Source organism: Meles meles, chromosome 14, assembly GCF_922984935.1.
Source record: "Meles meles chromosome 14, mMelMel3.1 paternal haplotype, whole genome shotgun sequence".
Lineage (NCBI taxonomy): Eukaryota > Metazoa > Chordata > Mammalia > Carnivora > Mustelidae > Meles > Meles meles.
The window spans coordinates 71278530-71766116 of record NC_060079.1 but is presented as its reverse complement, the minus strand read 5'-3'; the positions used below and the strand labels follow the sequence as shown (position 1 = coordinate 71766116).

The following is a 487587-nucleotide window of genomic DNA, read 5'->3' as shown; positions in this document are numbered from 1 at the left end:
TCAGACCAGATGAAAAAGAATGAAAGTGAATTCTAGCTAAAAGGTACAATATCCACATAAAAGAGTACACTAAAGGGCTTAGAAAACTCAGGAAATGAAAAGTAATTCCAAAAAATAAGGAACATGATAATGAGATTGAAGACAAAGATATATAGGTATAATGGGGTCAGAGTGTTAAACAAAAAGTTTTTTATAAACACAGGGAAAATAAAATATTTATAGAAAGATTCTCTAAAAATTGATGTATTCTAGGAGAGGGGATTTCTTTCTTTCTTTCTTTCTTTTAGGATTTTATTTATTTATTTGAGAGAGAGAGTACAAAGAGGGTTGGGGCAGAGGGAGAAGCAGGCTCCCCACTGAGCAGAGAGCCCAATGTCAGGCTCAATCTCACAACCTTGAGATCATGACCTGAACTAAAGGCGGGTGCTTAGCCGACTGAGTTACCCAGGTGCCCTTGGAAAGAAGATTTCTAAATAGCATTAGCAGGACAGACCACACCAGTGGAGGCTCTTCCAAGAAATGAAGAAGCCATGTCCAGTTTCCAATGAAACATTTAAAATCTAAAAGTGTGTCAAGCAGTATATGTGTAAGGAATTTCAATTTAACTTTGTAGGGCAATGGAGAAACATCATTTTTAAAGACATTGACATAATCTGTTTTGTGGCTTTTTATTCCACTGTAAAAATTATGAACTGTGTCACACGTAAGTAAAACCTGCACCTACTACCTTTCTTAAGAAGTAGACTATTAATATCTTTGAAGACCCAACTTTGTTCTCATCTTCTTTTTCTCACTCAGAGTAATCAATATACTGAATTTTGTGTTAGTCATTCCCTTGCTTTCATTAGAGTTTTTGTGTATGCTTAAAGGTTATATTGTTAAGTCTACCTGTCCTTAGACCCTGTGTAATAGGATCTTAGGGTACACATTCTTTTGACTTGCTTTTTTCCTGGTACTGACAGTGTTTTTGAGGCTCACCCATGTGTATCTATGTATCTGTGACTCATTGATTGTCACTGTTTAGTATTCCATTGAACAAATAAGCCACATTTTTGTCATTGTATTTCAATAGACATTTCAGCTGTATCCAATTTTTTGTTATCATAAACAATAATTCTATAAATAATTCTTTCTTGTATAATTTTCTTGCAAAACTTCCTCTAGAGCAAAATTTGGCCTACTAGGGCTCATGGGCCAAATACATATAGCTTTTGAATGAGGAGTAGTTTTACACTTTAAAATTTTATTTTATTTTTTAAAGTTTTATCTATTTGTTTTTAAATAATATCTACACCCAACGTGGGACTCTAACTCATGACCTCAAGATCAAGAGTCGCATGCTCCTCTGACTGAACCAGCCAGGCACCCCTACATTTAAAAAAATTTTTTTTTTTTTACTTATTTATTTGACAGAGAGAGAGATCACAAGTAGACAGAGAGGCAGGCAGAGAGAGAGAGAGGGAAGCAGGCTCCCTGCTGAGCAGAGAGCCCGATGCGGGACTCGATCCCAGGACCCTGAGATCATAACCCGAGCCGAAGGCAGCAGCTTAACCCACTAATTTAAAAAAAAAAAAGAAAGAAAAAAAAGAATATTTCATGATATCGGAAAATGGGAAATTTTCGAATGTCCATAAATAAATTTTTTGGAAGATATATCCACATCCATTTGTTTACGTATTATCTGTGGCCACCTTCGTGTGACAATGACAGACCAGTCGTCCCTCCTTCCTTCAGACTGTAGTCACACCAATGAGTCTGTGAGGCTTTTCTCAAGACTGCCTTCTTCTTTAATTCCTGTCATGTTTATTGTCACATGCCAGTCCTCCAAGTCTTCTCACATAAAATTCCTCATTATAATTTACTTTTTATGTACTGTACTACCCCCCCCCCCCGCAACCGAACGAGGAAGTCACTTAGGGTTTGAGACCATGTTTCATGACATAAATGTGAAGCAGCTGGTCTGCAAATGCTTATTTTTGTTGTTGATATTCATGATGTAGAATCAGATGCTTCCCTAGGGATTGAAAGGATTTGGGCAGCTTCTCAAAGTTCTAGATTTAAATCCATGAAATAATTTGAACGAGAAAAGTTACTAAAGCTTTTTGTTTATTTGTTCGACAAGATTTCTGGAGAAGTGTCTTCTTCGAGGGGGTGCCTGAGGGGCTCAGTCGTTTAAGTGTCCAGCTCTTGATTTCAGCTCAGGTCAGGATCTCAGGGTCCTGGGATCGAGTCCTACTTTGGGCCCCAAGTCAAGCTCTGCACTCAGCCAGGAGTAGGCTTGAGGATTCTTTCCCTCTGCCCTTCCCCCCGTTTTCATGTTTTCTCTCTCAAGTAAATAACGTCTTTTTAAAAAAAGTGTCTTCTTCTGACTTCCATAGAATTTTATTGACTTTTCGCTGTAATAATTTATTGGCATACGTTATGTTTCACTACACCATAAACCCTTTAAAGACAGTAACCATTTTATTCACTCAGTATTCTTTCCTAACATATGATACAGTCAGCTTCCCACAGATGACAAACAATATATTTTGAATAAATTGATGAGTTTGTGCAGGTAACGATACTAACCTCTACTAGAAGATGTAAAAACGGGACACAGGTTTGTCTGACACCAACATGTTTCAATCCTATGTGTTTTCTGAAAGAAACGAAACCAAATAGTAGAAGCAATGGTGACTTTGCAAACTTTGAATGCACAATTATAAAATTTTGACCATGGATGTAAATATAAAAGGATGTTGTTAAATAGTAGATGTTATGTTTTTATATCATCCTAATTGATTAAAATATTATATATTTCATATACTTAATTTGTTATTTGAAAGCCACTGCAGTAAACAATTTCCTTAAACAGACCTGGAGTTAGACATTTGCGAGGCAAGTGTAATATATGTTAAATAAAATATGCAAAATTATAAAGATCAAATTTACTCACACTTAACAGTAACTCATTTATGATTTTAGCATAATCTTGCTAGGGAGTACAACTATAACAAATTAAATAAGTTTATACATTCTTCCCAGCTGAAATGAAGAATAGGACATTTTCTTGTACTTAAGATATTCAAATTTAAAAAATGAGAAAAAGGTGAGGTCCCTGGGTGGCTCAGTGGGTTAAGCATCCAACTCTTAAAGTCAGCCCAGGTTATGATTTCAAGGTCATGATCTCAGAGTCTTGAGTTGAGCCCCCAAGTCAGGCTCTGGGCTCAGTGAGGAGTCTGCTTCTCTCCCTCTCCCTCTTCCCCTCCCCCTACTTGCACTCTCTCTCTAAAATAATAAATCTTAAAAACAACAACAACAACAAAAAACGAGAAAAGGGTCTTTGTTATAGTAAAGGAAATCTGGAAGACCTACAGGGTAATAATTTTTTAAAAGACATTTCAGCAGTGAGACATCTTTAGGTAGAGAAAATTAAAGTTTTATTATATTACATAATAATTGGGTAGCAACTTAATCCTCACATAGCACCACTATTTTCATTAAATAAATATAGTCCATGCTGTACCTACCTAAAAAAATTCAAGATGATTTATGTTATTAAACACAATATTCTTATTATGAAGCACTCATTAATCACTTCTTCCACATACAATGAAAACTGCTATCATCATCAATTTTCATTCATATTACCCTGATGTGAATAACTTTGAATAACATTTTGCTAAAAAATATTCAATTGTGTCCCTGAACTACATTCCCTTCATAGCTGATCTGTGCCAAAGGGTTATTGATAATGAATGTTAGACTGCTTTGCTGCTCTATTAACTTGAGTGACCTTCTCTGAGTTACTCAACTTTTGCATTTTAATATTTCTATCTGTACGTGGATATGACATATAGAAGAGACTTCAACGTTGGCTCTCAATCTTGAGAGTTCCCTGGGTGAAATTTGAAACTCATTGCCATACTCAGAGGGCAAGGAGAAATGGAAGAAAGAAGCAGACCACTCCACATTGGTAGGTGGCAGTTTTAATAAGTAAAGGAGCTGACTTACAAGGCTGGTCTGGGACACTGTAAGACAAGTAGATCTGTGCACTCACCTGCCAGCTGCTTAAGAGTTTATACTGAGGCTTTAACAGAGTTCAGTCTCTTATACAGAGAAGATTGTCCCAGTAATATTACTCTCCGAAGGCTGCTTCCTTGAAGTGGCTGCTGATGTGGGAACAGTGGGCAGAGCTTACATTCCAAGGACAGAAGAGAGAGTAAGGAGTCTCACCGTCTGAGTCCGGCTCTGAGGTCAACTAGCCATTCTCCTGATGATCTCCTCCAACAAGTACATATCCCCTAGTCCTATTCTTTTGTTCTGCAGATGAGGAAACGAGCCTAGGGATGGTCAGTCTAAGGAATATTTCAAACCCACTTAAATTTCTAGGAAAATATTATGTAAGCTAAAATGTATAATAATTATGTAAATAAATGACACTGGGTTAATTTCATCCTCTCAAAGAGAAATGTAGCATTCCTCCCTACTGTGAACTCAAATATACTGGAATATGTATAAATATATGTTTCAGTAGTGTCCTTTAATAGTGCATTTTATGTGACTCTTCGCGCCACAAGTCATTTCTTAAAAATTGGCAACATCAGATACGCTTTCATTGAAGACATTCGCTGTAAATATCTTATTTCCTTCATCCTACGATTTTAGTCAAAATTTCAGTCTAAGAATAAGTAGACATGAGGAGTTAATTAAAGCAAATAGTTGTGGAAGATTCATAATATATATTTACATTATGTTCTGTGGATAGAAATGAAGCTCTGTACTCATTGCCTTAGCTTTTTGCCCACGTATCCAAACAAACAAACAAACAAACAGACAAGGACTGTGCAGTATTTATTGAGGCCGATTAACATGTACTGTGCTAGTTATTGCCATGGATGCTAAAAATACGTAAGGCATGAGTCCTGGGGGAAACACCACCTGAATAGGAGAAATAAGCAAGTACTGTATTCAGATTCTAAAGTGAGACTTACAAGTGATATATGACAGAAAATAAAGAGCTTATGGGATTTGAAGGAGGAATAGATCATAACAAGTAGGAACAATCGGGAAAAGAAGGCTAGGCTTAGGAGGTGACCACCTGAGTAGAAGTTCCAGAACAAGGTCTTCTTGTGGGGGTGTGGTGTTATTGTTTTATTTGGGCAAATGAGCAGGGTCTTCTAAGGAAAGGCATATACTAAGCAAATGTATGGAAATGGAAAAAAAAAAAAAGATCATCACCTTTAAGAGATTCAGGTTCCTTATAAGGTGGCGGAGTTACGGGGAAAAAGGAATGGATCAGTGCATTCTCCTCAACTATTTTTCCCAGCTACTGCTTCTCTTTACCATATATTTTAATATTTATAATAAATTAACAGACTTCTGAAGAGAAAAAGAATCATTCTTGACTAGGAGCCAGAAACTTGAAACTTGAGGCTCCCGTCCACCCAGTTAAATAAAACTGAATGTTTTGATTTGATGAATCATATTTACTGGAAAACCACCTAACTCTGCTGCAAGGTTTTGTCTTTGAGCCTGATGCAGTAAATGCAGGAGCTCTGGGGTCAGTCCTTGGTTTAAATCAAGACTCAGTGAAAGCTGTGTGATTTTGGCTGATAATGACATAAGCAACTATGACTTTCCTATGCGTTTTTTCACCTGCCACCCTCAAAACCAGATCCGCTGAAACTTTAATGGGCATAGTACCACCTGGGGTTCCCGTTAACCTGGGGATTCAGTAGGTCTGGGGTGGGGCCTGAGATTCTGCATTTCTAATGAGCTCACAGGTGATATTGCGGCGACCGCTACTCTGTGGACCACTTTTGAGTACAAAGGCTGAAAAAGAGAGGTTTCCAGCCAGCAGTATCATTATCACTTGGGAACTTGATAGAGGTGAAATGCAAATTCTTGTCTCTCCCCACCCAGGAGGGACCCTGACGCAGCGCTCCAACCCAGGACTCCAGGATCATGACCTGAGCTCACCAAGCAGACGCTTAACTGACTGAACCACCCTGGCTCCCCCCAAACACCCAGCGTTCTAACAAGCCCTCCAGGTGAGGTCGCTGGCTTCCAAACCTGACTGCCCACTTGAATCACCCGGGGGCGGGGTGGGTTAAATACTACCGGGCATCAGGCTTTCTCAAAGCCCTACCAGATGACTCCAATATGCAATAAAATTTAGAAGCCCATAAAGTCGACAGCAGAACCTTGATGGGCCTTATTTTCCGCCCGGGTAAACGTGGATAAAATACACAACAGCTCCTGTCTTTGCTTCCAAATTTTGGCATCCCCACCCAGCCTCAGACGGCCGCAATCCCACTTCGCTCTCCGGGAGCCAGACTCCCCTCCCCGCGTCCAGCAGCCTCCGCCCGAGAACCAGAGGCCGGGACCGCAGGCCCGCCAGAGCGTCGGCCTCGGCGAGACACGATCCGGCCCCGCCCGCACCTACGTGGCTCCAGGATTCAGCCCCGGGGGGCTCCCGGGACTGCGCGGGAGCGGGACGCGCATGCGCTCGCTGCCCGCCCGGCCCTGGCTCTGAGTAACGGACTCGGGCTCCCCCCACCGGAAGTGGGCGGCCGCGCGGCGGGAGGAGCCGGCTGTACCGTGGCGACTGCGGGTTGTGGTCGCGGGGGTCCGAGGGGCTCGCGCTTCCCCCTCCGCGCCATGGCAAAGGCCGCGGACGTGGTGCGGCTGCTCCTGGGCTCCACAGCGCTATGCTTCTCGCTGCTCGGCGCCCGGACGGCCTCGGCGTCCAAGGCGGTGACGGCCCACTTGGCCGCGAAGTGGCCCGAGACCCCGCTGCTGCTGGAGGCCAGGTGGGTGCGGGCCGGCCGCTCTCTGCCGAGCCCAGCGCGGAGGGAGGGTCGGCGGGGCTGCGGGCTCGCGGGTCCCTGCCGGTCCCTCGGACCCCGTCTCGCCGGCGGCCGGCCCTGCAGCTCCTTGCACGGCGGGAGCTCTCGTGCTGGGCGTCGGGGCATCACCTCATCCCCTGCGACCCCGTGCGCGGCGCTCACTTGCAGTTCCTTTCCCCAGCCCCCGCAGTTCCTACTTTGCCTCGCCCACGGTTTTCCAAACTTCGGGGCCTTTGTTTAACTTGTTTGGATTTCATTAGCGTTTACGAAAAAGAAAGGAAGAGCGGGAGCTGGAGTGTGGCGTTGAATGCACGCAACTTCCATTGACGTAGGCGGTTCTTAGGAGACGGTATTGGGAGCACCTAGTTTCTTAGCGACTCCATCGATCGGCTCCTAGGCTTCCTGCGGAGAAGGCAGCTTCCCACAACTCAGTTCTACCCGAGTGTCCTCCGCTGAAATTACTTCATATCACTTTGCAGAAACAAAACTTAGAGCTATTGTATTTTGCTCTTAGTATTCTAGAAGTTAAAATTTGAAAGTTCCTTTCTTTAGTTAGCATGAACTTTTTAACACCAGTTTTTGACAGTTCGCCAAAGAAACTGCTTATGGTCCTAAAAAGAGCCCATCACCTGAGACTACACTGCATATTTAAGATACTAAAACAGTTTAATTGAGATATAACTAACCGTGCATATTAGTTTCGGGTGTAGTAATATTCAGTATTTGTATATATTGTGAAATCATAGCCGTAAGTCTGGTTAACGTCCATCACCCAACATAGGTACAAGTTTGGGTTTTTTTCTCATGCTGAGAACTTTTAACATTTCTTAGCAACTTTCAAATATGCAGGCCAGTACAATTAACTGCATTATGTACCAATGACTTATTTTATAACTGAAAGTTTGTACTGGTTAACCTTAAAAATAAGTTATTTTACTAGCAAAAATGGACTTATTCGGGAATTAAGAACTATCAAATTATGGCAAAACCATAGGCAAGTCTAACAAAGGAGAGGAACATTATTTTTTGGAGACTGAGAAAGTTTGGAGGGGTAGTTTGGAACAAGAGTCTTTGGAGAAAACCCAGAGCGGGTATGACGACAGTTTCCCTCTGGCTGAGTTGCAGGACTAGTCAATTTCTTGTAGGGGAGGCAAAATTCATCTTTCTCTATTGGGGCCTATAATTGATTCCTGCTGAAAATTTTCTGTTAGGAGTCTGCAATTGACAGTTCTTACTGCAATTGACATGGAGTGGTACAGCAACCCCTTCTCCATCCCTAGTCCACTTTTTTTTTTTTTAAGATTTTATTTATTTGACAGAGATCACAAGTAGGCAGAGAGGCAGGCAGAGAGAGTGAGAGGGAAGCAGGCTCCCTGCCGAACAGAGAGCCCAATGCGGGACCCTGAGATCATGACCCCAGCTGAAGGCAGCGGCTTAAACCACTGAGCCACCCAGGTGCCCCCTAGTCCACTTTTTTTTTTTTTTAAAGATTTTATTTATTATTTATTTGACAGAGATCACAAGTAGGGAGAGAGGCAGGCAGAAAGAGAGAGAGGAGGAAGCAGGCTCCCTGCCAAGCAGAGAGCCCGATGCGGGGCTCGATCCCAGGACCCTGGGATCATGACCTGAGCGAAAGGCAGAGGCTTTAACCCACTGAGCCACCTAGGCGCCCCCCCCCCAGTCCACGTTTAATGAAGTTTCTGTTTAATAATTTTTACATTTCACCCTTTTGATCAAAATCTTTCCTTGAAAGCATCACTGACCAAAAGTCAGGTTTCATATTTAGTGGTTTTGTCGCTCAGTGCCAGAAAGGATCTTTCCTACTTGTCTTGTCCTGCATTGAATATGGAAAGTACATAGGTTTGGAAACCACTTAAAAGCCACATTTGAGTAACAGGAAGGGAAGTACCTCAAGAGTTTTCCTTCCTAACGATCTAAAGACTGTATGATTTCAAGACTGTTAAGTACTGGAGATCCTCTCCTTACTGGGTACATCATTTTTATAAAAGTTTGATAGGTGACTAAGTACAAAAATAATTATATAAAAACAGAAGAAGTAACATAACTTCCAAATTGTATGATGGTTCTAAATGGGGCCCCTAGGTCAGAAAGTATCCAGCTGAAGGTATATACTGGCACTTATTCCGACATAAGGGAGAAAAGTTCTCCCAATGGTGGCAGTCTTAAAGTCCTGTATGCCTCCTGGGAGTCCCCATTTAAAGTAGCCATGAAGACCAAATAATACAGTAAGAGCACACTGGAAGAATTAACCACGTGCCTTTGAGAGATTCAGTGCAGGTATAAACATGAAGCAATAACTAATGAAATTTTTGCAAAAATAGCACAACTTCAAAAATAGTACTCTTATCTCAAAAGAACCATTTGAAAAACAGATGTTATCCAGCAATACAGCCTATAAGGTTGCAAATTCAGAAACCATGAATTTGAACAAGAATTCAGACTCAGATAATAGTGCAGATGAAAGACATCCGTAAATTCTGAACCTTCTAACCCTTTAGAAAAAGCAAGTGAAATTTAATTTGTCATGGTATCATGATAAGCCTGTTGCTGAAAGGCCATACTCAAGAGGTTTCTCCCTTTCACAAGGGTTTGGAAAATGCACACAAGAGTATTTCCCTTCTAAGAAAGATAGTAGAAGCAAACAGTGCAGAAAAGGTATACAGGCCAGGTCCAGACAATCTGAGAAAGCTGTATTGTCAGATGTGGTTTGCTTTCATTCAAGGAAATCTTTGCTTGGAGGTCCCCAGATGGTGTAGTGGTCCAGTCAGGGTTTAATGATTTCTCTAGATGTGTCCCGTGAATCCAAGAGCCTGTCCTTTGAAGTTTGGTGCCACAAGGATTAGCAGTTCCCAATAAGAGCCTTTCCAGCAAGGCTGAGTAGTCTTTCTGGAGGTGCCTTTTTCTAGAGATGAAATCTCCAGTTTGCAAGATGTGATGCTTAAGGTCATCATCTCTCAGCAGTGAAAAAGATGACTCTGCCTAACGTGGTTTTTCATAGAAGTAATTATTGAAGTATATCCCCTTTTATCTACTGTGGGCTAAAGGAGCTGTAGGAGCCAAGTGCATTGGACCTCCGTGACCATCTCAAAGGAGGAGAGTTTGAGTTTCAAAGGGGTGGATCTAAGATTTAGAAGAACCAGTGGCAGTGCTCTTGGTGAAGGTATTTGGAGGATCTCTGCAAATTTTGCCAGTTGAGTCTTAATAGTGTTGTTAATATGCTCAACTCATGGAGGATCGAGGATGATCTACACTATGACACTGATAAAACTGGGCAAACAGCGCAGACGTCAAAGCACCTGCTCCTTAAAGTGGGTTCCCAATCACTGTGAAGTTTGAGAGGGTTCCCCAGGTACAGATCACTTTTCTAACAGAATTTTTAGCCATGATAAAAACAGCAACCTCTCTACAAGGGAAAGCTTCAGTCCACTGAGAAAACATGTGGACCGTTACTGCAACTTGTTTCTCTCCATGCAATGGGAAAGCACTGTGCAAACAGCTTTGCAGACAGGTTTCCCTGAATTGTGTTTTTGGCAGGTGGGGCAAGTGAGGTAGGCCCTTCTTGCAACCTCCTTAATATGTCCCACCAGTATTGGTTCATGAATACTGTCTTGTGTCAGTAGACCACAATCGTTTAAGGCACGTATAGTGGTAAGTAGTGGGAACTTGGAAGATTTCTGGTAGGGCCAGATTGTTATTTGGTCCAAACTAGAGTTCTCTCTTTTTATTGAACCAACAATTATTAGATTTCCAATATTGTTTTCCCCTCTCGGGCAATTGTTAGGTATCTCCTCTTTTTTTTTTTTTTTTTTGGAAGATTATTTATTGGAGGGAGCGTGAGAATGCACACATGCGGAGGGGAGAGGCAGACTCCCTGCTTGGAAGGGAGCCCGGTGTGGGGGTTGATCTCAGAACCCCAAGATCATGACTCGAACCGAAGGCAGATGTTTAACTGACTGAGCTACCGGGCGCTCCACTTGTTGGGTATCTCCTGGTGGTCTTTCTTTTTTTTTTTTTTTTTTTTTAAGATTTTATTTATTTATTTGACAGAAATCACAAGAGAGGCAGGCAGAGAGAGAGGAAGGGAAGCAGGCTCTCCGCTGAGCAGAGAGCCCGATGTGGGACTCGATCCCAGGACCCTGAGATCATGACCTGAGCCGAAGGCAGCGGCTTAACCCACTGAGCCACCCAGGCGCCCTCCTGGTGGTCTTTCTGAATTATCATATGCAGAACATCTCTTTGGACCATGACAAGTTTCTTTGAGAGCAGTGTTTTGGGCAGAAATATCAATCAGATGGTTTCCTTTGGTCTCAGGATGTTGAGTCTGGAATGCCCAGGAGCCATAAACAGCCAGAGCAGCCAGCAAAATGTGGCATCTAACAAATTTTGGACATAAGAGCCATTTTTAATTTTAGCCCTGTTGGAAGGAATCTTTGTTTCCATAATCCAAAGTCATGAGGCTACCCCAAAGGCACACCTGCTATCAGTATAAATGTTTACAGTTTTGCCCTTAGCCAAAATACAGTGGTGGTTAAAAGGGATCCCATGATGATTTCGTCAGAAATGTCTCTGAGGCCAGGGTGATATCCTTGGGCCGCTGGGTCTATTTGTTGACTGTAAAACCCTGTGGGTTCCTGTGTTTTGGGGTGAGTACTCCCAAGGTTATTCCCTTCCCTCTCATATGCAGAGACACCTATGTCTTCCTGATCTTTCCAAATAATAGGGTGAGGTTTTGCCTTTTTTAGTAAAACTTCTAGAAATTGAGCCATAAGAGAGAAATTTGGAATCCAGTTTAAACAGTAGCCAGCCAGTTGAAAAAAACCTTGTAATTGGCCTCAGTTTTAGGTTTTTGCAAAGTTCAGAATGCCATGAAATCTCTCTAGATCCAAATGTAGTCCTTGTTCTGAGGGCAGGTGCCCTAAGTATCAAACCTGAGTTTGAGCAAACAAATTTTTCTTTGGAGTGTTTATTTCCCTTTAAGGCCAAAAGTTTTAATAGATGAATGCTGTCTTCCTATGAAGAGGTTTGAGGAGAATGGAGAATCAGGTCATCTAGGTATTTTAACCAATTAGAGCCTGTAAAAAAAAAAACTTAACATCCAAATCAGCTTCTAAGGTTTGTGAAAAGAAGGACTCTGAAACTGGGGGGCATTACTGTCCAGGTGTCTTTCCATTCTTCCTAAGTGAAAGCAAAAAGATACTGGTTGATCTTTATCAACCGGAATACTAAAAAATGCATTGTATAGATGAGTTACAGTGAAAAATTTGCCGCCAGTGGGAATGGTGTCCATGTATGGGTTAGGAACAGTAGGGTCCTGAAGGATAACAATATCATTTGTTGTTCAGAGGTCCTGCACAAACCTCCATCCTTGGCCATTGGATTTCCTCATAGGTAAAATAGGCATATTATAGGGATAATAAGGCCTTGAGCTTTGTAATCTTCTGTCATGGTGCTTGATGCCTTGAAAGGCTTCTTATAGGATATTCATTAATTCTCAGGAGAGGTTTTGAGGAATCTATTTGAGTCTTGATGGGAGGCACACTATGAATTCTGCCAATACTAGTTGACGATCTTGTCCATAGGGGAGGGACCCAATAGGGCAAAGGATCAGTATCCTCGGACTCAGCTGTAGTGTTGTCAGAGTCAGAGCAAATAAAAGATGTCAAAGGGTCATTTAATTTCCCTGGTTGCCTATTTTGATTACTGAGTTCAGATTCTAGAATTATTTCCCCTTTTCGGAGAAAGGAATTCTGGTGTATTTTTCTAAGAACTCTCAGCCCAGTAAATGAAGAGTGACGGAGGAACGAAGGAGAAAGGCGTGGGTATCAGAGTGCTTAGACAAAAGGGAGTAGGTTCAGAGATAGGAACCCGTTGAGGTTTATTGGACATCCCCGACTTTAGTACTCCAGAGCAGGGACTGCTTCATAGCCGTGGGGGACTGAGCACCAAGAGCGTAGCTCTGGTGTCAATAAGGACAGAGATGCATCCCCAATCCAAAGAGTGGTTTCTCTGAGTCAATTAAGGAGGAGGACTGGGAAGAGCCTCTGTAGCTCCTTGGAGCCCTGTTCTTGGGAATTAGGAGGACCCTGGAGATACTGGCTAGGGGGCTTAAAGTGCCAGGAGCTCCTAAGCCAATAACAATTTTCCCCCAATATCCTGGCTCTTTGCAAATAGTAAAAACTAGTATGTTTTTTGTTTTGTTCAGAGGCTTTCATTTGCCTGAGAGGAAAATGAAGAATTTTAAGAATTTTATTTTGTGTGTGAGGGTCGGTGGCACATCTAGGATGACTATGTCTAGAATAAACAGTTTCCCATTCAACCCTCTTCCTTTTAACTAAATGAGAATCCACTATAACCATAGAATTAAATGCTACCTACATGGATTCAGCATCTTAAAGGAACATCAGATTTTAAGGATAATTTGGAGGTGATTTTAATAGTCATGAATGGGTTTCGCCAGGCTTTTGTGTGCCAGCCTAAATCAGCAATGATTTTGCTCAATCAACAGGCTTGGGAAAAGCTACTATACTTGCTCAGTGGAGATTTCCAGCAAGTGTTTTAGCATCTTGCCAAAAGTTAGGTGTCTGTTTCTCTAAACCCCTTTCAGGATCTTCTCCTTGGAGTAGTTTTATCCAGGGTTTGGCCGGAACCTCCAACAAGCATGTGGACGAATTGATACAAATCTGAGAAACCAGGTTGCTAAGTTTGAACAACTATGCTAACTTCTTCAGCAAACCTTTCGAGGTCCTCAGTCACTTTGGGGGGAAAAATAATTTCAGCTAGCGAATTAGAGGAGGGAAACTGAGGGTATAGAGGAGGTGCAGGCAGTATGGAAAGGAAGGAGGATGATGGCATGGGAGGCAGAGTTTGAGCACAAGGTGGCTACCACATCCTGAGACAAGACGGCAGGGAGAAAAGCGAGACCTCAGAAACTATTGTGTCTTTGTAATTGTTTGCCTCAGCTAATCTAGAAATTGTATTTTTCTGAGAGGCAATTTTAGATTTCTGATAACCTTTGGAAGCTTCAAAAAACCAATCCAAATAGGCATCCACACAGCTTTGACAATTTCAGAGCCATGGTGGCCCAGTTCAACCTTCAGAAAAGGGTTAGGGGAGATCAGATAATGGCCATTGCAGTTCTAAATTACTTTTGGTTAAGTCGCTGCATTTATTTAGAAATGTGGATGAAGAGGAACCATAGTTTTGTTTTTGTTTTTGTTTTTTTTTAAAGATTTTATTTATTTATTTGACAGAGAGAGAGATCACAAGTAGGCAGAGAGAGAGAGGAGGAAGCAGGCTCCCCACGGAGCAGAGAGCCCAATGCAGGGCTCGATCCCAGGACCCTGGGATCATGACCTGAGCCGAAGGCAGCGGCTTAATCCACTGAGCCACCCAGGTGCCCCTGTTTTTGTTTTTTTAACATATTGTTTGTTTCAGAGGTACGGGTCTGTGATTGATCAGTCTTACACAATTCACAGCACTCACCATAGCACATACCCTCCCCAATGTCCATCACTGCCACCCCATCCTTCCCAGCCCTCTGCCCTCCAGCAACCCTCAGTTTGTTTCCTGAGATTAAGAGTGTCTTATGCTTTATCTCCTTCTCTGGTTTCATCTTGTTTCATTTTTCCCTCCCTTCCCCTATGATCCTCTATCTTATTTCTCAGATTCCTCATATCAGTGAGATCATATGATAATTGTCTTTCTCTCATTATTTTGCTTAGCGTAATACCCTGTAGTTCCAACCACGTCATTGCAAATGGCAAGATTTCATCTTTTATGGCTGCATAATATTCTTGGGTGTGTGTGTGTGTACCACATCTTCTTTATCCATTCATCTATTTATGGACATCTAGGTTCTTTCCATAGTTTGGCTATTGTGGACATTGCTGCTATAAACATTGGGGTGCACATACCCGTTCAGATCATTACATTTGTATCTTTGAGGTAAATACCCAGTAGTGCAATTGCTGGGTCGTAGGGTAGCTCTATTTTCAACTTTTTGAGGAACCTCTATAGCATTTTCCAGAGTGGCTGCACCAGCTTGGATTCCCACCAGCAGTGTAGGAGGGTTCTGCTTTCTCTGCATCTTGTCATTTCCTGACTGGTTACTTTTAGCCATTTTGATTGGTGTGAGGTGGTATCTCATTGTGGTTTTGATTTGTATTTCCTTGATGCCGAGTGATGTTGAGTACTTTTTCACGTGTCTGTTGACCATTTGGATGTCTTCTTTGTAGAAATGTCTGTTCGTGTCTTCTGTCCACTTTTTGATTGGATTATTTGTTCTTCGGTGTTGAGTTTGATAAGTTCTTTATAGATTTTGGATGCTAGCCCTTTATCTGATATGTCATTTGCAAATATCTTCTCCCATTCTTTGGGCTGACTCTTAGTTTTGTTGACTGTTTCCTTTGCTGTGCAAAAGCTTTTGATCTTGGTGAAATCCCAATTGTTCATTTTTGCCCTTGCTTCCCTTGCCTTCGGTGATGTTTTTAGGAAGAAGTTGCTGTGGTGAAGGTCGAAGAGTTGCTGCTTGTGGTCTCCTCAAGGATTTTGAGAGATCCCTGTCTCACATTGAGGTCTTTCATCTATTTTGAATTTATTTTTGAGTATGGTAAAAAGAAATGGTCCAGTTTCATTCTTCTGCATGTAGCCATCCAGTTTTCCCAAGACCATTTGTTAGAGACTGTCTTTTTTCCATTGGACCTCCTTTCCTGCTTTGTCAAAGATCAGTTGACCATAGAGTTGAGGGTCCATTTCTGGGCTCTCTGTTCTGTTCCATTGATCTGTGTTTCTGTTTTTGTGCCAGTACCATACTGTCTTGTTGATTACAGCTTTTCAATAGAGCTGCAAGTCCAGAATTGTGATGCCACCAGCTCTGGTTTTCTTTTTCAACAGTCCTCTGGCTATTTGGGATCTTTTCTGGTTCCATACGGATTTTGGAATTACTTGTTCCATTTCTTTGAAAAAAGTTGCTGGTACTTTGTTAGGGATTACTTTAAATGTGTAGATTGCTCTAGGTAGTATAGACATTGTTTGTTTTTCCAATTCACGAACATGGAAAGTTTCTTTGTGTCTACCTCAATTTCTTTCATGAGTATTCTATAGTTTTCTGAGTACAGATTCTTTGCCTCTTTGGTCAGACTTATTCCTAGGTATCTTATGGTTTTGGGTGCAGTCGTAAATGGGATAGACTCCTTAATTTCTATTTCTTCTGTCTTGTTATTGGTGTATAGAAATGCAGCTGATTTCTGTGCATTGATTTTATGTCCTGACACTTTACTGAATTCCTATATGAGTTCTAGCAGTTTTGGGGTGGAGTCTTTTGGGTTTTCCACATAAAGTATCATATCAACTGCAAAGAGTGAGAGTTTGACTTCTTTTTTGCCAATTTGGATGCCTTTTATTTCTTTTTGTTGTCTGCTTGCTGAGGCTAGGAATTCTATTAGTGTATTGAATAGCAGTGGTGACAGTGGACATCCCTGCCGTGTTCCTGACCTTAGGAGAAAAGCTCTGTTTTTCCCCATTGAGAATGGTATTTGCTCTGGATTTTTCATAGATGGCTTTTATGTTATTGAGGTGTGTACCCTCTCTGCCTCACTGTGTAGAGTTTTGATCAAGAAAGGATGCTGTACTTTGTCAAATGCTTTTTCAGCATCTATTGAGAGTATATATGGTTCTTGTTCTTTCTCTTATTAAAGTATTGTATCACATTGATTGCTTTGCAGATGTTGAACCAACATTGCAGCCCATGAATAAATCCCACTTGGTCGTGGTGAATAATCCTTTTAATGTACTGTTGGATCCTATTGGCTAGTATTTTGGTGAGAATTTTTGCATTTGTGTTCATCAGGGATATTGGTCTGTAATTCTCCTTTTTGATGGGGTCTTTCTCTGGTTTTGGGATCAAGGTGATGCTGGCCTCATAAAATGAGTTTAGAAGTTTTCCTTCCATTTCTATTTTTTTGGAACAGTTTCAGGAGAATAGGTATTAGTTCTTTTTTAAATGTTTGGCAGAATTCCCCTGGGAAGCTCTCTGGCCCTGGGCTCTTGTTTGTTGGGAGATTTTTGATGACTGCTTCAATGTCCTAACTGGTTATGGGTCTGTTCAGGTCTTCTACTTCTTCCTGGTTCAGTTGTGGTACTTTATAGTCTCTAGGAATGCATCCATTTCTTCCAAATTGTCTAATTTGCTGGCATATAGTTGCTCTTAATATATTCTTATAATTGTATTTCTTTGGTGTTGACTGTGATCTCTCCTCTTTATTTCATGATTTTATTAATTTGGGTCGTTTCTCTTTTTGGTAAGTCTGTCCACAGGTTTATCAATCTTATTAATTCTTTCTAGGAAACTAGTTTCCTAGCTTCATTGATCTGTTCTACTGTTCTTTTGGTTTCTCTTTCATTGCTTTCTTCTCTGATCTTTATTATCTCTCTTCTCCCACTGGGTTTAGGCTTTATTTGCTGTTCTTTCTCCAGCTCCTTTAGGTGTAGGGTTAGGTATGTATTTGAGACCTTCTTGTTTCTTGAGAAAGGCTTGTCTTGCTATATACTTTTCTCTCAGGAACGCCTTTTTTGCACCCCAAAGATTTTGAACAGTTGTGTTTTCATTTTCATTTGTTTCCATGAATTTTTTCAATTCTTCTTTAATTTCCTGGTTGACCCATTCATTCTTTTTTTTTTTTTCTTTAAAGATTTTATTTACTGGGGCGCCTGGGTGGCTCAGTGGGTTAAGCCGCTGCCTTCGGCTCGGGTCATGATCTCGGGGTCCTGGGATCGAGTCCCGCATCGGGCTCTCTGCTCAGCAGGGAGCCTGCTTCCCTCTCTCTCTCTCTCTCTGCCTGCCTCTCTATCTACTTGTGATCGCTCTCTGTCAAATAAATAAATAAAATATAAAAAAAAAAGATTTTATTTACTTATTTGACAGAGATCACAAGTAGGCAGAGAGGCAGGCAGAGAGAGAGAGAGAGGAGGAAGCAGGATCCCCGCTTGAGCAGAGAGCCCTACGCGGGGCTCGATCCCAGGACCCTGAGACCATGACCTGAGCCGAAGGCAGAGGCTTTAACCCACTGAGCCACCCAGGTGCCCCGACCCATTCATTCTTTAGTAGGGTGCTGTTTAGCTTCCATGTTTTTGAGTTCTTTCCAACTTTCCTTTTGTGGTTGAGTTCTAGTTTCAAACACTGTGGTCTGAAAATACGCAAGGATTGACCCCAGTCTTTTGGTACCAGCTGAGACCTGATTTGTGGTTCAGGATGTGATTTATTCTGGAGAATGTTCCATTGCACTAGAGGAGAATGTGTATTTTGTTGCTTTGGGATGGGATGTTCTGAATATATCTGTGATGTCCATCTGGTCCACTGTGTCATTTAAACCCTTTATTTCCTTGTTGATCTTTTGCTTAGATGATCTGTTCATTTCAGTGAGGGGGTGTGTTAAGGTCCCCTACTATTATTGTATTATTGTCTATGTGCTTCTTTGATTTTGTTATTAATTGGCTTATATAATTGGCTCCTCCTGTGTTAGAGACATAGATATTTAAATTTGTTAGATCTTCTTGTGGGGCAGACACTTTAAGTATGATACAGTGTCCTTCCTCATCACTTATTATAGTCTTTGGCTTAAAATCTAATTTATCTGATATAAGGATTGCCAACCCAGCTTTCTTTTGATGACCATTAGCATGTTAAATTGTTTTCCACCCCCTCACTTTAAATCTGGAGGTGTCTTTGGGTCTAAAATGAGTTTCTTATAGACAGCATATCAATGGGTATTGTTTTTTAATTCATTCTGATACCCTGTGTCTTTTGATTGGGGCATTTAGTCCATTTACATTCAGGGTAAATGGATATGAATTTAGTGGCATTGTATTGCCTGTAAGGTGACTGTTACTGCATATTGTCTCTATTCCTTTCTGATATGTTACTTTTAGGCTGTCTCTTTGCTTAGAGGACCCCTTTTAATATTTCCTCTAGGGCTGGCTTGGTGTTGGTAAATTCTTTTAGTTTTTATTGTCCTGGAAGCTTTTTATCTTTCCTTCTATTTACAACAACAGCCTATCTGGATATAGTATTCTTAGCTACATATTTTCCTTGTTTAGTGTTCTGAATATATCATACCAGTCCCTTCTGACCTGCCCAGGTCTCCAAGTATAGGACTGCTGCCAATCTAATATTTCTACCATTTTATGTTACAGACCTCTTCTCCTGAACTGCTTTCAGGATTTTCTCTTTGTTACTGAGACTTGTAAGTTTTAGTATTAGATGACGGAGTGTGGACCCATTTTAACTGATTTTGAGGGGGGTTCTCTGTGCCTCCTGGATTTTGATGCTTGTTCCCTTCACCAAATTAGGGGTTCTCTGCTATAATTTGCTCTTATATACCTTCTGCCCCCTCTCTATTTCTTCTTCTTCTGGGATCCCAATTGTTCTAATACTGTTTTTTCTTATGGTATCACTTATCTCTCAAATTCTCCCCTCGTGATCCAGTAGTTGTTTATCTCTCTTTTTCTCAGCTTCTTTATTCTCCATCATTTGGTCTTCTATGTCACTAATTCTCTCTTGTGCCTCATTTATCCTAGTAATTAGAGCCTCCATTTTTTATTGCACCTTATTAATAACCTTTTTGATTTTGACTTGGTTAGATTTTAGTTTTTATTTCGCCAGAAAGGGATTCTTTGGTATCTTCTCTGCATTTTTCAAGCCCAACTAGTATCTTTATAATCATCATTCTGAGCTCTAGTTCTGGCATCTTACTAATGCCTGTATTGATTAGGTTCCTGGCATTTGTTACTGCCTCTTGTTCTTTTTTCAGACAGGGGGGCACAGGGGGGCTGAGTTTTTCTGCTTTATCATTTTGCCCAAAGAAGAATAGATGAATGAGAGAACAAAATGCTAGAAGGGTAGCAACAACCCCAGAAGAAGAGACCCAAAACTGGGGGGATAAGAAAGGAAAAAAAAAAAAAAAAGAATATGATCAGAGGATGCCTGGGTGGCTCAGTCAGTTGAACTGCTGCCTTCGGCTCGGGTCATGATCCTGGGGTCCTGGGATCAAGTCCTCCATCAGGCTCCTTGCTCAGCGGGGAGCCTGCTTCTCTCTCTGCCTCTGCCTGCCGCTCTGCCTGCTTGTGTGCGTGTGCGCGCGCTCTCTCTCTGACGAATAAAATAAATAAATAAAATCTTAAAAAAAAAAAAAAGAATATGATCAGGCTGGTGAATAGAACAGAGCCACACACTAGATTTTGGCTATATTTTGGTCAGTTAGAAGAAACTACCTCCCAAAATTTTAAAGAAAGAAAAACATATATATACACAGAAATAAGGGTAAATACAATGAAGGAATGGAATATGACTGTAAAGATGAAAATTTAAAAAGATTTTTAAAAAGGAATTGATAAGTTGGTTGAAAAAAGAAAAAATTTTTAAAAATGATCAGGCTGGAAACTAGAACAAAGTGATACACTAGATTTAGGGTATATTTAGTGTGTTAGAAGAAACTGTATTCCAAAATTTTAAAGAAAGAAAAACTATATATATATATATATATATATATATATATATATATATATACACACACATACATTATATGTATATATGTGTTTATGTATATACACATACATTATATATATAATGTATGTGTATATACACACACACAGGTTAAATACAATGAAGGGATGGAATATGACTGTAAAAATGAAAATTTAAAAAGTTTTAAAAAGGAATTGATAGGATGTTAAAATTGAAAAGAAGAAAAATTTTTAAAAAATAGAAAAAGAAAAAAATTAAAGAAAATTTTAAAAATTAACTTTGAAAGACTAAAGAATCACAGGGAAAAAAGCCATGAATTCTATGTGCAGTATTCCCTTAGAATTGGTGTTTTGCAGTTCTCATTGATTGGTAAACTTGGTCTTGGTTCTTGCTGATCTCCTTGGGGAAGGGCCTGTTGCAGAGATTCTCAAGTGTCTTTGCCCGAGGCGGAATTGCACTGCCCTTGCCGGAGGCCAAGCTAAGTAATTTGCTCTGGTTTGCTCTCGGGAGCTTTTGTTCCCTGAAGTCTTTGCATGCAGCTTTGGAGGATGAGAGTGAAAATGGGAGCCTCCGATCTTGGGGGCCCCATTCCTCAGTGTGCCCTCAGAGAAAAGCATTCAATCATGCCTGTCTCCCTGGTCTCTGGCCGCACTCTGTGCTCATCCAGCATGTGATCAAGCATTTCTTTCTCTGGCACACGACCCTGGTTAGTTTCAAACCCAGCAGATTCCTCCAGTATTCTTCCCTGCCACTCCTCCCGCAGGAGGAAGGGGGAGTGTCTCTGGATCTGCTACTTGTTGGGGCCCTGCTCGAAGAACAGTGGCCCGACTGTGCTGCAGATGATGGTTTACAGCAGCCCCGAGCTGAGGGCCCACTCCTCAGCTCTGTCTTTGCAACCAGCTGCCCTGCTCTCGTACTTGCCTCCACTCAGGCATCCTTGGTCTTTCTGTGGCCCCAATGGTCCTGAGACCACACTGTCCCAGCGAGGATTCCAATCCCTCCATTTAGCCACTGGAATGATATCCCTCAGTGGAGCAGACTTCTAAAAGTTCTGATTTTGTGCTCCATGGCTGTCTCACTTGCTGGGAGCCAGCTGATAGAGGTTTATCTTCTTGTATATTGCCTCGGATTTACTTCTCTGCATGTCCTACCTTCCAGAAAGTGGTCGCTTTTCTGTTCATAGAATTGCTGCTATTCTTTTCTTTGATCTCCTGTTGAGTTTGTAGGTATTCAGAATGGTTTGATAACTATCTAGCTGAATTCCTGGGACCAGACGAAATTTAGATCTCTTGCTCCTCTGCCATCTTCCTCCTCCCTGGGACCATAGTTTTTAAACACAAAACAACCAGAGTCCCAAAATCAGGAGCAGGGTGGGGGAGCTCAAAGCATTTTGATGTTTGGTATCCCATTTTGTAAGTCTTTCTTTAAAGGAGAAAAAAAAAATCCTAAACAGCACAGTTTCAACAGTAAATGCCTGTTGCAGAAGGAGTCAAACTACAAGCCAATATAGTTCCAGTAGGAATAGTCCAGTTTCAATAAGGAGTCAGATCAAAGACTTGCACAGTTCCAGTGAACAATCTGAAAAGGAGCTGGACTAACCAAAGGTAGCACACAGTTCTAATAGGAACAGTTTGGTTCCAAAAGGAATAGGACTAAAGGCCAATGTAGTTCCAACAGGAGCATTCTAATCCCAAAAAGGAATTGGACCGAAGGCCAACACAAGGTATGGTTCCAACAGGAACAGTTTGGTTCTTGAAAAGGAGATCAAAAGTCAAATGAGTACTCTTAGAAAGAACAAGGCCTTAAAATCCCCAAGAAAAGCTTGGAGAGCTCAAACACAAACAGAGCATGGCTAGCAGTCCAGGAAAAAACTTACCCTCAAACTCCAAGGTGGGCAAGAAAACTGGGAACCAAGTTGGCTTTGTGGGTATGGGCCCTATTTGCTCACCAGCCCCAGATTGCTGGGGGTCATCTCTGGATCCTACCTCCGATCACCAAATAATGTTAATCTTAAAACAGTTACTTTACCAAGAAAAAAAGGTTTCCTCAGGAATAACAGAATTGCAGTCAGGGACAAATAAACAATGGCAAGACCTATGGCAAGTCTAACAAACGAAGGAGAAGAGTGTTATTTTATAGAAAGAGGAAATTGGAAGGGGTTGTTTTGAAGGAAAGTCTGTTGGAGAAAAGCAGGAGTTAAAGGTGATGATGGTTTCTCGTTGGCTGAATTGCAGAGGTAGTCAATTTCTTGTAGGCAATGCAAGGTACCTCTTTCCCTCTTGGGCCCTGTAATTAATGATTTTTTCCTATTGAAGATTATTCTATTAGAGGTCTGTAATTGACATTGAGTGGTACAGCTCCCCCTTCTAGCTTCTTCTGGTATTTCCCCTCACCCCTGTTAGTGAGGTTTCCCTTTTTTTTTTAAGATTTTATTTATTTATTTGACAGAGATCACAAGTAGGCAGAGAGGGAGAAAGGAAAGAAAGCAGGCTCCCCACTGAGCAGAGAGCCCAATGCGGGGCTCGATCCCAGGACCCTGGGATCATGACCCAAGCCGAAGGCAGAGGCTTTAACCCACTGAGCCACCCAGGCGCCCGAGGTTTCCCTTTATTAATTTTCACATACTTTTTGACCACCTCCACCCATTTCACCCATCCAGTGCCTGCCTCTTGCAACCACCAGTTTGTTCTCTATCAATGAGCTTTTTTTTTTTTTTTTTTTTTTTTTTTTAGGGATTCCACATATGGGTGAGATCCTATGGTTTCCTTTTTCATTGCTAAATAATATTTTGTTGTATACATATACCATATTTTCTTTAGCCATTCATCCATTGATGGACACTTAGATTGTTTCCATATCTTGGCTATTATAAACAATGCTGCAATAAACATGGGGTGTATATATCTTTTCCAGTTGCTGTTTTCATTTTTTTTTCTGAATATTTACCCAAAAGTGGAATTGCTTGATTATATGGCAGTTTTAAAAAAAAAATTTTTAGGAGCATCAGTACGGTTTTCCATAATGGCTGCACCAATTTATATTCCCACCAATGGTGCACAGGGTTCTCTTTCCTCTAAACCTTCAGCAATACTTGCTTTCTCTTTTTGATAATAGATATTCTAAAGGTATGAGGTGGTATCTCATGGTTTTGATTTGCATTTCCTTGATGATTAGTGATGTTGAGCACCTTTCTTGTACCTGTTTGCTATCTGTATGTCTTCTGAAAAATGTCTATTTGGAGCTTCCCCCCATTTTTCAGATAAAGTTGTTTTTTTTTCTATTGAGTTGTATGAGTTCTTTGTGTATTATCAGTATTGATGCCTTATCAGATGTATGATTTACAAATATTTTTCCTATCGGGTAAGTTGCCATTTCATTTTGTTGATTTCCTTTGCTGTGCAGAGGCATTTTTTTTTAAGATTTTATTTCTTTATTTGACAGAGAGAGATCACAAGTAGGCAGAGAGGCAGGCGCAGAGAGAGAGAGAGAGAGAGGGAAGCAGGCTCCCTGCTGAGCAGAGAGCCCGATGCAGGACTCGATCCCAGGACCCTGAGATCATGACCTGAGCTGAAGGCAGCAACTTAACCCACTGAGCCACCCAGGTGCCCCAGAGGCATTTTTTTTAAGGATTTTATTTTTTTGATAGAGAGTGAGAGCATGATCATAGTAAGGGGCAGGGGAGGAGGTAGAGGGAGACTCCCCACTGAGCAAGAAGCTCAGTACAGGGCTCCATCCCAGGACACTGGTTCATGACCTGAGCTAAAGTCAGATGTTCAACTGACTGAGCCACCCAGTTGCCCCTGTACAGAGACATTTTAATTATAGTGCCACTTGTTCCTTTTTGCTTTTGTTGCCTTTGCTTTTGGTATCAAATCCAAAAAATCATTGCCAAGACCAATGTCAAGAAGCTTACTACCTATGTTTTCTTCAAGAAGTTTTGTTGTTTCAGGTCTTATGTTCAAGTTTTAATTCATTTCAAGTTAATTTTTATGTATGATTTAATGTTGGGGTGAAGTTTCCTTTGCATGTGGCTGTCCAGTTTTCCCAACACCATTTAATGAAGAGACTGTCTTTTTTTCCATTATATCTTCTAGGCTCCTCTGTTATAAATTAATTGGCCATATATATATATATGAATTTATTTCTGGGCTCCCTAGTCTGCACCATGGATTAGTGTGTCTGTTTTTATAACAGTCCCATACTGTTGTGATTATTATAGCTTCGTGATGTAGTTTGAAATCAGGAAGCCTGTTGCCTCTGGCTTTGTTGTTCTTTCTCAAGATTGTTTTGGATATTCAGGGTCATTTGTGGATTGTTCTATTCTTGTGAAAAAATGGCATTGGAATTTTGAAAGGGATTGCCCTTAATCTGTGAATTGCTTTGGGTAGTGTGGACTCTTTAACAATATTAATTCTTTCAATCCATGAATAATAGAATATCTTTCTATTTATTAATGTCTTAAATTTTTTATCAGTGTCTTATACTTCTCAGTGTATAGACTTTTACCTCCTTGATTAAATGTATTTGGAGGTATTTTATTCTTTTTGATGCAACTGTAAGTGGGATTGTTTTTAAACTTATCTTTCTGATAGTTTGGTATCAGCAATGCAACAGATTTTCATATATTGGTTTTGTATCCTGACACTTAATTTATTAATTCTAATAGTTTTTTGATGGAGTTTTGGGATTTTCTATATATAATATGTCATTTTCAAACAGTGACAATTTTACTTTTTCCTCTGTGATTTGGTTGTTTTTTCTTTTTCTTTCCTGATTGCCCTTGCTAGAATTTCAAGTACCATGTTGAATAAAAGTGCTGAGAGTGAGTGTCCTCGTCTTGTTCCTGATCTTAGAGGAAAAAAATTGGAACTTTCACCGTTGAGTATGATATTAGCTATGGGCTTGTCATATGTGGCCTTTATTATGCTAAGGTTTGTTCCCTCTATGCCCAGTTTGTTGAAGGTTTTATTATAAATGGACATTGACTTTTGGTAATCATTATTTTTATTTTTCACTTTGTTAATATGGATATCTTGTAGACTAATTTGTGGATATTGAACCATCCTTGCATTGCTAGAATAAATCCCACTTGATCATGGTGTGTGGTCCTTTTACTGTATTGTTGAGTTCAGTTTGTTAGTATTTTGTTGAGGATATTTGCATCTATGGTCATCAGGGACATCGGCCTGGTGTGTGTGTATGTGTGTGTGTGTGTGTGTGTGTGTGTGTGTCCCCTTGTCTTGCTATCAGGGTAATTCTGGCTACATAAAATGAGTTTGGAAGCATTTCCTCCTCTCTAAGTTTTTGGAATAATTTGAGAAGGACATGCTACATCTTTGAATATTTGGTAGAATTCAGTAAAGCCATCTGGTCCTGGACTTTTATTTGTGGAGAGTGTTTTGATTACTGACTCAATCCTCTTCATTGTAATTCAGATTTTCTATTTCTTTAGGAGTCAGTCTTGGTAGGTTGTTTCTAGGAATTGATTTCTTTAAGGCTGTCTGGGTTGTTGGTGCATAATTATTCATAGTATATTATAATCCATTGTATTTTATGATATCAGATGTAATAAAATAGTTTTACTGAATAAAGTATTCTAGCCTAACATGTGTCCTCCTCCTCAGTCTCTTCCAGTTTCTCCCAGAGTTTGCTTGGATCTGATTCCATAACTCCATTCCAAAGCAGTTTTTGGGTTTTTTTTTCCTGGTCTTAGATTTGTAGTTCCATTGTCCTGATTTTTATTTCCCTTAAGTCTTAGAACTGGAACTTTTGTAGGATGTTCCTTAATGTCCTTCACAATCTAGCCCCCATGTGGTGTACCAACTTAATTAGTTGTAGTAGGAGAATGGCAGTTCCCAAAAAGATGTCTCCATCCTAACTGCTGGAACCCATGAATGTTACCTTATCTGGAAACAGATTTTTTGCAGATGTAATTAAGGATCTTGATCAGGATGGATGCTAAGTCCAGTGTCCAAGAGACAGAAGAGGAAAAGGCCATGTGAACAGAGGCAGAGATTGGATGATGTAGTCAGAAGCCAAGGAACACTTATATTCTCTAGAAGCTTGAAAAGGCAAGTAAAGATTCTCCCTTAGAGCCTTTGGAGGCTGTGTACCCATATCACTACCTTGGTTTTGGACTTCTGGCCTCCAGAACTGCGAAACAATAAGTTTCTGTTGCTTTAGGTCACCGGGTTTTTGGTAATTTGTTACAACAGCCCTTGGAAACAAATACAGACTTGATAACTTAATGTGGAGTGCTGCTGTAACAAATAGCTAAAAAATATAGAAGTAGCTGGTAAGTCAAGCAAAAACTGGAAGAGGTTTGAGAAATTTGTTAAAAAGTCTGGATTGCCTTAAGGAAGCTGTGGCATAAATAGGGACATTAAAGGTGATTTTGCTAAGGACATAGAGGAAAACAGGGAGCATGGTTGGGATGAAGCTTTTGTCATAGAAAATCCTTAATGTGCTTATGAGTAGAATGTTGGTGGAAATAAGATAATTAAAGGCACCACTGGTAAGAGTTTGGAAAGAAATGAGGGATCTGTTATTGGAAAGAAAGATGATCCTTGTTTTATAGTGGCAGAAAAACTGGCTGAATTGGGCTCTGTAATTGTGTGGAAAACAGAACTTCTAAGTGATGAACTTAGGTAGTTAAGGAGATTTCCAAGCAAAGCATTAGAAGTGTCTCTTGGTTTCTCCTTGTTGATAGTAAAATGCACGAGTAAGGAGAAGCTAAAGAAGGAGCTCTTAAGGAAAAATGAAGGCAGCACTTGGTAACTTGGGAGCTTCTCCACCTATCCAGATTATAAAGAATGTTGAAATGAGGAAACTCAGTGTTGGGAATACATGCTCTGGAAAGAAGACTGCATATATGGCTGGACAGTCTTTTTCTGTTTCGATTAGGCATCTGACTCATAGATCCACTCAACCATCTCAGCAGAAGTCAGGAATAGATGAGGGTTTTGCAAGAAGGATCTGTGGAGGGTGTTTCTATAATGGCATGACCCTGGTGAGACATACAGGAGACCCATAAGGATTTTGATTATGTTGCATCAGCAGAAACATTGCCAGCTCATACCAAAAGATACAGAGTCAAGATGAAATGAGACAAGACTGTCAGACCTTCAAATTTCCATAGGCAGGAAATTGGCTGATATACTACTTGGTTGCAAGCATGTACTACCGTTCAAGAAAAAGGGATAATGAGAATGAGGGCAGAGCCATGGCAGGCAGCACAGTGAGTAGAGCAATAAGCCCCTGAGGGTTATGATCAGGGCTTGAAACCTAATACAGTTTGTCCTGCTGTATTTTGAACTTGTATGGGACTGGTAACTCCTTTATTCTTTCTAATTTCTCCATTTTGGGATTGGAATATCTATCTTTGGAATTTGCATTTCTGATCTCAACATGGCATTTTGGAAGCAGCTTGTTTTCTAGTTCACAGGTCCACATATGGAGTAGAATTTTGCCCCAGGATGGAGCATGCCCAGCATCTTACTCACACCTGGTTTAATTGATTTACATGAGATTTGAGACTTCTGGTGATATTTCCTTGTGCTTTTGGCTTAGAGACTATGCTCTAAGGGCTTGAGATTACTTTGGGGGTTGTTGAGTTATAGGGCATATGCATTTTCTATGTGGGACGATGTGGATTCCGGGGAGTCCAGGGTGGACTTAGTGGCTTGAATGGTGCCCCCCCCCCCCCAAAAGATACTCTAGATCCTGACTTTTGGAACTTGTGTTAACTTTGACACCAGGAATTTAGACTTTGGTCTTCTAGAACTATGAGAATAAATTTCTCTTGTTTTAAGCCACTATGTTTGTAGTAATTTGATATGGTAACCCTAGGGAGGCAATGTATTACTCTACAATCTTTCTTCATTGATACCTTATTAATGGACCTACTATATTACCTTCTCTTTGGCTCACCTATCCCCTGATAAAACTAATGTCTTTCTGGTATATTCGCATAACATTTGATCAGTATTTCTATAATAATTCTTACTGCAAGTTATATATGCTAATCTCTGCTGCTTAAATGTTAGCTTCAAGGGATAAAATTATTACTTATATTTATTTTGCCAAGTGCACAAACATGGGTGCTCAGTAAGTATTACTAATAAGTATTCCCTTGGTAGAAGCAACAAAAGTATTTTTCTGTCTTTAAAAAAGTTTTACTTATTTGAGAGGGAGAGACCACGAATGGGAGGGGCAGAAGGAGAGAGAGAGAGAATCTTGGGCAGACTTCCCACTGAGCACAGAGCCTAATGAGGGGTCTCACAACCCTGAGATCATGACCTGAGTGAAAATCAAGAGTCAGATGCCCAACTGACTGAACCACCCAGGGGCCTCAAGAGTATTTCTTAGTCATACTTATTTTTCTAAGGCTCAGTACAAAGGAAGTAGGTGTCCTGTGATGTTGATTCAATGGAAAGGACCTTATATTAGGAAGTGACTTCGTCAGACCGCCATGAGAATTCCCTCTGCAATATACCTGACATGTAGAAATTGGCGTCCTTTTGGCATCATCCAGACAGAATGCTTAGTGTTCCCTCATGCACTTACTGGTTCTGTTGTGAACAAATACAAATTGTCAGCAAGTCGTCTTTTACATAAACGAAAGTCTCTCCCACTACAACTTTACCTAGCAATCTTGACTTTATCCTTTCGAACCAGATTTCTGCTTTTTGACAGTGTAGGAGGCTAGAAGCCCGTAGGTCCTTTAACTGTTGCAGCACTTCACATTTTGTTTTCTAGACCTCATTATTCTGCTCATGTTCCAGTTTTTAATGTTTCTTGTCGTAAAAATTCTAGAAAAGTCAAAGAGGTTTAGGGAAGAAGTGTGGAAAAGGAAGAATTGAGAGCATTGGGTAGATTGAAGGAGCTTGGGAGATAGAAACTTCAGAGAAGTGAAATCTTTCTTTTTGGGGTGCTCCATTTTTTAAAGCATTCTTGGGAATTTCTGTCTTTCCTCTGTTGGTCTCTTTCTGTCTTTCTATACATAGAATCTTTCAGTTCAGCCTAGAAATTTGAGTGTTTATTTTGAGCATGCCCCTATGATGGGCACAAAGATGAGGGAGCTCATCTCCCTCTTTGTAGGGAGCAAAGATGAATGAGGTTATTTCCCTTACCTAAAGAAATTTCTAATTTAGTACTGTTTGCTAGGGATGATTATAGACTGATGGGGCTAAATTTTTCTAACATGTAACTTGTACATCGAAACTGCATTTATTCCACTGGTGTTTCTCTTGACAAAAATATTTTTTGGAATTTTGCTTGTAACTATTGTCATGCTCTTTCATGCATATAAACCGATCCTCTATGCAAATCACTTTTTCCTCTGGTAGAACTTTCTTGGGGAACACTGTTATTTGGAGCTAAATACTATATAAAACAAGTGAATAAATTGGAAATGCTAGTTTTTGGGGTCTTTTTTACCTTTTTAAACTTTAGGTGAAGAACTGATTTAGATGATCTGTCAAGGATATTTCCTCTTTTAAAATTAATGACTGGCAAATTGCCCCTGAAAGTAAATTCTAGAAGAGTTCCAAAAGTGCTGAGAGTAGTGGTATATTGAGTGAATGAGTGTGCAGAAATATATTCTCAAGGTGAACACTTGGAAGGATCATACTTAAATGCGTAAATTCTGGCATACGCAAGTTTTGCCTGTGGTTGCCTAGTATATGAGCCTGTCTGTAGTTGTAGTCAGTTAGGTATGAAGTGTTGCTCCCCACTTTGCTTAAGATTTGTACCATCCTTGACCTTTACAGGTCACATCCTATCTATCCCATCATTTCTTCTGCTTTTAGCTTCGCCTCTTTTTTTTTTTTTTAAACGCCATTGAGTTGGACACCATTAATAGCAAGAGTTGTTTATGCATTGCTTTCAATTCCTGTGCCTGTCATGTTTATGTAGATAAACCAGTTTTTCTCCCCTCCTTTCCCCCTTTAGTGACCAGACTCACAAGAATTACTTTGCATGTGTCTTAGATGTCCTCATACCTGCCATTTTTATTAAGCATAATTTAAATTTACCGAGACTAGAAAGATAGGATGGGCCATAAATCTGTGCCATCTGTTTGGCTTTCCTTTCTAGTTTAGATAGTTGAATCTACTTGCCTTTGGGTGTCTTGCACTTGGTTTTGTACAGGACTGTATAGCCTCTTACTTAATTCATTATTTCCAAAGGTTTTATTTTTTATTCCCCCCGCCCCATTATTTCCAAAGGTTTTAAATGGCTTTGTTCATTTTTTCTAACCTATGCCCTGTGGAAAAATCAAAGTGTCTGGGCTTCAAGGCCAAAGACCTAATCTGATAAATCAGCTTCCTATTAATTTTTTCATTAAGGTATTTTCTGTTTTAAATAATAAATATTGTCTACACGAATAAGCAGCTAAATAGAAATAATAGATACTATTATTTTTGGAGAGAGAGAGGGGAGGTGGGGCAGAGGGACAGGGAGAGAGAAAATCCCAAGCAGGCTCCATCACCCCCAGCACAGAGCCTGATGTGGGACTTGATCCCAAGACCCTGAGATCATGACCTGAGCCAAAATCATCTAAGTAGCTGAGCCACCCACTAAGGCACCCCAATTATAATTATTTTTAAAAATGTTTATAAAACCAATTTTTGTTTGTGAAACATAGGCAGTGTATTTTTCTTTTTTTTTAACCTTTTTTTTAAATTTTTTTCAGCGTAACAGTATTCACTGTTTTTGCACCACACCCAGTGCTCCATGCAATACGTGCCCTCCTTAATACCCACCACCAGGCTCCCCCAACCTCCCACCCCCCACACTATGGACTCTGAAAAACAACCTGAGGGGTTTTGTTTTTTTTTTTTACCTTTATATAACATTCCTTTTGTTACTGTTAAATTATACTTCTCAGTAACTTGCAATGACATGGAGCTAGAGAGTATAATGCTAAGTGAGATAAGTCAGAGAAAAACAAATACCATATTATTTCACTCATGTGGAATTCAAGAAACAAAAAAATGAGCAAAGGGAAAAAGACACAAACCAAGCAACAGACTCTTAACTATTGAGAACAAACTGGTAGTTAACAGAGGGAGGATGGGAGGGGGATGGGTGAAGTAGGTGATGGGGATGAAGGAGGACACTTACCTGTGATGAGCACTGGGTGTTGTATGGAAGTGTTGAATCACCCTGTTGTACACCTGAAACTAACATAACACCGTATGTTAGCTGTACTGGAACTAAAACAAAACCTTAAAAAATTATACTTCTCAGTGGTATTTCACTTGGAGAAATAAAATAAATTATCCTTTTTTAATTATAGCTAAAAATGGGGAAGAGCCAGAAGTAATTTCTCATGCAGTCTTTTCCAGTCACTAGTATATGCTTGTAAGCTGAGAATGATATCTCATGTAAGAATCATCAATTTGTTCACTTTCTACATTATAGTAAATGGAAATCAGTCACTTTAATTTTTGGAGGGTTTTGTTTTAACCATAAGTTATAATTTTGTTCTCATTTCATTTTTAATTTCCATCCATTAATTGATTACTTTTATTTTAATAGTGAATTTATGGCAGAAGAAAGTAATGAGAAGTTTTGGCTGTTTTTGGAAACTGTACAAGAATTAGCAGTTTATAAGCAAACAGGTAGGTGATGTGCATATTGTAACTTTAAAAATTTGTATCTATGTGTACACATTATGTTTATTATTTTTAATGTTCAGGGTGAAGTGTAAATACTTAATGGGGTTAGTAGATCTGAATATTAAATTTGAAAAGATGTTTTAATGGAAATTATTCTAAGCATCCATTTCCAAAAAATAAAGGTTTAATACTTTATTGTTAAAAACTCTCACATAATTAGCAGTGTTTGCAGATTGATTGCATTACATCAAAAGGAACTAGAGATTGTTGACTTACTGCTTTCTTTTTACCTAGATTAATTTGAAATAGTATTAATTTTGCATCTAGTAGTGTTGTTGTTTTGGGTTTTTTTTTCCCCCAAATTACTTTGAAAGAGATTTTTTAATACTTGCCTTTAACAAATCAGGTAACCTATGTGTTTTCATTTCACTATCTAGAAGATGCTGTTAGTCATTCCTACTTTTTAAATATATACAAATATATATTACTACATATCTGTATATATGCATATATCTTTAGAATGAGCAAGTGTTTATTAATGTGTTTTTGAGAGAAGATCAGTTGATTAAAGACACTGAAATGAGGTTTCAGCAGCAGAGGGTAAAAGGTTAATTATTAATTATTGTAAAAAAAGGTTATTTTTCTGTCTCTACAGAGAATAGAATATTAACATGGAGTTCCTCAAGACTGATTTCTTTAGCCTTGTAGACATGGGGAGAACTTCTTACTATGAAGATTAAATAGTTTAGAAACAACCTACTGTGGTGATTAGTTCGATTTTGTTCTTGAATATCAATGTTAAGAGAAACAACAGTTTTGCTTATTTTAAGTGTGCATTTACTGGACTCCCATTTGGCTCAAGTGGACTCGAAGTTCAGCAATTTTAGGATTTCATGAGATGGATTTAAAAAAATAGAGCAGACATGCCTTTTATGATATTTTAAACTGAAATATTTTCAAAACCAAGTAATTTGCTCTTTTAGAAAACTTTTCCTGAAAAGTGTCCTTATTATCATTATTTGAATTACAAGAGATACTATGCACTGCTCTAGATGCCGGGAATACAAAGGGGAATAAATGTCATCTGTGCTCCCCGGCCCCACAGTACTGTGAAGGGGACAGTGGACGAGCCAGCTCTGCTCCGAGGTGGTAAGAGCTTCAGGGGCCCTGATGACAAGGAAGCGCCTGGGAAAGGGCACCTAGTCAGTACTTGAGAGAGAGCAGGACGGCCTTCCTAGTAGTGGTGAGCGTTGGAGCTCAGTGTGCTAGCAGCGGCAGCCAGGGAGAGGGAAGGGAGAGGAGCAGAAGAGAGCGCAGTGGGCTGTGCAGGGGAATTTGGACCACTTCAAAGTGGACTGGCAAATCGATGGAGAAATATTATTGGTTGGTTTTGTATTTGTCCTGAAAATTTCAGTTTTGGTATTTAAGGTAAAAACAGGCTAGGTTAATGTGGAAGGTTCTCACAGTTCAAAAATCCACCAAGTTTTGTGGCCCTCACCTAAAAGCCTAAATGTAGCTTTCCCAAATCTTTGTCTCAGTACATACTTTATAGTGTTATTCATTCAGTGCTATTCTTGAAAATTAGTCTTGTAAATTTTGAACTCTTCAGTTACTTAGATGTGTCCATGTATTTTCCCTAAATGAAATGACGTGCCTGGACAATCTGGTGGCAGGTGATCATTAACAAGTTGGAATATAAGCTTAGGAACACCTAAGCTCTACTTTAAGCATGTGATATGGGAAGTGTGTATTTCAGGGTTGAACCTAAAAGAAATCCTATTAAAGAAGAATTACCAACACTGAAAATAGAATTCCATTAGAAGTACTTATCATGGCAAGGGTCAAAATCATATGCTGCTTCATCACTGTTCCTGTTAGCTGTAGGAGAGGATTCTGTATGTGAGCAGTTAAATATGTCAGCAACTGTCAGATTTACTGAATTTACTTCAAGATATTATCCTAGAGGAAACATTTTAAATCCTCAGGTACTTATAATTTTTTAGGTTGTTGAATTTCCATGAAACCCTGTAAATAGTCTTTCCTGAAGAATAATTCTGATGATCTACTTGCCTAAAAAATTGTAAATATTGAAGATTTAACTTTTTGAATTCAGGTGCTAGTTTCATGCCATTTCATGAGAATATTTTATGTGTTAACAAATTAAGACCTTTTAAACATTGAATTGTCTGGTTTTTCAACCATTTTACATGGTTCTGCCACAGAGTTATGTATTTCTTGACGCTTCAAGATTTAAGTAGCATCGTATTAGCTAACCTATGAGTCTTGTGGGGTGCCTTAGAAACGTCAGCCAAGGTTTACCTAATTCAGAGTCCCTGTTTGTTTTTACTTCCCCATGTGTTCCACATCGAAACTAATTCTCAAAATCCTTGAAGATTTTAATGGTTTTTACACAAGTAAAGTTGCTTATATATTTTAAAGGGAAGATTTTTGGAAAATGTTATGGCATTTCTAACTCAGTTACTTGTAACTGAGAACCACGTTGGGATAGAAGGACGATTGCAGTTTGGATGTGTCACATTTGAAATGCTTGTGAAATATCCAAGTGAGGATACCCCGTAAGCTGATATATGTGTGAGAGATTTAGGTGGTAAAAATCTAGGCTAAGGGGTAGGATTTGGGAGTTATCAGCACTAAGAGGGTAATTGAAGTTATGGGGAAGAAGTATAGAAGGAGAAGAAAACAGGTCCCAATGGCAGGACCCTGAAGAGCACCAGTGTTTAAGAACTAACCAGAGGAAGAATGCACAATAGAGACTTAGGAGGAGTACTCACGGAGGCAGGGGAAAACCTGGGAAGTGTGATGTCATGAAAGCCGGGGAAGATTGAGTGGTAAGTTGATGGATGTTATCACATACTGCAGACAGATCAAATAATGTGAGTATTAAGGTTTTAACAACGGAAACATTATTGGTGATTTAGCTAGCAGTTTCACTGGTATAGTTATCAAAACTGTGGTAGGTTGTGGCGCAAGTCGAGGTTGGAAGTGGAGAAGAGTATTGTTAAGTCTTTCAAGATGGACTGTGAAGCATGAATGATGCTCATCGTTCCTGCTTATCAGGAAAATAGACATCAAAACTACGATGAGCTGTCACCTCCAGGCAGAATGGCGAAAATTAATGACAAGAAACAACAGGTGTTGGCGAGGGTGTGGAGAAAGGGAAATTCTCTTACACACTGGAAAACATTGAGAATCCCAAGAAGGCTCCATATCCAGTGCAGAGCCCAATGTGGGGCTCGGTCTCATGACCCTCAAATTATGAGCTGAAATCAGGGTTTGGACGTTTATCTGACTGAGCCAGCCAGGTGCCCCTACATTGAGTTATTTTAAAAACATCAGCTAAAGGAGTCCAGTGCTTCCATCTTGTGATTGAGGTGATCTTGCAAGTTAAGTGTAAATTATAGAACCTAAACCCCTGAACCCTACATCTGTCTCTACATTAGAGACCTTAACAGTGACTGGTGACAAATTTGTGTCTGTGGTCAGGTACAACTCACACTTGTTTCTGTTGACTCTCTGTTTTCATGGATGACTGATCCCTGTTTGACTGATACAGTCTTAGTTATGCTGTGCATTAATTTGGGCTGTTTTTTGTTGGCCCTGTAGCTTTTACAACTTTTTAAATATCAGTTTTTAAGATAGTATCTCTTCTCTGACCTGTGCTGCTTTTATTGAGGGAAACTCACCATAACTTTCTGAGAAATCACCCATAGTTTAAGAAGTAGGAGTGAATGAGCACCCACCTATTCTATGTAACTCTTTAGGAGTGCTACATTAGGAATGTCTTAGGGCCTAGAAGGAAGAGGACTATTCATTTTTCTAACTTCAGTTCCATAAAGGTATTGAAGACCGATGGGGTGTGCCAGGAGCAGAAAGGTACAGTTGAAAGCCTGGAGAAGATTCCTGCCTTCACAACTTATAGCTTAATGGAGGACCAGCATTAAAAAAATTTACAGATAACTTTTCATTAGTTTTGAGACTTGATCTAGAGATCGTATGGACCTGCCAGAGTATATAACAGGATCTGGACTGGGGAGGTCAGGGAAAACTCTTCGCAAAATGAATGACACTTAAGCTGAGGTTTGCTGAACAGGAGTTGGCTGAGAATCCTTCTGCATTTCACGGCAGAGGAGTGGCGTGTGAAGGCCCAGAGTTGTTGGGCGCCTCTCTCTGGGTATTGTCTCTTGGTCCTCTAAAAGCAGTAATGAGTTGGCTAATGGCCTTCCTCCCCTCATCACTGTCTGATTTGGGTCATCCCTATTCTTAGTCTTTTGTATTCGTAAGTATACATGAGCTTCTACTGCTTGCTCTGTTGGCTTCCGTGGTTTTCTTTTTTTCTCTTCTAACATTTATGAGGAATCACTGAGCTTACTCTACTTTCCACTTAATTTCTTCTTTGTCACAGTTGGTTACTGGTGTGCTTTTCTGCATCGCTGGAGCGTGCAGGATTTACATAGTCTTTTGTAAATCTCAACTCCTCCATTTAGTATTGTTTTTACAGTTAAGTATGTTCAGAGCTCAACCATCAAACTCTATGCTGCAGTTCCTCTAATTATTTCTTGGTTAGGTAAAACTTCCTCCCTCGTTGATGCCTCATGAATAACTCCTAGGAATAATGGCCTTGATATAGGACTGTGTATGCATGAATTTTATATTTAAGATTTTTAACTTTAGAGTCCCGTATTTTTACTAGAAAATGTTGCAGTGCTAACCATTCTTAATCTTCATTCTTTGACATGTAGACTCATTGTTCCTTTTAATTCCGGAGAGTTCTCTGTTCATTCTCCTCTATTCCTTTGATTTCCTGCCTTAGGGATACAATTATACATACCGTAGCTCTCCTTTGCCAGACTTCTGAATCTGTCATTTATTCTTAAATCGTTTTTTTGTCTTCTCGTATACTTTTTCTGTTTCACTTTCTTCACATTTTCCCATATTCCCATATTCACATATTCTCTATTTGTTTTCCCTGATTCTTTTTACTTTTTATGTTAGTTTAGTTTAGTTTTACGTTAGTCTATATTTTCTGGTATTCTTTCTTGTTCTTTCCTTAATTCTTTCAGAACAGTTTGCATACCCTCTATTTTTTAGTTCTCTCATTCTTGAGCTTTTTTATCAAGAACTTTAAAGGGGATGAAGTTTTTTTATCCTACTTGCAAGCTAAAAACTTAGCTTCCCACAGTTTTCAGTATCAAACATAAGGCATGAGATAGAGAGCCCTGGATCAGAATTGAAAGACTTTCTAACCGACCAAGGGAAATCTTCTAAGTGGGCTACAGCTCTCTTCTCAGTCATGACCCATTACAGTAATTTTTGAGGCTTTTTACTGTCCTGTTTGAAAGGATCTAAGGTTGGTGTGATAGACTATAGGAATTGTTGAATCATAAGGTAGTTGTAATTCTGCATTCTGTACTCTACTCTCTCCTCTGCCAGGCAAGCCAATGTTCTAATGACTTTCTGGCCTTCTGTCCATAGTGGTTACAGATTCCCTTCCTTTTTCACTGTGTGCACGTGTGTGTGTCTGTAGCTCTTGTCTGAAGAAGGTCAAACCTTATCCTAATCCAAGAAAGGTCTTTTTACTTGTCACAGTGGGTTGGACTTGAAACTGACAAAACCACTGGCGGGAAAGTCTCCTTGCATGGAGAAGAGTTAACTAAGACCTCATTTGGGTAAATGCCTCTGAATCTACTGCCCAGTTCTTGATCTGTAACCTCATCCTTATTTTCTTTTCAATAATAGGCAACACAGTTAAGGACCATATATTGTCTAATTGACCATAAAATTTTATAAGTATGTTCACTATCAGTTTACAAGGACTTCCTCTAAATTTTGTCAATTGACCCATGAGGCTGGATCTTTTCTCCTCTAAAAATCGGTGTATTCATCAGCATTCCATCTCTGTGTCACATCTGTCAAGTACTGTGAAGGTTCTGAGATTTTGCCATTTCCAAGCTAATAGATTAGTTTGATGGATGTGGACAGAAGACCTGAAGCCCCTAGATGGAGGACTTTCTTACTCAAAGAAAAAGCAGCGTCCACCATGTTTACATATGTGCGCTGGTTCCCTGAGCCCCGATTCCCACAGGGCACCGTAGGGAGCCAGGTAACACCTGAATGAATGAGTTGTAGTAAGGAGAGGAGCCAAGGGTCAAGAGCCCAGCAGCTTTTGAACAAGTAGTAAACACTGTAGCAATTAACAAACAGTCCAGTGTCCCTCACCCCCTCCAACATATCTTCTTCCATGCAGCACTCTTTTCCTCTCCCTCCTCCTCTATCTCCCACGAGAGTGTCTGTGGTTACAAATCTCTTTTGTCCTCCCTTTTCACAGCCAGGAACTGTGATCTGTGGATAAAGATCAGAGTCTACCCTAGCTGTGCTCTTTTAACGACGTTTCTTCTGTCGGTTGATAACTTAGTACCAGGGAGTAAAGAAAAGAGGAAATGACTGGGGCATGTCCATGGGCCAGCTTACGGGGGCTGATACCAGCTGGCTCCAGAGCTGCGATGCTGGTACCCGACCACCTTTGGCTGCCGGGGGCAACAGTGCAGACGATAATTATACCCCAGGTGGTGTAGAGAAAAGGAAAGGGCAAAAAATAGATGGTTCCTTCCCTGCTTACCCCATGAGTGTCACCGGGCCCTCTTCAGCTCTTGGCTTCTGTTCTCTGGGACTGTTCCCAGCCAAATGATCTCCAGCTCCCCAGGGCTGTCCAAGAGTTCTTACACTCTAGGATTTATCCTTCTCTTTGGTGTGTTCAGGAACTTTGCAGAGGGGTTTAGAGGAGGGAATCAGCAGTTCAGGTTATTGTATACAAGAAGACATTTATTTAAGGTCTGTTTCAAATTCTGTCCCCTAAAGCATTCTGGATAACACTACTTGTTTTTAGCTATGTGTATTAAATCTGAGTTGTATTTATTTATATGTGTCATTTAAAATTAAGTCATATTTAATTTTTTTGTGGTGTTCTCAGTCTCCTCTTAAATCGTAGGTACGTCCTGAATCTTATCCTTGTGTTATAACCCATGGCCTTGGAGTGAAATAATCTGATATCCTGGCCCCTCCCAAATAGATTTTAGTGGTAGAATTATTTTCACCTGGACTCATAGTGCTTGATTATACCTCACTGGTGCATCCAAATGAAGTTAATGAACAGGATCTTGATTTTCCGTTTTTCTCCAACACCACCCATAACCAAACTTAAGATTTGATGGGGTTGTTAGCTTTACAGTAGAGCTGTGCCAATGTGTTGAAAGTGAAAGTAACATCCTTTTCTCTTGATTTTTTTTTCTTTTGTATAGAATCAGCTTATTCTTATTACAACTTAATCCTGAAGAAAGCTGGACAATTCTTAGACAATTTGCATATCAACCTCTTAAAGTTTGCTTTCTCAATTAGAGCATACTCACCAACTATTCAGATGTTTCAACAGGTATGTAAAAGCACCCAAACCTATAGTTGATGAAGAAGCATGCTGGTACTGTGCATGAATCTTAATGTGAATATCTTTGGTTCAGAAGGATCTACAGAAGCATCACCTGGGTGGCAGGTTAAACATCTGCTTTGGCTCTGGTCATGATCCCAGCGTCCTGGGATCCAATCCCTTACTGGGCTCCTTGCTCAAGGGGGAGCCGCCTTCTCCCTCTGTTATTCTCCCTGCTTTTGTGTGCTCGCTCTCTGACAAATAAATCTTTGGGGAAAAAAAATCTGTAGACTTAGAATACCTGCTTCCATAACCTGTCATTGATTATATTATCATTGTCAATCGATTATAACAATACATTTTATAATTTTATAGTTATTTGGAATAAGGAAATTATGATTATTGAAATTAATGAAAACTTTAATTTGATGGCATTTTTTGTGGCATTTTTCAGTGACTTTGAAGCATGTTCTACTATAAAGTTGATTTTGTTAAAAGTATTTTATTTGGCCTGCATGTAGATATTCTTTACTTTAATTAGAACAATAACTTAACAGTAGTTGATGAGTTATTTCAATCAAAGGAATATATGAGTTTTAAAGATCATATTGTAATTATCAGCTACTGTAGCTAAATATAACCTCTGAAATCTTAGATTGCAGCTGATGAGCCCCCGCCAGATGGCTGTGATGCATTTGTGGTTATCCATAAAAAACACACCTGTAAAATTAATGAGCTCAAAAAGCTGCTGAAGAAGGCTACTTCAAGGTAAGTTCATGATAGCCTGTAGTGGAAGAAATGGTTTATAAAAAGAGATGAGGGTTGAAATAGCAGAAATTGCTTATGAAAATTTTTCATAATGAAGATATTGCTTATTGAAAAACTGAATCTGTCTGAGTGGTAGTTGAATGTATGAATATTTTCAGTATTTTGTCTCATTAGCTTTTGATTTTAGAATATAAATTTTATCAAAATACCATAAAATACATTAAATGTTTTATATAATCATAGATTTTTTTCAAGTAAACAAACAAAACTGGATTTATTTGGACTCTATCTCTTTAAATATAAACTAAATTTAAAACTTGGAAATAAAAAATTAATAATACAAACAGTAATACAGAGTATAAAGTTGCCTTGTGATAATGTATTATTAAAAACTTTTTTACTTCTTCCAGGTATTTAATACAAATAGATATGGGCAGTCAGAAGAAAATTATAAATAGTACCTGTATATATGTCTGATTTATTTATACTTTAAAAAGTTTTAGTTGTTTCTCTAATTTTGAAAGAGTTCTTTATATATTAAACAGTAATATATACTTAGTAATTCATCTCAGTACTTCTTTTTTTTGTTGTTAACCTTTTAAAATATTTTCTTGCATTTTATATTAATTTTAATATACAGAAGCCTCTTTAATTTCATGTCGCCCAAATTTTCTTTTATGTATGTGTGTTTTTATACTTAGTTAAAATCTCTTGCTCAGGTTTGGAAAAAACTATTATTTTCCAGTAGCTTTCCTAAAGCTTTTCTTTTCATTTTACCTTAAACTTTTAATCCATGTAAGTTATTGTTATCAAAGGTAAGGATCCAGTCAGACCTTTTTTCCCCTTCAAGTGACTTGTCGATTATATATTCATTAGATTTATGTTTTGCTTTATTTCATAACTATCCTGTACATTAACTGTTTCTTGTAGCAATGCCATGCTGTTTTAGTATTTATTGTTTTATAATATACTCTGGTATTTCCCAGTACAATTTCATTGCTGCTTTATTTCCTCCAAATTTTTTTTTGCTCTTTGCAGTTACTGATGATCTCAAATTAACATTAGAGTTCTTGTTCTTCTGCCAAATTGCCTCCTAAAAAACCTCGGTAGAATTTTAGTTAGAATTATGTTAAACCTGTTGGTTAATTTAGAAACAATTTAAAGCTTATTCTATTGAATCTCTCAACGGATGACACTGTATGTCTTCTTGTTCATACCTTTTCTTTTTTGTTCATACCTTTTAAAATGTTAAAGTTTTGTAATCTTACGTTTTTAAAATCAGAACTAACTTATCAGTTATTTATTGAAATGTCATACAAAGTTTTTCTCATTGGACATACTGTATATTGTAATATATACTAAAATATTGTACCATATTTGCATTTGTTAATGCTGTGGGATATCTTCTGTTAAATTAAGATTGCTTATGTTTTAAGATTCATGCTTCTATTTTAATAGATGAGATTAGCTATTTAAATTATAAATGCCACTTTTTAAAATTTATTTATTTTATTATTATTTTTTATTTCTTTTCAGCATAACAGAATTCATTGTTTTTGCACCACACCCAGTGCTCCATGCAATGCGTATCCTCCTTAATACCCACCACTTGGCTCCCCCAACCTCCCACCCCCGCCCCTTCAAAACCCTCAGATTGTTTTTCAGAGTCCATAGTCTCTCATGGTTCACCTCCCCTTCCAATTTTCCTCAACTCCCGTCTCCTCTCCATCTCCCCATGTCCTCCATGTTCTTTGTTATGCTCCACACATAAGTGAGACCATATGATACTTGACTCTCTCTGCTTGACTTATTTCGCTCAGCATAATCTCTTCCAGTCCCGTCCATGTTACAACAGAAGTTGAGTATTCATCCTTTCTGATGGAGGCATAATACTCCATCGTGTATATGGACCACATCTTCCTTATCCATTCGTCCGCTGAAGGGCATCTTGGTTCTTTCCACAGTTTGGCGACCATGGCCATTGCTGCTATAAACATTGGGGTACAGATGGCCCTTCTTTTCACTACATCTGTATTTTTGGGGTAAATACTCAGTAGTGCAATTGCAGGGTCATAGGGAAGCTCTATTTTTAATTTCTTGAGGAATCTCCACACTGTTCTCCAAAGTGGCTGCACCAACTTGCATTCCCACCAACAGTGTAAGAGGGTTCCCCTTTCTCCACATCCTCTCTAACACACGTTGTTTCCTGTATTGCTAATTTTGGCCATTCTAACTGGTGTAAGGTGGTATCTCAATGTGATTTTAATTTGAATCTCCCTGATGGCTAGTGATGATGAACATTTTTTCATGTGTCTGATAGCCATTTGTATGTCTTCATTGGAGAAGTGTCTGTTCATATCTTCTGCCCATTTTTGATATGATTATCTGTTTTGTGTGTGTTGAGTTTGAGAAGTTCTTTATAGATCCTGGATATCAATCTTTTGTCTGTCCTGTCATTTGCAAATATCTTCTCCCATTCTGTGGGTTGCCTCTTTGTTTTGTTGACTGTTTTCCTTTGCTGTGCAGAATATAAATGCCACTTTTTAAAAGTCATTTAGCTTCATATAGTGAATTAGGCAACCATGTTATTTCTGTAAATTCTGTTCTTGTACATATATATATTAAAAGTATGTCATAGAAATGATCACTTCCTTTTTGTTTAAATATAGCAATTTATTTCTCAAAGGAGTTTGATCCAGGTGTTTTAATACTTTTATGCATTTTATATCCATTAAGCTTCTGTGAAAAGTACCCCCTGCTATGTTTAGGGGTGTCTGCATTGAATTTTTGTTTTATTTTTGTTAAGTATAGTTGATATACAACATTGTATATGTTTCAAGTGCACAACATAGTCATTCAACAGTTCCTGTACTTTCTGCAGTGCTCACCAGAAGTGTGGTTATCATCTGTCACCATACAACATTATTACAGTAGTATTGGCTTCATTCCTTATGCTGTACTTTTTAATCTCTGTGACGTATTTCATAACTAAAAGTTTGTACCTCCTTAATCCCCTTCACCTATTTTGCCTATCCCCCCCCCTTTCTTCTCTGGGAACCACCAGTTCTCTGTATTTATCAGTTTCTGGGGGTTTTGTTGTTGTTGTTTATTCACTTATTTTGTAAGACTTATTGTTTAGATTCCACATATAAGTAAAATCTTAGATTCCACATATAAGTAAAATCATATATTTGTCTTTCTCTGTCTTATTTCACTTAACACCCCCAGGTCCATCCATGTTGTCACTAATGGCAAGATCTTCAATTCCTTTATAGCTTCCCCCCCCCCCCCAGTTTGTAGTTTTATTAGACTAACTGTGAAATTGTTAGCCCTGTGCATTTTTTTTTCTTTTCCTAGTGCATTTTTAAAATGTGATTTTGGTAACTTTTAAAATTACTTATTTTTGATGTCTGATTTTATAATTTTCTTAAATATTGACTATGTATTAAATGTAAAATTAAGATTAAAGAGAGGTTAACATCAAGGTTTTGGGAGAGGCCATTTGCAGTGGGCCCTGTGAGCTTTGCGCGTTCTTGGTCTGATGAATAGATCATGGAAGACCCTGACTGTTCTTTACCTGAGCCATTTCTCGGGGCTGTGTTTGTAGCAGGCAACCTAGAGGAATGAGATGATTTTCCCTTTGGAAAGAAGAGCAGTCGTGTTTACTGCTTAATATAAAACAGTGGTTCCCCAAGTATAGTGTTCCTCAAATACAACATACACCCACTATTTGTGTAGTATCCATTTAGGTCCATATTTTTCCCATCTCATCCCTCCCACCAAGAAATGATAAAAACCTAATTTAATGTTTTGTAAAGTCAAACCTTAGATCTTTTACAGTTTTTTTTTTCTTTTAAGATTTTACTTATTTATCCATCAGAAAGGGAGAGAGCACACAAGCAGGGGGAGCAGCAGGCAGAGGGAGAGGGAGAAGTGGGCTCCCCACCGAGCAGGGAGCCCAAGGCAGGGCCTGAATCCCAGGACCCCGAGACCACGACCTGAGCCGCAGGCTGAAGCTTAGCCAACTGAGCCATTCAGGCACCCCATCTTTTACAGTTCTTAATAGTTTTAGAAACAAGAGTGACATGTTGACAGATATATGGCTTTCTGGAAGAGGAAGGACAAGGGCCACATGGTTGGAGGCAGACAAAAGCTCAACACTTAAAATTTTGTCCTACTGCTCTCCTCTTTCTCCTCCCATTTTGTACTCTCTGCTTCTGGACGGGGAGAGCAATTTTCTGATAACTTGCTGTAGCCTCTGTCACAGCTCCTTGATATATGTTCCTGGAGGAAAGAGCGCCCAAGCTCAACTGACAGGGTTTGGAAGGTATTCACAATGCGCAAGGCTTTAGAAGGATATTTGGGCCAATTCGATGAAGTTTTATTATTTCGGCTTCCGGGACTGAATTACATTTGGCACTGATACTGTGTGTGTTTATACTGTGGATGCTGTGACTGCTCAGAGTCTCAAGGGAGACCGCCACATGTACCGTGTGTTCCCAGGTGAACAACATACAATCTCAGGAGAGAAAGTTGAGCTGGAATCCCGTTAGTTAGAGTCTCAGTGGCTGTTGGAATACCCAGAGGCAGTTTCGAGTACGACAGCGCCACCTGCCTGACTGTCATCAAGTATACTCCTTGTTGCAAAGCCGCTCTTACGGGCTCTTAAGCTCTTACTGAAACTGAAGGCCTAACCCACGGAAGCCTTGTGACTCTAACATCTGATGGTTTATATTTCGGCGTCCGTTAAGTCGGATTCAGTGACTGACAAAATAGAGGGACCCAACAAGTCTCTCCAGTCAATTGAAAATGGCAGATTCAAGAGCACAGTTGTTTTGACTTAGCATGATCTTGGATTTACGTGGAGAGGTGGTAGCTACCCTTTGGGCAAACCACGTGCCCTATTCCACTACCTCAAGTAAAGTTTCTGGCTCAGTGGGGCCCTCAGTCCACAGTGGTTTCCTTAAATGACTGGGCTGCGTTACTAGTACGTTCAGCTAAGTTAAAGCTGATGGCATCTTTCGGTGGCCGTTACTGTTCCATCAAGCCACAGCTTATGTAACACAAAAAGTAGGTGTGGTCACTGCATTCAGTGGGTAGAATTCAAGGTGGTACTCCTATCCCCGACTGGTCTCTGATTCCCTTGGTGAAAATTGTTACATTTATACTGACTCTTGGATTGTTCCCAGTGGCCTACCCGTCTAGTCTGCCACTTGGAAGACCACCAACTGGCAGAGCAAAGGCACCACTCTTCAGGGCTGTACCCTCTGAAAATAAATTGCTGCCCATCTGCCAGTGTGAGTTATTTCTGTAAACGCACAGTGTTAGGCCCATTCTTTTAGTCTGAGTAAAGTCAAGCTGCTTACACTTCAAACATAATACCTTGAAACACAACATTATGGCCAAAACAGGTAGAATGATTTGTCCCTTTCCTACCTCCTGTTCAAAGATCTGTGCTCTGGATCTGCCCTAAAACTTGACAGATATTATATATTTAAGTACATATATGATTACGTATTTGGGGGAAAATGACAGCAATCATCACTATCTTAAGTAAGTATAACTTGCTCCCCCTGCCCTCAATAAGGATATGAAACTATTAAGGAATACTTTTTTGGAGATTGGGATGGTGAGAATAATCCATAGAAAAGAAAGGCAACTTTGATGCCCTCAATGTGTTATGATTTTAAAAAAAGGAAAAAATAAACCAAGTGTTCAGCTCAACCAAAGGGAAAAGAAGAAATAACATGAATGTAAAAGGTAATAGAATTGTTCTCTCCTTTGTTTTAATCAGTCATTTCTTTAAAGAAAAAAACTAAAAATCTAACCTGGAAAACATGAAAGCTGAAATTTTAGGAATGAGAAACTTTAGGAATGAGAAAGAAAATTTAGGAATGAGAAACATCTGTAGAGGGGAAAAAAATTAAAATATGTTACTGTAAATACATATGCAAATATGTAAGTCACTTGCTTAAAAAAAGAACCGCTGTGGACAAATATCCATAGGTTATAAGCCAAGGATGATGTGCCTTAACGTCACAAAAAGAAAGAAAAATGTATAAATGCTATAAGTAGCTTCTCTCAGACTGGGGAATTGGTTTTGCCCTACCTACAAGCCAATAAGCTTGACTTCAACTGTTTCACGGATTCTGGCGGAAGATAGGAGGCTCTTGAGTCAGAAGCAAAGAACTGTCCCGTTCACAGCCACAGCAGCATGAGCATTTGCCTGCTTGCACTGATTCCTGTGTCTCCACATTCTCCAGGGGTGAAAAGGGGCCCCTAAGAAAACTGCATGAGCAGCTGGGGTGCATCACAGCTGAAGGACGTGGAGCTTGGGACAAGCAGTAAGCAACCTGCTCTTTGTCCCAGAGGGAGGCCTTAACAAACCCCGCAAAGTCTCCTGCAAACCTGACAGATGGCCTGTCATAGTCTTGACGTACCCAGAAAGACAGTCAATGGCTATGGCAGAATGCCTCTCCCAACAGTCCATCCCTGGGCCTAATAAATTCTTGACCAAACTCAAATTTTTGTGACTGTGCTTCTCATCAGCCATTCTGTTGTCTCATGAAGCGTTTAATGAAGGCCACTGTCAACGGGACTCCAAGCAGAAGGGGCGTCCATCTGTAGGCTTAGCCGCGACCATGCCCCCAGGGTCCCAGATTCAGCCGACTGTGAATAAGTCCCGGGGGGACTAGTGTGTCCCATGTCCGACAGATGGGATGTCATCTAACATCAGTCTGTTATCCCTTAAAACCTGCACAAGGGAGTTTATACCTACCTGATCTTTGCTGTTCCTGCAGATACTCATTGGGGACAATAAATGGGCCAAAAAAGCAAGGCCTTTCCCCCCGTGGAAGCATTCTGTGCCTGTTTTCCCCAAATACATAAAACCAGAAAGTGGCACATGTCACTCCAGTTCCAAAATTGTTAGACTCGTGCCTGGTAGCTGCAGCCTCCATCTTCATGTCGCTGCACCCAAGGCTGCTCCGGGCACGGAAATACACCAGTTTGTGTCGTTCGGATGAAGTTGTGCCGGCCTGCATGTGTATGCGTGAATTCGGGGCGCGGGGAGACCTACACTCAGGAGACCTTGGTCTCTGGAAAATCTACTCCCTTTCTTGTAATTTTTCCTTTGACTTTTGACCTAAAGATTTATCTACTAGCACTGTTTCAACTTTAACTTTCCAGTTACTAACAATAATAAATTATTTGAAAATATTTTCTTTCAGACAGTATTAGAATATAAGATATCCTGTATAAATTATGAAATGCGCTTCTACAGTACCGATTTCATAGAAATCAGTATTTTTAATAATCCATTTGACCTAGTGCCATTTGAGTTCCACGGTTGCAATTAAAATTAATGAAATGATCTTAATAATTTCATCTGGTTTAATTTCTTTTTAGTTTTTAAATGAAGTATGATTTTAGCATTATTTTTGTGTTTATTAATAGGATCCTGTGAAGAATGGCAACTAATTCCATTTCCCTTGTTTTGCACATTCTTGTCTCTTCATCTGTTGCAAAAGAGATTAATCATGAACTCAGCTTTTACTTGGGGCTAAAATTTTGTTTCTTCTTTCAAATATCCAAACATTGACAGTAATATTTTTTAAATCCTAGCTTACATTAAATGTTAATAATGAAAGTAGATGGTGGGGCACCTGGATGGCTCAGTCAAACATCTGCCTTTGGCTCAGGTCATGATCCCAGGGTTCTGGGATCGAGCCCTGCATGGGACTCCCTGCTCAGTGTGACGTCTTCTTGCTCTCCCACTGCCTCCATTCCCCTCCCTGCTCACGCTCTCTTTCTCTCTCAAAATATTTAATAATAATAATAATGAAAGTGGATGAATGTGTAGAACTTAAAAAGAAGTTTATTAAACATAAGGTGGGTGAGTGTGCATACTTACTATGACAGCCAAATTATAAATCACTGTAAAGGTGCTTGAACTCATATAATCTTATAAACCTGAAATGAACACAGTACTCCATGTCAATGTCCAGAAATATGACATATTTGAGGCCAAGTAATTAGTGGAAGTTTTCATGATTCTGTTAGAGGTATTGAGCCGTTGAGTGATTATGATTTAAAGTAAGTCAATAACTAGGAACAATAGTAATTTAGCCAGTTTTTAAAAGTAAAGGCTAACTTATTTTCATTGGTAAGCCTTGTTCTGTAATTAGAATAGAAATTTGAATTTCTCTATTGGAATAAAATTTATACATGTACAATTTTCCAGCCATATCAGAAAGCTGAAAAATCAGTTGTTATGTACCATACTTTATTGTAGAAAATCTAAATTTATCATGACTATTCTAGAAATGTTTCTCTATAAAATAACAGTGGTTATCACCAAACCATTTTATCAATTTCTGTTTAGCTCAAATAAGTAATAGAATTTTACTTTTGAATTTTTCATATTTAGAATCATACCTCTTGATTAAAAGATTCCATTTTCATTTTAAATTTTGAGAAGTCTTTTCCCTTACTCTGTGCAGGTTAAATTAACTACTATAGGAGAATAAAAAAATGTAAAAAAAAATGCCTACAAAGTAATTTGCTTTACACGCAAAACAATATAATAAACATAATAAGATAGACTATAATATAAACATGCTGTAAATTTTTTAGTTATGTCAATAAGTAAAAATCCTATACACATTTAGTATATGAAACCTGAGGGAATAAATAAAGTGATCTAATAATTGTGTTCATCAGAGTATAGAATTTGTCCCTTTAATTTTTTGAGGATTTTATGTTAATTTATACTGAAAGGACGTGTTCCCAATGTATTAAGTTTAAGCATTAAGAATTAATACAATGCGTACATACAGCAAATTATAAGATTCTTTTTTACTCCAGACTTCTAGAACTTCTCCCCAGAGTCAACCAGTGCTATCAAGTTTTTGTGTATCCTTTTGGAAATAGGGTATATATAGTCATAACTACATGGATAAATACCCCCTACTTTCATCATTTAAAAAAAAAAAATTTGAGCAAGAATGAGAGCAAACTGAGGGGTAGAGGAAGAAGCAGGCCTCGCCCCCACCCCCTCAAGAAGCCCAATGTGGGACTCGATCCTGGGACTCTGCAACCGTGACTTGAGCTGAAGGCAGACGCTTAACTGACTGAGCCACCCAGGCACTCTCCCTACTTTGATCGTTAATGGTGGTTTACCATCCAACATTTGATTCCTTTTTTCCTTGACAGTACTCTTGATCAATAGTTTAAATAAGGGGAGTTTGGCAAGAATGAGAGAAGAATGATTCTTGAGCTTCAAGCATGTGCTTCATGCTCTGCTAGACAATTTTTAAGTCATTTTGGTAAATGACACGCCTAAGAGGTAGTGAGAATACCTCCTCTTGAACAGATAGAGAAACAGGCCCAAGAGAGATCAAATCACTGGCTCAGAGTCACATAGCTGGTAATTGAACTAGAACTTGAATCCAATTCTGCCTGCTTTCAGACCCCACAGTCTTCATGAGTATGCGGTAGTTTTTTTGTTCATGTCCCTGTCCCTCTCCCCTTTTTTCATATTTGCTACTTAAAGATAGTAAATGACTAAAAGGCTATAGATGTCTGAATTAATTAAATAAAAGTTACTTCTCAACACCTTTTTATTATTAACTTCATTATCTTGTTTTTCTTTCTACCTTGTAAGTTGTTAAAAGATGTGGGTTTAGGGGCACCTGGGTGGCTCAGTGGGTTAAGCCGCTGCCTTCGGCTCAGGTCGTGATCTCAGGGTCCTGGGATCGAGCCCCACATCGGGCTCTCTGCTCAACAGGGAGCCTGCTTCCCTCTCTCTCTCTGCTTGCCTCTCTGTCTACTTGTGATCTCTCTCTGTCAAATAAATTAAAAAAAAAAAAAAGTTTAAAAAAAAAAGATGTGGGTTTAGGATTCTGTAGCCAGGAGTTGTAAATCCTGGCTTTCTTTGATCTCACCCTGGATATTTAACTTGTCTGAGCCTCAGGAATCTTGAAAGTTTAAATGATAGTAATTATCTAAAGGAATTGGTGGGAAAAGAGACTGTACTGATATGTGTAAAGAATCTAGGACAAGGGGCGCCTGGGTGGCTCAGTGGGTTAAAGCCTCTGCCTTCGGCTTGGGTCATGATCCCAGGGTCCTGGGATCAAGCCCCGCATCTGGCTCTCTGCTTGGCAGGGAGCCTGCTTCCTCCTCTCTCTCTGCCTGCCTCTCTGCCTGCTTGTGATCTCTCTCTGTTGAATAAATAAATAAAATCTTTAAAAAAAAAAAAAAAAGAATCTAGGACAGTACCTGGCAAGGAAGAAGGTATCAAAGTCCATAACAGGGCCATACCATAGGAATTCTGTTTCTTTGATTATCCATGAGAATTTCATGAATTGTTATTCATATTAAGTACTGATAATCTTGGTATGATATAATGTTTTTTTTAAATATTTGGAACCCATTTTCAAGAAATGTGAGCTATGAAAAATTATACCCTTCTAATTAGAAATTTTTTCATTGAAAAATATATTACCATTATCTGTTATTTAAAGATAGTAAATCTTGTTCATTAAAAATATTTGTAGTGTTCAATTTTGGGTTAACCGGATTTCTGTCTTGAATAGAAGTTATTTTCTGTTGATTCCGTCAGATATCATATACTGAGTGTACATTCTTTCTCACTGACCTACAGCTATAAAACTTTGAGCATTACATTCTGTCATATATGTTTACTATATTGTTTTGTGTACAAGGAAAGTTATTTTCTAGGTATATTATCTTTACATTTTTTAGTTCTCCCACAGAAATTGCTGTATTAACCTGTACACAGGATGAAAATTCACCACAGGAAGTTTAAACTCTTTTTCTGTGATCATACACACACACACATACATGTGTATATGTATGTGTACATATGTATGTATGTATATGTGTGTATATATGTGTGTGTGTGTGTGTATACTTTTTTTCCTGTAAGTTGTTTGCTAAGTCGAAATTATAAAAGGTCATGATATATTTTCAATATGCTCTTTCAGTTCTTTTAAAAAGTTTGTGCTTTGCAGTGCCTGGCTGACTCAGTCAGTAGAGCATGCAACTCTTGATCTTGGAGTGTGGGTTTGAGTCCCACATTCTATGTAGAGAGTACTAAAATCTTTATAAATAAATAAATGTGTTTTGTTTCCATTTTAGGTTGAGCCCACATTTTGTGTAGTGATTACTTAAAATCTTAATAAATAAATAAATGTTTGTGTTTTGTTTCCATTTTAGGCCCAGACCTTATCTGTTTAAAGGTGATCATAAATTTCCTACAAACAAAGAGAACTTACCAGTGACTATACTCTATGCTGAAATTGGTACCAGAGCATTTAGTAAATTTCACAAAGTATTGTCTGAAAAAGCTCAAAATGGGAAAATTCTGTATGTTCTTCGGCATTATATTCAGGTACAGTATTATCCAAGATTATTTTGTATATAAAAATTATGTTTGATAATTTCCTTACTAGGTTTTATATAATTTCCACCTGAACAGTTAAAGATTTTTTTAAATTAACATACCTGTCAAGTGTGAATTTTATATGGAAAAGTATATGGGGATTCTGTATCTTGTTGATACTCCTCTCTCTTCAGATTCCTTTCTTCTTAAATCTGAAACAGATTTAAAACTTGGATAAGAAACAAAACGATATGTGTATAATATTTGCTAGGATTCATAAATAGAGGGTTTTTTTGGTTTGTTTTTTGAGAGAGAGAGCATGTGAGCGTGGGGGAGAAGAGGTAAAGTGAGAGGGAGCGAGAGAATCTTAAGCAGACTCCTTGCTCAGCACAGTGCCCGAGCCCATGACCCTGAGGTCATGACCCAAGCTGAAATCGAGAGTCAGATGCTTAATCAACTGAGCCACCCAGGCACACCCCTTTAAATACAATTATTATTATCTTTTAAATATTTTACTTATTTGACAGAGAGAGAGATAGCAAGAGAGAGCATGAGCTGGGAGGAGAGGGAGAAGCAGTCTCCCTGCTGAGCAGGGATCCCAATGCAGGGCTCCATCCCAGGACCCTGGGATCATGAGTTGAGCCTAAGGCAGACGCTTAACCAACTGAGCCACCCATGTGCCCCATAAATACAATAATTTTTAATGAAAAAGTATTATGGTGAGTAAATTAATTTAATTGATATGGTATATATGAGTTCGAAGTGTGAAGCATGATATGGGAATGCTATTAACTATTTCTTTAGCGGACTACAGTATTATTCAAGTTTCTGATCAAATACGTTGTATTCTCACTCTTCCAACCTCTCATTTCTGTCACACTCTTGTTATAGTATTCTGGTTTAATGACTATAGTACCCATTGCTGTATCTCAAGTTTTCTTTCTTTCATACCTCCACACCATTCCCCCCACCCCACGCAACCCACTTCATCCAAATACACTAGAATGAAGGTTAGAGAAGGACTTTGCCTTTTTTACCACTATATTCCCAACATGGAAAGAGTGTTTTATATCGAAATACTAATGATTTGCATATTAATGTTTAAGATAATAAAAGCATCACAAATATACTTGTTAATTGCCTATCCATATTCTTTACCTGTTTTTATATTGGATTATTTGGGTTTCTCTTTTTCTTTCTTTTTTTTTTTAAGATTTTATTTATTTATTTGACAGACAGAGATCACAAGTAGGCAGAGAGGCAGGCAGAGAGAGAGGGGGAACCAGGCTCCCTGCTGAGCAGAGAGCCTGATGCAGGGCCCGATCCGGGGACCCTGGGATCATGACCTGAGCAGAAGGCAGAGGCTTTAACCCATTGAGCCTCCCAGGTGCCCCTGGGTTTCTCTTTTTCTTACCTGCAGGTTTTGAAATATATGTTCTGAATACTAATCTTTTCTTCTATACTTTGCAAACATCTTCTACAATATTTCCGGTCTTCTGGTATTAAAACAAATTATTTATGACATCTTTGGTTCAGTGCAAGTAATAATTGTGATGTCAGATTTATCCAACTTTTCTTTAGTGATTCCCTTCATGATGTCATAAGGACATTCTCGTGTATTTTCTTGTGATAATTAAAATGCTATTTTTTGAGTTTTGGTTTTTAATTTATCTGGAATGTATTTGAATATGCTGCAGGCTGGAGATACAATTCTGGTTTCTCCATATGAAAATTATTGGTCCCCACATAATTTATTTAACAGTTAATTCTTTATTCTAAGCCATCATATACCAAGTTTTCATATAGGCATGTATGTTTTTAGATTCTATTCTTTTCCAATAATATAATGTCTCCTTTACACAAATATGTTTCAGTTGCAAGAGCTGTAAATTCTAAAGCAGTCTTGACAAAGAACAAAGCTAGAGGCATCATGCTTCCTGATTTTAAACTACATTACAGGGGCGCCTGAGTGGCTCAGTGAGTTAAAGCCTCTGCCTTTGGCTCAGGTCATGGTCCCAGGGTCCTGGGATCAAGCCCAGAGTTGGGCGCTCTGCTCAGCGGGGAGCCTGCTTCCTCCTCTCTCTCTCTCTCTCTCTCTCTCTCTGCCTGCCTCTCTTCCTGCTTGTGATCTCTGTCAAGTAAATAAATTTTTTAAAAAACTGTATTGCAAAACTGTAGTATTAAAACAGTGTGGTATTGGCATAGAACTATGTAGATCAGTGGAACAGAGAGCCAAGAAATAAACCCATGCATAAATGGTCAACTAATATTCAACAAGGGAGCAAAACCTACTCAGTTAAATGGTGCTGGAAAAACTGGATAACCACATGCAAAAGAATGGAACTAGCCCCCTATTTGACGACACTCATAAAAATTAACTTGAATTGGATTAAGGAATTAAACATAAAATATGAAATCATGAAACTCCTAGAAGAAAACCTAAGGGAAAAGCCCCTTGTCAATGGTCTTAGCAGTGATTTTATGGATTTGACACCAAACGCAAAGGCAACAAAAACAAAAATGAAGTGCAATAAAATAAAAAAGGAAAGAAAAAATAAAGTCGGACTATATCAAACTAAAAAGCATCTGTGCAGCAAAGGAAGCTGTTAACAAAATCAAAGGCAATGTATGGAATGGGAGAAGATATTTGTAAATCATATATCTGATAAGGGGTTAATATCTGAAATACATAAGGACCTCAGGCAACTCAGTAGTAAAAAAAGTAGTCTGATGAAAAGAATGGGCAAAGGGCCTGAAGAGACATTTTTCCAAAGGAGACTTACAAGTGGCCAGCATGTACGTGAAAAGGCATTCAACATCACAAACCAGGAAACGTAAATAGAAACCACAGTGAGGTACCAACTCAGACTTGTTAGAATTGCTGTTATCAAAAAGACAGATGTGAGAGGATGTGGAGAAAGGGGAATATTTTTGCACTGTTGATGAGAGTGAACTGGTACGGCCACTATGGAAAACAGTATGGAGGGACCTCAAAAATGTTTAAAAAGAACCACTGTATGACCTGCTATTTCTGCTTCTAGGTATATATCCAAAGGAAACAAAATACTAACTTGAAAAGCTATCTGTGGTCCCATGTTCATTGCAGCATTACCTACCGTAATGTAGACATGGGAACAGTCCCCGTGTTCAGCGGTGGATAAGTGGATCAAGAAAATGTGGTGTGTGTATACAGTGGAATAGTACTCATCCTTAAAAGAGAAAGAAATCCTGCCATCTGTGACAGTATGGATGGACTCTTGAGGGCATTAAGTTAATTGAAGTAAATCGGACAGAGAAAGACAAATACTGTAATGATGTCACTTACATGTGGAACCTAAAAAACAACCAAACTCTTAGAAAACGGGAGGTGGTGATGATGGGTGAAGGCGGTTGGAAAGTACAGACTTCCAGCTCTAAGTTCTAGGGTGACCTAATACTACTGTGTTGCGTATTTGCAAGTTGCTAAGAGAATAGATCTTTAAAGTACTTATCAGAAGAAAAAATACTGAGGTTTGGATGTTAACTAAACTTACTATGGTAACTGTTTCATATTGTCTCGAACAAATCATTATGTTGTACACCTTAAACTAATAGTGTTTATGTCAATTATACCAGAATAGGAATGGAAGTGGGAGATCAAATTATTGTTTATCTTTTAAAAAATGTCCCCCAGGTGATTCAGATGTGCCCTACAGGGGGAGATAGAATCATCTGTTGAGAAATCAGTGTCCCAAGTTATTTTTTGGAGAATGTGACCATTAAATAAACTATGAACACATACTAGCCAACTATCTGGGCACTTTGTCACATCACATTATAGCCTCCTTCTTAATGAACGATGTATTGTACATTCAAAATAGGTATATTTTAAATCTGGTCAACATGTAATTCTAATAAAATAAACTTATTTTTGCTACCTTTGGAACAGATGCCTTTTTATAGGGAAAGAAGAAATAGAAAAATGAAGAAAGAGTCTTCTCACCAGTTGATTTAGTCTACGAGTATTTTTGGTTTGCAAATCCAAACTTATTAGACTACAGTTCACATTTTATATTAATACATTTTCAAATGGAGTCAGTAAATATGAATTTAATAAACATTTATCTTTATTCCTGAGGAGCTAATAATATTTCAGAATTGATAATGGAAATTGGTTATTTGAAATTGCATTTCTTTTATAACTATAGCAAAATATGTAGACTTGGAGCTTCGATTTGCTTCTCTACCAGCTGATTGTCTTTTTGGTGGATAGTCAAATGGATTTTTAAATTGAGCTGTATTAAATTGAAAAGTCTCTAAAATATTTTCACCTTCTTCAGATGACCATAATTATAAGCAGCTCAGTTCCCTTGTGCTATCTTTCATTATAGCATGTGCCTGAGAAATTAGCAAATTACATTTTCACGTGGACGGCAGTGTTAAATATTTCTCTGCATATCTGAAACTAATTCTTATATCATCTTATTTGGAAATAGAACATCCCAGGAATAGTCACTCTGGTCATCTACTTATTTTTAAGGTTGGAGGCAGGGGAGCTAGGGAGGAAAGAAGAGAATAAAAAGAAGAAAAAAAACCTATTGAGGTTCTCCTTCCCTCCGATCTCTACGTCTTCCGCTATCATGTGTAGGATAGTAAAACTGCCCTCTTGCAAACTTGAGTAAGCCCAGATGCACACCATGTTCCAGGGAGTTCGCAAGGCGCTAGGTTAAACCAGCTTCCTAAGCCGTGAAAGAATGTGCCAAATGATGATGACTGTAGCAAAATTGATAAGAATTTCCATCTGGAAGCTAGAAAGAACCTTAGACATCTTCTAAAAATGTTATGTATATTCATCCCTGTTGCTTACCTTTTGAAAAAAAAATGTGGTGCGTTCTCTTCCTTGTTAGGGTAATCTCTAGAAGTACATTTTGTGTTTGTCCTTTACAGAAAGGGGAAAGTTTGGTATTTAAGTTCCAATCAGCAATACCTCAGAGAACTCCATTTTAGGCAACTTTTGCCCTTGTTCCAAGAGTAGATACTGATTTGTGGCATTTGGTATCTTTTAATCATTGAGAAACGTGAAGAAAAATTTAATCAGATTGTTCAAGACACTGTGTTTTTTGGTGTCTTTTGCCTCTACTCTTCAGTATCGGTTTTAGAAACACTGTAGTTATTCTCCATCTAGATGACTAGCAAATGAATAGCATTTGGCGGTTTAGCAAATCCTGTGTAGTTCACTGAAAGGAGTACAGTTTTATTGAAACTTAATTGTATTGGAGCTTCTATTAATTAACTCATAGGACAAATGGGGAAGTTACCATAGTTAACAGAAAAAGATCAGGTATTTTTCCTTTTAAAAGGAAAATTAAAACATGAGAGCCATAACAAGGTTTTTAGAAAGTAAAGAAGTGGTGGTTAAATTCTGGGTCCTTGATATGCTGTCTAGAGAGAGTATAAATAGCCCCCAAATAATATTTCACAGTGTTGAAAAAATATATTAGTAGGGGTGCATGGGTGATTCAGTCAGTTAAGCATCTGCCTTTGGCTCACGTCATGATCCTGGAGTCCTGGGATCGAGTCCTGTGTCGGGCTCCTTACTCAGTGGGGAGCCTGCTTCCCCATTTGCTCCTTCCCTCGCCCCACCCGTTCTCTCTTTCTCAAAAAAAGAAATAAAATCTTTAAAAAATATATATTAATTTACCCTAATATCCTAATACACAAACATACTAGATTTAAAAGAAGATGTTTGACCAAATATTTTTTCTTTTTAAAAATCTAAATGTGTTGGAACAGAAACCAGTCTCGCAGAAAATGTATTTATCCGGCTACGGTGTGGAGCTAGCAATTAAAAGTACAGAATACAAAGCTTTGGATGATACCCAAGTTAAAAGTAAGTTTACTCTCTGACCTTGAGTAGAATAAAAATTTGGACGCTTATATACTTTTTAAAAAAACATTGACTGACTATAGTCTTACACATGTTCATTGGAGGCTGGAGATGGGGTACACTTGTTTCTCCTTAGTTTAGAATTTGATTTTATTCTGAAATATATTTAATATTGTGGGTCTCAAAAACCTCTTTAAAAATTGGAAAAAAACATCTTATTTTGCTTTATCTGGTGGCTTCGCCACCATTGTGAGCAACACTTAAAAATGGTAACCTAGACAAGGCAGGCTGAGGCAGTAGATGAGGCTGCTCATGGCTGTGGTGACCACCGGGTATGGCCAGCCAGCCTGGCCTGGAGGTGGGGCTGAGCGCAGGGGGTGTCTCACGGGGTACCCAGCCGGTCGGGGGCTGGCGGTGAGGTTGGTAGTGGGGGTGGGGGGTGTCTAAGGGGGTCAGTGTCTCAGTCAGTCTGAAAGTTAGTGGGCCACACACGGTGTTAGGAAGCTTTGTCTCATATATCTATAATGAAGTTACCAGGATGCTGCTGCTCTTGAAGTAGGGTAGGAGAAGCCTGGGAGCTGCTAGTTTAGATGAAGTAGATTCGGTTAGATCTGTGAACTACAAACCCGTATCTATGATTGTGCTTAAGCTACATGCTCTAGATAAAGGACTCTGGAGTCCTGAAGAAGCTAAAGTAGTTTGTGAAAATCTTTTATGAACTGGTTCATCCAAAATGTATTTATACCTGATACTTGATTAAGAGTATTTTTTTTAAGATTTATTTTATTTATTTGAGAGAGTGAGCGCATGCACGTGTGCAAGCCAAGGGAGAGGGAGATGATCGCAAGCAAATTCTGGGCTGAGCAGGAAGTCCCATGTGGGCTGAGCTGAAATCAGGAGTCAAATACCCAACAAGCTGAGCCACTCAGACACCCCTGGTTAAGAGTCTTTAATTCGGGGGCACCAGGGTGGCTCAGTAGGTTAAGCTTCTTCAGCTCAGGTCGTGATCCCAAGGTCCTGGGATTGAGCCCCACATCGGGCTCTCTGCTCAGCGGGAAGCCTGCTTCCCCCTCTCTCTCTGCCTGCCTCTCTGCCTACTTGTGATCTCTGTCTGTCAAATAAATAAATAAAACCTTTTTTAAAAAAGAGTCTTTAATTCATTCTTGTATATGCTCTCAGATGGGGCTTCTGCTTCAACTTTATCTATTCAGGATGTGCTCCCGGAGGCCCTGCTCTCATCACAGGCCCAGCTCCAGCCACTCCTCCTGACTGTGCTTCAAATACAGATCTGTATCACTGTTAAGTCCTCTCAGTTAGAGTTGCTGGAAAAGTATTGTGCAAATAAGAATATTCAGATTTTAGGTATTTCTATATAGCTTATATGTAGCTTTACAGTGTTTTGTAATTTAGTATCTTACTTAATAGTCACAATAGTTACATAAGGCATTTTCTAGCTATTCTTGGGCCTGTGGAATCTTCTTTGAAAGATCAGATTAAAAATGTTATAAAGTCAGGTGATCAGATTAATGCTCTGTATTACACATTGCACACTAATTCTCTCATCACCCTCTAAACGTCTGTGTGCAGTGGATCTGGTCTCCATCCTAGTAGCCACTCCTTTCGTTCAGTTCTGCTTTTTCCCTCTGTATACATCAGAACGTGTAGGTGGCTTTCTCTCTGACCTTTGCTTTTCTGTGCCTCCAGTCCTCCTTACCCCCTAAAACAGATGGATCAGTGTTCTTCATGGTGCTTTCAGGTTGAAAGCCGTGTGATGAAATCTGACTTTGTGACTCCACTGATTAAAATCCCACAGAGACTCGCCATAACCTCCCTCACAAATCCTAGTACTGTAGCATTGCAAAGAAAGCTTTTCATACTCCAGCCTCTTTCCACTTGGTCACTGTCCCTCAGCCTCTCATTTGTACCTTCTGTTCTGCAACACCAGACTACAATACAGAATAGTTTTCTGTTGCCTCGATGCCTCCATGTTTGGCTCCATGCTAAACCTTCATGACCTCTATCGAGTACTTTTATCCCTTAGCATATGCTGTTCCCTCTGCCTAAAACCTTCTCCTTGGTCCCACTTTTCTTTCATCAAAGGCCTATTCATCTTTTAAAACTTGAATTTATCAGTCAGTACCTCTGAGATGGCTGCCTGTCTTTTTGCTCAGCCAAGGGTGGTTTTCTCTTTTCTATATCCCATCTATTCTATGCTTTCTTTCATAGAAGTTTTACACACTGTATTAAAATTGTCTCTCTGGGGTGTCTGGGTGGCTCAGTGGGTTAAAGCCTCTGCCTTCGGCTCAGGTCATGATCCCGGGGTCCTGGGATCGAGTCCCGTATCGGGCCCTCTGCTCAGCAGGGAGCCTGCTTCCTCCTCTCTCTCTGCCTGCCTCTTTGCCTACTTGTGATCTGTCAAATAAATAAATAAAACCTTTAAAAAAAAAATAAATAAAATTGTCTCTCTCTCTCTCCTTTCTGCCAAGTGGAGTTTGTGTCTTTTCTGTCTCTCTTCCTTGTGTGTATCTGGCAGGAAACAGACATCATAGCAGGCAGCCAATAAACATTTGCCTGATGGAGAAATGAAAAGGAGGAGAAGGAAGACTGAACCAGCACCCAGAGCTTTTAGCTGTAGTCCTGGGGATGCGGGCTTTCAGGAGAGGGAGGGTAGGAGTGTATTGGAGGGGCTCAGGCACACTCGGAGAGCAGCCCCATGAGAACGTAACGAGGTCTTGTGCTCCCAAGTACCCTGTACTTAAACCAGTTACCACCCTGTATGTTGTAATTGTCTGGGGAATAGAGGAGAAGCACGGGGAAGGGAAGTGACTATAACATGCTATAGCCTTACTTTTTGAGGCCGTGAGTTTTGGTGTCTTTAAAGGCATTGGATATAGTAGGGCTCGGAGCTCCTGCCTGGCTTAAGAGCTAAAGGATTCGTTGCAACCACTTTGGTTTATGATTCTGGTTATAAAATAGAACTTGACTGTAAAATAATTTGTAAAGCGTTGGTTAAATATTTAATGATCCAAGCCTGTTTAGAAAGAGAACACGCTCAGAAATATAAGTGTGTACGTGCGCATGTACCAGTGAGCTGGGCTGTGAAAGGAAAACAAGGTAAAACAAAAGAAATTTAAGTTTGCATTCTTCTAATTTTTGATGCCCTGTTTTCCCAGTCTGAAAATGTTTTGTTTTTGTTTCCAAAACAGCAGTGACCAACACTACTGTGGAGGATGAGGTTGAGACAAATGAGGTTCAAGGATTTCTCTTCCAGAAACTAAAGTGAGTCTGAATTGAAACGAAGTTGCATTGCTGTGTTCTTAAGTTTGTCCTAAAGGAATTCAGTGTGCTGTGCTGATGATGCATGTTTCATCTTCTTAAAATACACCTGTAATCGGTTTTATTTATTACAGAAGTCATACATGGTTAATGCAAAACACAGTGGAAAAATAGTCTTGATTTTCACTGTATGACGAGTATGATTGGACAAATAGGAATTGGAAATGATCAAAGTTATCTTTGTCAAAAAACATTACAGAATCTCTTACAGAACTACTGGGTTAGAAAAATCATGGTTAGTATTGGATCATTAGCATGAAATAATCAGAATTTTTGTGCCTCAAAAAAAAAGAGAAAATATTTATTTTCTTAAATTTCTGTGTGCAGGTTCCATATTAAAAACCTTTTAACATCTGGTCTTAATTTCATATACATATGTAAGTAACCACTCAGAAATTAAAGTTGTGTTCCCCCCGCCTTTTTTTTTTTCTGCGTCCCCGATTGAAGAGCAGGAATAGGATGGTGAGTGCTCTCTGAAGACCCATGAAAGGGGATTGTTGTCGTTTTATATGTGTTTTCCCTTATTTACAGGAAAGTTTGTGATTTCATTACAAAGGCAAAATTAATTAAAGGTAAAGGACAGTTTTTATTAATAGTTTTAATTTTTGCCTGATACTCTATTTATAAAGGACACAAAGGTCAGTTCTCCTCTTGAATGGATATTGTTATAGAGCAAGGGAACATTTTTGGAGACTGTGCTAATTTATATAGATGGCAGAGTTATATTTCTCAGCTACGTTGGCCCAGTGGTGTACTAGTGGCCTTAAGAACTTAATGCATGAAACAGATTTATTAAGGTATTTATTTAGTAGATAATAATACATTTTATTCCATTGTCAGCTGTCTCAACATCTTGGAACCCACAGTTCTATTCTTTTTTTCTTAATTCTCTTTTAAACATAGCTTTTTATTGGAATAAATTGCACATCTCACAAGAAGCTTTCAGAACCCTGGGATACTAGTTTCTTAAAAGAAGAAATACTCAAAATTAGTTCTCAATTGAGGCAAAACCCTTTGCTTTGAGATATTATATGAGATATTGTCTGGGTTATATAAATTCAGCAGTGAAAATTGCTAAGATTATGGCTAAATATGAAAAATAATAATACTCTTATAAACTTAATATTCTGTGATTTAAAATATTTGAGAAAGGAGTTAATTTAATTCATAGAGAATTTCCTTTTGGGAGAAGTTCTGTGCTTTTTCACTTCACTGTAAGAACAGTTGCAGTCATCTTGATTCATTTTTTTTAACAGATTTTATTTACTTATTTGACAGGGAGAGAGACAGTGAGAGAGGGAACACAAGCAGGGGGAGGGAGAGAGGAAGAAGCAGGCTCCCCCTGAGCAGGGAGCCTTATGTGGGGCTTGATCCCAGGACCCTGGGATCATGTTCTGAGCCAAAGGCAGATGCTTAATGACAGAACCACCCAGGCGCCCCTTGATTCATTTTTAAAACATGGTCCCATGTAATGAAATTGCATGATTATTATCAATATGTTTATTGTTAAACATAAGATAAATGCATTTCTGTGTATATGGTTGTGTATATTTTTTTATTTCACTATTTAAAATCTTTTTAGGGCACCTGGGTGGCTCAGTGGGTTAAAGCCTCTGCCTTCGGCTCAGGTCATGATCCCAGGGTCCTGGGATCAAGCCCCACATCGGGCTCTCTGCTCTGCAGGGAGCCTGCTTCCTCCTCTCTCTCTGCCTGCCTCTCTGCCTAGTTGTAATTTCTCTCTGTCAAATAAATAAAATATTAAAAAATAAATAAATAAAATAAAATCTTTTTACTGTTGAAAATACGTGTTTAGTAAGTTGTGTTGGAGGTAAAGTTTTTTTGAAGAGAATACTATTTAACTCTTAAATGGCACCATGTCTTGATTTCGTAAGAGAAGAAAGAAGCCACATTTGGGATCCTATGTATGGTAAAATGTCATTCCTACTACATTATTGTTTGGCACTCTCAAAAAAGATACCTAGGCAAAATGAACTTACTGAAGATTTTTTAAAATTGCAGAGATGGAACTTTTTGGAAATAAACTCCAAGATTGTATAGGAAGTATTGATGCTTTCCTTATAAAATGATTTTGTTTTAAATTATAAAATCAATACTAGTAATTTATAAAATGTTAAAAAGTATAGACTCTAAAAGCTAAGAATTCTGCCCTCACCCTTGAGTCCCTTTTAGGTAATGTTAACATGTTAACAATTGAGAGTCTATCCCTTCAGGTTTTGGTTTGTTTTGTTTTATGTCTTGAAAAAAGTGCACATACACGGCTCTCATTATTTTTAAGCTCTGCGGACATAGTTGCATCACGATGTACTTATTATGTTGGTGAATAGTTCATTTGTGTCTAATGATTTGAAAGGGTTAATTTAAAAAATATATTGTTTGTATAATTTGTAGTAGGTGATGATAATTAACATTACTTCATATTCTAATGCAGAGAAAGGTATTCAGATCTTAGAGATAATCTGACAACATTCCAAAAATACCTGATTGAGAGTAGCAAAGAAATGACGCCTTTGAAAGTCTGGGAACTACAAGGTATAGTATTTTGGTCAACTTTAACATAGCATTTTGGTAACTGATTTCTGTTGTGTTAAATAAGCTTTTATATAACGTGATATAAATTATTTTGTAGATAGTAATTACTGATACGAATTTTTATGGAAATTGGTATTTAATTAAAAGGCTATCCATCAAACAAATCATATAAGAGTTAAAATTATATGAAGTGTAGTTGTTTGATATTACCTAATCATTTTTAAAGTGTATACTGATTTATCTTGTAGGTTCATTTCAAGTATTAAATCACATTTCAAGGAGTCTATAAAGTTGATTAAAAATCGTATATAGTCAGGAAATCAGAACTAAATCATACTAGTTTTATTCTGTTTAAAATTTTGAACTTAATGGACCATTGCATATTTCAGTATTAGCTTAGAACAGCCTTGTGCTGACCTCCTGTAAGCAGGTATCTTGTGATCAGAATTTAGTTTGAACTGTAAGTCCTTTTCAATTTATAATTTTCTTTTTTATTACTTGTAATTTTTAGTCATTCACGGGGACATCATTTTGCTGTGTCATCCATAATTTCTGTCACATCTCCCATCAACTTTCTATTAACAGCTTATTGAGATAACTGACATACTATACAGTTCACCCCTTTAAAATGTACCATTTGATGGATTTTAGTATATTTTCTGAGACTTTTTTACTGTCACCACAGTCAATTTTAGAGTATTTTCATCACCCTGAAAAGAAAGTAACAGCCCCATTAACAGTCACTGCCCACTTCTCTCCAGTTTCTCCAGCTGTTGTAGGCAAACACCATTCTGCTTTCTCCTTCAAAATGTTCTCCAAGGAACCCATAATTTCGAAAATACAGTTGTAGGCGATCGCTGTAGGTGATGGGGTGCTTTTGAAGGCTTGTAAACAGAGAACATGCTCAGTCAGCTTAGTTTTGATGGGTCTGGCTGACCACTGAGTAAGATAGATTTGAATGGACCAAAAACAGAACCCCGGATGAGACATCCTTGAAATACTGTGGTGAGAGATTGCACTGTGACTGTGGTAGACAGCATAGGAAGGAAGGCTGGATTGAACAAATATTGAGGAGATGAAAGGAGTCAGAGATAGCTTGAAGATTTCCAGCTTTGAGCCTGAATAGAGAGAATATAAAACATGTCAATATGTTTCGGGTTGAAGGTGGAGTTCAAGAATAATGAGATTGATGTTAAAAAGATTGCTTAAAGTAACTGTGACATATTCAGATGACGGGGTCCAGTAGTGGGGTGAACGTAGGTCTTTAAGCTAAAAGGAGAAGATGGAAAGAGCTGAACATCTTAGCATAAAGCCTTACGAGGGAGGAGGAGCTAAATGGTCGTGCAGAATGATCAGTCGGCACACGAGGGCGGGTGCTGCGGTGTTCATTCACGTGTGGAAAGTAGATCTCATGAACAAGATGTGGGGAGTGATGAGAAATGGAGGAGCACGTTATAGAAGCTGACCAAACTAGATTTCCAAGACAGAGAAAGTAAGCAATCTCTTTTTTCCTATTTTATTGATTTACCAAGTATTTATTCTGTATCTACTACATGTCAGCTATGTCTGTACATCCATGCTATTATCATTTTTGGCTGAGGGCTACGGTAGGAAACCTATTTTACATCAAGACCCATATACAAGTGTATGATGTAAGAATGCATAGATATGCTCAGAACTAAAAATATATATATGAAAATAAAAGCTTCACATGCAGCATGTATGTTTACTACATTTTATTCACTCTGACAAAATTTTTTTTCACCCTGTTTATTTTAAAAAATAACTTTGGGGGCGCCTGGGTGGCTCAGCGGGTTAAAGCCTCTGCCTTCAGCTCAGGTCATGATCCCAGGGTCCTGGGATCGAGCCCCGCATCGGGCTCTCTGCTTGGCAGGGAGCCTGCTTCCCCCTCTCTCTCTGCCTGCCTCTCTCCCTACTTGTGATGTCTCTCTGTCAAATAAATAGATAAAAATCTTTAAAAAAAAAAAAAAAATAACTTTGTACTACCTGTTCATCTGATTTCACTACTAATGGGTTCCAGCTGACATTTTGGAAAACACTAGATGCTGAAGATAAACTGAGCTAAAATAGACCCTACATATCTTCAGAGGATCTTAGATAAACATAAAAAATTTTAAAAACCAGTATAACAATTGTGATTGTAATTGCTCTAAAGCAAAGGTAGATAGGATTAAGAAGGGTATATGCATAACAAATAACATGGAGGACATGGGGAGATGGAGAGGAGAGGGAGTTGAGGGAAACTGGAAGGGGAGATGAACCATGAGAGACTATGGACTCTGAAAAACAACCAGAGGGTTTTGAAGGGGCGGGGGGCGGGGGTGGGAGGTTGAGGAACCAGGTGGTGGGTAATAGGGAGGGCACGTACTGCATGGAGCACTGGGTGTGATGCCAAAATAATGAACACTGTTATGCTGTAAATAAACAAATAAAAATAAATAAATTAATTTTAAAAAATTTAAAAAAAAAAAGAAGGGTATATGCGGGGAGATCGAAACTGGTGAGCATGAGGGACGGGGAGAGAAAGGGGAGTCTTTGCCACGAAGTGGTTCCTGAATTGAGATCTGAGGAGGGGCTGGAATAAATCTGGGGGTGGATTATTTAGAGAGACCGCAAAGATCACTGGGAGCCGTTGGATATGTATACATGAAGGAGATAACCAAGAACTTGGCTAGATTGTGGTTTGCTCCGCTGCATGGACAGTGGTGTTCGCTGAGAAGAGAAGACTGAAGAGGACCAGCTTTGGGCAAAGATGGGGCAGGAATATCACAGAAGTTATTATTAAACATGCTGCTTTTGAAATATCCAAGTGGTAGGTAGAACAGTTAAATAGGTAAAGTGTAGGACTTAAATAGTTACTTATGAGTCATTAAGTATGGAACAGTTTAGAACAAAGCAAAAATGTTAATAGAGTCTGATGATACTGTATTCTTTTGGGTATTTATACTCTGTCTGATTTCATAAGTGAATTTTCAAGGGGTTTCAAATAACTTACAGAAAGTTGGTCATGTCAAGGAGAATTACATTCATGTAATAAAACATTTTTAAAGACTGGTTGTGTTCTCAAGCCTGAGTCAAAGGTAGCTGTCCATGATCATCACACTGTTGATAGCCAATGATAAATTAACCAACACCGTGTCTGGCGAAGTGTTAGGCTGTTTATATACAGTATCCTAATTACTTTTTAAAAAACTCATATGAGTTAGATATCCCACTTTTCCAGATGAGGAAATTAAGAAATGGAACACATAAAATAATGAGTCTAAGTTCACAAATCGGACAGAGACAAATCAGGGGTATCTGAAATGAGCAGGTCTGTCTCATTATAAAGCCTAATTCTTCCTTCTGCCCAGCATCCTGCTTTTTTGAGTATAAAGTTGTACAACCAAATACTGGCAGGCAAGATCTTTGAGCATACACTCCTCTTTTATAAGTTGTTGCACCATTCAGTCAGGTAAGTAATGACCAAGTTTTCTTGCCTAAAACTATATATGTTCCTAAATATATACACATCAGTCAAAAATTGTGTTGCTTATACATGCCTTTAATAGCAATAGAATAAGAAAGAGAACATAAAGGAGCTTGTAATTTTGCTAGTCGTTTATTCATTCATCACTATTTAGTGAGTACTTACTTGTGTATCAAGTACTTCTTTTCAGTGAAAACATTTAATTTCTACTCTCTTAGCAAATTTCAACTATGCGGTACAGTGATGCCAATGCTGGTCACCCTGGCATACATTAGAATCTTAGACCCTCTTCATCTTTAGCTGAAAATTTATGCCGTTTTCTCAACCTCTCCCTCTTTCCACTATCCAGTCCTAGGCAGCTACTTTTCTACTCTCTGTTTGTGTGAGTTTGACTTTTTTTTTTCTTTTTTTTCGATTTTTACGTAAGTGATTCTGTACAGTATTTGTCTTTCTCTGTCTGGCTGTTTTCACTCAGCATAACCTTCAGGTTCACCATGTTGTTACAAATGGCAGAATTTTTCTTCTTTTTAATGCTGAATAATATCCTGTTGTATGTATATGCCACATTTTCTCTAACCATTCACTCATTTGTAGACATTTAGATTGTTTCCATCTTGGCTGTTGTGAATAATGCTGCAGTGACCATGGGAGTACAGCTATGTCTTTGAGATACTGATTTCATTTTCTCTGGAAACATACCCAGAAGTGGGATTGCTGATCCCACTGTGATTTTCGTTTTAATTTCTTGAGGAATCACCATATGGAATCACCATCATGTCTTCCATAGTGGCTGCACCAGTTTACCTGAGTTCCTTGGATATTTTTGTTATTAACCTCTTATCAGATGATCTGCAGATATTTTTCCTCCCATTCTGTAGCTTGCTTTTCCATTTTGTTGATGATTTCCTTGCTGTGCAGAAGCTTCGTAGTATGATATAGTCCCATTTGTTCATTTCCACTTTGCTGCCTTTGGCTTTGGTCCCAAATCCAAAAAATCATTGCTAAAACTAATGTTTAGGAGCTTACCCCTATGTTTTCTTTCAGGATTTTATGGGTGTAGGTCTTAAATTTAAGTCTAACCCCATTTGAGTTGGTTTTTGTGTATTGTGTAAGATAGGGACCCATTTTCCTTCTTTTGCATGTGAATGTCCCATTTTTCCCAGCACCACTTATTAAATGGAAAGTCAGTACTTCTTTGCAGGAAGTGATCCTCTTCTAGAAGGATCTTAGTAAGAGAAGCACTGAGAAATGGCTGTTGTGTTTGGCAATTATTCACTGCAGTGCCCGAACTAGAAACATGCTGAAGTAGGCTGGGGAAACGCCATTTAAAGTTACTCAGCTAGAAGGTGATACAGAGCTGGAATTTGAACCTTGGTTGTTAGGCCCTCCATCCCATGGGAAGCTGTGCTAAGAACATCTCTTCCTAAGTTTTGACTCCCAACCCAATTCACCACACTGAGAACATGGAAATAAAACCAGCCTTGTTATGCTAAACTGGTTATTTTACTAATACATGGTTAACTGGGTTTCTACCTATGGTAAAATGTTACAGAGAAACAATATGTTTCACTGGTCCATAATGAACAGAATTCAGCTTTAAAATCTTTGACTCTTGACAAGGTAAAGGAGACTAAGTAAGATGACTGCTTCTGGCGTACTGGAGACTGAACACATAAGCCACAGTTTTCTTAAGAGAAAACTGTAGTATTGGGGAAAATACCAAGTCTAGGATTTTTCCTATGGTATAAAGGTGAAACATTTTGAAAGAGAAAGCAAATGTTTGCTATTTACTGAGTTGTACACACTGGATTTTTTAAATTAACATATAATGTATAATTTGTTTCAGGGGTGCAGGTCTGTGAATCATCAGTCTTGCACAATGCACAGCACTCACCATAGCACATACCCTCACCAGTGCCCATCACCCCGCCATGCTATCCTTTCCCCACAGCCCCCAGAAGCCCTCAGTTTGTTTCCTAAGATTAAGAGTCTCTTATGGTTTGTCTCCCTCCTCAGTCCCATCTTGTTTCATTTTTCCCTCCCTTCCCCCCATGAACCCCCACACTGCCTCTCAAATTCCTCATCGGAGAGATCATATGATAATTGTCTTTCTCTGATTGACTTATTTTGCTTAGCATAATACCCTCTACTTGCATCCACATACTTAGAAATGGCAAGATTTCAGGTTTTTTGATGGCTGCATAGTATTCCATTGTATATATATACACCACATCTTCTTTATCCATTCATCTGTTGATGGACATCTAGGTTCTTTCCATAGTTTGGCTCTTGTGGACATTGCTGCTATAAACATGTGTGTGCACGTGCCTCTTTGGATGGACACATTGGATCTTAAAGTTCTTCCCAGGATTGTCTCCTCAAAGCTCTTTTTTCCCTTATTCTTACCAAAGCTTTTTGTTGCACATTTTCATTAATCCTTAGAAAAAATAGTTTTGCATCAACATTTCTTTTCCCGTATCTCTTTCTGAAGCTATACTGTAACTGGTGGAAAACAATAGGTATTAAATGATAATTAATCCTTTATAAAAGTGTAAAGCTTAACCTTATTTGGACATAAGTGATAGCCTTACATTTAAAACTTTTGAAGAATGTTAAATATAAGAGTGGTAGCATATCTACATATTATTACATGGCAAGAAGTGTTGACTAAGTTATTTAAATTACATGGAATGTCTATAAAGATCTGATACTATGCTAGATTCCCTAATGATTTTTTTTCCCCCAGATCTTAGTTTTCAGGCAGCTTCTCAAATAATGTCCACTCCAGTTTATGATGCCATAAAATTAATGAAAGACATTTCACAGAACTTCCCCATAAAAGCCAGGTATGTTAAAATTTATTACTTTGATTAAAGCCAGAACCCTTTCCATTAAATAAATTTTATGAAAATAGCTGATTTCATTTTAGCATCGTGATATCAGTTAATTCTCACAGATACTGTATTAATGAAATCAGGGTATTTCTTCATTATGCATGGTTTTTTTAATCAGGAAAATACTGGCTTGTGTACACATGTGTTTATACTGCAGGATAGAACTCTTAAATTAGACACAACTGGAAAGGAAAAATAATTTATAGAAGTTATTTAAACATAAACAGTGATATGATAATCCAGCTATGGTAAACTTATTTAAGGAATGAATAATGAGGGAATATTTTTTCTCTTTTCTAGGTAGGGGGTTATGAAAAGTATTATTCTAAATAGATTTATGCCCAGAGTATGGCTAGATCATGTTCTTACCCTTTCAGATTCTAAACAGGTAGTAGTGTCTTATTTATGGGAAATTTTATGGAGGACTTTTTTTTACCAATAGGATACCTAATGGAACTCCTTCCAGAAATACTGATTTTACATTAACTATATCTTGCAGTTCAATAGATAATACTTTAGCGTGTCTAAAAGTAATCAGTACTTTTACAAAATAACAAAGTCTTGTGCATTCGTAGTCTGGTTAGGAATGACACGCTCTACAATTACAAACAACCAGTGAAAATAAGTTAGCTTTTCTTGAAGACACAGAGCACATGACAAGCACAGCCGTGTTTTTCTGGAAGGAACGGGAGGACGTTCCTGCCGTGACCGCAGCCCTTCTCCACCTATGGGGGTTTGCTGCGCCGCTGTGTGTCTCAGACACTGTGTTGTACATTTGTCCACAGTGCAAATTACTAATTTTAAATCTAGATTTTCTTTCTTTTGTAAGACAAATAAATAATATGTAGTTGGTCACAAGATAACAAGAACCTTTCCAGAGGACCCTGAAATAGAGGAGTTTGTCAACTTACTTACAGATTAAGAATTAATGTATTGATGTGATTCTTTGTGTTAATTCTAGCTTAAACAGTCAAGAACTTGAGAAATCAGTATATACTAAAGCTGAAGTGTGCACATGTATATAAATGTTTAGCTGCACTGCTGTTTCTGAAATTACTAGATCAAATACAAATTAAGTAAAATAACTCTAGTTTTAAGAAGACCATTAATTCACTCTTGACAGTAAGTCAGTTTTAATTCAGGGTTCTGTTGGTAAACTCTGCTCTTATTTTGTGGTTGATCTCTAAAAAAAATTGCAAACTACAGTAATACTGCTTAGTGGCTAACCTACAGGCTTGAGCGTATCTGTAAAGTCACTCTTAAGACAATCAGTAAATGAGAAAATATTTTATAAATGAATGAAAAATTTGTATTATCAAATTATCTGTTGTTTCTCTCAAATGCTGCCATGTTTTAGGATACTTATTGTGAATTGTCTTAAGATACACCTTTCTGCTTGCGTTACTTTAAAGCTGAACTTTGCATTATAAACCTTTTAATTTTTCAGTCATTTATTTGCATAAAATTGACAAACATGTAACTAATTTTGCTAGGAGTTAATCAAGTCAAATAAATGTAGTTAATAGACTTGTTAAAAAAAATCTTCTCTGTCTTTAAGTTATAGGGGATATTCAAGAGTGAATATGTGAAATCAGTTTTATTATTTGTTTAGCGCTTACATGCTCTGATAGAGGTCCCAGGTTAACCAAAATCTTTACGTCCAGGTATTCTGAAAATTGCCTGTTTGCATTGGCACATTTGATGATATTGGTAATTTCATACGAAATTTCTCTGTCTGGGCCCAGTAGCACAAAACAGCATTTTCAGTCAAGTATATTTGAAAAATAAGTATCTAGCAGTAAACAAGTTCTGACAGTACTTAAAGCATACAGTTAGTGCAGGTGGGCCCTTTTTTAAAATTAAGGTTTTATTTTAATTCCAATGTAATTAACTTACAGTGTTGTATTAGTTTCAGGTGTATAGTACCCTGACTCAGCAACTCCATACATCACCCAAGCGTACACGAACTCTTGACGGTCTATAATCCACCCGAATCAAACACCCTTGTCAGATGAAAGCCATTGTACCAGTTGTCAAATGGGCTGCATGGAAATGGATACTTTTCAGTCATGAAACATTTTGAATTTTTAGGTTCTTATCCAGAGTACTACTACACTGAATTACAGATTAGTCTTAAACATTTAAGGAAAAGTTAATTATATCTGTATTTATTTTCCCAGATCTCTGACCAGAATTGCTGTAAATCAACTTATGAGGGAGGAAATACAGGAAAATCAAAAGGTTTGTTTGAATTTTTTTTTTCAATTTACTACACTAATACCACTATTTTAGAGTTTGGACCTTCAATTTTCGTGCAAAAAAGAAAATGATAATTTGTGTTTTTTAGATTATTAAAACAGTTCAGGTCTTTCCATTTTTAGATTGTTTACTTCATGTAGCTTGCAGTCTGTGATTCTAGCCAGTCTTTCCTGACATACATCTTACTTACTTTTTCATTCGCCCTGTACTCCAGACCTTCTGCCCACATAGTATGGTTTTCTTTACAGGATAAAGAATAAAGCTATGAGTTAATTATTCTGTTTCTCATAACTGGTTTTTCTTTAAAAGCTTGTGAGGCCTGAGTCAGGTTTGGACCACTGGAACATTATTAGAATCGTATGTCATATAGGGTGCAGTTGATCAGTAATTTGAAAAGATTCTTAAGAACTCAAATGACCCTAGCTGTGTTGGTATTTGTGAAGTGCTTAGAACACCGCCTGGGTTAATGACATAGGACTGCCTTGGCTTTAAGAACTAGAACCAGATGCACAGGCCCCTGAACAGTAGGAGTTTGTTGTTCTCACATAAAGAATTCTCAGAATAGTTGGTTACAGACATGATTTTCCCCTTCTATGGCTGCAGAGTGGCTTCCACAGCTCTAGACTTCTTACTTTTATTCAAAGCAGAAGAGGCAGGAAGACAATATTAGCCATATGTGTCCTCTCTAAAGCCTTCCGGGAACACTTCAGCTAATTCTTCCATCGGATTGGCCAGAATTTTGTCATGCGGCCATCTCTCGCTGCAAGGGAGGCTAGAAAAGTCGTGTTCTTTTCTAGTAATTGGGGCAGGCTGAGGAGAGGTGGGTTAGCCTAACCAGCCAACAGTGCCTGTCCCACGCAGACAGAGCTCTCAATAGATGTCAGCTCTTCTGATGGCGACCAGCAGCTCCAACAGTTATAGTGAAGTCGATGCCCGTCCGTGCCTGGAGCCTGGTGTTGGGAATCATCACACAGCATCCCTGGGTAGGGTATTCTTTGCCTCGCTGATCACCTAACAAATTATTGTTTATTTTCCGGAACTAGTTGTAGTATTACTCTTTCCTGTAATTTTCCTAATTGCTCTTATCATTCTTGGAACAGAGTGGATTGTTTTCTCTCTCTTTTTTTTTTAAGATTTTATTTATTTATTTGACAGAGATCACAAGTAGGCAGAGAGGCGGGGGTGGGGGGTGGGGGGGAAGCAGGCTCCCCGCTGAGCAGAGAACCTGACGCAGGGCTCGATCCCAGGACCCTGAGATCATGACTTGAGTCGAAGGTAGAGGCTTTAACCCACCCAGGTGCCCCCAGAGTGGATTGTTTCCTAATGAAAGTTCCATACTTCAGTGAATTTTGTTTGAATAACGTGCTTTCAGTAGGAAAAGAAGAGAGCGTAGTGAAGAAAAGGGAGGAAAAATGGAGGATGCCAGAGTATCAGTGGCTTCAGCCACTCCAGTATATTTTTGTGCTCGTGCACCAGCCCAGAGTGGGTGTTCTGGTCATCAGAGCTTTGCTCCAAGAGGTGGCTTAGTGTTGAAAGGCTGGAGGACTTCATGAGGTCCAAGAAGAATATAGTGGGGATGAAAGAGAGGTCATCGGAAGGACTCAAGACCCAGATCACTGCACTGGCAAATTTCACAGGCAGGCCGGTGCGATGGCCTAATCCTGGGGTGATGACCAAAGCTGGTTGCTGAAGCAGAGTGGAAGTGGAAGGGGATAGGATTGAGGAAATCAGAAAACTCTGAATCTGGAGGCTTAAATGAGTACGGTGCCTGGTATGGCACATTCCCTCAGAAATATGTGTTGAATTAAAAACTGTTGAATGTTTAAATGTTATCTGTAATACACACAGTGTTTAGCAACAAGTAGTTTTTTAAGTGGTATGTGTATTGTAGCAGTTATTAATATTCCAATTTATAAAATGAGACCCAGTGATTTCTGTTGAGTCACACAGAGTTAGTAAAAGAACCAGAATTTGTGCTCTGATACACAGGTCATTTCAGATCCATTTCATAGGCACTTCGAATTTGTTCAAGGGCCAACCATCTTGCCAGGTGATTAGAAAACAAAAATATTTGAGGAGCTTAAGAAATTTGATCTACTTTCGTTTCTTCTCAAAATTCTTGACTGACTCCTGTTTCCAGAAGAACAACATACAAAAATTAGAGAAATGCATTTAATAAAATGGTGGGATAGGAGAAATCTGATGTAGACCGTCAGGTCCTCTCTGAAAACCCAGAGGAAAACCTGTTGATCAAGCAAAGCTGAGTTAATCACTTACAGAGACCTTGGTGGAATCTTACTCTCAAAAGAAGGATGTTATGGTAGATTATCTGTAGGTTCCAGAGCTTCTGTTCAAGCGAGTTGGGTCTTTTAAGGTAGGGGAAATATTGGGGTTTGGGTGGAGTCTATAACAGTTTGTAACTAATTGTAAATTAGTTGATTTACTTAAATAATTCATAACTAATAATAAACTGAACTAATAACCCACACTGTCTGCTAATGGAGTGTCAAACTATCTCAGGTAAAAAAATAAACACCATTTTTGGATGAAAAAAAAAAGAGGCACTTCGAGCGGGGCAAGTGCTGTGGTTGGCATAGGGGCAGCGGGGCAGCGGGAGTGCAGACTGAGAAAATGCAGACCACCGGGGCACTACTCATTTCTTCGGCTCTGATTTGCTGTTGTACCAGGGATCTGATCAGCCCTGTGTCTGCCTCGCTCTTGAGCAGGCCAGAGATCCCAGCTAAACAGCCACCCTAGAGCAGCTCCCTGCTCCAGACGGCCCGACGGGGGTTCCAGACCAGTGTTGTCTCCTGGGACATTGACACAGCAGCCAAGTTTATTGGCACTGGGGCTGCCACAGTTGGTGTGCCTGGTTCAGGGGCTGGCATTGGAACAGCACTGGGCAGCTTGACCTTGGCTATGCCAGGAACCCGTCTCTCAAGCAGCAGCTCTTCTGTGCCATTCTGGGCTTTAGCATCGGTTTAGGATCGGTCAACACAAAAGTGATGGTTTTTTGTTTTTTGTTTTGTTTTGTTTTTACGATTTTATTTATTTATTTGACAGACGGAGATCACAAGTAGGCAGAGAAGCAGGCAGAGAGAGAGGAGGAAGCAGGCTCCCTGCTGAGCAGAGAGCCTGATGCGGGGCTCAATCCCAGGACCCTGGGATCATGACCTGAGCCGAAGGCAGCAGCTTTAACCCACTGAGCCGCCCAGGTGCCCCAAAAGTGATGGTTTTGATGAGCAAACTTATAAGCAAGTTTTTTGCCCAGATTAGGTAACTGTTCAGATTTGCAAACAGACTGTTTTGCAGATCCATTCCAGATTTGCCTGGCACACTTCGTTTGCAAGAATTTCCTGAACCAAATGATTATTTATTCATTTATAGCTTTTTCTTCCTGGACAAGAATTTCCTGTAATAGTTAAGTGATACCAGCTCAAGGGATCTCCGTTCTCAGTCCCCATAGTTGAGCTGTAATGACATAGGTGGTCTCGTTTCCCTCTAGGAGGGCAAGAGATGACTCAAGAAGTAGACAGTAGCTAGCTAGAAAAGTGGGGAGAGACACTGTTATTTTCCCTATAGTACTTTTTGACCAAAGGTTTGCTGTTGCTAGTAGATAGAAAGTCATAGGGAAGGACTGCTTAAAAACTTAAGATCATTGGTTGATACATTCGCAGAGGGGAAACATGAAATATTGAGATGGATTATGTTGTTGTTCACAGTCACTCTCTTCCCTCTGATGTTGATTGATGCCATGTCACTTTGGCTAATATAAAATGAGCAGATACACACATCTGTGCAAGCAGCAGCTTTGTGGTTCAGTTGCCTTGCTGCTTCTGCTCCCTGTCATGAGGCATGTCCCACACAGGCGCTGCTCTCCTGGTTTGGTGCCTGAAATGAAAAAGGCCCTGGAGTGGAACCGAAGATGACTTGAAGGTGTGACTATATGATATGAGCAAGAAGTAAATGTTTCTTCTAGTAAGCTACTGAGATTCCGGAGTTCTTTGTATTAAGAACCTGGTTACAGTAATACCTTCAAATGTATTAAATTTTATACATTACTTTTCCATCTGTTTAATTGTGTTTTATCCTATGCTCTTGAAACTGTACAACAATGTTTCTGTGTTGGAAAGGAATTAAGAATAATTTTTGTTGCTCCACAAAACCTGATTTTAGGGCTATTAGAAGAACTGAAGGAATAAAATAGCTATGGAAATAAGAACAGGCAGAAGTTCTGGGTTTAGTTCCTGGTACTAGCTTTGGGGTGAAGAAGTCATCTTCTTCAAACCTCTTGTGTAAAATGTAATTACATGGTTCAGATTAGAATCATTTGTGAGCATATTTTGTAAATATATATAGCATCAAGATGGCAGAAATAGTAGAAATGTAGTCAAAATGACAAGTTTAAGGTGAGAATTTTTTTTTAAGATTTTATTTATGTGACAGAGAGAGAAAACACAAGCAGGGGGAGTAACAGAAGGAGAGGGAGAAGCAGGCTCCCCACCGAGCAGGGAGCCCAGTGCAAGGCTCCATCCCAGGATGCTGGGATCACGTCTGAGCCAAAGGCAGACGCTTAACCAGCTGAGCCACCCAGATGCCCCTAAGGTTAGAATTATTACAGGGTTATTCTAAAATCACATTTAAAAAGATCTTTCAGTTCATATTTCATTATGTTAATCCAGGATTAACATTATCTGTCAATTTTAGTATTTGCTGTATCTCCTCATTTTTTTTAGGAATTATTTGGATCTTTTAAATTTTAGTATCTTTATTATTTGTATAATTGAGAATTTTGTTGTCAACTTAGCTAGGGAAGCTGGCTTTGGTTAATTTTATTTAGTTATATTTTGAGTTAAAGCTGGCTTAAGCTGACATTTTGTTATTAAGAAGATAGTGATTGGCTCCAATAGGAATATGACTGCAGCCCAATTCAAAATAGTCCCATTTATTCTCCTAAAAATCATACATAGCAACAAGAAGAATGAAACAGCATTTTCAGCAAAACTAGCAGAAAGCAAAAGCCTAAGTTTTGTGTGTGGTGGGAAATGCCCAGCACCAGCAGAACTGAAGCGTAAAGCCACAGTCATGTGGAGGGGAAGTGTGGGACGCGGCCGGGGTCCCAGAAAGAAGCAGCAAGTGCTCACTCTCCCGGGAGAGAGCTCTGCTCTGAGACGGAGCTCTATGGGCAGGCGGGACTAACACAGATAGGAGAGGGCACGTCTGCTGCGGGAGGTGGGTCGTGCCAAGTGCACGGAAGTGGCAGATGGAAGAAAACCTGGCTAGTTTGAGGGAACAGCTCCTCGAGGAGTTAAGGGCCACATCCTTTGGGGGCTGAGTGGAGAGAAAAAGTGCCTGGTGATCAGAGCCTTTGAGCCGGTTAATATTGGAGAATCTAAGGAAGATGGCATTGGGAGACCCAGCTCACACTGTGGATTTCTGCACTGACCACAGGCCAGGCAACCTGGAGGCTAATTTTGCCTCTTTTACTCCAAAATGATCTCCTCTGCTAATGCCTGGTGCAAGAAAATCTAAGTGAATCAGATATGCTCAGAAAGGTGTAGACCTATTAGATGCATCTCAAGATGTCCCTGTAAAGGGGAAGAGGAGGACCACACTATGCTGTAGATGAAGAAACTTCACTGAGCAGAGAAGGGCTGCGGCATGACATTCAGACACGTGCTCAAAAAGCTAATGAAGCTGAGATGCAACACACAGAGGCAGAAGCATAGAGACTCATAAGCAAAGATGGGCCGGAAAGAGGGGGTGATGCCCAGGTAACCAGAGAGAGTGAAACCAGAGCTGGAAGGACTTGGCAAAGATCTTGAGAGTAACTGTTTTAGAAATACAGATCAAAATTACAAATGGCACAATGGAGAACTGACCTTATAAAAAGCACAGGAGGAGACATAGTGGCTAGAATTAAGAAATGCAAAGAAGGGACGCCTGAGTGGCTCAATTGGCTAAGCATCTGCCTTCTGCTCAAGTCCTGATCTCCAGAGTCCCGGGATTGAGTCCCACATCGGGCTCCCTGCTCAGCGGGGAGCCTCCCTCTCCCTCTGCTGCTCGTGCTCTCTCTCTCTCATTCTCTCTCAAACTCAAATAAATAAATAAAATCTTTTTTAAAAAAATTAAATCAAGTAGAAAGGATTCAAGAAAAACAACAAATAAAAGGCAGATAAAGGAAATCCAACATTCTTATAGTGGAGTCTGTGAAATAGAGCAAATGTTTAAAGCTGTAATTAGGTAATTTTCTGAAATGAAAGATTGAACACACATTATTGAAGGGGCACATTGTCAGTCTGAGGGTTTTGGAGGGGCAGGAGGTGGGAGCTTGGGTGAGCCTGGTGGTGGGTATTATGGAGGCACATACTGCATGGAGCACTGGGTATGGTGCATAAACAATGGATTCTGGAACACTGAAAAGAAATTTTAAAAATTAATAAAATGTTTTTTAAAAAAAGGGTACACTGTGGGGATGCCCGAGTGGCTCAATCGGTTGAGTGTCTGCCTTTGGCTCAGATCATGATCCCAGGGTCCTGGGATGGAGTTCCATGTCGTGACTTCTTGCTCAACAGGGAGCCTGCTTCTCCCTCTGCCTCTGCTGCTCATGCTCTCTCTCTCATTCTCTCTCAATCTCAAATAAATAAAAATCTTTAAAAAGAAAAAGACATTAAAGCAAATAGGATTCAAGAAAAATGACAAAAGGCAGGTAAAGGAAATCCAACATTCTTATAGTGAAGTCTGTGAAATGGACAGAGCAAATGTTTAAAACTGGAATTAGGTACTTTTCTGAAATGAAAGACTGAACACACATTATTAAAAGGGTACACTGTGGGAACGCCTGAGTGGCTCAGTCAGTTGAACGTCTGCCTTTGGCTCAGGTCATGATCCCTGGGTCCTGGGATCGAGTTCTGTATCGGGATTTCTTGCTCAGTGGGGAGCCTGCTTCTCTCTCGCCTGCAGCTACCCCTGCTTGTTCTCATACACTGTCGCTCTCTGACAAATAAATAAAAATCTTTTCCTAAATAAATAAATAAAAGGGCACACTGTGTAACTGGGAAAATTGACCAAGAATCATCAAACGAACAAAGGCTATAGGAAAAAAGGAATTATCTGTGCATATAGCCGTAAGGATAAGGAAAGAAAACCAGGTTGGCATCAGATTTTCAAACCGCAAAAGAGTTCAAAACTGTTGAGTGAGGTTGGGTTGGGGAAGAGGAGAGGCAGCAGGAGGAGATCCGAAACGAATTTTATTATTTTTTACAATAGAATCATTAGCGACCTTTTAAAGAAAGAGATGACCGAGGATGTTACATGATGTACATGTGTAATAGTAACTAGGAGAGCAAAAGTCATACAGAGATTAGTCAGAAAATATGACCATGCTCAAGTTATAGAAGTGAGTTTGGGTTTGGTTTTATTCAGGAGGCAACTGCTTTCACTCCAAGATACAGAAATTACCTTCGCAGTTCAAAATTGTTATTGTAATCAGATATTGGCCAGAGTTAGAAATGTCAGTCCAATGAGTATGTATTACTGTTTACCATAAGCTGTTTGTTTCCATCACACTTTTTTGTCCGGGGGAATAAAATGGAGATATGAGAGGGTAATCTGGTAACTTTTTTTTTTTTCCTTCAATAGTTGTGTAATAGATTGTTTCAGTCTCATAATTATGTAATAAATCAAATGCTGGTATTTAAATACAAAATCCAAGTAAAGAATTATACCCAATCCAAATAAAAGCTCATACCTTTTCTAATTATGTGAACTAATTACTTAGGAGGGATGAAAATTTTAGAATTGTAAAGAAAATCCCTAATAGAATGCCCTTTCTGAGAGTTCTTCTGTAGAACTTTTTTTTCTTTTTTTTTTAATTTCTTTTCAGTGTAACAGTATTCAGTGTTTTTGCACCACACCCAGTGCTCCAGAACTTTTTAAAAAAATTTTAATCTTCTCTCACCACTCGTCCTGGAAAAAACACAGCAACAAAACATCTCCTACATCAAGATATATCTGACTTCAATTTTAAAATTCAGAATTAATGCATTTTCAGCCTAGGGGCCTCCAGACTTGTTTATAAACAGACTTACCATTAGAAAGCTCAACCAGTCTTCTGAGATTCACTCAGTCAGAATTTTTTTTAGCTTCACATAATGACCCAGCTTGGTTGGTTCTTAAATGGGGTTATGTTGCAATGTATTCCCTCTTTTTTTGAGTGAGATTCTGTTTCTCATTGGGAATTTATATTTGTTTCTGCTCAAAGACAAAGAGCACTCCCAGCTTAACTCCACTTCAAATAAAAGGTCTGTGTATATTTTGGGGACCTTAAAAATAATGTGAAATTGAGCCTCAAGCTCGTAGGAAGATGAAAGCGGTCATGAATTCTTATTGAAAACCTGTTCTTGGGGCGCTTGTGTCGGTTAAGCATCTGCCTTTGGCTCAGTCATGATCTCAGGGTCCTGGGGTCAAGCCCCTCATAGGGCTTCCAGCCCAATGGGGAGTATGCCTCTCCCTCTCCATCTGCCTCTGCCTCTCCTGCTTGTGCTCTCTCTCTCTCTGTCTCTCTCTTTCTCATGCTCTCTCTGTTTCAAATAAATAAAATCTTAAAAAAAAAATTGATGCAAAAGTTGGGTATTCAACATGGATGGGACTGGAGGAGATTATGCTGAGTGAAATAAGTCAAGCAGAGAACGTCAGTTATCATAGGGTTTCACTTGTGGAACATAAGGAAAAGCATGGAGGACATTAGGAGAAGGAAGGGAAAATGAAGGGGGGGAAATCGGAGAGGGAGACAAACCATGAGAGACTGTGGACTCAGAAATAAACTGAGGGTTTTGGAGGGGAGGGAGTGGGGGGATAGGTTAGCCCGGTGATGGGTATTGAGGGAACAGATTGCATGGAGCACTGGGTGTTATACACAAACAATGAATCATGGAACACGACATCAAAAACTAATGACATGCTATATGGTGACTAACATAATAAAAAAGAAAAGAAAAAGAAAACCTGCTCTTCCTTCACTAAGAACCAAGGTGAGACCAGCAAGCTTCTATGCTGTTTCTTCAGGGCAGTTTGTTTTCTAGATCACCTTTCACACCTTTCATTTGTTTGCACAGGATATCTCTGACCCTTCTCCCTGCTCTGAGTGGGCCCAAGGCTTTGCCTCTCGTCCTTTTGAGATCAGCCCTGCAAGCCCCAAGCTTTAGGCTGCCTAGGAAGCTTGAGATTTCCTTGGAGCCTTCAGTGTTTGCTTCTATCCTCGGACTCATATTCCTACTACTTCTCTGCCCTTACACGAAGTCTTTACTTTTAAAAACTAAACCATCTATTTAGAGGGCATTATTAATATTTTAATCTAACATTTTTTTAGTAGGATTTCAGAATCTGTGGTTCATCATATTGTTGGAAACTGAAGTCGTAACCTCTTGATTTGCAAAAACCTATCTTAAATTGTACACTTGGGTAATTTTCCAGGATTTAAGGCTTACTCCTCTGAGGGGAAGGAGAAAGAATTTGTCAGCAGCAGTCTCCAGTAGACGAACAGTATTTCAGCAGTCAGATCCATGAGTTCAATTGGTTACCCTGTTTCGACTATCTTTGTTCAAGACCCTGTGGCTGGCATCAGTCTTGTAGAGGGAAATAGTTCAGTATAGATCTATGTGCTTGACGTGCTTTCTCCTTATCGTTGAGATGCCTAAAACGAATTAGGTGCTGGAGAGAGCTTGACACAGTGCATATGAGAATTCTGTGCAAGTTTTGGGAAAATAAGCAGTGAGTTCATTAGGCATCTGTAGATTTTGGAGTTAGAATGCAGATTTCTTAGAATAAGTGATAGAAATCACAGAAATAGTTAAAGATAAATCAGCGTTTCACCTATGAATCTTCTCATGTTTAATCTCTTGCTAGTATTCTGTATAAATCAAGTGGAATTACTTTCTTTCCTGTTACAAATTTAGATCCTCTCTCCCTTTTCTTTATGTAACCTGTTGTGGTGAGTGATAACACACAGAAAAATTCAACTCTTCCAAACCTTTTCTGAATCTCTTCTTGTTACTTGCTTCACCTGCCTTTCTAGAATAATTGATATCAACCGCTGTTTTTCCTTCTAAACGAATCTGCCTGCCCTAACAGTAATGACAGCTTCACCTGTGAGTGCTGCATGTGTGACTAGACACAGATAGAGATCACATTGATTCTTTACGACCTGTGAGAGAGAAGCAAGTATTCCATTTTCCAGATGACGAAACGGAGACATATGGAAGCAAAGTAACTTGGTCCAACTCTTACCGTGACTAAATGGCAAGACTAGGATTTAAAGTGGATATGACCCCCTCCCCACTATCTTGGTAACTATGCTGTACTGGCAAGAGCTTTACATTCTTTACTTCTGTTCCTGCTCTAGTCCCTGGAGTGGTTTCTAGCTCATAGAAAATCTAAGTGTTTCAGATACGCTCTGCATGTACTGAATGAAAAAAAGATGAACATTGAGACACTGCTTTAATGGGAACCTACGTGAATTTGGAGTGATCTCCAACTGATATTTCCAAACCCACCAAAGTTTTGAGTCTGTGATAGTAAGGACTGGGAGTGTGGCAACTATCATATTCTAAGTATGTGTGTGCCTACACACACACACACGATACAAGATGTATTAGGTAGGTAATTGTCCTAGAGCTAGAACTTTAATACATATTGCAGAAACATGTATCAGAATATCCAGGTATTTGTGTCTCTAAGCTATCATGAGATTTCCATCACTTAGCTTAGGGGTAAGCAGGCTGCTTAAGCACGTAGAGGCCCAATCCAGCCTCTGGATTGGATCCACCTGTTTTCATAAAGTCAAGGTTTACTGGAACCTGGGCCCGCCCGTTTGTTTGCATGTTGTCTGTGGCTGCTTTTGTGTTACGGGAAAGAGTTGAGTGGCTGCAACAGAGACAACATGGCCAGCAAAACCTAAAATATTTACTCTGTGACTGTAGAAGTTTGCCGACTTCAGGCACAGGTTGCTGTTGTTATATGACTTGGCTAACTATTACCCTGCTCTCTTTCAAGGGTCTTCATGATAGGTTTGAAATTCAGCCAGGTGATGCTTGTCTCTTCATCAATGGACTTCGTATTGATGTGAGTGCTTACGATCCTTTTAGGTAAGTGTTTTATTATTTTGTTTTAGTTATTTCTATTACTGATAGAAACTATAATTTATATGAAGGAAAATATTGTGAATTTAGTGTTTCCCAAAATGCAGGTAATCACTTTAAAAGTAAAGCAAATACATATTTTTGTTCAAAACGGTTCTGTTACTTTGCTAGAAAACTCTCAAGTGTCTTAGAATGCAGGCCTGGGAGAGACCCTGGGGACATGTGCTCAGATCTGAAAACTGAAGTTTCTAAACCTTGCATCTGTACTTGCTGCATTGTTGGAAACTCTTTCCTTACAGTCTGTCCTTTAGCAGGGCAGTTCATGGGACTGTGCTGAGCAGGCAGGGACTCTACCCTCCAGAATGAACTGAAAGGAACACAAGGCATTTTCCCAGAAGAATGGAATTAAAAGAAAGAGTTTAAAGTGCTTGTATTTGTCAGAAAGGATATTTGAAATTGTAGCATTCAGGGTGTTACCTGTTTTCATAGGTCCAAAAATATTCTTCCAAAATGCCCTAGAGCAGGGGCGCTTCAGTAGCTCAGCTGGTCACTGCTCATGTGTCCTCTCTTTCTCTCTGTCTCTCTCTGTCTCTCTCTCTCAAATAAAATCTTTTTAAAAAATGCTCTAGGGCAAAATTCGAAAGTCATATTTGTCATGAGCACTGATCCACAAATTACTCATGGGCCAAACAAGAAAAACCAAACTGACATTATTTTACTTTTAAAGAGAAGCATGCAGCTACTTTTAAAATTAGTATTTATAAGGTAAATTTAGTAAACGTGATACTTAGTTCAGATATTCAATTTTAATTCAATTGAATATACTGTCATTGAACTTCAATTAATTAAATGTTTATTTCATTTTCTTACCAGTTGAGGAGGAGTAGGAAAATGTAGGAAAGACTGAGAAATGCAGTAGTGCAAATGAGGCTTTTCTCTTTATTTAGTTAGATCCTTGGGAAAAATGAAAACCAAGATACACAGGGTAAGCCCTCTCCACAGCAGGGGCAGAGCCATTGTTAGTTGCTGGCCTGCAAGCCTCAGTAGGACAGGAATTCCATCTGTGCTCAGGAATGGTGAGAATGGGTTCAAGAGAGGGAGTAAGTTGGTGGGTAGATTTTGGGAAGGTTTTCGTAGCGGGAACGTTTTGCCCAGTTACTTAGAAAGGCTGTAGGTTATTCAGGAAACACAGACCCCTTAGCTCAGCCAGCTGGTCGGTGGCGATCTGCACGACTTGGGACACATTTTGTTCCTGACGGATGTGATCACTGGCCGCAGCTCATCTAAGGCCCTTCCAGGAGGACAAGATGTGAGGGTGTTTGTATCTTCTGACACTTCTGGCATAAAATCAATTCCCAGAAAGAAATCAGAATCTGGAGAATAAAATCAGTGTGGAGCCTAAAAGAAAATGCTTCAGGAAAGAGGAGAAGGAAGGAAAATGACATGTTAGGGCGCCTGGGTGCCTCAGTGGGTTAAGCCGCTGCCTTCGGCTCAGGTCATGATCTCAGGGTCCTGGGATTGAGTCCCGCATCGGGCTCTCTGCTCGGCAAGGAGCCTGCTTCCTCCTCTCTCTCTGCCTGCCTCTCTGCCTGCTTGTGATCTTTCTCTGCCAGAATAAATAAATAAAATCTTTAAAAAAAAAAAAAAGAAAATGACATGTTACTGAGGTTATATCCTAGATCCAGAGAGAGGTCCCATGGGACTAGTACTGCACAATTCCCTGTTTAGGGAACGAAAGGGAGTGAGGAATTATTTTACACTTCGTTCCTAGCGCCCGTCTCTCACTGCATTTTGGGTTGTAGGGGACGGATGCAGTCTTTGCCTTTGGTCCCTGGATGTAGTGGGAGGAGCCGGAGCCTCCATGAGTCTGGTCAGCACTGCTTGAGTCCAAGGCCAGGTCCAAGCCTGGCTCTCATCCCCTAGAAGTTTAGCAGCGGGAGGCCGTGGCCGTGACCCAGGAGGAAGGCAGGTAGGGCCGAGTAGACTTGAGGAGGTCCATAAATGCTGTCTCACATTCTCTACTCTAGAGCCACTGACACATCTCTTTCTCTAACCATAATCACCTCAACCACAGATTTGAGCAGACAAACTGGTACAAAGTGGATGTTAATCATTTTGATAGCCAACCTGTCCTGCTTGAGCATCTCCCCACAGTATATCTACCAGACAGAAAGACATAACAGAAGTATCTTGAGATCCCTACTTGTGTGGTTTTTCTCTGTATCTTAATGAAGTTGTCTGGCTCCGAGTCCTCTGGGGCTCCTGATAAAATATGTATTTGTAATGCATGAAACATTAAAATTCAGGATTATAAAACAATATTACAATGCAGCTCAGTGAATATCTGAGTGCCTACTGTGCTATAGAAACTGGTAGGTGTTGGGGTGTAGTGGTGAAGACAACAGAAATAAGCGGTCTGGTGGGATAACAGATAGTCGATACGTAATGATAGTACAGGAAGGTTTGCAGGGCTCTGGGAGTGTAGAACTCCAGAGATTTAAAGTAGCTTTTTTCTCTTTTTTAAAAGATTTGATTTATTTATTTGACAGACAGAGATCACAAGTAGGCAGAGAGGCAGGCAGAGAGAGAGGAGGAAGCAGGCCCCCTGGCGAGCAGAGAGCCCGATGCGGGGCTCGATCCCGGGACCCTGGGATCAGGACCTGAGCCGAAGGCAGAGGCTTCAACCCACTGAGCCACCCAGGTGCCCCTAAAGTGCTCTTGATGAAACATGGGGAATGTCCAATTTCTTCAAGGATGGGATCATTTAAACCAACACTTAAAGGACGGATCAGGCAGAGTAGGGGTTCTGCAAGCAGTGGGCCATGTGAGAAGATGAAAATCCAGTCCTGTGGCCAGGCTGTGGAGGGAGGAGGAGCTGGAATAAGCTGCGGTCACACAGGTGGGCAAGGGGCAGACTATGCCACCAGGCTTCGGATTTTCACCTTTCCTCTCAAGGGCAGGAGAAGCCAGGGAAGGGTTCTAAGCAAATCTAAAAATAGTAACTATTTTAAAGAGAGGCATGAGAAATTATATTAATTTTTTCAAAATCCAGAGATATAAGTTTTCCTGATAAATAGGCCTAGCACATTTAAAGAGCCATTTTTTTTTATTGGTAGCCCAAATTCAAGATTTAAAAAGAGCAAGGAAGAAACATGCTTATTGAGGGCAGCTGTGCGCCCCATAGTGAATTAATTTAATCTTAATGCCTTATAAAGGGATTCTCGACATTCTGTTTTTTAGATGGGGAAACGAGGACTCAAACGCAACACAAAGACAGGGGCACAGCTGGCAAATAGTAGCAGGATTCAAAATCCCATGCTCTCTCCGATGTACCCTGTAACTCCGTCTGGTTTTTCCATTGATGGTTTTCCTTGGAAACTAGGTTGAAATTGCAAAGATGGTAGATACAAAAGCTATGGGGAAGATTAAAGTTCTGTTGCCCCCAAAAAGTGTCTGATCAGTAAGCATCATAAAATGGTGAGAACATTGGCAGTGCAATCCAGAATTCTTATTTTACACGTAAGAGAACTTAGACCAAAGGGGTTAAGAACTTCATTACGTCTTAACATACTGTTGCATAAATTACGTCTTAACGTCTTAATGTCATAACATGAAGTCACATTGTACTACAGACTAAATATTGTTCTTAGAAGGGTGATTTGTGGCATTTAAGCTAGTGCTCTTTTTACCACACTTATCCTCTAATAGGTTGGAGGGGAGGCTGAAAAGTGTGCTTTGTAAGGTAGTGGTCAGAACTGCCTTAGGATACAGACCTTCAGAGTTAGTCATCCAGGCCAGCTTGAAACACTTATTTTTAAAAAAAAAAGTTCTGTACAAGTTCAGGTATTGTATCTCTACTTTTTAAACACAGATCTCGTGCTCGCTTCGGCAGCACATATACTAAACATAGATCTCTAGGGGTGCCTCTATAAATTAAAAAAAAAAAAGTATTTGAGAGGGAGAGAGACAGAGATAGGGACAGAGATAATGACAGAGTAGGAGTGGGGAGGAAAGGGAGAATCATGGGGGCTCGATCCCAGGACCCCAGATCATGACCTGAGCCAAAGGCAGATGCTTAACCGACTGGAACCACCCAGGTGCCCCTAAATAAAATGCTTAAAAATAAAAATAAATGTAGATTTCTATAGACCTCCCTGAGAATGGTCTTCTAAAATCTATATATTGCTTTATTCTGATTCTGTTCATTTCTGAAAAGCGAAGTGATTTCCATGATTGGATGTTTTTTAAGGAGGCAATTAAGTTAAATATTATAAATATGCATTTTAACACTCAGTTTCAAAAAGTAATAACGTCTTTCCTTGCCTCGTAAACTTTTACTTTTCCAAACACAAGCACACTTGACCACAATCCGTAAAGCCTTACAGCTACAGGGAGGTGCTATCTTCCCACAGCATTCACATCCCCGCTCTGCAACAGCTGCGGGACCGAGGCACCTATCTGGCACACATGTGAGCTTCTTTTGTAGAAACTCAAAGACTCAAACTGCCCAGACTTTCTGCCAGTAGGATTATTTGTTGATGTTATTTTTTAGCTATAATATTTTCTGTCATGTTTAAGCGCTCTCAGAGTATTATATGTATGATTCGAAATTTTAATATGTGTTCTAAACAGATGTGAACTTCCATGCTTTAATGGCTCTTTTTCTGTGCTAAAATTTTGTATTTTAGGTCCTATTTGATCTTACCTTGTTTTAATAGTAGATTTACCAAAAGAGTAACATACTGTACTGTTCCTTTCATGTGAGCGAGCATATCTTCACTTCTTTCCTTAAGAATGTTGTAAACAGGGGCTCCTGGGTGGCTCAGGGGGTTAAAGCCTCTGCCTTCGGCTCAGGTCATGGTCTCAGGGTCCTGGGGTCAAGCCCTGCATCGGGCTCTCTGCTCGGTGGAGAGCCTGCTTCCCCTGTTTCTCTGTCTGCCTCTCTACCTACTTGTGATCTCTCTCTCTCAAATAAATGAATAAAATCTTTAAAAAAAAAAAAAGAATGTAATAAATATACCTGTTGCCTTACTTCTTGAATATTAAGATCTTATCACTACACACAAAAAAGTCAACCTGAGTTTACCCTAGGTAACTAATTAGAACTCCTCGTCTTATTTGTTAATGAGTTTAATAATATTTTTCCCGCTATTATTAAAAATACCAGTAAAATTCATTTCTGAGGCTTAAGACAGCTATAAACTTTAAAGGGTTTTTTTTTTAACTTGGCAAATCAAAATAAAACTTTTTTTTTTTCTTTAAAGTCTTTTGGATATGCTGAAACTAGAAGGAAAAATGATGAATGGCCTCCGCAATCTTGGGATCATCAAAGGAGATGTTAGCAAATTTTTAAAATTAAACTCACATGTTTTGGACCATACCTATGCATTAGACATTAGGCATTCTTCTATAGTGGTAAGTGCTCATGTGATTCTTTGTTTTTAAAAACTTCAGATTTAAGACTTAGCATTAAACCAAATACTGCTTTCAAATAAATTCAAGCATTTTGAAAGAGGCTGCAGGAGAACTCAGTGAAAAAAAAAAGGTAAAAATACAGAATCATCCGCCTCTCATTCTCTTATCTTCTCTCCCCTTCTTCCTGTTCTCTGCATTTCCTCTCAAGAACTCCCTCCTTCAGGATCCTTTCCAGCTTTAAAAACAAACACAAACAACCAAGTAACCCCATGAAGAACAACAGCAAAACAGCAAATAATTAGAATCTGAAGAATGTAAGAATACCACCTAGTATGGTGAGAACCCTGCCTGGCTGGCTCGCGGGGCCTTCGATCGTTCTGGTCTGTGCTGCTGCCTGCGGGAACTGGGAGTCTGCTTACCTCACCCCTGCTTGCAGCCGGGATGCGGTCCCATCCTCAGTGTGGCCAGTCAGGCTGTCCGTGGCCACCTCCCTCCCCTCATTTCTCAGACTGTGAAGTACTCCTCTTGCCTCTTTCCCTTCTCTCATACTGGGAAAGCAGTGTTTCCCCTCTCTAGCCAGTCAGCTCCCATTCTGTCTTCAGGCTTCTGCTCCAGACTGTACTTCTGAGAGAAGCTGACCTCAGCTACCCAGGTTGGAAAATGGTCGTAGATGCACTGTATCGAGAAGCCCCAGGGTCAGCCTCAGGCCCAGTGATGTGCCAAAAGTGCTCAGGAGGTAGAAGTTGTTACAGTCATGGTTACAGTCTGTCAGAGCAGCAGAACACAAGCAGTATCAGCGGAGGGAGAAAGAACATGAGGCAAAGTCCAGAGGAAACCAGGAGGGAGTTTCCAAGAAGGGGCTCCTCATGCAGTCGTAGACGATGTGCTTGATCTCGTGTGACGATCTGTGCCAGGCTAGCTGGAGCTGGGAGTACAGGGCTCGGAAAGGGGTCTGTCCTATGAGCATATAATGCCCATGTGACTGATCTCAGTCCCTGAAGCTCCAGACCCTCAGAGGAAAGCTCAGGTTCATCCCAATGTTCCCAGAAACTCCGTACAAACCTCCACAGCGTGTAGCAAGACCCTCAGCGTGGGAGAAACTCTGTCGGAACATTTCAAGAGTGAGTTCTCAGAAGCTAACCTAGAGCCTTTGTCACAGAAGCAGGTCGTTCTAGGGAATATGCAAGGTGTGAGCAAGCTGGCCAGCTGAGTTAACCTTACACCCCAACATACACACACGTGTGCGCACACACACACACAAACGTGTGTGTATATGTATACATACATTTTTATCACGTTACAGAACTACCAGTCCTTCCATATACTTTGCACAGTGAATTATTATAATTTTATCATTTTCTCCTGTGATTCTTTGATTTTTTTTTCTTTTTTTTAAAATTTTTTATTTTTTCATTAACATATAATGTATTATTAGCCCCAGCGGTACAGGTCTGTGAATCGCCAGGTTTACACACTTCACAGCACTCACCATAGCACATACCTTCCCCAGTGTCCATAACCCAACCACCCTCTCCCTACTCCACCTCCCCCCAGCAACCCCCCGTTTGTTTTGTGAGATTAAGAGTCTCTTAGGGTTTGTCTCCCTCCCGATCCCATCTTTCATTTATTCCCTTCCTATCCCCCAGACCCTCCACATTGCCTCTCAACTTCCTCATATCAGGGAGATCATATGATAATTGTCTTTCTCTGATTGACCTATTTCTCTAGGCATAATACCTTCTAGTTCCATCCTCATCATCGCAAATGGCAAGATTTCATTTCTTTTGATGACTGCATAGTGTTCCATTGTATATATATACACATCGTCTCTATCCATTCATCTGTTGATGGACATCTAGGTTCTTTCCATAGTTTGGCTATCGTTGACATTGCTGCTATAAACATTCGGGTGCACGTGCCCCTTCGGATCACTACTTTTGTGTCTTTAGGGTAAATACCCAGTAGTGCAATTGCTGGGTTGTAGGTCTATTTTCAACATTTTGAGGAACCTCCATGCTGTTTTCCAGAGTGGTTGCACCAGCTTGCATTCCCACCAACAGTGTAGGAGGGTTCCCCTTTCTCCGCATCCTTGACAGCATCTGTCATTTCCTGACTTGTTAATTTTAGCCATTCTGGATGTCTTTTTTCTTACTAGACTATATAAACATCTTTGAAAGTAGCAATTTTATCCATTTTTTTTTCTTACCATTCAGTCCCTGGTTTTAGAGGGTACTCAATAAACATAAATATTCTTTGAACAAATAAGTAAATATGTATCTCAAACCAACATAAAACTAATTTTTAACAATGAAACTCTGAGAGCATTCTAATTACAGTATAATCAATATAAATATGTCCATATCACCATTTTGATTTAACATTAGTGTAAAAAGTATAACTATTAGAAATGAGAAAATAGGGGTGCCTGGGTGACTCAGTGGGTTAAGCCTCTGCCTTCGGCTCAGGTCATGATCTCAGGGTCCTGGGATCGAGCTCTGCTTCGGGCTCTCTGATCAGTGGGGAGCCTGCTTCCTCCTCTCTCTCTGCCCGCCTCTCTGCCTGCTTGTGATCTCTCTGTCAAATAAATTTAAAAAAAAAAAATGAGAAAATAAAAGTATCACATGGCAGATTATGTAAGTAAAACTCTTCCAAAACAGCATTTTAATCAATAAGACCTTAGAATAGGTTTGAAGTGACAGTAAGCAGATCAAAGCTTTATTTCCAAAAACCATTTGGAAGACATGGTGATTTATTCGTATTAACATAAAAATTAATGTCTTTACTACTTAGCTATTTTTTACTAACCATTAAAAAAAAAAAAGAATGCAGCTTAACTGAGAAAATGCAGAAGGATAGAAGGATGCCCGGAAAGAGTAGAAATTGGAGCAGACTTGGAAGCAGTCATGGTTATGGCGTCCTTCCAGCATTGACAGCTTTTGATCTAAGTAATTCCACTGGAAACCACTATCAAGAAATAGTAGGAAATGGAGAAAATTATTTATTCCCAAAGATATGATCATCACTGCGTATTCTTAAAACAAAATTGAAATGAGTTAAATATATAACAGAAATATTGTAAATTGTATATCCATGTGCTCAGGTACATTACTCAGACATCAGAATTATGCTTATAATCATGCTTTAACAACCAGGAACAGTGGCTGTTCTTGCATGTTAAGTAAGAAATTACAGAATTATATTACATGATACTATCATGTGAAAAGATGGACGGAAGATCCAGATGAAATAAATCAAAATGTTGTTATTAATGGGTGATATGGTTTCATAGGTAGTTGGGTTTTTTTCTTCATACTCTTATGAAAATTCCAAATTTTTAGCAATGGGTATGTATGACTTACATGATCAGGAAAAAAAAAAAGGGAAAAAACATCTCTGACCATCTTGCTAATTGTCTCATATAAAAATTTAAAAGATTATCTTGGAAATGTTCCGTAATCATGGAAGGATAACGGCACCAACGAAATGCTGTATATTTCCTGAGTCATGAAGACCTCAGACTCCGGACAAGTTACATAAGTTCTGAATTAGTTACCACTGTATTTTCCAGAGCACTAAGTGCCTCGTTATAAATGTTCATTGTTACTGTTTTCCTGCTCTTGAGAGCATATTCTGTCACTGGCCGGTGTTTACTTTAACTTGGATATCTTTAAGCTCAATTAACAAATGTCTTCTCTAAAAAGGTTTTATCAGAAAAAGAAATGACCGTGTTAGTAATCTTAATACTTTGGGACTTTTATTTTAAGCATTTATGCTTAATTTTAAGCATTTGTAGAAGAGCACTTGAGAACATGGGCCATGGTAAGGAAAGGAGGGCAGTAAGTTTCAAGACTACTCTGGGGAAGAAATATATCTATAAGGAAACTTTGCAGCTCCATTTGTAAAGTAACATCCTGGTCCTCCCAGGTTGGCGGCAGAGGCCAGTCATTGCCGGGGGAGGAGTAGCCCTGCTGCGGTCCCCATCACCCAAGCTTGGTCCGCTCCCCCGACTGCTCTGCTGAAAGGGCTCTGACCCTGGCCCAGCTCTTGGACGCCTGATGAGGTGTTCTTTTCCATTCTCACTAAGAGTGTCGGGAAGTAATTTTTTTATTGAAGTAAAATATATATAAGATAGATACGCCCTTTTAACCTTTTTAAGTATGTGACTTGCTGGCATTAAGTACATACACAGTGTTGTAAAATCATTAGCAGGATCCATTTTCCCAGAACCTTTTCATCATTCCCAACAGAAACTGTACCCATGAAGCAATAACTCCCCACTCCCTTCTCCGCAAGCTCTCTGGTAACCTCAGTTCTACTTTCTGTCCCTACTGATTTGCCTTTTCTAAGTGCTTCGTAAAAATACATACTATTTGTCCATTCCTGCCTGGGGTATTTCATTAGGCATACTGTTGTCAAGGTTTGTCCATGTTGTAGTATGTATCCGAATTTTATTCTTTTTTAAGACTAAATAATAGCTTAATGTTTTAAATATCTTTTTTTTGCATAGTATTAATGGAGGGTTTGTGTCTTAATTAAATGCTTTTGTTTTTCCACTTGGAAAGTGCCCTCTTTCTGTAGATAATTATGTGTGACACTTTATTCTCTAGATTCCTTTAAAAAAATGAATTGGCACAGGGTACCTGGGTGGCTCTGTCTGTTGAGCATCCTGTTTTTGATCTCAGCCCAGGTCTTGATCCCAGGGTCGTGAGTTCAAGCCCCATGTTGGGTTCAACACTGGGTGTGGAACGTACTTAAAAAAAAAAAAAAAATTAACTGCACAAAATGCAGAGCCCTGAGTTCTGAGCACCCTTTTCACCTTGGTCTGTTAGAGCAGCAATGCAGTTACCTCACACTTCAGCTTGACTCTGGCTTCATAGCATTTGCTACCACCCAATATGATATGCATTTATTTGTTTATGTAGAATCTTCCTCCAGTGGAGTGTAAGCTGCACAAAAACCAGGAGTTGGTTAAATATCCTCAGCATCCATCAAGGCCTATCCCATAGGAAGCAGTCAGAAAATCTGTTGGCTATCTTAATGCTAAGAGAGAGTTATTCAAGAATGAAAGCAATACTGTGCTTTTCATTCTTTTTCTCCCCCTGAATCTGTCTCTCCACTTTTTGTCTTCACAGAGAAAGCTGGGTCACTGAGTTACATTCTTCTGACTTCTGTATTTATACCCTCCCCCAAAACAAACCTTGGCAGTTTTTTTCTTAAAAGTTGCTTGCTTAACAGTTGAGTAAAAACTCAAGAGAGTCATTGGGTATTCTCCCATCCCTGGTTAACCATTCTAGGTTTCTCTGTGCCAGACATCAGAAGACACAATTTAAATTTTATGTAGTTTAATTTGCTGTTTCGAGCCTTGCCACAGCACCTCAGGTTTCACTAGTATTTTGTTAAAGTCAGTAAAACAACTATATGATTGTATGTTTGGCTCCTTTGGATTATAATTGCTTTTCAGTCCTCTGTGCCAGACCACCCACAGTGGAGGGGGCTTCAGTCATATTCCACCTAATTACCCTGCCCCGAACGACAGCTTTCCGTTTTCTGCCCTGTGGTATCCATGCTGTAGCCATATTCCTGAGGTGCTTATGATCATTTTCTTTGATTTCCTTTTCCTGAAATTTCCCAAGTCACCCTAGCCATTTGTCATTCTCTCAAAACAATTCTCATTCTCCATTTTTGTCACCAAGATGACAGTGGTAAGATTCAAAACTGATAAACAGCAATCAGCACAGGAAGAGGAAATGATTTCTTTATCCAGGTTAAGGATGCAACTTGCTACTGACAGTGGGCCCCACCACAGACACTGGGTTTACCCTTTGTCCTTTTTCAAGATTATCTTGGCAGTCCTACGACTCTTGCTTTCATTATGATTACAGCATCAGCTTGTCCATTTCTGGAAAAAAGATAGTTGGAATTTTTATTGGCATTTCATTGAATACAAAGATAACTTAAGGAATATCAGCATTTTAATAAATTGACCCTTCTGATCCATGAATATGGGATGTCTTTCCATTTATTCAGATCTTTATTTCAGTGATGTAGCTTTTGTAGCTTTCAGTATGCAAGTCTCATACTTGTTAAACCTATTTCTAAGTATTTTATCCTTCCTGCTGCTATTATAAATAGAATTGTTTTCTTACGTTTGTTTTAGGATTTTTCAGTGCCTCTTAATTTTTTATTGAAAACTGGGCATTTTGAATATTACAGTATGGCACTTCTGAAAGTCAGATTCTCACCTTCCCTGGGGTTGTTCTTGCTGTTTTGTTGTTGTTTTGTTACTTGTTTAGTGACTTCTCTGAACTAATTTTTAAAGCCTGTGTTCTTTCTTATGTGTGGCCACAGAAATCTGTTAGTCTGCCGAGTCATCTACTCAGTATGAGACAGAGATTTACTTAAATGCCTGGACCCCAGAACTCCCAGTCTTGCATAGGGGCTCTGTGTGTTTGTGTGGCACATGGCCTGTGGTGGGGGAGGGAACATGCAGGAAGCCGCCCATGTCGGACCCTCAGCCAGGCAGCTTGCATCCACCTCAGCCTTCAATTGTTGCTTACACAGAGCTTCAGAGTGAACCAGAGGAGGGAACCTGGGGCTTTTCAGTCTTCCCTGGGCATGTGCACGACCTTTTAGAATCCTAGGAATACTTCAGAACTTCTCAAAGCCCTGTTTCCCAAAACATCTCGGTCCCCAGCCTTTCTCATTAGATTTTGGTTGCTCTGCTTTTGTCCCAAGGGTTTTCTGTTGCTGCAGGCAGGAGCAACTAAAGCATTTGCCTATAACTATTTTCCACAAAATGGGGTAGGAACTCTAACACTGGTATGAGTTAGGATATAGACAAACCTTTTTAGTGGGTTTTCTGGGGAGTCAACAGGCAGTTCAAACAAGAATTAAAATCCTTTCAGAATGTGGTCTGTTCTGCTTTCTCCAGTATTGATACTGGAATCGGGGCTGTCATTTTCAAGGCCACTGATAAGCTTGGGAGCACGAGATGGGACCAGGATAAGTTTCACACCACATATCTTGCAGTTCTGACTGAGACTCAGCCATTTTTCTTGAATAAATGCTCTCAAGGTTGCTGCAAGTTTTCAATTTTGGTTAGTTTTCATAGTTCTTAAAATGTTGAGTTCCCCTCGATTTTCTAGTTTCTTACTGCTTTTGTGTCCAGATGGAGTTTTGAAATTTCTTAGCCATTTTAGCTGATGTCACTCCCTAGAGAAAATCCAAAAGATGTCAATTTTACATTTTTTAAGTTATTCGCATCTCTCAGAAAGCCATCCACTAACACCATGACCCATCTTATGTCCATCTGCTAAACTTTGTAGCTCCTTGGACAGTGAAGAGAATGTCTTACACGTTCTAATCTATTAACAACAAAGTCTTTTCTTCAGTCTCTTGGTAGTGCAGTAGATAGAGGCCAGAATATGGCCAACAAAACAAATGACGGCAGATCACTGGAGTGTCATGTCACGGTCAGCCGGTTCTGCATGCAGCTCTAGGAGGCCGCTCTTCCAGATAGCGTTGCTGCTTCTGTAAATTTACCTGAGAGTCAAAAATGGGCAGTTCATTCATAAAATCTATCTATGAAAGACCCACAGCAAATATCATCCTCAATGGGAAAAAGCTTGCAGCCTTCCCGTTGAGATCAGGAACACGACAAGGATGCCCACTCTCACCACTCTTGTTCAACATAGTATTAGAAGTTCTAGCAACGGCAATCAGACAACAAAGAGAAATAAAAGGTATCCAAATTGGCAAGGAAGAAGTCAAACTCTCTCTCTTCGCAGATGACATGATTCTTTATATGGAAAACCCCAAAGACTCCACCCCCAAACTACTAGAACTCATACAGCAATTCAGTAACGTGGCAGGATACAAAGTCAATGTACAGAAATCAGTGGCTTTCTTATACACTAACAATGAAAATACAGAAAGGGAAATTAGAGAATCGATTCCATTTACTATAGCACCAAGAACCATAAGATACCTGGGAATACACCTAACCAAAGAGGTAAAGGACCTGTACTCGAGGAACTACAGAACACTCATGAAAGAAATTGAAGAAGACACAAAAAGATGGAAGACTGTTCCATGCTCTTGGATTGGAAGAATAAACATTGTTAAAATGTCTATACTGCCTAGAGCAGTCTATACTTTTAATGCCATTCCGATCAAAATTCCACCAGTATTTTTCAAAGAGCTGGAGCAAATAATCCTAAAATTTGTATGGAATCAGAAGAGACCCCGAATTGCTAAGGAAATGTTGAAAAACAAAAACAAAACTGGCGGCATCACGTTACCCGATTTCAAGCTTTACTACAAAGCTGTGATCACCAAGACAGCGTGGTACTGGCATAAAAACAGACACATGGACCAGTGGAACAGAGTGGAGAGCCCAGATATGGACCCTCAACTCTATGGTGAAATAATCTTCGACAAAACAGGAAAAAATATTCAATGGAAAAAAGACAGTCTCTTCAATAAATGGTGCTGGGAAAACTGGACAGCGATATGTAGAAGAATGAAACTTGAACATTCTCTTACACCATACACAAAGATAAACTCGAAATGGATAAAAGACCTCAACGTGAGACAGGAATCTATCAGAATCCTAGAGGAGAACATAGGCAGTAACCTCTTCGATATCAGCCACAGCAACTTCTTTCAAGATATGTCTCCAAAGGCCAAGGAAACAAAAGCAAAAATGAACTTCTGGGACTTCATCAAGATCAAAAGTTTCTGCACAGCAAAGGAAACAGTCAACAAAACAAAAAGGCAACCCACGGAATGGGAGAAGATATTTGCAAATGACAGTACAGACAAAAGGTTGATATCCAGGATCTATAAAGAACTTCTCAAACTCAACACACACAAAACAGATAATCATATCGAAAAATGGGCAGAAGATATGAACAGACACTTCTCCAACAAAGACATACAAATGGCTATTAGACACATGAAAAAATGTTCATCATCACTAGCCATCAGGGAGATTCAAATTAAAACCACATTGAGATACCACCTGACACCAGTTCGAATGGCCAAAATTAGCAAGACAGGAAACAACGTGTGTTGGAGAGGATGTGGAGAAAGGGGAACCCTCTTACTGTTGGTGGGAATGCAAGTTAGTGCAGCCACTTTGGAGAACAGTGTGGAGACTCCTGAAGAAATTAAGAATAGAGCTTCCCTATGGCCCTGCAATTGCACTGCTGGGTATTTACCCCAAAGATACAGATGTAGAGAAAAGAAGGGCCATCTGTACCCCAATGTTTATTGCAGCAATGGCTACGGTCGCCAAACTGTGGAAAGAACCAAGATGCCCTTCAACGGATGAATGGATAAGGAAGATGTGGTACATATACACAATGGAGTATTATGCCTCCATCAGAAAGGATGAATACCCAACTTTTGTAGCAACATGGACGGGACTGGAAGAGATTATGCTGAGCGAAATAAGTCAAGCAGAGAGAGTCAAGTATCATATGGTCTCACTTATTTGTGGAGCATAACAAATAACATGGAGGACATGGGGAGATGGAGAGGAGAGGGAGTTGAGGGAAACTGGAAGGGGAGATGAACCATGAGAGACTATGGACTCTGAAAAACAACCAGAGGGTTTTGAAGGGGCGGGGGGGTGGAGGTTGAGGAACCAGGTGGTGGGTAATAGGGAGGGCACGTACTGCATGGAGCACTGGGTGTGATGCCAAAACAATGAACACTGTTATGCTGTAAATAAACAAACGAATAAAAAAAAAAAAGGGCAGTTCAGTCTCTGGGCCTGTGCAAAGCGATTTCAGTCTTCCCTCTGAAGCCCCTGCTTCTGACCTGGTTAAATACTCCCCAAAACCTCGTGTCTGGACCACTGCACAGGCCACCTGAGTTCTTGGGCACCACTGATCTCCTCTCTGCTCTCCTCTGGGATGGTCAGCGGCACTCACTAGACCGCATGCCTCTGTCGTTCATCTCTCTCACCCTTCCCTCTGATTTTGCAATGTTTCTTTTCTCTGTGCACTTGAGTTAATATACTTTGTATTGCTCTGTCATCCAGTCGACTATCACTGTCTTCCTCCATGTCCGCTCTGCAGTTATCTTCTTTAGAAGTTCTTACAGTTCTTAATTACAGAGTTTTAAAATCTAGATATCCCTTTGGCTCTTCTTATAATGGATGTTTAGTTCTCTTAACATTTTCCATCTTTCCATCTATTTTTGTTCTTTTTAAGATATATATATATATAATAATCATTATTATTTTAAAATCCTTGTCTAAGTCCCTATATATTGCCTGCTTTTTCTCTTGTATTTTAATATCTAGTCCTTTTTTTCCTTTGCATGGCAGTTTTTGAGAGGAGCCTGAAATTGCCTCTGCAAAGTTACAGAAGCAAACGCTTGTCAGGTTTGCCATGGCAGCCCGAGTACCAAACCTCACCTGGCTCAGTCGAGGCACGTTTCTGGGCTTCGTGGGAGCTCTTCCTCTTTGTGTCTTACACCTGGCAGCTAGCCCTGTCGGTTTCTCAAATTAAAGAACAGCGTTTGCCAAAGCCTTAGCACTTCACACTTCAACTTCTGTCTCATTACTGTGTCGTGGCTGCAGCTTCAAAGTCCCAGTGTCTGTTTCCCCCTGGCTCTTCTTTTTTTTTTTTTTTTTTTTTTTTATGGTATTGGGACGGGGCTGTTGCCATGGGTACATGCAGGTTCCTAGTCAGCAAATGAGAGGAATTTATATAGAGACAGGAACTGTGATTTCTTCCCTGCACTGCCCCCTCTCCTGGATTTCCCTGCCCCCTCAACTCTTACAATTTAGACAACCCTAATTTTGACTCCTGTCTTTGCAGCCCAATATGACTGTCACTTTCTGTTTGAATGAGTTCTTCCAGGCTGCAACTTGGAAAATGTCCCTAGGGATAGAATGGAGCTTCCTGCCTTCAGCACAAGCTTCCTGCCTTGTAACTCGTTGACTCTTGATAATTGGTTGACCCTACCTCCATGTGTCTAAACCGTGGTTTATGTCTTCCCAGCTCTTACCATTATTTCAGGCAGGTGACTTAGTCTAGTGGAAACCAATAGCTCTTGATTAGAATCGAACATTCAAGGTGTCATGTTTCATTTTCCTTATGTCTGAGCATTAAAATTGGAGAAGGGAGATGGAGGACCTATACTGCTGATAATTAAGATAAACACTTAGTCTCTGCCACATGGTTTATGGAGAGTAATTTCTGTACAATTTTTAATATGAAAGCCGAACATGAATAGAAGTCAATTGTTCTGGGAGGAGGGTCAGGCTTAATCTAAAAGACCATGGGAATATAAAATTGTTGCACATCATATATTCCTTACTTTAAAGAATATTCAACTGGCTTCTTATGTTTATTCAGAAATATAGAAATTTCTGTGTATTTTTACTTTGAAAGAGTGAAAACTGGCTTTGGAAATGATTTAAATATTAGCTTAATATAGCTTTCACAGATTTTTGGATTCTTCTCTAGTGGATTAATGACCTAGAAAATGATGATTTGTATGTCACATGGCCTGCAAGTTGCCAGGAGCTTCTGAAGCCCGTGTTCCCTGGAACTATACCTTCTGTAAGGCGTAATTTTCATAATTTGGTGAGTTTTATATGACATTTTGTATACATCTTGTATGAAGGTATCAGCATTCTTTTTGGATTACCCCCTTCTTGGTGAAGAGGCATCTGTGTAACACGGAGGAAGATGCTTGCCTGATGCGGCAAGTGTGCGGCGGCATGGCCGGCCGGACATCCAAAGCCAGCAATGCCACAAAATCTGCCTCCTCCTTAGATGTGCTTTTGTAGTTCTGATATGACATTGGTGAGTTATGGTCACATTTTCTGAAAGGAATTTGATTGAACTTTTTTCCTTCTAGAACTAATAAGAACTAATTAAAGATTAAAGTTTAGTACATTTCAGGGAAAATGTGTGAATATTGCTTTATCATCTACGCATTTGAGTTCATTGTGATAATATTAAATATACAACTGTGAAATGTGTGGAATTTCTTAGCTAGGGCTTTATTTTTTTTTCCACAAAGAAAGTGAATATATTATTTCCTATAGCAGTGTAAAGAGGGCAGTTATATTAATGCTATTTTTTTCAAAATTCAGTTACTATCTTTTTTTAAAAAAATTACAGAAAATCCAATGCACATTTAGAATAAGGTATTTCACTCGTTATTTTGAAATTTTACTTTGTGCTGTGCTTCAAAAAAAGGGTGAGTGATCTGATATTAAATTCCATGTATTATTCAGATGTGCAGCTTTTAGAAATCCTTTATTACCTATGAAATTTCTTCTTATATAAAATTCCTTAGAATTGCTGGACATTTCTTTAGAAAAAATGGCACCTTGAATTTCATACTTTTCGTGACAGAAACTAGACTACACTTGAATTTCATGAAAAGTCCAAAATGTTTAAACAAAATAGTGATTATAAACTGTATGCTTTCTTTTAGGTTCTGTTTATTGATCCTGCTCAAGAATATACCTTGGATTTTGTAAAACTTGCTGAACTTTTCTATTATCATAAAATTCCTCTTCGGTAATTGTCAATTTATAACATTACACGGTCAACTGAAGGAAAGGCAGTGATGTTCATGTTGTACTGCAGAGTACTCACGTGGAATTGAAAGCAGTGGTTTTTTTTGTTTTGTTTTATTTTTAATTTATTTGGCAGAGAGAGATCAGAAGTAGGCAGAGAGGCAGGCAGAGAGAGAGAGGAGGAAGCAGGCTCCCTGCTGAGCAGAGAGCCCAATGCAGGACTTGATCCCAGGACCCTGAGATCATGACCTGAGCAGAAAGCAGAGGCTTAACCCACTGAGCCACCTAGGTGCCCCGCAGTGGTGGTCTTTAATAACGCCTGACACAACACCACAGTGTTGTGAAACATCATTGACCTTTATGATAGAATCGTTATTCAGAACTGCTGAATCATCTCGTTAACCACATTCATTTCCCAAGAGAATGGTCTGATCACTTTGGGTGCTTAAAGGTGGATCCATTTCCCTGAGGTTGTGTTAATACTTTCCCTTTATTTTTCTGGAAAAACATGGTCATTTAATAATTTCACCACCAGAGAGTTTGACAGTTCGGAAGAATCCATTAGACAGGCAGATGTTGGTGACTAGACATTACGAATCAAACCTTTTCAATATAATACTCCCTCATCCCCCCCTATTAACACACTCCATCTAGATGTTATAGTCTAGTAATGCTGAAAAATCGTGGTTGGTTGTGATTCAAGGGGTAATTGTGACATTCCTTATTCACCTTCTTTTCCCAGAATTGGTTTTGTGTTCATTGTTAACACAGATGATGAAGTTGATGGAGCAGATGACGTCGGCGTTGCTCTTTGGCGAGCTTTCAACTATATTGCGGAAGAACGTGATGTCTCGCAAGCATTTATTTCCATAGTACAAGTGAGTGCACTAGGTATCGTTTCTTTAGACTGTATAGTGGGTTTTTCTGCAGTATTACTGTAATTATTATCATTTATTATCTTACTTTTCAAAGTTTGTAAGAAACGATCATGGGGCTCAATATAGACAATGAATTTGATTCTTGCAGCTCCCAACTGAAATACGTTATGTCCCCACTTCATAAATTAGTCAGCTGACACGCTGCCAAAATAGATGAATTTGCTTGAGTTTCTCCAGCTGCTAATGGAATTTAAATTGTATATGTAAGTTTAAAGGAAAACATACTCCTAGAAAATGATGAGTCAGGGAGGAATTCCTGAATGAGGTCTTGAAAAAATCATGAATAAAACAGATTACTGCAAACTTAAATATTCTAAGTGACAAAGTATGTAGACCCTTCTTAGAGAATTTCAAAGGAGGAGGAGATCACTTCATGACAGGAGATTAGGTAGAAATAGCAGGATGAGTACTGAATTTGACAAAGAGATTGTATAAAAAAAAGTTAGAAATTGCAAGAAATTGATAAGGAGCAATACGAAATGGGAAGATTATTTCATAGTTAAGGTTTTGAAACTGTTATGGCCCATTGTGGAAATAGATGTATTAAAGACCTGTATTGTTATTATTAAGAAAGTCAGACCATAGCTTAGAAACTAGCTTTTGTTCATTTTAAAATTGACTGGTCTTTCGCTTTCACCCACTATTATAACAAGGAATGGTTCTTCTTCAAAGTGAGAATGTGCAATGACCAAAGCCCTGTGTACTCCCTGCCCTGCTCCCACAGCTCCTGGGAAAGCCACTAAATACCTCGTGAACTCACTGTCCTGGGCACAGAAACTACCAGTGCCTCAGTGACATGGGGATACGTTCTGTTCTGTAAAATAGTGCTGGAGGTTACATGTCAATTTTGTATCTCAGGCTATTACTTTTATTAACTGATTGGTGTAACAATTTATAAAAGACTTAGACTGACATAGCTTTTATTGAAGTCTGGCTACCTTATGGTGAAGGGATTGATACCGTAGTCAAAACTAAGAAACTTGATGACCTTTTGAAATTCTCCTTACCCTAAGTTATCTCAGTTCTCTCCACTGACTATTCTGGAGGCGCTTTGCATCAGACATAAATTTGCATGTGCCTTCATACTTTGCAATCACTGGCCTTTTGAATTATCTGCTGTGATGTTCAGGGTGGTACTGTAATATCTTGGAAAACCAGATTACACTTGAAACCATAGGTTTCAATACAACGCGCCATGGAAGTATTCATTATGTGCCGTAGCCGACCGGTTGTACTAAGCAATTTGAGGAAAGAGTGGGGAAAGTGCGTGAGGAAGGAATACATAAAGCATACTAGAATCCATCACAGTCTGAAGTGTGCAAATGTTGGTGGTGATTCAAACTATGTATGCGTCAACCCGAGAATTTTTGTAGCCCCTAGAAAACCAAAACATGATTGAGCTAAACTTCTATTGGGAATGTGTTGTATTGGGAATGTGTTGTATTGTATCCTTCAGATGACTTAGTCTCACTAATTTAGAATAATTAGAGCAAAATCAGCTTTTTAGTAAAATACGTGAGTTATAAAATCTCTTTAATATTGTTTCATTACTTTTAATGAGCAAATTATTTTATCTAAATTAGATAATTTGAAAATACAGTATCAGGAAAAAGAGGAATATAGTAGAAGTTCAAAATTTTAAGTATGTGAACATTTTTGACTTGTGATAAAGAATTATGGTAGAGTCAGTATAGTATTTTTAGAGTAAAGCAATAAGACTGTGTATCTCAGCTCTCCACAGTGGCTATGAAAACTTACTAATTTAATTTTCTCTTCCTACCTTGCAAAATTAAGATTAAAAAAAAATACATGTTACGTCCTTGATGAATATTTGTTGAATGCATGTTTGAGAATGCAGAAATACTTTAAGCCTTCAACTTTGGCTATGTTGGGGTAATTGTCAACAGATTAACTTTCTCACAGTATGTAAGTATAAAACAATGAGATACATGACATAAGTCAGTTTTCAGAAGTTGAACAAGAGCTAACATGAACTATGATCCTTGCAAAAAGATCAAAATAAAAATATTCACAAGTAGAGATGGAGAGAATTCTTGCTGCGTTAAAAGAAATGCTAAAGGAAATCCTTCAGGCTGAGAGGAAGCGACACCAGATGGTAACTCACATTCACAGGAAGAAATGAAATGGTAGCTTTAAATAAAATGTAAATATATGGGTACATACAAAAGGCTATAAGAATATATTTTATTGTGTTTAAATTGCACAAGATTGAATAAAACATTTTAACATATAGTTATAATACATATCACCGTAATTGTACAAAGGAACAGAGGATTGGATGGATCTGTTTTGGAACTAAAAATTCGGTATTTTGTCAACATTAAGTTAGGAGTAGGAGGGAGTAGATTGTAGTAAATTGGCGCAGCTGGATATCCAAATGCAAAATGACGGCATTGGCTCCCTGTCTTATACCATGCACAGAGGTCAACTCAAAACAGATAAAAGGTTGCGCATAGGACGTGAAACTTTCCTGAAAGGAAACACAGGGGCAAGCTCCTTGACATTGATCTTGGTGATGATTTTTTGGATTTAACAACAAAATCAAAGGTAACAAAAGAAATAAACAGGGTTTATATAAAAATAAAATGCATCTGCACAGCAAAGGAAACCATCGAAAGGGCAACGAAATGGCAACTGTGGAACAGGAGAAAATATTTGCAAACTACCTATTCAGTAAGGAGCTAATGTCCAAAATAATCAGGAATTCATATAACTCAATAGCAAAATAATATTAAATAATAACCCAATTAAAAAATGGACAGTAGGGACGCCTGGGTGGCTCGGTGGGTTAAGCCTCTGCCTTCGGCTCAGGTCATGATCTCAAGGTCCTGGGATCGAGCCCCGCATCAGGCTCTCTGCTCAGCAGGGAGCTTGCTTCCCCCTCTTTCTCTGCCTGCCTCCCTGCCTACTTGTGATCTCTCTCTCTCTGTCAAATAAATAAAATAAAAAATCTTTTTAAAAAATTATTTTTAAAAAGGGACAATAGATCTCAATGGATATTTTTCCAAAGAAGACATACAGATGATCAGCAGATATGTGAAAAGGTGCTCAACTTGATTAATCACCAGGGAAATGCAAATCAAAACCCACAATGAGCTGTCACCTCACACCTGTAGGGGGTTCTATTACCAGACAAACAAGATGCCAAATGCTGGCATGATGTAGAGAGGAGGGAGCCCTCTGGGAATATAACTGGTGCAGCCATTATGGAAAACAGTCTGGAGCTTCCTCAAGAAATTTAAAATAGGATGACAGTATGAACCAGCAATCCCACTTCAGCTGTTTCCAAAGGAAATGAAATCAGTATCTCAAACAGGTACCTGTACGCTCATGTTTATTGCCGCATTAGTCACAACAGCCGAGGTGTATGGAAATGACTTAAGCAGCCATCAGTGGGTGGATGAACAAATATGTGGTATATATGTATACATACCTCAGAATATCATTCAGACTTTAAAAAGAAGGAAATCCTGCCAATTGTGACAACGTGGATGAACCTGGAAGATGTTAGGCCAAGTGAAATATATCAGACAAAGAAAGATGAATGCTATCTAATACCACATGTACGTGGAATCTACAAAAGCTGAACTCCTAGGAACAGTAGAAAAGTGGTTGGTCGGGGGGTGGGCAAAATGGGGAAATGTTGGTCAGAGGCACAAACTTGCAGTTACAGTAGGAGTAAGTTCTGGACCCCCATGTCCAGCATGGTGACTGTGGTTGATAATGCTGTACTATAGCACTGAAATTTGCTAAGAGTAAAATCTGAAGGTTCTCACCAAAAAAGAAAGAAAAATATGTGTGAGGTGATGGATATATTAGTTAATTCGACGGTGGGAGTCCCATCACGCTGCGTGCGTTCATCAAGCCATCGTGTTGTATGTTGTAAATGTGTTACTGTGTTATTGTCAGTTACACCTTAATGAAGCTAAAAAAAGGGGAAAATAAATAAAATGTATATGAAGACCCCTAATTACTGTTTTTGTTTACCAAGTTATGTAAGTCTTAAAATTTTTTAAATGTCTAAGGTTGAATCATTATATAAGTAGTTCATGCTAGACATTCTAGCTGCCTTAGCTTAAGAATATCTACTATTTTAAAATGACTAATTTGTACGATGACTAATCTTACTAACTTTTCATATATGATTTTTGCTTTATTCAAAATCTCATTGTTTCTAAACCCTATTTATGTTTTACAGAAGGCTAACATTTTTTGCTTTTTATTTTTTCAGTTACTAAGATCATAGCATGCTCTGCTTGATATGAGGAGGAAACTTGCCTATAAATTGAGGAGCTTGTAAAACTAAACTGTGGGATCTAATTATAGATCTGAGCCTTTTCTCCAAGGAATAGGTCATCTGGTTTACAGTGAGAAGAGGGAAAGGAAGAATGCTGGTTCCTTATCATGAGGAATAACATGGGGCTTTGTCTGCCCTCATATGAGGACTGTCTCTGGCAATAATGATTTAAGCGAATTGGGACTCAACATTCTTTTTTTTGGGATTTTATTTATTCACATCTGAGAAAGTGTGTGTGTGTGCCCACACGTGTGCAGGCAGAGGGAGAGGGAGAAGCAGGATCCCGCTGAGCAGGGAGTCCCTCCAGGGGCTTAATCCCAAGACCCTGGGATCATGACCTGAGCCCAAGGCAGATGTTTAATGACTGAGCAACCAGGTGCCCCTTAAAAATAACATAATAATAAAATAATAATAATAATAAATTCTTTTTTTTTAAGATTTTATTTATTTATTTGACAGAGATCACAAATAGGCAGAGAGGCAGGCAGAGAGAGGAGGAAGCAGGCTCCCCACCGAGCAGAGAGCCTGATGTGGGGCTCGATCCCAGGACCCCAGGATCATGACCTGAGCCACCCAGGTGCCCCATAGTAATAGAAAATTCTTAACTGATGCAGGTTTCCCCTGCTTCTGAGCAGAGCATTCCTTTGAACCTTCTGTAATAAAGCCCAAATGATGTAAAAGAAGCATTCATCATCAGTCGATATGGAAAAATTTTTGAGCATTTTCCAGAACGAAAAACTAACCTCTTTTAGGCTTTTCTGACTCTTAGGGTGCATGTTGCTAATGATGCATGGAATAAATTGAGAGAAAGCACAGATGTTCCCAGACACAGGTGAAGCTCTGGATCCCGAGTTGTAGTTCGTGGGGAAGGAGCCTGTGGGGCTGCTCTCACTGCTTGCTGCGAAACAAACACTGAAGCCTGTTTCCACTTCCTACCATTCTTCGTAACAATGAAAATCCTCTTTGGATTTCTTTTGGTTAGTGAAAACAGATACCGATGTCACTCTCCTGAAAGAAAAGTGGCCTAACATGAACTTTTGAGAGGCGAGACATACCTTGTATCAGAATGCTACTTGATGGTGTTTGTAAGTACGAGTTTCTTCTGGTCGGGAAGTTTTTCCCCAGGATGCCGTCATGCTAGCTCGGTGTTCGTGGTTATGTCTCAGCTGAGGCATCTGCCCAGAGGTGCCTTCTCCCTCCGTGCAGAGCCGTCCCTCCCCCCATGCCTAGCAGAGTGCCGGGGGCTTAGGAGAGGGTTTGTGATGAGGGAGAAATGAAACAGGAAAATAGAGGAGCTACAGCTTACATCATGCGCCCTGCTTCTAGCATCTCAGACGGTGGGGGTGGGGGGGAGAATGGAGGGACAGAAGAAACCTAGTCAAGGTCTTTACTGGAGAGCAGTCAGGAGTGAAAATAAAACCCTCCTGACATAAGCCATTGAAAATATTTTATATGGGGGCGCCTGGGGGCTCAGTTGGCTGGGCATCTGCCTTCAGCTCAAGTCGTGATCCTGGTGTCCTGAGATTGGACCCTGCATCCTGCTCCCTGCTCAGCGGGGAGCCTGCTTCTCCCTCTTTCTCTGCTTCTCCCTCTGCTTGTGCTCTCTCTCACTGTCTCTCTCAAATAAGTAAAATCTTTAAAAAACCTGAGGGTTTTGAAGGGTCAGGGGTGGGAGGTGGGGGGAACAGGTGGTGGGTAATGGGGAGGGCACGTTTTGCATGGAGCACTGGGTGTTGTGCAAAAAGAATGAATACTGTTACACTGAAAAAATAAATAAAATGAAAAAAAAAAGAAAAAAAATATCTTTTATATATACCTTTTTAAATAAAGGGAGCTGGCACACCTGGGTGGCTCAGATGGTTAAGCGTCTGCCTTCGGCTCAGGTCATGATCCCAGAGCCCTAGGATCGAGCCCCACATAGGAAACTCTGCTCAGCGGGGAGCCTGCTTTTCCCTGTCCCCCTGCTTGTACTCTGTCTCTCAAGAGAGAGAAATAAAATTCTCTCAAGAGAATAAATAAAATCTTTTTTAAAAAGGAAAAAGAAAAGGGATCCATTATTTTACTAAGAAGCACAGTGTCTAGTTTGATCACAATGGAACACAACATAAATTTGTTACAGTATTTTTTGAAAGCTACAAAATATTCACAAAACCATTTTTATTGGGAGATATATTGTGTGTTTAAAATGATTTATTTATCTGTGTGGGTGGAGGGCTTGTGTATACATGCACATATGTGGTAAACTTAGAACTTACAAAGTATAAAGTATGTTTTTATTTTATATAAATTTGCACACTCAGTGAAAGAAAGAAAACTGATCGCCATAAGATGAAAATTAATTGTAGGATCTTTATTTCTACAGATGTACCAAAGAGTGAAGAATGACAATATACTCACTGTGGACCATGTGAAGAGTGTCCTCCTAAAGCTATTTCCAAATGCAAATATTTGGGATATTTTGGGCATTCACTCTAAATACGATAATGGCAGAAAGGTAAGTTGAAATGCGAATTTTCAAAAATAAGATCCAAGAAACTTTTACTATAATCTCATGAGTAAATGATCTCAATATAGTTAACTCATGATTTGGATTTTAGACCCTCAGAAAGAAGGGAAGTTTAAGACCCCTGAATGATGCACATTGTGTATGAGTACTCCGATCGCCATTACTGACCTTTCAAAAAGCACGAGAAAATATAATTGTCAGGATTTACAGGATAGGAGACTTAAATGTAGATTTATTTACTTTATTTTTAAAATTTGAGGCAGCACAAGCAGGGAGGAGGCTCAGAGGGAGAGGGACAAGCAGACTCCCTACTGAGCAAGGAGCCCAATGGGGCGGGGGGGGGGGGGGGAGGCCTTGATCCCAGGACCCTGGGATCATGACCTGAGCTGAAGGCAGATGCTTAACTGACTGAGCCACCTGGGCACCGTGAATGCAGAATTTTAAAGAATGTAATTCATACTTTCTTAGGAAAAATGGAAAGCTGGCTTTTTAGAGAAAGCTAGGACAAGAAGCAAATTTGGGAAGATGGAGCATCACTGGGGTCGAATTCCTCATGCCCATACAGATCAGGGTTTTTAGATGGGTTCTTGCATTTTGTAAGAGGTTTTAGACCTCAGACCCGGTCTCCATGCTAACAGTTGAAGGTTAGGATCCCTGACGTTGCAATGTCCCACCTGACTCGGCTCGTTCAACTCCTAAGCCTCACTTTCGCGACTCTTCCCTTGCTCTTCCTTCTCCCCGGGCCAGCAGACCAGTTCAGGTTCCTGAATGGGCTCCTCCTTCTCCCCAGAGGGCCTTCAAGTGCTTGTTCTCACCACGGGTTCCTGCACCCTGCCTCCCTTCTCTTCTAGCCTGTGTACTCTTGGTTTTAACGTCACTTTGCGGGGGAAGTAACACTTTGGGAAGAACTTCTGGGAGGCCTTTTCTAACCCTCTGCCTGAGATTAAGCTGCTCATGCGAATGCCACATGCAAAAATCCTACTGCGTACTCCTGCATACAATGTTAGTTACAGTGGGCTGTTCTTCCCTGCTTTCCCCTGGACCACATCCTCCCTGGGAGCAGGGCCCCTGTCTCCTGCTGGGTCTTGGGGGGCGCAGTGCTCAGTAAACATCTACTGAATGAAGTGACTGAAGAGCCAAGAGTGAGGGTTGTGTGGTCGGATGGAACTTCACGGGAGCATTGAGGTTTTAGAAATGCCTGGGTGGCTCAGTGGGTTAAGCCGCTGCCTTCGGCTCAGGTCATGATCTCGGGGTCCTGGGATCGAGTCCCGCATCGGGCTCTTTGCTCAGTAGGGAGCCTGCTTCCCTCTCTCTCTCTCTCTGCCTGCCTCTCTATCTACTTGTGATCTCTCTCTGTCAAATAAATAAATAAAATCTTTAAAAAAAAAAAAAAAAGAAATAGCTGCTCTGGCGGCTAGGAAAGGCAGTACAGTGAAGCCATGTATAAAAATGGCTATGATGCCGAGTTTCCGCTGGAGTTGCCTACCATAAACTTACAGGAGCATCAATCTCTTTGTTTTTTAAAGTCCAAAATACCAGGGGCGCCTGGGTGGCTCAGTGGGTTAAGCCTCTGCCTTTGGCTCACGTTATGATCCCAGGGTCCTGGGATCGAGCCCCACATCGGGTTCTCCGATCCATGGGGAACCTGCTTCCTCCTCTCTCTCTCTGCCTGCCTCTATACTTGTGACGTCTGTCTGTCAAATACGTAAATAAAATCTTTAAAAAAAAAAAAAGTTCAAAATACCAGGCACATGAATGAAGGAAGGTAGTTGGATAAAGTGCTGTGAGGTTGAAATGTTACGAGCTGCATGTGGCATTGGCATAAGAGGCCCAAAGAGTAGCCCAGGAGAAGACCTCTGGGGAGCGAGGTGGCTGCTTAGAAACGGGAGCCGATGTGAAGTGTGTAAACCTGGCGATTCACAGACCTGTACCCCTGGGGATAAAAATACATTATATGTTTATTAAAAAAAAAAAAATTTGGAAGGGGAGGTGAACCATAAGAGACTATGGACTCTGAAAAACAACCTGAGGGTTTTGAAGGGTCAGGGGTGGGAGGTTGGGGGAACAGGTGGTGGGTAATAGGGAGGGCACGTTTTGCATGGAGCACTGGGTGTTGTGCAAAAAGAATGAATACTGTTACGCTGAAAAAATAAATAAAATGGAAAAAAAAAATTTAAAAAAGAAAAAAGAAACGGGAGCCGAGCCAGGAAGCCAGAGGTCTGGTGGTCTCGGTGCAATCGAAAGGCCAGTGTGGTAGGAATTAAGGATTGTTTTTAGTTATGGAAGAATGGTTTTCCAAGTGACAGTTTCTGAATTGAGAACGAGTTTCATTGATATTTTTCATTATTATATTTTCATATAATGAAAAACAAAACTAAAAAGCAACCAAGATGAACTTTCTTTTAGGGCCAAAGTTGCATGGAGGCATCTCTTTTAATAAAATTACCATGGGACTAAGGAAATTTAGAAAGAAAATTATTTTTTTGAAAGATTTTATTTATTTATTTGACAGATTGAGATCACAAGTAGGCAGAGAGGCAGGCAGAGAGAGAGAGGAGGAAGCAGGCTCCCTGCTGAGCAGAGAGCCCGATGTGGGACTCGATCCCAGAACCCTGAGATCACGACCTGAGCTGAAGGCAGAGGCTTAATCCACTCAGCCACCCAGGTGCCCCCAAGAAAATTATTTTTAATAAGTACTTTCAGGGCTTCTTTGGGGGAGAAGGAACACAAATATCCTGTAGTGATTATGTAAACTCATGGAATAGAAAATCGGGGAGCTTTTATATATTAAGGATACTGTTTGCACAGGTTGAAAGCAACAGGTTATACCATTTGGATTTTAATATCAGCTGATGGAGAGTGGTAATGATAGGAGTCCTGGACATAATCCCATACTTTGACCTTACATGCTCTGTTTTTCTTTTTCTTTCTTCTTTCAGTGGTAGAGCACAGTTTCTGCTCAGACCTTACCTTCCTTAGGGACTGACACTTGTGCAAGAATCGTATCTATTAAGCGTGACTGAGTTGCATAATGGGGATAGCAAGAATCAGTTCTCATTTGAGAGTAAACATTTTTTTCTGGTGGATTTGCCCTTTTTTTATATGAATCTGAAACTTCTTACTGATTTTTTTACTAAGTTATGTATGCGTTGTTTCTTAAGAACCCTTTTCTGGTTCAAGTTTATTACAATATTTAATGTATTTTATAACATCTATGTACCTGAACCTATGAAGTGCATTAAAATGAAATACATTCCTAAGAACAGCTGATAAGAAATATTCAAGCTGTTTATTTAATTGCAATATATTGACTAAAAAGTTTGAAATATTCATAATCTTAACTTGCATGGGAAAGAAATGGATTCATTTATTCATGTCTATTGTAGGTAAAAATAACCGTAATATCTGCTGTGATACAAATGAATTTGATATCTTATATAGCCAAAACATACTACTTATTATCAATTGCCATAAAAATGTCATCTGGATAGCCATGTTATCGTTAAATATTGGAACTTACAACTCAATTTTATCATTTCCCATTAATTGCCTTTCGTATACTTAACCATATGTGCATATAAATGTCATTTCCACCTGGACTATAACTACTTCAAGAAAAGGAATTTTATTCTTTTGTATTCCTCCAGTTTTGTATTTGCACGTCTGAAGTTGTAGATCTATTTGCTGAGTTCCTGTTGCTGTAACTGGGGTTTGAGCTCTCTTCTACCTCCCTGTGTTCACTTGGTCTCTCCAAGTCCAGGGGCATTACTTAAAATATTTAAAAACCGTTGTGGCTTCAAGAGCAGCCAGTCAGAGAGTGAACCAGAGGCAGATCCAGGAGCTGGAGTGGAGTCTTTAGGCCCTCGTGCTGATGGTCACCTGTAGTGTCTGAATCGTCTGAGAAAGAGGTCAAGGAGCTTCTCCTGAGTGATCGCTATCCCAGGACTGAAGCTGTTTACCAGCTGGTACAGATGTGTTTCATTACGTAAGAAGTGGTAAAGCCTGTCCAATGCAAACCAGCTGATTATCAGGTCTGTTTTCAACACATTTTGGATAAGTGAATATTTAGTGTATGTGACTTTTTAAATGTTCCTTGCTTAGTAAATAAAATACTATCATTGTTTTTCCACTTTTAGCAACTTGTTTTTTTAAACTTTAAGAATTACTCTTTTTTTTTTTTTACCCATTTTCCCTAGTATTCTTCTTATTGCAAATGTATCCAGATAGTCAATAGATAGGTCAGATAACCTATCCAGAAATTTTCTTACAAATAAACACATCAGTTAACAAACCAGCACCTTCCTCATGCACACCAGCCCCTAGAATGCCCTTCCGTAGCCAGGCCAACCCTTTCCTTAAAGTGAACTGGTCATGCTGTTCATGAAAGTGAACCTGAGTACGGCTTCCTTTCTGGGTCCGCCTCTGTCCTTCGTGTTGCAGGTCTCTGCTTTATCTCTGGTTTTGTGAGCACTGTGCCTTTTCTGTTTTTCATTTATTTCTCAATTTACTCCTCTCCCAAGTAAACATTCAGGATAGAAAAATTACTTTAACTCTTTTATGATTAAAAAGCTTATGCTACCTTTCCATCTTATTGGTAGTTGGACCGGGTGTTCCTTTTTGTTACAGGTTCTGGAGGTTGTCTTTACTGTCTCCTAACTCCTAAGAGTCTACAAAGACCAGTGATATCATTCTGATTTTAATTCCTTTGTCTTTCTGCTTTATTTAACTATGTGTTTATTTATCCAGTTTGAAAGCTATTAGAATCTTTTTCTCCCTGGTGTTGGAAATTTCATGTGGGCATATCTTTGTATTGGTCCTCTTTCATTCAGGGTATTGGGTATTTGGTGAGCTCCTTCTGAAGGTTTGTCTTCATTCTGGGAATTTATTTCTCTAATGCTTTCTTTCATTTTCTTTTTCCTTTCTGAATCTTCTCAGTTGAGTCTCTATTTGCTTTCTCTTCTTTTTTTGTTCCCTTGTCCATTTTGTTCAATTTTTAAAAATTTTCTGCAGATCTTTCATGTATCCTATTCCTGTTTTATAGCATTTAGTTCTTCTTTCATGGACACAATATATATTTTTTTATCTAGGAGTGTTTATTTGTGATCCCTGCATTATCTCTGCCTTCTACAGCTTCCCTTTTCTCATTCATTTTGATTTTTCTCTTTTGTGTTTGAAGCATTTGTCAAATGTCTTATGATATCTGGTTATCTTTCACACGTATGTATGAAACTCTAAAAAGCTGATAACGAATACTTGGTTCTTGTGAGTTGGTGAGCCTCCCCTGGGGAGCTGAGCTGACTTCCTCAATTAAAGCAGATTCTTCAAATAAGAATTCTTTATTTTGATCGTAGAACGAATGCATGTGGCAGACGAGAGGATGGAAAGGGTGCGCAGGTCAGACGTGAGGGCACAGGGTATGTGTGGGACCAGGGTGTGGTCACCGCCTTGGTGTGAAGGATGGGCACATTCCTTTAATCTCCTGTGTGGTTTCCATCCCCTTTCTCTGCCTGTCATCACCCAGGCTAGCCTTTGTGATTCCGTTTCAGCAGAGAATAAGAAAAGCAGGACAGCTTTGTAATGAAGCTTGAAGTCAGGTATCGTGATGCCCCAGCTTTGGTTTTCTTTTTCAGTGTTCCCCTGGTGATTCGGGGTCTTTTCTGGTTCCATCAAATTTTAGCATTGCTTGTTCCACCTCTGTGAAAAATGCCAGTGGTATTTTGATAGGGATGGCATTGAAAGTGTAGATTGCTCTGGGCAGCATAGACATATTCACAATGTTTATTCTTCCAATCCAGGAGCAGGGAATGTTTTTCCATCTCTTTGTGTCTTCCTGAATTTCTTTCATAAATGTTCTATATTTTCTAGAGTATAGATCCTTTACCTGTTTGGTTATGTTTACTCCTAAGTATCTTACGGGTTTTGGTGCTATTGTAAATGGAATCGATTCCTTAATTTCTCTTTCTTCAGTCAAGTTAGTATGTAGAAATGCAACTGATTTCTGTGCATTGATTTTATATCCTGCCACATTGCTGAATTGCTGTATGAGTTTTAGTAATTTGCAGGTAGAGTCTTTTGGGTTTTCCACATAAAGTATCATGTCATTTGCAAAGCGAGAGAGTTTGACTTCTTCTTTGCTGATTTAAATGCCTTTTATTTCTCTTTTGTTTTCTTATTGCTGAGTCTAGGACTTCTAGTACTATGTTGAACAGTAATGGTGAGAGTGGGGATCCTTTCGCATTCCTGATCTTAAGGGAAAAGTTTTTCCTCATTCAGAATGCTATTTGCTGTGGGCTTTTCATAGATGGCTTTTATGATACTGAGGTATGTTCCCTATATCCCTACACTGTGAAGAGTTTTAATCAGGAAAAGATACTGTATTTTGTCAAATGCTTTTTCTGCATCAATTGAGAGGATCATATAGTCCTTTTATTAATATGCTCTATCACATTGATTGATTTGTGAATGTTGAACCACCCTTGTATCACAGGAATAAATCCCACGTGGTTGTAATGGATAAACCTTTTAATGTACTGTTGGCTCCTATTGGCTAGGCTGTGATCATCAAGACAGCCTGGCATTGGCACAAAAACAGACACAGAGATCAGTGGAACAGAATAGAGACTCCAGAAATGGACCCTCAACTCTATGGTCAACTAATCTTTGACAAATCAAGAAAAAATATCCAATGGACAAAAGAGTCTCTTCAGTAAATGGTGCTGGGAAAAATGAACAGCTGTATACAGAAGAATGAAGCATGACCATTCTCTTACACCATACACAAAGATAAACTCTAAATGGATGAAAGACCTCAGTGTGAGACAGGAACCCATCAAAATCCTACAGGAGAACACAGGCAGTAACCTCTTCGACATCAGCCTCAGCAACTTCTTTCAAGACATGTCTCCAAAGGCAAGGAAAACAAAAGTGAAATGAACTTTTGGGACTTCATCAAGATCAAAAGCTTTGCATAGCAAAGGAAACAGTCAACAGAACTAAGAAGCAATCCTCAGAATGGGAGAAGGTGTTTGCAAATGACATTATAGATAAAGGGCTGATATCCAGGATCTATAAAGAACTTCTCAAACCCCAAAAAACAGGTAATCAGGTCAAAAATGGGCAGAAGACATGAACAGACACTTCTCCAAAGATGACATACAACTGGCTAACAGACACATGAAAAAATGTTCAATATCACTAGTCATCAGGGAGATTCAAATCAAAACCACACTGAGATACCACCTTAGACCAGATAGAATGGCAAAAATTAACAAGACAGAAAACAAGAGTTGTTGAGGCTATGGAGAAAGGGGAACCCTCTTTTTTTTTCTTTTTTTTTAAAGACTTTAGCTTCTGCACAGCAAAGGAAGCAGTCAACAAAACAAAGAGGCAACCCATGGAATGGGAGAAGATATTCGTAAATGACACTACAGACAAAGGGCTGATATCTAAGATCTATAAAAGAACTCCTCAAACTCAACACACATAAAACAGATAATCACGTCAAAAAAAGGGCAGAAGACATGAACAGACACTTCTCCAAAGAAGACATACAAATGGCTAGCAGTCACATGAAAAAATGTTCATCATCATTAGCCATCAGGGAATTCAAATCAAAACCACACTGAGATACCACCTTACAACCAAGTTAGAATGGCAAAGATTAACAAGACAGGAAACAACAAGTGTTGGAGTGGATGTGAGAAGGGGGAACCCTTTTACACTGTTGGTGGGAATGCAAGCTGGTGCAGCCTCTTTGGAAAACAGTGTGGAAATTCCTCAAATGATTAAAAATAAAGCTACTGTATGTCCCTGCAATTGCACTACTGGGTATTTACCCCAAAGATACAGATGTAGTGAAAAGAAGGGCCTTATATACTCCGATGGTCATAGCAGCAATGTCCATAATAGCCAAACTGTGGAAAGAGCCAAGATGCCCTTCAACAGATGAATGGATAAAAAAGATATGGTCCATGTATACAATGGGATATTACTCAGCCATCAGAAGGGATGAATACCCAACTTTTGTATCAACATGGACGGGACTGGAGGAGATTATGCTGAGTGAAATAAATCAAGCAGAGAGAGAGTCAATTATCATGTGGTTTCACTTATTTGTGGTAAGGAATAACATGGAGGCCATTAGGAGAAGGAAAGGAAAAGTGAGTTGGGGGAAACCAGAGGGGGAAATGAACCCTGAGAGACCGTGGACTCTGAGAAACAAACTGAGGGTTTTGGAGGGGAGGGAAGGTGGGAGGTTGGGTGAGCCTGGTGGTGGGTATTATGGAGGGCACGTATTGCATGGAGCACTGGGTGTGGTGCATAAACAATGAATCCTGGGATACTGAAAAAGAAAAGATTTTATTTATTTGACAGAGAGATAGAGAGCACAAGTAGGCAGAACAGCAGGCAGAGGGAGAGGGAGAAGGAAGCTCTCCACCAAGCAGGGAGCCCAATGTGGGGCTTGATCCCAGGACCCTGGAATGATGACCTGAGCTGAAGGCAGCTGCTTAACTGACTGAGCCACCCAGGTGCCCCTAGGAAGGGGAACCCTCTTACACTGTTGGTGGGAATGCAAACTGGTACAGCCGCTCTGGAAAACAGTATGGAGGTTCCTCAACCCAGCAATCGCACTATTAAGTATTTACCCCAAAGATACAAGCATAATGAAGGGACACTTGCACCCCAGTGTTCACAGCAGGAATATCCACAGTAGCCAAACTGTGAAAGGAGGTGAGATGCCCTTCATTAACAGATGAATGAATAAAGAAAATATGGTTCATATATACAATGGAATATTACTCAGCCATCAGAAAGGATGAATACCCACCATTTGCATCAACATGGACAGGACTGGAGGAGATTACGCTAAGTGAAATAAGTTAAGCAGAGAAGGACAATTATCATATGGTTTCACTCATGTGGAACATAAGCAATAGCACAGAGGACCACGGGGAAAGGGAGGGAAATCTGAATGGGAAGAAATCAGAGAGGGGGACAAACCATGAAGGACTCTGGACTCAGAATGAAACTGAGGGTTACAGAAGGGAGGGAATGGGGGAGGGGGGATGATGGGCATTAAGGAGGGCACGTGTGGTGGTGAGCAGTGGGTGTTATACACAAATAATGATTCATTGAACACGACATCAGAAACTAATGATGTACTATATACTGGCTATTTGAACATAATAAAATTTTTTTAAATAGCCTATTAATCCACCACCACCCCCCACCAAAGAAAGAAAGAAAGAAAGAAAGAAAAGGACAGTGTGGTTTTGCAGCATTGAGAAAGGGGCTTTGAGAGGCAACTGCCCTGAGTGCAGACTCTGGGGCATGTCCGCTCTCTACTCTCACCCTCCCTCTGAGGCACCAGGTGTCTCCAGGGATGCTGAAAATGGTCATGTTCTCTTCTGTCTGCACAGATGTGACTCCCCTTTTTACTTTGCTTACCTGCTTCTTATCTTTTCTGTTATTTTTCTTTACCCTTGTGGGCTCATATTTTCTATCATTATATTCTCACTTTAGTGAAATATGTGAGGAGAAGACAGATGAGCATATGTGTGGATAAATCTACCATATTTAATCAGAAACCCACTTTTACTCTTAAAAAGTTAAGCAGTGAAATGAATATTTTAATAGTGTTACTTTTTTAAGTGTCTGCAGTCATTGTCTCCTGAAGTTAAGAGTGTTAAGTATCTTTGTAAAGATTAAGGACACCAAACACTCCTCAGAAGTTGCTTTTTTTTTAAGTGTGTGAGTACACAATTCCCTTTCCAGCTGTTTCACTGCTCTCCTTCCCTGTGGCTGTCCTCTAACGATCTGCAGCTTCAGTCTCCTGTTGACCCATTTTTCCCAAATCTGTCCAACCTCTAATTTAGGCCAGACTCTGTGTTATATGAGAGTCCTTCAGTCATGCTTCGTCTCCCCACGCCTTGCCCCTCCCAAACGTTATTCTAGACATTTGTCAGTCCCCTAAGCCCCTTGTCCATCTTCCTCTTCAGGCCTAGAAAGTCATTTTGACTCTTCCATGACAAAATAAACAAGTTTAGGCCTTCATTCTCCAAACTCCTGTTCCTCTCATTTTCTCTCTTCCTCTAAACTTTGTCCTTTCAAGAGGTAATTATTTATTGAGAACTTACAATGTTCAAAGCACGGTAGGTAAAAGAATAGAGCCCAAGAAGGTCTCTTGAAAAATTTTAGTAAAATAAAAATGTAATAGAACAGAGAGGCGAATTCAAAGAAATGAATGTAAGAATAAATGATAAACAAGTAGAGACTCCATCCAGAAGACTCAGAAAGAACAGAGAAAACAAAGGGAAGGAAAGCATCGGAGAAAGAACACAATGAAATCCCGGAGGTTGACGGACATGAGTGCTGGCTGGAAGGGGCCACCAGACACACAGCTTGTAGGATGAGGGAGGAGTGCTCTGGGGATGGACGTGAGGAATTCATCTCTGAGGCCTGAAGTAGGAGAAAGAGCTGGATGCAAGAAAACAAGAAAGTGACAGGAGATTAACATCCCAGAGATAAAATGTCAGGAGGTCCTAAGTCGTGAAGAGCTATGAGAAGATGCTGTTGCCTCTGTGTGGGTCACAGCCAGGTGTTGTGTTTGTGTCGTGGAGGGAAGTTCACAGGGTGAGCTGGAGAAGTAGGGGGTCAGCTTGCACAGTGAACAATATTAAATTGAACTCAGAACAGTCAAAGACCTTGGGAACAGAAAAATATCTGAGAGGATGTTAAGCAATGAAGAGACTATGCCCTGCCGTATCTTGAAAGGGCGTTGTCCGTTATTCAGAAGCGATTGTTGGAAGGTGAAAGTGTATGGGGTTGTCTGTAGCTCAGAAAAGAACCAACAGAGACTGCCCACAGCTTTTACAAATGACAAGAAAGACCATGAAATCAAAGAGTTTGTGGGCACCGTGCCTGTGTTTCTGCAACACAGAAATACATTGTTATCTGTTCGATAACAAAAATTCAAGTAAATTTTGAAGATCTAATTGGCTTTTTAACATGATTCCTGACTAGGGCAGGATCCCATCTAACAAACAGAGGGATATTCTGAGGAGTTGAACCAAGTGGAAGGTTTTAGAGAAGGAGGGTGGGGCAGGTATGTTACTAGTCAAAGAAAGGGAATGTTTCGGTGAAGGTGGCTTTTCCTTAGGGGAAAAGCAAGAGTCTTACCAGGCAGACTACCTCATCTTTCTTCGGGGGATGGAGAGCGCCCGTGTGGCGGACTTATTGGTACTGATCTGTGGAAAAATTCCTGATGGATAGGTTAAGGCTACATTTCTGAGGGAGACTGAAGCTACAATTAGATTAGGTATTAAGCCTGTTTAGGAACTCAGTCTAACAGGGCTAAAATTATAAAATTCAGTATCATTGGCTTATTTGTGGTAATTAAAGCTTTTGGATTGGTCAGGTTGCCTAATTAGAAGTAACACAGCAAATAAGGGGGCCTGTATTGCTAGCAGAGACCTCTTTCTGGGGTTCGTACCCATGTATGCAACTACCTGGAGGCCTGCCCATAAGCATCTTAAAAGAATCCAAAACCAAGCCCATCATCGCCTTCCTTGGGGCCCCAAATGTTTTTTTTTTTCTTTTTTATGCCCTATCCTAGAAGCTAGCATCATCATTCACCTTGGTCACCAATGCTAGAAGCCTAATGGTCATCCTAAGCTGCTGCTTCTCTCATACAGTCCCAAACAGTACGTTGTTATGTTCTGTCCATCCTGCCAGCTGTTTCAGAAGCTGCCTCATTCTCCCCTTGCACATAAATTGCTTTGGCTCTTGCTTTTTTCCTTCGCACACTAGTGCAAGAGTCCCTGACCAACATTGCCAGGGCACGCTCTCCCATGCCCTTCTTTCTCACCATTGCCACCGTTGTCTTTTTTAAAATGAGCAAATCTGATCATATTACTTACCATTATTTATCCTCTTCCTAGATGGAATTGACCACGCCCTCCTGGGTAGCCCTGGATGCTGTGTTCACCCTTGTTTTTAATGTAGCCATCTACACTAAAGGATAGAATTTGTATTTTATTTATATGCATTCATAAGCCTTATATACCCTAAGTGCCCAATAAATGCAGAGGTAATATAGTGATTAACAGTTGAGATTCTTGGTAAAAGAGCTCTAAGGACAAATTTTGTTTCTAAAATGCAGTAGCAACACAAGCAAAATGCTGGTTTTGGTGGGAATGCAGAGAAAGGGGAAACTTCCTACACTGTTGGTGGAAATGCAAGCTGGTGCAGCCACTCTGGAAAACAGTATGGAGGTTCCTCAAAAAGTTAAAAATAGAGCTACCCTACACCCAGCAATTGCACTGCTAGGTATTTTATGCATCCTTATGCAAAGGATACAAAAATTCTGATTGGAAGGGATATATGCACCCCTATGTTTATGGCAGCTTTATCAACAATAGCCAAATTATGGAAAGAGCCCAAATGTTCATCTACTGAAGATGCGATATATATGTATAGTGGAATATTGGAGTGTGTGTGTGTGTGTGTGTGTGTGTGTTTGTGTGTAGTGGAATATTACTCAGCCAGAAAAAAGAATGAAATCTTGCATTTGCAACACCATGGATGGAGCTGGAGAGTACTATGCTAAGTGAAATAAGTTAGTGAGAGAGAGACAAATTTCACTCCTATGTGGAAGACATGATTTCACTCCTATGTGGAATTAAACAAAATAGATGAACATGGAGGGGGCATAGAAAAGAGAGGCAAACCAGGAAACAGACTCTCAACAGAACAAACTGAGGGTTGCTGGAGGGGAGGTGAACAGGGGGATGGGTTAAATGGGGGATGGATATGGATATTAAGGAGGGCACTTGCGGTGAGCACTGGGTGTTGTATGTTAAGTGGTGAATCACCAAATTCTATACCAGAAACTAATACTACAGTTAACTGTTAACTAACCAGAATTTAAGTAAAAACGTGAAAAATTAAAAAAAATTTTAAATAAAATGCAGCAGCTGGATAGCATCTGTGAGATGATGTAATGGTAGTATTTAGCTTCACAGTCATTTTGAGAGCGTTGGCAATAATAATTATAATAATACATAGTTGTGAATAGCAAATGAATTGTTTAGTCTCACTTTACCACTCACAAGATCAAACCCAGGTGTCGAGCACCTTCGGGATCTGGCCTCTGCCCCAGGGCTGACCGCACCCTCATGTAAGTCTGCCCACGGTAAACACAGAAAACTGCTGGCCATTGCATAAATATGCTGTGTTCTCTCTCCCCCTCCATTCCTTGCGGGGCTGTCTCGCTTCACATGGAACCTCTTTTTCCACTTTGTCATCCTGACAAATGTTTACTCATCCTTTAAGACTTCCGGTGCCCCTCCCTCCCACAGGCTGCTCCCTCCCGCTCCCCCCCCCCCCCTCCCGCCCTTACTCGAGCTTGGCTAGACTTTTCTTCCTGGCTCTGTTTTGTGTCTGTGTGAACCTCTTAAGGGCAGACTTTCAGCTCTGCATTCGCAGCCTCTAGCCGAATGCCGAGGGCATGAATTCAGTAGATGTTTACTAAACAAATGAATGCAGGGATGAATGACTCTCTGATACAGGTAAATGGTGGTTTAAAAAAAAAAAATGTTATGCCCTATATGAGATTCAGCAAATCCTGCCCGCCCACTGCCTGGTGCTACATACACCGTTTTCTCGGGACTTCGCTGTGAGTCCTCATCTGGGTGTTGTGATTCATGGCTGGGCTAGGGAGGGCATCAAAGCTGCGTGGTCGAGACAGAACCCGGATGGCCCACAAAGCCTGAAATGGGTACTAGCTGACCCTTTACAGAAAAAGCTTCCTGATTCTTGCTCTATGTGGGTGAATTCCTTTAAAAAATGTTTGGAAAGGACAGGTTCGATTAGCAAAGTTCACATTTTTTTCCTATGGCATATAAAACTATGGCAGTGTTCATATGCATTTCTTTTCCAGACAGCCATATTCAGTTTAACTCTCTGGCATTTTTGAACTAAACAGGAAGGAGCAAGCTTTTACAGGATGACTGGCCTGGGTCCTTTGCCTCAAGCCCTTTATAATGGAGAACCCTTTAAGCTTGAGCATCTGAATGCTGAAGAGCTGGAAACAAATGTTCTTCACAGAATGATGGATGCAACCATAAATTTACAGAGGGAGGTTTTCACGGTAGGTAAGCACTTATGAGAAAATACACGATAAATGATGCTTAAAAATGATTTCTGTACTAAAATATCTTTTCATGGCAAAAATTTCTATCCTGATCACTTAGCAATTAACTTAAAAGTAGTAATTAGTTAATTAAGCTTACCTATGCATAATTACATCAAAAATTGCTTAATTGGAAAGAAAAATCAAAGTTTTACAGGCAAATTTGTTATGAAATTTATTGTGTGAATCCTAATTGCCTACATTACTTATTTATTTAGATGACATAGTTGTTAAGTGTATTCTGTGCAAAACTTTAAAATATATGCATATAAATTGCCTAGATTACCTAAGTAGTATTTTTTTTGTTGTAGGGCGTATTAAATGATCGAACAAATGTAATTGATTTCCTTATGGAGAAGAATAATGTCGTACCCCGTGTAAATCCTTCGATCTTGCACACAAAATGGCAGTACCTTAATTTAATATCCACATCAGGTAAAATAATCCTTCCATATACTTTCTACAAATGCTTATTGAGTTGTGAATGTTTTATTAATTGGTTATTTAACATTTAGTATGAAAATTTTTCAGTAACTGCTGATGTTGAAGATTTCTCTACATTCTTTTTCTTGGATTCACAAGATAAGAGTGCTGTAATAGCCGAGAACATGTATTATTTAACCCAAGAAGGTAATAAGCATATTTTATTTTCCTGACTTTATTCCTAAAGTAGCAAAATTTGTAATTTTGGTAAGGTGGTTGCATTGTGAATTTGTATGTTGCTATTTGACGAGGGGTCTTGTTGTCAAGAGTTTGTCGTTTGTTAGGATCTAAGCGTTGTGCTGAGAAGCTGCCTTCGACCCTGCTGAATCTTACATACACAGGGGTTCATCTTGGTTTTTTGCCTTTTCTCAAAGCAAGCTATTCCATTTTTCACCTTGCATGAATAAGTGTAATTCCCATATCAGAGGAGAGTAGTTCTGCACTCGCTTAAACAACATCAAGGTTTTTGCTTATGTTGAGGATTATAACAAAGGAGGGGAGACTGATCCAGGACGGTGCTTACAAATATGGACTTAGCCTGGACGGGGGCATCTGCAGTGGGTTCACAGTGATCTATTCTGATAGGCAAAGGTAGAGTTTGGTTGGTTTTGTTTCCTTTTGTTTGACCATTTTTGCTCTAGAGAGAAAAAATGAGAGCCGATACACATTAAGATAAGAGAAGGCTGCTTTTTATCTCTGTGTGTAAAGCAGTCATCTAACAATGAGAGTGATCTCAAGATAGGATGAACTGTGTAGTAAGTGGTATATTTTTACATATGAGAGTTTTAAGCCGAGGCCTCCCAGCCAGTTTTTTAGAATGCTGTGGAATCAAGTTTGGGCCAGATGGCTGCAGAATTACTTTCTAACAGATCTTTGATATTATGTTCGTAAAGTGTTCTGTCTCCAAGAAATCCAACAAATAATAAAGTATAATGCAGTTCTGTATTATGGCAGAGTAGAGTCCTGACTATGTTTAATGAAAAGGAAACAGAGAAACAGGGAATAAAAAATAGGAGAAATCTATTTATCAGGTTCTGAGGTGTATTTCGAAAATTGTCTCTGGATATCAGAATAAGTTAGCCTATAATGAATGCCCTTTGGTTAAATCTCTAACAATTTAAAAGAATATTAACTGAGAAACACCTACATTCCTCTTTCTTGCAATTACATAAGTGTATAAAGAAATAATGGAGTTGTGAGAAATTTACATAGCACTTCTGAAATAATTCTGAGTTTACTATGGTGGTTAAAAGTGCTGCGCTAAGAAGACGTTAGAATTCTTTCCCTTTGGGGCGCCTGGGTGGCTCAGTGGGTTAAAGCCTCTCTACCTTCAGCTCAGGTCATGATCCCAGGGTCCTGGGATCGAGCCCCGCATCGGGTTCTCTTCTCAGCAGGGAGCCTGCTTCCTCCTCTCTCTCTCTGCCTGCCTCTCTGCCTACTTGAAATCTCTGTCTGTCAAATAAATAAATAAAATCTTAAAAAAAAAAAAATTCTTTCCCTTTCTTCTTTGAAAAGAATCACTACCTTACTCTTAAGTTGCTTCAATGTGGACTCGATTTAGCCTTCTTGTTAACAGTTTTTGTGTAATATTGTATAGATATTACTGAGTATGTAGTAACTATAGCTTCACATCTCTTCAGGACTAAGTTTTTGGTATAGCAGATTTTTAGCACTTGTTTTAAGTAGGTCATGTGATCGGGGAACTAATTTTTCTTTAGGTTTTAAAGATAACTAGACTATTTCAGGTGACAGATGCTGAGCCTAGGTGAAATTAAACCCATTAAACTGACTTTAGAATTAAAAGTTTCTCTTTGTGGCTTCCAAATTTTCAGATTTTTCTGAAAAAAATAATTGTATTGCTGTTGCTGGCACAAGATGATGTAGATTCGGCCAAGTTAATGACACCCAGTTCTTTTTTTTGAAGTAAATGAATTATAAGCTAATATTGCTGTTTTTAATATCTACTGATAAGCTTTATTGTATCTAGTTTTACATATAGTGGGGTATGAGTATCAGTTTTTAAAAAATGTAGCTGTAGCTGGAAGATAGTTTTGCTACCAACACTGAAACATAATAAGCATAATACAATTTTCATCTACTAATAAAAGAATTCCACAGATAGGTCCCTTAGGGACTATTCTTTTTGACATCTGAGTTTCTATAAGCTTATAGAACACTCTTCTAGTATTTTTATACACATGTCAGTGTGTGTGTGTGTGTGTGTGTGTATAATCTTTAACAATATTTGCTTATTTTTTAAAAAATTAAATTTAATATTTTAATTTGTAATGTATGTTGTTAACTGGAAACATTCCCTGCTTTTAGTTTGATTTTTAGAAGAGGTAGTTTGACTAAACTATTTGAAACTTTCAGAGGATGATGTAATTTCTTCAGTTACTCTCTGGATTATTGCTGATTTTGACAAACCATCTGGGCGAAAACTACTGTTTAACGCATTAAAGTTCATGGTGAGTATTTAGATGTTTATTCTTACTACAAAAATTTTAATTTTTTGTTAATTTTAAGAAAGCCAAATGAAGAACATGCATTCAATCTTTAGTCCCCTCCCTATTAACATTTTAAATACCTCAAGTTGTTGCTAAAGGAATTTAGGAACTCCCTGGCAAAATTCCTGTGTTCAAATCTGATGGGCCTTGTTATGGGATTTGGAGGTGGGACCTTGAGGAGGTAAGTAGGTCTTGAGGTGGATCCCTCGTGAATGGGATTAACGCCTTTGTAAGAAGAGACATTAGAGAACCTTGCTCCTTCTCTTCCCATCATGTGTAGATACAAGGACAAATCAATAGTCTGCAACCCAGAAGAGGGTCCTTCACCAGAACCTGACCAGGCTAGCACCCTGATCTCAGGTTTTCCAGTCTCCAGAACTATGGGAAATAAGTTTCCGTTCATTTGTTGCCACCCTGTTTATGGTTACTGTGTTGTAGCAGCCCCAAACTGACAAGACTTAGCAGTTATAAATAGGCTATTAAAACAGAGTGAATGGTTTTGGACCCTGCCATTACAACAATGACCCCAAATCTGCTTTTTTTTCTTTTTTAAAGTGGGTTGGGCCTCTGCCTTGCCTCAGGTCATGATCTTAGGGTCCTGGGATTGAGCCCCGCATTGGAGTCTCTGCTCAGCGGGAAGCCTGCTTCCTCTTCTCTCTCTGCCTGCCTCTCTGCCTACTTGTGATCTCTCTGTCAAATAAATAAATAAAATCTTTAAAAAAAAAAAAAAAAAGACTTTATTTGACAGAGAGATCACAAGTAGGCAGAGAGGCAGGCAGAGAGAGAGGAGGAAGCAGGCTCCCCGCTGAGCAGAGAGCCCCGATGCGGGGCTCGATCTCAGGACCCTGGGACTATGACCTGAGCCAAAGGCAGAGGCTTTTAACCCACTGAGCCACCCAGGCGCTCCCAAAATCTGCTTTTTACCAACAAAACCTCATAATAGCAATTTTTCATCACATTATCAGGCAACACTTTATTTCTCTGATTATTAAAGAAAAAACAAGTTTTTCTCACTGAAGAGTATTTTAAGCCTTAAATCAACCTTCATTTTTTGATATTAGAGAATTACAAACCAATATACTTCAACAGGATACATTTCTATAAAGAGCACCTGGGTAGCTTAGTCGGTTAAGCATCTGACTCTTGATTTCAGCTCAGGTCATGACCAGGGTCAGGAGATTGAGTCCGGCATAGGACTCTGCACTGGGTGTGGAGCCTGCTTCCCTCACTCCCCACCCCCCACTCACCCATTGTCATTCTCTCTAAGAAAAACAAAGAAAAATCAGAAAACTCTTTTATAACCTTCTTTATTTCTAAGGGAGCATTAAAGTCTGTCTAGATTAAAAACACCTAAGAAACATAAACCAAAATATTTAATGAAATTGTTTTGTATTAGCTAAGTGTAAATCTGTTGCTGATAACAAATTACCTATAACTTAATGGCTTAAAACAACAAACGGTTTCTTCCCCATTGTCTGGGGTTTAAGAATTCAGGAGTGGCTCAGCTGAGTGAGTACAAAGCTTGAGTATAGAGAAGTGGGTATCACTGGCGGCCATCTTGGAGGTGCTCCACCACATCAAAAATAGTTGATACATTTTAAACAAAAAGTAACATTAGCTAGGAGAATTTTCATGTCATGTTAGATAATCTCAGAACACAATGTGGCTTCTTTAAGTGGCCTGCAGACCAGCATATTCCAAAAATGGTGTTTGGGATCTAGGGAGTACGTCACTTCTTCCTTCTCAAGAATTTCTGGTAGCATGTTCTTTGTGAGGCTGACAGACTGCCTTTTCCCAGTAGTTACAGTGTATATGGCTCTCCCATTATGCACATATTGGTATGTTTAATGGTGTCACGCGTATCTCTAAGGATCTATTCATTTTTGTTCATTCTGTCTTATAGATTATAGTCCTATAGTTTTATCTTTAAACTCAGCGATTCTTCCTTCTGCCAACTAAAATCTGTTGAACCCCTCTGCGTGAATTTTTATTTCAGTTATTGTACTTTTCAACTCCAGAATTTCCATTTGGTTCTTTTTTTTATAATTTCTATCTCTTTGTTATTATTCTCAGTGTAATAACTTGTTTTAACCATACTTTCCTTTCTTTAAACATGATTCCCTTTAGTTCTTTGAACATATTTATATGTCTGCTAAGTCCACTATCCAAGATCGGTTTTAATGCTTGGTATTTTTCCTTTGTGTAAATCATACTGTCCTATTTGACTGCATGTTTCATAATTTTTTTATTGAAAACCAAACATTTTAGAGAATACACAGTAGCACATTCGGACACCAAGAACACCTCATCCCCAGGGTTACCCATTGTTTGATCATTTGTTTATTTGTTTAGTGATGGGAGAGAACTAACTCTGTTGACTATTTCCCTCTTATTTTTTATCTCTGATGTTTCCTGGTTAGACTCTTTTCCTTGTTTTTATCTTTTATCTTCTTTCCTAGAGACTGCCTCTGAGTCAGCAAAAGCCAATTATCGCTCAAAGTTTGTGCTTAAGTCCCCATAAGTGGTTAGATGGTCACACTTCACTGTCGGATGTGTACTTGACTTAAAGGCTACTTTTCAGTTCAGGGATTTTATGATTTTGCCCCACATTCATCCATGGAATAGTGTCTTGAAATTACCTTTCTCGTTACTTGTGAGAAGATTCAACCTTTGGCATGAAGTCTTCCAGACTGCCCAGAATGGATTTAATATTATTTTTAAACCTGACTTCCTCAGAGTTGCCTGGTCAGAGTAGCTTTTTTTTTTTTTTTTAAGATTTTATTTGTTTATTTCTTACACACACACAGAGAGAGAGATCATGAACAGAGGGTAAGTATAGAGGGAGAAGGCGGCTCCCCACCGAGCAGGGAGCCCAATGCTGGACTCGATCCCAGGACCCTGGGATCATGACCTAAGCTGAAGGCAGACACTTAACAACTTAGCCACCCAGGTGCCCTCCGAAGACCTTTTTATTCAGCAGTGTTTATTCAGGGAACACCTTCAAATGTGTGCCATGCCCAGTTCTCATTTTCCTAAGTGAGAATATATGCAGTTTCACAGAACCTTAAGGATGAGTGTGATCCCAGGACAGCTCTTTTCATCTGTCTCTTTCTCTGCTTCTCGCTGTTAGACCTCTGGCTGCTCTATCATTTCACCTAACATTTTCTTGCCTGGAGGACCCTATGAAAACAGGCTCCAGATGGAATTTCACCCACAGGCTATAATTTGCTGACTTCCTGATCTTGTTTATTAACTAAATTATCTGTGGTATCATTTTGGAGTTTTATTCTTTCCGGTATTATATCTTGAGCCTCTGTCATTTTCAATTCATTGTAGCCAGCTTGTTTCTAACTGCTGCCTTTATCTTACTGGGTCCTCTCCTTAAGGCTCTTTGGGGCCGTTTTTTGGAGACCATGTTTTCTTTTCAAAACTGCACAGAGTTCAAAGGACTGATGTAATGAACACTTATATATCCAGCACCTAGATTCTATAATTATTAACATCTTGCCATATTTGATTTTTCTAATTATCTGTTTGTAGGGGGGGAAGGGCAGGAATGGTCTAAATCATTATAAAGTAAGTTGTAGAAATCAGCATATATCATCCTTAATACTTCAACATGCATTTTCCAAGAATTAGGGTATTCTTCTACATAACTGCAATAGCCCCTCACATTGTTAGTGCTAAGTCTTCATTAAATCATTCCCACAAAGGTGTCTTTCCTTTTTTCAAAGCAGGATCCAAACATGCTTCTCACAGTGCATTTCATTGTTAAATTTCATTAGTCTCTTTTGTTGTAGAACAGTCACATCCACATTTTGTCTGGTGACTTTTTAAAGAGACCAAGCTAGTTGCTTTATATAAAATCCCACATTCTGAATTTCACTGATTTTTTTTTTTTCTTGTAGTATTTTTAACTTTTCTCTAGCCCTCATATCTCCTCTGCACTGGAAGTTATGTCTGAAGCTTAATTAGATTCAACTTCAGCATGTTCTGGCAAGAAGCCTTCATGGCTAATGCTGTATTCTTCTTGCTCTGTTTGTAGAATGCCAACAGCAAAAAAAATTCAAATGCCCAGCATCAGTAGAATAGATAAAATAGAGTATATTCATACTGTGGAATTCTGTACAATCCTACAGAATCCTGTGGAATTCTGTACAAAACTAGAGCCACACAAAACAATGTTGGCCAATCTCACAACCAACATGTTAAGTGGAAACAGAGCAGGAAAGAACACATACCATAGGGTTATATGTATATGAAGTTGAAAACAGCTTAAATGTTTAACGATGATACTTAGGGGATGAACCAGAAAGCAGCAAGAATGATACGACCAATACATAACAGGGTAGGGGTTGTTTCTAGAAAAGTGGGAGAGTGTAGTGACAGGCAGCGTGTAAGAGAGATGACTCTGGGTTGCTGATATGGCTCTGTTTCTCCTCCTGGATTATGGTTTTATGGGCTACTTTCATTAAGTTTTGCACTTCTGTTTTGTGTATTGTTTTCTATGTGTCATTTCACACCCAAAAAGAGGGTAACCTAAGCTGCATTCTGAAACACTCTTTGTACTAAGAGATGAAGCACTTCGAGTTACGACAGTGGCTGTTCGTAGGCTGTGTCCGCAGGTGCACGTTCAGTACAGTCCACCCAGAAAGATGCTCTGTGGAGCACTGAACAGACTTGATGGGAACGAAAACAGTTCAGCTGTACAAAGCCATGCGAAATCTGATCTTTTTCACCTATAAATGTGTTTTGCAGAAAACAAGTGTTCACAGTCGGTTGGGGGTTATTTATAATCCTACTTCAAAAATAAATGAAGAGAACACAGCTATTTCTAGAGGAGTTTTGGCAGCTTTTCTTACACAGAAAAACAGCTTTTTGAGAAACTTTCTCAGGAAACTGGCAAAGGAAGAAACTGCTACAGCTCTTTACTCTGGAGAAAAAATGAAAACATTCCTTACTGAGGTCAGTACCTGTTTGTTTGGAATAAGTATCTGTTGTGTATTTAGGAAGTATAAGCCAGTGTTACCATGTTACTGAAAAACATCAAGAAATAAGTATAATCAGTTGGGCATAATAAGCATTCCTTCAAATGGGAAAAGATAAATATTAAATGATATGACTTTGCATCAAGGCATTTAGCAAACCAAATATTTCTACTACTACTTTGTGATCCTTGAAGTTGATGGCATTCTGGTTAGGACATGGACTTAAATGAAGAACTGGGAGTAAAAGGACTATGTAGATAATACTCGGGTATTTCCCTGAAGGGGTCCAGCACAAGGGACATTATAAAGATGAAAGTGATCCTCAAGAAGGAAGATGAATTAATCCTTACAAAACTATTTTTTGATTGTCTGCCAGACAGTGGAGATACACTTGTGAACAAGGCAGGTATATTCAGTCCCTGCTTATGTGAAGCTTACATGGTAGTAGGAGAGACAGACGGACTGAATAGTACTGGAACAATATAAAGAAAGAAGAGGGTAGATAGTTTGAGGGATGCTCTTTCAGCTGGAGTGGTCAGGGAAGGCATCTCTAAAGAATTTACGTTTAAGCAGAGGTCTGAAACGAGAAATCAAGTCGTGGAAAATCTGCAAGAAGAATGTACCAGATTCAGGAACACAGTAAGTCTAAAGGACTGCCACAGAGGTCAGCTTTCCAGGTTTGAGGTATGGGCAGAATATCATTATGAGCAAAATAGAGACAGTGATGTGGAGAGTATAAGGAGATGAGGTCAGGAACAGAACCCAGATATTTCAAGCACCTGTAGGACATGGTAAGGGCCTGAAGTCTTTCCTGAGTATAATGGGAAACCACTGAGGAATCTTGAAGAAGTGAGTAATCTTTAAAAAGATGACTTTGAATGCCATGTGAAGATTTGGTAGTAGGCAGACAGGAATGGAAATGGGATGAACAGTTAGAATGCTATTGCGACAATCGAGGCAAGAAATAATAGTGTCTTGGACTAGGTGGTGGTGGTAGAGATAGTGAGGTGGTTGGCACATGTATTTGTTACGACTCTAGTCAGCAGGCTTAGCTGATCAGTTGTATGTGACATCAAAGGTAATACCCTTCCATTTTAGCTTGAGTGGCTTGAATTGATGGTGGTGTCTTTTTTTGAGATGGGGGAATCTAGATGAGATTTGGACACTTAAGGGATCAAAAGTTAAGTCTGAACATGTTGGAAGTTCCTGTTGGACATTCAAGTGGAGATGTTGCATTGACAGTTGAGTTAATGAGTGTAGAAATCAATTCAGGGTTGTTGGGGTATTTTTAGAGTCAGACACTTTCAAGAGTTACCAACATTATACACAATTTAAAGCCAAGAAGCTGGCTGAGATACCTCAGGAGTAAGTTGGATGAGAGAGAAGAGAGGCTGAAAACAGAGCCCTGGAACATTCCAACATATAGAAGTGTGCAATAAAAGGATGATCCAGTAAAGGAGACAGATGGAGCAGCCAACAAGTTAGGAACATAACCAGGAAAGTATGGTATCCTGAAAGTCAGTTGGAGAAAATAATTCAAGGAGGAATGATCAACTATGCCAGATGTTCCTGAAATAGGCTTCATAACTGACCACTTACTTATTAAGGTGATCATTGATGAGAATTGTTTCAGTGGAGTAATAAGTATAAAAGCAGATTGAAAAGAGAATGGGAAATCAGGAAATGAATATAAGTAGCCCTTTTTAAAAAAAAACTTTATTTTATCACGAACAGAGAAATATTTTGTATCCAGAACAGGACTTGAGCTCAAGGATTTCTCAATTGGGGAGATGTTACTGTTTTATATGGACACAGTCCATCCAAACAATGAGAGAGGATGATACAGAGAAAGGGGAGCAGAGTTAAGAGCAAAGTTCTTGAGTAGATGAGAGGTGCCAGGATCCAGTGGACAAGTGTTAACTGTTGGTCTTAAGAAATGTTCGGAGTGGGGCACCTGGGTGGCTCAGTGGGTTAAAGCCTCTGCCTTCAGCTCAGGTCATGATCTCAGGGTTCTGGGATCGAGCCCCGCATCGGGCTCTCTGCTCAGTGGGGAGCCTGCTTCTCTCTCTCCCTCTGCCTGCCTCTCTGCCTGCTTGTGATCTCTGTCTGTCAAATAAATAAATAAAATCTTTAAAAAAAAAAAAAAGAAATGTTCGGAGTGCCTGGGTGGCTCAGTCATTTGGGTATCTGGTTCTTGGTTTCGGCTCAGGTCGTGATCTCAGGGTCCTGGGATCAAGCCCCGTGTGGGTCTTCACTGTCAGTATGGGGTCTGCTTCAGACTCTCTGTCCCATTCCCTCTGCTCCTCCTCCCTGTGTTCTCTCTCTCTGAAATTAAAAAAAAAAAAAAAAAAATAGAAAAGGAACTGTTTGTCTCTTTTAACCAGAAGGAAGGCATAATATATGGTTACAGTTGGAGAAGAGTGATTTATTTGGTGGCAGCAGGAGGAAGTACTTCTAATTATATTCATTTTCAGAAGAAATTCCGGTCACTGCCAAGTGTAAGAATAAGAGTAGGTATTATTAGGGGTTGGAGAAAAGAGGAGAAAATGCCACATATTTCTCTATTATTCTGAGAGTAAGCAAGTGAATTTAATACATTAGCATGGGAAGGTTTCTTAGGGCCTCCTTGATGTTAATGACCCTCATTTGAAAGTGAGAGCAGTATTAGTTGCATGTTTTTCTCTAGCTGTATTAACAGTTTGGTTCTAGTTGCAGGGGAAGCAGAGTTGTGCTCAAACAGAGCTGGGGATTTGCCAGTGAATATGAATTCAGGGAGGCATTCAAGGGAGCTAAGCATGGGAGGTTTTTGTTGTGGTAAAGGACTTCGGGGTGGAACTCGGGAGGAAAATTACAGGAGGTGTGATGGACAGTAAATAAATGGTAGGGGTTGAGGACTGAAGGGGTTGAATAATGGTCTGATGACACCAGGTTGCGTGAGCTGGAAGTTCTGGAGCTTGTGGTCAGAGATGGGTTGACTGAGATGGAGATTTTGGAAGTAAGCAGGATCTAGACTGCACTGTTCACTACTGTATCCACTAAACTAAATGTGGCTCTTTAAGACTTAAATGAAAATAAAGTTAAAATTTAAATTCTGGCACGTGTGGTGATGAGCACTGGGTGTTATATGCAACTAATGAATCGTTGAGCACTATATCAAAAACTAATTAGCATGCTGGCTAATTGAACTTAATGAAACATTTTAAAAAACAAAATTAAAAATGAATAAATAAGTAAATAATTTAAGTTCTGTGCCCCAGTCATACTAGCCACGTGTTAAGTGCTCAGTGAGTGCAGTGAAACATTCCTACCATCGTGGGAACAATGAAACTGTTAGAAAGTCAGAATTTAAGGCCCTACCCTGGATCTTCTGAAGTAGGAACTACATTTTAATAAGACACCAGGTGATGGAACATCAAAATTTCATAAGTACTGATGTGGAGAAGTGTGTCTTAGTGTGAAGATGTGAAGAACCTGTTCGTGGTTTTTTTTCTGTGAATGTCCATATATTTCTGATTCTAGCCAAGGATTACTTGTGTATTTCAGAAATGAAATGCATTATTACTAAATTAGTTTTTTGAGATTGGTAGAATGAGGTGAGGTAGGGTATTTCTATTTTAAACCGTTGTTTTTACCAAGTGTTCCAAATGGGGGTAGTGAGTTCAGAATTTAATAAACATTTGTTTCATTTCTTTAATGTTAAATTTTGTTTCTGTTGATGCCTCCCAGCCTATTACTAATCAATAATCCACCTGAAATTTTCTAAGAATGAATGGCATATGATATCTGCTTGTAACAAGATTTACAAATATGGTAACTGACTTGGCAAAGAAATATTCTTTTTTTAATGTTGCAGAAGAAAATAGTACTTTTAAAAGTCATAATTTAGAATAATTTCTAATTTAGCATTAATATAAAGCAGGCTTTAAGAAAACGATTTAATATCTTTTTCTCTTGCTAATTTCATTTTTCTTGATTTATGCTTTAGGGGATGGATAAGAATGCTTTTGAGAAAAAATATAACACTGTTGGAGTGAATATTTTCCAAACTCATCAGCTGTTCTGTCAAGATGTACTTAAATTGCGTCCTGGAGAGCGAGGTATTGTCAGCAATGGGAAAGTAAGTAGAAAAAGCAGTTGCTCACTTTTTTCATGGACCTGAGCTAGAGGGGTTTCAAATGTGTCTGTCTCACCGCATACCTGCTACAGCACTTGCAGAGGTCGGGGCTCCTACGCCAGACACAGCACACGGGTCTGGCATGAATGATAGGGCGTGCTACTGGTTCCCTCACCCCAGCCCCCACTGATGACAGCGCTGAAGGTGGGGGTTTAGACTGTCTCATGGGCAGAGCTTTAATTTGGATGTGTTACAAGTGTTAAAACGAACAACTGCATATCCACTACAGCACTGTGACTGAGAACCACTGTTGGCAGTGGGTGTAGAAAGTACCTTGTGACTCTTCTTTCTTACCGCTTTTCTCAACAATTGACTAACTTCTGAGAAAGTATTGAATCGTTATTCTGGAGGTAAAATGTAATAGTTATTAATGTAATGATTAAAATCTATAAGGAAAACCACTCTTACCCTCCTAATAAAATTTATTATTAATAGTTTATTGTTTCACCTTCTAACCCTTTTTTCTACTCTACAAAGCCATGTCTGGTTTATAAAAATGCAGAATTGTAATCCTATTATATATATGTATGTATAAAATTTTATATCACTTTTTTTCTTAGTATATCAGAAACTTTTTTCTGATTAGAGAACCTTTATAGAACTACAGAATTCATGATGATATCTGCTTATTTTTTGAGTATGAGAATCTGGTTTTATTTCTCAGGAATTATTTAAGTTTTAAAAAATGGAATCTGGTGCTTAGATTTATTAAGATTTCAACTAATGCAAGGTGTTTGACCTATCTTTGCTTAAACTACCAAATCATATGTACCTAAATTTAGGTCTTCCAAGCTGTATATAGTAGACTCTTAACATTTTCTTTGTTTTCTACGTTATTTGAGAAGGAATACATGCATGAGCAGGGGCAGGGGCAGAGGGAGAGGAAAAAGCAGACTCCCTGCTGAGCAGGCAGACCTACAAGGAGATGGGCTCAATCCCAGGACCCTGGGGTCATGACCTGAGCTGAAGGCAGACACTTAACTGACTGAGCCACCCAAGGCCCCTGTTTTCTACATTTCACCAATGTTTTATTACCATATCATTTTCCCTTGAAATTATGCTTATTTGTTCTTTTTTAAAATTTTTTAAAAGGTTTTTTATTTATTTATTTGACAGAGAGAGACACAGCAAGAGAGGAAACACAAGCAGAGGAGTGGGAAAGGGAGAAGCAAGTTTCTAGAGGACCAGGTAGCCTGATGTGGGTTCGATCCCAGGATCCCGGGATCATGAGCTGAGTGAAGGCAGACGCTTAATGACGGAGCCACCTAGGCCCCTGCTTATTCGCTCTTACTTGAATCCTTAAATAGTAGGAATTGGAACAGTGAGGGACTCAGATTTGCAAACCTTCACAGATCAATATATCTGCTTCAGTGTAGCAGCGTTCAAGCTAATTGCATTTGCTCCTAAAGGTTCATCCTTGTACAGTGCTGTTTTACAAATCAGTGACGACAGTTGTCATGTTATTACAGTAACACAAAGTATTTGTGAATTTGATAGTGAGGTATGTGGAAACGCAGAAATTGAATTGATTTTTTTTTACCGGTTGCTCTAGGAAGAAATGCAGCTTTTTTTATTTTTTTTTATTCATTTATTTTTAAATTTTTTAAAAGATTTTATTTATATATTTGACAGAGAGAGAGAGCACGCGCACAAGTAGGGGGAGTGGCAGGCAGAGGCAGAAGCAGGCTCCCCACTGAGCAGGGAGCCGGATGTGGGGCTTGACCCTAGGACCCTGGGATTGTGACCTGGGCCAGAGGCGGCCACTTTACTGAGCCATGCATGTGCCCCGAAATGTAGCTTTTTAGAACAGTTTTATAGTATGTGGCTATCTTTGGCTCTGTCTGGCATTTTAAGGGATAAAGAGGAAAAAATTACACCTGGTGTATCTAGTACCTTTCCTTTTGGTAATACATTATGAAAAAGCTCCCCTATGTTTTCTTTGTCATTGTTTAATGTAATTCATAAGTTGTTATCAATATTAGTGATAACAAATGTTAGTGATACTTATGTTTATTTTTCCTAGAATAATGATTTCTCCTCATTGTCCTTGAAATTTACAAAAGTAATCAGATCCCAGGGGTACCTGGGCATTGACTCAGTCGGGTAAGCCTCCAACTCTTGATTTCAGTTCAGGTCATGATCTCAGGGTCGTGAGACTGAGCCCCACGTGAGGCTCTGCACTCAGCATGGGGTCTGCTTGAGATTCTCATTCTCCCTCTCTCTTTCTCTAAATAAAAACTTAAAAAAATATGGGGCGCCTGGATGGCTCAGTGGGTTAAGCCGCTGCCTTCAGCTCAGGTCATGATCTCGGGGTCCTGGGATCGAGTCCCACATCGGGCTCTCTGCTCAGCGGAGAGCCTGCTTCCCTTCCTCTCTCTCTGCCTGCCTCTCTTGTGATTTCTCTCTGTCAAATAAATAAATCTTTAAAAAAAAAAAAAGAGAAAAAAAAAAAACTTAAAAAAATACATATTCAGATCCCAATTTTGCACCAGCTGTGAACCAAGCATTCTTTTAGATTCTGAGAGTATAGTAGTGAACAAACATGTTTTTGTGAAGCTTATATTTTGGTGGGCAGCAACAGAGAACAAGTAACATCCTTATTGATGAGGTGTCATTTGGAGAGAACCAGAGGACGTGAGGGAGCAAGCCGTGTGGAATATCTGGAAGAAGAATGTTCTAGATAGAGGGAACACTGAGGACAAAGGTCCCAAGGTGAGATGATTGCCGTGTGTTCTGGGAATCACAGCTACAAAGAGAGTTGTCAGGAGAGAAGCTGAGCGAAGTAGCTGCCATACCAGACACTGTAGGGTTTTATAGACCATGTAGAGTCCTGCTTTAGGCTGGATGATGAGTCATGAAGCTCATAGTTCTGGACAGAGGACTGACATGATCCAACTCATGTTTTACGTGGCGATCTAGTGGCTGTTCTGTTGAGAATAAACTGTTGTAAGGGGTCAGAAAGCCAGCTGGGAGCCATTTCAGTAGTCCCGGCGAGAGCTGCCGGTGGCTTGGACCAGAATGTGTCTGGTGGAGGTAGTGAGGAGTGGCTGTGGGATGTATTTTGCAGAAAGAGTGAACAGGAATTGCTGACAGACTTGACGTGGGATGTGAGAGAACTGTGTAACTGGCAGAGTGGGCTTGCCATGTAATCAAGGCGAGGAAGTCTGCAGACAGCGTGGGGTTGTTGAGGAGGAGTGGAAGGGGAAGGAGAGTTCATCCTGCACAGAGGAGGAGTTCACCAGTCCGTTCTAGACGTCTGCCGACGCTCGTTGGGTTGGCAGTTGAACGCAGGAGTCGAATGCAGGGGAGAGGTTGGAGCTGGAGATAGATATTAAGTCAAATTACATTGACTTGTGTGTTGATTCATAGGAAATTATACTTTTATTTGTGGAAGTCTGTTTCAAACTGAAAAGTCTATCTGAAAAGCAGTACTGCGGTTTATGAGCTGTCGTGTGATACTTAGCTTATTACTCTGTCTCCAAGTAATGCTTAAAAAATACAATAATCACAGCATTTGTAGCAGATAGTTACAGCTCTGAACCAGATAGGTCAGTGATTGAAATCTGACACTTTAGAATCAGTCTTAATTCTGAACCTGTCCAAATGTTTGGTAGAATTGGAACATACTCAGAGCCAAATTGTTTAATGTAATGATTAAAACTGGGGGGGTGGGCAGCAGTCATCTTATACTTTTTTACTATATGCTCAAGAATTAAAAATTTATATGTTTTTAGTAGTCAATAAAGTGCTAAATAACACTGTTACTATAAGTATAATGGATTTACTGTTATTAACCTACATGTTTACAAATTGGTGAAAGACAAGGGGTAGCAGAAAGTAGAGAAACAAGCAAGACCTTTTTCTTAGCCAAACACATCTGGATTCAGATTCCATTTGCACCATTAATTATATGACCTCTATGAGACTTGGTTTGGAAATGTCATTTGGGCAGAGGGAATGATGATAGTCTATTTTACAGAGTCATCGGAGATTACATATACTTTTAAACCTAAAGCACATAAAGCAGCCACAGATAGTAAATTTTCAATAAATAGTAATTCCTGTTTTCTCTTTAAATATTTGAAGGCTTGGGGCGCCTGGGTGGCTCAGCGGGTTAAGCCTCTGCCTTCGGCTCAGGTCATGATCCCAGGGTCCTGGGATCGAGCCCCACATCGGGCTCTCTGCTCGGCAGGGAGCCTGCTTCCTCCTCTCTCTCTGTCTGCCTCTCTGCCTAGTTGTGATTTCTCTCTGTCAAATAAATAAAATATTTAAAAAAAAAAAAAAAAGAACATAGTCCTATATCACAATATACTTCTATTACTATTACTATTACCAAGAAAATCAATAAAAATTTTAAAAAAATAAATATTTGAAGGCTGTCATAAGAAATAGTGGATACATTTGTAGTCTCCGTTTGCATTACACTTGATGAGAGTCAGAAGAGAATCAAGGCCAGTTGCTGCGACCTCCATGAGTGTAGAGAGATTTTTAGCTCAGTATATGGTTGAGTACTCTGAGTTTTCTAAAATATTAATGAGCTGTCAGAGGTGGTAATGCATTTCTATTACAACAGTTACTCTCTATAACTGAAAAATCACATTTCCAAAGTGTTGTAAAGAAGATGGATAGGTTGGGGCACCTGGGTGGCTCGGTGGGTTAAGCCTTTGCCTTTGGCTCAGGTCATGGTCTCAGGGTCCTGGGATCGAGCCCCACATCAGGCTCTCTGCTCAGAAGGGACCCTGCTTCCCCCCGCCTCTCCCTGCCTCTCTGTGATCTCTCGCTCTCTCTCTCTCTGTCAAATAAATAAAATCTTTTAAAAAACAAGAAGAAGAAGATGGATAGGTTGGATAGGCACCGAATAGGTTGTATTGTGTTTTTAACAGGACTTTCAAGTTCAGTGTTCCTTTTTCCCAGCTTGGACATTATGTGAATTTTATACTATTTAAGTTACCTTATTCCACAAATATTATGTTCAACTTTAAGTAGAAGAATTAAGACACCACAGAATCACGTTTCTCCCAGCTATTTCATACTGAACTTACATCGGTGAAATAGAGGCAGTTCTCTGGTGGATTTTAATCAGTGAAGATAGCCGGTCTAATTAACCCCTTAAACTAATTTGAGATGCTCCCTTTTTCTAAGTTATTGACAAAAGTGCTGTAATCACTAGAGGTGATATAGATAAAATCCAGCTCTTTTCCAGGACTCTCCTAGTCATAGTCCATAAAATACAGCATTGAAAGTGCTTTCGAAGTTATCTTAAAAGGGGTACCAAATCCTAAGGCAATGAAATGTTTATATGAGTACTTAGTTTTATAGTGCCTGTTTTTTGCATTTTTAAGAGCCCATTTTTTATGTTGAAACTGAAATATGGTATTTGTCTAGCTGGAATGCTGACATCCCAGCTCATGTCAGCTGTGATATGAGCAAATGAGAAGAGAGTCAAGAACTTTATCAATTTTTAGAAAATATTAATTGCGGAAGCAGATGAAGGGAAAGTGAGAAAGTCTGCTACAACCATTTTATTCTGGTCTTTTAACCAAGGGGAAAAAATGCTCTGGACAATATGCCTTCCGGTTGTTTGTCCTTAAGTGTAGTTGTCTTGTGCCTAAGACTATGTCAGGCTGACCTTCTACATCGGGGCTTGTGTTCACTGATGACCGCACATTCTAGTTCACTCGGGGAATGCTAATGGTAGTCGAGTTGGTGGGCGTTGTGATGGAATAGCCATCCTACAAAATTAGGTACGTGGCAGTTTGACATCTTGCCCCTCTAGAGTTACTAGTTTAAAGGTGAGCTGCATGACCTTGCTGGGCTCCAGACCGTTGTACAGCATCAGTTCAACGAGGATGGGTTGGTACAGTTAAGTAATTATGTGATTTGCTGTTTTTTGCTCTTTTATGCCTTGGTTATGTACTAATTTATATCAACACAGTGTAGACCACAATTTATAGGTGAATAGAAAAGCAAATTGAAAATAAAAGATTTATAAAATATAGACACTTGCTTTCGAAATTTACCTTAGGATGGAAAGCCTTTGGTTTTTGGAAGTATTATGTTTCAAAGTGAAACTTTCGAATGGAAATAATTTATTCCTTTTTTATTTTGTCAGTTTGATTTTGGTGTTTATGCAAATGTTATTTGTAATATCAGAGTAAGAAACATTTTTCTCTTCTTTGTTTCCCAGTAGATTTAGTAAATTGTGGAACTGATAGCCACCATCTGTTTAATCTATAATCAGTTTTTGCTTAAATATCTATCTGATGAGAAAATATTTGTCCCAAACTGGTATCTTCTAGAAGGTATACAATAATAAAACTCCTTTTATTTTAAGTTCTCAGGACCTTTAGATGAAAATTTCTACACAGAAGACTTTTACTTCTTGGAAAAAATAACATTTACTAATTTAGTAGAGAAAATTAAAGGCATTGTTGAAAATATGGAAATCAGCTCAAAGAAGTAAGTATTTAAAATCATAAGAGCAATTCATTTTGGGAGGGTGCTATTTTGCATCTTATTTTTTCTCTTTAAGATTAGAAAGTGTTTCAGATATGCACATCAGCTGTAATAAGAGGTATGTGGAGAATATTGAAAAAACAAAAAGCATCCATATCCTCCCACCACCAAACCGTAGATGACAATAGTTTGTTTTGTTTGCTCTGGACCTTACTGTCCTCTTTGCTCCTCACCCCGAGCCTGTCTCCCTCCTTCCTGAGAGGTAACCGTTTTCCTAAGTGTTGCGTGCATGATCCCATGTTTGCGTTTATGCTTTTGCTTCTTACGTGGATGTGCGTGATCAGTGTTGATGTGTTGAATGCCTGACTTCAACAGAGAAATGCTATTCACTGTGGCTCCTTTGCACCTTCTGCTGGAGCTCTACTCCATTCACACACGTAAAGCTAGTGTCTGCGTTTCACTTCCTTCTTAGTGTTTCATTTAATGCATATACTATAGTTCGTTCATAATCCCATACTGAGATATGGTTAACTTGGCTGTAGTTTTTTACTGGGTCAGCAACGCCGTAAGAAACGCGCTGTAAGTGTCTGCTTGCGAAGTGGAAGTTTCTCGAGAGCACAGGAGTGTTGCATTTGGGTCGGAGGGTCTGTGCCGCCTCTGCTTCACCACATACTGTTAGGAGTTGCAGCAGCTAACGCTCCCACCAGAAACGCGAGAGCTCGTCCCCCAGTTCTTACCAGTACTTGGTGTTACCCCACTTGTTAATTTTTTCTATCTTGTGCATGTGAAATTGTGTCTTTTTGTAATTTGCTTTTCCTTGACTTTAAGTAAAGTTGAGTATCTTTTCATACGATTATTTTCACTCATGTTTACTTTTCTGTAAAAAACCCACACGTGTCTTGCTTAGCTCTCTGTCGGGTTATTTTCTTCTTTTAATGATGTATAAATATTTTCTGTGATTCTCTGTACTAATCTCCATCAATTATAAGTGCCTCGTGTATTATATCACAGTTGGTGATATGGCCATTTACTTTTTGATTGTAATTTTTTTTAAAGATTTTATTTATTTATTTGTCAGAGAGAGAAAGACACAGAGAGAAAGATCACAAGTAGGCAGAGAGGTAGGCAGAGGCAGAGGGAGAAGCAGGCTCCCTGCCGAGCAAGGAGCCCAATATGGGACTCGATCCCAGGACGCTAAGATCATGACCTGAGCCGAAGGCAGCCGCTTAACCAACTGAGCCACCCAGGCGTCCCTTTTATTGTAATTTTTTACCAGATACATCGATGTTTTTAATTTCAATATGAAAATATTATCAGGTTTTTTTCCTTCACAGCTTGTCTGTGCCTTTCGTGTGAGCGTGTGTGTTTGTGTACAATGTATAAGAATTTTCTCTAGACTAAATTCATAAAGATATTCTCCTCTATTTTCTTCTAGAAGTTTTACAGTTTCATTTTTTTACTGAGTGATATTTTCAATTCTTCTTGGCTCTTTATTCTGTTCCAGTAGTGTACTGTCTTGTACCAGTCCCACACTCCAGTTACCCTAGCTCTATAATGAATTTTGATACTAGATAGCAGAAATTCTGCCTTGTCTTCAAAATTGTGTTGACTGTTTTGGGCTACTTGTTTTTCTGTATAAATACGATTAGGACCAACATAGCAAGTTCCTTTAAAAAAAAAGTTCCTGGAATTTTTATGGAATTTCTTTGAATTTATAGATAGTTTAAGGAGAATTACCATCACTATACAATATTAAATTACCCATCTATTACATATAGTCATATATTGCTTGTGTATAGCTATATAAGTGTATAATACATTTTATATATAGTTGTGTATATAATATATAAAATAATATAGGTTTGTAACTGATGTATATGGTATATAATTGTGGTATATGATTTATATATAAAAATATATATGAGAATACATAGGTAGATGGTTAGACACACTTAGTGTTCCTTGTGGGTCCTTCAGTGAAGTTTTCACTTGTGTCCCATGACATCTTACACATGTTTTCTTCTTTATTCCCTTACACTTTATGCTTTTAGTTCATATTGTAAATGGTGTATTTTAAACTGCATTTTCCAATTGTTTAATGCTAAATTACAGGAACAATATTAGGTTCTATATTGATCTTTCTTGCTCAACTCTCAATTTTTGTAACATTTTGTCTACTATTAGACTCTCATGCCATTTGTGAATTTTAACAGCTTTGTTCCCTAGCATCCAGCTCTTAAACTTCTCATTTACGTTGGCTTTTCTCTTGATTTAGTTTGCTTAATTTAATCAAAGATTTGTCTACTTTATTAGACTTACTTTACTGATTTACTTTTTTACTTTTCATAGATGTGGACTTAGGACATGCCAAGCTCCTAATTGGTTTTTTTTTTTTTAATCGGTTTCAGTTCTTTTTATTTCTTTTTAATCTATTCTGTTTTATAAACTTCTCAAGTTGAATTCATAACTTATTAATATCACATTTTCTCCCTTACATATCCTTAAATTACCAGTTTAAAGCATCTCTTACACTTATTTAGTTGTATCACATAAGTTTTAAAATATATTTCATTATGATTCAGTGCTAGTATGTTCAAATTTCTGTGTTTTTTTTAACATTTGTTTATTTTTTTTAAATGTTTTGAAATATTTATAATTCTTGGCTTCATCAGGGCAAATCCGTGGTCCATTTTACTGTTTTTATCTTCTTTATATAGAATTATACTTAGATCTTGTTAGGCATCTAGTAAATATTTATTGAATAAATAAATGAATAAGATGTGCTACAGAATTTTTAAATGGCACAGTGTATAAATGATTTCCAGTTTGTTTTGAACTGTGATTAGAGACCATGATTTGTGAATATCAGTTATTTATTATTTATTTCTCTGAATTTTGTGAGACAACATTCATTCTTATCATTGTCCCATGCTTCATTTTTTTAAAGGGATATTCTCTAATTGTGAGGAGGATTTTATACCTATTATATTGAACATGCTAAGTTTTTTCCAGCCATCGAAATGCTGAATACCTTGTTTTATCTGTCAGTTACTAAAAGAAGTTTGTGGAAACACTGCTAGAATCATGGATCAATCATCTAATTCTTATAACTTTGTCAATTTTTATTTTAAGTATTTTGAGCTATAGTCATGTATACCCTGATTCAGAACTGTTACATTTCTAATGAATTGTTCCTTTTATCATTATATAAATTACTCCTTTCCTCATAATTATTTTGTTTTAAAGTCAGTGGCATCTTATATTTTAGCCAGATCAGTGTCATTTTGGGTTGTTTTTCTGCTACATCTTTTTCTGTTCTTTACTTCAGGGTTCCCCAGTGTCTTGTAGCATACAGCTAGGCTTTGAGGTGGTTCTTGCCAGAACTCAAAGTTCTGATTCTTCCTCTTGAGTACAGAATTCTGATCCAGATGAATGGATGTCCTTTACTTACTCTGTCATTTAGGAAGTAATTCATCAGTTAGGAAATGATGTTCACATAGAAAATTATAAATAAAGTCATAAAGTAAGGGCTTTTCTACAGTAAAGAGATAATACCAGTTATTTTCAAGTAGAAAATATATGTTTAGTATTATGTTATTATATGTTTATTATTATACATGTTTATTAAGTGGCCATTAAGCAGAGTCCTACATGTCAGAACCTGGTAGTCCAGTAAAAAATGCAAAACAATGAGTACTGTTATGCTGAAAATAAAAAAATTAATTAAAAAAAAAAGAATCTACATGGGGAGGAAGAAAAAAATGATATAGTAGACACAGGTTCTCAACCTACTCAGAATCTAAATTTCTTTATAAAATGGAAGTGCTTATTCTTTCTTTTCTTTTTCCTCTTCTTTCCAAAAACTTGTCTTCAAATTCAGCCAACATTTTCTGCCCCAGTGTATCAATGAACATATAATACATTTCCTCCATCATAGATTTTCAAATTTGGTTATATTTAATCTAGGTATTTGTCTTATACAGTTTTAATTAATTTTCAAACGATTTGTAACCATAGAAGTCTGAACTTCTTAATTATATTTAAAACTCCCCCCTTTGTGGTTCTTCCTGCTCTTTCTTTCCTATGTGTTGCTTGAACACATAACCAGCACTCAGCAACTATTGCCTTGAATTGAATGATTCACCATATGCTACAGACACTGCTGAGAACACCACTTAGAAGTGGTTCAAGATCATATCAATGATAGGGAAAAGCAGGGTGGTTTTTAAAGCAATAGTCATCTTACTTTAAACTGACAAAATTACTAACAAGTTTGGAAGAAAAGTTATTTATATAAAGCTTGTTTATTGGAGATATTTTAAATTAAGTTTCTGTTTCTCAGAGCATTTATGACATGAAATGTGGACATTTCTCCTTTGAAAAACTCACACATTGTCTTGTTTTTCTAGCATGAGTGACCTTGTTATGAAAGTTGATGCCCTTCTTTCCTCTTTGCCTAAATTTGCATCTCGCCATGATATCACATTTCTGAGAGAGAATCACAGGTAAGAACATAATAGTGTCTGCCTTTTTTCTGTCACTGTGTCCCATACTCAATTATGGTTTTCATTTGTATTTAAAGTACAGCAAAATTTAAAGTAGAATTAAGAATTGTTAGAGAAGATATGTGTTTGATGAGATTAGGAAAATAAATTCCAGTTAATTATATATTCTAGCAAATAAAGGATGATGTGTAAGAATCTGAAGCTTCAAGTAAATTCTATCTGGTATAATTTGTTTAATTATCTTTCTTGTTCAAGATCACTTGGGATTTTTGTAGTATCTTGGGATTATCATTATATATAAATAATATGTTTATATTCTCAGTGTATAGAAGATTCAATTACTAAAGAATTCTGATTAATAAAATGTAGACACGGGGGGCCTGTCTGGCTCAGTCAGAAGAGCAAGTGACTCTTGATCGCAGGATTATGAGTTCAAGTCCCACACTGGGTGTAGAGATTACTTAAATGAATCAATAAATAATAAAATGTAGACATGTACAAGAGTGTGTCCAAGATGTGTTCAGTGGAACACTACCCTGAGATACTGACACATGTATTCTGAGAGGAAAACTGTTCTGAGGTCAAGTAACTTTAGAGAACACTGCATTCTTGGGAGTAGGGAAAGATTTCCAGTATGCATCAGTTTATTAACAGTTATGAAATATGATCTACTTAAAGGTGAAAGAAAAATTCGTTTTTGGTTAATTAGCAGTTGTGGAACTTATTTATCCATGGAAAACTTTTTGGTTAAAAATTTATTATTTCGTGAAGATTAGATTTCCGAAAGCAGCCCTCCGAGAAATACTGTTTCGGGGTAATAAACTAGTGTGTAATTTCACTATATTACACAGTTCCTCTCAGATAGTCGAAATGAAATTCACCAAGCTCTGTCTACACACATACAATTTTCTGTGTCCCCAGAAAAGAACATTTTCTGTTGTTTTTAATTAAAGACCACACAGAATTGGGGAAAAGATAGACATCAAATAATTAAACTATAAGCATGCTTTATTATACGATCTTTTTTCTAATCACTGCTCCTATAAAACTCAATTGAGACAAATGGTTTAGCCCAGACTCACAGTAGCTGGCAGTTTCTTGTAAGCTGGCTGGTTTTATGGCAGATGCCGTCTCAGGTTGTCCACGTGTACCTCCAGCGGCGACACCGGCTTCAGCCGCAGGACGTCTGTCTTTAGAGAGGTCTTCACACACACGCAGGAGTAGACTCGGCGAAGATTACTTTCTAAAGAAAGTAGCACTGCTCGAAAGGAAGTTTTACTGTTCTCCAATAACTGAGATTCAGTACTTGTATTTTTAAACACATCTGCTGGAATTCTTAAGGATGATTTATTATTATTATTATTTTTTAATTTGACAGAGAGAGAGAGATCACAAGTAGGCAGAGAGTCAGGCAGAGAAAAAGAAAGAGGGAAGCAGGCTCCCCGCTGAGCAGAGAGCCCAATGCGGGGCTCAATCCCAGGACCCTGAGAATATGACCAAGCGGAAGACAAAGGCTTAACCCACTTAGCCACCCAGGCGCCCGAGGAATTCTTCTTATAAACTTCTTTGACTCCTGCATACCACGTGCTGAAATAATTTAACACAGATTGCTCAAAACTGTCATTGTAAACATTAGTCACTAGACTGTTCCATGATGCTATATTATACTTGGAAATTTTGATACATTTGGAACTTATGCCCATGTTAAATATCTGATACATTTGATCTTTTATAGTTTTATTGTTGATTGGTCTCGACTTTCTTTCTTTACCTGTCACATCTCTCAATGCATCTGCTGCTTTTAAGCATACTGCCTTATTTCCGAAGATGGAAGAGTATGATGTGACTTCGTGACAGTGGCCTGCAGTTCCCCCAATTTCTTCTGTTATCCCTGGGGCATTACTATAAATATAAATGGGCGTGTGGCCTGTATGTATTGGCGTGCCTCTGTTTATACAATATGCATCCTCATCTAATGCCTGCCTCCTGAAACTTGCAGAGTCCATCATTTGCCATTTTCTGAGCTTATGAGTGTGATTTAGGCATTCAGCCTTTTTTTCTATGTTTACCCAGGTTGATATGTTTATCTCGATCAGCATGGGTTGTTATGGTATAGTATGAGCTTTCTTATCCAAAACATCCAGTTTTTGAATCCGTTACCATATCCCTGGGACCTCTCATTGCTTCAATTTCTTAATCTATAAAATATAGTGTTGATTCCCACCCTACAGGGGTTTTATGAGACTCAGACCTACTGCCTTGAATATAATAGATAATTAATGCTTTGCAGCTGTTATGTGTATTATGTGTGTATTTGTTGGACAAATAAGGAAACTTGGAAATCAGAGAAGGAAGATTGGGCCTGAAAATTACACCACAAAATCAGCTCACATTAATCTGGGAGGAGACAGGTGAATACCCACCTTAAAAGTAGGACGCAGGCCAGCAAAACTTAGCCATAACCCAGTTGAAGGTATTAATGAAGGAAGAACGACTTTGTTGGATTTGATTGGTGTTGGAGTCCTAGGAAAAGTAGAGAGAAGCACATTAGCAACGCTGGGCTGTTGGGTCAGGGCTCAGCACCGCAGAGATGCTGCTGGGGGTGGGTGGGTGGGTGGGGGTGTGTGTGTGTGTGTGCGTGCGTGCGTGCGCACCCGTGTACGCGTGTGGGGGTATGCAGATGAAAACAGATTGATTTATAAAGGAATTGTTGAAGGGTTTGCCATTATACAGTTTTGGGAGCTGGCGAAGCAGCCCCTCTAAGGCTGTTGATACTAGAGCTTGGAGCTCCCAGGACAGGCAGGAAGGAAAGGGGGCTCTAGGGAGGGGTGGCCGGCCTTTGTGCCTGCCAAGACACACCCTAAATTTAACGGTGAGTTTTCCAGTGTACACAATTCACAGAGTTCACAAAAGAAAACAAATGAGTTGTCCAGGTGAAATATAACTGTTTTTAGAAGAGAGAGGACACAGAAATTTCTCTGAGAAATCTTCACAGAGGGAATACTACAGGAGGCATAGTGTTTTCAACATCTTTAAAATAGGTGGTTCGGCCTGTCTTTATACAGAAACTGATCATTTAATTCAGTAAAACAACTCTGCACGGAATGGATGGGATATTGACTGAGTAGCAGCTTCCCATTGCTGTGGCTGGTTTGAAATGTCCTTAGTTTCTCTCTAAGACTTGACAGACTGCATGTACCTCAGACTGCCCTTCATGTCTTTCTCTGACTTAAGCTTTTAATAGTTATTGACTATCTGCGTACTTGACGTTATTCTCCCTGGGCAATGGCATGAAGTGTAGCAATAGTTTCTTGACAAATTGAATACAAATCCATTGCCTTAAAAGGGTGGTATAGGTAGAGTTAGCATCTTTTTGTTGATATTGTGTGAGGAAAGAGACCTCCTACTTCCATTTTTAGCTGAGTCAATGCAGTACTCCTGATGGGCTCAGGAGTCTGCTCAGAAAATTGTCCTGAGTCTCCACCAGTGCACAGAGGCAGATGATGGGCGCAGTGGGGTTCTGATACATGCGACCTCACAGCACAGGCCATACCCAGAGTAAACAGATGCCTACTTTGGCCACCAGAGCATCTCATAAAGCATACAGAAGATGCCCAGTTTTGAATAATGCTGCAAGTATGGCAGTAATTTGTAAAATTTTCACCAGGAAAACTGAAGTCATTAACCATTGAGGATAGGCCCTTTAATTTTACAACATCTGATTTGTAACCCTTACGTCAAACGGTAGTCATGTAGCGGGATCTGTTGTCCGATTCTGTCACTCCTATTTTAACTAAATCAAATCATGTCAACTGCATATAAAATAAAATGTCTTCTGTTTCTTTCTCAGAGGACCCATATTTGAAGTGACTTTTACATTAGCTTTTTTTGCTGAGAAATTAACCCCCTCACTGCAAAAAGTCTAGATATTTATAGTCTTCCTGTACCAAAGATGACTAATGTCCCTGTAATTTTACAGGTATCCATTTTGATATGGAAATCTTTTTCCCTTGTAATATGTAAGATATTTAATTCATACATCTTGAAAAACTGGCTTCCTGTATTACAGTGTTAAAATAACAATTCAGTTGGAATATTCTGTACTTTTAGTCAAATATATACTTTTAACTTTGATTATAGTAAATATAGAGTTTATTATCTTCCATTGGCCTTTTCTATGCTTTCACTAGTTTTCCCAACATCAGTAAAGATTAGTGTATCCTCTAACTTAGAATTTAGTTCAGTGAAAGACACGAGGAAGAAGACTGAGGGGAGGAGGTCAGGAGAGGGTGAATGGGGTAAAACTAAGTCTGATAAATTTGAGCTTCCCCCGCCCCCCGAACTTTCCTGTTATATGTTGGGATTTTTTAGATACTAAGTTTAATAAAACTACTGAACAGTTATTTTATTCTCAAGTCTGAGAAAATACATTCAACTAACACAAAACTTACCTGGGCTTTATTTTTTAATATTGTATGACCGATGAGAACTTAAGAGGGGGGGGCTTAAAATTGGTTTTCACTTTAATACTATTGTTCTTTGAAGAGTTTTTAAAAATAACTCATTCATAGAATCTTACTTTAACTTTCTCTGATTCTTATTGACCACAAACAGTAGGCTTTTAAATTTGCGTTTTCCAGGGCGCCTGGATGGCTCAGTGGGTTAAAGCCTCTGCCTTCAGCTCAGGTAATGATCTCAAGGTCCTGGGATCAAGTCCTGCATCGGGCTCTCTGCTCGGTGGAGAGCCTGCTTTCCCCTCTCTGCCTACTTGTGATCTCTCTCTCTGTCAAATAAATAAATAAAATCTTTAAATAAATAAATAAATAAATAAATTTGCGTTTTCCAGAGTGGCTGCACCAGCTTGCCTTCCCACCGTGTAAGAGGGCTTCTTTGCATCCTTATCAATATCTGTTGTTTCCTATGCTGTTGATTTTAGCCATTCTGACAGGTGTGAGGTGGTATCTTATTGCAGTTTTGATTTGATTTGACATGCACACACACACAGAGGAATATTTTTCAGGCACCAGAAAGAATGAAATCTTGCCATTTGCAAAGATGTGATGTGGTTGGAGGTAGAGGGTGTTATGCTAAGTGAAATAAAGCACTCAGAGAAAGACAGATACTGTATGATTTCACTCATATGTGGAATTTAAGAAACAGATGAACATAGCATGGAGAAAAAAAAAAGAGGCAAATCAAGAAACAGACCAAATTATAGAGAACACACTGACAGTTTCCAGAGTGGAGATGGGTGGGGGTGGGTTAAATAGGTGATGGAACATTAAGGAAGGCGCTTGCTGTGATGAGCACTGGGTGTTGTATCAAAGTGTGGAATCACTCAGTTCTGTACCTGAAACTAGTAGTTGCATTGTTTGTTAACTAACTGGAATTAAAATAAAAGCTTGGAATTAAAAATAAATTTGCATTTTCATCTATGAAGTAATCAGGATTTTTTTAATCCAGTGAGAAAGAAAGCAACTAATAAGAATGCATATAGCTCAGGTGTGCCTGGCTGGCTCAGTGAAGCATGTGACTCTTGGTTTCAGGGTTGCATGTTCAAGCCCTATGTTGGGTGTAGAGATTACTTAGAAAAAAGGGTGGGAGGAGGCACACCTGGGTGGCTCAGTGGGTTAAGCCTCTGCCTTTGGCTCAGGTCATGATCTCAGGGTCCTGGGATCAAGCCAAGCATTGAGCTCTCTGCTCAACCGGGAACCTGCTTCCCTCTTCTCTCTCTCTGCCTACTTGTGATCTCTGTCTGTCAAACAAATAAATAAAATCTTTTTTTTTTTTAAGGAATGTCGATAGCTGAGATTAAGACTTATTAGATAATTAAATAAATTTAACTGATCATCTTTCATCTTATTTTCTGTTTTCCTAGCATTATAACGATAAATCCTGAAGAGAATGACATGTTCTTTGATGTCATTGCTATTGTTGATCCATTAACAAGAGAAGCACAGAAGATGGCCCAGTTATTGATTGTAAGATAATGTATTTTTATTGTATATTTTATATATCATTTTACTATATACTTTCATTTTGAAACCTATCATCTTTCAGGTCTGTTTTTAGATATTTGTGCTCTTAATGCTTTATTCCGTGCAGGTTTTAATTGACGTGTCATATTTCAATGTAGAAAATGAAATGGTAGAGCTATGCCAGGGGTGTTATGGCAGTCCCAAGGTTAGGTGTTGGTGTGGACTTAATTATTGTCTTCTGCCTCCCCTGAAAGTCTTATGCTGAAGCCCTAACCCCTATTGTGACCATATTTGGAAACAGGGCTTTTTGGAAGGTAAATAAGTTTCAATGAGGTTTTATGGCGTGGGCCCTAATCCAATAGGATTTATAGCCTCACAGAAGAGGAAGGGAGAGAGATCCCTTTCTCTCCTCACACACAGAAAGAAGAGTCACGTGAGTACACCACAACATGGCGCCTGCCTAATTCCCCTCTTCGTCCTGTCTCCAGTTCTGAAGAATGGCTTCTGGAGAAGCCAATGATCTAATAAGTAACGATAGCTGAACAGGTGAGTGAAGGCTGTGTTCAGGAAGTCTGGCCACAGGAACAGTGGCTTCAAGACTGGAGTTTATTTCTCTTCTCCCAGTCCAAGCCTGAGCCACCGGAGTAAGGCAGCTCCACAGCGCAAGGACGCAGGCGACTTTTGTCTGGTGGCTCAGTCATCCTCGGGAAGCTCCTCTTGTCTCATGATCTGAGATCACTCACCAGGCTCCTCCACGTCACCTCGGTGTTTCTGCGAGCAGGAAGGAGAGCACGAGGGCATATCCGTCTGGTTCCATGTCATGGGCCAGAACATAGCCAGTCAAGCAGCTGCACCTGGACACAAGGGGGGCCGGAAGCTGGGCATAAAGCTGAGTGAGCGTCCGTTCATTGAGAAAGCAGAGAGAAGGAACGCTGAGGGGAGCTAGCCGACTCTGAAAGGACATTATGTGCCTTTTCATTATACTGAAACCTTGTGATGTTCACATTGTGATGCAGCTTTCGGTGGGTAAATCATGAAAGCTCGTTATGGTGGAAATCTATATATTTTTTCTAGTGATGTTCAGAATCGTGGGGTACTCCCTATTTGAAATTACTCCATACTTTTTTTTAAAGACATAAAAAAACGTTCTCAGAAGTGGAAACCATTTGTCCTCTGACAGTTGGGCTCACTTTTGGAAACAGGCAGAAATAATTAGGCATTAAGTCGGCTGGACGATGTGAGGGATCAAGCTGCGTTATACGGGTGGACATGCTGGCGGAGTTTCAACCTGCAGTTTCTCTCAAATGAGTTTGCCCTACCAAGTCATGAGGACAACGGGATTATCAATAGCTCTTACAATTGTTTGGACAAATAATGTTGGGTAGTCTTTGCCATTCTACTGATTCAGTGTATACCCAGGGGCAAACAGTTCCATAGTCGGTTTACTTACCCCCGTTCTTTCTTTTACCATTTGTACACGTTCACATTTGAACTTCTGGAGACACACTATTCAGCTTATTCTTTAGAAAACAGCAATCAGTAATCATACCTGTAAGGAGTGGAGCTAGATCGATATATTACAGTGCACACATACCCCGTTCTACAGAGTCATTATTCAGAAAAAAACATTGCTTACCTCTGGAGTTTTTATGGAAGGATAGAATTTAAGAATAAGAACATGAGATTATACAGAAATATAAAATATGGGATTGAGGATGCCTGGGTGGCCCAGTTGGTTAAGCATCTTCCTTCAGCTCAGGTCATGATCCCGAGGTTCAGGGATCGGGTCCCACATCGGGCTCCCTGCTCAGTGGGGAGCCTGCTTCTCCCTCTGCCCCGCACGCTGCTTGTGCTCGCTCTCGCTTGCTCTCTCATTCAAATAAATCTTTAAAAATAATAACAATTTTAAAAATATGGGATTGGATCCCAGGTTACATGATTGAAAATAATAACATTCTTTCAGAGCACCTCAATACCTCACATTTATTATTTCTTACTATAAAGAAAATTTGTGGTATGAAACATAAATGAATTTATTGAAAGAACTGGATAGTGTCTCATTTAACACTTGGCAAAAATAGTGGCTTAGCAACCTCCATTGTAGCAGGTGTAAAGAATGGTAAAATGGGAATCAGTGCTCTTCAAGCCTTTGTTTGTTCTAATTCCTCCTCAAGTCTGCATCCTTTCTGTTCCATCCACCTGTTTTTTTCCCCTCTCTTTATACCTGTGTCCTTTGTTGTCTAATATCTTTCAAATCTGTGTTGACTTGCCTTCCTGGAGATAGAGACCACCAAAATTAATAATCCTCCTATGTCGTATGTCCCTGGGGAAACAAAAAGAGAGCCTTTCATCCGTATGTAGCCAGGAACTTCCTACATCTCTACCGTGTGGTTGGAATTCCAAATGGACTCGCCATTGTTGCTGGGAGACCGTCACTCTGAGACCGTCACTCTGCACATCATGCCTCTAGCAAGTACTTCACTTGTCCTGTAATGCTAAAGAAATTTGGAAATGTGGGTATCATGAAAGAAAGTCACATCAGGCAAAGGGAGGCAGTGTAACCCTTGAGCCATGAAATTAGCTGTTTGGATTCAAATCTGACCTCTGCTATGACTTGCTGTGTGATCTTGGGCAAATTACCACATCTCTCTGTGTCTCAGCTGGAAAGGTAGCAACCTGTGAAGGCTGTCGTGCGGACCACATGAGATAATGAATCTCAGGTGCGAATGCAGTGCCTAGTGCATAGTAAATGCCTAAGAAATGTTAGGAAAAAGATTACTTAATATCAAATATGGGATTTTTTTTTTTTCAAACAGGTACTTGGCAAGATTATCAACATGAAGATAAAATTGTTCATGAACTGTAGGGGTAAGCTTTCAGAAGCCCCTTTAAAGAGGTGAGTGTAAGCGAATATCATTTCATTTCAAAAGCTTTGCAAATGCTAAGACTAAATAAATAAAGGACCGTAATTACTGGGTCTGGTTTTTTTCTTCATAAGATGCTTAATTGAAATAGACCGGAAGATCAAAGATAATTTATTAACCTTAACTGACATAAAATTAAAATAACCTAAGCAGTAAAATTGATCCAGTCTAATTGCAGAATTTATAAGGACTTATGTTTGTCGGTGGGTATTTTTGGAAATGTGATCTAGGAATACCTATTTGGAAATATACAAGAGGAAAATAAAGTTGAATCAAACCATTTTTGATTTAGCTGTAATTTCCTTTTTTTGTTTGTAAAGATTTTATTTATTTGGGAGAGCTGGGCATGGGCAGAGGGAGGAGCAGCCAGAAGGAGTAGAAGGAGCAGACTCCTGTGTTGAGCAGGGAGCCCAATGCAGGCCTCAGGCCCAGCATCCTGGGAACATGACCTGAGCCGAATGCAGATGCTTAACCGACTGAGCCCTCCAGGTGTCCCTGCTTAGCTATATTTTCAATACTTCAGAGCTGAATTATCAAATTGATCTTTAGGATTATTTGGAAGTATTGGTATGTAAATAGTCTAGAACACTCTTTCATTAATATAGAAAATGCTTATTATAAGCCGACATTCCACATTGATACTGTACTGTTGAAATAACATTGTCTCTCAACTAGGGACAGAAATGGACCTTTCCTCCTCTTTCAGGATCAGAATCACTATCATTTTGGGCCACTCTTATTGAGAGGGATATACAGTATCCTTCAGGTGTCATGGGGCAGAAAAAAGGCTTGTTAATGTGCTTTTCTTTGTATAACGTAATTATGTAGCTCTGAAAGAATATATGCAAACACAAGACAAGAAAGTTGCATTCACCTAATCCCTTGTTTACTTATTAAATTGTATTTGTTATAATTAGTAAACATAGCAGAGATTATTGCCTTGAGCAGATATTTTAAGCATGGCAAATATTTTTAATATTTGGAAAGTAATAAAATGAGAAATGTAAAGAATTTAGATGAAAGTATAGGGTAACATTCATTCCTTTCCTGAGACTCCTGTCCTCATACCTTATTCACATTGTTCTCTGACTTCTCATTTATCTCTTGTATTTGAAATTATATCATGTCCCAAATCCAAACAAAAGCTGTCATCTTATTTTGGCCACTAACTGAGAAGTCGGTTAGCTCTGTGAGTAGAGAAGTTTTAGTCATACAAGTAGAGATCTCCATAGTATCTCTATAAAGCTTTGGGTTATATAATAAAGAGTAAGAATATTGAACATAAGCAAGCGCAGTCTGTTAGGAGGGAAAGAATTTGACCTCTCTAAGGTGGTGTGACCCGTAAGGCTTCGAGTGGTTAATGAGGCTGCACAGCACAAAATCTGTGAAACGGGTTTGGAACTGTGAGCTCAGAGGAGCATTACTGGCTCAGTAGCATCTGTCAAGCAAACAAGATAACACATTGGTCCCGAGCCCTTTACTTTTTCTTTTCTCTTTCTAAATGTTTCTTTTTTGTTCCATTTTATTTTATTTTTTTCAGTGTTCCAGAATTCATTGTTTATGCACCACACCCAGTGCTCCATGCAATCCGTGCCCTCCTTAATACCCACCACCAGGCTCACCCATGCCCCCACCCCCCTCCCTTGAGCCCATGCTTTCCCACGTGTTCTGGAGCCTGCCTTTATCACATAGCCCCTCTGCTCCGTATCTTTAACCTCTCTGCCAGCCCTTTCCTTCCTGAGAGTTTACTCAATTTAAAAAGAGAAATAAACTGCCCTTTTCATTTCCTCTCCCCTGGAGCCCTGACTACTTCTCCTCTTTTGCATTCTTTCTCTTCTCAGATTCTTCGAAGATTACTCACATGCGCGCGCGCGCACACACACACACACACACACACACACTGCTCCCCGCTTCACCGTACCTCCCCTCTGCAGCTTGCCTTTAACTTCCTCTCTGCTGCCGGACTGTTTTTACTAAGTCAGAGACTTGGCTATTGGCAACAGCCTACTCAGTGACATTTCCGCTGCACTGGGCCATCCCAAGAACTTGTTTCTTCCATGCGTTCTCTATCCCGTGTTTCTTTCACTCCACCTGACTGCATTCGGCAGCTTCGGACACAGCTGCAGTGATCATGGTCTCCTGGGGTTCATCCGCTCTGTGGCTTCTCCTTGAACTTGGGCTGCTCCTAGTGATTCGCTTCTCATGGAAAGCTTGTTCTGGAAAGTTTCTTGAGCAAGTAGGTCATCAAAGACTGCAGCTTGTGGGTTGCTGGCATTCTCCATGTCTTGCTCTCCCATGCTTCTCTGACCCAGCGAGATGGGGGGCCCCGAGGGCAGTCTGCAGCAAGCCACCCGTGACCAGCCCTGGAGGGGAGCCACATAGGCCTGGAAGTGGGTTCCCTCCCAGCCCAGCCCGGAGCTAACTACAACGCAGCCGACTCCTTGACTGCTGTCTCCAAATAGCAGAAGTCACGCTTCTTAATAACAGAGCTAATTCCTAACTAGGGGATAAGGACAAAATACACTAGAGCTCTGTTAATAAGCCACTGTCTTCAACTCAGGCCTGTCTGTTTTTAACTGAACTTTTACCAGAATTCTAATTTGCTTGAATTTAATTGCTTTCTGGTTATCATTTCTCTTCCTATGATTAGTGCTGCTAAGATCCAATAAAACGGCTGGAAAATGAACCATGCTCAAATCTGAAGAAGGATTAGTGAGCAAATACAGATCAGAAACTAGCAGAACCAAGCTGAGTCAGTATATGTTAATCTGATCATGTGCGTTAAGAAACAATCAGCAAGGGCGTATATAATCTTAGGGAATTGTCTGCCGTTTCCAGGCACTAACTCTTCTGCAGTATACTGTGTTTTAGTTTTTTTTAAACTTCAGACTTTTGGTCATGTTTTGAAGCCATTTTCAATTTTGAAATATTTTAAACAGAAGAAATCTGAATTTTGGTCACCGTACATATTTTTATTTATGTTCTTTCGACAGCTTCTATCGTTTTGTTCTGGAGCCAGAGCCGGTGTTGGTGGCTGATGGCATTACTGGACCCGTGGCGACATTCTTGGATATCCCTGAAGCCCCCCTTCTCACCCTCAACATGATTACTCCCGAAGGCTGGTTGGTTGAAACAGTACACAGCAACTGTGACCTTGACAACATTCATCTCAAGGATGTAAGTGGTCTTGTCGTGTTCTGTCAGGAGAGAGGAAGGGGGTCAATTCTTAGCCCCTGCCCACAGAGAGCGCATGGCCATGCTGCGGCTGCTCCCAGAATTGTCTTCCTTATGGCTCTAGGCCCTGATCTGGTCTTCCCTTTGATTTTTGAGTTTCCCTAACTTCCAAATCCAGCCTGTCGAATTTCCCAGGTTCCTAGATGCTCTCGCCGGCTTTGTGGCTGTGGCCCCCAGGTTCTCGGGCGTTCCTCTAAGATGGACAATGTAGAGAATACAGAGCTGAAACACAGCCGCTTAGGACAATGTAGAGAATACAGAGCCTGAAACACAGCAGCTTAGGACAACTCCTGTTTTGCCCTGAAATTTGGTTTTTAACTCTGAAAAGAGGAGTTGCATCTCAAGCTCTGTTCTGCGCCCCAGCTCATGGCCAGAGGAAGTAGCGCAACCAAGTGGAAGGCTGGGAACAATGCTCCCTCAAAGCTGCAGGCTTCGTGTGCTGCTCCCCAACCCTCTGCTCTCCCTACCCGCCCTCTACCCCACTGCACTTCATCCCCACCCCCACTCCCCTTCACCTCTACCTGCCCCGCCCCTACCCCATCTCCCTCCATCCCTACCCCTCCCTCCACCCTACTCCCTTCCATCACTTTCCTCCCTCCATCTCCATCCCCGCCTGATGATCCTCTGCCAAGAAGTGAGAGGCCTTCTCTACCCTGCCTGTCGCATTCGGCCCACCGCCCTAAAAGGGGGAGGAGGCTGTTTTAAAATGCGAGTCTTGGGGCACCTGGATGGCTCAGTGGGTTAAAGCCTCTGCCTTCGGCTCAGGTCATGATCCCAGGGTCCTGGGATTGAGCCTGGCATCAGGCTCTCTGCTCGGCAGGGAGCCTGCTTCTCCCTCTCTCTCTCTCTCTGCCTGCCTCTCTGCCTACTTGTGATCTCTGTCAAATAAATAAATAAAATCTTTAAAAGCTTCACACCCACTGTGGGGTACATTTCCCTTTTTTCTCACTTGTAATATTCTCACATTCTGAGACTGTCCCACATGAATGTTTCCATTCATGCATGATGCTGTGAGCGCTGGCGACACAGGTCAGTGAAGTATATGAAGCTCGTTACTAGGCTAGTGAGAGTTCAACAGCTGATTCAGAACCCGACTAAAGTTGAAACAAGCGCTGTTGTCAAAGAAGGTACTTCTTTCTTGTTCTTAAGAACTGGACTTATTTATAAGTCTTAACATTATTTCTGTGGTAATTGCAAAGAAAAGCAACTATACAGTATAGAATATTTTCAAATACTTTATATCCTAAACACATTTAAAAAGTGTCGGAAGCCCATAATGAAATAAGATAGATAGCATTACTGTCTTACCTGCTCAACAAAATTACCAAATTATGTAAAAATCACTTACCATTTGATTTATTCTCATATCTGCTTGTGTTTTTCCTATGAAGTAGAGAAAAGGTGTTATCCCTAAAATATTCTAACATTTGCAGTAGAGGAAAATTTGGAAACAGTTGGAATGCCCAGCCATTTAAAACGGTGTTTGTAGAGACAGGGACATGTTCATAGAAAGCTGTATTTAATGAAAAAGTAGGTTACACTTTCTTAGAAAAATATTTATGGAAAAGAGAAAAAGAAGTCAGTGCGTTGATTGTACAGCAATGTTTAGTCTAAGTGATTGCTCTTTGTCCCCTTTTCCACATTTTTTATTTGCAAATTTTTTTGATGAGCATGTGCTATTTTGAGTGCAAACATTTTTTTTTTTTTAATTACAAGAGAGGTGATGGATGATGATAAGTTGGCTTTTTTGCCAGATTGGAAGGGGCTCTAGGGTGACAGCCAATGAGCCAATGAAGCAGGTTCTCTGAGGAATTTCCCATCTCACTCTGCCTTGAAGAGATCTTCAAATACTAGAACTCCATGAGCTCTTCCTGCCTGTGATTCTGGGGCACAGATCATGAGACTGGCGTAGAGCTGATGTCACAGGAAAGGAAAAAACAAACAAACAAACAAAAAAACTTATCATGAGTTTTGGTCTTTAAGAAATTGATTCAACTATTAAGTCACCCATGTAAAAGACTAGATGTTGCCCCTACAATACATTGGCCTATCTTAAAATAGTTCCATTTATTGATTACAAAATTCGAATTATGAGAGTTACTAATACCAAAAACATGACCTGTCTTCCCATAGATTGAGAGAACTGTTACAGCAGAATATGAACTAGAGTATCTACTACTGGAAGGACATTGCTTCGATACAATGACAGAACAACCTCCTCGGGGCCTGCAGTTTACACTTGGCACAAAAAATAAACCTGTTGTGGTTGATACAATAGTGATGGCCAATCTCGTAAGTATTATAAATACTTAATCGATTATATTTAATTACATGTTTTGGTGAAATCCTCTTAAGTTCTCCTGATAATAAGATGAAATCGATCTCATCCTACTATTGCTGAACAGCTCCCGGAAAACAAAATTGAATCCTTAAATAAGGTAATAAAAATGGAGGGAATCATACTTTCATGATATTGGCAAATCTCCTTTTTGGAATTCATGTATAGAATTTATTCACTCCAGTTAGTTAACATTCTCTTGAGTCGTTCATGTAGAATCATTTTTGAACAATAGGATGTTTTAGTCCTGTAACTGTCATCATATTTTTCTCATTCTGAAAGGGATATTTTCAATTAAAAGCAAACCCAGGTGCTTGGATACTGAAATTACGTGAAGGGAAGTCTGAAGATATTTATCAAATAGTTGGGTGAGTGATATAAACCACTTCAAAATTTTTCATGTGTAAATTAAGTTTTTAATGTTTTGGTTAAGAAATGAGAGCCAGGGTGGTTTATTTCTCCTCTCCAAAAATTTAAATTATTTTTTCTATTTAGAATTTCCAGAAAAATAACTATGTGTCCTTTTTAAAAAATAATAATAATACTTCCTGAGATGTAGTGAATCCTTTCATTTTGGTAAGTGGCTTTTACTGAGATACGATCTTCTCTCACATCTCATTGACTATGTAAAATTATTTGAATTCTCCCCTTTTTTCAAGCAGTAATTCTAAGTGAAGTCCTTGTCCTCTGCTTGCTTGATTAGCTTATTCTCTTCATTTAAGCTGCTGACTGTACTTCTGTGTGCAATGAGTTTTAGTTGCTTAGCTTTACTTAGAAAGATCAGATAGTGCAGTTGGGAAGATCCAAACTACCTGGTCTGTTGGGATCTAGGATAATAACTGTACCCTCCTCAAAGGGTGATTGTGTGGGTCAAATGAGCCAACATCTCTAAAGTGCTTGAAATGATGCCTGAAATAGAGTAAGAGTCTACCTCGCCACTACCTCTACCATCTGGTTGGATGGAAGGAGTTTGCTTTAGATCTTGTGTGGGTGTAGCTACAATGTGTGTGACCAGGCCCTACCCTGCTTTCACTGGACAGTGGATTCAATGGCTTAAGTTGCTGATGTCCTTGAGCAACATTTATGACTAGAAGCTCTTGAACAGTTTAAGAAATTTGCCATTTCTAGTACATAAGTTGGAACCCTTTCCATTTCCTAGTGGTAATTGGTGGGTGTGGCTGTGCCTTCTACTTTGGTTTAACCGCTTCATCTGGGGAATTGGGAGAAAGAGGGAGTCAAAGGTATATATTAGTCAGCATAGTCCTATAACCCCTCTGATCTTCATTTTAGGAAAGTGTTCAGTGTGTGTGTTATGAATCTGACTAAACTCAAAGTACCTACTAATTTGACCTCTGATTGCATTCCCTCTTTGACAAAATTCAACTTTATTGTAAATGTTTTTAACAGTATTTTATGTATTTTTTACATAGAATGGTATCAAAAATTATTGGTCAGAGCTGTCATATTTGATTTATTTATGCAGTTTTGAAATTTAGACAATGAAATACATTATAATATAAAATATAAATATTCAAGTGTTGCTGGTGACCTTTAGACTCATTTTCGGTCTTACAGATTTAACAATACACTTCAAATTTTGGTGTTTGAAAATGACTGGTGAATATGGAAAAGTTGTTGGACAGTATAGAATTCCTTGAATTATGATATATAACAACTTATTTTAAAGTCTCAAAAGCATTTCATATTTTAATTACTGTAGTATATCAAAGACATGATAGATTTGACTTTTGTAATAATCTTGGTATATAGCAGCAAAGATAAACATAAATTGGGGTTGCTCAGTGGTTAGGCAATATTCAATTTCATGAATTACTTTTATACAATTTTAATTGGTATTAGGTTAAAACTGGGTAATTTTGAAAATTGTGTGTTATAGTATATCTTAATAACAGAAAACAGCAAATACATAAACACAGTGATGTTACGTTTATGCTTTTCGCAAAATGAATTTATTGTTATTTATACCATCATAATTACATGTCTTTTCTGGAGTTGATTGTGGACATCTACATGTTTTTCTGCTTTTAGGCATGAAGGAACTGACTCTGAGCCAGACCAGGGAGATGTCATTGTTGTGATAAACAGCTTCAAGAGCAAAATACTGGAAGTACAAGTGTGTGAGGCAGAAGCTCTTGCTATTTTGTTCTTAGTATTAAGAATTATCTTTTTTTACTCTTAATTGATTAATATTATTTTACAACTAATTTTGCAATTTTACTACCCAAAAATTTATACTGGAACTCTGACATGAAAGGAAGAAGAAGATTAAGTTCATGAAGGGAAGGCAGAGAGTTTGAAGATAGAAGAAAAGGAACAAATTTTTCTAACTTAGGATGTGTCTGTTAGATCTACTGTATCCATAGCCAGGTAGTGTTACAAATTAGGCTCTAGAGATGAGATCAGGAACACAGGTTGAAAAGTTAGCCCTGAAATGAAAAAGTGATGGTAAGTGATGTTTTTGAAACGTCTTAAAAGCAATGACAAAACCGTTAACAAAATAATAAGGATAACAAGGAAATACAAAACCAAAATAAAAGGAAAATAAGAGCCTAGTGAAGTAAGCAAGCACAGAAGCCTCTCTTGTCCTGAGAACATTTGTCCATCCTGGTACACCTGAACTATCATTTGATTTAATTTTCAGGGTGATGGGGACAGAAAGTAAAACCCTGGACCCATATAAAGTGGGTAATCTGTTAGAAGACCCTCTCAGCAATAAGCTGGCTATAGCTTCAGGGTAAAGATGAACCCTCGTAAATTATTCCCAGTCTTTTGGCCCAAATTGGTTTTGTGCAAGTATCCAGGAAACCCCTGAGCCTTGAATTTGCATTAGACTAGTTCCAGATTGATGAGGTTGTGCAGGCGTTTGGCAGAAACATCTGTATATCTCTGGAATAAGATTCTATCCAAATACATCAAGAAAACCAACAGAAACAACAGAAAGCAGACACATATACACACTCTCTGTATTAGAATTACTGACACTGAAACAACTGTGCTTACAATATTTAAAGAAATAAAAGACAAGCTTGAAAACAATTGCAGGGAACAGAAAACTATAAAAAGTGCATATCTGATTTTTTTAAAGTAGAACTTCTGAAACTGAGTGATACAGTAACCCAAATTAAAAATTCAGTGGATGACTTTTACATGTCTAAAGAGAGAATTAGTGAATTGGAAGATAGTATTCCTAATGCAACAGGGACATTAAAAAAGAGGGTAATGCAGCAGAGACCATAAGAGGCATAGAAAGTAGAGTGAGAAATTAAAGATTTGGTATTTGCACTTAACCTGCCTCCACCACTTTCTAGCTGCATGACCTTGGACAGATTGCTTAGCTCCTTTCTGTCTCATTTTCCTCATCGATAAATTGTTGTTAATACTGGAACCTACCTTACCTGTCTGTTACAAGGATAAGATAGTTCAGTTTGTAAAGTGCTTTGTGAGTATTGAATAAATAAAATAATTTTAAATGGAGTTCCGGACAAAGATGGAAGAGGATGAGGTAAATGTGACATTGTGTGTCAACTATACTCACATTAAAAAAAAAGAGGTACGTTTAATATTTGAAGAAATAATGACTGAGAGTTTTCATGAATTGATGAAAGATACCAGTTTACATATTCAAGAGGTCCAGTCATTAATGAGCAAGATAATTAAAAGAAAATTCACACCTATATTCTGATGAAACTGCAGAAAACCAAAGGAAAGAGAAATCTTTAGAGTAATCAGAAGGAAAAGGAAACATTACCTTCAAAGAGCTATAGTCTGATCATTGATTTCTCAGCAAGAATGAAAGCCAGAAGGTTCTGGAATGATATTTAAAAACACTGAATGAAAAAAGGAATGCCAGCCTGGAATAATTTACTCTGAAAAGATATCTTTCAAGAGGAAACATCAAATATTTTCAGACAAATGAAAAAAACTGAATTTGTCACTGGCACACTTATACCAAAGGAGAAGTGCTTCAGACAGAAAATAAAATTATCTCAGAGGAAACGTTTGTGTTTTAAAAGAATGAAGAGAGAAGAAAATGGTAAATGTGTGGATAATTCTATGAACAGTGAATATTAAAACAATTGTAAGTTCTTGGGAGGATTTTAAAAATAAATGACATTAAAAAATATAACAATAACATTTAAGCTGTAAGATAAACACTATTGTTTTCAATCACATGTGAAATCTTATACTGACCAGAGCAAGGGTAATGATTACTTTTAGACTTAAAGACAAATATAAATTTAACTTCTAAGATAACCAATAAAAGCATAGAAACAAAGTATTAATGCCATAATGAAGAAAAATGGAATAAAATAATGTAAATGGAATAAGAAAAAAGAAAGCAGAATATATGGGATATAAAGGAAGCACAAAATAATAAGTTAGAATTTCACTCAATTACATTAAATATGAATGGACTAAATGTTCTAATTAAAAGACAAAGATTGTCCTAATGGGTTTTTGTCTTTTTAATTATAGCTATATGTTGTTTGCAGAAAGAACACCTAATACATAAGAATACAACTTTAGTGTGAAGATGAAAATAAAACTCAGAAGTATTCTAGGCCAGTACTAAGCTAAAGAAAATTTGCATAGCTAAATAATACCAGAGATATTACACAAGACAAATAACATTACTAAAGATAAAGTCATTTTACATATATGAGGCAGAAATAGAATTTCAAAGAGAAATTTAAAATTTTCTATCATGCTGGGATATTTTTTTAAAGACTTTTTGTTTATTTGAGAGGGAACACATGTGCAAGAGTTGGGGGGAAGGCCAGAGAGAGAGAATCTCAAGCAGACTCCCCACTGAGCATGGAGCCTGATGCAGGGCTCAGTCTCTGAGATTATAACCTGAGCTGAAATCAAGAGACGCTTAACCAACTGAGCCACCCAGGTGCCCCTGGGATATTTTTAACACCCATCTCTCAGTACCTGATATGACAAGCTAACCAAAAAATCAAGAGATAGAGAAGATGTGAACAGATTAAAAATTCTGATCTAGACACATTTAGAACACAACACACACTAACACCAAATGAGCAGTCTTTCAAATACACAGAAAATGTTGATTAAAAATTAACTTTACATTTGGTTGAAAGTTTCAGTAACTTTCAGAAGAATGAAATCGTACGGAGTATATTCTCTATCTACAGTGCAGTAAGGTATAAATAATTTCCAAGGATAACTAGGAAATACTATGTGGTTGTAGTTTCTAAGATCCAATAACGATAGGCTAACAAAGCTCACACCTTACATATTGGCCAGGTTCTAAACTACTGTATCACCAAATTTTACCTTGCATCCCACATCATACCCTGTTCGTAATCATCTCTGTTCTTTATCCTGTGATCAGTTATACATGTTGCTTACATTTATCTTTGATTCTCTTTCTCCTGTATTGACCTTGATTTTCTTTCTCAATAGTAACACAGTCTCTCCTTGAATACATTTCCTTGTGGCCATATCAGATGAAAAACTCCATGAAACCCAGACCAACTACTTCAGATACTAACTCAGCCCACACCCTGGAGGAACAGTATTCCAGGTAGTTTTATCCTAGTCCTATAAACAGGAGAGAAATACCATTTCTGCCAGGCTAGGAGCACAAAAGAACATTCCATCTTTGAGCTATTTTGACGATTGAAAAGCTGCTTAAGTTCTCTTGAACTGAATTTTTTCACTCTGTGTATTGGTTTTAATTTGAGTTGTTGGTCTATAGTACAGAACAGATTGAACTCTTTGACTATAGCCACCAAATCTTTGAGGGTGGTAATCATGCCCTACCTGAGTCAGACCTTCTGCAGCCCAACCACTTACATCTTTCAGCTGATTTTAATAACACATTTCTATCTCCTCACTATCCATCTCTCACAATAACGTAGAACAAGGGGAGCAGAAATTAAGTATCAGCCCATCAACCCTAGCAACCCACGAATAGGAATTCCACAGAGAAAGAACAGAAAATGGAAGAGGGAAGATATTTCACAGATAAAGAAAGGAAAAAAATTCATGTCAAAAGGGTCCACAGATTAGCATAAGTAATAAATGGCCCCCATGAGACCCTAATAACTATCAAGGAAAAAAAGCAGGCCAGCCTTAAAATGACACTAACACTAGCATCAGACTTTTTGTTTTCAAGATGGCTGTTACAAGACAGCAAAAAAAGCCGTTAGTGTTCTGAGGAGAATTACTTTGAAGCTAGGATTCTTTAGCCAAATTCTTAATCAAATGTAAAGACAAAGTTATCTTCTGAAGGGTGAAGATTTAGAAAAATGATTTTTCATACCCTTTATTGAAGGTGTTTGCCATCACAGTGACAGTGAAGACCGAGAAAGAGGAAGATAGGTATTTTGAGAAATTGTGATATTAATCTGAAAACCAATGCAAAGAAAGCATTGAAAGAAATAGGCAGTTAATTGTTGAGCTCCAAGAAAAATATCTTCAAGAATACAGGAATTCCACAGGATGAACGTGAGTAATAAACTGGAAAATATTAGCTAACCTGGCAAAGAAGAAATTTTATCTCACCACAAGAAAAAAAATAAATGCAATAAAATTCCAAGAAAAAATATTTGTCTGTTGGAGGAATGCAAGAAAGCAGAATCTATCTGAAATATCAAGAGCCTCCCGTGAGGGGCATAGTGGTCACGTTGCTGTCACTAGAGGTAATCCAGTGCTGGTGGCCTCGCAGACTATTGAGTGAATAATATTTACATTGTCACAATAAGCACTATCTACTGACTTTCAAGTTGTAGAATAAACATAGCAAAGTGCCGAAGTTATAATTAGGTTTTACCAAAGCAGATGTAGATATTATCTGTACTTACAATGCTAAAGTAAAAGTTGAGCTCATGTAAGGTGGGAAGCGGAGGGTAAAGGTAGAAATATTATTAGTATCCTTATCTTACAGAGTATACAAGAGAAACATGAAGTTGTTGATACAAAAAATATATATTTAAGTATTATTTGAAGCTACAAAGACACTGCATAGAACTAATGATCATGTTATTACTGCCAAAACTTGCAGACAGAGAGGAAGAGTGATAGAAGTGAGCAGCTTGTCTGTCATCACAAAGAATGAAAAATATCCAAACCCTGTGGTTCCAGATACGCTTAGTAGATAATCTCTGAAGTTGATAAATCAGTAAATACAAGTATAAGCACGTTACTTGGCAGTGTGGAGGTGACCACCGGAAGAACTGCCAACAGGAAGTTGACCTGATGACTGAAACCAGATTGTGTCTGTAATGTCGTACTTCCCTGGCTCTGTCACCGCACCTGTCTTAGATTCACAGGGGTCACCGTGCCCTGGGTGTTTCATTTTTTAACCACGCAGCGTAATATTTAAAGACGTATGGTTCTAAGACTTTCCTTTACTGTGTTATCTAGGTACAAAAGAAGCCAGACAAAATTAAAGAGGATATCCTCACTGATAAAGATGAAAAGAAAAAAGGAATGTGGGATTCCATTAAAAGGTAATTACCAGTGAATTTTTTTAACCTATAAGCATAGATCCATCAGGAATCTTGCATGTGGCAGGCTTGCAGATGGTGCACATCTAAGTAAAGCATTGGTCCTCTCTCGTGGGATGAGATTGATACATAAAATGTTAATAAAACGGAATAGGAAACTGGAACTGTGGGACAGCTGAGGGTAAGGTGCTCTGCAAACCCTGGGAGCAAAAGGCTGTATCTAGTGAGGAGGAACCTCTGACAAGATTCCTTGGAGAAGCGTGTGGTTAAGAGGGGCTGTGAAGGAGGGATAAGATCTCAGAACTGGAGATGGGAGTGAAAGTGTGAAGTCAAAAAGATTGAGTATGTTCACAGGAACAGAAAGTAGCCCAGCTTAGCAGAGACCCTGGACATTGAGATAATAGGGAATCTATAAATTGGGTTGGGGTCTGTATTAATCAAAGCAGGACTGATTGGCTCACATGTGTTGAGTCCAGGAGCAGAGCTGGCTTTGGGCATTCAGGTGTTGTGGTCCAGAAACTCTTCCTCCATGTCTCAGTTCTAGTCTCTGTGCCTCCTTCATTTTCAGATAAAGTTTTAGAAGAAGAAATTTGCCATCTCCAGTGGGAAGAGATTGCTTCTTTCCAGAAAGTCCCAGGGCTGACTCATTGGTCCACTTCTTAGCCATTTGTCCCAAATGGGGGTCACTGTAACTCTGACCATGCTTGGGTCATATGCCTACCTCTGGAGCCAGTGAGAGGTCCTATCCCACCTAGACCTCACAGAATGAAAGTGGAGAAGGAATGCCGCCCCCCCCCCCGTCCAAATACTAGGTTATTGTTACTGGAAGTATAAAGGGTGTTAGGTGAGGAAACACAAAAGCTGTCTGCTATAGATCCACATTGTAAAGAACTCTGAAAGTCCATCTCAGAGATCTGTGCTTCATTTGAGTTATGATGAAGAACCAGAGATAATCTTAATCAAAGGTAAGAAATAGAAATTTGAGGCCAGATAGATCCAACAACCTAGGCAGATTTTATGTTGCCAATCCAAAGCACTCCCATCATTTGGGATTGTGCGCAGTTTATGCCTCTTTTTCTGTAGTTGACTTCTTGTTTGGAAGAATGGTGTTCCTCTTCCTTTACGTGCATTGAACTGTTACTGATTGACAAGGGCTCAAACCCTCTAGTTTTGAGATCATTTGGAGAGTAGTATGTTTGACAGGATAATGAAGCAGAATGTGGGCATTTTAAGGGTATTTGTCCATTGGCTTCCATTAAAACCAGAAGGTGGAGACAAGAATGAATACAGGTGACCATCAAACCGTAGCACAGCCACTTGCTGTACAGAAAGTACCAGAAGCAAATACTGCTATGTTGGGAAAGGAGAAGGAGCACGTTTGGGACGGTAACTCCTCCAGACACATAAATACTGTGTATAATATAATGCTTTCACTTTTTTATCTTAAGTTTAATCATAACTTGGGAGTATCAACTGTATTTTTCTTATTTGGGAGATTACAATAAGAAAAGATTTGAAAAATACTGTCATAAAAATTCCTGTTTGGCAAAATATATCTCTAGTGATTATAGTTTATTCTTTTCCAAATTTTAGTCATTCTAAATATCTGCACATATAAAAATAAAAGTTTAATTAAATAAAATTTTTACCTAGGAAGAAAAAAATTATACATTATAAATACCCCAAATGAAAGATCCAGTCATTTTGTGTATGAGATGGCGCTTATTTTGAGAGGCTTTCCTAATTTTATTGCGTATTAAATTTAGTATTTAGGTATGTAAAGTTTACAAATCCATATTAAGAAGCTATCAATACTCTCTTATTCAAGTTTCACAAGAAGGTTGCATAAAGAAAAAGACAAAAAGGAAGCAGATGTTCTAAACATATTTTCAGTTGCTTCTGGCCATTTATATGAACGCTTTTTAAGGTAGGTATATTTTTTATCTAAAGCTTTGAAAATAGTACATGGTTCAAAAAGAATTTCAAGAGTTCAGAAGAATAAAAGAGCGTACAGTGAAATAATCCCCCTGTTTTCTTATTAACCTGTCTCCTTCCAACAGGAAACCAGTATTTTCAGAGCTTGCCAAAGACATACGTAGATAAGCAAATACATTTTCTTCATTTTTAACTTTTTACTTAAGCAGTAACAACGTTTGTTGTTCTGTATCTTGCTTTTTTCTTTCTTTTTGAAGATTATTAATTGAGAGTGAGCAAGCATGAGCAAGGAGGGGGAGGGAGAGACTCTCAAGCAGACTCCCCACTGAGCACGGAACTTGATCTCACAACCCTGAGATTACCTAAAATTATGAGAACAGTATGTGTGTATATATATATATATATATATATATTTTAAAGATTTTATTTATTTATCAGAGAGAGAAAGAGCACACATGCAAGCAGGGGGAGCAGCAGGCAGAGCAGGCAGAGGGAGAAGTCCCCGCCAAGTAAGGAGTCCCATGTGGGACTCGATCCCAGGACACTGGGATCATGACCTGAGCTGAAGGCAGTGGCTTAACCAACTGAGTCACCCAGGCACCTATATATATATATGTGTGTGTGTATATATGTATGTGTGTGTATATATATTTATATGCATATAAATATATATTTTTTAAGATTTTATTCATTCATTTAGAGAGCATGAGCAAGGGAGGGGCAGAGGGAAAGGGAAAGAGAGAATCTCAAACAGGCTCCACACTGGGCATGGAGCCCAGTGTGGGGCTTGATCCCGTGACCCCAAAATCATGACCTGCACTGAAATCAAGAGTTGGATGCTTAACCGACTGAGCCACCCAGGTGCTCCAAGCAGTATATTTTTAAAATACAGTTAAATTCCATGAGTTTGATTGATTTGGAATATTGGTGTTCTCTATGGCTAGGAAATGAACATACGTTGTAACAATATGATATATGAGAGAAAGTATATGTAGTAAATTTCCCTTTTCTGTTGAGGAAATACCTTATTTTATAAAAAAGACGGGTGGGGTAAGAGGAGGAAAGCTTAATTCCTAACTACAAAAGGCTATTTTTTTAACCTTTTATATAGAAGGATATCAGAGAATCCCTCAAAACTATTTGAATATATCTTGGTATTTAATATGGAAATATAGATACACCTGTATCTTCCCTGGTCAGAGATCTAGCGTAGCAAGACAAGTGGTCTGTCCAGTGAACTTACTAATAGAGATTATTCAACTCCTGCAGTTTTGTACACCTGGTATTAATGACACAGTAATAGGGTAGAGATGAGAAGGTAGTTCAACTTAACAAGGCTATTTCAGAGTCAACTGGAAAAAATGAAAAGCAATCGATTTATTCTATGTGGTGTGTGTGTGTGTGTGTGTGTGTGTGTCCTTATATATTACATACTTGATGAGGAACCATAATTTGTGAAGGTACTTCAGTCTGCTTCTCCATAATTCAGAGTGAAAGCTTAATATCTTTAAGTAAGTGTGTGTATGTGTGTGTGTAATAATTAAAAGCCTTAGGAAAAACAGAGTGAACTCCTATTGATATTAACTTACTGGGTTTAACATTCCTATTTTATACAGAATTATGATGCTTTCTGTTTTACGTAACACCAAAACACCTGTGAAATTCTGGTTTCTAAAAAATTATCTCTCACCAACATTTAAAGTAAGTACATTAATCTTTTTATTATAGAATAGTTCAATATTTGAAGAGTAAATTCTTTATATCGTAAGTTCACATAATTTCAGAATGAGTCTTTTGAAATTACCACTTTTAATCAATTTTAAAACTTTGGTATTCACTATTTTATCTGAAGAAAAATTCTATGCTGTTTTTATTTAAGGAAGTGTTTAAAAAGACAGAAGGGGATGGTTTATTTTTAACTAAATTCAAAATCAGAAAGATGAGTGGTTTTTCATGGTAATGAATATAATTAAATAAAATTTGGCAATGAAAGACATGTACAGATTGTCAATAAAAAGAATTAGATTGTCCTAATTTTGCTAAGATAGGCTGGGACAGTCGTATCTGAGAATATGAAAATTGCACCGTAGGAAATAGCTGGATAATTCTGAGAACAAAGAGGCTTTTCTGTCTTGGTGCAGCATGCTGTGGCTGTGGGGCTGGTTTGGGTACCATATGCAAAATGGCGCCCTGCATCTGGAGACGTGTTCAGATGGTCAACCGCTCTTACCCCTTACTCAGCCTCACGCCCCTGCCACAAAGTGTACCCTGTGTCTCCCTATTCTCATGACAGATTCATCAGATTTCATGGAAGTTAGAGTCTCATTCAGTAGCAGTTCAAAGGCTTTCTCCTCCTCTAATCCAAAACCAGGGGTAAAAGCAGAAGTAAGCATGGCCAGCCATGTTTGTATTCCTGTTGCCAGCGTGTTGCTGAGAGCTTTTCCTACGTAGTTGCTCTTCGTAAAAGTCTATTCCCGGCAAAGCAAGACTCAGAAATTGTATAACCTCCCAGCCTAGACAGCTGGGAGGTATCCAAGCCCACCCTCAGGTTCAGAGGTTAACTAGAAGAACTCAAAGAACTAAGAAGAGCCATTATCCTGCCAGTTAGGGTTTAGCACAGCAATACCTGACAGCTGACACCTTGTGGCTCAGAGCCCCAGCCGGACGTCCCACTGTTAGCATAGACTCTTTGGTGTGGCCCCAGGCAGGACAGTAGACGGCAGAGGTTACCTCCCAGGAGCCCTGGGCAAAGGGCCCAACCTTTCTTTGAGCAAGATTTGTCCTTTAAAGCCCAGGCCTGAGATCAAACAGCCACTTCGGAACGTAGCTACTTAGGAACATGACCCCAAGCATTCTGCCCTCGGAGCCCAAGTGCTTAACCCTATGTCACTGCCTCTCCCGCCACCACCACCAAGAGTGACACCTCACGTGCTCATTTAGAAGCAGATAAACAATTGAAAAAGAACCCATAAATATAAACAAGAAGTCATACTAGTTTGTTACCCAGTTTTTGATGTTATCCTATGAGGCGAACACTGCACACAGGCATTAATTCTGCACAAACTGAGACAGCTCCGCCCAGAGAGTCTCTCCGCAGGCAGGAGCCTGTGCGGTAGAAATACATGCCGCGGCTGCGTGTGTTCTTCCGCTACCACGTGGCCAGAAGTCATGGCGTATCTGAAATAATACCTCCCTTCTTTGGGGAATTTCATTCTTTTGCCTCAAAATGCTTATCTTTTTGAAACTTTTCAGTGAAGTACAATGTGTACAAATTGTAAGTGTGCAGCTTTGTTGAATTTTTACGAAGTTAAAACACCTGTGTAACCAGTCAAATGCAGAAATTACTAGTACCCTAGATCCTTTCCTTCCAGTTTTCAAAACCTACCTTCAAATCCTTGCTGACTTATACCTACTTAGGAAATAATCCTTTCCTGACCACACAGTCTGAAGTTATAGTCCCTTCTGATTTCCATTCTGCTTCCCTCCCCTTTTTACTTTCCCCTAGCACTGTGTTCTACAGGTGACTCAACTGTTTCATTCATTTTCTACGGACCCCTCGAAAGCCTTAGGAGGGCCATGATTTGTGTCTGTTTTGTTCACTTCTGTATCCCTAGGCCCTAAAAAAGTACCCGACACCTAGTGCGTGCTCAGTGAAAATGTTAATGCATATTTGCTGATGAGAGAGCTTTTCTACTTTCTCCTAACACGTTTTTTTTAAAATTTTGAAATCAAAACAATGATTCTCAGCAACCGTTCTAGCCATAATTGCAGCATTTCAATGCACAGATAAAACCAGAGCTTACAATAAGGAACGTAATTTAAATCTACACTGTTTTTAAAAAAGCAGAAGGAAAATTAAACTAGGTGTAAAACCAGCAACAAGCTCCAAATGAGAACTGAGGAAGAAAGAGCAAATTTCTGTTTGCTAACCCATCTTCCCTCCCCCCAACCTTGAACACACTCCCTCTCAGTTTGGGGCTCATGAGCCAAACTTAGCCAACAGTGTGTTAATGAAATACTGCCCTCAACAAGGTAAGATACTCGAAGTCTGTAAGACTCTGAGTCCAAGTGGCACCTGGGTGGCTCAGTGGATTAAACCCTCTGCCTTCAGCTCAGGTCATGATCCCAGGGTCCTGGGATCGAGCCCCACATTGGGCTCTCTGCTCTGCAGGGAGCCTGCTTCCCCCTCTCTCTCTGCCTGCCTCTCTGCCTACTTGTGATCTCTGTCAAATAAATAAATAAAATCTTTAAAAACAAAAAGATTCTGAATCCAATACCAAAACATCCAGAACCACAATGACTACCCTGGATTTTTAATTCTTGAATTAAATAGTCGTCAATCTCAAACATGAAACTCATGTAGAAAACCCAGTTTATCAATTTATAGCTCATTTTGTGTGTGTGTGTTTTTTTTTTTTTTTTTGCCCTCCCTCTTCCTGTTGTCTCTGGGTAGCCCGCATGTTGACATACCCATGCACCGTGTGACGCATCGGTATTCCCAGATCCCAGACACCTTTCCTTGTAGAGTCAGGCTTTCTCAAGTCAAATGTTGGTAGTAAGAACTAGGGGAGCATTTATCTTATTTAACAAACTTGGTGTTCAATATGGCATAACTATTCCTTAATGTCATTAGATTACATAGTTTCATGTATGCTTGTATTTTTATATTGGTCAGTGTTTGCATATTCCTCATTAATAGGTGTACGTTGTAGAAGTCGTCTAGACGTTTTGCCAAGTAGTTTGTAACAATTTATGGTAAACTCTGCTTTTTAAATGTTAATTTTTTTCTCTAAAACAAAAATGATTTTCTCCTCCTTGAGCATATTCTTTGGTTTGTGTGTATGTGTGTGTTTGTAGGAGGTGATTCCTCACATGGCCGAGGAGTATGGCTTCCAGTATGAACTCGTGCAGTACAGGTGGCCCAGCTGGCTCCATCAGCAGACTGAAAAACAGAGGATTATTTGGGGTTACAAAATTCTTTTCCTCGATGTCCTCTTCCCTCTGGCGGTGGACAAAATCATTTTTGTTGATGCTGACCAGGTGATAAGATTAACTGTAGTTTTTGGTGGTACTTAAACTTTTTTTGCACTTCTGTCTGGGTGTAGGACTCAGTTTATATTGCTAGTGTTCATCATTATCTTTGTTGCTATGCTACGTAAAAATACATGACATGAATGGGACACATAAAGGAAGTGTCTTAAAAAAAAAAAAAAAAAGCTGTCAGAATTCCAGGAGAAACTCAAATGTATGTGCAAGCAGTACCATTTACTATCTGGGACATGGCAATTTTCTCCCTGAAGTAGTAGTTTTTTTTAAATTTTGGTAATTAAAAAAGTACTGATCCTAGTCACAATAAAAGTAGTTGTCTGGGGGCGCCTGGGTGGCTCAGTGGGTTAAGCCGCTGCCTTCGGCTCAGGTCATGATCTCAGGGTCCTGGGATCAAGTCCCGCATTGGGCTCTCTGCTCAGCAGGGATCCTGCTTCCCTCTCTCTCTGCCTGCCTCTTTATCTACTTGTGATCTCTCTCTGTCAAATAAATAAATAAAATCTTTAGAAAAAAAAAAAAGTAGTTGTCTGAGTTCCTATGAATATGAGCTGATTATTTAAAATAAGCTCTTTCTTCTTGCTAAAAAAAAAAAAATTGGTGATTATAGACAACTCTCATTTCCTTCCAAGGGAGAAAAATGTCCCAACTTTGGCTACTAAAAACCATTACAGTAATCAGGTTTCAAAATTTATATATCCAAAAATTGTGACTTTTCCCCTTCCCTCCCTTCCATGTCTTTGTAATCATAAATGGGAAAAAAATATTTGAAAAATACACAGAATTTTTAAGTAGAACAGTAAAATGTAAATATTAACATTATATGAATTAAGAGTACAAGTTAGTTCAATTTATACTTAGGACAAAAAGTACACTGTTCAAATCCTATATTAGAATTTACTTATATTGTAAACTTTTATTATTTTTATAGTGTTTTCCAAATTGATCTATATGAATCATTATAATTAAAAAGAAAGGGAGGTTGGGGGAACAGGTGGTGGGTGATGGGGAGGGCACGTTTTGCATGGAGCACTGGGTGTTGTGCAAAAAGAATGAATACTGTTACGCTGAAAAAATAAATAAAAAGGGAAAAAAAAAAATTAAAAAAAAAATAAATAAAGAAAAAAAGAAAAAAAAAAAAAAAGAAAACAAGCAAATGTGGTTGATGAACAAAGCACTTCCAAATATACCATTTAACATAAAATACATTTCTTCTACCTTCCCCCGATTTACACAGTGATATTTTCCAGCAGGCTTGAATCTGTTAAAAAATACGCCTGGTGATGCAGTTGATTGAGCGCTCAGCTCTTGGTTTCAGTTCAGGTCATGGTCTCAGGGTCATGGTCTCAGGGTCATGGGAACGTGCTCTGCATCAGGCTCAGCACAGAGTCGGCTTGGGATTCTTTCCCTCCCCCTCTCCTTTTCACCCTGCTCATGCTCACGTGCTCTCTCTAAAATAAATAAAATCTTAAAGAAAAAAGGAACTTACTACTGTTATTTCATTAAAGCCATTAAGGATAATCAAGAGGTTTTTCTTTATCATTCACACTAATATTTGCCAATATTACAATAATGGAGATTTATCATAAGATGATTTTGAATTACTAATCTATATCTTGATAAACTAAGAGTAATCAAGTAAGAATACTTGTGAAATATTAATTTATTTCCAAAGTACATTTTGTTTAAACTATCTTGATTGAAGTGGCATCACAAGGGGCCCCTGGGTGGCTCTGAGCTCAGCTCAGGTCATGATCTCGGGATCTTGGGATCAAGCTCTTTGTCAGTCTCTACACTTGGCAGGAAATCTGCTCATCCCTCTCCCTCTCTGCCCCTCCCCTACTCATGCTCTCTGCCAAATTAATAAAATTTTTGAAAAAATAAAATGATGTAACAGACTGTCCTTATTAATGAATAAGATCACTGTCATATAGACTAAGCATAGACATTTTTTGTTTCTTTTTTTTTTTTAAGATTTTATTTTATTTGAGAGAGAGCACACAAGCAGGGGGAGGGACAGAGGGAGAAGCAGCCTCCCCACTGAGCAGGGAGCCCGACTTCAGGCTCAGTCTCGGGGCCCCAGGATCATGATCTGAACAGAAGGCAGATGCTTAACCAACTGAGTCACCCAGGCGCCCGTTTCTTTCACGTGAAAGAACAAGAGAAGAAATAACTCCGTAAACTCCTTGCTGCTTGAAAGAGCTGTGAGAAAAGCACTATTCTCTTTATTTCTACAATCAGGTGATTATTTGAGATTCACATAAAAAGGGCTTTATAATAACATAATATTATTTTATAATCTTCATCAGAGAAACAATTTTAATTATTTAGATTGTGAGACATGACCTAAAAGAAACCATTTTAATTATTTAGATTGTGAGACATGACCTAAAAGAACTCCGAGATTTCGATCTGGATGGAGCACCTTATGGGTATACTCCATTTTGTGATAGCCGCACTGAAATGGATGGATATCGTTTCTGGAAAAAAGGATACTGGGCATCACATCTCTTAAGAAGGAAATACCATATCAGGTAAGGAAATTTATACTTTTTAGTAACTAAATAAGTTACTGGATCACAATACTCAGTTTTCTTAGAAATCAGATAACAGTGGCAACCTGTTAGTGTCTATGGCATGCCCGTCACTCTTGCAAGACTTTACATGTACTAACCCGTAAAATCTCTATGACAACATTTTGAGATGCCGTCATCCCCAATTAACAGCTGTGGAAACCTGGAAACCGCAGCAGGCAGCATTCATGTGACTTTCCCAGGCTTATACCATTAGTGCATAGCTGAGCCAGGCATTAAACCCAATTAATAGGACTCAAGCGAGAGGCTCCTAACCACTAAAGATAAACTACTTGGTAACGTCACAAAATGAGCATGCTGTCTTCAAAGCTGTTGTTTTGGAGAGCCATGACTTTCATGGTGTCTTGGAAAAACTTGAGGTGACTCTACGAGGATATGGATCCTAACAGTATTATAATGAACTTCAGACCCGTTGGAAACCGTGTTGGACATTGGGAGAAATTTTATGAAAAGTTTCATCATTAGTAGACCCAGGGATATCTAAAAGTCAGTCCCATCCCTGTGGACCGTCACTGGGGGAAAGTAAAAGTCCGTGAACAACATGGGCCACCAAAGACTCCTCACCTTTGCAGTGCCTTGTATGTGGTGGATCTCAAGAAGTTCAGGAGAATTGCAGCAGGAGACAGGCTCCGGGGCCAGTACCAAGCTCTCAGTCAAGATCCAAACAGTCTTTCAAACCTCGATCAGGTAGGTAGAATGTTCATAGACTCATTTTCTTCTCTTTTTTTTCTTTTCTTTTTAAAATTTTATTTTATTTTTTCAGTGTTTCAAGATTCACTTTTTTATGCACCACACCCAGTGCTCCATGCAATGCGTGCCTCCTTAATACCCACCACCAGGCTCACCCAACCCCTACCCCCCTCCCCTCCAAACCGCTCAGTTTGTTTCTCAGAGTCCACAGTCTCTCATGGTTCGTCTCCCTCTGATTTCCCCCAACTCACTTCTCCTTTCCATCTCCCAGTGTCCTCCGTGTTATTCCTTACGCTCCACGAGTAAGTGAAACCATATGATAATTGACTTGCTCTGCTTGACTTATTTCACTCAGCATAATCTCCTCCAGTCCCATCCACATTGATAAAAAAGTTGGGTATTCATCCTTTCTGATGGCTGAGAAATATTCCATTGTCTATATGGACCATATCTTCGTTATCCATTCATCTGTTGAAGGTCATCCTGTCTCTTTTCAGAGTCTGGCGATTGTGGACATTGCTGCTGTGAACATTGGGGTACAGATGGCCCTTCATTTCACTACATCTGTATCTTGGGAGTAAATACCCAGTAATGCCATTGCAGGGTCATAGGGTAACTTTATTTTTAATTGTTTGAGGAATTTCCACTCTGTTCTCCAAAGTGGCTGCACCAGCTTGCATTCCCACCAGCAGTGTAAGAGGGTTCCCCTTTCTCCACATCCTCTCCAACACTTGTTTCCTGTCTTGTTAATCTTTGCCATTCTAACTGGTGCAAGGTGGTATCTCAGTGGGGTTTTGATTTGAATCTTCCTGATGGCTAATGATGATGAATATTTTTTCATGTGTCTGTTAGCCATTCATATGTCTTCTTCAGAGGAGTGTCTTTTCACATCTTTTGCCCATTTCTTGACTGGATTATTTGTTTTTTGGGTGTTGAGTTTGAGAAGTTCTTTATAGATCTTGGATACTAGCCCTTTACCTGATGTGTCATTTGCAAATACAAAAACACTCCCATTCATAACACATTTCATGTACAAAAATCAACTCAAAACACATCATAGATCTAAAGATAAAATGTAAAACTATAAAGCTTTTAGAAGATAGGAGAAAATCGTTTATGCACATGTTTTTAGACCTGTTAAAAGTGTGACTCATATTAGAAAATAATTGACAAATATATTAAAAAAACTCTCAAAACTCATTAATAAGAAAGAAAACAATCTCATTTTTAAAAAATCAGAAACAAAATAGAGACCCCAGAAATGGACCCTCAACTCTGTGGTCAACTAATCTTAGACAAATCAGGAAAAAATATCCAGTGTAAAAAAGACAGTCTCTTCAATAAGTGGTGTTGGAAAAATTGGACAGCCACATGTAGAAGAATGAAGCTGGACCATTCTCTTACACCACACACCAAGATAAACTCTAAATGGTTGAAAGACCTCATGTGAAACAGGAATCCATCAAAATCCTAGAGGAGAACACCAGCAGCAACCTCCTTGACATTGGCCACAGCGACTTCTTTCAAGACAGGTCTCTAAAGGCAAGGGAAACAAAAGCAAAAATGAACTTTTGGGACATCATCAAGATAAAAAGCTTTTGCACAGCAAAGGAAACAGTCAACAAAACTAAGAGGCAACCCACGGAATGGGAGAATGTATTTACAAATGACATATCAGGTAAAGGGCTAGTATCCAAGATCTATTAAGAGCTTCTCAAACTCAACAGCCAAAAAAACAAATAATCCACTCAAGAAATGGGCAAAAGATGTGAAAAGACACGTCTCCAAAGAACATACAAATGCCAACAGACACATGAAAAAATGTTCCACATCATTAGCTATCAGGGAAATTCAAATCAAAACCCCACTGAGATACCACCTTATACCAGTTAGAGTGACAAAAATTAACAAGACAGGAAACAAGTGTTGGAGAAGATGTGGAGAAAGGGGAACCCTCTTACACTGTTGGTGGGAATGCAAGCTGATGCAGCCACTCTGGAAAACAGTATGGAGTTTCCTCAAAAAATTAAAACTAGAACTACCCTATGACCCAGCAATTGCACTACTAGGTATTTACCCCAAAGATACAGGCTTAATGAAAAGAAGGGGGACCTGCACCCCAATGTTCATAGCAGCAATGTCCATAGTAACCAAACTGTGAAAGGAGGATGCCCTTCAACAGATGAATGGATAAAGAAGATGTGGTCCATATATATTATTCAGCCATCAGAAAGGATGCATACCCACCATTTGCATCAACGTGGATGGAACTGGAGGGAATTATGCTAATGAAATAAGTCAAGCAGAGAAGGACAATTATCATATGGTTTCACTCATGTGGAACATAAGCAATAGCACAGAGGACCACAGGGGAAGGGAGGGAAAACTGAATGGGAAGAAATCAAAGAGGGAGACAAACCATGAAAGACTCTGGAATCCAGGAAGCAAACTGAGGGTTACAGAAGGGAGGGGGTGGGAGTTTAGGAGGACACATGACGTTATGAGCACTGGGTGTTATATGCAACTAATGATTCGTTGAACGCTACATCAAAAACTAATGATGTGTTATATTTTGGATAATTGAACATAATTAAAAAAATTAAAAAGCCAATCTTTAAAAAATAAAATATTTTAAAAATAAAAATTTTTAAATATCAGATTTTAACAGACACTTCAGCAAAGATGATGATCAAGTGGCAATAAGTCCATGGAAAGATGCTGAAGATGATTAGTCATTAGGGAAATGAGAACTAAAACTACAATGAATAATTCCACACTCCATTAAAATGGTTGATATTAAAAAGACCGAACTAAGTGTTGACAAGAGTGCATACATTGCTGATGAGCAGGTAAAAATGCTGTGACCCTGTTGGTGGGAATGCAAGCTGGTGCGGCCACTTTGGAAAACAGTGTGGAGGTCCCTCAAAAAAATTAAAAATAGAGCTGCCCTCTGACCCGGCAATTGCACTACTGGTTATTTACCCCAAAGATACAGGTGTAGTGAAAAGAAAGGCCACATGCACCGCAATGCTCATAGCAGCAATCTCCACGATAGCCAAACTGTGGAAAGAGCCAAGATGCCCTTCAACAGATGAATGGATAACGAAGGTATGGTCCATATATACAATGGAGTATTACTCTGCCATCAGAAGGGATGAATACCCAACTTTTGTATCAGCATAGACGGGACTGGAGGAGATTATGCTGAGTGAGATAAGTCGAGCAGAGAAGGACAATTATATGGTTTCACTTATATGTGGAACATAAGGAATAGCATGGAGGACTTTAGGAGAAGGAAGGGAAAAATGAAGGGGGGGGAGACGAACCATGAAAGACTATGGACTCTGAGAAACAAACAGGGTTTTTGGAGGGGGGAGGGTGGGGGGATGGGTTGGCCCAGTGATGTGTATTAAGGAGTATACGTCCTGCATGGAGCACTGGGTGTTATATGCAAACAATGAATCACGGAACACATCAAAACCTGTACAGTGACTAACATAATAAAAAATTAAAAATGCTGTAGACATTTTGAAAAACAGGCAGTTTCTTATGAATTTGAATTTACTCCTACCCTATGACCAGTCAGTCTACTTCAAGGGAAATAAAAGTATAAGTCTAGGGGCGCCTGGGTGGCTCAGTGGGTTAAAGCCTCTGCCTTCAGCTCAGGTCATGATCCCAGGGTCCTGGGATCGAGCCCTGCATCGGGCTCTCTGCTCTGCAGGGAGCCTGCTTCCCTCTCTCTCTCTGCCTGCCTCTCTGCCTCTTGTGATCTCTCTGCCAAATCTAAATAAATAAATCAATCTTTTTAAAAGTTGTCTATGAAGAGACTTGTGCATGAATAGATGTAGCAGCTTTATTTGGAAAGTCCAAATCCTACAACCACCCCGTATTCATTATCTATCGCTCCCTAACGGACCAGAAAACATAGCCGCTTGCAATAACAGTTTCAGCGGGGCCGGGAATCTGGGCCTGATGTAGCTGAGCGTTCTGCTCCACAGTCGCTCACGAGGCTGAAATCATCACGGCCCCAGGGACGGCCCTCTCCTCTGAAGACCTCACTGGGCTCGGTCACGCGTGGGCTTTTAGCAGGACTGTGAGGTCTTTTGTCACTTATGAGGTTCATTTGCCTTGTAAACTTTCTTTAACCCAGGTGTCAGCAGTCTGTGCTTAGAAAGCCTGGAGCATTATTTCCTAATAGGGAAAGAAAGGGTCCCCTCCAAGTCTGGAGGGCATGGTGCCAGCACGGTGACAGCAATGGCAGGAGCGGGCCCAGGGTGGGTGACCAGTGCACTGGTTCAGGACAGGCGGAGGCGGTGCGGCTGTCCATCTGGGGGCATGTGAGGTGGTGGGTGTCTGGGCTTCCCACTGCATCCCTGATGTCAGGGGTGATGTCCAGGACAGCTCTGGGCACAGTTCGAGCCCCCGGGTTCATCATCACACAACATGATTGGGTCATAGTAAGTATGTTAGTCGCTTAAGAATCACTATCTTAGGTCAGTGAATGTTTTTGTGAACTTGTTTGTAATCTTATTGGCATCATCAAGCTCATTCCCTCTGCCTAATTTCTGCACCTTGTTTAAATCATGTTTCTATAGGATCTCCCCAATAATATGATTTACCAAGTCGCCATTAAGTCTCTTCCTCAAGACTGGCTGTGGTGTGAAACATGGTGTGACGATGACTCCAAACAAAGAGCCAAAACCATTGATCTGGTGAGTGTGTGCACGATCGTCTGCGTGCAAGCACACCTGAACGCGTTCAAGCAGAATAGTTTCTCATTTGCAGCAGGATGGCACCCCCATGGCACCGGGCTGCCTCGTCTATCATGTACTGTTGTGTTCACCTAGGTTGGCCAAGTACAGTGCTGTGTCGGGGCCTCCAGGACCACCCCCAGGGTGGAGGAATCACTAAAAGGACTCCCGGGACTCAGAATATCGCCCTGCTCATGGCAGGGTGTCATGCCGTGTCCACACAGGGAAGAGGTGTGGGGGGCAAAGTCCAGAGCAAGCCAGGGGCAGGCTTCCAAGAGCCCGCTCCCCGGGCAGTCACGTGGGACCAGCTCAACCCCTGAAGCTGTGAGGAATTCCACAGCACTGGCGAGGTGCTGTGTCCCAGGGCAGCTCGTCAGGAACCCAGTGTGCAAGATTCTTACGGGGGGCTGCTCGCAAGCACTCTCCCTGCCTGTCGCATACCAGCCACTTAATACGGAAATACACTGAAAATTCCCAACATCCAAAAGGAAAGCAGGTTCAGTATAAAGCATGGGTCGGCACAGTTCAGGCACTGCGTACTAGTCTCACCAGGAATGACGGCAACACTCCTGAAACCCGAGTTCCCAGATGCCGGCCAAGGGCCATCCTTGCAAGCAGGCCGTGTGAAGGATGGCGATCTCGGGCTTGCTGCATTACTCTCTTGGGCACTTTTCAGGGGCGTCTGAAAGGAAGGCCAGGAGCTGCCTGAAGTGCTCATGGATTAACTATCATCTTAATGTATAACCAGTTTGGTTCTCCTGCCAGTATTTTTGCCAAATGAAGACGACCGAAATAATTCTGTGTCTACTAAATTATCCTTTACGTGTCTGCTTTTCTTCCTTTTGAGAAGTTTATTTTCATTTTGATGTTAAGCAGATCCTATGCTACACAGTGTAACTCTCCTAGATGTGAAATATTTGAAGCTAATTTCTTGTCCAGCTGTCTCGAACTCACATTCCAATACTTTATTATCTTTAATAGTTATGAGATATTGACATTCTTTTTCTTTAGAAAGAAAATGTTTTTTGTGCGAATTTAAGTTTTAAATAATTATTTACAAGTTCTTCGGTAAAAAAATAAGCTGTCAAAGTATTAGCATTCATACAGTTTTGAACAAAAGACAGGACAATAAAATAGACATTTTTCTAGGTATGCGTAGAAATGTGTAGGAAAAAAACGTAGCAGGCCAGCATGTCAGGTTGCAACCAAAGGTAATAGAATGTAGCAGAAATAATTAAGATGGCATTGTTAAGAAGAAAGAAGGGAATTTTCTAAAGACAGGTCAAGAACATGACTGAACGAAACTCCTAAGAGATTGTTAAGGTTGTGCTGGGACATAAAATGTTGTGACTCATACATCGGTGACAGAGGGTCTCCCGAGGGTCTCTAGTCCTTAGGTTCGCATGAGCTAACTATAACAAACCCTAAATTTCAGTGGTTTCTCCCTCACCTGAGTACAGATCCATGGGAGTATTCTGGCCGTGAGTAGCTTCCCTGTCCCCCATGACCCAGGGACCACCCTCTGTCCACTTGGGGCTCCTTCATCCTCGGAGGTCCTGTCATCTCTGTATCCATCTGGAGCTGATCTGCCCAGGATGGCGGCCACTTGCCACATGTGGACCCTGAGCGCTTAAAATGTTGCTAGTCTGAACTGAGATGGGCTATAAAGTGTAAGATAGGTTTTCAAGACTCGGTACAATAATAAGGTAAAAATCTCTTATTACTAATTTTTATACTTTTAACATATTGACTGATACTTTGGACATGGTTAAGTAAGATACAGTATTCAAATTTATTGCACCTGTTCTTTTTGTACTTCTATATGTCGCTCCTAGAAAATTTAAGATGACAGATGTCGTTTCCGTCATATGTCTGTTGTGTAGTGTTGATCCGGAGGGGAGGGGAAAAGTGGCAGGAATGCTTCCCGACTCCTAAGAGCCGTGGCCCCCTTGGGTGGGCATTGGCTGTGTGGCCACATGTAGATGTAAGAGGGGCTGAGGAATGGCATTCCCAATGGGCAGCTAAGGGATGGGTCTACGTCGAGAAAAGGTGGCGTAAGTTTTGGTGGACAGCTGGCCATCGCTCCCGCAGAAACACTTCAAAATGAGAGAACATGCTCATTTGGGCCAGCTCCTTGGGGAAAATGTTAAGGGAGGGCAGAAAAACCCCGAGGAAATGACCTAATGAAGAGAGGAAAGCACGACTAATGAAGGTGAGGAGAGCATTTATGAACGTCATGCCACCCTGCGCCGTTTCAGTCAGGGTTCTCAGCCTGGGCCTGACCGACGGTTAGCACCGTGTGGGGACTTCCTGCGCTCTGTGGGATGTTTCGCATGACCCTGGCCTTACCCGCTAGATGGCAGTAGCACGCCACCCCCAGGCCTGACACCCCAAATGTGTCCAGACCTTGTCAGAGCTGCCCCAGGGGCCGAATAGCCCTATTTAAGCACCACTGATACAGATCATAGGGGAAAAATACTGTAGCACAAAAATCAAGGAAAACATAGTATTTTTGACAGTTTCTGACACAATTAAAATGAAAGAAAATAGTTCCATTATCTTCACTTTATAGAACATATTGTCTGTGAGGTTAATTTCTGCGAAGAAAATCCTCTTTTCCTACTTCCTTCAGGAATATATGACTATAGACAAAAGCCACAGTGGAATGAACTGAAAATACCTGGTGGGGAAAGGGTCAAGACACGAGGCTCATGGCTCATAACCAGTAGCTTTCCCACAGGAATTAAGGGGGAAGCAAGTTGAGACAGCTGCAAGGGAATGTCGCGTAGAGCAGGCTTCCACATGCAGCCTCGGTGAGTGCCTTGGAGGGAGCAAACCGGAGGCTTGTGGAACCGCGGGGCGTTTGTGCTCCAACCCCGCCCTTCGTGTCTCCGTTCCTCACACGGCTCCAGCCGCACACTCTGGGGGCCCCTGTGACCTCTCTCCTCACACCTCCCGTGCAGCCCATCACAGCCCTCGTCCTCCGCACTGTCACCTGCGTCCACAGTCAGATCCTTCTCCTGTGAGACTTTTGCCTTTTAACCTTTTAATTTCCCGAGGAACTCCATGGTAGGACCAGTTACTCGCTGAGTAGTTTCACTGGGTCCCGTGTCAGTGGAACCTTGGAGACTGTCTTCCTCCTCTGTGTGGAGCACTAGACACCCCCCCCACACACACACAGACACACACACACACTGTATGGGTCTCGCCAGACACCCCCCTCTACACACACACACACACACACACACACTCTGTATGGGTTTTGCCACTAGTGAGCGTGCAGTTGGAACCTGACTACGGAGCCGCGCCCACTGGTTTTCCACTGTGTCAGGTAGACTAGTTAATATTTCTAGACATGAGATTTATAAACTACTCTGCATTTCACAGCTGTCAATATTTTGACAAACGAGTTCCAGTTAACTGATTTTCTTTTTCCAGTTAACTGACTTTAAATATCATCACAGTTGCTAAATAGAAGCGAGGCGTAAGAAGCGGAATGGTCATTTTTGCTAAAGAAACTCATGGGATTTCTAAAGGCTAAGCAGTACTTTTGTCTGTGGAAAACGGAAAGCATATAAACCAGACATTAGTCCAAAGAAAAGTTAAGAAAATATTTGTTAATGTAGTCTATGTTCTTTTACAGAATGGTCATGGAATTAGATCTTTTGTCAAAACAGTTTGCAGAATTGTTTGACAAACCACTTGTTAACCATGCGAATGTTTAGGGCTCCTGGGTAGCTCGGTCGTTAAGCATCTGCCTGCGGCTCAGGTCATGATCCTGGGGTCCTGGGATCGAGCCCCGCATCGGGCTCCCCGCTTGGCAGGGAACCTGCTGCTCCCTCTCCCACTCCCCCCTGCTTGTGCTCCCTCTCTCGCTGTGTCTCTCTGTCAAATAAAATCTTTAAAACACACACACACACACACACACAAAAGGATCAGAATGTTTTTAAAACAATTTTTGTTGAAATTTCTGATTGAGGGACGCCTGGGTGGCTCAGTCGGTTAAGCATATGCCTTTGGCTTGGGTTATGATCCCAGGGTCCTGGGCTCACGTCCCTCATCCAGCTTCTCCCTCTGCCTGCTTCTCGCCCTGGTTGTGCTTTCTCTCTCTCTCTCACAAAGAAATAAGTAAAATCTTTAAAAAATAAAAAATTTCTGATTGAGGTGTTTGCACTAAACACTTCTTGCTCACATAAAGTATGATTTGTCATTTCACTTGACCCTTTCTCTATTCAACTAACTAAAGAACTTTAAATATTTAGTACTTAGGACTCCGCTTTTTACAAAATGCGTTTTTGTTTGCTCTAGTGACTTAGTAATGTCCTCAAGCATTTCCTTTATGTTTCCTGAACAATGGTCAGTCCTTCCTTCCTCCCTCCGTTCCTTCTTTCCTTCCTTCCTTCCTTCTTTCCTTAGTTGAAGTATAACTAACATACGAGGGCAATAGTTTTTCATTAACAAAACTTTAATTAAATTCGCAGTGCAATAATCCCAAAACAAAAGAACCCAAGCTACAAGCTGCTGCCAGGATTGTCCCAGAATGGGTGGAGTATGACACTGAGATCCGACGACTGTTAGATCACCTGGAAAACAAGAAGAAAAATGCAAGTAAGTCACCCTTCTGCGGTGGTGTTGGAACCACGCATTGCATTAACTGAGAGTATAATAGATTACAAACTCATTTCTTGGTGAATTTATTAAATGATGAGATCAGAATTTCTTTAAGAAATTTCCTTTTTAATGTGGACTAAGCTCACAAATTAAATACGTGGACAGAGACTCTCTTCCCTGTGGAGAGAACTTCAGTCCATGTCACCGCAGAGCCCAGTGCTACGGCATCAGCCTCCTGACACAAGCAGTAAAAAAATCGAAGTAGAAAAATGCCTGTCTTTAACATTACACCGAATTTCCCAAATGGGAAAATCCAAGCCCTGAGTTTTCGTAAAAAACTTACATAGTAACTAGAAATATTACCTCCTATCTCCTAAATTAATCTCCTACAGAATAGGGATTTCCCGTGGGTTCCTGGTTCGAGCAGCCTTAGTCAGGGCTGCAGTGTGACTAGGATTCCATGTGCTTCCATTTCCAAGATTAAACTGTGGTTACCTGGGCATTTCATCACTCTGCATAAACCTTCAACAAATTAGTGTCGAATATTCCTTTAAAGCCGATGTAAACTTCTTGATTGCCTCATAACTCTCTTTCCTCTTCAGTGCCTAGTTCTCTGTTTTTCTTTACTGTTTTTTAAAAATAGCACTGAGCTCCAGTCCATGTTAGAGACTTTTCACAGGTTATATTAATCCTCAACAATAATTCTTTCCAGTGGTTCAGAATAAAATTCTTAATTTTATTAAGCTTTATTTTCTCAAGACATTCCAATGTTATATAAACATAAAAATGTTGTAAGTAAACTTTGTTACATAAGTGTGAAGTTGTGTTCATCTTGACTTTGTGTATTCCTTAACAAAACCAGTGTGATTGGGGCGCCTGGGTGGCTCAGCAGGTTAAAGCCTCTGCCTTCAGCTCAGGTCATGATCCCAGGGTCCTGGGATCGAGCCCCGCATTGGGCTCTCTGCTTAGCGGGGAGCCTGCTTCCTCCTCTCTCTCTCTGCCTACCTCTCTGCCAACTTGTAATCTCTGTCTGTCAAATAAATAAATAAATAAGTCTTAAAAAAAAAAAACAGTGTGGTTATTTTCTGAGAAGTTCAGTATTTAAAACACACTCATGTATTTTTAATTAATAAATTAAATAAGTTATTATTTTTTTAAAGATTTTATTTATTTATTTGACCGAGAGATTACAAGTAGGCAGAGAGGCAGGCAGAGAGAGAGGAGGAAGCAGGCTCCCTGCTGAGCAGAGAGCCGGATGCGGGGCTCGATCCCAGGACTCTGAGATCATGACCTGAGCCGAAGGCAGAGGCTTGACCCACTGAGCCACCCAAGAGTCCCAATGAATTAAATAATTTAATTAAGTGGCCATTTCAGTGCAGAAGAAGATTCTGTCAGTGTTGTAACGGAACTGTTTCGAAGAGAGAGATAAGACAGAGAAGGGGGAGAAAGGAAAAAAGGAAAAGAAAGGAAATTTTACTTAATAAGTTAAAAACATAAAGTAATATTTGTAATATGATTGATTCCATCTTAAAAATGGCATGTTTGTGTTTACGTATGTATTTATATATAATAATAGAAGTTTAAAAAAATTTTATGAAAGATTATTGCATTTTTTACTTAATTTTGAATTACAAATGTAAGATGTTATAAACAGTGAAACAATATGGAAGTATATAGTATAAAGTTGGAAGGCCTCTTACTCAGACACAAAGGGGCAGTCATTTTTAAGGCTGTGGTATACCTTTTGTAACTCTCGCATTTCTCATTGCAGCTGTATTAGTTTTCTAGGGACCACAGCCTAAGTGGCTTAAACAAAAGAAATTTTTTGTCTCACGGTTCTGGCAGCTTGAAGTTCAAGATCCAGGTGTGATTAGGGCTGGTTCCTTTTGAGGGCAGTGAGGGAGGATCTACCCCAGGCCCTCTTCTCAACTTGTAGGTGGCCCTTCTCTCTCTGGCTCCCTTTACCTTGTCTTCTCTCTCCATATATCTGTGTGCAGATGTCCTCCCCCAACAAGGACAGCAGTCATGTTGGATTAGGGTGTACCCTAATGGCGCCATTTTGACTTCATTACCTCTTTAAAGACTCTATTTCCAAATAAGGTCACTTTCTGAAGTTCTGCAAATTAGAATTCCACCATATAAATTTTGGAGGGAAACAGTTCAATCCATAACATGAATGGAGTTGAGGATATTGTCGTATGTTTAGGGGCCATTTGTCATTTCTTTTGTTTTCCGTTTATTCTTGTCCTTTTGCTCATTTTTTCCTAGAGGATTGTTGTCCCACACTGGAAAGAAATTAATGATCTTTATTCCAGAGATTTGTGTTTCCACCGTTATCGTAAACTAAATCCCAGCATTATTTGTGTCTCACGTGCACGTTTTTTATCCTGTTCCGTGGATCTCTGACTGTACATGTGCCTCTTCACACTCCTCTAATTACTGAACATTGGCAGCACGTTTTAATATTGAGTAGGGCTTATCTCCCCCCATTGCTATTTTGGTTTTGTTGTTTTCCTGGTACTCCTGTTCATTTTTCCATATAAGCTTTAGAATCCTCTTATCTGGGCCGAAATTTTTCAGGTGTTTTGGGGGGAGGGGATGGGTTGGAGGGAAAATTACGTTAAATTTGTTAATTAGGTTAGGAAGTACCGACATCTTCATGAAAACTGTTCTTCCCATCTAAGAGCATGTTGTATCTTTCTATATGTTCAGGTTCATTTTATGTTTGTCAAGAATCATAACATTTTAGTCATCTAAGTTTTATACGTTATCTTTCTAAGCTCATTCCTAGATACTTCATCTTTATGTTACTATTATGAATGGGATTTTCTCTTACAATGTATCTTCTTACTGGTGGTTACTTGTACACAGAAAAACTATTGTTTTTTGTGTATGAATTTTTATTTCTGTGATCATACTGAGTTTTCATTTATAGTAATATTTAAGTTGATTCTCTTGATTTTTCCCCCCAGAGATTATTTGTGAACAAAAATGATTTTTCCTCTTCCTTTCTAATGTTATACCTCACATTGCTTTTTCTCATCAAATTGCTTTGGTTGATATTTCTAACAGGATGTTAACAATCGTAGCGCACTAGGCCTCTTTCTCACTTTGCCTGGCCAACCTTCCGTGTTTCCCTATTAAGTAGGATAATCGCTTTGGACTACGAAAATTTATCATGTGGAGGAAATAGCCATTGATTCCTATTTTAATGAATTTTTTTATCAATAATGAGTTGCATTTAGCACTGCATATTAACTAACTAGAATTTGAAAAGAGAAAAGAGAACAGGTTCCTTTGATCCACTGTCTCAAGAGCAATGGAGGTGACTATCTGTTTTTTATATTTGATTTAGTAATATGACAAATTTTACTAATGTATTTCTTGATATTGACTCATCCCTGTGTTCTAGGTTTAAACTCAGCTTGGTCATGACCTATTATTCTTTATTTTTCCTTTTTTCAAGTGGAGATATAATTGACAGATACAACTTTATATTAGTTTCAGGTGTTTAACATGACTTATTATTCACATGTATTGCAAATGCTTCTTCTGCATCCATTGAGATGATCATATTTTTATCCTTTCATTTTGTTGATGTCGCGTATCATGTTGATTGATTTGTGGATATCGAGCCATCCTTGCATCTCTAGAACAAATCCCACTTGATCATGGTGTGTGATCTTTTTAACGTATTGTTGAATTTGGTTTGCTAATATTTTGTTTATCAAGATTATTGGTCTGTAATTTTCTTCTCTTGTAGTGTCCTTCTCTGGTTTGGGGGTCGAGTTAATGCTGGCCTTATAAAGTGAGTTCTGATGTGTTCCTTCCTTGTCTATTTGGAAAAGTTTAAGAAGGATTGGTATTAGTTATTCCTTAAATGTTTGGTAGAATTCACCAGTGAAGCCATCTGGTCCTGGACTTTTGTGTCTCAGGAGGTTTTGATTACTGATTCAGTCTCCTTGCTAGTAATTGGTTTGTTTAGGTATTCAATTTCTTCATGAATCACTATATTCAGGATAAGTGGAATGTTTTTAGGAATTTATTCATTTCTTCTAGGTTGTCCCAGTTTCTTGGTGTATCATTGTTCATAATAGTCTTTTATGATCCTTTGTATTTCTGTAGTTATATTTTCTTTTTATATTTCCTACTTTTCCCCTCTGTTCAGGGAATTTTTTTTTCATTTTCAGAATAATCTGGAAAATATTAGAATTATCTTAAGTACCTCTTTGGTTCTCTTTGTTATCTTCTTTCTTTTGGGTATGTTGTTTGTTTATCTTGGGCCTTTTTTCTTTTGCTATTGGTCTTCCTCAAATGTGTGGAGATCCTTGGCTATTTTTGTATTTTTAAGAGTAAAAGATTAGATTGATCAATACAGAGAGCTGGCAAGGGTCTTCTCCATGTAAAAATGTCTGGTTTTCCAATAGGCTTCTTCCCTGAGTGGGAGGGTTGATCAGTAGCTCTGGGTACATTAGCATGTGCAGAATCGACAGATTTCTCTCCGGACATACGGGCATGGAACAGATAAAGGTCATGCTACACGCCAGCCTAGCCAAAAGTCAAAATGACGGCATTTTATTCAAGAGCATTGACGCTCATGAAAATCAGTCTCTGTCTCTCTGTCGCTCTCTCAGTAGGTTGTTGAATTTTTCTTCCAAAAGTCATTTTCTACTTTTCATCTTGTAATAAACAGCCTGACCAATTCCCTGTGAGATGCAGGGGACAGAATGAGAGTGGGAGGCTGAGAGGCACAGATTTTCCTGACAGTGTTTCGGTTACTGCTTCACATTCTCACTCACGCGCCACCAGTGTTTGCTGTCAGGAGGTCCTCTTCTGTTGGAAAAATCACCTCCTCTTCCCTGCCATGTGGTCGTGGATCAGCTCTGTGTTCTGTCTTCCGTTTTTAGAAATTCATTCATAACTCTGCTCTAGTGATGTCTCATAACCACTTCCCCCATTCTCATTATTGTTGCTCCCTTTTGTATTTCTTTATTATCTCTCAAGTGGAATTTAGTAAAGAGAGAAACATAGTCTAACATCTCGAACTGTGGAATGGGATGCATGTAAATTGTACTTTCATTCATTTCTGCCTGAAGTGTCACTTTAAATATCCGTGTTTTAAAATCAGTTCGCGTGTGACACCTCCATGATGCGGAAGACACCCTTTTGGTCTCCAGGAGTCTTCGCTAGGACTGATCCTCTCACGGCCGTGGCAGCATCTGCCAGTGCTGGAGCGCTCCGTCTCTGCCACCTCCGAGGAGGACCACATGTGGCTTCTGCTCTCTGTTGTTCCATTATGTTAACAGGAGGCTCTTGGTACACGCTGAGTAAACGATTAGGATTTTTCAGGGCTTCCATGGCCAGGCAGTGTGCTAGGTTTCAGAGATAACAGAAATCAAAAAAGACGTGGTCCTTGCCCTACTAGACTCATGAGAACCCCCTTCTAGGTGATAAAATGTTGAGCGTTTGTGATACAATACAATAAGTGCCATCATGTACAAAGAACTAACCTCATTTCCCATAAGCAAATAGGTACCGAACAAACGAAAGGTTCCTCAGTCAACAGCTGTGCTTTTTCTGTATCTCGTACTTTGGCGACAGTTAGCTAATAAGTGAATTTGATATTCAAGATTTCAATAACTCAGTACATTTTCCTCCTCTACAGTTTTGACGCACGATGAGCTCTAGCACTGGCTTCCGGGGGAAAGACAGAATGAGAAGAATTCTGCCACCTGCTGGGGAAGTGTGGAACTACTGCTAAGACTTCGGAAATTTCATTAAAGATCAGTGACATATTCTTCAATTTAAATATTATTATTTAAAAATACATGTACTTAATGTATTGAATAAGTTTAAGTTATATAAAAAATGACCATCGAGTATTTAAAACTAGATTTTTTTTTCTTTATTGCTTGAAACACTGGGTTTTCACCCATTAAAGTGGTACTTTGCTAGATCGCCCAGTAGAACATAAGCGGACTAGCTGATCCTCATGGGGACGTACGTAGCAAACCAACTCCGTCTGCGTTTTCCCTCTTCGTGCATCCATACTTCTTTAATTGCAAAGTGCACTTAAAATTAGAGAAACCTCTTGTGTTTTTTTTTTTCTTCTGAGAAAGGAAAAGGACTCATGGTTACCTCTGAATAATAAAAAAATTAAGCCCATTTATAACTTACTTTAAAATGAAAGAAGTGTGGTACTGTACTATAATCATTTATTCATCTTAAGCGATGCGATACAATTCTATGCTGTATTTGTATCTTCTTAGTGTTTCTAATCTTTGAGAAAATTACATTCATGGGGTTACGAGGTATGTATGCTTTGAAAGAAGGAGTATAAAAAGTATCAATAGTCACTTTTATAGAAACTAAGTTAAGAAGATGAAGTTTGTTTTCCTGCTGTGTATTAATAATAGATGCATAGAAATAGTGTATAAAAACTGTCCACCTATTCTAGAATCTGGATCTTGGGAATGGAAGAGACCTCGGTGTCATTTGAACCCCGTCCCTTGAAGAAGCTGATGCGACAGGGCTGGGCTGAGCATGGGCGATCATGGTTGCGGGAGGGGCCCTCCCTGGATCCGCTACCGAGTGTCGTGTAGGAAACGTGTCACAGAGGTTAGCCCCAGCCACCGGGGCAGACCCCCTCCCAGGCCCTGTCCAGTGGAACCTGGGACACCGGGGAGCCCGGCCAGGCTACAGGGAGCAGTCTGCCTCGGGAGACGGGCAGGTCCCTCTGAGCTCCACAGGAGTCAGAGCTGCCCACTGAGTCTCTCCTCTTGTTCTTGGAGCTCTTCCGAACGGGCCGAGCCCTCCTCTGTCCGGCGGCAGCGCGGCCCGCAGAGTATTTGAAAATAGCCGCCCTGTTCCCAGCCGCTTCCTTCATTCCTAATTGGAAATCACAAGAGCTCTCCCTCTCCTGGTCACCCTCCCTTGGTCCCTTGGTCCCATCTGGCTGTGATAAAATGGAGTGTTCCAGGTGTGGCCTCCCCTGCGGAACCAGAGGATTCCCGTGAGCTGCAGGGACCCTGAGGGAGTCTGGGCCAGGCCGGAGGGTGACGGCGCCCGGTCCGGCTCCTCGGTGCCGTCGGACTCGCACAACCCCGGGCTTGGTGAGAGATCAGCGGCTCTTCTCGCGCGGCCCAGCTGACCGAGGGGCGCTCTGGGATTTAGGGCAGAACCCCCACCTGATGGTGAGATGGTGCTTTGCTTTCCTAAAGGACTCTTGTGGGGAGAAGGAGGGGCTAGACAAAGGCGCCAGGTCCCCATGCCCGTGACTGCCATCTCCGGGGTGCCAGACTTCGTATTTCACAGACCATGAGCTAAAACTGCAGAATACTGGAAGCGGTCTTGGTGCCCCCCCTTCGGGTTTGTATGTTGTGATTCGAAGGGCACAGTGTCCGTGTCTCCTTTCCAGATGAGAGAGCTGGTGGCTAAAAATCCAGATCGAAGGGGTGCCCGGCCGGCCGGCCGTCGGCAGAGCCTGTGGTCTCAGGGTTGAGTTCCAGCCCTGCGTTGGGTGTGGAGCCCACTTAAAAAGAATAAATCATTTATTAATAAGATGCTTCTTTACCGGGAGATTCTTTTATAAAATGGCTCACTTTTAAATTTGTGTGTTAAGTGCACATAGACTGCTGTGCGATACAAAAGTCCGCCCTCGTCAGGGCCCCGGGATGGGCACCGCAGCCCTCACAGAGAAAGCCACCAGCTGCACGGAGCCGAAGTGCTGAGACGTAGCCCGGGGGCATTTGTGGACGTTCTGGATCAGGTGCAGGCCCCCTAGCACATCCTAACGAAACTCAAATCCTGAGCGAAAAAGAAAACACTTTCCGTGAGAAGTAATAATCCACTTAGCTCTCCCTGTCCTTAAAGGAAATGGTCAACAGTTGATTCAAGAAGTAGGAGATTTTGCGCTTATCATGGAAAGACCCGTAAGCTTTAGGCATCAAGTAAACCCAAACTACAAGACTGAAGACCATCCAGTCTTTGTACCACTCAGAAGCTCTGTTCAAAAGGTTAGATTTTAAAAGTAGCCATCCTGTGGCTCCCGGTGTCCAGTTCAGAGGACAGTGGAGCCGAGAGAGAGAGAGAGATTGAGAGAGAGAGAACCTCCGGAAAACACATGGGCCATCTCAGCCGGGAGTGACCGGTAAAATCACTTTTCTTTAATGGGAGAAGTGTGGTCTGACACAAGTGGGAGCGAGCGCCTGACTCCGGCCCCCTGGGAAGCAGCCCACCCGCCGCCCGCCGCCCCTCGCCCCTGCCCCAGAAGGGGCTTTTGTAGGTAGACGCCGAGTCAGTATCCTTCAGTGACTAAAGTGTGGCTAAGACCATTTTCTTCTTTGCTGCTATATCTCAAGGAAGTTAGTGACATTTAGGGGGCAGGGGAAGAAAATTAATGACATTTAACTTTCTGCTAGAACAAGCAGGACTGTTCACCAAAGGACCCGACGGGCCTCAGCTCCAGGGATGAAAGGTGCCGGGCTCAGTATCACGAAGTGTGAGCTGCTGTCCAGCCCCCGTGTGCCTGCTTCTCTCCCTGGACTTGGAAGAATGGAGGCAGTCCATTCACTTCCAAAGAACCAGTGGGTTTGTTAAAATCTTACTTTCGGTGGCAGCAAGGGAGGGGCGGCACGAAGACCCAAGGCCTTGAGGGCCCGGGCTCCGCTTAGAGGCCACCGTGTGGCCCAGCGGTGCGGTCGTGGTGCGGGCCAGGCTGCCACTGCCCTGGAGTCTGGAGGGTTCCTGGAAATGGGCCAGCCGCTCCCGGCTTGCGGCGGGTTATGACGCTCAGATCAGCAAACGTAAACTTCTGTTCGCTGGGACATTCCAGAGTGGAACCTCATAACTTACAAAGTACTATTAACGTTGTCCAAAGATTCCAGATTTGGGAAATAATGTTCCCTACAGTTCTTAATTACTTGAATTTTAAAAGCTTCTTTGATCTCGTGGACATGCCCCACATCAGGCTTGTTTCCTACCAGCTATGATTTCACTTTAAAATGTAAACTTTTTAATTAGAATTGAGGGAATAAAAATTACTCAAACTTTAAAAGCCTGGTTCAGAACGAAAACATTTGAAAGACAAAGATCGACCTCATGTTTCATTTAAAATTGGGGGAGAAGGCGGAGGAGTAACAGGCACCACCGCTGCTGGGGAAGGTGAACTGTGAGGTTAGTGTGACTAATCCTGTCTAGGGGGGCAGACGCCTTCCCATCCCGGAGTTGTTAACGCTCCCCCTGGCAGAGCCTTTTCCTTTGTCTTCCCTAGTCCCCGGCTGCCCGCAAATGTTTGTTTCTAAAAGGCTTCATCCGAGGAAGGCCGAAATGGAAGCCTCCGTAACCCGGACCAATCCAGTGACTGTTTAAGTACCTACTACGTGTCCTGTTGACGTCACCAGACCAGAGTAAGTGGCATTAAATAAATATCCAAATGAAAGTGTTATGAAGGCCAAGTGTCAGGAAGGGACATCGGGGATGAAACTGAGGGAGAAGCGCGCCAGCCAGGAGGAGGAGGAGGGCGGGTGGTGGGGGGGAGGCCCAGGGTCATGCAGGGGAGTTTGTTGGCCCCATGAAGGGCTTTGGGGCTCCGGTCCTAAAGCGCGGTGGTGGGCTTCGGCCTCCATTGACACTTAATGCAGAAGTGCTCGCTGAGGTCTGTCCGCCTGCACGGTTTCCTCACGGTCCTGTCCGTCATGCGTCCTACAGCCGTCTGTCGGGCAAGCGCCCTCGGACGTCGGGGGGTCTGGGACTCGTAATCCTGGTCTCCGCTGTGCAGTGGGCCCGCGGGAAATGCTGACGGCCTGCGGGAAATGCGGTGGGCCTGACGTAAAGGCCATGCCCCCCCACCTGCCACAGGTCAGCGTAACAGAGTGCATCCGGGAGGAGGAAGACGTGCTATTTTGTCTGCACTAAAATTGTACCATTTCCACTTTCATGAGGTCTTAGGAACTTGAGGTAACAAAAGGCATTAAACCACAGGAAACAAAACACTGCCATAGGTGACAGGGAGAGTTAATAAAATCCTAAGAAAAAGTTCCATGGCGAAATGTCGCTTAGGAGAGCCATCCTTTGCTGTCAAGAGTCCTGAGGATCTGGGAAGAGAAAATGGATCTGCCCTTCCTCTCCCTTCTGGCAGCCCTCACGCCCGGGGGATTGTCATAGGAATCTGGAAACGGTGCACTTTCTGAAAGATTCTAAGTGTTCTAGTCCTTTAATTGTAGGGTATGCGGAACACTTGAGAAGAAAGTTGCTTGGGTGTCTAGTTAGAAATCTGGGACGGGGCGCCTGGCTGGCTCCGTCGGTAGAACATGTGACATTCGGTCTCAGGGTTGTGAGTTCAAGCCCCACGTTGGGTGTAGAGATTACTTCAAAAGAAATAAAGAACTCTGATTGAGATAAACAGTATTCCCCTCACCCCCAAGCAAACCTCTTTTAAGACTTTTACAGAAATGTACAAATTACGGTATAAAACCCAAAGGCTTCAAACAAAGCCAATTTAAACATTTAATTTTAATAGTATTGAAACCAAAGAACTGTCCACTTAAAGTCCTAACTATCCTAGGACCTGGGGGTCAAGAGGTTTTAACCATTTCTTTTTGTGCTCAGACCTTCTTTCAGCTCCACACACGGGAGCCGCCCTCCCGTCACCCCAGCCCCAGACCAGATGCAAAGCAAGGTTGGAAGGTAGACTTCTCATGAATCGAAAGCAAGAAAATACTGATTTGACCATAAATATTTTTATTAAATGTGAAAATACACAGGCATAAAAATAGTACCCTTATTTGCAGACATATCTGAGACCCATTTCAATTAATTTTGTTTCTCTATTAAAACACTAAATTGAGATGGATTAAATTAGTCTTGTCTCATTCAGAACCAGCAATAGCCTTACAGTAGGAGTAGTAGTTTACCTTCTCAAACATCTCCACATTTTCCTCCTCCACACTCTGCTTTCCACTGCAGGCAAGAGGCCACCGCAGACCAGTGCAAACCTGTCGCTATACATAGAGCCACGCAGTGGCTAACTGTACTCTTAAATCATTCCGCAAATGAGATCATCCATTAAAAAAAAATCCACCTATTATCATTTGCAATTGCAGAACAGACTCTGCTACTAACAAAAGGAATGATCTGATTTAGAATAAGGATGTTATTTGCCGACAAATTAGCGTTTGCCTTCCTCCTTCCTTTATAAGTAAGGGAAAGTCCACTACATTCAAGTTGCATGGAGTTCACTAGGTCACGGCAGGTTGGCACTCAGAGCTTTCTCAAGGCCCTCGCCGGCGCCCTGTGCTTAAAGGGAGTCAGCTCCAACCCAGCCCGCCTGAGGAATTTTTTTCATGGCAAATGTCACATCTTCTGACTGTTTTCATGACTTTGAAGTGAAATCTTCCATTTTCCACCATGAATAGGAAATGCTGCCAATTTCAAATTGTAATTGTATTAACTTTTTTCCTATTTGGTTATTTTCCCCTTTAAAAAAAAAAAAAAATATATATATATATATATATGGGTAGTTTTTACATTCCATTATCAGAGTCCAAAAAAGTTGTTTTCATACTGATTAAAGATACATTTTTAATACTGAGCAAAGAGAAAGATGTTTTAAAGTTAGCATTACGTCCCTCCAGTTCACAGTTTAGTAAACTATTACAGTTGTTCTCAAGTTTTCATTTATCCATGCAAGAAAGCAAAGTTTCAAAAATGGGCAATAAATTTATTCTCCTTTTAGAACTTTCTCATGTTTTTAGGCTGATGTGTTTAATACTTGCTGCTGTGGAAAATATCCACAATGTCCAGACAAGTGATACTCCATTTCAGGAGCTTTCCAAAAAGCAAAGAAGGAGCTTAAGAAAGGAATCTCATACAGCTAAGGCTAGGTACCCTGTGATTTTATTTTTCCAGAACGAGCCATTTACTGGGCATTTACTTCTGCAGGCCCCAGAAACAAGAGCCAGGAGGCTGGCAAGTGGAAGGAACCCAAAAGCAAGTCAAATGCCTGCCAGTCCCGTGCGGTCCATCGTTGGACGACCTCTCCCAGCAGGCCGGCGGGACAGAGGCCTGGCCCTCCACACCCAGAGCCCCTCTCAGGGCCGGGGCGCGGCGGGGCTGGACTCCCAGGCCCGCACTGTCCTCAAGTCTCTCTGTGGCGCTAGCACTTGGCACATAGCTCCTCTCTGCACTGAACACCGGCAAGTAACCGCACATTTCAGTTACGGTGACTAAACCTAGTCCACGGTAAAATTTCAGGAATGGGAATTACAGGTTTATTGCCGGCATGGACAAAGACACGCCAGCAGCCGTCTGGGCAGCGCCTGACAGTGAGCGAGGTAACCAGCACCCAGGACGCAGCTCCCACCGGCCAGCCCTCCACCGTCCTGACTCCCTCCGGCTCCTTGGGGTGACTTCTCATCGTCTTCTCTGAATGGAAAGGCAAGTGATTTCATATTACTGTTCTGACTCTGTGTGAAAATTCTTACTTTCAAAGTAGGTAGAGGCCATTGCTAGACTGCAAAACGGTCACAGTGACATCATGTGCCAAAGAACCAGGCTGGCAAACAACGCTGCTGATGTAACGGAGTCATGAGATTGCTCGGATGAAAGAAACAAAAGGAATTTCCCTCAGAGAGCCTTTCAGCACTGGCTTGAATTTTGAGACCTTAAAAGGAAAGCTGCAAACTATGCACTAATTTTCAAAATGCATTAAGTTTATTGGTACGAAACAGACTTCTAAATAGGATGCGGAAAGCACACAGGCGTTTTGCTCAGTTCAACTATGTGACATTTTTCCCTCCGTTTAGAGAAATTTCTCCACGTATATTTCATGATGTGAGTGGAAGGAAAGGCTCTGTGCTTGGCTGCTGTGGCCAGGACCCCTCCCGCCACGGAAATTAAAATGCTTGATTTCAGAAAAACAATATATTAGACCCATACTCTTCAAAATGCTCTGAGGCCAAAACAAAAAAACCTTTCCAGAATGAAAGTAGTAATTCTTGACTAAAGTAATTCTCTTAGAGTTTAAATGCAGCATCAGTAGTTCTGTAAATATTTAATGTTCTTGATTAAAGTTAACACTCAGTTTTTAGGGAAAAAAATTATCCAGTATCCAAAGACTGAATAAGTTCGTCTCTTAAAAGGTAAGAAGGTATCCCCGGAAGAGATGCCTTCTTGATGGTGGAAACGCAGCCGGAGCGACTACATCCGTAAACGTGTATTTCCTTCTAGGGACAACAACCAGAGGCATCGGGGGCAGGTCAAGGGCGGGTTTCCTGTCTAACGCCGGCCTCAGACAGCCCACAGGCGGGGGGGCTACAGTCCAAGAGGGTGGCCAGGATGGAGGAGAAGCCGCCCCGCCGCCTTTATTAAAAGTGGGGAGCGTGGCGTTTTCTGTCAACTGAGCAACTTTCTAAGGCAGTCCTGTTGCAGGCAATTCTGCGTAACTCACGACTTCAGTTGGAGTATTCCACTCTGCACTGCAAGCCTATTTCAAGTGACACGACCGCTCTCTGATCTGGACCTACGTCCTGTCTGACTTCTCTCTTGTTTCACGTGAAACGGAAGGGCCCAGGTGTGCTTACGGCTAATTCTGCGTCCGCGGTCTTCGTGTTCTCTCGCAGGTGCCCGACACAGAAGACGCACTGCACGTCCATCCAGAGTCTACACCCGCAGCGCCACTACCACCTGGCAGCAGGTTTCCTCAAAGGCTCCGTCCCTCCTCCCGCGGCCGCGCGCTCAGGCCGGCGGAGATAGAAATGCAGGTGGCCGCGGAGGCTCTGTCACTAACAGGTATTTGCGAGCGACTGCACGACCGGCAGCTGAGCGAAGGCGGCGCTAAGAACGTACGACTCAAAAGGTTGACACTCTTGGCGAATCCTGAAACACCGTCCTGACTCCGTGGGGGCTCCGCACCCACGTCGGCACTGCTGTCCTCTGCCAGGCGGCTCCCGCGCGGCCGAGCCGTGGCCCCACCACGGGGCGCCCACCGCAGACCCTTCCAGACCCTGCGCCGTTCACAGCGGCTGCTCTGCCTGACACGGAACCGGCCTCGCCTCCCTGCCTCCCAGCACCCCCCAGCCTCCGGTCTAAAATGGATAGAACGATCTTTCCCATTAAAACAACTCTTTGGTCATGGACAAATTAAAAGATTTGAATTCTTTTTCATTAGGATCCTGGAACAAGGTTTCTTTGTGTTTAATCTTTAAAAAATTTAAGGAAGAGGAGCAGAAAAACAGCTGGTTTAATTGAAGTGGAATTTGAATCTAAAAGGTCCGCCTGAGCTGAAGGGATTGAAGCCCTGCCATGAGTTCCAGCTCCTGTGGAAAGGGTTGCCGCCGCCGCCTTGCTGGCTCTCCGCGTCCAGCGGGTCTTCTCCGTCGTCGAACTTCTTCCTCATTTCTAGGAAAGAAATGCGCGCATCAGAACGCAGGCGTTCAGGAAGCACTGGGCTGGGGGAGGCCGCCCGACTCTCCTCACAACAGCTGAGCCTGGCGCACACATCCGGGCTCTCCCAGCCGCGCTCCCGGGAGAAAGCCTGGAGGCGGCCCATCCCGGAGGCGGCCCGACGTTCAGGGCTGGCAGAGCCAAGTCACTGAGATTCGGGCCCCTGAATCTTCTCGCCTCACAAGCATCTACCCAAGGAAAATCTGCGCTGGGAAGAAGATAACTGCGGAGGAGGAGAGCTCCAAAAGTGCCACGCTTGGGATCAAAGAGCCACGTCCCCATCCCGGCCCCAGCACCGCAGTCCCAACCTCGCCAACCCTCCAAGCGTCTGACTGGCTTTCTGGGCCTCAGTCTTGAATGGAGCAGGGGTAGGGTTCCCGGGCACCCAGCTCAGGAGGCCGCCTGCGTGGCAGCCGCCGGCAGTCCCGAGGAAGGTCCCTGATGAGACCAAGACTAAGGCTGACAAATGGGACAGAGGAACACTGCGGCGGGGGCCGGAGGGCAGACTAACATCCCCAGAGACCGAGAACGAGTTCCTCAAAGCAGGAACAGGGGCTAAGAAAAAGCGACAACACAAAAGAACTCGTAGTGACTATAAGGGCAGTTCTTGAAGCCTCTGGGACCATCCGCCCCCCGTGCTCGGTGCGAGCTCAGGGGACAGACAGAGGATGGCGGGGACGCGTCTGCTGAGAACAAGAGCGGACCATCCTGCCGGACTCCGTCCGTGCGTGTCTGCGTCTCTCGTGGGGTTATCCATGAGAGCAGAGGGCCACAGAGCTTCGATTCCAGAGCTGAAGCAGATGTTCAAAAAAGATTTGCCAAATGGGCATAAGACGTGATTTCCTTCTATTTCTGATGAATTTGTCTAGCTCAGGTCCTAGCTCCTGCTGACCCGGAAAGACTTAAAAAAGGAGTAGTTATTAGCTTACGTTAAATTGCCCCTGGAAATGTCTACACATTGTTCAGTATTACCTAATTTCTTTGCTTTCTCTCTCATTTCCCAGGCCCTTTCAGCACACGGTAATAGCATTTCCAGCAACCAGGAAAGCTAACGAACACCGGACTTGGGGCAAGATTCCCGGGGAACACAGAGGACAGGCAGCCCCCGGGCTGGGGGTACGTTCCTGCCTGGCATCCCGGTTCCTACTCAAGCTCCTCCAGGTTCCCGAGGAAGAATTCGTCATTGCTCTCGGGAGGCGGAGGGAACCTAACACCTCCCCCTCACTGTGGTGCTTTCCTATTGCAGGTGGGAGAGCGGAGACTCGGCTCTGGTCACTTGTGCAGGACGGGAGGCATCAAACCAGGCCCCCTGCTTCCGTGTCTGCCGCTCCCCTACCGCGGGGCCCACGAGGGCCTGGAGTGTGGCGGGCCTGGGGCTGGACTCATGGAGCTGCGAGGCGGGGGATCCCCCGCCCAGCGCCCGTGTCTGCCTCCGCCCCAGGTCAGGGAAGCAGCAGAGCTAGTGAGTCACTGCCTGAACTCGGACTCGGCCGCCTGCAGAGACCCACTGTACCTGGATCCGAGAGAACTTCTTTAGCAGCCGCTATGTCGATGAACTTCTTCTCTGCTTTTTTCTTTTCTTCCTCATTCTGGAAGTTATCTGGGTGCCACTGCAGAGCTAATTTTCGGTATGCTTTAATGATTTCTTGCTTTTTGGCGTTTCTGAGCAGTATTAAGATTAACGCTCATTAGTCAAGAAGTGCCCACCTCACCGTCCCCCAGGGAAACTCAGACAGTCACGATCCCACGGGCAGACCCGCGGCCTGCTTTCCCGCCCGCGCCAGTGTGGTCACGGCCGCGCTTAACGTGCGCTTCTGGGGGATTATTAAAGCTGCTTCAGAATCTCAATGGGAAGAAACTGCTTTTGATCTTTGCAGTTTTCTTTCTTTAAAAAAAAAAAAAAAAAACACACACACATTTTTAAACTTTCTGAATGTCCAACCTACCTGATAACAATTCCTGGCATTAAGAGCTAACTCTGACTCTGACCCACACTCCTGTTTTGCTTCTGGTTTGCTTTCTGGTTTCCTTCTCTTGAGTGAAAGACGGATGGTTCCCTTGCTCAGAGAAGGTGGACCTTGTATCATTTACCTAGCTTTTGTCTCTCCGTGCCTGCATGTTAATTCTCAAAGTGCCACTTTATTCTTAGGCCTGAAGAAGTTTGCTTTCCCCCCTCCTGTCCCACCAAAAGAAAGCTCACTCCTCTTCACCCTTTCCAAAAAATCTAGGCGAGGGCCTACTCATGCTACAGTGTCAGCCCTCGGTCACCAACTACTAATTCCCCCACCCTTGCAGTCCTCGTCTCTTTAAAGAAATCTACCTGTAACAAAATAGCTCTCTGATGCTTACAATGTGAAGATGGTTAGGTTTAATCCAGGACCGAAATTACACAAAGTAAGGAACTCAATCAGAGGAGGAAAAAGGAGAATAACAATGTAAATTTGAAATAACTCACCTTTTTACTCCCAAAATTTTATAATAATCTCGTTTCTGTGATTGTTTCAATAGCCTCTGTGCCTTCTCTAGACCTTCCCGAATCTGCTGGTCATTTTCATTGTGTTCCTGTGCAGTTTCGTAATCCTGAATAGCTGTCACGAGGTTTAAAAGAACGCTGTTAAAGGAACCGTAACTTACAACCTCTACTTACCCTGTCAGGCTGATACTCAGGTCACCGTCCCGGCCTCCTCACTCTCGCCATTACTGCTAAGAGCCTAAGAGATGGTGACGATTTTGTTAGGCAACTTATGAAAGGCATAATTAAGGCTGAATTCGGTAGCTTTTTCCTCCCATTCAATAAAACTCTGGTGTTTTCCCTCCGGCTTCCCTCCGGCACCCCTTCATATCCATACTTTACACAAGGCAGCCTTCCCATCACGGTGACTGAACTGATCATCCCATAGGAAGGTAAGACCGCGGCAAAGGAAATCTGCACCATCAGCTACAGGTCCACAATTCAGAAGAATCAGAGGCTTAGAAAGGGAGCAAGGAGAACCACCAGCAATCGGAATGTCCCAGTCCTAGGGATTTCAACAGGAACTATTACAAACCTGCTGTTTTTAAGCTACTGATCAAAGCAGACGACACTGTCCTGATGTGGGAAATCTGATAACAATCCACATCACAGCTTCTGCCCTATTTTAGAATACCTGAGTATCTAGAACACAAGGCATCAGGAGATCTAAGTCACGCAGAAAAGAGTCAACATAGCAAGCCTGAGACTTCTCCTTCGAAAGGCTCGCTGGCAGGGCTGGTCCTGGCTGGCATCTCAGAAGATGGCCTTCTGGAGCGTTCCCACCATTTCCTGGTAAGAATGGCTCACCGGGCCTCAATGTTTGTACAGATAATGTCGTTTATGTGCAACGTCGTCTTTCCTTCTGGGAATCCGGGTGCTGGCGCGGCAGGAGGTGCCCGGCGGGCTGGCCCTGAGCCCTCATGAATGTCCCGGGCACTGGCGCGCCAGCGGGCTTTCCCGGCAGACAGCACCTGGCACGTCGGGAGGAATTACAGCTTGTCCTATCGTTTCAAAGGGAAAGACTCTTGGAATCCTCTACCTGCTTTTCTCCGGAGTTTGTGCCAGTGTCTTTTCCCTTTCCTGATGTTACTCTGTATCCTTTCAGTAGAGTAAACCTCAGCCTGAGTCCAACTGTGTGCTGAGTCCCATGTGTCGTACTAAGTCCCCAAATCTGGGAGTGGGCTTGAGAAGCAGACATCTCAAATAAGGGGCTGTTAGGCCCAAATTCTAGTTTTTATGTGAGTGCATTTCACTATGGGGAAAAACATCTCTCTGGATAACATGTCTGAGGATTCGTACTGGCCACGGCTCATCCTGGAAGGGATTCAGGGAGGCACATGGTCCTCCTGACAAACTGCCGGAAGGCCACTAGCGGCCTAATGCCACGTCACAATGCCTAGTCCTTCCCCTCACTTTATCTCATCACACAGACATCAGCCATTTTGTTTCCCATCATCACAAGAACAAGGATGAGTAGAGGACAATAAGATATTTTGAGAGAGACCACCTTCACATAACTTTTATTACAGTATAATTATTTTAGTACTATTAATCTCTTACTATGCCTAATTTATAAGTTAAACTTTATTGTGGGTATATATGGGTAAGAAAAAAACAATATATTTTGGGTTGGATGTGATCTGCAGTTTTAGGCATCCACTGAGGGTCTTGAAAGGTATCCCCCGCAAATTAAGAGAATGACTGAAATTTGCTTGAACTACAGAGAAAAATGAACCAATACTACCTCTGGTCCATGGCTGGGGGGTGGGGGGGAGTGACACACATTTCAAGCTTTTATCCTAAGTCCTGCCTCAATGCATTAATATTAAAAATATGAAACATTACTACAGTCCCCCAACTCACAGTGACAGCATAAAATACCTTTCCAATTTAGTACACAAAACTATCATAGTTGTGAGGTTTAAATTAACAACTACTACCCATAGCACTCAATATTGCAAGCTAGTAAGGAAATGTACTTTGAAGGAATTCAATACAAGAGGAAAATGTTTCAATACATGCAATTTTGCTATTTATGCAAACTCTACACTTAAAACATATTTTCCTTCTTAAATGTTCAGAGTATCTCCTCCAAAGCAGGCTTCTATATCCTATTCTTTTATTAAAACTTAAGATAGACACATTTTTCCCATCCAGAAAAAATATAAGGTTGTTTCCTACATTCACATCATTACAGGTAGGTAATTTAATCAGAAACTTAGTGTGGGTGATGTTAAAACATCCCATAGACATAAATGAGATAGATCATTTTTAATTATATTTTCTCAGACTCTACCCTCCAAGGAGTCATCTTTAAAGAAAAAGTAAGTAACATTCAATTATGTTTCTCCTATACTGTAATTAAGCAACCGCACAAAGTAGAATAAGTTAGAAATATTAAGGCCCTGAAAAAAAATCTATTACATTAATTAGCCAATTCATTTTCTATCATCTGAACCTAAAAAAACTTGCCAAATCCCTTTTCTTCCCTATCCCCCCCCCAGCTCTTCGTAAGGGGCAGTGCAACAAGAAGCACAGCAGCGCGCCCGCCTCCCAGCCCACACCCCCACCAAAAGGACAAGCTGGTGCTGGAACCGTGGCAGCACTGACAAGAGCAGACCAGAAGTTTCCCTACATTTCTGAAAGAGAGGAAGCAAACGGATATTAATAACGAATAAACCTAAGTAGAGAAAACCACCAGCCAAGGAGAAGCCCTAGCAGCCTGGGGAGCCATTCCTTTCGGCCAACGCTGCTCAGTGTAGCGGTCAGCAAGCAGCGGCGGCGTCGAGGCAACCACCGACGGTCTGTGAGCGGCCCAGCAGCCACCCCGCGGGGCCGAGAACCAGCCGCGAAGCCGAGTCGCAACTGTGCCCAAGCAGGGGCCGCTCGGACCAGGAAGAGATGCAGAGCCCAGCCCCGGGCACTTGAGATCCCTACGGCAGACCTGGAACTCACCAAGGAAAAGCAGTTCCACCCGGAACGTAAACACATGGAAGGACCGGAGCAGGAGAGTCCGGCGAGTAACTATGCGAGACGGCGAGGCCCACGGGGGAGTCTTCCCGTGAACCGGTCCTCCCCATGGCAAGCCTGCCCGCAGCTCCCCAGGGCAGAAGCGGCATTTCAAAGACAGACGTGCACGGCTGCAAGTGACTGCCCCCTTTCACTCCACAGTCCATTAGCAAATCCCAGATCAGCTTCCCTTCAAAACATACCCGCAACCGCACGGCCGCTCACCACGGCCCCGACGCTCACCACGGCCCCGCCGCGCGGCGGTCCGCCGTCAGTACACCTGAGCGGCTGCCACAGCTTCAGAACAGCTGCTCCCGCTTCCCTCCCGCTTCCCCTCCAAGTCTGCTCTCAGGACAGGGACTCGGAGGGCCTTTTAAAGAGCACATCAGGCCCCAGTATAATATGCCCACGGAATACTTATCTCCTCCTCCAGAGTATCATGCAAAACAGTGCACCGGGTCTGCTAAAATGAGCTCATGTCAGCTGAATCCGAGAAGAGAGGGGGAAGCAAACCGTGAGAAAGCTCAATGGCAAAAAAAAATCACAGAAAGTGCCAGGAAATACACTTTCTGGGTGTATGGGTTCACCCTGTAGGGTGAACCCTAAAGGACAGACAGCTTCTATCCCTTGCGTATTGTAAGAACCATGAAATCCAGAGCCGGACGGTGAGTTAAAGCAGAGGCCTTACTGGGGAAAAGACGGGAACAAAGAGACGAGCAAATCGTCTTGGGCAACACATGTCAGGAGCCCCCCGCAACCAGCCCCCTGCAACCATGCACGTTCTGAAGGTGAGGGGCTCACCCTCCGTGCAAAAAGATCTACCCCTCTGGGAGCAAAGGAGCAGCCAGGCCGACAGCAGATGACCTGGACGTGGTGTGGCTCAGAGCGGCAGAGAGGGCGGGGCCGCACAGAGAGGCCCTTTTCGCAGGAGGCAGGATGTCTGTGCAAATGGAAGGCGAGACTAGTGCAACTGTTACATACAGAAGGCTGCCCCGCCCCTGGTGCTCCGATGCGCGCGCACACACACAGCCAAGGCACTTTCCCACAAATAGGGCAGGGTAAGCCAAGTCCTTTTATGATCATTTTTTTTTTAAACAGTGCAGCATCAGTTCAAAGACAATTTTTAAATTGAAACAGGAAGAGAGCACCTAAACTTGCCTGATGAACATACATCAGAACAACAGCCAAAACCATGAAACTTCTGAGCAGACATTATGGCATGAATTTTTTTTCAAATCCAATTACCTCTTTTAAGGGTATTCACAAAGCAGAATAAGTACTCAACAAAGAGGGGCACCTGAGTAGCTCAGATGGTTGGGCGTCTGCCTTCGGCTCAGGTCACAATCTCAGGGCCCTGGGATCGAGCCCCACATCGGGCTCTCTGCTTGGTGGGAAGCTGCTTCTCCCTCTCTCTCTGCTTCCCCCCTGCTTCTGCTCTCTCAAATGAATAAATAAAATCTTCAAACAAACAAACAAACACCTCAGCAAAAAGAAGATAAAAATAAGGACATAATGAAATGGAAATAAAGAGTTTAAAGGACTAGAGAAAAAAATGGCAGCTTTACATAACAACTGGCTAGGAAAGCAAGAGGGCCCAAATTTTCTGAGTTCTTACAACCAGTGGGGCTTAAAGCCTGGGATTTCAGGGGTCAGCGCGCCTGGCTCTGGGAGAGCTCAGAGGACACGGCGTCGCTCGGCGAGAAGGCCGAGCAGACAGCCCGCAGACACACAGCGTGGAAACAGCCGCCTGAAGACCACCCGGGCACTCAGCAGGCAGGTTACTCGCTCGTTTCAGAGTGTGTCCCGGAGAGGCAGCATTCAGAGAGAGACCCCTTTGGGGACAAAGGAACTGGTGGCCAGTGCATTTCCCTGCCCCCTGGCTCAGAGCCACCGGCAGGAAGCAGGGCAGTGCCAACACTCGCCACCTAATTTCTTACACCAAGCGCCGCCAGCACCATGCTGCAGAAGCACCGCCCATCACGGGCATGCCGGCCTCAGTCCCAGTAGGCGGGCAGCCTCCCCGAGACCCGAGACCCGCACAAACTCCTGCCGGCACCGCGGCTCCCCGTCTGGGAGTCGTGTGAGGCCCTGGTTCCAGCAGCAACAGGTGGCTAGCTGCGTGCTAGGCACAAGTAGCAGAGACGGATCAGCTAATAAAACAGACGCAGGGGGCGCCTGGGTGGCTCCGTGGGTTAAGCCTCTGCCTTCGGCTCAGGTCATGATCTCAGGGTCCTGGGATTGAGCCCCACATCAGGCTCAGCAGGGAGCCTGCTTCCCCAACCCCCACCTCTCTCTGCCTGCCTCTCTGCCTACTTGTGATCTCTCTCTGTCAAATAAATAAATAAAATCTTTAAAAAAAAAAACAAAAACAGACGCAGGTCCTCACATTGCTTAAGTTCTAGCCAGTATAACTGCTTATCTCATAAGGACACTTGAGTCATCCCTGTATTCAAAGGAACTTTATCTACCGTTTAGTAAGGCTTGAATGAATGTCCTGTTTGCTCCTCTCAAAAGCTATGAAAAGAATTACGCATATAGATCCGAAGAGCCGCCTTCATTTTTCATGACCTCAGAGGCATCCTCAAACAACCACCTTACTTCACTTACTCTCTTGTGAGTGGAATCCCCTAATACCTTTCCTGATACTTGTCATAATCCCCAAATTAATAAATCTCCATGTTCCATTATTCACTACCATAAACCTTGTTTTTCTTTATTCATTACATTCTTATCATTTTAAATTGCTTATTTAAAAAAAGATAAAACCAGTAAACAGAATATAGAAAGCCTCATATTTCAAAATACGATTTAGCCTAGTTAATAAGATCACCACTCGTCTACATCATTTATTAAACCTCCAACTCAAATCTAAACAACTCAAGTAAAACCCTTCAGTCTGAATTACAGAGGCCCCCTTGGCACCCCACCCCAACCCCCAAACTGAGAGACACAGCAATCCCATTCTCAACCTCTCCATGAGGTTGCTTGATTGCCGTACTTTTGACTCGAACAACCATTTTTTTTTTTTTTTTAACATTTATTTGACAGAGACAGATCACAAGTAGATAGAGAGGCAGGCAGAGAGAGAGAGAGAGGGAAGCAGGCTCCCTTCTGAGCAGAGAGCCCTATGTGGGACTTGATCCCAGGACCCCGAGATCATGACCTGAGCCGAAGGCAGCGGCTTAACCCACTGAGCCACCCAGGCGCCCTCGAACAACCATTTTTATTCTGAACCATAATTCAGAAGGATTCCCCAGTATATAATCCAAACATACCAATGGAGACAAAGAATAAACTCCTATTTAAAAGATATTTTAAAGGGAAAAACAGACTCCAAAGACAGATCTACTCTATTAAATCAGTGCTGAGCATCTTTTTCTCCAAGAATGAAGCTGTCCAGTTTCCCTAAAACACAAGTCAGTTTAGCATTCCAGTTACAGAAGCATCTTCAAAGCCTGCAAGATGTAGCCTCCTTTTAACAGGTCAGCTGTTCACTCTTCTGCAACGTCTCTAACTTCACAATTAGAACTGAGGGCTTAAATACAGATGACAGAAGCACCTGTGATGACCCCCCGCCCCCCGACTGACGGGAATGCAGACTCCCAGAATACGGCCAGTCTCACCGAGTACACAGAGCAGCTGGAAAGTGAAGAGAAAAGGATGCTAACGGGGTCTTCTTGATCGTTCTGATTCCATACATTTCAAGCCTCACTCAAACCAAGGACTATACTGTAAAATGTCCCACAAATAGCAGTACCTAGAGTTGTCATCACTCACAGGAAACTGCTTAGGAGCAAAATTCTCTTCAAACTGTGAAAAGCAGGAAAAAAGTGAACGTTCGGTGTGTCTTAAAATAAAATAATAAAATGAGAGGCACCTGGGTGGCTCAGTCAGTCACGCATCCCAACTCTTGATTTCTGCTTAGGTCACAACCTCAGAAACATGGAACAAGGTCCGCTGGGCGTGGAGCCTGCTTAGGATCCCCACTCTCTCCGTCTGCCTCTTCTGCTCCCTACATGCATGTTCGCTTGCTCTCTCCAACAACAACAACAACAAAGTTGCACAAACCTCCCTGAATCACCACCGGGCAGATGCATTCTCAGTGCGTGTAACATGTGATCCGGGATTACCACTTCCCATGATAGAATTATCTTAATATGACATTAATACACAGAAACAGTCGTACATTTTACTACATATATATTCAGTGCTTAAATGGAGGGGGAAAGAGAGTACCACAAGCCAAGTTTCACCAGAAAAATACTCTTGCCATTTTCAACTTAAAATGCTTTACCTGATTTGAAATGAAAACGCTGCAATAAGGGCTACAGGGCTCAGTTCTTTTAAAGACCATCACGCTTAAATGTTCACAGCAAACTGTCATGTGAAAAAGTCACAAAACAATAAATGTGACAGGATTCTTTTTTAATATATATTACTGCACATATCTTAGTTTTCTTCCAAAAGAGAACTATTTATTAATTTTTGAGGCCCTTACAACATCTAACAGGAAACTCTGTTACTTCAACCACAACAAAGTAGGATACGCGACTATCCTAATGTCGCTCAACCGCTCAGTGGTCACAGATGATCATTTCATATTTGGGCACATATGACATATATGTGTGGATATATATATGTTATAGGTGTAATATGTATACCATGCATATGCATGGAATATATATTAATATATAAAAATATATGTTTATATTTTTAATCTAACACTTAAATTTTCTATGTTGCTATTTAACTATTCTAACTTGTCTACAACAAATTAAGTCTCAAATGTCTGAACTGGTTTCCGCAGCAGAACGCTCTCCTCATGTGGTCTATCTTCCAAGTTCCACTAAGGAAGAATCTTCCAGTTCTCTGCCATCTTCCTACAATCGTCAGCATTTCCAGCTACTCTGGTCAACTTGTTCTAAACAAAGGATGTTAAACGTGTGCTAATTTCCTATACATCAACTTGTAGACACTGCAAATCAAATTCCTTAAAGACTTACCTTCATCGTACATTTCCTCTACCAAATAGGCCTCTGCTCGGTCTTTCAGAGCATTCACATTGTCGGGCTCCACCTGCAGAACTTCAGAACATACTCGAATAGCTTCAACAGGCTTCTCATCCTACAAACAAATATGAGAAAAGGATTTATGGTTGTTATTCCATATATTAAGTTTTTACACTTCTGGGAGCCAATCAACTGTTACCTTAGAAAAGCAGTGGCAAATCCTTTCTTTTGAACGAATCGTATATTCAGAAACACTTGGCTCTGTTTTCATGACAGATTCATATTTGCTGGTTGCATCCATGTACCTATGGGTGAGCAAACCATGATGAGTAACAATGAAATTCTATTTCCAGAGCTAAGGAAGGACCCCTACTCTTCATCATACGTTACTGAAATCAATTCACCTGAATGAGCAGGTGCCTTCAAGCACTGTTTTTACCTTACTAATCTACAGTGGCAAAGAAGGTACCGCCGCCAGCCAAAGTTAGGGGGTAAGACACATGACCATAGAAAATGTGTGTGTACAAAGCAGAGTCTACCTGTGAATACCAAACAAGGTGAAGAATTTCTTCAGCAAAATACTCATGATTTTGAAAATGAGTAAAACATTTCATTAAGTCTGACTTACACAGAGCATTTTCAGCAAAACAGAGATCAGGTCTTATTTCTTGGTCACTGCACACCTTCATGAAATAATAGAACCCATTAACTTACATCATCTTATATAACGAATGTCGATATTCACAGCTAAGTATATGTAGTTCTTGCAGAAGAAAACTGCTTAAATCCCCAGCTTTCTAAGAACAATAAAAGCTATTTCAGCATTTTTTTAAAAAAACTAGTGAAAAGTATTAGTCACGTATACACCAAGTTACTTTCCTTGGTGATGGCAAACTAAAAGATACATTTTCATACTACTGTGGCACATTATTCCCATTATTCAATTAGAAAATAAGTGCAATTCACTTTAAAAAAACCAACTAGCTTCTGAAAAAGTGAAACGAAAGTACTCTCCCCAGTTCCTCCAACTAGGTACAATTAAAATACCCTAGACATTACATATTTATAAAAATATGAAAAGACTCAGAAAGAGGAGAGAAGCAGGTAGACCATTTGAGGATGGCACGTGTAGACTGAACTAATCCCAAATGCTGTGTTCTTCTTCGTGCTGATATGCTTTCGTTTTCTACATACAGATCATAAAGTTCTACTGATGATAATACAAATCCAATCTAATTGTTAATTCTACACTGGGCACCTGTGTGGCTCTTTTTGACCTGTCTAGGCCGGTAGCTGTAGTTCCGGGGCTGGAAGCTTAGAGGTGGGGAGGAGAGAATTCTCAGGTTCACCATCAGTAGCTTGGTCAGACCTGAACACTTCAGTCTGTTCACACAAAACTGGATAAGAACATAGATATGGATGTGCCGAGTTAACATCCAATTTGTATACATTGCTTAGAATTTGGGGGAAAGTTTTTGAAAGATAATTGTCAAATTATTGGACATGTGTTATAGTAATACTAGTATGACATTTTGTCACATAAAATTTATATTTACCTCTTACATCTGTTAAAAACATTGTTGTACATAATTCAACATATATTTGACTTTGATTTTGTTTCACTAATTAAAACAACAGTAAACTTGAAAAAAACAGCAACAAACAAAAAAAACAAAACCCAGGGGCACCTGGGTGGCTTAGAGGGTTAAGCCTCTGCCTCGGCTCAGGTCATGATCTCAGGGTCCTCGGATCGAGCCCTGCATTGGGCTCTCTGCTTGGCAGGGAGCCTGCTTCCCACTCTCTCTCTGCCTGCCTGCTTGTGATCTCTCTCTTTCTGTCAAATGAATAAATAAAACCTTAAAAAAAACAAAATAACAACGACAAAAAAAACACCAAGGAATCTTGGGACCTGAAGGAAACATAATATGGTAAACTTCCTGGCTTTTTTTTTTTCTTTTTGCTTCCTATACCCAGACTCGGAGCTGAAGCAGCCAGCAACCCAGAAATGCTAATGGGCGCAGACAATAAAATCAAAACCAGCAAAAGCCTGCTCTGTCAAGTCAAAAGACCTGGCAAGGGTAGCCTAGCAAGATGGAAAACTTGGGCTCCAGTACAGCCAACCACCACCAAAAGAAAGTAAAGCCCCACCCCCTCCAACGCCCGCAGGTCAGGTGCACAGGCTCGACTTCCTGCCGAGGCTGCGACAAGGTGTGCCCACACCTGTACCAAGGTGGTACAGAGAAGGCCGAGTGGGGAGCCGGGACTTCCATCCATGCTGGAAATAGTTCCCAAAAGTCTCACCTGCTCCAAGCAATAGTGAGAAGCCCCACCCCTCAAGTATCAACAAAGGCCAACTGGGAAACGTCTAGCTCCCTGACAGTAACAACGCCATGCCCACCCTTGCCGCGCTGGGACAGAGTCGGAAAGAAACAGCCAAAACAGAAGATTTAAATGAAAACACGGTCTTACAAAATCAAAGTGTCCAGGTTTCAACTGAAAACCATTCAGCCCACCAAGAAACAAGATCCCAAACTGAATGAGAAAAGACAAACGGACAGAGATGTAAGAATTATCGGACAGATCTTAAAGCAGCCATGGAAAGGGCAGCAGGGACAAACAAACACCCTTAAAGCAAATGAAGGCAACAGACAGCCTCGGCAACGTAGCGGCCGAGATACAAGAACAATCACATGGAATTTGTTTATTAGAACTGAAAAATGGAAACCCCCCCCCCCCAAAAAAAAGTTCATTGAATGTGCTTCAACAGTAGAATGGAGGTGAGAGAGAAAAGAATCAGTGAACTGGAATGATCAAAAGTGACCAAATCTGATCAGAAAGAAAGCGAGCTGAGAAAAATGAGGAGTGCCTCAGGGAGCTGAGGCGCTATAAGAGAAGACCTGACATTTATGTCAATTAGAATCGAAGATGGAAACGAGAAGCCTAAAAAAGTACTTCAAGAAATAATGGCTGAAACTTCCCAAATTTGACAAGACACAAACCTACATATTCTAGAAGCTAAGTAAACTCCAAATAGGATAAATAGGATAAAAACAAAGATATCCACACCAAGATACATCAGAATTAAACTTCTGAATACTGAAGACAAAAAAAAAATCTTGAGGGGCATAAAATATATAAAAGAAACAAAAAAAAAATCTTGGCTCACTTGGTTAAGCATCTGCCTTCAGCTCAGGTCATGATCCCAGGACCCTGGGATCGAGCCCCACAGGGATCCCTGCTCTGTGGGAAGCTTGCTTCCTTCTCCCTCTCCCATGCCCCCTGCCTGTGTTCCCTCTCTCGCTGTGTCTCTCTGTCAATAAATAAAATCTTAAAAGAAAAAAAAAAAAATCTTGAGAGCAGTCAGAGGAAAATGCCTCATTCTTAGGGAGAAGGCTATTAGAATGGCAACAGATTTGTCTTCAGAAACCACGGAGGCCACAAAAAAGTGGCACAGTATTTTTCAGGTGCTGTAACAAAAGGACTGTTGACCCGGAATCCTATCCCACAAGAAAATCTCTATATACTCTGTAGACATCTCCATCACTCTAGATACTACATTATTTTTTAATAGTCAATTTATATGTCTGTCTCCCACCCTGATCTAGGAGCTTCTTAAGACCAAAAACCATGTCATGTTCATTTCTACACCCCCAGTACATCGTCAGTGCCTGACACAGGACATATTCAATAAATAGTTCGTGAAATGTAAGTAAAACTGCTGGTAAGAATACTATGCAGTTACTATTATTTAAATTCTGCTATAGTAAAAAAAATGTAGAGTTGTAGTAGTTTTGCCAAGGCCCAGTGCTTTCTAGGATATTCTATCCTCAAGGGCTAATGGGTAAAAGAGCAAGCAGCTCAATTGTTCTTCTGTGCCCAGAAAAGGCATACAAGGGAGGCCGCACAGTGCAAACCAGCGTATTCTTACCTGCCGTCTCTGATGAGCTCTTCGGCTGACTCAATCAGCTTATTCAGTTTCTTTACTTGTTTATAGTGTGCAAAACACCTTTTATGATCCTGGTCAAGTTTTAGACATTCACGAACTTCGCTGCTCATGCATTTAAAAGAGGAAAATACTCCAAGTCAAAATAATCAATGAGTAGTTTTCCATACCAAATACAGAAATCGCAATAAAAGGTATTTTTCTGGTAACAATTAAACAAAACACACAGACCTAACAATTCACCATACAATTTTACATCTGGCATCGTTGCACACACAAGTATGAATTCAAATTAAAATGACTTAAGTAGGTTATACATAAAACACCGACTTTGCTTCTGCAAATACAGTATCTCTACTTTCATAAGCGCAGCTCATGAAAATAAGCTATGTGGAAACAGAGTAACTTAAGGATAACACAAAATATATAAATGAAGAACATGAAAACAGTCTTAACCACAGTTTTAACTTAAAAAGAAAATGGGATGATTATCTTACTGCCAAAAGAGAAAGATGAGATGTGCACGTCACTGGAACTGACCTGAGGGACAGTTCATGGTCTCCTAGTTGATAGTACAGGGTGCTAATTTTATAAAAAGCCTCAGTATTATCATTCTTCAATTTTGATGCAGCTTTTAAGTCACTTATCGCTTTCCTAGGTTCCCCTTCTTTTATGAAACATTCAGCTCGAAGTTCCCGTAGCTCTGCATCCCAAACACAAACCTTGAGAAACAAGAGAGCTAGACTTTACGAAACAGCAAACTGCGCACACTCCCTCCCGCACATTTTGCCTACATATTTCTCAACGTGAAAGCATCTTCACGTAATGTGATTTCTATATTATAACTAGTACTAAAACGTCTGATACAATTTAGATGTGACAAAATAATTTCTCCAAGGACATCTTAAATGGGGGAAGGAATATCCTGTATATAAATAATGAGGCCCCTTTCCTACTTCCTTCAATTATATAATTTTAAAACTCTGAAAATAAGAATACATGACATTACTATTAAAAGGTTGTTCCCAGTGAAGCATATCTGATGTTGAAAAGAATATTCCGTATCTAGTCTCAAAAAATAAAATCTAGGTTCTACATCTGTAAAATATTTCTGTTCTACTAATAACTAAATAGAATTCTCTTTTATAAATAGTTGTCTCTTTGAAATTTAATCCTCATATCACAAAAAGAAAAGAGGAAAACAATGTGGGAAGGCTGAGGCTTCACCATTTCTACTTTATGAAGAAGTTGACGATATTCATAAACAGACTAGTATTCTTTAAAACTTAAGCCCAAAAGTCCAACAAAAAAGCCTGGGGAAGTATCTTTTATATTATATATTTCTGAGTTGTTCTTTCTAAAGTCATATTGAATTTTCACATGTATTAAGATACCAAAATCAACACTGTACATTAATAAAATATCTTGAATAATTAACTAGGTCAAATGGATAATCTAACTACTGGAAGGTAAAAAAAATTTTAACTTTGTATTTCCTTAATAAAGCATTAACAAAACGCTATAATAAAACATGAATTCTGCTAGACCACACCACGTGATCTCCTCTACAAAATCATCAAAGCACTGACTTCACATACATCCTCAGGTGCTATGAAAATGATAAATACACATGAATTATGATTGCTTCCACTTGAGGATGTTAGTCGACTTCCTTCTTGAAACCCTCTGCCATTCAGTCCGTCAGTGGCAAGAAGACTACAGACTCGGGCTTCCCATCTAGAACTCCGGATCTTGTCAACCGTTCATCTGCTTCTTCCCTAGAAGCTTCCCATTCTAACCACTCCTCTTCGCCACTAACGTGATTTTTCCTTTTCCTTCAACCAATTTTTTCATCTTTAATCCCATTATGTAACCTCTCAAGTTCTCTTCCCCCAACACAGAATGTAAAATGAGATAGAAATACCAAAGCAAGAGATATGTATAACAATACTTAACTCCCCGTCCACGGCACGTCCAGCACATTTCCTGAGAACTTCAGTCCAAATTCCATTCTGTACAAACACCAGCTTTTCACTTCAGAGCCAAAAGCCCAAAGACCCACCTGATTCTATCCTATCTTGTTTCTTGTAATACGTAATGTGTCAAAGTCTATAAACGCGCCTTACGGTGCAAAGCAGCACGTGTCAGGCCAGCCAGCTGCACCGCCGAGACACTCACCTCTAAAATCTTATCAAGGAAGGTTATAGCGGCGCCGTAGTCCGCGCTCTCGAAGGCGTCAAGCGCTTGGGAACGCAAACGCTGCATCTCGTCCGACTTCACAAGCTGCAGCTGGGCTTCCTTTTCTTCGCTTTCGCTTGGGCTAGATTTGAGCTATCAAAATGAGAAATTAATGAGAAATGTTTAACCTCTGAAATCTAATACCCGCAGTACACACCCCGATCTGACCATTTCACACCCTCAAGCTCACCGGGGGCGAAGGGAAGAGACGCCGGCCACACTGGCCCATCCGAGCACGTGCCCCGGGGCTGACAGGCGGGAGGGAAACGTCACCCCCACTCGGGACAGTACACAGACGCAAGCTGGAAGCTGGGGCAACAGACCTGGGTCCCTGAACCTCACCAGGAGGCAAACACATTTGGGAATGTGACAGGACAGAGAAGAAGGAAGGATGGCGAGCACTCGCCTCCCGCTTGGGTACAGCTCTGCACGCTCAAGGGAGTTTCATGTATTCTGCCTTCCAGCTCTATTTCCTAAATGTGTATTTTTAAGTATAAAATAATTTTACCAAAATAATGAAAACCAGGGAAACTGAGGAGAGGGCATATTTTTTAAAGGCTATAGGATGAAGACTTGATACCAGAGAGGCTACGGTGTAATGAGAATTTATGGGGAAAAATGGGAGAATAACACCTTATATTAAAAGACTCGGAGTTTTAGGAGGTCTGCACGTTTTCTCTTTTTAAATAACCTTATCAAGGTATAATTCATATCACAGAATTCATCCATTTTGAGTGCGCAATTCTGACTTTTAACATATTTAGCAAGTACGTACCCATTAACCCAGTTTTAGACCATTTCTGGCCATCTTTTAAGATCTCTTGTGTCTGCTTATAGTTCATTCCTACTCCCAGCCTGGCCACAGAAAAAGCAACTCTTAACAATTTCTTCCTCCGGGCGCCTGGGTGGCTCAGTGGGTTAAGCCGCTGCCTTCGGCTCAGGTCATGATCTCAGGGTCCTGGGATCGAGTCCCACATCGGGCTCTCTGCTCGGCAGGGAGCCTGCTTCCCTCTCTCTCTGCCTGCCTCTCTGTCTACTTGTGATCTCTCTCTGTCAAATAAATAAATAAAAATCTTTAAAAAAAAAAAATTTCTTCCTCCAATGGAAAATCTTAAGCTTAATGGCTTAGAAAAATTGAGTGCCTACCTTAAAAAGCTCTGACTTGGGCAAGGCGGCGGGGGTGGGGGGCTTCTTTCCTGATTTTTCCTAGTTTATATGTAATAATTCCTGAAATCTAATATTCTTACTAAGACGGGAATTGTAGTTGATAGGTTCCAATCTGGGGTGAGGTGCACCCAATGGTAGATTATTTCTAGAAATGTCTCTCTTTCAATCGACCAATCATACTGCTCCCTCTTTTAGGTAAAAAACAGCCACCACCAGCTACCTGGTAGTAGAGAACACTCCAGATGCAAAACCTCAAGAATACTATTTCTGAGTAGAGGCTCTATATGTCTCCATTTTGCTTTTTGGATACTTTAGGTATTGTTTTGTCTGTTTAACCATTGGCTTTTGACGGAACGGAGAGAACACCCAAGTATTCAGAGGTAACTAGAAATTAACCACCTCAGCTTGCTCTGAGGAGGACTGTCCCTGCAGGACTGAATTACCCAGTTGAAGGGAATTGCTGTAAGGCCATGACATGCTAATCTACGGCTGTTTGGTTTTTTTTTAACTTTTTTTTAATTTGTTTATTTTCAGCGTAACAGTGTTCATTGTTTTTGCACCACACCCAGTGCTCCATGCAGTACGTGCCCTCCCCATTACCCACCACCTGGTTCCTCAACCTCCCACACCCCCCTGCCCCTTCAAAACCCTCTGATTGTTTTCCAGAGTCCATAGTCTCTCATGGTTCATCTCCCTTTCCACTTTCCCTCAACTCCCTCTCCTCTCCCTCTCCCCATGTCCTCCGTGCTAATCTACACCTGTTTTATCATCCTCAGGATGGTCCTGAACACTTCTGGCGGATCACGCTGGAAGAAAGATAGAGGTGTATATCTCTTTGCTCTGGATAAATGTAATTTATTAACTTGTTTCCTATATGTACACTACTGCCCCTTTTGGAATAGGATATCCTATTCCATATTTTTGTATTTTTGACTTTGCATTTTTGAATATTGATATCCAATTCCAATTTCTGAATAGGATATCCTACTGAAAAGGGGACAGTAGTGTACATATAGGAAATAAGTTAATAAATGACTTTTAACCCAGAGCAAAGTGATATACACATACATCCTTCCTCCAGCGTGCTCTGCCCGAAGTGCTCAGGACCAACCTGAGGACGGTAAAACAGCCGCAGATCAGCATGTCATGGCCTGACAGAGAGACTGCCTCTTCTGGATGGAATTTACATTCTTTTCTTCTCAAACTTCTCAAACTTCATAGAGTCTGATGTCTACCACATGATTTTCCTTGTTGGGAGGTGAGAGCAGGAGAAGCCCTAAAGCTTGAGGTTGAGGATGGAGGGCTCAGCCGCGCTCAGCGCCCAACGGGAATGGGAAAGAGGGAGTGAGGTGAGGTGAGGTTCTCTGACCTCTTAGAGGGTGGAGGGAGCTAGGAGGAGAGGGAGGGGATTCTTGCGAGGAGGTAGGAAAAGAGTCTGGAAAACAAACTAAGGACTTATAACCCTGAGGAGTTTCAAAGTAAGCTGAGTGAGATGAACATTTTCACTGTTGCCGCAGGCTGGGGACTCCTCCTGGGATATGTGCAGGTAGAACCTGGACCCTGTTAGCATTTCCCTCCCTCTTTTTCACGTTTCTTCATAACCCTTCTTTTGTGTTTCATACTTCTAACCCCCTCAGACAGGCCTCTACCAATGACGATACTTTATTTCTTATCATTTACTGTGATCAGCCATAATAGCTATGGGGTGGGGGTTGTTAAAGGGCCAAGCTGCTCTCTCATCTGAATACACCCCTATTTCTGGGACTTTGAGAACAAGGGGTTGATAATTGTGGTGGACAGACTTCTAAGATGGCCCCAAAAGACCCCCACCTCCTGAAACCCATACCTTTGTGCGATCCCCTCCCCTAGAGTACAGGATGGAGTGGGAACTCCTTTTAACACGCAGAATATGACAGAGGTGACAGGATGTCACTTGCTCAGTTAGGTCCAAACATGGTGACTTCCCTCTGGCTAGCGCTCATTCTCGAATGAAGCAAGCCACCACGCTGTGCAATGCTTCACGGGGAGGCCCACGAAAGAAAGAACCAACAGAAGCCTCCAGCCAACACTCAGGAAAAAAGCAGAGGCCTCAAGTCCATGAGCCCAAGAGGAATTGCATCCTGCCAACAATGAGATGAGTCTGGAAGCAGTTCTTTCACCAGCCAAACCTTCAGGTCATACTGCAAGCTCACCTGACGCCTGACGTGGCCTGTGAGAGACGCCGAAGCAGAGGACGCAGCTAAACCTGCCCCGGTTCCTGACCCCATGAACTGTGTGTTGCTTTAAGCTGCTAACTTTGAGTAATTTGTTATGCAGCAATAGATAATAGAGTAGTTTACCATTTTTTCAATGGCCATATTGTGAATATTGCCCAATAGATTTTATATTATTGTTTTAAAATGAAGTCTAAATGGGAAAAAAAAAACCACCTATGCCCAAAACTTTGTCACTTATATTATTTACATTTTCTTCACCAAAACAAAGGGGGATAATAATGATGTGGGAAACAAAGGCAAAAGAAAAAAATTTCCTTCCCACTTATAGCCCACTGGCAAGTCCCTGAAACAGGCAGAGTGACCTTCCTCTAGGAACACAACTACCTCAATGTCGATACTTTGCTAAGGGCAAAAGACAATCTTAGCCCAACGCCCAGGATCCTGTGAGTCTACTTTAACATATAAAAATTCCTTTGGATGGGGCGCCTGGGTGGCTCAGTGAGTTAAAGCCTCTGCCTTCGGCTCAGGTCATGATCCCAGAGTCCTGGGATCGAGCCCCGCATCGGGCTCTCTGCTCTGCAGGGAGCCTGCTTCCTCCTCTCTCTCTGCCTGCCTCTCTGCCTACTTGTGATCTCTATCTGTCCAATAAATAAAATCTTAAAAAAAAAAAAAAAAAGAACTGGGCTGGGGAAAGGTAACCCTAACACCATGGCCTCCCCACCACCTGTCCTTCAGCCTGCTCTCAGCTTCTTCCCAAATAGTAAAGAAAATCAGGCAAACATAAAGGAACACCCAGTTTTACTGAGACCATGAGACAACCACCGATTAGATTTTAATACAACTAAGTCTAATGTTTTTTGGATTTCTCTGCATATGACTGAGCATTGTGACAAAGGTTATAAAAATATTAGAAATTTCAGTTTTATTTTCATAGTGGTTATCATAACTAAGCATTTTTACAAACTACAAAAATGCAAATAAGGAACAATGAGGTTTCTACAGTTGACCCTCGAACTACACAGGGTTAGGGGAACCGGCACCTGCCACCCCGTCAAACCCACGTATAACTTGACTCCTCCAAAACTTAACTACTAGTAGCCTACTAGTGACCAGAAGCCTTATCGTTAACAGTCAATTAACATGTTTTTGTATATGTATTACCTACTGTATTCTTACAATAAAGTAAGCTAGAGAAAAGAAATTTTATTTAAAAAATCATAAGGAAGAAAAAATACGTTTACAATATTTACACAGTCCACACAGAAGTGGACCCATGCAGTTCAAACCCCTGTTGTTCAAAGGTCCACCGTATATATGCTCTTTCTAGACCACTTCGGAAACAAATCCAGACAGAATAAAAATGCAGGTCTTAAAACCAGCTTCATGAGGACATAAAGACATTGGCCGTCTCTCTAAATCATTTTTCAATTACATGTAACCTGTACCATCCCCCATCAAATCCAAAACACTTTACACGTTGTAAAATAGCCATATGGGTAATTATAAAATTCCCTTTTAAGAATGTCTCATTTTTCCTTTTAAATCAAATTTTCCTTTTAAATCATTTTTCCTTTTAAATCAAACTTCCTAAGGAGTTTTAGAATAGTTCAGGTGACATCTCTAGATTCTCATGCAAAACAAAGCAGAACATGTGAGCCATATAAACCGAATTAAAATTATTTTTTCTTGGGCACCTGGGTGGCTCAGTTGGTTAAGCAATGGCTTTCGACTCACATCAGGCCACCTGCTCAGCGGGAAGTCTGCTTCTCTCTCTGACCCTCTCCCCTCTCGTGCTCTCTCTCATTCCCTCTCTCTCAAATAAATAAAATCTTTAAAAACAATCATATATTCTTTCCACATACTTTATCTTTCAACTATTAAAGTGATTCTCTCATGTCAGTCACTATGTATTAATTCAGAAACTGTGACTTTTATATACACAAAACAAATGATTGTCCCTTTTAGCTATAAAGTTATTACTAAATGTCTTAATATAAAGAAGTCCAATATATCCATTCATCTTCATGAAGATGTTCAACATCTTCATAAAACCAAAGACATATTGAACTTACCACTTTTTTAAAATCATCTTCTGCTTCATCAAGTTTTCCTTGTTTGAGTAATAAGTGACCTCTCTGTAATCTTGCCTAGAAAAAAGGAAAGGTGTTCTGAGTACCATGCATTTCCAAATTTTCTTTAAATACGAAGAATAAAATCAAATACGCTAATGAAGCATTAATGAGATGTTTACTTTTCCAATGTCCATTTATTTGACTTGGCACTCTTCCTGGAACAATTCCTGGAACCACTGAATGTGTGTTACTTTTATGAAAGTACACTTCCTTAAAAATACTTTTTGTGCTATAGCCCCCAAATTGTGAACTCCCACCAACTAGTAACGTCACCAAGCAAATGCGGTCTCTCCACACAATGGAGTATCATCCAGCCACAAAAAGGAATGAGGGCTGACACATGCTACATCACAGACGGACCTTGAGAACAGTATGCACAGCGGAAAGAGTCAGACACAAAAGGCCACGTACTGTATGGCTTCATTTACACGAAATGTCCAAATAAGCAAATCCAGACAGACAGAAAGAGACGTGGTTGCCAAAGGCCACGGCATAAATGGGGAGGGGCTGCTATAAGGGACTAGATTTCTTCTGGGGGTATCGAAAGTGTTCTGGAACTAGACAGTGGTGATGCCTGCACCGCCTTGTGAATATACTAAGACACCACTGAATTATACAATTTAAAAAAGGATGAATTTGGTGGTATGTGAATTATATCTCAATTCACATTTTTTTTGCCATTGTAATAACTTTTTGTCACTACAAAAAAGCTGTGTAATTTGGGACTTCACCAATCAAAGTTCTAGAAATTATTTTGTTCTTATTAATTCCCAGTGGACACATTCACTCTACTATAACCGAGTGACAGCCCCTCTTCCTTCCCATGCGCACCACTGCCCCCATCTGATATCCCTCTTCAGGTGCACAATCCCAGCTCTTCCAAGAACACCACCGCTCTGATGACCAATGGGACCACAAGACAGAAACCACACTGATAGTCCGCTCGAACTTATACATCACTTTTACAATATATAAAAATGTCCCTAATCCTCTGTTAAGTGCACCAACACACATAAATACCAAGATGAAAGCCACTTCAGCTACCTGATAGCTATTATAATCCTAGGAAAATGAACTACTTAACCTTTTGAAAGGTTGTGCTTAGCTAGGTAAAGTAACAGATTAAAGAAAAAAAATCTGACACTTGGGAATTCCTAAAATAATAATAATATTTCACACCAAATGTTCACCCATACCTTTCAGTTAGCCTTAGTCCTTTTTGGAATATGGTAGAATATAAACAATAAATGAGTTACCAAATTAACTTTGTTTTTTTACCAAATTAATTTTGAAACCATCTAACTTATCCATTTATTTTAAGCCATTATGCTGAGCTGCCAGTCATCAGGACATCCCATCAGAACTGTAAATTCCTCCATTTCTGAAGCTTCTGGGTTGGCTGCAGGGGAGGATCAGCCTAATTCACGATGATGTCCTCTCCACAAACCGCTGCTTAACCGACCTATCTCCTGTTCTTTGTTCTTCCTGCTACAGCCTTAACGGGAACTACTGCCAGTCCCCTGACAGCCTTTTCATTGACCTTCAGCTTCAGAGAGCTCAGCTTCTCCATCAGCTGGTTACTCAGCCTCACAGCTTGTCCTCCACTCCGCCCCCCAGAGGTCTTCCGAAACCACAAAGCTAACACCACTGGCAGGCTTCTCAAAATCAGAGGCTGCACCCACTGTTCCTGTTTCACACAGACCTTTGATTCCAGAAACTTTGGCTTTCTCTTGCTGCCCTACCACTACGCCACGGTGGCTTTCTCCATCCTCCAGCTATGCAGGCTGGTCCTCACCTTAAAAGACAAATGACCTCTTCCAAATTCCCATAAGCTCCCCCTTAAAGGAAGTTTAGATGGACTTACTGCAGTGAAATCCATCTTCAATTCAATGACTTTAGTTAAATCAGGAAGTGCTGCTTTTGACTTGCCCATAGCTAAAAAGACAGTAGCTCTCCGATAGTAAGCAATGTAGTTCTCTGGGTCACCATCTGAAAATTAAAGTTACAAATATTAGCTCTTGGTAATTTATTCAAAACCCAAATAACCTAAACAGTACTAGATTTTGCAATTCTCTTAAGAAAGGTATTAAGAAGGGGCACCCACGTGGCTCAGTCGGTTAAGCACCTATCTCCGGGCTGCACCTCTGGTCATGATCTCAGGTGGTGGGACTGAGCCCCACACAGGGCCCTGCGCTCGCCAGAGTCTGCTTTAGATTCTCTCCCTTCTCCCTCCCTCCCTCTCCCTCTGCCCCTCCTCCCACTTGCTCCTTCTCTTGTACCTGCTTGAGCTCTCTCTAATAAATAAATAAATAAGATCTTTTTTACAAAAGAAAGAAAGGCATTAAGAAAAGCATTTCTTCATCAATGATGTGTCGCGTTGACTAGCAAGATCACTACAAATAAAGGCAGAACAGGACTGGGATGCCTGGGTGACTTAGTCTTGGTTAAGCTTCTGTCTTCAGCTCAGGTCCTGATCCCACAGTCCTGGGATCCAGTCCCGCATCGGGCTCCCTGCTCAGTGGGCAGTCTGCTTCTCCCTCTGCCTTCAGCGCCCCCTGCTCGTGTTCTGTATCTCTCCCTCTCCCTCTCTGACAAATAAATACAATCTTTAAGGGAAAAAAAAGCCAGAACAGGATTGGCAAACTAGGGTCTCTGAGCCAAATCCAACCCACAGACTTCAAATCAAGAATATCTTTTATATTTTTAAAGAGTTGCCAAAAAATAAAAATAAAAAAATATGCACACAGAGACTGTATGGCTACAAAGCTTAAAAATTCATTATCTGGCTCTTTAAAGAAAAAGCTTGCCAACCTCTTGGTTAAAATAGTAACTATATGCAACTCATAACTTCTATAAGTATCCAATTCAGTCTTCGTCTTTGCTGAAACTTCCTTAAGTAAAATACCGAGAATGTGACTATGCCTTATTCATAGGATTTTAGAAAATCACAGACTTCCAATTAAACTGACATATTAAATGTGCAATCTCTGCTCCCTCACAAATTCCCATCAAAATGGCAGTGAAGAAATAAAGGTACAAATCTTAGGACAAAGGAGGAGAATGGAAATGAGAGCAAGACTAATTAAGTTAACAATATTTGAAAGAAGGAATACAGATGGATACGTTGGGTTTTGAGCTAATTCCACTCTGCTCAGTGCCTACAGTTAGAAGCAGACCTTGTGCTGCCAAACAGTCCTCCTAGAAAGCAATTTTGAAACATGTATGTTCTTGACCAAACCCAGCCACGTGTCTTAAACAAATAAACATTTATGCACAGAGATGTTCCATCATTATAAGATTTACAACTAAAACTCTCGGAAAGTTCTACCCTTGAAGGTCTTACTATTTGAAAAACATGGCAAATGGGGATCTGTACGGCAGAAGGGTATATAATCACTGCAAATCATGGTTTTGAGCAGTTGTTAATGGCACTGAACTACCTGAAGTACTGCTGGGCAGAGGCAGAGCAGGAGGACAGAGCAGGCTATGAAGCCATGTATGAGAGAAGAGGTACAAATAGCCAAAAGCACCTGAAAAGATGCTTACATCACTGATCACTGGGGAAATGCAAATCAAAACCACACTGAGACACCACTTCACATCCATTAGGATGGCTATGATAAAAAGAAAGGAAGAAAGAGGAAAGGAGAGAAATGCAGACAGATAAACGGGGAACAACTGCTTGATGGGTGCGGAGTTTCCGTCTGGGGTGAGGACAAAGCTCCAGAGATGAACGCTGGTGTGGGTTGTACAAACAACAATGTGAAAGTGCTTAATGCCACCAACTTCATACACTCACAAATGGTCAAAATGGTAAATTTTTGTAATGTGCATTTTATTATACTACATATTTTATTGTAGTTACATTTTTGAAAAACCAAGAGAACTGGGCATTTTAACAATTAAAAAAACTTTTTTTCTCAAATCTAAAACAAAAACCAGAAACAATCCATAAAACCCAGCTAAGCATCACTGAAATTTCTTTCCTAGTCAGTTTTGCTTGGAAGACAAGGGAAAAAGAGCAGTCAGCAGCCTGCAGACAGGGTATTTCCTACAAAAGACTGTAATTAGCCTGAAGAAAAACTAAGAAACAGAGTAACTACATTTAGAGCATACCTGATACATTTTTAGGTTCAGTTCATATTCAACTTAGACTGTGCAATGAATTAAATATGTGGGTCGGGTGAGCATAAATGGCCGTGAGAATGATTTGAAACCTATGGATTTCTGACGCTTAACTGACTGACTGCCTTTGAACGTAAAAGGAAATTCACCACAGGTCAACAGCAGTTACTGGGGCAGACAGGTTGGGTTTTCTTCTTTATACTCTATATACATACTCCCAAATGTGTCACAATGAACATGAAGTGCTTCTATATTCATTAATTCAAAAAAAAACACCACTTATATTTTCCATGACTTATTTACACTAAGCAAAAAAGTAAATACTACAAATGACATGATTTAAGTCCTGGAGTTTACATCACACATCACCCACTGAATAATCTGAATCCTACTCGATCTCTGAGGCACAGCTTAAATGACCTATTTGATTACACATGTGAAAATACACCTTCCATTCCCTCGATTTCCATAGCATTCTGTAATATACCATACCTCTTACTGGGCCCAGAACACTTACCACTCCCTCTGTTATTATTTATACACACGCCTCAGTCTAGAGAAAACAAATTCCTTGAATAAATTCACTTCTGTGTCTCCGTATCACCTGGCCCACAGGGACTCAAATAAAAGGAAATGGAATGATCACCCCAATCAAGGCCAACACTGAGACCTGCCTAGGACAAGCAAGGGACTACAAAGTCAGAACACAAACAGCCTGTTTGGTCTTTCTTTCATTTCCGTAAGACACCGTAATACTTGGTCCCTGGAGCTAGCCAGCTTTCCCACAGGGTCTCCTTTCCCCTATCCTACCCCAGGAGCTCCTCCCTTGCTTCTAGTCTTGATTCCTGGGTCCTTCTCATCGAGAAAGATTTCTATTTTGTTTCCTTTCCCAAGTGTCACCTTGCTGTGGACAAGAAGGAACCATGCCAACATCAGCCCAGCCACAGACCGAGGAAAACATTTCCCAACCTCCGGATGAATGTGGCTCCCTTCTCATGGGTCTTCCTTCCAGAGCCACGTCTAGAAACCTGGGGAGCAACTGGTTTGTTGCCACACTCTGTTCAGCCCAGAAGAGGTTTTTGTCAGAGGGTACCAAAGAGGAAGAGGGCTGAGGTCTCCGCTGGGCCTGTCCTCTGGTCCCAGCAGTCCGCCCGAGTTGGCACAGAGGGTCTGGCAGACGCTGCCATCTCCTGCTTTGGGAAGAGAAGCCGCTCGGAGATTCTGACCTCGCCGGTCCGGGGCAGTTTTCCATTGGGAGTGCTTCCCACCCAGGAGGCAAAGCAAATATCTGGTCACACAGTCCCTTTTCCCTGCCAGCCATCCCACGCAGGGATTCCAGAGAATGGACATAGCTCTTAAATAGATGTGCCTCGCAGAATATTTAGATCACTCTCTAATACGAAATTAGCAATGGCATCTGCAAACACAGATGTTGCTTCTTTTGAACTCTGCACCTAATTCTTTCAAGAAAAGAAGAATGCTTAGTGCTAACATCGGGCATTTTATCAGGGCAGCACTTTCACTAAAAATTGCATTGGACTTCAATTTGGAAAAAAACTGACCATTTCGGTCGATGCAAAAACACCTCCAAGGAGGATTATATATGACAGAGCTTTTGTATTAAGTATTGGATTACACATATATTAAAAATGTCTATACAAAATAATTCTGGATTGGAGCGCCTGGGTGGCTCAGTGGGTTAAAGCCTCTGCCTTCGGCTGAGGTCATGATTGCAGGGTCCTGGGATCAAGCCCCCCATCGGGCTCTCTGCTCAGCAGGGAGCCTGCTTCCCCCTCCCCCTCTGCCTGCCTCTCTGCTGACTTGTGATCTCTGTCAAATAAATAAATAAATCTTTAAAATAATTCTGGGTCATTTACTTTCAGTTGCTTTATTTTTCAGTTTTTAGGTATTTTCTAAGACATGAAGTGGGATTAGAACACCAATTTTTAACAATAAACCTACAAAAATGAGGAACCGAATGAAACTAACTCCTTTAGCCCCATAGGAAACTAATGTAACATGGGTGCCGATTATACTTTAACACAAATAATAATAATGATACTAACAATAATAATAATATTCTACCCATCCCTAAGAAGTTCACAATGTTTTAAGTTAGAATGTGGCATTTGGAAAGTTACTAAAGTACTCCTCGCTCCCTTCTGTCTAAATGTGAAGAGTAACGCCCATTCCCATCTCACAAATGAGGTACAAATTTGACAAGAAAACATCATGATATGTTTAAGTGACAAATAAATGTAGACATGGATTTTGTTTTCTGATTTCGGAAAACTATAAATGGGATACTAATTTTCTCACCAAGTGAGTGGGGACACCCATCATTTCAGAAATGCCCACCATTTAACCTGCTGGATTAGACATTCATTCCTGCCAGATATAGATAGCTAAGACATTCTGTTAAATCTATCAAAAAAAATTGATTTCAGATCCCAGAATACATTATCTCCATAAGATCATGCTGCGGGAATAAGAGTCAGTGCATTTTCACACCGCACTACAGTTTCTCTAATGATAAATCGCTAAACAAAACTTGTGTCTGACTGCTTCGTAACACTAAAATAAATGCAACTGTTTCAGAAGACTCTTGGAAAGCGGTAATCAACATTCTTCCTCAAATCAGTTTCCAACAGATCAAGAATGTTTTCATCAGTTCATAAATCTTAAAACTTCTGCCAAAAAATATTCATGTGCCTGATACAAAAAAACTTAAAATCACTGACAGAGCTGTACCATACTGTAGAAACAATTTGTGTTGCTATTGAATTTTAATAAACCTTTTACTGTGTTAAAAATGTAATCATAAAACATACCAAGCCCAAGTAATTTTCAAAATGCATCTAGCAATTTTTCAAAAATGAAAATAGAAGGGTGCCACAACCATAAATAATGTCAGCTACAGCATTATAATAAAAACAATCTGTTGATAACTCCCAATACTGCTAGTCAAATTCTACTGCGAACCCTAACATCAATTTCTAATCACAGAAGTTAAAGAAATAAAGTACATCACAAAACGGGGAAGTTGGAAAGTACAGTAAGTGAGTAAACAATGAGCTCTTTACGCAGTCAGTGTAAAGTGACGTATTAAAGCACGAATGCCATCCCCCAGCGCAGCAGAGCTCCACGGCCCGCAGCAGTAGGCACACAACATGCCAGTCAGGAGACCCGGACATGGTCACTGCTGGGGAGGGGCACCCCCTAATTCACTGGGCTGCCCGAAGCAGCCAGTGTGGCCACACTACATTTGATGTTTGGTAAAGGAGACCATCAAAAAGGAGCCTCTAAAGCTCTTTTCTGATAAACACATCTCCCAAGAGATTTGACAGACCATGACATCGCCCCTCCCGTCACTATCTCCTGTGTACTGCCATCATAGACAATTTAAACTTTATTTTCTACAGTTATGACCAGTGTTTTACACAAACGAAAATGATGAAATGTCCCAAACTACGGAGGTCCCCCTCAGAAATTATGACATGGGCGCCGTCCGAGAATTGCTGTACCCGACCAAATCATGACAGACAGAAGGACTCTGCGAGTTCCGAATACACAGTAGGGCTTCGCTTTCTCCCTTCACTGAATTCCACAAATCAATTACCACGTTCTAGCTTTCCTAATTTACATCTTTCAGTGAATACAGTAGTATTTTATTGGGTATTCTGGGAAAGAGCCATCTCAACAATTCTTGTGTGACAGTGAAGCTAAAGAAAAACAGGCAGTCGTTTTAAACTACTGTAACAATATTACATGGCCCTAACGGTTCTGCTAAATTGAGATTAAAGAAAGCAAATATAAAGTATAAAGTGGGTAGGAGGTCTACTTTTCTGCAAATACTCTTGCACTACTAGGGAAGAATCAGTATTTTTTTTTAAGACATGCTTTATCTAAGACAATAATGGAAATTTTTTTTTCATTATCATGCTGCAGCACTGAAGACAGTTCAAATCACCAGAGAAGTGTGGCCTCAGTAATGACATGGTCACACAGTATTCGGTCTCTGTTGAAAAGTAACTTGCGGGGCGCCTGGGTGGCTCAGTGGGTTAAAGCCTCTGCCTTCGGCTCAGGTCATGATCCCAGAGTCCTGGGATCGAGCCCCCATGGGGATCTCTGCTCAGCAGGGAGCCTGCTTCCCCCTCCCCCTCTGCCTGCCTCTCTGCCTACTTGTGATCTGTCAAATAAATAAATAAAATCTTTTTTTTTAATATTTTATTTATTTGACAGAGAGAAATCACAACTAGGCAGAGAGGCAGGCAGAGAGAGAGGAGGAAGCAGGCTCCCTGCGGAGCAGAGAGCCCGATGCGGGGCTCAATCCCAGGACCCTGAGATCATGACCTGAGCCGAAGGCAGAGGCTTTAACCCACTGAGCCACCCAGGCACCCCAATAAATAAAATCTTAAAAAAAAAAAAGGAAGAAAAAAAAAAAGAAAAGTAACTTGGCGAATTATTGTGCCAATTACCCACCACTTCCCCAGGTAAGCTAATCACAAAAATGAAAAAATTTCCCAACAGAAACTTCACATAGTTCAGAAAATCCTATTAACACATCAAGTCTGTTTTTTCAAAGTGTTAATTTTCAGAGGCACAAAAATTATATTTCTACATACCTTACATGTGTAATTGTACCCTATTTTCAAAAAAAAAATCTTTGTATACATTATTCTCACCTAACCTTCACAAAGAAATCCCTTTTTGGGTAGCACAGTGAAAACTGCTAATATGCAGGTAACTTGTTTAAGCCAAAATTTACTTAACATAACTTGACCAATGATATAGCATTATCAAGTGGCAGAGTCAAGATTAAAATCTAGGTTTCCTATTATTCTAGAGAGCTAATAACATCAGTAATGAAAATCTGAGTAAAAAGCCTGAAGAAAAATATTGCCAAACCAAAATCTAATCATGTACTGTTTACAAAGTAAATTTTAAGAATAGGATGATAATTTTTCTGGTGAGCAGAACCAGATAATTAATAATTATCTTATTAAAAATATACCCCAAAACCCCACCACATTATTACCTCGCAGTTAACTTGTCACTCTTAACCATCCCCAATATAGGTAAGAATGTATAAATTAATTTAAAAAAGATTCAGAAAAGTCAATGTCAGAAAGTCCTAACACAAAAGTGTATACAGTAACTCATAAGAAAATCCTTTAAGTCCTCATTTAGAACCTATTCATTGTGGCCATCTCGTTTCTCTCGGTCCCAACAGACTGAAAGGTGCAAAGACCGCTGACTCTACAGACGAAAACAAATGAGCAACAGAACAGCCTAAGAGATGGAGGAAGTTTGACCAACACAGAAGAGGCAATGGATGGCAGGAACCCCCAAAGACCTCAGAGTAAAATAATCATACCAATGTTCTCAAGTCATCATTAAACCATCGTCAGTGAAATCTTTAAGGGGGGCAAAAAACTATATAATACAGTGAGAAAAGGTTTCTGTCAAAATTACCTTAAATTATTTTTGGTACTTACAGTAGAAAGTCCAAGTTATCTGGAAAATTCTCTCATGTTAGACACGTACGTATTTAAGTGTTAGGTGTTTATTAATCTATTTCACCCAGAATCCTGCAAATATTTTTAACTGTTTTTCTTTAAACATTAAACAGTGTTTATTTCCAATGTTATCCAGAGGAGGAGCTGTTAAGTAGACTTCATCGGAATGGCCTCTGAGGGTTTTGGTTCCAAGATACAAACCTACTGCAGCATGAAACTGGGATAAAGCATCAGCTAGCTGTCCAGCTGCGAGTAACTTCTTGCCCAATTCAAGATGTTTCTCAACATCTGCATTTACTCCACATTCAGCACCTAAAACAGCAACAACAAAAATAAGTTAACTTTCCATGACCAAGATTTAATTCTGAAGAATAAAATGTTAAAAATATGGGGCACCTGCGTGGCTCAGTTGGTTACGCATCTGCCTTTGGCTCAGGTCAATGATCCCAGGGTCTCGGATCACCCTGTGTTGGGCTCCCTGCTCAGCGGGAAGGTCTGCTTCTCCCTATCCCGCTGCCCCACCCCTCATCTCGCAGGCGCAGGTGCACGCAAGCACTCTCTCTTTCCCTCTCTCAAATAAAATCTTTAAAATATATATATATATATATATATATAGTTATATATATATAGTTATCTGCTTCAGGAATCTGCTCAGATAAGAAGAGTCACAGAAGCTAAAGAGTGACACAGAAAAGGTAACAACAAAGCCCAGTGCTTCATTTTACAGAGTGCAAGCGACCCCAAAACATACGCATTATCAGCCTGGTCAATCAAAAGAATGTAACCAGTCTCCAAAATAGAAGGGAAACTGCCCACCACAGTAGTAGTAAAAATACGTCAACGAAATCATAATTGCTTTGTTAAACTGGAATTTCATTTTTTTTTAAGATTTTATTTATTTACTTGACAGAGAGAGACCACAAGTAGGTAGAGAAGCAGGCAGAGAGAGAGGAGGAAGCAGGCTCCCTGCTGAGCAGAGAGCCCGATGCAGCGCTGGATCCCAGGACCCTACGATCATGACTTGAGCCAAAGGCAGAGGCTTTAACCCACTGAGCCACCCAGCCGCCCCTGGAATTTCATTTTTTTAAAAGATTTATGTATTTGACAGAAAGAGAGAGCACAAGTAGGGGGAGCAGCAGGGAGAGGGAGAATCAGGCTCCCCACTGAGCAGAGAGCAAGACGTGGGGCTCAATCCCAGGACTCCAGGATGGTGACCAGAACCGAAGGTAGACACTTAACCAACTGAGCCTGGCAGGTGCTCCCAGAATTTCATTTTAATGAGCATTATCAAGTGCACTCTAATATTCAAGTACTTACTGAGCATCTACGACACGCCAGGTACTAATCTAGTTATTTGGGGTAAGTGAGCAAAACAAACAAAAACCTCTGCCACTCATGGTGCTCGACATTACAGAGGGAGGAGACAGACTTAAATACATAAATTATAGAGTATGGTAGGTAAAAAGTGTCATGGAAAGAGTCAAGCCATGTGAGGTCATCAGGAGTGCTGGGGCTCTCAGTATTAAAGCGGTCAAGGGTGGGTCTGACTGAGAAACTGACATCTGAGCAAAGACTTCCTCAAAGCAAAGTGAAGAACTCACATGCAGACAGGTAGAAAAAAGAGCTTTCCAAGAAGGACTAGCTAGTGCAGGGGTCCTAAGTCAGGAGCATGGCAGGTTACGTTCCAAAAAGAGCAGGGAGGCCAGGATGGCTACCCCAGAGCACCAAGGAAGACAGTCCTGTAGGAGGAGGTCAAAGAAGCAGAGGGCCTGACTGTGTGTAGCTCTGGCTTCACTCTGGGTAAAATGGGGGGCTAATGAGGAATTCTGAGTAGAATAACATGATCTGACCATCTACGCCAATTATCATACTACCTCTCTGCTCTGAATTCATCCTTCAGTATCTGGCTTTAAAAATGGACTGGTTTTGGGGCACCTGGTTGGCTCAGTGGGTTAAAGCCTCTGCCTTCAGCTCAGGTCATGATCTCAGGGTCCTGGGATCGAGCCCCGCATCGGGCTCTCTGCTCAGCAGGGAGCCTGCTTCCTCCTCTCTCTCTCTGCCTGCCTCTCTGCCTACTTGTGATCTGTCTGTCAAATAAATAAAATCTTAAAAAAAAAAAAATGATTAAAAAAAAAATGGACTGGTTTTGGGGATGCCCGGGTGGCTCAGTTGTTAAGCATCTGCCTTTGGCTCTGGTCATGATCCCGGGGTCCTGGAATCAAGCCCCATATCGGGTTCCCTGCTCAGCAGGAAGCCTGCTTCTCCCCCTCCCACTCTCCCTGCTTGTGTTCCCTCTGGCTGTGTCTCCTCTGTCAAATAAATAAATATAATCTTTTAAAAAAAAAAGGACTGATTTTTAAGCATATCTTCTTTATACTGCGCACAATATTACACTCTGTCACAGTAAAATGTACCAAAGCGGGACTGCAGGGAGGACACTTTCTGGATCTTGCTGCTATCTTTATTTTTTTCTGGCTCCTGCTGTGTGGTGCATATGGGGAGGATATCCAGTGGTGCCCTGTCCTAGCCGTATGCCTACAGGTCCAGTCCCTCAGCACCCTGGCAGCCTTGACTGGGCACTATCTCCCAAGGAGGACCTTATGCACTCCAGACTGCATGCCTACAAGAGCACCCCAACTTCCCACACACGCAGGCCAATCTGGGCTGACCCATACCAGAGAAAGTTATTTCCTGCTTGCTCATCTACAGTGGACCAGCTCTAGTCCCAGCAACTCAGTCAATTTCCCTATCAGCAGCATCTTCTCTAATAAGATCTAAACCCCAGACTTGAGTAGGGGATTCCCTCTCAGCTGGCCTTTTTTGGGAGACCATCTGTTAATCATAGAATATCCTATAGAGCTTTCTTTACATCTTTATAGGTATTCTCCTATCATAACTTAACAATTCTTTATATTTAACTTTCCTCTTTTAAATTATTTCGTGGTCTCTGTTTCCGGAATGGACCCAGACTTACATACTGTTGACACTAGGGAGTGGTCCTAGCAGACAGACAAAGATGGGTTTTGAGGACTGGCTTAGTCATGCCCTTGAGCTTGGGTGCAGTCCGAACTCACTGTCAATGAGAAATAAGAGGTCAGTAATCCAAAGCAGGTCTTAATATCAGAGTTAATCAAGATACCATTTGTGGCTGACAGTAGTCACTTGCTAACTGGAAAACCAAGGTAACTGGAAAACCAAGGATGCTGCACATGGCCCCAATGAAAGTAGTGATGAAGGTAAGGACTGTGGTGTGGGGGATTCTTTTAAGCGCACTAGAACACTTACACAGGGACAGAACCAACTAGCGTCAACACTCAGCTCAAGTTTCCCTCTGTGAGCTTCCACAGCAGCCCTAACACAATCTCCTATTTTGGGTAGCCAAAGAGCAAATCTAGCTGAAAATCAAACACAAAATTTAATTTAATGTGTGTAGAAGGATGCAAATGGAAACAAAGAAGCCAAAACATCTCTTTTACAGTGAGCATGATATTAAGCTATTCAGGTTGCTAAACAGAAACTGCCAGACAAAAAAATCAGAACAGTCATCTCTTGGGGAGGTGGGAGAAAGGACAGCCCAGAAAGGGGCAGGAGAGAACTTCCTGGGGTGATGATCATGCGCTAATCCTGACAGAGATACGGCGTACACTGGGATGTGCAACTATCAAAACTTAGCAGATACTTAAAAATATGGATAATTATACATAAATTTTACATTTAAAAAAGCTGTTGATGACATGCATGTTAACATATTTAGGGGAATGAGTACTGGTATTATTTTGAAATGCATTTTTAGAAAAGAATTAATGGATGGACAGAGGAGACCTAGATGGACGTGGTATAACCAAGTATGGTAATTGTACTCATGGCAGAGTCCAGGTGACAGATGCAGGAAAGTACACTAAAAAATGCTTTCAACTTTGTGAAATGTTTCATAATAAAAATGTAAGAAGATATGTCATATAGTGTCGTGATGGGGCAACACACAGAGAATGCCGTAAGGACGTAAGTTAGGGCACCTAACACCTATAGTTAAATAACACTTAAAATGCAATTTCTCAGTCACACTAGTCACAGTTTAAGTGCTGGAAAGCTAGTGATAGTACAGGACACACAGCAAACAGCACAGAACATTTACTGTCATCACAGAAAGTTCTACTGGGCAACAGTGAGGGGGGTTTCCTGAGGTCTCGCCTGAAACCTGAAGGAAAAAAGGGAATACAGCCAACGTGAAAAGGTCTTAACGGGGAAAAAAACCAACATTCCAAACACAAAGAACATCGCATTTAAATACCCAGAAGTAAGAGAATTAATAAGGCTTTCAGAGAAATTGAAGTCCTACATCTCGGGTAGCTCTCCTCTCCGTCAGCTCTCCTCTCCGTCATGATTTCACTTTTCTGGAGTGGGTCGCTTCAGGCATCAGGTGAGTCTCATAAACAACCGGAGGGAGAGGGGAACCACAAAGCATCCACAGTCACCAGCCAGGTGACATGAAGGTGATCTGACTGTGGAGTACTACGGAAACAGAGAACAGACTGCTCAGAGAAACAGGAGAGAGAAAGAAGGCTACACATGGCTTACGATGACCGCCTGGATGTGGAAGCCAAGTGAGGCAAGAACAGGAGTCCAGGATGCCCACGGCGTCTATGTGAGCACCGACGGGGGCCTGCCGTTTTAGTCACCAAAGGCAACGGAAATCTACTACAGCAAGGAGCTGAAAGAAGTTCACTTTATCTTGCTATTTGTCCTACTAAACAAAGTAGCTTTTTCAGCTTTCAGTGTTCCTAGTTTCTGTACCATGTTTTATTTCCTTGGGTGGATGGACCAAAGATGGACCCTTCCATCCTTGGAAGGGAAGAAAGGGGGGGGGGCCAAGGAGGGAACCTTAATTTGAAGGCCTCAAAAACTTAGGGTCCTGTTTGGGGCAACAGCGTAAAGACATCTAACCTATTTAAGACTGTACGGGTAACATTCAGAGAAACTAGTTGGAATTTTCAATGGGTTTAAAATGCGAACATAGGGGGCACCTGGGTGGCTCAATGGGTTAAAGTCTCTGCCTTCTGCTCAAGTCATGATCCCAGGGTCCTGGGATCAAGCCCCGCATCGGGCTCTCTGCTCAACGGGGAGCCTGCTTCCTCCTCTCTCTGCCTGCCCCTCTGCCTACTTGTGATCTCCCTGTCGAATAAATACATAGATAAAATTTTTTTAAAAAATGTGAACATAGGCTCTTGCTCTGAAAATATACTATGCAAGAAAGATTCAGAAACCAGTTATATTCTGATAGGTCACCTGTAGTCCCACCTAATTCCATACCATCCAAAACTATAACCCGCTTTTCATAATGGAGATTATGGAAACCAATGGATTTCATTAAACAAAAGATACCGAATATACACTACGTGTAAAACTGTAGCCATAACAGACGAATAGGGTGGTCTTTTCCAAAGAGGCAATGAGGAGAATCCACCAGGCTTTAGCCATTTATGAGAATGCTCTAGGCAGCGGGGTTCCCAGCAGTGATCGGAGGAAGACAGGCTGTTTCTGAGCATTATACTGGCATCTCCGCAACACACTGACGTCTTTACAGGATACATAATAAGAAGAATGGGACTGACTTCAAAGTAATCTCGAAAGGAAAATGAAAGTGTAGGTGAAACGAGATCAGCCGTACGTTGATAATTTTTTAAGCTTGGCAACAGTACCCCAAGGTACACAATGTTATTCTCCCTAGTTTGGTATATTTTTAAGATTTTCCCAAATCAAGACTTTTTAAAAAATTTAAACCCCTTCAGTTAAGAGAAAACTAGCAGATAAAAATCTCATACATTAAAAAAAAAAATGTTTTGAAGTAGATCACAGGGACTAGATCAGGACAGCCAACTGAGAACATGAGCCTACCTCCCAATGTGCTCAAATTCCAGAAATGACAGAAGTTATTTAAAGAATAAATGCATAACCTCACGGGATGGGGGGGGCGGCTTCCAAAAGAGGAGGGCCATCAGAAAAAGAGAAATTTCAGGTGGTGGTGGGGGCACGCACAGAAGGGACTGGATAGGGTTAGTGGGCAAAATCCCATCCAAACACCTTCCTGGGGGAAGCGTGCCATGGAGGTGGATGCAGTTCTCCGAGTGCTCCAAACTCCGATACAAGGAAAAGGCAGAGACCCTTGGATTTCCCAGCCTCCAGCCAGGCAATCAGTCTTCTCCCACAATCAGTATTCACAGATTGGCAATGGGCAATTCGGAATTTACAAAGATGACAAAATCAATCTTTATGCAACTAACGCCAAATAAAAGAATTAAGGGGAAAAAATTTGTGGGACAAATAGGAAAAAAAAATTCTAAAAATGAATATAACTGGCATTCTTACAACTTCAAACGACGTAGCACTCATAAAAACCAGACCAAGTATTTATGCACTTACTGCTCTTGCAGTGGATAAAAGGTAATTTCTAAATGCCTTGACAAGCTGCCAGAGGAAAAGAGGAGGAGGACTTAATATAGACAGAGGGGTCAAATAAGTCTCCCCTGAGAAGATAATGTTTGAGTTAAAAGACAACAGAGCTGTAGGGGGATGTGGGGAGTCGGGATGGTGGTGGCGGGAGGATCCTGAAGGACCAGGACCTCCAGCAACCTAAAATACGACCAGGCAAGGAGCACAAAGCAAGTGCAAAGCAAGCTCACCTTCCAGGAATCAAAAAGAGGCTCCAACATGTTAGGAAAGATAGAGGCTATGGGCAAGGTAGATCACACTGGGCCTTTCAGGCCCTAGTAAGAAACTTACTTTTTTTTTTTTTTTTTTTTTTTTTTGACAGAGAGAGATCACAAATAGGCACAGAGGCAGGCAGAGAGAGGGGGAAGCAGAAGCTCCCTGCTGAGCAGAGATCCTGACTGGGGCTGTGGGCTGGATCCCAGTAGAGGCCCAACCCACTGAGCCACCCAGGCACCCCTACAGTTTATTCTAAGTAAAAAAGAGACATCATTAGAATAGGTTTTATCAAGTAACTCACTATGTGATTTACATTTTAAAAAGATCCCATAGGGCTGTGTGGCCAAAGGGTAGAAGAGATTCAAAGCAGGCCAGGATGGAAAGAAGGGTGGGGGTTTGAACTTCCGGTAGCAAGTTGCCTAACAGTATATGCACTCTGACTTTTATGCTTTAACTATATATACATATATGGTGTAATTCTATATTAACTTCTTCCAGTAAAAATCTATTAACGTGCTAATACAGTAAAAATTTAATAAAGCAAACTGAGGAATGTGTTTGTTAAAATTGTTCCTGATTGAAAAATCACTTGCAATTAAAAACTCTTAAAGAATATTTGTAAACACTATACACATAACATATTTTACAACTAAGCAGGCAATTATGTCAGGAAAGCCAAGCAAAATAACCTCTCCTCCTTTCAGCAACTGTGAAGTTGGGGAGATTCAGGCCCAGATGTCATTGTCCTCCTACCCCTTGAACTTTCTCCAAAGCATCTCAATAAAATGGCTTTATCCCCCCAAAACAACAAAACCCTGACTCAAATGTTTTTGTTAAACTATAGTTCAAAGGGACAGCATTATAATCAGATACTTCAGAGACTGTAGGTGATAAACAATACTTATTCTTTGTGAATAAATTGATGGCATTTATGATAGTTTCAAAATAATCCAAGGGTATAGATAAAATAAGATCAGTCATGAGTTGGTAAGTTAAAGTCAGGAGATGAGATGGGACCTGGGGGTTCATATACTATTTCCTCCTTTTGTAAATGTGTGAAATTTTCCATAATAAAATTTTATATTAAATCTCCTTAAGGAACTAGGGGTGGGGATATTAAAAGAGTTAAAGATAGCTCATTTTTATTTTTTAAAGATAATGTCTAATATGAACTATCCATCCATAAACATTTGTAGTTCCTAGTATAAAAACAAAAATCTGTGCATCACTCATGTTGAGAGAAACATGCGTATAGAAACATGGTAAATTATACTAGAGAATGACTAAGAATCAAATAAGAATGATGAAAGCATTGTATATGAACTCTGGAACAATTCAGCCTATTACAGGGGGTACAGGTAATCGCAGGGGCATGTTGATGAGATTCTGTGTATTCTCAAAATTCAGGGGGTAGGAAGGGAATAGTGTTCAAAAAAAAGCATGAAGCTTTCCAACATTTCCCTATTACATTTTCTCAAAGGAAAGATCAGATCAATGCACTGAAAAAAGGAGTCCAGATTGCCTGAGGAAGGAAGAAATTTTGGTATGAGATAAACTATTGGTCAAAACGCTTTCCTTATCCAACTAAGAAAATGTTTGACAGGGCAGATGTAGCACAAGAAGGAGTTAAGAACCTATTATGTGCTAGATACTTTCAGTGTCATAATTTCACTTAATCTTCCCAATGACCACAGAAAGTAAACATCTTCCACACTCTTGCAACTCAGGAAACTAAGGCTCCGACCCATCCTGCTGGAACACTCATGGTAACTGCCAAAACAAGATTCAATTCCAAAGCCCAACTTTCTTTTCAGCACAGCCCATGATCTTTCCCCTATAATCCAAGCTAGGTGCTCGAGTTACTAAGCCGTGTATGCTTCACTCATTCAACCCATCATTTAATAGAACATTCTAGCAGAATGGTTTGCAACCACTGAGGTTCATTTGAACCTAAGTCTAGTGGGAGGGAAGAAAGCATTTGCCAAGTTCTTCGAACTGGCAGATCAAGCTATTTCAAGAGACATTCCTCACTGAGAGTCATCGTGGTTTCCTGCTTTCACAATGCTTGGAAGGAACCAGAGCTCAACCCACTGGCTCTCCACCACCTCCTCACAGTGCCCTCAGAGGACCCCTCCTTAGCCACCCATCACAATTACACATCCCTCTCGCAGATGCACCAAAACTGTAACCAGGAAATCAGAGACACCATCAACTGCCAGATCAACCTGGAGGTCTATGCCTCCTATGTCTACCTGTCCATGTCTTGCTGCTTTGACCCCCAGTCGTGTGGCTTTGAAGAACTTTGCCAAATATTTTCTTCACCAATCTCAAGAGAAAGGACATGTTTGAGAAAGTGAGGAAGCTGCAGACCAACAAGGTGGCCAAATCCCAAATTCTTCAGGATATCAAGAAACCAAACCATGGCAACTGGGAGAGCTAGCTAAATTCAATGATGTGTGCAAGTGTTACCGCTGGAAAAAATTATCAGTCTGTGACTACTGGAACTTTACCAACTGGTCACTGACAAAAATGACCCCTATTTGTCACATTTGTTAGCATCCATTACTTGAACCAGCAGGTGAAATCCATAAAGAATGGGGACCCCGGAATCCGGTATGGCAGAGCATATCTCTTTGATAAGTGTATCCGGGGAGACACAACAATCAGCCATGAATCAGACAGGAATCAGCCATGGGGCTGACTTCTCTGGTCATCAAGACCAGGCATGCACAGTGGGGTGACTTTTAACTTTTCTCTAAATTGTACCAAGGCATGCACTTAAAGGTATTTCATTTGTACTATTCCTTCAGGTAAAATTTGGTATGCTCCCCAAAAAGGTTATGTCATACTGTCACCCCAAAAGTGAAATTACTCTTCAAACTACATTTCTCTCGCCTTCTGGGATTAAAAGAGGTATCCAGCATTTCTGTCCCTTCCGAATAAAACTCGGATCTGTATTACAATTTTATCCAATATAATTTCTGTTTAATGTGATAAGTAAATACAACCTCCTCTAAGAAAATTTTCCATGGCCTACCCCAATCACCCGGTAAGAATTATTCCTTCCATCTGGGCCACATGTCCATAAGAGATTCTGCCACAGTATAAGTGTTGCTGTCCAGGCTCCTTTCTCCCGGCAATAGACGGTGTGCCTCCTAACTGGGAGCTGCCCCCCACATCCCTCCAAATCCAGCACCCATGCGGATTCCAGAGCAATCCTTCCAAAATGCACTCCAAATAAAAATTATGCAGTATTTTCACATCACTGGCTAGACTCAGTCTAAACCCCTTCAGATCTAAGGGCAAACAACACGCTTCGTGATCAGATCTCATGTGGGTCCAACCTCACCACCCCTCCCTCCTCCACCTCTTACGCTGCACTCCTAGACCATCGTGACCTGGTTATACTTCCCTGAACAAACTATATCCTCACGCCACATCACTTTGCATTTGCTGTTCCATAAAAAGACCTTTCCCACTCTTGTCCCCCTGGGCAATTTCTACTCCATCAGGATTCTGCCCTCAAATGCTGGTTCCTCTGTGAGACCTCCCCTAACTACTGCAGTGAGAGGGTGGGGAAGCGCCTTCTGTGCTCCTAGGACATCTCCACACTCACAAGCACATGACTTCACTTTGCAACACCACCTCAACATATTGACCTTCACAGTTTACCAGCCTCTCGCAATCCCCGATACCCCAATCCAGACAAAAAATGAGTTTGAGGGCGCCTGGATGGCTCAGTGGGTTAAGCCGCTGCCTTCAGCTCAGGTCATGATCTCAGGGTCCTGAGATCGAGTCCCACATCGGGCTCTCTGCTCGGCGGAGAGCCTGCTTCCCTTCCTCTCTCTCTGTCTGCCTCTCTTGTGATTTCTCTCTGTCAAATAAATAAATAAAATCTTTAAAAAAAAAAATGAGTTTGAGATTAGAAATCATCTTTTCTTCTTTGTATCACCCAGTTCAGTACCCTGCACAAGGTGGACATTCAATAGTCAATGAACGAATGTAACTATCTTCCTTCTTACTTAAAAGTATCACCAGTCACCCGAATATCAGAACTGATGTCTGGTTGGTCTGGTTCCTCCAGCGAGGGCTCAAGCACCTGAAGGTTTCTCAGGCAGCTGCAGATCTGAAACAATTCTGTCTACAGATTACTCAGTACAACCCCTTGTTGACTGGAGTAACCTCAAGTAGGAATCTCTTCGGGCCCCGGAAAGTCTGCTTCTTTTTATAGCAAAATGAATCTTTGGATGGTTTTCTAAACCACTTTTCATGAACCAGTGAATATTCAAAGGAGAACGAAATTTAAAGCCTGTATAAAAGCTTATCCCTAAACAGGTGCTACATGAAACTTCTACTTTTGTCAGTCCTTAAATCTACCTCTCATAAATTTCTGTTTCACAAGGGTAATTATTTTATATACACTGAGAGCAGCATACAATAAAATACAAGTTTACAAAAAAAAAGAACAGAATCCAAGACACATAATAACAATTATCAAATCAAACATACTACGAAAGATTCATAAAGACATTAATATATAAAAAGAAAAAATTATTTTTTAAGTTGTGGTGGCTGTTATAGCATCTCGACCTTATTCTGAGACATGGGTACTTTTTTATTCCTTTGCCACATGTTGGGAGACAGTGGCAAGAGCTATCTCCTACTTTCTAAGAGATAAAGCAACTAAACATCATACCAATCAGCATTAAACAGTACGTTTTGCCTTAGATCAACAAAATACATAGGAAGTGTTAAGAAAAAAGGTAGAATAGCTAAGTCTTTTTATGAAGTTAGTATATGAGAATCCACCACATTTTGGCAAGCAAGAATAAAGAATTTTAAGAAATGTAAAGTTGAGGGGCGCCTGGGTGGCTCAGTGGATTAAGCCGCTGCCTTCGGCTCAGGTCATGATCTCAGGGTTCTGGATCAAGTCCCGCATGGGGCTCTCTGCTCTGCAGGGAGCCAGCTTCCTCCTCTCTCTCTGCCTGCCTCTCTGCCTACTTGTGATCTCTCTGTCAAATAAATAAATAAAATCTAAAAAAAAAAAAAAAAGAAATGTAAAGTTGAGGAATGCCTGGGTGGCTCAGTGGATTAAAACCTCTGCCTTAGGCTCAGGTCATGATCTCAGGGTCCTGCAATCGAGCCCCGCATTGGGCTCTCTGCTCAGCAGAGAGCCTGCTTCCCCCTCTCTCTCTGCCTGCCTCTCTGCCTACTTGTGATCTCTGTCTGTCAAATAAATAAATAAAATCTTAAAAAAAAAAAAATACACTGAGCTGGAAACCCTAAGTATCTCTTTCTAGTCACTATAACCCAAAAAGTGGCTGAGCCAAACTGAAAGGAAGAAAAGGCTGAGTAGTTGTGTGGTACATCTGAACTAAATGTCGGCACTGAAATCTTCCCAGGTGAACTAGGAAAATAAAATCTATTATAACCAGGTTTGCTCAATTTCAGTGGGCATTACTTGTCTCCACTTCAATTAACTGTGAACGCATAAATGTTGTGACAGGATCCCTTGAGTTTCAACTTAGAAAGTAAGTTTAGAAGAGTCCATGCGGGGAAAAAAAAAAAAGAACAGCTTAAACAGTCAACTTCACTCAATCATTTAAAAAACATTTATGCACATTCACTTCATGTCAATGTGTTTCAGGTACAGCAACAAGAGCTCTTTCCACAAATCTTATATTCTAGAGAGAACAGACAGGAAAGTAAATGAGATAATTCAGACAATGTGAAGTTGTATGAAGTAAATTCAAAAAGGTAAACAGATTATTAACTGAAGGAGAGAGTTCTTTTTACACAGCGTGTCAGGAAAGTCCTCTCTGAAATATGACTATTCATTTGAAGACATCAGGTGAAACTTTCCAGACTGTGGGGACAGCAAGAATCAGGCAGAAATGAGTTGGCATTTGGAAGTAAAAGAAGTTGGTGTGGGGGCACCTAGATGGCTCACCTGGTTAAGCATCCGACTCTTGATTTCGGCTCAGGTCATGATCTTGGGGTCTTGAGCCCTACAACAGGCTCTGCGCTAGGCGTGGAGCCTGCTTGAGATTCTCTCTCTCTCTCTCTCTCTGCCCCTCCCCACCCAAACCACACCACCCTGCTCTCTCCCTCTCTAAAAAATAACAATAATAATAATAAAGAAGTCGGTGCGGTGGGAGACTAATGATGAGTGGAAGACTAAGATAAGTGGTGTAAGTAGGTAGGAGTCAGATAGTAAGGCTTTGCAGTTACCAGTGCAGTACATGATGAAAAGAGCAGATGAGGAAATAGAGACTATCAACTCTTCAAAGTCCTGCTCTCTAGAGAAGCAAAGACACAGTTCAGTAGCTGAAGGGACGCATGACATCAAAGTAGTTTAGGATGGAAACCCTACAGCACGCTGTGCTGATGCCAACGATCCCACAGAGAAAAACAGTGATGACACAGGAGAGAAATGATAACTATAGGAACAATATTTTCAAGAGATGAGAGAAAACGGAATCCAGGACTTAAGTAGAGGTATTGGATTTTGCCGGGAATAGAGATGCTTTACCTATTTTAATATAAGAAAACTAGCAGACTGGGTATGAATATAGGTAGACTAGGGACCTCAGTGGAAGAAAGAAAAGGAAACTGCCCGGTGGTGGCTTTCATTCTCTCGAATAAAGACGAGGTCTAAAAGAATGAGGTAGAGAGAGAGGAAAGGGGGTTACATTGGAGATTTAAGGAAAGAAGAGGTCTGAAATGCTGATCTTCAGGAACAGACACACTAGGGAATTATAGGAATGCTGGCAGTATTGAATGTGCATTTGAAATGGAGACTACGTGCTCACAATGAGACCAGTCAGCAAGGTTATCTGCGTTTTTCTCCAGCCATGTTCAACTCTGAGCTATAACAAGCAAGTTGGCCAAGCTGGGTTTCATAGATGTCGAATTGTGCCACGTGAGTCAAACAAAAGCATACAGGGGCAAGGAAATCAAAGGGCGTTTGCAGTGGCAAGACTACAGGGTGGACTGCTAAATCTAAACTGGGGCAAGAGGGGAGAGGACGCGCGTGCTTCCCAAAGCATGTCTTACATCCTGAAGAGGTTGTAAACTCCATGACCAAACCATGAGTTCTGTACTACATCTCACCTGAAAGCACTGTAGGGTAAGACTCTGCTGATTCTCATATTCCAGGACTCCAAGTGACACAGACTTATCAGATGTACCAAACAAAAAATTAACCATTTTTTTAAAACCAGCTTTCTAAAGACCTTGAAAGAAAAATAAATCTGCAGTTGAAATGTCTTAGTTTGGGGCACCTGGGTGACTCAATTGGTTAAGCCACTGCCTTCCGCTCGGGTCATGATTCTGCAGTCCTGGGATCTAATGCTGAATCTGGCTCCTTGCTCAGTAGGAAGTCTGCCTCTCCCTCTGCCCCTCCCCTTCTCCTGCTCTCCCTCTCTCTCGATTTCAAATAAATAAATAAGACCTAAGAAAGAAAGAAAGGAGGGCACCTGGGTGGCTCAGTGGGTTAAGCCGCTGCCTTCGGCTCAGGTCATGATCTCAGGGTCCTGGGATCGAGTCCCACATCGGGCTCTCTGCTTGGTGGGGAGCCTGCTTCCCCTTCTCTCTCTCTGCCTGCTTGAGATCTCTCTCTCTCTGTCAAATAAATAAATATGTTTAAAAAAAGAAAGAAAGAAAGAAAGGAAAGGAAGGAAGGAAGGAAGGAAGAAAGAAAGAAAGAAAGGTCTTAGCTCTAAAGAGCAGATGACTGGGTTCCCATATTTCTATATGAACAAAGATAGCCACAGGACATTAATCAAAGGAAAACCGTGACAAAAGAAATTAAACTTAACCACAATTAGTTCACTTCTCAGAACAACAACCTGTCCCACAGAATCAAAATTACTGCATTTCAGGCCCTTGTTCAGCAAATGCTACCTAGTCAAGTGAACTGAAACATTTACACTACTAACTACAGCCTAACACATTAAAAGAACCCCAAAAGCTATCTAACCATCTGCTAAAACACTCTGTGTGTATAAATTACAGAAAGTCATTCATTTTTCCTACTTTATTTTTTCTTTACAAATTTAAATAATGCCAGAAAAATCCCAGAGAAGAAAAAAGAAACTTTAAGTAGGTTAGATGAACATAAAAATGATCAATATCATTTATACCTAAAGATTTCCAACTATTCTTTACCTGTGGCCAAACAAATGGTTTAGTCAGGTCAGTTCAGTGAAATAAAGAAAAACTGGGTCCAGGAAGCACGTTAAGGAAGAAAAAAAGGATAAAAGGAGGTCTGGTTCCCAGGCTGTGCTTCTACTTATAGCACCAAACAGAACAAACCATTAACAAAGAATTAAAATAGCTACGTTATCTGTAACACGAGAATACTAGATACTACTAAAGTTGTCTTTCTCCTCCAAAAATTCTATTCCTAACCTAGTGCTTTGGACTTCTTCCAAAGGCCTTTTTGAAAGAGGGTGATAAAAGATGTAATCTTTCAATTCATACGACTATTACATAGCCTCTTTCTCTGGATCACAATTAACAGAAAAGCCTGATGGGGGTTGGGGGGAGACAACCAAAGCCGAATATTTTTAAATCAGAAAAAAACTAGGCCAACTAAGCTAATTGCTGGTGACCCTCTCTGTCACATGCAACTCTGTGTTTCACACTCATTATTCTCACACCCTTCTCCTTCATTTCCCTTCCCTCTGAACCTCAGACCTATATCCCCCTAGAGGACTGGGAGGTTCCTGAAACCAAACACAACTTATTTTGGAAAACAGAAGTTAACAGTTTGTCAATTCAGGTCAAAGGTTCTTTCTTACCTTCACATCCGCATCACCAAATTTAGTGTCCAGTACATGCAGACACCCAATTTTACTCCTCTATATGACTTTTTAGACCAGGGATTCTCACCAGTGATCACTTTTTAGAAATGCGAAATTTCAGGTGCCACCCACACCTACTGAATCAGAAACGCTGTTTTAATAAAACGCACTCTGTTTTAAAAAGCTCTCCAGTTAAGATTCTGATACACACTCAAGTTTGAGAACCACTGCATTAAACATGCCAGGAAATCACCTCATTACTGCCAGTGGCAAACAAACAAAAACAAAAACAAAAAAAGCCTATTTTTTTTCTCAGCGGCCACTACTTACAAACGCTGGGGCCCATATCATACTATCAACCACTTCATTTCTGCCTCCCGCCTGCACAAAAGACGAACTTAAGAGTCAAATAAGTGAGTTTAACTTATGGTTCTCAGATTTAACAGCTCCATGACTTATAGCTAAAGTTCCCTCATCTGTAAGTTAGAAACAGTATCACATACCTCCATGAATGAGAGGTCACTTATAGAAAGATGCCTGGCACACAGAAGGCCTTTAATGAATTTAAGAACTTTTCCCTCTCTTCCCTATGACTTGTACCAAGTCCCTGCTACTTCGTACAGGCAATACTCCTCAAACACAGCACTCTGGCACTCCTCTGAGAACTGTCGCCAATGCCTTCTATACAGAAAAACTCTCTAATCAAGTTTTTCTTATGGAAAATACTATAGGAGGGAAATGAAGTACTTAGAGTCCCACAGAACAGCAAGTCCAAAAAAGGTAGTCCAAAAGCTAGTAGGAAAAGCAAATCATATAAAAGGGCACTTTCATAACTTAAAAAAAAAAAAGCATTAAACAGAACATAGGCAACATTCTCTTAAGTGGTCCAAGTAAATCACTAGCAGTTACTAGACAAAATGTGCCACTTGTGGGGGTGGGCAGTGTTAACATTAGAAAATGCAAGATAACTGGAATACATGACCCATATTAGACTGGTCGGGGCATTCAAAGTTCAATTCCCTAGACTGTCTTGGGCAACCCAGACAAATTCTTTGTCAAATACTTTATCCCAATGTTGTCACAATTTGGGGTTTCAAAAAAAATATGGTGTCACCAGGAGAACACCAATATTATCAATGCCATGAATGAGCCCTAAAATGTGGAGCGTATTACTTTTTTTTAAGTTGAGAATTTCGAGGGGATTTTACCATAAACAATTCCCAACAGTGGCTCCTCCCTCCCTCCACATCTAACATTAAGCCTCATACTGAAATGTGTGACCCCCTTGACTAACGAGCCCTTTTCAGAGGAACGAACGTAGATCAGAGCATGCGATCTGTCATCACGCTCGAATATTTCTTGCAGTCACCAGGCTGGGAACATTAGTTCAGGTGGCACTTTCAGCTTTCATTCCTACGGCTCCCGGGGATATCTAAGATGGGACAGCCCTCTGCTTTTGCTGCTCTGTGAGAGGAGCCAACAATGCAATCTGCGGGACTCAAGCGCAATTCAAGCGTTCCGTACTTTTTCGGGGAACATTTTTCCAGAGAACTCGGAAAAGGAAAGTCAGCCCCAAGTTCAAGGACACCATGCTGAGAGCAGTAAAACCACAAACTTCGCGCCTTGCCCTCCGGGAGCTTGAATTCCAGCATGGGCTCCTCAACGCACCAACCTAACAACTTCTATCCGCGACACACAGCAACGCGAGGATTTCTCAACTTTTAACAGTCAACACTGCTGACCCTCCCCTAAGCGCAGCCGGACACACTCCCCCTCCCCCCGGAACTCCAAAGCGAAAGAAGCCTCCCCTTCGCCCACTTTCACTGCCTCCTCCCACCACCACCGACCCAGTGTCCCCACCACCACCGACCCAGTGTCCCCAGGAGCCTAGCGCGGGTCCCGAGCGAGGCTGGGACCCGACGGCTGCTCCCGTCTCCGCGTCCCAGGACACTCCAGGAGTGGCTGCCGGGTACCCCGCGCCCCCCGCACTCCCCCTCTGCCCCCTAGCACCCCGCTCCTCCCTCCGAACCCGCCCGTCCCCGGGGGACTGCCCGCCGGTCCCACCACCTCTTCTCCAAACAAACCCGGAACCGGGCGCCGGCCCCCGCCCAGGGGCGGGCTGAGGCCCAGCCGGGCCGCGCGGACTCCCCGGCTCCCGCCCAGCCGCCCGGGCCGCTCCGAGACTCGCGCCCGGATGCAGGCGGGGAAGCGCCAGGGGGCCTGGGCCGTGCGCCCGCTCCCCCAGCCAGGGCAGGGCAGGACTCACCTTCGTACTGCAAGTCCACCAGGACCAGCAGGAAGGGGAACACCGAGCCCAGCCGGCTGGTCACAGAGCCGGGGGCCACCATGTCCGAGGGCGCGGGCAGTGAGGAGGAGAGAGGGTGCGGGGCCCACCAGCCCCGCCGGCGCTCAGGCTGCAGCTGCGCCCGCCCGCCGTCGGCTCTCGCTCAGGCCTAAGCAGCAGCTGGCGCCCAGCAGAGGAAGGCAGCGGTGGGCGGGGCCCAGGTGACGCTACGCCCCGCGCGCCGGCGCCGCCCAATCGCCTTCTTCCCGGCCGCTCTCCTACTGGGTTCGCCGGGGTCGTGGTTCGCGCTGATAGGCTGCGGGGACCGCCGCCCCGCCCCATCTCTGATAGGACAACGTGGAGGCACGAGACGAGGCTGCGTCCGCTGGTGGTGGAGCTGTCAGGGAGCTCCAAACGGCCGCGGCAGGTCGGAGGGAGGCGGCCCCGGGCGCCTGTGTGGCGGCTGCCGAGTCCGCATGCGCAGGCGGCGGGTGCCTTTTCGGGTCGCTCCCGGAGCGGTAGGTTAGCCAGGAGGAGGTTTTTCCGGTGCGCTGCTCACAGAGGAAGGTGAGGCCGCCGCGTCCGCGGTGAAAGGGCCGAGCCTACTCCCAGGAAGCCCGCGCGCCTGGAGTGCGGGTCTCGGAATGAGCGGGTGAGCAGCTGCACAGAGCCTGCTACGCCAGTCGAGCGTCTCGGAAGGATAGAGACTCCACGGGGGAGTGAGCAAGGAAGGGCCAGAGGCCGGAGCTCGGTGGAGTAGCACTGGCCGATGGAGCTCCAAGCATTTCAGGGACAGCCGAGAAGTACCTTAGTGACCTAAGGCCCCCGAGAATGGCTTGGAAGCCTGGGACGCCCCCACGCCACCCCCCACCGCGGGCCATCATGCCCAGGAAAGAGAGCAATTCTGGAAGATTCTGTGAAGAAGAAACCAGGGAGCCACAGCAGCTAAAAGAGCAAGGCGCTCTGGGGAGTGCAGCCCACATCAGCCCCGGCGGGGCGGGGGGGGGTTCCGGTTTGAACAGTTCCTCGCGTCTTGCGTTCATCCCAGGAAATTCAGCGAGAGAGTTGGGAACTTGAAAAAGATGAGATTCAAGCCACTCTACCCTTAAGTTTGTTCAAGACCATTTCCTCTGGCGTCCCCAACACAACCCAAAATGCATGTCATACCCCAGTAACGTTTTGGCCGGGGTCAAACAGTAATGCTTTTCTGTGTTTACTGTCAAAGGCAAACTTACTAATTTACCAATAAGTATAAAAATGAGTGTTGAATAAAACGTTCATGTAATATTTATGATAAGCAGATGTATCTTTGGACAGTTGGAATGAATACTTGATTTTTAAAATTGCTTTTTGTCCACACCCATGTTCATTGCACCATGACTTACAAGACACGGAAACAACCTAAGTGTCCATTAATGGATGAATAGAGAAAGAAAATGTGGCACGAATGCACAAAAGTGTGCACACACACGGAGAACTATTACTTAGCCATTAAAAAAAAAAAGAAGGAAATCCTGCCATTTGCAACAACAAGGATGGACCTTGTGTGCATTAATGCTAAGTGAAATAAGTCAGTCAGAGAAAGATAAATACTGTAGGATCTCACTTATGTGTGGAATCTAAAAAAACTCAGGGATACAGAGAACAAATTGGTGGCTGCCAAAAGTGGGAAAGGGGGGATGGGTGAAGGTGGTCAAAAGGATCAAACAAATGGCCAGGTACAAGTCCTGTGGATGTAATGTACAACATGGAGACTGTAGTTAACAATACTATATTGTATACTGAAAGTTGCTAAAGGAACAGATTTTTTTTTTTTTTTAAGATTTTATGTATTTATTTGAGAGAGTGAGTGAACAAGCAGGGAGGAGGGAAGAGGGAGAGGGAGAAGGAAGCTCTGGCTGAGCAGGGAGCCCAAGTCGGGGTAGATCCCAGGACACTGAGGTCATGACCCCAGCCAGAGGCAGACACCCAACCAACTAAGCCACCTAGGCACCCCTAAAAGAATGAATATTAGGGGCGCCTCAGTGGCCCAGTGGGTTAAAACCTCTGCCTTCAGCTCAGGTCATGATCTCAGGGTCCTGGGATCAAGTCTCTCATTGTGCTCTCTGCTGAGGGGGGTGGAGGCTGCTTCTCCCTCTCTCTCTGCCTGCCTCTCTGCCTACTTGTGATCTCTCTCTCTCTCTCAAATAAATAAATAAAATCTTTAAAAAAAAAAGAATGATATTAAAAGTCCTAATCACAAGAAAAAAAGTGTAACTGTGTGGTGATGGATGTTAACTAAACATAATCATTTTACAATATGTACATGTATCAAATCATTGTACACCTATAACTAATACAATGTATGTCAGTTATATCTCAATAAAAATTTTAAGATAGGGAAAGCTCTATGTCTTCTGATTTGATTATATGAAACTAATGATAATACATGTTTTATATGCAATGGGTAAACTCTTGAAAACAAACTTTCTAAATTAAGTGAAATTCTAATAGTCAATGTCTTTAAAAAGATTTCTTGTGAGGTTCTTATAAAAACACAAATCATAGGACTTTATTATTATTTTCCAGATCTTATATCTAAATTATAGATTTAGATATCTAGATATCCAGATCTCATATCTAAATTATATCCTTACATCTAAATCCAAGCATAGAAACAACTGCATTAAATGTAAATGTTATAAACAAAATAAATGACAGATAATGTCAATATGGATAATAAAAGAAATAACATGAATCAATTATAAGCTCTCTACATGGTATGATGAAACTTACACATAGTCAATTAATTTCAATGAGCATGCCAAGACAATTCAATGGGACAAAGGTAGTCACTCCCAACGAATGATGCTGGGACAACTGGATAACCATGTGCAAAAGAATGAAGTTGGACCCTTAGACCACACACAAATCTAACTCAAGTTGGATCACAGACCTAATTGTAAAATCTAAAACTATGAAACTCATAGAAGAAAAGAGTAGTATATCTTCATATTCTTGGGTTCGGTAAAGCCTTTTTTAAAAAAAAAAGATTTTATTTATTTATTTGACAGAGACAAGTAGGCAGAGAGGCAGACTCCCCGCTAAGCAGAGAGCCCGATGTAGGGCTCGATCCCAGGACTCTGGGATCATGACTTGAGCCAAAGGCAGAGGCTTTAACACACTGAGCCCCCCAGGAGCTCCTCAGTAAAGCCTTCTTAGATACTACACCAAAAGTACACGTACAGAGGAAAAGTTAAAGTGGATTTCATAAAAATTTAACATTTTTGTACTCCAAAGGACACCATCAAGAAAATGAAAAGACAATACATAGAATGGGAGAAAAACTGTGAATCATATATCTGATATGGGACTCGTATCCAGATGGTGTGTATGTGTATATGTGTGTGTATGTGTATACAAGTCACGGATAAAAACACAACCCAATTTAAAAAATGAGCAAAGAATATGAATAGGCATTTTCCCAAAGAATGTATATAAGTGACCAGTAAGTACATAGAAAGATATTCCATTATCATTAGCCATTAGGGATATGCAACTCAAAACCACAGTGAGATGCCGCCTCATACCCACTTTGATGGCTATAATCAAGATGACCAATAGCAAGAGTTGATGAGGATATGGAGAAACGGGAACTCTCACATAATACTATTGGGACTGTAAAATGGCACAGCCACTTTAGAAAACAAACATCAAAATGTTTAAATATAGAGTTACTATATGACCCAGCAATTCCTCTCCAGTTAAGAGAATTGAAAATATTTTCACACAAAATCCCTTTACACAGACATTCCTAGCTATTATATGTTCTTAATAGTCAAAGGAGAAACAATTCAGGTGTCTATCAACAGGAGTGTGTAAACTGTGTTAGATCCATACAATAAAATATTATTTAACTATAAAAAAGGAATAAAGTGGGACACCTAGGTAGCTCAATCAGTTAAGCATCTGTCTGCCTTTGGCTCAGGTCATGATCCTGGGGTCCAGGGATTGAGGCCCTTATTGGGTTCCCTGCTCAATGGAGAGTCTGCTTCTCCCTCTCCTTCTGCCCCTTCCTCTACTTGTGCTGGGGGCGGGGGGGGGGGGGGCTTTCTCTCATTCTCTCTCAAATAAATAAAATCTTTTAAAAAAAGGAATAAAGTACTGATACATGCCACAACATGAACGAACTTTGAAGAAGATTATGTTAAGTGAAAGAAACCGATCACAAAATTGTATGCTTCCATTTATGTGAAATGACCAAGATAGGTAAATCTATACAGGCGAGAAGATTAGTAGTATTCGGGGCTGGGAGTAAGGAAGAATAGGGAGTGACTCCTAATGTGTATGGGATTTCTTTTGAGGGCAATGAAACTATTCTTACATTAGGTAGTGGTGATGGTTGCACTATCTATGGATATACTTAAAACTATTTAATTGTAGGGGCGCCTGGGTTGCTCAGTGGGTTAAAGCCTCTGCCTTCAGCTCAGGTCATGATCCCAGGGTCCTGGGATCGAGCCCCGCATCGGGCTCTCTGCTCTGCGGGGAGCCTGCTTCCTCCTCTCTCTCTCTCTGTCTGCCTCTCTGCCTACTTGTGATCTCTGTCTGTCAAATAAATAAAATCTTTTAAAAATATATTTAATTGTACACTTTAAATGGGCATATCATATCAATTATAACTCAATAAAGTTCTTTTTTTTTTTTTTTTAAGTAGAGGGGTGGAGGGGTGACTGGGTGGCTCAGTAGGTTAAAGCCTCTCCCTTCAGCTCAGGTCATAATCCCAGGGTCCTGGGATCAAGCCCCGCATCGGGCTCTCTGCTTGGTGGGGAGCCTGCTTCCTCTCTCTGTCTGCCTCTCTGCCTGCTTGTGATCTCTCTCTCTGTGTCAAATAAAAAAATAAATAAAATCTTTAAAAAAAAAAAAAAAGGATCAGGATCGATTCAATGAGAAGATTAACTATCCTAAATGATAAGCACTTAACAGAGCTTCAAAATAACTGAAGCAAAATACTAGCAGATCTGAAAGGCGAAAGCAACAAATTCCAGTTGTAGTTGGAGACATCAACATTCCTCTCTCAGTAATAACTAGAATGAGTAGACAGAAAATCAGCAAGGAAAATCAATAGAAGAATTGTTCATCAGCCAACTGAATCTAATTGATTTATAGAACACTCTACCCAATACACATTCTCTTTAGGTGCACAAGGAACATTCACCAAGATAAACCATATTCTACATCATAGAACAAACCTTAACCAATTTAAAATATTTGCAATTATAAAAGAATTTAAATTATATAAAGTATGTTCTCTGACCATGTTACAATGAACCTAGGAATCAGTAACAGAAAGGTAAGAGGAAATACATCCAAATACTTGGAAACAACACACTTCTAAGTAACCCATGGGTCAAAAGGGAAGTCTTGAGGGAAATGAGGAAATATTAGAACTGCATAAAAATGAAAATACAACTTACCAAAACTTCAGGGACACAATCAAGGCACACAAATTCCAACACAATTACCATGACTCTCCCTACAAGGCAACTCCTGCACAGCCCCCTACAAGTAGCGAATAATGTGAAAACATAACCAGTGTCCTGTGGTTGCCCAGGCATGGAAAGAAAAATAGAGTTTGAGTCCAAAAGTGACAGATGTCATTTACATTTCCATTGGCCATAGTTAGTGACATGACTACATGTAACTTCAGAGGCACTGGGGAGTTTGTTGGGGCACCCTGATAGTCAATAAGCCTTAACCAGTTAGAAGGTTTTATGCCCAAGATGGTAATGGTGAAGATGGAAAGAAGTGGTAGGATTTGGAAAATATGTTAGAGGCAGAGCCAATAGGACTGCTGATGGGTGGGGGGTCTGGGGGGACAACAAATGAGGCCAGATTTAGGAAAAGCAGCCAGCCAGTTTAGGAGCCTGACAGAGGAACTAGAAAATGCAAAGGCTCTGAATTGGAAACATTCCTAGTGTGTTTTAGGAAGAACACGTTGAAATGTGATAAGCTTGGAGGACAGCAGGTGACATGATGAGTGCTGTCTAGGCCACTTTAAGGGAGGCTTGCTTGTATTCTACTGAACAATGAAATCTCAAAGGGCTGACATGATGGGATTTAGGCAGCATTCCCGATGTAAGGTGATCGGAGCTTGAAGTATGGTGGGAACAGCAGAGTTAGGGATGGAGAGAAGCAAACAAAGAGATGGGATAGATGGGAATAGGACCAGGTGAGTAACCAGGTTACATTCATTCGGTTAATTTGTACTCAATTGCAATATGAAATAGTGTAGCCTAAAATATATATTTTTTAAGATTTTATATATTTATTTGACATAGAGCTAGAGCCAGAGAGCACAAGTGGAGGGAATAGCAGAGGGAGAGGGAGAAGCAGGCTCTGCACTGAGCAGGGAACCTGACGCAGGGCTCGATCCCAGGACCCTGGGAGATCATGACTTAAACTGAAGGCAGACGCTTAACCATCTGAGCCACCTAGGCACCCCTAAAATATTTTTGATAGCTCTCTAGGCTCTGGAAAGACCACCTGGCAAGAAGACACAAAAGGTTCCCTCGTTGAGCCTCTATTTCAAATTCAGAGCAGTGGTATGGAAACTAAAATGAGAAAACAAGCAAACAAAAGGACCTAGCTAGAGCCTAAGCCATGAAAAACATTTCCCTGGACTAAAAGTAGTGGGGGAAAAACCCACAAAGTCACGTAAGCAGAAGCCATGGTAATACTAGTCCATGTTTTAGATCTAGGAAGGGACCAAAGGTAACCCAGAGACAGCCTCCCCGCTCTCCCTGGCGCTCACACCGCCACAGCAGCTCTGTTACGATTGCTCGCTTACGTGGAATTGTAGAAACCCGGGAAAGGGGAATCTAGCTGCTCCTGATGGGCTCTGCAACATCAGCCTGGAACCAATAATGTGAAGGGAAGAGAGGGTGAGCACAGAAAAAAAGAAAAATGGAAAAACAAGAAAGCAGATAAACAATAACTTCCCTCTCCTCTCAAAATGGAACTGCAAAATAAAAGTTCAAAACGTATCAAGAACTGTGATGCTAAAGGAGTGGCTGGGGGGCTCTGTCAGTTAAGCGGCTGTCTTTGGCTCAGGTCATGATCTCAGGGTCTGGGGATTGAGCCCCGCATCGCATCATCGCATCATCATCATCATCATCATTATCATCATCATCATCATCATCGGGCTCCCTGCTCAGTGGGGAGTCTGCTTCTCTCTCGCCCTCTGCCCCTCCCCACCTGCTCGAGCACTCTTTCTCAAATAAATAAATAAAATCTTAAAAAAAAAACCAACACTGTAATGCTAAGAAAGACAGGCAACAAATCAACAACAGAACCTAAGCTCACATAAGAGGAAATCAACTTTATAGACTAAGGATGCTTTATAGACATAAATATAAGAACACCCACACAATACATCCAATATAATACATCCATAAATACAAGAAAGGAAGTACAGAACAAAACAGGCATAAACAAAATGAGAATGGGTAGTTGTAAATAATTGTATCAATTTCTTAGGGCTGCCATAATAAATTGCAACAAAGTATATTGTTTAAAAGCAACAGAAATTTATTTTCTTATAGTTCTGGAAACCAGAAGTCCGAAGTCAAGGAGTTGACAGGGCCATACTCTCTCTGAAGGCTCTAGAAAAGAAACCTTCCTTGCTTTTCCCTCCTTTCCGGTAGCCCCTAACAAACCTTGGCATTCCTTTAGCCTGTAGTACACCGTTCTAATCTCTGCTTCTATTTTAATGTGGCATTCTTCTATGTGTTCTCTCCTCTTCTTCTTACCCAACTACATCTGCAAAGGCCCTATTTCCAAATAAAGTCACATTCTGAGGCTCTCAAAATTCAACTTGAATTTTGGGGTGAAGGGAATTATTTAACACATCACAACAATTAATACAACTCTTAGAAATTTAAAAAAAAAAAAGATGAGCGCCTGAAATTTGAAAAAACAAAACAAAACAAAACAGGAAACACCAAATACACACACACACACAGGCAGAACCTACTAGATTGAATAACATCTAAAACACAGTGAGAGAATTAATAGTAGAAGACATTTCAAAGCATATCACCATCAGAAACTCTTAGACCAAGCACATACAAAAATCTGAGTAGGGAGTGGAAACTCCTAGGAAATCTTAGTAAATGCAAGCAAAAATTTAACAAGCTTTATCTAATACTTAATCTAATAGCCCTATATGAAGAGAGAGACAGAGGATCTCTGCCTAACAAATAGGACTTTTTTTTCCTCAAATACTCATAGAATACTTCTAAAAATCTACCAAATTGTAATTCACAAAGAAAGCACAAATTCCTAAGAATCGTTTTCATATGTTTCATGTCCCTGACTTAGTGCAGTTAAATGAAAGTCCACAATAAACAGATTTTTTCCAAGTCACATGTTTAGGAATTACAACAACAACAACAAAAACCTGTCTCTAAATTAGTCTTGGGAAAGACAACATATCACCAAAGTTCCACATTACCCAAAGCAAGATGATAATGAAAACACTACATTATCATAATTTGTGGAATGCTGCTAAAACAAGTGAAATGAATGATGCATTCAGCTCAGCATTCAGAGCTAAAACACTATAAGACAGAAATAAAGAAACAGGAGGAAAGAAATAATGGAAAAAATGAGCAGAAATTACTACATTGGGAGTGGCAAAGAAATATGCGGAATCTAAACCAAAAAGGTCATTACTAACAAAAGTTACAAAACAGACAAAAATGAGCAAGCTTACAAAAAAAAAAAAACAAACAAACAAACAAAAAACAACCCGCAAAAGAAAAACAAGAAAAGACACACTAGAATTTAAAAGGAGCACACACGGGAGTGCCTCGGGGTCTCGGTTTGTTGAGTGGCTAACTTTTGATTTGGGCTCAGGTCATGATCTCAGGGTCCTGAGATCAAGCCCGGGGCAGGCTCTGTGCTGAGCTCGGAGTCTCCTTGAGATTCTCTCTCTTTCTCCCTCTGCCCCTCCCCCACCCCTGCTCACTCTCTCTCTAAATAAATTAAACTTAATTTAAAAATAAAAGCACGTGTGGTGCCTGGGTGGCTCAGTGGGTTAAAGCCTCTGCCTTCAGTTCAGATTATGATCCCAGAGTCCTGGGATCGAGCCCCATGTCGGGCTCTGCTCAGCAGGAAGCCTGCATCTCTCTCTCTCTCTGCCTGCCTTTCTGCCTACTTGTGATCTCTGCCTGTCATATAAATAAATAAAATCTTAAAAAAAATAAATAAAAGCACGTAACTACAAATTGGTGGAGATGTTTTGATTTTTAAGATAAGACACTGATTGTCTTTATGCCACCAAATTTGAACAAAGAGATGAAAAGAAAAATAGAATGACTGAGTAAGCTATTGAAGATAGTAAATTAGTAATTATAGGTCTCTTCCTAAAAAAAGCCACTGGCCCCCATAGACCGTAATCCCTGCTTTACACGTATTTCAAAGTATTTTTTAAAAGACGAAAATCTCTCTGACTCATTTTAAGAGGCTTGGTGCTAAAATTGGAAAGAAAAAAAATCATCAAGTAAATTATGAGGATGGATAAAGCAGGTTTTTTTAATTTATTTATTTTTATTTGTTTATTTACATAACAGTGTTCATTGTTTTGGCATCACACCCAGTGCTCCATGCAGTACGTGCCCTCCCTATTACCCACCACCTGGTTCCTCAACCTACCCCCCCCCCCTCCGCCGCCCCTTCAAAACCCTCAGGTTGTTTTTCAGAGTCCATAGTCTCTCATGGTTCATCTCCCCTTCCAGTTTCCCTCAACTCCCTCTCCTCTCCATCTCCCCATGTAGCAGGGTTTTTTTTTAAAGATTTTATTTATTTACTTGACAGACAGAGATCACAAGTAGGCAGACAGGCAGGCAGAGAGGAGGAAGCAGGCTCCCTGCTGAGCAGAGAGCCAGATGTAGGGCTCGATCCCAGGACCCTGAGATCATGACCTGAGCCAAAGGCAGAGGCTTAGCCCACTGAGCCACCTAGGCACCCCTGGATGAAGTAGTCTTAAGCGGAATATTTCCAAACCAAATACGTGTAGCTAAAAATGAAAGGTAACCAAGAAGATGGGATCCAGGGATACAAGGATAGATCAACATCAGAACATCTTTCAATGAAATACATCAAGTTAACACGTGGATGAAAAATCATTCCAATATAATCAATCCCTAAATAAACTACAGCTGTTGTTCATGTTTCAAGAAAAAATAATTTCAGCAAAACATGGAAGCAAAACTGCTTTAACTTGGTAATTGATATTTATCAAAACTTCTACTTTGAAGATGGTAGTGTCCGGACAGTATCTCCTTTCCTTCTTGGGAATTGGCCAAGGCCACCACCATCACCACAACAAATAAGAAACAGAAAAGCTAATTAAAACCTTAGCAAAATGTAGGAGCACGCTGGGTCTCCGACTCAGTCAGTGGGAGGGATACCACACAGAAGAGGAATCAGACAGGAGACGCCTGCTTTAGAATGCACACCTAAAAAAAAGTGGCAAGATAATTCTTCCAACTCAGAGGCATTTCTTATAGTGCTGAGCCCAAATATCTTGTTTGCAGCAAGAAGAATGAGATGCATTTGTTGGCGACAGAAGCAACTGAGGACACACTTTGATTCCAAGAGGCCAAAGATAAGGACCTGAAACATGACTCACTTCCTTATTAACTATCGTTTCCCGGATGCAATTTACCACCATCGCAGAAGGAGGGAAGAGAAACTTAACACCGTGATCAGCTTTATGGTTACCTGTCTCCCCTGGCACGGGAGAAGTAAAACCTAGACCAATTCATACAAATCCTTGGGTCATAAGAAACATGATGACCAGTATGGAACAGCCACAACACAAACTTCCTACAAAAACGATTTTAGGGGGCGCCTGGGTGGCTCAGTGGGTTAAGCCTCTGCCTTCGGCTCAGATCATGATCTCAGGGTCCTGGGATCGAGTCCCACATCGGGCTCTCTGCTTGGGTGGGGAGCCTGCTTCCCTCTCTCTCTCAATCTGCCTGCCTCTCTGCCTACTTGTGGTCTCTCTCTCTCGCTGTCAAGTGAATAAATAAAATCTTTAAAAAAAAAAAACCCAAAAAACAAAACGATTTTAGGAACACTTCAGCTCATTCAAAGCTATGTAACTGAAAAGGACAGAATCGAGTGGCCACTAAGCACATGGAACAGTGTGCAACATGATTTATCATCAAAGAAATGCAAATGAAGCCCTGGCGGAGGTACCACTAATTTGCTACACGTTACATTAAAATGTAAAACAATCCAGAATCCCAAGGATTGCAAGCTTTTGGAACACCTGTCACTCTCACACGTTGCTGGTGAGCATGAGACGGTACAACAACTTTGGAAAACGGTTTGCTAATGTGTTAAAAAGTTAAGTCTGTGTCTGCTCAATGACCTAACAATTTCACTCCCAGCTATTGGTTATTAGTGAAATGAAAACATACGTCCACAAAAAGCCTCGTACAATAATAGTCATAGCAGCTTTATTCATAATAGCCACAAACTGAAGGTGTCTCAACAGGAGAATGGGTTGAAAAGAACAAAATTATGATAAACTCATTCATATAATGATTTTTAAAATGCGAACACAAAGGACTCTGTACTATAACACCAACGTGAAGGTACCTAATGATCTTGAACTATACAGTTAAAAATAATTAGAACGATAAATTTTCATTACATATGTTTTACCACCAATAAAAATAATAATATGCAAGACTATTAACTGAATAATTCCATTTCTATGAAGAAATACAAGAAGAAACAACACTAATGTAGGGTGATAGAGTTCTGAATGGAAATTATCTCTGGGCAGGGGTATTATCTGTGAAGAGTATACAGGATCCTACATATTGGAAATGTTGTGTATTTTGGTCTGGTGATGGACCAGAGCTCATAACAAATTTAGATGTTGCATGTACTGTGTGGTTATAGATAGTGTGTACTTGGTATCTACCACTTTCCTGTAAATATGCAATATATCAAAAGAACATAGTGGAGATAAAGAGTTTAGGAAGGAAATGGAGAGATAGCAATGGGAGTTGAAAGCTGACAGAACTCAGGAAAAAAATGTGTGTGTTGGGGGGCGGGGGAGAAGCCATTACAGCAATGAAGTTCAAACTGGAAGGAGAATCATGCTGAAAACCTAGAAAAAGTGGGGCATCCGGGGCACATGGGTGGCTCAGTCAGTTAAGTATCTGTCTTCAGCTCAGGTCATGATCCCAGGGTCCTGGGATCGAGTTCCGCATGGGCCTCCTTGCTCAGCAGGCGGCCTGCTTCTCCCTATGCCTGATGCTCCCCTTTCTTGTGTGCTCTCTCTCTCTGACAAATAAATAAATAAAATCTTAAAAAAAAAAACTTAGAATAGGAATGAGAAAAGAAAGCAAAATGAAATGAAATAAAACTTTTAAAAATTAGAATATGGGTTATGGCTACAAGGGTGTGTTAATTTTGTGATAAATCAATGAGCTGTGCATTTATGATTTGTGCAGTTTTCATAGGTATATTTTAACTCAATTAAAATATTTATTAAAATAGGGATTAGCAAGAAAGGAATGAAGGTGAAAGAAAGACAAGCAATATCCAATTATACACACAGTTCTGAGTTCCCAGTGCAAGAAATGGAAATACAGAAAGAGAACAAATGTATTAGTCAATACATAAGACAGTTCTGTAAGACAAGAGGACTTGAAACTCTACCTTTTTAAAAGATTTTATTTATGTATTTGAGAGAGAGAGTCCATGAGAGAGAGAGGGAGGCAGAGGGAGAAACAGATTCCCAATTGAGCAGGAAGCCCAAAGCAGGGCTCAATCCCAAGACCCCAGGATCCTGGCTGAGTCAAGGCAGATGCTTAACCAACTGAGCCACCCAGACACCCCTTGAATCTATACTTTCAAAGGACACATTTTGTGCCGAGAAAAATAGTCTCAGAACTGTCACTCTTGAGACATATTCAGGTGAATGTGCCAAATTCTAGGGAAAAAGAAGTAATACGACAGACAGCCAGACAGAAAGTTCAAGTCATTTATAAGAGAAGATCTGGACTGGTTTAGTCATTGCTAAGCATTCAATGCTATAAGGCAATTGAGCAAAAACTTATTTAAGGATAAAGGCCACAGATCAGTCATTTTTACCATGCCAAGAACACCAGAATACTGTTCCTATGAGTCATTCTGGAAGAAATTTTTTCTGGACTCACATATTATAGTTGCCTCTGAGAAAAATAATCACATGAAACTTCATGTCTTATTAGATCTTTTTTCCCCTTTGTTGATCCCTTTTGTCACAATCCTAAATGTCTAGTCCTTCAAACTTCTAGAAATCCTTAATTTCTAGCCCTAAATGGCTGGATTCATCACTGTCAGGAGCCCCATTATGATACCTAGCTAAAGTAATCATTGAAACTTCATTTTAAAAAGAAATGTGTTTACACAAATCGCTTATTTTTCCTAACTTTTTATTTGGACATAATTTTCCATGTAAATATTACACAGATACTCTCCCCTTCCTCCAAGCAGTCAACCTGGATTGATGGTGCCTGTGTGGACTGCATCACCCACCACCAGCCACAGGGAGGCAGGACGTGTTAAAAGTTGTGGAGAGCGGGGAGAAGGGGGGATACTTCCTAACTTCAAGGAGCCGGTATACAGACTCATACTGCTTCCTTCTGGACTTCCTTTATTATTATTATTTTTAAAAGATTTTATTTATGTATTTGACAGAGATCACAAGTAGGCAGAGAGGCTGGCAGAGAGAGAGGAAGGGAAGCACGTTCCTCATTGAGCAGAGAGCCCAATGCAGGGCTCGATCCCAGGACCCTGAGATCATGACCTGAGCTGAAGGCAGAGGCTTTAACCCAATGAGCCACCCAGGTGCCCCTCTTCACCACATTTTTTATATAGACTCTCATTTTAGTAACAAGAAGTATAGATTAAGGGGTATCAGTATGGCTTTATGGCAGGAAGGTGAAGCCGCTTTGGATAGTTTAAGCAATAAGATAATTGCATGCAACTAGATGCTTGCAAAATCACTGAAAGAGACGGGGGAGGGTATGGAGGGGAGCAGCACCAGAGTCGTGAATTTCTGGAGTTTGAGCTTCTGATAAGAAAAAAAGCCACCATTGTCTCAACCGCCCCTTTGCAGTGCTGAAAGTTGTGATTTAGACACTCTTAGGTCAGCGGCTGCCTTTAGCTACCAACGCTCTGATCTACATGGCCTTGCTTGCCAGCAAAGCGGCAGGAGAATCGCTTCTGTCTCACGTCTCTCTTTCATGTCATTCAAGAGTGTGTCTAATTGGCAGAAAACAGTTTGCTTCCAGAATATGAGCTGGAAAGGAGTCGGGAAGCCTGGTTTTTCACTCCCCAGCCTCAGCAGAGCAGGAAGGATGCATGAAGGGGTAATGAACTAATCCTGTACCCGTCTCCAATGAGAAGCGACAGTTCTGTACAAAAAACCTTCTCTAGACTCGGAATGCTGGGTGCGAGGGCTGTGACTCCCAGATCTCAGGGGTGGGGGGAGCTCAAGATGTGTGTGCCCACGTAGAAGTGCTAACCACCAGAGGTAAACCGAGCTTGGTCATCCTCGCAGGAAGTACAGTGGCCAGGGTAATCTCGTTCCAGTAGAAGTAGCCCGACCTTCGTGAATATCCAGTTGTGATAAATGAATCAGGTGGCTCCAAAGGGTGGCATGTCAAGAAACTATAAGCCCTTATTTCATTTGTGTGATCCCTTCCATCCCACCACAAAGGCCAGGACAGAGCCACCTTCCTTGACGGTTAGGCTGATTAGTTATACACATTAATGGTTTCGTTGAATTGTAAGTTGAAATTGCCACCAGGCCATTTCACTACTCAGGCCACCAGGAACCACCAAAGGGAGTTATGGGTGTTGGTGTGCAAAGCTGTGGTGGTTTCAAAATACAGACTCAGAAATCTTTGATGTTCCTCTCTTCAAAAGGCAAACCCAAGTGCTCATCCCCTTGGGTGTGAGTCAAAGCGACTTGCTTCTAATCAACAAACTTCTCTCTAAGCCCTGCTAGCACTACATCTCACAAATGTTGATAAGTTCTGTTTTTATTTAGTTCCAAATTAATTTTTTCTCTTGAGATTTCTTCTTTGAGCCATGCGCTATATAGAACTGTGTTGTTTCATCTCCAAATATCTTGAAATTTTCCAGCTATCTTTGTGCTATTGATTTCTAATTTAATTCTATTATCTGAGAACATATTTTGTATGCTTTCTATTCTTTTACATTTGTTAAGATGTGTTTGATGGCCCAGAATGTGGTCTATCTTCCTGAATGTTCCATGTGAGTTTGAGAACACGTATTCTTCTGTTGTTGGATGGAGCAGAGTTAACCATTGAACAACACAGGTTTAAACTGTGCAGGTCCATTTATACACTGAAAAAATAAGTACAGGACAGTACTGTAAATGTATTTTTCCTTCCTTATGATTTTCTTTTCTTTTCTTTCTTCTTCTTCTTCTTCTTTTTTTAGATTTTATTTATTTATTTGACAGAGAGAGGGAGTGAGAGACAGAGCACAAGCAGGGGGAGTGGTGGGGGGAGTGGCGGGAGGAGGCAGAGGCAGAAACAGACTCCCCACTGAGCAGGGAGCTTGAAGCAGAACTTGATCCCAGCACCCTGAGATCAGGACCTGAGCCAAAGTCAGATGCCCCTAAACAGTTTCATAAAATTGAATTATTTAATTATCACAGCCACTCCCTGCTGGGCTGTGCTAATTGGTATAAGAGGTTTGAAAGGATCAAGAATGTATGATTGCTGCTGTGCCAGGCCAAAGTCAACCTGTTCATTTCTTCCAACTCTGCATACATGGAGTAATGTACTGACAATGCGGAATGGGGGATACAAGTAACTCAAGTGGTGTATCATCACACACACTCTCACTCACTCACACATACCACAAAGGGTTCCAGAGTATAGACTTCGCAAAGCAATGGCCTTTCTACTTTATAATGCCTGAAAATTCTACCTAGAGATCTTTACCCATTCTACGTTAGAGGATTTTTATGGGATCTTGGATTCACTTTCAAATTTAAGCATTTTAAAATTCAACAAGTCTAAAAATCTTACCGAGGCTCTCCTAGCCCTGATGATTTCAAGTAAAAACTAAAGAAAGAAATTCACACAAATCCTTATTAAAGCATTATGATGTTTGAAGCTTTGTGCTAAATAAGGTATGGGACAGAGTTGATTGGGTGAGGGAGAAGCATTTTAGGTTAACATGTTACCACCCAGCAAAGATTCTGTAGTTTCCCCTTTCTAAGTGAAAAACCATTTTGCTGCAGCAGACACTAACATTTTGTACTCAAGGCACTCAAATTCCTCAATCTGGGCCAATCTCATGGTTGTTAAAATGATACACGCATACTTTCTGGGTTACTCCTTATTTTAAAATACTGAATTTTGTCCAATTCTCAGACAAAGTGTTCCAGTTTTAGGTTAAAAATATAGTTGGGGCCCCTGGGTGGCTCAGTCCTTAAGAGTCTGCCTTCGTCTCAGGTCATGATCCCAGGGTGCTGGGACCAAACTCGCACCGGGCTCCCTGCTCAGCGGGAGGCCTGCTTCTCCCTCTCCCCCTCCCCCTGCTTGCGTTCCCTCTCTCACTGTCTCTCTCTGTGTCAAATAAATAAATAAAATCTTTAAAAAAATATATGTATATAGTCACACTACTCGTCCCACGACATCACCTCTCTCCACGTCTGTCAAACTTTCTACCAACAGAGAACCGTGCTTTGCGTCCTGAAGTGGACGTAACGGAAGAGGACGCGGAAACCTACGTGGGATTCATCCTTGCGTGCTTGCAGGCAGAGTCCCTAACCCCGTTTTCCACGTCACTCAAACGCAGAGCTGCAGCAGAAAGCCTCTTCAAGGTTCCCTGCATCTGCAAGACTTCTGCGTTTAAAATGCATCTCTTCTTGGGAGAGAATTCGCATAAAGCACCCATAGTACATAAGCTAGTTGAGGGCCAGGCCAGCCGCAGGGTTGGACTGAATCTGGTTTCTCTTTGAAAAGCCTTCCCGGGGAGAACACCCCCGCCAGCAACAGAGCGCGCCCCGGCACCACGTGTCCGCACCAACGGCTGGATTGGCGGAGCGCATTTTAGCGCTGCGGTCTAGACGCGCACGGTCCCGCCCAGCTGCCAGACGAGCTGGGACGCGGAGAGGAAAGGCCGGAGGGAGATAGTCCAGGGGAGGGGGGCGGGAGGGGGGTGGGGGATTCCGAGGAGTCCGCGGTCGGGAGTCTGGGAGGGCCCGAAAGGCGCCAGGCCCTCCGCGCCACAACTTGCCCAAACCAGACAGGCTTCCTTTTGCGCCCTGGAAGAAGGAGCCGGCCCGCGGCTTCCCGCTCCGCTGCTCCTCGGCCTCCGTGGGCCCCGCCTGCGCCCGCAGCGCTTCTGGGGTCTGGGTCCCCAGCGTCGCCCCCGTCCGCCTGCAGCGCCCGGCGCCCGCCAAGGAGCGCGCAGCTGGGGTGAGCCAAGGCCCGGGATGCGCCTGGAGCCCTTGGGAGCCGGCGGCCGACCCGGCATCTCGGTGCCGGCGTAGCCAGGGCCTCCTCCCGCTTCCCCCGACCGCGAGCCCAGGCACTGCAGACCCCGCTGGCGTGGCTGCGGCAGCCCCCCACTGCCCGTTTCCCTTCTCCCCCGGACAGTGCCGGGGCCTCCTTGGAGCCGTGTAAGCGCCTTTGTCTGTGCGGGTTCGGCGGGCCACCCCGCGGTGAGCCCGGGACTGGAGGCGCTGCGCGGGGCTGCCGCCCAGCACCGGCAGGAGGGGCGGAGGGAACGGGAAAGCGTGCCCCCTTCTTTCCTGTTCCGGCCATCTTGGGACCGAGATTCAGCCCAGGGGCAAGGGTGGCCCCCCGAGCGGCTCTCTCTGCGCCCAGAGTGGCGGCAGCGAACGTAGATGGTCGCTCCGGCCCCGCGCGCTGCCTCCTCCTCCGACCGCAGTGGGGGCGCGCGGAGAGCCCCCCACGTTCAGCTCCAAGGGCCTGGGTCCAGAGCATGGGTGACTCTTCCTAACAGGCCAGAGGCAGAGAAAATAGGAGGGATACGGGCCGGGAGCTGACATTTACTTAACAAAACGCCGAATTCATTCAATTATTCCTTATCCACGTGTCCATTTGGCAAATTCTCAACCCTCTCTGTGCCTGAACTTTGCCAGGTGCTGAGGACATAACGGTGAGCAAGAGAAATCACAGCCCTTGTTCCCGCTGATCCTGCAGCCCAGTGGATGGAGCCCACAGTTCACAGACCTGCCAGGTCAGTATACTGACGTCCCTTACACAGGTTGGGAAACTGAGGCCTGGGGCTGACATAACTTGTTTTAGGTCGAGCAGCAAGTAAATGGAAGACTCAAACTTTGAACCTAGGTCTGTAAGTCTTTTATGCCAGCTGCAGTGAACCGTTAATAGTTCTTTTTTTCCCAAAGGCCCCTTAAAAGTTATCTGCATGTACAGTTTATGTGAAGTCATATGAAGTGTGTTCTCAATTTCTTGGATGCTTTTATGTGAATTTATTTCTAGTTCACAGTATCTGGAAAGTGCTAAAAATATTTGACATTACAACTTTGCATTAAGTTACCCTGAATTGTATTTTCTTTTCTTCTCTTCACATATCTGGCTGTTAGGAAAGAAAAAAAAATTCCTGATGGTTGTTCCAAGCAGGGACTCCCCGGTGGATTGAGGGATGTGTGGCTTTTCCTCAGCTCATTGATCCCTGTAGTAGCCACGGGCAGCACCCAAAGGACCCCAAGAATGAAAGGCCTGTGGCCTTCAAGTTGCTGCTAGAGATATTTAGCCTCTCCATATAAAAGAATGCAGCTGCCACACAACTTCTTAAGGTAAAACTTGATGGTCCAAAGCTGATGGGTCATGTTCCCTTCCATATAATTTTTTTTTTAACCTTCACATTTTGAGAGTGTATCCATTTGGAAAGACAAGTAAAGTATTACTGTCTGGGGAAATTTCCTTGATTTGTACTTCTATCAGTATCTTATATTTAGGTGGGCAACTCATAGAGGAAGAAAGACCCATTTTAAAAAAGGGTCTTGGGTACAAGGAATTGAGAAAAGGTGACATCAAATATAATGAGCTACTAAATTTTAAAAAAGGGTCTTGGGTATAAGGAATTGAGAAAAGGTGCCATCAAATATAATGAGCTACTAATTTAATTTTTTAAACTATTTCATTGCGGTATAATAAACAAATGCTCCCTTCATCGTCAATGTCCAATTCGATAAATTTTGATAAATGTGTGTACGAGGTAATCAACAGACAACACAACGAAAGTACAGAATGTTCCTGTTACACCGCAAAAGTGTCTTTCTGCTCTTTTGCAGCTAATTTCCCTCCATCCCATTTAATTTTACAGTTTTGTTGCTTAACGTTTTTTAAGTTGTGTGTAAAAGATGAGGATAAATAGCATTTCTAATCTCAAAACCTAGGGCGAGGGCAGGAGTCAATAACCAGAGGCTGGCAGCTGGGACGGAGAGTGCGGGGCGGGAGGTGGGGGGGATGTGGCTGTCCACTCCTTAGGAACAGGGGAGTGTCAGCCCCAGAGCCAGGGAGGGTAGTGGCCCAGGGGGCCAGCGCCCAGGAGATCCCCTCTCCGGGTGGACGAGCGCGCTCAACCACGAGGTCTTCTCTGGTCCCGCAGGGTCCAGGGCGCACGCTGACCGCTCCGGGGCAGGCGCGCCCTTCGCTCCAGGTGCCGGCGGGGGCGCTGCCATAGCAACGGCCTGGACGCCCGGACCTTAGGCCGCCGCCGCCGCGGGAGACCCGGCCCTCTCCGGCTCCCGAGGGGTGGGGCGGCGGCGGCCGGGGAGGCGGCCCGGGCCGGGTAGACGGGACCGCCCCCTCCTCGGATGCCGGCGGAGGCGGCGTTTTTGCTACCAAGCATGGTAAGAGCGGTGAGATCGGGCTGCCGGGGCATGTGGGGCTGGCGGGGGCCGCGGCTCCCGAGACTCCCAGTCCCCCCCCCACCGCCACGCTGTCTCCTTCCCGCAGCCCTTCCAGAAGCACGTCTACTATCCGCTGGCCAGCGGCGGCCTGGAGGGCCCCGACGCCCCCGCAGCTGCCTCGGGCGCGCGCTCCGCGATGGCCAGTGGCCCCTACAGCGCGGCGTCGGGCCCCCTGCCCTTCTTCCAGTTCCGGCCGCGGCTGGAGAGCGTGGACTGGCGGCGGCTGAGCGCCATCGACGTGGACAAGGTGGCGGGGGCGGTGGACGTGCTGACGCTGCAGGAGAACATCATGAACATCACCTTCTGCAAGCTGGAGGACGAGAAGTGCCCGCACTGCCAGTCGGGGGTGGACCCGGTGCTGCTGAAGCTCATCCGCCTGGCGCAGCTCACCATCGAGTACCTGCTGCACTCCCAGGAGTTCCTCACGTCGCAGCTGCGCGGCCTGGAGGAGCGCCTGCGCCTGAGCGTGGCCGAGAGCGAGCAGAGCCACAAGCTCCTCGCCAAGCAGGCGGGGGAGATGAAGCTCCTCAAGGAAGAGTGTAAACGCAGGAAGAAGATGATCTCGACCCAGCAGCTGATGATCGAGGCCAAAGCCAGCTATTACCAGGTGGGACCGCGCGTTGTGACTCCAGTTCATAATCCAGTAAAAAAACCCTCGGTCCCCACCGGCCAGGATATGGAGAGCCCTTTCCTAGATCACTGCTCCCCCCCCCCTTTTTCCCCCAATAGTTAAGCAAAATAGTAATTGTACCCAACAGGTGACATGGTTCATTACCTTCCGTAGACGACCACGGGATTAATAATTAAACAGTGCCCACGTGCTTTACTGAAGCCATCTAAATGCTGGTTTGAGAAACTGCGTCCTCCTAATCGATGGAATGAAAATTAAACCTTTTACAAACTGCTGTTGAGGTCTGCCCCAGATGAGGTGGTTTGATGAAACTTGTGGGCGTTTTATTTCAAAATATTTTCAAACGTAGGGAAAGGTTGTAAGAATAGCGCAGGGAACTTCATAAACCCCTCACCCAAATTCTCCGGTTATGAACATTTGCTACATTTGCTGTATGTCCTCGGTATCTATATACATACTATCATTTTTAACCATCTGACAGTGAGTTTCAGACTCCTGAGTATTTCAGTGTGTGTATTTCCGAAGAATAAGAACACTGCCTACCATAACAATATTAGTGATATAAGACAACAGTGTGTTTTGATTGAACGGGTAGTACTTAAAATATATTTTATTACTGAAACAACAGGATTTAAAAAAGTAAAACCTCTTGCTTTTCTGCTTTTAATCTCTATTATGGATTAGACATTGAGCTCAAGATAAATATTGTAATTTTTTAGTATAACAGAAATCAATGTACTTGTTTTTTTTATCAACAATGTTTGATCAAGGTATCTTTGGTAAAGATATTAAAGTAAGCAACAGGCTGACAAGACTGATTTCATTCCGACACTGTAATCACTTTGGCTAAATATGAGTTAAAAGGTCTCAGTGAATGGGACGCCTGGCTGGTTCAGTTGGTAGAGTGTGGGACTCTTGATCTTGGGGTCATGAGTTCCAGCTCCATGGTGGGAGTGGAGTTTATTAAAAAAAAAAAAAAAAAAGCCTCAGTGGGCTTAGGTACTAATGGTGTGAGTGATTGCAGAAGACTGGCCAGAGGCACAGATAATGGTGTGGTTCATAGTGCTTAGGGCTAACCCACAGGAGCCTTGGGAGAAGTGTACTTAAAATAGGCGAACAGTTGGGACACCAGAGTGGCTCAGTCGTTAAGCGGCTGATTTCGGCTCAGGTCATGATCCCAGGGTCCTGGGATCGAGTTCCGCATTTGGCTCTCTGCTCAGTGGAAAGCCCGTTTCTCCCACTCCCTCTGCCTGCTGCTGCCTCTGCTTGTGCGCCCGCTCTCTCTCTGTGTCAAATAAATAAATAAAATCCTTAAAAAAAAAATAGGTGAACAGTTAGGAGAGAATATCATTAGAAAGTCTTAGTGGTTAGCCTTGGGTACACAACCCTGAGGTATAACCCTCAAATAACAACTGGTGTTGCTCATTGACTATTTGTTTCATAAATTTATTTATAAATAGTGTTGATATGGCCTTTAGTAAATGTATTTATTATACAATGAATGGAATGGATTCTGTTTAGACGTTAAAAATAGTTCAGCTTGGGGCACTAGAGTGGCTCAGTTGGTTGAGCACCATACTCCTGGTTTGGGCTCTGGTCATGATCTCGGGGATCTTAAAATTGAGCCCTGCATCAGGCTCTGCACTGGGTGGGGAGTCTGTTGAGATTCTCCAGCCTGCGTGAGCACACACACGCTCTCTCTCTCTCTTTTTCCCTCAAATAAATAAATGAATCTTTAAAAAAAATATTTTAGCTTTGGCAGTAATCCGTGAAATGTTAAAACCTATAACATACAGACATTTTAGATTAATGAACGTTTTTTCATTCTTTTAGTTCCCATAGCCAGAGCTGTTAGTAAAGATTTTCAAGTGTGAATGAGATACATGAATAAGGGTAATGGCTCATTTTTATGGAGTGACACCTGCCGGCTCGGCCGCTCAGCAGACTCCCTGAATGACAATGTCAGGTGTATGATGTGCCCAGGTGTGACCATGAAAAAGGAGAGGAGACCAGACCACTTTTTCCTACTCAGTGTAGTATAAATACGCTCTGCTGTTTTGGGGGGCTCTTGATGGTGTCTTTGAGCAGTTAAGCCCTGTAGGGTGACAGTCCTAGACTTAGACTTGGTGGATTTAAATCCAAAGTATTCCACCATGCAAGTCATGTAACACCTAGACCTCCGTTTCCTCATCTGGAAAACGAGAATGGTGGTGGCAGGGATACCTTTTAGGGCTATTCTGAGAATTCCATGAGATAGTGCATGTGTGGCATGAGGAGGTCGGAGTAAACGGCATCTGACATATGCATGTGGATTTCTCTTGGTAATGAACATGGCAACCTGTGATCTCTGCAAATCTTTACATCTTTCCTGGGAGCTGAATATGGTTGCTGTGCTGACGCCGTGAGAATCAGTGACTCCGGGAGGGGAAGTCAAGACTGCTGCTAAGAAAAGTTGATGTGTAAACTAGCCTTGGGTTCTAAGGTGTTACAATTATTTTAACTTCAGGTTCCTGTGTTTGGGGATATTTGGCCTATGATAAAATTTACAGAAATGCAATTGATTTTGTTGAAAAAGCTATTGGACCTTCCCCTCAGTCATTAAATTTTGTTTAAGTAGAGACCACCAACAGCTGGAGAAGTCTCGTGGCCATGGGTAAAGGCCAGTGCGTACCAATGATCTGTCTATCAAATTATTTTTTTGATTAAAAATATAAAAATACTGGGGTGCCTGAGTGGCTCAGCAGGTTAAGCCTCTGCCTTGGGCTCAGGTCATGATCTCAGGGTCCTGGGATTGAGCCCCGTATCGGGCTCTCTGCTCAGCATGGAGCCTGCTTCCTCCTCTCTCTCTGCCTGCCTCTCTGCCTACTTGTGATCTCTGTCTGTCAAATAAATAAATAAAATTTAAAAAAAAAATTTAAAAATACCAATGAGTCATAACAGGACTTAGACTCATTCTAAGAAGAACTTTTGTTCTCGTAATGCAAAGACTTAGATTCCTCTCCATGCTTTAGCACCCCAGGCAGATTTGGGAATCTGCAGTGAATTTCTGACCCTCATTGCAGTTTTTCAGTGTTTTGGAGTTGGAGAGAATGTTAGGGGTAGCAAAAGCATGCATTTTGCAGTCAGAGAGACATAGTTTAAAATATGTCTCTGATAATGCTATGACCTCATTCATTCCCCATGCACCTCCCCCCCAACCAACCTGCTCAGCGGGGAGCCTGCTTCTCCCTCTGCCTGCCTCTCCCTCCCCCTGCTCGTGCACACGCTCTTTATCCATCTCTTTCTCTTTCTCATAAATAAATAAAATCTTTCAAAAACAATAAAATTTTTTAAAAATCACCAAGGTCATCTAGGTTTTCTCCTATGTTGTCTTTTAGGAGTTTCGTAGTTTCACATTTTACATTTAGGTTTGTGATCCATTTTGAGTTAAATTTTGGGAAAGATGTGAAGTCTGTGCTGATGTTCATTTGTTTTTTTTCGCGTGTGGATGTCCAGTTGTTCCAGCACCATTGTTGAAGAAACTATCTTTGCGCCATTGTATTGTTTTCTCTCCATTGTCAAAGATCAGGTGATGATATTCACATGGGTTTGTCTCTGGGCTCTCTCTTCTGCTCCATGGATCTGTTCATCGGTTCTTTAGCTAGGACTAAATCACTGTCTTGATTATTGTAGCTTTAAGTAGTGAGTCTCAAAGTTGAGAAATTTCAGTCCTTCAACTTTGTCCTTCTCCTTCAATTCTGTGTTGACTATTCTGGGTTTTTTTTAGCAAACTTTAGAATGAGTTTGCTGCTATTCACAAATCACTTGCTGGGATTTGGATTGGGATTGCTTTGCATCTAAAGATCAAATTAGGGAGAATTATTGACAATAACGAGTCTTCTTATCCATGAACATGGATATTCATTTATTTAGTTCTTCTTTGATTCGTTCTTCAGAACTTTGAAGCTTTCCTCATATAGATCTTATACATATTTTTTTGGATTCACACCTAAGTTCTCATTTTGGGGGGGATGCTAATGTAAATGGTGGTCTGTTTTTAATTTCAAATTCCACTTTTTCATTACTGGAATATAGGAAAGTTGGCTTTAGTATATTAACATTATATCCTACAACTTTGGTATACTTTGTTATTAGTTCTAAGGTTTTTTTTTGGTCAGTTCTTTTAGATTTTCTATATACATTAGTGTCATCTGCAAACAAAGAAAATTCTGTGTCTTCCTTCCTAGGCTGTATTTTTTTTTTTTTTTGTATTTGTTATTTCCTTTTCTTGCTGTATTACATTAGCAACGACTTCCAGTACAATGTCTGTCCCTACAAGCTTATAGGTGGTGGTTTGCCCTATGTCTTCTCCTCTTATGGATCCAAGAAGACTTGTTGATTTTTTAATCTGTTCAGCTTTTTACTTATTGTTAGTATGGAATGGCAACTTTCAAGTTGTTCAAACTGAAAGTCTTCTAACTTTGTTTTGGTGTTTTTGTCATGTGAAAGTTCTTCATCATTTTTTAATTTTAATTTTTATTTTTACTTTAAAGATTTTATTTATTTACTTGAGAGAGAGAGACAGCTTGCAGAGAGAGCATGAGTGGGGGAGGGGTGGAGAGAGGGAGAATCAGAATCCCCACTGAACAGGGAGCCCCAGTATGAGGCTCAATCCCAGAACCCTGGGATCATGACCTGAGCCAAAGGGAGACCCTTAATGGACTGAGCCACCCAGGCACCCCAGAAGTTTTTCATCTTGATGCAGTCACAATGTCAGGCTTTTCTTTTGGGAGTAGGAACCCCTTCTTACCCAGAGCTCATGGCTTTCCTGTATTATTCAAATAGCTAAAATACCTATTTTCCATTTTCAGAAATTAAAAGCCCCATATTCGAGGTTTCTTCGTCCTTTCCTTTCTCCAGGGTTGTGCACAGCGTTAGAGCCCACACTGACCCCTGAGTCAGGAGGACAGTCCATAAAGTATTGTGAGGAAACTCAAGCAGTCATCAGCAGCAGAGAAGGCTGGAAAGACACGTTCAAGTTTCCCTGAAACACGATGCCAGGAAATAGAAATTTCCTGGTTCCCAAGGTTCCCTGAAACACGATGCCAGGAAATAGAAAACCCTGCGGGTTTTCTGGGAAAGAGAATCAGAGCTTGCCATGTCGGTTTCCTGGTTCAGGGTAAGGCAACACTGTGTGCCAGTAGAACAGGTTAATAGCACATTGGAGATGAAACTGCAGAATCCAGACTGGGAGAAACTCCATAGGACACATGTTTCAGTTTCTTTGGCAAGCAAATTGCAAGGAAAAAGAGAGAAGGAGGGTCAACTTCTAGATCAAAAGAGAGTTGAGAGACATGATGAGACATTGCAGGATATGGCCTTATGTGGATCCTGATTCAAAACAAAACACTGTAACATTTTTTTTTCCTAAGGCAGTATGTGAAATATTGGAGAAAAATAATATTTTTAAGGTGTTGAAATTAAGGAATTAATTTTCACATTTTATTTTTATTTTTTTTTAAGATTTTATTTATTTATTTGACAGAGAGAGATCACAAGTAGGCAGAGAGGCAGGCAGAGAGAGAGGGAGAAGCAGGCTCCCCGCTGAGTAGAGAGCCAGATGCAGGGCTTGATCTCAAGGCCCCGAGACCATGACTGCAGCCCAAGGCAGAGGCTTAACCCACTGAGCCACCCAGGCGCCCCTAATTTTCACATTTTAAAAGGTGGAATAATACTATTATGACCGTGTTAAAAGCAAGCCCTTTTAGAGATAGACTCTGAAATACTAAGAAATGAAAATATTTAATATTCACGGTTTAATTCAGGGTAATACAGGTACGATGAAACAAGTTGAATTTTTGCTTAAAATTTTGAATCAATGTTAAAGTGGAAAATGGAGATATTGGTAGCACTGATTTTTTTTTTTTCCCAGTAAAATTTATTTAGGAAGCTAAACATTTCTAAGCATGTGTTCAGTCATTTATTAATGCTGGGCTGGGGATAATGCTATGAGTAAGATAGACAAGAGCCCATGGCATCAGGAATAGGATGTTCTGGAACCCAGAGGCATTGGGCAGGAGACAGTAAACAAGTGAAGTGTGTACATGTGGAAATAGGAACGGGTGAGATGTGCGATGTTGAAAATAAGACAGCGGGATGGGACGGTGACTGGCAGGAGGACTGCCCGCAAGGGTCTGGTTGGGGATTCGCCATTCATTTGTGTGGAAGATGCTTCAGGGAAGGTCAAGAAGGAGCCAGCGGGGAAGGTCTAGGGAAGATTCAGGCAGAGGTTGAAGTTGACCTGCTTGAGGGACAGAGAGAAGACGGGCATGGCTGGAGTGTCCCGAGCAAGTTGGTGACCTGCTAGGAATCACCTGTCTAACGGAAGCCACAACCGGGGTTCCTGGAAGCACCAGGATGAGCCACCGGGGCTGCCCAGAGATAGTTTTCACTGTCTGGGGACAGCACCCTGGTTTACAGTTGTCCTTTTAGTCCTGCTTTTACATATCCTTACGGGGATTAGAAAATTCCCCAGACGTGGTGCTTTAGGGACCCCAATTTCTTTTTTAAAGATTTTATTTATTTATTTGACCGACAGAAATCACAAGTAGGCAGAGAGGCAGGCAGAGAGAGAGGAGGAAGCAGGCTTTCGGCTGAGCAGAGAGCCCGACGCAGGGCTCAATCCCAGGACCCTGGGATCATGACCTGAGCCGAAGGCAGAGGCTTAACCCACTGAGCCACCCAGGAGCCCCAGGGACCCCAATTTTAATGGAGCTTAGGTGGGAGGACACTGGTGACCCTGGGATTTGCTGCTCTCTCCTTTTCAGTGCCATTTCTGTGACAAGGCCTTTATGAACCAAGCTTTCCTACAAAGTCATATTCAGCGGCGCCACCCCGAAGACTCTCACCTCGGTAAGTCACGGGCTCGACCTCAAAGAGCGGTTTTTCTTCGGGTCCCTGCTTTTTCTCAGGGAGACGTGGTCCAGCGCATCTCTCAGTCCTTTGACAAGAAAGTATCATAGTCTTTGTTCATTCGTTAAGGAACGCTTGAGCCCCGACTTCGTGCCGTGCATGGCGCCAGGCATGGGGGAGACGCACTCACACAAATAAACGAGTGGTTCTTTGCAGATGTGGCAGGTGCAACAAAGAAAATAAAACAGGAGGATGGGCTGGGGGTGGTCGGCAAAGGTTCCCTGAAAAGATGCTAGTTGACCGCAGGCGGAATGGTGAGGAGGGGCCCAGTCTGGGGAAAATCTGGAAAATGAATATCCCAGGCAAAGGGAGCGACGATTGTCGTCGGGGTAGGCGGTGGGGATGAGGGAGAGGCAGCACGGGCACGTTTGAGGAACAGATAGAAGGTTAGGGGAGTAGAGGGAACAAGGCAGTAGGGGGCGGGGCGTTGGAGGGGCGGAAGCTGGGTCACGTGGGACGTAGAGGACACACCCCCTTGCCCCCCAACCAGGCTGGCCAGGAGTGTGAGTAGCTCCTGGTGGAAAGCATAGCGGCCGTGGTGGAAGCAGGTGAAAGAGTTGGGGGGTGGGGGCGCCAGAGTAGCCCAGGCGAGTGACATGGCAGCGGGACCGGGATGGTACCAGGAAGACCAGAGACGTGAAGATGGAGAGGACGTGTTCCACAAAGAGACCGCAGAAGCGTGTGACTCGGCGTGAGAGCAAGAGATAAAGAAAGACAGTGCTGGGGTTTTGTCCTAGATGTTTGGGTGAATGGCGGCCGTATTGACTCAGATGGGGACCTAGGGGCGGAATTGGATTGAGGAAGGAAGGAGAATGAGAGTTCGTGTTGGTCAGCGTGAGCTTGAGTCACACGTACAATCGCCATCCAGGTGGAGATGTGGGGGGTCTAGAGGTCAAGGGAGAGGCCCGGGCTGCAGAGCTGGTCTGGACGAGCTCACCTAGATAGGAAAGGGAAAACAGCCGAGGACCAGGCCTAAGGCTTTTCCAACATGGGGAGCTCAGGAAGCACAGCTGAGGGCAGTGAGAAGTAGTTAACGGAGGCAGGAGGGAGAGCTGGGAGTGTGTTGTCATGGAAACCAAGGGAAACATGGGTTTCAGGAGGGAGGCAGTGGTCAGTATATTGAAAGTTCCTGAGGCACAGAGTGAGGTGAAGACCAAGGATTGGTTATTGCTGTTGCGACGGCTGCTGCTGACCTTGACATAGCAGCTTCAGTGGATTGGTGGGGACAAAAGCCCAGAGGGAGTGAGCCGAGCTGAGAGCCAGGTGAGCAGGTGGTCAGTAACATTTGCTGGGAGGGACAGCAAGAGACATGAGCATTGTCTGGAGCGAGATGTGGAACCAAGGGAAAATTTTTATTTCCGTTGATGTGGGAGATACGAGAGTGTGTTTGGGTCCTTGATGTGAATTAACTATGGATAGAGGGGGAAATTAAAGAAGCAAGAGAGGGCAGGGGTTCTGTGGCTTATCCAGGAATAAATGTTCTTAAGGTAAAATAAATGCCAGGCCTCATTTCTCCATGAGCAGACAAAGCATTCTGCTGACTGCCTGTAGACCGGTAACCCACAGAAATTCTCATTATGGTCTTAAATGCTTTTAGCATCTAAATGTGTGTGCTGCTAGCTTGTTCCTAAGTGCTTGCTCTAGTCTCCTTTTTGGGCCAGTCTGTTTCCATTCCTGCCTATTTCAGACAAATAGATTTATTTAAGAAATAGCTAAGCTTTATATAAACAATAACAACAGCCGAAAATTCCATTTGTAAATCCTGGACACCTGATAAGAGTTTAGCAGTGTATTGGAGAAATTGAGAAGATTAAGTATTTTAATTAAGCTACCATTCTTCAGTGTGAAACTGACCTTCTTTCTCTTCTGTTTCAGTATCTTATTCTATCTCATACTCGTTTCAGAGAGTGGTTCAGACTCTGAAATGAGTATTATTTCTTCAGGTCATCTTTGAGATTCTGACTTTCTACTTTGGTTTCCATACCTTTCATGTCTACACTCACAGACACATGTATATCCATTCAGTCATGTGCACATCTTCATGTAAGTACATGTACATAATAAGTACCTTCCCTTCACTTGTTGCTTCCTTTTACGACCTTTTGGTACCTCGTTTGGGCCCTGTGGACAGCATATGGCCCCAGTTTGCATTCTGAATACCAGCCTCTGCTTGTCTTAGCACCGATGGGGTTCTCAGGAGAGTGTGTGGTGGGAGCCAGAAGGACAGTGACCGTAGAGATTTCCAATATGGCGCTACCTGTCGTGGAAGCTATTGACTTCCCTTCTCTTGAGACTGGCATCTCCAAGAAGAGCTCAGGATTATTCTTTGTTACCATTAGCTTTCCCTGAACGGGCTCTCACACTGTCTCTGGAGGATAATTCAACACAGTGGCTGAAATAATCTGCTACAAGTAATTCAGCCCCCCATAAGGTGAAGGGCTGCAAGTAAACAATCACGAGCAAAAATTGGCTCGCATGGCATGAAAAAGTAGTAGGAGCCCAAGGCAGAGCACTTTCCTTTGTCTTTGTCTTATCAATGAGGCTGTACCCCATAAGTTTTCAGCTAGGTGTCCGAAGAGGTGGTATTTTAACTGCATATTTCTGTTGCAACAGAGTATAAGAAAAAGGCACAGACTGATAAGCTCCAGAGTGAGATTGACATGCTCAAGGAGCAGCTGCAGCTCACCAGGTCTCAGCTGGAGGCTGCCCAGCACGCCCACGCCGTCAGGTTCTCCAAGGTAAGGTACTGAGTTCTGAACCGGTGGGATGTTGGGAAGGACCCATATGAGTTCCTTTGAAACGTTTGGTGGAATTGACAAGTGAAGCCCTCTGGTCCCGGGCTTTTCTTTGTTGGGAGGTGTTTGATTAATGATTCAATGCCCTGACTCATTATTGGTCTGTTCAGATTTCTTATTTTTCTCACGATTCAATCTTGGTAGGTTGCCTGTTTCTAGGCATTTATCCGTTTCTTTGAGACTGTCCAATTTGTTGGCATGCAACTGTACGCAGTAGATATTACCATCCTTTGTAATCCATAGTGTCGGTTGTAATGTCTCTTCTTTCCTTTATAATTTACCTGAGTCCTTTTTCGGTTTGTCTAGCTAAAAGTTTGTCAGTTTTGTTTATCTTTTCCAAAAAAACCCAACTCTCAGTTTTGTTCATCTTTCCTATTGTTTTTCTATTCTTTATTTTATTATTTATGCTCTATTCTTTATGTTTCCTTCTGCTAACTTTGAGTTTTTAATTTTTTTCCCCTAGATCTTGAGGTGTGAAGTTAGATTATTTATTTGAGATTTCTTTTTTTCTTGCCGTAGGCATTTTTAGCTGTAAACTTTCCTCTTAGAACTGCTTTTGCTGCACCCTGTACGTTTTGGTACGTTGTGTTTCCATTTTCGTTTATCTCAAGATATTTTTGACATCCCTTTTGATTCCTTCTTTGATCCATTGGTTGTTCAGGAGTGTATTGTTTAATTTCCATATATTTGTAGATGTTCCAATTTTCCTCCTGTTACTGATTTCTAGTTTCATACCATTGTGGTCAGAAAAGATACTTGACATAATTTTAGTCATCTTGAGTTTGGTAAGACTTGTTTTGTGACCTAACGTGTAATCTATCCTGTTCCATGTGCACTGAAAAGAATGTGAATTCTGCTGCTGTTGGATAGTGTATGTCTGTTGGGTCCATTTTGTATGTAGTGTTGTTCAGACCTGTGTTTCCTTGTTGATTTTGTGTTTGGATGGCCTGTCTAAGGGGTATTAAAGTCCTCTATGATTACCGTGTTGCTGTTTATTTCTCGTTTTTCTTTTGTTAGTATATGCCTTATAAATTTGGTGCTACAATATTGGATACATAAATATTTACAATTCTTATATCTTCTTGATGATTGGTCTCTTTAATATTGTATTATAACCTTCTTTGTCTCTTGAGATCTCTCTCTCACTTTTTTTTTTTAATGTAGGCATTTGCAGCTATAAATTTCCCTCTGAGCACTGCTTTGACTTCTTCTTTTTTTTTATTTTCAGTATGTTGTGTTTTAATTTTTATTCATCTCAAAGTATTTTCTACTCATCCTAGTGAGTTTTTCTTTGGCCCACTGGTTGCTTAAGAGTACATTGTTTAATTTTCAAGTATTCATGAATTTTTCAGTTTTTCTTCTGTTATTAATTTCTGGCTTCATTCTGTCGTGGTTGGGAATACACTTAGCATGATATCAGTCTTTTAGAATTTATTGAGAATCTTTTATGCCCTAACGTATGGTCTATCCTGGTGAATATTCCATGTGCATTTAGCAAGATGGTATGTTCTGGGGTCGTTGGGTGCAGTGTTGTCTATGTCAGACTGAGTTTAATTATCATGTTAAGTCCCCAGTTAGGTAAAAAACCAAAAAGATTAAGTCATTGAGAAATCAAAGGTTGATTGACTAGACCTTGAATTTAGCTTGTATAAATATGAATTTGTGTTTTTGGGCGATGAGGTGGGGCTATTCTCTCTAAATGGATACAGTCTTGAGAATGGTTCTCTGCTCAATAGACATTTTCTTTTAAAGTATGTTTACATTTTACATATTATTGCGTATCTGCTATGCACATTCATAGATCACAGAATTCTACTCTCGAGACTTTGGGTGTCTGTGTTTGTGCTTTAAGAGATGTAAGGACAGAAGGATGCTGTGCGCTGTTTTTGGTTTAGAAAAAATCACTGCACATGGCCAGGATAGGAAGTGTGATTGCAAACCTAACTGACACACACAATGTCAGCTGCCACACTGGAGGTGAAGCTATGTCCATTTACTTAAAATTTTATATATTTGCTTCATATCAGAACTTTTAAAGCCATGCATTAAAATAATTTCAGGAATATGAAATGCAAAAAACAAAAGAGGAAGAATTTCTCAAGTTATTTGATAGATGGAAGGAAGAAGAAAAGGAGAAACTGGTTGGCGAAATGGAAAAAGTCAAGGAAATGTTTATGAAGGAGTTTAAAGAATTGACTTCCAAGAATTCAGCATTAGAATATGTAAGTATTAAGCCAAAAAGTCCTCATAATATTGGTAGAGTTGTTGCCTTGAGAGGTGGTGTTAGAATGGCAGATCTAGAAATTACTTCATTGTGCCCAGACACCCCTCTTCCTGAGAGTGGTGAGGGAGCCCGAGACATACAGAAGACAGAGCAAGTCAGTGAAGTTGTGTTTGAGAGTGGGAGCTTTGGTCCCAAACGCATGTGCAAAACACTTGGTACATTTGAGGGGCACCTGGCTGGCTCAGTCACTGGCACATGGACTCTTGATCTCAGAGTTGTGAGCTCGAGCTCCACATTGGGGGGAGGGATTACTTAAAAATAAAATTTTTTTTTCTTAAAGATTTTATGTATTTGTTAGAGAGAGAGAGAGAGTGGGGCACCTGGGTGGCTCAGTTGTTAAGTATCTGCCTTCGGCTCAGGTCATGATCCCAGGGTCCTGGGATCGAGCCCCACATTGGGCTTCCTGCTCAGCAGGAAGCCTGCTTCTCCCTCTCCCACTCCCCCTGCTTGTGTTCCCTTTCTCTCCATGTCTCTGTCTGTAAAATAAATAAATAAAATCTTTAAAAAAAAAAAAAAAGAGAGAGTTGAAGTAGGGGGAGTGGAAGAGCAAAGAGAGAAGTAGGGTCCCTGCTAATAAGCAAGGAACCCCATGTGGGACTTAATCCCAGGACCCTGGGGTCATGACCTGAGCCGAAGGCAGATGCTGAACTGACTGAGCCAATCAGGTGTCCCAAAAGTTAAAAGAAATCTTAAAAAAAGAACACTTCATACATTTAGTACCTTTGGTCAGATCATAGAACAGGGTCTCTCTTTTCTTAGCCAGTGAAGTTTAGATAGCCATAAACCATAAACCCTTCCATGAGTTTTGAATCTTTCAAAGTTCCAAAGGAACTTTCTGGAAAGGCTGATACAGGTCACCATTGTGGAAGCCAACCCAGAAAGACAGAAGTAGAACCTCTTACCAGTTCCCTTCCAGATCTCCAGCCTGGTCAGTGAGGAGGATAGGAGGTCTGAACAAGCAGGATGTGGCTAAATGAGCCTTCATCCCCTGTGGGAGCGACCTTGGTGCACACTGCCCTGGTCACACGCATAGACAGAGACACGCCTTGCTGGCCTGGGACCTCAAACTCTGTGACAGTGGCCATTGCCTTCCAGGATGGGCAGCTCAGTCATGAGTCTCCCTTGGGGAAAGGAAACAAGATCCTTGAGCTCCCTCTAGGGGACAAGCTTTGTAAACTAAAATGGAGGGGTATTTTTGGAATATGGCTAAGGAGGGCCTTCTTTAAAAACACCTTGAGGGGCGCCTGGGTGGCTCAGTGGGTTAAAGCCTCTGCTTTCGGCTCAGGTCATGGTCCCAGGGTTCTGAGATCGAGCCCCGCATCGGGCTCTCTGCTCCGCGGGGAGCCTGCTTCCTCCTCTCTCTCTGCCTGCCTCTCTGCCTACTTATGATTTCTGTCTGTCAAATAAATAAATAAAAATCTTTAAAAAAATAAAAAATAAAAAAAATAAAAACACCTTGAACTTTTGCACGGAGGTTGGCAAACCACAACCTGTGAGCCGAGTCTGGCATACCACCCACTTTTGTACAGCCAGCGAGCTAAGAAAGGTTTTAATATTTCTAGGTGGTTGAAAAGAGTCATAAGAATATTTCATGACAAAAATTACATGAAGTTCCCATTTCCCTGTCCACAAATAAAGTTTTATTGGCACCCAACCACATGTGTTCCTTTACATTTTGTCCCTGGTGCTTTTGTGCAGGGCCTGTAGAGCTGGGTGGTCATGACCAAGACCTTGCGTGTCTCCCGAAGCCAGAATACTGTCTGGCTCATTACAGAAAAATCCTGCCGGCCCCGTCATATCTTTATAAAGCAGATGGGGCAACATGCTAACAATTGAAGTGGGTGTTCATTATACTGTTCTTTCCATTTTTCTCTAAGTTGTAATTTGCAATTTTCAAAGCTGAAGGGAGATAAATGTGGATGGCACATTGTGTCTTTTTTTTGGAGGGCTTCCTTCAGGCAACTTCCCGTTGATCAGCTGTTTTTGGCTGTTGCTGGTCCTGAGCGTCAGAGCACTGAGACAGTCATTTCTCTGTCCGTGGTTTCTTCTCCCACCCGTGCCCCAGGGGCCTCTCCTGCAATCCATACTGTGGCTCAAAGCGGGGTGCCACATCACCCACTGGTGGATTGCACTACCAACCTGTTTAAGACTGCCTTCTCAGGGACGCCTGGGTGGCTCAGTCGGTTAAGCGTCTGACTCATGATTTCGGTGCAGGTCATGATCTCAGGGTTGTGAGATCGAGTCCTGCGTTGGACCCCACTGGGCACAGTGGGGCCTGCTTAAGAATCTTTCTCTTGGGGCGCCTGGGTGGCTCAGTGGGTTAAGCCGCTGTCTTTGGCTCAGGTCATGATCTCAGGGTCCTGGGATCGAGTCCCGCATCGGGCTCTCTGCTCAGCAGGTAGCCTGCTTCCCTCTCTCTCTCTGCCTGCCTCTCTGCCTACTTGTGATCTCTCTCTGTCAAATAAATAAATAAAATCTTTAAAAAAAAAAAAAAAGAATCTTTCTCTTCTACCCCCCCCAAAAAAGAAAAAACTGGCTTCTCACATCTGCATCAAGGCCAGACTCATTTTTTTTCCCTTGTGATAAACTACCAGTTAAGAGTTCTTTTGCCTGGCAGTCCCTCCATGGTCCTGCCCCCAGGAGAATAGTGGATTGGGACTTTGCCCAACGTGGGACTTTTATTTTTACCACTCCTACTTTTTTTGGGTAAAAAACAGCTTTATTGAGATTTAGCTTATAGACCATAAAACTCACCTACTTAAAGTGTACAGTTGGGTGGTTTCTAGTATGTTCCCAGAGTTGTGCAGCCATACTCACAATCCTTTCAGAGTACCTCATCACTCCCGGGGAGCAAGCCTGTGCCCACTGGCCCTCCCTCCCGCGAGCCCCTGGCGACCACACGTCTACTTCCTGCCTCTGCAGATCTGCCGCTTCTGAGCGTTTCCTATGAATTGAAACATGTAACGTGAGGTTTTGTGAGCAGCTGCTCCCCGTTAGTGCCATGTTTTCAAGCCTCATCCACGTCGTGAGGAAGGGACGTCTCTGTCCCACTGGGTCATGCCTTTGTCATTGCCACCTGATGTCCCACTGCACGTGTGTCCCATTTCTTCTGCCTGTTCATCAGGTGACCACATGGAGGTGTTTGCCGTTTTCAGCTATGGCTGGTTTTTAATATTATTTATAATCTTCCCTTTTTAGAGTAGTGACACAAAAATTGAGCACAGAGTACAGAAAGTGTCTTAGAAATCCTCCTTGCCTACCCCGGTACACAGTTGTCCTTACGACTGGCATCCTAAGCGAGTATGGCCCATTTGTTGAGTTGAGGAACCCGTACTGATAGAGACTGATAGAGTGGTAGTAGCCAAACTCCGTACCTCAGTCCAACTTCTTGAGCTTTTAGCTGATGCCCCTTTCTGTTCCAGGATCCTATCCGGGATGCTGCCTGATATGTAGTTATCCCGTCCCCTTGGGCTCCTGTCTGGGATAGTGTCTCTGACTTGTTTTCGGTGACCTGGACAATTTTGAGGAGTACTTGTCCGTAGGACCCCCTCCACGGGAATTTATCCCAGAGTCCTCTCATGCCTACACTGGGCTTATGGGTTTGAGGGACAAAATCCTCAGAGCTAAACTACAGTTTTCATCACATCAGACCAGAGAGAGAATACTCCCTTCATGATATGTGATTGCTGGTGTTGACCTTGGTCACCTGGCTGAGGTAGTGTCTGTCAGGTTCCTCCGATGAAAAGTCACCCCCGTGCCCCGTTTCCTGCTGTACTGTTTGAAAAGGAGTTGCTGTGTTCAGCCCAGAGTTAGGCAGGGAAGCTGTGCTCCCCGCCCTTTGATTTTTTTCAGTTAGCATGTTACCTTCTGTGACTTTTCTGGGAGTTTTTACCGCTGGTGACCTGGGGAATAACATAACAAGCGAAAGACAGAATTAAAAACCCCATGTCCCTCATGGATTCATGGGCGCAGCTGCTGAATGAGGCTGGCCTTGGCACCCAGTTATCGTGAGAACCAGCTGCCCCCAGTTCCTCTGTTCCTGGAGCCGTTATGTGCGCATCAGAAAATGTAAGACCCATGGTATAAGATTAGAAAGTTGGCTTTTTCCTTTCCCTTTTCCACCCCATACACTTTCTGTTGGAAAACTGGAAAGCAGTGGCGAGAACACTGGAAAACCATCAGGTGAGAGAAGTAGGAGAAGCACAGGGAGCCTCTAGTAGGACAGTCAGATTTCACAGTGGCTCCATTGTTCCCCAGTTTCACTCTCTGTTTCCATCTTACAAAAGTACAAACATCCGGGGCGCCTGGGTGGCTCAGTGGGTTAAAGCCTCTGCCTTTGACTCAGGTCATGATCCCAGAGTCCTGGGATCGAGCCCCACATCGGGCTCTCAGCTCAGCAGGGAGCCTGCTTCCTCCTTTTTCTCTCTGCCTGCCTGTCTGCCTACTTGTGATCTCTGTCTGTCAAATAAATAAATAAAATCTTTAAAAAAAAAAAAAGTACAAACATCCATACCAGTCGGTTTATATCCTATTTTCTAGCAACTGTCAGAAATCCAGAAGTCCAACATGCAGATCAAGTCCAACATAGGCACGTTAAAGGATGCACATGAATTTAAAGAAGAACGTCCTCAGTATCCCCAAGATTTCCAAAATGTGATGCAGTTTCTTGACAGTCAGGTATGTACCCGTGGGCAGTCACTGCCGGAGGGCCTGATTTTAATTAGTGAAGCAGTTTATAGCAAGCCTTACCTACAGAAAAGGGATTTGTCTGTCAGTGGCCACGAAGCTGACTCTTTTCTTCTTGTCTCCGGATACCTAGTAACAGGTGTTCATTAGATGCTTGTTGATTGACTAATCGATGTAGATCTAGAACAGTTGGCAAAATTGTTGCCTTTTTTGCTAACATGGTAACACCCTGAATTGTCTGGGATTACCTTAAGAGTTTATTTTTCATATTTCAGACGTAGGTCTCACTTTGAAAAGGCACAGAAAGACACGCTGAAGCACTAACTTTATTTCTAGAGCTTAAATACAAGGCTATGTTGGTGTACTGACAGTCTTTTTCATTTATCAAACTTAATTATAGTGGCCCTCCGTAACCAGCTTGGCAATTGTGGTCATATGAGTTTAGGGGAACATTGGTTTTTTTTTTTTTTACCGGGAAGTAAATAGAGATCCAAGTTTATGAATTCAGAATTTTATTAAAAAAACAAACAAACACAAACAAACAGTAACATTTTTAAAAAAGGAAGTGTATTTTTGAAATACAGACGACTGCTCCTGTTGCGTACTTTGCCGCCCATGTCTTGCCTCCCTCCCTGCAGTCCACCTTCCGTCCTACAGCCAGGCTGACCACGTCACTGTCCTGTCTTATCCTTCCAAGTCTGGAATCCTTAACCAGTAGTCAGAGTCCCTGAGGATCTGGACCCTGCGCCATCCCCCACTGTTCTTGGCTTTACCTTGAAGGTCCCCGCTGCACCAGACATGAGAGCTCATGGCTCCCCAAACACAGCTATCTGGGTTTTGCTTTGGCCCTTGTGACTTTCTCTGTCATGCCCTTCTCGGAGTTTCAGGATCTCTGGCTGACTCCTTCAGCTGGGGTGATACCTCTTCCAGAATGTTCTCCTGGATTCTGGGTGATTGCCTGACTGTAGCCCCAGGCGGGACCTGCTCACATACACATTGTGGGGGGACTCTCCGTTGTTAAGTTGGCTTTCCTCCGGTGCAGGGCAGAACGTGTCCCCTAGTCCTCCCTTCGCGGGCCATGGCAGTGAGGTCCCTGGGACATGGTAGGGGACCAGGAATCGTGTCCCCTACTAAGCCATTGATAGTTGCTCCCCACCAGCTGGTCTCAGGAATTGAAGGACCCAGTTATGAAATCCCAAGATCCTGCCTACATTTCTCGTTTCCTTCTTGTGGGCTCTGGTGTTAGATCAGAACCGCAGCCCTCAGAAACATCGGTGTGGCCTCTTAGCTCCTCACGCTGGCACAGGAGCGCATATTCTTGAAAAGAATATTTTTTTGGAGCACAGCCATGCCCACTCGTGTATTACTGATGGATGTTCTCCTACTGCTAGTAGTAAAGATCGAGTCATGTGACCCCCAGAGCCTAAAATATGTCCTATTATCCTCTTGGCAGAAAACGTGTACGGATCCCTGTCATAGACTTTAAGATTAAAATCAAGTGCAAATGTGTTTAAACATTTTTGAGTATTTGTAGTTTAAAAAAAAAAAAACCTGCTAACATGTTTCCAAGGGGGTAACTGGGTTCCATAGGACCCACCAAAAACTTCCATTTCAAGTGGATTTTACTGCTGCAGCTGCACGTGAATGCCTCTGGTTTTCCTGTGTCGTAGGAAAGCAAGTGGACCGCCCGAGTTCAAGCTCTTCATCAAGAACACAAGAAAGAGAAGGGTCGGGTAAGACTAAGAAGGCAATGGTCTGTCAGTGGGTCATTTTTGAAAAGAATATATGTATTATTTCTCTACAACAGAGGTAGTATTTGTCCGCTTCATAGACTTTGTGGAGAAATGTATGACAAAATTTAAAGTTGCTTATAATTCAGGGCACCTGGATGGCTCAGTCAGTTAAGCATCTGCCTCCGGCTTTGATCATGATCTCAGGGTTCTGGGATCAAGCCCTGCACAGGGCTGGTGGGGGCGGGGGAGTCTGCCTCTCCCTCTCTCTCTGCTTCTCCCCCTGGTCGTTTTTTTTTTTTTTTTTCCTCTCTCTCAAATAAATCTTTTTAAAAATAAAATTACTTAAAATTCGATAACCACTGCCACGAATTTGTTATAATTTTTCTCAGTCTGTGTTCTATGAGGTAAATACTGTGTTTCTGTAATACGGAAACCCATACACATAGTCTTACAAATCTTGAATCGTGCCTCATAACTGTATGTGCTTTTTGCTTAATATATCACAAACATTCTCCGGTTTTAAAATGGTCATCAAAATCGTGGTTTTTTTAGGCTGGAGAAGGCTCTTATGGATGTTTCATAAGTTATTTAGTGATTCCTTCCTTGTTGAACACATCGTTTCTGACTTTTCCACCTTGTAGGATAGCCGTCTCGATGCTCTTTAAGAAAAGCGGGGATTGCGCCTGTTAAAATCATTTTAATGAAAACACTTTGATGATAACACTGCTTTTCAGCCGAGAGCGCCACAGATCTAAGTGTGAAAGTGTTCACGCTGGTGCAGAAAACCTAAAGTACTTTCATTTGAGATTTTAGGATAGGAAAACTTCTGTTTCTTTTTTCACTCTGTATGTATTTTGTAGCCCTTTGTGTCCCCTGTGTCTTAGCCCCTTTGGCTGCTATGACAAAATACGGTAGACCAGGTCGCTGACAAAGAACAGGCATGTATTTCTCAGAGTCTGGGGCTCTAGGGATCTAGCGGAGAGTTGGTGTGGTAAGGGTGTGGCTGTGTGTGGGCGTAAGGCTCCTGTTATTTCTCTAGCCTAAACCACCCTCTGAGCTGCGGAGGGGCTAGCCAGCTTTGGACCTGGTATCTCCCGGCCTCCGGAGTTTAACCGGTCTCAGATGGTGTGTTTCCCTTTGTCCAGTGGCATCCTGGTTGGGGCGATCCTGTGCCCTCCGTGAGCCCCATCTGTCCCTCCGTGAGCCCCATCTGTCCCTCCGTGAGCCCCATCTGTCCCTCCGTGAGCCCCATCTGTCCCTCCGTGAGCCCCATCTGTCCCTCCGTGAGCCCCATCTGTCCCTCCGTGCCCAGCTCCCAGCCGTCAGCAGGGCCTCCCACATGTCTCGTATCTGTGTTCTGCCCATTTCATTTCCATTGCTCTTCCCTCCCACCGAGCCCCTGCCCTTTCTAAAAGGACCCCGTAACTGGTGTCCCAGTTCCAACCTACCCCTTTCCCAGTTTGCTCTCCGGAGAGCAGACGAGTCCTTCTGGCAGCTGGCCATCCCGATCTTGACTCCGGACCTAACTCTTTCTGACTGCAATAGCCTTCTGGTCACTTCGAGAACATGCCGGCCTTTTTCTCTCTCCACCAGGGGTTTTGCTGCTGAGGCGTCCTTCCATTTGCTCTCCACGTGCCTGGCTCCTTCCCTCTCTTTGAGTGCTTTGCGGGTGACGCACATTACCAGCGGCTGGTTATCTCACAGTATCCACGTCACCCGGGTGCCTGTCTGGGTCCTGTGCTCGGGGTCTCACAGCTGCATTCGGGGTGTCCGACCGGCTGTGTTCTCATCCAAGGCTCAGGATCAAACCAAGTCTGGGCAGGTTATTGGCAACATGTGGCTCCTTCAGGCTCACCATAGGAGCAGGACCCTTAGCTCCACAGCTCAGTACCCGGCTGTTGACTTGGTGATGGCCAGCAGGGGAGGGGCTGGCCTGAATGAGACCTGCCCACGCAGGACGATCTTTCTTTTCCTGAACTCAGTGTCAGTGGACAAGGGACTTCAGTTCCATCTGTCGAGTCCCTTGTGCACGCTTGTTATATTGTATTGTTGGAGCACGTCTTTGATCCCACCCAACCCATGTCTTGGTCTGCACACGCTGGTGGCTTTAAACAACGGACATTTCTTTCTTACTGCTCTGGAGGCTGGGAAGTGGCACGGTCAAGGTGCTGGCCAGTTCACCTCCTGGTGAGATCCCTGTGGCCGATGGCTGTCCTCTGTGTCTTCACAGGCAGGGAGAGAAGGAAAGCTCACACCCTGGTTTCTTCTAAGAGCACTAATTCCATCATGAGGACCCTACCCTAATTCATCCAAACCTAATCACTCCCCAAAGGCCCCGCCTCCTAAAACCACCACGTAGGGGATTAGGGCTTCAAGCTCTGAATTTGGTGGAGAGGGGCACAAACACTCAGTTCGTTAACTCCGCCAAGGGAAAGGGATTATACAGGGCATGCATTCTGGGGGTGCAAACTTAAGGGCCATGTAGAATCCTGTCTGCCACAGCCCCTTCTGCCCTTGGCTTCCAAGTCACCTGTCGTGTAAGTAGGTAGCCACCTCCCTCACTGGTCCCACCACATGGTCTCATGTGGTTCTTTGATGATGTGTTCACTCGCTTACTGTGTGTCTCTCCAGCCGGATCCCTAGCCCCGTGAGGAAGGGGCTCTGCGTATTTCGTTCTCTGTTGTATTTTGGGTACGACTAAAGGACCCAAAATGTGATTGGCGTTCATTAAATATTTGCGGAACCCATGTGGAGGGTGGCTAGTCGGCCGCCAAGGGGAGCGTTCAGCCTTGCTTTTCTGGGTGGAGAAATGCTGCCTGCAGCGTCTGGAAGAGCCGGGTTCAAAGAGCCGTCTGTGGGGTTGACTGCGGGTTTGAACCTGGGTCCTCCTGAACTCGGGGTCCTGCTTGTCAGCCTTGTCGCGTTGCCCCTCTGTCAGGCACTGAGCCAGCTTGCGAGGGGAGCAGGCAGTGACAACTCAGAGCCGTTGCTTTTCTGGGGCAACGTAGCGTCCCTTGGAGAGGTTCTAAGGTATTAGTTCCGAACGTGGGACAGGCTTCACACGACCAGTGGCTCTTTGCCAGACACACCCCAGCTCCACTGCCCAGGATCCCGATTCGGTCTCTGGTGGGGCGTGTGTATTGCGGGGGGTGGGGGGCAGCAGATCCCCGATGATTTCCACGGTTTGAACCACCGTCCTTACCGTCTGAAGTTCTACCCTAATCCTTCAAGGCGTCTTCTAGCATTGGTACTTAGGGACAGAATTTGGGCTTCCGGATGAATAGGGCTTGGTGTTCAGTTCTTGCTCCTTTAAAGCCTCGGGTGTCCCAGACCGGCGTGGGAACTGTCGGTCCAGTGGCCCTCTGGCAGGAACAGAATGCAAGTGGCCGATCTGCACGCTTGGCCACCGCAAGTCCTGACGGAAGGACGGCCCGGTGGTGGCTTGGTGGAGGAGGGAGAGGCCTTCCCTGGTTCTGAGTGAGGCGCCCCGTTCCCCTTGTCTTGGGGGTGTGGGCGTTTCGTGCTGCCGCTAGGCTACGCTGCTCCATCGTTTGCTGGTTTTGTTCGCTCTGAAGCTGCTTTCTTCTTCCTTAATTTCTCTTAAACCCGAACAGAGGGGAGAATTCAATCAGGTTTGGTAATCTCTGCCTGAGACCTAACTATTAATTATTCCACATGATTGCTGCCTACTGGTCCTACAATGCACATATTGTGTTTCTCTGTTTAAGGGAAGTTGCGTTTGCCAACTTTTTATTGCTTTACCGAGGTTCCTGGCAATCTTTTTCTTTTTTTTTAAATAACATTGGTAGGAGTTCAAAGGGAGTCACAGATAAATGATGGGATGCCCTGTGGTCACCTAACAGGGAGAGGGCAGAGTCCTGTGCTCTGGCCGAGAGAAAGAGCAGGGACTTGAAAGGACAGGAGGTCACAAGAAATGGGCTCAAGGGCCACAAACTCTTGGAAATAATTTCTGGCTATTCCCGGCTTAGAGGATCATCTTCCTCTCTCTGCAAACTCCTTTCTTTGCTTTTCTGGTCAGTTCTCGAGTCCAGTACCAAAATGTTGCCGTCCCTTAGTGTTTTCTGTGTCCCTTTCCTCTGGGGGATCTGGACTGACTTCTCGATCCTAAACCTCCACCCTAAGCCCTGGACATTTTCAGAGGCTTTTCCTTCTGTTTTCCAGCTAAGTGTTTTTCAAACTGCTTTGGGGCCCTCTTCCCATGGTCTATAAAAATGTAGAGAAGGTTCTTAACAGTGTTCTCCTGGGGGAGATTCTTGGCATGCTGTAGGTTATGAAAGGTTCTTTTTATTTTAATTTTAATTTTTTTAAAGATTTTATTCATTTATTTGAGAGAGAGAGAGAGAGAGCAAGCGAGCACCAGCCCAGAGAGGCAGGCAGAGGGAGAGGGAGAGGCAGACTCCCCACTGACCAGGGAGCCCCACGTGAGACTCGATCCCAGGACCCTGGGATCACAACCCGAGTCGAAGGCAGACTGAGCCACCCAGGAACCCCTTTGGCGACTTATTTCTTAAGGCCTGGAGGACTTCTTGATTGTTTGCAAGTACTGTTTACTAAGATGTTCATGCCTTAGTCACTAAATTTGAGAGCAGTAATTTTTGAAGCCAGACAGGAAAGATCCGGTCTGGGCTCCTCCCCTCCAACCACCGTCTGAGTTCGGACCATCTGCTTTACGCTCTCTGGACCTGAGTCCCCCCCATCTGTACTGTGGAGTCAAAACGTGCATCCGTAAGGTTGTGGTGTGGACACAACAGGGTGAAGTGCTTGGTGAGGGTTTGTTGGGAAGAACCGAACAAGGTGGGCGGGGCTGTCTGGCCCACTGTCTCCACTCACCACCTGCCCTGCTTGGTCTGCACATGGCCTCCACTTCCAGGCCCCAGGCTGGGACTGTCCTTAGCTCCAGTGACCCAGGTTTTTCCACTTTGTGTAAGCGACTCCTGAAATTGTTCTAAGAATCTTTGCCTAAATCACTGAAAACAAATCGTTCTTGAATTTTTTTTCCTACATGCAGTACATGATCTTTTCTGACACGAGTCTCTGAAGACGGATCTGTCTATGAATCTGGATCTTTCTGTTCTCTACATCCCTCCCCCCCACCTCCTTCCACCTTCTTTTTCTCCAAGAAGGATTTATTGAGGTTGTACTTAGTCACCGGACTTAAAAGTAATGAAGGTGGGCTCTCTGTGCACCTGAGGGGCCCCTCAGTGGGAGCGCCCCAATGCTGGATCAGTGCTCATCCCGGCGGTGTGTCCTGTGCTGTGCTCAAGTGCACGCAGCCGTTCACCTTCTCAGTGCTGTGTCTTGGGTCACGAGCTCCCCGGGAGCACAAGTGAAGCCCTCGTACAGCTGAGGCTTTGGTACATGGTTACCAAAGATGTATTGGGCCACTTGAAGTGCACAGATAATCTGAGACCAGCAAAGAACACGGGGTGCGTGCGTACAGATGGCGGGATGGAGCCATTGCACATGCGGTTTGCAGATGGACGCCTTAATTGTTTTTTTTCCAGCTCTTGTCACATATAGAGAAACTTCGGACCTCCATGATAGACGATCTCAATGCAAGTAATGTTTTCTACAAGAAAAGGATAGAAGAGCTAGGGCAGAGACTCCAGGAACAGAACGAACTGATTATCACACAGAGACAACAGGTATTTTTGGCTCCATAGTGGCACTGTTTTTCTCCAAGCAGTGCAATTTATTGAAGAACATTCTGTTTTATTTTAGGGCACTTGTAAGTTGGATAAGATAAAGGAGGTAGAATATTTTCTTCCCTGTGGTGGTTTGTAAAAGTAAATCCAATAAGATAATTTTTCCAAGGTATTTTTTTCTTTAAACTGTGAAGAGCAAAAATTTGTTCTATTAGAATTTAGAATAAACTTGAAGGTAGAGAAGAATTTCTTTTTAAGATTACTTTGAGAAGCAGCCCAGTCCAAAGGCTACTTTTATACAGTCTTTGCCTTTTATCTTTAAAATCCATCTGTCCTCTGTCTTTGGAGGAGTTCATGAAAAGGTTAATTTGCTAAATACAGTATCTGTCCGTCACCCAGTATGTCCCCATCTGGTTTCAAACTTGTATCACTAAAAAAAAGCCAAAAAGCCAAAAAACAAAAAACGGTTTTTCTTTGCAGATTAAAGAGTTTACCAGTAAACCATTAAACAGCATCAGTGAGCCCAAAGGTAAGTGGACTGGGATCCCAGTGTTGGAGGTGAGGCGGCTCCCTCAGAAGAATGTGGGGCCCCTGGGAGCTTCCGGGCACCAACGTGGCATTCCAGTGGTGATTTTAATTTGAGAAATCTGTCACCTCGACCCAGAGAGTTGAATTTTTAAATACCTTGACTATCACTGAATGGTCTCACCTAGGTTTTATCAGAATATTGTTAGGCACAAAGTCCATGCTTAGTAACCATACCTCTGGACTGATGTGCGGTGGCAGTGGGGGGGGGGGGGGGGTGGTGACCGCTGAAAGCACCAGGTCTGGAGACGACGGGGCTCAGTGAAGCTCTGTGAGTTCTGCCTCCGTTTCCTCAGCTGTGGAGTTGGAGCACTCAGAGTAACCACATCACAGGCTTCTTATGAGGATGAAATGGGGGAACATGTATAAAAGGCACATTTGAGCACTCATGGGGATGCGCTATTGTGAACGACCCTGGCCTCAGTTACTCTAAGGTATTGTAGGAGCTGGTTGCTGGCTTGTCATCTGAGGCACTTGGGGGTTAAAAGTTTGTTCTAGGCACAGTGGGGGCACTTCCAGCCTACTGACTGTGGCGGCAACAGCCACCCGTCTCCTCTCCCGAGTCTCCTCTCCCTCAGGAGCGAGTCTAGAAGGGAAGCTGCACCCGGAAGTGCATGCAGGGTCTCCCAGTAACGCCCACAGCTCACCTTTGCCTGGACCCCTCTCAGCTAACAGAAGCCTTGGCTCCTGCTCATCTCAGGTCATTAAAGGATCCTCATCTACTTGAGGGGCACTGGCTGGGGCTTGGTAATGGCTGTCTCAGCTGGATCTCCTCCTTGTCTCTAGGGGCCCCCTCAGGGGGTTCAATGACCTACATACTTGGTTCCTTCTTGTTTTGAGATAAAGGTTTGGGAAGGGCCGAGGTTCCCTGTAACTTCTCTTCGAAACTGTGAGAGTTCAGGTAGTAAGCAAGAGCTGGTAATTACTCAGCATGAATACTTGAGAGATAATTTTAGGAAAAAGTTTTATAAGGATTTATGTTAAACGTCCTTTACTCAGTTGGGTGAGTCACCATATGTTGGTAAATTTTGTTTATTTTTTTTCTGGGGGAAAAGATTAGGATAGGCGCTGACAAAATATAACCCATAGCTTGTGATTTGGGTCATTAATTTTTTTTTTTTTTTTTAATTTCAGGGAATCCTTTAATCTGGCAAACTTTCGAATCTAAGCCAACTGCCCCAGCTGTACCTAGTAAGTTTCTACAAAAGGCTCAGGATTCTAAAGATATTTTTGAAATGCTAAACCAATAGACAACTTACTATTTTTAGAGCCTTGCCTTCGAAAACCAGTGTGGTTGGAGATTACATGATGATCTATTTTGATTCCTGGCTTTGACCTAGATCTAAAAACCCAGCACTGTAAATATCCTTGTGGTTTTGTGGCGATTTTGGTTAGCCGTACCTATTATGTCTCAGTTCACCTAATCAAGGGACAACTATAAATTCTTCGGCATTGCTTCAGTTTGTACTTGCGGGTTTCCCAAGGCGTCACGCTGTGTGACGACGTGACCTTGTGGTGGCTGCCACATTTCAGCATCACTGAGACTCAGGGTTGCAAGCTTTGACCCGATGTTCTGTCAGCCGCTCGCCTGAGATGGACTCAGCATGTCTGTCTCTTGGAGCCGTCAGGATTTGGCTATAATCCACAGACATCATCTGGACAGTGTCAAAATGGATAGATTGTTTCCCTAATAATGGTTAAATAGTTGAGATATTTTTATTATTTTATGATTCCATTCAGGAAAGTGGAAGGTTGGAGGAAACTAGGGAGCAGATGGTCCTGGGCAGGAGAGGATGTGTGTGTGAATGGGGATCCGAGTACCAGGGGAGGGTCCAGGCCGAGGCTGGGCCCTGAGTGACGGGACCATTCATATCGGCCCAGGACTGCAACGATGAAAGGGCCTTGGTGAGCAGATTTGGGAATTTGGCACAACTGATTAGAAAATGTTAATGATTTTAAAACTGCTCAGTCTTCTCCAGAGCTTCTGGAGACCTCTTTTTTTTTTTTTTTTTTTAAGATTTGTTTATGAGAGAAAGAGAGCAGGGGGTGGGCAGAAGGATAAGGATAGAGAATTCTCAAGCAGACTCCTTGCTGAGTGAGGAGCCCGATGCGGGGACTATGAGATCCCTGAGATCATGACCCAAACTGAAATCAAGAGCCAGACGCTTTACCGACTGACCCACCAAGGCACCCGATTTCTGGAGGCCTCTTCATGTCGCTTCTGGAAGCTGAAGAGGTTAAAATGTGCTGAGGAGGGAAGGGAAGTTTAGTCCCAAGAGTAGGTCTAAAGGAATAGTAGAAGCTGGGCTTATATCTCATGGGAAAAAAATACATTTCACAGAAGGATGGGAAGGTTAAAAGGCATTAAATTGCTCTTGTTCATACCTTAATTAGACTCAGCACAATATTGGAACAATATTGGGTTCCAATAAAACTTTATTTACAAAGACAAGTGGTGGGCTAATATGTCCATGGGTTATACTTTTGCAAACCTCGGTCTAGATGATGTAAGTTGCAAATGGCTTTGAGGGTCTTACATTTCCAGAATAGCTAGCAACTTACACACAGGAGCTGAACACCTTTGCCGGTGATCATCGTAAAGACAAAAATGTATGCCTATAGAGGAAGCTGAGGTTTGTGACCAGTAGTTTTCAGAGTAGGAGTAGAATTAAAGATCTATCGTAACAAGCTAGTGAAAGCGAAAACTAACAAATACATGGTCCGGAGAGGAACCATGACACGAGTGTTCACACCAGCATCATTCATAACATCCGAAAAGTGGATGCAACCCACATTTCCATCAGCTAAGGAGTGGATGTATAAGATGTGGTCTGATCATACAGTGGAATATTTGGCCATAAAACTGCATACTGGGGACACCTGGGTGGCTTAGACGGTTAAGTGTCTGCCTTCCGCTCAGGTCATGACACCAGGGTCCTGGGACCGAGCCCCGCATCAGGCTCCCTGCTCAGCGGGGAGCCTCCTTCTCTGCCTGCAGCTCCTGTGTGTGTGCTCGCTCTCTTTCTCTCTTTCGCAAATAAATCAAATCTTAAAAAATGAGTAAAACTGCATGCTGAGGCTGTTGTGGATGAACTTTGAAAACCGTGATGTTAAGTGAAAGAAGCCAGTCACAAAGGTCCACAAAGTATGAATCCATTCTGTATGAAATGTACAGAATAGGCAAATCCATAGAGACAGAAAGTAGATCGGTGGTTGCCAGGGTCCATTGGCGGGGCAGACGTGGGGAGTCACGGCTAATGGGTGATTTTAGCGCGTGTGATGACAAGTTCTAGAATTTGGTAGTGGTTATGGTTGCACCACTCTTATTATACTAATTGTATTCTTAAAGTTGTATATTTTATATTGAATTATATATTTTAAAGGAGCAAATTATATTTTAATAAAGCTGTTAAAGAGCATTGGTTTAGGTTAGCTGCTAATTGTCATTTGAAACATTCGTCCCTTACAATCTGTGTGTAACTTGACTGATTTGAGGAGGACTCGATCATCGTGAAGTTGAGATGCTCATGTTTTCGTTATGGAAGGCTGTGAGCTTTTTCTCTTTCTGCTGTTTCAGTGAGTGCCTCGGCCGTACAGACTGTGGATGCTAAATCAGGTCTCACCATGGCCCACGGTAAGTTTCAGCCAAGTCTCAGCATTTTATGTGCAGTTTCTGCCCTGAGTCAGAGAACTGATTAACCACAAGTGCTTCTGTGGGGTAACTATGCAAAACAGAAGACGTTTTAGTGAGTGCAGAGAAGTTAATAATACTGCTGTCTTCATGGGTCACTTTATCATAAACGTATATACCTACCAAAGTCATAAAGTAAAAAATGTGTTTGTTGCTAGACTCACAAGCAGAGATTTTAATGTTGAGCGGTACTTTGATTGTGTATGATTTTGGGTGGAGAGCGATAGGTGTTGGGCAAGAAGGTGATTTTCTACTAGACCAGCCAACCAGCACATGCCACAAGGCATACCTGACTGTTTTTATAACTTTCAGTGCGGCAGCAAGTCACCTTTTTTAAACAAACAGTTTCAGTGATTGGTTGGAAAAATCTAGAAAAGACATGTGATTGAAACCAAAGGGAAAACTGGGAGCCTCAGGAGGAAACCACTGCCAGGTATTAGTTCCTGGACCAGGGTGCAAGGGTGATAATTGTTAATTATGTGATCCAGCCAATAGTGTGAATATTGGTCACCATATTTTATTTTTATAATGTTAAGGCACTTACAGTTTTTGCAAGTATGTTTTTAGTCCATTTTTTGCCTACAGTCTGCTGTATAAGTACTGAATTAAAAGATGGGAGGGGGACCAAGTTTTTTCTTTCTTACCTATAAATGCTTCTGGAATGTAAATGATTACTTCATTCCATTTTGCTTTTTAGCCTTTGAGTTAGACTTAAATCAATGGTCAGTCAAGTCAGACTTTGTGTGTTCAGAAATATTTTTCACATTAGCATGGCCTTCTGTACCCATCCTTTTTGTTCACTGAACACTCATGAAGATGCCCCTTACTTTTTCTCCTGAGGTCATTTCAGGCAGGTCAGTACCCCTAAACATGTGTTCACACTGCGTAATGCGTAAACTCCCCACCTCCTGGGTGTTAGTATTTATAGGTGTTTAGGACATGCAGGTGTCCTCCTTCTCGACCAGCAACAGAGGTAAAATATGTGTGGGACCTATGTAAATTTGCTTTAATACTGAATAGACAAGAAAAATCCCCTGGCAAGTACTCCCTAGTCGTATTCTTTATGTCAGGTCAAAAACCTCTCTCTTGCCTTCCTTTTCAGGGTTGAGTTTTCTAACACATTGCTGGCCACTTCTCTGTACTTCAGTTGTTAGAGTTTCTTTTTCTGTTTCTTGCTACTCTGTTGTCATTAGCCTTTTGTGTGACAGTATTATTAGAGGACTACATTTTCTTTGCTTCCTATTGTTGGCACCCAATAAAGAACTCCTATAGTAGGTATATTTAGCCGTCTGGAGTTGATTCAAGAGTCCTGACAAATCCATCAGTTTCCAAGCACTGTGTTCTCTATGGACTTTGCCCTGATTGGAGCTGGGCTGCGTGAACCAGCCATGCCCCCTTACTGGCATCTGCTGGGATTAAAATGCTAGTTTTAAATGCCAGCCAGACCTGGCATGAGGCCTGCAGCCTTTGGATGGGGATCTGAGCTGATCTGTGAGCATCTCAATGGACGGGAGCAAGGAGGAGGCTTGTATGGGGCCCACTGACCTGCCCCCCCCCCACAGAGCCAATGGCAGTGACCCCATCTGTAGGGGGTGGGGGCAGGGAGACAGGAGAGCAGGGAGCCTTATCCTGTATTGCATAACATTATTTAGCCCGATTACCTCTCAGTCTTTCCTGTTGTTCCTTCTAGAGCTCGATGAAGCTCTTTACGATGAAAAATGTCATGATTACTCACTGTCTTCGGTTGGGTTCCCTGGGGAACAGGCTCTGAGGTGGAGATTTGCAGGCAGGAGGTCTGTTGGGCAGTGATCTTGGACAACCCCTGTGAGAGAAGCCAGAGCGGCTGGGAAGGGACCAAAGCCTGGACTCAGTGTGGTGGGGGCCTCTGCTGATCTCACCGGGAGCTGGAAAGCTGGCATGGGCTCTTCAGAGCTGTCCTGCATGGAGCCATCAGTTACCAGATGTGGGCTGCCCCAGGGAGGGGTCAAGGGTGTAGTCTGCTCCTTTCCACTGAGACAAAGCAAAAAGTAGAAGCCAAAGGTCAGAAGAAAGCACTAGAAGGGAACGAGTGGTGCAGATGAATTATTTGGCTGAGCATAGGGTAGCAGAAGAGATCTGAGGAAAGCCTGGCTGGTTGAGACGGTTCGCAGTGAGCCCCGGGTGGCAGCCTCTAGACGCTCGGGCCATCCTTGGGCAGGATGTAGCCGCTGAGAGGCTGGGCATGGCCAGGCTGGAGGCCGGGGCTTGGGGAAGCTCAGCCCAACCAGAATGTACTCCAAGAACTGAACCAGACAGACCAGCTGGGGATCGAGGAGGGGGTCTCTGTGAGACTCTTCACCTAGGAACTGGGGATGAGGTTTTGAGACAAGAGGGGGCAGACATACCGGCTGTTCCGTGGAACTGTTGGAAAGGTGTAGGTGCAGGTGATTCGGGCAAGGGCGAGGGAAGGGTCAAGACCACCATGAGCTCACGAGACAGTGCCATTTAGAGAAATCCGGAAGACAGACCCAGAAACTGCCAGTAGGAAGGCCACGGTTTCGTGGCCAAGGGCCTGGACTGTGAAGGGAGGCAAGCAGTCTGGATTCACAGGTGACTCATGGAGCCATAGGTCTGAGTTTCCTTGCCTACTGAATGGCACGAACAGGAATGGCTGCTTCAACGGGCTGTGGTAAGGTCAGATGAAGCGTGCCTTTGGAACCAGAGCCAGTGAGCGAGCACGCTGGCCAGTGTTAGCTTCGGGGGTCAGGCTGACAAAGTCCGGCACAGCCAGCGTGTGCCAGAGAGAGCTGGTAGAGACCTGGGAGTTCATCTTCTGGAGGTAATGGTAGGAAACTGACATAAGGATTTTTCTGGAAGCCTCTGGAGAGTTCAGAGGAGAGAGACTCAGGTCTTCCAGTACGTCAGCTCAGCCTGGATATCTCAACGTAAGACAAGAGCTGGGTCATTTGGAGGCTGGGCCCGTGGCTTAGAAAGCATGAGAACGGCAGGCCCTTCACTCCACATTGGACATCAGTCTGCTGGATTAGAGCTGGGGCCTGGTGGCCTTCTTAGCCTGTATAGTAGAAGCCCAGGTTCCCCACCCCCCAGAAGCCCACCTTCTGCCCACCAGCACCAAAGGTCACAATTTTGAAGCTTTGTCTCCACTCAAGAGAAGTAAGTCCTAGGACTGTCCTTACAATGATAACAAAGATGCATACGATGGTTTGGGGAGATTTTATAGAGCTTTTCCTCATAACTTTATTTTTGTCACTTTCCATAAAGGGCAACAAAATATAAATCATGTGACTTTTAAAAAACTGAAAATAGCTATCCTCCTAAACTCCCTACTTTTAGCAGTTCAGACAAGTAAGTAGGCTATTTGTATAACTTGACTTTTTAATTGTTTAAATTTTTTATTGAGATATAATTGAACCATAACATATTAGCTCAGGTGTGTAGCACAATGATTCCATATTTATATATATCGTGAAATGATCACCACAGGATCTGTGCATGGATAGAATTAAATGCTTCTTTGTGCGATCATGTTCATGTTTCAAAATTGAGTGGGGCTATTTCCTAATAAGCCATGCTCCAAACGTTCACTGGAAAGCAGTATAAAATGCTTTTCTCCCACTCAGTGTTAGATTGACTAGGTTGCTAACAAGCTAGAAGAGGCTCTTTACGTGTACTTAAATATAATATATATTTATGTATTTGTGTATACCTGTGTGTGTGTGTGTGTGTGTGTGTGTGTGTGTGTGTGTGTGTGTTTGTAGAGGCCTAAAACACAGTATCAGAAATACACTTTGGCAAATTAAAAGCTTAACTTCCAAGTAGGAGGTGTTAAGTCTAAGCTAATGCTTGCAAAGCACGTAGATTTGTGCCCGACAAGCTGGTGGGCGCTCAGTAATTATTGGCCATGACTACCCTCGCTGGTTGCCTACTCTGGGGTGTGGTGTGGAATGAAATGGCCTTCACCTTGTAGGCGCAGGGGGAGAGCTCCCTGGGGAGGTGCCCTGTGGCACTCTCCAGGCTGAAGGTGAGTGAAACACGCCCTTGCTGGCTAGACTTCCGGTTGCATTTTATCCCAGTGTCTGAAGCCTGATTTCCTGACCCTCCAAACCTGACCTTCCCCAAGAAGGAACTTCCCTTCTCTTAATGGGATGGGGCTTGGCTTTATCCGTGCTGCCCACGGGTTTCCTTTGAGCCCCAGTCATGTTACCTGGGAAGTCACTGAGAGGCCTTACTCCCCGACCTCCACCCCCCCAGGGCACTGTTCTGGGGTGGGATTGAGAACAGCTCCTCTTCACGTGTTATCTGTCCACAGCCTCACCCTGGTGGCTTTCTGGGAGCGGAAGCAGGTGTGAATCGTGGTTTGGGGACACAGAGGTGTCTAAGAATGGGTTCCTCATCCTGCTGCTGACCCTGGGTTGACCTGTTCTCTCACCATCCTGGTCCTCCCACCTGAAGACCTTGGGGCTAGTGAGAAGTGGGGATCCCAGGGCCTCGGGCATTTCGTCATGTTTTTATCTTTGGGAATTGAAATAGCTTCATTAATTTTCTCTTTAGCCACCTCATCAAAATATTTTCTAAGGAAGGTATTTTTTGGGGGGAGATAAGTGAAGAAGACCTTTTGCAGTTGTGTCCTTGTGTCTTAAAAGAATCCCGTCAGGCACGAGGTTGCTGAGTGAGAAACGATGTAATTACCTGAAAATGTAATTTCCTGGGGGGGGGGAATGAATTAATGGAAAATACACAGAAAGAGCAGATACCATGAAAAAGGGACCAGATTTAACTGACCGCCTCCATATTTCTTCCCAGCAAATTCTGCTGTTTTAGGCATGATTAAAATACCGTGAAACTATATCTTTCAAAGTTGTTTGAAAGGAAACTAATTTTACTTTGCTGTTTGTCCTGTTTGTACTATTCTTATTTTTCCTTGTTAATAGAGCAGGCATTCTCATCGCACATACTGGAAACCATAGAAGAGCTTTCAGAGGAAGAAAAAGGTAACCAAGGGCTCACTCAGGGTTTCTACCTGCATAGATTCTGTTGAGATGCTAAAACCCAAACCTTGAAACTGATGATCCAGTGGTTTTTGTCACACCAATTAGGGAAGACAATTAGGTTTGGTGATGACGTTCTCAATCCATCCGTAGTATTCTACTATCTTATTCCTTTAATATGCTGTTACATTTTCCCCTGCTTTACTGTATTCTTAGCATGTGACTAAGATCTTCCTGTGTTAGGGAACTTGGGGAAAAAACCGAAGTCTTTATGTCAATGCAGATATTTTCTGGTCAGAGGGCAAGTCAACACAAATGCATTGTGCGCCAGATGAGACAAAAATATTCCTAGCACAGGAGTTCTTTCTCATACCCTGAATCTGTGAAATGAGAGGGTGAGCTGCCCATTTCCATGTTATTTTAATAGCAAGAAAAGCATGTTTAAGCTCCCAATGTAGAATATTTGTAGGCAGAATGTCTTAAAAAAATAAAAGATATATTTATTATGGAGAGCAAGCACACACATGGTCGATGGGGGGAGAGGGAGAGAGAGAATCTTAAGCAGGGTCCATGCCCAGTGCAGAGCCTGATGCAGGGGCTCGGTCCCACAACCCTGAGATCATGACCTGAACTCAAATCAAGAGTCAGAGGCGTAACCGACTAAGCCACCCAAGGGACCCCTGGATAATGTCTTTATGGTGAAATTTGGGAACAGTTCAAGGTTTGGGGAGATAATTAAAGTCATTGTGGCTTATTCATTTTATTCAGCAGCTCTCAAAATTATTTCCTGTCAATTAATCTTTGAAGTTTATGAAAATCATTGCACATTATGTAGAGTATTTCCTGATGCCAGACTTGTAGATCCTGAAACAATTATACTTGAATCTGTTTACCATCATTTTCTCCTTAACAATGATAAGGCTTGACACCCTATATTATCTCTTTAGGAGAAAGCAAATTGTTAATATTTATATGAACTCGGGTTTTACCCTTTGTGTTAGGAAGAGAATTAAAAATGATACATTCCGATTTGTAAATTCTTAATATTTGTTATAACTTCTGTGTTCTCTAGACGACTTTTTCCAAATTATTTTTTTAAGATTTTATTTATTTATTTGTCAGAGAGAGAGAGAGCACAAACAGGGAGAGCGGCAGGCAGAGGGAGAAGCAGGCTCCCCACTGAGCAGGAAGCCCAATATGGGACTCGATACCAGGACCCTGGGGTCATGACGTGAGCTGAAGGCGGATGCTTGACTGAGCCACCCAGGCATCCCTTCCCCAATTTTTTTTTTAAGATTATTTATTTACTTATTTGACAGATCACAAGTAGGCAGAGAGGCAGGCAGGGCGGGGGGGTGGGGGGCGGTGGGAAGCAAGCTCCCCACTGAGCAGAGATCCCGATGTAGGGCTCGATCCCAGGACCCTGGGATCATGATGTGAGCCAAAGGCAGATGCTTGACTAACTGAGCCTCCCAGGCATCCCTTCCCAAATTATTATTAACAGGGCTACAAATCGAGACGTGACTCAGGCACGTCCATTTTATCTGTGCGATGTTTATTTTCTATTCGCTTTCAAGTAATGTGCTTTTCCCCTCCTGCATGTTATTTATTGATGTCTGGAACACCAAATATCTTATTTTCAGCAGAATCCATGAAATGCGCCAGGAGGTTATACAGAGTCTCAAGTTCATACTCATTAAAAAAAAAAAAAAAAAAAAAACCAAGTCTGTTAGATTCCTAGAGACCGTCCTCACTCGGTCCACTTTCGCCCCTTGGGGCCCCCACTTAGACCCACGAGATCCTTCTGCCTGTGTTGCAGAATTCTTCTCCCCAGTCCGCATAAGGTGTGAGTTTGGGATCACTGTCAGCAAACGCCCTCATTTGTTGTTGCCACATGCAGGGAGCCAGACTGGGAAAGAAAATAACCTTTGCCGCCCTCCATGTGTTTAGACACAGCTCTAGTGGGACAGAGCCGAGGGCCGAAGCCAGACAGGTCTGAGTCCCCAGCACGCTGTTACAGAAGCCAGTGACCACATGAATCCTTCAGGAACTCCGTGAAGTCAGCAAGCCACTAGCGCATAAAGTGCCATCAGAAAATTCCTCGGTGGGGCTAACATCTTACAGATGATGCCTGTACAGCTGGATTTGGGTGGTGGTGTGCACAGCACGGGGGCTGTTACCCAGAAGCGTACATGACCATTTCTGCATCCTTAACACTTTTGACAATCCTGGAGAGGCGTATTTGATCTTGCTGTTCTATAGGCTGTTAGAATGTGGGCCAGGAGGGGTCTCAGAGGCCATTTCGTTGTTCAGGAACTCGAAACGCAGGGAGGATGGGCAGCGTGCTCCAAGTTGTTGAGCTTTATTAGTGACAGGGCTGGAACTCAAGCCCAGGTTTCCAGCTTTCCACAGTTTACCGCAAAGAACAAAGGGGACAGAGGCAGGCTGGTCCAGGACCTGGGGGGGCGGGGGTTGGAGCAGTGTCTTTACCTCTCTGGTTTTCGCATTCTCACGTGAAAAATGAGAAGACTGATTGCTAGATTTTGACGTCCCTTCTGACTCAGAAATTGTTTGTTGGTGTTTGTTTTTCACTCTTTGGTTTGCGCTGTAACTATGTGTTCACCAAAACTGGTACGTTGCTCGTCTGCTAGAAATGGTCATTTGTGTGGGCTGCTGTATGTTGGGCCACCTGCCTGGGAAAGCGTTGTCTTACGGATCTTGGTGAGCAGTGCGTGCTTTGATTAAAATCTTCCGCTGTGATTGGCTTTCCAGCGATGAATTCCACCTTTACATTAAAAACTTCATTATTTTCTCCTGTCCACTCTACATTCTTTCTCTTGCTTCCCCCCGACCAGCCTTGTAAGAGTCCTTCCTACCAAGAGTTTTCTCATTATCCATAAACGAATCCAAAGCAACCATCAACAGATAAAGCAAATTTGAGAATAGGGGAAATACTTAATTTGCAGTCTTTTTGGGAAACTTGGTCACCAGAAGGAGCTTATCATCAGGGCTGAGGGTGAACCCAACCCAGTCGGCAAACAAATTCAGTTCTCTTGACCCGAGTCCTGGGGAACAGACAGAGCCTGGAGTCTCTCTGGCTGTGCTTCTGTAGTTCTTTCGATATCCTGGGCGCTGGCCCAAAACTTCCCTTTGTGTGAGGGAAGCACCAGGACTCCTGGGCAGTCTCTCGGTACCTCTTCTCGTTTTTCACCCTAGATGGTTTTCTACACTTGATGGCCAGCCAGCCACCAAAGTCCGCAACATGGCCACGGCTGCAGCTAAGCCCTCTGGATTTTGCTGTATTGTTCCCAAGACAGAAGTGCCTTTTTTTTTTTTTTTTAATTTTATTTATTTGAAAGAGAGAGAGCAAGAGTGTGCGCGGGGCAGGGGTGAGGTGGGGAGGAGCACGAGGGAGAGGAACAAGCAGACTGCACTGAGTGCAGAGGCGAGGCGGGCTTCCTCTGCGATCTTCCCTGAGATCATGACTTGAGCCAAAAATCAAGAGTCAGAGGCCCGACCAGCTGAGCCACCAGGTGCCCCCAGAAGCATTTTTTTCTAAGGTGGCTCCAGAAAATTGGAAAACATCGGTGAGAAAGCAGCATGAATGCTGAGAATGAAAAATTCAGGATTGCTTTTGATTTTTACTAACGCATAATCTTACAAAATTTCGTAATTTCGGTTTCGCAAACTGCAGTTCCGAATTATAGAACAGCATTATCATGCGGGATTTTCCCTCTTACCTAATGTACACGCAGTTCATTGGACTACTTTTGCCCTCAGCAAAAGTGTGGATCCATGAACAGAAATATTCTTTACTGCTGGAGTTTCAGAGAGTTTAGAGAAAGTCTGAGACATTGGGGCGTTTTGTTGTGGGGCTTCTGTCAGTCTGAACGTCGTGGGTCCCTACAGCTCCCATCTAGCGGGGTGAGTGAGGCCGGGCCCCTGCAGCCCCAGACCAGCTTGGCACGGGCGCTAGGCACGGGCACTAGGCACCACCCTTGTGGGGTGAAATGCCCTGTTCGGGGAACAGACTCCAAATGACAACAATGCCATCGCGTTCTCCCAGACCTGGCTTTGCACCTTCACAAAGGGTCAGAACAGCCCAGGAAGGAGCGTCTTCTATCAAGCCCTCCCTCTGCTTGGACAGAGGACCCCGTTCAGGGTCATGTAGTCACTCCCCTTCTCTAAACGCTCTTGAACGCCACCTGTTTTAGTGGGGAATGAAAGAGGAACAGGGAAGGAAAAGTTAGGAAAATCTAGCTGGTTATTTTTTCCTTTGCTTTTAATGATAGGTTGTTTTAAACAGAATATACTTTTCCTAAGACTCTTGTTAACCTCTTTTTCATCTTGGTACATATTTTGGGAGGGATAATTTCACACTTTGAAATTTTGTATCAATTTCAAATTACCGATTTCAAATACATCAATTTCAAAATATCAGATTAATAAGTTCTACTGAACTTATTAAATCGAAACTTTCATTACTTAATATAAATCAGGCTTCCTCAAAAATGATACATAAATTCTAACGATTTAGGGGAGATGAATTCTTCAGAAAGTAGTAAGATAATTTCAGGATGGACCATTGAATGTCTAAAGAATTCCTTTTTTCTACTGTGCTTCTGCAGGGACATTTCTCTTGCATTACTCATCTAATAATGATGCAGTTGAGGGATCAAGAAAGAGTATTTTTTTAAAGATTTTATTTATGTATTTATTTGACAGTGAGAGAGGGAACACAAGTTGGGGAGTGGGAGAGGGAGAAGCAGGCTTCCTGCCCAGCAGGGAGCGTGATGCAAGCTGGATCCCAGGAACCCCAGATCTGTTGACTCAGGGCTGAAGTCAGATGCCTAATGACTGAGCCACCCAGGCGCCCAAGAAAGAGTCTTTAAAGACACCGAAGTTTTGAGGCCAACTTAAGAACTTTTAAACTTAAACAACTTTTAAAAGCTGTGATACTTCAGCACCATATAAATGATTAAACAATCCAAAAACCTTATCACATTACAAAATGCTTGCTTGCTATTTTTAAAAGTGGTGTTTTGCCGTTTTCTACTTAGAGCTTTTATGTATTGAAAATTTTAACACACTTTGTAAACCTTATTTCAGGAAGGGAGACCGAACAGAAATTAAATCACAACAAGATCCACCTAAGGAAAGCTTTGAAGAGTAACCCCTCCCTCACGAAGGAAATAAGGAGCGTCTTGGAGCAGAGTTTGCTAGAGAAGCTGGAAACCTTGGGGATTAATGCGGTAAGCTCATTCATTTTGGGAACGTTCGCTGGTTGTGTTGTATTTTGTTTTCTCGATAGGAGAGGATCAGAGGAGAAAAGAAGGCATGTCTGTTTTGCTCTTGTGCACTCGTTCTGTCCTGATGGCCCAGCTTGCATTATTGGTTAGACAGTCTCTCTCTCTCTCACATGCACACACACACACACACACACACACACACACACACACACACCCCCTCTGTGTGCTTTCGGTCCTGGCGCTCACCACCTAGCACCACTAACCAGTCCCATGCACTCATACACACCCCCTCTATGTCCTACTGCCCTGGGACCTCCTCTTGAGGCCAGAATGCTGTGTCCTATGTTGGGGCGTCCCCTCCCTTGGATGCAGCAGTGAGGACAAAAGATTGGCACAGTTGATGCTGACAGATGCTCATGAAATGAAGAATGTTCCAGGCTAATAAGCTTAACATTGTATTGCTTCAGGATATACGTGGAATTTCAAGCGATCACTTCAGCAGGGTGCTAAGAACTGTGGAATCAGCGAGACACGAACGAGAGAGACATATACCCAACATTCAGCAAATTCGAGACTTCCTTGAACATGAGGTCAGCTGTAAAATTGAGGAGAGAACCTTACTGACCTCAGGTAAGCCCGTCACCGGCCGCCATTTCACTTCTGCACATAGGAAAGAAGTCCTGTTGCCTTTTGTAATTTTAAATGGTTTGCAGACTTTGGAACTTCATTGGCAAGTCTCGTACTGTTTGGACCGTTATAGGTTGAGTCTTGGATTTAATTTTAATACTAAAAAATGGTGGGGCGCCTGGGTGGCTCAGTGGGTTGAGCGTCTGACTCTTGGTTTCGGCTCCCACATCGGGCTCCATGCCCAGCAGGAGTCTGCTTGGACGTTCTCACTTCCTCTGCCCCTTCCTCTGCTCTCATTCTCTCTCTCTCTCTCAAATAAATAAATCTTTTTTTAAAAAAATACCTGTCATGTGGACTCTAGAGCCAAGAGCTTTTTGGTTTCAAGAGCCCGCGTAGACGCTATTGTAGTATTTTCTTGTGCTTTTCACTCACTGATCGCGAAGGCAATGGAAAGTCATGAATGATGGTACTGTTCCAGATAAGGACGTTCCTCAAGTGGATACCCTTTCCAACGGAGAGATACCTAAGGCCGTGCAGCTTCCTCCCAGAAGCAGACAGCTGATAAGACAAAGACCTGTTTTTACCGATAGGACGTCTGTCCCAAAGTGAGTATTTTCGACCCAAAATGTTTATACTCATGTTTATCCCAGTTGGCTTGGGCTGCTATAACAAAATTCCGTGGACCGGGTGGATTGAACAACAGAAAGCTGTTTTCTCACACTTCCGGAGTTTGGACGTCTGAAATCAGCGTGACGTATGGTTGGGTTCTGGTGACAGCTTGCTTCTAGGCTGGTAAATGGCCCACCCTCTCACTGTGTCCCCCTGTGGCAGGGAGAGAGAGGGGTCTGATCCCTCTTCCTCTTCTTAAAAGGACACTAATCCTTTTATGAGTGCCCCAGCCTTACGACCTCTAATAAACATAATTACCTCCCAAAGGCCCAACCTTCAGAGAGTGTCCCTGGGGGGTTAGGACATCAACACGTGGGTTGTAGGGCCACACAGACGTTCTACCCACAGTAACGTCTGCCCCAGCAGAGCGCCACGCTTACAGTTCCTACCTGCCTGTCCTTGGTACCAGCCCATTTCTTTTCTTTTTTTTTTTTTTTTCTTTTTTTTCAGCCATTTCTTGTGGCTTATTCTCTTTAACAAATGTTCAAAAGTAAAAATTACCCATTCCTTAGAAATTGATACTAAATTACATTAATCACTCGTGCTGTTTAGAAATCGTTTTCTTTTGTGTTTTAGAATTAAGAAAAATATCATAGAAGATCATTTTCCCAGAAAGTCTTCAACTATTACGTGAGTACTTGGGAGTGGGGAGAAGGCGTTTAAAAAGCTCTTTCCCCTGAACATTTGTTTTGTTGTAAATTGGTATGTGCGCTGTGATTAACTAAAACCCTAACTATTAAACATCACAATTCAATTGTCACCATTCATTACTCCTTCATGACATGTCTTTGTGTCTTCATCAGATTCTCTGTAAGTCAACAGCCCTTAGCACCCTGTGGTCTCCACTAAGAAATGGGGCCACCCCCAGTCATTTCCATTGTTCCCCTCTCTGTGTCTCATGAATTTCAATAAGCACATGAATTAAATGAATGATGTCCTCTTTTAGTGGCTGGATCCTTGAAACTGTAATCAGATGATATTGTGTTCTTACAGACATCAAGAATGGCTCCAGACCTTACTCTCTTGGGCCTCTTAGGATCCTAGCTCCATCACTCATGAACTTGTACCATTGATTCACTTGCTTACCTGTTTAGGCCTGATTTCTTATCTGTTCAATGGGGCGATGCTGCCTTTTTCACAACATAGTTGTATAAATTAAGAATATTTGAAAAGGGTTTGGGGGTGCCTGGCTGGCTCAGTCAGTGGAACACACAAGTCTTGCAAGGTCATGAGTTGAAGTCCCACACTGGGCATGGAGCCTACTTTAAAAAAAAAGTAAAATAGATAAAAATTAGAAGATTTATATTTTACAAAGAAAAAAAGAAAAGAGCTTGACCTCAGGGCTTGGCATTTAATGGGGACTTAATAAATTATAGGTACATTATTGTTATTAATTATAAGTAAAACTAATCATAACTGAATTTCATCATCGACTTTTTCTGGAGGTATTACTGCTATAAATCTCTTCTTGAGGCATTGTGTATATATAATAGAGACAAAATAATTTAGATAGTAAGGATGGTATAAATAGATATAATAGAGACAATAAGATGATTTACCATTCAAAAGCATTTTTCATGTACAAAAATCTCATAAGAGCCTTATTTCATGGAATGTAGTATGACTGAACATTGTCTGGAAAGATTTAAGTGATCAAAGAATATTCTTGAATGAACACTGCTATGAACATCTATCTCACTTATTTTTTTAAATACCTTTAATTTTTCTTTTGTAATTGTGGCTAAAAAAACACTCACCCAACATTTCCAAGTATAACTACTATTGTCGGCCATATGTACATTATGTATAGACAATTCCCTTTTTAAAAAATTTTTTTTAAATGTTTTATTTAAATTCTAGTTGGTTACCATACAGTGCAATACTGGTTTCAGGAGTAAAATGCAGTGATTCGTCACCTCTTGCAACACCCGGTGCCCGTTGCAACAAGTGCCCTCCTTAATGCCCATCCCCCGTCCAGCCCATCCCCCGTCCAGCCCATCCCCCCACTTTAAAATGGGGTGCTAATTCATGTGATGAAGCAAGTGGGATTGTGTCTATAAAAGCGCTCCGTAAAGTGCAGCGTGGAGGTAAATTGTAAGTAATGAAGCTATTTTAAAAGATGGGGTAGTTTTACCACAGGAAAGATTTCTTCCCCCCCAAATCCTTGGGTTTTCATTGGTTTAGGACCCCTCCGTTCAGTTCGGAGGAGGAGCTGGACGGCGATGACGTCATCCAGGCATGCGCGTCCCCGGACTTGCTTCCTGCGCGGTCCTCCCAAAGCAACGGGTGTACCTTCGCGAAGAACACGGTCAGAAGCGACACGGACTGGACCGAGGGAAGTGAAATCGAGGACTCCGATGTTTCTCCCAAGCCCACAGGTGAGCTCTGGTCACTGAAAATCCTTTTGGAAATTCCGTTTGGAACAGTGGTGGGGGCGGGGGTGGAGCCCTGGGGGAGGAGTTGAGAAAGTGCTCAAGGAAAGGAGGCGGCTCACCCAGAAGCCACCGCGGCGGAAGGAAGATGCCCGGGCTTGGCCGCTACTTGACGCTCTTATGGAAGGGGAGGACGCAGTTGGGGGGTGCCTAGGTATGTTCGTTTCCTAGGACTGTAGGGTCAAGTACGACATATCTCGTGGCTCAAAACAGAAATTTCTTGTCTCTATCCCAGAAGCTACAAGGCCCAAATCAGGGGTTGCAAGCCTGGTTCTTTGTGAGGGCCATGAGGAGAGGATCTGGTCCAAGCTTCTGTCTTCAGCTCGTAGGGGACCGTCACCGTCCCCCGTTCAGGCGTCCGTGTGGGAATTTCCCATTTTTATAAAGACACCAGTGGGGCCAGAGTCGGGCTCACCCTCACGAACTCGCTTGAATTTGATGACCTCTTTAAAGACCTTCTCCCCTAAGAAGGTCACCTTGTGAGACACTGGGGATGAGAACATCGTCATGGGACCGTGGAGGGACGCAGCGCACGCACACGCTGGGCGTCTGAGAAGGGCTGCTCTCAGCCCCCGGCCGCCTGGGGGACAGGGCGGTTCCAAAGGGCAGAAGAGCCAAGTGTGCGGCTGAAGAGACGTGGGGCTGAAGGGTCATTTCCTAAAAAATGAAATTCTGTTTAGGGCGCCTGGGTGGCTCAGTGGGTTAAGCCACTGCCTTCGGCTCAGGTCATGATCTCAGGGTCCTGGGATCGAGCCCCGCATCGGGCTCTCTGCTCAGCAGGGAGCCTGCTTCCTCCTCTCTCTCTCTGCCTGCCTCTCTGCCTACTTGTGATCTCTCTCTCTGTCAGATAAATAAATAAAATCTTATAAAAAAAAAAAATTCTGTTTAATGCCGTTCAAAAATTATGTATTTTAAAATTATCAGATATAATTCATTCATTGTATTCTATACAATTTACATCTATATAATTATCATTTTATATAATTATAATTATATAATTATATAATTATATAAAATTTGTTTTTGTTTATATAATGTATATAATTACATAAGATATAGCTAATTAATTTTAAAGTAATACTGTTTTTGAAAGTACCCCCATGAATATTCTACTCCTACAGACTACCTCACTGAAATTAAAGTTTCTGACCACAGCTTGAATAAGACCATCCTTCTTTGATTTCAGATGAAACCTTGGGGTGCCTGGGTGGCTCAGTTCATTAAGCAACCACCTTCAGCTGAGGTCATGATCCTGGGGTCCTGGGATGGAGTCCCGCATCGGACTCCCAACTTGGCAGGGAGTCTGCTTCTCCTTGTGATCTAATGCTATCTCTCTCTCATTCTCTCTCTCTCTCAAATAAATGAATGAATTCTTTAAAAAAAAGAACATGTTACTGCTTCTGGTCTAGGGGATCATTTTTCTAAAAGGAGCTATATATCTTAATGTAACTTTTTTCAACCCCCAAAATATATCAGTTGATTTTAATATAATAAACATGATTATTTGTAATGCTCAGAGTCTTTCAAAGTCACTTGTTCAAGATATTTTGGAATCGAAAAAGATAATTTTTTTTATAACTGTACCTATTTTCTGTTGGTCACACAGGAACCGCCATTAAAACACTAACTGAAAAAGTTGAAAAGACGGTTTCAAATCGCAGAAATGTGAATAAGCTAGCTGGTGGGATTAACGTTGCTGAGGCGTTCATCAAAAAAGAATTAAAAGAAGAACTAAAGGTAAAATCACCCTTGCTCACTAAACATACAGAGAAATTCATCTTTTAATGAATATACCTTAATAACTGTACTTCTTGTAGCAAAATGTCAAATGTATAGTAGCAGCTGTTGAGATGTATACCGTACCTTGTCTGCAGGATGATTGCATTTCTTTCTATTCCGTAGAGAACCCAGGATATTGGAACGACAGTGGGTAAGAAGGCAGCACATGCTTCTCAGGCTTTACGGGTTTTCAAACTCCTATCACGTGTCTGGCTTGACGCGGCTAAGTATTAGCTAGTTTGCACCCGGATGCTTGGGACTGGCTAGAACCTGGGCCTCGGCTCCGCATCCATGGCAGGACCTGACAGTAAGATAGGGACTTTGGGGGGCTTAGCCCCACTTGGGAGCTGAGTGCACAGAGAAAGGCATCAGAGAGACGAGAGCAGAGCCTGAGCTCTCTTCCCAGAGTGGAGGAAAGGCCCCAACACCTTCCCAGCAGCTCCAACCTGAGGTTCAAGGTCAGATTATCCCAGATGTAAGAGCTCCTGCCTGTGGACCAGCCCAGCTTTACTGCTTCAACGTAGTGTTTCCAGGATTTTCTAAAGTCATGGCTGGTAGAGTAAGTAGGAAACATGGAAATTCCATTGCAAGAAACAAGGAGGTAGTTCTGTCTGCCTGCAAAACGCAGATTTCCAAATCCGTTTCCTTGCCCTCCAGAAATCACCAGACATGGAATTTCTGAGGTTCGCCAGCTTCAGATCATCCGGCGTCAGCGGCTCCGTCTGGCCAACAGAATAACCACGGGACGCCCGCGTGCGCCGCGTCTTTAAGAAACGCTCACAGCTCTCCGTGCATTTCTGTGCATTTCTTTCAGTGCGCGGACGTGGATGATGACGACTGGGACCTGTCCTCCTCAGAGGAGGAAGGATCTCTGGGGAAGAAAACCGGGAGAGAACAGAAGGAACCTCTCCTTGTGAAGAATGAGGCGAATTCAACTCAAGTGCCAAGTGCCTGGGGCGCATCCAATCTGAAGGGGCCACATGCAGAAGGTTGGCTGCCCGAGCGCCTGGAAGCGCTGTCCGTTTTCCGGTTACTCGTGTCCTCTTTATAAATATCTAACGAAGCTGTGTTGAAACAGCATCGGACAGAAACACGGCTGGTGTAACAAATACCGTGGGCTTTGTGCACACTTACTCCTTCTCAGAGTCCTTTAACACGGGTGTGTTTAATTTGGACCGAAACTTTAGTCTTTAAATTTTAATGTTCTTTTTGAAAATGCCCACACAGATACTCTCCCCATGCAGATGCCTCGCGGAAGTTAAAATTTCTGATCTTACACTGGAACGGGGCCATTCTTCTGGCAGTCTTCCTGTGTGAATCTGTTTACGTATTAAATGTTTCCCTTTATTTTCTTTGAGGAAAGATTTCTCTTGCAACACTGTAGCCAGTGGGATGAATTAGAGAGGAGGCCAGGAGCTGACATTGTTCCTGGATGAGCGCTAGGATTTGGCTAAGTCCAGTAACTTAACTCCCAATATAGTTCATTTTTTAAATTATAAAATGTGATTTGTAATTTTTGTCAAAGTTATTCTTGCAAGTGGCAAAAGTCAGGTCATCCAGAAAGGCTTGTCTGTGCCCTTCCCCCGCTGCAGCACCCGCCCTTGGGTCTGTGTGGCACCCTGAGGTCCACCACGTCTCTCGGTACTAAGTCAGACTACAGGTTCCAGGCTCATCAACTTTAGACATGAACTGTTTTGTTTTAAAGATTTTATTTGACACAGAGAGAGAGAGACAGCAAGAGAGGGAATACAAACAGGGGGAGTGAGGGAGGGAGAAGCAGGCTTCCCACTGAGCAGAGAGCCCGATGTGGGGCTCGATCCCAGGACCCCGAGATCATGACCTGAGCTGAAGGCAGACACTTTAATGACTGAGCCACCCAGGTGCCCCTAGACTTGAACTCTTGATGTCCTGCTAAAACAGATGGGGGTGTGGCTCATTTTCTGCACTCAGGACAGCTCTCAGGACTCCTGTTGGGTGTTTTCCTGCCCCCATCTGTTACTTTATATATATATTTTTTTAGATTCCCCCATCTGTTACTTTATATATTTTTTTTAAGATTTTATTTATTTATATGACAGGGAGAGATCACAAGTAGGCAGAGAGGCAGGCAGAGAGAGAGGGGGAAGCAGGCTCCCCACCAAGCAGAGAGCCCAATGCGGGGCTCGATCCCAGGACCCTGAGATCATGACCTGAGCTGAAGGCAGATGCTTAACCATCTGAGTCACCCAGGCGCCCCACCCCATCCGTTACTTTAAATTATACGTGCAAACCCCTCTGTCCTCCCCATTTTCAGCGAGATCTCTCGCCATATCACTTTGTAAGATGAGCCATTGCTGTATCTGCCCTCCAGGTCACATTTCCTCTCCTCCAGAACGTGAGCCGGGCCTTCACTTCCACACGGTGCCCATCACTAGCTTATCTGTGCTTCCTAGTGAAGCCAATCGACCCTAGAAAACCCATATCTACCATTTAGTTCCTCCTTGGCTTATAATTTTATCCTCCTTTCTTCACACCTGTCAGAGTCAGTAGCAACAACAGAACGTTACTGAGTGCGGTTAAGGACCCTGACCCTGGGCTGAATACAGAGATGCTGAGTGGAAGCCTCTAGACAAGGGTCCCTCATGGTTCCCTGGAGATGTGGCCTTTTTGTGGCCTTGTAGCCTCCTCCAAGCCTGTGGGAGCTGGGGGCGTGCGGATTAGCCAACAGACCTGGACACTGAGTGACAAATGACAGATGTTTACAGGCTCGTCTGATCACTGGAGCTCCTCTTCCTCCTCTTCTCTCTCCCTCCACAGGACTTCAAGACGAATCCAGCACCCTGAAAAGCAGCTTAGTGACGGTCACCGACTGGAGCGACTCCTCAGATGTATAACCACCGCCTCAGGGTCAAGGTGAAGACGCCGGCAGGTTTCCAGCAGCCTGCCCACAAGACCCCCCCGCCCCGCTCCTGCCTTACAGTATTTCCCACAAGGACACGGAAGCTGATTCCAAGAGCAAGGGTCTCTTTAACAGCGCCTAATTCAGTATTGGAAAACAAAAATTGTCAACAGTATTTTGAAGCATATAGAGGTGTTTGACTTCTGCTGCTTAAAATTAATATGTCATTTGAAGTCATAAAAAGTTTTTCTTCAGAACGGTACTCTAGTGTTTAAGTGTATTTTTTCAACTAATTTTTAAGTGAATTTTTTTTAAACTTATAGCAGGTTTCGGTTTGGATTAAAACTTTTTTTTATATATATCTTTCTTATGTCCATTTTCACACTGGAAGTGTTTTATTATAAAATTCAGTTAGTACGCTTAAAATTGAATTAGTGGAATCAGTGAAATCTTAATAGTAGATTGGTTATTTTTCATATAGAAATAAGTTTAGAATTACAAAAATAGAGCCAGGCTAAGTTAAATACATTTTCCAGAAGTATGTGCACCATACTCCGACTTGAGCCCTTGTAAGCATGTTGTTATTAAACAATTATTTTAGAACATTAAATACCATTTCTGCAGTATAATCTTTACCTTGGATATTTTATGAATAAAATGTAGCTGTTTTCAATGTCAATTAATTTATCAGAATATGCAAAGATTGAGTCATTACTGAATTCATACGTGTATGTTGGGTTTTTCCCACTCTTTTTCAAATGCCCAACCCATATTATAAAATACCTCAAAACTAATTCTGTTCTTAACAGTTGCCGATGGTCAGAAAGTTCATATAAGCTGTTTTTTGCATTTTTTTTTTATACTTTGTGGTACTATCTGTACTCTGTTTCCCTCCTCCAAAAAAGTAACATTTTAACTAACAGTCTGTTGGGTTTTGGATCTCTTTTCAGTTCGCCAACCTTTCAAGGAAAGCCCTCCCGTACCTCACTGTGACTGCAGCTGAGTTATTAAGGACGAGCTCAGAGCTAAACTTACCTTGTTGGGAGGTCCGGCTCTCCCTGTTAGCTGTGCCACACGACATCCTGGTCTGAAGCCACAGTTTATGTTTCTGCCCCTCCCCCGCCGCCCCCAAGGGTCCTTTTCACTTGCCCACTTGCACATTTTAAGCCCTTCCCACAGGGGCCGTTTTATGGAAATGCACTCCCTTTCTATGTAAGCACTTTAATAAATGCCAAATCAAATTTCCATATAGGAGGACAGAGATAAGCAACACACCAGAGCCACACTGTGCCTGAGAAGGCACACAGGCCACTGGACTCATTCAGTCACTTTCCAACAGATATTTATTGAAGTATGTGGGTCTATTTTGCGTTTTGGTTTTTTTTTAAAAGATTTTATTTGAGACAGAGTGAGAGCGAGTGCATGAGCAGGGGGAGGGATAGAGGGAGAGGAAGAAGCAAACTCCCCGCTGAGTGGGGAGCATGATGTGGGACCTGATCCCTGGAGCCTGAGATCACGACCCAAGCCCTGACCCAACTGACTGAGCCATCCAGGCACCCATATTTTGCTTTTTCAACATGCACCATTAGTTCATTTAATCAGAACAACTTTGGGACACAGTAATTATCATAATCCCCATCCTGAAGGTGTGAGAAATGCAGAATTATTAAGTAATTTGCCCAAAGCCATACTACTAGAAAGTGACAAGAGCAAGCTTTACCCAGGTCTCTGTGCTCGGCGTCTCTGCTCCCGATGGAAAGGGATGCGAAATGGGATGAACTCTGCTATGCGAACCCAATATTTAAACTAAGTCGGCCTGTCTGTGTTGCAAAAGCCACTCCTTGAACTCCTCTCTTTCGACCTACCATGCTGTCCTCGGAGATGTGGTTCTTTTCAATTGTCTTTGCATCCTGTGTTTCCCTTCACCGATGCACAGCTAACACGTTTGTGGTTCCCAACAGAGCTTTTCTGTCTTCACTCCCTCCTCTCCTTAAATTCGTCAGGAGCTAGAACACTTCAGTACAATCTAAACATTACCTTTAGTACATTCACCAGCACAGCTCTGAAATAAAAGACTTGGTTCTAAACACACACCCATAAAATCCTTTGGCCGGTAGCGCCCAATACCCCCTTGTGGCTTTCACTGCATTTGTATCCCTAGAAGAGATATTTAAATATTATATATAGTATATATATATTTGCATTTGTATCCCTAGAAGAGATATTTAAATATTATATACAGTATATATATGCATTTGTATCCCTAGAAGAGATATTTAAATATTATATATAGTATATATCTTATATTCATATTTATTTTAATTATATATTACATATTTATATATTTTCACATATATTTCTACATATTATATATGTATTTATGTAATATAGAGATAATTTTTTAGTAACAAACTTGTTACTTGTCATTTCCTCTTCTTCCCACTGAGCATCTCCAAATAACGTGATTTTTCCCTTTTAAGTCTTTCATGCTGTTCAGAGACCACTGGGGCAATTTACATGCCCTGAAAAATGGTAAGTCTCTCCATTACCCAGAGTGGCTGTGCACACAGGGCCCGAGAGACACACCGGAACTCACCCATCAGTTGTGAGCGAGGCAGGCGCCACACAGGCTCTGGAACCTTCCTCGGCTGGCCCCAAAGTCAACCATGACCAGCGTCTCTAGCCAGGCTCTTGCTGACCCTCCAGCCCTGAATCTGCTTTCTGTATCAGAGAAGCCTAAGCGGTTCTTTAAGGCGGACGTGCCAGGCAATGTCCTGGCCGCATTAGCCTTTCCTTGAGCAGTCACTGAGAATCACAGCGGTGCCAAACAGGTGCAAGAAACTGGAAGTCATCGCGACACAGCCAGTAACCTGTCCGTTCAACCCAAACATCTTTTGAGGAACAGCCTCAGACTGCCCCCACACTGTTCACAAGACACCACTCCTTACACACCTTGTGTTTAATATAGGAAGGAAGAGAAACCAGAATGGACACAGGATGCCTCGTCTGAACAATCAAGAAGGCTCTGTTACACATACTTGATCCGCTGGCGCTAAATACGTCTCATGTTCTATAAATGTCAAAATATGTACAAATCCTGTAAATAACCTGTTTATTTTTTTATAGAAAGCCACAACAGAAAATGATTAGAACATTTACATCCACACAATCAGCAAATTCTCCAAATTCATGTTTTAAAAATAGTTTGGAGTGTGAATCAGAGGAGGGCCTCGAGGAGGGGGATCATTCTGTGAACAGTTCACTTTTATAATAACTCGAGACCGCTCGCAGCTGTGCTCTTCTCAGACGTACGCATTTTTATCAAACTGTTTGGAAGGGTTTGTGGTTTTAAAATCTCCTTCTGCGCCATGATACTTTGTCCGAGAAGACAGGACGGACGTGGCCCCGTTGTAGGAGTATCCCATCCTGCAAGGCAAAACGTAGTCTGGTAGATCCTCATGTACACAGAGAGCAGAAACCGTCACCCCCTGCTCCTGTCCAAGCAGTTTCAGACCTTCCCTGATGACTCTGAGTGGGCTTTCTCTCTTCCTCTCTCTCGCCGCCACTCCCCACCCACCCAACTTTCTCACTGTCATTTCTGAACAGTTCGTGCGAATTCAGCAGAAGAAACTCGTGGCTTGTTCATCTGCTCAGTTTTTCTTTTTTTTTTTTTTTTTTAAAGATTTTATTTATTTATTTGTCAGAGAGAGAGGGAGAGAGAGCGAGCAAGCACAGGCAGACAGAGTGGCAGGCAGAGGCAGAGGGAGAAGCAGGCTCCCTGCTGAGCAAGGAGCCCGATGTGGGACTGGATCCCAGGATGCTGGGATCATGACCTGAGCCGAAGGCAGCCGCTTAACCAACTGAGCCACCCAGGCGTCCCAGCTCAGGTCATGATCCCAGGGTCCTGGGATGGAGCCCTGCATCAGGCTCTATGCTCAGCAGGGAGACTGCTTCCCTCCCTTCCTCTCTCTCTGCCTGCCTCTCTGCCTGCTTGTGATCTCTGTCTGTCAAATAAATAAATAAAATCTTTAAAAAAAGAAAAAGAAAAAAAAAATCTTCCTGGACCCTGGGGATCGGAAGGACCTTCGTCAGGATTCTCTATGTGAAAGTGATGAGGCTTGTAATTATATATTAATTATAAATTATAGTATATATAATATATAAATTATAATTATATATCAATTATAAAAATGGTGACGTTTACTCAGGAAGCCCTATCGTTCTGCTCACAGAAACAGCTCTGGAGTATAAGAAGGATGAGCTCTGGGTTTTTTTGTTTTTTTAATTAACTTTAACTGTTCTATTCACTGTATTGATTTTATTTAATATTACCTTCACTATATGTCCCAAACTTTTACCAATCCTAGTTTTTGGACATCTCTGAGAATCGAGTGAACAGTCTCTAATTTGCGCCGCCTGTAGTGATTTAACAGGCCATCCTCGTCTCTTTTCCGTACCTGGGAGGTTTGTTGTTGTCAGATATTGAAAAGCAAAATATGACTCCGCCAATGATGCAGAGCGAGGCTCCCGCCCATCCGATAAACAGAGCAGCTCCTAATTCGTACCTGCGGGGGAGTGCGCACAGGTGTTACGGTGGACGAATTTGGGGCATAAACAGTATTTAAGACCAACGAGCCAAGATGGCCTAAATGCTTGTCGCAAACGTTTGCTACCGCAGCTTGCGCAGGAAGTGCTAACACCTTGTATCTGTGTAACACTTTAAACTTCCCTCGACGTGTTTTTCTAGCCACCTCTTGATTCTATCTTCCTGACTTCCCGAAAGGAAGAAGATCCCTGCAGGCAAAGCAGAAGCAAAGCCAGCTGAGGAGCCCAGGCCTCCCGGCTCAGCCGGTGCCTCCTCTCTGGGCCCGTCTGAAGCTCACAGAATGTTCCATCTATCTGGTCCGCTGCGCAGTGTAAATTATTTTGCAGAGTCCGGTCAGAAAACGGTGGGTTCCTTTTGCTTTCAGTTTAATTCAATTTAATAAACATTTCTTTGCAAATCATGTACGAGGTGTTGAAGGATGGCAGAATATGCCACCCCCAAACAGGCCACTGGGGCATGAGGGTTATGTTGAGCTGAAGGCAGCAGCAGAGAAGCAGATACCAGAAAAGCTCTCCGCCCCTTCCCATTTGTCTTAAACCGGGACATCGATTTGTGAAGATGTCCCTCCCAGCCCCCCTACCCTGCCTAGCAGGAAGGACAGAGGTTAATCACCAGAGACAACAGTACAACCCAGGGGGGCACACAAAGACACCAGGGGGATCTTCATAACAAACTCGACTGACCAGCCGTATCTTCCCTTAGTTCCCCCATAGGTCTGCCTTCCCGGTCTGCTGCCCCAGAAGATCAAAGTCCTTTTCTCTGGTCTTGTCACCTCTCTCTGAGCTTACTGTTCTTTTATTTAGATGCCATATAAGCCCAAGTTCTAACCAGCCCTTTGAGTTACTCATCACTGAGTACTTCTACATGTCTCCATGATGCACGTGTTAAACAACTCTATTTTTCTCCGGTCAATCTGTCTTTTGTCAGTCCAATTTATAGGGCCCAGGTGAGAACCCAGGAGAGTAGAGGGCGGAGAAAGTTAAGTTCTTCCTCTACGGAGCCCATACAAAGTCAGTGCTAGATACAGAACTATCTTACTTATCACCACAATCTGGTGAGAGATAAATACAAAATAACATCATTTAGCGAAAGATGGCCATCTGGCTAGCCACAGCACTCTGCTGATGCCTCAAGCAGATGCAAAGATCCACCAGATACACAAGTCAGCTCCTGCACTGGGCAGGTCCCCACACAAAGACACAAATGATGCTATGGAGAACAATAAAGGAAATCACTTTCTGCTGTGGAGGACTAGAAGAAATCCTTTTAGGGGAGGAGCACTCACCCAGAAAAACAAATAAGGATTGACAAAAGTATACCAAAGTGTTAGGGCTGTGTGTTTTCATGTTTGCCTATTCTTATTCTGAAGAGTAGGGATTTTTTTAAATAAAGAAGTGATTCTCAAGTTTTTTTGGCCCGTAGATTTCTATCTCAAGGCAACGACCGATGGACGCTACCCCCAACCTAATGGGGATAAAATGAAGTGGAGACCCCAAGTGGAAGGGGTCTCTGTTGGTCATGCAGAAGAGCTGAGACAGGAAAGTCAGAAGTGAGGGTGACAAGGGCCAAGGCAGGCTCCCTCCACAGCCTGTCCCCTAAGCTAGGCGCAGCAGGTCAGGCTTAGGGCTCAAGGCCATACTGCGCCATTGAGAGCAGGAGGCACGTCCTGCCTGGGCCCATCCTGAGTTTTGCCTCGTCTATTTCTACATGCCGTGTCACTGGCCTGAGCTCCTGGCCGGGCAGGGGTAGGCTCTCTGGTGTGAGTCACAGCAGTGACGGAAGGTGGCCCCGACTGCCAGCTGGGAGAAGTTAGGAGCAACACCCACAGAAGATTAGGGATGTTGGGTCTACTTGCTCATCTGCACATCTGGCTACAGTGGCATTTTCACAGCCTGCATTTGCTTCCCGGGGTCCCTTCTTTTCTCACTCTTGTGTTGCCTTTTCTGGGAAACCCAGGGGGTCACTGGAGTAAGGAAGAGCCTCAGCAGAACAACCAGGGGGGAAGACCTCACCCTGTAGTAGAGCACTAACTATGTTCTGGAAACCAAGAAATTCTCCATTTCCCAGGAACAGAAGATTGCTGTAAAGGGGAACAAAACACCCTCAAACTGCACCCAAAAACTGGCCCCAAAGGACTCAGATGCACTGATGAAAAGAGCTGGCCAGACCAAGAGCGTGAAATCCACGGTTCTGTGAAAGATGCCTTCATTAAACGATATCCTGAATTTCCACAATCAGCTCTTTAATGATGTTTGAACACAATCATGCACATAAAAAAAGAAGAGTGCCTCCCAGGTTGTTAAGTGCAGGTCACCCAACCTCTTTAAAACATCTAAAAGTCCTAGGGAGTCCAGATGGCACAGTCGGTCGAGTGTCCGACTCTTGGTTTCCGCACAGGTCACGAGACTGAGCCCACATCAGGCTCTGTGCTCAAAGTGGAGTCTGCTTGAGATTCTTTCCCTCTCCCACTCACTTCCTTCCATGTGTGTGCACACTCTCTCTCAAATAAGTAAAGTCTTAAAATGAAGAAACAAACAAAATTTTGCAAGTCCTACGGTAGTAAGCTGGTACCAAACGCCCCCTGTCATGCCGTCACTGCAAAAACAGTAACAAGTGAGCACACTGAACATTTCTACTTGGAGGACATTATCATGGGGTTACTGTTTAATGATACTTTCTACTTTCCTCTCTTTTTTGTCCTCCTAGAGTCAGTCAGTCTTCACTCCTGAAACTATCCCTTAATATTACTCTTTGTGCAACTACCCCCTGAAGCTACAGCCAGAGGTTTTTCTTAAAAAAAATATTTAGCTTTCTAAAATAGGATTCCAGGGCTGGCTACCACAACTGATTAAAAACAAGCTTCTAATTATTAATAATAGTCAATCATCAACGGCGATGGTGATAGAAATGATAAGCCATGGCTCAGCACTGTGAATTCACTCAAAGGAGCATGCAAACGTGTATACAGTGTTGTGACAAGTCAAAAGGTAAATTACTCAGGCGGGCCAAATGTCAGGACATGCCTTTATATTCATTTACACTCATCTGGAAACTTCCTGGGGAATCATGGGTTTGTCTTGGGTTAAAAACTGGCCCGTGTATTCCTATTTTTAAATATATTTTCATTTTTCGTTAAGTCTGTAAATATAGACCCTATTCCAAGAAAAATATCATTTCTACTTGAGTTCCTTGTGAGTTCTGTCAGAGACAAACAATAAATAGTACCAGCTCAGAGCGGAAGTCTCTAAGAGACTCCACGTCTACACCAACAATTTTTAACAAGCTGGCTTTTGTGACTTGGTCCTTTCTCTCGCAGAAATCTTTTCTTCCTTCTGTGGAAAGACACGTAGAGCTGACTAACTCAGCAAGAACTCAAATTCACACCTATCAGTGTGCGTGATCTGGCAAAAACTGGCTAGTATTACTGAAAGACGGGATTGAGGGAGAGCAATATAATATCCACTCAGATTCATTCCAGAGCATGCCTCCTTTGACACACACTGGGAAGCTTAGTCTCTGCCTAGAAATCTTTCTTCATTTTTTGGGGTAATGCTAAGAAGCTGACTTCGACACCTCAGAAGATCAGCAAATTTCAGGTGCTCTGTTGCATGTCTTTTTTTTTTTTTTTTTTAACCATACCCTCCTGGCCCCAGACCAGCTTCCCCACTCAGAGCATGCCCTCTTTATTGGGCTGTCACGATTGCCGATGTTTTCTTATTATTCTGGAAAGCTTTAAATCTGCTTAGCACCAGACAGATCCATGATTGTCAGGGAGAGGACAGAATTTCATTTCATGGATCAAAACATTGTTTTTAGAGTACCTCAAATAATCCACTCAGTTGATAGGACTACTCAAAAGCTGCCTGACTTCATGTCTGTCATTGTATGTAAATTTAGTAAATGGGGGAAAACTTTACTTCCATCTAGAGAAATGAAAACACAGATTAATTGCTTAAAAATTCCCCCAAAAAGAACCACAAAGATTGAACACATTCAAATGTCCTCCACGCTACTGGGTGAAATTATTCTCACCCACCTGGCTGTGTCTGGTAGCACACAGGGAGGCCTTAATTCGGATCATCTCATACTTCCAACTCGTATTTCAGCCCTGTAACCTTCATGGTAATCCAAAGGCACGGAATGGAGAACACCTCTTATTGGCATCTCCACTTTCCATCTTCCTTGCATCCAAACCCCTGTCATGACTTATCTGCCACCCCCAGGGTGCTCGTGTAGCCTACTGAGGTCAGCAGCACAGAAACGACATGTCAGGCATTGTGCTCATCCTATATGTCGAGGTGGATGAGAGAGAGAGACAGCTGTGCTCTCAAGGATCTCCGAGTCCCGCAGGGATAGGCAGATATTAAGCAAATAGCAGCAGCAGAGTGGAATGAAATTGAACAGCAGCATCAGAACATCATGCTTTTGCCCAGTAAACATTTGTTCTCCCAGATCCAGAGATATGGTTCAAGCCAACGCCCATAACAATAGCGACGATTAGCGTCAGCTCACTGTACTAGGATTTGTGTGTGTGTGTGTCAACATTTCGTTCTTCACATAATTACATCCGATCTTCACTCTAATCCTGAGAGAGAGGTATTGCTATCCGGTTCTACAAATGAGGAAACTGAAGCTCAGGGAGATGAAACCACATGCCTCGGGCCTCAGCTCAGTAAACAGTAAAACCAGGATTTAAAGCCCAAAATGTGATTCCAAACCTCAAGCCCTTCACCACCACTCCTTCTCCCCTTTACGTATACTTTAGCTAAATAAAAGTTTTTATCAATCTGAGAAAATACAATCAGTGCAAGGTACTTTTCTAGTTGTCATTCCAGAGAGGAGGGCGTTTTCTCTCTCCCCAGCTCACTGCCTTCTCCCTGGCTCACGAGCTCCAGGGTATGGAATTTCTTCTGAATTCCCCTCAGGCTATCTTCTCACCCCACACAAAAAGAGGTGAGTGTAGTAATGAAAATCAGGACGTGTTGGACTGGAAAATAAAAAGAAAACGCAGCGGCTCCAGCAAAACAAAAACTGGGTAGCGAATGAAGAAGAAAAAAAAGTCTCCTCCTTTAAGACCCCCAGAGGAGTGACGTGACCTTGCTGAAGGTCAAAGAGCTAGGGGCCAGGCCCTTGATATCTAAGACAGTGTGTTTCTTCAAACATATTGTCCTACTCCTCATTTTCACCAGGAGTGGTAGCAGCCAAAATAAATACTCCAGTTACTTGAAAATAACACACACACACTCTCTCTCTCCTTGCGTTTAAAGTTTAGAAAGTATACCATATATTATCAACGTAAATATTTTAAAATTGAATTCCATTGGCATGGTATTCTTTTAAAGATGACCACCTCGAGTAAACTTTCTTCAATTCAAAGGCTTATATAATCCAAGGTCTATATAAATACATGAATAGATTTTATATTAAAGAAGTATTCTAGAGATATGACCCCCCCACACACACACCCCCATTATTCCACACTCTACTTCTTGGGGCCAGCTACTGGGACAGGCTGTGGGGTGCCCACCCAGCCTGTGCATCTCCCCGCCTTGGGCCCAGTCTGGTTTCCCTTCCACAAACCCCTCAGAGAACAGTTCCCTCCCACGGCCTGCGAGATGCCACAGGATTCGTCACCCATGTCTTCCCAGGAGGCTTACAAAGTAGTAGCAGGTGCCTCCCAAATGCTGGCGAAAAATAGGAAGGGGTATGGGGCGCCTGGGTGGCTCAGTGGGTTAAGCCTCTGCCTTCAGCTCAGGTCATGATCCCAGGGTCCTGGGATCGAGCCCCGCATTGGGCTCTCTGCTCAGCAGGGAGCCTGCTTCCCTTCCTCTCTCTGCCTGCCTGTCTGCCTCCCTGTGATCTCTGTCTGTCAAATAAATAAATAAAATATTAAAAAAAAATAGGAAGGGGTAACTTAAATAATAAGCACCCACTAACACGGAAACTTCATGGCGAATCCTCATATTTAGGAAACACAAAATACCGATTTTTTTTTCTTGGATGCCAATTCTAAATTGTTCTTCTGTGGCCAGATTAAAACAGACAACATGCATTATCTTTCTCTGTGTTATGACTCACCAACAAGGTCATTCAGAATCCTACGAATGGCGTATATTAACAACGGGTAACACTTATTGGTGACATACCACATGCTGCTGTGGTGAATATGTTTCTTCCTCAATCCTCTTAGCATGGAGAAGCAGGAGGGAGTAGAGCTCTTAACCAGAAAGACAACTCCATCTCCCTAAAGATCCCAGAGGAGCAAGGATGAGGCCAGGAGCCGAGCAGAGGTCTAACTCTGCAAACTGCCTCTTCGCCTCTCTGCTGCCATTCCCCTCCAACGGCCTGTAACGTGCACAGGGAGTATCTTTACAGAAGTCCAATTCTTGCCAAGTATTCAGGGAAATTAAAAAAACAAAAAAAAAGTCCACAGTGTAACTTAATATAATATTAGCCAAGGTAACTTACAATCTAGAAGAAGTATCTCCTGTCTCCAAAGTTTCAAAAATCACTTCAAAAACAAATCTATTGGGATGCCTGGGTAGCTCAGTGGGTTAAGCATCTGCCTTCGGCTCAGGTCATGATCCCAGGGTTTTGGGATCGAGTCCCACATTGGGCTCCTTGCTCAGAGGGAAGCCTGCTTCTCCCTCTGTCTCTGCCTGTTGCTCCCCCTGCTTGTGCTCTCTCTCTCTCTGACAAATAAATAAATAAAATCTTTAAAAAACAAAACCCCCAAATCTATGGTTTGGCAATGTCCATGCCATTGAGCTCCATGCATATGGACAACGGGGGGGTCTACTGGGTTTTCTTTGATTTCAGGTGAGAAATGATGTATTGAGTCCTACTGCTCAAGCCAGTACAGTAACAAGTTTGCACACCAACCGCGAAGTCCACATAGCAGACATGGCAGAGGGGGCTGTGCTTCCAGACAGGAAATTCCTAAAACAATTGATGCTGCCTTGGGACCCCTGAGGGCACGGCCGGCGCCACTGAGCGCAGGTCAAGAATCCGTGTGTGCGCAGGTGGGTGTGTGTATTTGTTTGTGTTGAGAAAAAAATACACAGGTGAACTTGCAACAAAAAGCCTGGGTCAACAGGACACGTATCCCACATTTTACTCAGAATTGTCCATAGGCTGCCTGGAAGCAGTTTAGAATCAGCCGGGTGTTGGGGGAGAAGAATGCAGGACAGGTCTCATGAGGAGGGCCTCCAGAACGTCTGTGCATTGGACAGTTTCAAGCAGTTACATGTCTCTAACTCAATGCTATGACCAACGTGATCAGGAAGAAAGAAGCAATTATTCAACCCTTATTTCTTTTAAATGATTCCATGCTAGGTCCCCTTCCAAATGCCTTCTATCTGAGAGCCAAGCGTTACCACTTCAATGATATCATTTCAATGTCTCCAGCATTCCAAGACTCATCTCTCTGTGGCTGACCTCAACGTACTACATAAAGGAACGGCGACATTAAGGTACTCGGCCTAAGCATCAGTATCCTTAAAAATCAGAGTTAACATTTACTGAGTCCTTACTGTGTGCTGATGCACGGTTCTAAATCACTGAATATTTATTTATTATCCCCTCACTACAGACGAGGAACACAGGGCTCAGAAAAGATACGACCTTCTTCAAGGTTACATGACACATAAGCGGCAGAGCCGGGGTTTACTGCCAGGCAGCCAGGAGGATGGGATCCAGGTCCTCACTCTGAAACAGTATGTGTATACTGTCCCCATTCCCTTCAGCATAGCTCCACAAACGTACACAGTCTTTCTACTGCAGGAGAGATGCAGGCAGACAGACAGGCAGACAGAGAAGCATACACCACTGCCATCGGCCCATCCTTGCTGCAAATGTCATGGAGCGTGGGCTAGGCACAAGAGATTCCAAAATCAGCAAGATGTGGTCTCTGCTTGGAGATGCCACTGGTCTGGTCAGAGGGAGGAAGCAGCAAGTGCGTGCAACAAACAGAAGCATGCAGGGGGGCACCTCCCCAGGATACAGGTCCTGCAGGATAAGCAGGAGTTAGCCAGTATATGAGATGGAGAGGGTAGGGGGCTGGGCGCAGAAAGCAGTCACCCAAAAGCACAGCAAGCTGGCAGGAATTGTGACTTTAGGTGCAGGTTGGTAAAAACAAAACACATTTGGTTTCCAAGTGTATTTTTAAGTCATGCTAGCCTACCAAAAGCATCAGAGCCATTGTGGTGATCTGAAGCGGCCTGGGCTCCTACTGAACGCAGTGAAGGCACGGAATTGCCCTTCTTAATATGTAACCGCTGAATTGTTTCTGTTCTTGGTATCTGACAGATCTGTGGAACCCCTTGTCCGAATCCGTGAGCTGCTTACCAATATTAATCCACTCTCCAGATAATTTCATGAGTGGAGTATGCTTAAATAAACAAACATCCATAATTCATTAAGTTATAATGAGGACAAAAGAGAGAAGTCAAATATCTTGGCAAGGTCACGTAGTGAGATCGATATTCTTTTGAAACTCACCCAGGAAAATGTGTAATTTAGAGAGGGATTCCTTGAATTATCCATTGTTCGTTGAACTGGACAGATAACAAGAAGTAGAGAATTTATCAGAGCGTAGACAGCTGTTTATTTCTAACTACTAAATAACCACAGTGGTGAAAAGCCTTGACCTGAGTAAAGCTTAAGCCCTAAGAAACTAAGGTAGAAACTTAATGTATGCCAAGAGTGAGTGCAAGGGATAAATACATCTATGGTTTTAAATACTCTGAAAATAATAGGAAAGCCCGGAGGATAAGGCCCAAATGTGAGACTATCTGAGCCAAAATATTAACAATAAATCTTGTATACTAAAAGAGAATAAATCTAAGATTACAACGCCCTGTTTCCTCAATTAGGGCAATGGTTCAATGCTCCAACCTTGCACGGATTTGAAAAGAAGTTTCTTTGTGTCCATAAATTCTTTCTTGGAACAGTTTATTTAAGAAAACAAATCAAGACCTTTAGGAAGTTCGTGGTTTGGACGACAAAGTGGTGGTGGGTGGTGGGTGATTTAAATTTCATCCCCCTGGTAGGATGGATCATGCTGGGGGTACCACTTACCATAACCTTGCAGGAAGGTAGACTTTTTTTGGATTTGATAGGCTTTATTTTAATAAAAAGGAGGAAGTTGGTTTGAAATAGCCCGAAGGGGAGAGTTGGGAAATCGTTTTCAAGGCTTTGTGGGAGCCCATCCTGCTGTCATGAAACATAATCAGAACTTGAATGAGAGCAAAGAAGCAAAACGAAAGGGGGAAAATGGGGAAATAGCAGAACATGACCGCAGTCAGTTGTAACTGTTTAAGGAACTGCCATTGTGTCAAGTGTCGTAGCCTGGGAGGAAGAACTTCCCAACGAGGACGGGTTTGGGAAACAGAGCCACAGAGCAGACAGCAGGATGCGGGAGGCATGGCTATGGCTTTGATCTTTCCTCCAGCTACACTTGAAGCCACTCATTTTCTCTCATCAGTATGATGAGAGAAATGCCTGCTGAGTTCCTCGCACTCAGTAGGAATGGAGTAGGAACTTCATTGATGAGCTTAGGTATGTGTTTCTAACTAGACCGCCAAGGTGGACCTTACATAGGGATGTCCTGGAAATCCAGAGGATTCAATTAATATAGCACAGCATCCTAAGGAAAACAAAACAACAACACAACCAGGTTCTGAGCTCAGACCATTTTCCAGTGCATTTTAGGGGGCAGGTGTGGGACGGCTACGATTTGCTCACCGGAGATGGAAACTAGAGCCCATGGCCTTGCTGAAGACCAAACACACACGCTCATCTGTGCCTCAGCCATGCCTTCCAGGGCTGCATGGGGAGCGGTCACTTGGAGGTAACTGGTTTTAGGAAGAAGGGTATGAGATAAGGATGGGAAGAGGAGAGTGAGCGTGCCTGCCTTCTTGCTCTCCTCTCTCCTCTCCACCGTGGGGGGCACAACGGCAAGCTTTCCCACTGATCCTGAAAGGACCAGCTCTACAGATAAGAATTTCACTTACCAGGCATGGTGCTAGGCAAATAAAGACAGTGATGGGATACGTGTTTTCTGACCTCAAGGAACTTACTCTCGTCAAAGAAAGTCAGAACCTTCCTGCAGTCGTATTCTCCAAATCCACCTGGGGCTGCCCTGCCTTTAGCCTCAATTCTCCAGCACATCCCTAAGTTCGTGCACAAACTAAGTCACCAGCCCCAGGGACGAAATTCTAGCAAATGCCAGCCGAGGCCAAATCAAAATCTTGCTTTTAAAATTCTACTTTAAGAATTTCATGCGGACAGCCAAGGAAACAGTCAACAAAACCAAAAGACAACTGACAGAATGGGAGAAGACACTTGCAAATGACATATCAGATAAAGGGCTAGTATCCAAAACCTATAAAGAACTTATCAAACTCAACACCCGAAGAACAAAAACTCCAATCAAGAAATGGGCAGAAGATATGAACAGACATTTCTGCAAAGAAGACATCCACATGGCCAACAGACACATGAAAAAGCGCTCCACGTCACTCGGCATCAGGGAAATACAAATCAAAACCACAATGAGATATCACCTCACACCAGTCAGAATGGCTAAAATTAACAAGTCAGGAAACAACAATTGTTGGAAAAGATGCTGAGAAAGGAGAACCCTCCTGCACTGTTGGTGGGAATGCAAGCTGGTGCAACTACTCTGGAAAACAGCACGGAGGTTCCTCAAAAAGTTGAAAATAGAGCTACCCTATGACCTGGGAATCGCACCACGGGGTATTTACCCCAAAGATACAAATGTAGTGATCCGAAGGGGCACATGCACCCGAATGTTTATAGCAGCAATGTCCACAACAGCCACACTATGGAAAGAGCCTAGATGTCCATCAACTGATGAATGGATAAAGAAGATGTGGTATATATATACAATGGAATACTATGCAGCCATCAAAAGAAATGAAATCTTGCCATTTGCAACGATGTGGATGGAACTAGATGGTGTTATGCTGAGCGAAATAAGTCTATCAGAGAAAGATAATTATCATATGATCTCCCTGATATAAGGAATTTGAGAGGCAGGGTGGAGGGTTGTGGGGGGTAGGGAAGGAAAAAATGAAAGAAGATGGGATCGGGAGGGAGACAAACCATAAGAGACTCTTAATGTCACAAAACAAACTGAGGGTTGCTGGGAGGTAGGGGGTTAGGGAGTGAGGGGTGGGGTTATGGACTTTGGGGAGGGTATGTGCTATCGTGAGTGCTGTGAAGTGTGTAAACCTGGCGATTCACAGACCTGTACCTCTGGGGAAAATAATACATTATATGTTCATAAAAATAACTAATTAAAAAAAAAAGAATTTCGTGTGGAGAGCCAATTTCTAGCTTCTTAATCTTTCTAGTTTTCAACTCTCTTTCCTCTACTAAAGCTGTTGCTAAGAGGAAAACACATGAAGCCAAGAGGGTTGATTTGCTGACTTTTAGAGAAAGGAGTTTGTTTCAGTGACGCCTGTGAATTCCTGAAGACGTCACCTGCCCTTTATGCCTCTTTTCTCCCACGATGGGTAATCAGAATCTGGTCACATTTACAGTTCTCAGGGCTTGGCAATTCCTTCACGTGAATGGACTGGCTGCCTTGGCGCGAGGCACCGTCGGAGATGCAGACGTGAGCGAGCTCTTGTCTCAAGGAGCTAACGTGTTCTCAATATGCAGCGTTGTAATTAGTAAAGTTTATATTTTCTCTCAGTGTGTTGTGTGAAGGGGCTGTTATTTGTAAATATTACCGTTTTATAAGCCCCGTTGCTTTTCAAAAAGCGCCTCGCTCTTGTGTTTTTAATTACGTGAGGTAAATTGCCAAGGGCAGGTGTTATATTTTTAAGTCACTTCAGAAAAGAGCTAATCGAAGCATCTATAAAGATAAGCCACATCTTAAATACTACACATAATTTTAAAAGCAATCTTAATAATAGCTAACGCAATACAGGAATAGGGTGCACAGGCTTTCCTGTGTTCTAATCAGTTCTAAGCATGTATATATACACACTCTCCAAATTCCCACATTAACTCTACGAGCAGAGTGCCATTATTATCCTGAGTTTACGGGTGAGCATGTAGACAGAACAGGCCCAGGTAGAGAGAGCCATGCCGACAGATTATTACAGGGAATGGGATAGTTCAATGTTGCACCAAGAATGTGGAAATGAAGAAAACATCTCAGAGGCCATAATCACTGAACTGAGTTTAACCAAAATCTAAAAGAAAATCAGAAATTCCGATGGCACAAAACTGAATTAGGTGACTGAGTATATAGCAAGTACTGGAAAAAAAAAAATCACACAAAGGACAGGCTTAAATTACAGGGTATATATGAATTAGCCTTGACCTTCTGAGAAAGGACGAAAATGATTTTTAAGATTCTGAAAAAGACATCCTTAATTATTGTCAGGAAAATAAAGAGAGCAATTAGAACGGTTAATCCATAAACGTGAGCAATGTCTTTAATACAGTAAATCATGAGAAATACTGTTTTGTTATATATTTAGGATACCAAAGCCTGAAATAAAAATGTATCATTCGAGGAAAATTATATTTCATTTAAATATCATTAACATGCTTCCTATCTCCAGGAGCATGGTCTCAGTTTTCATCTCAATGTCTGGTATCATGCACACCTGTACAAATCTCATTATCAAACATTAGTTAGGAGAAAATTTATTTTTTTCCAACCCATTTTCCAACATAGGCAAGAGAGTAAAAATTATACTGGGGTCTAAAACAGCTATTTTGTTTCCCATTTAATAAAATTTAAAATAGTTATTAAAATCATACAAAAGAAACTCCCATGATGAGGGGCGCCTGGGTGGCTCAGTGGATTAAGCCGCTGCCTTCGGCTCGGGTCGTGGTCTCAGGGTCCTGGGATCGAGCCCCGCATCGGGCTCTCTGCTCCGCAGGGAGCCTGCTTCCTCCTCTCTCTCTGCCTGCCTCTCTGCCTGCCTCTCTGCCTACTTGTGATCTCTCTCTCTGTCAAATAAATAAACAAAATCTTTAAAAAAAAAAAAAAGAAAGAAACTCCCATGATGAAAAAAATATGTATAGGATACGGTCACCTAAACTATGAAATCAAGTATTGTAAACCACGCGTCTTAGAGCAAGCATGCCTGGTCTGACTCCTAGCCCAATCAGACAGTACTGGTTTAGTCCAGGTTCCCTTGTACACATTAACTGCACACATCCATTTTCAAAAAGGTCGTACCAAGAGAACCTACTTTATAAGGTTGTTGCAAGGATAAAATAAAAGAATATTTGCAATGCTCTGCTTGGTGCATGGTAGGGGCTCAACAAAAATTAGCGACTATTTTCATGCTATTTCATTATCTAAGCACCTGTTATTTATGAAGAAAAGACACTAAAGACAGAACTAACAAATCAATTCCCTGAAATTCTGAAACCCACCAGAAAAAGGGAATGCACACCTAGCCAGCAATTTTAGTAACTTTTTTGGAAAATTCAGTAACACTTGACCTGAAGCCTGAAAGGATCACCAGCCCAGCGGCTAACTATCCACATGCATACAGATGCGGCTTTCTACAGGGCTATGTGGACATATTCTCGTGGGAGACAAAATATTGCATATATCATTGTTTCTAATTTGGTATCCCTGGGGTTTTCCCAAGGCAAAGAAATAAGCCTAGGGAAACTATAAAAACCAATAGCCCATAGTTAAAAACCAACCTCCTCCAACAAACTCATCTGTAAATGCCGAACCATTCACCTGCAACCCAGACCGGTCACAGCTGGGTGGTGTCTGCACCATTGCGGGAGCGTTTTTTTTTTAAACCCTGCATCATGTACATTTTTTTAAAATAAAGGCTGATTAATTACAGCTCATCAAGGAGCTAGTTTAAAAGGCTAAGTAAAAATGAAAAAAAATGATACTTCCGTCACAGACCCCTAATCTTCAGGAGCGTGGTCGCGGTTTCCAGATCAGCATCCGAAACCACGATGGCCCCTGGCCCAGATGCCAGCAGCCGTCAGCTATCAATCGGCATGGCTATCGGTCAAAGCCAGCTCTTCATTTCCTGTGATCACACAACATCATTCTTTCCTTCCCTGCCCCCACATCTCTTCCACTTTCGCTCTACTTGACCCCAAATGAATGATGTCCAGGGGATGACATTTAGAATTTTAAATCCTATGCCTCGAGCTTTTTAGAGACAAGACACGACGTGACACCCACGCAGTGATTAAATGCATCTTTTGCCAATGCAGCACAGAACGTGTTTACTCTTGAAATGATGTCATCGAACACTGCTGATCAGCCTGTCTCACTTTCATGCGCCATGTAATTTATGTAACTTAATTTAGATTAATCTGCGTACATTTCCTGTAAGCTAGAAACAGACAGACTGAGAAGAGTACTTACTTCTGCTCAACATAGAGAGGATCAAAGAATTCCGTTGTGATTTTGTTTGCATACAGGGAACAACCAGTCATTGAGCACAACCCTACAAAGAAGGGAAGAATCGTGGTTAGTGTCCTTTCATTAACATCGTGAAGTACCTTGTTTGGGAGAAAGTTACTATTTACCTGACAGTATGAATACAATCCCAGCCAAACAAGCAATCTTAGCTTTGGCTTTATCTGAGCCTCCGACTTTGGTACACTTCATTCCAAACAGGGCAAATATGGAACCAAAAAAGCCCAGGCTGACAGCAGCAATCATAAGTCCTCTACATGCCTGGATATAACCTGCAATTAGAATAGGTCATCTCCATTAACAGAAAACATGTGGCTGTCCAGGGAGAAATCCCCATTTTGCACTGTTCTTCTGAGTGATCGCTCTGTTTTCTGAAAAACAAAAACAAAAACAAAAACAAAAACACCATCATCATAAAACAAGCAAACTAGGAAAGCACACTTCAGGATCAGGGTGTGCATAGTCCTCAGGACAGAGCTCAGGATAGAGCCCCTGAGCATTGGTATTCCCACATTCACAGGTGAGGACACGGAGGCATCAGAGGTTATAGGATACGCCGGATATGAGTCAGTAAGAGACTAAAACAGATTCCACCCTGATATGACTACAAAATCCTTCTTCAGGGGCGCCAGGGTGGCTCAGTGGGTTAAAGCCTCTGCCTTCAGCTCTGGTCATGATCCCAGAGTCCTGGGATCGAGCCCCGCATCGGGCTCTCTGCTCCGCGGGGAGCCTGCTTCCTCCTCTCTCTCTGCCTGCTTCTCTGCCTAGTTGTGATTTCTCTCTGTCAAATAAATAAAATATTTAAAAAAAAAATTCTTCTTCATAAGAAACATCGTCTGTCACTATCTCAACCCTCCTCCTCCTTTGCACGTTTGACCTTTGAGATGGATGTTTTCATGGTTTTGAGATTATAAAAATTTATAATTGGGCAGCATGGCATTCCGATATTAGTGGGAGCTCATAAATGAGACCAACTGGAATCCCATCCGAAACCATGATGAGTCTAAAGAAGTATTTTAATGACATTTTATTATTTTCAGGGCACACAGAGGAAAACCGGGTTTAGAAAAGCAGGATTGTTTTCTTACACTGTTGGTGGGAATGCAAGCTGGTACAGCCACTTTGGAAAAGTGTGGAGTTTCCTCAAAAGTTAAAAACAGAAAAAAAAAAAAAAAGGGTTAAAAACAGAGCCACCCTATGACCCAGCAATTGCACTACTGGGTATTTACCCCAAGATAGAGATATAGTGAAAAGAAGGGCCACATGTACCCCAATGTTCAATACGGGAATGTCCATGATAGCCAAACTGTGGAAAGAGACGAGATGCCCTTCGACAGATGAATGGATAAAGAAGATGTGGTCCATATACACAATGGAATATTACTCAGCCATCAGAAGGGATGAATACCCACCATTTGCATCGACATGAATGGAACTGGAGATTATGCTGGGTGAAGTAACTCAAGCAGAGAAAGACAATTATATGGTTTCACTTATTTGTGGAACGTAAGGAACAGCATGGAGGACATTAGGAGAAGGAAGGGAAAAATGAAGGAGGGGAGTCAAGAGGGGGAGATGAACCATGAGAGACTATGGGCTCTGGGAAACAGACTAAAGGTTTCAGAGAGGAGGGGGGTGGGAGGAGAGGTTGGCCCAGTGGTTGGTATTAAGGAGGGCATGGGTTGCATGGAGCACTGGGTGTTATACACAAATAATGAATCACGGAACATGTCATCAAAAATTAAAATTCTGCGCCTGGGTGGCTCAGTGGTTTAAGCCGCTGCCTTCGGCTCAGGTCATGATCTCAGGGTCCTGGGATCGAGTCCCGCATCGGGCTCTCTGCTCGGCGGGGAGCCTGCTTCCCTCTCACTCTCTCTGCCTGCCTCTCTGCCTACTTGTGATCTCTCTCTGTCAAATAAATAAATAAAATCTTTAAAAAAAAATTAATGATGTACTGTATGGTGAATAACATAACATAATAAAAATTTTTTAAAATTTTTTTAAAAAGCATGTCCATCAACAGATGAATGGATAAAGAAGATGTGGTATATATACACAATGGAATACTATGCAGCCATCAAAAGAAATGAAATCATGCCATTTGCGACGACGTGGATGGAACTAGAGCGTATCATGCTTAGTGAAATAAGTCAATCGGAGAAAGACAACTATCATATGATCTCCCTGATATGAGGACATGGAGAAGCAACATGGGGGGGTAGGGGGATAGGAGAAGAATCAATGAAACAAGATGGGATTGGGAGGGAGACAAACCATAAATGACTCTTAATCTCACAAAACAAACTGGGGGTTGTTGGGGGGAGGTGGGATTGGGAGAGGGGGAGCGGGCTATGGACATTGGGGAGGGGAGGCGAACCATAAGAGACTATGGACTCTGAAAAACAACCTGAGGGTTTTGAAGGGTCAGGGGTGGGAGGTTGGGGCAACCTGAGGGTTTTGAAGGGTCAGGGGTGGGAGGTTGGGGGAACAGGTGGTGGGTAATGGGGAGGGCACGTTTTGCATGGAGCACTGGGTGTTGTGCAAAAAGAATGAATACTGTTACGCTGAAAAAAAATAAATAAAATGGAAAAAATATATATATATAAAGTTAAAAATTTTTTTAAAAAGCAGAGTTGTTTACTAAAAGAATATTCCATCATTATGAAATTAACTATATACATATAAATGGATGCTTTCCAAGCCCCCCAAACCTCATTCTATTGGGTTGTCTGACCGTTTCCTGGCACCACCCATTTTCTTAACCACCTGTTCTTATTTGCAGAGCCAAGGTGGGGATCAACTTCGACATGGTTTTTGTCCAGACACTAACAAAATTTAAATTAACAGAATTTAAACCCATATATTTTAAGCACAGAAGGTCATTTTCATTTCAGCCTGAAACAGGGCCATATTTCAACCTGAAATAGCGATGGTGTATACCAGGTGTAAGTAAATGTTTATTGAGTAAATGAACATATGTGTACGTCAGGCTTATATATGGGATTGAGTTTTCTAATTTGAAAAGACTCATAAGTACAGCAAGTCATTTATTGGTAGTATCCAGGCAAAGCCTACGATAAGTAATAATTCTAAGACTACGGTAATTATAAATTCAAGAACTGAGGGGCGCCTGGGTGGTTCAGTGGGTTAAGCCTCTGCCTTTGGCTCAGGTCATGATCCCAGGGTCCTGGGATGGAGCCCCGCATTGGGTTCTCTGCTCGGCAGGGAGCCTGCCTCCCTCTCTCTCTCTGCCTGCCTCTCTGACTACTTGTGATCTCTCTCTCCTTGTCAAATAAATAAATAAAATCTTAAAAAAAAAATTCAAGAAATGAGGCTGACAGGTCACTTCCAGCCCACGTTGCTTTGAAATGAAATTTTAAGCCTCAATCCCATTGCTAGGATCTATTTTAAAGAGTACTCTGTTGAGTTAAAGCCTCTGCCTTCAGCTCAGGTCATGATCCCAGGGTCCTGGGATGGAGCCCCGCATTGCATCGGGCTCTCTGCTCAGCAGGGAGTCTGCTTCCCACCCTTCTCTCTCTGCCTGCCTCTCTGCCTACTTGTGATCTCTGTCTGTCAAATAAATAAAGAGTACTCTGAAGGTGCTCGGTTTAATTGCAACACATTTAGGCCTCCATGAGGGTAGACAGCAGTGACAATGTGCTATTTCATAACGTGAACTACTTCCACAGACAAAATAGTTCTGCTGGTAGTGAGGCAATCAAAAACAGCAAGACAAATGTATTATTAGCCCAACAGGACAAAGGAGGCTTATTTTGGTAGCAATAACCATGTTGCAAGGCTATCTGTGTCTCTGCTGCATACGACTGAGCCAGGTTGGTTTTTGTTTTTTGTTTTTTGTTTTTTTTTTTTTTCAAATTTCTACCCTTAGTCCCCCAGCCAGACCTGGGCGGGGCCGGGGGGGGGCGGGGGGAGACTGGGGAGTGGAGGGGCAGGCAGAAGCACAGATGGAGAGGAAGGCCCTTAGCCCCTCATAAGCCTGGAGAACATCTATCGGGATAACCACAACTGGCTCATTTACCACCAGATCTCCTGGGGCAGTGTGGCTCCATTTGTTTTTTTCAGAGATTTATTGCAATCTCTGGTTTAGAGGTATGTTAGCTGACTTGCTGCTGTCACGAAGCAGAGAAAACAGTCTGTATGAGAGGCAGCCTTTATAATATATGCATAAAAATTATCCTAGAAAACTTCATTTACTTTCGTAATCATACGGGCTTGATGAGGAGAAGCAGGAGCCTGGCAAAAAGCTATAGCCTACAATCTGATCATTTAGAACACGGGATGAGTTTTCCCAGATGTAGATGGGGGCAAGAATCTCAGGCTGGTGCATTCTATCCTTCATCTGACTTCATAGGAAAACACCATGAGTCTTTAAACTGTATTCAACCGTTTACTCCTAGTACTTCTTTCTGAGGTTTTCTTCCTGTTCTCCTGTCTCAGCCCTCAGGTCTGCAGCAGGACTGGTCTCCTGGCACAAGCAGAAGAGGAGAAATACTGTCCCTGATGGGCTTGGGTCCTTCCTCAGTAACCACCAGAAGAACCCTGACCTGGAGGGAAAGGTACCTGTCTCCAGCCTCCAGCAGCAGTGGGGAAACTGCTAATTTGCTGTATGAACAAAGGAAGGCACCTGACCATACAATCATTGGCTAGAGGGAACAAAGAGTAGGGACCGGGGTTCTCAGCAGGATAAAGACCACCCTGGCTGCTGGCTGTAGATGGAATCCAGGTGTTGGTAAGCCTGGGTTGTGTAAATTTGGGGCTACCGGTCCTTAAAACACCCACAGATGCAGGCCTCAGGTGAGTTCCAACAAACTCAAAAGAGTTTATCTTTTGCAAGGCTAACCTCTACAGCTTTGCTTATTAACAGTTCCAGAGGGCAAACCTTGTAAGTAAGTGAAGCGGTAGTAAAACCCAGTCAAGGAGGCCATTATTTTTGACAGGTCTAATTTACTGACACCTTTAATAGCTAATTAACACATTAAAGTGCTGAGGCATGAACATATTTACTTAGAAGTTCTCTGCCCTATAATTTATAGTTAACTCTCTTGGAAGAAATGGCAAACATTCCCACTCACACAAATAGATGGCAGGTACTAAAAACAACTTTGCTGAAAATGATTCTTAGATGAAGTTCACGTGGTGCTTTGAGGGGCATAGTGGCTGGAGATAAACAGAAATCACTAGCTTGTTTCACCGTGAAATTTTCAATTAGTAAAATACAGAGACTTGAAGTTAACGAATTCCGCTGGAGGAAACCTTCAAGGTGTCCCTTAAAAGTTAAGTGATTTCCAAATGATGTGTGCCTCATTTTCCATTTCAAACGAGCAAAAATGAAAACATCCACCTGGTGTAGCACTCTTGTGAGTTGGTAGAGAGAGGGGAGAAAAAAGAATGTGCTTTTCTTATGTGGGTAGCTTGGTGTGGCTTTTGCAAATCCTCCAAAGGAGAGTGGAATGGGAGGGAGGCATGAAGCCTGGGGCTCAGCTCTGGATCTTCTACTTATTCACCTTCTGTGCGTCTTGATTACAAGACCTTATCTCTCTGGAGCCTCAGTGTTCTCATCTGTAAAACAGGGTTAAGAGCACTTCCTTCGCAAGACGAACGGTACAGGGGCGCCTGGGTGGCTCAGTGGATTAAGCCGCTACCTTCGGCTCGGGTTATGATCTCAGGGTCCTGGGATCGAGCCCCGCATCGGGCTCTCTGCTCCACGGGGAGCCTGCTTCCTCCTCTCTCTCTGCCTGCCTCTCTGCCTGCTTGTGATCTCTCTCTCTGTCAAATAAATAAATAAAAATCTTTAAAAAAAAAAAATAGCAGAAAAAAAAAGACGAACGGTACAAACAGCGTCCGGTGAGTTTTAAGAAACTCACCAAAGTTTCCCTTCCATCGTACTAAGATGGATTCTAACCAGAACTTGGAGTTGGCGTCTTAACGTAAAATTAAATCTATACATGTAGCTTTTCTTGGTTTCATTTTCCTTACAGGGATGATACCGGGAAAAATGTCACCATCGTCTATACCCAAGAAGCTCCTTCTTCCACCTAAGACTAGAGAGAGTTGTGGGCCTTCTCTTTTCCTTCCTGGATTCTTTTTTCAATCTAGAGCCTCTGCCTGGTTTAAGGGGAGGACCGGCTTGCTCAGGCCTGTGGTCACCAAGGCCTACCGTAATGCAGCCTTCTCTGCCCCTTCAAAGGAGTGTCAGGGAGTCCAATGGGCCGTGTGATGTTGGCTTGACCTCTCAGAACCAGCCTCCACCAGGTGCAGCTGTCCTGGGGAATACAGCAGACACCTTATGGAGGGGCCTGCTCTGGGAAGGTCAGCTTGTAGGATGGGGGGATCAACTCCTCTCTACGTGAAAACAAAGCTGTGTGATTAAACCCCCCAAGATATTATTCTGAGAGACACACAAAAGTAAGGCTTAACACTCGGGCAATGCTGTCTTAAGCCACAGAAGGCAGAGGTGGCAGGAAGAAATTTATAAATTTGATCATAGTACACATTTCAAAGTTTTGTATAAGAAATGGTGTCATAAATTTAAAGACAAGCAATGGGCTGAGATTGTAACGTATGTAACAAGTCAAGGACTGACCTCCAGAATTAAAAAAAAAAAAAAATCATTTATGGGCACTAGGCTGGCTCAGTCAGAAGACTCTTGGTCTGTGGGGCTGTGAGTTTGATCCCCATGCTGGGTATAGAGACTGTGTGGATAAAGAAATAAAGTTTAAAAAAACAATCATTGGGGTGCCTGGGTGGCTCAGTGGGTTAAAGCCTCTGCCTTCGGCTCAGGTCATGATCTCAGGATCCTGGGATCGAGCCCCGCATCAGGCTCCCGAGCCTGCTTCCTCCTCTCTCTCTGCCTGCCTCTCTGCCTACTTGTGATCTCTGTCTGTCAAATAAATAAATAAAATCTTTAAAAAAAATAAAAATAAAAAAACAATCATTTAGGGGTGCCTTGCTGGCTCCATTGGTAGAGCCTGCAACTCTTGACCTTGGCGTTGTATGTTGGAGTCCCACATAGGGTGTAAGAGATTACTTAAAAATAAAACCTTAGAAACAATCACTTCCCATGGAATGGGGTAAGATATTTGCAAATGACACTACAGACAAAGGGCTGATAACCAAGATCTATAAAGAACTCCTCAAACTCAACACACACAAAACAGATAATCACCTCAAAAAATGGGCAGAAGACATGAACAGACACTGCTCCAAAGAAGACATACAAATGGCTAATGGACACACGAAAAAATGTTCATCATCATTAGCCATCAGGGAGATTCAAATCAAAACTGCATTGAAATACCATCTTACACCAGTTAGAATGGCCAAAATGAACAAGACAGGAAACAACAAATGTTGGAGAGGATGTGGAGAAAGGGAACCCTCTTGCACTTGGTGGGAATGCAAGTTAGTGCAGCCACTTTGAAAAACAGTGTGGAGATTCCTTAAGAAATTAAAAATAGAACTACCCTATGACCCTGCAATTGCACTACTGGGTATTTACCCCAAAGATACAGATGTAATGAAAAGAAGGGCCACCTGTACCCCAATGTTCATAGCAGCAATGGCCACAATCACCAAACTGTGGAGAGAGCCAAGATGCCCTTCAATGGATGAATGAATAAGGCAGATATGGTCCATATATACAATGGAGTACTATGCCTCCATCAGAAAGGATGAATACCCAACTTTTGTATCAACATGGACGGGACTGGAGGAGATTATGCTAAGTGAATTAAGTCAAGCAGAGAAAGTCAATTATACGCTTCCACTTAATTGTGGAGCATAAGGAATAACACGGAGGACACTGGGAGATGCAGAGAAGTGAGATGGGGGAAATCGGAGGGGGAGATGAACCACAAGAGACTGTGGACTCTGAGAAACAAACTAAGGGTTTTAGAGGGGAGAGGGGTAGGGTGTTGGGTGAGCCTGGTGGTGGGTATTAAGGAGGGCACATATTGCATGGAGCACTGGGTGTGGTGCATAAACAATGAATTTTGAAACACTAAAAAGAAATAAAATAAAAATAAAATAAAAACAAAAAACCAATCATTTATATCAAGAGAAAACAAGAGACTGTAGGCATAAGATATAGACAGGCAATGTATGAAAGAGAAAGAAAGTGGTCAGTAAATACACGATAAAGTGGTAAAAATCATTGGCAAAAACTTGGAAAATACTGATGAAAATGATAACAGGATACTATGTCACCTATGATGGGGGATGAAAACTTAGTGGTGAGAATGCAGAGAAACAGGCATCCTCGTATGTTGTTGGTGGACTGCGATTTGGCGCTATAAACCGAACGTTAAAATGTATCATCTACCCGCTGACAGTATCATTTCTCAGCATCTACTTTACAGAAATCACAAGTGCACAAAGAGATGAATATGCAGATTTTCAGTGCAGCACCACCACCAACGACAAGCTGGAAAGGGCCCGTTGTCCGACAACGAGAAAGTAGTTCAGCAAACCAGTCTGTCCAGACTTAGGAACCGAATGCAGTTGTTAGAAAGAGTTACTTCTATATGTGCTGGCTGGGAAGGGTATGTTATTAATTTTAGAATACTGCAGAACAACAGGGAGTAGGAAGTCATTTGGGTTTTTTTAAAGTCATTTCCTAGACACGTTGAGCACACATGAAAGGCCATTTTGCAAGTTGGGTTGTACATTAATGTCACTCCTTTCTTTTCTCCAACCTCAACTCTCTCCAAAGCCTCATAAATGAGGGCTATGCCCGCCTCCCTCCTCACTACCCAACCTGCCCCCCAAGTCTCCATGCTAACTCCACTTCCATAAGGCGACAACTCCACCATTCTGCACCCGGCTGCTCTTCACGAAGCCTTTCTTCCTCACTCCTCTCTCTCTTGTCCCCCAGCTGTCTTATAGAAGGGATCAGATCTGGCACACTACCTCAGGTAACAGCACAGTTAACAGCAGAAGAATGCACTTAGGACAGTAACCACCAATCCCAAATTCCCGAACGTAAACCACAGAAACAAGAGCCTGCCCGTTCAAAGCATCTACCTGAATGTGTGCTCTACAGAGCACGGGAAATTCACCAGTACTTCTAGGGCATCAACAGTGTTCCAGCTACTTCCTTTTACACAACAGGACCAAGACCTAGGTGTCACCCATCTAAAACCAAGCACGTATGCCTGTAATATGGAGGATCCATCAAATACCACATTGAGCAACAGTTTGCTTTTCGTGGCAAACACTGTGTTAGGGGAATTAATTCTTGCCTTTTATTGAATCAGCTATGCAAATAAAAACCTGTCATGGAATAATAAAACAAAACATTTTTTTTTTTTTAAAGAAGGAAAGAAAACACCTCGAAACTAGAGATAATGCAAATGACTATCCTTCAATTTATGCCTGGATCTACAGAGTCCTGTCGAACCTACAACTTGAGCATGGTAACCGGGTTGACATCCGCTATTCTCTCAAAACTAAAACAGAGAGGAGCCTGGGTGGCTCAGTGGGTTAAGCCTCTGCCTTGGCTCAGGTCATGATCTAGGGTCCTGGGTTCAAGCCCCCCATCAGGCTCTCTGCTCAGCAGGGAGCCTGCTTCCCCCTCTCTGCCTGCGGCTCTGCCTACGGCTCTGCCTACTGGTGATCTATCTGCCAAATAAATAAAATCTTCAAGAAAATAAAAAATAAACTAAAACACCAATTTTCTACGTGACAATTTACCTGTTGCTCTAATGCCATACAATACAGAACACAACTAAAAACAAACGATCTACAAAAGAACCACAGGAGAGAGACCTGGAGAGCAGATGAGCGAGGCACCCACACAGACCTTGGCAGTCTCGGGCACCAGACTAGCCAGGATTCTCTACCCACTGCGGCACAGGCAAGGGCTATTTATTTGTAAATTTATTTACAAATTAAAATTAAATTTATTTGTAAAACTTGGAGGAAGCATTAAAGCCCAGGAGGACACATTTGTTGAAGCGTGGGATTGTTTTCTTTCTCCCTTGGGGAGGGGGGTGGGGAGAGGCGGGAACAGGTTGACACTCCCCGCAATATGTTTATTTCCCCCTTGCCTGTTTTTTAAAAGAACGGACAAAACGGTTAAAGGGAGTTGAGGACAAGCAAATTTGGCTTTGACATGTGGATGATAAACCACTTTAATCAGGATCCAGCTCTTTCGGGGAGTGCTGGGTGAAGGAGACCAGCGTCACTCCGTGTCCTAACAGTCCCCGAGAGATGGGGATCCCGCAACCGTGTCCTCGACTCTCGGGACTGCAAAGGTGCTTCCCTTCGCACCCCCCTCCCGACGCCCGAGTCGCCCACCCTGCCCCCCAGGTGTGTCCCCCTCTCCCGCCCCGGGGGTGCCGGGCTCGGGCAGGCGACCCCGCGGGGCACGCGTCCGGACACGGCGGCGACGGGCAAGGGGCTCTCCGCGGCTCCCTCAGGCTCTGGGGGTAAAGCGGGACCTGGCCTCGGAGGGAGTCCCGCCGGAGGGAGGGGTCAGGGGGCCAAGAGGGCGCCCCGCTGCCCCGCCGGGCAGGAGCGAGGGCCGGGGGCAGGGGCCGAGGGGATGCAGACCGTCCAGCGCCAGCATGGAGGGGAAGTCCTTGCAGTTGGAGACGCCCGTGGAGTCGGTAACGCACGTCTTCCACAGGTTGGCCCAATAGGTGGCGGTGGTGATGACTGTGCCGTCGATGGTGGACACCTTCCAGTAGTCGGTGGGCAGCGTGGAGGACACCAGCACCCAGCCGGAGATGGAAACCATGAAGGCGATGATCTCCGAGGCCGTGCTCGCCATGCCGCCCGCTGCAGCCGCGCTCGCGCTCCCGCTTCCACTGGGCGCCACGACCCCCCGCGCTCCCGGCCCCGGGGCTCCGCCCCTGCCCCGCCCCCGCCCCCGCCCCGCCCCGCCCCGTCCCGTCCGCGGACCGGCGCTAGGGGGCGCGCACGGGCCCGAGGACAGGACGCTCCCTCCGGGGTGGAGAGGGCTTGCCGGGAGCTCTTACGCTCGCTACCTGGGTTCTCTCCTGCCAGCTGGCCCGGCGCCCACGGTCGGGGGGCTGGGGGAAACGTGGCCTGCGCTCCCCTCGCCCCCCTGCCCGGGTATTTCGGGGCCGGGACCGTGGAGAGAGGCTCTCCTGTTGGACAGACTGGCGGCAGGATGTGGACAGCCCGCTTCGTCCCACCCCCGCCCTCCCTCCTATCCCTCCTCTCCCTCCTCCTCCATCCCCCTCCTTCTCCCTACCCCTACCCCAGGCCAATAGCTCGGCTTCTGCAAAGCAGAAAAAGCCTTTTGTGAGCTCCGAGAGGACACGGCCTGATGGCGCCGCAGCCCTAGGCTTGCTGAACTCTAAAGGTTTTCATGCTACGCTCCTCTGCATGACCCTGTTCAGCCTGTCACGGAGGGAGGACTACAGTTCTGGGCTTGAAATAGGCCTTGCCTATTTTGGTTCGTTTGGGCCCCGTGATATGCAGAAAGTCATTGTAAGAGGTGTGTGGCACAGGCTGAAATTCAAGACCGCAGCATAGGGAGCGCACAAGCCCAGTCGCAGCCTTCGTTGCAATTTTTGATCTTGAATGCTCCAGCCTCAAGGCTGGCCTGCTTGTGCTCATACAGTACGCGTAGGACAAACATTTAAGGCATTTTCCGGGACGTCCTGTCTCACTCCCAGTTCTGCGAGTCTATTCGATCAGCTGATGGCTCTGTCAGAGTGAACCCTGTCCCATATCTTGTTTTACTTTATTTTTGGGGACTGCCACCTTTTGCACCTAAATGAAAAATAAACTCATTCGTGTCTTCATTGCTGTCTCGAGTTAAACATAAAGATCAAGGTGTCCTTTCGGCTTCTGAGGTCACGAATCTGGGCATAAATGAGAGAACAAAGACACTGGCTTTACTATGGGGTTATTTGTCCCTTTAAAGTTCTTGCGGTTCTTGGTATGAGCTTTCAGGATTCGCTTCTTGCCAAAAGTAACCAAAGGTCTAAAAACCTGTAAATCAGTCCTCTACAATAAAGCTAGTTGCTAACCCCCTGCTTCACACTTTCACTGATGGTGAAGAGTTTCTCAATTCCTCTTTGTCACCGTCTTTTTTTTTTTTTAATTTATTTATTTTCAGCATAACAGTACTCATTGTTTTTGCACCACACCCAGTGCTCCATGCAATACGTGCCCTCTCCATTACCCTCCACCTGGTTCCCCAACCCCTGCCCCCCCTCCTTCAAAACCCTCTGGTTGTTTTTCAGAGTCCATAGTCTCTCATGGTTCATCTCCCCTTCCAATTTCCCTCAACTCCCTTCTCCTCTCCATCTCCCCATGTCCTCCATGTTCTTTGTTATGCTCCGCAAATAAGTGAGACCATATGATACTTGACTCTCTCTGCTTGACTTATTTCCCTCAGCATAATCTCTTCCAGTCCCGTCCATGTTGCTACAAAAGTTGGGTATTCATCCTTTCTGATGGAGGCATAGTATTCCATAGTGTATATGGACCACATCTTCCTTATCCATTCATCCGTTGAAGGACATCTTGGTTCTTTCCACAGTTTGGCGTTTGTCACTGTCTTTTAATGTCTTTTTTTTTATTTTAATTCCAGTAAAATTAACATATAGTGTTAATATTAGTTTCAGGTGTACAATATAGAATTCAACAATGCTACACATTGCTCAGTGCTCATCACGATAAGTATGCTCTTGTCACTTTTGGTTTTAACCAAATGGGTCCAAAATGAAAGTAGAAGTGATTAGATGTCTGTGAAGAAAAGAGAAGTTTGGACTATAGAATCATCAAAATTTACATTAGGAAGGACCGTTGGAGACCATTAGGACACACTGCACACTCAGCCCCATTAGTCTATTTCTTGAGATAGTATTTGGTTCATGCTACAATTTCAGGCCCGTAGGGTTTAGTGCATATGTTCTGGTTTTTTGTATTGGGTTGACAGCCTTTTAGAAAGCTTTTCTGTATAATGACCTCAAACCTGTCTCTTTTCCTTTTCCTTTTTTTTTTTTTTAAAGATTTTATTCATTTACTTGAGAGAGAGAGGGCACACAGGGAGAGGGAGAAGCAGACTCCCCGCTGAGCAGGGAGCCTGATGCAGGGCTCAATCCAAGGACCCCAGGATCATGACCCAAGTGGAAGGCAGATGTTTAACAGACTGAGCCACTCAAGCGCCCCAAACCTGCCTCTTTTTCTTCCACCCAAATGCCATCATCTGAGCTGAGACAACACAAGGTAAGTCCTACTCCGGAGCCAGGCAGCAGCCCGGCAGCTGTGTAGGTGTGCACGGTCATGTCATGCTTTGCGTGAATGGGAATAGGGTGGAGATGGTGTGCACACGGGTGGGACGCAGACATGGTTCCACGTCTGTACCGCTCTTGGTCCCACCTTGTCCTGGTGTGTCAAGCTTCAAAACAGTTCGGGAAGAACCTGGTACCCCTCATCCTTCTCATCTTTGCTGAGGTTCGAATAGATCGCCTTTCTCTATTGACTACAAACTGTCCACTATTCTTTCGTATGATTTGCCTTTTAATGAACCTTTATCACCTCCTTTCTTGCCCTCCAGTGTATTTCCATTACGATCTCTCTGCCGTATTCTTTTCTGACTGATCTATTTCGAACCCAGTTTACTATTGAGAAAACACAAAAAGTCATGAACCACGACATTCCCTATGTGTTTCCTAAAATTCAAAATTGCACGCGTTTAGGTTTTGTACTTTATTTCTAGCCTTGTTTGACAGTCTTTTCGTGTCTTCCTCCTGGCAGGTACTCACTAAATTTATTGATTTTCTTTCTTTCTTTCTTTCTTTTTTTCAGAAAAAACTCTGAGTCATTTGACATACAAAAAAGCATAGTATTGTGCTCTGAAGATTCAAGCAGTTCCTAATTTAATAATAGGTTGGTTATAGATTTCATTGTCTGGAATCAAAGCTCATTGTTTGTTTTAAAGAAAGAACTATGAAGAGTGGTTTGGTGTTTTAGACCAGTCCCTGAATGCTTATTTAACAGATTATGTAGCTTTCTCTATTGTACTTTAAAAAACATCCATAAACCCAGGGGTGCCTGGGTGGCTCAGTCCGTTAAGTGACAGACTCTTGATTTCCGCTCAGGTCATGATTTCAGGGTCTTGGGATCGAGCCCCTGTGCAGGCTTCATGCTTGGTGGGCAGTCTGTTTGTGGTTTCTCTCTCTCCCTCTGTCCCCCCCTCCTGCTTATGTGGGCTCACTTTCTCTAAAAATAAATAAATAAGTCTTTAAAAAAGAATCCATAAACCTGGATCACCATTGCAACATAGTTCCCAGAGGAAAAAAAAAAAAAAATCCAAGAATTCCAACTTGGAACTCCAAGAAAGACTTTCTCTCTCTCTGCTGCATCACCGGACCATTTATTTAAGCCCAGAATCTCCGGGGATAATGCCAGGAGTGAGTTTTCCAAAGCTTCTAGTGTATAACCAGGCTGGGAACCACAGCTCTGACTGGTTGAGATATATATATATATATATTTATATATATATATGCCTATAAACTGTTAATTTAGTAAAGCAGATGGTGTGCATTATAGAGAGAAAGAAAATGAATCTCTTGGTTGAAAACTTTGAAAAAAGAAATATTCTTTTACTCTGTAAAAGAGTAAAAAAGAGACGGTGGCCCACAATTTCAACTTCAAAGCAGTTGAAAGTACCTCAAGGGATCCATAAATTAAGACCTGGATGGCAATGCTATTAGCTCCTTTGCCTGCTGAAACAGACTAGGGTCGTCACGCCTGTGGATTTGATTCATTTCGTGTACTTTTATCCTTTGTCCGTTGTATGAGGTTGGACAGCCTAAACTCTTTCTTTTTCTTCCCTGGCATGTACTGGGTAATTGCCAAAGAGTTCTATTTTAGAACCCACAAGTGCCTGACCAAAAGATGAAAATGTTAACTTCCTTCAGTACCTAAAGAGTATTATGTAACGAATCAAGCATCTATTTTAAAACGTCTTATATTGTAAGCATTTCAAAACCTGTTCAGTCAGAAGAAAGCTTAGACTAGACAAAAACATACTTCAGCATAAGAATATCTGAAAAATAAAAAGAGACTGAATAGAGATTTTTTAAAAATCTCTAAATAAATGGTCTATTTCACTTTAAGATTATAGATTCCCAGATAACCTTTGCAGTTAATCTGCAAGCCTATTTACAGAGTACCTTTCCGTTGATAAATGCTTCCTTATTTTCTTCAGGATTCAGTTCACTGAAATTTTTATTTACTTATTCATGACGATCTATTCTTAATTTTTTTTTTTAAGATTTTATTTATTTGCTTTACAGACAGAGATCACAAGTAGGCAGAGAGAAAGGGGGAAGCAGGCTCCCTCCTGAGCAGAGGGTCCGATGTGGGGCTTGATCCCAGGACCCTGAGATCATGACCTGAGCCGCCGAAGGCAGAGGCTTTAACACACGGAGCCACCCAGGTGCCCCCATCCTTAATTTGAATATTGTGTGAATACAGCTAGAAAGTTGCTTCTCCAAATTATTCAGAGTAACATGTTAATTAACTAACAATAATCTGGTCTTTACAAAACCACAGATTTTTTTCCAATATGAAAATGCTAATTTATCTATAAATTAATAAATTTGACAAGGAGCCATCGAATGTCCTGAAATCTATTCTGAACTTTTCCCCTTTTGAGACCTACACCACTGAGATTAGCATTGGAAGTTATTTCTTGGGCATTATTATGCTTATTAAGGAAAAATAGAGGACTCCCCCCACCCCCTGCCCCAGGGTTGTTTAATAGGCGTGAAACCAGTTTAGCCGACTTAACAGGAGATTTGCAGAAATTCTTTACTTGAGATTCAACTCACCTGCCAAACAACACAGGTGTGCCTCTTAACAACTCAAGGATTTTCTAGGCATCAAATTTGGTTTCAGTAGACATTAGCTCCTTCCTAGATGCCAGGGAGGTGGGTGCTGCTAATCAGGGGAAGAAATTAAGTTCTGATAAAGTAGTATTAACTAGAAAAACAACTACCCAGGAGCCAAATATTGTTACACCGTGTTAGAGAAGACATTAATGCCGATACTAAGAGAGTAAAATAGCATATCTATGTTCTTTTTCCTTCTCTTTTCCCTAAGACTCTGTTTATCTTAATGCTCTACACTAATTCTATGATATTTATAATCTCCTTAGCAGGAAAGCTAAAGAGTGTAGGAGTATTATGGGAATGAACACTCACGCTTATCATTGCATCATTAATCATATATTTGTATGTATATATTAATTTTTCTGCAAATTATGAGGAAACAGTGTTTTTATTTTGGCATTTGGAATTGTCTAAGGCTGTACTGTATCAGAACATTTCACTGGGGGTTGGCACCTGGGTGGCTTAGTCCGTTAAGCGTCTGCCTTCAGCTTGGGTCAAGATCCCAGGGTCCTGGGATCGAGTCCTGCATCTGGCTCCCTGCTCACCGGGGAGCCTGCTTCTTCCTCTGTGTGCTGTTCCCTCCACTTGTGCTCTCTCTCTGACAAATAAATAAATAAAATCTAAAAAAAGAAGAAGAAGAAGAAGAATGTTTCAATGGACCTGTTACAAGTTGGTGGCATGTATTTTGTGAGCTTGTTTTTCCTGCATTACATTGAAAATGCACTCAATCCCTGGCTAAACATAACGAGTCAGGAAACAACAGATGTTGGAGAGGATGCAGAGAAAGGGGAACCCTCCTACACCGTTAGTGGGAATGCAAGCTGGTGCAACCACTCTGGAAAACAGCATGGAGGTTCCTCAAAAAGTTGAAAATAGAGCTACCCTACAACCCAGCAATCGCACTACTGGGTATTTACCCTAAGGATACAAATGTAGTGATCCAAAGGGGCATGTGCACCCCAATGTTTATAGTAGCAATGTCCACAATAGCCAAACTATGGAAAGAGCTCAGACGTCCATCGACCGATGAATGGATAAAGAAGACATGATATATATAGACAATGGAATACTACTCAGCCATCAAAAAATGAAATCTCGCCATTTGCAACCACAGAGATGGAACTAGAGAGTGTTAAGCTAAGTGAAATAAGTCAGTCAGAGAAAGACAATTATCATATGATCTCACTCATATGTGGAATTTAAGAACCAAAACAGAGGAGCATAGGGGAAAGGAGGGAAAATAAAACAAGACAAAATCAGAGAAGGAGACACACCATAAGAGACTCTTAATCATAGGAAACAAACGGAGGGTTGCAGGAGGGGAGGGAGAGGGGAGGGTAACTGGGTGTTGGACGTTAAGGAGGACACGTGATGTAATGAGAACTGGGTATTATATAAGACTGATAAATGACTGAACTCTACCTCTGGAACTAATAATACTCTATGTTAATTAATTGAATTTAAATATAAAAAATGCTTTCATTCCCAATTCTGAGGTACTTGGGGCCATCTAGATTCCTCTTGATCCCCTGGAGGGGTAAGTTTTGGCCCCCAGCAGCTCACAGCTGTCCTGGTGAATACCCCTCCAGCCCAAAAGGACTCTCACTCAGGGATGATAGAATCTTTCCATGCTTGCAGATCAGTTGGTTGTATTTTGCTAGTCGATAAGCATCTCATGAATCCTAATAAATCCTACCCACTCAGACTGGGCAGCAAGGAAATCTGTATGTTTAGACAAGTCAGGTTTGTTTTTTCCTCTGAGTTGCAGCTTCCTCGTTTATAAAATGAAGGAGTTATTCTGGGTGGTCTCCAAGACCACTTTGAACTCTGAAAGTCTCTGAGTCTGATTCCTAATGAACTTGACGAGCCACAGACCAAATCAACAAGGAGAGAAGAAAGGCAAGAGTTTTCCTTTGCTGTCTTCCATGCTTTCTTTTCTATCAACCATTTCCTGCCATTGCTCTCCCTCCTTTGCTTTATTGAAAGGACTGGATATGTACGTGTGTGTGTGGCGGGGGAGGGGTTGGGCATGAAGATAATATTATTTTATTTTATTTTCAATTCTTATTTTTGCTTATGAAAAACGTGATTAAAGCAGGGTAGTTGAATTCGCTAATGAAGCGGGGTGATGTAGGGGATAGAAGGCAAACGAGTAGTCAGGCAAGAGAAAGTATTTAGTAGCGTGCCAACAAAGAAGAGGTTGATGCAGGAGCAGAGGGAGAAAAACCAGGAAGCAAGAGGGAGATGGATCCAAGGGAAAGAAATGGGGTGGGGGGATGTCCAAAGGGAAGTATGGCAACGGTAGGAAATTTAACTAGACACCAGTTGAAGGTCAGAGAGGATGGACAGCTACACGACAGAAGAAGGTAGCAGAAACGTAGGGGATGGGGCCGGGTGACCACCAAACAGTGGTCGGGAAGCGGTGAAAAAGGAGATGGATGGGCACAAGAGAGGGTGGAGAATTGCGTCCACAGCCCTCGGCTTCCCACATTGGTGTGTGTAAGTGGGGGGAGCAGAACATTCCAGTGTCCGTTACACATGAAGAGATTTTCCCTCTCTGTGATCCTCTAAATACAGCTGGTGAGAATTTATTCCAAAGTACTCAGGAGCACCATGTTTACTGTTTGGCTTGCTTCATGACAAACATTATTGGACGTTTACAACGAATTCTTTAATGGTCAAAAAAGCAAATTCTTACAGAAACATACCCAGAAGCAAATAATTAATGATGATTCCTCCCAAAATGTAGGCTTTCTTCTATTTTTATCTACTAAAACTTGTATGGGTACCTTTTAGGTAAAGTCTCCCATTTAGTAACAATCCCATGAAGTGGGTTGTTTTCATTCCCTTGTAGAGATGAGGAAACCAAACAACAGACAGGCGAAGTCACTTACTCAAGGAGGTGGTGGAAGCCGGGTTTAGTCCTGGAGTCACAGTCTTTTGTACTATGTTGCCTCCTACCAACACAACTCTATGAAATTGGGTATCCCATCAATATCCACTGGGTAGGGGCGCCTGGATGGCTCAGTGGGTTAAAGCCTCTGCCTTTGGCTCAGGTCATGATCCCAAGGTCCTGGGATCGAGTCCCGCATGGGGCTCTCTGTTCAGCGGGGAGCCTGCTTTCCCCTCTCTCTCTGCCTGCCTCTCTGCCTACTTGTGATCTCTCTGTCAAATAAATAAATAAAATCTTAAAAAAAAAATCCACTGGGTATATGACCAAATACACACATATAATGAATCAAAACAATTCTAGATACATTGTTTTTATCTTTATTTTTCAGAGAGTGGCTTTTATAGTCAGAAGTATTTGAACAGGATACCTAATTTCCTTATTTAATTTCATTGTGCGATCAAGTTTTGTAAGAGATGAATTGGGGTTCATGAAAAGGCTGTTTTAACGATGTCCCAGGCAATGCTGATTCATTGTTTCACAGTTGGTGCCTGGAACACTTTCCTTGAAATGTATGTGTATCTGTGCATGTGTAGATGGAGAAATGGACACGCGTGTGTATGTACGTATATGTATGTGCACACAACCCATGATAAAAGTTCATTAGAGTACTCTGTTCTGTCTTTTCCATGCTCTGGGCCCTGTGCCATGCTCTCCACCAGTTAGAATTTAATGATTTTCCCTTATTGCCCTTTTCCCTCACTGTCCTGAATTGGGGGTTTTCTGTGGTGTATGGTATTCCCCTTGCTACCAACTGTCTTTCTTATGTTTATTTTGTTTTCTGATGACATTTAGGACCCATATTAGCTAAAGAAAAGTGCGCTGCAATAAAACAAAGGAAAAGGGTCCCATTCAGATGTAAAATGCAAGGGTTTTGTTTTTGCTTTTGCTTTTTCCCCTTTTTCACTGGCTCCTTCTAAGTTGTTTCTGGAAGGGTTACATCCCAGGGGCTCACCGACAGCAGGGTGGGATGGATCTTGTTTTTTCATATCTACTAATACTTGTTCCATCTGACTATATAATTATTATATGACTCTGAAACCCAAGTTTCTTCATTTCCAAAGTTCACGTTCTTACTACGTTTAAATGATATCGTAGTCATTCAAATTCTGAAGGCTTTTAAAGATATGTGTTTAAAAATTTAAAATAAAAATACAAATACTGAAACATTCCAGGGGCACCTGGCTGGCTCAGTCGGAAGAGTATGCAACTCTTGATCTCGGGGTCATAAGTTCAAGCCCCACGTTGGGTGTAGAGATTGTTTAAATAAAACTTAAGTGCTCACGTCAGCAGCACAGATACTAAAAGTGGAAGGATACAGAGAAGATTAGCATGCCCTTGCGTGAGGATGACATACAAATTCTTGAAGCGTTCCGTGTAAAAACAAACAAACAAAAAAAAAAAGAAAACAAACAAACAAAAAAAGTAAACTAAAAAAAAATTGCCAGACATTACCTCCTCTTATCTGATTATGAGAGGAAAACAGGGATGTGGGAAGAGAGAAGTTCGGAATACTGCACTGAGATATCAGGGAAGCAGATGTGTATGTATCAGAGAAACAAAGAGATGACGTAAAAGGGAAACAAGAGTGACGTGTAATAACAAAGGAAGATGTTTTCTCTCTAATTTTTTTGAAGATTTATTTAGTTCAGGGAGAGCTTGCGCATGCGCACATGCAAGCAGAGGGGTGGGGTGTAGGGGCAGAGGGAGAGAATGCCAAGCAGACTCCTTGCTGAGCATGAACTCCAGGACGCGGAGCTCAATCCCACAACGCATAGATCATGACCTGAGCTGAAATCAAGAGTCAGAAGTTCAACTGACTGAGCCACCCGGGCGCCTCAGATGTTTTCTCTTTAAAACCTGGATTGGGGAACACCTGGGTGGCTCAGTGGGTTAAGCCTCTGCCTTCGGCTCAGGTCATGATCTCAGGGTCCTGGGTTCGAGCCCCGTATCGGGCTCTCTGCTCGGCGGGAAGTCTGCTTCCCCCTCTCTGCCTGCCTCTTGCCTACTTGTGATCGCTCTCTCTGTCAAATAAATAAATAAAATCTTTTTAAAGAAATTTAAAAATTAAAAGCCACCCAGGCACCCCAACATTATGTTTTATTTGCTGGATGTGCCCCAAAGGCAGGTTTCCTTGCCCATTGATCTTTGTGCTGCATTTCCTCTTCCATATCCTTGAGGGCATCCCCAACGGCCACAGAACTTGTGGGACGTCCCTTTGAGGATATGACTGAGAAAGCAGAGGCAGCCAACAACTGCGGAACATCTCTGACACCTGGGAGGAACCAATAATCATTGGGGGAAGAGTGGCTAGAAAAAGTTACAGCCAGGCGGTCGGTTTGACATATGGCGATTCCAAGCGCTTGGGGAAGCCGGTGTAAGAGCTGAGGATTCCCTGCCAGGAGAAGCTCAAACAGCTTATATGGTTGGCTCAGTTTTTGCTTTCATGGAGAGCAGGGCATTACGCATTCATTGAAACAATTCAAAATATACTTATTGGGGCCTATCACACTCCAGGTGTCCTTTCCCACGTTGTAGATATGGCGAGTGAAATGGACAAAATCTCCACCCGAACACGGCGTACATTCCATCGGCGGAGGCAAGAATGAGTTGGAGAAATGGTTAGTGTATCAGACGATAGATGCTAGGGAGAAAGACATTAATCCGGTGCGTACGGAGCCATTCTACCAAGTGTGTGTCGGGGGGAGGCTGGCTTTTAAATTGTAGTTAGATGCCAGAGGAGGGCTCCCTGAGAAGATGACTTTTGGGCAGAGACCTGAAGAAAAGCGGGAGCTAGCCATGCGGCTGGTTTTCTGCAGAGCATTCCCGGAGTGGAGAGCGCATGGGACTTGTCTGAGCAACAGTGCAGGAGAGAGAGGTCCCCCAGCTGCCGGCTGCCGCAGAGGGAGTGAAGGGGAGCGTGGTGGGGGGGATGAGGACAGAGAGAGAACAGGGTCTGTGTGTGTGACCCTGTAGGCCCATGTGTGCATCTGAGTGTCTGTCTGTCTCTACTGTGTGCTTATCTGTGTTCACGTGTCTTTGTGGGTCTGTGTGTGTGTCCACGCCCCTTGATGTGTTTGGGAATGTGTGTACGCGTGGGGTGTCCGCACTTCACGGAGGGCTCTATAAATCCTAACAACTTTGGCTTTTATTCCGACTGCAAAGAGGAGACGCCGGAGGTTTTGTGAGAAGAGGTATCTAATGTCCATTCTGGGATCATTCAGAACCGGGAGGTCGGTGGAGGAACGAGGGTGCAGGTTGGGGGGCTAGTGCCATAATCCTGCTGGGTGACGGCGGGGGCTTTGACCAAGAGGGTAGAAGTGCGGTGGTAAGAGATGCTCGGATTTTGCATTTTGGGTCTCCTTTGAAGCTAGCACTGCTGAGATTTGCTGCTGATGGGCTGGGAAGTATGAGTGAAAAGTAGAAGTCAAGGAAGACATCAGGGTTTTGGCCTCAGGCACTGGAAGGGCAGATTGTTTCCTGAGATGAGGAAAGCTCTCGGGGAGCAGGTTTAGGGGTGGAAACAAGAGTTCAGTATCCGAGACCCTGAGTTGGAATGCCCAGAAGACCTCCAGGGGGAGGAGCCAAGTTGTATATATAAGTCCAGAGCTGAGGGAGAGCTTCAGGCTTAACAAGTACGCTTTGGGGGCGCCTGGGTGGCTCAGTGGGTTAAAGCCTCTGCCTTCGGCCCAGGTCATGATCCCAGGGTCCTGGGATCGAGCCCCATGTTGGGCTCCCTGCTCAGCGGGGAGTCTGCTCATCTTTCTCCCTCTACTTCCCCTCCCCCCCAGCTCTTGCTCTCTCTCTCTCTCTCTCTCTCAAATAAAATCTTTTTTAAAAATTCTATAACAGGGGCACCTGGGTGGCTCAGTGGATTAGGCCGCTGCCTTCGGCTCAGGTCATGATCTCAGGGTCCTGGGATCGAGCCCCGCATCGGGCTCTCTGCTCCACAGGGAGCCTGCTTCCTCCTCTCTCTGCCTGCCTCTCTGCCTACTTGTGATCTCTCTCTGTCAAATGAATAAATAAAATCTTTAAAAAAAATTCTATAACAATATAGTTCTTCTATATTTATGTCTATTTTACTTTATATGAAAATAATTAGTTTGGTATCATTTAAAAACAATGGTACATATGTTTTATAGTTCTAGAATACTGGAGTTAGAAAGCACTTAAAACTTACTTAATTCAACATTTTGTAGAGGAGGAAATCAGAATCCATAAGTGATTTCTTAATGTATGGTAAGTATAAAGTGAGTATCGCAGTACCCGTGTCGATTGGAATAACATTTTGTGCGTGTTCCTCTTCAAAAATAGTAAATTTGAAGAAACATCCAAGTTTAGTGCGGAAGAAAAATCCGAATTACAAGCACGGTTTGACGACTTAGAAGTTGAAAACTGTCATATTTAATACAAGTTGTCCTCAATGATCTATCTGTGCCGATAAAATATTTACGAGTATATTGCTAGGAGGTTTTCGTTTCAGGTTAATGCAGCGTCATCTTTATAAATGACTTTGAATAGTAGCATGAAAAGAAAGGAAGTAACCATTGAACTGATGCTGACAATACAGCAGACATCATAGACACACCTCTTTTCGTGGTTCAAAGCTATAGCTGTTTCTATGTTTGATTTAGGGTTTGTAAAGAATTAATAAAAAGATCTAAAGAACAAAGTTGATGTCATGTTTGGCCTGCGATTATTACAAACTGCCACACCTCTAGGATTTGGGACATAAATCTTTCTGACAAACAAATATGCCCTAAGTCAACTCCTTCCCCACCATGCAATTCATCCACACATGCAATCCTGTAGAGTTAACCAATGTTTTGTTCTCCAATCAAAACACTACATGAAAGATTACATTGTAATTTTTTGACATGTTACACAAAGCAGCCAATGAGATTTGGTTAAGTAATGTGAATGATATTCTGTCTGTTAGTTTCGAGATTTTGTATATATTTTTTAAAGATTTTATTTATTTATTTGACAGACAGAGATCACAAGTAGGCAGAGAGACAGGAAGAGAGAGAGAGAAGCAGGCTCCCTGCTGAGGACCCTGGACCCAGGACCCTGGGATCATGACCTGAGCCGAAGACAGAGGCTTTAACCCATTGAGCCACCCAGGCACCCCTAGATTTTGTATATTGTTGAGGAGAAAAGCAAATAATAAAATTCCCATTATTTTCATGTTAATTTCCAGGTGAGAGGGTAAGATCAAATAAATTAAAGCACTAATGTTATATAGAAGACATGAACAGATATTTCTGCAAAGAAGACATCCAGATGGCCAACAGACACATGAAAAAGTGCTCCACATCACTCGGCATCAGGGAAATACAAATCAAAACAACAATGAGATAGCACCTCACACCAGTCAGAATGGCTAAAATTAACAAGTCAGGAAATGACAAATGTTGGCGAGGATGTGAAGAAAGGGGAACCCTCCTCCACTGTTGGTGGGAATGCAAGTTGGTGCAGCCACTCTGGAAAACAGCACGGAGGTTCCTCAAAAAGTTGAAAGTAGAGCTATCTTATGACCCAGCAATCGCACTACTTGGTATTTACCCCAAAGATACAGATGTAGTGAAACAAAGGGACACATGCACCCCAATGTTTATAGCAGCAATGTCCACAATATCCAAACCATGGAAAGGGCCAAGATGTTCATCAACAAACGAATGGATAAAGAAGATTATATATATATACATATATATTTTATATATGTATATATATGTAATGGAATATTATGCAGCCATCAAGAAGAATGAAATATTGCCATTTGCAACAATGTGGATGGAACTAAGGTTATTATGCTAAACAAAACAAGTCAATTGGAGAAAGGCAATTATCATATGATCTTATTGATATGAGGAATTTGAGAAACAAGACAGAGGATCATAAGGGAAGGGAGGGAAAAAAAATGAAACAAGATGAAACCAGAGAGGGAGATAAACTGTAAGAGACTCTTAATCTCAGGAAACAAACTGAGGGTTGCTGGAGGGGAGGGGGAAGGGAGAAAAGGGGTGGCAGGGGGATGGACACTGGGAGGGTATGTGCTATGGGGAGCACTGTGAATTGTGTTAGACTGATGATTCACAGACCTGTGATTCAAATAATTGTTACCTGAAACAAATAATACATTACATGTTAATTTAAAAAATAAAAAAATTACTTAATTTTTTTTAAAGCTCTGATGTTATAAAACTGTATATACAGTATTACGGGCATTTGATAAATAGTCATTGAATTTATTTTATTGGTCAAAAAGGACAACTTACAGTATTGTATGGCATGTTAAGCATACTCTCAAATATCTGTAAATGTCTAATTTTTTATTTATTCTTTCAACTAAATAATCTTTAAATGAAGAAAAAGTCATATTTTGTCAAATTATACTCTTGCAGCAAATACGGGGCCTTAGTTTGTACTTCAAATGATCAAATTAATTCTCAAATGATTAATCTTTTTGTCTGTCAAAACCCATTTGTATATACATATATAGATAATATATTCATCTTTAAAAATTTTTCGGGGCGCCTGGGTGGCTCAGTGGATTGGGCCGCTGCCTTCGGCTCGGGTCGTGATCTCAGGGTCCTGGGATCGAGCCCCGCATCGGGCTCTCTGCTCTGTAGGGAGCCTGCTTCCTCCTCTCTCTCTGCCTCTTTCTCTGCCTGCCTCTCTGCCTGCTTGTGATCTCTGTCTGTCAAATAAATAAATAAAATCTTTAAAAAAAAAATTTTTCCTATAGATGGTTTGGAAGCACACAATATGAAATTAGGAAAATGTAGTATGTTTTTTCATTTGTTTGTTTTGCTGTTTTTTTAGTTTTGCTTTTTTAAGTAATCTCTACACCCAACATGGGACTCAAACACAACCCCAAGATCAAGAGTCACGCGCCTAGAGGGCTGGCTGGCTCAGTCTGCAGAACATGTGACTCTTGATCTTGGGGTTGTAAGTTCAAACCCCACGTTGGGTACAGAGATTACTTAAGAATGAAAAAATCTTGGGACACCTGAGTGGCTCAGTCAGTTAAGCCTCTGCCTTCGGCTCAGGTCCTGAACTCAGGGTTCTGGGATTGAGCCCAGCATCTCAGGCTCCCTGCTCAATGGGGAGCCTACTTCACTGTCCCCCCGCCCCTCTCCCCCTGGTTGGTGCTCTCTCTCTCACTCTCAAATAAATAAAATCTTCTTTAAAAATTTAAAAATCTTGGGGGGCTCAGTGGGTTAAGCCTCTGACTTCGGCTCAGGTCAGGATCTCACGGTCCTGGAATCCAGGCCCACATCGGGCCCTCCGCTCAGTAGGGAGCTGCTTCCCCCTTTCTCTCTGCCTACTTGTGATCTCCGTCTGTCAAGTAAATAAAATCTTAAAAGAGAAAAATTTAAAAATCTTTAAAAAAAAAAGAGTTGCATGCTCTACCGACTGAGCCCCCAAGGTACCCTTACTTTGCTCTGTTTTAAGCTGAGTGAACTACCTGTAATGTAGTAGGAATTGCCACTTGGCAACTTGACCCACAGATCAGAATCACCACTTTCTTGTATCCTTGTTCCCAACACCCAATTAATTTTGATTTTCATGACACTTGGTTTTACTGGTTTAGGGAAAACCAGGGTCAGCTCTAAGTAGCATACATCTCCACAATCCTCCCCAGTTGAAACGGCACTCTTCTCACCACCTGGAAAGCTCTGGCTGGCTCTTGGTCTCAGGGCAGGAGACTTCTCAAAAGGATGGATATTAGGGGCGCCTGGGTGGCTCAGTGGGTTGAGCTGCTGCCTTCGGCTCGGGTCATGATCTCAGGGTCCTGGGATCGAGTCCCACATCGGGCTCTCTGCTCTCTGCTTGGCAGGGAGCCTGCTTCCCTCTCTCTTTCTCTCTGCCTGCCTCTCTGCCTACTTGTGATCTCTCTCTCTCTCGCTATCAAATAAATAAATAAAATCTTTAAAAAAAAAAAAAGGATGGATATTAGACCCCCATATATATATGCTAGTGCTTGCTTAACCTAACCAGTGAACAGATGTGTATGGGGGTCCTTAGTGATTATGGCTTCTAAAAAAACAAAAAAACTATGGTTATGATTATAACTCTTAACTTTACAACTTTTTTTCATTATTTACTGAATATAACATGCATACTTCTAGGAGAACAGTATTTTATTTCAGGCCAAGTAGGGCCAAAGATGAACCACATTTGTGACTACATTTTATTTATCTTTTAAAGATTTTATTTGTTTATTTGCAAGAGAGAGAGAGCACAAGCAGGGGGAGCAGCAGGCAGAGGGAGAAGCAGGCCCCTTGTTGAGCAGGGAGCCCGATGTGGGACTCGATCCCAGGACCCTGAGGTCATGACCTGAGTTGAAGGCAGACACTTAGCCGACCGAGCCACCCTGTGACTACATTTTATTCTTTTTTTTTTTAATATTTTATTTATTTGACAGAGAGAAATCACAACTAGGTGGAGAGGCAGGCAGAGGAGGAAGCAGGCTGCCTGCGGAGCAGAGAGCCCGATGTGGGACTCGATCCCAGGACCCTGGGATCATGACCCGAGCCGAAAGCAGAGGCTTTAACCCACTGAGCCACCCAGGCGCCCCTGTGACTACATTTTAAAACTGACTTTTAAAGCACATACATTCATATTCTAAATCAAATAATCCTTGCGTAGATGAAATAAAGGAGCGAAACACAATCACATCTTCCTCCTGTCCGAATCCCCATGATTGTAAAGTAACAAACATAGAATATCATTCTTACATATGAAACACATAAAGTCAGTGCAGCGCTGGAATTTTTTTGGTCATGTTTTGTTTTGTTTGTTTTGTTTTTTTTGTTATCAAAGTTGGGTGCAAGGTATGGAAGGAGCCTGGGCGTGGCATTTCAAGAACCTGGCCCCCAGGACCAGCTGTTACTACTTTGTTAATTTACGTTTACCTTGGCCCATTGTGAATGGGTTGAAGAGATTCTGTAGAGCTGTTCCTGGCTCTAAACATAGAAGGAGGAAATAAAAAATTCAGTAGGAGGATATTGTTTCCTCCTCCCCTTCGAACAGTGTTGACAAAGGGAAAACAGGAAGGAACGGGAGAGGCAGAGGGAAAGAGGGACAGGAGAGAAAGGAAGGTTCACACAGAACCCAAGTGACTAGAGTGTAACATACTTGTGGTCCATCCACATCCCGACCCCGCAGGTGAGTTAGAAACACCGAGAAATCCCCCTCACCACCCCAGAGAATTACTCTTCATTCTCCAATTTTGCTTACGTTTTGCTCATCCTTACCCCAGCTGCCCCACTCCCTCCCACTCATGGCCACAAGCTTATATTTGCCTCGTTTAATTGGAAGCAAAGAACAGTAGTCGACAGCCCCGTCACTCCAAACTCTTCCCTGTCCCAGATGTTAGGAAGGAAAGACAGAGCGAGTTTCAGTTTCGTGGGCAAACAGCCCGATTCCCTTAGATCTATGCTGGGCATTCGTGTCGGTGTTTATTCTCATGGCTGGAATTAAGCAAACTGGAGAAGGTCCCACAGCAGATTGCTGCTGGAACCAGGCTTATCATGGACAGCTGCTGAGTTCCCACTATGAGGGCGGGGCCACGGGGCTGTTCCAATTGGTGTTCCAAATCCCACACTTGTCACCTGCAAGGAACTTCCTATGCCCATAGTTGTGAACAAGCCTTATTAAACGTAACACATTCAAAAGAGCCCAAGTGGGGCACTTGGGTGGCTCAGTGGGTTAAGCCTCTGCCTTTGGCTCAGGTCATGATCCTGGGATCCTGGGATAGAGCCCTGCATTGGGCTCTCTGCTCTGCAGGGAGCCTGCTTTTCTCCCTCTGCTGCTGCCTCTCTCTCTCTCTCTCTCTCTCTCTCGATCTCGCTCTCGCTCTGTCTCCATCTCTCATGAATAAGTAAATTAAAAAGAATCTTAAAAAAAAGCGCCTAAGTGCCAAAACCTCGAAACTTTACTTTTTTTTTTTTTTTTTAAAAAAAAAAGGTTTTATTTCTTTATTTGAGAGAGAGAAAACCTTCAACGTTTAGAAGGACTGCATATCACTTTCAGGTCTAAATAAGAAGTGTCATAGGCAGTAAACTGATATTGTCAGTGTCCACGGAAAGAAGCAATATTCCAACAAACACGGAATTTAACTCGATTACTCACACTCTTAAGTTACGGTTGATGATATTTTTACAGGTAATGAAGGGAGCCAACTTTAAGAATTAATATCATTTCTCATGCAGAAGCACTAGCCAGCACCTAATTTTTGTTTCGCTTTTTCTGGTATTTTCAAATATACCACTTGTTTCCCATCTAATCCAGACTAACAACTAAGAGGTACTCTTTCCTAACTTAGTATGTATCCTGCTGGATTTCAGTGGTAGACAGTTCTTAAAGGTAAATGTAATTAAAGAATCAAGATTATCCTTTGAAAGTTGAATAGGAACCAAAAGAATCATAAACACTTGAGCTCAAAACAATGAGCATCTTATTTTCACAGTTTTCCTTAAAAAAAAAAAAAAAGGAAAATGCCCATGTTGTCATGATAATGTTCTGGAAAAATAGAAAATATAACATCAATAAGAAATTAAGCTGTCTCGTGGTTAGCTTTATTGCCCATTTACCTTTATATATTATTAAAGCCCTTCTCTAATGCAATAGCTTTCTTCCGGCTACATGTTTCTGACTGAATTTTTAAAAACTTTTATAAAATCAGATCCATTTTCTAAACTAATTGATTTCATTATGAGTTTTATACCAGTGAATGTGGCAAGCCTTTAAGAGTCATGTACCATGGGGTGTCTGGGTGGCTCAGTGGGTTAAAGCCTCTGCCTTGGGCTCAGGTCATGATCCCAGGGTCCTGGGATGGAGCACCTCATCGGGCTCTCTGGTCGGTGGGGAGCCTGTTTCCTCCTCTCTCTCTCTCTCTGCCTACTTGTGATCTCTGTCTGTCAGATCAATAAATTTAAAAAAAAAAAAACTTAAAAAAAAACCTTTAAAAAAAAGTGTCATGTACCAACTGCAAAAATGGCCATTTCAGAGAAGACATATTGAAAAAATGCTGTATTCCCAAATGTCCCAATATAAATACTGATGCAAAAACAGAGTCAAAATCCAATCTTATCACGAGCGCCTCAGTCTCTCTTCTGTATTGTTTGTGTCTGATGTGTTTGTGTCTCTGACTCTTCTGTACCCTCCGCTCTCCCACAGCTATCCTTAAACATCTTTGGTGGTTGGTTGACCTGGTTTCTATTATTGAAAAGCAAGACAGTTTCAGAAATGTAACAAAATGTAACAAAATTGGCATCACCCAGCAAGCTGAATATTTTAAAAACACCTTCTTGGTGGAGTCTACAGGGAGCGAAATTTAAGGGGGCTCGGGATGTTGCCAAAAGGGGTACAACAGAACAAGGGTGTTGGCTATTGCAGGGGTAGAGGAAAAGGAGGAGTCATGGGCTGCCCAAATCCAGAAAAGAAATGTGGTCTGGGCTGCGCCCTAAAGAAGTTGAGATTAGATCTTAGAGTCACGAAAAGAGGAAGTTGGACAAGATAGCATGGGAATCTCCAGGTGGGTACACACGTCGACATTGCCATTGGATGGTGTGCGTGATGAAGGGAAGTTCTGGCCAGACACAAGCAGAACTCAACGTGGTACATCAAATTATAGCACTCTGTGATCATCTGAGAAAGGTGGGTACAAGCACTTGTTGGTAATTCTTAGAAATCTTTCAGCAACGGGTCTTAGATGTGTAATTAAATGAAAACTGGAAATAATGCTCGGTTCTTGTTGTCATGTTGGTTCCCTACCCACATGCACTTGGCAATGTTATTGTAGACTGGGGCATAAATAGGGACCATGGATTTAGCTTTTGCTCCTATTTAGTGCTGCTTGTGTGTTGCCACTAGAGGATATAGTTGTTAGGGTCCTGGTTAGTCGTCCTCAGTGTCTAATCAGTTCACAAATAAAGTTTGCGTGATTTTCTACTCATAGTTGGTTTCATTCTGAAGGTTAGAAGACAATCAAAGTGGTGGTGTTTCCCCAGATAAGTGTTCATTGTTACCTCCACCAGCAAATTATCAGACGGGTACTGTAGATAGAGAAGCCAGTTACAGAAACCAGAGTAAGAGGTTACTTAATAATAATAATAATAATAATAATAAAAAGAAAGAAAGAAAAAATGACGTCCTCTTCCCACTTTCTTCCATTTGCATAACTTGCATGTAGGAAGCCCACCAGGACTTCAGGACTCCTTTGGCATATCATTTCCCTCAGAAAATATATCCAAGTCATGGTGAGGTTCAACCTAAAGGAAGAGCTGAGATCAGAATTCACATTATCTCCTCTATTCACCAGTTCACCAGTCATATGGCTTCTCGTATGTGAGAACAGCCATCCATACATACAGGGTATTTAAAATGTGAACAATTCCAGGGGCACCTGGGTGGCTCAGTGGGTTAAACCCTCTGACTTTAGCTCAGGTCATGATCTCAGGGTCCTGGGATCAAGCCCCACCTCTGCGTCCAGCTTTCAGCTCAGCAGAGAGCCTCCCTCCCCACCTCTCTCTCTGCCTGCTTCTCTGCCTACTTGTGATCTCTGTCTGTCAAATAAATAAATAAAATTTTTAAAAAAATGTGAACAATTCCAGCTGTGATCAAAACAAGACAAAAAACCCTGATTCACTATTAACCACCCACAAACAAAGTCTGAACTGTATTACTTCACTAATTGTTCTTTGAGCCGGGGTAGAATGGAAATACACCCTAAAATTAGAAGATTGTAAACAAACTGGGTTTTTAAAATTCCATTGAATGTTTAATTTTAAAATGCCTATCTTGATTTGATTTGGCTACCCAAAATAGAAAAATGTTGGCTCCAACTTAGTTTGGCTCTTTTCTGAAACAGCTCTTGAAGATGCAAAAGGTTCTTAATTAGCACTCACACAATGGGGCTTAATTCATATGCATATGCCGCAGAAATAATGTTTCTGCATTAAATTACAGCAGCTGTGAAATTTAAATACTACTAGGAGCCAGCAAATGTTGTGAAATACTGCACTATATTTCATGAGAAATTTGCGCCCTCTTTTGGATAACAATTGTCAAGACATTTCAACGTGAACTTTTAAAAAAATGTAGTGGATGGCTTAAAAATAAATGCACTTTTGTTTTAAAGACCGTGGGAACGAAGGCGAAAGAACAGATGTTAAAGGCATGGTAAAGATAATACTAGCGAGCGGCAAAGCAAAGATTTTGCCACTGAGAGGCAAAAAGGGCCATACGAAGGACCCAGTGTTAAGAATCTACAGTTTTCTTTTAAATCAAAATCTGGGATTTTTGCCCTATGTTAGATTACAAAGTAGTGCTTCTTAGGAACAGTCTTCTCTAGACAACAGTAGTAAGCACTTATCTTCCTCCTGAGACTGTAATTTTTGTAGGGGTAGGGACAGATCGTCCCCTGGGTGAACTTTCTGCCTGGATAAAAGAGATCTCCGAGGAGTTGTTCCTTTCCAATTTAGGGAAATATACAAATATATTTAAAGATATGTTGGGGGACATTTTGAAAATTTTCTTCTTTTTTCTTTGTCAACCAAACATCTCGATAGAGTTGTCTGTCGTGACCTCTCTCCGCCATCCCATTGATTTCAAAGCCAATGCAAGGCAGTCTCCTCCCCTTTCTCTCTCCAGTGAAACACCACCAGCCAAGGTGCCATGTGGTTTCATACAAAGGGAGTTAGTAGATATTTCCCATTCCTTCTGTTTTCTGACCTTTCTGCACATTCTGACGGTTGACCGGTTCTCCTTTGTGAACTACTTTCTTCCTTTGGTCTCTATGACTCTGTTCTCACTTCCGTCTCTCTGCCTGTCCCTGGTTCTTTCTCTCCTGCTTGTCGCCTGGCCTCCCCAGCATTCTGTGCTTGCCACTTACTCCTTTTCACATCATATCCTTTCCCTAGGCAAACTAGAGGCTCCAGAATGGAATTCCTTTACCCAGCCCCGATTCCCAGGCCCTGCTGGATACCTCCTTTCTCTTGGGAGCTCCTCGGTAGCACACACTTACTATGTCCAGAATCGAATGCTCATCTTCACTTCCGCTTTCCTCTGCTTCCCAGCCCCTCCTTCTTCCTTCTATATCCTCCATCCTTATTGACGGAATAGCTGTTTGTCTACCCACTCTACCAGCAAGTCACGAGTCATTATTTTTCTAAAAGATTTATTTATTTTAGGTTGGGGAGGGGCAGAGGGAGAGAGAGAGAATCCTGAGCAGACTCCACACTGAGTGTGGAGCCTGACGGGGGCTCGATCTCACAACCCTGAGATCACGACCTGAGCTGAAACCAAGAGCAAGATGCTTAAGCAACTGAGGCACCCAGGCGCTCCAGTCATGACTCATTGTGAATCATGTTGGACCCCTCATGTCTCTGTACTCCACGTCACCCCATCTGGCTGACTCTATTCCTGAACCATCTCTTGGATCATTCTCACCTCTCCTGCCCCCAAGACTCTTCTTGATTTAGGCCTTCTTTACTTCCACTCTCACAATGGCCTCATAACTGGTCTCCCCACCTCTCGCCTCACCCCTCTAAGCCATCCACCATATGACTCCCCAGGTGATTTCCTAAAAGATGAATCTGATTGTTTCTCTTTTAAAGCCCTCTACTGGTTCTCCAGCACCCAGAGTGTGAAACCCATGAATTTCATCATGACATACAACATACCCCGGGATCTGCTGCCCATCTTCTGCCACACCTGACTTTGGAATATTCTGTTGGGATCATACCAAAACCACTTCACAGTGTTCCCCTGCCCAGATTGTCTTTTTTCCTCAATCTGTCTGGAGAATTGCTTTTCATTAACTTTTTAAACAAAAGTCTTTCCTCCTCCAGCAGGCCAGTTGAGAGAGCTACTCTCTGTTCTTCTTGGTGGCCTGTTTCCATTGTTGCATCTACTACACAGAATTGGAGTTTTTACCTATTTTTCCACTGGACTGTGAGCTCTCTAGAGTAAACACAGAATCTGATTCATCCTCCCTATGGTTTTTATTATAACCATATTGACTACCACTCATTGAATGCCAGGAGGAAAAAAAAACACAAAAACAAGGCTTAGAGATAGTAAATGAACTGCTCGAGCCACATACCCAGTTAGTAGCAGAGTTGTGGCTTAATCCTGGGGTTTTTAGATCTGAAATCTCTGCTCTTTTTAAAAATAAGGCACTGCCAATTGGAGGTTTCCTGGTAACATTGCTCATACCAATAATAAGTACTGTAATTATTACTGTGAATCAAGAATTCTTCTAAACGCTTTATATGATAATCAATTTCTAAAGAATACAGAATTGATTTAATTTTAATTCTTTAACAGTTTGATATATATAGTTATTTTTTAAGAGACATACTAGAAACATTCATAAATTTAACATAAATTTCATAGTATAGTTAAACAGGTGGACCAGATGACCCAAAATCTCCTTTCCAACCCAACATTCTATAATTCTACAAACATTTTCCTTCTTTTTACTTAGAAAAAATCTTTCATAAATTGATTTTATTAACAAGCTATCCTGGCAGTAGTTTATATGGTTATAACAATATTGGGTGTTTTTTTTTCTTTCCTATTGAGAGTGGGAAAAAAAAACAACCAACCCAACAGTTTCTGTGTGTTTTCCTGTGTTACCTCTTACACAACAGATGCTGTGAATTGCTGAGGGTATGAATGGAATTAAAAAGGAAATACAGTTTATGTGTCATTGAGTTGAAAATCTAGTAGAGATTACCCATTATTCAAATGATCCCTCCAGTGACCATATAATTATGAACTGAATCCCATGCTCACGAATAAAGAACTACTGTACTTGGAAGCTATATAACAAAGAAGCTGATCTGGGCTCCGTGTCAGGGAGAATGTCTCTGAGGAAGGGAGCTGGGTTTGGGGCTTGCTGAGTGAGGGGGGATACTCAGGCATGTCGTAGGGGGAAAGCCTTGCAGACACAGCCAGCAGACTGTGTAGGGACCTGTAGTAGGTGGAAGTTAGAGGGAAGTGAGTGTGGAGGGAGGCGTCACACTGGGGCTAGCCATCAGCACGCTGGGCCCTGGATATTTATCCTTCACTTGGATTGCCTATAGACCTGAACTGTCCTCCGTTTGTTGAGGCTGCCCAAGGACAGTATGGCCCCTACAGGTAAGACCTAGATCTTCTGCGTCTTTGTATCCCACAAGGTGCACAGATCATGAGTGCTCAATGAATACTTCTTAATTTTTTTGACCCAACGCTCTTCCCTTCTACCTTCTTCTACCTCTGTACCTGGAAGACACTCAAAAATACCAACCTGATTTATTATTTAATGGATTGAACAAATTAAAAATAATCCCAGCAGACAACAATTCTGAAAAATAGTGTTAGGAAATGGTATATCTAAAGATCACTGGAAGACCAATTCTTTCTCTTAATGTCTTCCTTTTTCTCCACATTTTCTTATGAAAAGGTATAAATATAGAGCAATGTTGCAAGGATTTTGTAGTGAACACCCTTTGCTATGGATTGAATCATGTCCCCTTCTAAAATTTATTTTAAAGCTTTCACCTTCAATGTGACTATATTTGGAGAAAGGGTTTTTAGGTGGTAATAAAGGTTAAAAGGGGTCATAAAAGTGGGTCCTAATCTGATGGAATTGGTGGCCTTAAAAGAAGAGGAAGAGTGATTTCTCTCTCTTTCACGTAAGTGCACAGTGAGTGAGAAGGTGGCCGTCTGCAACCCAAGGACAGAGCCCTCAGACACTGATCATGCTGGCCCCTGATCTTGGACTTCCAGGCTCCAGAATGGTGAGAAAATAAACTTTGGATATTTAAGTCATCTGGTATATGGAATTTTGTTATGACAGCGCAAGCCGACTCATATACCTTTATATTGCACCCACCATCTAGATTCTACCATTGACATTTTACTTGCTCCTCTCCCTGTGGTTATTGCTTTTTGTGACCTATTTGAAACAACTTTGCCAACCTCCAAGTCATGAAAATATGCCCCTATAACTTCCTCTAAAGCTTTATGGTTTTAGCTGTTATATTTAAGCCGATGATGTACCTCTAATTAATGTTGTGTTTGGTGAGAGTTAGGGATCAGGGCTCATTTTTTTCACAGACTCTGAGGTGTTTTGCACCATTTGTTTAAATTCCCATTAGATTGCATTGGTGTCTTTGCTGGATATGAAACCCTTGTGTATGTGCCGGTCTATCTATCGTGACAAAAAATATGTCAGTACAGAGCAATTGACATCCAGAAGTTTCTTTCTTTCTTTTTTTTTTTTAAGATTTTATCCATTTATTTGAGAGACAGAGAGAAGGCACATGGAGGGAGAGGGGGAAGCAGACCCCCTGCTGAACAGAGAGCCCAACACCAACGCAGGGCTTGATCCCATGACCCTGGGATCATGACCTGAGCTGAAGGCAGATGCCTAACTGAATGAGCCACCCAGGGCCCCCTAGAAGTTTCTTTCTTGAAGATCATCTCCTTATTTAACCTTTACACATCATACTCTGGATGAGACTTTTATAAGGAGGATATAATGGGATATAATGGCTTCTAATAGCCCATTAGGAAAATGGAGAACTTGTAACTTTAAAGTATCATTCAAGGATTTTACATTCATCTTGATAATTGACTAAATTGGAATCTTTAGTTGAAAATGAAGGGGGCCTCAAAAGTGCAAAATAAAGAGCTATGTTACTGCTATTATATCCCAATTTGAAGTTGGCCATATTTTAATAAAGATAACTCATTTCCTGTTAATGGAGTCTGAAGTGGCTGAACGGCAAGAGGTATTTCTGGGACTTTAGAACATGAACTTGGATTAATGACTGACTTCCTTCCTTCCTTCATTTCATAAAGAAAGAGAAATATGAAAGAGAAAAAGAAAAGAAAACCATTTATGGGGACAGATGTTAACTAGATTTGTGGTGATAATTTCGCCCTTGAATAATGATGGAGTTAGGGTCGCTAATGCCTGTGCAGTCAAAAATCTGTTTATAACTTTTGATCCCTGAAAAGCTTCACAGTCTACTGTTAACAAGAAGCCTTATTGATAACAAAACAGTCAATTAACACAGATTTTGTATGTTATGTATATTATATACCATATTCTTATAAAATAAGCTAGAGAAAAGAAAACATTATTAAGAGAATCATAAGGAGGACGCCGGATGGGTCAGTTGGTTAAGCATGCAACTCTTGATTTCCACTCAGGTCGTGAGGTCAGCAGGGTCCTGGGATCAAGCTCTGAGTCAGGCTCTACCCTCAGCATGGAGTCCGCTTGAGTTTCTCCCCTGCTCCATCCCTGCCCTGCCACTTGCACTCTCTTTCTAATTCTATCTATTTATCTAGATAAGATATAGATAGATAAGATATACATATATAGATACAGATTGATTATATATATAAGATCTATCTTAGATAGATAGATAAGATCTTATCTATCTATATAGATAGATATCTTAAAGAGAGAGAGAGAGAATCATAGGGGGGAAAATACACTGACAGTACTATATTGTGTTTATTGAAAAAATCCTGCCTCTTTGTGGACCTGCACAGTTTAAACTCATGTTGCTCAAGGGTCAACAGCACATACACGTAGTGCATTGTTACATTGTACACCTGAAACTCTCATAACGTTCTGTGTCAAATACAACTGAGTGAAGAAAGAAGCGAGGGAGAAAAAAAGAAAGAAAAAAGAAAAGTCGTTTTTAGACTGTTTCTAAGACAATCGGGTGTGGTAAAGATTAGTGAATTTCAGGGAAACACTTCAGTAAAAACAGACAGACAAAACCGTCAAAACAGAGTTGGTGTGAGCTAGCTGATAAACACAAGGTGTTTTCCTTGAGCATCTGTGAAGCCCGTGTTCCACTCGGTGGACAAGCTGACAACCAGTGTATCAACACTCCCCTTTGTGTGATTTGGCGTTTGGTCTGTGCACTTCATGAAGGTAGCGAGAGAGAAAACTGCTGCTGTAGACCAAATCCACTCGAGCAGGTGAGAGGAACAATGGGTGTCAGTCTTCTTCCAAGCCTCCGCTGAGCTTGCCAACCCGGGCGAATTTGCCTGCTCCCGGTAATTCAATAGCTTCTTTCCTTCCGGAAGGGATTGCCCGGACACTTACTGCCCGCCTCGAGTCTTTGTCCCACGCCACTCATCAATGTTGTGGTTTAAACACGAAGAATTTTAACATCCTTCACATCCCAAAATAAACAGCAGCTCTGGAAATGTCATAGGGCTTTCACTGCACAGGAAATGGATTTAAATAATTCATGGGGCATGGTGGAAACTTTCTGATGCTCTCTCCTCCCTCTAGTTTCAAGAATAAAAAGTGTGAGTGTTTAGAAATGTGAACAGAGTAACGATCTTTCTTTCTAGTTGGTGTCGGTGTATGTTAAATATCATTATACGAATGTGGCCTGGTGTTTCAGTACATGAAGTTTATATACTCTGAGTATCTTTTTTTTTTTAATTTAAGTATAACAAACTCAGTGTTTTAAATACCAAAAGTGACTTTCCATAACACTTATATTGGGTTCGATTTGCTCTAGGACAAGTTACAATGGTTTCTTTACCGTAATTATTAAAAGCAGTATCAAGTGATCAGATATATAAGAAGTTAGTTTTGAGGGACAGCAATCTTTGCTAAACCAAGAAACCATAATGTTAAACAAAAAAATAGAAAAATAGCAGATGTATCCATTATTTGTGTATCAGCCCTGAGTACAACCAGGGATTTTGGCACACTTCACGCAGAGAAGTGGAGAAAGAAAAAAGACTAACAGTGTCCTACAAAAGACTTTTGGGGAATGGAAAAGGACCACTCGCGCATGAATGCCGCCTCATGAAGCCAAAAATAATAAGAGTTACAGGAAAGCCAGGTGACTAAATCATTCCAGCCTGGGGGCAGGCTCACCTAAAAGCTAAGAACTCTATGCAAAGGACTAGTTCCCTATGCCCTTGACTAATAAAACAAATAACATGTTAATAAGGCTAATGGTTCTTAACAATTCCTTTCAAGTCCTGTTTTCTATGTAACATGGCACATTCTTTGCAAAGAGGCGTGTTTATTCACTTCAATTAGTTGGAAATCTCACTTGCCATGGGAGAAATATTTCAGGAGTTCTGATGAAAACTTTCCTAATCACTGAAAAAGAAAGTACTCCTGACTTACCTGGAGAAGAAATAAATCCATACGCAAAGCAAGAAGAGATTGCAATAGCATCAGTTGAATGTTCTTCTCCGGATTATTTTTACTGTTTTTCAATTTAGAAACCTACAGATAATAGCATGGATCTATATGATCAGAGTCACACAAATATATATATATTAGAAAAAACTAGGTGTGGGCAGGCATATCTCACTGACCCAACCAGTTTCACATTCAAGGTGGGGGGGGGGGGCAGGAAACTTTGTTTCCTGCTTTGTTTCAAAAAGAAACAAAACATCCATTGGCCATCAATCAGCCATGTATGTTGGCACCTTTTCTAATTCTCTGTAAACAATCAATTCATGCTATGTTCAAGCCCTAGAGATCAGTGTGTGTGGTGTCTTAATGACCCAGCTAATTCCTCTCTTGAACTCACAGTTACCAACTTCTTGAATGAACCTTTTTTCCTCTTGCCAACTACCCATTTAATAAAATGGCTCATGAATGCAATTAAATCTCATTGACTGATTTTTGCTATGGTGTCTGTTCTTGTTTCTGCTGCCATGAGTCTCCACACTGGACTGGTGGGGACGTGCTCCCTTTCCTTAGGGTTGGCGTCACTCAATTTGGGTGTCAGTCCTTTGGGAGAAGCAAGTCCTCATATTTATTTCTATTTGATCTTACTCATTGCCAATAGCTTATCTGAACTTAATTTTTTTAGCAGGCAGTTCATTCATCTAGCTCTTGGCTTCCTTTAGCTGGTACCTTTTTTCTTTTTGCTCATACTGTATGTGTAAACCAAGAAATATTGGACCCCAAAATGTGTGACTCATTTGCATATAATGACATTTGAGAGAAAAGGTCACACAGGGGGGAAGAAAAAAGATTTGAACAAAGTATGCAAATAAGTGCTTCATGGAACCTTCAAACACACTTTTATTTTATTTTAAAGATTTTATTTATTTATTTGACACAGAGAGAGGAATCACAAGGAGGCAGAGAGACAGGCAGAGGCAGGGGGGTGGGGAATCAGGTTCCCCGCTGAGATGCGGGGCTCGTTCCTAGGTCCCTGAGATCATGACCTGAGCCAAAGACAGAGGTTTAACCTACTGAGCCACCCAGGCACCCCTCAAACACACTTTGAGGTCACAGTACTTGATCACAGAATCTGAAAATCTCCATGTTGCTGCTGAATCTAGAAGTCAGTCTTTCAGCACACATTCAATTCGACTACAGTTGATGAGCACAAAACTTTCCCTTACGAATACATGTTCCTCTTAGAGTGAATGGCTATGACTACTACTGGATTAAGATGTCCTTTGCCGGGCGCCTGGGTGGCTCAGTGGTTTAAGCTGCTGCCTTCGGCTCAGGTCATGATCTCGGGGTCCTGGGATCGAGTCCCGCATCGGGCTCTCTGCTCGGCGGGGAGCCTGCTTCCCTCTCACTCTCTCTGCCTGCCTCTCTGCTTACTTGTGATCTCTCTCTGTCAAATAAATAAATAAAATCTTTAAAAAAAAAAAAAAAGATGTCCTTTGCCTTTTTTTTTTTTTTTAAAGATTTTATTTATTTATTTGATAGAGAGATCACTAGTAGGCAGAGAGGCAGGCAGAGAGAGACGAGGAAGCAGGCTCCCCACTGAGCAGAGAGCCCAAAGTGGGGCTTAATCCCAGGACGCTGGGATCATGACCTGAGCCGAAGGCAGAGGCTTAACCCACTGAGCCACCCAGGTGCCCCTGTCCTTTGCCTTTGGAAACAGAATTGCACGTAGCCATATGGTGATAGACACTGACCACAGACTGGCCATGTTAGCTCAGCGCTTGAAATGAGAAGATAGACTTCTGCGTACACATATGATAGGTATATTTACATTTCTTTCCTCCTGAAACTCCACTAAAAAGTTAGTAAACGGGGGGGGCCTCAATGTCTCAGCTGGTTAAGTGTCCAACTGCAGGTTTCAGTTCAGGTCATGATCTCAGGGTTGTGAGATCAAGCCCCATGTCGGGCTCTGTGCTCAGCACACAGCCTGATTGAGATTCTTTCTCTCCCCCTCCTTCTGCTCTCTCTCAAATAAGTAAACAAATATTAAAAAAGAAAAAGAAAAGATAGTCAACAGAATTTAAAAAAAAGTATTGCATAAAACCAGCAAGAGCGAAGAGGTGGTAGAGGAAAAGAAAACATAAAATTTTGGAACCTGGAAATAAGATTAACCAGTAATAACTGCCTATCAGAACTGAGAGGGTCGGGGTGCCTGGTGGCTCCGTCAGTTAGTTAAGGGTTTGCATTTGGCTCAGGTCATGATCCCTTGGTCTTGGGATCCAGCCTTGCCTCTGGCTCTCTGCTCAGTGTGGAGTCTGCTTCTCTCTCTCCCTCTGTGTCCTCTTCTTCTTCCTCTGGGTTCTCTCTTGCAAATAAATACTTAAGTTTTTTAAAAAATGATTTCTCGGGGCGCCTGGGTGGCTCAGTGGGTTAAAGCCTCTGCCTTGGACTCAGATTGTGATTTCAGGGTCCTGGGATCGAGCCCCGCATCGGGCTCTCTGCTCAGCAGGGAGCCTGCTTCCTCCTCTCTCTGCCTGCCTCTCTGCCTACTTGTGATCTCTGTCTGTGAAATAAATAAATAAAATCTTTAAAAATAATAAAAATAAATAAATGATTTCTCCATTAAAAAAGAACTATAAATATCAAAGGACTAGAAATAAATTTTAAGAAAACATGTTCAAGATCTTTATGCAAAGAGCCTTAAATATTATTGAATGAGGGGCACCTGGATGGCTCAATGGGTTAAGCCTCTGCCTTTGGCTCAGGTCGTGATCTCGGGGTCCTGAGACCGAGCCCCACATTGGGCTCCCTGCTTGACAGGGAACTGGCTTCCCCCTTTCCCTATGCCTGCCTCTCTGCCTACTTGTGATCTCTCTCTCTGTGAAATAAATAAATAAAATCTTTAAAAAAATTATGGAATAAAAGTAAGGAAGATTAAAATAAAACAATATATTATCATTCCTGCTCTCACTTTATGTGGGACCTAGGGCAAGAACACAAAGGGAGGCCTGCTTTAGCCTACATCTAAATATTTAAAAGTTATAAATATAGCCAACACATGGTAAATAAAACATAATCTGTTTTCCTACCTGGACAAATATCATAACTACCTAGAAAGTCAGATCTGAATTTTGAGATTTGCTGTCTTCGGAATTCTGTGCTGAAAAGCAGCCCCTGGCTCACAGCCCCGCGCTGTTCCTAATCCCACTGCTCTTTCCAGCCCTGGTTCCACCTTATGTTGCACCAGGAGGAGAATTTCATGAGCTTATGTGGATGGATTTCTCTGGCTTCAGGAGGACACCCTAGGGAAGAGGGCTCTCCAGGTCCTAGAAGTGGGTTTGAAGCCATTTGGGCAGGGAATTTCAGGATCCTGATACCCAGGTTGTGGTCTAGAGAGGGAGGGATAGCTCTGAGTGACCTATCCTGTTGACCCAGCAGACTCTAGTCGATGTGAAAGGGGCACAATCCACAGAAAACCTTAATTTGGGGTCCATGGCAGAGACCCCATTTCCTTGAGTCTGAGAATTATATTTATTCATAGGTCATGTTCGTTAATTTGAAGATTCAATATTATAAAGATGGCAATTCTTTCCAATTGTTTCATAAATTCAATGCTATCTCCAATAAAAATTCTGACAGGTGGTTGTGGAACCCGGCAAGTTGATTCTAAAATGCATATGGTAACCCAGAAGTCCTAAATAGCCGGGATACTCTTAAAGAAGCCCGAAGCTGGAACTCCTTACTCTACGAGGTGCCAATATTCGTTACAAATATACAGGAATTAGCACAGAGTGGTATTAGACAAATAGGCCAACAGGAACAAATAGAGAGCCTAAAAACAGTCCTGTGCAGAGAAAGATAGATGGATATGATGGGGGGAACAAAGGCAGAAAAAAATGTAGGTAAAATTAAATGTCTTTTTTAAAAAATTTTTTTAATAATTTTTTTTTAAGATTTTGTTTACTTATTTGACAGACAGAGATCACAAGCAGGCAGAGAGGCAGGCAGAGAGAGAGGAAGGGAAGCAGGCTCCCCGCTGAGCAGAGAGCCCCATGTGGGGTTCGATCCCAGGATGCTAGGATCATGACCTAAGCTGAAGGCAGAGGCTTTAACCCACTGAGACATTCAGGCACCCCAAAATTAAATGTCTTTATAGCCTACAGCCCATTGACAAGTATTGGAGGCAGGCAGAGTAGAAAGTTCCTGCAGGAAACTCTCTCCCAACTGTCTTAATGTTAATGTTAATTTGCTAAGAGGGAAAAACCACCTCAGCTTCCCAATAGCCAGGCCTCCAGTATCCTATCAGTCTTCTCTGGCATATGAGAATCTTTTTGGAACTTCCCCCTTGTCTTTACTTCCCCCCAACCCCAAAGTATATAATTTGTAGTTATAAAAAGTATATAATTTGAGTTGTTCCGCATAATCCCAGGGCAGCCGCTCTTTCTGCCCATGGGTCTGTAAGGACCTATTTTATATTTCTATTTTAGCCAGAGGCTTCCATTGAGGTTAAACAATAACTTTGTTGTTTAACCCTTAAACTGTCCCTGCTTCCCTTCCCCCAGGGGACTTAAAAACAAGTCCTGGAAACCAGCTCCAGGTGTGGAGGCCACAAAAAACAAGGCTGTACCCACCTGAGTCTAGCCCTGACATAAGTACAGCCATCTTGACCAAGCAAAAGCTGGCACCTTGCCCTGTAAGAGTGGGTTACGTAAGAATGGCCATCCTGAAGGCCGGGAAGCCATTTTACTGAGCGTCCCTAACCGGCGACACTGCATAAGTCACTTGAGATAAGAGGAACTAGTTAAAACCTGAAAAAATCATGTACCACCAGGGCAGGTAGGCAGTGACGCCACAGGGACCAGATGTTAATAAAAAACAAAGAGTTAACTTGCAGAGATCCCAATCCTGCAAGACAGGAGTCTCCCTCGGTTTACAAAAGTCCTAGTGATTTACAACAAAGAAGTCATCGTCTCAATAGCCCAATTTCCAGAGACAAATAGCTCAGTTCCTTGAGGCCTGATGTTGCCCTCCCCACCATAAAACTGAAGGAGGCTGAGGCGGAGGGAAATGTAAATAAAGTTAAGTTTCTTCTAAACCTAAATCTCACTTAACCACCAGGGTGACGCCGGGGTGGCAAAAAGTTAAACAAAGTTAAACTGTCAAAGTGGGGCGCAAGATATGTATGTAGCTATGAAAAAGTGCCTTGAAAATGCTATATAAACCCTTGGCTTTGAGTGCTCGGGGTCCTTGTTGAAACCCGCCGCGCCGGGCAGATGCTTGGACCCCAGCTAGCTGGAAATAAACCTTGCTGGGTGACTTGCATTATCGAGAGTGTTCTCTGTCTCATTGAGGGGTGGTCGACTCCATACCCTACCCTAACAGGTCCTGTCCCCGTGCTTTAATAAAATCACCTTTTTGGACCAAAGACGGCTCAAGAATTCTTTCCTGGCCATCAGCTCACGACCCCAACAACACTACTCCAGAAAACACATCAGATAGATGGATAGATGGATGGTTGGATGGATAGATAGACTGATTGATTCTTGATTCTAGATAGAAAATCTTTAATTTAATTTTATTTTTTTAAAGATTTTATTTATTTATTTGACAGACGGAGGTCACAGGTAGGCAGAGAAGCAGGCAGAGAGAGAGGGGGAAGCAGGCTCCCCGCCGAGCAGAAAGCTGGATGCGGGGCTCCATCCCAGGGCCATGACCTGAGCCGGAGGCAGAGGCTTAATCCTCTGAGCCACCCAGGCACCCCAGATAGCAAATCTTTTAATAAATGCTGCTGGGGCAATAGGATAGCCACGTAGAAAAAAAACGCAATAGCTCTCCATATCACATGGTACACACGAGCCAATTCCAAGGGGGTTGTGTAATTTACATGAATGGCAAAACAATCCAGAATGCGGGATGTTCTAAAAGACAAATGGCCTTATTAAGAAATAAATGCCATTAAAAAAAAAAAAAAGGGCGGGGGGGGGAACGAGTACAAGTTCAAAAATCTTTAAGAGGAATATCAACCAGATGCAGTTTGTGGACGTCTTTGGATCCTGTTATGTATGACTATGGCATCAGGATGAAACAAAAAATAAATTAACTTTTTAAAAAGCTAAAATAAAATGGTAGCACAATCGTGTGTAATTGTATGGAATCATAAAGCCCAAACTAGGTCAAAATTATTCCAAGACTTTACCTCTAGCTTTTCCAAATCTTCAAAGGCCTGAGGTTAGCCTGTAGCCCCCAGCCCCTTCCTGCGCGGAGGAAGGGGTCTTACAAAAGCAGAGGAACTGTGCAGCTGCAGGTTCTTGAGGAATTCAGTCTTTCATGTTTGAGCTAAACACGTCTGTAGTTTGGGAAGCTTAAAGTTCTGGCGTTCACTCTGGAGATGAAAGGAAATCTCTGGAGATGTGACTGTCCCTGGAACAGAATTCCCTCCATTGTATAAACTAATAGAAATGGGTTGAATCTTCACATCCACTCAGTTTGGAAAGTTTCTTGGGGACCCTACCACCGCCAGGTCAAGATGGCGGCCCACTGGATTCAAGCACAGCCAAGCACTGGGACGCCAGCAGCCAAGGTGGGGATAGCGTGTTAGAGTTCATAATGGGAATGAGTCTAGGTTTCTTACTTTTAAAAGATGGACAACAAAGTTTAAATTCTAAAGCCTTTTTTGTACATTAATTTCATTTTGAGATTTAGGCAAATAGTGTTGCCCTTTAATTTTATAAGCTAGGTCCATGAAATTATTTCTCTGCCTAGCATTCTTTCAGTAGTTGTGTGTTCGAGTAAGAAGGTACACCTTTTGGAATTTTAACCTTAACAAAAATTTTAAAGCTTTGAAATAAAAATTCCAATGCTGGTATTAGAAATATTTTTTGCCAGTTGCCTGGGTAGCTCAGTCCGTTAAAGTGTCTGCCTTCGGCTCAGGTCATGATCCCAGGGTCCTGGGTTGGAGCCCTGCACTGGGCTGAAGCTGTTTCTCCCTCTGTACCTCTCCCCTGCGTTTGTGCACACACATGCTCGCTCTCTCTCAAATATTTTTTTAAAAAAAGAAATTTTTTTGCCAATTCAATAAAGATAAAAGAAGCTAAAATCCAGTTACTGAAATAAGAAAATTTACTAATACTACATGTTCTCTACACGTCAGGCATTGTGTTAAGCACTTTATGTACCGTATCAGATTTGATACGTTCCCACTTTACAGATGAGGAAACAAAGAAGAGAACCACGACTTTGATCCAGGCAGCTTTCTTGGACTACAAATCCGTAATTCTATCATGCTAGTTGTCTTTATCATTGAAGACATGCTTCAATTAAACTTTAATTTCTTTTTTTTTTTTAAGATTTTATTTATTTATTTGACAGTGAGAGAGATCACAAGTAGGCAGAGAGGCAGGCAGAGAGAGAGGAGGAAGCAGGCTCCCCGCGGAGCAGAGAGCCGGATGCGGGGCTTGATCCCAGGACCCTGAGATCATGACCTGAGCCGAAGGCAGCGGCTTAATCCACTGAGCCACCCAGGCACCCCTAAACTTTAATTTCTAATAAGATTAATTTTTAATGATGATTTCTAATAATGATGGTCATCTTCCTCCCGCCCCATTTTAAATGCCTGGTGGTGGGTATTAAGGAGGGCACGGATTGCATGGAGCACTGGGTGTGGTGCATAAACAATGAACTTTGGAACACTGAAAAGAAATAAAATAAAATAAAAAAATACACAAAAATGAGTTTTGTTATTGTCAGGTCCTTTGATAGAAAATAGGTATTTAAATATTAAAAGTTTAAATTAAATCAAATGTAGCATATATGTAATATACTACATGGGAAAACCTAATACAGAATTTTTACATAAATAGATCTACATGGGCTGAAAGCTTTTACTGATCTAGAATGCTTAATCTGGGATCATGTCTGAATTTGTTAACTATTGTGTCTCTCAGGCACAAGGATACACTCACCTGAGCCCATGTCTGTTCATGTATGGTCACACTCATATGGTATATTCCTCAAATGACATCTTGAAGGAAAACACAGTCATAATTATAAGAGCAACTCTTTCTTTGCACATTAGATTTTCAGCTGCTTTTCATATCTGATTTGCACAGAGGATTTCCATACGCGACTCTCATTTACGTCCCCTCTTACTCTCTAACGTTTCCCCTGCCTTTCCATCTCACCTAGACCCTGAGATCCTTTACAGCACATTATCTTTATTTGACAGACAGAGATCACAAGTAGGCAGAGAGGCAGGCAAAGAGAGAGGGGGAAGCTCCCTGCTGAGCAGAGAGCCAGATGCAGGGCTTGACCCCAGGACCCTGGGATCATGACCTGAGTTGAAGGCAGAGTCTTTAACCCACAGAGCCACCCAGGTGCCCCTACAGCACATTATCTTAATTTACATTTAATGATACTGCCTTCCGTTAACCCCTTTATTTGCTGTCTTAAAACGCATTCACATGCCTCAAACAAACTATTGTTCCCCGTGGCAGGTTGGTGTTCTGGAGAGAGGGACGAACCAAGAGCAAGAAGCATGGTAGCCTGACTTAGCAGCCTGTTTCTGCCCCTCACTACCGCACAGCCCCAGACAAATCTAGCCTCTCTAGCCTCAGTTTTCACATCTGCAAAATGGAGATAATACCTCCCCTGTCTACCTTCGGGGCGATTATGAAGATCTGGTGTGATAAACTGGAACATGACAGAATGTTAGTCTGAAATAAATACATCTTAAAACACACAACTAACAGACCGCAGACTTTGACGTTCCTGCCTAAAGCGAGCAGCCTAGATCAGCGGCTGCAGCAACCCTCCTGGGACAAGACATGAGAGATAGGCCCAGAGTCACAGAGACCTTGCTTCTGCCTCCTCGAGCCCCTGGACCAACCCTGGGCTACCAACCTTCAGACTGCTTGTTTGGCAAGAGAAAAATAACTCCCTCGGCCTCCTCCCCTCCAGTGAGCTTGCAGGATGGGCCCAGAGCTGCCCCCGAGCACCATGCGCGACACTCTTCACCCCCAGCTCAACCTTTCTCCAGGAAACTGACTCCTGGAGAGATTAACCAGGTTTCCCCGGGTCAGGTGGCTTTACTGATGGCTGTCATGCACTCTCGGGGGCCTCGACCCCTGATCGAGTTATTTAATTATTGTCAGAAACAGGACACAAGATCACAGCCTAAACCCAAATATTTTTCTTGTGACCAACATCAGCCAACAGATCTATAGCTCTGAGGACATCAGTAGAGCTGAGTTACGCAGGCTCCGATGAGCGGCTCCTCTGTCTCAGAGCAGTCCCTGGCAAGTTGTACTTCCTAAAATCAGACACTCGATGTATAGCATCCCCCCCACCCCCCTTAATGGCTGCAATCAGTTAAGTGCAGGTTTGGTAAATGTGCTCACGTAAATAATTAGGGATATGATCTAAGAAAGAGCTTTGGGATCTAACTCATCGATTTTTCTGGGAATGATTTTCTGGGTGCTAGAGTAGATCCAAGACTGAGTAAAATCTTTCCCTGCCCCCTTCTCCCCAGGCCAGATCCCCAAGGTCAGTAGGTTTTCATTCCATCTCCTTCCTATTATTTGTTTGTTGTGAGACGAGCCCCCAGGGGGCAAGGGCCACCTCATTTAGATCTGTATCTCCAGCCTCTGGCACAGCATAGGAGTAAGTGCTCAGTAAAGGTCCATGCAAGACAGGAAAAAAGCTGGGAAAGAAGAAAGGAAGAAAGGGAGGGAGGGAGGGAGGGAGAATGGCTTTAGCACAAACAACTCTGCCTAAATATTGCCAGTGGTTAGTGGATGTGGTTAGTCCTGTATCTGGCAGGAAGAAACCTCCCCTCCCACCGTAAGTCCTGATTAATTTCTTAATTTATGCAGCACAGGATTCATGATATAAGTGTGAAGACCGGAAGAGAATAGGATTGCTTCTATGCATGCACCAAGATCTAAAGTCATTCTGTTCCCTGCTGGGCAGGTTTTACTGCCCTCGCCCTACCCCAAACAAGTCTTTGGGAACAGCAGAGGGACCAGAAGCTCTGTATAGCATCTGTTTTCCCTAATAATAGAGGCTTTCAAGGGTTTTGGAAATTGGTTTTCTCTGGGAATCATTTAAGTTTCCCATTTCCTTGTAAATATTTTTAGTGAAAACATTATCCTCTTGAATTTCAGAGGAAGTTTTTTTTTTGTTTGTTTATTTTTTGTTTTTTGTTAAGGAAAGATTGAGAGCATTCACTAAGTAATGTGCTCTTGAAACGCAGGCACTTCCTGGAAGGTCCTCTCTGGGTTGGATCCAGATCTCTGGCAACACAAACCGGCGATCTACTGCTGCTTCCCTGTGAATCCTTTCTGCCTCACATGATCTTTAAAGTTCTCGGAGGGGAGGACTGGCACAGTGTTTCCTGCATTATATAATACTGTTTAATCTGTCTGAAGGTGACTATACTATATTGATATCATGTCTCACACCGTGCCTGAAACACATGAATACTATATTATATTATTGTATATACTATATTATTATATATATAGTATATATATAGTATATAATATACTATATTATTGTAACACGTGATACTATATTGATATCATGTCTCACACCCTGCCTGAAACACAAATATCCTGTGAGGTTCTCGAACTTTCCTACTGCTTAGTTGGTATACGTTTACAACAATTCTTTATTTGGATAGTTTGACCTATATTATTTTGAAATTATAAGACATCTTCATTTTTAAAAAAACTTTTAAAAACAGGCCAGCTTGCGATGCCTGTCATGTTCCTTCCCATCCAATAGTTCTGTTTTCTTCATTTTTAATGGGAAGTGTAGTTGGCGTACAATATTATATTAATTTCAGGTGTAGAACATAGTGATTTGATAACTACACATTACAATGTGTTTACCTCGTCAAGGGTAGTTACTATCTGTCACCTTACAAACTTATTCCCATAGTTTATAAGAATGCACTGATCTGACTGTCAGAAAACTCCTTAGTATTCCTGAAAAGAAGAGTCTTATAAAAACACCACTAGAGAATCTTCCCCCAAACACCCTGCCAAACCCTCCTCACCCAAAACAAACAAACAACAAAAAAACAACAAACTCCAGGCTCTCCTTGACCCGTTTTTCTTCCGTTGAGCTGAATATTTAAAAATGGGTCAAATACCAAGATAGGACCCATGGTCGTCTGCATTATGGCCACTAAGGACCACGAGCATTAAATTGCCAAATAAATCACTTTGGTTATTGGAGCAAAGAACTCAACATCCGTTTCGCAAGTAAGTCTCCTCGGTGTGGGGATTTGGTAGCAACTTGTCAGTGCCTACATTTCAAAGAAAAGAAAGAAAAGAACTGAGTTTCTCTCAGAAGATTGAAAGGAACATAGACTTTTAACTGGGAGCCAAAAGGGCACGAGTTCAGAGGAGGACTAGAAAGGACTTCTGTTCCGAAGCGGCCGAGGCCCAGGGCTTCAGCGGGTGGTCCTGTCCCCTCCACGTGGGTGCCCCACAAGCTGGCCTCAGAGGAGCCACACGGGGACCCCCTCTTCCCGGGTGCCTCCAATCCAAAGGAGGGGTCTGGTTGACACAGCAGAGAAGACAAGCTCTGAGGGGAACCCAAGGCTTCTCCAGTCCTCCAGGCTCCCCTTCCTCAGGGATGCTGACTCATAGCCTCATTTCACGCAATGGAGAGACTCACGTTCCTGCCACAAAAAGTGGTCATTCTGCTCTGGTGTGTGGCCCTTTCCTTTCTTGAAAAGTGCTGCAATGGGTATAAGTTGTCGCTCTTCCTCTACAGTCTGTCTCCTGCTGTCTGCTCCCCTCGTCTTGGTGCCTCCCCTGCATGAGTCCACGTGACACACTTCACACCTCAGACGCTGGAATGGCCTCCACGCTTGCTGTGTGGCCCGAGTCAGCCTCTCGACGTAAAATTCATCATGTCACACACGTCCCTTGACTGAGCGAAACCCTTCAGTGGTTTTCCAGTTCTCTTGAAAGAACACCCACACGCTTTGCCTTGAATTACCAAGGCCAGGATCACATGATCTGTGGCTCCTCGTGGACTGGGCCCCCCATCATTCGCTCGTCTCTAGGCCCCCCCCACCGCTGACAAGTCAGAGAAGTCCCTTCAGCTCCCGTATTTACTGCCTTTGTACTTCTTGAACCTTGGTCTGGAGGGTTTAACTGGACTCTTCTCAAACTTCAGGTTTCCGATTAAATGTTATCGCCCAGTTCCTCTGCTCCATGATCAATGGCGAGATGTTCAACCACTGGCTCTTGAGGGACGGGAGGGAATCCCTGGCTGCTAGTGTTTGTTCATTTCTGTGGTGTGAAGAGGACAACCCAGCGGGGCTGAAGCCGCCACTGTGAGTCCCGGAGCCAGAAGAAGTCCTGAGATGAACAGTCAGCTCCCGTCAGCGGACCTGAGCTGGGTCCAGGTTCCAGGGTGTTGTTGTGTGTCAACGTGCCTGCTTGTCCCCTGTCTGGCACCCGAGAAAAGCAGTAAGTACATTTGTTGTTCTGTTTGTCTCTAAACCGTATGGACAGAGACCGGAATGTCAGGTCTGTGAGGGATGGTCTCTCTCAACCTCAGCCCGATTCCTCGCAGTACAGTCAGTTTTCAAAAAGTATTTATGAGCTGTGGTGCCTGACTGGTTCAGTCAGAAGAACATGTGACTCTTGGCCTCAGGGTCATGAGTTCGAGCCCCACACTGGGTGCAGAGATTACTTAAATAAATTTTAAAGCATTTAAAAAGTATTTATGAGTTAGTGTAAGAGCTTCATTCACACACAAGAGTTCTCTTTTTCAGGGCCCTTTTTTTAGGTTTTCTATATTTAAAATTTTGTTTTAATTTCCTTACTTCGGGGTGGGGGGAACTCCCCATATACACTGTTTTTAAAATTCGGAAGGCCAGGAAAGAGACAGGGTATTGGCTAAGAAGGGCACAGAGGAAGAAAGGGCTGGAAGGGGTATGGTATGAACTGGAATGAGTTTATAGCTTGAACTCCTTCGGTGAAAGGACTTCTAGTCTTTGTGTTAATTAGAAAATAAGGAAATCCTGCTTTTTGTTATGTAAAACATAAATTTCTCATTCCCTACTGTGTGCCCACTGCCTAGCACAGTCAAATTAGCAGGTATGCAAATGCTTATTGAGTAATGAACAATGTAGAAGCTCTTGACTTTGGATTATAAGGGTCTTTCTACTGAAGAAAAATTCCAAGTTGACAGAAATTCCAAATGACAGAAAAATTCCAAATTCAAGTTAAGAAAAGATTTCTTGAGTGAGAAGGAAGTATTGGTAAAAAACAAACAAACAAACAAAAAAAACAAACTTGATGTGCAGGGAGCTAAAGTTTTTGCGTTGCGGTTCAGCCCGTTCTCCCAAGTAAGCCTGTAAGGACATGAAACCCAGGTGTAGGGACACCACCTCCCAGTTCACCTGAAATCACAGGTGGCAGAGAGAAGATGGCACCAGGTGTCTGGGAGTGGATGGTACAGGGCTGTTGCTGCCCTGGACCGGGGGATATTTACAGGACAGCAATCTGTGTGGCAGAAATGATTGTCCTCGGATGAAATCGCCTACCTTAAAGGAAGTGAAAACATTCACCAGGCCTTGGTTCCCCCATCTCTCTTCCTCCAGACCTTGTGATGGGTTGACCCAACATATTGCTCCCATTTACAAGAGAGCAAGAAGAAAGAAGGAGAGGGAGGGAGAGAATCTTTACATTAAATGGCTTTTCCTCTTTATTTTTTTATTATTATTATTTTTTAAGATTTTATTTATTTATTTGACAGACAGAGATCACAAGTGGGCAGAGAGGCAGGCAGAGAGAGAGGGGGAAGCAGGCTCCCTGCTGAGCAGAGGTCCCAATGCAGGGCTTGATCCCAGGACCCTGGGGTCATGACCTGAGCCAAAGGCAGAGGCTTTAACCCACTGAGCCACCCAGGTGCCCGGCTTTTCCTCTTTATAACCCTGGCCTGGGTCTGAACACCACGGAGAGGAATCCTAAGCTCTTTTTCTCACCCAGGCCTCCAGCAGAAAACTCCTACACAAAGGAATGCTTCTGTGGGAAGCCAGTTCCCTTCAGATGACGCAAGTTTCTCCACACTTGTTTCTGTTAATAAACAGACGTAGGTTTGAAAGACCTAAGTTTTGTTTCAGGCGTCTTTTTTTTCTTCCTTTTTGTTCTCTGCCCCTCTGTTGTAGGTTTTGCTGTTTTTAACCTCAAGAAAATCCCCCAGTAGCTTGGACAAATGATACTAATCTGTATTTGTAGTATCTTATTTTACTTAATGCTGTTTTTGGTTTTTACAGCTGACTGACTTTCGGATGTATGAAAAGATTGGACAAGGTTCTTGCAAAACTGGTTGTCAAATGCTAAATTTTGTAGATGTTCCAAGAATCTTAGAGCTTTAAAAAGTGAACCGTGCCGTGCAAAATGCTTTATTTTCTAAAAAATTCTTAGGCTTGACAAATACGTCACATTCATAGGGTATTTTTATTTAAGAGTTTGACTGCTTTAAGTTTCTTGGCTGACGCGGCCTTTCCAATGTCCTGAAAGCTTTCTTACTACCCTTGGTTTATACTTGAAGCCCTGAGGTTTCAATAACTTGCCTCCGAGAGCAGGGAAGTCAGTCACAGGTTCATCTCCAACACACTTGGGTATCTTATCACGTAAATTTCCTAGCTGCATAATTTATGAATTTTTCAATATTGAAAGATTTCTTGACTGGGTAAAGACTTTTTATGTTACTATAAACATAGTTGAATTTTCATAGCATATCACAGATAACATGTATATGTTCACACACATATTGTTATTATTATTAAGCCACAAAAATAATATTCTAAATGCAGGGCATAGTAGAGATTAGGACAGGGCAAAGCAGGAAAGGGCTTAACAAATAAAAAGTCAATCAAATGTTCCAGAATCAGTTGTGTGTGGAGAAAAGATCCCTACCCTTAAGAGGTTTACCACCAACCTGGGAAGAGAGGGAACAAACATTCTCTAATCGAGGATAGCACAAAGAATTAGACTCTTGGAGCAAAATACAAGTTCTGCCAAATGGCAAAGTGAGGAAGGAATTCACACACCTGCTCAGAGGGCAGGACGACCCCAGAAGCCTTCTCAAGGAGGCTGTGTTGGCAGGGAAGGGGAAGATAGGCAGAAGCCAAACCGAAAGGTAGGAATTTCCAAACCTCATCTGCTGAGAGATGCGTCACTTGTAAGCCAGACCATCCGTTTTCGTTCCAGCTCCCACAAAGGTGGCAGGAAGGCCACCACATTCAAGGTAACTCGTCTCCATTTCAGCGGCAGTGAGCTGAAGCCCACTGCAAAGGCTTTCCCGTTGCTACAATTTTAGGGGTTTTGAGAGGCCATTCCCAACATGTCTACGGGGAGTTTGCAACATGCCCAACTGGGAGCTTTTATACCCCAGAAATGGCAGATGCCGCCGCTCAGACGCCCCCCTCCCCCAACCTGAAAAGCCACAACACCTTTCCAGAAAGATACGTGCAGGACCTAGGAAGCAACAGGAGAGCACCAGGGCTGCACAAGCGTGGAACCACTTACTTTCTATCTTCAGGAGAGGGTAGAGTCGCTCAGAGCTTTGTATTACAGGAGGGTTGAATTAAGATTTCTTTACACATCTGGTAATAGTCTGCCTTACTCCTAACGTTTTTATGAAACTAAAATTACTGTGGTTTTGCTCTGCGGCTTGACCACTTGGTTCATATGTCTCTGGAGCAGATTCTGAACAATTCCTAAAGAATTCTGGCCCTGCCTACAGATACTCCTGCTGGACCCCTCTGGCTTAATGTAGACATGATCTCATTATACTCCGTTTTCATGCAAGGCTGTCTGCTGTGTCCCCAGCCTGACTCCTGTAGGGTGTACATGTCCAGATTTGACTGGCCACATGGTGTGGTGGACCTTCATACACTTGCCCCCACTGGACAGACGTAGCCCATCCAGTATGGGCTTTGTGGTCTCTCCCCCAACCCTTGCCTCTTCTCCTGCGCTCCAAACTTGTTTATCATCCTCCAAGTAATTAGCCCAAATAAAAACTTTGGTATCATCTTTGTTTTCTCTCTTTCCCTCACTGTCCACATCTAACCTGTCGACTTATGGTCGTTCGCACGCGTTCCCCATTGCCGCTACCACTGCCTTACGTCAGGTTCTTACCCCTTTTTCTCTGGAGTCCCACGGAAACTTCCTACCTACCTGAGGTCTGGGCCTTTAGCCCGCCTGCCCTTCAACATCTGCTCCACAGTGGGGTCACATTTAGAAAGCCTAAATCTGATCACGTCATTTCCACATTCCTTCAAATTTTTCTAGAATTTTCACAATGAAGTTTGAGTTGCTCATATCAGTCCGCAGAACCTCGTGAAACAGGCTTGTTTACTCCTCCAGTCTCAGTATGTCTCTCAACTCCCGCACAGCCACCCTTCAGTCCTGCCCTTGGGACAGTCAGTTTTGCCGCCCTCTGCTGCACCCCAGTGCATTTGCACGGCCTGTGCCTTCAGCCTGGAACTCCACCAGACTCCCCTAATCTCTGCACCTACTTCATGATTTTGTTCATTCCTACTCATTCTGAATACAGCCCAGAATCATCTCTCAAAAGAAATCGTCCATGACCCCCAGATGGATCCAGGGGTCTGTCCCCGACCCCTCTCTGGCTCCCTGCTTCTGCACTTGTGTACATTTCAATCACTATCCTGTCATACAGTCAGGTACCCATCAGCATTTCTTATTACACAGAGGGAACCATGTCCTCTTTGGCCTTGTGTCTCCTTTCCCTGGCACTTAGTTGTTGTTGGAAACATGTTTGCATAATTATTTGTCCTCGACTTGATTTTCCTTGTAGCTGGGGAAGGTAGCTTGAGTACGGCGGTTACACATGATGCGGGAGGCATACAATATGGAGAATCATATGCACTTGGCTTAATTGTGTGGCGTTGCAATGTCAGGGTTGGAAAGACAAAGATGCCATGTTTCATGGCGATCGCTTCATCAATGGTTCTGACGCAGAGAAGAGGTTGAGAGTGACGGTATGCTGGACGGAGCCACAAGCACGTTAATGGTGGCCTCAGGCCAGGCAGCTTCACAGGAGTAATATGAAACACATGGGGGGCTAGGAAGTGGGGACGAGGCTGAACATTTGTAGTTTTGGGTGTGCCAGACGCTTGACATACATCATTTAAGTCAGTTTCACAACTACACTATAGAGTAGGGTTATCTCTAAGAAACTATGGATAATTGCCAACAAGGATGCTGAAACTCGGAGGTTCAAATGCCAAATGCAGAGTCAGACCTTCTTAATGGCTGCTCTGGGTTCAAACCCTTGGTCATTTCCTCGTGAGACCACACAACTCCCTGCACCACACTCCTGACTGAATTTAACCTGAGCCCCAACCCTAGCCTTCCCTCGACTCATAAACATTCATCCACAGAAGGTGGCCAGAAATTAGGGTAATAGCTAAGATTCATATCTGCTTGATGGAGCATTTTTTTCCCAATGGAGAGACTTGGGTGTTTTCAGAGGCAAACACATCTCCCTACATGGTTTGTTTGTTTGTTTAAAGAAGAAAGGTTTTTTTTTCAATTTTTACTTTTTAAGATTTTATTTATTTATTTGACACAGACAGAGAGATCACAAGGAGGCAGACAGAGGGGAAGGGGGAAGCAGGCCCCCTGCTGAGCAGAAAGCCCGATGCGGGGCTCGATCCCAGGACCCTGGGATTGTGACCTGAGCCGAAGGCAGAGGCCCCAACCTGCACTGAGCCACCCAGGCGCCCCCCATACATGTTTTTAATGCGCATGGACAGTGGTGCTCCCTGGGGTAACTAACACTGTGCTGAGTTTTGTGAGCACACGTGGCAGGATGGCCTCAGGTCAGGGCCCCGTGGGAGAAAATAAGGAGCAGAGTACGTGCCGCTGTCTGGACAGACCTGCCCTGTCCTCCACACCCTGCTGGAAAACTCCATGTCAAGAACTCTATGGTCCCAGACTTGACTCTACACATCAGTGTGAGAGGACAGCTGGGAGAGAAAATGGAGGTCACCTTCTGGGAGGTGCTGAGTTTGTGACATAGCAACCCTCCCTTTCCCCTCACCTCCCTTTTGTGGGGAGAGGTGATTTGACCTGGTTTCTGCAGTGAGCTTCTCCTTTTTTTTTTTTTTTTTTTAAAGTAGGCTCCATGCCCAGCATAGAGCCCAATGTGGGACCTGAACTCACAACTCTGAGATCATGACCCAAGCTGAAGTCAAGAGTAAGACACTTAACCAACTGAACCACTCAGGCATCCCTCCATTGATCTTCTTACGAGATTGGTGGAGCCTAGCCCATGCCTTTCATCAAGATGAGACAGATGACCATCTCTTCCCATAATGATGCTTGGCATTGGGTGGTCTGGGCACCAGTGCTCCTGGGTGTGGAGAGATGGTGAACTTGGGAGTAGATCACAGTGAGGCAGTTTGCTGTGCCAAGGAAATGTGAGATTCCCTGCCCAGTTCATAAGAAACTGGTGTTTCCTTGCTTTGGAAAAGATAAAAGTGTTCATGTTAGCAAGACATTCTTGTTTCTGGATAAAACAGGAAAGAAATCAGCTACCGGAAGACTGCACTGGACTTGGCCTCATAAAGAGGAATATGACCAGGTCCATATTCCTCTTTACCGAGCAAGAAGGGCCTCTATTTTTTTTTTAAATATTTATTTATTTATTTGACAGAGAGAGAGAGAGAGAGAAAGAGAGATCACAAGTAGTCAGAGAGGCAGGCAGAGAGAGAGGAGGAAGCAGGCTCCCTGCTGAGCAGAGAGCCCGATGCGGGGCTCGATCCCAGGACCCTGGGATCATGACCTGAGCCGAAGGCAGAGGCTTTAACCCACTGAGCCACCCAGGCGCCCCAAGAAGGGTCACTATTAACGAAGGGCTGAAGCTTGACACGCTGGGGTTTTCGACACCAAGTGGGGCTGAGAAGGCAGAACTTCCCCAGGAGGCAGAGGGAGTGGAGTCTCTTGAGGAGAGAAGCAGCAGATGGGATGTAAAACCTGAGATTTCAGACATAAGATGAACAGTGAGAGTAACGCAAGAAAGATTGGGTGGGAGAGAGAAACATCCATGAGGAGGACACCTTCCTTCCAGAGGCCTGAGTTTTCAAGATTGAAGGTCTACCTTTTAGTCTTCCTATCCCGAGTGGGCTTGCTCTTTGGAGATATGCCCGACCCTTCTGAAGAAAACTCCATCATAGTTCTTGTGTGTTCGGAAAGGGAAGGTTAATGTGGCAGGAGGGACTTGCAGGAAGGACAGAGATTATCCTAACATTTTGCAGGGCTCTACACACGTGCGCGCGCACGCACACACACACATACACCAGCGGCTGAAGAGACCCCTTGGGCTGGCTAGGAGCAGAGAACATCCTTTGAAACTCCAGGCAGTGAGGCCAAATTCCCTGTGCCTTCCCTACCAAGGATGAACTCATCCCCTTTTCAAGATGGTGCCTTGAAAAAAGGGGTTGGCCACGAGTGAAGTCACAGATGTGTCGATTATATTTCATTCAAGCATTCATACCGGTCAACCTCACTTTGCAAACATGTGCTTTGCCCACTCCCTCATTAATGTGTTAAATGTGTCGTGGCTGTAATCTACAAAGAGTTGAGAGCTTTTGAACGGTATCTGCTTCTCGTGCTGCCAACCGCCATCTTGGTTTCTCTCTAAGCGCTGAAAATATCCTTCACATAAGCCACAAAGAGGACACTGGCCCAGGCTGGAACCAAAATCAACTTCCAAAGCCCACGGTATTTATAGTAACGCGAGCTGATGACAGTGCACTGAAGAAAGTGAGTCAGTCAACGATCAGAAGACCTTGCAGCGCTCTTCACAAGATATCCCTTGTTTAGAGTTCTATGCATGGAAGCTAGGAAGAAACCACATGGCTATAACAATGCCTGCTTTTTCAAATTCATGGGCTATGCTAAATTTCTAAGAAATGGATCCAGAAAGTCTGATTTTATATATTTGGCACCTTGAAATTGGTGAGAATATCTGATGTAATAATATTCAACGGTGATTTACGCAGATAAACAAATGGACGCTTTTAAAGAACGTGTAAAGGTCACATCGTGTTCTGGTAAACATGATTAGTATTTCTTGCAGAGGATTTGTGGGAGAATTAAAAATATAGGCAGACAGAAGAGAATGTTCTTTCTCTCCTGCCTGTAAGTTTGCCCACGTATGGACGCCCTTCCATATCTTACCATAATAGACTTTTCACTCTGTTTCACTTTCTGATAATGCCCCAGTGGGGTAGGCTCTGGTTAACCAGTTTCCACGGAGCACAGGCTTTGTTAAGAAAAGCTAAGTGCAGGGAAGCCACGGTGGCTCAGTTGGTTAAGCATCTGCCTTCAGCTCAGGTTATGATCCCATTGGGCTCCCTGCTCAGTGGAGAGTCTGCTTCTCCCTCTGCCTGCTGCTCCCCATGCTTGTGTGCTCTTTCTTTCTTTCTCTCTGCAAATAAATAAAATCTTAAAAGAAGGAGAAGAGGAGAAGAAAGGAGAAGAGGAAGGAGAAGGACTAAGTGTTCTGATGTATTTCAAAACGGCTGCTTCTTTCCCCCTCTCTGTACTGGAAGCAAGAGGGGATTTTTCTCTAACATTTACTGTGGGAATGTGGTTAAGCTCCTGGAAGTAAATCTCACAAAACTGCAGTGGGTCCCCCTGGAGTTTTCAACTCTCAGACTTGTCTGCGCTGAGCATCCAGCAAGTTCTCAGTTAAATTTCTGATTTTCCTGCCTGAGTACTGGCTCCTGAAGTGGTTTCTGCTCCTTGAGTGTGTGCTCCAGGAAGCTGGCACTCCCTGCATTGGCCTGCTTGTCTCTCCAGTCTTGGAAGACATAGGATTTGCCCTGTGTACTCCTGTCTCTTATGGAGCCAAGAAAAAGTGTTGATTTTTCACTGTGTTCAGCTTTTTCCTTTTTAGGAGGAGTGGTGACTTCCAGGCTCTTTACATGTGAACTGGAAATGGAAATCCTCTAGTCCCCACCCTCCCCTCTATTTCTCTCTCTCCTTTGGTTGCCATATTTCTTCAAGAATCCTCTTTGTTTACTTTGTTGGTTTTCTTGATAACCTTTCTTTAAGTGGTTTCCCAATTTCTATATCCAGGTGTATTTGAACACGTGCATTTTCCTGTAATTCCATGCAGTTTCCATGACCACCCCTTTTTACAGCGGCCTTTTGTTTGCCTCTATATGAAGATACACTCTTTAAAATCTTATTTATTTATTTGAGAGAGTGTGTGTGCAAGAGCATGAGCTCTTTGTTGAGAGACCCCTTTTACTGACTAGAATGCACTGGAAACTATGCATCTCCCCGACCTAAAACATGATCTTAAGCTGGCCCACACCATGAGCACCAGGGCAAATTTCTAGAGAAAGAAAATGCTCCCTGGGGCTTCTCAGACAGGAGCAGAGGGAACTTCCAAAAGACAAGACTCTCCATAATCCAGCAGGTGGGAAGCAGAATATTGAGATTTGAAATATTACTGTAATTGTGATCTCATTTATACTGTCAGAGTGATGATTTTTTTTAAAGCACGTTTTCCTAGATGAATTGCAGACAATGGCAGAAGTCAGGAACCTAAGAGTTGAGCTAAACTTCTCCTTTTTCTTCATCTCTGAAATCTGGTAAGTACCATGTAAATCTATGCTTTATAATCTGTGCAGAAGAAAACTACTATAGCACAAAGGATGCAGTGGGGAGAGATTACTCTTATAGAGTTCTTATATTTGGTGACAGGTGCCTGGGTGGCTCAGGTACTCTTGATTTTGCTCAGGTTATGGGACTGAAACCAGCTTCGGGCTCCACATTCAGCTGGAAGTCTTCTTGAAATTCTCTCTCTCTCTCTCTCTCCTCCCCCCCTGCCCCTCCTCCCATTTGCACTAAATAAATAAATAAATTTTCTTACATTAGGTGATAGAAATTAAAAGTATACTGTAATAAGTTAAGGATGTGTACTGTAATTCCTAGAATAAGTGTTAAAAAAAAAAAAGTATAGCTAAAAAGCCAGTAGAGCCATTAGAATAGAATACTAAAATCTATTCATATAACCAAAAAGGAGATAGGAAAGGAAGAACAAGAAACAGAAGAAATCAAGAAAACTCGAGCAAGACGTACACTTACACCACACCATATCAGTGATTACATTAAATGTAAATGGACCAAGCATTTCAATTAAAGGCAGAGGTTATTAGACTGGATTTTGAAAAGAACAAGACCCAATTATACGTTGTTTATGAGAGATGCACCTTACATATAAATACACAGACAAGTTGAAAGTAAAAATATGGGGAAAAATCCATGCAAACACTAATCATAAGAAAGCTAGGGTAGCTGTGTTGATTTCAGACCAAGAAGGCTTCCAGACAAAGGGAATTACTAGAGATGATTAGGGTCATTTTATAAGGATAAAGGGTCAATTCCTCAAGAAGATAAAGTTGGCCCTTGATAGTATCTGCCTCACATGCCACCTCCTCTCCAGTTCATCTTATCTCTTGGCTTTGGTTGGTTCTTCTGGTTCCCTGGCAGGATGATGTTTATCTTCTGTTCTAATCCATCCTGGTTGCAAAGTTCACTTTTAAAACAAAGATAGGATCACTCCCTTAATTAAAAATCTCTAGTCGTTCCTAGTCATGAGCTGGATAAAGTTCAAATCCCTTCCTTAGCTTGTACACTTGTCCCAACCCAACTATCCAGCTGTTTGTCTTTCATTGACCATTGTTCAACCTTGACTCCATTCACAGCAATTACTCCTGTTCCAGAACACACAGTGCTTTCCCTCAGAACATACTTCCTTCACCTGTCAAAGAGCCCTTCCTTTCACTTCCTCCATACATCAATTATGCATCCTTTTGTACTTGGCTACAAACTGTACCTGAACTGGCCCCTGTTATCCACCCTTCCTCCCTCCCTCACCGAACCCCAGCCACACTGGCCTCAAATACACCACATTAGGGTCTTTGCATTTGTTGTTCCCTCTTCAAGGCATGCTGTCCTTGCTCATTGCACGGTAACCCCTCTGAGCCATTCAGGTTGTTCCTCACAGAATCCTTCCACAACCTTCCATTCTTAATGGAATTCTTAAGCAGCAACCCCCCACCCCCTCACTCACTACGCATCATGCAGTCACCTCCACACTTTCCCTTATTTCCTCAAATACCTTTTTCATTTATTCCCCCTAGAGTGCAGACTCCATGGGAATGGGGATCTCGTGAGTTTTGTTCACCAGTGTATCCTCAAGTCCTAGAACAGTGCCTGGTGCATAGTAGGCAGTCAGTGACAATGAATGAGTGGTAGGTGGGTGAGGAGATATTTGGTACACGGAAACTTTTTACTAACATCAAGTTCCTTTCCTGCAGGCTTCAGGCGTGCTTGTCAGGGTCCTCCAGGGTGCATAGTCACTGTGGGGCTCCTGCTGCTGTAGTAATTGCTGCTGATGGTGATTTGTGAAGCCTTTTTAGCAGGACACTGCATATTTTCATGAACTTGTTAAATAAAATGCACTGCCCAGTCCATTGAGCAATGAATGGGTAAATGAAGGGAGGTGTGTTCATACAATGGAATATTTTTCAGCTTCTAGAAGGAAAGAAATAGATGAACAGATAAACCTTGAGGACATTATGCTCAGTAAAAGAAGCCACACACGAAAGAGCAGATGCAGTGTGATCCTACTTGTATGGGGTCCCTAGAGTGGTCGAAACCATAGAGACTAACAGACGGTTAATGGTGGTTACCGCGGCTAGGGAAAGGGTGAGTGGGGAGTGAAGGTGTAACGGGTACAGAGTTTCAGTTTTGCAAGATTAAAAAAAAGTTGTAGAGCTGGGTTGCACTATGGCATGAATACTCAGCACCACTGAGCTGTATACTTAAACATGACTGAAATGGTCATTTTTTATTTTACATGGTTTTTACCACAACTGATTTTTTTTTTTTATAAAGGGAAAAAAATGTACCACCCATATACACACCAAAGAAGTTTAAATTCTCTTTGGAACATTTTCTACTCTGATTCTACTTAAGGAATTAGAGTAGAGCCTGGAGATCGGCTCTGTGCAGCCGGCGAGATTTCAGTAAAATACTAATGGTCAGGGGGCGGAGGTGGTGCCGATGATGTCAGGCAATGAGAGCTGGATTGTGAGCTCCGAAGAAGTACTTGCCTCAGACCATGACTTCGACCTTTTAAGTCCTTTCCTGGGAAGAGCCTGACTCCACAATTCCTTGAGTGCTCCCAGGATCTCCAACAAAGAATCTGTTTTAGATTGCAAAATTTTCTCTTGGTTGGCTTTTAAAAATCAGCCTGCACTCTGTTTCTCTCTTGGGGTGGATTTTTAAAAACATATTCAAGTTCACTCTCCTCTCAATTTAAATTCAGCATCATTTACATTTTCTTAAGACATCCCTTCCCTCGAGGTGCCTGGGTGGCTCAGTGGGTTAAGCATCTGACTTCAGCTCATGTCATGATCTCAGGGTCCTGGGATCCAGCAGGCGCCCGGAGCCCAGGGGTCAGGCTCCCTGCTCAGCAGGAGTCTGCTTGTCTCTCTCCATCTGCCCCCCTCACCCCCCACTGGTGCACTCTGTCTCTCTCTCTCTCAACTTATTTATAAACTCTTCTTAAAAAAGAAGAAAGACATCCCTTCCCTCTCCTGATTTTCCTCCCAGAATCCCCCCATCTCGTATTCATTCGGTGGCCTGTTTTCTTTTGAGAGAAAAAATGTTTGGCAGCTTACTCTTTGGCAGCAAAAATGTTGAACAGGTTTGGAGCACTGGGTTTCCTGGCTGGCATGAGTCCCTTGTTACATAAAGGGTCCCTTACATCCCTGAGACTCCGAGGGAACATGTACGTTGGAGTTTCCCTGTTCTCGGGTGATCTGGTCAGGTACCTATGGCCGGTGACTGCTGTCCCCGATCAAAGACATGCGGACGGCCCTGTTATTTACAACGAGACCCTTGTGTCTGAACAGGGCAGGGGTGATGGGCAGGCCTGCTGCCCTGGCCTGTCCTCTGCACACTCACAGTTCTGTTTTCTGCCAGGGCTGTGGCGGCTGGCAGGGAGCCTTGGCCCCAGAATCCGTGGCCCCGTCTCCCTGCCCACCACTTGAGATGCCTGGCACGCTACGGTGGCCCCTCTTGCTTCTCCAGCACAGCACCGCCCTCTGGGAGCCCGGGACCTAAAGTAGAAGCTTGACCCGGACTCGTCTGTGAAATCCAGCATTCAACCTAAGCTGAAATCAAATACTGCCTCATAAAAACCATTCTTCATTATTAGTTATGTTTATTAATTGGGATGCTGGGGTGGCTCAGTCCATTAAGCATCTGCCTTGGGCTGGGGTCCTGATCCCAGAGTCTGGGGATCGAGTCCCGCATCCCGGCTCCCTGCTCTGCAGGGTGCCTGTTCTCCCTGTCCCACTCCCCTTGCTTGTGTTCCCTCCCTCGCTGTGTCTGTCAAAAAAAAAAAAATTCTTAAAAAAAGATAATATAGGGTGCCTGGGTGGCTCAGTTGGTTAAGCGACTGCCTTCAGCTCGGGTCATGATCCTGGAGTCCCAGGATCAAGTCCTGCATGGGGCTCCCTGCTCGGTGGGGAGTCTGCTTCTCCCTCTGACCCTCTCCCCTCTCATACTCTCTTTCTCATTATCTCTCTCAAATAAATAAAATCTTTAAAAAGTTAAAAAAAAATAATATAAGAGGAGCTGGAGAAACTCATCCAAAGGCCCCTAGTAGGAAGTGGAGCTGGGACGGAAAGCAGGTGGTCTGGCTCCCGACTCCGGGGGTCTGGAGCTCTTCCAAAGCTCGCTGGGGAGTGTGTGTCCCAGGATTTACTCCACACAACCCCCCGCAGACAACACGGCGAGAAACATGAAAGCGGGTGTTACAGACTGAATGTCCCTCAAAATTCCTACGTTGAAGCCCTAACCCCTGGCGTGCAGGTCCTTGGAGATGGGGTCTGAGGAAGCAATTAGGCTTCGAGGAGGCTTGCTTCCCCTCTCTGTCCTATGAGGACACCCCGAGAAGACAGAGTGGGCCTTCACCGGGAGCCCAAATTGCTGGCACTTTGACTGAACTTGGCAGCCTCCGGAACTGTGGGAAATCAGTGTCAGCTGCTTAAACCACTCGGTCCGCAGGATTTTGTAATAGCGACCTGAGCTGACTAACCCAGGGGAGCGTGCTCCTTAACCAAATCAATTCGGGAAATGTTCTCTACCCCTCCCTGTCTGAAAGAACTCACAGTGACTATTAGGAAATCAAAAGCTCTGGAAAGTCCTGCGGCAAAGAAACTTGTTTAATTTGTTTAACGAATTGCTTCTCAGACTTTGTTGACTATGGAAATCCCCCACTTAGGAATACTTCACCGAACACACTTGGAAGGTGCTCCTGAGGTGAACGCCTCAGGAACGATGGTGCGCTTGTTTCCCGGTGAAGTAATTCCCAGTGAAGTCGGAAGCTGGTATAGGGGGGTGCTTGGGGAGCTCAGTTGTTAGGGGTCTGCCTTCGGCTCAGGTCATGTTCTCAGGGTCCTGGGATCGAGTCCTGACATCGGGGTCCCTGCTTAGTGGGGAGCCTGCTTCTCCCCCACTCCCCCTGCTTGTGCTCCCTCTCTTGCTGTCTCTCTCTCTCTCTTTTTCTCTCTCTGTCAAATAAATAAAATCTTTAAAAGAAGCAGCAGCAGCTGGTGTAGGGAAAGGTTTAGTAGCAGAGACCAAGACAGGAAATCCAATGCAGGCAGTGAGTATCTCTTGAAGAGGAAGAAGAGCGCAGCTATTCCAGAAACATCGGGGAAGGTGAGTGGGGAGACCTGCTACAAGGAAGTTGTTCTCAGGTAAGTCTGGTGAGAACTAACTTTTAAGAGAAAAGTTTAGGGCCTGCCCTGGACAGAGGATCTGACTTTGAGAACAGAAAGGCCATTACCGAATTGTGTAAATTTGAATATAGGAGAAGAGGAAAACAAATAAATCTCAGAAGGATTGTATCATCTGCAGGAAACAGTCATCGGTGATGCCCATTAGAAATTTAATACGGACGGATGTCCTAACATTGTCTTGATTTCTTTCTAGGGAACTACAAGATGTGACCTCAAAGAGAAGACCCATTTGGGCGGGAAGATCTTGCTTGGCCATTGTGGTATGTAGTAGCTGCGCTGAAGTTACCGAAACGACAGAAAAGGGGAGGAGTAAGCGCACAATTTGGGTTTCGTGTCCTTAAAGTGAAATGTTAATTAGAATTAACTAGTAGTTAGATATTTTTAATGGTTTATGCTTCTTGCAGGGTAGGGGTGGAGGGAAGGAGAGATTGCTGACAGAATGATGGCACGTATACACAGAACACCGTCAAATCGCTGTGTGATTGCATCGTAAGATTTCACAGCTGACGGGGCTCTATACATTCCATCCACATAGCACATCCCGATTCCTGGTTCTTCTAGAACATTCTAGAACATTCTAGTTTGGGAAAGAAACCCTTTCGTTCAGAGGTGCGCACACTTAATACAATCCAGATAGCGCATTGGCAATGAACATTCCACACACAGATCGACTGTGCAAACAGATTCAGTTTGCTTTTTTTGTGAGCAGAAGAACATAAAAACACGAGTGGCCTCAATGATTTAACACTGAAAATGTTGACACAGTAGCAGTAAGCCTCAATATAGAGCAGTGGGCTTGCCATTCGCTCTTCATTTAAAACAAATTGAGAGTTTGTTTGACATCAATGATTTTTCCTTAGAATTGGAACGTATTGAGGTTTTATACATGGTACACAGAGCAAACAGCCTATTTTCGATTTTTTTGGTGTGTTCTTCTATTCACCTGTAATTGTAAATTGCATACAAATGATGTTTTCTCTCTTTTGTAAATGTCAAGGGAAGTTAGCAAATGTTGCAATTATTAGTGCCATCTATTGGTGAGATGCGGTATGACCACGTTTTCTGGGTACAAGCCATGGAGTTACTAGGGAGACAAGGAATCAAGTAAAAAGACAGATTAGACAGGCATTCTGTATTTAAGAATGGTGGTGAATCTCTCTTTTATGAGACAATTAGAAATTCGAACACTTAAAGGGTATTTAATTATTAAATAATTATTGCTAATTGTTTTTATGTGTGATGTTGGCGTTGGGTTACCTTAAAACATCCTGATCGTTCAGAGATTTGGGGCCAAGTTTGACCCACTATCTATTTAGCCTATGAGCTAAGAAGAGTTTTTACATTTTTGGTTGAAAGAGTCAAAAGAAGAAGGATTTATGCTGTAGGAAAATTACATGAAATTCAAATTACAGTGGCCATAAATAAGGTTTTATTGGAACATGGCCTTGCTCATTCATTTCCATTTTGTCTATGGCTGCTTTGTGCTGCAGAGAGAACATAGGGCTCACGAAGCCTAAAGCTTTACTCCCTGGCCCTTTACAGAAAAACCTTGCCAGTCTGTCCTAGAGCTTTCTTCTTCTTATTGTGGCCTATGAGCCAGCAACACTGGCTTTGCCTGGAGGCATTAGGAACACACAGTCCTGGACTGTGCCCCAGACCCTACAGATTCAAGATCTTCAGACCCCAGGTGATTCCTACGCACATTAAGGTTTGAGGAGCACTGGTTTAGAGGGGTCTGCTTGGGTCGTCCTCTGGCCACATACTTCCAAGGATGCAGGTGGCCAATAAGGACAAGGAGATGTGTCTACCTGGAGCTCCCCTACACCCTCCAGGCCATAGTTTGAGTACCTAGAACTCTCGAATTCCCGCTACCAGGGCCAAAGCAGACCTTCTCCCCAGGGTCCATCTCTTGCCAGACAGGTGGCCAAATACAGCTGTTTATGGGGTGGGAAGAAGGTAGTCATCCAGTCATCCTCTTGCTTAAGCAGCAGACTCATCAGAGCACAAAGAGGGTCAGAGCTAGAGGGGGAAGAGACAAGGGGAGTAACAAGCACTGGGGTAGGCTCTCTGTTGTCCACCTTCTGGCTTAGAGCTCCAGACTCCAGGAATCCCCCTTCACCCCCAGGAAATCAGAATCTTGGGGCTGGTGTCTGGGATGCTGCATTCCAGCCAGCTCCTCCTGCTGCTTCTGATCCACACCAGAGCTCTAGAAGCACTTGTAGTGAAGACAGAGTAGAGAGGAGCTGGCCCCAGGGAGCCAGAAGCTTCAGGGGAGACAAGAGGGAGGAAGCCAGGTCAAGGGAAAATGCTCTTCAAAATATGACAGGAGGGGCACCTGAGTGGCTCAGTGGGTTAAGCTTCTGCCTTCAGCTCAGGTCAGTATCTCAGGATCCTGGGATGAGGCCCCACATCAGACTCTCTGCTTAGCAGGGAGCCTGCTTTCCCCTCTCTCTGCCTGCTTCTCTGCCTACTTGTTAACTCTCTCTCTGTCAAATAAATAAATAAAATATAAAAAAAAATATGACAGGAGACCGTTCCCCGCCCCCGCCCCCACCCCGCCAGGAGTTGGCTGTAGGGAGCAGCTTTCCGCTAGAATAGGGCAAGCGTGTCCTGCCAAACGTGGGGTTCTCGGGGCTGCCCTGCAAAGGAAGTATAGGAGTCAGCGCACAGCAGGGAGCAAAAGGAGATAGGGGCGCCTGGAGGGGCCCTCTGGACTCACACGGAGTTCGTGCTGAAGCCACGGTGCAAAGTTTTGGGCAGGTGAGACCACTCGGGTCCTGCAGGGGACCTAGGAGCAGCTGGGACAGACCATGCAGTCCCGCCTTCGGGCTCAGGTCCTGCAGCTGACGCGGGCAGGCTGTATGGCCTCGATTTGTACAAAACCCGAGACGGCGGTGCCGTGCCGAAAACCACCACTAGGGGGAAGCAGAATCCGGGCATCGCGTGAGGAGCGCGGAAGGATGGGGGAGGGGGGGCGCCAGGAGTGCAGAAGGGCAAGACGGGTGGCAGGTGCGAGCGTCCCCCTTCCCCCCAGCCCCACCTTCTAACACCTAAACACACCCTCCTGGTTCTGCACTGGAACCGCCGATGATCTTTGTTTACAGTTTCCTTGTCCAGGTGTGGTCCGTTACTTCTTAAATACAGCAAAGGGCAGGGGTTCGTAAGCTGCACACGTGAGTCCCCTGGGGAGCTCTGTAAAATCCCAGCGCAGTGTTCTCTCCACTAAGTCAGAGTCTGGGGGCGGGGAGGCAGAAATCAACACTTTAAAATTTTTTTAAAAAATCTCAAACTATCACTCTTCGCAGATGATATGATATATGTGGAAAACCCAAAAGACTCCACTCCAAAACTGCTAGAACTTGTACAGGAATTCAGTAAGTGTCAGGATATAAAATCAATGCACAGAAATCAGTTGCATTTCTCTACACCAACAACAAGACAGAAGAAGGAGAAATTAAGGAGTCAATCCCATTTACAATTGCACCCAAAACTATAAGATACCTAGGAATAAACCTAACCAAAGAGGCTAAGAATCTATATGCAGAAAACTATAAAGTACTCATGAAAGAAACTGAGGAAGACACAAGAAATGGAAAAATGTTCCATGCTCCTGGATTGGAAGAATAAAAAAATTTTTAAAAATCTTAGTACCTGGGGCCCTTGGGTGGCTCAGTGGGTTAAAACCTCTGCCTTCAACTCAGGTCATGATCTCAGGGACCTGGGATCCAGCCCCGCATTGGGCTCTCTGCTCGGCAGGGAGCCTGCTTCCTCCTCTCCCTGCCTGCCTCTCTGCCTACTTGTGATCTCTGTCTGTCAAATAAATAAAATATTAAAAAAAAATCTTAGTGCCTTCATCTTTACTTTTTCTTCTTTAAGTAGGGTCCGCGCCCAACATGGGGCTTGAACTCAGGGCTCTGAGGTCCAGAATCACATGGTCTACCAGCTGAGCCAGCCAGGCACCCCAGGAATTGATACTTTTGTAAAACACCACAGGTGATTCCCCCTGCAGCCCACTTTGAGAACGGCTGTTGTGGACAAAAGATCTCATTGCTTCCCAAGGGGCTGATGGCTTTCCTTGCCAGAGGCTGCCTCCAAGAAGCCTCCTCCCTAAGGAAGCACACGTTCTTCTCCTCCATGGGTCCACGAGTCTGTCTGCGGTTGGTGCCGGCGCTGCTCATATCTGCATGGGATACAGGTCCCCTGGGGGTACTGGTCGGGGCAGATTCACATTCGCTGAGATTCTGCGCGTCTAAGCTCGCTCCCAGGCGCTGGCCCTGCTGGTGCACAGACGACCTGCGGCAGGGTCGGTGGGACCGCGGCCTCTTTCCGTTCATGGGCCTTGGCCACTGTTCTCTAGTGTCCCTTCTCCACCTTTCCTGCTGCAGCGGGAAGAGGAACTGGCTTCGTCTCCCATCCTGGCCTCCCTCCACTCGGGTCCCCACCACGCTGCCCGCGGTGTGGACCGAGACCTTGCGCACACGCAGAAAGCCCCGTGTGTGACTCCAGGAGGGATCAAGGAACCAGTGGAGTGAGAAATGCTCGGAACTTGGCGTTGAAGACCGGGCTCTGCCACCCAGAAGCTAGGAGCGCTTGCCGGAGGTCCGGCCTCCCCGAGACTCCGTTACTTGACCTGCTTCACCGACCTTGTCACTTCGCCGTGAGGACCCAGGAGAGACTCGGCGTTAAAGCTCCTTTTCACCAACACGGTGGTTGACATCCTCCGTTTTCGGGCTCACATTGTCACCATTGCCCCCGGGGGGGGGTAGCCTTGCCCCTCACACACTCCCTGGAAAAGCGTATCTTTCCCCAACCTCCCTACCCTGACCCCCAACTCAGACTTCCCTCTTGCGCTCGGGAAGTCCCACCAAATGCCTGCAGTGCTCGTCCAGCTTGTTGCCCCACCCACGTGCCATATTTACCCAGGACAAGTCACTTTATCATTCCTTTGCATCTCCCAAGACACTGCCTTCCCTCCTCTATCTTCTTGCCATGAACTGCCAGAGAGGGGGACACATAGAGAGGGGGAGACGTGACCGAAGGTGGGTGGCGGGGGCAAGGGGATAAGCTGGCAGAAATTTGCGGTGAGCGGAGAAGACCAATCACCCCCCCTCAGAAAGGCAGACATCAAACATTAGTCAAGCTACAGTGAGGTATGGCATTCCTTCCCCCGACTCCCCGACGGGCAAAAAAAAAAAAAAAAAAAAAAAAATCAGCATCCCCTGATCTGGACAAGTGGACTTGGGCTGGTGGGAGCACGCGCGGACAGTGAGTTGAAACCCCACCCACAGAAATGGAACTGGAAGATGTGAGATGGACAAGGGCCACCTTCTGGAGCTCCCGTCGGGGTGCCCCTGCCCTACAGGGCAGCAAGCAGCACAGCCTTACAGAGGCCACGAGACCTTTGGGGGCAAAGAGCGCCCAAACCCTTTCAAACCCTGCCGGCCCCTTCCCTGGGCTCCCGGGGGAGCAGGGAAGCCCACAGATGACACCTGTGTGGAGGGACAGCTGAGATGGGGCTGGCCCAGGTTCTGGCCCCCCATCCCTGTGAACGGCTGGGGGGTCTGACGGCGCACGCGGAGGCTCAGGCCCTCCCAACTGTTAGCCGCTCAGCAGAGGGCCGGATCAGCCCAGCTGTCAGCTGCCCCTATAGGACGCCTTGTGTTTCCCCGCCCCCAGATTCAAACGTTGAACTGCCAGTCCTCGCTGCCTCAGAACGTGACCTTGAGTGATGCAGATGTAGTAAGTTAAGATGAAGTCATTAGCCAGACCCTAACCCAGTATGGCTGGTGTCCTTATAAAAGGGGAAATTTGGGGCGCCCCGGGGGGCTCAGTCTGTTAAGCATCTGCCCTCAGCTCTGGTCATGATCTCAGGGTCCTGGGATCGAGTCCCGGCATGGCGTCCCTGCTTAGTGGGGAGCCTGCTTCTCCCTCTATCACTCCCCTTGCTCATGATCTCTTTCCTTCTCTCTCTAATAAACAAATTTTAAAAGGGGGGGATTTGGACATGGGGTGAACCCATGTGAGGAGGATCGCAGAGAGGGCGGTGCTGGGTCTACAAGCGAGGGAACACCAGGGCATCTACAGACCAGCGGACGCTGGGAGAAGGGCACCGAGCAGAGCATCCTCACAGCCCTCCCGGGGAACTGGTCTCCGGAACTTCAGACTCCTGGTCTCCAGGATGGAGAGAACACATTCCTGTCGTTGATGCCACCCCGCCTGGGGCGTTTGTTATGGCAGGCAGAGAAAGTTAATACATTCAGCTCCCCAGAAGCATAGGCTGGAGCCCCCGCTGAGCTACAGACACTCCGTCTTTCTAACCGGGTTACTTCTCCCACGAGGGAGCTCCCAGAATCACTTGGAGAGTCCCTGTCGCCTGTCCCTGCGAAGATGGAGAACGTGAAGGAGCAGGGAGTGGGCTGCGGGGTGTGTCCTGGACTGCTTAGCGGACAGCAATTCACCCTCAGCCCAAAACTCAGGTGTCGTACAAGCCAATGTTCTTCTCTACCAGGCCTTGGGATTTACCCCTGTAATACATCCCCGGGAGACCAGCGGCCTGACCCTCTCCACCCGCCTGCTCCTGCCCCGCCCACGACTTCTTCTCTCTCATCTGTGCCACCAAACGGTCTCCACACCACCCTGTCCCCACCCCCTCTTTGTCCCCTCCACCACCAGAATGCTCTTCCCAAAGGCAATCCGGTAGGGTCTCACCGCAGCCCAGAGCCCTGCACGGGTCTCTGATCTCCTTCATTCTCATCCCTGCTCGCTGTCTACTCATGCCTCCCTCTCCGGTTCCACCGGGCCGCAGCCCGGGGGTCTGCTTCCTTTCGTGAACAAGGGGCTCCTTCCCCCTGCTTCTCGCCGATGCCCCTCTGTGCCAGCTAACCTGCTCTCACCTACCCCTTCGTCTTCCGAGTGTCCATCGGAAACCCCCTCTACCTTCCACTGGAGCCAGTTTCTGTCACATTATGTCATCGCTCTTTCTTTTTTTTTTTTTTTTTTTTTTAAAGATTTTTATTTATTTATTTGACAGAGAGAGATCACAAGTAGGCAGAGAGGCAGGCAGAGAGAGAGGGGGAAGCAGGCTTCCCGCCGAGCGAAGAGCCCGATGCGGGGCTCGATCCCAGGACCCTGAGATCATGACCTGGGCCGAAGGCAGAGGCTTAACCCACTGAGCCACCCAGGCGCCCCTCATCGCTCTTTCTTTTCCTTTGTTTTCTCCATGAATGGGTGAGCCCCTTCAGGGCAGGGACTTGTGTCCTCCAGAGCTGAACGGCGCAGGGCAGACCCTTCAACAGTGTTTGTGGGATGAATTCATCAGGAGTTCTCAAAGTGCAGTCCCCGGACCAGCAGCAACAGCATCACCTGGGGGCTCACCAGGCACTCAGACGTGGGCCTCCGCCCAGGCCTGCCGAGTCAGAAACTCAGGGGGGTGGGGTCCAGGTTCCACACACCTTCCAGAGGATTCGGATAGACACTCAAGTTTAAGATCAATGGAATTTAAAAAACGAGAACGTAGTGAAACGGGATGTGTATGGAATTTTGGTATTATTATTCAACCTAGACTGAATCACGACAGGAGAGCTGATGGTTCCTCATCACTGGGAGTCCCTGGGTGTTATGGCAGCCCGGGGTGCCCGTTGCCCATCTCTCCCTCAGCCCTTGTTCTAATGTGTTCTGTTAGATCCCCTTCTGGGGGGAAGGGGCGGTGATAATAGACACTAACGTCTCAGGAGTGTCCCAAGCAGAAGCCCAACGCACACGGGAAGCCTGGGCTTCCAAGGGCCATGATTACTATTATCAGGCTCAATTCTTGTGGTCATGGTGCCCGGTTTCTCTCTCGCATTCTTTTTTCTTTTTTAAGGTTTTATTTATTTGACAGACAGAGATCACAAGTAGGCAGAGAGGCAGGCAGGGAGAGGGGAGGAAGCAGGCTCCCTGCTGAGCAGAGAGCCCGATGCGGGGCTCGATCCCAGGACCCTGAGATCATGACCTGGGCTGAAGGCAGAGGTTTTAACCCACTGAGCCACCCAGGCGCCCCTCTTCTCGCATTCTTAACTTAAAAACGTTTTGTCAACTTCCCGCCTTGGGGGAAAAAAAAAGCCAAAGAACAAAACAAAGCTTGCGGATACAGAGAGGGGTTGGGCAAATGGGGTATATTTGAACGTTGGTAAGATCTTAAAAATTCTTACCATAAAAAAATTGTGTACCTGTGTGATGGTACATGTTAATAAGACTCATGGTGATGATCATTTCACAATATATACCAATACTGAATTGTTACATTTTATGCCAGAAACATATTACACGTCAACTTCATCTCAATGTTTAAAAGTAAGCATTCTGTCAAGGGAATTAGAACCCTATTGCTTCAGAGTTACCGTATTACCTGTAGTAATGAGTATCCTAACCTTTTAAAATTTAGTCTGAAGGAGTTAACGATGTGGGGGGTTTTTAGCCTTTAATCTTTTGTCTCTTGATTCTTGGATGTGTGTGTGTGTGTGTGTGTGTGTGTGTGTGTATTTTTTTTTAAAAAGAGAGAAAGAGCATGAATGGGGGGAGGGGCAGAGAGAGAGAGAGAGAGAGAACTCCAAGCAGGCTCCACGCTTGGCACAGAGCTCCACGTGGGGCTTGATCCTGAGATCATGACCCGAGCCGAAATCAAGAGTTGGACACTTACCCAACTGAGCCACCCAGGCACCCCCTCAAATGTTGGTTTTTAACTTCTCAGTAAGAAACCTTGATATGCCATTTAAGAAGCTGGAAAAGAACTCCTTTAGGACTGAAGAATATATCCACAGGTCAGGTGGCAATACTGTGAACACTCTGAGAGGTGCTGGGACAAGCTCCTCCACCACTTGATGCCTCCTTTCCTCTCCTCAAGACTCTCCCTTTCCAGCCTACGCTCAGCAGGTCTCAGCCTCTTCAGGTCCTCGAATTTACCAAGCTCTCTTTTGTTCTGGACCTTTGGACGAGACTTTGCCCTGCTTGGGAGTTCCCCTCTCCTTTTTTTTCTCCCCAAAGATTTTATTTATTTATTTGAGAGTGAGAGCAAGTGTGTGTGTGTGAGAGAGAGAGAGCATGAGTGGAGGAACAGGAGGCAGAGAAAGAAACAGACTCCAAGCTGAGTGTGGAGCCCATCATGGGGCTTGTCCTGGGACCCGAACCCAAGGACACTGAGACCTTGACATGAGCCAAAATCAAGAGTCGGTCACTTAACGAGCTGAGCCACCCATGCACCCCTCCCCTCTGCTTTTTATTGACTAATTCTTTTGTTTCCTTTTGGGGGGGAAAGGGAAATATCCCTTTGCCCATCAAGTCTCCTCCTCCTCCTCCTCCATGAGATTAGGATCCTCCCTTTCCCTGAGCTCCTGCTCACCCCTTTTCCTTCATCTGCTCCTTTTTCCTCTTCTTTCCCCTGCTAGCCTGGAAGAACACTCCCCAGAGTCTCCTTCTTGGACCCCCAGCACCTATCTCGGAGCGAGGCACACAGTAGGGACTCAAGTATCTGTTGGAGAAATTTGAAAACACACAAGCATTAGGCAAATAACTTTCCAAGTTCCAAGTGAGTCCACTTGCTTCTTTTATCCTTGGGCTAGGAACTTAGGTGCTAATAAAACTTAGGTGGAAGGAGGGTATAGAAGAGATTGTGTATGATTTCAACAGAAGACATCTGGAGAGAGAAGGAAGAGAATTTGAAAGCTCAGGAAGTGCCTGGCTAATGGCAAGTTATGATGATTCCCACAAAACCTGTCCTTTTTCATTTGTGAGGAGGGTCTCCAAGATGAGAATGGCATGGAGGCTCTCCCCAAAAGGCTCACTTCCTCTTATTCTCTGATATGTTGTCTCTGTGGGCAAGGTTGTAAACAGAACTGAGCTTGGAAGGAAACGCCAGTTGTGTGTCTTTGTATAAATGGTTACTACTCTCTACCCCCAAACAAGCCATGGTCATTGGGACATCACACAAATTACAGAAGCAAATTTCTCATCCAGTCTCAGGGTTAGAAAGAACACTGGATATCACTGCATCCCTCCTCTGACCTCTGCAGGAATTCCCTCTGTAGATCTCTGATAACAATTCACAACACAGTAACAACACTGGATTCCAATTGTTGGAAAATCCTCTTAAGCCCAGGGCTCTGTATGTGGTCATGGTTTATGGAATTAGATAAATAGATCCAAAAGAACATTAACAATCAGGACAGTAGAAATTATGTTAAGGTAATGTGTTGTTTTTGATAAAAGATTGTGGGAAAATAATTTTAAATAATTTTAAATGTTTGACATCAGCCTTCACGTTGTACCAGATGCATGCAGATATATGTTCTCATCAATTGATTACTGGACAAGTAAAAAAGCAAAAACAAAAACAAAAAGTGGACAATAAATTCTGTCTCGCTATGTACTCTGACCCAATTACTGAATATTTACCAAATGACTGAGCAAATTCTCAAACCTTTACTGAGTATCTTGAGTCTTGAGGCTAAACGTTCAGACTGGATCTCCTTTGCTCATTGCAGCAATGACCATCCCCTTCGGCATTCACACAGGAGAGCAAGGGAGCAGGGTGCAATGTCATGGAATGGGGATGGCAGATGGTTTCCAGTCCCACCCTGCTACTAACCAGCTGTGCCACGTTAGCCAGACTACTAGACTCTGCTGGATCTTGGTTTCCTCCTCTGCAAACAGAGGTGGTTGAATCAGGTGACCTGTAAGGTTCAGTAGCACACTAACACTCCTCGGCTGTAGGACTTTGCTCTTTCCTCCTAAAGACCAAAGCTTCATGAGTGAAATTAACTCTCAGCCAGCTGGGTAATTGATCATTAGCAAGGGTCGAACTCCTCCTAAATACCGATGGTTAAGTTAAAGGAATTATTGTAAATATAATTATGTACCCATCCTTCCCTGGATAAATAGAAACTTGAGTTAATAGTTGGCTACAGCACTCAGCTCGTAAGCTCTCATTTCTGCTTTCAGTATTGGCTAAAACTCCCTGGCTCTCTGCTGAATCCGGACTTTTTAAATATTTCTATTTTTATTTTTATTTATTTATTTTTTTTTAAAGATTTTATTTATTTATTTGACAGAGAGAAACACAGCGAGAGAGGGAATACAAGCAGGGGGAGTGAGAGAGGGAGAAGCAGGCTTCCCACTATGCAGGGAGCCCGATATGGGGCTCGATCCCATGACGCTGGGATCATGACCTGAGCCGAAGGCAGAGGCCCAACCCACTGAGCCACCCAGACGCCCCAATATTTCTATTTTTAAACCTCAGCAATGGGACTGTACAGTCCTAGTAGGGTATACACCAAAGAAAAAAAGAAATAACCCCCAAAACTGCAAGGAAATCGCAAATGATTTTCAGTAATTACTTTTTAACATGATTCCCTCCTTGATATTATGATATTTTTGGATAGTAAGGTACAGTTATTATGAAAGAAAAATATATTTAGTAGCAAAAGAAACTAAGTATTTTTTAAATTAGATGCCAAGATTTTCAGTGAGGGGGGGACAAAGATATAAATATCAGATCAAAACCCTGTATTCTAAGTTTGAATTAGAAATATTAGTAAGAATACATATGTATTTGTAGTTTTAAAAAATTATTTTTTAGCTCTGTCTGTTGAAAAGACCTAGATGACTTGACTAACTCATAACAATGAGCACCCTTAGCACCCAGACAGTGCTTTCTAAATACCATTTCACCAGGCGGAACAGAGCTCCTTGGAGAAATGGGTGATTTAGGGTCAGGGAGGAACCTGGACCATCTTGTCATTCCAGCAAGCAAGGAAGTTATCAAAGACCACAGAATCATGCCCAAAAGACTTAGGAACCAAGCTGAAGAGCCCATAGGCAAGAGAATACATGATTTCAGCACCAAAAAGCACAACAACTGCAAAAGATTGAAACACATCTGTGAGTTCATACAATTACAACACATGCCCCTTTGAAGGAAACTGGGAATCCAACTCATTATTCTGAAAACTGGGAGGGCCACCTGGCTGCCCAGTCAGTAGAGATCTTGATCTCACAGTCATGACAGGGTGGTGAGTTCATGCCCCACACTGGGTATAGAGATTAGTTAAAATTTTTTTTTATTTTAAAAAAGAATATATTTTTAAAAATAAATAAATAAAAAATTTTAAAACTGGGAAAGAAAAAGAAAGACAAAATAATTGCTTAAAGGGTACCTGGGTGGCTCAGTTGTTTAAGCCTCTGCCTTTAGCTCAGGTCATGATCCCAGGGTCCTGGGATCGAGCCCCGCATCAGGCTCTCTGCTCAGCAAGGTGCCTGCTCTCCTCTTTCTCTCTGCCTGCTGCTCTGCCTACTTGTGATCTCTCTCTGTCAAATAAATAAAATCTTTAAAAAAATTTAATAAAAAAAGAAGACAAGCTAATAAGTACAGAGGGATACTAGAATTGGAATATCTCTATTTTGTAAATTCTAGTGAAATAATGGATCAAGGCAAATGGTTTTAGGAAATAGCTCCCCACAGAGATATAATCATCAACAACAAAAAAGAGCATGGGACATCCTACAGGCTTGTAGAAATTATTTTTCTGCAACAAATAATTTGCATAAAGAAGAAGATAGGATGGGGAACCTGTAGATTAAAAGAGACTTAAGAGATATAGTAACAAAATGCAATATAGGAGCCTTTCTGGATCCTAATTTAGACAAACTACCTATTAAAAAAACACTTTTATGAAAGAATCAGAGCTATTCAGAGCATTACCTGGGTATTTGATAGTGTTATGGAAATACTATAAATGCGAAGGGTGCAATGATATTTGAGACGATGCTTTTAAAAGTCCTTATTTTTTTCACATAGAGATTGAGATATTTATGAATAAAATAATTTCAATATCTGATGCTTAAAAATAATTTAGCAGGGGGGCACCTGGGTGGCTCATTCAGTTGAGTGTCTGACTTTTGATTTTGGCTCAGGTCGTGACCTCAGGGTCAGGGGATCGAGCCCCACATTGGGCTCCGTACTGGGCATGGAGCCTGCTTGGATTCACTTTCCCACTCCCTCTGCCTTTCTCCCCTGCCTCTCTCTCTCTCTTTCTCTTCCCCTCTTTAAAAAAAAGAAAAAAATTTAGCAGGGGTTGCAGTAAGACTGAGGAGCAGAGAGCGTACAGAAGGAATAAAGTAGTCATGTATTGATAACTGTTGAAAAATAGATGATCAAATCATGAGGGCTCATTATCCTATTTTCTCCACTTCGTATATTATTTTCATAATAAGTTTTTTTTATAAGTAAGTGCTTTTTTCAAATGTGATCTCTACATTGGATTGATATATATGTTTTTAAGGTTTTATTTTTAAGTAATCTCTACATCCTCCCGGGGCTCAAACTCACAACTCTGAGACCAAGGGTCACAGGCTCAAGCCAGCCAGGTGCCCTTGGACTTCTGTTTTTAAGGTACCAATATCCCTTTTTGTCTATTACAAATATATTTCCATTTGCTCCTAAACTACATGATTTGAGCTCTCCTCCTCTATCTCACAAAGAGGGTTCCCATTTGTTTTAAGTCATATTTCCTTACTTGTAGTGATTTTTAAAAAATAATTGTTGAAATGCATACTCCTGTAATATAAGGTCCCATGACCCTTCATCACCTTGGGGTAAAATGCAGAGACCCCCTGCTTTGACACCTTAAGCCCATCATAATCAAGTTCCACCCCACCTGTCCGTGAACTGTTCCAAAAACCAAAAGAGAGGAAACCCATGGAAACCCATCTCAACCCATTTTATAAGGCCAGATACCAAAACCAGACCAAGATATCACACAAAGGAAAAAGCTATAGACCAATATCTATATTCAATGGGCCCCCAAATTCTCAACAAAATACTAGCATTGAATCCAGCTAGTGTATAAGACTTATACGCTTAGACACGGCAAATGTTGTATGACATATATTTTGCCACAATTTAAACATAGTAAAATAACAAAAAGAATCACACACCATGACCAAAACGATTTATCTCAGGGATGTGAAGGTGGTATGACATCAGAAAATCAACTGACGTAACACATTTTATCAGCAGAATGAAAGACAAAAATCACATTACCATCTCAGTAGATGCGGAAAAAGCATTTGACAAAATCCACATTCATGGACCCCAGATTAAGAACACCTGTTCCACAGGCACCTGCGTGACTCAGTCATTTGAGCATCTGACTCCTGATCTCAGCTCAGGTCTTAATTGCAGGATCATGAGTTAAAACCCCTGTTAGGCTACATGTCCAAGACATTAAAACGTAAATAATAGATAATAAAAAAGAACACCTGTTCTAGAAGGTCTCTAACCATAGCAGATGTCAAACAGTAGAGAAGGAAGACCCTTGGGCTAGAAGGTGAGTGGGTCCCGGGGGTTGAGACTGGGAAGAATGTTTTCCTGAATCTATTGGAGTCTCCTGAAACTACCTTGATCATGAAAAATGACAGCATGAATGACTTTTCCAAGACCTTACAGGAGTGTCAACTGTAAACTCGTAAAGTTAGGAAGTGTGTGCGTTCCTTCTTTGCTGCCTATAAAGTCTATAATTATTCACCAACTACATCATCAATGAGTATTCTGGGGTGCCATAATTCTGCAGCCTTTGGATGGTTTGGAGGTTGAGGCAAATGTTTTAGATTTCGACTTACTACTAGCTGTGTGATTGTAGACAAGTTTTTAAAACTTTAAGTCTAGGGAGTGTTAATTTTTTCACCTCTGAAATTAGGAAACCAACACATAGGATGAGAATTTTAGAAGATAATACCTATGACGTATGTAGCGTGGTGCATGGGCCACGGAAGTATTAGCCATATCAAACAACATCCAAGACTGGGTAAATCATGGGGTCTGTCTTTCGACTACGATGTTGCCACTTAGAGGCAAAGGATTTGCCTCTAAAGGGTCCCATATTACCAAGTTAAAGGGACAAATATTCTCTTTTAAGAACTGGATTTGTGGGGCACCTGGGTGGCTCAGTGGGTTAAAGCCTCTGCCTTTGGCTCAGGTCATGATCTCAGGGTCCTGGGATCAAGCCCCACATCGGGCTCCCTGCTCGGCAGGGAGCCTGCTTCCTCCTCTCTCTGCCTGCCTCTCTGCCTACTTGTGATCTCTGTCTGTCAAATAAATAAATAAAATCTTTAAAAAAAAAAAAAAAGAACTGGATTTGTTGTTGAAAACAGCAGCAGAATGAAATGTCGTTTGGACAACTTCAGCCGTTGTGCATCTAAGGTAAACATAGAGGGGGCACTGGATGGCTCGTCATCCAACTCTCGATTTCAGCTCAGGTTGTTATCTCAGGGTTCTGGGATTGAGCCTTGTCTTGGGGGCTCCGTGCTCAATGTGGAGTCTGCTGGAGATTCTCTCTCTCTCTCTGCCCCTCCCCCTGCTTGTGTGCCCGCTCTCTCTCTCTCTCACAAAATAAATAAAGCCTTTTTAAAAAAAGTAAACATATAAATGGCACAAAGAAAAGATAGTGCTGTTTGGGCGTTGCCAAAATAGAGGATTTTGCAGGACAAGTCATTGGCCTGTATTTTGGGGTCACTGCCAAAGGGTGACAGGAGGTTCAGACAGGAGCAGAGTTTGAACTCACTTCAGGGCTGACTAACTGCTATAAATAATGTTACAGCATTAAATCTGTGCCACTGGTTTCAAAAAGTGCTTGGAGATACAATTATGAGTCAAGGGTGTGAACTCAGATGCTTCCATGGGCAAAAGAGCCGAGGGAGGCCGCGCGGGCTATTACAGAGAAGGGCCTATTACCGGAGGCCATGGCCTGTCTGAAGAGCATTTTTATTCACATCATTTCAGAAGCACCATTAGCCAAACAAAAGACTGTGAAGGCCCTGTCCTCGGCAAGCAGCTTACCCTCTGTGATTAGTGCAAGAGGCATCGATTAGGAATTCTCTTTTGTATCCCTGAACACATGCATTGTTTTTTCCCAGTTCAGTAGATGTACACCTCGCAGGAACCGAAGAGCTCAATGCTCTGAATTGTGAGCTCACAGAATTTTCCAAGTTGCTTACCTTTTCCCCGTTTCTGGTGGCCTTCCCTTGCTTCTCAAACCCCCCTCTCTTTTCCTCAATTTGGAAATTCAAAATTCAAATTCAAAATTCAAGCTACAATTTGGCTGCTGTTTGGGTAGTACTTGAGCACTATTGGTTTTTGCGTCTTCTTTTCTGAGCATTTAATGCCTCAAATACTTCCCGGTGTCCTGACCTAGAAGCCGACTCCTGCGCTGAGCCGTCACTGGGCACTGATTTCTTTCATCCTCACATCTGTCTTGGGAGCGGCCCCCAACCCTCTGTGTGAGGGAACAATCTAGATCTTGGCCCTTGGTGCTACCGAGAGGCTCATTCTCAGCTTCTGGTTTCCTATGGTACTGAAACCTCCACCTTTAAGAAAGTTATTTACTCATAAAAAAATAGTTAGAGAAATATCCAAGATAGCTAGTTATGGTCTTGATAAACACACTGCTTTACAGGCTGAATGAACGAAATTATTGGCAGTGACTATACAGGGATGGGAATCTGAAAACGACTCGGCAATGTCGTCTTAAAGGGTAATTTTTAAAAAGGTCAAATCGTGACTCTCAAGCTAATATTAAATGCCCATCATTAACCCACGAGGTTTTTTTAAATTATGAATTGTTATTAGTTTGTGGAGGAATCGGTAAGATGTTAAGACTGGTTTTCATAGTCTCTACACGACAGAATTCTTTTATGTTGCCTTGAGCAGGCGTTGCTTGTATTGCTCTGGGCAGGAATCACCTGCATTATTGTCAGTTTCCCACATGTTAATTTCTGCCTTCCCAGAGCTGTAGAATAGCCTAGAAACACAAGGGCTTTCACCTCCGTAGGCTAACCCAGTCCTGCAAAGGACCATAATCCAACATTCCACTGAAGAGATATGTGGTAACCCTCCTGCCCTTTCCATACCCTTCCCAACTGTTCCCCCAGCTGTGATCATCTGTGAAGGTCTCCCCATCTCCCCTGGATCCCTTCCCCAACCCACAAGAAATCCCAGGCCTGGGTAAATGTTTTCTGTATTTATCATGGATGACATGAAAATGTTGGGGAGCTGGTGACCATTTTACAAGGATGTGGAGGGGAAAGAACCCAGCCGGGTAAGAGAGTTTAAATCCCACATGTAAAAGTGTTCTGTGCAAAATATCAGGAGAGGAGAGGAGCTGAATGGAAGCCACTGCCTAAATGATATTCCAACTGTGACATGTTGCAAGAATGGCTCCAGTTTGTGACTTCTTATAACCAAGCCCTTGGATGCCTCATTTTGCAGTTCCTTCCATCAAAATGGGGGGTGCATCTCTCCATCCTATCACTCTGAGTTCAGTCATGTGTCTTGCTTCGGACAATAGGATACTGGAAGACGTAATGCAAGGAGAGGCTTACAAAACCACCTATGGGATCCAGACATCTGCTGTGCTTTTGCCATAAAAAAGAAATGCCCAGGTAGCCCACTGGTCCTAGGGGGTGGGCAGGTAGAGGAAAAACTAAGTTATCCTAACCAATCCCACCTAAGATCAGCCAAACCCCGGGAGATCCCCAGCCAAGAGCAGCAGAGTCATCCAACTGAGCCCAGCTTAGACCAGCTAAACCTCAGAGATGCAGAAAATAAATCTTTATGGTTGTTGACCAAGAGGATCTATGGTTGTTTGTTACACAGTGATTTTCTGACCATGGCTAACCCATACACCGTCCCATTTTTATCAGACCCTTATGAGATGAGAGAGATCTCCGTGAATATTCTACATTAATGGCTTCAGTCTAGGGAGCTTGGCTTCCTATGAGGTCATCAGGAGGGAAAAGGGTCAGAGACCATGACTACAAATCCAGGCTACCTTTCCTGTTTGGGAGGGATTTTTGTTGGGAAACCATTCAAATTCCAGGCTAGTGGCATTCCTAGGAAAATGGAGAGCCCCAAAATGGTATGTGGTAACTGGGAGGAACCAGGGTAATCTCCACCTGCAGAGTATTTGAAGCCAGAGTAGAATAGAACAAACAGTGGTAGCAACAGGAAATCCCCCTACATCCGTATACGCTTGACCAAGTACAAGGTCAGGAATGTTATGAAGGACGTACAGAGGGGTGCCAGGCTGGGGGTCATGAGTTCAAGCCCCACATTCGGGGTAGAGATTACATTAAAAATTTTAAAAATAAAATCTTTTTAAAAAAATGTGCAAAACACAGAGCCCCAGACATCTTTGTTTTGGTCTTCCCTGAACTGCACAGCTGTCCTTTTAGAAGAAGAGGATCCATTTGCCTCAAAACTAACTCCACAAGGCACAAGGTGGGTTTTTTTTAATAAAGATTTTTATTTATTTATTTGACAGATAGAGATCACAAGTAGGCAGAGAGGCAGGCAGAGAGAGATGGAGAAGCAGGCTCCCCGCCGAGCAGAGAGCCCGACGCGGTACTGGATCCCAGGATCCTGGGATCATGACCCGAGCCGAAGGCAGAGGCTTTAACCCACTGAGCCACCCAGGCGCCCACAAGGTGGTTGTTTCATCAGGAGCAGATTTTGTAAGTTTTGTGAAACTATAAGGATTTAATCTAGCTCAACAAATATGTTTTGAGCCCCTATTTAAGCAGGAAACCAGAGTAATCCCCAGTGAATCTGCCATCCTATTGCAGGTTCCAGATGGAGTCTTCCTCGGGAAGTAGGCAAACACGGGACACCCGGATGACTCAGTCTGTTAAGGAGCTGCCTTTGCTCAGGTCATGATCCCAGAGTCCTGGGATCGAGTCCCACATCAGGCTCCCTGCTTAGTGGGGAGCCTGCTTCTCCCTCTGCCTGCTCTGCCTGCTGCTCCCCCTGCTTGTGCTCTTTCTCGGACAAATAAATAAATAAATAAACCTTAAAAAAAAAAAAAAGAAAAGAAAGAGGCAAACACATGAATGCCAACAACAGAGCTGGGCAAGGCGGGTGCACTGGAATGCTCCTGAGAGCCCGGAGCAGGTGTGCAGCAGCACAAACACAACACGCGTTTTTGTGCGGAAACATGATGTGTTTGGTTTGGGACCTGCTGTTTGTGGTCTGGTCAGGCCTCTGCATGGCGTGCGAGCACGGACGTCCACTCCGTCTTTACACGCCTGCCCTTCTGCTTCCATCCTGCCATCAGATTTCAGACACTTAGAGAAACAAACGTTAAGAAAAAAGAGTTGGGGCGCCTGGGTGGCTCAGTGGTTTAAGCCGCTGCCTTCAGCTCAGGTCATGATCTCAGGGTCCTGGGATCGAGTCCCACGTCGGGCTCTCTGCACTGAAGGGAGCCTGCTTCCCTCTCACTCTCTCTGCCTGCCTCTCTGCCTACTTGTGATCTCTCTCTGTCAAAATTAATAAATAAAATCTTTAAAAAAAAAAAAAAAGAAAAAAGAGTTGGCGGAAACTAAAACCAAGTTGCATTTCAAAAAGTAAGGCCATTGAGGGGTGCCTGGGTGGCTCAGTTTGTTAAACATCTGACTCTTGATTTGGGCTCAGGTCATGATCTCAGCATCGCGAGATCGAGCCCCGCCTGGGGCTCCGTGCTGGCCGTGGAGCCTGCTTGGGATTCTCCCCCTCCCTCCTCCCTGCCCCCACCAAAAAAGTAAGGCAAGTGAGTAGAGATGGTTAGATGATATACCTGCTAGATGGTCTGCCTACCAGCAAGTGTAGTTTATATTTAAAGGATGTGAAATTAAAGTTTAACCCCAGATGACACACTTTCATCCCTCCTAACATCATGTTAAAAGCAGCTTCCTCTAGCTTGTTTGCACCTGTCTCAGACGGTCTGGCCTGACGCCATCCTTTCTATTGTGTTAAATGGCATCCGTTTTAAGTATCAAACCAGAGACTTTCAGCAAGTCATCTTGAAGTCCAACTTCACTGGCACAACATGTCGTTTCATAATTAAATTAAAGTCGCAGGATGTCTTGGATTAGAGGGATCTTCCTTCAACCAGACCCGAGGTTAGTGAGAGAGTGTGACCCGTCTGGGAGAGAATTCCCTCATCCAAAACATCCGGAACATTTCACTGGATTAATCTGCAACTCCCTGGGAGAGGTTTGGTCCAATTTTCTAAAGATTTTCTGTCTGTTTCCATTTCTCTTTTCAATTCAGGTCAATATGAATTTATTCAACTCCCTTATTGAAAATGATATGAAAAGTATTACTGAGCCAAAAGAATAAAGAAAACAGCAGATAAAATGCAAGGAAAGGGAGAAAAGTAATGAGTGAATAAATAAGTTCATCCATGAATAAAGAATTGATTCATGAATAAATTCATTCATCCAACAAATGAACTTACAGAGCCCTTATTTTTGCCATGCTCTGAGCTAGAGAAGTACCGTGCAATAGAGGAGAAAAATAAGTTGCTGTTTCTGTCTTCCAGAAGCTTAGAATTTTATTTTTTATTAAAAATTTACCATTAGACAGTTTAAATTCAACATATATTGGTGTTTAATCTAATCAAAAACTTCAAAAAAAAAGTCTTCACAAAGAAATAGACATGAACGGGGGCACCTGGGTGGCTCAGTGGGTTAAGGCCTCTGCCTTCGGCTCAGGTCATGATCCCAGGGTCCTGGGATCGAGTCCCTCATCAGGCTCCCTGCCTCTCTGCCTACTTGTGATTTCCGTCTGTCAAATAAATAAATAAAATCTTAAAAAAAAAAAAGAAATAGACAAGAACAATTTCCTTGCACCTTTAAGAAGATGTTGAATATTCTGTGAGGGGAAAAGGTTAACAGATGACGTGGCATCGCAGGGTGGGTATGTATGTTTGGTTGGATTGAATCCATGGCCGCTAGCCAAAGCAGGCTACAGGAGAGAATGTTTAAGACACATATGTTTTCATTAGGGGCTATAGGAAATCACCCTTAGTACAGTAGAACAAGTGTATGTTTTCCTTTGAGCATTGGCACGAGCCTATGTAGCTCTAGGAAGAATTTCCTTTAGTAAAAAATGATGGACCAGGAGAACCAAACGTTCTGAAATAGTTCTGAAATATATCGAGAAAATCTCCATTTAATCCAACGCTGCCCCAAACTTGGTTCCTTGTTTGTCGGACTGTAGTTCTTCAAGATTCAATGAAACACAGTACGGAAGGCAAAAGGCCATGATGGAATGTTGCCAAAAGGTTAAGGTAGGGAAGGCTGGCAAACACCCATGGGACAGGATGATTAGGACCTACATGGCATGTAACAGGCTGTTCTGCTGTCCCCATGTCTTAGTCTGTTCCCACTGCTTTAACCAAGTGCCACAGGCAGGATGGATTGTAAACAGAAATATCCCATCGTTCTAAAGGCTGGAATTCTGAGGTCAGAGAGCCAGCACGTTCGGGTCTGGTGAGAATTTTCTTCCAGTTTGTAGACTTCTCACATGGAGGAGAGCAGAGAGCTCCTGGCGTATAAGGGCACCAATCCCTTCAAATCTCTTCCCTAACCACCTTTCAAAGGTCTGACCTCCAAATACCATCACACTGGGGGTTAGGATTCCACATATGAATTTGGGGGTGGGGGACACAAACATTCAGCCCACTGCACCCTCCTCATGTCCTCTTATGCCCACTAGAACTAAGCTCCATGAGGACAAAGACTGTCTTGTTTCCTGCTGCATCTCCAGTGCCTTGAACAATGAATATTGTTGAATGAATGAATGAATGAATAGATTAATGTTTCTCCTGTACTGGCTAAGAGAAATATTGGATCCAGTGCTAAAGACCAAAAAGAGAGAAACTCCTTGCTTCATCAGTGACTTTGGTGAGCTCTGACGTCCCCTCAGTGCTCTCCATCCATCCATCCATCCATCCATCCATCCATCCACCCATCCATCCATCCATCCATCTATCCACCCACCCATCCATCCACTGCACGGGATCTGTCGTGTTCTTCTGGTACTCTGTAACTTGTTGGAATTATAAAGATAAAAAGAATAAGGTCCAAGCTCTCAAGGAGAACACGACCTTAGTTCTAAGAGAGGAGTCTGAGGAAAGGTGAGAAGAGAAGGGAACAGATACTTCCCAAGTGTGAAACACAGAACTAGCAGGCTGTCTGGACAGGGAAGAATCTGAAAGACCCCCAGCCAGTGAGGTGAATTTTGACAAATGTGAGCTGTCCACCGTTGCAAAGATCAAGAAATGGTGAGGTCTAGTATGGCCTATGGTCCGATGGTCCAGGACCACGAGTAACACTGAGTTCCAAGCTTTAAGAAGTTAAAATGTAGCAGGAGAAGTGAAGCGAATATACTAGGAGATAGTCTGGGACAGGAGAGAGCCTGAAGCTGGAGGCATAGGAAAAGTCTGGTCACCTATGAGGCTGAATCAAAGGAGGAAGCATATTTTCTCTCGCTGGCTTCCCTGTTGTCATATTGTATCTGACATGTGTAAGACACTGAAGGGAAAACAAAGGCAATTAGAGGCTGGAACCTGCCTTCCTCGATCTGCGGTCTAGCAGGCGAGCTGGAACACGTGCACCCGTAACCAGCCCTATGCTGGGGCTGACTTGGAATGGCTCATACCAGCTCTGAGAGCCAACTGTTACATTTTCAGGAATTTTGCATGCCTGTTTTGTAACACAGCCATTAAAAAAAAAGAAATATGTGAACATACAGTGACATAAATTATGTTGAAGACAAATAAATTATATTGAACATACAATGAAAATAAATTATATATTGAAATACTAAAAACTCATCTTCCTAAATCATTCTCTATGCTCTTGAGGATTTTAGGTCTTTTATATCCACACAACTGTGTGCCAGTGGACGTATCTTCCCAACTCTGTGTTCAGGGACGTCCTGTAGGTAGCTTGAAACTGCCCCAAGAGGAGTATTTATACCATTTATACCACTGACATTGGCAAATGCTACAAACCAAGGCTTAGCTCGTCGTTTTTATTTTCTCGTCTTAAGAAAATGATGGAGAAAAGGTTAAAAACGTAGATCAAACTTAAGAGCTTGTCATTTCTATAGTCATTGTACTGTGAAGAGCACAAAAAATTGTGGCACTATTCCTCTAGTAGTCAGAATTATTGTCAAATACAGCAAAGAAGTGAAAGCATGGGGAAGGGGAGCAGGTGTCCTAGGAGATCGCAGGCTTCACAGTGGGGATAAGAACTAGCAGAGGCCCAAGGCAGAGGAAATCAAGGGAACCATGTCCTTGGAGCCCCTTGGCTTTGCTGGTCCCGGGGGGGAGAACGGAGGCATCTTTCTAGTATTAATGAGGCCACTGCTTGCCTGAGTGGGGGCCTGTGGTCTATTTCCTGGGAACCAGCATGGAACACAAGCTCCAAGAATCACAAAAGGATGTATGGAAGATAGGGGGAGCCCAGGAATCATCAAAGTCTCCAGTAATGGGAATATTCAACTTGTTTAAGATATATTTATTTATTGGGGCACTTGGGTGGCTCAGTGGGTTAAGCCTCCACCTTCAGCTCAGGTCATGATCTCAGGGTCCTGGGCTTGAGCCCTGCATCAGGCTCCCTGGTCAGCAGGGAGCCTGCTTGCCCCTCTCTCTCTGCCTGCCTCCCTGCCTACTTGTGATCTCTGTCTCTGTGTCAAACAAATAAATAAAATCTTTTAAAAAAAGATATATTTATTTATTATAGTGGGAGAGGGAAAAAGGGAGAGGCAGAGAGAGAATCTCAAGCAGACCCCCCACCGAGTGTGAAGCCCAATGCAGGGCTCGATCTCACAACCCTGAGATCATGACCTGAGCCGAAACCAGGAAGTCAGTTGCTTAACTGACTGAGCCCTCCTGGTGCCTCAAAGAATATTCAACTTCTTGGGTGGCTCCAGGAACCAGGCAGTTCAGAGCAAATGGCAGAGACAGCATGAAAGTCCCACCAGCAGAAAAAATCAACTAGCCAGGGATTTCTGTAAAGAGACTTTTTTTTTTAAACTGAGGTTGAAGGCTTAGAATTCAAACTTTTATTGTGAAGGGGGGATGGAATTAGGTACCACATCTGCCCCCAAATATCCCTTTGCACTTGAAAATCACGTAGTGCAGCAGCACCTGGATGGCTCAGTGGGTTAAGCCTCTGCCTTCAGCTCAGGTCATGACTCGGGGTCCTGGATCGAGCCCTGCATCGGGCTCTCTGCTCAGCGGGAGCCTGCTCCCCACCCCTGCCTGCCTCTGCCTACTTGTGATCTCTGTCTGTCAAATAAATAAATAAAATCTTTAAAATAAAAAAAAGAAAATCGCATAGTGCCTACAGAGCTAGATAATATCTTTGCCATCAATACCTATTCACATCCCAAATTCTCACTGGAGTTGAGTTTTCTGAAAGGAACTGGCACCTGACAGCCTCCTTGCATCCCTACACCCCCTCTTGTCTGTCCACATGGCCACACTGCCCGCCTCCTACCATCACCCCTGAACCTCTGAGATGAGGCCAGACTGCAGAATGGGCACCATTTTCCTTCCCAGCCTGCAATCAATCCCCAAAAAGGGTGGGAAGAGAGAGAGAGAAAGAGAGAGAGAGAGAGAGAGGAGCCCAAGGCCATGACCCAGTCCCAGAATCAGCCTTCTTTAAAGTGTCAGAGAGGACTGCACGGTCCTGGCCCAGTATGGCACCAACATCAACCACTATCCTGACTTCGCCATCCTGGCTGAGCACACGTAGTGTGGGAAACACCTACCCACCGGTTAACTGAAATTCCTACCAGGCTTGGGATCCTTGGGACAGTCTAACTCCAGTAACACAGGGAGGAGAGAAGGAGACAGGGTCGAGACAGGGACAGCCGAGGCCAGCAGTAGTGGAAATATGGCCTTGAGGGAGAAACGCTAGCCCTGGAATCCTTTTTTTTTTTTTAATTTTTTTATAAACATATAATGTATTATTAGCCCCAGGGGTACAGGTCTGTGAATCGCCAGGTTTACACACTTCACAGCACTCACCATAGCACAAACCCTCCCCAATGTCCATAACCCAACCACCCTCTCCCTACCCCTCTACCCCCCCCCACCCTCAGTTTGTTTTGTGACATTAAGAGTCTCTTATGGTTTGTCTCCCTCCCGATCCCATCTTGTTTCATTTATTCTTTTCCTACCCCCCAAACCCCCCATAGCCCCGGAATTCTAAGTGGGAGGAGCCTACGCCCAGCAGCGTTGTTGGGAGAGGTATGCAGGGGGCCTCTTCTAGAAGCCATATCCGCATAGCAAACATAGGATAACAGCAGGTAGCTGAGGAGATCATTGCAAGTATCACCAGGAAACGTCAGAAATATGGAGAGCGGGGCCCCTGAAAAAGTCTGGTTCCTGCCTGGACTGCACTTGAACTGGGGCGTGAACGTTTAAATGATAGCATCAGTCCACACAGCTTGCTGTAGTACAGAGCATAACGTTTACACATGGGAAAAATAAAATCAAAGATATGAGATCGAAGAGAGGTTACAGAGTAAGAAATACATGCCTGCATACCTGCATACAGATTAAGGGAAGAGTCAAGGTTTATACGCAGGAAGAGAAGACCCGTCAGCTAAGTTAGTAATAAAAGATGGTCCCAAGTATTTTAAGAAGCTAAGGAGGGGCAGTGAAATTGGGGGCGGGGTGTGGTCAGGGAACCCGGTCTAAGAGAAAATCCTGACAGGAAAAAAAAATCCCAGGAAGGAAATAACTGATCGTTAGAAAATGATTTCCACTCCTCATCACAACCATTTGACTTAAAGTAAGACACCTAAAAGCAGGACTTTTTCCAAAGCAATCATCCTCAGACCTGTTTTGTAACACAGATAACCCAAATGGCAGCCGGCTATCTTGAGAAGGTTGGCGCTTATAATTCAGGCTGCTTTTGGTGAATGACACGTTATGTTGACCTTGCACTTTCTACCGCGTTGCCCATAACACACAGAGACTTGAGCCCTCGCAGAAATGGCCAAGCAGTCTGGCCCCTCTTCAGAATCCGGTCGATGAGAGCTGGAGAGGCCCTTTTTTCTGCTGACTGTGGTCATGCACGGCTGGATGACTTATGGACAAGACCAGCAGCCACATCCATATCTCAAAGTCATTAATTACTGAGAGGCGGACTCAGCCCAGAACCACTCAGAGGACAGAAAATCCTTCAAGTGATCAGAATGATCAGAGTCATTTTTATCACATTCTGATTTCTCAGTTCACCTTTCAAATGTAGGCTGTTTTCTATGGTCCAGGAGAAACACTGGGAATGGTCTCGAGAGTTTTCATGAAGTGAACATCTGAATGAAAGGGCCAGATGTAGGGGGACCTGGGTGGCTCAGTGGGTTAAAGCCTCTGCCTTCGGCTCAGGTCATGATCCCAGGGTCCTGGGATCGAGCCCTGCATCTGGCTCTCTGCTCCGCAGGGGCCTGCTTCCTCCTCTCTCTCTGCCTGCCTCTCTGCCTACTTGTGATTTCTCTCTGTCAAATAAATAAAATATTAAAAAAAAAAAGAAAGGGCCAGATGTGATCTTAGAAGGAATGAAAACAAGACCGGGAGAAGCCTAGGGATTAAGGAAAGATCCCAGATTTCAAAACGGTACATGCCAGAAATTGCCACCAGTGAGCTGGGTAGCAAACCCCCGGTAAATTCTAGAATAGATCACTGAAGTGCGTCCTAAAGAAAGAAGCCCCCACCAGGAGCCAGCATGATTCCTGAGAGCGAGAAGCACCACACTGGACCTGGTCTTTTTGGAGCAGTTTACTAAGATGCTTTACAACTTCTCCCATGCTGTGCTTGTAGACAGGAAGGAGAAATGGGTACATGGCAACCATCCAGATAGACTCAGTTATGGCACCGGGGATGGTGAACCAGCCCCCTGTGGTCCTAGGCTTGCAACCATTCATTCAAGCCAACAAAATATTCCCTCTTTCAGCATGCACCCGGACAGTGGAGATTTGGTGCAGGGCCCCCTTCTAGGCAAGGGATAGAGAGACACTGCTCGGTCTCTGTTTTCGGGGGGTTTATAAGCTCGTGGTGGGAGAGGACAAGTGCATGAGTAACGGCAACACAAGCCAGAGAGACAAAATCACAACAAGGAAAGTACCAAGTACCACATGGGTGGACGGAGACAAAGGTCCCTTCTGGTTAGAAGATGAAAAAGGCTTTGCATGAGAGATGGCATTTGAGGTGGAGACTGGAGGCAGAAGGACGCAGGGGGTAGGGAGGAAAGGCATTTGCCCCAAACAGCGTGAGCAGAGGCACAGATGAGGAAAAAGATTACGCACAAAGTCCAATCTGGTGGCAGCAGGGAGACTGGGAAGGGAGTGAGCATGGCTGTGGGGCATTCCTCTCGCCAGGAACCCGCCACGGGGTGTTCTTGGTGAGTAGGCAGTCCGCTGGCTTCGGGAGCCACAGACGGACATTTGAATCCCGCCACGGCCGCCACCTCAGTCGTGAAATTGAGCAAGTTTCGGAACTTCTCTAAATTCTGATCGCTTCCTCTCTAGAATGAATGTGGCTATAGAGCCTACCCCAGAGGGTCACTCTGGGGGTTAAATGAGGTGCTGTGTAGTGTGGGGCTTGGCATGGATTAAATGCTCCCTGAAGGCAGTCGAATAAAGCTCAGGATGAAGCTGGCCGAGCTTGGCCTCTGCAGGTTTTCTGGGGCAGTGTGGGATCGCCTTGCTTATACCAAGTGGCAGAGCAGAAAGTCATGTCTTTCTAATGTCTGGTCCCAACCTAGTTCAGCAGGGAGCCCCTGGAGGCTGAGCCCCAGACAAGAAGCACCTCCCAGGGCACCTAGGTGGCTCAGTGGGTTAAGCCTCTGCCTTCAGCTCAGGTCATGATCTCAGGGTCTAGGGATCAAGCCCCGCATCGGGCTCTCTGTTCAGTGGGGAGCCTGCTTCCCCCTCTCTCTCTGCCTGCTTCTCTGCCTACTTGTGATCTCTCTCTCTCTCTCTCTGTCAAATAAATAAATAAAATCTTAAAAAAAAAAAAAAGAAGAAGAAGCACCTCCCCACCAGGAGAAGAGGACGGCGGTGCCGGCCGGTTCTACAGAACTCAGCAACTGACCGGACGTGGGCTCTGAAGAAGCAGCAGGCGAGCCTTCTGTGATCCCAGGTTTTCAGCCTAGGGGACCGGCTGAGTGGTGGTCTCCTCCAAATAATCGAGAAAGTCAGGAGGGGAGGAGGGTATGGGGAAGATACAAAGGAAATGACATGGAATTCCAAAGAGGCAGGCTCCGTGAAATCCTGGAGTCAGCAGTTTAGAAGAAGCAAGGAAGTGAGTCTGTGCGGCCATCCTCACAGATCTGGCATTCTGAGGCAGAGGGAGGGTGGCGGGTGTCTTCATCTCTATAGAAGGAATCTCACAGAGACCACAGGATACAAGTTTCTAGAAGATGTTAAGCTGGGAGAGTGGCTAATATGAAGATGACCAAGTCAAGATTCAAAGCAGTGTTAAAAGGCTAGAATTAAGCCTCTGCCTTCAGCTCGGGTCATGATCCCAGGGTCCCAGGATGGAGCCCCACATCCAGCTCCCTGCTCCTCGGGAAGCCTGCTTCTCCCTCTCCTATTCCCCCTCCTTGTGCTCCCTCCCTCTCTCTCTCTCTCTCTCTGTGAAATACATAAGTAAAATCTTTAAAAAGAAAAAAAGAGAAGGATTTCAATGAAATTTAAAAATACAAAATAAATGGAAGGCTAGAATTGTGGCTTGGAGCACGTAACAATAATAGCTAACTCATATATTACCTCCTCTAACCTTTCTCATAGGGAAGATACTGTCATCAGCCTCATTTTAAAGATACAGAAACTGAAACAGAGAGGTTAAGTAATAGACCAAGGTCACACAGCTACTAAGGGCAGATCTGGGACTTGGCCAAGAAGTCAAGCTTCAAGGTCTGCGCTCTGAAAAGATGGGGGGAAAGGAAAGGGGATGGGGAAGGACAGGAAAGGAAGGAACTGGTCATTATGGAGGACTCAATGTGTGCCGGACCCCAGAGTTCACCTGAGGGAACACTCAGCAAGCAGAGAAGAAGGGAAAGAAGGTAAAGCGGTTTTGAGTCCATCTAGTGGACAAAGAAGACAGTGTGATGGAGGGTGTTCGTATTCCCGGGCTGTGAGAGGCACTAAGGGCGAGGTCAGAAACGAAATTTTCTCTGCTGACCCTGTTCCAGGGGGAAATGCTCCCTATTCTGGTGTTGAGGAGCAGAAATCTTCAACTGTTTCTGTGCAGGAGAGCCACATTTTTTTTTGTTTTCTTTCGAGAGAGAAAGAGCATGTGTGCACACACAGACGTAAGCAGAGAGTGGGGGGACAGAGAGAGTGAGAGAGAGAGAGGGAGAATCTGAACCGGACTCCACACTGAGTGCAGAGCCCCACGCAGGGCTGCATCCCACGACCCCAAGATCATGACCGGAACCGAAAGCAAGAGTGGGAGGCTTAACCAACTGAGCCCCCCAGGCGGCCCTGCGGACCCGCGTTGCTGTCCGTGAAGACCTTGGTCTCCAAGTCCGGCCTCTGACTCTGCCCGCCGTGGCGTCTGGTATGTGTCGGGTCCTGCATGGTGAGCGGGGGGTGTGTGGCGTTTGGTGTGGGGCCTGCGGTTGTCCATGGGCGTACGGGTGTCGCCGTGCGTGTGTGCCTGCGTGGTGAGCGTGAGTCTGTGTGCGTGAGAGAGAGACGTGTAGAGGCGCCTGCCTGGCGAGGCTGGTGCAGATGCGTGGGCCGCTGTAGAGCCAGCTGCGTCCGCTCGCGGGTGCCCACGCCGTACGAGCGCTCTAGTGGGAATCGGCTTTAGAGCTCCAGTGGAGCTGGACCACAGGCTGGACGGCTCGCCGCCCTGGGCAAGGGCAGACCCCCACCCCCACCACTCCCAGTAAGACTTTATAAAGGCGCTGGAAGCAGAAGCAGGAAGAACAGGGAAAAGCAGCGGCGCCTTTACTGCACCCACGAGAACCTGCGCGCCCCCTGCAGGATAGGACCGGAGCTGCAGCCGGAATAGGAAGTTCAAGGGGAAAAGCACTACCTGTCGGGGTCAAAACTCCGCCGGTCCTAACTTGAATCCGGAGAGAGGTTGGTTGTCAGTAGGATGACATGGGTACTTTACCAGGTGATCTAAATGGATCCCAGATAATTCTATAATAGTGTCGGCAGGTCCCTCTTGGTGGCTCCGCCCCCTACCAAGGCCACGCCCAATTGTCTACATTCCCGTTTGCTAACCAGGCTGTGTATTCCTGCTTCCTGCCTTCCCACCTGCTTTTCCTTTCTGTGCAAACGCTCGGCTTGGAGACCTACTCCAATAGTTTTCCCCCCGGGAAGAGGGCGGGGGAAGGGCACGTTCTGGTGAGGGAGCAGAACCAGGAGGCAGATCAGTTGAGTCCAGGGATTAGGAATCAGAGAAGACATTGGGTCAGGGTTGAGCAGCCAGGCAGGCTGGTATGAGCAGGCAGGAAGGTCATGACTAAGACAGATCTACTGCCTGGAACCCAAACATTAGTCCGCAGAACAAAGCGAGGGCTCTGAGGTCCAAGTTCAAACAGGAGAGCGGGCATCAGCTGATCTCCAGGAACTGGGAGCTGAGCAAAGCAGAGCCAGGGCACAGAGCCAAGGAAGGGTCGCGCAGCAGAGAATCAGTTTAGTAGGGACAGTCACAGGAGTCCTGCAGAGCGGGCTGAAACTCCCAGATAAAACTGGCTCAGTATTTGCTGGTGGATTAAATGAGGACATCTGGTTATAGTAAGATTGAAAACAGCCTTAATTTCCCTCTGCCTCTCTTGCCAAAAGTCCACATATTGTGTTCTGGAGAAATCAGTCTCCCAACAGGATGGCTGGTCTAGTTTTTATACATGGACTATGTTTGGTACATGGGAACTAAAAATATTGATCCAAGGAAATTTAATTAAAGGCAGGACTTGATCGCTCATATCCCCCAGCCCCCATCACTCAGATTTATGCCTGGACTTAGAAGTCATTCCTTCCCTGGCAAGGGTTAGGTGGCATCCCTTGGGTTTGCTCAGGACCATTTAAAACATCAATTTAGATGGTGAATTCTATATTCATTAAATTCACTCTAACATATATTAGTACGTTGGTTTAAATACAATAACATTAATACAACATATATGAGATTTCCTACTTTAAACAGTGTTCCGCTAGGGCAAAGACAAAGTCTTTTCATTGCTGTGTTCCCAAGTGCCCAGCACAGAACCCGAGCATTACCCAAAAGTATTTAAGTCAATAGCAAATCAGGAAGATTGGTGCTTAAATATTTCTTTCTTTTTTGACACGTTCACAGAACTCAGATTTCAAACTGGAAATGGCTTTAGAGATGACCTATTCTATCTTTCTATCTTCCCAACCAGTGCTGAGATTATTTCTACTACCCTTTTAGCAGAGAATCATTAGCCTCCCCTGGATATGTCTAGCCAGTTCTTCTTCTGCTCCTTCTTCTTCTTTCTTTCTTTCTTTTTTTTTTTTTTTAAGAGAGAGAGCGTGTGCAAGAGTTGGGGGAGAGGGAGAAAGACTTTCAAGCAGACTCCCGCTGAGCACAGAGCCCAACACAGGGCTTGATCTCAGGACCCTGAGATCATGACCTGAGCCCAGACCAAGAGTCGGACCCTTAACACACTAAGCCACCTATGCACCCCTCTAGGTGGTTCTTTCTGAGACAACCTCCTCCATTCTGGGGCAGCTCTCAAAGAAATTTCTTCTTCATAGTGCCCCTAAATCTGATTCCATAGCAAAGTTTACCCGATGGTGCTACTAGTCTCTTTCCCACTCCCCCTCCTTGACCACAGTCTTCCTCTTTGTTTTCCAAGTAAAAATAACTGCCCATGGGAATTTAACTCGAGATCCCTCATCCACCAAGTCACTGTCCTCAAGAATCAGTGAATGTGGTTTATATCCACGTCCCTTAAAATACGGTGCCAGACACCAGCACTAGGCAATTTAAGTACAGAATATAGGAGGCGGGAGCTTACTGCCCTCCTCATTCTGACATTCTCATGCTATTAATGGTACCTTAGAAGGAATTAACCTTCCCTCCTGCTCTGCAAGGAACTTCCTGTCAGTGCTCATCACGTCTCCAGCAAGGGGTGCTCAGGGCCGTCCTTGATGCCGCTCATCCCTCACAAGTCACCCCATTGCGAGCGTACCAGTTCTACCTCTGAACATCTTCCTTGCCTGTTCCCCTGCTGCCCTGTTGGTTCTGGTTCTAACATGAAATACAGCAGGATCTCTCGAAAACGCGGGCCACCAGCTCCTCCAAGAACGTCAAAACTTCTTCTAGAGCTTAAAGGTCCCTTGGCAAGCTCCCCTTTCCCGATGCCTGCAGGCTGATTTTTCCCATCTCCCCACACAACTCGGAGCCCCTACACAATGCCATTCCCTTGGGTGCTCAGGCCCTTGGTCCCCTCCTGCTCTGAGACCTTTGCCTTCCCGGCCAGACACGGCTCTACACGCTCTACACAGAGGGACTCACTTAATTCTCACCACCGCCCTCTGAAGGAGATGATATTATTCCCATTTTACAGATGGAGGAGCTCCTGGGTCAAGCATTCTGCCCAGAGTCATGCAGTTAATAAATGCAGAGCCGCATGAGTCCCGGAGCCTGAAATGCCCTCGCCGTCTCTCTCCTTGGCCAACTTCCACCCATCTTTCAAGACGGACCCCGCGCGAGTTCTCCTGGGAAGTCCGCCTGCTCCCCGCACTTTGCCGCCAGATAGCACTTACCACGCTGAGCTGATTGTCTGCTAAATGATTGTCAGCACACCCACGGAGGACGGGCTTCTGTCCTTTTCCTCACTGCGTCCCCAGACCTATATTGTCTGCCAGGAACCTAGTGAATGCTTTGATGAAGGCACTCATTAGTGAATAACGGAATTAACTACCTACAGGCTTCCTTTGTAGCTGTAATACGACATCACAGCCATTTGCCAAATTGTCAACCTTTGGTAATCAATTTTTCCTGTAATACATACAAAAACCTGGCCAAAGCCTAACTGGGAAACCAGCTGGCTCCCGAAAGGCGGCTTAATTATCCCGAGTTCATTTAAGAGCAGTAGAGCTTTCTGAATGTTCTGGAATGACCTAAAAAGGCAGAGCAGCGGGGAGTTCTAAAATCACCTGCTCCAGCAGATGGTGTCTCCAGAAAGGGTCCTGTGAGTGTGTCTCCCTGGGGAGGGGAGGTCGTCGAAGGCAGGGACAGAGGACACTGGGGAGAGCTGATTTGTCGCACATATGGTCCGCTGGGCAACAAGCCGACCGAGGAGCAGTGAACCCTGTGAAAAATAAACCCGATCCCTTTCCACACAAAATATTTACAGGAGAAAACAAGTCCTGAAGATTAGACGAGCAAATGAAGCCTTAAGGAGATGTGGAAGAGCCTGGCACTCGCCTCGCTCCCTACCTGTGCAAGCACCAATGGAGTGTTCACGCTGTGCTGGGGCATCCCGGGACTGCCCCTCCCCCAAGCCAGGGCTAAGGAACAAGTCCCCTTTGAAATGCAAATCAACACATCCAATGCCCACACCTGCCAACTACCTTCTCTGTCAAGCTCGCACACAGCGAGCCTCTTCCTGGGCCCCAATCTCCCCAATCTCCACAGCCTCCCCCCCCCCCCAGGCCAGGTACAGACCATGTAGGACCGCCCCTACCCCAGAGCCCGCTGAGGTTGTTGAGGCTAGCCAGTCCTGAACCTGATGAGCCTTCCCAGGGAAAACCACAGTGAAGGCGTTGGCCAGGCTTTCCTCTCACTCCTGCCTCCCCCACTGGCCCGGGGGCTTCCCCAGTGGCCCGGTGCAGGGAGCCGGCCTCCTGCTTCTAGGGATCTCTGCATTTAAAAACTTCTTCCTTCATGACAGCATTCTGAGTCTGTGTGTCTTACCATCCCGGACTAAAACAGATTCCAACATTTTATCTATCTATTTATTTATTTATAAACTATTTTACTGTTTATTTGACAAAGAGAGAGAGTGTATGTGTGAGCACACAGTCAGGGGAAGTGGGAGGAGAAGCAGACTCCCATACCCCACAAGGAGCCTGATATGGGGCTCGACCCCAGGACCCTGGGATCTTGACGGGAGCTGAAGGCAGACACTTAACCAACTGAGCCACCCTGGTGCCCCCAAGTACATTTTAAAACATTCTAGTCTGTGTCTGAGTGGTTCAGACCGTTAAGGGTCTGCCTTCAGCTCAGGTCATGATCTCAGCAGGGGGTCTGCTTTTCCCTGGCCCTCTGCTGCTCCCCCTGCTGGTGCTCTCTGTCTCTCCCTCAAATAAACAAGTAAATCTTAAAATATATATATATGTATATATATATATATATATATATATATATATGGTCTATTTAATGTAATAGAACTATGTTTCTTGATCACTCCACAAACTTTTGAAGTATTAACTAGATATCCTCCATCCCACCCTCCTCATCCTGTAGGTAAGAAAGGGGAACAAAGTGAATTTCAGTGACTTACACAAGGTCATACAAGAATTTGTGGCAAGTTCCTGGTTAACTGTAAGGTCATTCCCTGAACAACAGGGCATAGGGAAAATATACAATTCTGGAATCATGACATCATTTCCTGTCCTGTTTCCTGTCAACCGTTTCTGCCAGAAATAGCAATAATGACCCATTTTCACCAAGCAATAGAATGCTATAGAGTTAGATCTCTTTCCTAAATGCAGTTATAAAATCTGGACTAAAGAGGGCAGGAGATGCTCTATGAGGAAAAAAACCAAAACCAAAACCAAAAACTACAGAAGACCAAGATAAAAGTCCTATGAGAAAGTCATGGATACATTTGAGTATATGATAAACTGATTTATTTTCAATAAAACCTGTATAAATGCTTTAAAAAAAATTAGCAGCAGAGCTGGGACTCAACACATGTTTGGGAGCTAGTACAAAATGCTGAATATTTCCCTTCAAAATCTGTAGACGAAGCTATAAATACAAATACAAAGCTATAAATACGTTCCCCTATGAGCCTCAGTGACTTTGCCCACATAATGGGGCTACAGAATGCCATCTTTTGAATAAACATAATTACATGAAAGCACTTTGTAAAATGTGAGTGTGATTCAAATCAATGTATTAAATTGTCACAGAGTTTTTTCCAGTCCTCGGGGCTAGCAATATTTGAGTAAATCTTTATCCTTTTTTGGCTGACTAGCCTTGGTTTGGTGTAGCCCTTCCTCAATGAGGCGAGCAGAAAGTGGATTTTTTTCTCCCCATTTCCAGCAGGTGCAACCTGTGACTGTCGTTAAGGAACAGATCCCCACATGCGTGGAGAGAACCTGACTTTGGAATGCAGCCTGGTCTCACCCTATAGGGTCTAACAAATCCTAAGCATAAACAGTGTTGGTGAGCACAGTGTTCTTTGCAATATTATATATACGACCTAGGGTTCAGAGGCTCCCATCTTTTAGGCTTCAGATCCCAGGAAGCAGCTACAGCTGTCCCGGCTGGAAGCAAACTGATGAAACAAAAGTAATGGTCACCGCCCCCCCACACCCCATCCCCGCCCGCTGCTACCATCGAGGATGGAGACGTGAGCTCTCTCCGCGCTGAAAGACCTGCTCACAGCGGAGTGTTACTCTCTGCTGAGCGTCTCTGCCTGGCATTGAATAAGGCATTTGCCTCTGCTATCTTGGTTAATAACCATCTAGCAGGTAAGAAAATTGAAGCCCAGGGAAATTAAGACCCTTAGTTAGTAAATAGTGAGTCCATTAGATCCAAAGTCCAAGCCCTAAAGAGAAAGGATTTCTCAAAATTTTAATCTGATAAGAGACACCTGGAGAGGTTGTTCAAATGCAGGTTTTGATTCAGTAGGTCTGCGGCGGAGCCAAGATCCCGCGTTTCTAGCAAGCTCTCAAGTGACGCAGATGTGGCTAGTCCGGGGACCATCCTTGGAGAAGCAAGGCTCTGAATCAGTATGTGTCTTGGGGCACCTGGGTGGCTCAGTCGGTTAAGTGTCTGCCTTTGCTCAGGACGTGATCCTGGGGTCCTGGGATCGAGCCCTGTGTTGGGCTCCCTGCTCAGGGAAGGAGCCCGCTTCTCCTTCAACCTCTCCCCCTCCCCCTGCTTGTGTGCTCTAGCTTTCTCTCTGTCAAATAAATAAAATTGTTTAAAAAAAAAAAATCAGTATGTGTCTTGAAAAATGCCTCTTGAATCTCATGATAAAAAACACGCCCGGCTCTTCTCCATGTAAGCACCTCCCTAGGGCCTTCTCCCTTTGGCAGAGTTGGTGGCACGATAGGCGATTCCCTCCACATCTATTAAATGTTGCAATTTAACTCCATGAACAACGTCTTCCATTTGTTCCATCCACAAACCTTTCTTGAGGTCCTGCTGGGACCCAGCCCCAGTGGTGGGCACCAGGGACACTGAGATGGATCAGATAAGGTCCTGGCCCCACGGAGACTATTAATGGAAACCAACCTTTCGGAAATCTTCACGGCTTCCATGAAGGAACACCCTGCACCCTAGGGACGTAGAATTCTAGTCCAATCCTGGCTGCTTTGGCTCTAGGGCCATCTTCACCACAACATGGGCACCTTCCTGCACTACGCATTCCATTGCTCTTGGCATAGAGACAATTTTATGGTGGCTCATGGTATCCAGATTCTACCGTGAAAATACAATTCACCTATCTTGTGTCGGTATGCGTATGAAATTATGTCATTTTTTTGTGGGGGCTAAAACATGTCAAATGTTTTTTGGGCTTATTTCAGGGGTAAAAACTGCCAAAGATGAAACTTGAGTTTTTCTATATGATTTTAAATAACTTTATGTGCACTTGGAATATGGCAAGAAAATATATTGAAAATTAAAATTAACTTCAGTTTCTTTTTTTTTAAGATTTTGTTTGTTTATTCATTTGTCAGAGAAAGAGCGAGAGAGTGAGCAGAAGCAGGGGGAGTGGCAGGCAGAGGAAGGAGGAGGCGCCCCACTGAGCCAGGAACCCGATGTGGGATTCGATCCCAGGACCCTTAACCGACTGAGCCACCCAGGCTCCCTAGCTTCAGCTTTAGTTAATGAAATTGAATCTCAGAAAGCAGTCAGAATCTTAGCAAACGGATACCTCTCCTGAGATGAAAGGGAAATGCCTTCCAAGAGTGGAGAGATCTATTAAACATGTTATTTGTGCAATATTTTGGAAGGATTTAAATTACGGAAGTCAATTTTCCCTCACTGGTAAGGTAATTAGTTTTCATCTACTTATTACCACTGTTTGCATTGTGTTTACTGTTACTTAATCATAGACTAAGTCATACATGTCTACCAGCAGGAAATCTCAGATGTCTCCCAGCTGTTCCCTGTTCCCTGTATGTGCATAAACACCCACAGAAAACTTCTCTAGCAAATGCCATTCCTTTTTTTTTTTCAGTATTTAAATTTATTTATTTTTTCAGCGTAACAGTATTCATTGTTTTTGCACAACACCCAGTGCTCCAGCAAATGCCATTCCTTTATCCCCCCATTTTTTAAAAAGATTTTATTTATTTATTGACATAGAGCACAAGCAGGAGAGCAGCAGGGGGAGAAACAGGCTCTTCCCTGAGCTAGGAGCCCGATGCGGGGCTTGATCCCAGGACCCTGGGACCACGACCTGAACCAAAGGCAGAAGCTTAACCAACTGAATTACCCAGGTGCCCTCTTTACCCCCACTCTTATGGCACGGCTGTTAAGGGGATGGGAGGAGAGAGGTAGAGGAGACTGGTAGGGAGGAGAGAGGGTCCACGCTCCTGCAGGCAGCCAGCATTTGACTGCCGGCTTCTAGAACAGTGCTTGGTTTCACTGCACTGAAATCCTGGCGTCTCTACTTGGTCATTACTCACTGAGTCATTTGAGGTCATTTAAAACTATCTCCACCCAGATGCAGATAAGATTCTAAACACGAACACAGGAAGCCAGCTAAGATAATAGATAACGGGAGAAAAAGAAGGACTAATCTCATGAGAAATTACAGTAAAGGAGCCTTTTACAGCTGTAATTCTTCCGTGAACTACCACAACGTGGTGAAGCCCTGCAAAGCCCTGGAATTGAACTTCAGGTTGGAAGATACTTCAAGGGGCTCTGGGAGTCCAGCTCTCAATTTATGGTGAAAGAGATTTATGAATGAGACACGGAGATTCATTGGCAAAGTCAAGGTCTTGCAGCTAGTTAATGAAAGAGTCAGAGTTTGGGGCAACTGGGTGGCTCAGTTGGTTAAGCGTCTGCCTTTGGCTCAGGTCATGATCCCAGGGTCTTGGGATCAAGCCCCACGTTGGGCTCCCTGCTCAGTGGACAGCCTGCTTCTCCCTCTGCTGCTCTCCGACTTGTGCTCTCTCTCTGTCAAATAAATAAAATCTTAAAAAAAAAAAAAAAAAGAGTCAGAGTTTGAAGTTTGGTCTGCTGAATCACAATTCAGTGATCTTCCTTTTTGTTGCCTGAGTCCACGTCCTAAATCACCCCAGTCACACCACTCCATGAGTATAATTTTGCCCTCATCAGGAACCATCTGTCTCATTCACTGTTTTGTTGTTCAGCCACGTTGCAAATATCCAGAGCCCCCTGGGTGACAGGAGCTCAAGGAGAACCTCCCGGTCTGGGTCCCTGTCTTCGAGGTGATCCCAGTGCTACTCCTTGTAGCAATGCTTTCTGGACCCAGACTTCCCTGTCAGAAATGACTGCTTCCCTCCCTCGGAGAGACACTTGGCTTTCACAGTTGAAATTCCGCTATTAACGGTGACACGAGAGAAGGACAAATCATGACAGAACTAGAGATGTAGCCCGTGGTGGGTCCTGTACCTCAAGACACTGACAGGCTTTATGAAATGGAGTCAAGCAGCTGGCAGGCCACAATGGGGACGGAATTACAAGTGTCCCTGGGGTGTTTTCCTCAAATTCATGCCACAGAACGATCGTCAAAGGGGCCTGTATTTTTCACTGTAACTGTAAATGCTTCTTGTCAGAGACCGTCTGGCTCACAGCCAATCTTTCAAGGCTCTAGTCACGATAAACCTACACGAAAGTCCCTAACACGCCACAGCTGTACTGAGACATCCGCGAGGGGTCGTAGCAAGAAGGTATGACGCCCGCAGTGAGGTTATGTAACAGCAAGGCCAAAAACAAACAAACAAAAACCCTGGCAGCTCAAAGATTTTTCCGTTTTTCTTTCTTCGAGGAGACTTAATCTCCCCTAAGTCTAAGAAGATTTGTCTCAGACTGACATCTCAGGCTTAAGTAGTTCCTTACTTTACAACGCGATACACCCATTTCCATTCCTCACTGGCTCTGAGTTCTGTTCTCGATTTGGAATTACTGTGACGTCAGAGAGCCTCCTGGCACGCTTTCCCAGCACCCGCCTTGTTCTGTTTCCCAACAAGAGTCAAGGAAAATCAGAAGCAACGATTCCATGTGAATAAGGAAATCCCGATGTGAGCCCCCGTTTCCTTTGGAAACATGAATCAGTGTTCCTGGTGTTGAAAATAGGTTTCTGTAGCAACTTGTTTATTTTATAAAGATTTCGAGTCAGGATGAAGAACAGGGAGAGATTACGTTAAATTAATTTTACGCGTTCTCATCACAGCATAGTCAGTGGACCATATTTTCAAATTGCCTCTTGTGTGCAGGGTACACAGCAGATAGAGAACACCTCATCTTTAGTATAGAAAAGCAGAATCAAGGTGGATAAAATTTTAAGGGGGGAACTATATAGTAACTGGAATATCTTACTCCCTGTTTTCTAAGACGCATTTGGGGAAGCAGCTATTGGAGTCATATGGAAATCTACCACTGTTCTTTAGCCATTTTGGAGCTAAGTTTGAACGTTAATTTTTCAAATAGCTGGGTTTCATTAAGGAATATAGAATAAAGGGTACTAAGACAAAATATATTTTTTTTAAAAGATGAACCCAGGGGCGCCTGGCTGGCTCAGTAGGTTAAGTGTCTTCCTTCATCTCAGGTCATGATCCCAGGGTCTTGGGATCGAGCCCTGCGTCAGGCTCCCTGTTTGGCAGAGGAGTCAACTTCTCCCTCTGTCCCCGCTCATGTTCCCTCTCTTGCTCATTCTCTCAAATAAATAAATTCCTTTAAAAAAATTAAAGGGGGGGGGCGCCTGGGTGGCTCAGTGGTTTAAGCCGCTGCCTTCAGCTCGGGTCATGGTCTCAGGGTCCTGGGATCAAGTCCCTCGTCGGGCTCTCTGCTTGGCGGGGAGCCTGCTTCCCTTCCTCTCTCTGCCTCTCTGCCTACTTATGATCTCTCTCTGTCAAATAAATAAAAATAAATAAAATCTTTAAAAAAAAAATTAAAGGGGCGCCTGGGTGGCTCAGTGGGTTAAGCCTCTGCTTTCGGCTCAGGTCATGATCTCAGAGTCCTGGGATCGAGCCCCGCATCGGTCTCTCTGCTCAGCAGGGAGCCTGCTTCCTCCTCTCTCTCTCTGCCCGCCTCTCTGCCTGCTTGTGATCTCTGTCAAATAAATAAATAAAATCTTAAAAAAAAAAAACTTTAAAAAAATTTAGAATATTAAAAAAAAAAAAGATGAACCCAGTAGGGGTGCCTAGTTGGCTCAGTCAGTAAAGCATGTGACTCTTGATCTCAGGGTTGTGGGTTCGAGCCCCACATTGGATATGGAGATAAATTAAAAATTTTTTTTTCTCCTTAAAAAAAAAAATGAACCCAGTAAAGAACAAAGAACTACACTTACCCACGTGACATATCTTCTACTTGCTGCCCAAGATGGGAGTGGGCCACAGGGGGCCACGGAGAAGGAAGAAACACAGAGATGTGCAAAACAGCACAGTGGTCCCCACAACCCTCCTCTCCTTCTACAACTTCCCCTTGTACCTAGTGAAACCTTCCAGAGGAGAAGGAGCAGTTCTGAAATAGCCCAAAGTAAGTTGACAAGTTGGGACTCGTAAATATAAATATTTGCAATATAAATATGTATATATAAATATACATATTTATAAGAAATATAACCCTGATTCTTTGAATGGGTGTTCAGGAAAGTTTGTTATTTGAGCGCCTAAGTGGGCTCTCCGAGCCTGAACATGTCCATTGCTTATCTTTAGAATTCTCCTGACTTTAACTAAATATTCTCTCTTCATCCTTTGGCACGAATTGTGCACTAATGACGTGAATACTTGACACAAAATCCCATAAAACATTATGCTTTAGTAACTTCCTAGTTAACATTTTCTTTCATTTTCTTCGCTGGGGCCAAGGTACAGTTTTGCCTTTTGGCTGCGAAAAGACTCTATTTTATAAAATATCAACGGGCGATTTTTAACCTAATAAACCCACAGCTTACGGCAGATTTGCAAACACATCAAATAGACAGAAAGCAGAGGCAGATAGTGATTCTTATAACGACATAAAAGCAAATAGTTGTTTCCCTGGAGGTATATCCTGAGGTATGGAAATGCCTTTAAAGAAAAAAACCCCCTCTCTAAGAATCATATACTTGTAATAGAGTTTCTAACAGGCGAAACGATGAATGCTTGCCTATGCATTTTTTAAAATAAATAAAACCAACTAACAAAAAGGCAAAGTTCATGAGCTACTTTTTAAATTCTTCTTGCTCTGCTACGTTATCATTAAATATGATTTTAAAAAAATAGAAACCCCTCTGTAAACAGGATTCTTTCCTCAGCACTGTCCTTCTGGTCACAAGCTTCTGTCGCCCTAAATATGTACATGAATATTCATATACGCTTCTGCTCATGTGTGTAAGTACCTCGTGCTCAGGCGGCCGAGGAAATATAGGAATACGGATAACGTGTGTGTGTACATGCGTGTATATGTGTGTATTAGACGTACACACCTGTCTATAAAAGATTCCTCCATGAAACTGAAAAGACCTTTTAAAACAGTCATGTCTGCGGGGTGCCTGGGGGGCTCGGTTGGTTAAGCAGCCGACTCTTGACTTCATCTCATGTCATGATCGCAGGGTGGTGAGATCGAGCCCCATGTCAGGCTCCAGGCTCTGTGCTCAGGGGCTCAACGGGGAGTCGGCTTGAAATTCTCTCTCTCTCTCTCTCCCTCTCTCCCTCTGTCCCCCCTCCCCGCACACTCACACACACTTTCTCTCTAAAATAAATAAATAAATAAATCTTTAAGAATAGAGACATAAAACAGCCACTTGTAGCCTGTCTTTTGGAGTCTATCACTCAAAGCAGTCAGTATCTGCAGAAGAGCCATGACCTGATCCCTTTCCCCGCCGCGCACAATACACCAGTACGTCCCTTCGGGCCACGTTCAGACTCGTCACCCCTCCCAGGCCATGCCCAGCCCTTGACCGAGACGCTCAGCGTTCACAGAGTTAACAGCCGACTGGATGCAGCCGCTTCGGCACAGCGAGGGGAAAAGGGACAGTTTACTTGCACCCCCCAACAAAGCCATTATATTTACCTTCTACTTTGAAGATAGTAAAGTGCGGTCGGCAATGGAAAGAACCCAACGCGTTACCTGCGCAGTTCATCCACAGACCCTGGTAAACCCAAGTGGCGGTTATCACCGAGGACGCTCGCGTGGTCACTTTCCACTCATTGGAGGCGGTGGCCGCGACGAGAGCTCCAAACCCTCCGACGCCGAACACCAGAGCTGAGATCTGCGCCCTGGACATGTCGCTCTGCCTTCTGCAGTGACAGCGCCCACACAGAACGCTTTGGTGGCCTATAGGCATGCGGCGGGCGCCTGGCGCTCGGACAGGTGTCACGGCCAGTTAACGCGCATAGGGGACCACATTTCAGGCTCAGGTGGCCCGCAGGAGGACGGAATTCAGGATAAGATCGGCGTTACGGATGGCATTTTAAAGACAGCCTAAGCTGATCTCTCTAATTTCCTACATGGAGATTTGCTAAAAATTTGTAGATGGATTTTTAAACGTTTTGACTTCGCAGATTTTTTCCCCCTGGCACCATAGTTAATGCTTAATTTTCTGTTAGCCTGAAGCTTAACGAACCATGCGACAACCAGATATTACAAAGTACAAATTATACAGTAACAGTGAAGGCTTATTTGACCAATTGCTTTAGTCTCGCATGCTTCTGAATCTTCGTACAAATGCAATCATATCGCACGGATTCTATAACCTTATTTTTGCACACATTATGTCCGTGAGAATGTAGTTGTCTCTCATTAAATAGTACAGCTGAAAAATAGCACTTCGTTAAACGGATACACTACAATTTATCCATTTTCCTGGAGATGAATATGGGTGCTGCTTCTCCCGCTGTCCCCATCAGCCTCCTCTCAACAGTGGCTGGGAAAGGTGTACGGGTTCTCATGCATTTCTCGTTATGCACCTGCACAAGAGATTCTCCAGAGTAATCTTAAAACAGAACTGCTGGGGAGTCGGAAATAAGCGCGAACTAGTCCTCCAACTTTACAGACCATACTAAATGGCCCCACTGAGAAATTCCAGCAGGCTACCGTCCCACTACCAGTGGGTGAGTCCGCATTGCCTCACTTCATAACATGTGGTATTGGGGTGTTCTTAGAATTGCTGGGCTTTTGGGGGGCAGGGTTGGTCACTCTGATGAGTGTAAAGGTATCCCATTAGGATGACTTTTGTATTTGTGGATTAATAATGAAGCTGGGTATATTGTCATGTATTTCTTTGTTCTTGTGTTTTTGTCTACAAAGACATTTATAGTTTTTACTCATGTAATCCTTTGAGTTGCATGACTTTTTATAATTTTTTTTAAAAAATTTTATTTTTGAGGGCGTCTTGGTGGCTCAGTGGGTTAAAGACTCTGCCTTCGGCTCAGGTCATGATCCCGGGGTCCTGGGATAGAGCCCCGCGTCGGGCTCTCTGCTTCACAGGGAGCCTGCTTCCTCCCCTTTCTCTCTGCCTGCCTCTCTATCTGCTTGTGATCTCTGTCTGTCAAGTAGATAAAATCTAAAAAAAAATTATTATTATTTTTTAAAGATTTTATTTATTTATTTGACAGACAGAGATCACAAGCAGGCAGAGAGGCAGGCAGAGAGAGAGGAAGGGAAGCAGGCTCCCTGTTGAGCAGACAGCCCGACGTGGGGCTCGATCCCAGGACCCTGGGATCATGACCTGAGCTGAAGGCAGAGGCTTTAACCCACTGAGCCACCCAGGTGCCCCCCCCAAAAATTATTTTTTTACTTGACAGAAGGAGAGAGAGCAGAAGCCACGGGAACAGCAGGCAGAGGGAGAGGGGGAGGCAGATTCCCCGCTGAGCAGGGAGTCGGATGTAGGGCTCCATCCCAGGACTCCGAGATCATGACTTGAGCAGAAGGCAGATGCTTAACCAGCTAAGTCACCCAGGTGCTCCTACAATTTATTTTTAGTTCTATATATATCCTGGATAGTAAAATTAAAAAAAAAAAGGATTTTCTTTATTACAGCAAGAGCACGAGTGGGGAGTGGAAGATGGGCAAAGGGAGAGGGAGACTCCATGCTCAGTGGGAGTAAACCCAGAATCCTGACATCATGACCTGAGCTGAAGTCAGACACTTAACGGACTGAGCCACCCAAGCGCTCCTGGATGGCAATCTTTCATTGATTACTCATGCTGCAAATATCTTCCCCAGTTTGTGTTTTGTCTTTATTTGGCTACTTGATAAAGACTCTGAATTTTAATGTAGTCGAATTTATCAAGCTCTCACTAAATGATTTTTACATTTGAGATCTTGATTCAGAAATCCCCCTCAGAGATAACAAATTCATTACCCTCTACTCCTATTTCAAAGTTTTAGCTTTTACACTGAAGTTCTTAAATCATCCAGAATTGATTTTTCTGTTTTATGATTAAAGGACCTATTTCATTTTTCAATATGGGAACCCAGGTTCTCTGTTCCTACTAAGCAGTCTCATTTTTCCCTACAGATTTGTAGCCATATCAGATATCAATAATTGCATGACCTGTTTATGGATTCTCTAATCTGTTCCATCTATCTCGTCTGTTCCTGCATCCATACGATAATCCCCTAATTACTCTAATTCTATAAATTTTCTTGAGATCTTGTGGATGTTTCTTACTTCACTCTTCCTTTCCAAGAGTGAGCCTTTGTTTGTTTTTTGTTTTTTTGTTTTTTGTCTTTTACCTCTTCGCTGTTCCTTTCATGTTTTAGAATAAGTTTATCAATTATACATGTATGGGGCGCTTGGGTGGCTCAGTGGGTTAAAGCCTCTGCCTTTGGCTCAGGTCATGATCTCAGGGCCCTGGGATCGAGCCCCACATCCGGCTCCCTGCTCGGCACAGAGCCTGCTTTCCCCGCCCCTTCTGCCTGCCTCTCTGACTACTTGTGATCTCTCTCTCTCTCTGTCAAATAAATAAATAAAATCTTTTAAAAAAAGTTATACATGTATATACTTACTCGGATGTTTGTTGGAAGAAAGTAAATAATTTTATAAAGTTGAGTCTTCCTCACAATGGGTATCATATGTCTCTTCATTTAACCCATTTTTAGTGTCTTTCAGGAAAATTATATACTTTAAGTCTTGTTACATTTTTTGCTAGATTTTTTTTTAAGTTCTTATTTTTAAGTAATCTTTATACCCACCATGGGGCTCAAACCTATAATCCTAAGATCAAGGGCCGCGTGCTCCAACAACTGAGCCAGCCAGGTGTCCCATACTAGATTTATTCTTAAACTTAGGACTCAATCTAACACCTATTTTATCTAACATATGATTTTTCTGATTTTCTTCTGATGTACACAGTTGACCCTTGAACAGCATGGTTACTAGGGGTGTCAACCTCCATACAGTCAAAAATCCATATAAAACTTTTGACTGCCCAAAATGTAAATAATAGTCTACTGTTGACCAGAAGCCTTACTGATAACATAAACATTTAACACATATCTCTTATGTTATATGTATCATATACTGTATTCTTATATTGAAGTAAGCTAGAGAAAAGAAAGCATTATTAATAAAATCATAAGGAACAGAAAATAAATTTATAATGCTGCTACTGTATTTATTTAAAAAATCCACAGGTAAGTCGACCTACTCAGTTCAAACCCTTGTTGGTCAAAGATCAATTGTACATACCGTTTTTCTTCTTTCTTGCGTTTTTTTTAGTTTTTTCCATATTTCAATTTTTCCACTCTATTAAATTGGAAGTTACACATTATTTGTACTGTTTAATAGTTGCTCTAGAAATTTTAGTGCATACATAATAAATAAAATCAATCACTGTCTTTACTCTCCTCCTGAATAATATAAGGACCTTAAGATGTTTTAACATTAATAACTCCTCTTCGGGCCTATGTTATTTATTTCTATGTTGTTTGATTTTTAGTTCCATAAATTAGAGTTTTCTCTCCTCAGATGTTAGCCCCACACTTAGGACTGTATTGGTAGTTACCCTAGTTTTGTTTGTCAGATAATATATGTCTTCTGTGCTGGAGTTGGTAGATAATTTTTCTGGGTATACGGTTATAAGTTGACATTTTTTTGGACTCAGAACTTTGAAGATTGAATGCCATTTTCATCTGGTTTCCATTTTTGCTGTAGAGAAATGAAGAATTGGATTCATCATTTCTTTGTAGATTAATTCCTATTTTCTCTTTGGCTGATTTTAAGATTCTCTTTGGTTTTGGCAGTTTTGGTTTGACTTTCTAAGTATGAATTTTTTGGTAATCTTCTGTGGCATTTACTGAACTTCTTAAATCTAATGACTCTTATCTTTCATCAATTCTGGAAAACTCTTGGTTCCTTCCTTCTGCAGGTGTTACATCTGCCACTATTATTTCTTTATCTCCTTCTGTAACTCTGGTAAGATTTTTTTGTTTGTCTTATTTCTTAACTTCTCTTTAATATTTTTGATGACTTTATCTCTCCATGCTGCATGTAATTAGCTGTTAATCCATTCAGAGGTTCTAATTTCTAATACTATCCTTTATTTTTTTTTTAAAGATTTTATTTATTTGACAGAGAGAGATCACAAGTAGACAGAGAGGCAGGCAGAGAGAGAGAGAGAGAGGGAAGCAGGCTCCCCGCTGAGCAGAGAGCCCGATGCGGGACTCGATCCCAGGACCCTGAGATCATGACCCGAGCTGAAGGCAGCGGCTTAACCCACTGAGCCACCCAGGCGCCCCTAATACTATCCTTTAAAAAAAGTCTGGAGTTTCTATGTTATCCTTTTTTTATCTTCCTGTTTCCTTTTTCTAATCTCTTGTTCTTTAGTCATAATTCAAATGCCAGATACTTAAGTTATATTCTAGATCTTATTATTCTCATATCTATAGTTTTTGGAGGTTGGTCTTTTTTTTTTTTTTTCCTATTGACACTCTCACTCATGGTGGTTTGTTAAAAACACGTGCTTTGTGATTTATGATTGTAAGCTTATGTTCCTGGCAACTTTTTCATGGAAATGTTTTGAGGCCCGAGTTGACTATTTGTTCCCCCTGATAGAATTTATATTTGTTTCTTCCTGTTGTTTAGGTGAGCTATCAACCCAGGGCTACTTTTTTTTTTTTAAGATTTTATTTATTTATTTCAGAGAAGAGAGAGAGAGAATGAGCAGGGGGGTGAGGGGCAGAGGGAGAGAAAGAAGCAGGCTTTCCACTGAGCAGGGAGTCTGACTTGGGGGCTCCATCCCAGGACTCCAGGATCATGACCTGAGCCAAAGGCAGACACTTAACCAACTGAGCCACTGAGGGACCCCAATCCAGGACTAATTTTTTTTTACTATTTTTAAAAGATTTTATTTATTTATTTGACAGAGAGAGGGAGAAGGGAGCACAAACATGGGGAACAGCAGGGAGAGGGAGAACCAGGCTGGATCCCGGGACCCCGAGATCATGACCTGAGCCAAAGGCAAATGCTTAATCGACTGAGCCACCCAGGTGCCCCAGGATTACTTTAAATTATCATCTTTTACTAGCCATTCAGTAGGTGTGAATTCTAGTCCTATACTCAAGTGAATGTTGGCTGACTTCTCAAGTAACTTCTGTTTGTCCCTTTTCTCAGGTCCAAGGTTGAGACAGGACATTCCCTTACCATGACCCAGGAGGGCAGTGATGGAGATGATGATGGGGATGGTGAAGCAATGCTTTTTAATTTTGTCCCCTATAGTTGTTACTTTAGGGTGGGAACAAGTTTATAAAGATTTCTCTGATCCTGACTACAGTGTTGCGTAGTGCTAGGATCCCCAGTTATGGCCAACTGGGAATTAAAATCTCAGTAACCAAGGAACTTAAAGGTAGCTGACTGGCCTTTCTGTATTTGTACTTTCTCTCCATTTTATGGCCTCTAAGAATTTCCTTTGCTTTCTTACCAGCTCAGGTGTGCATTTAAATATTTTTTCAAATATTGTTTCTAGCAGCTGTAGATGTTTTGTTTCCAGAAGGTTATATAGGATATCTAATCCACCCTATGTCAGAAATAAAAGTCACCAAATGTCATAAGTCAACACTTATGTTAAAAAATGTTTCTAAAAATCAAATAACCTGGGACATCTGGCTGGCTCAGTGAGGAGAGCATGGGACTCTTGATCTCAGGGTTGTTTGAGCCCCATGTTGGGCATAAAGATTACTTAAAAAAAAAATCAAATAACCTATCAGGAAATAACAATAAGTGAATCCATACCAAATGAGGGGAATCCTAGAATTTCAAATTTGTGCAAATTTTGCTGTGCTACCTGATCTCAATTCATATTTATCTTCTTCTGGAAATCAGTTGCATGGTTTTAGTGGAAAGAGTTCTCTCTTGAGAAAAAAAAAAGATCATCTGATAAACTTCTTTTTGAGTACATTATATTTTTCTTCATCACACTGTCAGTTGAATTCCCAGAAAAGATATGCCTAATTCTACATCTAAGATGAAAATCTAACAAATAAAAATGAAAAACCACCCAACCTCCCCTGCCAATACCTATTTTCTTTCTTTTATTTTTTTGGTAAGATTTTATTTATTCATTTGTCAGAGAGAGTGAGCACAGGCAGAGGGAGAAGCAGGCTCCCTGCTGAGCAAGGAGCCCTATGTGGGACTCGATCCCAGGACGCTGGGATCATGACCTGAGCCGAAGGCAGCTGCTTAACCAACTGAGCCACCCAGGTGTCCCAACACCTATTTTCTTATATCATCAAAATAAGATTTCAGCTAGAGGGGCTCCTGGGTGGCTCAGCCTGTTCCTGTCATGATCTGAGGTCCTGGGATTGAATCCTGCCTTCGGCTTCTTGCTCAGCGGGGAGTCTGCTTCTCCCTCTCCCTCTGCTCCTTCCCCCAGCTTGTGCTCTCTCTTTCTCAAATAAAAATATATATACATGAAAAAAAAAAAGAAAAAAGAAAAACATTTCAACTATATTTCTTAAAACTTAGGAACACTAATATTCACCTCTTTTGCCAATATCTTGATTCCAGGGCTAATCAGGGCACTGCAAAAACAGTCTTCCAAACACCTAATAACTAGCAATGAAAATTAAATAATTCTGTCTATAAATAGCTATTAGTCTCTTACATTGTCTGCCAGAATTTTGCACACTTTGATTTCTTTTCAGATGTAAATATATATTAAAGTCTCCTGTTTACATTAAGGAGGGCACGTGATGTAACCGCACTGGGTATTTCCTAAGACTGATGAATCACTGACCTCTATCTCTGAAACTAATAATACACTATATGTTCATTAATTGAATCTAAATTTAAAAATGGTTCAACATTTTTTTTAAAAAAAGCTCCTTTTTGGGGGCGCCTGGTGGCTCAGTGGGTTAAAGCCGCTGCCTTCGGCTCGGGTCATGGTCCCAGGGTCCTGGGATCGAGCCCCACGTCGGGCTCTCTGCTCAGCAGGAAGCCTGCTTCCTCCTTTCTCTCTGCCTGCCTCTCTGCCTGGTTGTGATTTCTCTCTGTCAAATAAATAAAATATTAAAAAAAAAATAAAAAAAAAATAAAAAAGCTCCTTTTTGGCATAAAGATAGACAGGATTAAAATCTGAGAAACAAAAAAGAGACATACCTCCTGAATAAGTCTCCAAGTGTTTGGAGCATAAGGCCACTTTTTTAGCTTACCTTCCCCTGGGGAGAAAGGAAGAAATTGGCTTTCTGGAAAACTTCAACCGAATTTTGTTCACTATCCCATTGTCAAAATTACTAAGACACACTGTATTTTAAATGTTTTTTGACCATTTTTTTTTTCTTAAGCTTTCTGGAATTCAAAGGGTAATTGCAGGTGAGGTGGGGAAAGAGTCCGTTGTAATTAATCTTAGAATAAGAAAAGGGGAGGAGTTAAGTCTGCACCGACAGAAACATTAGGAATAGCTAGTTTAAATCACAAACCCCCTGGAGGGCTGTGAGAGTGTTTGGACCCAGCTGTGACTGAAAGGTGGGGAGGGGGTGTAATCTGTAAACTCTTCCAGGCTGACAAATTTTATGATATCACAAACACCTCCTTCCTAAATTGGTTTGAGGATTATGACATCATCATCAGTACAGAGAAAGTACTAAATATGCCTCATCTATTGTTATTTTGATTATTCCTAGAAAACTGAGGATATGGAGATTAGAGTGACCAACCAAGCCTTTTGGTTTGCCCAGAGGGTCTACGTTTTAGCACCGAATGCCATGGATCCCGAGAAGCCCCTTGGCCGCGGAGAACCAAAAGGTTCCAATTTTTCAGCTTTTATTGGGGTGGAAGAGGGTGGAAGAAACGGAACGAGCTCCTATTTTTCACAGTCAGACAATAACCTCCGGTCCCAGGCCCAGCGAATTTCCTGTTTCTACCCTACTTCCCCTCACACTGCCACCTGCCTGCTAAAAGAAGTTAATTCTTGCTGGAGGAGAGTGGCCCCTGGAGCGCGAGGGGTTGCTGGCGGAGGCGGGACCTGGACTGGTGTTCCCTGCACCACGCGGCAGTGACCAGCAGAGGGCAGGCGCCGTAGTGTGTGGGGGTGTGTGTGTGGGGTGTGTGTGTGTGTGTGTGTGTGTGTGTGTGTGTGGGGTGTGTTCTTGTCTACCTTTCATTTCTGATTGTAGGTGCAGAACGTTGGGCTAGTCCTACACCGTCACGGGTAGGTAACATCCTCTTTACCCTATCGGAAGCTGCTCTCTTGCTGATTTTTTTTTTTTTTTTTTAATCCCCATTCCTCTTGTCTATGACACGGGAGTTTCTATGTGTCCCTACATCCCCGCCGACACTTAGCATTACGCAATGTCCACGTTTTTGCCAGATGAGGGTAAAGTGACGCCCCTGTTTCAATTTGCATTCATTTGGAAACCTGAGTTTGAGCATCTCTTGCATGCTTTTAACTTTTTGTTTCCTTTTAGTTTTTCCTCTTCTGACTTGGCCCATTTTTCCTTTAGGATTCCTTTTGATTTTGCAGGCATTCCTTGTATTCTCTGGAGAGACACCCCTTACCGGTTTTAGACATTTCCTCTCTCTTCTCCCAACCTGACATCCACACCTTTTCTCATGATTGTTGTGATTTTCATCCCATATTAAGTTCTCGTGTCTGCACGTGGGCCCATTTCTCTACTCGAATTTACTGCTCCGTGTGTGTATCCTTCTGTGGGCACTACCCTGTTTTTATGACTTCTGTTTCTAGATGTATCCTAACACCTGGTAGGAAAGTCCCTTCTCTGTGGTTTTTTTTAATAGCAAATAATTTTTATTGTTTTATCAGAAAGACTTTGTATATACATATAATTTTTAAAAGACAATACAAACATGATGGTTTTTGACAAATTTTACTAAAGCCAGATGTATTTTGGGGGTCGGGGGTGAGTTTTTTGGAAAAATTTTTTTAAAAGCTAACCTTCAATAAAGCATCTTAGAGCACATCAGTTCTATTAAAGAATGGTCAATTGTATATTATAAAAAGTCTTTGGTATGAAACACACGGACTCATACCTTAAAAATTTTCAATCTTCAGGTGGAACCTACTGCTTCTCTTTGGTTTCTGAAGATATAAAATTGCTTTAAATTATAGCAGATCAAACATCACATATGTCTGTGTGAGGCTGAGGCAGAAGGGCTGCCTGAGTGAAAGTAGGTTTAAGAGTCAGGAGAACTGGGGCGCCTGGGTGGCTCAGCTTGTTAAGCATCTGACTTCAGCTCGGGTCATGATATCAGGGCTCCTACTCAGCAGGGAGTCTGCTTCTCCCTCTGCCTCTCCCCCACTCTTGTATGCACGCTCTCTCTCAAATAAATGAATAAAATATTTTTTAAAAAGTCACGGGGCTCCTGGGTGACTCAGTCGGTTAAGCGTCTGCCTTTGGCTCAGGTCATGATCCCAGTGTCCTGGGATCAAGCCCCGCATCAGGCTCCCCGCTCAGTGGGAAGCCTTCTTCTCCCTCTCCCCCTGCTTGTGTTCCCTCTCTCACTGTCTCTCTCTCTCTGTCAAATAAATAAATAAAATCTTTAAAAAAAAAAAGTCATGGGGCGCCTGGATGGCTCAGTGGGTTGAACCTCTGCCTTCGGCTAGGGTAGGGATCCCGGGGCTCTGGGATCGAGCCCCATGTCGGTCTTTCAGCTGAGTGAGGAGCCTGTTTCCCCCTCTCTCTGTCTGCCTCTCTGCCTACTTGTGATCTCTGTCTGTCAAATAAATAAATAAATAATCTTAAAAAAATTTTCAAAAAAAAAGTCATGAAAACTAAACACGATGTAAATCCTTGACTAGATCAAGAATTTAATTTTTTTTAATTTAATTTTTTTTTACCTTATAGGGGTAATCCAGAAAATCTGAAGCTAGGCTATATTGACACCATTTGCATAGTGATGGTGGGTTCCCCGGGTCTGACAGTGTCCGTGTGGTCACATAGAAAAATGTCCTTGTTCTTAGGTGGATGGAAGTATTTAGGAGCGAAATAGGCATCTGCGGGTTAATTTCCCATGGTTCCAAAGATAAGTACATAAAGCTAAGGAGGCAAGATGTTGTTGATGGAATGGCTAAAATGAACCAGTCAGGGAATGATGGGTGTTGGAGAGGATGCAGAGAAAGGAGACCCTTCTTACACTGTTGGTGGGAATGCAAGCTGGTGCAGCCACTCGGGAAAACAGTATGGAGGTTCCTCAAAAAGTTGAAAATAGAACTGCTCTACGACCCAGTAACTGCATTACTGAGTGTTTACCCCAAGGATACAAATGTAATGATCCCAAGGGGCACGTGCACCCCAATATTTATAGCAGCAAAGTCCACAATAGCCAAACTGTGGAAAGAACCCAGATGTCCATCGACCGATGAATGGATAAAGAAGATGTGTTATATATATAAGGGACTATTACACATCAAAAACAAACAAAATCTTGCCATTTCAACGACATGGATGGAACTACACGGTATTTTGCTATGCGAAATAAGTCAGAGAAAGATGATTATCATATGATCTCACTGGTATGTGGAATTTAAGAAACAAAACTTAGCATCATACGGGAAGAGAGGAAAACAAGATGAAATCAAAGGGGGACAAACCATAAAGGACTCTTACTCATAGGAAACAAACTGAGGGCTGCTGGAGAGGAGGCGGTTGGGGGGATGGGGTAACTGGGTGATGCGCATTAAGGAGGGCATGTGATGTCATGAGCACTGGGTGTTATCTAAGACTGAGGAATCGCCGACCTCTACCTCTGAACCAATAATACATTATACGTTAATTAAATGAATTTAATTTTTTTTAAATGGGGGGAAAGAAGATGTTGATATTTGATGAGTATGGATGAAGGTGTCTGGGTGTTCTTTCTGTTATACTTTCAACTTCTCTGGCCTGAAAATTTTCAAAGTAAAGTATTGGGGGAGAAGAAATAGGAAATCATAGAAACGTTAGCAATGTCTACTGAGAATTGTGTGTAAAGACATCCATGTCCTTGGAACAAAGCGGTCACTCACACTCTCCTCAGCCACCAGGTCTGCATGGGAAAGAAACCCAAGTTCCACGCCCCAGAGCCTGCCTCAGTGGCCCAAACATCCCCACCCTCCCTTTTTAAGATTGATTTTGGGGGATGCCTGGGTGGCTCAGATGGTTAAAGTGTCTGCTTTTGGCTCAGGTCATGATCCCAGGGTCCTGGAATCCAGCCCCGAGTAGAGCCCCTCACTTGGAACCCCCTTACGACCCCATGGAGTCCCCTGGTCTCTCTCTCCCTCTCCCTCTCTCCCACCCTACCTGCTCTCTCTCCCTCCCAAAGAAATAAAAATAAATATAATCTAAAATGAGAAAAAAATATCTTACAAGAAAGGGACCTAAATCTCCATGATTCCTAGTATTTTGTGCGCTTTCTTTTCTCATTTTTTTAAATTATTTTTTATTTTTTTATTTTTATTTATTTTATTTTATTTATTTGACAGAGAGAAATCACAACAAGGCAGAGAGTCAGGCAGAGAGAGAGAGAGAGGAGGAAGCAGGCTCCCTGCTGAGCAGAGAGCCCGATGCGGGGCTGGATCCCAGGACCCTGGGACCCTGACCTGAGCCGAAGGCAGCGGCTTTAACCCACTGAGCCACCCAGTGCCCCTCTTTTTTCATTTTTAAAAATATTCACTGTCACCCCTAATTTCCTCAAGAAGGCTTTCAGAACTATATAACCCTTGATTCAGGTGGACCTTTATTTCCCTACATACATTTCAAAGTAAGTTTATCAATTCTTCACGACATCATAGTGCCATAAAATTTCAGTGTTCTTAGGCATCGGTAAGATAAAGGGGACTATGCAAACGGAAAGAAAGCGGATCTCTAGACATAGACTTTCGTTTTTAGGTCTTGAGTTACCTGGAAAAATTTTTTCTTTACTTGAACTTTGGTAAAAATCAATCTCTTAAGCCCTTTGGTCAAGAATTCATTGCCAGCTGACATTCTTAAGGAGTCGGGTTGAGAAAGAGTGAGATCTTGACCCTGGGCAGATAAGGGGAGATAAAGAGGTGTTTTGCATGTTCCCTATGAATCCCTTAGCGAAACTCGTGGTCAATAATAACTGTATTTCTTGTTCTGTGTCACTGGAAATTATCTAAAATCAGGACGTAGATGTCCCATATCTATCTCTCTGATATCATAATTATGTAATCACAAGCCACGATTATAGTTTTATTGCAGGAAATCGTAAAATGTATTGTCCCGCCAAATGTGTTTTCACTTTGTCACCCTCATTCAAAGTGGCTTTCGAGAGGATATAATGGACCCATTCTAGGTGGGAAATTGGATGGACGTCGGCTAAAGCAATCAGCGCTGGGGTCAATTAACGAAGCAACCTGATCTCGGATTGTACTGGCTTATGTAAAAAAGTGTTATTGAATTATTTGTCACTTTATAAAAGTCTGAAGCACCCACGGAAAGAACCAGATTTATAGCCCTGAACCCGGGTCTCCAAACAGTCAGCGGCTTTGCCCAGCGCTTCCTACTTTCAAGTTGGCAGGTGCCAACATGCGTAGTGAATCCAACTGCTTGATCTGGCCTTTACCCAGGATGCAAAGACTCAGGCCTTTCTACCTGTAAATAAAGAAAATTAGGAGTTTTTCCAAGTAAGCTGGTTGGCCATAAAGTCAGGGAAGATCCTCCAAGGTCCCGACAAGCTTGAGTTCTCTTGATGCTGGCTGTTGCCCGAATCTGCCGGGGGAGACACAGCCTGGAGACCCTTCGGGTACATTCCCCCTGCACGTCCCCAGGAGGGTGGGTGGGGAGCAGAGGGACGCCAACTCGGCTGGCTTTTATCCCCAAACCACGCATTGCCGCACACACCCGGCAACGTCAGAGGAGGCAGAACTTGAGGCAGCAACCGGGGTCCCCTCCAGCTCCTAACTGAAACGCAACACGTTGAACATCGGCCACGGCGGGAACGATTACAGAGGACACGGCAAACCCCAGTGCTCACGCACAGACGGTCCACACCCATCAGGAGAGGGCCTCACACGGCACCTCGGGATCCGATCGCGAGTAGCTAACACAGGCTAGGAAGGGGAGGTCCGGCTGTCCCCATTCGGGCTCTGCTTTGACGTGCACTGGTGGCCCAAACGTTTGTATTCAGCCCTTCCCTGTGGTTCCAGATCTATCTCCAAACTGGCATTCTTGGTGGATATCAGTTACCTGGCCCAGGTGTCTGACTCTGTTTGTCTATATGGGTCTGGGATTAACTTTTTAAAAAATGTTATTGAGGGCGCCTGGGTGGCTCAGTGGTTTAAGCCGCTGCCTTCGGCTCAGGTCATGATCTCAGGGTCCTGGGATCGAGTCCCGCATCGGGCTCTCTGCTGGGCAGGGAGCCTGCTTCCCTCTCACTCTCTCTGCCTGCCTCTCTGCCTACTTGTGATCTCTCTCTGTCAAATAAATAAATAAAATCTTTAAAAAAATGTTATTGATTGATTGATTGATTGATTGATTGTAGAGAGTGAGCGAGCAAGTGTGCAAGCAGGGGGAGGGGCAGGAGGTGAGGGAGAAGCTGAGAATCCCAAGGGGATTCTCCATGGGGAGTGTGGAGCCCGCCCTGGGGCTCCTTCTTATGAACCAAAGATCATGACCTGAGCTGAAACCGAGAGCTGGATACTCAACGTTCTGAGCCGCCCAGGTACCCCCAACTTTTTTTTTTAATGATTTATTTATTTATTTGACAGAGATCACAAGTAGGCAGAGAGGCAGCCAGAGAGAGAGGAGGAAGCAGGCTCCATGCTGAGCAGAGAGCGCGATGGGGGGCTTGATCCCAGGACCCTGAGATTATGACCTGAGCCGAAGCCAGAGGCTTAACCCACTGAGTCACCCAGGTGCCCCCCAACTTTTTTAAAAAAATCGCCTTCCAGACCTCTTTTCTTCTTCTTTGGTTAACACATCTCCGGACCTTACTTACTTCGGGCTGACCCCTCCAACGCATCCCAGTAGGACTGAACCCTGGTGAGGTTACTGCAGAATGATAGGCAGCGTCTACACCTCCCAGTACCGAGGGAGAAACAAAGTGAGTTACGGCGTGCATTATGTCAGCCTGCTACCTCACAGAAAACCTCCCTAACTTCCCCTAAGAAACTTCCCGGCTTCTCTAAAAAGATTAAAGTTCCTTCAAAGCAAATGTTAAGCTGGTTCAATATTTTGTACCCCTGGACAGCTCCTTCCAAAAAATGAATCGTCATCTCCAAGCTACTTGTCAAAACCTCATCCTCTCTCCACACAGCCTTCTAAATTAATACGGATTTGGATAAATTCTAGACAGGATTTTGGATGATAATTTCATAACCATATCATCATTTGGTGTTGGAACTGTCTTTTCTTGATGATTTTGTAGTGAATCAACTCTCAGCCTAGAAGCTAAAAACATAATTTTATATTGGCATTTGATGAGGTCCCATTGTCAAGCTGTGGGCAGCAACGCATTGTAAGCGAGAGGCTCGGTCTTCCCAAACAGAAACTCTGCCCACTAAACCCTAAGTGTCCCACCTCCAGCTGCTGGCAACCACCATTCTACTTTCTGGCTCGAATTTGACTGCTCTGGTCACCCCTCATAGGAGAAAATACACCGGGGCACCTGGGTAGCTCCAATGGCTAAGTGTCTGATTTGGGTTCGAGTCATGATCCTGGGGTCCTGGGATAGAACCCTCACGTCGGACTTCTAGCTCAGCGGGGAGTCTGCGTCTTCCTCTCTTCCTGTCTCTCCCCCTGCTTGTTTTTTTTTTCCTCTCTCTCTCAAATGAATAGATAAAATCTTCTAAAAAGAGAGAGAGCAAATACACCAGATTTGTCCCTGTGGGACTGGCTTACTTCACCAAGAATAACATCCTCAAGGTTCATCCATGTTATATGTGTCCGAGTTTCCTTCCTTTTCGAGGCTGAGTACTATTCCGTGGTCTGGATATGGCCCATTTCGTTTATCCGTTTGTCCGTCAGTGCCCACTTGGCTTGCTTCCATGTTTCAGCCCCGATGGGTGATGCTGCCAGGAACGCCCCCACTTTCCATCCTTCTGGGTGTATGTACCCCAAAGAGAAGTTGCTGGACCCTATGGTAATTCCACGCTTCACTGTCGGAGGCTAATTTTAGCTTATTATGAAAGCAGAACAGACTATCAGAAAACGAACAGAGGTGTGCTGTTTGTTGAGTTCTCCCGAGCTGGGCACTGGGTCACAGGAAGAGGACGAGCACCCCACAGGTACCACCTGTCCCGCTCTCCCGGCCTCTCCCCTACATCACACTCATCGCCCCTCGCCCAGCTTTCAGCAACACAGATTCACTTCTTTATCAAAATTATTTAAACTGTTTAAAACGGGGAAGTAAAAGCCGATCTTCTCAGGGCTGTTGAGATGATCCAATGAGGCTCTCGGAGTGATGCCTACGTCGTCCGGGGCGCTGAGAACCAGGCAGATACAATCCCTCCCCGACTGTCATTTCTAAGGGTGCGTGGAAAGCAAGCGTGGCGCTTGGCTCATATGATAGCCAACAGTGGTTTGCTCTCCTCCCCTACGCCCCCAATACAGTCATACCCTGTACGCAGCCTCATCTCTGTCTTCAAACGGGGTCCCATCTGGCAGGTAGCTCCAGATGTCACCAGGGTCCTGTGAGCCCAGAGCCGTCTGGGCAAACCTCTCATCTGATATATGTCCAAGTCATATGTGAGCCTCGCGACGGGCTTTTTTCCTTACCCTTTCCTTTCTCCTTTGTGGCTTTTCCCACCATCAACATCCCCCCCGACACATTCTCTTTTCTTCTTCTCCCCACCCCAGACCCAAGCCTCTCTCCAGGGGGTGGGAGAACCTGTTACCATCTGTGGGTTCGTGTGGATTTAAGTCTGGGGGCACCCCTCCCAGGGATAAAGGTTTTTAAGCTCAGTGACTGATGATTTAAAGCTGCCCCACGTCCTGCCACCACTCTGGATGAAAAAGTGCATCTGCCGATAAATGCACCTTTAAGACGGTCCCTTGGCCTCTTTTTCCGACAAATTGTTTTTTTTTTTTTTTTAAAGATTTTATTTATTTACTTGACAGATAGAGATCACAAGTAGGGAGAGAGGCAGGCAGAGAGAGAGAGAGAGGAGGAAGCAGGCTCCCTGCCAAGCAGAGAGCCTGATGCGGGGCTCGATCCCAGGACACTGGGATCATGACCTGAGCTGAAGGCAGAGGCTTTAACCCACTGAGCCACCCAGGCACCCCTTTCCGACAAATTGTTATCCTGTTGTCCCTCCTACGTAGAAATTCTGGTGCTCCGACAGGTTAACCCTTACCTGTACTAGTTGTGTAGGAAATTACCTGGAATGTGGGGGTAGCCTCCAAGAGTGTCTCCGAGGCGAGCTGCCCTGGGGGCCAGGAGACAGACTCATGGTCTGAAAGGTCAACAGGCGAGGTACAGGGTGTAAGGGGATATATGGACGACACCGCCTGAATCCCGGCTCGTGCAAAGTTCCTTTGCGCTCCTGCGCCTGCCTTTTTCTCTCTCTCCATCTCTCTCTCCATCTCTCTCTCCACCCACCCACCCTTGGTCTGCGTCAGCCTCCTGGAAGCATCGACGTGAGGACCAGGTTTACCACTAGAGCAAGCGGCCCGACAGAGAGCAGGTGCCAGGGACCCACATGCCACCTGCTGGATCAGAGACACAGGGGCGTGCACACCCGGCCACAGCGGAAGCTGCCAGTTCGCCTGCTGAACAGCCCTGCACTTCGTCTCCCACACATATGGGGCCAGAATGGGACGATCCTGGGCGTCCTAGGTGTGTGGTCGACGTGAACATATCACAGCCGGCAGCTTAGAGCAAGCATGGTAACTTGATTTTTCTGTCTTTCTATCTATGATGAATACTGTTTGTTCTGTTATATATTCTTTTTTAAAAGATTTTATTTATTTATTTGACAGACAGAGATCACAAGCAGGCAGAAAGGGAGGCAGAGAGAGAGGGGGAAGCAGGCTCCCCACTGAGCAGAGAGCTCGAAGTGGGGCTCGATCCCACCTGGGATCATGACCTGAGCTGAAGGCAGAAGCTTTACCCACTGAGCCACCCAGACACCCCTATTATATATTCTTTTTATTCTACTTGTCTTCAGCCTAGCTTTGAGATTGCCAGCTTACTAGCTATATTCAATATATCCCAGTCATTTTGTTAATATTTTGCAAGTGACTTTCTTATGTACTAGCCATACCTAGCACATGGGAGTTTTGTGTATCTTGTCTGTTTGTCTTGTCTTCTGTAGCAGAAGGGACTATGACCAAATAATATAGCAAACACACATTATGACACTTGACAGACAGCTTTGGTCTCTATCAAAGGCATTCCCAGCATTCACAATTACATACCAAAGGTTTGGAGAGAACAAAGTACCTTCCTACTGTCCTGAAATCATCGCCCCAGGCAGGGGCCATGACTCCCACGGAAGAGTCACGGAACACTATCCAATATGCGAGGAAGGATAAGCACATTTGTAACTAGGTTTCCATAGTCCTGTCTTAGGTTTGGCATTTATTGAAATTGGAAATATACATACCCAGGGAGATCTATTCTCACAATGCTACATTCTTCTAAGAATTGCTACTATCGGGACGCCTGGGTGGCTCAGTTGGTTAGACGACTACCTTCTGCTCAGGTCATGATCCCGGAGTCTCGGAATCGAGTCCCACATCAGGCTCCCAGCTCCACAGGGAGTCTGCTTCTCCCTCTGACCTTCTCCTCGGTCATGCTCTCTCTCACTGTCCCTCTCTCTCTCAAATAAATAAATAAAATCTTAAAAAAAAAAAAAGAATTGCTACTATCCTAATACCTCAAACATGATTGTATTTCTGTGTCCTTGATTAATGCCAGGAAAAGAGGCATCAGTCTTACCTGAATGATAAAATGCTCCTGGCCATGTTCTGGCTTCTCCAATCCCCCCTTTTCTATTTCCACTGACATGTGAATTTCTTCCTGCTGTATGAGTCCATTAAAACGGGAACACGAATTTATTTGAGAATATTTATACTGATGTTACTCTTTTTAAATAAAAGAAAAAAAAATCGGCTAGAGAGCTCTGTTGTTACCCCAAAATAAAGCACTAAGACTCCCAAAGAGATGCACCGTTGATCCGTACAGTTGTCCCGTTTGGCCACGAGGTGGCAGCACGCACCAGAAAGACACCACGGCTGTCGCTCAGTCCGGCTCTTCTGCAAGCTCGGGTCGGCTGCAGAAAGGTAGGTTGGAGGGGTGGGGACCCTGACAAGGGACACCGACAGAATGATGACGCAGAGGAAGTGAATGAAGGCTGAGAACAGAGGTTAGAGGTTAAAAATATAGAGAGTAGAGGTTAAAAATGCAGACTTTGGGGGGCGCCTATGTGGCTCAGTGGGTTAGGGCCTCTGCCTTTGGCTGGGGTCATGATCCCAGGGTCCTGGGATCCAGCCCCACAACAGGCTCTCTGCCCGGCGGGGAGCCTGCTTCCTCCTCTCTCTCTGCCTACCTGTCTGCCTACTTGTGATGTCTGTCTGTCAAGTAGATAAATAAGATCTTTAAAAAAAAAAAATGCAGGAGCGCCTGGGTGGCTCAGTGGGTTAGGCTGCTGCCTTCAGCTTGGGTCATGATCTCAGGTTCCTGGGATCAAGCCCGGCATCGGGCTCTCTGCTCAGCAGGAAGCCTGCTTCCTCCTCTCTCTCTCTGCCTGCCTCTCTGCCTACTTGTGATCTCTCTCTGTGTGTCAAATAAATAAATAAAATCTTAAAAAAAAAATGCAGACTTTGGGATCACATACCTTACTTTCCAACCAGGGTTCTGCCACTTCCCTAGCCCTGAAGCCATAGGCACTTTAGGTTTTTTATTGAGAAAATAAAGAGGACCTGCTGGTGGGGCATCTGGCTGGTTCAGTGAGTAGAGCACGCCATGCTTGGTCTTGGGGTTGTGAGTTTAAGCCGCACATTGGGGGTGGAGATTGCTGAAAAAAAGAAGGGAACACCAAGGAGACTTTGCATACACAAAAAAGTTTTTTAAAAGGTCATTTAATTTTTTTAAAATTTGAATATGGTTGACACACGATGTTACATTAGTTTCACGTGTATACAACATTGTTATTCATCCTCTCTATGTGAAATCAGAGAGGGAGACAAACCATAAGAGACTCTTAACTCTGGGAAACAAACAGGGTTGCTGGAGGGGAGGGGCATGGGGGATGGGGTAACTGGGTGACGGGCATTAAGAAGGGCACGTGATGTAATGAGCACTGGGTGTTCTGTGCAGCTGATGAATCACTAAACTCTACCCCTGAAACTAATAATACACTATATGCTAATTATTTAAATAATTTTTTTTTTAAAAGCCACTTCTCTATATCTTATGCCGCGCTCACCAAAGTGTAGCTACCACCTGTCACCACACAGCACTTACAATGTCATTGATGATGTTCCCTATGCTGTACCTTTTGTTCCCATAACTTAGCCATTCCACAGCTGGAAGCCCGTATCTCCCACGCCCCCTCACCCGTTTTGTCCATTCCGCACCCATCCCCCTCGAGCCACCCTCAGTTTGTTCTCTGTGCTTCTAGGTCTGTCTGATTCTGCTCCACAAAGGACCGGTCACTCTGTTATCTCGAATACTTCTCATTTTGTAGAAAGGGGAAACTGAAGGCATAATCTCTTCAACTGTTGAAGTGACTTATCCACAGCTAGTTCATAAAGCCCTTGAACCGTTCCTCTCTTCTCTGTTCTGTCTGTACCTGTCAGCCACGCCGCTGGAGCAGTAATGCCCAGACAAGAGCTCATTCCCCAGAAAGCACCCAGGATTGCTAACACCGGATTTTGCTCTCCTGTCCCCAGCCAAAATACCACTGATTAACATACATCGAAGAGGATAGGGAGGCGCTTGACTGGGGGTGGGGGGGGGGGGGCTTGTTTCAGGTTATCACTTTAATGATTTATTTATTTTGAAAAAGAGGAAGGAAAAGGAGAAAGAAAAGGAAGTTCATGAGTGGTACTCAGCATGACTCGGCTTTTTCTTTTTTCCTTTCTTTATATATGCGGATAAAAGCCAAAAAGCAATTGGCCTTGCAGCATGGACCACTTATAGATCCCTTTCGTATTTTAAAATTAATTTTTAAATATTTTTGTTTCCTTTAACAACTGAACAGTATCGTAGGCTGTAATAATGATCAGAAATAGGGACCCCTGGGGCGCCTGGGTGGCTCAGTGGGTTAAAGCCTCTGCCTTCAGCTCAGGTCATGATCTCAGGGTCCTGGGATCCAGCTCCGCATCGGGCTCTCTGCTCCGCAGGGAGCCTGCTCCCTCCTCTCTCTGCCTGCCTCTCTGCCTAGTTGTGATTTCTCTCTGTCAAATAAATAAAATATTATTTAAAAAAAAAAAAAAAGAAATAGGGACCCCTAAGAAAAATTAATCTGGGTATCATTTGGTTGACCTGTGGTATGCCATTCGTTTCGAATGAAAGCGATGGTTTCATTTGCATGGTTTACATTTTTCCAACAATAAAAAGGCAACAATTTTTTTCTTCCTTTTTTTTTGTTTTTGTCTTTTAAGATTTTATTTATTTATTTGACAGAGATCACAAGTAGGCAGAGAGGTAGGCACAGAGAGAGGGAGACGCAGGCTCCCTGCTGAGCAGAGCGATGGGGGGCTCCATCCCAGGACCCTGAGATCATGACCTGAGCTGAAGGCAGAGGCTTAACCCACTAAGCCACCCAAAGGCAACAATTTTTAGAAGTCAAGATGTTCATTTACTCTAATGCCTGCTAGACTGCTTGACACAGCCTTGTCTGTCTGCTGAAGGCAAGAGAAAAGTGGTATCAAATTGCAGTCATTGAGGCAGGAAGAAAAGAAATCTGTTCACACTTCGTCATCTCCGCTGAGGGTACTCTGGGTTTCGTTTGAGAATTACCAGGCAGATGATGGATGAAGAGAATTCCACTCTCTAGTTTGCTTCAGGTCCTGGGGGATACCAGAACCAGAATCCCAAGGCACCCGCTGGGGTGGGAATGGGCCCCCAGATCACCTGGGAAAGCCCAGAACTACTTCCTCTCCCTTCCAGTGCAGCAGACCCAGAACACCCCCCTTAAAGAGCTGGTCCAGTGAAAACTACACCGTTAGTGGCCAGCTGTGTTTGTGCGTCTTTGTGTGTGTTTGTGTATTTAAAATGTTTTACAGGAACTTAACTAGGAATTATTGAGTAAAGCACAACCGTGTTTAATCCTTTCTTCCTTCAAATCACAAATTCCAAATAGTGACATTTTAAAGTCTTCAAATTATGGCCAAGAACAGATCTCTTGGGGTTTTCAAGATCCTCTTTCACTAATGGTGAAACAAGGCTTTTTTGAGCAGACGGGTGTGGTTCGGTAGGCAGAAGATGATGGAAGCCCAGATGATGTGGTGTGAGAGAGGGACAGGCAGAGCCAAGAAGCAGTTTGTCAGTAGAAACTTCTGGGCTTGGAAATGGGCTAAAGAGATAGGGGAGAGAAAGAAAGTCAACGAGACTCCATCACCACTTCTTTTCTTGCGGTAAGAGCTTTTAAGATCTACCCTCTTGGCAGCCTCCAAATAACAACACAGTACGGTTAGTCATAGTCATCGTGCCGTACTTCACATCCCCGGGATTGATCTATCTCAGCACCGGAAGTTTGTACTTTTTGTACTTTGTAACTTCCCAACCTCCCTACTCCCCACCGCACTGCCTCACTACAAAATTAGGGTGAAAGATACAGCCATTGGGCACCTGGGTGGCTTAGTCAGTGAAGCCTCTGCCTTCAGCTCAGGTCATGATCCCGGGATCCTGGGATTGAGCTGCACATCGGGCTCCCTGCTTGGCGGGGGACCTGCTTCTCCCTCTGCCTGCCACTCCCCCCTGCTTGTGTACTCACTCTCTCTCTCGCCCTCTCTCTCTCCCTGTCGCATTCTCTGATAAATAAATAAATAAACTCTTAAAAAAAAAAAGATACAGCTATTTACTGGGTAAACTGTTATTAGCAAAGAAGGTACAACATAGTTCATGAGGTCACTTTTGCAGCTCAATCCACTCCCCGTTCTCTGACCTTGTGGGATAACCAGGTTGCATTTCTGTCTCTGTTCCTTTCTACTGGCCAGCAAGCTCCGGCTTGGACATATATGGTTTCTGGCCAATGAAAGGTGAGTCGAAGCAATATGTGTTGCTTCTAAGCAGAGTAAGTTTTAAGATCCTTCCCCTGGTTCCTCCATCATTCTTTGCCATCTGCCTTGAGACCAGTATATCCCAGAGAGGACTGCTTGTGGAAGGAAAAGCAGAACCTCAGTTGACCTACAGTCAATATACCTCTAGCCTTGATCACTGTAAGCCACTGAAAGTCAGGAAACTATTTCTAACACTGCATGAGCTGGCTATGGCTTACCCACACATAGGAATTCCAACTTACATATTCCAATTCTATGAAGAATTCACTTGGACAACTTTTTTTTTTTTTTAAAGATTTTGTTTATTTATTTGACAGACAGAGATCACAAGGAGGCAGAGACACAGGCAGAGAGAGAGAGAGGAGAAGGAGACAGGCTCCCTGCCAAGCAGCGAGCCTGATGCAGGGCTCGATCCCAGGACCCCGGGATCATGACCCAAGCCGAAGGCAGAGGCCTTAACCCACTGAGCCACCCAGACACCCCTCACTTGGGCAACTTTTCCAAGGCAACATTGCTGGTCTTTTCTTTGGTATGGCTGCACACAGGGAGCAACGGCCCCATCTATGAGAGCTGCAAACTGGAGGTTTCCGCGGATACTTTTCCTATGTTCATGTAAGGCAGGTAGATGTGCGTGGCGGCATTTTCCAGCTATCTCAGCTGGTCCACACACATCAGACTCCTTTAACATCCCCAAGCTGTAGCGATTTTCTAATATCCATCACTGGAATTAAGAGGCCAACAAAAACCTGTTTCCTAACACCCAACGTATTAACAAACACAGGGTCAGTTCTGGACTAAGTAAAAGGAGGACAATATCGTGATTCGTTGTGGCCACCCCTGGAGCATGGCCCTTTCTGATATAATGCTGGACACCCTGGACTGGGCCTTTTGTTTTTGTTTTTCTTTATTGAGTCTGTAACATTTTATCAGCAATAAAATAGGAGGTTTTTATCATCTGAAACAGGTAGTAATTGAAAATACTACAGATTTATGAGAGGTTGAATAGATCAATTTAAAAATATAATTTCTGGGGCGCCTGGGTGGCTCAGTGGGTTAAAGCCTCTGCCTTCGGCTCAGGTCATGGTCCCAGGGTCCTGGGATCGAGCCCCATATCAGGCTCTCTGCTCCGCGGGGAGCCTGCTTCCTCCTCTCTCTCTGCCTGCCTCTCTGCCTAGTTGTGATTTCTCTCTGTCAAATAAATAAAATATTTTTTTTAAAAATGTAATTTCTTGAGGGGCCTGGCTGGCTCAGTCAGTAGAGCATGCAACTTTTGACCTAGGGGTTGTGGGTTCGAGCCCCACATTAGGCATAGAGATTCCTTTAAAATATTTAAAAAATAAAAATAAATAAAAACGCCATTTCTTTACTTGGAGGCAGAACAGGTGACAAGGATGACTCTCCCCTCAGAATGTTCTTGGGGCCATGGTGACCAGTGTCCCTTTCTGTCACCCCCAATTGTACTGCGTTGCCATTCGCTCTCTATCCCATTTCTGCTGCTGCATCGATGCTTTCAGACCTCAATTATACTTTTTTATTTTCAATTCTCTTGCTTCCCCCTTTGAAAAGAATCAATTTTTTTTTTTTTTTTTTTTTTTTTAAGAGAGAGAGAGAGCGCACATGCTCACAAGGCTCGGGGGAAGGGCAGAGGCAGAGGGAGAGAGAGAATCTCAAGCAAATTCTGCACTGAGTGTGAAGTCCCATGTGGGGCTCGATCTCACGACCCTGAGATCATGACCTGAGCTCAAGAGTCAGATGCTCAACTGACTGAGCCACCCAGACCCCCCAAGAATCACTTTTTTTTTTCTAAGATTTTATTTATTTATTTGACAGAGAGATCACAAGTAGGCAGAGAGGCAGGCAGAGAGAGAGGGGGGAGCAGGCTCCCTGCTGAGCAGAGAGCCCCATGCGGGACTCGATCCCAGGATCCTGAGCTCATGACCCGAGCCAAAGACAGGGGCTTTAACCTACTGAGCCACCCAGGCGCCCCAAGAATAAACTTTTTAATTAACAGAGTCCACCGTTGTTAGCACAACTGGATGAACATGGAGGAAAGGAGAAAAGCCCAGAAAAATGTCAAAAGGATGTCGGTAAAATCTGTGGAGGCTCATGCTACAGCTTGAATGGACCTTGAGGACACACTCGGAGTGAAATAAGGCAGATGCAAAAGGACAAATACTGGGGCGCCTGGGTGACTCAGTGGGTTAAGCCTCTGCCTTCGGCTCAGGTCATGATCTCAGGGTCCTGGGATCGAGCTCCGCATCCAGCTCTCTGCTCAGCGGGGAGCCTGCTTCCTCCTCTCTCTCTGCCTGCCTCTCTGCCTACTTGTGATCTCTCTCTGTCAAATAAATAAATAAGTAATCTTTTAAAAAAAAAAAAAGGACAAATACTATAGGATCCCCCCACACGAAGCACCCAGAATGGTCAAATGCATAGAGCCCCAAAGGAGAAGGGTGGTCTCCAGGGGCTGCGGGCTGGGGGATGAGTTGTTCAACGGGTATGTAATTCAGTTCGCAAGGGGACAGGCACTCTGGGGACGGTCGCACAGCAGCGTGAATGGACCAACACCGCAGAACTGCGCACTTAGGAATGGTTAAGTTGGGGGGCGCCTGGGTGACTCAGCCGGTGAAGTGTCAGACTCTGGATTTCAGCTCAGGTCTTGGTTTCAGGCTCATGAATTCAAGCCCCACGTTGCACTCCACACAAAAGAAATGGTTAAGATGGTAAATTTTATGGTATATATATTTATCGCAATTAAAACCAAGGAAGGAAGGAGGGAGGGAGGGAGGAATGAATCTGTGGACCCTCTCCAGAAAGCCTGGATAGGATAGTTTATTCATGGCGAGGAAAATACCAAACTTAGGCCCTGTTCTGTCCACACAGATCACTTCCGCGCCCGGATGGCTCCTGGTCCTGAGTTTACACAGTTTGCTGCCAGGAGACCCACAAAGCTGATTCTATGCACCCACAAACCAGCATTAAACACGGACTGTATGTTAAACTGTTCAGAGCGCTAGCACTTTTTTTTTTTTTTTTTTTTTTTTGCAAAGACATCCTTTTTCCCTCTCTTTCACATCAGGAAGCTTGCCAAGCCATAATACAAAGAGCAGGTAATTAGGAACTGATGTTGTTAACAAGCCGCTTCTGTTTTCATTCATAATAACAGAGCTCTCAATTTCTTTGTGGAAGGAACATCTTGATTTCAAGGATAATCCCAGAACAGGGAAAGGATGGGATTAATTGAAGTCCCTTTGGCCTGGGCCCAAGGGAGCTCCAGCGACGTTTGACAAGGTATGGGGACATCTCTGAGATCTCATATCAGAGCCACACAGGCCAGGGCCCTGGGGAAGGCGAGCGGATGAATGAAGAACTTTGCCCTGCAGGTCACAGGGCAACCTGTCAAAGCCCGGCAGGTGTCTGCCGAAGGCCACCTCCAGACCTGGGCCGGGGAGAAGATGCTCTCCCCGCTCCCCTCGCTGAGGGCTGCGCAGCCCCGACTTCTGGAGCGCCACTGCGCATGCGTCTGTGACCGCGCCTCCCCTCGCAGAGTTGGCCCGAATTCTCCCTACCTGCCGCCGCTTCCCCAGAAGAGCTGCACTGAGGTCCAGAGAAGGCTTGTCGAGGCTCCAGAACGAGCCTCTGGAGTTTTGACTGGGCCCAGGACTGACAGGGAAGATCATGAAGAGTCCGAATGAGTCACTTCTGGACCCCAAGCTGGTCCTCCCCCTGCCCTGCCCTCCGGCATCTCACCCCTTCGGTTCCTGTCTGCCCTTGGATCTGTCCTTGGACTTTGCCCTCAGATCCATTCAGGTCTCCAGAGTTCTGTCTCAGAGCTGAAATCTATCTACCTTACCTACCTACCTACATACCTTCCTTCCTCCCCACTTTAAAAACATTTTTTTTTTTTTTTTTACAGATTTTTATCTTTAGGTAAGCTTGAACTCCAAACCCGGAGATCAAAATTTACGTGCTCCCCCCACTGAACCAGCCAGGCACTCCGGAGCTGAAATCTTTCTAAAGCCAACTTACATGTTGTTTAAAGCATAGTCCTTGCTATTCAGGGAGCTCTACTCAGAAGGGCAAGGAGGTGATTGAGGATAAAAATGGCATAAGGCTCTGAGGTATTGCTCTGTTCCATCTCCCCACTTCTTTTTCAAGATTTTATTTATTTATCTGGGGGAGAGAGAGGGAGCACAAAAGAGCTCATGAGTGGGGTGAAGGGCAGAGGCAGAAGCAGGCTCCCCTCTGAGCAGGGAGCCCCATGTGGGGCTCGATCCCAGGACTCCAGGATAATGACCTGAGCCAAAGGCAGACTCTTAACCCACTGAGCCACCCAGGCGCCCGCATTTATTTATTTATTTAGATTTTATTTCTTTATTTGAGAAAGAGAGCATGAAAGGGGAGGGGTGGAGGGAAGAGCAGACTTCTGGCTGAGAAACAGCCCGAGGTGGGGCTTGATCCTGCCACTCAGGAATCATCGCCTGAGCTGAAGACAGACGCTCAACCACTGAGCCACCCAGGAGTCCCATGTCTCTTTATCAAGTAGGGCATGTAGCATGCAGCAAAGGCAAACTTGGTAGCGTTTTCACTGGGTCCAGGCACCCTACAACTGTGACGGGTAGGACAAGTTGCTTGCGGTGGCCCATGACCTCCACTTGGTAGCATCCTCCTACCACTGCAGGTTTTGCTATGTTCATACCTCTCTTCAAAATTATTTTTAATGTCCAGGGGGCCTGGCTCGCTCCGTTGGTGAAGCATGGAGCTCTTGATCTTGGGGTCGTGAGTTTAAGCCTCAGATTGGGTATAGAGATTGCTTAAATAAAGTTAAAAACTTTTTCTAAAAATTATTTTTAGGGGCATCTGTGTGGCTTCGTCGTTAAGTAGCTGTCTTTGGCTCAGGTCATGGTCCCAGGTCCTGGGATCAAGCCTCACATAGGGCTCCTTGTTGGGGCAGGTGATCCTGCTTCTCCCTCCCTTCTGCCTCCTGCTCCCCCCTGCTGTGCTCTCTCTCTCTCTCTGTCAGACAGAGGAATAAAATTTTTTTTTTTTTTAAAGATTTTATTTATTTCTTTGACAGACAGAGATCACAAGTAGGCAGAGAAGCAGGCAGAGAGAGAGGAGGAAGCAGGCTCCCCGCCGAGCAGAGAGCCCGACGCGGGGCTCGATCCCAGGACCCTGAGACCATGACCCGAGCTGAAGGCAGAGGCTTAACCCACTGAGCCACCCAGGCGCCCCAGAGGAATAAAATTTTTTAACAAGATTTTATTTATTTGAGAGAGAAAGTGAGAGAGAGCATGAGAGCAGAGAAGGTCAGAAGGAGAAGCAGACTCCCCACGGAGTTGGGAGCCAGATGAGGGACTCGATCCCAGGACTCTGGGACCATGACCTGAGCCGAAGGCAGTCGCCCAACCAACTGAGCCACCCAGGCGCCCCGAGAAATAAAATATTTTCAAAAAATTGTTTTTAATTTCTAACCTCAGATGTTGGGTGACAAGGTATCCGGTCATGTTACTGCATAATAATGACAAAAGGGGCGGTATCAAGCTATTTCTCCAGCATTTCAAAGGGAAGAAATGAATCATTCCACAAACCCATCTTGGAAAATTCCAAAGTGCATTATGAAACTGATGGCTTGTAACGATTTAGGAAAGGAAACTGTGATCATTGGGACAATCTCTTGGGTTCAATAAATAAAGAAATCCAAGGCCAAATTAAATATGTTTGCTCATAAAAGCTGATGGGTTAGGGGCGCCTGGGTGGCTCAGTGGGTTAAAGCCTCTGCCTTCGGCTCAGGTCATGATCTCAGGGTCCTGGGATCGAGCCCCACATCGAGCTCTCTGCTCCGCGGGGAGCTTGCTTCCTCCTCTCTCTCTGCCTGCCTCTCTGCCTAGTTGTGATTTCTCTCTGTCAAATAAATAAAATATTTTTTAAAAAAAGCTGATGGGTTAGAAGAAAACTATAGTGAGATCTTGTTTTAAGACTTTAGTAAGCATCTGACAAAGTTTCTCAAGATTTTTTTTTAAAATATTTTATTTATTTATTTGATAGGCAGAGATCACAAGTAGGCAGAGAGGCAGGCAGAGAGAGAGGAAGGGATGCAGGCTCCCTGCTGAGCAGAAAGCCTGATGCGGGGCTCAATCCCAAGACCCTGGGATCATGACGTGAGCTGAAGGCAGAGGCTTTAACCCACTGAGCCACCAGGAACCCAAGAGATTATTTTTTTAAAGATTTTATTTATTTATTGGAGAGAGAGTGAGTGCATAGGGGTGGGGGAGGGACAGAGGGAGACGCAGACTCCCTGCTGAGCAGGAAGCCTGATTTGGGGCTTAATCCTGGGACTCTGGGATCACACATGATCTGAGCAGAAGGCAGACGCTTAACCAACTGGGCCACGGAGGGACCCCATCTCAAGATATTCTTGAGACTGTAGTGAATCCAGGATGACTGGATATTAGATAATATTTAGGTGATTATCAAATGTTATAATGGAACTGTGATTATCTTTTAAAAAGTCTTTATTTCTTCTTTTTTTTTTTTAAAGATTTTATTTATTTATTTGACAGACAGAGATCACAAGTAGGGAGAGAGGCAGGCAGAGAGAGAGAGAGGAGGAAGCAGGCTCCCTGCCAAGCAGACAGCCCGATGCGGGGCTCCATCCCAGGACCTTGGGATCATGACCTGAGCCGAAGGCAGAGGCTTTAACCCACTGAGCCACCCAGGCGCCCCTAAAAAGTCTTTATTTCTTAAAGATGCATTCCGGAATGTCAGAAATTCTATGTATCTAGTTGTGTTAAATGCGGGAGGCACCCCCAGGACGAGTGGAGAGTTTAATGAAACAAGATTTTGAAGAGACAGTTTTCTAATTTCTAGCCAGTATACAATTTTTAAAAAATATTTTATTTATTTATTTGTCAGAGAGAGAGAGAGAGCACAAGCATGGGGGAGTAGAAGGCAGAGGGAGAAGCAGGCTCCCCACTGAGCAGGGAGCCCAATGTGGGACTCCATTTCAGGACCCTGGGATCATGACCTGAGCCAAAGGCAGATGCTTAACTGACTGAGCCACCCAGGCGTCCCCAGTATACAAATTTAGTACAAGTTTCTTGTTGGTTCTCTTTAATAGGTTAAGGGATTTCCCTTCTAATTGTAGTTTACCTTTGGGTACCTAATTGCGTCTTGATATTGAATGTTATCAAATGATTTTATAATCTATTGATATAATTATGTAGATTTTCTCCTTATCTCTGTTATTATTTCTGGTATTAAACCACCTTTGGGTTGTTAGAGTCAACTTATACTATTAAAATATATTGTTGATTCTCATTTGCATTAAATTGTTTTATCGTATTCTGATTTTTTACACATCCTTTTTCAAATCTCAAATTTAAAATTCTTGGCCTACTTTCTCTTTGTTTTTTTTTCCTTGGTTAGTCTTGCCGGACCTTTATCCATGCTGTTATGCTTTTCAAAGAGTTAGCTTTGGTTTCTCAGTGTATGTCTTGGGAGCTATTGCTTTGCAATGTATTTTTAATTTTACTGCATGGCTAACAAAAGTTTTCTATATGCTATTCATTCTTTTTGGGTTTTTTAGATTTTATTTATTTGAGAGAGAGAGTGAGAGCGAGAGAGAGAGCATGAGCAAGGGGGAGGGACAGAGGAAGAAGGAGAAGCAGACTCCCTGCTGAGCACGGAGCCCATTATGGGACTCCATCCCAGGACCCTGGTGCCCCAGTCTGCAACGTTTAATATTATGATCCCAACTTTATCTGGGGGAATGATTTCTTGGTATATCATTTTCCTTTACTTTAAACCTTTGATTTCATTACATTTTGGGTGGATTTCTCATAAACAACATATAGTTAGATGGTGTTTCTTGTCCAATCTGAAAAATCTTTCTTATGATTGATAAATGTAATTAATATAATACATATAATACATGTATGATAAGTAGAAAACATTACACTTACCATATTCTATTGTCCTTTTTTTAAAAAATCTTATTTGAGATGGAACCTGCTACTTTAGTTCTGGGCAATTCTCAATTTCTATTCAAAAATTCCCACTTTACCTATGTTCTCCCTTACTTCTCCTCACATTTCATACATTCTAGACACCATTTCTCTCTCTCTCTCTTTTTTAAGTATGCCAGCACGGGGCTTGAAATCAGAACCCTGAGATCAAGCCAGCCCATCCTCCCTTCCTCTCAGTCTGGTCTCATACGTTCCATCTCTTCGTTGCTTTGTGCCATTGTCTGGACGGCTTCAAATTTCCCTTCCTGGTTACTAAGCCATTTTTCAGCTATGTCTGAATTGCTATTTAATCTGGTAATTGAGGTTTTACAAATTGTAATGGCCTTCAGTGGAGGTTGCTTTCCCTGTGGGAACTCCATGTTTCATGGTTGGTTTGTTTTAGAGAGAGCAGGGGTATATGCGAGGAGAGGGGGAGAGAATCATAAGCAGACTCCACCCTGAGCGCAGAGCCTGATGCAGGGCTCGATCTCACAACCCTGAGATCATGACCTGAGTTGAAATCAAGAGTCAGATGATGAACTGACTGAGCCATCCAGGTGCCCATTATCTACTGGTTTTAAATTTGCTTCTGCCAGGTTCAGGGTGGAGTGGAAGAGGGTGTCAGTGGCTCCAATTAAATACCCGTCCCCCCGCCCCCCACCCCCGCCCTGCCTTCCTCTCACTCCTCTCCTTCTCTGCTGACGCCTTTGTCCTCAGTTTGTCGAAGTCAGGAGCTAGCTGGGAAAACAGAGACCACGCTCGTATATTAAACAGAGGGACTTAATACGGAGAACTGATGACCTAGACAGTGGGAATCTGAACACCAAATGGGGACGCCAAGGTAGCCCCAAGATTCATAATGGCAGGAAGCAGATGAAATCCCTTGGATTGAGGGGACAAAATGAAAAATGTGAGGTGACCAGAGCTAAAAATTTGAAAGAAAGGTCCCGCATGCTGCTGTTCAGATTCCTCAGGGGAACATCTCACAGCTCGAGGGGAGAAGGACAGTTGCCAGAGGGCCAGGGAGGGGAGAATAGAAGTTAGTGCTCAGTGGATACGGAGTTCCAGTTTGGGGAGAAGAAGAAATTCTGGAGAAGGGTGCTGGTGATGGCTGCATAATGTTGTGACTGAACTCAATGCCCCGGAGCCGCACGTCGGCCAGTGGCTGAATTCCAAGAGCACAGTAAAAATCGATAGATCCTGGTCACTGTTCCTAGGGGGAAAAAAACCCCTCCTCTTTCTCAAAATGTTTTTGCTAAGTCATCCTTACCTTTGGATTTTCAAAGAGAAACACAGAGTAGATTTTGCTGGAGTGGTCTCATTCCTGGGATTTCTGACTCGGTCTGTGTAGAGGCTACGGGTTAAAATGTAGAGGAAGGTCAACCACTTCCCCCCACCCCCCACACTCTTCTACTAAGTCTTAACGACCGCTGATTGCAGATGGGACTCTGCCACATCGAATGTCGCTCGTTAGGCAAACATTTAAGAGCAAACAAGCATAAAAACAGTTCGCCTGACCGGTTCTCGAAGCTCCGTGAAGCTCAGCGCTCTGTCCTCGTATATACTCCGATTACCCCTCAACTTTACAGTTGAATTGAGACAGATGACAGCGTGTTAAAGACAAGAATTAGTTAACCCACTGACAATGAAAATTCTCTGAAATCATGGCTGGACACACAGGACCATTTCAGAACCATGTCTCGGGATCCATTGTCAAGAAGAGAGGGAAAATTCTTTCAAAGTCTTATATACAACCTGCTCGTGTAAGGTTTATATGACGCTGTCCAAATTATTTTAGTCTATGCACGTATCTTAAATACCTCTGATTCACCCATGAGGGTCCACTTCTAGCAACCAGAGTGCCAGTTATAAGATATCTATTTTGCCAGTGAAAACCCATTAGTTCACACTGGATTTGTTGTTTGCAAAAGCTGTTAGAACTGGGTTGCTAATCTACAGTTGGACCGTGTATCATGGCTCATAATTTGGGTCTTGAGACTTTTTGTCGCTACAGAGAGTCCATCCTCTCCCAGTCCTGATCTGTTGTGGTTTGAATTATGATTCCCAAAAGATATAGTGAAGTTCAAACACCAATACCCCCACCTGTGAATGCGACCTTTATTTGGAAACCGGGTCTTTGCAGATGTCAAGTTAAGAGGAGGTCACATCTAATTATGATCTAGTTAAATTCAATGACTGGTATCCTTATAAGGACTCTATCCTACTTATTATATTCATTTCATAGCACTCCCCATTATCTGAAGTTATTGCTTGTTTACTTGCTTATATCTGTCTTCTTCTGCTAGGCTAGAAACTTCATATGAGCAAGGATCCTCTTTATCCTTTTGACTTCTGTATCCTCAGGGTCTTTGGGAGTGATTGGTGGTACCTGGTACTCAATACATATTTCAGAAATGAGTGAATGACTCTGGCTATTTTAGCTTCCCCGTAAGAAAGTACCAAACCTGGGTGTTGTGCATCCACTATTCATATATAAAACTTGTTTTCTCATAGTTCTGAAGGCTAGACACAGCAGCAGTTTCTCAGCACAGTGGGTTGGGGGTTGGGGGAGGTAGTTTATAGATGAAGGTCCTCCTTCCAAGGGGAAGCAAAACCACTAGGTGAAAAAAACTTCTGGGTGACGGCAGGATGAAGCTGGAAGAAAGAATTTAAGACCTGGGCCAGTCAGACCTGATGTAGTGAAACTGACAGAGAATTTGCAAGCCAGTGCTAAGTGCAGCAGAACTGGGTCAGGTGTTGCCCAGCTGAGGACATAACTGAATTTTTAGTAGACTATTCTGGTTTTTTTGGTAGACTATTCTTTATTCTTCAAGTCCAACCGCAACCTGGGGATGGAGTGTATGGTAAGACCAGTGGATCCAAAGGGCATTGTCAGGTCATTGCATTACTTCCTTTGCCGTCAGTGAGTTTCTTGATCAGGATCGACTTTGGAATGTAATGCATGACTTTGAATAAGGTATTCAGTAAATCTCACCGGTGGCGGGGCTGGCAGAAGTACGGTGCAGAGGGAAATCAAATCCAAATCCCGGACATGCATGGCCAAGTTGCTGCTCTAGCGATGATAGAAAGGTCCAAGGACCAACATGTCATGAGGCGGCTGGGGCGGCTTTGCTCACCCTTCGTACGGTACCGCGCTGAGGTGTCAGGGCTGGTTGCTGCCGCTGCGGGCAAGCTGGACCGTCAGTCGTCACAGCAGCAAGTCCAGCATGGTGAGATGAAGTCTCCGTCCCTGAGTCCAGACATTGCTTCCATCTCGAGCAGCTCTATCACTTTGTCCACGAACTCGCTGAGCAAGTCTGGAAGTGGCCGAGCAAAGGTCTGTCCTGGACTGGGGCTACCCCAATAGCAAACGTCTTCAGCAGTGAAGGACTTCCAGTGGAGTCTTCCCACGGGACAAAAATGTCATCTTACTGAGGGACTGCGCCCAAGTCCCATCCGTCCACCCATGTATCTCTTCCCTATACTTGTTCTTCTAACCATGAATTCCCACCACCTAGCTAAAAGCCCAGCCATGAGAGATAGCTAGACAAGATAAATAGGTTAAAAAGAAAGAAAGAGGAAGGAAAAAGCACAGGAGGAAGGGAAGGAAGGAGGGAGGGAGAGATGAAGGGAAATGACAAAGACTTTGTGTTTTATCTCAGGTCATCTTTCTCAGGCCAAGCTTTCCAGACAAAGTGGGTAATGATATGTATGTACCACTCAAATTTTTGCCCACGAGGAGGGTTTCCCATCAACTCATTTGGTTCTGTCCCTCAGTGTGGCTATCACTATGTCCAAGTGGTAGACCTCTCCTGAATACAAGCATTCTGGGCAAAGCCCACTACTTCCTGCTCTGCAGGTCCAATCAGCACGATGTTCTCAGTGTCACGGGCCAGACGGATCCTCTGTGCAACAATGAGATGGTAAGTCCCCGCTAAGTAAGTTGTGTCATAATGCCAGAAATGCATGTCATCCTATACTGGCATTATGAAGGCACACTATGCTCTCGGAGCTAAAAGCCAACTGCCTTTGGTGTTCTCTGCTCGTTGGGGAACAGGAATGAAAGAGTCAGCTCAGTACCTCCACATCCAGTAGCAGGTGCTAAGCTGACTTTCTCCAGGGAAAAAATGTCATCTAGATTAGCGGCTGTATTTAGAGTTACCATCTGATTAACCTTATAATATTCCATTATTTTTACTCTAGTTGCATCTGACTTCTATCTTGGCTAAACTGGGAATGTGATAAGATTTGCCACCGGCAGAAGTTGTTTCTTAATGGTTGTTCTCTTGTTCCACGATAACAGAACTTTTTTAAAAAGAGTGTTTATTTACTTATTTATTTATTTGTAATCCCTACACCCAACGTGGGGCTGGAACTCTCAACCCCAAGATCGAGAGTCGCATGCCCACCTCCTGAGCCAACCAGGTGCCCCTCTGCCCTTTCCAATCCCTGCTGGCCGGAATGAGCATGTAACCTCTGGCCTTCCTGCAGTTGCAAAGTCACGGGAGTGGATGAGATCACCTTGGGGGTCAGCACAGATGAGAGAAAGAGAAGTTCATGGGTGAGAAGATAAACAGAAATCAGAAGAGGTGACTAAAGGAGGAGAAGAACCAAACGAGAGCTCTGCTGTAAGGAGCCAGAGAAAAAGGTGATCCAAACATAGATGGTCCACAAAACTATGTGACGCTGGTAGGTTGAGCAAAACCTAGAATGAGAAATGACTATTGAATTTTGCAACAGGAAGGTCATTGGTGACTTGTAGGCTTATCAAATGTCTTCTTGTGATTAAATCCAGGTAACGCATTTTTGGCGGGAATGCTATAGAAATGTGTTGTGTTCTTTTCCTCTGTCATGTGTTAGTCAGGGTTCTCTAGAGAAGCAGACCCAAGAGGATATACACACACCCATAACAGGGCGTTTATTATGAGGAATTGTCTTACACGATAATGGAGGCTGGGAAGTCCCCCTGTCTGCCTTCTGCAAGCTGGAGACCCAGGAAAGGGTGTAATTCTGTCCAGGGAGCCAAAGGCACAAATCCCAGTCGGAGGGCATGGGAGGATGAGATGAGATGTCCACCTCAAGTGGTGAGGCAGGGGAAAAGGAGTGAATCCCTCCTTCCTGTCTTTTGTTCTAGGCAGTTTAAAGGATTGCGTGATGCCCACCCACACTGGGGAGGGCAGCCTACTTTCCTGAGGCCATCCATTCAGACGTTAATCTTCACTCCAAGCAATGTGTCCACTGGGCACCCCCCGGGAGCGGTCAAGTTGAAATCCACCTCCCCCCCCTTTTTAAAAAAGATTGTATTTATTTATTTGAGAGACAGTGAGAGAGAGAAAGCACGAGGGCCCGAGGGAGAAGCAGACTCCCTGCTGAGCAGAGAGCCTGGTGGGCTCCATCCCAGGACTCCAGGATCATGACCTGAGCTGAAGTCAGACACTCAACTGACTGAGCCACCCAGGTGCCCCTCAGGATGAAATCCTGTTGGGAGATATAGATAGTTTCAGGATGATCTAGATATGTTTCAATACTGATGATGTCACCTTGATCGCAGCTCTCTCCACTGCAAATTTACTGTTTCCCATGGAGCTTAGGCAGGGTCTTGTGCGGATACCCTCTGAGACTATGTAAATATCCTATTTCTGATCGTGATTGTGCCCACTAATTTTAGCACTTATTTTTGCCTGCACCGAAGATTACTGTGATTTGCTACGTGGTGATTTTCTAATTTCTGCCATCTTTTCCACATTGACTAATGGGAATTTACTTTAAAAAAGAGCCTCGAATTCCCTTCTCAGTGAGAAGGAGTAGGACTGAGTCCCAGCTGCCGGCTGGGTTCCTGGTGGTAATGCTTCACGGTCATCTTTGTCCAGAAGAGGAATTGGAGGTGGATGAAAAGGCGCTGCTGGCCTCCTGACCCTGCAGAGAAGAATCGATTTTCGGTTTTTCATATTGTCTTCTGCATTTCGATATAATTGCCCTGCCATGGATTTAATGATATCAATTCCAGAGTCAAATCGTCCGCATGCAACGGACTACTGAATGAGAGTAGGGGAGAAATGCAACGAGCATTTTGCATTCAATTTCCCCTGCTTGTCGAAAGCAAAGAAAGGACACACTTCTCAAGCTCGGCATGAATGAGACATGACCTTTATGAACCTGATCACTTTAGATAATCTCACAAAGCCTTGTCATTGAACTTGGCTAGAAGCTCAGGAGGTGCCTTTGACTCAAGAACAAAACTTTGATTTGAAAGGGATTTTGGTATCTATTTTTTCCTTCATGGGAGGAGAAAACACAACCTTTCCTCTCTTACAGAAAACCGCACTCTATAGGTAGAGAAATAAGGGCAGAATCTTTTATTGAATGAATTCCAAGTGTTTTAGGGTTGGAAACTCACGCTCCCTCATAATACTTCTTTGCAGGCAGGCAAAGGATAGAGAATCATTAATCTTTGTGTAAAAACCAGGCGAAGGAGGGCACTCATAATAAAAATAAGAACAAGCTGGCCTCTGCGGAAAGGTGGGATGATGGCTAGACAGGAGTCATTGCAGCCGTCATCGGTAAGGTGTGCAGATGACCTCTGCAACTCCATTCCAGAATCTTCTCTCCACTTCTTGGGCTCTGCTCTCCAAACCTCGTTGAAAAACAAGCCCGAAAATACCCTGAATTGCTGATCTTCAATCTGTTCCTCCAGGAGACTTAAGCCATCTGTGAGCATGACATCCCCAAACTATAAAGGGGTGCAGAGCCACTCCGTATTGCCCATGTTTTCTCTCTACCATCTGACCGTGAGTATTTCCCAACATAAACAAGACCAGATTGATTTCTTTTTCCAGAGCATGTTGAAATGTTGAAGGAGTGGGGGCAGAGAGACAGGTTGAGGACCGGACCGTTGGAGTGGGTCCATCCACCCAGACACTCTGGGTTGGTTTCCTTGTCTCCCAAATCCCATCTGCCTATGCCAGCCCCATCTCCACCACCCAAGTCCCAGCGATGAGTACTTCTCTCCTGGATCGCAGCAATAGTGGCCACACGAGCCCTGCATTCGCTCCCTGTGGTTCTCAGCTGGGGGCGATTTGGCCCTCCAGGGACATCTGGCAAAGTCTGCACACATTTTTGGTTGCCATAACTTGGGGCTGCTAAATATCCTGCAGTGTATGGTACGAGACCCCCACCTAAAGAACTGTCTAGTCCAAAATGTCGACAGTGCCAAGGTTTAGAGACCCCACTTCTAGTTTCCTTGCCGTCTCTCATGTACGTAACCTTGCTCTTTTCTTGGTCTTTTTTTGAGTAAACTCTACCCACGACGTGGAGCTTGAACTCATGATCTCAGGATCAAACATCACATGGTCTACTGACTGAGCCAACCACGTGCCCCAACTAGGCTCTTTCTTAAGAAGAGCAAATCAGATCATGCTTAAAAGCTCTCTGTGGCTTCCCATTATTCTTAATATGAAGATTAAAAAAGAAGATCCTCAGCTCCTTGAACCGCGATGGGGCACCCACTCTCCCTCTTTTCTGGTATCTCGTGCAGTAACCAAACTGACTTTATCCCTTTTTCTTTTTTCTAGAAAGCATACTACGTCCTCTTGCCTGACAGGGTCTTTCACATGTTCTTCCCTCTTATAACTCAGGTCCCTCCCTCTTATGAGCCTCTCCGCCTTTGCCTCCTCACTACCTCCTCCTAATCCTTTAGAAGACCTCAGCTCAATCCCTCCCTGAGCCCTATCCTGTGAGGTAGCCTGAGATGATCCATGTGGAGAGAGGAACCTGGCCATCCAGCTCTTCCAACTGTCCTGGCCGGCTCAGGCTACAGGGTACGGGAGGCCATGTTGGACACCAGGGCCAGCCAAGCTCCCAGCTATCTGCCGGCGTATGGGTGAGCCCACATGAGGCCAGCAACAAAGCTCCCTAACCAACCATCACGACGGTACTAAAAAAACAATTATTTTGTTTTATTTTATTTTTATTTTTATTGAGAGAGAGAAAGTACTTGCATGCATGCAAGCAGGAAAAGGTCAGATGGAGAGGGAGAGAGAATCTCTAGCAGACTCCTGCTGAGCATGGAAACTGATGTGGGCCTTGGTCTCATGACCCTGAGATCGTGACCTACGTTGAAATCAGGAGTTGGGTACTAGGGGTGCCTGGGTGGCTCAGATGGCTGAGTGTCTGCCTTTGGTTCAGGTCATGATCCCAGGGTCCTGGGATGGAGCCCCGCATCGGGATCCCTCCTCAGTGGGGAGCCTGCTTCTCCCCTTCCCTCTTCACCCCATGCTTGTGCTCTCTCTGTCTCTCTTTTGTCTCTGTCTCTTTCAAATGAATAAATAGAATCTTTAAAAAAAAAAAGAGTTGGACACTTGACTGTCACCCAGGCACCCCTAAGTAACTATTAATTTAAACTACCAATATCAGGGATGCCTGGATGGCTCATTGGGTTAAAGCCTCTGCCTTCGGCTCAGGTCATGATCTCAGGGTCCTGGGATTGAGTCCCACATCAGGCTCTCTCCTCAGTGGGGAGCCTGCTTCCTTCTCTCTCTCTGCCTGCCTCTCTGCCTTCTTGTGATTTCTCTCTCTGTGTCAAATAAATAAATAAAGTCTTTAAAAAAAAATAAACTACCGATATCAGGACGCCTGCGTGGCTCAGTCATTTAAGCATCTGCCTTTGGCTCAGGTCATGACCTCAGGGTCTCAGGATTAAGTCCTGCACCAGGTTCCTTCCTCAGCAGGGAGCCTGCTTTTCCCTCTGCCTGCTGCTCCCCCTGCTTGTAGTTGTTCTCTCTCTCTGACAAATAAAAAATTAAATTAAATTAAAATTAAACTGCTGATGTCTTGAAGTGGTTTGTTATGCAGTAAGACAACTGATTCATTCTTACCAGAATTCCTGAGTTGCGCACTAAGGAGGGTTCCCTGATACTGTATGGAATTTTCCCTTCCCCTCCCTGCTCTCTCACCCCTCATGGAACTGTTGGTCCATGCTTAGAGTTTCTGAGTCACGGTCCACTTGAAAGATTGATGCTCTCTTCCCCGCAGGTCAGTCAGTAGAGGAGGGACACTATTTTTCTCTTCCCATGCCACCATCTTGTCCTCTCAGGCTCCCTAAAACTGCAACACTACACTGGGCAGGGACCTTCTAATTTAGTTAACTCAAGAGTTGGAATACACTCAAAAATGTATTTCAGTGCAGGAGAGGAATGGCTGAAGTTTTTGACAACTTATCTTTTCCCAGAGAATAAAATGGAAATCCCTAAATTTGGCCCTTCGCCAAAGGTCTCTCAGCGGGCGCTCCCCATGCCAACATTGTCCCCTTATCCTTGGTTTTTTATGGGGGGCTCTTCTGCACCTCTCTTCTCTGACTCTCCCCCCATCACCCCAATAGAGACAGCTCATCATCACCTAAATAAATTTCCACTCCCCTAGCTGGTTGTACAAGTCTCCAGTCTAAACCACTTGGTCTGGGCTGATGGGAAGTTCTTCAGGCTACGAGTCAGTAGCATAGGGGTGTCTGAAAGAGCAAATTCTCTGATCTTGGTGGCTTCTGGGTCTCATGTGAGTATGGGCCTCCAGGATGTTGGATTTCCTTCCAGAATCCCACCTCTGAGAGGTCTGTGAGTGTCTGTTTCTTTAAGTCTTGATCTGATAGAACAAGGAGGTCTATAAAACTCACCTAGCTCCCATCAAGAGGTAAAACAGAAGTTTCCAACGGTAGATACCACTCCTCAAGGAAATGAAGCAGACTATACTTACATTTAAGAAAAAAATAATTTCCTTAACTAACCCAGAGTTGCTCCTTTACACCTAGGTTTCTAAGAAATGTCACATCCCAGTTTGGGGGCAGAAGAGGGTCTTATTTCTTCCTGTCCCATTACAGCATGGCCCTATGAGAATATTAAGGAAATGGGCTGCCTGGGTGGCTCAGTGGGTTAAAGCCTCTGCCTTCGGCTCAGGTCACGGTCCCAGGTCTTGGGATTGAGTCCTGCATCGGACTCTCTTCTCAGCGGGGAGCCTGCTTCCTCCTCTCTCTCTGCCTGCCTCTCTGACTACTTGTGATCTCTGTCTGTCAAATAAATAAATAAAATCTTTAAAAAAATAGAATATTAAAGGACTACCTCACCTTTAATGACTGTTTCCTTTGCTATCCCATAAGGCAATCCTCATAAAAAGAAAGAGACCCATTCCTTCCATTCTCTGGTGCCCAGCCCCTCACCCTGCCCTCTCCGTGGAGCTTTGGAGGTGGTGACAGTGGGTGAC

The 487587-nt window shown here is 42.6% G+C and overlaps 4 protein-coding genes and 1 non-coding gene across 11 annotated transcripts; 3 read left to right on the top strand and 2 right to left on the bottom strand.

The window, feature by feature from the left end:
- The first annotated feature begins 6573 nt into the window (after positions 1–6573).
- UGGT2 (UDP-glucose glycoprotein glucosyltransferase 2) lies at positions 6574–203709 on the top strand. Of its 5 annotated transcripts, none has more exons than XM_045978339.1 (41): positions 6574–6797; positions 31915–31997; positions 39311–39441; positions 40088–40200; positions 51439–51613; positions 57377–57473; positions 60677–60749; positions 63256–63356; positions 69593–69692; positions 71921–71981; positions 83052–83143; positions 88402–88552; positions 100036–100155; positions 101018–101103; positions 101845–101980; positions 108721–108852; positions 122849–123013; positions 123367–123490; positions 123587–123685; positions 125912–126006; positions 130804–131010; positions 135019–135150; positions 141542–141666; positions 146073–146168; positions 152047–152149; positions 154963–155042; positions 158064–158247; positions 160438–160596; positions 160925–161010; positions 162692–162776; positions 168056–168141; positions 169967–170065; positions 171690–171774; positions 174931–175113; positions 177490–177650; positions 178283–178397; positions 182996–183112; positions 187633–187759; positions 193428–194955; positions 197034–197169; positions 203209–203709. In XM_045978339.1, the coding sequence occupies exons 1-39, from the start codon at positions 6646–6648 to the stop codon at positions 193448–193450; spliced, it is 4539 nt and encodes a 1512-aa protein (XP_045834295.1). In that variant the 5' UTR covers positions 6574–6645; the 3' UTR covers positions 193451–194955; positions 197034–197169; positions 203209–203709. The 5 variants fall into 5 exon arrangements, with proteins under 5 accessions (XP_045834295.1, XP_045834294.1, XP_045834293.1 ...); XM_045978338.1 differs by having other exon boundaries at positions 193428–196351; XM_045978337.1 differs by having other exon boundaries at positions 193428–197169; positions 203209–203320; positions 203451–203709.
- On the bottom strand, positions 198486–252070 carry DNAJC3 (DnaJ heat shock protein family (Hsp40) member C3). The gene is made up of 12 exons (XM_045978341.1): positions 251853–252070; positions 234276–234386; positions 226295–226419; positions 224371–224445; positions 218856–219008; positions 217218–217399; positions 216663–216782; positions 212934–213039; positions 212729–212849; positions 204660–204792; positions 203718–203866; positions 198486–202159 (listed from the first exon to the last, which is right to left on the bottom strand). Exons 1-12 carry the CDS (start codon positions 251932–251934, stop codon positions 202002–202004), a joined length of 1515 nt encoding a protein of 504 aa, XP_045834297.1. The 5' UTR covers positions 251935–252070; the 3' UTR covers positions 198486–202001.
- A 17019-nt stretch (positions 252071–269089) lies between these two features.
- Positions 269090–319775, top strand: DZIP1 (DAZ interacting zinc finger protein 1). Of its 3 annotated transcripts, XM_045978316.1 has the most exons (23): positions 269090–269383; positions 270073–270170; positions 270538–270750; positions 271566–271809; positions 271916–272476; positions 279307–279391; positions 282065–282189; positions 284307–284468; positions 289070–289207; positions 290887–290949; positions 296475–296615; positions 297096–297144; positions 298335–298391; positions 300778–300834; positions 305823–305882; positions 310989–311131; positions 311596–311758; positions 312234–312360; positions 313001–313054; positions 314609–314802; positions 316463–316593; positions 317450–317624; positions 319432–319775. In XM_045978316.1, the coding sequence occupies exons 4-23, from the start codon at positions 271774–271776 to the stop codon at positions 319506–319508; spliced, it is 2598 nt and encodes an 865-aa protein (XP_045834272.1). In that variant the 5' UTR covers positions 269090–269383; positions 270073–270170; positions 270538–270750; positions 271566–271773; the 3' UTR covers positions 319509–319775. The 3 variants fall into 3 exon arrangements, with proteins under 3 accessions (XP_045834272.1, XP_045834273.1, XP_045834274.1); XM_045978317.1 differs by lacking the exon at positions 270538–270750; XM_045978318.1 differs by lacking the exon at positions 305823–305882.
- Positions 319776–322608: 2833 nt separating this feature from the next.
- Positions 322609–349423, bottom strand: CLDN10 (claudin 10). Its single transcript, XM_045978492.1, has 5 exons — positions 349144–349423; positions 338682–338843; positions 338518–338599; positions 323971–324078; positions 322609–322939 (listed from the first exon to the last, which is right to left on the bottom strand). Exons 1-5 carry the CDS (start codon positions 349361–349363, stop codon positions 322816–322818), a joined length of 696 nt encoding a protein of 231 aa, XP_045834448.1. The 5' UTR covers positions 349364–349423; the 3' UTR covers positions 322609–322815.
- Positions 349424–358697: 9274 nt separating this feature from the next.
- LOC123925365 lies at positions 358698–358803 on the top strand. The gene has a single exon (XR_006814970.1). It is a non-coding gene; the product is annotated as a U6 spliceosomal RNA (small nuclear RNA).
- Positions 358804–487587: the final 128784 nt, after the last annotated feature.

Excerpts from the sequence above, each read along its gene's own strand:
- DZIP1 (XM_045978317.1), top strand. The coding sequence starts at position 271,774 with ATGCCGGCGGAGGCGGCGTTTTTGCTACCAAGCATG. Across the intron at positions 314,803-316,462 it reads TGTTTCTCCCAAGCCCACAG|GAACCGCCATTAAAACACTA; the intron begins GTGAGCTCTGGT and ends TTGGTCACACAG. Across the intron at positions 317,625-319,431 it reads GAAGGGGCCACATGCAGAAG|GACTTCAAGACGAATCCAGC; the intron begins GTTGGCTGCCCG and ends CTCCCTCCACAG.
- DNAJC3 (XM_045978341.1), bottom strand. The coding sequence starts at position 251,934 with ATGGTGGCCCCCGGCTCTGTGACCAGCCGGCTGGGCTCGGTGTTCCCC. Across the intron at positions 226,420-234,275 it reads CCAGTTTCATGCTGCAGTAG|ATGGTGACCCAGAGAACTAC; the intron begins GTTTGTATCTTG and ends TTTAATTTTCAG. Across the intron at positions 219,009-224,370 it reads AAGATGATTTTAAAAAAGTG|CTCAAATCTAGCCCAAGCGA; the intron begins GTAAGTTCAATA and ends TCATTTTGATAG.
- CLDN10 (XM_045978492.1), bottom strand. The coding sequence starts at position 349,363 with ATGGCGAGCACGGCCTCGGAGATCATCGCCTTCATGGTTTCCATCTCC. Across the intron at positions 338,844-349,143 it reads CTCCATGCTGGCGCTGGACG|GTTATATCCAGGCATGTAGA; the intron begins GTCTGCATCCCC and ends TTCTAATTGCAG. Across the intron at positions 322,940-323,970 it reads GACAACAACAAACCTCCCAG|GATGGGATACTCCTACAACG; the intron begins GTACGGAAAAGA and ends TTTGCCTTGCAG.
- UGGT2 (XM_045978339.1), top strand. The coding sequence starts at position 6,646 with ATGGCAAAGGCCGCGGACGTGGTGCGGCTGCTCCTGGGCTCCACAGCG. Across the intron at positions 101,104-101,844 it reads TATCATAAAATTCCTCTTCG|AATTGGTTTTGTGTTCATTG; the intron begins GTAATTGTCAAT and ends TTCTTTTCCCAG. Across the intron at positions 175,114-177,489 it reads TTTTTGTTGATGCTGACCAG|ATTGTGAGACATGACCTAAA; the intron begins GTGATAAGATTA and ends TTAATTATTTAG.